The sequence below is a fragment of the Rhinolophus ferrumequinum genome, chromosome 10, assembly GCF_004115265.2.
Source record: "Rhinolophus ferrumequinum isolate MPI-CBG mRhiFer1 chromosome 10, mRhiFer1_v1.p, whole genome shotgun sequence".
NCBI lineage: Eukaryota > Metazoa > Chordata > Mammalia > Chiroptera > Rhinolophidae > Rhinolophus > Rhinolophus ferrumequinum.
In genome coordinates, this window is record NC_046293.1 from 4,631,311 (window position 1) to 5,118,013 (window position 486,703).

The 486,703-nt window shown below is 49.6% G+C and overlaps 7 protein-coding genes across 11 annotated transcripts; 3 read left to right on the forward strand and 4 right to left on the reverse strand.

Moving 5' to 3' along the window:
- Window positions 1-5,631: 5,631 nt before the first annotated feature.
- SAMM50 (SAMM50 sorting and assembly machinery component) lies at window positions 5,632-37,183 on the reverse strand. Of its 2 annotated transcripts, none has more exons than XM_033117438.1 (15): window positions 36,999-37,183; window positions 32,811-32,921; window positions 31,563-31,664; window positions 28,526-28,613; window positions 26,252-26,358; window positions 25,595-25,725; window positions 25,289-25,376; window positions 23,152-23,280; window positions 22,542-22,613; window positions 21,629-21,715; window positions 16,313-16,383; window positions 14,775-14,842; window positions 10,459-10,605; window positions 9,592-9,733; window positions 5,632-5,840 (listed from the first exon to the last, which is right to left on the reverse strand). In XM_033117438.1, exons 1-15 carry the CDS (start codon window positions 37,017-37,019, stop codon window positions 5,795-5,797), a joined length of 1,410 nt encoding a protein of 469 aa, XP_032973329.1. In that variant the 5' UTR covers window positions 37,020-37,183; the 3' UTR covers window positions 5,632-5,794. The 2 variants fall into 2 exon arrangements, with proteins under 2 accessions (XP_032973329.1, XP_032973328.1); XM_033117437.1 differs by having other exon boundaries at window positions 14,736-14,842.
- Window positions 37,184-42,960: 5,777 nt separating this feature from the next.
- PNPLA3 (patatin like phospholipase domain containing 3) lies at window positions 42,961-58,751 on the reverse strand. Its single transcript, XM_033118403.1, is given in 10 exon segments — window positions 42,961-45,422; window positions 45,424-45,457; window positions 46,745-46,849; window positions 47,803-47,935; window positions 48,872-49,081; window positions 51,717-51,777; window positions 52,892-53,101; window positions 54,331-54,396; window positions 55,500-55,732; window positions 58,445-58,751. Coding segments are annotated over 10 exon segments (1,443 nt in total). The 5' UTR covers window positions 58,632-58,751; the 3' UTR covers window positions 42,961-45,218.
- An 18,832-nt stretch (window positions 58,752-77,583) lies between these two features.
- PNPLA5 (patatin like phospholipase domain containing 5) lies at window positions 77,584-89,350 on the forward strand. Its single transcript, XM_033118272.1, has 9 exons — window positions 77,584-77,866; window positions 78,268-78,500; window positions 80,204-80,269; window positions 80,535-80,744; window positions 82,075-82,135; window positions 83,221-83,406; window positions 85,420-85,552; window positions 87,713-87,830; window positions 88,492-89,350. The coding sequence occupies exons 1-9, from the start codon at window positions 77,674-77,676 to the stop codon at window positions 88,606-88,608; spliced, it is 1,317 nt and encodes a 438-aa protein (XP_032974163.1). The 5' UTR covers window positions 77,584-77,673; the 3' UTR covers window positions 88,609-89,350.
- Window positions 89,351-95,484: 6,134 nt separating this feature from the next.
- On the forward strand, window positions 95,485-128,375 carry SULT4A1 (sulfotransferase family 4A member 1). 2 transcript variants are annotated; one of them, XM_033118463.1, is made up of 7 exons: window positions 95,485-95,714; window positions 112,270-112,400; window positions 113,694-113,774; window positions 114,407-114,533; window positions 118,567-118,661; window positions 123,877-124,015; window positions 126,921-128,375. In XM_033118463.1, exons 1-7 carry the CDS (start codon window positions 95,546-95,548, stop codon window positions 127,031-127,033), a joined length of 855 nt encoding a protein of 284 aa, XP_032974354.1. In that variant the 5' UTR covers window positions 95,485-95,545; the 3' UTR covers window positions 127,034-128,375. The 2 variants fall into 2 exon arrangements, with proteins under 2 accessions (XP_032974354.1, XP_032974355.1); XM_033118464.1 differs by lacking the exon at window positions 95,485-95,714 and adding an exon at window positions 99,004-99,103.
- A 13,805-nt stretch (window positions 128,376-142,180) lies between these two features.
- Window positions 142,181-365,940, forward strand: EFCAB6 (EF-hand calcium binding domain 6). Its single transcript, XM_033118658.1, has 33 exons — window positions 142,181-142,303; window positions 143,730-143,862; window positions 149,069-149,166; window positions 158,555-158,703; window positions 165,143-165,354; window positions 170,081-170,169; window positions 178,401-178,467; window positions 192,660-192,796; window positions 196,850-196,962; window positions 209,528-209,652; window positions 215,653-215,801; window positions 229,459-229,569; window positions 232,020-232,125; window positions 238,314-238,485; window positions 241,306-241,361; window positions 241,456-241,616; window positions 248,046-248,216; window positions 249,817-249,985; window positions 278,722-278,836; window positions 281,165-281,295; window positions 286,730-286,962; window positions 298,398-298,494; window positions 302,633-302,751; window positions 312,038-312,232; window positions 316,235-316,390; window positions 321,377-321,572; window positions 324,690-324,881; window positions 344,850-345,077; window positions 353,183-353,416; window positions 355,777-355,945; window positions 358,086-358,270; window positions 361,791-361,940; window positions 364,643-365,940. The coding sequence occupies exons 2-33, from the start codon at window positions 143,776-143,778 to the stop codon at window positions 364,763-364,765; spliced, it is 4,695 nt and encodes a 1,564-aa protein (XP_032974549.1). The 5' UTR covers window positions 142,181-142,303; window positions 143,730-143,775; the 3' UTR covers window positions 364,766-365,940.
- Window positions 257,620-258,051, reverse strand: LOC117029410 (28S ribosomal protein S18c, mitochondrial-like). Of its 3 annotated transcripts, none has more exons than XM_033118655.1 (2): window positions 257,900-258,051; window positions 257,620-257,815 (listed from the first exon to the last, which is right to left on the reverse strand). In XM_033118655.1, the coding sequence occupies exons 1-2, from the start codon at window positions 258,049-258,051 to the stop codon at window positions 257,620-257,622; spliced, it is 348 nt and encodes a 115-aa protein (XP_032974546.1). The 3 variants fall into 3 exon arrangements, with proteins under 3 accessions (XP_032974546.1, XP_032974548.1, XP_032974547.1); XM_033118657.1 differs by having other exon boundaries at window positions 257,700-257,757; XM_033118656.1 differs by having other exon boundaries at window positions 257,700-257,745; window positions 257,804-258,051.
- A 7,659-nt stretch (window positions 365,941-373,599) lies between the features above and the next one.
- MPPED1 (metallophosphoesterase domain containing 1) lies at window positions 373,600-445,002 on the reverse strand. The gene is made up of 7 exons (XM_033116176.1): window positions 444,859-445,002; window positions 433,210-433,514; window positions 425,692-425,873; window positions 396,300-396,525; window positions 378,647-378,762; window positions 376,328-376,441; window positions 373,600-374,617 (listed from the first exon to the last, which is right to left on the reverse strand). The coding sequence occupies exons 2-7, from the start codon at window positions 433,431-433,433 to the stop codon at window positions 374,499-374,501; spliced, it is 981 nt and encodes a 326-aa protein (XP_032972067.1). The 5' UTR covers window positions 433,434-433,514; window positions 444,859-445,002; the 3' UTR covers window positions 373,600-374,498.
- Window positions 445,003-486,703: the final 41,701 nt, after the last annotated feature.

Sequence of the window (486,703 nt, forward strand, 5' to 3'; positions counted from 1 at the left end):
GACACAAGATGCAGGGGCTTCTGGAGATAAACAAAGGGGCTGCACCTAGCACGCATGTGTTGAGCGAACAAGTCAATGAACAAAGGAAGTGAGATTTCAAGGCTGGCTGACTAACTCCTTAGCACAAGCTCCTTCTACTCTGAGATGGTTTCCTGGACCTGAGCCAGGAAGTGGGGGTGGGGCTGAGGCTGTGTGCAGATAGACAGGAAACAATGAGGCCCTTGCCCAGGGCTGAGGTTGTGGAGATGGAAACGAGGGGTGGGGTTCCAGGTAGTTCTCCCTGGCATGGCTGCTGCAACTGGTTCATAACAGCTGCTGAGTTCATTTGTCCGGATCATACGTAACCTTTACTAGCGCCAGTAACGTCTCAGGAAATTCCATCCATGGGCTTTTAACACTTCCTGTCCTTAAGGACAGCAAGTCAATTTTCGTCCTTCCATGTTCAATGTCAAGGCCGTCCCAGCCTCTGTTATGTTCTCATTTTTCTAGCAGTAGCTCTGCCCGCTTAGTATTTCAGGGAAATTACATTTAGATGAACAGTAATTTCTGGGTATGATAGTAAGATCGAAGCAACCGTATCTGACTCATCGTAGGGAGGTCACCTTCTACTTCACGGTGACAGATGGATCCAGTCTGGCTATTATCTCAACCACAAGGAGTCAGAATATTTTAATTGACCAGCACTAGCTCGTGATAAATGGAGGAAAGGCTTCCTCCATTAGACATTGATTGCTTGAGAGGGGTAGGAAAAAAAAAAGAAAAAACCTGGGGAGAAAGAGGCTGTAATTTTCACAGTTGGTCCAAATTCACAGAAGGTGCTTCCTTTTCAAAAATGATTACTATTTATTTTCCTAGCAAGATAATGTTACATCTCCTTTTGCATGAACGTTCTTTGTTCTTTAAAGTTTATCTAATGATTTGGCAAAGGAGTCCAGTAATTTACTTGTCAGGAAAATGCCATGAAGAAAGTCACAACTCAGGCGGGGAGACAAGGTATAAGGGATGCCCACGACCCGTCTGGTAAAAAGCATTGTTCATCCTCAAAAAACGAGTCGGCAGGTCTGACGCCAGCACAGCAGTGTTCAGAGCCCTCACAGTTCACTTCTCCGAGTTTTTAGGTGTGAATGTAAAACATGCCTGTTTCGCTCCAAATTGACCAACCTTCTCTTTACAGCATTCCCAGGTGATACTGACGCAGGAAAGAAAGACTCAGAGTTCTCCCCTGCTGACAACTTCCTCTGAATTGTATTTACAATTCAAGGCAGAGCCCAACGCAGGCCTGGGAGACTGTGCAACTTCCTCCCACGCCCAGCCCAGCCCGCCCACTCCGCCCCACGCCGGGATATGTCTAACAAAGAAAGGAACGGTTTCAATTCCCAGGTTGTCCCTCAGCAAAGAGAGAGTCAGTCCCTCTTCATTTGGGTCCATATAGAGCCTCTCCCGTCACTGGCACTCTCACAATTACTCTAGAGCAGCTCGCAGAATACTCTCTGGGGACGACTCTGCAGCCTAACACTGGCTTTGGATGATGATTAATCATCCAAAAGAGGTCCAGGGACGCCTGGGGGGGTCCTGAGACTTTCAGGGGGGTCTGAGGTCGAAATCATTTTTATAATAACACTAAGACGTAATTTAGTGATTTAGATCACTGGAGTGACATTTGCACTCATGATGCAAAGGTGACAGTGAGTAGAAGGGCCAGCACCTGCGGCCAGCAGAGAACCACACTAAACCAGCGGTCGCTGCGTTCTTCACCGCCGTGTGCCCACCGCAGAATGAAACGAGGACCCGTGCTCACTGAAGAAAATCCTCGGTGGGTGAAGCGGAAACGATCAATTTCATTCCCTCTGGGTCCTTTTAACATTCCGTGCGATGAGATGGGAAGCACAGGGAGAGTCCGGCAGCTGCACGCGGAGGGAGGCACATCTGTCTCAGGTGGAGCACGTACGGCTGAGTTCCGAGAGGAACCAGCACTTTCCATGGATACCATTTTTACCCGAAGGGAAGACTGACAAACGACAGATACGCACACGTGGGCATCGGGTGGCCATTTCCTTGAAAATGAACGAGTGAGCTTCAGGGAAAGCAACTGACAGCATTTGCTGCCAGTGATAAAGTGAGCTTTCAAGTGGAAACTGCTCCCACCACGAGCTTGGCAGGTTCCAGATACTGAAAGGTTTTCTGACGAGGTAGTGGTAACATGAATGAATGTGGTCCTATTTTGCGCCATCATGATGTGTGTCAGCATCTGGAAGATTTGCATAACTCAGTGAACCAGACATTTCCTAAATGACCCATGTGTGATGTTACAAAATCAGGCCTGGGCAAAAGGCCCAGTCACACTGCCTGACGGACCAGTGGACCTAACATAACTGAGTGTGAAAAAGTGACTGATAGGCAACTCACCTCTAAAACACGATCACTTGTTGAGTTTTCGTGGAGTATCACGGCGTATTCACAGTTATCTGAAAAGGCCAGTAAGATAACTCTCTTTTACAAATACGTATCTACGTGAGGATGTGTTTTCTTCTTACACTTCAAAGAACTCCCATTGCAACAAAGGGAGCGCAGGACTAGATGTGGGAATCTGTTTTGAAGATGGGTATTGAAGAGATTTATAAAACTGCAAAACGATGCCACTCTTTTCACTCAATTTTTTTAGAAATGCATTTTTCATACAATGTTCTTTATGTTAGCAAACAATGAGCTTTTAAAAATGAATAATGTTTAAATTATCAGTTTGAACATCCAATATGGTAGATCAAGCCACGTACACAAAAGCTCTTTGGAGGCCCTCTAGAATACTTGACAGGGCTAAGGGGTCCTGAGACCAAAAAGTTTGAGAACTGCTGTTCTACGTAATCACCTGATGAAATCAGTAAAAAGATTTTTAAAAAGGCAAAAAACATTTCATTTTCAGTTATTGTTCCTGGGGTCCAAATATGGATGTTGTAAACAAGCTTTGAAAAACTACCTGGGAAGTGGTTATGTTGTAGAGACCAACCACCCACTATGCTAGTATTTTGCGAACAGGTGACGGCTTGAAAGACAATTTCTGGGAGAGCCTCATAAGCGATGTATCTAGTTAGTGACAGAGCTGGTGTGAATCACAAATTAGTACCTGCTGTTCACTCATTGTATCTAATGCTCACCAACAGGCCAACCCGTCTCCGGTGTTAGAAGCCCATTGTTTGGGACAGAAGTGTGGCTGATGGGCCGGTGGCCTGTCTCCATCAGCGTGGCCTACTTGACTATCCTTTGTTCCAGTAACTGCAGCGTTTGGCAGAAGAGCCTGCTCCCTCACGGACCATCGGACTTGCAGACAGCAGCCGGTGCACGAGGGGCTTGTGGCACAGCTCGGTGAGCACGCCGCCAACAAAACCGCATTCAGTGGGTCATTCAGTGGGTGTAACCAAAACCACCACAAGGTCACGGTAATGGAGGACATGACGCGGTGTGGGTTTTTCTTCCATAAGCATCGCGAAAATTAGGTTCGCTCAAGTTAGTTTCCTTGTTACAAATGGAAGATGACTGAGCCCGCAGGTTTCTAGCAAGCGAGGGAATCAGCAGTGTTCTCCACGGGATCAAGGAGCTGGCTTCGTGGCCCATGTGGTGCAGCGTGTAGCACAGGAGGAATTCAGCTAATATCAAGCTCTGTTCCAGTCCTGAATGCTCAAGTATTTAGAGAAAAATGGAGTAATATTAAGAGGCAATGACTCACTGAGGCAGGGTGGTATTTTGCAGAGGAATTTCTTACGCTTTCCATGTCGCTATCACATCTGAGGCTCTAAACATAGCAGCTCTGAAAAGTCACTTCCCACAACTGAACTCGCCAGCTTTCTGGCCTTTCACGGGGAGCGCTCCGTGAAGTACTTCTGGCCTGATGCTCACATCTGCCCACTAATCCCCCTGAGAAGGAACACACGCTAATCTTTACCCGGTGCCTCCACGGCTCGCACTTCCCCTTGTGAAGGAGCAGCCTGTGGAGTGCAAAGGACACACGTCCCAGCCACGTGGACATAGCCGGAGCCGGTGCACTTCAGTGAAGGGGCCAAGCCAGCCACCAAGGTAACCTGGCCTTGCTTGATGAAACACGTACCTTTTAAAAACTGTTTTCTTCTTTGGAAGAACGGGTTCTCCACTGACACAGTAGATGAATTCTCAAAGGTCATGGTGTCTGAGACTCTTATTATATGGATTTTACTTTTCTTAATTTACAGAGTCTGAACTTGGCAGTGCTGCAGCATGGGTTCCTTATTTTGCCAAAGGCATAAATGTGAAACTGGAAACAATAAACCAATTCGGGGGAAGAGAGTATATTTTCCCATGTTCCCAACTATTAAGAAAGGTAAAACTGTGTTTCTTCCTACATACGTTCTGCCTGTGATTCATGCAGGCAGGGAGGGGGACACAGCCCTCAGGGGCCTGACAGTTTGGCCCTGGACAGCGTGGGTCCTTGGACCAAGCTGCTCCTGAAACCCCAAGGTCACTGGCAAAAACACAAACAGGTCACGGGAGGACTGACAGTGATGGGACTCAGCCCAGCTTGGAGAGAGAAAAAAATCCAACAGTAAAGGGTTTGCCAACGGACGTGATCTGCAACCCTGGACATCTTTACACGACACCGTGTAATTAAGACTTCAAAGGAAGTTTAACTTTTTTTAAAAAACTTTTTCCACATGTGACTAAGTATATGCCAAAAATATTACTTTTAACAGATATGAGATGTGTTGGGCAGAATAATGCCTGCTCTGCCCCCCACCCCCCGGCGCCCACAATGTCCACGTTCTAATTTCTGGAACCCGTGGATGTTATGTAACATGGGGAGGGGACTTCAGGTTGCAGACAGAATTGAGGTCGCTAATCAGAGGACCTTAAAACAAGGTGAGTGGCCTGGACTGTCCAGCGGGGTCCAGTGTCATCACAGGGGCTGACAGAGCACAGAGAAGCAGAGGGCGCCTGGGAGACGCCACTGAGCTGGCTTTGAAAATACAAGATGGGCATCGGCCAAGGAACGTGGACGCCTCTGGAAGCTGGAAAAGGCCAGGAAACAGGTTCTCCTCCAGGACCTCCAGGAGCCATCCCTGCTGACACTTTGGTTTCAGCCCAGGGAGACCCAGTGTGGACTTGTTACCCGCAGACAGCAAGACGATTGTTCTGTGTTGCTTTAAGCCACCAGGTTTGTGGCAATTTGCCAGAGCGTGGCGGGAACCTGGCACAGTGGTCGTTCTACTACTTTTACTCTCTAGAGAATACATTTCCCCTCTTTGTCTCTGAGTCCCTAAGGTTACACAACTCTTTCTTCCATGCCACTCACACACTGAAATGACTCAAACACACGGTTCATGACGGCGGCCCCGGCCGTGACCCAGCCTATCAGGCCAGAAAGCATGCCCTCTACCAGCGGCTGGGGTTTCTCGGGGCGCTGCCAGATACTGGTCCATGGGAATCGAACTGACACAAACAGGCTGGGGTACAGAGGAATCCGGAGCTTCTCTGACAGGACTTCCACCTGCGCAGGCACACGTGAAAGAACACATGGCGACTGAACCTCTCGTCTCCTGCACGTGGTCCTCAGGAGCCAGAGTCGGACGCTCTGGTCAAGGAAAGCAAATCGTACCACAATGCATCTGAGTATTTGTCTTTAAAATTTATTGACATGGGTCCCCACAGGACTGCGGTCAAAGAACCCCTTGAATCTGTTTCTGTGGAGAGTCATTGTGTGGCGCCGAGCGACTCGCGGCTGCAAGTCGCAGAGCGTCTCCCGGAGGCGCTGGCGGACGTTCTGTGTCAGCTACAGGAACCTTATCCCAGCTCCAAACTGCACGCCATCACATGTCCTAAGAAAAGGGCAGAACGTCAATACTGTGTGTGGCCTGCTCCGCTTGCCCACAGCGCGCACTTCCCGGAGCCTCTCACGCCCTCCCAGCAGAGATGGCCCTGTCTCTCGTTTCTGTCCCTGACTGTTCTCTCCCAGCATGCCCGCCTCACTGTCACCGCTCCCCAGAGACTGCAGCAGTAAGACAGGGGTGGCAGGAAGCTGTTCGATCTCAGACAAGGGTGCCACAAATCGCCTCCGGCATAAAATTTAGCAAACACGTCAAAGCTGTTTCCATTCTCGTAAAAGGTCTGCAATCCTAATTACAGAGTGCCTGCGTGGACCACGGGGGAATCCATGGATGATTTGCACACAAATAACCCCCTATCCAGCTAGTTGCTGAGTTTCAGAAAAGAGAAGATATTCTGGCAACATCACTCAAACTTCACCATATTCCAGTTTCAGTGCCGCACCCTGAGTGAAGGTGAGCACGACACTCAAGGGCACCAGGCGGACCCTGGACAGGGGACACCGTACACAGTAAGCACTGGCTGCCACCACCTCGGTCACAGAGCAGAACCGCGGTCCAGCCCAGGAGCCAGAAGGGCTCCCTTATGCTCTGGCCTTTAAATATCACACACAGCAGGCTTCTTCCTTCCAAGAGAAACCACATTTGAAATTAATCTCTGTAACATATTTTTCAAGTTTAGCCTGGAGAGAGAAAGGCAAAGCTGAAGGGTGAATGCAGCCATTCTCTGGAAAGTTTACCTGAGAGTGGCCGAGGTCGGGACTTCTGGGAGCACACTGACCTCTAGTGGCCTCCAACAATAATGCAGCCACAGTGACGGAAGCCCACGGGGGAAGCTGCACCCCACCTTTCCGTCTGAAGGGCAGGAGGCCCAGAGCCTGCTGGCGTGCCGCAAGTCACAAGACCAGGGAGTGACAGGGCAGGGGCTGGCAGCCCGCCTGTGTCCGCCACCACCAGCTAACGGAGGGCAGCCGTCAGTTCTGGGAGGGTGATCCTCGTGACGGTGAAACAGATGATAAAGCTACAGCTGACAACCCACATGCACCTCGTTTTCTTCACAGTAAAACATGAGTTACAATGTATTTCCTTGTATAGTTTGGACTAACATTAAACACAGTTAATATACAACAATTGCTTGCCATGGAAACAGCCTATGTATTTTCTGAGACAGGAAGTTAGTACAGAATTAGAGCTTGAACAAAAAGCTCTACCAAGGAGATCAGCAAGGATGAGAGGATTCCTATCTTTCCATAGCTAACAGTCAAGGTGCAGAAAAAGCCAGTGTGCGGAATCCCGCGCCCGGAATCTCAGAAGCGTGCGGGAGGTGGCAGTGCGGCCTGTTGTTGGCCTGTGTTGGGGACAGAGGACAAGCAGGGCCTGGCTCTGCCGCTGACCTGACTGTTAATACTGCCGAGTCTCGGTTTCCTCCGCCGTCAAAAGGGGTAACACCGTCTGCGCACAGGGCCGCTGTGAGGCTGACATAATAAAATCAGGTGCTCAGCCTGGCATCCCACATGGCAAACGTTCGAGAAACACCAATGACCACCTTTCCTCCCCGGAACTATAATCGCTCAGAAGCGACACTGAGTCACCATACCTTCCGCTCCCTCCCCCCGAGCGTCAGCCTCACTGCGATATGAGTTGGAAATGCAGCGTCCGAGGCCGAGCCCAGACCCAAGGAGTCGGGAACTGCCTGTCCCAGGATTCCAGGGAGTCAGAGGCACGTTAGTTTTGAAAGCATGGGGGCCTGAGGACAGGCTCAGGCGGCTTGGTCACGTGTCTGACTTCTCTGTGGCCCCTACAAAAACTCACCTCCCCCAACATTTATACCTGTGGTGGGAATATGGCGCTGCAGAAAGCAACTTGCTAAACTAGCCTCATTCACTAGATCATAAAGGTTTGGAGGATCCTTGCTAAAAACTTATGTAAGGCACAAACCTTGCTCTAGAAAGAGTGCCCGTTTTATCATACTTCACTGTCTCTGAATCAGGACACAACCCCCATCTGGGGCAGGTCTACACAGTCAGCCAAGCGCAGCTGTACAGGCACAATGCCTGGGGGGAGGGGAGATGTCTCCTAAAGGAACCCTGTCTGTTTCCTATGTGAAGAGCCGGCCTTGGCGAGTACACCAGGAGCAACACCAACGTGAGAAATAACCGTCCGCTGACAACCTGGCGGGCACTGCTCTGAGTGCTTCGTGTGTAACGATCCATGCAGTCCCCAAACCCGCAAAGGAGTCACTGTGACTAGCACCCATTCTCTGGACCTGAGAATGGAGATCCAGAGAGGTTACGTACCTCACCCCCGTCACACAGCCACCAGGTGGCCGAGCTGGGCTCCAAGCCCAGGCAGCTGGGCTGGGGCGCACGCGCACCCGCTGCGACCAGGCCCTTCCAGCTTTTGCGCTGTGTGCAGAACAGGCAAGGTGTCGTCAGCGCTGCTGTCTGGGAGGCGCTGGAGGAAGGGCTCTGATACCCTGGGAGCCAGCGCTGTGGCTGGAATAGGCTTTCGGTGAGAGGGAAGAAGGGCAGAGTCTACTAACCGACAGCCACAGAGGACCTGCGGGAAGGCACCGAACAGCACCTGAGCACTCGCGCTTTATCCAAAGCTTGCTAACGTGGCTACCTTTAAAAAGCGCCATCACCCACTACACTGAAGTAGAAGACAGTGGGACTGAAACTGGTACACTGGTTCCCTAAACCAAGACAAACTACAGGCTTGAAACCCGGGCTATGACTCAGCACCAGCGTTCGGTGGCAACGTAAGTGTAGACAGAACACCAAAGAGAAAACAAATACAATCTAGAGTACCGCATGTATAAGCACGAGAAAAGTAAGAGACAATGTGAACGCGACGTTTGGGGAAATGTCTGTGTCTCTGCCCCTGACCCCTAACCCCCACCACGTGAGGTAATGAGGCTTCGATGAGGTTATGAAGGTGTGGCCCCCATGGTGGGATTAGCGTCCTTGTAAGAAGAGACCCCAGAGAGCTTGCTTGTTCTCTCTGCCCTGTGAGGACACAGCGTGAAGGCAGCCACCTGCAAACCAGGAACCAAATCAGCCAGCGCCCTGACCTTGGACTTCCACCATCTAAGCCACCGAGTCTGTAGTGCTTTGTTACAGCAGCCTGAGCGGACTAATACATACTATAATGACAATACTTCTGGATTTCTTAAAATGTATACAATGTATACCAAATAAGAAATGGGATTAATTTTTTGGTAACCGTAAGAGGACTCATACTATATTCATCCATGTATTATTTAGCAAATCCTGTACAGTAAAATGATTGGTGGAAACAGGCCAGGGTGACAGGTTCCTGTGCTGCTGACAGAAGGCTCTGGAGAACAAGTCGTCTGCGGCCAGAACAGAGCTCTGCCCACTGCAGCACCTGAGCTCCTGGCCTGCGAAGTCCCCCACTGGCCACACCCCATTCTGTGTTCAGCCAGTGGGATCAAGAACGCCTTGTCAGGTCCTCCAGCCAGACCTCGAGGAGCTTCCACTATTTGGCAACAATAAGTGCAAACGAACTGTGAGGTGGGAGATGGGAACACCATTTTGTCCTCCAAACTAGACAGAGAAAAACTCAATGGAGGAAAATACATGTACTTTTATTCCTTCGCTAACTCTTCAATTTCTCCTAACATCTTGAATCTTACAGGCCCCGATGAAATGATTAGCATGTCCAAAACAAAACAAAATTACGAGAAAGCGCACTGGAACTGTGGAGCACTCCCAGCACCTACCTGTCACCTGACTGCACACCCATGGGGACGCAGTAGTTGAGTTCCAGCCGGGCGATGTTGCCAAGTCTCAGGACGATTCCAGCACCGTAAGACCAGCGGATGCACTCAGCCAGTTTACGAATATGAGCTTTGGGGCCCTCCCCTGAAAAGAGAAAAGAGGGTGTGACCCACAGAGTGTGGCCCGTCCTTTCAGAGCTGCCCTCAGGCAGGCCCTGGTCCTCTCACTTGCTGTGTGCCCTTTTGGCAAATTTTAAAGCCAAGCGTAGATATTCAAGAATGCATGAAGTGGGATTAGGACCAAAATCAAGAGAGGGCTCGGGACCACACTTGTCACTTTCCCAGAAGCCGCTGAGCCTTCCTGTTTCTCTGGGGCTGGCACATTCTGTTCATTTACCCAGAATGGCAGTTCCCCGTCCCCTGACCACCCAGGACGCCCCACTCCAAGCCTCGGTTTGAGGGCCTTGTCTTCTGTGAAGCATCCCAGACACCTCTTCACGTCTCCCTGGCTGGATACATCCGCCATGAGCCCCTCTGGCCCTGAGCTTGAGGAAGGCACCAAATCATACTCCGCTCTGTGGCGTTAACGAGTAGCGGAGAGCAGGTGCTCGAGAAATGTTTGCTGAGTAAATGAATAAATATTTCTTTGCAAGACAATTTGATGATTCTTCATGCATGCGTCGTCATTCATTCAACCAACAACTTTATTCTGGGCACTGTATCAGGTGTTATGGGAGTTTTTTTCAGTAAGGCGTAGTCCCTAAATTGAAAGACTATGTAATCTACAACCACAGACACCTGTTTGGGTTCTGAGCCTTGAAACATAAAGTCAGCTAGACCGTAACAGTTTCCAAACAGTCCAAGTTTTACCATAGTTGAGGTTGCAGAGGTTTCCTGCGTTGAGGAAGAAGTGTGTTCTGAAAAGGTCTCCGAAGCCGCCCTGGCCTGGCCGGAAAGGTAGTGGGGTGTACAGGTGCAGGCCGCCGGCCCAGTACGCCTCTCCGCCCAGGTAGTCTCCTAATCGAGGAAGGGGCACAGAACACACAGTCTCACAAACTTAGAGTCACGTGACTGCCACACAACTTACACGAGCAGGATGCACGCTGTGTACATGACACGGCGCTCAGGCCCTCAGCAGCTGCTCTCCTAACTCCTGATGCTGGTGGCTTCATTTCAAGTAACCTTTCTGTTTCCCCTGGTTCATTTTATACTTTGCCTTAACTTAAAAAAAAAAAAAATGCTAGTGTAGTTTAGAAAAGAATGGAATCAGAAATTTATCGTATCTGTAAAATGCCTGAAATAAAACAAAGTAAACTCATGGAAACCACTTTTTCCACAACTGCTGAAATCCAGATCCCTTCCACCTGGCCAAGGAAATGTGTTGTTTTGCAAAAATTTCAAGACCACAATACAGACAGAAAAAAGCACTATGCATCTTTGTCCTTTCTGGAAATGGCTTGGACACGTTATTAATCAAAATATACAGAGTGTCTACTACTCACAGTGCGAGCAAACAGCGTCCCAACTCAGCGTCTACAAAGGGCCTCGCTATTAAAGGTTCATGACCACGGGGCTTGACTGTCCACTGAGAGTATACATATGCGTGATTCCTGAAGAATGCTCCTGCCCATTCCATTTTAACTACAAACAGCGTGACATTGCAGTGACAAAAAACAAACCCATAAACCCCTAAAATGTTTATACTTCGTTGCAAAATACTATTTGTAAATTGTCTTAGTGCTTTAATACAAAATGACAGACCATGAAACAGAAAAACGGGCTGTCTCCAAGATTAACCTGGAGGAATGAACTGCTTATTTACTTAAAGATTCCAGAATCTCTTGAGTCCCTTTTAATAGTGAAGTTCTAGAAGGAACAAGAAATAAACAAATCACATGAGGTTGACTGTATTTGCTTTTTGTTTCTTGGCAACCGCCTGTCTCTTTTTATTTGACCATAAAAGTAATATACTCATTGTACGAAATCTGATATATAAAGGGAAGAGAAAAATAAAAAAATCTCTAATTTCTACCATTCCAAGATAACCAGCTAACATTTTAGTGTCTTTTATCCAGTAAATTCTAATGAATATAAAGAAGAAAATAAAATGTGAGTCATTTTATACATACAGCTTTCAGTCCTACCTTTTTTTTCAGTTTAATATATTGTAAGCATTTTCCTCTACTACTTTATACTCTGTGAAAATGTGACTTTGATGCCTGAATCAGCATATATACAGACTGTAATATAATTATCTATTCCTTGTCTACTGTCATATTGGTGTCCAATTTCTTCATAGTAAGCATTAACCTGAGATGTTTCCTTGTACACACACATATTCAAAACCCTGTCTTGAAGTATAACATACAGGTAGAAAAGTACACACATCCTAAGTGTACAGCTCAATCATTTCCACATAGACACACCATATACCGTGTTTTCCCGAAAATCAGACCCACCCCGAAAATAAGCCCCAGTTAAGATCGTCAGCCAGACAGACGCATTTAGTACGTTATGACGATATTCCAGATGACATGACTGTATTGAATAAATGTAGATGGCTCTACATGAAGAAATGAGGCATCCCCTGAACATACGCCCTAATGTGTCTTTTGGAGCAAAAATTAATATAAAACCTGGTCTTATTTTCGGGGAAACACGGTAATGAGCACCCAGGTGGACACACAGGCATGTGCAGCCCTTGGGGCCGCGGTCTCCTTTCTAATCACCACCCACCACCCTCACCACGGGCAGCCACGGCCCTGCCGTCCCACTGCACAGGTCAGGTCAGCCTGTCCCCCACTTTCCATACATGGAATCAACAGTACGCGTCCTCGGGGCCTGGCTCCTGTCTGGTACTTTGCTGCCATCACTCAGCCAAGGATTGTGACTTGTTCATCCTCATTGCTGTGTAATATTCCAGTGTGAAGACACCACTGTAGATTTGCCTGTTCTATTGCTGAGGGGCATTTGGGTTTCCAGTTTTCAGTTTGGGGCTATTATTAGAAGTCTTTGCACAGATATATATATATATATATATATATATATATATATATATATATGTATATGTATATGTATATGTATATATGTATGTGTATATGTAAATATACATATATATATATATATATTTTTAGACTCTTGACACATATTACCAAATTGCTTTCATGAAAAGTTACAGCAATTTACATTCTTGCCCATAGAATCCTACCAATGGCCCATCTGATAGTGAATTAAGTGGAATATCGTTATGTTTTAGTTTTCAGGCAAGTGAAAGACTCCTAAACTTTGATTTACTCACTACATAATACATGCTTACAATGAAAAAAGAATAAAACTATCCATAAATTGTAACTTTTCTAAAAAAAAAAAAAATGACATACTAATAAAGCATTTTAAAAACAAGTGAAAATAATCTCTATTTTATGCAAAAAATTATGCATGGGGCTATCATTATTTGTAATAATATAAAATGGAAGCAACAAAGATATTAAAAAACGGAAAAATCAGGGTAGACTATTTTAAAATGGAGTAATATACATCCATTTAAATGATGTTCTCGAAGTTGTTCATAACACGTGGAGACACCTCTGTTACAGTGTCAAGTGCTGGACAGGGTTCCAGGAAACGGGAGTTCTCACACTCCTGGAGGGCATGCCTGAGCTCAGCTTTCTGGAGAGCAATGCAAAGTCTTAAAAATATCCAAAATCCTTTGATCTAGTAAGTCCACATCTATAACGTTACATAATAAAGTAAAACTTACAGCCGCGCACAAAGATTGAGTTAGGCTACTGATTGATAATATTGTTTTATAATCCGAAGGGGAAAAACAAACAGTCTAAATGTCTAAAACTTGGGATTTGGTTTAAAAGACTAGAGTATGGCAGTTTTTAATGCAGCCATTAAAAACAGCAGTTTTTCTCTCTCCGCTTCATTGCTGGTGGGAATGCAAACTGGCACAGCCATTCTGGAAGGCGGTCTGCCGGTTTCTTACATACAATCCAGCAACTGTGCTCCGTGGTATTTACCCACGTAAACTGAAACCTATGTCCACACAAAAACCTACACACGAATATTTATATCAGCTTTACTCATAATTGCCCAAAACTAGGATGTCCTGAAACGAAGCTATCCTTCAATCGGTGAATGGACAAACAAACTGTGGTATACTGGAATATTACTTATCACAGTATGTGGAATATTATTTGGTAAAAAGATACGAGCAATCAAGCTATAAAAATTCTTAGAGGAAACTTAAACGCATGATACTTCGTCAAAGGAACCAGTCTGAAAAGGGCATACACTGTATGAGTCCAACTCTATGACATTCTGGAAAAGGCAAAACTATGGAAACAATAAAAAGGTCAGTGGCTGTAGGAATTGGGGCAGGGAGGGATGAGTAGACGAATGGTGATTTTTAGGGTCCTGAAACTTCCGTATGACACTGTAATGGCAGTTTCATGCCACTATGCATTTGTCACACCCACTGAACTACACAGCACGAAACCTGCACTGCGGGATTTAGTCAGTAATAACGTATCGATATTGGCTCATCAGCTGTGACCAGTGCACCACGCGAATGCAGGATGTTGACAACAGAGGGCGCTATCGGGCACCTGGGAATTGGACTCCACTCCATTTTTCTGGAAGCCTAAAACTGATTGGGGGAGGGGCGTGATCACTTTGTGAGGGGTGGAAATGTCTATTACATTGTTTTGCACTCCTGAAACTAATAAAAAAAAAAAAGTCCACTAATTTAAAAAATTGTAGTATGTCAGTGAGATGAAATAAGCAGCCATTAAAAATGGACTTTTTCCTATAAAAATCTTCTCCATATGTTGCTACTGAGGGGTGGAAGGAGAAACAGGGAACAAAACAGTATATGAACAAAACGAAACGTGAGTATAAAGATACGTATGTCGAAACAATAAAACATTCACACACGTCATCCCTGGGTAATGGGGGTCACTGGTCACTGGTGTGTTTTCTGCTTGGATATATTTTCTCATTTTTCTATAATCCCCTCAACAAATATTTTTCCGTGCCTGCGGTGTGGCAGGGGTTGTGTTAGGTGCTAATTCCACGGTGACATATGGACACCTATCATTGGGGCACGTAAACAAATACATGCTTCCAAAAGCGAGACGTGCCCCTAAGTTCCAGGCGGCGGTGCTGAGGGAGTGACAGACCTTCACTCTGCGGCCCGACGCTGTGCATGCTGAAGCCGCGCACACTGGTCGGTCCCCCGAGGTAGAACCTGGAACGGAACAAACGGCAGACGTCAGAGGAAAGCCATCAGGCGAAAGCCCAGGTGATACAACGAGACACAGAAAGCACACAGGGCAGGCTCCCGTCCGGTACCGGGTTTCGACGACACCTTCACACAGAGACACATTTCAGGAACGGGAAGGCACGGGGGCATGGTCAACCCATAAAAATCCAACCTCGTCCTTTTTAACGCTTAACATCGTCTTCTCTGTACGGGGTGTGTTTGAATTCAGTAATTTCCCTACTGGCTGTTTTAGAATTTTTGCTATTATTAGATTGGTGCAAAAGTAATTGCGGTTTTTGCAATTATTTCTAACCTTTTAAAATGCAATTACTTTTTTTTTAATTAGTTTCAGGTGTACAAAACAATGTAATAGACATTTATCATAAACTGCAATTACTTTTGCACCAGCCTAATATCAACAATGCTACAATGGACATTCTGTACCTAAATCTTTGTACACTTATGTATTTGTACATTAGATCTACCGAGGTGAAATTGTTAGGTCCCAGAGTTCAGAAATTAAGGAATTCTATACTCCCAAACAGCCAGTCCAAAAGGCTGAACTACTTTAAGCTAAAACAACGTTTTAACTAACACTAGGCTGAAGAAAGCGGTTCTTACCCTCAAGAACTAGTATTTCAAAGCAACAGGGACAAGCCCACACCCTGCAGGCCAGAATAGAAACTGCTACCGGCTTTCTGAAAAGCAGGCTCTGGCAATCTTGTTTAGGCGCCTGACCAAGGTTCACATGCTTTTGAGACGGCAATTCCACATTTAGGAATAAAAGAAAGGAACAAAAATTATTTACAAAGTCACAGTCTTCAAAGTCTTATTTACGTGCAAATAATGAAATGTTAAAATGCTGCTTATGAAAAATGTCTCAGGATTTGGGAGGTGGTTTACTCTATCATTTCTTCAAAACTTTTTTAGAAGCTAGGAGTACACAAACCTGTACACAAAATACAGTATATCAACAATACAGATGTGTAGGTTAATACAGATTGTAGGTTAATACAGATTGTAGGTTAATATAGATGTGTATAACATGAATATGAATATACACACACATACACACACACATCCACAAACAACAGAGTAAAAGGAAGTAGTCCCAGATACTGACTCCACTTATCACTAAGTAGGATTTTTTTTTTATTTCCTTAAGTGTTTCTTCATTTTTATGTTTTCGTAACATGTCTGAACTGTATTCTTTCATGTTGAAAAGAGAACACAATTTTTTTAATATAATAAAGTTAACCCCCCCAAAAAAGGGCAAAAAATGTTAAGTATGGGGTATGCTAGATATTTTGAAATTAGCTTAAGCACAAATATTAAAGTAAAATTTGAAATACTTGCCCTCTTCAATAAACGTCTCTAAAACATCTTACAAGAAACCAATCGAGAAGCGCCAAAGGCAAACACGTGCAAATGGCCCAGTCATTCATTAGGACTTACCTATCAGCAATACTTGACGGCTTATCACCAATGGGCACCAGCATTCCACCCCAGAGAGAGGCTGAAAAAACCTATTGAGACATAAACAAGGAACTGCTTTCAGTCGGCGTTTCTTTCATTGCAATGAGCATGAACAGAGAGAAAACGCACCCAGATCACACGCTGAGTCTGCCATGTGCAGAGCAGTGGGTGGGGGACAGGGCCACAGAACATCTGGCTGGGACAAGAAGAAGGACAGTGCAAAGGGTTTCGTGGATATTTGAAAATCTTGCAACTCCAAATTTCAAATAAAGACACACCAAACACAAGCCAGAAACGAGCCAAACCCCTGGCAGGGCACAGCTTCCATTCCGACACAGGGCAGCTCCCTCTTCTACGAGAAGCCAAGTCCAGTGGGACCAGCTGTGGCCTGATGGGGGAGGGGGCCTGGGCAAAGGATTCTGCATCTGCTCAGGCTCTTTGATTTGGCTTCAAACCAATGGAGGACTAAGGGCATACCACAGGGGTGTCCAAACTGCGGCCCGCGGGCCAACTGCAGCCCATGATCCATTGTTAATTGGCCCGCAGCAAATTCCAAAAACATATTTAGTTTACTTAAATAAACCAGGTGAGGCAATACGTACTTCACCTCGAGTGAGTGGCCCGGCTGTTTGTGTCTTTTACCGCATATGGCCCTTGGTGAAAACCGTTGAAAAAGTTTGGACACCCCTGGCATATGGCATTTCAGGTGTGAAAGGAGGCAGAGGTTACAATACTCCAACAATTAAAAAAATGCAGAGACACAGCTTCCAATCCAACCCTCAGGAACAGAGCCCCTCTCTAACAGGTCAGGCGCAGTGACCTAATCTTAGATCCGAGATGGATCTTTACGCCTAAGTAACACGTGGCCAAACCGTACCCCCCAGTGCTTAAACCACAGCGAGCTCTCTGGGCTCATCTCACCGTGTCTTCATCACAGTGCACACCCGTATCTCCTGAGATTGCTTCCACGTTTTTTGCTCATCTCGTGTCCTCTCTCTGACTTGCAAATTCCTATGTCCTTTGAAGCTGCTGAGATATCTCTTTTTTAGAAGCTTCAGTAGGAAGGCTTACAGATGAAAACTGGGGCAGCGAGTGGGCAGAGCGGACCAAACTGAACCTTCTATTCTGATAAATTCAGCTATTTGTTCAACAACATTTAGGAAACACCGACTTAGAGCCTGGGGGTGTGACAGATGCCACAGGATAAAGCGAGGGCCCAGAGTGCTCTGGGAGAGTGCTCCCCCACCCACCTCACACCGTTTTGGAGGGACCAAGGAAGGAACCACAGAGCAGGCCTGCCCTCCTCTGGCTTTGAGTGCCTCGGCGGGACTGCCAGGGCCCACAGGGCTCACATGTCACAGTAAGACGGCCTTGATGCCTCCCTCAGCAGGACGGAAGAGGAGGGAGTGACAGCTGCTTCCCCTGGCAAACCCGCCTGCCTAACCGTCACCATCCGCCTGAGGGCGGGCGGTAATTAGAACTTACTACCCACCCGGGACAGTCTCATTCTGCCTCAGCTCCCCGCTGACCTCAGTGCCACACGAGCCCAAGGCTCCCAGCCACCCCTCTAGCACCAACTCCCCAGTTCTTCGGCACCAGCAGGACCTACGCACCCACCCCCCTCCTGGTCCTCATTCCCTCCTCACCTGCTGGAATGACACAGCCCATCGCTAAAACTCACCTGCCTGTGTTCACCTCACCTGTCTCTCACCTGCCACACGCCAGCCCGGCTAACACCACCTGTCCACTCCCTCAGCTGTCCCTGCACGGCTGCGTGCGGCGGCAAACACGCCTCATACCACGGCTCCTTTCGACTCGGACTCTGACCTCTAACAGGCCCTTAGAGCTTCTCACCCGCTCACCCCGCTCTCGCCTCAACGGTGATTCCACACCTGGTCCTCCGTCCGCCCTCCGCGCCAAGGGCTGGCCTCCGCCCTCAGAGAACACAGGCGCACCCGGAGGCCCCCCGAGAGCTCCCACGGCACCCCTCCTGCACCCCCCCCCGTGGAGCACCCGCCATGCTCCCCTCCAGGCAGCCCCGCTCCCCTTCCGATCCCCACTTCCCCCGCTGGATCCTTCCTGCTAGCACACAGCCGGGCTGTAAGAGGCTCAATCCCCAGGGAAAACCAACCCTCGCCCCACGCTGCCCTCTTGCCCCGGTCCCCAGAGGAGCTCGCATCAGTTCTGTCCTCAGTCGTCCCCTCCCGCTCTCTCGGGTTTAAATAAGCTTTTTGTTTTAAATAGTCACCAGTTTCCCACGAATCCCTTTTCCTCCCCCAGGAGACAGCCTGGGACCCCACTGCACGGAGCCACTCTTCACACGCCCGAGACCGCCCTGTCTCCTCAGTGCTCTGCCCGCCCAGGTTTGCCGTGACCATCACGCGAGAATCCAAAGGCCGGTTCCCACGGTCGGGTGACGGGGCGCCGTCTGATCCAGTCCCTGTGCTCCCCGCCCTCCACCACCCGCCCGCCTCTGTGGCCCCCTCACCGACCGCGGCTCCCCAGTGTCCTCTGCTACTTATGCCCTTCCCGACTTCTCGATGTCAGCGTGTCCTGGGTCTCGGCCCTGGGACTTCTGTTCACGCTGGAGCACCACCTGCCCGGTGCTTACTGGGTTTCCCCAAAAATAAGACCGGGGTTTATACAGTGTTTCCCCGAAAATAAAACCGGGTCTTAACATTAATTTTTGCTCCAAAAGACGCATTAGGGCGTATTTTCAGGGGATGCCTTATTTTTTCATGTACAACAATCTGCATTTATTCAAATACAGTCATGTCGTCTCCTTCTGGAACATCGTCATAACGTACTAAATGCGTCCGTCTGGCTGACGATCTCACCTGGGGCTTATTTTCAGGGTGCGTCTGATTTTGGGGCAAACACGCGGATAACTCACCCTCCTGCAATGCAGCCTGACCTCTCCCCTCAGCTCGACTCTCCACCTCACCGCCAGCTCAACACCTGCATCGGGCCCTGGCGCCCCCTGCTTTCCAACCCTGTAAAGGGAACCTCGGTTCTCCGGACGCGGAGGCGCAAACACCTGCGTCACTCACACCTGCCGCTCACAGCCACCCTCACGCCTGCGGCATCAGCTCTGCCTACATGCTGCACCCCCCACACGCGTGATCACCGCCCACTGCTGGTCTACAGCTCCCAGCACTCCCGGCCAGGCCCCCGCTGCCCCTCCACCTGCTCTCCCACGGCCCCTAGAACGACCTTCTCAAACAGGTGCCACACCCCATCGGGCTCTGCTCAGGGCTTCCCAGGGCTGCCCCCCAAGGCCCTCTAACGGCTGGCCCAGCCTCTGCCCTCACTGCTCTCCCTCCTCCTCATTCTGCCGGATCACAGCAGCCCGGGTGGTCCTGGAACAGGCTGGCTCTCTCGCTTTGCTCTGGGCTGTGGCAGAGGCTGCCTCATCCGTCGCCTTCCCTGGTTATCTATCTCAAATAGACAGCACCTGCTTCGGGCCACTTCCTATCCCTTTCCTGTTTCATTGTTCTTCATTAACACTTCCACCTGCTACATGCTGTACCCATGTATCTGCTAAGCGTTTCCCTTCACCAGACAGCGAGAGAGCACGAATTGCCTTTTATTTACTGAAGTACGTTTAGTGTCCAGGTAGTGCCTAGTAGCTGGTGTACACGTGATGAGTGGCTGGGCGGGTGGACGATGGGCGACACCTGGAGACAAGCACAGAACTATAGGCACGTGGAGGAGCCCACCTGGGTCTGGGAGGTCAGAGAAGGTCTGCAGGAGACACACCTGCGCTAAGGTCTTAAAGCCAGGCAGCAGGAGGCCAAGTGAACCGCTGAGAAAAGGCGGAGGACGAAAGACAAGTGCCTGGAAGTAAGCGGGAGCCCAGCCCTTTTGGGAAGCAAGCAGCAGTTTGGCAGAGCTGAAGCCCAGGGCGAGAGGGCAGAGATGGGATCAAGGCCGCGAGCGCCGTGCCAGGAGCACACACCTGACGCAGGAGCATGTTGTAAGGTCTGCATTTCAGAGACTCTAATATGCCCGCAGCGTGGACACGGGGGAAGGGGAAGGGGAAGGGTGGGCAGGCTCACCAGAAAGTGACATCACTGCCACGGTGAGAAAGAGTAGCAGGGAGACGAGTGACGGTGCAGGGGAAGAAGAGACAGGGCCTGCTGCTGGGGGCTTTGAGGGTGAGGACTCAGAGCAGCCAGCAGGAAGGTCAAGGGCAGCTGGGAGAGCAGCCGTGCACGTCAGGCGGGTCACAGATTCCAGGAGGGCAGAGTTTGGACATGTTGAATTTGAAGTGTCCGTAAGGAACAGAGTCGGAAGTCCAGAAGCACCTGAATCTGGGGCCCCAGAGAGCCAGGCACGCTCTGGGGGACCCCAGCACAGAGATGGCAGCCACAGAGTGGGCGAGCTCCTGCAGGGAGCTCAGGAGGCCTCCATGAGAATCTGGGGAGACAGTCACAAGGCGGAAGTGCAGCAAGCTGTGAAAGGCCCCGAGGCGGGGGGCTGAGGCTGGAAGCACAGGGATCACTATGGGGCCTGAGGACAGTGTCATGGCCTTCGGGGGTGCGCGGGGACCGAAGGAGCTCACGCACAGAACTGGACGACAGGGGCCTTGGGAAGAGCAGTGGAGGGAAAAGCAGGAGCCACAAAGTGCAGCGTCTGGGAATGAGCGGGAGCGGTGACAAATGACCTCAGAATCAACTGTCTAGATATAGGTGCACGTGCTGTTTCATTAAAATGCAGCCCTCGCCTCCAAGTCTGAAGGAAGCTAAGGGCTCAGGCAGCCGCGGTGGGGCGGAGAGCTGTCCCCAGTACCTGGTCGCTGGGAAACTAGACATAAGCCAGGGTCTCCTCTGCCTCGGTTAGAATCCGGTCACTTACTCCTCACTCTTGAGTGAGTCAGCAGAAACTAAACCGAACTGGAAGAAAAATGTGGAAAAATTCTTGGAAGCGCCCAGAGCCCTGCAGACCCAGCCAACTAAGGTGAAAGCTCCAAATTTCTACAGACATGACCTGAGAAGAGAGAGAGGAGGCGGCTTTCCTCTGGCCTCAGTCACAGCTCCTTGAAAGACCCAGGGAAGGGGTGCTCGGATGGTCCCGTGTAAAATGACTGATAGATTCCTTTCAAATAAGAGAACAATAACCACCGCACCCCAGAGAGCCTTCAGTTCTGGCAAAGTTTGAAAGATCAAACACCTCAGTGTTGGGCGTTCATGTCCTGGGCTCCCACCTCAGTGTTTCCGATGCTTGGAGCTCAGGATGGAGATTGCAAAACGAGGGATAAAAATATAGGTGACGACCATCTGGCTAGATACTCACGGAATCGAACAGGAGTTGTTTATTCAACTGCAGCTCAAAATCTTCTTTTATGAAGCTCACGTCACCTCCAGTGTAGCCTGCCAGCTCCTGTGGGAAGAATCCACAGGTCAGAATGGAGCAGACTCACTACACAGGTTACTGAACGACACCACTGCAATCACCATTTAATTTGGCGGTTTTGTGTTTGTAGAAAGGGAACAGCCCACTTCAGTCTACTAGAAGCTGTGTCTTACTTGTTCTAGATGGTCCAAGGGGACTGAGAGCCACAGAATCATGAAACACAGTGGGTGACTACAGAGTGTGTGAGCCCTGAGAGAGAAAGCCACTGGCCACATGAACGTTGTATTGTAGAGCCTGCAATGGATGATATGGCTTGTCTGGCTTAATCAGTGCTCGGACAAAAAAAAAACACAAAAAAAACAAAAAAAGCCAATCTTTTACAATTTGGCACATTTCATATAAAAATCTGAGTTCTGGCGGCTCCTCTGAAACTGACGATCAGGCAACCTGTGCGCCAGGCCGCACGCAGCTGGCCGCCCTCTCGCCTGACCTCCCCGGCCGGGGCCTGCCCTGTGGTGTCCCTATTGGGAAGTCACTCTCACCAAATCACAACTTTCCTCCCGGCCATTTCAGTGACACAGCCAAGGCGGCCAGAGCCTTCTGCCTCCACAGAGCGCCAGGAGCACGTGAATGTGGGCCCAGGACGAGAGCCAGGCGTGCTCTGTGGAGGCAGAAGACTCAGCTACAGAGAGCAATTCTGGGCAGGACCCCCGAGGGTGGACTGACACCCTTGCAGGCCGTTCTGGAAAGATTTTTACAGTTAAAGGAAAACGCTCAGTACTGAAAGTGACTACTCTGCACGACTCCCTGCCCCCAGGGTCACTGCGCGCAGAGGTCGAGGGGAGGAAGGTACCTGGTTAACTTTCAGCAAAGCGCCTCTTCTGGGCAAGATGGAGGAGTTCCGGGAGTCGATGACCATGGCATGCTGCAAGAGACGTGCATCGGGGGTTCACTTGCGACAGGTCCACAGAGCGAGCGACGGCTAGCACTCACTGAGCAGCCTGGGCGCCGGGCCTGCGCCCAGCACTTCCCAACCGGACATCAGTTCACCTTTAGGGAAACCCTGTGAGGAAGGGAGTATCGTCCTTCCCGTGTGTCAGCGGAGGAACCGAGAGGCTGGAACCAAACAACCCTCACTCGTGAGGCGGGAGGTTACGACGGGCGCTGGGTTTGTTCCCTCAAGCAGCCCCACGCCCTGGCCAAAGTCAGCGCAGCCAGCTTTCCACTCAAATGGCACGGTCAGCTCTCAGGCACACCTTGTCCCGTGATCACTCATGTTAGAGAAAAATAACATGCGCTCATGTCCCTCATTGTCCAGATTCACCAAGTGACCAGGGGGCGCCGTTTAAGCCTGAGTCCTGCATCACTTTTCCACCCGTCCCACTGTCAGCCGGGACTGTTTCCCCACGTACAGCTCGGCCGCAGCACGACATCTAAACGCTCACTTGAGCAGAAGTCCTTACCGAAAGAGATGATTTCAGTGAGTGGCCACTTTCTTGGCGGACGGCAAAAGACGCTGTCCTGGCGAGGCAGCCCAGCTCCCGCCACACACCTTCCCACTTGAGCGTGTGGCTGGTCTTCCATATGGGGAACTGCAAGTACACACGGGGAATGCTAAACCTTCCAGTGCTGGGTGATGGGAAGTTGTCCCAAATCAGGCCTCGGCACGTGGCATCGTTAAATTATTAACTAATGACATCCCTAAACACTTTTTGAAAAATGATGGACAGGAGGGTGAAAGAGAAGAAGGGAAGGAAAGAACAGGAACAAGGGTGGGAGGGAGAAGGGGAGAAAGCTGTGATCAAAGGAAACTCTGCCCCAAATGGCAGGACTGTATCCGGGTGACGAGACAGGGTCACTTGTCTGAAAGCTGCAAGCGACTTGGTAACTGCCAGGTTTCCCTTCCATGCCTAGGACCGTCTGACACACACCCCACGGGGTCCTGCCAACCTCTTACCTGAAGCCAGGCCTGGTGACCTGGATGACCCACCTCAGCCCCCGCAAGGAGAACAAGGAGACAAAGTCTCACGTGAGTGACGAGCACCCTCCCTGCGGCCGCAGGCCTGAGCCCAGGGAACTCTGGGGCCCACGCGTGTGGGACCTGCCTCTTGGCTTGGCCCTCTTTCCCCAAAGCCGGGACAGCCCGAACTAGATCTCTGTCTCAGAGAAATGCCCACGTCGTCTCTGAACAGTCAACGATCTCATCTGGTGGCCTCGGGAAGGACAGTGACGGTGCCGCTCTCACGAGGACGCCAGGTCACTTGACACTCCCAGCGTGAGCCCCACGCTGCACACCCTCTGGAGCCCTCAGGCCTGCTCAGACCTGGACGCCCACCCGGATTCAGGGTGAGAACTTGGGGGCACCCACCTCAATGCGCTTACTTATCGAGCCCCCACAAGGCACTGAGCCAGGCGCTGGGGGAGCAGGTGACAGCGGGGAGCCTTGTTCACCTGCCACTTCTGCAGTCGGGCCGCCTGAGGTACAGCACTTTCCCAGACACCTGCAGAAGGTGCAGAGCTCACCTATGCCATTTCCACCTTCTTTACAAGGCAGCTCTTCAGGCGAGAAACACAGTGGCTCAGAGGACACTCATCTCCCACCCCTGGATTCACGGTCAGGAGGATGAGGCAGGGGCCAGATGGGAGAAAGATGGGGGAAACCGGCTGGAGGATGGGGCTGGGGCGAGCAGGGTCTGCCGCGGTGCCCCCTTCTGCATCCTCAGCAAGGGCAGGTGTCTGAGAGCTACTCCCTTCAGACCAGGAAAGGCGCCCCGTGGAGAGTGGAACGTGAAGGGCAGGTGCTCCTGTCCACGGCCTGAGGTCTGTCCACCTGGGCTACCTGACAGCGCTCAGTTTCCTGACCTTGGTCTGCAGGGATGAGCAGCAGGAGTGGCCAGTGTGTATCAAGCACCCACAGGTGCCACGTCGAGCCCGGGCAGTGACTACATGGCTTCAGCGCGGTTCTCAGACCAGAATGGACCAGGGGTGGGGGTGGCAGTGGGGTGGGGTGAAAAGCGTTTCCTGGCCCCATTCCCAGAGATGCTGCTTCAGCAGTGCAGGCCGGGCCCATGAATTTGTACTTCTGACCAAGGCTGCTGGTCTGAGGACCACAGCGGGGAAGTACTTTCATTAACTGAAGCCTAGACCAGGAGGAGAAGAATAGGGACCTACGTGAAGCCACACACCGCCGAATGACAGGAATTCCATTTGTGGCATTCAGCCAGATCCCGCTAGCAGTGAACGTGAGTGTAACCCAGTGACGAAAGCTGTCATTAACCTGAAGTGCCTCTGCTGCCTATCAGAAGCTGTCAATCTCAGCACACGAAGAAAGACAAACAGACGGGGTCACAGGAAGTCGGGAGCACAGGAGAAATCTGGCCAAGTCCGACAAGCAGCCACCGTGGCCACTGGCCACTCTGGCCCTGGCAGTGGGCACTCGGCCTGGAGGCCTGACAGAAGGGCAAAGAACTGACAGTGGCCCCGGCCACCGCGCCCACCACTCCAAGTGCCTTGCCCAGCCCCCTCTGTCTTTGGGAATCCATTACACAGGTGCTTTGTTTTCCCTCGAGTGCGCAAAGGGAAGAGGGAAATGCCACTTACACTGTACTCAGCTGACACGCCTCTGTCCGTCTCCCGAAGTGAGCTCCAAGGGAACTGTCCGGTAACTTTATATAAGTTTACGGAGAAACTAGGAGACAACGGGACAGAGCTGTAAAAGCTGAAACAGGAGCTATAACTTCCACACATTTAAATCAACAGATTTAAAAACAGTCCTGGGGTTCAGCTGATGAGGAAATCTAGAGCAGGTAACACCGCAGAAGTGTCTGCTGATTCTGTGCGGTTTCTTTTCCCAAACAAGCCACCTATCTTAACTAAACCAGGCCAATGATCTGTTTGGCTTCCTACTTTCTTTCGAAGTTTCCAGGCTGTGGTTTGAAGAAGGAGAGGCCATAGGAAGTTTCTTTTGTTCCATAGGAAAACTGAAATGTCACTTTTTCTGCACGACCTAGCAGATTAGGGAGTTTGATTCCAAGTACCTAGGAGGAGAAGAAAAATAGTGGGGGTTTAAATGGAAGGAATGGCAACTTGAAAGAAAAACCATGCTAGCTAAGGGGCCCGAATAAAAACAGGGCAAAACGTGGACTGCACATCTGGCAGGGATCGTGGCTTTTACTTCTTAGAACATGCCTTCGCTGAGGCACACGCCCTCCGCACACACCTGACTCATTCGAGAGATTGGCGAAACTTGGTCACCTGACTGTGAGGCTCAGGGAAATCAATTCTGTGCGTTGGGAATTTTGGGGGACATTGAACAAGAAACTAAATATAAGCATTGCCCAAATCAGTCCTAATTCACTACTGATGTTAATACTGTTTTCTAACAATCCAAAACAGTTTGATCGACCCCAGGACGGCGAATGAGAAGCCACGGCTTATCCTACAAAGGAAGATGAAGGTGTGTGCCAGGGTTTTGAGGCTCCCATCCCTTTCTGGGACACAGTCGCGTTTTAAAAGCTCACAGCTGGACGTGGCCCTGCGCGGCAGGCGAGGGCCAAGTCGTACCATGCTGCCCTCGTTGTTCCCGACCATGGTGTTGTAACTGCCCGTCAGTCGCCTCAGCTCAGTTACTTCAAAGGTAACATCCAGCCCGTTAGGAAGCGCGTCATCACCTGCGTGAGTGAAAAACATTCAAGGGTAAGCCAGCCAGGAGAGGGAGTCGGATGTCAGGTCCTACTGTTGAAAAAGACAAGCTGTCTGAAGGCTTAGTTTATTTCGAAATCGCACCCTCTATTTGAAAGTTCCAGAACTGCTACACAAAATCACAATACACCTCTGCACCAAAAAACCCGTGTCTGGCTTCTGCGGTAGAAGATATTAAGAAACAGTGACATTTTGCCACAGGGAGGTACGTCTGGCAGCACCAGTCACTTGGGCACACATTATTTACTGACGGCATTTGTTCTCCTGTGAGGGAGGGCCCTGAAAAGCCTCGGACACGAACATGTGGAATGTGTGTGACAAGAGGGATTCTAGTAGCCCCGAAAGAGAAGCAACACGTGCGATCCACGGGTAAGAGGGGATTATTTTTGTCCCCCCTCAAGCAAGGGGTGCGGTGCCTGCGGGATTAGTGTCTGAACTGCATGCAGCTGCCCCGTGACCTACCCAGGGCTCTGGGGGCGTCTCACAGGAAGGAAGGAGCTCATCCTGCCCCTGGATGGTAAAGAGCTGTCAAGCTTCCAGATACTGACTCCACTGGTCAGGGTGCAGTCTCAGCACCATTTTATTTATTTATTTATTTTATTTAAATTAATAGACCTTATTGTTTAGAGCGGCTTTAGATTTATAGAAAAACTGAGCACAAAGTACAGTCCCCAGGTACCCCTTCCTACCTCCTCACACACATTCCCCCCTTACTAACAACCTGCACTAGCGTGGTGTAACGTTTATTCCAACTGAGGAACCGACAGTGAGACGCTGCCATTAACTCAAGTGCGGTTTGCAGCAGGCTTCACTCTTGGTGCTGCACGTTCTAGGGTTTGACAAGTGGATACGGTCGGGTCCCCACCACTAGGGAATCGTACAGAATGGTCAGACTGCCCCAAACCATTTTCCAAAGGTCCCCAGTAATTCCAGGGTGGAGAAGGCTGCCCGAGGTGGACCAGCTTCCCACGCACACGCCACATTTACAACAGACAGGAGCGCTAAATGCCACCGACAAGACGTGCCGCCATGAAAAGTACTCCAGAGTGCTGGCAAGGCCACGTGTCACTCGTTTGACCTGGGGCAAGTTATTAAGCCTCTCCTAGCTTGTGTTCTTAGCAGAAAATGATTCTTTCTTAAACAATAATAGTGGGGCTTGACCAGGATTTTGTGACGATTCAGCAGGATCAGGACACAAGCCCTTATGCAGAGCGCAGCACCGGTACGACCATCACGACCACAAACGATGGAGTAGAAACAGCCAGCTGTCTCCGTCTCTTCTCCACATTTAGTCCAGCGGTCACCTGGGGCCTTGTTACATATCCACGGATTGCTGGCCCCACCCCAGTTTCTGCTTCGGGTGAACGTGCATTTCTACCAAGTTCCCAGGTGGGAGCCGTGCTGGTGGGCAGAGACCACACTTGGAGAACCACTGCTCTAATCCAAAGTGAATCTGTAAGTCTTAGCTGGGTGGAAATCAGACTTTATTTCCCAACCTCTCCTGCACTAGGTGTGGCCAGGTGAGTGAGTCCTGGCCAGTGGGATGGAGGGGAACGCTACGTGTGACACCTGGGACAGGTGCTTAAAGGGAGGGGTGTGCCCTTCACCCACTTTCCCTCCTTCCTGAAGCTGGAATGAGAAATGTGGGCGCTGGAATGGTATTCAGACACCACAGGAACCACGTGACGCTAGGGGTGATGAAATGACAAAACACCATGGGAAAATCACACCAGCCCAGGTGACCTCAAGGACAGAGCTACACCACCAGCCCCGGATGGTGTCCCACAGCAAACAAGCGAATAAACACAAACAAAACCTGAATTCTGATTCCTGGTGCCCTTCTCTTCCCAAAGCAAACAATGGGATGGAGTCTGCAAGAGCCTATTCGGACACCTGCTGAGCAACCCCGAATAATGCCCGCCTCTTCCAGGCTGCTTCTCAGACCCCTGGCCCCTTACCCAGCCCTGCTCAGCCTGACACACAAATCCCGTTACGCCCCTGGCACCGCTAACAACCAAGCCCTGTCTGCTTGAGAAACCTCCAGGGCTACCTACGCCTGGCCACACAAATGGCTTTTGTGACCCTGGCGGACGCATGGATTGGGACATCGCAGGGACACTACACCACATCGTGTACCTTGACATGTATCGATCAAAACATCCACTTGTCTAAATATTCCCAGCCGAAGCAGTTTTTCACGGGCTTCGTGAGATTTCCGCATTACCTAGGAGACAGAAAGAGAGGATGTGTTCCTCAGAGATACAGAAGCATGGACAGTTGCTGTGCGGCCAGGCTGGCAGTTTACCACCTGGCGCTCGCTGGTCAGTGAGAAGAGAGGGCCACGAAGACCGGGCATATGAAAGAAGGGACAAAGCACTTCAGGGAGAAAAAAAATCCTGTTCAGAAGTGCAGAACCAAGCCCAGGGCAGAAAGCAGACTGCACAGTATAACCCCTTTTGTATAAACAAACAAAAAGAATTAAAATGCACACAACCTGGTGGGTTTTACAGGACGGGAATGGCAACCATGACCTAGTTAATAACGGTTCTGTCTGGTCAAAGGAGCCATCCGTGTGTGCGCGCACGTGTGCCTTTTTAAGTTGTCTGAATTTTCTAACCACTGTTCTGCTTTATTTCCCTTTTCAATGTCAACGGCAGTTGTTGACAATGTCTCTGCTGCCAAGAGTCCTTCCTGCTGGAGGAAAAAGTGCAAGCAGAAGGTAGGGTCGGAAAGGTAGACTGGGAAAGGACGTTGTATAAAAAGCAAAGCTGAGACTTCATCCTGCAGGAAAAAGGGGAGTAGAGTTCTCAGCAAGGGAAACACAGGATGGAATACGTGTAGATGAACAAAGAGGAAGGAGACACCTGGAGACAGCGAGACACAGGGGAGAAGCAGACCTGGGAGCAGGGAAGGAGGCTGGTGGAGCACAGGTCCCGGAGCTGGAGGGGAGGACAGGCTCTAGGCACATTTCATAGGCGGGAGCCCAGGACGGTCACTGATTGGATAGAGGACATGAGAGGAGAGAGGGGGCTGTGAAAACTTTCAGGTCTGGGCTTAGCATTTCTTGGTGCCATTCGAGGAGTCAGAGATAGAGACGCTAGGACAGGCAGGGGGTGTGTGGGAAGAGACGATGAGCTGAGTTCAGTTTTCAGCCACGTAGAGTTGGAAATGTTTGTGGCAACTCCACGCGGAAGTGCTCGGTGGGCAGTTGCACATTCAGGGATAAAGCTCAACCAGAGGCTGGGAAGCCCTCAATACGGAAGCTGCAGCTGAAACCAGGAGTGTGGATGAGACCACCCAGGAGACTGGCCCTCGGGGAAAAGCAACACTTAACGGTGGTCACAGGAAAAAGCAGCTGACAATGAGGCCTAAAAGCAATGTGATGAGAGCTGGGAAGCATCCCGGGAGAGAGTGGGGTTCATGGGAACCAAGGGAGGGGGAAGGTCAAGAAAGAGGGAGGATGTGAAAAATCCCAAAGACCACAACGCAAGAAAATATATTCGACCTCAGTGACAGTTGTCATTTTTTTTAATATGCAAGGAGCTCTTATAAATTAACAAAAGCCCATCAATCCAATGGAGAACAGAGGACACTAACAGGAAATTCACAAAAGAGAAATATGAATGACCAAGAGATACAGAAAAGGTGCTTCATCTCATTCATAATTAAAAAGTGCAAGTTAAAACAGTGAGAGAGTATTTTTCACCTCACAGGTTGACAAGAATTTTTATTCATTTATTTTTTTAAGTGTGTGGGTTTTTTTGAGTGTTTGGGTTTCCTTTTGGCCAGTGTGATAACACTCAATGTTGAAAATCAGACCCTGTCACGTACTGCTGGTCGGGGTGTGGACAGGTGTGAGCTCTGGAAGGCAGTATGGCCGCGTATGCTCAGACTGTAGAGCACATACCCTTCCCAGAAATTCCACTCACAGGGATGGCTCCTGCAGACACACTGACACACATACACAGAAAGTTTTACTGCGGCACTGTTCATCAGAACAAAACACTCAGTTAACTTATATGTTCATCGATTGCAAACTTCCCAATTAGTGATGCGAAGCCCACACACGGAGATACCATGCCGCTGGTGCGTGGTGATGTGAAAAGATCATGAGAATTAATGATGTCCACTCTGAAACGTGTAGACACGTACACCACATGGCTGGAAGGATGCACATGGCTGGAAAACCCCCCAGCCATGGTGACCTCTGGAGGGCGGGCCTGGGCGTGGCATTGAGGGGATCACCTACATTTCGTTCCATACCCTCTACACCATTAGATTGCTTTGTACTGTTTTTCAAACTATTCTTATATAGAGAGAGTGCCAAAAAAATGTATATACACTTTAAGAAAGGAAAACTGTATTAAAATTGTAATACTCAATATATACCAAAACAAAAGATGGATACAAGTCACGTTTGACTTCTGCAATTACCAGAGGTGCTCAAAGTGGTTACCATCAGCGTCCAGACACTTCTGATTACGGAGAACTACTGCTTGAGCAACGTTGACCAAAGTGTCCGCTTGGATACATCTCTTTGGCACCCCCTGTATTACTTTAATCTTTAAAAAACAAAACACCTAGTTATTAAAGTGGGAATGGCCAAACACTGTCAAGCAACTGAGAGGAGCCACTGGGCGTGGCCACGAGGAAGGTGCTGGTGACCCTGCCCCAGCATGTAAATGTCGTCCAAGGTCAGAAGGAACCCCCAGAGGAGAAGAGGTAGATGCAAACCAAGAAAGTGACTGTGGGTAAATGGAGCAAGGGCTCGAGGGGACAGCTGGGGGGGGGTGACCACGGAGTGCCACCTACCAGGTCGGGAGAGCCATGGAGGGTGCGTGCCAAGCAGGGTCCCTGGGGAGGAGTCAGCACCCATCCCCGGCAGCCCCCACTCCAAGGCTGGGACGAGTGTGACGAGCACAGGGATGAACCAGCCCTGGAAAAGAGAACCGGCCCCTTCTCCGGGATAAGGGCGAATGCAAACATACACAAGTGTGTGGGAGGCACGTGGGGCACGGACGGGTTCAGCGTGGGAGGCCAAGGCTCCCTTCAGGGGAGGAGGCGAGGTCCTCAGCGGACAGGCTGGGGAGGGCACTCAGCAGCGTGAGGAAGCAGGAGAGTCACGCATCTTCAGGAGGGAACGGAAAGGCTGCCAAGCGGAGAGAATACTTGCCTCAATAAGGTTTTTAGCCTTAAAAACGTCTCCAATTTCATACATGATGATGTCATCTTTAGTCCTTCCGAGTCCATCAAAATGAACATGCTGGACAACCACCTGAATGTGACAAGAGGACAGCCTGTTACGTATGACACGGGACAAGAGATCAGGCATCCAGCCTAAAAACAAAGGTCTGAAATCAGTATCAAGGGTGTTTTTTCAAGTTTAATGATCCCCATTTCTCAATCCCAGACTTGATTTACTTTTCACACCCTTCCAAATAAATGGTGCCTTGAACCTACCCTTTGCTAGGCCTGTATTTCCTGTGAACAGGGTCTCCGTAGCGAGATGTCCGAGGACTGTGCCAGTGCTAACCCCTGCAGCTCCCGTGTGTCCTTCCCACGTGCTCCCCGATCACTGGCCCCTGGGGGACGCTGACTGTAACCCAGCTTCATAACGAGAGCTTGTGGGGATTCAACACAGCACGATAAGCGCGGACTCAGGGATTCTCCTCACTGGCAAGTGCACTCGTCAGGAGCAGAGCTGCTTCTCCAGCACCGCCGTTTTCATAAAAGCCGCTCAGCACAGTGAGCGCGCTGTCAATGTTTCATTTGTTCACAAAAAATGCACGGGTTACCTGTGAGCCAGGTATTGTTCTAAACACCAAAGGGTGTAACAGAACAAGACATAAATTCCTGCCTCAGGGAGCTTATGTTCTCAAGGCGGGAGAAACAGGCAATGTGTATAGTACAGTAGACAGCACCAAGTGACAGAAAAATAAAGCAGAGATCCTAGGGAGTGTTTGGGAAAGTTATAACTTATCTGCACTGAGAAGATCTTAATTTAAGAATTCATGAAAATGTGCTCACATTTCTTCCTTCAACTGCACTTAATTTCAAAAGCAACAAAGTTTAGGAAAAGTTTCATTCAAGACCCCAGATCATTTTTCTGGGAGCGAGGAAGGAGGAAAAAGAGTATAAATTGAAACATATTTGCTTTTCTTTGAAATACTTTGGAGTTTTTTTTTAGTAACATAAACACAAAATGTGTTTGGTTAAACTTCCCACATAAATAATCACCAAGGAAAAACTCCTTTTCTAAAACCAGAACCTATTTTTCTAAAAGTCAGCAGTTTGTAGCTGGCTACAAACTCTTCTGTGATGAAGGCACCGAGACAGGTGAATTCTTTTACATCCTCCCAGATGTTTACAGAAGTAGCTGTTTCTCCCAGTAACGGCGTCAATCCTTCAACCTCATACTCACATCTTTGTTTTCAAGAATTTCCTGTTTAGCTTCAGGTTCAACTTCAACAAATTCAGCTTCTTCTCCTAATGCTCCAAAATCAGGCCCACTGGCTGGAAGAGGCTCCAAACTCTGAAAGGGAGGGAGGCGCCACAGATAAATGAACTTAGAACATATTAAAAAGCCAAACCCTTTGAGTTCTGTCTTTCGACGGTGCCCCAGAAAACTCAGTACTGTGGTTCCCTCTGCTCAGTGGAGGCAGGGCGGGGGGGGGGGGGCACAAATGCACATGGAAGCTACCGTCACGTACATGTCTTATGCTGGTAGTGAGCTCTTTGGTGTCCTGTGTATTACTAATCAATCAAAACAAAGAGGAAAATTAATTAACCAAAAGGGTGAAGAACGAACCTATGATGACTGTGTCATGAACCGAGGATTGTGGCAAATCCAGTTCTGTAAAGCCCATTTGAAGACAAAAGCAATTTAAAAATAAGATGCCATGAAACCACTTATCAGGGAAAAGAAAAAACATCTGCTTTCTTGTTGTTATAGCAAGTACCTTAATTTTTTAAATCAAAATTGGGTGCATTCTAGGATAACTACACTGACAACCCAAATTACTAAAACATACTTTTCTGGACCCTGATAGATGTGTTTTGGTTCAGAAAGTCTTATTCACACACCAAGAGGAACTGTACATGCTTATAAAATGGGCCAGAAAGCGGTCCCTTTCATCAACCTAAACTGACACCTCAAAAGCATTAAAGCATCTTCTCAATAAGGACGAATAAGGATTCCATAGGCTGTGCCTGGTCGAGTACTCCCAGAGGACATAACAATGTAATAGTATGTATAACAATATACATACAATGTTATACATTATACATTGTATCTATGCTTGCTTACCCACAGGGATTCCCAGACACTCCTGGAAAGGATTCAGGTCTAGTGTAGCACCAGGTAACTATATAAACGTGCAAGTTTGGGGAAAACCGTGCTAACCAGTGTGTGGCTTCTTCCCTACTCCACCAATTCCCTACAAATAAGCACTTTCAAAGCGCACAGAAGTGCCTGATATCTGCAGTATGTAAAGCAATGGGGACTCTGGGCCATGATCACCTTTTCCCTAGAAATCTCAAAAGCCTCTTGTCAGTACCTCCGCCATCCTGTCCCTGGTTCTCTGGAGAGGTAATGACCTGACAGCATCATGTCCTCTTTCCCCTCCCTGCCGTTAAGACTCTGGAGGTCCCCCCAAGCGCCAAAGGTTAACATCCACTCGATTCCTTCACAGGGCACGCAAGGACACCCACTGTAAGGCCCACGTCTGCCACCCATTTCAGTCCCCACCACTGTGCGACTCTCACATCCACGTTCGTGCACACCCTGTTCTCTCTGCCAGGAATAACTTCCCCCCTAAATGGCTTAAAGAGCCACCTTAAATGTCACCTCCTCTGTGAGCCATCCCTGGTATCTTCAGGCAGAATCAGTCCCTCCTTCACAGGGACACCTCTTGATGTTAGAAGTTTATAACCTTTGCAAGTACTCCCTCTTTTCCTTATTTTTATCTGCCCAGGTACGTCAGAAGTACTCAAATATTGGTGGAATAGGTAAGTGAGTGATTTTTCTTTTGCTCTTTTACTAATAAAGAGTTACTGAGTGTCTACTGTATGCTGAGCACTGGGCTAAGGGCAGGGAACGCCGCAGTGACCAAGGCAAGCCACGTCGCCACGTCCCTGCCTCGTAGTGCTTGAAGTGGGATGTTTACATAAGTAACAAAGGGACGATAACGCCGGGCAAAGAATATAGCACTTATTTCATATCATTATCCTTTCAATTTTGTTGCGTAACATTTTAAAAACGGAATCACTACTATATTTCTCAAATATATTAACAAATTAAAATAGCAACATTTCCCTGCACCATTTCATGAATATGCTTTCTATATTTAAGTTTACACAGTGCACATAAGTATATTAAATTTGTGCAAATTACGTCTGCAGAGTATAGTATACACTGTGGTTAGGAATATATGCATATATCATTCTATTCCGTCTGAATGCTTAGCAAATATGCTTTGTCCAGGCACAAAGTTTACATTCCATTATGCTAAAAAAATTCCATTATGATGCCTAAAATTTCAAAGCATGAAACAAGATTCACTAAAGACCTGCCAGGCCCATCTGTATTCTTTAATCTGAAATTCAGGCTTTAAGTTTAAGAGAAGATGTCTTTATGCTTTTACAGGTACAGCGAAGCTTGACGTCCTAAATTAACTGTCTTACCAATACTCATTCATTCACCAAAGATTAAGAACCTACTCTGTGACAAGTGCTTATAAGATCCTCACCCTCGTAGAATTTACATGCCAGCATCTGGGAGATCGGGCATGGGATGAGTATTTGGTGAAATGCATGAAAACATCTGGATCCAGCCTCTCACCTTTAAGCAGATCAGTCTACTGGCCAGTCAACAAGTTCTATTGAACACCACGTGCCAAGCGCTATGCGAGGCAGTGAACCGAAGGGCCAGAACATGAAATAAATTTAGTGAGTCTGAACAGGATCCTTAAAGCGATAGAGACTAGAATCTAACAGAAAATATTTTTTAAAACAGCAGATGTTAATGGCAAATATTGTTTCACAAAATTTGTGTTTCACATACGCATGAGGGAACTAGACAGCAAACGTAAAACGTTTTCTTACTGTGAGTCTTGACCAAAAAGTTCACATAACACTGCCTAGCGGAACAGAAAGGTCAAATTAAATTAAGTTTTTTTTGGTCAGTACATTAATCAAAGGAGCAGCGATTTTAGCATCAAAGGAGCTCAATAAAAGCAGACTTTTTTTTTTTCTGTATCCCTAGCACCTACGATAGCACCCGGCGCATGGTACCCATTGGTAAATATCACTTGAATAAATGATTGAATGCTTACTTTGTTCAAGATGCTACAAGAGATGCAAGCCAAGTAAAATGCAGCTCCTACTGTAACATCTAGAAACTTAGAATCTAAAAGGATAAGACAAAAATGCAAACAGAGCTTAAACAGGGCACCAGAGGACCAATGTCCAGAAAGCTAGTGGCACATCCAAATGAGGGAAGAAAAGGAGGAGGTTTATTAAGGAAGTGACCTGAACTGAAGTCTAAAAGATGGGAACATTTTGATAGCTAATGATGGGGATGCAGGTGGGTGATGGAAGTGGGAGCGGTGAGCACCAGTACAGCCCAAAGAGTGTCAGAAGAGCAACGGTGTTTCCCGTGAATGAAAGCTCTGTGCAGGGGAGTTAAGTCCTATTCCGGATGCCAGGCTGAGAAGCCTGTGTTAAATTCGTTAGGCAGGTAATGGGAAAGTATTGGAAACTGAGCAGGGCAAGTGAACAGAATCCACCTTCTAGTAGGAAAGTGGTGTTGAGGGCTGGGACTCAGGAGATCTGAGTTTTGGAACATTCTGAGGCTCTAACAGGCTGACCTTGGACAAATATTCATTCTCTGGCCTCAGTTATGACCATAACGCAGAGCACTTTGGCAAGCAGTTCGTTGGCGCCAAGTCCCAACCAAGTAAGTACTTATTAAGCACAAGTGCACTGTGTCTTCTAATTCTCCCAACAGCCTGGTGAGTAGGTACCACTACCGCCTCCACTGTAAAAGCAGGAACTAAAGCATACGGAGGTTCCTAACGTCTTTGACGGTAAAAAGTAGAAAGGTGGACTCCTAGCTGGGTCTGGGTTGCAAGACTTCTAAGTGACTCCAGCAGCGGCTTGAGCGGGACAGACTGGAGAGGGTGGCCGGCGCGGAGAGAGGACGCCCGGAAAGGCTGAGGGTAGAGAAGTCAAGTCATGGAAAAGAAAACGTATTACTCTGCTCCAGGACAGCACGGAAAGGTCGCTAGTCCTTTCCGGGCCACTGCCTCGCGGAGTGACCTTGGGCGAGTCACGACCCTCCTCTGAGTAAGGGTTTCCTGCTCGGAGGTTTGCGGGACACGCGGACAGCAACTCTGCGGCCTGGCTTTGCGGCCTGGTTCGCCTGCACCAGGCTCGCGGGCCAGCGCCGGGGCGCTGCAGGCGGATCGACCCGCCCGGTTCCACGCCGGCCTCCGGGCCCCGCCTCCCTCGGAGCCCCCTCGCCAGGTGACCCCCGGGCGCAGCCGCCAGAGCGTCTCCCCGCGGCGCCCGCCCAGAGGTCACACAGCCCGCGGCTCGCGGGGCCTCTTACCCGGGCATGCACCGTCCCCATGGCTCCCTCTCCGACCGCCGCCTAGCAGAACTTCGCAGGCCCGACAAAGTCTCGGTCGGCGAGGGCAGAGGGCGGGTCCGCGGTGGCGGAGCTGCCGGTCAGTGCATCACCCACAAGCACCCGGACGCAGCGCACTGGGGGCGTCCATGATGCCCCGCCTCGGCCCCGCCCCCTTGCTCATTGTGCTTTCGCTCATTGGTCCTTTCGGAGCCTGTAACCCGGATGTTCACGCGGACGCCGGGAAACCCTGCGCAAGCGCAGAGCGTCCAATGACGCCTGCGAAGCTACTGGCACTTAGTGCTTGTGTCTGCGTGCGGCTCTGCTAACAGCAGGTGTCCGGAGTTGACCCTGGGAGAGACCAGACCGGTTGGTGGGTGCGCCACAACTTCACCCAGGTCGCTCCCTTAACCCTCCTGGCATCCCGGCCCGGTGGATGCTGTGCTTGTCCCCACGCTCCTGCGAAGCGCCGCGGCTCCCCACACCCGGCAGCCTCCCCCAGCGCCTGGAGCTGCCCAAATCCGATTGTCGCCCTGCCTCCTTCCTGCTGGCCGCACGGATCCTTGCAAGTCACTGAAACCCCTTAGGGCTCAGTCTCTTCATTGGCAAAGTGAAGGTGTTTGTCGTATCTACTCCATTGGGTTGGATTAATAGGGCTCATGCATGAGAGACGGAATGTAAAAACGCGTGACAATGCAGGGCGCTCAGTGAGCAGTGGATAAGTCGCCATTATTCATTCAGCTGCTACCAGTAAATATTAGTGAGGGGCATCCAGAGGTTCGGGTGCAGCCATTCACATTGGAGAACAAGACAGCCATGGGACTTCAGTTGGGTGGCGGAAACAGCTTCCACGTCCCCCGCCAAGACCCCAACATACACTGTAATAAATAATAGTTACACATTGTGATCAGTGCAATGAATGAGAGAAATGAGCCAGAGAGGAGAAGCCACCGGATTGTCAGTATCAGGTCAACTCATGTTTCCATTCCCTGCCGGTAACAGTATCATTTCGCTTTTCCTCTGAGCCGCTCCCAAGGACCCTGACACCTTTTCCACTTAAATAGCAGCACCCTAAAACAAATGAACAAAACAGACACAGACCACAGATACAGAGAACAATCCGATGTTGCCAAAGGGGAGGAGGGCGGGCAGATGGGTGAAAAAAATATTTTGGGGGTGGGGGAGGAAACAAAAGAAAGGCTGATGCCCTTTGGGATCCACCCTTTGGGATTCTGATTTAATTGATCTGGGATCCGTTTTTGGTGGTGGGAGGGGGCACGGGGAGTTTAAACAGTTCCCCAGGTGCTTCCGCTCTACAGTTAAGGGGGAGGGGGAAGCAGCACCCTAAGCCTCCAGGACCCCTGGGGTAAATATTCAAAGTCCACATACACCTTCTTGCCTGGAAAGAGGCAGAAGTTGGCACCTGCCAGTCTCCTTACAAGTTGACCTATCCATCTGCCCAGCTCCACGCTCAGCCCAGGGCCCAGTCTGTTTGGTTCACTCCCCAATCCCAGAGGCTAGCACAGAGCCTGGTGTGAAGCAGGGACTCCGGGAATATTTGCTGAATTATTGCTCTCCCAGCCTGGGCTGATGCTACCCGGCCACAAAGACAGACCTGAGAGCTGGGAGGGGACCTAGGAGGGAGGACAGGAGGTGTTGGTAATCGTCCCACTGCCTGCACACCAGGCCCTCCAAGATGCCACCAGGCCATCTGTCTTACTCAGTGCTGTATCCCTAGTGCTTAGTGTACAACTGATGCCATTATTGTTACATTGGCAGAAAATTGAAGGTGACGCATTCTTCCCTCACCCCCGCCCTGTGCTTTTGCTCATATTGTTCCTTCTGCCTAGGATGGAGAGCCCATCAGGCTCAGCACACACCTGGCCACACTGCCCAAGAGTTAGTCACATCCCCACCCCAGCCCCACCGTCACTAAGTGTCCCCACACCCCTGCAGTGTTTCTCCTGGTGTGTCCCGGAGATCACACCAGAGACCCTCTGGAGTGATCAGGAAAAATGCACATTCCTGGGCCTCAGTCCCGACCTGCTGAATCAGAATGTCTGGAAAGGAGAAACTGCAAATCGGAATTTTAAAGAAGCAAGCCAGGTAATTCTTTTTGCCCACTATGTTTAACTGGGAACATTCTTTGTTTCCATGTCTTTCTTCACCACTGACTCAAAAGTCTTTGCAAATGTGGGTCTGCTAACCTGCGTATGCAGTCCCTGGTCAGACATCTCGGAGAGGAAGACGAGGAGACATCAGCAGGAGTTACGGGGCAAGGACCCACGGTAGGCAGGGAAGCCTCCCAGGAAAGGAGAAAGGTGTGTGTGTGTGTGGGGGGGGGTGCGCCAGGCCTGGTGGAGAGGCTCTGGCCTGGGCACAGGTTCAAGAGGCAGAGGAGAGAGCATGTCCTGTGTTGGAATTAGCGGTGTGACCCCAGGCAGGTCACAACCTCCCTAACTGTCAAGTTTTCTCCACTGTCAAATAACGGGATGGGATTGCTAAGGACTGCCAGCTCTAGGAGAGATTTTAAAAATCGGTTTACATTCCTCACGAGGAAGTGAGAGGGCCTGGACTCTGGCAGGTTTTTAAGCCCCTTTTGGATCTCCACTTGCCAGGGGATCACAAACATCAGATTAGCCTCCAGTGAGTGGGTACGAGAGCGGCTTTATGGACAAACCGCTGAGGTTCAGTCACAATTCTGCCAACCACGTCTAAGCTGTGTGGCCCTCAGAGGCACATACCTCCTGGGTCAGTTTCCTCCTTTGTAAAGTGGGGGCCGTAACACTATCCACTTCACAGGATTACTGTAGGGGTTCAAGAGTTAATAGATGTAAAGCTGTGCCCAGCCCAGAGAGGGCACCCAACCAGTACTGGCGGCCCCTGTAGTTGTGTGCCAGGCACGGTGCTAAGTGCTTTTCATAAAATGGTCTTATTTAAGTGGCCTTTTACAGAGGATGAAACTGCGGCTCAGAGGCTCGGTGACTTACCCCACATACAGGTGAGATCCAAACACAGGAGAGTCCTACGTGGCCTCACGCCCTGAGCCATCTCTGGGTGACGCTCACAGGAGCCAGGGACTGGGGAGAGTGCAGGGCTAAAGTACATGATGGCTCAGAAGTCCCCCAGCCACGGCTTCCCCTGGCAATTTAAAAAGAAAGGGGAGGGGCATACACAACACGCCGCAGCCAGCAGGTGTCCTCGTGAAGAGAAGCTCAAAACACAGCCCCACCCGGTTGTTAACTAGCAGGAGCCCCGTGCCCTGAGCTCAGTGCCCTCAAGTCCAACTTCTGGGACCCAGGAAACCTGCCCCTGGCCACCAAAATGAGGCTTTCGGGGTCTTGCTGACCCCTGGCTCAGACTTAACAGGCTGTTCTGGGTGTGAAAACTTTGACATAGATTACCAAAGATAGTCTGGGAGACTGAGCACAGTTTAAGCACAAATCATACAAACTGGATGGACACTTAACTTGTAATTGATTCTGCCAGTTCCCTGATTCTCAGTTTCCCCATGTGTAGTAAAATGAGGACAACAGCAATTCCTAAGGCATAAAGATGTAGGAGGATTTAATGAGATAAAACACGAGGCCTGCACACCCTACACACTAAATAAACTAGATTTTCTTCCTGCATTTCCTCCCTCCTCATTCTCGAGTAAGCCTCTTTGCAAAGATATGAGGTGTGATCAAAACATACAGTGAATGTTTAAATTTTAAAAATTATTACCGTAAAAGACACATTGCCATTAATCCCCCTCAAAATACTCCCTCTCGCTTCGAACACACTTATCCCATCGTTCTGGCCACTTTCTGAAGCAGCTCTGGAAGTCCTCTTTCGTGAGTGTCTTTAGTTGCGCTGTCATGGCTGCCTCCATGTCCTGAATTGATTCAAAACATTTACCTTTCATGGTCATTTTGACTTTGGGGAAGAGCCAGAAGTTGCACGGTGCCAGATCCGGTGAATGAGGTGGATGAGGACACACGGTAATGCTTTTATTTGACAGAAATTGTCTTATACCAGAAGTGGTGTGTGACACGGAGCGTTGTCATGATGGAGGATGAAAGCATTTGCCCATCTCATGTTAATGTGTTGTTGGTGATCCATGATTGACGGCACACTTTAAAACACACCTTCTCTCAACCATAGCTCACACCCGACTGACTGCACCAAACAAGTGGAAACTTGTCACACACTGTTACTAACGTTTGACACGTCGCTTCCCGTATTGAAGATCCCTGCCTTTCCGTTGGATGGCACTCGGCAGCAGCATTCACCGTATGTTTTGATCACAACGGAAAGGCTCCGTGTCACACATCACTTCTGGTACGGCAATTTCTGTCAAATGAAAACATTACGGTGTGTCCTCATCCACCTTATTCCCTGGATCTGGCACCGTGTGACTTCTAGCTCTTCCCCAAAGTCAAAATGACCGTGAAAGGTAAACGTTTTGAATCAATTCAGGACATCAAGGCAGCCATGACAGAGCAACTAAAGACACTCACGAGAGGACTTTCAGAACTGCTTCAGAAAGTGGCAAGAACAGGATAAGCGTGTTTGATGCGGGGGTGGGGTGCATGGGGAGATGGGGGGTGGGGGCACGGGTATTTTGAAGGGGATAAATGGCTATGTGTCTTTTACAGTAATAAATTTTTGTTTAAACATTCACCGTTATTTTGTTTAACATTCAATTGTCATGAGGTTGACCTGCAGATTGCAACAGAAGTCATGAGTCAAATAATTCGAGAGTCTAATGTATCCGAGGCACTGGACCAGTGACAGAGGGCACATCGGGAACACAGAGTCACAGCTTTCACAGTCAAACACCGGCTCTGACAGTCACAATACATAGTAACATATTAAAGGCTCTGAGAAGTCCCGCAGTACCTATGCTTGTTCTGCTTCCTTTAACCCAGGAGTTCCTAGATTTATTGGTTTTTGTGTGTGTGGTTTTTTTTGTTGTTTCTGAGGCTTTCTGTGGCCTCAGTACTTCCAGTGCTTTTGCTCCTCTTTTGAGCAAAGGTAGAATTGTATTTCCCTGCCCCCATCCATGTGACTTGCTTTGGTCAACAAGTTGTGAGCTGAAGGGATAGGGGTCACTTCTGGATGAAAACCTTTAAGCACCAAATTCCTCCCCACCCCACCCCCACCTCACCATGGTAATAAGTGACCCTCTAGGGGGTGGGATGGCTTCAGGCTGGGTCAGTCAAGACTGGCGGGTATGTACTATGAGAAATAAACCCTGTAGGGGTTTTTGTTCAACGCAGTATAATCCAGCCTATCCTAACTGATCGAATCACCTAGTGACATCGACCGGTATTCCAGAAAACGTGGTTTAGGAAGTGCTGATCTGGTCCCATCAGAGGTAGACATGCAATTTAGTAACTACACTGGTTCCCTTAAGAAATCAAACCCCACGTCTCAGAGGCCATGAGGGAGGCTGGGTCTTCCCACAGAGGTCACCCATCTGGCTCATGTGACCTGGAAGTTACACAGGACAGCTGATCAGGCAGCTGAGCCCTGAACTGGCCAGGTTAGGTTGGGGTGCGTCCGAGGGATGGTCAGGGGGTAGGTGGGCACGTGGGCCCAACTCTCACCTGAGCCAGAGACTGGGGGGGTGGTCCTCACTCACTTGAGGATCCCCAGCCCCCAGGAGAAGCCGTGCATACTCAGCAGAGCAGGCCCGACCTAAGCCTTGGGGAAGAGCCCGGCACCCAGATGGACAAGGAGCCACTCAGGAGTCTGGGGTCCCACAGGAAGGAGAGGGATTCTAGAAGGCGGGTCTGGTCCACAAGCCCATGAAGCAGTTCACAGGGAGGCCTCCTGGCTTAACAGGGCTGTCTGGAGAAGCAAGGCTGAAACCTCACCTGGGGGAGTTTTAAAGAAGCTCAGCTGTGAGGGAAGAAAAGCAACACCGCGGCTCCTTAGAAAGAACACTGAGAGCAAGTATTTTAAAAATCACATTTATTATGAGTTATAGTCTGACGAAAGTAATATATGGTCACATAGAAATTTGGAAAACACGTATAAGCACAACCAATACGACATAATTACAAACAACGGCATGATGGTAACCACTGTGGGTATTCCGAGGTATGTCCTTTCAGTCCTTTTTCTAGGACACACACATATACGTATCTACACCCACACACTGTATTTTAACACGGGGGCCATGCTGTGCCCCAGGTTTCACTGTTTACCAGGTGGAGACTGCTGTACCCTGGCATTAACTAGACAACTCATGGGTTATTCCTGACAGTGGAATACTCTGAAGTCCAAATGCACCATCAACAGAGGAAGGATTCTATTTCATCAGGTAGGAGGGATGTGAGAGAAACCGCAGCACACCTGGAGAGGTGAGGGCCTGGGGGAGTGGGGAGGGTGGCATTTAAGGCACAAATGGAGGGAGACTTGGCCATTTCTAAAATAGTATTATAGTTCCTTGTCTTAGAGCACACTTTTAAAAATTTATAAAACATATGCTCATTGTAAGAAAGTTGAGTTATTTCAAAACCTATAAAGTTCCAAAGAAACTTATTAGCCATAATCACAAAACTCGCATATACAGAGGGTGCCAAAAAAAAATGTATACACATTTTAAGAAAGGGGAAAAAACTGTATTCCAATTGTCATGCTCAATATATACAGATAACAAAAGATGAATACAAGTCACGTGTATACATTTTCTTGGCACCCCCAGTCTCTCTGTCTCTATGGGAATACACTGGTTATTGTAAAACACTGTGAAAATGTAGTTATGTCTGTGGTTCTGACAGAAAAGCTGATTGGGAAACTTGAGAGTCAGGGGAAGGTGTCAGGGTGGGTCAGAAGGAGCCCAGGTGGGTGTCAGGCAGGCCTCCTCCACCACCAAGCGAGCTCAGCCAGGGACATGCCGTGTTCTGGGGGTCCAGGGAGCCGGGCAACACACCATTCACTTGGGGATCCAATGCTACCAGAACAGAAGCATCACTTGGTGGTCAAGTGCTACCAGAACAGAAGCGTCAGGTGCCCACCCACCCAGGAGACCTGCAGGGGGGTTCACAAGTGGCCCCTGCCTTCTAGGAGTTCACAGCTCAGAACAGCTCAGGCTCAGGTGGAGTTTGCCCGAGAACCACATTCCATTTTAAAGGGTTCATTTTTGCAAGACAGCGCTTTGCCTGAACTTGACTCCAGGACACTCATACAACGCAGGGGAGAGCTGCAGCTTTCTGTCCCAATATTTAGGATTCAGAGCTTATCACTGTTTTTCTTTTTTGTTATATTCCAATGTGTAAGAAAAACAGACGCGCACATTTCCCCTCGAGTTGCAGTACATTGTGACTGCCCACAAATCACACACCTGGGAGAAGGGAGGTCCCTGTCTCTTATTTGTCTCCATTGAGGCTGGGGGAGCACAGAGGATGGGGGCGGGGGGGGGGTGGTGAGAAAAAAGAAAAGCAGACCAGAGGCTTGGGGCAAATAAGTCAAGTTCAAGTTGAGGGTACCAGCGGAAGGGGGCCAAGCCGTCTGGCTCCTGCCTGGGGGGCCTGGGGGCTGTCTTGTGCTCTGGATATTTTTTTAAGACTTGTTCCCGTAACATCTCACTGATTCACATAATACATAATTCAACAGATAATAAGATCTCCTATGTTTTAGACAAAATTCTTTATCAAATATTTAGGCTGGGTTGAAAGGGTGTCGTAAAATGTCAGGAAGTTATTATCTTTTAATGTCCCCTGAGGGAAGTGCCCTTCCTGGAGAAAGATGGCATGCCCTCCCGCCATGCCAACTGCTTCCTGTACGGGGAGATGGAGCACCCTTCTGTCTTCCCTCCAACCCCCAAGACTGCACAAAGGGCAGCTGAACCCCCAGCCACAAGATCCCCCTGTCCAAACACCGGCCATTCTAGAAGGCTTTTTCGGGGACACTCGAGGGCTGCAGGACAGAAATGGTGATGGACCCTCCACACTGAGGGTCGTTTCCCACCCGGCCGTGCGTCAGTATTAGATCTCTTTAACCTCGGGACCACCATATATACCAAAAGCAGCTTCCTAGCTTTATCATAAAGACCAATTGATAGCCTTTGGTTTTAATAAACTGTAAATTCAGCACAGAGGCCAAGATCCATATGTAACAGACATGGGGGATTCCACAGCAGAGTGGAGATAGTTGCACACAGACGGGAAAGGCCTAGCAGCTCGCAAAGAACGTCCTAGACTTGCCTCCTCAAACTCTCCCCCGCTGAGAAAGTGGGGAGGGAGGGGTTGCTCCCACCCCCAGCAGGACTGCTGCCCAGGAAGCTGAGGCCGGACTGGAGGATGGATTACTAGGCAGTCTGCACTTTGCGTCCTGCTGGAGAGTCCACAGGGCCGGTGTCCAGGTCCTTGGGGAGCAGGAGGGCTGAGGTCCCGTGGTGCTCTGGTTTGTGTGGGGAGGGCTGCTGGCTACTTGCCAGCATTTGGGATCTGAAACAAAGAATGCTGACTCAGCAGCCGTCTTCAGTCTCAGAGAGGATGGACGGACGCTGTCTGCCAACGCTTAGTGCACTGCCGAACAGACTCTGGGCGCTGCAGGGTGGCCCAGCCCAAAGCCACACGTTCCTCCGCCCCTCAGTACTTGGCTGATGTCACCAACCTGGGCCTCGAAGCCTATGGCCCTCACAGCCACCTGGACACCTCCCACCGGACATCCACAGGCACGATGGAGCACATCAATTTCCTGCACACAGAGCAGCTCTCCCACCAGGGTGCCCTACCACAGACCTCTCACCCCTCCCAGGCCTCTTCTTTCTAACTAGCTGCCCCACTTCCTCAGAATGCCTGCAGGCACCAGGGCTTGTAACTGGTACCTCCTTCTGGCCCCAGAACCTGTGACATCTCTCAGTCCCACAGGTTCAGCGACCAGACCCTCTCACCCTTGCCTGGGCCAGCGTGGCACCCTCTCGATGGTGACCTTGCTGCCCGTCGGGCTCCAAGGTCTAGTGTCGTCCACAAGCCCACTGCGGTCATTCTCAGTGCAACCCAGATCCTGCCACTCCCTACTTAAACCCTTCCACATGTGCCACAGCAGTAACGACTAAGGGCTCATCTCTGGAAGGCACTCCATGTGTCCCATACTGTGCTAGTGGGTGCCCAAAGCCTCACAGAAACCCAACGAGGAGGTAGGCGAGGGTCAAGGCTGATGAGCAGGCGAGAAAGCCAAGACCTGTGATTTTCAGGGTAAGATCCAATCCTAGTAACCAGAAGAAGGCCCTTTTTACTACGAATCAAGTGTGCAGAATTCAGAAAGCAGCAGCGGTCACCGGGCCATGTCACGAAGCAGACTGCAAAATCTGAGGTCAGAAGGGAGTCTGCTTTAACAGGACCCCAGGCCACAGCCATGGGAAGCCCCGCCTGGCCCCGCCTCTCTCCCTGCCTCACCCCACCCCCCAGAGGCAGGCTTCCAGAGCTACTTCCTTTAGGCCCAGGAACGCTCTCACTTTCCTGGTCTGCACCTGTCCCCTCTACCCCCTCAGCTCTCTCCATCACAGCTGGGCCCAATCGGAGGCTTTCCTGCTGCCCCCGGTGCAGGTTAGCTATACTGGGACCTCTGATTTACTCAGCTGCCTCCCACAGGACAGGGCCCCCTGCATGAAAGGACAAGCTCCTTGCCACCTATCGGGCACTCAGTGGTGCTTCTAGGATAGTGGATGAGGCCTGAGCAAAGGAAAGGAAGGCCCATCCGACCCAAAGCCCCACAGGCAAATCACTTACCTGGAAGTGGGGAGCAGATGATTTATCACTCGGGAACAAATCTGAGAGGTCACCGAATGAAACCACTGGATGTCATCAGGGATATATGGAAGCCACAACACCAGTCTGCAGGGATGAAATCACACAGACACATACACACAGTGTCAGCATGAAGATAAGCCACAACAAAGAGAACAAAACAACAACTGAAGAAAAGGCAGCTAGCTATCTTACAACAATAGCCTTTGTCCCAATTAATGTCCAGGGTCACTTCTAATCCCAGTCTGATGAATTCCCAGAAGGCGGATTTGGGACTAGCCTGCCTAAAAGCCCTAACGGACAGTTAGGCCACTTTTAATTCAGGAAAGCTCAAGGGACTTACATGGAAATGAAAGGAAAATGCTTTAGTTTTTCCAGGAGTCTACTTGTCTGTGGCAAGATGCCCACCAGTCAGTATGCCCACGGTTTGTAATTGAGACCCCACCCCCTCCACTCAGCCCTACTGCGCTCGGCCACATGCCAGCCCAGCAGAGGAAGCCACTGAAGAGGCCCGACCGCTGCTCTCCACAGACTCCCAACTTCCCAGACATAAAAAGGACCCCACGTCTGGGTTTTGATAAATGCTGGAACCCAGAGCAAGGCTGGGTGGGGAAGGGACCTGGGCGGGTTCCCCAAGGGCAGGAGACCCGAGCTGCCTTTTGAAGAATGGGTTGGACTTTAAAAGATGGACTAAAGGACATGCTGGATTAACTCACTAAAAAGAAAGGAAACACCAAAGTAAATCTGAAGAAAGTGGAGGATGAACAAATGCCCAGGGATCCAGCACTCACACGTGTTTGCTGCACGTCCTTCCCTACCATGAATAAGATCCCCAAATAAAAGGGCAGACCTACAAGAAGTGACAGACCTACAGCAGCAATGAGAAAGGAGGTGGCTGGGAAGGGGTCCCCCCCCCCCCGAGGCGCCTGTCGGGGTGTTCCACGTAGACTGAGCTCCATCCCGCTGCACAAGGTGCCAAGCCCTGGGCTTAGGGCCTCCCCCTCTCAGCCCCAGGACACGCAGCCACGCGCAGTGCTCACCTCTGGACCACAGCAATCACAGACTCCACGGGCAGCGTACACGGCAGCATCATGTAGGACATCACCTTAACCGGTAAGGAGTTGCAAATCTTGTTCATGTATCCACCTTGGATTTTAAATATTTCCCTCATTGCTGAAAAACACAATTTGGAGGCGTTATCTCCCACCAGTGTAGAAAGCAAGCCACCTTACCCAGGTGGTGGTTGGAATTTCTATGAAGTACACAACTCTGGCAGCCGAAGAATCTGAAGCATTCACAAATGAGATCAAATGGGGGATACGCTCAGAACAGCCCTTGGACAGCCTACAGGTACCGGGCTCCCAAGTAACGACTCTCTTTTAAACTGACAACTCTTTCTGGAGGTGTGCACAAACTGCTCAGGGAGCTTCGAGAACTCCGTGAACCTCCAGCTGCCAGGATTCCGTCTCCTGCCTAGAACCTCTGGCCTTTATGTCCCCTCGGTAATGACCTCATGATGCCCCAAATCCCGGGAACTTGAGAAGCTGCCGGTTAATGCAACTGCTAGGGCGTCAGCGCCTCAGGGGCAAGGAATGCGTTCTGCTCATCTCTGAATTTCTCCGAACGTCCGATTGGAGGCTTTTGCACACTCATCTGTCCATCTGATATTTGACGGCACCGTTCAATGAAGGGTGAAAACTGTGGGTTTGGAGGGAGGGGCAAATCAGGAGAGGCTCTGTGAGAAAAAAGGCCTTGAGATGGGTAGACAGGCAGAGAACGGTGTTCCAAAAGAACGGGCGGCGCCTGGGGCCGCTGGTATCCAGGGCCTGGGTTAACTCAAACCCAGGCCCTGGGTTAACTCAAAATGAGCTCAGCGGGAGTTTCTTTTCCTCCGGCCATGTCCCCGTGGGAAGGGAGACTGAGCAAAGCACCTGGCTCAGGGGAAGCTGTGCCAAGAGGTGGGGGCCCCAAGGCCCAGTCACTCTGCCCATTTCCTCCCCGTGGTAGCTTCACCGTCCTCCCTCACGCATAGGACAGAAGCCCTTTCAGTTTCTCAATCAGTCACAGAAAATAACATCCTCTCCGGGTTCACCCCTGATGAGTCGGCACCTATAGTGAGCTGGGGCGACAGCGTCTCCAGGATGCTCTCGTCCCAGGGCAGGATGCTGAGATGGTTCAGCAGCTTGTTTTCTGGAGGCTTTGTGGGCCAGGCGGCCACCCCCAGGGAAGCCTCCAGGCTCGTGGTCTCACAGTGGGGCGCAAGGACGTCCTGCTGTGGTAGCGATAAATTCAGGCACGGATGGAGCCTGTTACAGATGCCTGTGAAGGGCACAGAAGAGAAACCATCAGGCGAATTTGGATGGCAGGGGTCATTACGCATCTACCCACCCACCCACCCCATGAGAGGGCGGCTAGCAGCCACCAGAGCTTCAGGCCCCGCCTCCACTCAGTACAGTTGGGGATGGACGCGGGCCGGCATTCATAATGGGGAGAAATGGGGCTTTGAAGCCAGGTAGATTTCAGTCAGCACCTGGCTCGACCACTCACAAGTGGTGTGGGTCCCACAGCCACATGTGGATTCGTGAGGTTGAAACAGGAGGATTATAGCTGGAATAATTTGTGATAGCTGGTATTACACCACTGGGGAAGCCTGCGTTCCAGGCCTCGACTAGGAACTTTACAGTCAGACCTTGCAGCAGCCACTCAACTGCTACCAGCCTCTCTACTTTTCAGCTGAGAAATCAGAAGCACAGAGAGGTTAAGTGATTCGTCCAAGGCCACACAGCCCATCTGTGGCAGAGCTAGATTTGAACCCAGGTCTGACATCAGTGACGGCACTCTTGCATCACACATGTGGTCCTGAACGTAGTACTAGGTAAGGGGGTCTGTGCAACCACTGCCCCCAGGTGCTGGGGCACAATGGCTGACACCAGGGAGTGCCTCCTGCTCTCCCGGAATTGGCACGCTGGTGGGGGCAGGGGTAACGCTGGTTTCAGAGACCCTGGCTCACCTCTTGCTTCCAACCTCATGGTCAAAGGACCAGGGGCTACTCCTGGATACCTGTGTCGTGTTCCCCAGGTTACACCTCCTGTTTATGCTTCTGTCTAGATCTTTCTGGGCCTCTATCAGGCACACTGCTCACCCTCTGAGATTTCACTTTCCCTTAGGTATGTTTCAGAGAATCTGTTCCCAGAGGACAACCCTGCCCCACCCCCACATGTCCTCTGCAGGACCCCAGGGAGGCCGGCCTGGCTGAGAACTGCACTTGGATATCTTAACCCAAACCCAGCCCTGCTGCTGCAAACGCTCAGCCACATACCGGTCTTTAGAATGACTAAGTACCGCCTAGACTCATTTAGTCCAAACTACTCTTGCTACAGATGTCGAAACAGAGGCTGTAGGAGGAGGTGGTGGGCCCAAGTCAGCAAGAAACCTGAATCCACCCCTGCAGGGTCCATCACCATCATTTAGTCCTAGACCACCTCCAAATTGCATCCCCAGTCCAGGCTGCTGTCCCGGACTTTGGACCCTGACATCAGCTGCCTCCTGCACAGCTGCCCCCAAAATGCCCCTGGGGCACCTACATGTCCTACACGGAGCTCCCTTGACTTCCTGCAAACCCTCTCCCTCTGGAGTGCCCTGAACCCGTGGGCAGAGCCCCCTCTCCCCTGACCCCAGCTCCCCAGGCCAACAGTCAGGGCTTCATCCTCGAGTCTTCCTCTTCACAAATCTCCGGTCAGTCCTGTTCCCTCGGGCCCCTTCCCCTACCCCGACCCTGGCCGAGTGTCCCGCTGCCTCACTGCAGCCAGAGGGGCTCTGACCTTCCTCTCTCCTGCTTCAGCAGCCCTCAGTGGCTCCCTACTGCTGCAGGAGGCAAACCCTCCCCAGGCCTGCAAGGCCCAGCCTTGTCCCCTCCGCTGTCCACCTCTCAGTATCCCCCACCCCCTGCCACACCAGTTCCACAACCCTTCTTTTTGTTGCCCAACAGACTACACCCCATTGCCTGCAGGCCTCACTCTCACGCCCCCCCAACCTCCCGTGCCTAGAACGCTCCTATTCATCCTCAAAGTGTCAGCGTGGATTCCCTCCTGGGTGACCCTATAGCATCTCACGTCTTCCTGCCACGGCATTTAGCACACTGGCAGACCTCCGTTTAATGATCTGCACTCCCGACCAGACCGTAAGCTCCGGGAGGGCAGGGCCCGCATCTGCCTCTTCACTGCGGTGTCCCTAGTCCATAGCCAACTGCTTGGGACCCAGAAGGTACACAATCAATATTTGCTGAGCAGATAATATGTGTATGTCCTTGTACCCACACTGTCTTCCTGGTCTTGGCCAAAGACTACTTCAGAGGATCAATACATGAACCAATTCTTCACAGTGAAGAAAACCAGCTCCAAACACATCGACTATTTGGCTCCACTCTAATGTCCCTAGAGCCCAACTCCCACAGCCCACAGGAGCCAGGAGGATTCAAAGGCAGCCACCTGTCCCAGAAAGGTCAGCAGGTCCAGTGGGCGTCCCCCACACCTGGCTGCAGACGATTATTCTCATGGCTCCACTTGGGGCCCATGCCCAGAAACCCTGTTCAATGCCCTCATGAAATTTAAGGTTCACAACAGTTCAAGCAGAAAACAGCAGAACTGTCTGCCTTCAGACAGGCGACACCACGGAAGGAGACAGAGCCCGGGAGCCGTGGCATCCTGGGTTCAAATCCCAGCTCTGCCCCTCAGTGAGTGTGGTCCCTGGCTCGCCTTTCTGAGCCTCCATTTCCCCATCTGTAAAGTGGGGCGAAGATTCCCTATCTCACGAGGCCAATGAGTGGGCTCAGCATGACAGGCAGTGAAAGCCGTGAGCAGCGAGTGACATCGCTCACACCAATCTCTCGGGTTTACCCAGGCTGCTAACAGAAAGCTTAGTAAAAGGGCACATCTGTGTCCCCGCCCATACATACCATTTTCTTCCAAGAACCTGACCGCGTCTCTGTACCCTTGAAAGCACAGCTCTGCAAGCACCTGTAAGCAAATCAAGTGAGTTAGCTGCAGCGGGGGGACATCACTAAGCACCACTTGCGGAAATATCTAAAGTCAGCCAAGACAAAGGGAAGGCTCTGGCAAACTCTGAGCCACTCCCACGTGCCAGGCGCAGCCAGTGAGGTGGGACACAGCAGTCCTCCCCTCCTGTGGACACCCCTCCATGGAGCCTTTGCTGGCACCCCCGCATGCCAGGGGGCCTGTCCCAGTTGTCACTGGACCACTAACAGCTGCCCCCTCTAGTCATCTGCGTACCAACCACGCACGCAGACCAGCTGTGGTGTACGGCCTTTCCTCCAGTGGGAACTCACGCTGGGGGTGCACACGGCACTGCACAGCCTCCTTTGTCCCCGGCACTGCTGGTGGACACAGCCTACAGGTGTTCTTACAGCGTTAGGGTGGTGAGACGTCCTACCACCACCACCAAGAAGGAGTAGACCACCAAGTGCAGTGTGGTTCGTGACCATGGTTGAAAAGAAGAATCATCTGGGTAACTACAAATTATCCTGCCTCCCCAGCTCTACCCAGACCACAGTGGTCCCCTGGAATTCATGGGGGACTGGTTCCAGGACTTCCCTTGGATACCAAAATTCACAGATGCTTTAGTCCCTGATATAAAATGATGTAGGGTTTGCATATAAGCTATGATTGCATATAGGCTATGACCAGGTATGTCTACACATCATTTCACCTGCGTGGATTCAGTGTAGGGCTCAGTAAGTGGCAAATTCAAGCTTTTTTTTTAATGGAAACTTCCGGGATTTATTATTATTATTATTATTATTTTTGATCTGCGGTTGACTGAATCTGCGGATGCTTGAATCCGTGGGTGCAAAACCCATGGACAGAGAGGGCCGACTGTACTTACACCACAGCCCCTGGAAGTGGGACCTGAGTTGCGGTGTTGGTCAAATGTCCCCAGGTGATTCTGGTGATCAGAGTGGGACAGCACTGATCTCCTGGGACAAGGGACTCTTCTCCGAGTTCCTATTCAATGAGGGTCTGTTTCTGTTTGTTTGCATAGAGAACTGGTGGCTCTCCAGGCAAACAGGGAAGCAACGAAGAGCTACACCCCAGAACACAGCCCCCCACTCACCTTGATGTCCGGAGGGAACAATACGTGGCTTAGCAGGTAGACGTTTTCTGAGCAGAGGCGTAGGTTGAGCTGGGTGAAATCCACGTGAAAAAAGTTCGTGGACTTGACCTTAGGGCAGATGTCAGACTCCCCATGGAAGGGGGACACAGTGATGGTCGTCTTGGTATCAGAGATGGGCAAACTGTTAGTCACCCCTCCATCGATGTATCGCTTTTAAGGGAGAAAACAGGACATCCTGTCAGAAGCTCCGGGCTGCTGCTGTATGTGTTTTTCTGTGTTTCATGGGCAGAGGCTTCTCAGAGCTGCAGGCTGATCCTGAGGGAGAACGGGGCTTGGGGATCACTCAGCAAATCCGTACTGAGCATTTCTGTGCCCGGCCAGGGTTGAGGTTGGCACTCAGGAATGCTACAAACTATTGTAGAGATTATGCACTGCACAGAAAGTGCCTGGCAAAGAGGCAGACAGAGGCTGGAGTCCGGCCCATGACCTGACCCCAGGTGGGAGACCACAGGTGTGCCCATGGAGTGTGCAATGGGGACAGTGGGATGCAAACCCTGCCCTAGAAGGCAGGGTTCAGGTCCAGATCCCCTTGCTGCTTGGGAAATCTTGGACAAGATATTTCACCTGTGAGCCCAGTCACTCTCCACACCTTGAAAACGAGAACCAGCGCCTCGAGAGGCTTTAGAGACTTAAATGAAACAGTGAACCTGGGGCCTAGATGGCCTCCAGAAAACGTCGTCTTATCCCCCAACCAGCGGCATTTGGGCTCAGTTACTCTGAGCCTCCATATCCGGCATCCATATCCTTCAACCACCTTCAGCTGGGCAGGAGGGTTTTGGTATAATTTAGACAGTTTGCACCTGTCAAGCCAAAGCCAGCAGCACTCCCCCTATTGGGACAAAACCTTAACTGTCTCCAGAGACTGCCCTAGAACGAGGCTGCCAACCGTCCAGCACAGCCCAGCGTGTAGTCCAGAGGCTGCAGAATAAACACCCCAGCTTCTGCTTGGCTGCCCGCAGCATAGCTGAGCATGAGCTACACATGTTCATGTATTTGTTCAATGGAACCAAACCGCAGCCCTGTTGGCAGCTTCTGCCACAAGCCACGGGCTAAAACGGACAGTCAGTCCAGAGGACTGAAACTCTCAATCCCTAAGAGTAAAGCTCTCCCATAAGCCAGTAAGCGATTCCTAAGCGTCTCCTACTTTGGCATCTATCCACTCATGTGAAGATTAAGTGAACCCGCTTTCCTTACAGACAGCCAGATGAGTGCTTCTGGCTGCGGTTGGTTCTGCTGCCCAGGCAGCCTAGGGCAGGGCAGGGTCAGGGGTGGGGGTGTGGAATCTCTGCCTGAAGGCTGAGAAGCACAAAGCTGTGTGTCTGGGGTCCTGTCGCCTTGCAGACAGGAACTATGCAAACACAGTTCAAAAGCAGACTTACCACACCTCTGAAGGAAGGAGGAATTAAGCCACAGAAGACAGGGATGAAGGAAGTACACACCAAGGCCTGTGAAGACAAAAGGGAATGAAATCAAAGGCTAAAAGAGTCCACCAGTTATTCCCCGGGGCTTTTATAAGACTTCTCCAAGGGAGAAAAGCAATAAGCCTGAAAATGCTCTTTGCACAGAGTAGGTGCTTTACTAAATGAGTTGAATGAACGATGAACCAACCTACACACTTGTATTTCGATCTGCACCTTAACGACACTGTCTGTGGACATCAACTTGCTGTCCCTGTTGCCCAAGAGAGTCACACTGGGCCATCACAAACGGGACCAAGAGTTGCTGACTCACCAATTGACAGGGAAGGGACTCGATCAGAGCTTCACAAATGCTGATAGAATCAGCTGGAAAGCGTGTTGCCCCACAGACTCTGTGCCCCAGCCCAGGATCCTGATGTGACAGGTTGGAGGTGGGGCCTGAGAGTGACGCTGATGCTGCTGGCCTGGGGACCACGCTTTGAGCAGCACCATGCTAGACAGCATCAAGCAAGACGCAACACTGATTCCCTGAGAGGACGGACTCGTGGGAACAGACAGGTGCTGGCTGTCTAGAAACAACATTAAAGGGAAGGGGATACTAGTGCTGAGATGCTGGTGGCTCTGTGCCAGGCTGCTCTCTCGTATAGACCTGTGTGAAGGTGAAATGCAGTCCATGTAAATGTCAGAAAAGGCATCAGCCAAATTAAGTGGTGTTTTAATATCATAAACGCTCTCTGTGCTAGGATCCGAGGACAGAGGCTAGTAAGACAGGCCCCCACTGCGTGGGGCTTCCCTCCGGGGGAACTCATTAAGGAACAGGCATTGTTGGGACAGGGTCCCTGGAGGAGGCAGGTAGGTGGTCAGGAGCCGCGTCTGGAAAGATGGGGAGGTGTGAATTTGAAACCGCAACTGTCCTGAAACACACAGGGTTTCTCTGTGCTATGGCCCAGATCCCCGGAGACACGCCGAATTTAGGTCACTGTGCCGCAGGAAGCACACAGCGTCACGGTCAACCCGGTTTTTGCATCTTAGGAAATGGCGCCGGTGGCCTGCGACAGCCCTCTCTGTTACGTCCCAAATGAAAGAAACAGCCTTTCTTATGTGACAACACCCACACACAAAGCGCTTACGTCCACGACTTCATCTTTCGACTCAAAATCCGACACGAGGACATTTTCCAAGTCAGACACTCTGGTGAGCGAGATGGACACTTTGCCAGAGATGAGCTGGTGAACGTTGGCCGGCAGGTATTTCTGGAGACCGTCTCGGATGTGCTTGCTCAGGTTGAAGGACGGGTGGAAGACACCAAGGTTCCGGTTCCTGGCTCTCCGGACAGCTTCAACGACGACCTGTATCACCTGGTCTGCAGGGGTGGGAGACAAACACACAAGGGGATGCGCCACCCTGGAGGTGGGACTGCTTCGGGACAAGACCAGAAACCAGACGGCAGGGGAGCTGCCAACTGACGCTTCTCTAGGCCTGCGTCCCCGCGAGGCAGCCATCTGTGGCCACGGAGCCCTTGAAATGGGGCTCATCCAAACCGAGATATATAAAAGACACACGGGATTTCAAAGGCTTGGTAGGGGAAAAAATGAATGTAAACTATCTCCGTGATGTTTCATATTGTTTAGACAGGAAGCTGATACTATTTGGGCTATACCGGGAAAATTAAATTAGTTTCACGTGTGTCTTTTACTTTTTCCCACGTGACTACCAGGAAATGTAAAACGACGGACGTGGCTTGCGCGGTATTTCTATGGGACAGCGTGGCTCTAGGCTTTGGCCTTGGGAATGAGTCTCCAGAGGCCTAGGCAAGGTCTCTTCACCTCCACAAAGAGCAGCCAGGGACTCAGCCTTAGCGCTTCAGCGCCCATGGGCCTGACCCTGCAGGAGGACTGACGTGTCTGAGAAGGGAGCAGGACGGGGTGCAGGCGGGGCCTGCAGCTGGAATCCTGCCTCTGCCTCTCACTTGCCGCGTGACTTTGATAGGTCACTTCACTGCCTCTAAGTCTCAGACTGTGCGTTTTGAACGTGGGACAGTATATCGCTACCTTTTGGAGACAGAGGATTAGATCCGCTACCACCTGGATGGTGTTGACCCAGAGGAAGTGCCTGATAAGTAACTAGACTTACCCTTTAACTCTACCGCCAGAATTACCAGACCGTCTAGTGGGCACAGGGGACATTCATGCTCTACCTGACCTCACGCACTGGCCTGGCCCCCTCTGGCTGACCGGCACTGCCCTGGCATGTACGACTACCTGTCCCAGCCAAGACCCAGCCAGTCATTAACTCCTGGAATGTTTAGGCCAGATATGCACGCGCCAGCCTATCCTGATCCACCTCTGCCTTCAACTCAGCTTCCCCTACTCGCATGGCCCCGCTGAATTCAGACAGAAGGGGCACATTTGCACACAGCTGGCAGGCCTGCCAGGCTCTCCTTCTAAGTCAGCTTTGGCTAATGCGCTCCCAGGATCTCTGCCCAAGTCGCAGCCCCTGGGAAATGCTCCTTGGCGGTCCTCCCCTGAAACAGGAGGTTAAAGCAAGAACACGGGGAGCAGCTCCTGCCAAAATCTTCAGACCCATTTTTAGGGACTTCGTGGCTCCTGAGCCTCCCTCTGCTGCAGGGCACAGCCCCAAGCTGTACCTGTCCCCTGACAGTGGGGAACCCCTCTATACTAGAGTAGGTGCACTTCAGAGCATTTGAACCTGGTCCCAATTAAACACTCGACCATGTGGGTGTCTGCAGGTCTCCTTGGGGAACAAGGGCTGGCTTTCAGCACTGCTAACACCCAGGCTGTGTGGACTGGCCATGTGGCCATTCGAATCCTCCCTGAGGTCACATTTCCTGCCCTTTCCTCCTCTCCCCCCGGACGGAGTAGGCAGTAAGGGTGGCCTGTCTCCTAATCCCCACCTCCCCGTCAGCCCAGGATCTGCTCACTGATCCTATCCAATGGCAGGGCTGTGCCCGCTAGCAGGGGATTCCTGGTCACCAGTAGCAGTCCTTCCTGCTGGCCACATCCAACACAGCAGTCCCCGGGTAGAGCACGGAGTAAATCATTAAGGAATCCCAGATAAACTGGAGCTCATAAAGTGCATTATCTTCCCATCTGGGGTCCTGTGGGTGCCCACAGCTCCATGTTGCCACTTGCTGCCGTCCCTGCCCCTGGCTCAGACCCCAGGACAAGGATGCTGTACCCTACCTAGTAGTTTAGGCCAGCTGGACACGTGCCCCACATCCTCCCCTCCCATGGGCACACACAGGGACAGACGTTAGTTGGGACAAGACTCAAACAGGCAGGTTCTCATTTCCAGGGGCACTGAGTAGGGTGTGGAGGGAGTGGGGATGGGGGTGTCCATGGAGCCAGTCCAGCCCCCAAGAAGGGTCTGAAACACTGGAAAAGGAAGAGAGGAGCTAACTTTCTCTCTCTCCCCCAGCCCACGCACATCACCCCTCTCGTTCCCCCAGCCCCTTGGACTCCAAACCGTCAAGTCTGCCCAGGAAGACTCCAAAGAGTTGCCCTCTGCCAGAGACGCACCCAACCCCAACACCCCCAGGGCTGGGCAGCACCAAAGGCGCCCGGGAGGGGACAGGGGAGGTGGTGATGACGTCTCCAGTCCCACAAGTCTCCAGAAGGCGCCCACCTTGGGGGGGGGGCGCACAGGTCAAAGCCCCCCCATTCCTAGTCGGACCCAGGGCAAATCTGCCCTTCACTTAGGCAGCTCAGCTCTCCCAGCGCCTCCCAGCGGATGGCGGGGACCGCGGGGACCAACTCCACCCTCCGCCTCCTGGGTCGCGCGCTCCCTTCTCCCTGTAGCTCCCGAACGACCAGGCTCTCAGTCCCGGGGCAGAGGGGCGTCCTTCAAGGCCGGAGGCCAGAGTGGGGTTAGGGTGGGGAGGTGCTTGGGGTTCCCACGCCCAGAGAGCCGCCCCCCAGGCACTGGACGCAGCGGGGGAGGCACCCGTCTACGGAGGTCCCGGGGCTGTACGCTGCGGTGTCCACGTCCCAGCTCGGCTCCACCGGGCTCCCTGCGACCCTTAGGGGAGGAGCCCCGGCGGCGGCCCTGGACATACCTGGCGGCATCCCCGCGAGGAAGGTGACGCAGTGCAGGGCCCCGGCCGAGGAACCGAAGAACATGCGCGCGTCGCGGAGGAGGTGTGGGGCGCGCTCGCTCAGGCAGCAGGTAGCCCCGATGTGGTAGAAGCCCAGGAAGCCGCAGCCCGTGAAGGACAGGCTCCAGCCGCGCTCGGGATCGTACATTGCGGCGGCGGCTGCGAGTGCGGAGGCAGGGTGCGGGGCGCTGGGTCCGAGGTCCCAGATGTACAGGGCGCCGCCGCTCCGCCCAGCGCCCGCGGGCGCTCTCGGCGGGGCCTCCGAGCAGCGACTCGGGCTTTCCCTGCGTGACGTCAGCCCCGCCGGCCCCGCCCAGCTCGGTCCATGCAAATGAGCTGGCGGGCGGGGCGATCCCGGGCGGGACGCCCACCCTCCTTTCCTCTCGGCGCGGAGCTGGGAGGGCTCACCGGTGGGGGTGGAGGAGGAGAAAGAGGGGAACCTGCGTCTGCGGGAGGGTGGGGAGAGTTTGGCTAACGCCAAGTGACACGGCTGTCTTGGAGAGCGACAGCTCCCTCTTCCGTGCTTTTTCAGCCCTTAAGTCAGGGAAAAAATAGCAGTTGCCCACTTCAGTCCTTTATGTCCTTTTGACACTTTATCATTTCCCTTTTTACACGGGGATAGCAAGCTTTAAGCAGGCACCAGCATATACATAGAACATAATGTGTTTGCTTTGATTTCCTGCAGTTTTGTGGATGATGTCTTCAATTGATGGCAAGTTCCATTTAATGATAGGGACACGAAGTATCCATTTCAAAGGGTCACTGTGAATAACAGGTGCTGCGCGTGGGGGCAGGGCAGTGCAGGAACTTGGGAGTTTGGGAGGCTCAGGCCTAGGTGATTCCTGATGCCTCTAGGACGTGCCTAGGATGCCCGTACCTATGCGTCCAGCGCTGCGCAGTATTTCCACAGCAGCCGTGGAGGGAGAACAGGCATCTGCCCCGAGTGACACAGCCAGCCATCCGGGTCTACTGGGCCATCCTCACCCTTATTTTGCGGACAGAAAAGCCTCCTGCAGCACGTGCAACACGTGAGCTTTGGAATCAGGCCTCCCCCTCTTTGTGCCTCCATGTCCTCATTTGTAAAATGACCCGTGGAGTTGCTGACAGGATTCAAAATGTCACCTGTGCAGCACCTGGACACGGGTGGTGCACGATCTCCCCGCGCACTGCACAGAGCTGTCCAAGCCTGCGGCGTCCCCCGCTTTTGCCGAGCCTGTGCCTGGAGAGGTGCAGGGCAGAGGCGGAGGCTGGGCTGCCTCAGGGACGGCATACCCCCAGCATGGGTCATTCTGTCTCCCGCCTAGGGACCGGAATCCCAGGGCCTGGGCGTTGCAGGCCCTAGTGCCCGCTGGGCTGACGGTGACATCGCATCACACGGAGTTCATAGACTGAGGTCCAGAGCGAGGAAGGGGTGGGTCCCTCTGTCTGTTCCTGACCACTTTGGCTGTACTGGGGTGGGGGTGGGGCAGCACTCACAGGCCTGCCCACCTGCCTGCCCTCCATGCCCACCTCACACTCAGGGCGAGGACAGAAACGAGGTTTCTGATCACAGAACCGAGGCTGCTGGCAGGGTTAGCTGGGGCCACAATCTCTAGCCTCCTTCTTGTCACGCAGATCCCCTTCATCCTGCGTCTGCCAACCCAAGCCTGCATTGCATGACTCTCCGTTGGACTAATGGCAGGAAGGTCAGGCTCGGGGCAGGAATTAGAGGCTGTGCTTGCAGGTCCCAGCCGAGTCATCACGCCACCAGCCACAGGCATTCTTATTCTCTTCTTGTCCACCAACACACCTTCATGGCCAGCTGTACGGGGAACAGATGCGTAACCCAGATGTGGGCAGGAAAGGAACAGGGCTGAGAGGTCACCTCTTCTTCAGCACTGCATGTTGACAGCAGGTGGACTCCCCCTCTTTCCCCAGACAAAGAGAAGAAAAGACTCGGCTCTCTCAGCCCCTTGCCCAGTGCTCCAGAGGGGCGGGCACAGAAGACTGTGGCAATGACCGTGAGCTTTGACATCCAATGGCCGTCACAAATGCAGGTCTCTCCACTTACTAGAGGGGTTAGAACTTGCAGGCATCATTTAACTTCTCAGAGCTGTTTCTGTTTCTGTACTTTGGGGGAGAAAACAACCGTGAGGGTCACCTTTTTTCACTCCCAACACTTCCGACAACAATGACACGGTGTCTTTTCCAACACCCCTTCTACCCCTCAGACATCAGCTCAGCCTTCTTCTTTTTGCTCTCCTTCCTGTGGTCTACTTGTTTATTTATTTCACGTTTGTGCTTTTTGTTGGTGACTGCTATTTAAAATGGATCCCAAGTGTAGAGCACTTGAGGGGCTTCCCAAGTGCAAGAAGTCCTCAGTGTTATTATAGATAAGCTTCATTCAGGCCCAAGTTCGAGTGCTGGTGGCCGTAAGTTCAATGTCAATGAATCACGTAGAACTGGGGGTACAGAGTCGCCCGTTCTGACTGTGCTGGCTTAGCATCGGCACACTGGGTCCAGAGGGGCGCACTCACCTCCTCCCTGCAGTGATAGGCAGCCTGACAGCTGGCATCCTTCACCCAGTTACCAAATCCCACACCTGTGGGAGGCCTTGGCTTCTCTGTCAACCTGTCAGACGTCTTGATTCTTTCACTGTCCTCGCTTCAGTGCCCCAGGCTGGCTTCTGAACTTTCCTTGGCCACACAACTTGCCCAACATTTCCTAACCCCGATGATGGCCTCAGGCAGAGCTCTAGGCACCCAGTGTCAGCCTCACTCCATCCCCTCAGCCCTTAGCCCAGCTTCCCAGCTCTGGCCTGTAATTCACGTGTGTGTGTGTGTGTGTGTGTGTGTGTGTGTGTGTGTGGTAAAATACACACAACATAAAATTTACCATTTTAGCCAGTTTTTCTTAATTAAAAAAAATGTTCAATTACAGTTGACATTCAATGTTATATTAATGTCAGTTGTACACAGGTGTAGAGTGGTTAGACGTTTATAGAATGAAGCGATCCCCCAGTAAGCCTAGTCCCCACCCGACACCATCCATAGTTATTACAATGTTATTGACTGTCTCCCCTATGCTGTACTTTACATCCCCGTGAATGTTTTGTAACTACCAACTGCACTCCTTAATCCCTTCACCGTTTCTACCCACCCTCCCAACGCCCCCTCCCATCTGGCAACCATCAGTGTGTTCTCTGTATCCGAGTTTGTTTCTGTTTTGTTTGTTCATTTATTTTGTTTTTTAGATTCCACATACAAATGAGATCATATGGTATTTGTCTTTCTCTGTCTGATTTATACCACTTAGCGTAAGACCTTCTACATCCATCCATGTTGTAACAAATAGTAAGATTTCATTCTTTTTTATGGACAAGTAATATTCCATTGTATAAATGTATACTTCTTTATTCAATCATCTATCGATGGACACTTACGTTGCCACCACATCTTGGCTATTATAAATAATGCTCAACAAACACAGAGATGCATATATCTTTTCAAATTAGTATTCTGGATTTCTTCCCAGAATACCCAGAAGTGGAATCTGGGAATACCCAGATAAATACCCAGAAGGGGAATCGCTGGGTCATAAGGTGGTTTTATTTTTAATTTTTTGAGGAACCTCCATAACGTTTCCCATAGTGGCTGCACCAATTTGTACTTCCACAAACAGAGCGTGAGGGTTCCCCTTTTCTCCACATACTCGCCCACACTTGTTGTTTGTTGATTTCTTGATGATGGCCATCCTGACAGGTGTGAGGAGGTATGTTTAATTTGCATTTCTCTGATGATTAGTGATGCTGAGCGTCTTTTCATGTCTATTGGCATTGTAGCCACTTTTAAATGCACAGTCAGTAGCATTAGTACATTCGCTATGTTGTGCAAACATCACCACCATCTATTCCAGAGCTTGTTTTATCCTGAAGAACAGAAGCTCTGTCCCATTAAAGGTTAACATCCCATTCCCCCGTTCAGTCCCCAGCCCCTGGCAACCACCATTCTACTTTCTGTCTCTATGAATCTCACTCCTCCAGGAGTGAAATTTCACTCCTCAACAAAGAAGTGAAATCACAACAATATTTGTCCTTTTGTGACTGGCTTGTTTCCCTTAGCATGATGTCCTCAAGTTTCATCCGTGTTATAGCAGGTGCCAGACTGTCCTTCCTTTTTAAGGCTGAATCCTAGTCCGTTGTATGTATTGACGGGGTTCAGGACACACTACCCCAAACAATGGCACCTTGACATAGTGACTATTTTAAGTTGAAGGATTTGAGAAACGGCAGGTGCAGGCAGGGCTTTCTGACCTCCCCTGAAGTAGGTCATAAGAGGTGCCCCTCTCTGTGCCCTGAGAACATTCTTTTCTCCAAAACTGCAGAGACACAGAGAGGAATCTGAATGAACAGATTTTGCTATGTTTCCCCAGTTCACTACACTTAATCTCATACCGTTTTCCTATCATGTCTTTCCATGACTTTCTACTCTTCATGAAACCTAGCATAAAAACACTCATCGAACCATTTCTTCGGGTCTTCGTTTCCTTAGGAAGGCTCTTGCGTCACATAAAACTTATATCCAATATATTTCTATGCTTTTCTCATAAATCTGCCTTTGCTACAGGGGTCCCAGTCAAGAACTTAAAAGAGTAAAGCGAGAAGATATTTCTCCTCGCCCTCAATGTATCCCATGTGTTCATCCATTCATGTGAGTCACTTCTGCGTCTCCAAATAAACACCCCTCCTGCTGCACCCAGGTCGCAGGACCTCATCCTTCGGCTCTGGTCCTCAGGGATGAGATGCTTCTCAGGTTTGTCCTGTTCCCAAAACAGGACCCAGGATGTCCTCTGTCATGCATGCATTCCCTCCAAGTGTCCTGGCTCCTGGGGAACAGAATTGCTCCCACTGGCAGAGCTGGGAGAGAGTGGACTTGGGTAACCTTGAGGGTCTTTTCATCAAGCCATGGAGAAGACAGACAGACACTGCTGGACACATGCCAGAGGCCACATTGTTAGTGACCAGCATCATCCCGCCTTCCAGAGACGGTGGACGATCTCCTGCCCAGGCAACACGCCTGCCAGTGAGCCCTGAATTTGGTGTTTGTTGAATGAATGAATGAATGAATGAATGCTAGAGTGATACCCTTTCCCCATGCCCGTCTAAACATGGGCGCTCCTCCAAATTTAACCACCTTCCCAGACCTACATATTTTCTTAGCTCACAGGCGCACATTTGGTCTAAAAACGCCTTTCACCTATTCTTCAGTAGCTTAGGTGCTGTCTTAGCTGACCCAGGGACCAGGACTTGAGTGCAACGTCACCCCAGGAAGCATTAGAAGGGGACTGGGGACGTGAGAAGGGAAGCGGTGTCTCAGCTGGCAGGTGACTACTATGGGTAAGTGGGGCTCAATGCAACTGGGGTTCTCAAGGAGAAACAGAGAGCACCGTGGGGACGGGGGAGGGAACTGGGGTGTCAGTTCTCCAACTCTCGTCTGCCATTGGGTGTCCCGGAAGCAGCCCTCCCAGCACTGTGGTCCACGAGGAGCAGGCTGGGCTGGAGTGGCAGGAGCTTGCAAATAGGAAACGGGGACATGGATGGGGCACCAACAGCGGGAGCCAGGCGTCTCTACACTCAAGGAGCTCGCAGCCTGGGGGAGGGGGACAGGAGTCAGACACTTATGAGGGGGTGGTCCTACGGGGTGGTGTGGTCGATGCTGTGTCTGGGGGAAGCGCAGCGGCTGCAGAGCCCAACAGGGTGGTGGGGGTAGTGGGGGGTGAGGGGGTGGGGGGGAAGTTGGAAGATGGGGTGGGGGTGGGGGTGGGGGGTGGGGGGTCATAACCCAGCTAGGCGTCTTGGAAGGCTTCCTGGATTCAAGCAGGAAGTTCACAAATATTGATTAACCATCTCCTTGGTTCCTGGTACTGCGCTGAGCAGGCGCTGTACATACAGCCGTGGAAACCAATGAAAACCGACCACAGGAGAACAGGCACAGGCGGCTTGTTCAGAGCTGGCTGTAGCAAGGCAGTTGCAATCATCATTGAGTTTGGCAGAGACTCAAAGGCAGATTAAGGAGGGGAAAGGGAAGGAGGCGTCAGGTGCCGACAGACCCTCTCCTGGACTAAACTTTAGTCAAGCTCCCTCAGCCCTTGTCCAACTAGACCTGGTCCTCGGGAGCAAGACTCTTCTAGGTCAGTTCAGCGGGCCCCACCCCCCTCGATATCTGCTACCATTGATATCTGATCAGATTGCCTCCCCCCGCCCCCACCCTCGACTAGAGTCTGATCACCCTGGTCTGCCCTCAGTAAGAGGCACGGGTATTTTTGCTGCCACCCAAGCCTCGCTGCAGACTCAGGGTTCTGAGCTGACTTTAGAGCCTGGCCTCAGGGGTTTCCCTGACGCTGTGGCCTGTGTCGCAAGGCCGCGCACTCGTGTCCTTACGTGCAGAGGGTCTGGGGTGCTCTCCAAACTCTTAAAGGGCGTGTGAGCCCTAGAAGTTGGAGACATACGACAGGAGCTCTGGCACACACAGGAGCAGAGAGAGCGAGGTGGGGAGGTGCTCAGAAGCTCCCCCAGCGCCTCATCCAGTCTTGCAGGGGCCTCTCCGGCGCCCCCTTCTGGCAGGATCCAGAGGCACCCCCTTAGCTCTCAGGCCCTTAGCCACACCCCATCAGCACATTCAGAGGCTGGGCCTGGGGTGGGGCTCTCAGGCACTGGGGTATCACTGCACCCCTTTTGGGAGCATGTGTTTCTTGGTACAGGTTGTTGAGAGAGCACACAGCCCACCACAGGGCCCGGGTGTCATCTGGAAAGTGGAGGGGCACAAATCTGTGGAAGAAGGATGAGACGGGTCTCAGAAGGAAAGACACCAACTCCACACACCCCCGCCGCCCCCCCACCCCCTGCCCTCTGGGCCAGCAAGCACCCCAACTCCGGGGACAAGGGTGGCACCCCTGGGGCAGGGTCCAGTCACCCCAGGGGTGGGAGTGGGGCTGATCAGGACCCAGAGCTCCTCACCAGAGTCCTCCGCCCTCACCCCGCCCTGGCCTAGATCTGGGGTGCGATCTGCAAGTCACACCCTTTCTGCCTCAGTCTCCCCTTCTGTAAAGGGGGAATAAGACCAGAGCTGTGCACAAAGGACCAAATAAGAAGGCGGCCGAGAAGTGATCTAACGCCCCAGCCCTGAGCTGCCTCCGGCGTATCAAGCTTGTTTGCCGCCCTCTTGGTTTCAAGGGCCAGTCTTAATTATAAGTAAGGCAAAGGCATTCTCAAAACAGTTGCTTCTTACAAGTGAAGGGCTTAAGTGAGGGAGACCTTGCACACGGAGCCCAGCTGGTAATTCCTAGAGTTTGAAGGATGTGGTTTAGAGCACATCATTGTAAACCTGTTGGGAGCATAATGTTCATTATCTATTATTACACTTAGCTCATAGCAAACGTGAATTTCTCCATCCAACACTTGTCCGGTTTCTGCAGCCACAGAGGCGCAAATGGCATGGGGGTCATCAGTACTGGCCCCAGGGCCAGAGCCAGGGCCACAGACAGGCTCTGTGACCTGGGGCAGGGCCTCCTCCCGGGGAGGGCTGCTGTGACAATTAAATGAAAGTCCCCGCGGAGCACAGGGACCAGTGCCTGCACGGACTAGATGCCCAAGAAACGGTAACTGCTAGTAGTGCAGTCTTTTTACTACTGCTGCTGTTATTACTGTTAACGCTTTTGTTTGCCAGGAAGTTTCCTGGGGATGCAGAAATGCATGATTCGTGGTCCCTGCCTCCTGGAGGCTGACAGGCTGGTGACCAAGACACATAAATGTAGAACCCAACATAGGAAGTGCTACAACAGAGACAAATACAGGGCACTGGTGATTTTAATGATAATATAGTAATAATGGCGAGTACTATTGAGAGCACGCTATATAATAAGCACTGTGCCAGGAATTGTACCGGTGGGGGTGGGGCAGACATTTCAGGAGCTCTGTGTGTGCTTGGTGAAGAGCACAGCAGCCATGTAGTTTGAGGAAAGCACCCCAAGGTGCTCCACCTTGAAATAAAAATTTAAAAAATGGAACACCTTAAGGTGTACTGAAAAGACCAGAATTTGTCTTTTCAAAAATGTGGGTCGGTACATAGATACACCTCATTTTACTTAAAAAAACCCACAAAACCCTTCTATCTATTTAAGATGACCCAGAGGCAGTTGTAATAAAGGAAGTGGGTTCCTCTTGAAGAAACTGTGACAAGAGCTGCAGAGGGAGGAGGAAGCAAAACCAACGTGAAGAATACACACCCCACTTTAAAAGTCAGAGGAGGACGCTTGCCGACTGCAAATTCGGAGAAACTGTGACTGCCAGTGGCACCAACTCAATGGCACCTCAGAAGGAGAAAGGCCTTCAGCAGCCACAGACCACCTTTCAGAAGGGGCACAGCGGAACAGGAGCAGCTGGCCCGCTGTCTGGAAGAAAAGGCAGTGCTGGAAACAGAAGTACCTAGACTGAGCCGGCAGGCGGGGCACAGCTGGGAAGGACGAGGTCCTCTGAGACATCAGGACACAAATAGCTGTCCCCACATAAAGTGCATCGGGTAACACGAGGCCCCTGGGGCAGAATTTCTGGCTGGACTCTGCCTCTAGAAACAGCCCTGAGATGAGGTGGGCCTCCCCTGTTACTCAGAGAGGCTGCAGGCCTGGCCACCTACTGTGTGCTAGGTGTGGGACCCAGGAGGCCGGGAGCAGGGGCTGTGACTCGCTGCAGGTCACTGGGAGAAGCTGAAGCTGACCTGGATCGGAGCCTGCCTTGGGGTGACCTCAGGCTCCAGCGGTCATCATGTGAGACTCACGATGAGTTTCTCTCTTAAAAGCACAGGTAAAAGCTGAGGTCTGTAGGAAGCTTATGGAGCCAGTGCAAAGGATTCCTGACCTCTGCCAAGAACTTGGAAGAACACAAACACCGATGATACAGATGGTCCTTGGGGAAGTTGTTCCCCAAATAATTCACTGGGGAAATGGGGGATAGAAAGGGGCCGACCAGCTGGGAGGCTATGGCAGCAGTAGACACTGGAGAAAGAAGGTGGCTGGATGGGGAAGAGGACAAGCAATCAAGATTGAGAAGGGAGAATTCTGGGACATGTGACCAGCTGGGTGGGACAGGGAAAAGGTGTCAAGGGTGCACTCAGGTGTCCGGCCTGGCACAGTGACCGGCCCTCATGGGCTTGGACATGAAAGGGACCTGACTCCTGCCCACAGCTGTCCCCTGAGGTCCTCTGCCCACTCACGGGGGCCACCAAGCTGTGCCCTGGCTTGACCAGCACACTGGCCAGTGTAAGGCTGGAACCCCCTACCTCTGAGAGCTCTGCTTTTCATGCCCAGGTCCCAAGGGCAGGCTATTGACAGAGCCCTTGGCCAGCTGGAGTCCCCCTCGTACCTCCGCCACCCACGGTGTGCACCCAGAGAGAGCTCGGGGACAGACATTCAGAGCGACCTTCTCTCTACTCTGTGGTGCCGGGTCTGGCTGCCCCTGGTCCTGGAGCAGCTGTCCTGCAGGGGCCTTGGAGTCAGGGTGCTGTCATTTTGCCCCTGAGAAGGACAGAGCCCAAGCTTCGCGGTGTGTGCTGTCATCTGAGTGCAGGTTCCATGAAGGAACCGGAGGGTCCCAGATCCCCGTGGAAGGAAGCGTGGGGGCAGGTGGAAAGGAAGTTCTGAAACCAGTGAGGCCAAGAGGACTGAAAGGTCTCCGACCCGCTTCTGCTCCCATCTCGGCGCTGTCCTTTCCTGGTGCTGGACCTGGGTCATTTACTCAGACGTCCTGAGTCTCAGATGGCTCACCGTTGAGAAGGGGACAAAATGCCTACTCCCTGGCAGGACTCTCGGGGGTTCAGTGCCCACATGGCGCCGAGTTCTAAGAAAGTTCTGGTCGTTGTCATGGCTGGCAGTCGAAGGTAGAGCAGGCTGCTGGGGGAACAGACGGCCGCATCCTCTCTCCCCAGGGACGCTGGGGAAGCCTGGGCAGGGCGGGGGGCTGTCGTTGGCTGGGCACCTGCCCGCCTGCACGTCCCTCCTCTAGTGAGTCCTCACAACCCCCTTGAGGAGTGGTGCCCCTCTCACTCCCATTTTACCGATGGAGAAATGGAGAGGTGGAGCCACTTACTCAAGGTCTCCTATCTGGTAAATGGCAGCGCTGGAGTTGGAAGCACATTTGTCAGTTAGCAAAGCCTATGCTTGCTGCCCTGCAACAGAGCCACTAAAGGCTGGCAGGGCCAGGGCTTCTGGGGTCAGGAGGGCACCAGCCCATCCAGAGCCTTGTGCAATGCCTTCAGATATGAGGGGACTTCTGAAAGGACACATGGCAGCGTGGGGCGCAGGAAGGAAGCCAGACTCCCTGGGCTCCACCCCTGGCTTTGCTGGTGGCCAGATGTGTGACCTTGATCAAGTTACTTCACCTCTCTGGGCCTCAGTGTGACATGCAGATAATCTGAGCACCTGACCTCCTACAGTTGGTACGAGGATTAGAAGAATTAATCATTTGAAAAGTGATCAGAACAGCTTGTTAATAAATGAAGAGATGAATAGGACCCAAAGGCTGGGTTTTAAGGCCAGGGGGCAGCGAACACGGAGAGACAGGCCCCTGTGCCAGGCGTGGCCTGTGCCCTGGACCTTCTTAGTTAGTCTCGCAATAACCTTACAGGGTGTGACATCATTTCCATTCGCAGATGAGAATATGAGGCAAAGGGAAGTCCAGGCTCTTGCCCAAGGCCCGACAGGTAACAGTGGCGCTGCTGGAATGCACAGCCTGGGGCTGGCGACCTCCTTGTGCTACCACAGAAAAGCGTCCCTATTTCTTTCCCCTGCATGCCCCCAAGCAGAGGCAGGGCTCCCCCTCATATTCCAAGAGAGCCACTCTTCTCTTGCGGCCAAGGACCATGACTGTGGGCCACTGAGGAGTGAAAGGGGTCCCTGGTCCCCTCCGTTGGTCCCTCTCCTTCCCAGCTCTCCCGCCCCAACCCACGCAGAGGCTGTGCCCAGCCCGCAGCTCCGGTTCCTTCTGCACCCACTACCCCGCCTCCGCGCCTCTTGCTCAGAGCCTTGTGTCCGCCTCCCCCATCACCTCACACCCACCTGACCAAAGCACAGCAATGGGGGGAGGGGTCACCGCCCCCCCCAGACTCTGAGGACCCAATAGATCTCACTCATTCTGTACAATAGCAGCTCTCACTTCAATGGGTGAAGAGCGGTTTCGACGAAGTATCTGATTTCTGTGAGATGCTGACACAGGGGAGCTGGGGGAAGGGCCTGTGACAACTCTCTACTATCTTTGCAACTTTTCTTGAAATCTGAAATTACTCCCAAATACAAAGTTCACGAAGACAAGGAAAACACGGAGTTCAGCGAAAAAGGTGGACAATGGGAGGAAATGCATTTTGTTGACAGGTGCGGGACAATCACGGGTTTGATCCCCAGAGGATTTTTGGAATCCTCCATCTTGTGAGGTTTCCTCTTTGGAGCTCTGCCGCCCCCCACAGCGCATGTCTAGTTACAAAGGAAGAGAGGAGAGGGACTTGTGGAGCCCTCGGAGCCCAGCTGGAAGCTGGGGGAGGATGGGTGCTTTGTCTTCTGACTGAGAGAAAACCTCCACCTGGGAGCCTCACCTGCCAGCCCCCCAACCTGCCAGGTAATTTCACCCCTCATCTGAGCCACCGACGGGCACAGCTGTGAGTAAACCTCCACTTCAATAGATTTTAAAAACATTTGAAAAAACAAACCCCAAAACAGAAATGAAATTCTGGATTGGCCCGGATGCCCCAGACAGAAAATTCGTATCATGTCAAGTACGATGAGCTGAGCAGTCATCACGCGAGAGGAAACCTGCTCTTGGCTTTCCTGTTCTGGAAGGAGAAGTCTGCAGACACGGTGAGAAACAGCCCTGAGCATGTGCCCAGATGTGGGGGTCTGAGAGCCGGCCCACCGCCTGGGAAAACTGGCCCCATCCTGTTAAGTGGACTCCGGACCCCAGCTCCAGCACCTCGCCTGTGTAGGGCTTGCCCAAGCGAGTGGCAACGTGCCAGGCTGCCCCAGCATCCCATCTTCTCTCTTAGCTCCAGGAGTGCCCTCCCCCCGGCGTCAGAGTCCCCAGAACAGCCTTCTCCGGCCCTGACCGTGGCCTCTCCATGCCCGCAACCCAGTGCAATCCAGTGAAGTGGCTGCACGCTGGCCTGGACGCGTGGTTCCCCTCTCCCTGGGGTGGGTTCTGGCCCACGCCCCACCCCCACATCTCCACACCTCCCTCTCCCTCTCCAGCCCTGCGTGGGTACAGTAGGGCCCTGGCAGACGGAGCAGAGACAGATGGAGGCGCACATTTGCCCGGCACTTCCTAGTCCCCAAAGCCCCTTCCGGCACATGTCCGCACCAGAGCCTTCTCACTGTTTAACAATAACATTGATTATTCCCATCTTACCTCAGAGGAAACAGAACAGCGAGGCGACCTGCCCAGATCACCCACTGCCTCCCTGTCCAGGCCTCGCTCCCAATGCCCACGGGCTCAGCTGTGGAGCTGGGAGGCGGTAGGACTCCTGGTTTCCTGCCCAGGCAGATGGCCACCCTGCCCTGAGGCGACAGGGCTCTGCTTGCTCTCGGCCTCTGCGTCTGTCGTAGGACTGGTCACACAGCTTACGTGCACCTGTCTGCCAGACTGGGTGAGAACGCTCCTCGAGGCTGGGACTGAAATCTCCCCGCCTGGCTGGAGCAGGCCCTCAGACCCGTCTACACGATGTACTGGGATTTAAGAGAATAAATGGCTGCAAGCACACACCAGGGGCTGCTAAGATCTCTACAAAAGTCACTCTTTTCAGTCCCCATATAACCCTATGAGGGACGTCCTGTCGTGTCCCCATCTACAGATGGAGGAAAACAAGGCATTTGATGTCCACCCACTGAGCCGGGGTCATGAGGTGAGGCCGGCGTGTGAGCCCAGCCTCCAGAAATGCTGCTCACATCACCGGCTGAGGAGACTTCCGTGGTGCTGAGCAAAGTAATGGACCCTCGCTCGGTTGCTCTACCCAAGAAAACGGAGCGGGGTGTGGGGGCTCCCAAGGAAGAAAAGGTGAGGTCCAGGAGGCAGAGGAGGGGCTTGGTGGGGACGAGGTAGAGCCTAGGGCAGGAAGGAGAGGCTTATATTTTAAGCTTTTTAAATTGAGTTTTGACATACACACAGTCAAGTGTATCGGTGGTGAATGAACAGCTGGGTGAGTTTTTTGCAAGTAAACTTACTCATGTAATCGGATCAAAGTAGGGTGCCTTTCCAGCACCCACAAAGCCCCCATCCTTTCTCCCAGTCACCTCCTCCTGGAATGCAGGGCGAGCGGGAGGGACCCAGGGATGGAGAGGGAGTGCCCTTGGGCCCTTGAACAAACTTGGGTCTCACATGTCATGCAATGGCGTTTTCTCCATCCCTCAGGGACTCTGTGGGTTCCCTCCTGTGTGTGTGAGTGTGTGTGTAGGGGCCCCTCCAGTGCCCTGCAGGATTGAACTTGAGTTTCTTTTGGATGGGCTTCTGTGCAGGACTGGCCTTGGTATGTCTATCTCTAGGAAATCTCAGACAGCCACCCCCAAATTTGCAAACCCCAATTCCTAAAGCACAACATACAAAGCAACTCAGCCGGGCCCCCGGGCTTCTGTCCTCCGTTCCCCACCCCTGCCCTAAGCCTGCCCCACTGGATTCTCACTCTTCCCTACCCCTCTCTGCCTCAGTGCCTCTGCTCATCCTCTTCCCTCTGCTCCCGTCTCCTCTTCCCTGCCTGGTGAATGCTCACTTAACCGCCAAGGCCCAGTTCAAATGTTACCTTTTCTCTGAAGCCTGTTGGTTATGTCTCCACTGAACACCTGGCCACAGATCCCCACCTTTCTTCTGAGCTCACACTGTCCGTCAGAGCGTGCCTCAGCCTGCCTCCAGCCCGTCACCCGTGGATGTGTGTCTCCCTCAGTGGATGGTGGGCTCCCAGGGGGCAGCCACCTGTCCACTCCTCCCAGAGCCACAGGGGCCGGGGAAGCAGTACACCCTGGGAGGTGTCAATTTCTTTTTCTTTCTGAGGTCTAGACCTGAGCTGTCCAACATAATCGCCACTAGCCATTTGTGCTAATTCTCCAGAGGAACTGAATTTATTTTATTTTCAGTAATTAAAATTTAAATTTAAAAACTGAAGCTGTGTAAAATACTTTCCCATTAAACACAACTTTATTGTTTTGGCCAGATTATATTTTACGTTAGCTGTTGAGAATTTGATATCTGAATTGAATCGAGAGCAGAGAAAGGGAAAAAGGTTTAGAAGACTTAGGGAAAATAAAAGAATACAATCTCTTATACTTTTCTATATTTATTACAAGTTGAAATGATAATATTTTGGGTATATTGAGTTAAATAAAATACATTATTGAAAATAATCTCACCTCTTTATACTTTTTTGGTTAGAAAATTAAAAGTAACATATAAGGCTTACATTATATTTCTATTGGACTATGCTGTTCTAGACTTTCAGGGGGAAACAAAGTTGCCTGAGAATGGAGGAGGCATGGTGCAAGAGCAGCCTTTATGAAAAGGATTTGGGCATGTAAGTGGCTGGAAATTGCCTGTGAGGTATCAGTATGATGTCGCTTACCAAAAGGCTAATGACAGAAGCATTAACAGAAGCAGAGGGTCCATAATGAAGGAGGTGAAAATCAGCTCTATGGCTATCCCGGGGCTGGGGTTTTCTGTACTGGGTTTTTGCATCTCAGAGTCAGTACCACCTGGACCAGGTTCAGAGGACCTACCTGGACAGGGGTTGAGACAGTGGTACAAAGATGCATTTGAAGTCTTGGATAATTGTCGCTGCAAGTCTGCCCCAGACAGAGGGAGCAAGTCTCTTCTCAGGCCTCAGAAGACTGAGCTGGAACAGGCAGCGGAAGATACCGGAAGGTAAATTCTAAAGTCAGACCGGTTTCATGGGAAAGAGAGCTCCCTGACAAGTAGAAAGTTCCCCGTCAACAGAGGAGTTCAAGAAAGGCTGGATGACCACTGGGGTGATGATAAGGGAACTTGAGAACAAACTGTCCTTCGAGGCTCCCAGGGTACCACGGGGTCTCAGGTAGAGCCTCTGCGAGGTCCGGCACAGCCACTCCTGTGGGGTGAGGGGTCCTAAGCTTCGTCTGATGTGGTCGGGTCCTCTCCTAGGGGTCAGAGTCAGCTGTAGCCTCTGATTGCCCCCAGCTGGGGCCCATCTGGAGCTAGTCCAAGGATATCGGCCAGCAAGCCAGGTGAGTCAGTGCAGGATGGCGTAACCACCTGTCTCTGAAGTGAAGATGCTATCGACCCACGTTTTCTCAAGGCTCTTGGCTCCTGAGCAGGGTAGAGGAACAGGCGGAGAGCCCAAGAAACGCAGAGTCCAACCCCAGGGAAGTGATTACAATGAGATTCCCCGGGTAAATAATAGGACACTTGCTGACCCATGGGACATGTCTGGAAGGAACTTATAATGGAAACTTTCACGCAGAGACAGACCCAAGTAGAGAGAGTGGTATCAGAGACTGTCACCCAGCAGCAGCCATGAGCCACGTGTGTATCCTTACAGGGCTGTCTCTGTGTGCAGGTTAGGGAGTGGGGTTCTGTTTATAGAGGCCACTGCATTCTGCTCATTAGGTCTTTTAAACAAAGGGTCCAGAGTGAACTTATGCCTCTCTCCAAGAAGTCCCTCCCTCTCTGCTCCTCAGGTCACTAGTGTTATAGTTCCTGTCGCTCTTTCGGGACACATTCTGTCCTTCTATTCTCATGTGTTTCCATTCCGCATAATCCTCCTTTTAAAAACATCACCCAGCGGTCGACTCTTATCCCAGTGTGGTATTTGGGCACTGTCGTGCGGGGCGGCCTGCGGGGTCTCAGCTCCCGCTCCCCACACAAGAACGCAGGACGTGGTGAGGCCAAAAAGGAGCACCCACGGAGCCATAGGTAGGGGAGTCACACCACTATATTCTCACTGGTGGCTGGGTTGGAGACACAGGAACCAGGAGACACACAATTCCCAACCCTCACTGTGCCGCTTGCAGACTCAGCCACCATCTTCTTGCTAGTTCCCCCTTTTCTGCTAGCCCAGCCACGGCAATTATATTAGTGCCCAATGGCTCACTGGTTACAGCTGACGGCCAACTAGCCACAGCTGATGGCCATTTGATCCCAGTCGATGGCCATTTACTACCTGAGCCAGCACCTTTCTATGTGAGGCCGAGAGCCTGGAAACTGCTTTTTGGGGCTCTGTCCCCACAGGCACTTCCTGTCCCTCAGGAGTGGCCCTTGTAGGTGCATACGATGGACCTGCCCTCTAGTTCAACAGCTGGAGAATATTTTCGATGGCGTGTCTGTGCCAGGCTGGGTCCTATTCAGATTTGTTGGTTTGTCTGATGGGATTGGTTCTCTCTGGCATCTCCTTCTCGTTTGCAGTGCTTCTTTTTAAAACATCTTTCCCTGTATACTCTGAGTTGTTCTTTGCTTTGCATGTGTGTGTTTCTTCTGATAATTTGGAAGGCCCTTTGTCTCCTGGCAGTGAGTAGGTAGGTGTTACCAAAACAGTGGTGGCAAGGGACAGGCTCCAACAGGGGAAGTGACCTGCCTTAAGGAAGCCCAGCCTGGGAGGGGTGAGTCAGGACCCAGCTCTGGTGTGCCTGCCCCAGGCTCCAGTCAGCTCCTCTGCTCCAAGGCCCGGAGTGGCAGCAGCAGGACACCGCCCCCCGGCCCCTTCCGAGGTGGGTTCAGCCTTTGTGGAGGGATCTGGAAGCACACAGGGGAGTTTGGTGTTCGGAGAGTTGGGTTGACACCTGCGTGAGTAGGTGAGCCAGGAGCCACCTTGCAGTGTGTGGGGGAGGGGCGGGGCTGGGAAGGCAGCGGAGGTGGTAGCAGGTGATGGGGTGAGAGGTGGTGGGGCGTGGGCCTGCCGGGCACCAGGGGAGGAGGGACGAGGTGTTTGAGGAGGCCACAGGTGAGGGCCTGGTGAGCAAGGGCAGGAGCCCGGGAGCCCTGTGATGCGTTCTAGCCTGGTCCTAGGAGGGGTTAGGGTGGTGGGGATTTTGCTATAGGTGAGATGGGGCAGGTGTGTCAGGAGCTGGGGTGGGCTGGGGGAGGCCTGCCTCCTCCAGGGAGGGAAGTGGGGAGGGGACTGGGCGCATCGTGTGAGGCCAGCATAAGGACCCAGCAGAGGCCTCACTTGGCGTGGCTCCTGCTCTGGAAGCATTCCTGCAGCTCATTCAGTGGGGGCTTGGTGAGCACTGGGCTGCATGAACCAGTCACCAGGCAGATGCAGAGACGGGGGTTTTCAGCCACTTGGGCTTTCCCAGGGGTCCGTGCTGCCCACCCACCAGCTCTGCCACCCCTGGCCCCTCTGCTATTCCCACCCCAGCTCCCCCAACTCTGCTGCCTTCTGCCCACCCTTTTCTTCTCTATCAGGGCAACCAGGAGGCCTGCAGAGTCCCAGCTCGGCCTTTTCCTGGCAGAGCTCTCTTGGGTTCCCGGTTTACGTCTCGGTGTCTTTAGCCGTCAAATGGGGTCGGAGACACTGTCCATCTTACAGAACAGTTGTGAAGATGAAATGACACAACCTAGCAAAAGTGCTTAGCCCAGTGCCAGGAAGGAGTAAATACTTGCCAAGGGCGTTGTCGACCTTCAGAGGCCCCCAGAAAGCCTCTCCTGAGACCCCAGGCCCCACCTCCGATGGAAAGAAGCCCCCAGGCACTCTGCACCCTGGAAGGAATCCCAGGGGTCTGTCCCCACTCAGGCTGGGGGTGCTACAGAAGGCGTCTGAGCATCAGTTCAAGTCCAGCCGGTCTAGGCTGGGGTCCAGCTCTGCTGCTGCTTCATAGCTGTGTCCCTCCCCCTTCTTTTGAGCTCCTCAGATGCACATCATGTTTTATTTGTCATTTTATCCATTGCCCTTTCCTCCCGCCTCTCTTTCCCTTCCCTTCCACTCCCCAGAGCCATACTCTAATATATATATGAGGTATGACCTTCCAACTCACCTTCCAGGCAGTGAAGCATTGTTTTAAAAAGACATGGTAAGGCTTTGGGAGTGTTTGCATAAATGGCGTCATGCAATAAACCTCATTCTTCTTTTGCCTGTCGCTTCTGAGGCCCCGTGACATTCTATGGAGGGCCCACGGGGGTCACTCACTCACCCTGGGGTGTGGGGGGAGTCCTGTACGACCCAGCGCAGGCAGCTCTGCCCCACTTCCGCGTCACCCTGTGGACTCATCAGAGAAGTTCTCCGGGGTATTTAATTGCACTTGCCCTGGCTTGATTTCCAGAACTGCTGCCCAGTTTACAGGATGGGGGCCAGTTTTTTTGGAGGCCTTTCCTGGTTTAGCTGGCGTCCCCATCTGAGCGTGGGCACAGTGGTCCCTACTCACACAGCTTTGGGAAGGTGACTGCAAAGAAAGCACTTTGCACAGTGTGCCAAGGACTTTGCGACACCCTTGGCACAGTGTGGGTGCCTGCTGTCCCCAGGGCTGGGCAGTTGATGGGGGTGGGGGGGTGTCTGTGTTTGGGGTGCAGAGGTCTGAGCAGAAAGTTCTCTGAAAGTCCTCATATTATGCTGAAACCCACAGCCCAGAGAGGATGAGGAGTTTGGGGAACGTCCACAGGTGGGAACAACAGTCTGGAACCCCGATCTCCCTCGGTCTCTGGTCCCTGAACCAGGACCGCTGCAGAATTGAGTCTGGTTTGACACCAAAGACCAGGTGTTGTGGGTCCAGCTCTGCCACTTCCCTGCTCTTCCCTGCTATCCCCTTTCCTCCTGCCCTCAGTTTCCTCATCTGTAAAGTGGGGACAGGAATAATGCTTCTATCAAGACTACCAGTGATCAGGAAGGGTTGGTCCCACTCTCCCCGGTCCTGTCACCCAGCAATCTGGGGCATGAACGGGAACCAGGGCAGGTGTGTGGGGGCGGCGTCAGGGCACCCACAGCATGTCTGTACTTCTGGGGCACACCTGGAGGGGAGGGAGGTCATAGCCCGGGGACCTCATTTGCTGGGGCGGCAGGTAACGCAGCCCCGGGGCGGGACGGTGGCCTCAGGGGCGGGGCCTGGGCTCCCGCCGGAGCTTCACATAAGGGCCGCACCTCCCGCTCCACATTTGACCGGTGAGGCGCGTCCGCCACTGATTCCCCTTGCCAGCCCCATTCTGACTCTGTAACCATCCGGGCCCCACCGCCATGGGCTGCTTCGAGGAGGAGGGCAGCTGGAACCTGTCCTTTTCGGGCGCCGCCTTCTTGGGCCTCTACCACGTGGGTGTAACCCACTGCCTGACTGAGCGCGCCCCGCGCCTCCTCCAGGGCGCCCGTCGGTTCTACGGCTCCTCGTCTGGGACACTCAACGCCCTCTGCATCCTCTTGGACGAATCGATTGGTGCGTCTGGGGACAGCCGGGTGAGGAGGGCTGGGGAACTCGCAAGCTGATTTCGAGCGGAGGGGGAGGGGTGGTCCAGGGCCTTGTGCCTGGCGCTGTGCCCAGGGCTCTTTCCACCCCGGAGGCTCCCCTTTATTCCTCAGGAGGACCCTGAGGCCTGGGGACTGTGGTCACCCCCATTTCGCAGAAGAGGGATCTGAGGCTCAGAGCTGGGAAAACTGTTCCCAAGGTCACCTGGGGGCAAAAAGTGGACAGAGGATTTGAACACAGTGCTGGGCACAGAAATTCTGAGCTGGAGTGAGAAGGACCCTCCACTCCCATGGCATCCAGGAGGGAGGTCAAGCTTTCCAGCGGGTGTGGCAGGACCGCCCGTGGCTTAGGACCCGTCCCCATGCCTGCAGAGTTCTCCTGCTCCCAGCTCCTGGACCTGGTCAAGCAGGTGGAACAGCTGAGCCTGGGCGTCTTGCACCCCGCCTTCGCACCCATCGAACACGTCAGGCAGCGGCTGCAGGACTTTCTGCCTGCCAACATCCACATCCTGGCCTCCCAGCGGCTGGGCGTCTCGCTGACCCGCTGGCCTGACGGCCACAACGTCATGATCACCGACTTCGCTTCCCGCGATGAGGTCATCCAGGTGAGCAGCTGGTGGGCCCCAGGGCCTGGTGGCAGGTGGCTGGGTTTCATCTCCCACCGGAGTGACTTCCAGGCACTTCCCAGGGGCAGACACATCTGCGGGGTGGTCTGGGTGTGGGGGTGTGGTGGTGAACTTGCAGCTCCTCAGTTTGGTTACAAATGAGAGGGTCAAAGTGCAGAGCGGGGTGGCAAGGTGAGTAAGGAGACTTCCACCCTGTGGCGGGGGGCTCAGGATCTTGCCTACGTCTTGGGGCTTCTGGTCTAATGTGTGTGAGGTACAGATCAATGAGTTAATAAGTCATCCAGTATTGAAATAAAACAGGAGGATAAGACAGAGAGCCACGTGGTCAGGGAAGGGGTGCAGGGACAGGAGGTGGGGGTGGCCAGGAGGGTCCCTGGACGAGCTCAGACAGGGAAGGAGCCCGTGCTTCCCCTGTTGCCGCTCTGTCCACTCTCTCCATCAGGGCCTCCCTGTCCACCCAGTCTGGGGTTCCGTCACGCAGGATCTTTTTCTCCTTGGTGTTCCCAGTGCCCAACACAGGGCCTGTCTCTGGGTCTGTGCTGACTGGAATTCTTAGTGTGTGCAGAGAGGGCCAATCCCTTGCTGCGGGCTGACGTCCACAGCCTCCCGAGGAAGCCAGCTGGGGACCCCAAAGTGTGTTCCAGCATCTTTGCCTATATGGCACATAGTACAGGGCCTGCCTGGCACAGAGTAGGTCCTCAGGAAACATGAGCTGCTGTCACTTCTGTTATTCATCGGGGGGAACGAGGTGCTTACTGCCTCTCCCTCTGGTCAGAGCCAGGAGAGGGGTGCATCTCCCAGAAAGGACTGGAGGGTCCTCCAAGGGTTCGGGGAGACAGGCTCTGTGCGCCAGGTGTTGGTAAGCTCTGGGTCAGTGGTTCTCACCAGGAGAGGGGTGCATCTCCCAGAAAGGACTGGAGGGTCCTCCAAGGGTTCGGGGAGACAGACTCTGTGCGCCAGGTGTTGGTAAGCTCTGGGTCAGTGGTTCTCAATTGGGTGATATTCCCCTTGGGGACATTTGGCAATGCTGGAGATATTTTTGGCTGTCACAACTGTGTGTGTATACTACTAGCATCTGGTGGGTACAGGTCAAGGATGATGCTAAACATCCTTCAATGCACAGCCCCCCACCCCCACAACAGAGAATTATCCAGCCCTAAATACCAATAGCATCCGGGTCTATGTTAAGGATCTTTTTTACTGCAGGACTTGTCAGAGCCTTTACTGGAAAAGCAGACAGTGTTTTCCAAGTAGATAGAGAAGTTAAGGTTTCTTGTTTGAGGTGCATCTGGTTGGATCAGTGTCCAAGGAACACACGCTGGGAGACATCCCTAGATTCTTGGTGGAGAATTTCTGCCAGACTCGTGAAAGAGAAGTGGTACTTGGCGCCTCCGTTTGCCTTTCGGGGGAAAACATCGCAGCAGCAATCCTGAGTCAGCAAAGGTCCCATCAGCAGGGAGACAAGGGCAGATGGATGTCGGGATGGGCCTGCATTCACATCCTTTCTTAACCTTGGGAAGTCGGCTGGGGCTCAAGCCTCCCAGGGCCTCAGGTCCCTCCCTTGGGCACAGGACGAATGACACCCACCTCGTGGGCTGCCCTGGGATGAGACCCTGTACTCAGAGCAGGTTCTGAGCACGAGGAGCGTGAACAAGTGTTTCCGACGACTCTTGTCTTTCCAGGCCGTGCTCTGCTCCCTGTACTTTCCTTTCTACTGCGGGATTATCCCTCCCGAATTCAGAGGGGAGGTAAGTGGCTGAGTCTCTGCCCTGAGCACCTGCTGTTGAGAGGTATGTGGGTAGGGGGAGGGCACCAGCGCTCCTTGAGCACCTACTGTGTGCCAGCACCCCCCAGCTCCTGGGGTGCTCAGAGCAATCTGGGCTAGAGCAGACCTAGTGACTCAGGGGCAGTCACAGGGCCACCAGCTGCAGCCCCTCTTTGGTGGGGGGCTCGGTGGCTGTGGGGGTGTGGGAGGAGGGCAGGGGTCCTGAGCACCGCCCACCTGAATTGCAGCGCTACTTCGACGGGGCTCTGAGCAACACCTTGCCGTTCGCGGACTGCCCCAACACCATCACCGTGTCGCCTTTCCACGGGACAATGGACATCTGCCCCCCGAGCATGTCGGCCAGCATGCACGAGCTGAACGCCTGCAATGCCAACTTCCAGATCTGTACCGACAACTTCTTCTTGGGGCTCATCTGCTTCACACCCCCCAACCCTGAGGTAGGTCTGGCCCCGGCACCCAGCCTGGAAGGTGTTAGAGGCTTGGCCGAAATCAAGGGCCCCGTGAGTCAGACTCTATGCCCTGGAACCTTCCTCATAGCCTGGGCGGTTAGGATACATGTCCCGAGTCTTACAGCCATGCCCTCGAACCCACAGCCTGAAGCCCACGTTGTGTCCTGACTATTCTTCCCCCTGCTCCTGAGCAAGTGTAGAGTTGGGACGAGGCCCCTGTAAACTGCACCGCACTGACACCAACTCTGCTGAGGGTGCGTGTGAGCCAGGCCTCTGCCGGCGCTCCTCTGGGTCAGGCTCTGTGAGAAGGTACTGTTGTCAGTCATCTCCATTTCTCCGGGGAGGACACTGTGGCACAGAGAGGTTAAGTGACCTGTTCAAAGCCACACAGCCCTGAAGCCACAAAGCCAGGTTTCCAATCCTGAGCTAGCCCAGACCCATGCTCCTAACCGTTGCCCTAGACTGTGGCCAGATTGGCCATGTGGAGGCAAGGCACAAGAAAAAGATGGACAACGACCCACACTTCCTGCTTCTTGCCCCTTGGTATTTCTGGGAAATCAGGAATTTGACAACCTGATTTATCATCATAACATGTTCCTCCACCCCCGGCACGCCTGGGCTCTCCCCTATTCCTTCATATCTCTTATGGTTCTATAATGTTTTATAATTTATGAAACGAGGTCACGCCATTTCTTCTGATCCTCCCTACAGCCCTGGTGTGGACAGAAAGTCTCAGCCCCATTTACAGACAAGGCAACCGAGGTTCTCAGAAAGGTGGTGTGGCCATCCCAGGTCACACAGCACAGGGAGGCAGAGCTCCTTTCTGGACCTACAGGTGCCTTTTCCCCACAAAGTTGAGGGGCCCTGAACAAGACAGGTGGGCGTGGGCCCTGGGGCTCCTCTGCCATCTCAGGCTGCTCCTGGAAAGGAACATCAAACAAGCAAAAGGACCCATCATCCACTGACCTATGGGGAACCAGGCAATGTCCCAGGTATCCTGGGCCGGAGGAGGGAACTGAGGCCCGTGGGGGGAGGGGCTGGTGCAAGAGCCCCAGACCGCGAGTCTTAGAGGAGGGAAGTGAAATGAGGCTGCGGGGAGGGAAGCAGCTGGAGCAGATTTGTTCCACCTGCAGTCCTGTGGCCCCCCTTCCCGGTGCTGGGGGCCCCCGGGGTCCTCCAGCCCTGCTGAGGGGTCTCTGGGGGGAGTGTAGGCTAGGCTGGGCTCACTTCCAGTTGACGGCAAGTCTCTGGCCTGCGTCCACAAGCTCGAGGGGAGGTCCATGCCTTCCTCATCCCAGCCTGACCTGTGTGTTGGCAGATTGTGGCTGACAGCTGCAGGCAAGGCTACTTGGACGCCCTGAGGTTCCTGGAGAGACGCGGTAGGTGGCAGCCCCCACAGTCGCCGGGGATCTCACCCCGTGTGCATGCCAGGTGGACCCTGTCTCTTGGCATTTGTGGTTTTTCTGGACCTTGACTCACTCATTCTCTCCCTCAGCATCTGTTCGGTGCTTGGCCTAAGCTGCAGGCTGGGGATCCAGAGAGGAAGCACACATGTGTCCCACTCTCGACCTGCCTGCAGCCTAGGGCAGGGGGACAGACTCAGAGAGAGACATTTCAGGGAGATGCAGGGTGCTCAGGGTTGTGGGAGCCCAGAGAACGCCCGACCCACGCTGGGGGCTGGAGAGAACAAAGAAGGCTTCCTGGAGACAGGGACAGAGAGCTGGGTTTTGACTAGTTAGGAAGATGATGGAAAGGTTGAAAAGGGCATTGTGGCAGAGGGAAGAAGAGCAAGAGCAAAGGAACAGAGGCCGGTACCTTGGGGGCACATACAGTATGGCCACAGGTGTGTGTGTGTGTGTGTATGTGTTCCTGGGGTGGTGGGTGGGCCAGTGAGGTCTGGGCTAGAGCTTGGATGTCATCCCACAGGGCACTGCTCTTCAAAGTGGTAGAGCTGAGAGGCGACCTCAGGTTGTGTGGCCCCAGAACCCATGTCCTTGACCCCCCCCCACCCCAAAACACACAGTAGCAGGAAGCATTTGCTGAGCACTTACCACATACCCAGACCTGGGTCTGAGCCTTATGTACTTATCTAAATTCTCACAACAACCATATAGAGCAGGTCTTGATTTTCCCCTTTCACAGAGAGGAAAACTGAGGTGTGGAGCCATTAGGTTACATAGCTTGCGTGTGGTAGAGCCAGGATTTGAACTCCAGACTGTCTTCAGGCTCTGGGCTCTGATTAACCACTAGAAAGTGCACAAGGAGCAGAGCAGGGCCGGGGCAATGCAGGGAGGCACCATCCAGGATGAGCCTTGGGGCCATCCTGTGATAAGCAGGTCCTCAGAGTTGGGTTTGGGTCTTGAGGGGTGTGGATGGGATGGACAGTGAGAGACCGGGGGATTCATTGTCACCGGGAGGCTCCAGATGTTCTCACCTGTAATATCCTTCCTGTCCCCTGACCCAGGACTCACCAAGGAGCCAGTGCTGTGGACGCTGGTGTCTAAGGAGCCCCCAGCCCCAGCTGATGGGACCCGGGACGCTGGTCATGACCAAGGCCAGGAGGCAGGCCTGTCGCTCAACTGGGCAGTACCCAATGTGCTGGTGAAGGACGTGCCCGACTTTGAGAAGGTCTCGCCAGAGCTGGAGGCTGGTACTTCCCCTTCTTACCTGTACTCGCTCACCCAGCAGGTGCCCTGCATGCAGGGGCTGGGGGCTGGGATCCTTCCCTGAAGGTGCTCATTGTCTGGTAGAGGACAGGACTCATTTTTTTTGAGCACCTACTAAGTGCCAGGCATGGTGCCAGGGGCTTTTACAGTGTCATTCACTCCTCACCACAACCGTGGACCCAAGTGATTTTCTTACCCCATTTCACGGATGAAAAAACTGAAGCTCAGAGAGGGGAAGGTCTCAAAGCCCACAGCTGGGAGATTCAAACCCAAGACCATGCCTGAGAAAGCCAGGTCATTGCCCACTGTCCAGGAAAGGGCAGGAGGTATGGAGGGGCAGGACAGGCACGTCTGGAGGGTCTGGACTCATTTCATCATTTCAACAATACTCTGAATATGGTACTGAATTGTCCCCGTTGTACAGATGAGGAAACCATAGCACACAGAGGTCGCTGAGTGACCTACCCAAGGTCCCACAGCTAGCAAATGGCAGGACTAGTTCTGCTCTGAGCCATTTAGCCTTCTGTTCTGCCCAGTACCCTAAATGTCGCAGTTGCAATAACAGGAAAATGCAGGGTCCCACACACACATGTCGTGGTGCTGGTGGGGGCTAAGTTAGAGCAGCGTCTAAGTGAGGCATGAAAGGAGGAGCTGTCCAGGCAAAGAGAGGGGGAGACAAGCATCCCGGCTGAGCACACGCATGTGCAGATGTCCTGGGGTGGGGTGGACGGGGGAAGAGCTGGAGGCCCCTGTGGCTTAACACAGTGGTTGAGGGGCAGGGTCATAGAATGAGCTTAGGGGGGCGGGGAGGGGTGGGCAGGCGGCCTGGAGGAGAGAGATGGGGCCCCTGGCGGGGGCTTCTGGGGGCCACCCCTCCTCTTCAGAGTTCACTGCTGCTCTGAACTCCAGGGATTACTGCAACTCACTGGGAGGGGACAGGCGGAAGCGGCCGGAGGCTGGGAGGAGAGATGATGGCGGTGAGGCCGGAGCAGGGACAGTGAGGTGGGTGAGGGAATGGGGGGCGCGGGGGGGAGGACGCCTCATTCAGCACTGGAGACCACATAGGGTGAGCAGAAATGGGCTGAGCCCTGAGGTGGGAGCTTGGGACTCGGGAACCCTGGCAGAATACCTGCAGCCACACGGGGGCACCAGAGAGCTGCCCCTGGGGCCGGCCCGCACTGCGGTGGTCACACCGGCTGGGAAGGGAATTGTCCTTCGGCCTGGCCCTTACAGGCATCCATTAATTGTCACCTACCTGCCCAGGGAGGTAGGTGCTGCCGTATCCCCACTTCCCTAGGCTTGGGGAAGGGAAGGGACTTGTCCCAGGACACACGGCAGGTAAACCGAGAGCCAGGTCTCCGAACTGTGCTGTCAGTGAACCCTCCCAGCGCCTGTCTCTAGGGGGGCCTGGCCAGACACTGCTTGGTGGTGTGTGCGTGGCTGCGCGGTGGTCTGGGGGCGGGGACTTGGGGCCCGGCTCAGCCCTGGCCAGGATGTCGATTCCTTCCAGTCAGTTCAGAGGATAGAGGGCTCGGAAAATGGTAGTTGTGGTTCCCGCTGCTGCCACTGCTGTGCTTGGTAATAATACCAATGTGTTGCTGTTATCGAGGGAGCATATGCCCCATCTTAGGGGTCACAGCAGACTTTCCAGAGGGATAGGAGAGGTGGAAAGAGCTTGGGGAGCCTGACAGGCCTTGGGTCCACCCTGTCCCTGTCACTTCCTGGCGATGGGCTTTGGACACGTCACTTCTCCACTCTGAACCTCAGCCTCCTCTTCTGTGAAAGGGCCACACCCTGCCCGTTTCAGGGACAGTAATGAGAGCATGAGCTGCGGGTTTAGCCACCTGCTGGCTCAGGCAGGGGCTTGATCGATGCTGTTTCTTCCTCTGCAGCTGCGGGTGGGTGAAATCTGTGGACTGTGTGAGGTAGAAAGGGGCTCATGCTGCCTCTACAGGCATTGAGGGGTGGTGGGTGGGATGCCATGGCTTCTCTTGTAGCACTGAAGAAAGCATGTATGAGGGACCCCAGACCCTGGGCCCGCTTCTGCCGGTCGAGGCCTGGCCGGGCATTGACATACCTGCTGCTGCCCTGCACGCTGCCCTTCGAGTACGTCTACTTCCGGAGCAAAAGGTGAGGACCGGCCAGGGGTCATGGGAGGGGTCTGGCTTGCCACCAGGGTTGTGGCAGAGATCAGTGCCCACGGCAGGAAGGGCGGCTGGTCTCCCCACGCTGCCTAGTGCTGGCGGCGATACCCAGAGCGGTCTTGGTGGTCTCTGCAAAACCGGATTGGTGGGGACGCAGTATGGCAGCTGTAATCAAGACGGGGCCTCCTGGTCAGTGCCCTGGCTCCTCCTCTGTGTCTAGGACCTCTGGCCCATTGCTCCACCGACAGAGCCTCAGAGACCATGTGCTGGTTTTGAAGGTAACTCTAGGGGCCGGTCTGGCTCAGAGTTGCCGTGTGGCCGGGGCCAGGTCTCTTGACTCCTCTGGACCTCAGCTTCTTTTCCTATAAAACAAGGCCGTTCCATGGCAGACGGGCTATGGTTAAGCCCTCCCTAACCGTCCTAACTCTGCTGACTAATGGAGCACTCCTCATTGTGGGTTCATTGGTTCCAATGGTTATCGAGGGCCTTCTAGGGACTAGGGAGGCAGCATTGAACGAGACCCAGCCCCGGCCTTCTGCAGCCTGACAACCCACACAGCATTGCACATTCACCTGTTGAATCACAGCTCTGCCGAGCGATACCTAGAGAGGTTTCCACTGGCTATGAACTGGGACGGCTCATACTGGGGGCTGTCTAGTCAGGGAAGGCCGCCTGGAGGAGGTAACTTATGAGCTGTAATCTGAAGGATGGGTAAGAGTCCACTAAGCAAAGAGGGAAGGGAAAAAAATTCCAGATGGATGGAACAGCATGTGCAAAGGTCCTGGGGCAGAAGGGAGTAAAGCTCATTTGAGGAGCAGAAAGAGAGGCCGGTGTGTCTGAAGCCAAAAGATGGAGTGCTATCCCAGATGGGGCTGGGCGGGCTGGCAGGGGAGCCATGTGAGGAGTGGGGTCTTTATCCTGACAGTGGCAGAAGGCAATGAAGGGTTTCACCAGGGGAGTGTCACGCGGAGATCCGTATTTTAAAAAATTCTCTGTGCCCCAGAAGAAGGTCTATGTAGCAGGTCACAGGCCTCTGTCCTGCTCCATGTTGAGTGAAGGACGGGATCAGCCCTGTTGTTGGAATTGCTGGTGACCGAAAGCTGGGAGGGAGCTTTCTGCTGGCACAGATTCTCTTCATCCTGAGCCATTGACTGAAACCACAAGTTGAAATCAAATAGGAGAAAGGCAAATTCTAGCCTTTTCAGTTACCAAATTATACATCTATCAATCCATGTATGAGCACTGATGGGGAGGCCTGCCTAGACCACAGGAAAATTCATACTTGGTGTGTTCTCTACATGCTCAACGTCTAGGTTGCAATAATAGAGGCAGAAGGTCCAGAACAAGGGAGGTGACAGTCCTGCTTATGTTTTGCTTGCCACACTACACTCTGGATTGTCTGCCCGGTGTGAGGACCTGGTTTAGAGGCCCCTCTGTGGGGCGAGGTCCTCCAGTGTCCAGTGAGTTTGAGAAGGTACCTGCCCTGGCACCTTCTCAGCCATAGTTGAATGACCCGGCCCTCTGCTAATGCTGTAGGGCCCATGTGGGGAGCACAGGGGGGTTTGAGCGACCGAGGGCTAGTGTGAGCTCTGTTTCAGGCAGGCTACTGGCTGCTGGGAGGAAAGTGGATGCAGGGGTGTGGAGTGAGGAGGGCCGGGCCTGGTCTGGGAAGGAGAGAGAAGAAGGGCTGGAGATGTAGGCAAGGTGACTGTTCTCATTTGGCAGGTGAGGAAAGTGAGGCCCACAGAGGTTCCCTGTCCTGCCCAAGTCACACAGCTGATAAGCAGGGGAGGTAGGCTGCACCCCAAGCCAGCCTGACCCCAAAACCCTGCCCTTTCTTCCCCCGGGCTCCCCACTTGTGCCCTGTGGAGTCGACCCTCAGGGCCTGGCCACCTCCACCAAGTTCAGAGTCCGTCATGGTTCATTCCCTCAATCCCTCCCTCCCCGGCAGCTGCTCTGTGGGTCTAGCCTGCTCTGTGGTGGAGACAACACTGTTGGGTGCTTCTTATCCCGTTCCCCTTCCTTTAGCCCCGGTGCCTCCGGTGCAGGGACCCCTAGCTCCGCTCTGGCGCTGTGGGACGGGTGGTCTCAGCTGGGCTGACGTGCAGGCTTAGCCTGGTGAAGCTGCTGCCATGCCGTCTTCCAGGTTGATGCTGTGGCTGCCTGATCTGCCGGCAGATTTGTGCTGGATGCAGGGGGTGCTGAGGAGCCTGGCCCTCGGGGTCTACTCCAGGACGAAGGACCAGCTCGTCGGGCTGGTCAAGGTGAGGTGGACAGGTGTGGCTGTGCTGAGTGGGGGAGGCACCCGCTGTTTCCCTGGACCCTGGGCAGGCAGTCCATATAATCCACGTCCCTCTGTCCGTCCACACATGCAGCCCCCGGTGCATGTGTTTGGTCACCGCTGTGGGCTAGACCCGTGCTGGACCTGGATGGAGGTGCTGACCAGTCACATTGGTTAGTCTGCAGGACCTGCAGGGGGCAGTCAGCACTCCGCCTGCACACAGAAAGCCTGAGCTCACAGGACAAGCCATCTCCCTGCTGGGCCACACCCCCACCAATCCCTCTGTCATCCTTCCAGATGTCCCCACAGGCCCTGCTTGCGGTCTGGGTTGAGGCTGCCTGTCTCTCCCCAACCTGCCCTCCCTGCTGGCTGGAGACCCCACAGTCCTCCCTCACCACTCAATAGCCATTTGTTTACCAAGGAAACCAGCACAGCAATCCCAGGGAGGGGCCATCCCTGGAACCTTCCTGTCACTCCCAATTCAGCCTGAATAAGGGCTCGGATCGTTCCTCATTGTAGGACTTGGGGGAAGCATGACCCGGGGCGCCCTGAGTGCCAGGCTGCCCCCGCATGGCTTCACCCTGCCGTTCGCCCAGCCCCAGGTTCTGACAACCTGCACTCACTGGATTCTGCTTCCTCTGCAGCCTGCGGGGCACGAGCCCCCTCTAGCCCAAGGCAGTTCCTCCTGTGCTGTTGGCCAAGAAACCCAGACCTGCCCGCCCATAAGTCCTGAAGGCCACCAAGCTGGACCAGCCCAGTGACTGACCTCTCCTGACCCATCTTTGTCCTCTGTGCCCACATCTGCCCTCTTGAGTGAGGCCCGGATGTGATTTGCCTTCGGGAGCTCAGTGCCCAGCCCTTGGCCCAGGGTGGGCACTGGAATTGTCCGAATGGAGGACTGACGGAACAGCCTCTCATTTTCCCTCCCGGACTCTTGTCTCAGACAGTGTGGGCAGGTGGCCCTCAGGAGCCAGAGGAGGCCCCACCGGCCCCTTTGGAGCCCCTGCTCCTTGGAGCCAGTTCCCTGAGGTCTGGGTACTTCTTTTTTGGGGAGAGGCCCAGCCTGTTGGTATTTTCTAGGTTGCTGTGTGCCCAGGTCACCCTGCCCCTGTCTCATCGGAGGGAGAAAGGAAGGCAGGAGCTGAAATTCCTGGTTCCGGAATTTCCAAATGGGGGATTTGGGAGCAGCATCTGCTGAGAAGGGGGGTTCCAGCAATCGTGTAGAGCTGTGTACAGAGTGCTTTACCGAAGATGGAGAATATGCTCATATCAGAGACTGGGGAGCAACTGGAAATGATGGGGTGATGTGCCTCCCTTCAGATCCTTTCTCTCACGATCTCTGTCCTGCACCAGCCCTCGGGAATGAGCCTCACGGTCTGCCTCACTCCAGCAACCTTGATCTCTGACTTCCTACTGGGTCCATCCAGTGGGAGCCCCTCTCAGGAGATGGGGGGTGTGTGGGGAGAGATGAAAGGAATTAAAGTCTTTGCAGAATTCCAGCTGCATGAGCTTCTGTTGGGGTGCCCCCAACTCCTTGACGCCACCACCACAGCCGCCCTTTATTCCACAGGAAGGTTGATGGTGTGGCAGAGCCTCCAACCCCTCCCTCGCCAGCCCCTCCCTCTCTCGGGCAGAAAAGATGCTGGGACACCAGACCTCTTCTGGCTTCTCTTGGGAGTCACTTGTCTTCCTGTCCTCAGAGCAGAACCCACACTGTGCCCCTGGCCAAGCCCTTAAGAGACACTGAGATGGCTCAGCTGACAAAGCAGACAGTTCAGGTACTGGTCCAGGTCAGAGTTTCTTGACGTCCTTGACTTATCACCTATATATCCTCCTAACGCAGAGCCCAGAGGAGGGGTCCTGGGCGCTGAATTCAGGCTGATCTGGGTTTCAGTCCTATCTCTGCAATTCAGCATTGATCCCCTCACCTCTCAGAGCCTCAGTTTCCCCCTGTGTAGAATGGAGGCAATCATACATACCTCATGGCCATTTGTTTACCTCATGGGGTATGTACCTCATGGGGTACCTCATGGGGTTTACCTCATGTTCACCTCATGGGGTATGTACTTGAGAAAATTAACGGCTCCTTGCAGACTACGTCATACAGCAGGGATTACTGCTCGAAGGGGTGGGGGTGGGGAGTGAAAATGCATTATCTACACTCCTGCTCTGTGTTTGATACCAGACTAGGATAGGACCACTGTCCCTCCTTTGAGCCTCACCCTGGCCCTGACTCGGTGATAGTCCAGACGAAACTCAGGGGAGCTGTGATTGGGGCCCGAACCTGTGTGACATCAGAGCCCTCTTTGCACTGTGCACCATGGCTTCCCATCAGGTGTGCTAAAGTCATGGGTCCATCACCCTCTTTCTCTCAGTGTCCCAGCCAAGGACCTCTTTGGGTCCTAGGGCCCTGGAACAGCTGTGACTCCCCAGCCTGGATTTCTGAACGTCGGTTGTCTGCTGAGCAGCCTGAGGCTGGAGGCAGATCCCTGCTCCAAGGAGGTCACATGCTTCTATTGCTATTTCTGTGGCAGTTTTAGGGACTCTAACCCTCCCAAGTGCACGTCACTTTGAAGTTGGCACAGCTCATCATCTCTGAATTCTCACAGCAACCCTGGGAAGCAGGCATGATTCTCCTCAATTTATGGGTGAGGAAACTGAGGCACAGAGAGGTTATGCTCACTGGTAAGTGGTAGAGCTGGAAATATCCCAGATGGTGCTGCAGGCAACAGGAAGACCCCTGGAGCGTCACAGCTTCACCGTGCACCTGTTGTACGATATGGGCCAAGTTCTTTCCTCGATCAATTTCTCATTTCCTTGTCTTTGAAATCAGGGGTTGAACTCGCTGGTTTCTAAAGGGCATCGGGCTTGGCTCTAAGCTCGTAACATGCACAATGATACCACATCGTCAGAGGAAGAAGAAGTGATTCCAGGAGGGGATTAGCCACAGAGGAACGGGTTTCTGGACTGGGTCTTTATGGAAGCCTGGAATTTGGTTTGGCAGAAAGTCATTCCAGGAGCGGGGACTGCAGGTGCAAAAGCAGGTTATGGGTGGCCCGTGGTAAGTTAAATAGGCAAGGAATCTCAGGCTCAGAGGGTTGAAGTGTCTCGTGCCAGGCCCCATAGCCAGTTGGTGGTGCAGATGGCATTCAAGCCCAGGTCAGGCTCTCGTTCCACCTTGTCTGCACACTAGAAAGCTGGGTAGAAATACGAATGCTCAGGATTCTCCTGCGGAGATTCAGATGTAATTGGTCTTGACTAAGACCTGTCTGGGCAGGAATGCGGTTGGAGCCTGTAGTGTCTGGGCACTGGTGTTCTCAGGGGCCACCCTGTGGGCGTGACCACCTGCCCAAGCCAGCAGGTTGTGCCTCAGACTTGCTTAATATTATCTGTGGCAAGCAGGCTGGTATGTGCTAATCTGTGGCTGGGGTCATGCAAGCCTAGTGGGGCAACCCGTATCCAGCACTAAATCCCGGCCACATGAGACACTCCCAGGCCCAGACCGCAGCCCATCGGAGCTTTGCATCCCACCCATAAATCGGATTGTATACACTTAACGACATGTGTGGTGATATTAATAATCATTACTTTTTAGTTGTGTCAATGCATTGGAAATATGTTTTGAAAAAGTTCTTCTAGAGATCAGAGTGAAATGTCCCTGAAGGAAATGACATAAGGCGTGAGATTTGCTTCAGAATAATCCGGGTGGGGAGAGGTGGATGAGAGATGACGAAACATGAATTAACAGTTACCACCGGGTGGTGAGTACATAGGCGTTCACGGTATTAGTCTCTCTAATTTTATGTATGTTTGACATTTCCGTAATAAACAAGTACTTAACCTTAAAATTTTGATAAGACATACAAACAGGAAAACATGCATCACGACAGAACATAAAACAAAGCAAAAACAGGGCCACCGGGAGTTGTGGCTACCTAGTCACAGATGGGAAGGATCCGGCGACCAGATGGGTAGGATCCGGTGACCTATGCACGTTCAGCACCGCGGACAGCGACCCGCCGCCGCTTCCTGCCGCCTAGCAGCCCCAGGGACCGCAGAGAGCGGAGAACTTCGGGATCCCCCTTGTTTAGGAAGAGTTTCTTCAGATCAGAAGGTTATCTAGCCTCTTACACACCTCCAGAGATGGAGTGTTCACTACCCACGGGGCAGACCAAGCCTTGGTGGACAGTTTTGGTTCACAAGAAGTTTCTATTTTCTGCTCTTTTAAGGATACCTTTGTGAAAAAATCAATCCGTCATATATGTGTGTCTATTTCTGGGCGCTCTCTCCATTTATGTTACATGTCAACAGGAATTAAGGTTGCTAATCAGCTGACCTTAAAAATGGGGAAATGACACTGGATTATTGGGTAGGCCCAATTTAACAACAGGGTCCTTAAAAGTGGAAGAAGGAGGTGGAAGAAGAGTCAGTGTCTGAGTGATGTGACACGAGAGAGACCAGACCCGCCATCGCTGGCTTGGAAGATGGAGGAAGGGGCCATAGCCAAGGAATGTGGGCAGCTCGAGGCTGGAAAAGGCACGGAAATGGATTCATCCCTAGAGCCTCCAGAAAGGATTGCAGCTTTGCTGACACTTGCTTTTAGACTTGTGATGCCTGCGTTAGACTTCTGACAATCAGAGCAGTGAGATAATAAGTTCATGTTTTAAGCCACTGAGTTTGTGGTAATTTGTCATAGCAGTAATAGAAAATGAATGCAACAATGAACATATGTCGTCACCTACATTCACCCATTCTGGCATTTGCCACATTTTCTTTCTCTCTCTATGATATATACACATTGCACTCACATTAGTGTTATAACTGCATTTTTTCTAGAGCGATTTGAAAGTTGCAGACACGATTCTCCACCCCCAAACACTTCAGCATGTACCTTCTAAGAAACAGAACATGCTTTTACATAACCATAGTACAGTTTAAAATTCATGAAATTTAAAATTAATATTATTAGCTAATATAGAATCCATATGCATATGAGGTTGGACAATTAAGTTCGCGAACTTGTTGCAACAATGTTGCTAAACTAACCTTTTTTTGATATCAGAGGGATTATTCACTATGAATTTGTACCAACTGGACAAACAGTTAACCAAGTTTACTCTTTGGAAGTGCAGAAAAGGCCACGTGAAAAACTTAGATGACCTGAACTTTTCGCCGATAATTCATGGCTCTTGCATCACGACAACGCACCAGCTCACACAGCACTGCTTGTGAGGAAGGCTTTAGCCAGTAAACAAATCACTGTATTGGAACACCCTCCCTACACACCTGGTCTGGCCCCCAATGACTTCTTTCTTTACCTGAAGATAAAGGAAATAGTGTAAGATTAAAATGTAGGGCCTTCTGTTCAAAAAACAGGGAAAAGTGCCATTAAGGCACTAAAAGATAAAGCTTTCCTCTTTCCTCTAGCACCACTCTCTCAACCTGTCACGGTGTTTTTTATTTGCTATTTAATGTCACTCTCTCCAGCACTGGTATACACTTAGGGCATCTGCAGACCCTCACAAGAGTCTGGGGGACCCACTCCATGACTCTGAGAGCAGCCCATCAGCTGCCTGTTTCCTCCTGTCAGCTGTGGGACCCACACATCATGCCCTGGCTGGGAGCGGGGAACTCGAGCCAGGCATTGCCCCTTCCCACCAGCCTGCTGGCCCAAGGTTATTGCGACCTCCACACCAGACAAATTGGTACCTGAATGGGTGGTGGGAGACAGGCTCGCCTTTGCTGATTGACCCACCCAATGCCCTGGGGTGCTGCCAGTCTAGGAAAAAGTTGACAAGGATAGGTACAATCATGCCCCACTCTGAGATGCCGTGGGTTGTGTGTGTCCAACCTGATCTTCTTCATGCCGGTGCCCAGGTCCCATGGTCACTGGGTGGGGCAGGAGAGAGGTTGGACAGGGCTGGGACCCTAGAGGACAGAGGAGTGGGCAGTCAGGAACTTGTCCTGAGCGAGTGGCAATGGGTGGAACCACTCGTGAGCTGAGACTCCAAGCTCTCAGCACATGCTCCATTACCCCATCAGACTCCATTTATAAAGCACATGTGGAAAGATAAAATTATTAAGAATTTCAAGATGGTGACCACGGAGCTTTAAACCCCAAGGGCATGGCCCTTCTGACCCTTTTGAGCACAGGTCCCTGTGTGACTCCCCTGGTAGCACGACCATGAAGCAGGCCCTGCATCTCTATCCCTATATCTATCTGTCTATCTATCACCTCTCTCTCTCCATATCAACATCTATATCTATCTATACATCTGTGTCTTTCTATACTATGTCCATACCATCATGTAACCATCACTGAGAGCAAGATGTTTCCAGGACTCTGGAGGGGCCGCTTGTGTGGATTCCCATCCAACCCTTTCCCTCGGACCCAAATTAAACACTTTTCTGACCTCTATCATCATAGTTTAGTTTTGCTTGTCCTTGAACTGTATATGAATGGAATCATATATCTTGCCTTTTGCAGTTGGTTTCTTTTGTTCATCATTTTGACTGAAATTCATCAAGGTTGTTGCATATACCAGTAATTCTTTTTTTTTTAAGTCGCTGTGTAATAAGTATTCCATTGTATGACTATATCACAATTTATCTACTCTACTGTTGATGGACATTTGCGTTGTTTCCAATTCTTATCTAATGTGTGCAAAGTGTTCCTAATTTGGCCTTCCAAGCCCCTGTGTCCTTTTGTCCTATCCCTATCTCTCTCCTCTCTCTCGCCATTTTTTTTTTTTTTACACTTTCTTATTTCTTGGCCTAACAAGATGTTTTAGGCTCATCTTGTGCTTTCTTTGCCCAGACCTGGAATCGACCTTTTCTTCATGAAACCCTGGTTCCTTTTGGTGGGGAAGTATTTAGAAATCAAGATCGGAGCCTCAGAGAATTAGACCAGGACTTCAAGTTCGCATTCTCCCTGCCTGGGCTGAACGTATATTTGTTGAGTGATTGGATGAGGGGTTGTTCTCAAATTGTAGTCTGCAGAAGAAGTACCTTATTAAATGCAGATTTAGGGATGCTATCCGGCGACAGTCTGTCTTTTGCAGATCTGGGGTTGGCCCTGGAATCTGAAGTTAACATTCCCCGCCCCCGATCGTCCCCAGGAGATTACGAAGCATGTTTTTCATAGCACGTCACTATCAGAAATTATCTGAGTAATTCACATATATAAGCTCTGAGAGGGCCAGGCTTGTATCTCAGGAACCTGCACCAGTACCTGGTACAGATAAGATGCTCCCTAAATATCTGTTGAATGAATGGATCTTTAGGGTCACTTCTAGCTGCAGCGTTTCCCGAGTCTGTGTTGAGCACTTGCTGAATGACGGCATCGGTGGGGTGATGAATGCACGCGTGGCGGAGGGGACGCGGGCTGCGGGCCGGGGTCTCCGGCGGTCCTCCCGAGGGGCGGGGAAGGGCGTCCGGGCGGGGAGCAGCCCGGAGGCTCCGCCACCACACGCGCCGAGGGCAGGCGGTGCGGCGGGCGGGGCCATGACGTCATACTGGCGGGGCGCAGGCTCCACGCCGTTGGGCGAGGCGGCGCCGTGACGTCACGCCTGCGGAGCGCCGCGCGGCGGCTGGGCGGCGGGCGTGGGCGCGTGCGGGGCGCGGGTGCGGCGCGGCGCCGGCGGGAGGCGGCGGGCGGCGGCGGGCGGCGCGGCTGCGGGGCGCGGCGGCGGCGGCGGCATGGCGGAGAGCGAGGCCGAGACCCCCAGCACCCCGGGCGAGTTCGAGAGCAAGTACTTCGAGTTTCACGGCGTGCGGCTGCCGCCCTTCTGCCGCGGAAAGATGGAGGAGATCGCCAACTTCCCGGTGCGGCCCAGCGACGTGTGGATCGTCACCTACCCCAAGTCGGGTGAGCCCCGCGCACAGCCCGCCCCGCCGGCACTGCAGCTCGCCCGCCTGGACGCTGTGCCCGCGCCGGGGGCTTCCAGTCCGGGCCGGGAGCACGGGGGCGCCCACCGCCCAGGCGGTGCCCGGAACCCGACAGGGCGGGGTGGGGGTGGTCGGCCCGCATTTGGGGAAACCAAGGCCGAGACCTGCCGAGGTGGGCCCCGGTGACCGTGGCTGGAGGCTGGACAGCGAGCGTCCGGTGGGGATGGAGCCTGTTTGGCCTGAGCTGCCGGGAGGACAGGCCCAGGGCTGCTACCCCTCCCTCACTCCCCTCCCAGTACCGGGCTGGCTGTGTGACCTTGGGCTGTCACTTAACCTCTCTGTTCCTGGACTCGGTTCAGCCTTTGATGAGTGCCAAGTCCTGCTGATCACCTGGGAAGAGGAATAAAACGGGCATGGAGACTGTGTATGTCTGTCCTTTCCTGCGTGGGCACTGGGTGGGGGATGGGGCCAGCCATGCCTGGAGATCGAGGCCGGTTCTCCCTTGCTTTAGGGTTCTTGCCTCCATCATCCAGGCATCAGGCAGGACGGTGGGCACGGACACTTCCCAGCAGTGACTGACGTCATGTTCACGACAGCCATGTCAGGTAGAGCTAGTCAGATACACTTACAATTCAGGCACTGAAGCCCAGAGAGGGGAAGCTGCTTGCCCAAGGTCACACCGCTGATAAGTGGCAGAGCTGGGATTTAAAGTCGGGCAGGTCTGTGTTCAGGACCTGATGTAAGGGATTATGGAGTAGTAGCTTCTTGTGAGGTCTGGAGGGCGAGGGGCAGATTTCCTATTCTTTGAGCATAGCTGCCAGTCTCCATTCTGGCCACTGTATTGGTGAGGGAGGGAGATGCCTGGATCCAGACTGTGTCGTGCGTCTGTAGTGTGTTGTAGAAGGTGGCTGGCCTAGAGGTCATGTCAGACCAGCAGGGCGGGGGTGGCTGGAAGAGCTGTAGCTTGGCCGTCGTAGCTGTGCAGGGTCTCAGACCCCTGAGGGCTAGGCACAGTCCCTCTGAGGAAATTTGGGGAAGGGTCTATCAGTGGAAGAGTGGGGAGCTGTATTGGTCGGTGGGGGGCACTTGGAGACGAGAAGTCTGGAGATACTGCTACTTGGGAAGAGGGGGAGGACGGAGGTGTGCACGGCTGCTTGCTGTGGCTGGGACTTTCCTTCCACTGCAGCCCACAGCCTGTCACCCCAGCACCATGGGCAGGGATTGAGAACTTTTCAGATTGCAGAGCCATAGGTGGTATTTGTGCTGTAAGAACTCCAGCTGGGTGTCGGGCTGCACTTTGAGCCACCACGTTATGTGGGATCCAGAAAGACTGAAAATAGACTCATGTCAGCTTAGGTTTGCCTCCAAATGAATTGTGAAAAACTTGCTTTTGGGAGTTTTCTAGGATTTTGGATTGCACATGAGGGATTTTAGGGCACAGAGATGGAGCGGGAGAAGTATCTGGAAGGACTGGAGAAGGCGCAGGCCTGGAGTTCAGTTGGAAATCTGTGTATTTGGGGCTTGTGGGGGTGGTTTAGAGGGGCCCTACATGGGGGCCGGGTGGGGCCTGGCAGCAGGGACCTTTCTGGACACCCGGATGGAGAATGTTAGTTTTTAACACATGGAGGTGTTAGTTTTAAGGACATTTTCTAGATAACCAAAACTCACATCTTGTTTGTAACTTGCATCTTTCAAAGCAGACAGCAGCTCACTCTAGACGGGGAAAGTAACCATGGCTCTTTCCCTTAGTGATGGAAAATCTAGTGGTGGCCTCAGGACCATGTGTGTGAGGTCCCTTCACACAGCCCTAAAAGGCTGCCTTTTGAAAACAAACAAACGAAAATTCCCACTGCCCTTATGGCCTTTCCAGGCTCTTACTGTTTCTCCATCTGCCCTCTGCTTGCATCTTTTACCTTTTACACCCGAGGGCCGGGCAACCTGAGGACTACCTGTTAGAACTGTGTGTAAGCCAGCAGCATATACCATTAGTAACAGACCATGCTCTTGCTTTGTAGCTAGCAAAGCCCTGTGTGTCTGTCATAAAAGCTTATTCTCCACAAAGTTCTATGAGGTAGGACAGAGTTGGTCTCCCATTTCCCAGGTGGGAAAACAGGATCTGGGAGGTTAAGTGATGCTCCCAAGCTCATTCATTCATCTTGGCTGCACCGTGACGACAGCCCGGGAGTACGGGCGAAGCAAAGTCGTGGGTTTTACGGAGGCCAGTGTGTTCTGTTCCTTTTCCGCTTTGTTTCTCAACCCTGTCCCAGTGCATCCTTCGCATCCATCCCATGAGACGGTGACAGGGTAAGGGGGAAGTTTTCTTAGGCAAGATGGCTGTACTGCCTTTAAAATAGTGCTTCTGAAGGCTTTCCCTCTCCCTACCCCACTGCCTGTGAAGTTCACACATGAAATGATCAAGGGGAATGAAGAATTGGTTCCCCCAGAAAATCTGTCCTAAAGATTTTCTCTCAACCAGAGTAAAAGGGACTTAGAAGTCATCTCCAGCGGCAGCTGGTATGGCAGGAAGAACTGGTCTGGGGTCAGGATCCGGCTTCTCATAAGTGGTTGCCCTTGGGTGAGTCCGAGCCTTGGTTTCCCGTGCTGTGAAATCCACAGCTTGATCTGCACAGTTGCCAAGGTGACTCCCAGCTCCTGGATGCTTGCAGGGGCTGTTACTTTGAACACAGGCTAGGTGCAGTTTGGAATGGGACCTAGAATGCTTTAGGAATGGTTAATTGGCTACTCATCGAGTCCTGTGTGCCAGCTGCTCTGCCATGTTAATCCACCAGGAACTCTTGTGACTCTTCAGAGGCTCAGAGAGGGCAGGAACTTGCTCAAGAGTCACACAGCTGCTGAGAAACTGCAGCCAGGCCCAGTCAGGTCTCGTGGTCCACAGCCAGCCTCTCCCCTACCTCTCAGGTGCCTTGTTGCTTTTGGAAAGTCACGAGGGCAGCCAGATTCAGGCCCCAAAGAAGAGGAGGGATCACGCCTTCTTTCTGTGTACTTTATAACACTAGAAGTCTAAGGCCAGTTAGGGATTTTAAGGTTTTAGTCACGGCTTTGAATCGTCTGCAGGTGGACTTCAGGTTGCTCACATTTCCTTTCCTTTTACTTCTTTTCCCTCCCTCCCCTCTTCCACCAGGAATGGGTCTGTAGAAGGCACCAGTGCTTAGGGATTAAGAGCTTGGCTTTGGAGATGCAAATCCTGGGTTTGAATGCAGCTTTGCTGCTTGCCACCTGGACAAATGACATAACCCCTGTGAGCGGAGGTTTCTGCAGGAGTAGGAGAGACCACCTCACTGCCTTGATGAACACCTGTGAGGATGAGTGAAGTGATGGGTGAGGGCTCTTCCCTGTGCCAGATGCACGGTAAGCGCAGGTGTCCTCTGGTTTGCATATTTTCAGGTGACAAGTTGCTGTAATTCCTTGGTCGTCTGTGGAATGGGTTCTCCCTCCCACCCCCGGCTGCCTTCAAGATTTTCTCTTTTGAGTTTTGGCACTCAATATGATATGTCTTAAGTATATATTTTTTCACGGTGGGGATACTTCTCTTGCTTGGGTTTTTCTGAACTTCTTGGGTTTGTGGTTTGATGCCTTCCATAATTTTGGAAAAACTCTCAGCCATTATCTCTTCCAATATATCTTCTGTTCTCTCTTCTTTTGAGATTCAAATCACATACACTTTAGATTGTTTGCCATTATTCTACTGCTCTTGGATGTTCTATATTTTATTCTTTTTCCTCTTTGTGTTTCAGCTTAGGTAATTTCTATTGATCAATCTTCAGATTAATGGATTCTTTCTTCCACTTTGTCAGATCCCTGAGGTCAGGTCTGTGAGCCCATCAAAATCATTCTATATTTCTGTTACTGTGTTTTTATTTTTTCTCTAGGATTTTCATTTTCACTTCTAGTTTTCATTTCTCTGCTGAAATATCTATCTATTCCCATCTGTTCAAGTGTGATGTCCACCTTTTCCATGAAATCCTTTAACATGTTAATCATGTTTATTTTAAATTCCGAGTCTAATTCTGGTGATTGTTTTGTCTTTTGACCGTGGGATAATATTTTTTCTTGCCTTTTTTAATGAGTAGTGCTTTTTGATTGAATGCTGGACATGGCGTGCTGACATTAGGGAAGGTGGTGAGTTGTATTTAGGCTTGGAAATGGGCCTGTCTTTTCTTGCCAGTTTTTTAGTGTCAGAGGAGAGTCATTCTGGCAGGAGTTGGGCTGCATTTGGGTTCTGTTATGGCTCTGGTCACTTGAGTGACCACTGGTTTTAATTCCTATAGCTTCACCTTGTGCTTATCATGGGAGCTGAGCTTCTAGAAGGTCTTTCCTCAGGGTTCCTGCCCCACCTTCAGCTTTGATTCGAACTTTAGAGAGGTTTCTTCCTGCACCCTGTCACTCCCCCAGGGGCAGACTGTTGTGACTTACTGCTCTGATTTACTGGCTTAGAGAGGCCGGGTTTCGACAAGAATGTTCTCTGTCATCTGGTCCAGCTGCCGCCTTGGCAGGTTCTGCACTGAGTCTAGGCGGGGCTCTCCCAGTAATTCTGCCGCTTCTGAGAGAAGCCAACTCTACCTTGATGGCGGGTCTTGTGCAGGAAAGAGTTTCTCGTCCTTCTTCCAGTGCTCGGGGGTCTCTGACAGAGCCCAGGGATGGCTTCCTGCTCCTCCCTCAAGGGCAGAGGTTTTTTTCTCTCTCACCCATTCTCCAGCTGTGTTGGGTGGTTAGCAGTGCCCTGGGGAGGGAGGGAGGGAGGTTTGCTGCCCCTCAACCCAATGGCTTACAGTGTCTCCCCAGGGAGGAGAAGGATCTCGGCAAGCCTTAATGCTTTTCTTGAGGATCAGTCTCCATCCTGCCCTTCTCTTGTCAGCACGAGTGTAGGTCTGCAGAGAAGAGTGTGTTTGGTGCCAGCTCTCTCCTTGTGTCTGGCTCTGTAAGCCCACAATCATTTTTACAATTTGAGAAAATTCTGCCTGAATTCTGCTTTCTCACTTGCATGGTGCCTGGCTTCTCTTCCTGCCAAGCCCTGTCCTGGCAGGGCCTGTCTTCCTGGGATTGGAACTCGCTGCCTTGCAGCTTCAGCTCCCCGGTGGGCTTGAGCCCGGAGCGTCTTGTAGTAGTTTATGGGCCTTTCCTTGTTGGTGTGGGAGCCGCGCTCTTCCCCGCTCTCGGCAACCTAGCGGAAGCGGCGCTGCTTCCCTGGAGTCATGACAGCCAGGTGCACCGGTGCGCGTGTCTGCATGGGGCGTGTCTGCAGTGGGCGTGTCTGCAGTGGGCGGGGCCGGCAGTCAGCAGGGAAGGTGGTCCCAGCCTGGGCTTCGGGAGCGCATTGGGGTGAGTGAAGGGCCCCCTGGGAGGTGGGGGCCTCACTACAGCATGCTTGACAGAATCAAATGAGGAGTCTTCTGGAAGCTCAACAGGTCATTTCTAGAGTGGCTGGAGGAGAGCCAGAGGCCCTGGCTTGGGCTTCATGTGGCTCACGGATGGCTGTCATGAGGCTCAGCTCAGTCTGGAATGAGCTGGCGTCTACTGGGACCCCACCCCCAGGCAGGGTGGTGGACTGGGTGATGGCAGAGACCATTCAAGTCTTGCTTTGTCCTTCTCAAGCGTCCGAGCAGGCCAGGAGGTGAGAGGGTGTCCCGTCTCTGTGTGTCCTGTCACCCTCACAGCTTTGCTGTGAAACAGGCCCTTTTCCAGGTTAGGAACTGAGGCCTGAGAAGAAACTGGCCCAGGTGCTGGGAGGAGAGCCTGGATGGGCCCGACTCCAGGCAGTGTCTCCCCGGCTTGTGTGTGTCTACATCGTGGGCTCTCAGGAGCCCAAGAGCTCAAGGCCCCAGAGAATTTCACCCTGAAAACAGGGCCAGAGGTGTGGTGACTATGTCAGGCTCCCCAAAATTGCTGGCAGAGCTAGGCTGGGAATCGGCCAGGAACTGCGGCAAGCCAGGCTGTGTGAGGATGAACAGCCTCACTGCCAGGCCGTGGGCCGGGCGCTCCACAGCTCGGGGTCTCATCTCGGCAGGAGCGGGAGCCCTGCTCAGCAACCCAGTCTGTTCCCCTTTGTGTTCTGCAGGGGCCCCGAGTCCATCCCCAGCTGTGGTGGGGTTTAGGGTTCCAGCTTCAGCCTGGAAGTGAGTACCTGGCTCATGGCCTCGGTTTTGCTGCCCACTTGCTTTGTGAGCCTTGGGGGTGTGTGTTGTGTGTGTGTGTGTTGTGATATGTGGTTTGTGTGTGTGTCACGTGTGTTTTGTCTGGTGTGTGTGTGGCACGTGTATATGTGTGTAATGTGTGTGTGTATGTGTGTGGTTTGTACGTGGGGCATGTGTGTGGGGCATGTGTGTATATGTACGTCTGGTGTGTGTGTTAAGCACTTCAGTTCTAGAGCCAAGGTTTTGGGTTCTGGGTTCATGGCCCGCTAGTGCCTGCAGTTCGTGAGCCTGCTTCTTCGCGTGTGAAACGTGATGACAATAGCCACCTGGCGCTTGTGAGAATCAAACGAGGAAATGGCTGCATGAGTTCCTGTGACAGTGCTTGGAACACTGAGCGCTGGACTTGGCTAGCATTGGGGTGACTGCTGGCGCCTCTGTGTGAGCCACGTCGGGCTTCTTGCGTTGGTTCCCCATCAGTTTTCGACTGTGTGCCTGAACTGCACGTGTGCTCTGAAGTCCATGTCCTCGAGCATCGTGGGGATTATTTTGAGAGATAATCAAGAGATAATCTTGATGTCTCAACAGCATATGTGAAACTGCCTAGGATAGAGGACAGGTGCTTAAAGAGAGGTCGATCACCTGAGGGGACTGTCCTGGAGGCCTTTTCAGCATCTGTTGGGAGAGCAAGTCCCACTCCTGGTGAGGGCCGTGCAGGAGCCCAGGCCCTGGCTCCTCTGGGCCAGCTGTGTTGGGGTGCAGCTTCAGCCATTCAGCTGTGACTGTTTCTGAGGGAGCCAGACAGGTCCTGGCTGGAACGCCTTGACGTCTTATGACTGGAATGCCTGTGGGGCACATTTGATTGAGTTGGGCAGATTGAACGTGTGCTCTTCTCTGCTTCCTCTTAAAACCTCACTGCATGCCAACCAAGGAGTAGAAAGCTCTGAACCCCTAAGAGAAGGAGAGGCAGTGACTGATTAGAGATGCCAGCCGAGTTTTGGAAGGTCAGACATGGTGGCTACGTGTTAACTGAGTTGGCTTAGCAGGCAGAGACCCTAAGTGCCAGCAGAGGGACCTGGCGGGTGCATTGACCAGTTCCAGCTGCAGAGCTCCAGCAGCTGGATGCACCTGGCAGCTCAGAGGGTAGCAGCTATGATGGGGGAAGATTGAAAACAGGAGGCTGCTGCAAAGACAGGTTTCTTTGGGGAAGTTGATCCAGAGAGGCTGCGGATTTGGGGATGTCAGGCACAGCTGTAAACTGGGATAATCGCCATATTGAAAATGGAGCTCATGTGAAAACTACACTCTTGAAAGGGAGGTTCCCAGCCCCTTCGCCTACCTGGCTTCTGGGATGCCTGTGGTTTCACGGGGCAGAGAATAGAGACATTTTTTCTGGGCAAATAAAAGAAAAGACCTATAAGCATTTGCACATGGGCACCTCCCATCTCAGCTTGAGAGGGAGGGTTGGGCTGCCCTCCCAGACACAAAGCCCTGCAGTCAGCAAGGCTTGCCCACCACTGACAACTACGTCCAGTGGCTCCTTCTTACTTAGGGATGGACTCAGGGTCACTAGATCTTAAAGTTGCCAACACGAAGGACAGAGACCTGCAAAAACAAAACAAAAAGCAGAAGGAGGAGCTTGGAATAATCAAAGACAATGTACAGAGCAGAAGAAAACCTGAAAAAAATACAAACAAAAAAACCCCCAAAACCAACCTGCGATAGTAACTCTCCATAATATCCTTGGAGAGTGAAGACAGATGTACTTCCACTGAAGAGAGCAGCTGCACCAGGAAGGAGCAAGGAAGATCATGAGAGAATTCTTGAGCATTAAGAATACGGTACTTGGAATTTTAAAAACTCAGTTATGAGGTTTGGATGGTCGAGTGGAGGAAATATCCCAGGAAGCAGAACAAAAATTTATTCGAAATGATATAAATTTGGAGCAAAAAGGTAAGCAAATTGGAAGATCTCAGAGTTCCAGAAAGACGGAACAGAGAGTATGGAAAAGAGAAAATTATTGAAACCAGGGTTTCCAGAGCCTGAGGACATGAGTTAAAGCACCCCTAAGTGTCTGGCACAATGACTGAATAAAGGACCACCCTGAAACACATGACGTTATTGTGAAGTTTCAAAATTGAGATAAAGAGAAGATCTCAAAGCTTACAGAGAAAACCGGGCCATGTTCAAAGGGCTGGGAACCAGGACCTCCGAGTCTTAGCACAATGTCAGCAGCAGCGCTTTTAGTTCTGAGGCAAAGGCTCCCCAGCCTGGAATTCTATACCCAGCCAAACTACCAGTCACGTGTGAGGTAGAAATGGATGCTTGTCATCAGGCAGGGTCTCAGACAGCTCTCACGCTCAAGAACCAGCTAGAGGGTGGGCCCTACCAGTACGTGAGAGGACACCAGTGAGGGGCACATGCATACAGGACATGACGCCTCCAGCCCGAGGGAGATCTCAGGAGGACAGTCGTGGAGAATGGAGGGGGCAGGGGCACGTCCCCAAGAAATACAGGGACTTGAGAGAGCGCCCATGTGATTGGTCATACCGAGAAGATTTGTTTCAGAGTCGGGGAAGGAATTTTTAATAGCTACATAGACAACTAACTAAGCAAACAAAGGCAGTTATATACTCTAGGAAAAGCAAAATCTTGTGCAAAAAAAGAAGTGTAATCGTAATGGTGTGCTTCGAGTGAGACACTCAAACCAACAGTTGTCCTGTGACTGCACTGGGAGGACGGAGGCTGTGCAGGGGACCTGGCCAGGTCCTCATCTTTCTTAGCTGAAAGTCAGCAGCTCATTGAACACGTACAGATCGTGGAATAACAACCTATGCACATTGAAAATTTGAGGTAAGAAGAATCAACAAGGTTTTGCTCTGGGAGTGTGGTTAGGGGTGGGGAGGTAACTGGTTTTTCTGTTATGCATCTTTTAGTGCCCTTTGACTTTTTAATTAGGTACATGTGTGACTTCAGGAAATAATAAAATGAAAATAAAAGAATTTTAACGGTTTCCCGCTCCAGGGTCCTGGTGTTTGGGGGCTCAGTTCCAACTGGTTCTGACCCAGGAGTGCTGGTTCCTCTGTCCCCAGTGTTTGGGTGGGAATTTTGATGGGTTCCCCCACCCGCAGTCTGGTGACAGGCCCGGCCCTAGATTCCTGAGGAGTTCCCTCCAGAACGCCTGTGGCTTCCAGCGGGTCTCGGCCCACAAGATCCAATGTCAGGATGCATTGTTTCCCCTGTGGGAGTGGTAAGCTGATTGCCACACAGGAGTGATTTCACCTGTGTCAGCAGAAGCACTTCTGTAAGTGATCGCATCCAGTTGACTTGAAAGCATGCGGCCTGTTAACTCCCCAGTGAGGCGGCCCTGCCCTGCCAGCCCTCCCCATTTCACTTTGAGAGCCTGGCTCTCCTCCGCCTGACCTTGGATTTGCTGGGAGGCAGGCTGGCACCCTGCTGCCATGTTCCCTCCCGCGCTGGCCGCCTCCTGCCCAGGGTTCAGACTGCAGGTGGATGGTTGGGGTGCTGCGGCCCCTCTCTACCCCACCTGGTTTTGTCCAGCTGGTCCAGGTTCCTGCAGGAGTGGAGGGGTGCCCGACATGACTGTAGCCCGTGTGCCCCCCCCCCCCCGCCATCTGCCCTGCAGGCTACGTGATGGGCCTCACCGGGGGCTTCTCCGCCTGTCACTACCCCCTGCCCCCCTGGCATGTTGGGGAGGCTGTGTGGGGAAGTGGGGGCTCGCAGACTTGGGTCCCCACTCCCCGTGCAGCTCGCCCCTTCCCGTGACTTTGGACCAGTGCCCTAAATGGAGCTTCTGCATCTGTACAGGAGGTGCTCACAACCCCTCCCTCTGCCGTGTGTGCGCTGCCCCAGGAGTCACCTGTTCCCCGGGGTGTGGCTTCCATGGGCCAGCTCGCTCTGTGTTTGGGTGAGGACTGCCTGGTTGGGCGGGAGGCTGGTGTGTCCTCAGGGGAGTGGTCCTAGGAGTTAGTACTGCCCACGGTGGTGTAAGGACCTCAGAGCAGTGCTCACTGGCATTGAGCCCCCTCTGGCTTTGAGCAGGTCACATCATGGCACTGAACCCAACAGCCCTGTGAAGAAGGGAGGGGCATTGCCTCCATTTTCTAGAAGGGGAGGCAGGGACTCCCAGGGCTGGCCCTCAGTACAGGCTTGTTGAGTGAGCAAAGGGGTGGGTGGGTGGCTTCCCCTAAGGTGACCAGACCTCCCGACCTGGAGTGAAGACAGTGACCTAATCGCAGACCTCACCAGACAGGAGCGTGGCGGCCTCTGTAGAAAGAAGAACACAGGCTCTGGTGTGACTCGGGCTTGCCTTCAGATCCTGGCCTTTCCTTGCCGCCTCTGTGGAATGGGGATGAAAGCCCTGCCTCACAGGAGATAGGGTGGGAGTCTCTGGTGGCTTGGTGCTACATTCCAGAGCAGACGACGGCCTTGGTGCTGAGGCTGGCGGGATGGGACAGATGTGCAGATGTGGACAGGAGTCGCCTGCAGGGTTCCTGGGGCCGCAGAACAGATATACCTGCCCTCCCCCCTTGGCCCCACCCACTGACCCCAGCTGCAGCGCCCGCCTGGCCTGGCACCCATCAGAATAGTCATCGGGAGCTTGGAGGGGAGTCCTGGAGCAGCTTGGCAGGAAAGACATGCTCTGCCTCCCACACCACCTCGGGACCAGGCTCAGCTGACCATGAGCTTACTGGTGACACTGGAGGGGTCCCTGCTGTGCAAAGTGGGTGCTGCCACCCCAGGTGCCAAGGCCAACGCCACAGAGCAGGCTGTGTCCACTCCTTTAGTTGTTAGTCTTTGAGGGAGGGGTATCACTGCGGCCCCACTGAGTGAGAGCAGAAGGGACTGCAATGTGGTCCCAGCTCAGGGAGGAGCCTGCTGAGGAGACACGCCCACTGAGTCCCCTCCATGCTTCAGGCTCTGCCTGGTGTGAACACGGGTGCCTCGGCCATGCCCTGTGCCTCAGGGTTTTATAGCCTGTGCAGGACACAGGCAGTTTCTGTGCTTCTCCTTTATGGGGTCCCAGCAAGTGGGGAGGGAGCTCTGAGCAGGGGCCCCCAGGGCAGGACAGTCTCAGATGCAGGATACGTGGTCAGACGGTTAAGTTTGTGAACTCATCCTAGAAAAAGTGCTCCATGCCTCATTGCTGAGTATCACTAAGGTCACCTTCGAAGTACTCCCCTTGGGAAGCTATGCAGTGACGCCAGCGCCTAGTCCACCCTTCAAAGCGATTTTGGAACTCTTTCTAGAATGGCCATCAGAGCTGTCGTATTACCCTTGATGTTCTCAATGTCATAAAAATGTCTTAGCCTTTCAATATTTCCTTTATCTTCAGGTAAAGAAAGAAGTCATTGGGGGCCAGATCAGGTGAGTAGGGAGGGTGTTCCAATACAGTTATTTGTTTACTGGCTATAAACTCCCTCACAGACAGTGCTGTGTGAGCTGGTGCATTGTCGTGAAGCAAGAGCCATGGATTGTTGATGAAAAGTTCAGGTCATTTTTGTCTAACTTTTTCACGCAGCCTTTTCAGCACTTCCAAAGAGTAAACTTCGTTAACTGTTTGTCCAGTTGGTACAAATCCATAATGAATAATCCCTCTGCTATCAAAAAAGGTTAGCAGCAGCGTTGCAACAAGTTCTCGCACTTAATTGTCAGGCCTGGAAAGTTGACTTGGGTCAGGAGAAGGTGCGGAGAGTTGCAGGCGAGACGCCAGGTGGTCACAGACACCAGCCTACAAGACCAACCCCTGTGCCTCGGAGAAGGGGAGACCTCAGAACACATCAGCGATCCTCCAGGCCCCGTGCATTTATTCGGCACCTCTGTTGGGACTGTGGTAGGAATGTGATGTGAGTGCGTGGGCAGAATAACAGCCCAGACCTGTGAGGGTTTCGCCTTACACAGGGAGGGACAATGAAGGCTGCTAATTATCTGTCCTTAAGACAGGGGGACACTGCGTCCTGTGGGTGCGCTCAGGCGACCACAGGGTTCCTAACATGGGACGGGGACGCAGGAGAGGGTGCGCTTGTGATGCCGGGTGACTGGCAGCTGCACACGGTGAGAACTGGGCTTCTCCCCGGGAGCCTCTGGAAGGGAAGGCAGCCCTGCCGAGACCTGGAGTTTAGCCCCAGGAGGCCTCCAGAACTGGAGGATAGTAACTTTGTGTTGTTTTGAGTCACTGAGTTTGTGGTAACTTGTGAGAGCAGCCGTCAACTTTAATCCATAACTCAGATGCGTTCCCTGCCCTTGGGAACTGCCCCCAGACAGCTCCCCAGCTGTGCACAGCCTGCTGAGTGCAGTAGAACAAAAGAAAGGGGCCCTGTGGGGCCAGGAAGGGCACCTGATGACACTGGGCATGTCCGAGAAGGTCCGGCAACACGGCTGGCCAGGTGGAAGGCTCACCTGTTGAAGGCTTGGGCTGCAGGGGTGTTGAGCTGGGGGGGGGTAGGTTTGAAGACCCAGCTGCAGCACAGAGTGCCAGAGCGGGTGAGGCGGTGAGACTGGAGGCTGAGCAGGGCTGCACCCCCAGGACAGGAGCCACTAGGGCATGGCAGGGGGCGGGGTTTCGTGGCCTTGGCAGCCCGGAAAGTGGAAGGGGCTGAGTGGGGCTCAAGCTGACATCCAGGGATGCCACCCGGGAGGGTGGGATTTAGGGTGGGGCAGAGGGCGAGACGGGCCGGGAGAGGACTGGATGCAGCTGATGCCCGGGGGAGACGCTTGCAGAGCCAGGGCTGTGTGACTGCAAAGCCTGTGTTTGGTCTGCGGTTACGGTGCTTAGACAGTGACCGGTCAGTGTCGTCACCCTTGTCTTCTCTAGTTGGTCTTTTTCTGTGGTCACTTTGTCATATCTTGCCTGCCGGCCTGTGGAGGCCTTGGGCTGCTCGCCACAGTTGCGCTATGTGCCCCCGTCCCCGCCCTCCCTGGTGTTGGGGAGATGTGCCGTGTGTCCTGTTGATTCCCCTGAAAGCTGGAGAAGGTAACTGAGAGTTGCTCAGCCAGGAAATGGACTTGAGGGGCTGGACTGAGGGTCAGGGGGGACAGGCCGCGGGGCCTGGCAGCTGGAGAGCTTCCTTTGGTCGCTCACAAGGCTGGCTGCTGGCACAGATGTTTAATGGAGGCGAGGATGGGGCTTGTGGAGTTGACGAGACGTTAACGTGCACAGAGCGTCAGTGTCATTGCCTGTGGGGGCTGTCGGGTGGGGGTGGGGAGCACTAAAATAGGTCCTGAGGCCTGTCAGGAGCTGTGCCCACAGTGTGTTTCTAAGGGCACATGCCCTCCAGTGCAGCTGCCCCGAGCTGCTGGGAGACCGCCCGGTTAGGCTTCAGGAGCCTCACTGTAAGTGGGCGGATGGTCCCCACCTCTCAGGTTGGTGGGAGGGTCCTATGGTTAGTGGATGGAAGGCTTTTCTGTTTGAATTGAAAAGCCGCCACACCACTGCCTTCCTTCAGGGCGTCTGCTCCAAAGCTGCCTCCTCTGGGGCGTAGTCCTTGATCATCGTGTCCCCTTCTGGTTACTCAGCACCCAGGGTTTGTTCCTCATTCAGAGTAAAGGAGTGTGCAGGCCTTTTGGGCTGTTGGCACAGTGGGGTCAGGGGACAAGGCGAGGGTGGGAGGTGGGGGCGTGTCAGGGGAGCCCCCCCACCCGAAGGACCTGAGGGGGAGGAAAGGGCTCCAGGCAGGGGACCAGCCATGCAGGCAGCACGCTCCCGACCAGTGGGGGTGAGGGGGGCAGGAGGAGCTGCGTGGACGGAGAGAAGCTGTGGGAGAGAGGCCAGGTGTAGGGGGCATGGGGTGGCTGGCAGGCCTGTGGGCTGCGGAGAAGACCTGGCCTTCCTCTGTGGAGATCCAAGGCCGTCGGGGGTCTGCAGTGGATGGGAATGCAATCCCGTGTCCATGTTAGAAGGTCATTTGGCTGGTGTGGTGACAACAGACCGAAAGGTGGGGTGAGCTGGGCAGAAGCAGAGCTGTGGGGGCTCTCCCAGTGTCACCGGGTGGAGGGGTGCTCGGTGCTTACTTGACGGTAGAACCAGCGGGGTTTGCTGAGTTGTGAGGTGTGAGGAAGGTGAGTCTACCATTTGGCTCGAGCAGCTGTCCAGGGTGGGGGGTCATTTGCTGAGGAGGCACGTGGGGCAGGGCAGGCTGTGGGCGCCGGCATTTCCCGAGAGACAGACGTGTTGAAGGGTGGGTGTGGAGCTGGCCTGGGGGGTGGGACTGCATGAGGCCCTCTAGGGAGTGGGTGCAAGTGGGAGAGGAGGGGTCTGAGGCCACGCTGGGTCCAGGGCAGTCAGCGTTTTCAGGGTGGGGAGATGAGGAAGCAGCAACAGAGACCGGTACCCCAGAAGTGAAGGGACCAGTGTGTGTTGACGATGAGGAACTGGCCAGCAATGTTTGTTCTGAAAGGTCAGATGGAGTGGAACCGGGGCCGCCCTGGGCTCACTGGTGACCTGGAGCTGAAAGCTGGAATGGAGGGGTTCACACACAGGCTGGAAGAAGTGCAGGGAGCTGCCCTTCTCCGGGGGCTGCCGGCTGACCGTGGTTGGGTGTCCTGCCGGGCCCTAGGCGCCTGCGAGGGCTCTGCCCTTGGCGGCCCACCGCACAGCCAGACTCAGGCCCTGCTCTTCCTTCCCGAAGCAAATGCTGAGATGTTAGAGCGCCCGCTGTGTGCTGGGCCTGGGGAGCTGGGGTGGGCGGGACAGACATGCTGCTGCCCCTGGGGTGCCAGTCCAGGTCACATGTGGTGATGGTCACGTGTGGTGATGGTCACGTGTGGTGGTCATGTGCCGACTGCAGGTTGGTCAGCCACCTGGAGCAGTGGGCGTGGTGCCGGGACAGAATGAGTAATGGTGGGGGGTGGCGGTTTGGGAGGGGGGTGTCAGGGAGGTCAGCTTCTTGGTGGAGATAACTTGAAGCTGCTGTGCACAGGCTGATGAGTGCCCAGCAGAGGGGAGACCGCAAGCGGGCCTCTGAGGAAGGGGAGCCCACACCCCAGGGGCCAGTGCAGAGAACCCGGAGGCCTTGCTAGGTGGTGGGACTCCGAGATCCTAACGTGTGAACAGTGGGAAACAGCAGGAGGAAGGGTCTGGACTGGGAGCCAGTGGGCCTGACATGTGCCCGGAGGGGCCATCCCCACATCCAAGCCAGGACCTGTCTGAGCAGTGTCACTGGGGCAGCCCGTGGGGTGACCTGTGAGCAGGGGAGTTGGTCAGCGGGCCTGTAGCCCTTTGGGGGGCTGTGGACCCACGAGCGAGTGAGAAGGTGACCTTGATACACATAGGTACTCTTGTTCCCTGGCGGGCCTCTCTGCCTTGGATGGTTAGGGGCGTCAGGCTAAGCTGTCCATCTCCTGTGCTTGACAGGGGCGGCCAGTCACGTGGCTGGACTTCCCTTCAGCCTTTCTTAGGAGAGAAGGTCATGCTGACCACACCACTGGGCAGACAGGTGGTTTTTCCTTTTAACTGAATTACAACTTAACATTTGCATACCTCCGTGTAACTACCACCAGACCAAGATAAAGAATAATCCTAGCACCTCAGAATTGCCTTTGTGTCCTGAGATAATGCCCCCCCAAACCACTGTTCCCGCCTCTGTCACCTAGCTTAGTCGTGCCCATTTTTGAGTCTAATATACACGGAAACATGAGCAAATCACACACTAGACGGCCTCTGGGGTCTGGCTCATTTTGCTCACCATCCTGCCTGTGGGACTCAGCCGTGCGGAGCACAGCTGCAGCTCAAGGCTTCCACTGCGTCTAGTCGCCCATTGTCTGAGTGTCACAACTCATTCTACGGTTGATGAATGTCTGGTATTTCCAAGGTTTGGCGATTGTGAACAACACGCCCAGGATTCTTCCAGCACACGTCGTGTCTATGGGTATTGTTTTGGGTAGATACCCAGGAGTAGGTTTCTTGGATTCCAGGGCACACCTATGTTCAGCGTCAGTAGACACTGGCTAGTTGGAGGTTTCATTGTAATTAAGTGGTGGCGAGTTATTACGCTGGACCCTTATGACTCCTGGGTAAATGAGGTTCTGGAAGGTTCAGGACTGAGAATCATCTGTTTATTAGTTTATGACAGTCTTTCAGCCCCTGGGGGGGGAGGCATCATGTGTCCTCACTTCTCATGACAACCCAATTTAGCACTGAGAAAATGGGAGCTCAGAAAGGCCGGCTCACCCACGGTCACCCCGGAGGGTGGGCTTCAGGCCAAGGTCTTGTGCCTAGACGGGTGTTCTTCCACTGGACTCGAGGTGCTCTTAGGACACCCCCGCCCCCATGGCCCTTCAGCCCGCTTCTTGGGCGAGGTGCTGACCTGGGAACGGGGCCACCCTCTATGCCTCCTCTGAGAGCCCCTCCCGGCCGTTTGCCTTCAGGCACGAGCTTGCTGCAGGAGGTGGTCTACCTGGTGAGCCAGGGCGCCGACCCTGACGAGATTGGATTGATGAACATTGACGAGCAGCTCCCGGTCCTGGAGTACCCGCAGCCCGGCCTGGACATCATCAAGGTACCCTGGGCGGGCGGCTCCCAGCCCTGGGACCACTCTGGGCATTTCTGCAGTTACACCCTGAGTGACAGTGCTCCTGAGGGGCCAGGGGGGCCCTGTGGGTGGAGGAAGCGCAGAGACCTCCCGGTACCCCCAGGTGGCCAGGAGAGAGAGGCAGAGCCCATGACGGTGACCCTGGAATTGGACCAGTGGGTGACGTGGGTGACTTCAAGGTAGAAAGGAGGCAGATGCCAGGAGTAGGGGTACAGGGCGAAGTGTGAGGGCGAGGGGCCTTGCTGCATGTCCCCTCTCACCCTTCCCCGTCGCTCAGTCCGTCTGTCGAGCCGGGCGGGATGCGTTTGCATCAGATATGTGGGGTCAAGAATGAAATAAACCTTATCCCAGGCCTGTCCATTCTACCCCTCAGATGTAGCTGGAATTTCTCCTCTACCCTGCTCTCTGCCACCTCTTTTGTTCAGGCCTCAGGTCCTCAGTGGACCGCCTGTCCCTTCTCCCACTCGAGGAGCATTCTGGGCCACTGCTCTCACAATAAAGTCTAAGGTCCGGCATGAGCCATTCTCGGCACCCAGCCTCGTGTCGGCTCAGCTGCTCATGGCGCGTGTGCGTGGCCGTGCGGCTTCAGCCGGGTTGATTCATCAGTAGAGCTGCACTGGCTGCTCACTGCGGGCGGGCACTGCTCTTGGCGCTGGAGTGGGGCGGTGACCCACACTCCATTTTCACTGCAGGCCCAGAGCTGCATTCTAGTGGGGGCGACCGACGGAGAGGAAAACAGGAGGTGTAGTAGTTACGTGGTGACTCGTGCTAGGCAGGCAGCAAAGCAGGACTGGACGGGGCAGGCCTCTTGGTGGGGACATCAGGCGAGGTCCTGAAAGAGTGGAAGAGCTGGCTCAGCTGAGGCAGGGGAGCCGTGGGCGCAGAATCCCGAACCCCGGCCACGTGGCCTGGCGCACGGTCCAGGAGTCGCAAGGCCTGCATGTGAGGTGGTTGCGATAATCCAGCAGCCTGCCTGCCTTGGTCTCGTGCTTCCTCCGCTGCCCTTCAATGCCCGTCCTGGTGCTCTGGGCAGACCCCGGTGACCACGATAGGCTGACGGAGGCTGGGGTGCCCGAGGGCGGGCTGTGTCTTGCTCGCATCTGGCCCCAGGGCCCAGCCTGGAGGGTGGCCATAGCTCAGGTGATGTTTGTCAAGCGGGGTGGTGGTCCTGAGCCTCCGACGCGGTCTCTGCCGGCCCGCGTTAGAAGGGTCCTGAGACCTGCGAGTCCTCTCTCCAGTGCCTCTCCCCTTGGCCTGCAGGAACTCACGTCGCCTCGCCTCATCAAAAGCCACCTCCCCTACCGCTTCCTGCCCTCGGATCTCCACAACGGCGAGTCCAAGGTAATGCCCTGCTGCCTCCACGTGGGTTCCTAACAAGTGCAAACACTGGTCTGTCACCCTCGTCCGTTCCCAGGTGCAGGAAGAGCCCTGATGCAGGCTGGCTTTGAGCCCGTGTCTCTAGCATTTTAGCCATGTTTCTAATCCGGGCTTTGCCTCCGTTGAACTTGGACTTGACCGGCCTAAGTCTAGCCTCTGACTGCCGAAGGCCGAGTAGTCACGGCTGAATTTCCCTATTTTCCCAACTGCATGAGGTTTATGAAGCACTTAATTCTTACCACCAGTATCAGGACCGGCATTTTCTTGTCTTTTGCCGATTTTGAGGTGGGACCGGAGGACAGAGGTATAATAATAAAACGCTCGAGGAATTGTCCTGGCAGATGCCGTCGTGGGGACAGGGTGCGTCTCCGCAGAGTGATAGTGAAAAAGCGCGTTTGGCCACGCGCACGCGGGCTGGCCTTGATGCCGGAAGCGAGGGTTCAGGGTCGGTGCAGGAGGGTCGGTGTAGGAGGGTTGGTGTAGGAGGGTCCGTGCGGGTCTGCGAGCCTGCTCACGGCTGCCTCTGCCTGCCGGGGCGGAAGCATCTGTGACTAAGCCCCGCCCTCCTGTCTGCCCCTCCCTCCCCTCCCCCACAGGTCATATACATGGCTCGGAACCCCAAGGACCTGGTGGTGTCCTATTACCAGTTCCACCGCTCCCTGCGGACCATGAGCTACAGAGGCACTTTCCAGGAGTTCTGCCGGAGGTTCATGAACGACAAGCGTAAGTGTGCCCGCCCGCGTGGACGTTACAACGGCGATGCGCACTGTTCACTGCACACCAGCGTGTGCTCGCGCTTTACCCACATCCCCCAATTCCTGCGGTTGCTGTGCCTGTGGGCCTGCCTTGCCCTCCTGCTTGCAGGAGAAGCCAGGGCCGAGGGACTACAGGAAGGCTTGTCCGGTGTCGTAGGTCGGGCACAGCAGGGCGGGCATCCTACACCAATGCCCTTTGCTCACCACATTTTCAGGGTTCTGAGAAGCTCCCCGTGACAAGCATACCTCTTCCTCCCTGGATTCTGAACAGTGAAAGCGGAGGCCCAGATATCTGTTGTTGGTGACGTGGCCCGCGTGGAGGCAGTGGCTTCGTGCGAGAGCCCCATGGGCCTTGAGCTGGACTTGAGGAACAGGCAGGCTTAGCCTCCAGCCCCAGGCCAGTGTGACCCAGGGCGGGTACACTTTGGGAAGGCAGTGTTCTGTTCAAGAGGCTCATCCCCAGGGGAGAAGGGTGAGCAGGGGCCCTTCCATGTCTCCCCTCCCCAGGGGAGGAGTGGCCGGCTCACACCTGTCCCGCTGGGCCCAGGAGGAAGCCACCCCCTTGGCAGTGGGCGCACCTCCTCACTACACTTCTGTTCCCCTCGCTGAGGTGGCTCCCCATGGCTTTTCTGGGCACCTTTCTGGGACCGCAAGAGGAAGTTTAGAGTTTGCATCCAGAAGAGTTTTGAAACAGGTCATATCCGTACTTTAATTAAATTTGCTGAGATTATTGCATACTCAAGTCTGAAAATACACTTCCTGTCTTATTTCCCAATTCAAGTGCTCAGCCTCAATCCACTGTCCAGCCCAGTCAGGGCTGTGCAGGGAGATTATACGATGACAGTGGGCTAAAGTGCATGACAGAAATCCAGGAACCAGGGCCACAGATCCAAATGGAACTCGGCAGCTGAAGTGGAGCTGCCTCCTCAGCCCAGCTGAAGACCAGATCAGGCCCCTGGGAGGAGGGCCCCCGGGGGGTGGGGGAGGAGGGGGGAGGAGGGCCCCAGGGAGGAGGGCGGGGGGGGGGGGGGGGGAGGGCCCCGGGGAGGAGGCCCCACCCAGGCCCTTGCGCCCTGAGGCCCCTGGAGCCTGCAAAGCGCCCTCTGTCCAGCCTCCCTCCCCGCAGCCTGCCCAGGTCCCTCAGGCCTCCCGGGCGTTTGGAGCCAGCCACTCACATTCGCAAAGCCACATTTTTAAGTCGGACCATATCCTGTCTTTACAAAGCACCCACCTTGTGAGGACGATGCTGCCACAAACAGCAGGTGTCCAAGTTCAAATGTCCACGTGGCGTAGGGCTTAAAGCTTTCTTCTTAGGTCAGAGCGGTTCCAATTATCCCAGTTCAGGCCTGCCCACATTTTGAAGGTTGCAGCACTGAAGTTCAAGGTCACTCACCCTGGCCGTGGTCCCACAAAGCCCCTCCACAAGTGTACTGAGCTTCCTCACCTTGTTCCCTTCAGTCTCTGTTCCCAGCCAGGCCACTTGTGTTCTCTGTCCAAGGTTCTGAATCTTTTGAAAAATAAGGTGCAGGGGGAGCAGTGACGTGATGCTTTTACTAAGAGAGCAAGGTGGGAGGACCTGCTGAGGGAACAGCATTTGGGTGATTTCGGTGTTGTGACTCACATACTCTGGGGAGCAGGGAGGGGGTGCCCAGGGCCATGGGCCCAGCTGGCAGGGGCCTTGTGGAGCTGACACTCTGTAGTCAGGATCACTCCCAGAGCGGGGCAAGAGAGCTCTTACTCTCCCAGTAATATGCTTGGATAAGCAGGTTGACGTCTCAGGAGCCGAGGGACTCAGGTGGGGAGGCAGGAGGTGCCCTGGCAGAGCCCCCTTCCCAGGATGGCACATCGGAGAGTGAAAAGCACCATCCCCACCAGCGAGGTCCACACCTTCCCTGCGCCTGCCAACCAGGGCTCAGCGAGGCGGGCACGTGCCGTCCCCATCCATGTCCCCATGTGCGGTGACTGCTGTCCTAACCGCTCGCTGTGCTGTCAGCCGTGTGCCCGTGTTAGTGACCACCTCCTCACATCCTCCTGCTCCCCACGGCGCCCGTCCTGTCCACGTCCACACAGCCCTAAGGCATGCAGGGAATACAGGGGCTGTGGGGTGGAGCGTGAGCCCCTGCGTGTTTCTGCCTGGTGCGCAGGAGTGAGCGGGGATGGGCCAGGCTGGCCGTGAGGAGGGTGCCCAGGCCTGAGCTCCAGGGCCCAGCAGCTAGAATCCCTGCAGTGAGGACACCAAGCGGCCAGGACTTACCCAGCAGTGGTGTCAGAAGAAGGCCTTTTGCTGAATCCCTGTTCTTTTTGTTCCATTCACTTCTGCCCGTTTGCCCCCTCCCCTTCCAGACCCCCGCTTCATCCCTCATGAGGTGTGGAGCCGGGGCCTGGTTGGCCTAAGAGGGCCACCCCTGACCAACGCCTCAGCTACCCAGGCCCCTGATTGACACTGAGCCTCTGGACCCCTGGCGGGCGGTGGGTCAGGCTGCTGCTGTGCTGCCACCTGCTGGCGAGATGGCAGACTGACGTTGGCGGACCAGGAGCAATAACGGTCCCCTGCCACTGCTGGGCTTCGTTGTGCCTCAGCGGTACAAAGAGGACCCGTCATTGCGCCTTGCCCTGGCCTGACCCCGCGTCCCTCCCAGCCTTCCTCAGGTGCCACCAGAGTGAAAGAAGCACAGGCGGCCCCTGCAGGCCCTCCCGGGTGAAGAGCTGCACACGTGTGCTCTCAGCACCCAGCAGCCCTGGGGGGCACAGGCTCTGTTGTCACCCCACTGCTGCAGGAGGAGGCTCAGAAAGGTTCAGCAGCCTGCCCAGGTCACACAGCCAGTGCAGGATGTGAGAGGCCGGGCCGCCTCAGTCCCGAGCCCTTCTCCTTCTCCAGGCTGCTCTCCTGCCATCCCTCACGTCTGATGTTGTCACCGGGAGTTTGAACCCCGTTGCCGGCCTTCCCATCTCCTGCACCTTTAGCGTCCCTTGCAGCCCTCTCCCTTGTGCCGCCTCCTCCTTCCTGTCCTTGTTTGTCTCACCCTTACGATCCTTCAGGGTTTGTCCGAGTGTGCAGAGGGCCCTCCTGCGTCCCATGGCAACTCCTTCATGTTGGTCACTCCATATCATGGTTTCTAGTGTCCTTGGCGGGTCCCGCTAGGCTGGGAACGCCCCGAGCCCGAGACCTGGTGTTTGGGATGGGTGTGTGGGTGAGGGTGCACGCGGTGTGGCCAGCACACCCGGTGGTCCTATTAGCCAGCGGGGCCCGGGCCCCATCACCACACAGGGTTCTTGGGCTGAGGCTGCCCTGTTTCACGGGGAAGCCCGGATGGAAGACTCCCGTAGGAACCCTTCTGCTGGGCGCATCTCAGTGTGACTAGGCCGTGAGAACCAGCAGCTTTATAAAGAAAGGAGAGAAGCAGCCTGGCGACACTGATCACCCGCCTGCCCGTGTGAGCCTCCCCCAGACCGGAGCCTGAGGAGTGTGGGGAACGCGGACAGCACAGGGCACGCTGCCTTCCCGGCTCTGCGACTTCCGGGTTCTGCCGGGGGTTGTGCTGTGGCCTTGGCCTGGCAGGGCCGTGCGGGGGTCTGCCTCAGAGCCTCTGTACCCCGTCCCATCCCCACCAGCACAACCCACTGGCCTGTGTCCCACTTCCTCTGGGCATCCTTCTCTTTCTGGTGACCACATCAAACACAGAAACTCATGGGTGCCGGGGACCATCCATGCCCTAGGTGAGCAGAGGCCTTCACCCCAACAGTCAGGTCTTCAGGCATCTGGAAAGTGGGGGAGGGGACGGGCTGATAGCGGTTGGCCGGACAGAACTGCACAGAGAGCCAGGGGACGTGGGACTTCGGAAGGGGCTCATCCGTGGGGTGCTCCCCGCCGATCTCAGAGCTGCTGCTTTTCTTCCTGATTCACAGCCCCTGGGCAGCAGGAGGGGAGACGGCGTGAGGCCGCCGCACAAAACACGCTTCCTCCCTGTGGCCGTGACTCACCTGTCCCCTTGTCTTCACAGTGGGCTACGGATCCTGGTTTGAACACGTGCAGGAGTTCTGGGAGCACCGCATGGACTCCAACGTGCTGTTCCTCAAGTATGAAGACATGCACCGGGTGAGTGCCGCAGAGGCAGCTGCCAAGGGCCTGGGCACAGGCCTCCGGGCTGAGCGGCCTGGAGGGCTGCAGGACCCTGTCCTGACTGTCCTGCCCTCAGTTGGACTGGCCTCACTGCCACCCAGCACCCTCTCCGTACACGGGTCACCAGCTCAGGACCAAGGGCTGAGCTGGCAGAGTCAGAATTTCTCATCTCTCAGCTGTTTGCCTTCGAGGGGCGCTTCCCAAACTGCTGACGAACGCAGTGGGTTTACCTGCTAATCGATTCCTGTAAAGAATGTTTCTGAGTGTCTGCATGGAGCGTGGAGAAGGAAACGGGTGTGAGATGGCTGTTGAATGACGGGCTGTGGCAGTGGAGCAGAGGAGCAGGACCTGGCCTGCGCCCTGGAGAGCTCACTGTCTGGGGGGGGGTGGTGACGTGTCACCTGTCAGGCACGTCGTCACCACCCTGTCATCAGCACTTGTAAAGCCTTGCTGTAAGCCTGCCGAGTCCTGTTTGTAGTTCTTTGCCTGTGTGTTAGCACACTTCATTCCAGACCAGGGGCACCCTGGCTGCTGGGTGTGTCTGCAGCATCTAGAAAGGAACGTGCTGATGTTGCTCCTTTGTCACAAGGATTGTAAAGCAGCCTTCCGCACCCCTCTCTCCGGCGGCTTCTTTCCCTTTGCTCCGCCCCGCTTGGCTGCCAGCCCATTAGAGTTGCTTCTACCCCAGACCTTCTCCAGCCAGGTTCGCACCCCCCATCTCCACCCCAAGCTGTTCTGTCCGGGGTGCCCGTGACTTCCATGTTGTTCCAACAGTGGTCCATGGGGCTCGGGTCGCATCTCTGTCTGCCTCCTCCTGGCATCACGAGACAGGCATCAGTCACTACTGTCCTGTGTCCCTGGCTGCTCCCTTCTCCTTGACTTCCCGCCAGCAGCTCTCATTTCCTTCCATCCGTGTGCCCTCCCCTGGTGACCGGGCCTCCCCGGTGACCCCAGGCCAGATGTACACCTTCAGGCTCGCTCTCCATCTGCCCCTTGGTGCCTACTTGGGTACCAGGTAGAGACTGCAGACTTACGGTGTGCAAAACAAGCGGCAGCTCTTCCCGAAGCCTCCACACATTCTCCCGTCTGAGTTCAGGGCAGCCAGCTCCATCCTCCGTTGCTTGGACACGAGTCTTGAATTAGCCTTGACTTCTCTCTCTCACATCCTATGTCTGTTTTCCAAATCCTGTGGCTCGACCTTTAAAATCTGCCTCTCATCTGACCATTTCTCCCAGTTCTGCCCCAGGTCCCTGGTCCAGGTCAGCTTCTTTTCTGGCCTGGATCATGGCAGCCAGTGCCAAGCGGCCTCGAAGCTTCTCGCAGGCTGTGCTCCTGCCTGAAATGTTCTTCCCCCAGATGCCCACGTGGTCACTCGCACTTCTTTCAGGTCTTTGTCCCTCTCGTGACACCTTCCCTGATCCCCACTTAAAATCGATGCCTCTCCCCCTCCCCAGCACACCCCTCTTCTTTACTTTTCCCCCACAGCATTTATCATCATCTGACGTATTTTACTATGCGTTTCTTTATTTTACTTACTGTATCCCAAACCAGAATAAACTCCTTCAGGGATAGGAATTTTGTCTGTCGTGTTCACGCACTTACGTAAATGCCAGACACGTAAGAAGCTCTCAGGATTTGTTGAACGAATGAATGTCCTTCGAGGTAGAAGCTCTCCCCTCCTTTTTAAGAAACCAGAGGCGCGGGGGCTGAGGAGCTTGCCGGGCTGTGCCTCTGTTGCGAGTAGAGCCGGGCTCGGACCCCAGGCATCGTCCCCACAGAGCCCGTGCCATCACTGCTGCCCGGTGGGGCAGCATCACCAGCTTGAGGGCGGGAGCACAGGTCAAGGGACACCCAGGGGAAAGATGTCTGGGGCAGAGCTGGGAGGCTTGGTCTGTGCGTGAGGGAGCTCGTGTTCAGTCGTGCCTGTGTCAGTGCAGTGAACAGACAAGGCTGCTAGTGACAGTGGCTGACAGCTGCATGAGCATTTTCTGCTGCACAGCAGCCAGCAGCCAGGTGGGAGCCCTGGTGGGGAGGAGGCCGGCTGGGAGCTGAACCGAGAGTGGGGTGGTGGTGAAGGCAGGTCGAGGTGGGGGCAGTAAGGCCAGCCCTCCACTTCACAGCCTACAGACCTAGGTGGATTCAAGACCTCCATTTTCGCCTGTATACATCTGTGTAACCACCACCCAGATCAAGATTTAAACATTCCAGCTCGTTCCGGCTGATACCCCGCTTCCCAGAGATAGCCGCCATTCTGACCTCTGTCACTACAGATCACTTCTGCTGGGTGGGAGCCGTCCATCGATGGAGTCACATGGCATGTACTTCATGTCTGGCTCCTTTTGCTCAGCGTAGTATTTGGGAGACTCACCTGAACTGGTTTGTTCTTTGTCGTTTCTGTGTAGTTCAGAGGCGGGACTATGGCGCAGGGTATTCCCCTCCCAGTGGGAAGTGCTGCTTTCCATTTCGGGGTAGTTTTGCATAAGTGCCTCAGTGACCATGTGCATTCTTAATTCATGGGGCATATGCGGGAGTAGATGCTCGGTCCGCTGTTTGTGATTCTGCCGGCCTGTGACATGGCAGTGCCCAGCCATGTGTGGGTGCGGGAGAAAGAAGCCCGTTGGCCATCCAGCTGTGCACACACCTGCAGGGGCCAGGCGGGGCTGGCAGGTTCTTCTTGGAGTTTCAGTTAACTCACCCAGGAGTAACTTAACTATTTTTAATGTTAAACCAGAAGGGGACAGAAGGCAAAGTTTACATGAACTTCGAAGCAAAAACGCACACTTTTAATTTTCAGCCTGGCGACTCTGGACTCTGCCCCATGCCCTTAGAATGGAGTGGTCATCCTTCTCTGCCTTAATGGTCTCTGTGTAAAGGTCAAGACCAGCTGCCGCGCCGGCCTGTCGCAGCCGGGACTCGAGGTTCTGCTCAAGCCCGTGTGATGACTCAATGGCCTCCCTCCCTCCCTACGGCAGTCGGTGTTTTAGCTTCTATAATAACTGGCAAGTGTAGATTCTTTTTTTCAGGAACCTCAGTAATGCTGTGGCATATCTTTAATAGAGATTAAGTGACTATCCATCACATTTTTAGGAATTCACGTTATTTACATTTTGATCCAAAAAACGAAGCCTGAGTGAATGTCATCGGTCCCCAGGAGAATGGACCAGGCCTGGTGTGTTCTCATCTCTTCTCATCTTAGTGTTTGAGATTCACACTTAGCACTTGAACTATCACCACCTCACACGTCCACGTGGGGGTTCCCACACCCCCGCCTTCCGTCTCACCCCCTCCCTGTGGCTGCCCCAGTCTAGCACCCTGTGAATCCTAGTAGCCCCTGCGAGCCGTTCTCACCGGCCACAGGTGCGGAGCTCCTGACTGACTGGATGGCAGGGAGGAGTCAGCGGTGGGGACGCCGCCTGCTGGCACAGTGTGGTTTCGTAACCCTGAGCAACCCTGTCGTGTGCAGCCAGTGCACGTGGACAGATGTGCCTTCCTCTCCGAGTGGGTGTTACACCAGTGGCCCAGGTAGGACTCTGTCAGCTGCTCCAGCAGTCTGTGGTGATGGGCCAACTGCGTCCTTCTCTTGTGTCCCTTCTGAGGGCCAGGTGTCTTAAATTCTGTCACTCTTTGTTACCTTTTAAATAGAAATACCAAGTGGCAGAGCAAGTGAGAGGTGCTCTTTTTATTCCTTTGTTCATCTGACATCTTTTGCATACCTGACCCCCCGGCCCCCAGCTAAGCCCTGTGCTCAGGGCCCATGGGAGCCCCTGGTGGGGAAGCAGCGGGAGGGCAGGACTAGAGGCAGTGTGATGACCAGGAGCTCAGAGCAGAGCTGGCACTTCAACCAGCTTACACAGAACTTTCCTTAAGGTTTGGAAAATGTTGTAGGAAAGACATTAAACAGGTTCCTTCACTGTAGGCCTTCTCAGAGTCAGTCCGTGGCATGCTCCTTTTCTTTTATAAACCTGCACGAGATGAAACAACCTCCAGCATTTTCCTAATGTGAGCCAGACACTGCAGCACTTGGGGACTGCCTGTGACAGTTCAGCATTCTGGGCAGAATGCTTGGCGACCCACGGATTGAGAATACGAGGTGCCTTGGTGTACACAGTAAGTCCTCACTGAACGATGTCTATAGGTTCTGCAATTTTAAGTGAAACGATGACGTACCGTATGACGAAACCAGTTTTAGCACAGGCTAATTGATATAAATAGGAGTTAGTTTCCCATGGAATCTCATCAATGTGATAATGAAACAAAATGGAATGAAAGGATGTTATTTGAGGACCTGCTATATTTCCCAGGGAGAGAGTGGTGGCAGTGGGGAGGGGCTGTGTGTGGCGAGCGGGCGGGCGTGACGAGCAGGTGGGCGTGGCGAGATGGAGGGCGTGGCTAGCGGGCGGGCGTGGCGAGATGGAGGGCGTGGCGAGCGGGTGGGCGTGGCGAGCGGGTGGGCTTGACGAGCAGGTGGGCGTGGCGAGATGGAGGGCGTGGCGAGCGGGTGGGCGCGACGAGCAGGTGGGCGTGGCCTGCTCGGGGACTGTAGGGTCACGTCAGTAGGCTCCTGCTGTTAGGAGTGGTGGAGTGACATGGCCCCAAGTCGACTTTACTCAGCCAGCGTATAGGTGAATCTTGCTTCAGACCCAGCCAGCTCCCCCTGCTGGGTAAGGGAGGCAGCCCTGGGGCGCTTCTGGGGTCCCCAGGGGCCTCCTTACTCTCCCAAGTGCCAGTCTCGATTCCAGTTGATGGATGGGAGAAAGGGGAAGAAGAGAGTGAGCTGCTCTTGCTCAGTTCGCATTTGACACAGTTCGAGGTGGATTTTTTAAAAAAATTTATTGGGGTGACAATAGTTAATAAAATTACATAGGTTTCAAGTGTACAATTCGGTAATCGACGTGGATTTTTACTTTTTGCTACTGTTTTAAAATGACCACAAGTATATTAAACTCATGTCTGCTTCCAGATTCCCCGGAGGACCTGGGTTTCAATTCCAGATGTGCCCGTTGAGAGCTGAGTGCCCTTGGGCCATTTCCTAACCTCTGGATTTTATTTGCAGACAAGGCCCCTCCCAGGCATGTGTCAGGACTCGGGGAGGCAGTGTACGCAAAGCACCTCATGGTGTCCAGCCCAGAGTCTGCGGTCACAAAGGTATCGCCTCTGACGGGTTCCCCTGCTCTCTGCTCTTGTCTTCTAGGACCTGGTGACGATGGTGGAGCAGCTGGCCAGATTCCTGGGGGTGTCCTGTGACAAGGCCCAGCTGGAGTCCCTGACTGAGCATTGCCACCAGCTGGTGGACCAGTGCTGCAATGCTGAGGCCCTGCCTGTGGGTCGGGGTACGCGCCCCTGCCCGTCCCTGCCCCCCTCCTCTGCCTCGGCCCAGGGCCCAGTTCCCTCCCTGCCGGTGTCCGTGGCCCCCCACATCCGTGTTCTGCTGCCCTGTGTCGCATTTCTCCAGAGCACTCTGCTCTGCGGGGGGCCAGAAGGTCTTCTGGAAGCTGGGCCTGTTCACTCTCCTACTGCTGTTTGTTGTAACCCAGCAAACGGTGTGTTAGTTTGCAGGAGTGACTCCCTGCCTGCCGGAATGTTTCAGGTTTTGTGGACAAGATGTTTTCAAGCAGGCGTCTTCCCAGATGGCCCCACAGAGCAGAACCCAGGGATGGGTTTGGGGCTGTGGAATTTTGAAGCTCACAGCTACAGATGGATTCCTCAGGCTTCAGCTGGCTTGTGGGAGTTAGATGACATGGGTGGGACAACCCCCACGTGAGGAAGTGCTATTTCCTGTATTCACCTGAGGGGTGCTGGCTGCTCAGGTCCCCCACCCCCCAGGGAGGAGGGTGTGAGCAGAAAGCACAGGCCTCCCTCAGGCTGGCCCTGGAGCTGCTGCTTGGGCATGAGCAGTGTGAGGTGGGAAAGGTACCCGCGGCGGGAATCCACTCCATTTCCAGTGGGGCTGCCCTCCTGGTCCTCAGAGGCTGCCTGGTTGTGGGGCGCTCAGGCGTTCAGCCCCCCGAGCCTCGAGGGGTGGCCATGACCATGTAAGCCACCCTCTTGGTAAGAGTGAGTTGCCTCTGACACGTGATGGTGTAGACCTGAAGCTGGTTCCCGGCTGTGGGAATCTGGAGCTTTCCCAGGAGACCAGAATGCAGGAGGGGGGCCCAGAGATGGGGAAGGGGTGTTCTGCAGTCCATCTCAGACACACAGGGAGCGACCTGGGTGGTGAGAGAAGGGCTGGGCCCCCATCACAGCTGCTCTGCGCCCTGGCGGAGTGCCTTCCGTCAGGCCTCTGACTTAGACAAGCTCTTCCTCCTCTGAAGGGGGCTGATGGCCGCTGTGTGGCTAACTGGGCTGTTCTGAAGGTCAAGTGCACAGTCCCTTCCCGTAAAAGCAGGGCCGTCAACTCTTCCAGGAAGAAAACTGAAACCAAAATACCTCGCAATTTATTTCCTGGCTGCATCCTCACAAATGTTTATGATTTAAAATTTATTTGGTCTTTTTTAGTTTTGCTTTTGCTGTGTTTTGTTATCCTTGGGTGTGACCTCCTCCCAAATACCCCTTTTGGTTCATTTGTGTGGTAAAGAAGTGTTGAGAGCATACTGCGTGCCATATGCTCCTTCTGAGGTGTTGCTTTGTCATTGTTTACCTTGGTTTTGCTTTATTTCAGTTCTTTGATTTTGTTTTCTTTTAGCACATTGCCTCTTTGCTCGGAAGACCTCCCTGCGTTGCTGAAAGTGCAGGGGCTGGAGTAGCCAGCTGCATTGCTTAAATTTGATTCATGTCACAGCATAAATTGCACTGTCTTGATTCCAAATCCTAAACCAGGTGGGTGACTCCTTTGATGAGCTCTCAGCTGCCTCAGTTGAGAAAAATAATCATGGAAAAATATATTTATAGTCTGGTTGGTCTAGAAGCTCCTAATTTTGTCCCTTAGGTATCATTAGCGGGGAGCAGGAACAATTTCTCTTGGTTTTTTTTTTCCCTCTCCAACACTGACATCATTTTTATTACTGAAGAGAAAATCCTTGTCATGTTGGCTCTATTAGCTCAGCATCTGCAGGGTTGCAGTTTCATACCCAAGGTCCTGCCAGGACAAGGACGAGTGTTAATAACAGCACTAATGAGGGTGTTTGCAGGAGACGGCTGAGCTCTGATCTCAGAGATGCTGCCGACAGAGAGAATGCAGAGCCAGCGTTTCGGTCCCCCAAGGCCGTTACTGAAAAGCATCATGACGGCACACCAGCGCTGGGGTGGGGGGGGCTGATAGTGGTCCAGGTGAGGGGTTCCCAGCTCCCAGAGCTGGCGGGTGGCGTCCCCACTTCTCACGTCTTCTGCAGGGGTGTTTGACCAGACCAGCTGAAGCTTTTGTAGTTAACAGGAAAGTGGGTGGGGTCAGGAGTTTTGGGGCCACGTTGAGCTCACTCTCCCTTTCCCTAAGCCCCCATAAATGAGCCGTAGCCCCGGGCCTGCACATCAGCCTGCAGGCTCTGGGCTCCTGAGCACATCTGCCCTGCCGGCTCTGGTTTCCTGACTGGCCTCCCTGAGCTGCAGCCACGGTGGAGCCGCTGAGGGCCGCCCCTGACTTTCTTGGTGTTGAGTCGAGTTGTTCTTGCTGCTGCACATGCTTGGCATTAAGTCACGAAAGCTAGTTGATACTGCGACTGCTTCATTCCTCCCGAGGTTGCACAGGCAGGCTTCGCTCCATCCTCCCCTGGTCAGGCAGCTTCCTGCTTGCCATATAATGTTCTGCCTTTTTGGGTGATTTTTTTTTTTTTTTTTTTTTTTTTTTTGCCTTTCAAATTCTCCAGAAGCACATGCTGCCTCGGTTGAGCTGTCGAGCCGTGAGTGAGTATGTGGCGTCATGGACGTCCCAACTCCACATGGTGCCTGGCAGTGGATCCATTCCACAGACACGGTCCGTCCTCCGGGTATTGAGAATCACCGCTCTGTGCCTGGGTGCTGGGGTCCAGCTTTGAACAGGGGCAAAGGTCCTCTTTGCAGCCTTGGCTCCGCACATGTGTGGTGCTGGGCTTCCCGAATGGGACAGGACAGCAGGACGACAGACTTAGGGAAGCGGGTTCAGCTCATCTGTAGTTCAGATGGCCTGTCCTGCCCCCGTAGGCCATGTTCAGAGGGTCCAGGAATGGATCTGCAAGGTTCCAGATCCATTTCCAAGGCTTCCTCTGGTTCGGTGGCGGGCCTGACAGCACCCCAATTCAGCAAGTCTTCTCGTTTGTGTTTCAGGGAGAGTCGGGCTGTGGAAGGACATCTTCACTGTCTCCATGAACGAGAAGTTTGATCTGGTGTACAAACAGAAGATGGGGAAGTGCGACCTCACGTTTGACTTTTATTTATAGGAACAGCCACAGCGAACCTGCATGCTCACAGTCCCCAGACATCGCTAGCTACAAGTCCCGTAGGCACTCATTTGTTACTCTCCGGACAAGCTCCAGAAGCGCTGTGACTGTGGCGGGAAGGGGAGAGCGGAGGGATTGGAGGAGGTGGGTGGCTTCTGTCCCTGCCGCTGTGCCGCCTTTGGAGCTTGAAGGCTCTACATGTCTGATTACAAACACAGATTGCAGTTCTGCTGGCCGGTACCCTACATACAAAGTCTGTAACATATGCAGCTAGAATGTCTGCCTTCTACAACCCCACATTATTTATTGTATTTTATAGAGCTTTTCACTGGAAATCTAAATAAATGTCAGTAAACCAAATAGAAGCGCATTTCCGAGGGGACTCAGGAGCGAGCCATACCCGAATGGTGGGAGGGTCTCAGGGCTGACGCTTTATGTTTGTAGTTTTCTTCTGTAAGGCACAGCCGTTCAGTGCTCACCTGGTTCTGAGAGGAAGGTGACGACCCAGATGAGTGGGGGGTAGCGGGAGACTGTCAGAAGGATGGAGTTCATTCTTTGTAACCTCCCTGAAATAAAGCAGAAGCTGTGCACTAGGGCATTTTCAGAAGGGATGGAACATTCCGTGAAGAAACCTGTTCATGTAGCAACTGGAGACTCTGCCTCGGAGACACTGAGCGCACTTGCAGTTTGAGTTCTCCGCCCACGGGCTGGCTTCTGTTCCCCGAGTGGAAGTCTACTCATGCCGCAAGCGCTCGCTAGCCAGTGTTCAGGTGGTTCTGTCTGTACCTGAGGCATGCAACCACGCGGGAACCATTCTGCAGGTTTCACGCCGTTTCACTCAGAAGGTTGGCCATCCCGCCTTTGTCTCTGTGCCCTGCACCTCAGTGTATCTGGGGGAGCAGAGGTGATGTGCTATTGCCCCCCCCACCTGCTTCATTCTCTGGCCCACGTTTGTCTGGAGAAGTGGACGGCCAGGTGAGCAGCTTGTACGTGTGTTGCCACTGTGGTGGGACTGGGGTTGTTCTCGGGTATTTATGTGGCTGGGAAGTGCCCAGAGTGGTGGTCAGACGGGTCACTGCTGTGTAAGGGGTCTGTTCTGTGCCGCGTCTTTGAAAAGGCGCAGACACACACTCGTGTTTTATTTGTGAAGGGGAGCAGCTGGGACAGGGCAGGTGGCATGTGGCGTGGCGTGGCGGGCTGGGCAGCCCCTGCCCTGTGTATCCATGAGGGGGCTGTCTTCTGTGAAATTTCTTTTCTATTTTTCTATTTTTAGTACTGAATGGTTGTTACTGAGCACGCGGGATGCTTCTGAGCTTGCTTGCCTCTTTAATAAAGACACGTCCCATGCCTTGTGTCGAGCGTGTGCTGACGGTGGGGGGTCCCACGTGGTCCCAGCACTCAGGGCAGCGTGACTGTGAGCCCTGCTGAGGCGCCAACGCTGGGGCTGACACACAGGGTCACAGGCCCGTGTTGGGCTGGGCTGTTTCACTCGGAGGCGAACATGCCACGGGTTGACTTCGCCTCACTGTTTGTCCATCACCTTTGATACCTTCCATAAGCTGGAATGAAAGTAAGTGAGGGGGGTGGAGAAGAGGAAAACAAGGGGGAGACTTCAGGGATACAGGTGTCTCGGGCCTCTGCCTCGGGGGGTCCCATTGTCAGGGTGGCAGAAATTACACTTCACTGTGAAGTCCAAAGTCCATCTTCCCCATTCCTTGTGGAAGGAGAGTCCAGGACATTGTTTTATATGAAAAAGCTTGGGCTGCCTGGAAAATCCTGATAGTTTTCCAACAGACTACAGGTCTGAGGTGAAATTCCAGAATGTACGTTGGTGTGTGGAATTACCCAGACCCCAACTAGTTTATGGAATATCCCAGAGGGCTTGCTCCCAAATCATGTACAAACCATCTAAAATCAGAAAGTCAAGGTGAAGCCCGTGAAGCAAGAGGCAAGGAAGGCAGTGTTGTGTGTCCGCGTGCTCATTTGTCAAATGCTGCCGAGACTTGGCCACATGTAATGGGCTTGAGCACCTACTACGTGTCAGGCACTGTTGCAGGCACATGGGGTACAGCAGCCAGGCAGAGAGGGCCTGCCCCGTGACACTCACACTGCTGTGCAGACAACATCACAAAACCTGAAGCGAGTTCGGCTCGAGCACGATGAGGGGCCCAGTAAATGACGGCGTTTTCCTGAAGGACCAGGAGACTAAAGGAAGTGAGGGGCCCAGGCTGGAGACACCTGGGGGAGAGGGCAGAATGGGGGGGCAGGGAGTGTGCTGGGCAGCCACGGAGGCTGGCACGGCAGAGACGCAGTGTGTGTGTGTGTGTGTGTGTGGGGAGGGGTGCTCAGGCGGCAGCTCACAGGGTCTTACAGGTCATGAGACTTTGTACTAACAAAAAGGAAAGCTCGGGAGGGTTTAGTCAGAGGAATCCTACCCAGTTTGCATTTGTAAGCGTTCGCCTGGCAGCTGCGTGAACAGATCGCCTGTTGAGGGGACCTTCACCCTGGTGTGTGATTCAGTGTCCACAACGCGGGGGCTGGGGACTCTGTGACAACATCTCCGAGGTTCCTTTTGACCTGTCTGGTTCTCTGCGTCCACAGGCAGCGTGTGTGGGGACTGTTATCTGTGGTTCCTAAGACAGAGTAATTCAAGGCCAGAGGAGCTGTGGGCCTACAAGGAAGGCGGGTTAGGAGAACGGAACAATGGAGTGTCGCGGTGGCAGGGTGCAGTGGGGTGTGAGTAGGGCCAGGAGGGCAGAGAGGTCTAGGCAGGTTTAATTTTATGCAACCACCACCACTGGCTTCCCGAACATCAGGATCCGTGCATGACGGGTCAACCGTTGCCTGACCTGCTGACTTCACAGACTGGTAAAATCCTGAAAAGGATTTGGGGGACCAGCATAAGGTCTTACTGCCAAACAGCTCCTCACCAGGCTACGACTGTATCCGGGCTCTCTTCCTGGCTCTGACACTGTGCTGTTTGGACCCCGTCATTTGTTTTCCTCCACGTACCCCGTTTCTTCATCTGAGAGGACCAGGATGGGCCTTGCCACCACCGAATGGGTGGCCCTCCCACCCAAGCAGGTAAGTCACTCAATTTCTCTGATCCAGTGCCATAATTTACACAGCGGAGATAATCTGCGTCCTTGCTCCATAGCATGGTCCTAACAACAGGAGGGAAGTGGAATTCAAAGCACAAATAAAACCCACACTTGGATGGTCTGTACCCAGCGCTGTCAGCGAGCGCCGCCTAGTGGCCACGTCAGAGTTGACAGCTTCATAGTTCCCAGTTCCATGATGTCGCCCACAGGACTGCAGATACAGATGGAGAGGTGCAGTCCCTGTCTTGGAAGGTCGCAAGTGTGGGACCTGTTTACCCACCTTTTTGAACGGGGTGACTGCTGTCTATAATGGGTCCTCAGCTGTCCATCCTGTTCTGTGGAGTTTGGCCCCAGCTCCTCCCTCTTCCTCAGAGCCGTCTTTTCAGGCTGCGATGGCACGTTGGCCAGATGGTCCAGCCTTACCCAGCTGAGGGGTACCCTCTGACATCCTGACAGCTAGACATCCAGTCTGACAAGCTTGCCGCCTCCCGGGCCAGCCATCCCGTTGCTGGCAGTCCTCTCTGGCCACTTCTGCAGGCCGCCTGCCCCAGCCCAGGGCTGCGCCTGTCTCTGGCCTCCCTCGCCTGTGCCGACCAGCCCTGCCTCCCCCTGATGACCATCCCAGCTCTGCTCCCCTGCTTTCCTTTCTCATCCCGCCTGCCTCACTGCTCTGTCGGCGTCTTCCTCTGCGGACACTGACACCCTGAGAGCATGGCCGTGCTGCATCAATCTTCTCCGAGGCTGGAATTTGGCATATCATCAGCACCTAATAATTGCGGAGTGAGTGGCATCTTTCATTGTGAGGGTGGATTTCATGTTTCCTGAAAACTGCCGCCCTGGACCTCCTACGCGCCGCTCCTGGTGCCTCCCGTGGAGGCTGTGTTTTCCCGAACAAGAAGCGGTTGCTCTCCTACCTCCTCACCCTGACCCAGAGCTTTGTGTCTCTGTCCCTATTTCCTCGGTCTCCTTCCTGTCCACAGCCCTGGTCAATTCTTCCCTCCTCTGGAACTCCTCCTGACATGTCACTGGCTTCCCCCGTCCAGGCGAAACTCTGGGATAGACTGTTTCCGGGAACTCTCCTTCCCCCACTCCTCCTCCATCCCAAAGGCCAGAAACACGGTGCCCAGGAGGACATCCTAGATCCTTCACTGGGCACGCCCCTCCTTCATCTCTTTACTTGGCGTTCACTGAGCATCCACTTGGCAGAGCCCTGTCCTGGCTCCAGGAGACAGACCACTTCGGTACCTCTCCCCTTCCAATTTAGCTTCCCACTGTTCTGTTCCCTGGGGACTCTGTTCTCATTTATTACCCAACGACATATGGACAGAGCGTGGTGGGGGATCCGAGCACTGGGTTCTAGAGTCCTGGTTTTGTCTTTGGTTGGCTATGTGACCCGGGCAAGCCACCTGCCCTCTCTCAGCCTCAAGTCTCTCTATCTGATGGATGTTTTGCTGTATTTGGTCTCTAAAGTCTTTTCTGCTGGTTCACGTTTCTGGTTGATGGCTCAGTGAGCGTCTCTGGGGTCTCCCATGGAACACTGCTTGGCCCAGCGTATGTGGCTCACCTGTGCAACAAATGGGACACAGGCATGGTGCAGGGAGCCAGCACCATGGAGGTTCAAAGCAAGGAGACTTCAAGGACAGCGGGAACGCTGCTTGATGTAAGAAACAGGGTGTGACCGGGGCTGTGGATGGGGTATGAGCCAGAGAAGGGCACGCAGGTGGGAACAGGATACACCACAGTGAGCTAGGTTCCAGCTCTGCTGCTCTTGGTGGGACCATAGGGGTGTGTGTGCCCCCTTTAATCTCTAATGAAGAGGTCTCAGATGAGGTGCCCAGAAATTCCACCCAGTTCAAGCGTTCTGTGACTCTTAAGTGGACAAACTGTCTATTGACTCAACCCAAGAGGAGCTGACGACTCAGGGAGATGGTGAATTTTGAGCCGGTGACAGACTTTGCCAGCAAGGGCAAAGAGAATCAGTCACAGAAGTGCCTGTCACAGAGCTTGGGCCCACACCCCTGTCTCCAAGGCGAGCTGTGCCTTTGCCAAATCTACACGTCAAATGACAACTTGATTCTCACACTTGGATCCCTGTAAGCGAGCTGGCACCGATGTCTGAGCTGCAGGCCCTAACCCTGTCCCCTCACCACTGATGGAAGGAGTCTGTGCACTATTAAAAGTGTTCTTTAAAAGCCAGGCAATGCTGATGTGCCTAAAATACAAAAATCAACCAGAAAATTCATTTTACCCTCTTTGAAGTTGTCATGTTTCCATACGTCTGTGGTGCGGGGCACTGGCTGGGGACAGAAGTCGTAAAATCCCGTGAGCAAGGCCGTCTCTGCAGGAGGAAGGCCTCCCATCAGAGTCAGCAAGACACTCTTGTCTTGTCTTCAGCACCCTCACAAAACCTAAGTGAATTGGTTAAAACCTCTTTCCTGGGGCAGCCAGATGGCTCAGTGGTGAGAGCGCGGTGCTCACGACACCAAAGTCACCAGTTCGAGTCCCACGTGGGCCAGTGAGCTGCACCCTCCACAACTAGAGTGAAAACAACAACTGGACTTAGAGCTGAGCTATGCCCTCCACAATTAGATTGGAAAAACGACTTGACATCCAGGAAAAACCCACTGTTCCCCAATATTCCCCAATAATAATAACAATAAAAATTTAAAAAACCTTTTTTCCCCGGTGGTCCTGTCTCTCAGGTCTCCCCTGTTACAATCCATAGCCCATGTGATTTCCGGAAAGTTTTCTTTTTACTCAAACACAGTAGCTCAGAGCTCATCTCACTGTTCAGCAAGCACTGGCTGGGCCTCTGTGTCCCACTCAGGCTGTCACTCGGCCTGCATTGCCATTCCCCCAGTTTAACCCCGGTGAGGCTGAGTTAGGCCTTGAACCCCTGGTCTATGCCAAGAACCCCCCACGTCTCCCTCCCACTCCCACCAGTGCCGGGGGCGGGGGCCGCAACTGTGCTCCTCGGAGCATACCTGGGACCCAGCGACATGCTTCTTGCACTTTCAGTGAAGCGTCAGTGGCTGGAACTTCCCCACTGAATTCAGCCCTACCTGGTCGTCTCAACAGCCTCAGACTCTGCACGCACGTGCCTTGTTCCCGCCACACAGGCCCTCTCTGGCCCAGCCTCGCTGTCACCCGCGGCGCCCCTGCGTGACTAACGTTCCCTTCCCCAACGTGGGCGGACTACTTTGCCCTCCCGGGAAGTCTTCCCTCCCATTTCTAAGCGCTGCCAACTCATGTCCACCACCTGCCCCAAGTTGTCCTTAAAACTCCACCGCCATGAGGCCGTCAGGAATTAATCTTAGCTCACTGATACTGCTGTCCTGCAGGTACCCAGGCTTCCACTTCCGTTTTTCACCCATGATAGAAGGGGGTTGCCAGTGATGGCTGACAGATTGATTTTCAGAGGTTGGTGGCGACCTCTGTCCTGGGCTCCTATCACACTTGGGGCTCTCTAGAGGAGGAGAAAGCTGGAACCTTCCTCAGCCCAGAGGATGAGTGACTGGTGTCCCCCATTTCAGACAAGATGTAACAACAAGTACCTTTTTCCTTAAATGGAGTGTGCCAGGAATGAGAGCCTTGAATTCTGAAACGGTAATAATTCCCTGGGGTAGTGTAGTTGCGCAAACATTTTGTAACTGTTTTCAAGTTTCCTTTCCCAAGTATACATTTTCAGCCCCAAGTAGACTGTAAGTAGAGACTGTCTCATTCATCACTCTGTCCCCACACTGTGCTTAGCACAGCACTCCATTTCTATCAGGTAATCAATAAATGCTTGTTATCTAACTAAAGGCAAATTAAATGCTAAACAGCTCTAATTACAAGCTGTTGCAAGATCCTGGCTCTTAGCAAAGAGAATTACTTGTGATTGTCGGGGGTTTGCTAGTTGCCCAGGTGTATGAAACATGAAATTGTTATTTTCTAACTGCTTCTCTATTCCACAGAGTGGGCCATTCTCCTAAGATTGCTGCAACATATTGTTCAGAGGGCAGGATTCATTAAAATTCTAAATACCAGTATTCTACAGTATGGAATCTGGTTCAGGAGCAAGATAAGTGGATTTTGATTCCTGTTTCCATGAAAGGAGACAACCGGTAACTATTAGAGGAAATTAAGAGCTTCATAGCATATTAGCTCACTAAAGGGTAATGAACACGTGCCAAGGTGCTAGCTAGCTACACTGAGCCCAAGTAGAGTCTCTCTCCATGTGCGATCCTAAAATAGGTATGGAAAGGGCCCCTGTTTACAAATGATAATCAATTATTTGTAGTGACAGTGTTAAAATGTGCAATTTAGTTTCTGGCTGATTGAACTAAAATGAGCAGCTGTGTCATCTGTCAAGGTAACGGAGAGAGAAAGCATCTATTTTAGTAAAGAAAAAAATAACCTCAGTAGCTTTGCCAAAAAGAGCTACTTACACCTCATTTATTTTACAATTTTTTCTCCTAAGGACAGCTTGGGAGAGTCTGATCTCCATTTTATGAGGCCACCAAAAGGACAGCACTCAGAGAAAAGTCTGCTAGCAGATTTCCAGGGATATTCTCAACTTCCATTTAGATACATGGGTGTTTGTTATGTGTTTGCCCTTCCTTCAGTCTTTTTCAGCAGGCAAGCTGGAAAACAGTACTGAATCGATTCCTGTTGTCTATTTCTTACATGAAGGTGTGGCTTCCATTTATAACATCACCGTTGATTACTGTGATCGAATGACAAGCTTGATCCCAGAGCCCAGTCTAGGTGTACAGACGGTGGTGACCATGTACCTGTAAGGACTCAAAGCCTGGAGGGCGGGACAGATCTCTCCATGGTCCAGGAGCTTCTTCCTGAATACGGGGGGATGAACTGTCTGTTGGATATCAGAAGGGTAAAAACATTTTCCCCAACTTCCCGTGGTTTGCTTCTCCAGGGCACCATCAGGGGTTCTGAGCAGCAGGTTCCTGCAGTGGGTGTGCGTGGTAGAGGCTGTTAGCAATTTCTTCCTGGTTTCAATGATGCCAAAGGCTACCTTGGATGAGGTCGTAGGTTTAGCCCTGTTGAAAGTAGATCCACTACGGGGCATCCCAGGGGAACCATCTTTGGAACGTATGGTCAAGAAGAGAACGGTCTCCTCCTACAAACTCCTCTTTGGGGCCACTGTCACATCACAGATCTCTGGTCTGTTTGAACAGAGGGCAAACCTCATCTAATAGACTTAACAGGCTGATCAGGACAATACACAAGGGAGGCAAATTTATGTTCTTGTAAAAAAACCTAAGTTAACTCTTCAAATGGAAGTGAGAAATTTCCAGGAGCACAGGAAACCCTTTGGAGTAAAGATGGTCTTAAGGAGAGGAGAAAAGACAAAACCTCATGACAGACTGATCTAATTAGTCATTTAAATATATGCAAAAATACTCGTGTTCAAGGAAATTGCATGGATTTTTAGTTTCCCAATTCTGGGCTTTGTTGACCCAATCATATGCCACTTAAGTGCTTCACTGTTGAGTTCAAGTCGGTTCAAAAGACATTTGTTAAGTCCCATGTTTGCTCACACAGCCAACTATTAGGGTTTTTCACCTGCAATTTTCCCTCGGGAAAAAAAGTGTTACTAAAAACAAAGAATCCTTGCAAAGACTCTCATGTAGCAGTGTGTTGTCTCAGTTACTTTATTCTGAACAACAAATTATCCCAACCACTTCTGGTTTTGAACAAGAGGACACCTGATGTAATTGGGGAGAGAAAACTTTAACGTGGATTTAGTAAATTTCTAGTGCCATATCATTACATTTTTTTTTTTGGTGTTGGATGCATTAAATGTTATTTAAAATAGGTTTTCCAAAGTATAATACAATGAGATAATCCTGGAGATTACAAATAGCCACAGAATGCATTTTTTAAAACTGTTGTCCTAATGTACTTGTGGTTCATAGGTACAGAAGAAGGAGAAGAGAAAATGGGCAAAGCAATATCTGGGGAGACACTGGCTGAGAATTTTCCAAAACTGATGAAACACATTAAGCCACAGATTCAAGATATGCCACAAAACCCAAGCAGGATAAAGACAAAGAAAACCACCTCTAGGCATATCTTAAAAATTTCCAGAGCAAAGAAAGACACATTACTTTCCAAAGGACAATTACACAGACTGCAGACTTGGCAACAGAAACGATGGAAGCTAGACTATAACTAAACGGCGTCTTTAAGATATTGAACAAAAATAACGGCAAACCTGGGTTCTATACTCAGGAAAAATGTCGTTTAAAATGAAGGTATAAACACATTTTCAGATAAATAAAAACAATTAATTCACTGCCAGCAGACCCACACTAAACACAATTTGTAGTGTCATCTCTCTCAGAAACTGAAAGAACAAAAAGCAACAACAAAAATTAGCAGATAAGTGGAAAATTCCGACAACACAATTAACAAACTTGACCTAATTAAAAAACCCAACAACTTCACTAAACAACTGCAAAATACACATTATTTTCAAGTGCACATTAGAACATTTACCAAAATTGACCATATGGTGAGCCATAAAGTAAGTCTTAAAAAATTTCAACAAAATGAAATCTTACTTGTATGCTCTGACCACAGTGGAATTAAGCTCAAATCAGTAACAAAAATATAGCTAGAAAATGCCCAAATGTTTGGATATCAATATAGTTCTATACCCCCGTGGGTCAAAAAAGACATCACCATGGAAATTCAAACAAGATTTTGAAGTGAATGCTAATAAAAATCTATCATATCAGCACTTGGAGGACGCAGCTATAACCATGCCTAGAGGGAGATTTATAGCGTTAAAGACATGTCTTAGAAGAGAAAAAAGTCTGAAAACCAATGAGCTAACTAGTCATACCATGCGGGTAGGAAAAGGATAACAAATTATATCCAAAAGAAAGAAAGAAGGAAATAAGAGCATGAAATCAATGACATGAAAATGAATAGTGAGATTTACTTGAAAAGGCTAATAAAATGGATAAACCACTAACAGGAAAGAAAGAAGAGACATCACTATGGATCCAACGAGGGTGACCAACTGTCCCAATTTTCCTGGAACTCACGTTCCAGGAAACCCCTTCCGTTCCCGGGCAAAAGGATGGTTGGTGGCCCTAGATCCAACAGACTCTGTACTAAGAAGACACGATAAACAATGTTATGCCAATAAGTTTCCTGATGAAAATGAAGTAGACGAATTCTTTGGAAGACACAACTTACCAAAATGGACACAAAAAGAAATAGAAGAATCTGAGTAGTCCTGTAACCGACATAGAACTTGAACCAATTATTAAAAACCTCCCATGAAAACAACTACAGGACCAAATACTTTCACCTATGACTTTTCCCAAGAAGAACCACCCCCGCCACACACAAATATTATACAAACTCTGAGAGAACTGAAAAAAGTGGAAGCACTTCCCAACTCATTTATGACGACAGTATAACTTTAAAAATCTGACAAAGACATTACAAAAAAGGAAAGTACTGGTCAATCTCTCCCATGAAAATGACCAAAGACCGGCAGTCTTATTATTATTTTTTTGTTTGCAAAGGGCCAGATAGTAAACATTTTAAGCTTTGTGGGTCATGCAGTCTCTGTTGCAACTACTCAGCGCTGCCATTGTAGTGTAAAAGCAGCTGTAAGAAGGACCTGAATGAGTGAGCGTGGCCATGAGTGTCCAGTAGAATTTTGGGTGTCCAATAAATAGACAAATATCCTAAACAAAATATTTGCTAATTTAATCCAGTGATACATAAAAATAAGTTATGCCAGGAATTCAAAGTAGTTTCAACATTAAAAATTCACCACATTCACAGAACAAAGGACAAAAGCCATAGAGTTATTTCAATAAATGTAGAAAAAAGTTTGAAAAAAATTTAACACTTGTTTAAAATAAAAATTATTAGTGAACTAGAAGGAAACTTTCTTAAACTCATGTGCCCACAAACAAAAACCCAAAGTGAACAGCATATTCCTTGGTGAAATATTGAAAGCCTGGAAATCAAAGTGGTCTGTGATGACAAGCATTATTTACCACTTATGCTTGGAGATCCTAGATTGTGCAATACTGCAAGAAAGACATCTGAAAAAGAAGGATTAGAAAGGAAGAAATAAAACCTATTATTTCCAGATCACAAGGTTGTGTAAGTTGAAAACACAAAACAAGCGTATTATTAATTAGAATTAATGAAGAAAGTCAGTATACAAACTCAATTGTATTCCTATATACTAGCAACACAGTTAGAAAAAGTTATTTTAAATTTAATACACTTCATTATATGATAGACTTTTGCACATTAAAAGACACTATCGAGAGTGAAAAGAAAGCCTGCAGAATGAGAGGAAATATTTGCAAATCATATAGCTGATAAGTTTGATATACAGAATATAGAAAGGGCACCCATAACGCAACAAAGACAAGCAACCTAATTTAAAAATGGGCAAAGGACTTTGAATAGACATTTCTCCAAAGAAGAAGACATATAAACGGCTAAGAGGCACGTGAAAAGATGCTGAAATCATTAGTCATCAGGGAAATACAAATCAAAGCCACAATCAGATGGCACTTCACCCTACTATGATGGCTGTAATAATAATAAAACCCCCCAGACCAGAAAATAAACGTTGGTGAGGATGTGGAGAAAGTGGAACCCTCATACATTGCTGTAGGGACAGAGCCAGAAGTGCAGTTTCCAGGCTCTCGGCCTCACGTGGAAAGGTGCTCACTCGGGTAGTAAATGGCCATCAACTGTGATTGGATGGCCATCAGCTGTGGCTAGTTGGCCGTCAGCTGTAACCATGAGCCATTGGCCACTAATATAACTGCTGAGGCTACGCTAGCAGCAAATGGGGGCTAGCAAGAAGATGGTGGCTGAGCTAGCAAGCGCGGATTGCAGTTAGCAAGTGAGGTGGGTTGGCAGAGAGAAGTGGACAGCAGGTTGTGGATAGTGTGGCTCCTGCTTCCTGTGTCTCCAACCCAGCTGCCAGCGAGACTATAGTGGTATGACTCCCCTACCTATGGCTCCGTGGGTGTTCCTTTTTGGCCTCCCCATATCCTGCGTTCTTATGTGGGCAGCGGGAGCTGAGACCCCGCATGACACCCTGCATGACAATTGCTGGTGGGGATGTAAAATGCTGCAGCCACCATTTAGAGATTCCTTAGAGTTAAACTTAGAATCACCACATGACCCAGCAATTCCACTCCTGTTTACCCAAAAGAATTGAAGAAAGGGATTCAAACGATACTTTGTGCTCCAGTAATAGCAGCCTTATGGATAGTGGCTACAAGGTGGAAACTACCCAAATGCCCATCAACAGACGAGTGGATAAACAACACGTATGTCCCATGAGTTTTATTTTCTTATTTCCTGATGCCTTGTCATCCTGGGGCCTCGCCAACACCAGAGTGACTGCCCCTCCCAGGGTTACCCAGTTCCTACAGACAGTAAAGGGCTTCCTGGAACTAGTCACACTAGCCAACGCTAAGCCTGCCTTGCCTTTCCCTCCGACACCGCCATCAAGGCTCTGCCCATGTTTTCCTCATCAGGCAGCGTAGTGCTGGGGAGGTTGGAGAGAATGGATGAATGAAATTGCAGTGTACCCTGGTGTTAGAAACAACAGGCCACGTGGGGGAGACACAATGATCATCCAGGGGTAACAGGTTTCCTCGTTGCAGTGGTGGCATTTATTGAAACGGGTCAGAGGGAGGCAGGTCGGTGGACTGAGGGCTAAGTGGATGGCGGAAGTTCAAGTGGTGTCTGATACACACCGGTGGAGGGTCAAGGCTGGAAATAAGTGTCAGAGCGCCATCTAGGTCAGAGTCAGAGGGACCCTAATGTCCAAAGGCCATACAGAGGAGGGAACTCACCAGTGGGGCCTGAGAATTGAATAGCTGGTGACGTAGGGTGAAACCCAGCACTGTCGTATTGCAGAAGCAGATAAGAGCAAGTTTCAGGTAGGAAGAATGATCAGCTGGGTTGACTGCTACCGAGAGGTCAAGTAAGGCAAAGTCAAGGACAGACTGAAATGTTGACGAGAGCTGACCAGGTACCAGGGAATAATGGAGCCACGCCTCTGGCAAAACTGATCAAGAGTGAATGGTAACTGAGAGGCAGCAGGTATAGACAACTCTACTGAGAAGTGAGTTAACAGGGGCAGAGAAATGGGGTGGAAACTAAAAAAGAAAAATTTTTTAACAATGTGAGATACTAGAGCATGTTTTTAGAGAGCTAGAGGGAGGGTGGGAGAGATAGAGAGACGGGAAGGGAATGAGATTGTTGGCTATTATGAGAGAGAAGCAATTACTCTAAGCCCTTTTGCTCTCAGGACCAAACTTTTTGCCTCAGGATCCATTTACACTCTTGGAAAGTATTGAGGGTCCCAGAGAGCTTTTGTTTTTGTGGGTTATAGCTATCAATATTTACCATATTAGAAAGTAAAACATAAGAATTTTAAACATTCATTTACGAATTCATTCAAAATAACAATAATAATCCCATTACACTTTAACATTTTTATGAAAAGTACTTTCCAAAATCAAAACGAGTGAAAAGAAAGGCAGTTTATATTTTTGAAACTCTCTTTAATGTGCTTAATAGAAGACAGCTGGATTCTCCTAGCTTCTTTTGCATTCAATCTGTTGCAATTATTACACATCATGTAGCTTCTGAAAGCCCTGCTGTACACTCCTTAGAAAATAAGAGTGAAAAGGCAAGTAACACCTTAGTATTAACTATGAAAATAGTTTTGATGATTATGGACTCTCTGAAAGGGTCTCGGGACCCTCAGGGGTTCCCAGGCCACACTTGGAGAACGGCGGACCTAAGCAATGCAGCCAAGAGAAGGCAAACGGGGATGGGATTTAGGACACCAGTGGAGGGACTGGCCCTGCAAAGTGACCCTTCCTCTTTTGGAACAAGGGCACCAGAAGAGACGGGTGCCAAAGTGTTTGTGAGACAACACACGGGCTCCAGGCCCCATGGACTTGTTTCTCAGTGAGATCTGAGGCCATTTGCTCAGGCCGATGAGGTAATGGGAGCGGGCGGTCTGAGGACAGACAGCATGTGCAGTAACGCTCTTGGTGAGGAGGAGAACTCGCCACCAGCCGTGTCCGCTCACATCGCCGAGCATCCCTGTCCGGAGCACTGAGCACGGCCCCCTGTCATTTATCCGCTGACGGAACCTCCGGGTCACGACCTCCTCCCACAAGTGAGTGGTAGGAACACGGACAGGCATCTAACCTGCCTGGGTCCTAATTCTGGTTCTGCCTTTGCCTAGTTGTGTGTCCTTGGACCAAACACCGTCTCTGGGACTAATCCTAGCGCCTACCTCCTAGGGGTGCTGTGACGATCCGAGCAGATTAAATGCCAACGCACTTCGACGGGTGCCCGGCAAAGGGCCGTGCCCCCTAAGAGCCAGCGACGGTCGCTGTTCTTACCAACACGACTCGCTGAGCTCCCACTCGGCCTCGAGTGTGGATAAGACCTGGCTCCGTGGGCGACGACCTACCGAACGCCCCCTGGGCGCAGGCCCTGTCGGGCGAGGACACAGCTCTGGGCGCAGCAAGCCGGTCCCACGTCCCGGAGGAGGCCAGCAGGGCACCACTCCACACGCTACTGGTGCGACACTCACAATGGCCCAAAGTCCTAACGTTTAGGAAGGGCGTAGCGCGTGGCTGGGGCTTTAGATACATTCCTCGCCTTCATCCAGGCACCCGCCCCGAGTGGGCAGGTCTGCTTCTCAAGAGAGGGCTGGCGTCCCCTAGACGGCGCGGCTCGAAGCGGCTCGGCGCGCCCAGTCCCACCTCCAGCTCGCGTGAAGGTCACACAACAGACACCCGCTTCTATGACACACTTCGTCAGGGCCGATTCCCGCGTCCCTGGGACAAAACTTCCGGCGGAAGTTCCCTCCACAGGGGCGGAGCTTCCCCGCAGGGGCGGAGCCACCGGGCTTGGCCACGCCCCTCCTCTTGCACAAGTCCTTGGTTGACTTGGCCAATAGAAGCTCGGCTTCTTACCCAGTAAGGACACACGTTCTCCAATCAGCGAGCATCGTCGTCGCTCGGGCAACAGCGTCCCAGAGGCGCCGAGTGAGCTGGGTCTCCGCCGCCCAGCGGCCTGGGTTTCCCGCGTGCAGGTGTGGCCTCGCGAGGCGGAGAATCCCCACGGGGCACGGGTAAGGCGGCGCGGCCTTGGCGCCCGGACCGCGGGCGCGATCTGAAGGGCGGAGGAGGGCCCGAGAGGGCGGGCAGCTCTGCAGGGGCCACAGCCCCGAGATGGCTGCTGCCACCCCCAGGACACAGCTGCCCTTCTCCATCCCTTGTATAGGGCTGGTGATTCGTTTTTTTTTCATTCAACACGTGTGTGTGGAGCGCCTGCCTGTGCCAAGCTGCCGTTGTAGGCCCTGGGGCCACTGCGGTGAAGTTGTACGGTTCTGTTCCCATGGAGCTGACGTGGTATTTGGGGAAGATAGACTATAAACAACGTGGAAGGTGGTGACATCTTCCTCCCTGGTTCTCTGAGGATCCCATGGGAAATACGTGGGAATGCTTTCAGTCGCTCTAATTTACAAAATGTTTCATGTCCCTTATTTCACTTGTCCCCTCAGTAATCTTTTAAATATTATTATTAACTCCACCTTGTACATGAGTGTGTGAACCCTACGGTGTGAAGGCGATTGTTCAAAATCACACGCCTCGGAAGTTGCAGAGCCCGAAGTCAAACTCAGCACGTCGGTCTCATGTCAAAGTCGCTGGTCTTTTTAGAACATTCTTCTTCTTCAGACCGCACGTAGTTCTCCCTGCCTCCCTCAGAAATGTTGTGAAATGTTCCGTTGCACAGAGCTTATTTAAGACTATTGGTAAATCGCCATTTCACTTTCAAGAAGAGTGGTTTAATCATGTTTCTTAAGGTACGTGTGTCCCTAAATGGGTGGCTGTACAGAAATGCTGTAAAAATATTTAGACTTTCACCTACTGTAGTTCCTTCATTTCTTCCTTTTATTCATTGTCTTCAATCCAACAAGCATTTACTTGGCTAAATTCTGGGGATTCAAAAATGAATCAGGCACAGGCCCTTTGGTGATCTGTGAACACACAGTGGTACCTCGGTTTTGCACAGGCCCTTTGGTGATCTGTGAACATACAGTGGTACCTCGGTTTTTGAACTTAATCCGTTCCGGAAGACCGTTCGAGTTCTGAAACGTTAAAAAAACCGAGGCACGGTTTCCCCATAGAAAGTAATGCAAAAGGAATTAATGTGTTCCAGACCTTTAAAATCAACCCCTATCTAGCATGAATTTTTCTATCTAATGATACCATAGATCCATAAAATTTACAGCATTCAGAAACCAAAATGTTTGTCAACAGAAACGTTTGAAAACCGAGGTACTACTGTACTTGCCTCCCACTCAACCTTACTGCAAACTTGATGAGGGCAAGGATTTTATTTTAGTTATCTGTACTTTCCCCTTCCCTCCATCTGCAGTGTGGTGCTTGGCTCACAGTAGGTGCTTGGCTCACAGTAGGTGCTCGTAAATATTTGTCAAGCAATGCTTACCTGAGACTTTAAATTTTATCAGCCTGTTTCCTGTTCTATTCCAGCCATCCACCTCTTGCCCCCGCTGTGACTCCCACAGCTGACTAACACATGGAGACAGAACCACCTCCACGAGGATGGTCCAGAGTCGGGTGCCTGCTCAGAGCAGGCAGTTGCTTTAATAAAGCTTCTTTACAGGTGTGTAACGATAATGAATATTTAAGGTTAGTAGAGGTGAGAGTCACTGAGGCTTTCTTGGATGACTCCTTCCGCTGTCAGGATGGAAAAATAAGCTGTATAGTACAGAGGAGAAACTGAGTGAGACAAGAAGCTGACAATCACTTTCTTCCTTTACGTACCACAGTGAATTTACCTTTGCAAAGTATATTTATCTAAAAATACCCTAAATCTATGCTTGCACAATTACATAGATTGGATTCTTATAATATTTAAATATTGATTTCAAGAAAATGTTATCCAAGATACCCACACCATTTAGAAGAGAAGATGTAAAGGGAAGGAATATATTTGAGAAAACTCTGAATAGAGACAACATACATGTGATACCCTTCCAGTACGAAAGAGCTTTGTTTTCCACTTTTTCCTCTTAGTTTTGATCTTTTACTGCTATTCTGTTTACTTTGTTTCAGGTCACATTGTTGTTTTTGCTCTCCATCTGTTTGTCTGCAGTTTCGCTATTTCTGCGACTACTAGTGCTGCAGCTACTCCTGGTTAATACTTAGTGAGCACTTACTATGTTCCAGGCACAGTTTAGGGCCTCACATACGATTTTTAAATTTAGTCCTCTGCTTACGAAAAAGTACAGACACTCTTCCCCTTTTATAGATGAGGCAACAGAGATGCAGAGACGTTGAGAGGCTGCAAGGCAGATAAGTGGTGGTGTGCCTTCCCCTCCAGGACTGCCTTTCAGTAGCACCTGTGTTCTTGACTAGATCTCCAGCACTCCCAAATATGTATGTGCTCTGGATGTCCCACTAAGCCTTTGAGATGACTACAAGCATGCGTACAATGTGCTCAAATAGAAACCTGTAAATCAGGATCATAATAAAGACGGATCGAATAGGAAAGGCATGTCAGGAGGAAGGAGAATACTCAGGTCTTTCATAATGGTTTTGTACAGTTGGGCTGCCAAGGTAGCTGTGAGCTCCGTGAACTCAAGGAAAACGAAAAATTAAAGAAAAAAAGAAATGGAAGGAAATTTAATTCATTTTGCCAGGGCAAAGAAGACATTCAAATTCCTCTGGAAAAAATACAACTCTTCTAGCACCTGCGTGTGAAAGGCATTTCTCCTGGGGTTCACCACAGAGCGCGGGAAGGGCCTGGTTCATACCCAGTGACAACGGTGTAGACGCAGTGTCTCGCTGTTGAGGAGGAGAATGTGGACTGTTGCATTGGTATGAAATTTTTGAAATGAACGATTTTGAGTAGTAATAGTTTTCATCACCTTCTGACTTTTGTTCTTCCCCTGGGAGTTTGTAAATGGTGTGACCCTGTCCCCTGGGTCGGTTCCATTCACTTGTTTACTTATTTACTTACCAGTTAGTCACTGTGTACCTGCCCAATGCCATGTCCTGTGTGGGCATTGAGGTCCCCGCCGTAGTGGTCACATCTCTGTCCTACTCACCCGGTGCCTCTGCCTTGTTACTTTCTCCTGCTGCGTTTTTTTTCTGGATTGATTTTGGTTTGCTCTCATTTGTTGTCTGGTAAAACCCTGAGACAACGCTTAGCACCTTACACTGTTACTGTCTACCTGCCCTCTGTCCTGGGCTCTGTCTGATTTATCTTTCTGTGCCTTCCCAGATCTTAAAATTAGTAACAGCTACCAAATAGTGAACAGCCTAGTGTGTGCCCAGCTGTCTAGACATATTATCTGGGATCTTTCCGTGGCCTCTAGGGTATGGCACTTAACCTTTGGGTAACTAGGCCCTTGAGAAGCTGATGAAAACAGTGTTTCCTCTCTCTAGACTAGGGGTGTCCAAACTTTTTTCAACGGTTTTCACCAAGGGCCATATGCGGTAAAACACACAAACAGCCGGGCCACTCACTCGAGGTGAAGTACGTATTGCCTCACCTGGTTTATTTAAGTAAACGAAATATGTTTTTGGAATTTGCTGCGGGCCAATTAACAATGGATTGCGGGCCGCAGTTGGCCCGCGGGCCGCAGTTTGGACACCCCTGCTCTAGACCAATCATCTCTCACACATTTTGCATTTAATCTCAGAGTTTAAAGGTCTACAGAAGTGCATGCACGGACCCCATCCTTATGCCAGGCTAAGAGCACTTGCTTTTAAGAGAAAGATTATTTCCCGTTTGCAAATGACCCAACGGGGTCAGGAGGAGTTTACTCAACTTGCAAGTTTGCACAGAAGGTAGTGGAACCAGTCTGACTCCATGTCTTTTTGACTCCAAACCCTCTATTTTTCTCACTGTAGATGCCCAGTAGGTGACCGAGAGAGTGTACTTGGAAGGCTAAAAAGGGAATTGGTTAGGGTACGTGTCCGAAAATATAACGGAACGTCCATTTGATATCAGAATAGACAAGGAGAAAATTTTTCTCAAGTATTCGGATTTAACTGCCAAAATCTTTTGTGTTGCTTGCAACTGTTTCCAATTTAGTCAAGTGACAATCTCCCTCCCCCTTCTCCCCCCCACACCCTGCCATGATACCAGTTCCAACGGTTTTTGCTTCTGATGCCATTTCTGTTTGGCTGTGCACATTTTTTACTCTTGTGTTGAATTGTGTTTTCTCTGGATGCCAAGGCAGATGGATGGCACTTTTGTTATGATTCTGATATAAATAGCGTCTGTTAACAAACTGGACATCGATACTTCTCTGGCGAATAAATATGCCAGTGAAATAGCCTTCTAATTGTGTTTCTGCCCATGGTTAAGAAGGGTATTTGATGGTCTGTGACCTGGTGCTTGCTTGTGGGTCGTCGGTTTGGATAATCCTTGCTAATTTCTACTTTACCAAGTTCTGAAGTCATCATGTTCATTCACATCGTGGAATTCTCTTTAGTTAGAGAATGTACACTGAGGATGATGAGAAGCTAGGAACGACCTTCAGAACTTGGCACGGTGTCTTGCTCATATTCAGAACACTGTTTAGCTTTCAAAACAAGGGAATATTTAGCCCCAGCTTCTTGTCGTCACAGGGTTAGGTATTGATAGCTGTGGTCCATCCAGAGCAGAGGTTAATGGGTGCTTACTGCACACCAGGCTGTGTGGTGGGTGCTGAGCATAGAAAGGTGAGTGCTGTTGACCTCTCCCCTGGAGGGGTTTCCTGACTAGCAGGGGCCACGATAAACAGCCAACAGAAAAGTCTGGAAGCAGAGAATCACGGTGAAACTAGAGGTAGAACTAAGGGGATGGTCTGGGAGGTATTAATACTTTGACTTTATACTTTTTGTTCCCCCGCTGCCCCACAGCAAAGTAATGGAATTACAGTACCTTTGACTATTTTGTCCTTCTCTTTATTAAACAATTGGCCAAACAAAGCTTTAAGGCCTTTGGAAAGGTGTGGTTTATTTAAGGAGGAGAGGAAGGCCTCATGAAGGAGGGGCTAGCCCCTCAATCTTGAAAGAGGAATTGAAGTGTGGAAAAGGGGGAAGGAGATTCTAGCAAAATCAAGAACCAAAATGCAAAGGTGAGGAACTACACTGTCCGTTGGGAGTACTGGGTGAAAATGCAGCCTGCAGGGAGCTATCTAATATCTGGAAGAGTTGCCTGGGGCCAGGTGATTAAAGATGTGAATGATCTTATGCCCTGGAGAAGTACTTCATGGCTTTATTTTAAATGTCAAAACTATTTAGAGTCACCAAACCATGCAGAATCAGTACATGTCCCCAGTTCACTCCCAGTGATAACATCTTACAGAATAACCGTAGGACAGTGATCAAAACCAGGGTCTTGCCGTTGTACAGTGCTAGTAACTAAACTACAGACTTTACCCGCTGTCACCACTTTTGACATGCACTCGTTTTTTTCTCTTGGTGCCTGCGTAGTTCTATGAAATGTTAACACGTGTAGATTTGCATTGCCTGTTTTTAAGCCAGGGAGTAGCAGAACTGTATCTGTGCTTTAGAAAGATTAATGCTGGCAACAGAGGATGGAGTAGAGAGAGAAGTTGGACCTGGAAGCGATTTAAGGGGCTGTTTCTTAATTCAGACACGTGAGGATGAACAGGGGCAGTGACACGAAGGATAGAGAGGAGAAGGAACAGTTTTAAGAGGCAGTCTCTCCAAGTGAAACTGACAGTACTTGCTGACTGTGTAGAAAGAGAGGTGGAGGCCAAAGGCAGGGGTTTCTACCCTAACTGACAAGGTTCAGGAGTGGTAGCAAATTCATTTCACGCAGTAAGCTTGAACACCTCTGAACTAGTCCCTGGCCTAGGGTCTGGGGAGGCAAGGGACAGCACTGATTGAGCACTCCCACACATGGATACATTGTTACAAACTGGGCTGAGGGCTGTGAGGGACAACAGAGGGCCTTTAAGTGTGTAACGGGGGCCCACCTCGAGCGGGGGTGTCGGGGAAGGCTCCCTGAGGACGAGACATGTGAACTGAGATCTGGGGCAGTGGTTCTCGGCCTCAGCCCCACCTGGGAACTTGTCAGCGAGGCACCTTCTCGGCCCCACCCCCACCCAGGATCCAGCTCTAGAGTCAGGACAGGGAGCGGGGGCCCAGCAGCTGGTGTCCAGCAAGCCCTGCAGCTGATTCTGATGGACACTCAAGTTTGAGAACCGCCGACCTTTGGGACAGGTTGGCATTCATTAGGCAGAGTGCGGAGGGGACGCGGGGTGTAGGCAGAGGGCTGCGGCGTGTGGGAAAGCTGCCCTGAGGATCACCAAGGACCACGTGGGGAGGCCTGGAGAAGCCGGGGAAGGAGGCGTGGGCCGGCCCGCAGGGCCTTGTGACGCACTGCAGGACGCTGGTCTTTATTCTAAGGGCAATAGGAAGCAACTGGAATTTGTAAAGCAAGGAAGTAACATGAAGAGATCAGCATTTATAAGTGATTATTCGGGCCGATGTGAAGAAAATAGAGGGGCCCGCAGTAGGGGTGTGTGTGTGTGCGTGTGTGGTGTGTGGTGCTGTGTACATATGTGATGTGTGTGCACATGTGTGTGGTGTGTGTGTGTGTGTGTGTGTGAGAGATGGGAAGAGGACTGGTGCTCATATGGTGTTGACATAAATTACCTGGGAAACCTAACATTTAGTGGGCATTTCACGCAGAGGACCCGCCTGAGGTTTTGGACACAGTTCCGTAGCTGGCAACACCACTTGCTTATCTTAGGCCCAAAGGCTCCGTTCCTGTGGCTTGATAAGCTAAATAAAGAAATCTGTCTGCCAATCTGTGCTAACCCCATTGCTCTCTTATTTTTCAGAATACGCAAATTCAGAAATCGTTTCTCTTGAAGGAAATGAAACAAAATAGCACCAAAACAGATGGCAACAGCACCAAATCAGGCGGTTCCAGGGCTAGGTGAGACGTTCCTCTTTCCCGAATGCCTGTGTCTGCCGCCGGGGCAGGAGGTGGCGTCGCGTTCACGGCGTCTGCTCGTGTGTCATGCCGGGTGGAAGGGTTCGAGAGGAAGGTGCTTTAAACGCCGATAGAGACTCCGTTACCACTTCTGTCTCGTGGTGTCAGTCCTTTCCGCCACCAGCACGTACTGAATGCTGAGTTTGGTGCCACAGTTGTCTAGGAACTTACATATTCATCACATGCGCAAGCCTCGGTTTCTTCATTCTAAAGCTGGACGTCCTTCACTGGGTACTCAGCACGTTGCAGCCAGCAGGCGGTCCTCGCCAGCCCCGGAGCCGGAGCCGGAGCCCAGAACCTGCGTCAGCCCGGGCAGGTGTTCTCGTGGCTGCGTTTCGCAGCTCCTGCTGTAGGGGGCGGCAGCAGCAAAGCTTTCCCTTCCCCACAGGGAACCTTCCAGGCTCTCCTTTCCCAGCTGCAGGGCTTGCCGGGCCTCGTGCTGCCCTCGGAACGGGATGTGTGGCCAGCTCCTTGTCTGCTTACAAGGGGTGAGGAGAGCCCAATGGCTCGCCGCTCGTCCCTCTCAAAAGGCCGCCAGTCAGACAGTACTTGAGATGGGAACAACTGTTTGACAGCCGACGTGTCGTCAGTTTTTCTGACACAACCTGTTTTCCCGTTGTCTGTTGCCATATCTGTCATCACATTGGGGGTGGTGGTGAATCTGAAAATGTTCATGAGGTGAGAGTGAAATTCTGAGACACTTTCTAAAATTAGACTTTTGTGGCCATGCTAGAGAAAGCCCGTTGCAGACAAAACAATATCAGCTTTTTCCCTAGGAGCCGAATTCTGGGGCAGCGAGGCGTTTGGGCTGATACAATGATCACAGAACCACAGGGCTCAGTTCAGTTAAACTCAGCATTCGTTATTTTTAGGGACCGCCATAATCTGATGTGGTCCCTGCGCTCCTGAGTCAGTCAGTGGTCTAACAGGGAGGACGGCCACAGGGCCATCTGAGAGGTCGTGGGTGTTAATTTTAAGACACCTTTCCTGACATGAGTCACTGGTTCTCAGCAGAGGGGACAAGAGGGAGAAATCCTGCATGATGCTGAAACTTCTGTCTTGGCTGGTTAGGATTCTCACTGATCCTAAACAAGATCCAGGAGTGGAAGGCGGTGTGTGCACGTGTGCGTGTGTGTGTGTGTGCGGGGGAGGGAAGTGCTGTTGCATGACGGCTGTGCACATCCTTCATTCATTTGCTAACTACTTTTGGAGCGCCAGTTACGTGCCGGGCACTCTTGGGCTGCGCGTACAGGAGTGTGAAAACACTTGCATTTCATGGGCCTACAATCAAGTTTCTAATTTCCCAACTAAAAGTATAGTAACTGGTTGTGGTAAATGCAGTGCAGGGGAGGGGCAGACTGTGATGAGAGCCTCTGCACGGAGGACGTGGGCAGGGTGATCAGGGAGCCCTCCCTAAGGAGGTGACATCACTCCTGGAGCTGAAGGGGGGAAGTTAGCCAGGTGAGGGGTGGGGGAAGCATCCAGGCAGAGGGAGCCATGGGAGCAAGGTGGGGAGAGTGACAGGTTGGGAAGGGAGAGGCGGGTAGGAGCCAGTCACGTGCTGCCTGGTCAGCATGTTATAGCTCGCGCGCTGTGCTTTGCTTCTTAACATTTAAAATCAAAAAAGTCAGTGTTCCCATCATCCCAACGTAGCTATTTTTGTGACATCTTCTAGACCCTCTCCACCTGTGCAAATAGGTTTTTATAGCATAACAGTCATGTTTACCCCAGTGTACCTTTTCTCCTAGCATTGCCCTAAACACGTTTTGTTTTGACGTAGTCTTTCTAGTTTATCATTTATAACAGTGAGATATGACTCCATTAAAGTATATAAACTTTGAGAGGTTTGTGTTATATTTTGAGTTTGATTTCGGAGTGTGTGTGTGTGTCTTGTGTGTGGATAGACTTGAAATTTATGCTGCAAGAGAAGGTTGATTAAAATGAGGTTTGGGAGGAAGTGACAGCCTGTGTGGGGATTTGAGGAGAGCCTGAGGCAGGGAGACCCTTGGTGGAGGAAAGCTGCGGTCAGACGCGTGAGGCTGCCGTGTTTATAAGCCGAGTGCCGCATAAAGGTCAGCTTATAAACATGGATTTTTCTACTAAATTGAATTCAGATGACTGGCTAAATTTTTTTTTATGATACCCTATCATTTGGAATATATTTGTAAATCAACTTGCATTTTTCTAATTTCTATGTTTGGAACGGTGGACTAGGATTGCAAGACAGTTCTGAGATATTAAGGGAATATGAGGCTGGGGTAGGGGAGCCAGGACTGGGCTTCCAGCATTAGTGGCATGAACCCAGAACCCCAATATTTGATTAGCTATTTACTCGTGTATAGATGACTTGCTTTTAATTTTCCATGTGTTCTTTTGAGTAGGTTGCAGAATTGTTAGACTGTTTTGCAAATGCAAGGTATCCATTCTTGAGGACTGACAGATTTTCTTATTACTCTATCAATATATGCGAACTTCATAGTTAACTATGTGTTTATATGAGAATGCACACAAATCACTCCTACATATACACTCCTGGCACAATTGGGCAAAAAGCCTAGGATTACCGTATTTTGCTGTGTATAATGCACCCCAAGTTTCTAGCTTAAACTTGCAGGGGAAAAAAATCTTTCGCTTTAACTTTTTAATTCAAATTTTTATTTGGTTACATTTAGGTACGTGTTTTTTGTATTATAAAAGAATTTTAGCATTTACTTTTTAACATATTATGATACAAGAAATTTTATGTAACAAATAATTACAAAACACAAGAACCAGATACCAGGTACAAGAAATTTTATGTACAGGTAACAACTTTACAATATTTACACCTCATAGAAGACCAAGAACTCTTCATCATTGCAAGTTCATCGTAAGTTCAACAAAATCGATTATCGTATTCCAGGTTATTTTGCATATGGATATCGTTATTGATTTCTAGAGTTACACTTTTAACTCATAAGCATAAATAAAAGAATTAAAAACGTTTATTTATGTATGGACTTAGTACTACCCGTGTATAAGGCGCGTCCTTATTTTTCCCTCACAGCTTTGGGCAAAAAAGTGTGCATTATACATGGCAAAATATGGTAAATTTAGGCGAGTTTGGGTCTTGGCTTCATGACTTTCCTCTCTGGGGTTTAATTTCGCCACCTCTGAAAATATGGATAGAGGTATCTACTGACTCAGAAGGTTGCCACAAGGTTGCGGACTAGCCAATGGCCAGGAAGGAGGTGCTCAGTGCCGGCCAGGTGAACCTATTATGGTAGCTTCACTTAAATGTAACGTTTGCAGGGAACCTGACACCTGAGCGTCCTTAAAAACCGTGGACTTGTACTTCTAAATCAACTTCAGGTGTTTCTACAGTAGTGATCTCTGCTTGTTAATACACGGCTGGCTGGGCCCCCACCTCCAGAGTTTCTGATTGGTTGGTCTGGGTGGGGCCTGAGGATTTGCATTTCTAAAAATGCTGAGGTTACTGGTTCCCGCACCACATTCTGAGAACCAGTGTTTTAAAACTACTTGTCTGCTTCAGCAGCCTTTTAGCACTCATTGTTAAAAATGGAAAATACACGCATTTAAAAAAATAATGGCGTTAATAACAATAAAGATCCACGTTATTTCTGCTTGAGGAATCTACAAATGGATTAGCTCTTTCCCTCTTGAGATGAACTGGCGATGACATCTGTTGGGAAAAGTCTTTCCTCTGACCCCCGGGATTGGGTGGTTCAATGCATGCTCGTCAGCTCTCGCAAGGCAGGTGTGGCGTAACCTCCACAGGCTGCACCGTGTGGTGGCGAGGTGGCGAGGCTGCTTGGACACCTCCTTCCTGTTCTTTGAAAACGTGCCGCCAGCTTCTTTAAATCCTGAGTTAGATGGAGAGCTGCTGGAGGGTCGGGTGGCTCATGCTTCTCTTGCTGTTCCTCCACCCTCGCCAATGTGTGGCCTGCAGTGTTTGCTGAAGAATAAACCGGTGAGAGAGTGTGGTTGCTTGGAAAAGGCTACACCAGGGGTGTTTGGGTCGAACACCCAAATGGGCCCCAGATGTGGCTCTTTGGGATCTTCGTATTGAAACTAAAGTCTCATTGGCTTTTATGATCCTGCGGTCGGTAGAAATTAGAACTGGAGAAGACCCAACAGGTCAGCCAGCTCCTCCCACTGGAAGAGCGTTGTTCTCTGCAGGGTCCTCAGTAGCACTGGGAGGAATTACTTTCCATGATTATTATTTTTTTTCCATGCTGTCTTCAACTAAGTGTTTCTTGAATTGAACCGCTTTGTATTCAAGTAATAAAATGCACAACAGGCAGTACGTTTCTGGGTGATTATCTCACTCCTCAGGTGGTGTAATAAGGCATGAGGCCAAAGCCCTGGCATGCCTGATTGCTATTAGGAAGTGAATTTATGGATAAAATAAAGAAAGCGGTTATTTGCAGCAGCAGTAACTGCAACAAGGAATGTGGCTGCAGCAGATCCTCCCCGCAGAGAGGGCTGAGGCAGGACACGCGTGTTCCTAACCATCCGTGTAGCCAGAGACTTCTCACCGCCCTCAAGGAGCCGGTTATTAATTTTGTAAAAAGCAACAGGGAAGCCTTGCCCATTGCCAACCGGGTGAACTGGGTACCTGGGAAGATCTCCCCTCCTGGACCCGACTCTGGGCTTAGGAGTTGTGTAATCCCGGGCAGACTGCTTGCCTGCTCTGCACATCATTTTCCTCACCTCCGAAATGGGAAGAGCAAAAAGCGATTAGGCATGGACATGGTTAAATGACAGGTGTTAATAAATCGTAAGCACGTTTTCTGGCTCATGTAAGTCCCCAATAAATGCCAGTTGAATTAGATTAACTTTTTTTCCTCCTGAAACTCCTTCATCAGCTTGAGTTTCTCGTCTCTTACCTTCCTCAAGCTTCTTGAAACTCCTTGGCAATTACTCTGTCTTGCCTACTCTCCCACTTGCCTTCTCTTCTAGACAACCATTTCATTCTTTATCCTCTTTCCTTAATCCTGAAACGCTTCCACCATCCTCACTTGCTGCTGGTAACCTGACTTCCTGTTTCAAATGGAATTGTTCTCTTAATTTTATTTTCAGATTATTCATTGCAGGTATATAGGAATACAATTGATTTTTATATATTGCTCTCGTATCCTGCAACCTTCCTTACTGAAGTTGTTTATTCGTGTGTGTGTGTGTGTGTGTGTGTGTGTGTGTATTCTTAGGATTTTCTGTATACAAAATCATGTTATTGGCAAATGGAGATAATTTTACTTGTTAGTCTCCAATCTGGATACCTTTGTGTTTCTTTTTCTTGCCTAATTGCTCTGGCTAGAACCTTTCGTATAACGTTGAATAAAACTGGTGAGAGCAGACATCCTCATCTTGTGTCTGATCTTAGGGGGAAACCTTTTGTTTTACCATTAAATGTGATGTTAGCTGTTGGTTTTTTATTGATGCCCTTTGTCAGGTCAAGGAAGTTCCCTTCGATTCTTAGTTTGTTGAGTGTTTTTATCATAAAAGGTTGTAGGATTTTGTTAAATGTTTTTTCTACATCTATTGAGATGATATATATTTTTTCTTGATTCTATTAATGTAACATTGACTGATTTTTGTATGTTCAATCACTCTTGCCTTCCTGGTATAAATCCCACTTCGTCATTCTGTCTAATTCTTATTCTATATTGCTGAATTCAGTTTGTTAGTATCTTGTTGAGGATTTTTCCTATATTCATAAGGAATATTGGTTTTTAGCTTTCTTTTCTTCTGATGTCTTTGTCTGGTTTGGTATAAGGGTAATGCTGACCTCATAGAATGTGTTGGGAAGTATTCTTTTTTCTTTTATTTTTTGAAAGAATTGTTTTTCATTATTCTTTTTTAAATGTTTGGTACAATTCACCAGTGAACCCATCTGGTCCTGTGCTTTTTTGCAGTAAGTTTTTTTAATTACAAATTAAATCTCTTTGCTTGTTATAGATCTATTCAGATTTTTTTTCTTCTTTAGTCAGTTTCAGTAGCTTGTGTCTTTCTAAGAATTTTTCCATTGCATGTAAGTTATCTAGTTTGTTGGCATACAATTAGTATTCCCTTATAATCCTTTTTGTTTTTGTAAAGTCAGTAGTAATGACCTCTCTTTCATTCCTGATTTAAATAATTTGAGTATTTCTCATTTTTTCTTGGTCAATCTAGCTAAAAATTTGTCAGTTTTTTTATTTTTTATTGGGGAACAGTGTGTACTTCCAGGACTTTTCCAAGTCAAGTTGTTCTTTCAATCTTAGTTGTGGAGGGCGCAGCTCAGCTCCAGGTCCAGTTACCGTTATTAATTGCAGGGGGCACAGCCCACCATCCCTTGTGGGAGTCGAGAAGTCGAACCGGCATCCTTGTGGTTGAGATCCCGGGCTGCAACCAACTGAGCCATCTGGCTAATCAGGAGCTGAGCGGCAGCTCATTGACTTCATTCTAGTTGCGGAGGGTGCAGCTCACTGGCCCATGTGGGAATCAAACCAGCAGCCCGGTTGCCCAGAGCTCGTGTTCTAACCAACCGAGCCACCCATCTGCCCCCAAATTTGTCAGTTTTGCCGATGTTTTCAAAGAACCAACTTTTTATTTTGTTGGTTTTCTATTATCAATTTCATTTATTTCTGCTTTAATCTTTATTAGTTCCTTCATTCTACTTGGGTTTAATGTACTCTTATTTTTATACTTTTATTTCTAAAGGAAGATGGTTAGGTTATTAATTTGAGATTTTCTTGTTTTTTAATATAGGTATTAACAGCTATAAATGTCCATCTAAGCAATGTGTATCTGCATCCCATAAGTTTTGGTGTGTTGTGGCTGTATTTTTATTTATCTGAAAGTATTTGCTAATTTATCTTGTGATTTTTTTTTTTTTAACCATTGGTTGTTGAGGAGTATGTTGTTTAATTTCCACGTATTTGTGAATTACCCAATTTTTTTCTGTTAATGGATTTCTAATTTCATTTTAGTGTAGTTGGAGAACATGTATTGATAATTGTAGTCCTTTTAAATTTATTGAGTTTTGTTTTATCTGTTAACTTATAATCTATCCTGGAGGATGTCCCTTGTGTACTTGAGAAGAATGTGTATTCTGCAATTGTTAGGTAGAGTGTTCTTCAGATGTCTATTAGGTCTAGTTGGTTTAGAGTATTGTTCAGGTCTTCTATTTACTTGTTGATCTTCTGTCGAGTTTGTCTATCCTTTATTAAAAGTGGGTCTTGAAGTCTCCAGCTATTATTGTTAAAGTATGTGTTTTCAATTTTGTCAGTTTTTGCTTCATGTGTATTGGGGGCTATATTGTTAGGTACATATATGTTTATCTTCATTCTTTCTCTAATGATCTTCCTTCCTTCATATAGATCTAAGGTTTTGACCTATATAATTTTTCCTTCTTTCTAAAGAATTTATTTTAACAAAATTTCTTGCAAGCAGGACTGCTGGTGACAAATGCCCTCAATTTTTGTTTGTCTGGTAAAGTATTTTATCCTTTTGAAGGATAATTTTGCTGGATACAGAATTCTAGGTTTTTTCTTCTTTTTTTCTTTTTGACACTTTAAATATTTAATTTCATTCTTTTCTTGCTTGCATGGTTTCTGAAGATAAGTATGTATGGGCCATACTTTTTTCTTTTCTGTCTTTCTTTTTTGTATATCATAAATCTTTTGTTGAAAATTAGACATTTTAATAATGTGGCAATTCTTGAAATCATATTCTCTTTCCATGTTTTGTTTGTTTAGTGACTTTTCTAAACTAACTTTGTAAAGTCTGTATTCTTTGTCATGTACGGCCAGTGAAGTCTCTGATTGGTTAGCTTACTGGTCGGCTCATGACAGGACAGAGATTTCCTTAGATGCCAGGAAACAGTAGTCTTTCGATCTTCGCTTAGGGGCTCCTTGTATGTGTGGGAGCTTTCCTTCAGCACTCCGCCAGGCAGTTTACAATTCTACCTGAGCTTTCACTTCCTGCTTGGGCCTTGACCAGAGCCTGTCCAAGGCAGCCAGAAGTGAGAACTTAGGGCTTCGCAGGTCTTTCCTGAGCAAGCACTTAGCCCTGGAGAGGCTCACAGCCCTACGTATGTGAGTGGCTGTCTAGATTCCCAGGAATATGTGAGAGCTTCTCAAAGCCCCTAGGGACAACTCATTGCCTAGATTTTTCCTTTAAGCTTTTTAGTTAGTCTATTATTTACCTGTTATCTGCCTGCTTAGGCACCTAAGATTTTAAACAACAATTGCCCTGACTTTTTCAATAAATGCCTTTTGACGAGATAGCCTGTTCTTCCTGGGCAAGCCCTGAATTAGTTCAAATAAAGACAGACTGGTGAGTGGGGTCTTTCAGGAAACCATCAGGTAAGTCAAATAATGAAAATTTTTTGGTAATGGACTTTTGAAGGAGTTCAGCCACCTTCTTTTCCTTCCAGCGGCTCTTAGGGTTTGCACTGTGATCACAGGCTGTTGGTTAAGGCTCCTGCAGATTTGGGGGTGGGAGGAGATGGGAACAGGGAAAGTTAAAGTGCCACAAAAGTTTATCTTTCATGAATAAATGCTCCCTAGATTGCTGCAAACTTTTGGTTAATTCCAGAGTTCTGAAACAGTTGACTGTGACATTTTTGCCAGTGTTCTCAATGCTGTTATGGAGGAGAGGATTTTCAGAGGTCCTCACTCTACCATCTTTTTTTCTACACTTTATTTATATATTTATTTTGACATTCAATAATATTTTATATGAATTTCAGGTGTACAGCATAGTGGTTGGACATTCATATAATTTCAGAAGTGACCCCACTGACTAGTCTAGTCCCCACCCGGCACTGTACACAGTTGTTACCATGTTATTGACTATCTTCCCTGTGCTTTACTTTACATCCCCATGCCTGTTTTGTAACTACCAATTGTACTTCTCAGTCCCTTCACCTTTCTCACCCTGCCCCCCCTTCCCTCCATCATCTCTAGAGCTGTCCCCAGCTCTGCCTCTGACTGTGTGTTGGATGTAGTGAGGCATTTCAAGAGAGCTCAGAGAAGCCAGACTCTACCCCTGCTGCCCACCAAAGAAATGAGTGCATGGGAGTCACGATCCAGGTGGCTTCTCTCATCCCAAAGCTTCTTTATTTTCCCACTTTTGAAGATCACTGGATCTGCTAAAAACAAGGCGCCTGCAATCACAATTTGGTGTTCACTTTAAGAATAGTCTTTGAAACACTGGAAAGAAGGTCACGACTAGCAGCATTTTAATAGTCCCCGGCTGTCCTTTCAGAAACGAAATAGATAGGAGGTTGGCCACGTTTGTAATGTGTGCTTGAAGATAATGTCATCTGTTTTCTTTTATATCACAGGGATTTAACGCACAAAAGAGCGATTAGACCAGATTGTCCTACTTCATCTCCTCATACACAGAAATTCACAAATTTAAGACCGCATTCTTCACCATGTAGAGTCTATTCAAGAAATGCTTTCGGAAACATGGTCAGACCTTCTTCTTCAAGTGAGTATTCATGGACAAGTAATACTAGCAGTAGATATCACTTATGTATGTTTAGTATGCAGCAGACTCTGTACAAAGGTGCCAGTGTCATTTAATCTTCACAATAAAACTATGACGTAGGTTCTATTTTTGTCCCTATTTTATTTGTGGGGAAACTGAGACAGAGGTTGATTAAGCCACTTGCCCAAAAGTTACATAGTTTTTAAGAGGCAGGGTCACAATTTGAACGCAGACGGCGTGATTCCAGACTCCATGGACTTAACTACTGTGTGATCTGGTATACTTCCTCACTCGGTTTTTCTTAATTAATAGACTTTATTATTTTTTTTTTGAGTACTTTTAGGTTTAGAGAAAAATTGAGCTAAAGTGCAAGAAAGTTCCCATACACCCCTTTACTTCTCACCCCTAGTTTCCCCTATATTATTAATACATCTTGATTAGTGAGGTGCATTTGTTATGATTGATGAGCCATTATTGATACATTACTGTTAATTGAAGTCTCCAGTTTATTTCAGAGTTCACCCTTTGTGTTGTACATTCTCTGGGTTTTGATAAACGAATAAATACACGTGTCCACCCTTACAACGTCGCACTAATAGTTTCGCTGCCCTGAAAACCCTCTGAGCTCTGCCTGTTCATCTCTCCCTCCCCCGAACCCCTGGCAACCACTGAGCTTTTTCCTGTCTCCAGAGTTTTGCCTTTTCCAGAACATCGTACAGTTGGAATCATACAGTATGCAGCCTGTTCAGATGGGCTTCTTTCACTTAGCAATATGTGCACGTAAGGCTCCTTCATGTCTTTTCATGGTGTGATAGTTGATTTCTTTTTATCTCTAAATGATGTTCTCTTGTATGTGTGCACCACAGTTTATTCATCTGTCCACTGCTGAAGGATCTCTTGGTTGCTCTCACATCTTGGAAATTATGAATGAAGCTGCTATATTTGCATATAGGTTTTTGTGTGGACCTAAGTTTTCAACTCCTTTGGATCACTCACTCAGTTTCAAAGCCATACAATTTGACATTATTTCATCTGTTCATTCACTTGCTCCTTTCTTCCTTCCTTCCTTCCTTCCTTCCTTCCTTCCTTCCTTCCTTCCTTCCTTCCTTCCTTCTCTCCCTCCCTCCCTCTCTCCTTCCTCTTTTCCTCTCTCCTTCCCTCCCTCCCTTCCTGCCTCCCTCCCTCTTTCCTTCCTTCTCAAACCTTTTATGAGCCCTAATATGTGACAAGAACTGTCGTAGGTACTGAAGATAAAGAGATGGGTCCTGTAGAAGGGCCTGCCCTGGGGGAGCTCCCCATCTAGAGAGGGAGATGAGGAATCCCAGTGGATAGAGACAAATGCCATAAGAAGCAGGGACAGAGCACTGTGAGCACACACCCCCATGAACCAGAAGGACTCAGAGAGGACATAACGAAAGGGGACGTTGGATTTTGCCTTGCGAATGGAGGACAGGCGTTCTAGTCAGAAGTCACACTCAGCACCCGTGCTTACTTACAACTGGTAAGACTTTAATCCCATGGTCATACCCACCCACTAGGGAGCCTGGGAAAGGCAGACATCATTGCAGACGGCCACATGTCTACCCACACCTCAGGGTTTCTGTTTCTAAGGGAAAGGGGGCAGGGTTAGCTAGTGATTTCCAACGCAAAACTTTATCATCAATAATAAATCTGTTCCAGTCCAATAGCCACGTCTGTGCCATTTTTGGGATATTTCTCACTTGAACTAACGTTCTGATAGTACAGAGAAGACGAGGGAAGCGGATTTGCTGGATTAGAGGACATTCCTGCTCTTAAGGCTCTTGGTGATTGCCCTTCGGGAAGCTTGTACCTGTACAGCCCCACAGATAAGATTTAAAGGTGCTTATTTCTAAGCATCCTAACACAGAATGTTATCCTTTACAGCTTGTCTATGTGAAATCCCAAAGCAATATTGTGATTTTAATTTGCATTTCTTTCATAGTAACATTAACTTTGATTCTCAAGTTTATCGGGTTTCTTTCTTTCGTAATCTGCCTTTTCATATCCTTTGCCCATTTATCTACTGTGAGTTGGTCTTTTTAGTGATTTGTACGAACTCTCTTTGTTTTAAAGATGTTAATCCTTTATCTGCCTTATGTGCCATCAGTGTCTTTTTTCATTTGCCATTTGCTTTTTACTTTTATTGATGGTATTTTTTAATGTGCCAAATAATTTTTTTCTTAAATTAAAAAGTTATATGTGTACATATGGTGTCTTCTAGCATCATTTTCTTCTCCAAAGGTGGTCACCATTAATTGTTTGGCCTCTCTTTCATGCATGCACATATATACACATAGAGATGTACTTGTATAACTCATACATTAAATCACATCCTGGGGTGAACGTGAACCTGTGAGCCACAGCCACAGACATTAGACACCCTATTTCCTTTGAAAATGATTTTTGCTTTTGTTTCAATTTGAATAATTTCTATTGCTCTGAATTTGTATTCACTAGTCCTTTCTTCTGCCCTGTATCTATAGTCTGCTACTAAGCAAATCAAATGAATTCTTCACTTCTGATGTTGTATTTTTAATGTCTAACTTGTTCATGTGCTTTTAAAAAATAGTTTCCATTTCTCTGTTGGAATCCCCCCTCTGTTCAGCATGTCACTGTTTCTTATAATCTCTTTAATATATTTATCGTTCTTAGTTCAAATACCTCATCATTTCTACCTCTGTTCTCACTGTGGGTCTGCTAATGACTGTTTTTGCTCTTGATTAGATCACCTTTTCTTATTTCACTTGTCTCGCAATTTTTAAAACCTTTAAGACCAGACATCTGTGTGAAACACGGTAGAGACAGAAGTAGCTAATACTCACCGCCGACAAGAGGAGTGCCCTGTCTCCTTCTAGGGAGCCGGGCTGACTCGGTTGAGTCTCTGAGTTGAGCTGTGTCTGGACTTGGTTGCAAATGCATTAGCACCAGGTGAGGACCGGTTTCAGATGCCTCCTTTTAGCTGATCATGACACCTGAGTCCTGGTGAGACTCCAGAGATCTGTGTTCCACAGCCCGGCTGCCAGCTTGGCCTCCCGGGGAGCCCTCGGCTTTACAGCCCACCTGCCGGTTTTAGAGGGGTTCCGGGGGAGTTCTCTGTCCTCCAGCCCGGCCCCCAGCTCGCTGCCCTGCTCTGCCCCCGCCCTCTAGTCTGTGGTGGCTGCTGCGGTGCCCTCTGTGAAGGCCCGTCTGGCGTCAGAGCCTTGGTTCTTCCCCTCTGTGCTCAGCCTTGGGGGGGGGGGTGCAGCCCCACCCTGCAGAAGACCCTGGGTGCCTCGGGCGTATCACAGCTCTGTGCGTCACCCCCAACTTTGGGGCGCGACTTCTGCGCATGTGTGAGGGCACTAGCAGGCGGGCGCAGACTTGCCGTGTGACCAGGGCTCCCGGCACGGGCCTGGGGGTCGGTGGTCTTCTCTGAGGAGTGGCTCGTCCTTTCCGGAATTTAATTTCTTTGCTTTCCCTGTTCTCTGATGGATTTTAAACCCATCTTTTGAAGCTTATCTCAGTTTTTTTTCTCATTGTTAGGGTGAGAGTGACAGTCTGTTGTGACTTTCTGTATCCTAGATGTATGTAGGAAATTTCGTCAAATTGCCCTCCCGAAAGATTATATCAATTTGTACTCCCACCAGCAGGTTATGCAAAATTTGGTTACTGCTTTCATGTTAAATCTCAGAAGTTGCAGAGGGCACGTGAAATAAAAGGTTTTCCTTCAAGGGTTTTCAAATAGTTTCAAATTAGTATTTTCTGATACTTTTAAATTAGAATTATTGATTGTGAAGATGGGGCTTCTTGGAAAGCAACTCAAATGTACAGGAAACGTCTGAGAAAAGATTTCAAGACAGAGACATAAACTCCTGAGGGGTCCCTCTGTGACCCACAGGGCTCAGGAAGAGGATTTCCAGGCCTGGTGGGGAGAGGGACCAGTAGTGTTTATAGCTGACATTGACTCATGCAGCCCCTCCGCGTGGACTGAAGCAGCCGCTTCGGAGACCTCAAGTGACAGTCAGAAATGGAGAGGGAAGCGCGGACGGAGCCCCGCACTTCTGAGATCCTTGAAAGTCTTCTGGGCAACTCGAGCCCCTTCTCCTGCCTCAGGCCCTCTGCCCAATCCTCTTCTCCACGTCTGCCCTCTCCCAGGGGAGCGTCTGACCAGAACACCTACACGTGGCCTCTCCCATGGGGCTTCTCGGCTTCCTCACAGCTGGTGTGAGCATCTTGAGAGGAGCAGGCAGAAGCTTGTCATGCCTTTTGTGACCTCGTCTTGGAAATCGTGTGGCATCAATTCTGCCCTAGTCACAGGCCCTCCCAGATTCAAGGGGAAGGCGCACACACCCCGCCTTTAGATGGGAGGAGTGTTTACATGGCGTTGCAAGAAAAGCACGTGTGGCAGCGACCTTCTGGTGGTCATTTTGGAAAATACCATCTGCCATGCCTTCCCATATCCTCTTTCTCAGTGGAGGCTGTCACCCCTACACCCAGCCACCCATGCCAGATACAAAACTTCCCTTTTCCCTTCCTTTTCCCCTCCCTACCCTGTGCACCAAATCAGAAGACTCTGTAGACTCTCACCTGTCCATTTGCACATCTCTGATTCTTCCCTACTTTTCACTCCATGACCATTGCAGGAGCGACACCTCCTTTATCACTTGCCTGCACGGGCTGTGATTACCCAACGTCTCATGCCACCGCTGTGCTTCCTGTGCTGTTCCTCCCCCACATAGCACCAGGGTGCAGTTTAAGAATGAACACTGGGCTGTGTCGTTCTCTGGATGCACAGCCCACAGTGGCAGCCCGTCCCCAGAGCACAAAGCCGGAGGACCGCCCGCCCGTGGTTTGGCGCCTGCCGGCCTTTGCAGGCTCCTCTCGTGGCGTGTGCCTGCTCTGCCTGTCCCCTTGTCCTCCCTCTGCCTGGGCTGGCTGTCCTCCACAGCAGCCGCACTGCCAGCCCCACTTGCTCTCGGGTGCACTACGGTGCAGTTGGCATGTCACCCCTTTCCTCTAAGAAGCTTTTCCTGAGACCTTCCATCCTGTCAGCGGCCACAGGCAGCCCTGGTTCCGGGCCTCCAGTGTACCTGGTTACCGACTGCTCCCCCTCTGGGCGGCTGGGGCCTCCTGAGTGGGAGGCTTCCCCGGCCCCCGGCAGAGGCCTTGCATGTGCTGGGCCCTCAGTGAGCGAGCAGGGAAGGGGAGCACCGCTGATGGCCAGGAAGGAAGTGGCCCCCAGGCCCTGCCCTGCTGCTGCTCGGGAGGGTAGGGCATGTGGCAGATGTGGCAGGTGGCCATGGCAGTGTGACTGTGGGGGCACCGATGTTTCCCCCACCTCAAACAGAAGGCAGTTCAGGGCAGCTTACAGACGTGAGGAAATCCCTCAGGACCCTCTGGGCGGCCCAGGGTGGCGCCCTGAGAGCCTGGCTTTGAGTCTGTCACCCCAAGGCCAAAGCCATCGCTGCCCTCAGCTCAGACTGGGAAGGTTCAACAGCGTGATGAGAAATTCTCTTCCTTCCCTTGCTCCTGCTCGTGAGTAAGTTTATAAAAGAGGAGGCGATGTTAGCGACATTTAACACACATCCAGAATTTGCAGTGTAAGACAGGGCTGCTAAATCAGCTATGGTCACCAAGCCTTCGCAATGTCGTAAATAAATACGAGAGATTTACCAGCGACCGCTCTTCTTAGCCTCCTCTTTCCCCAGGAGGCTATAAAATATCCGAATACAATAATCACGCCTTCCTGCTCGTGGTGCTGATTGGCACCGTCAGTTGATTTGTACTTGCTGTAGCTACTTAGCTCTGGCAGTTTTCATCTTAGGCAGAGGGGAGGGAGGCTGTATTATTATAGCTCCCCTTCGGTGACACGGGGACCCTGGGACCTAACGCACTGCAGCCGGGACACAATCCTTTTCCTCCCAGAAAGGGCAGTCCCCCTGAAAGCTCAGCGCACTCCAAACATTCTTCCTTTACCTTGTAGCATCTATCCTATTCTCATTTTTTCCTTGTCTTTGAAAGGGAAATGATCCTGATTTAAGAATTACGTGTTTTTCCCTCAAAAATTTGGTAAGAGATGCAAAGTGAATATGATATTTTAAAGACTGATTTGAAATGATATTGATTCTTAACAAAATTTTATTCCAATATCCTTATTTTTCACTCATAGTGACATATATCCTTTATAGGGAAGATTACTAACGTTATTATAGGGAAGTAATAACTTACGTTATTACTGCCATTTTGCATTGATCAAATTTCAGAAGGGAAAAAAAACGAGGGCAGATTTGCCATCGCAAGTTACCCGATGACTAGGTGTGTAAACCTGGCTGCAGTAGACCTACTGTTTTAGAAGTTTGCTTGGTCCTGGTACCCAGTGAAACGGTTTTCGTGTCCGAGCTTTAAGCACGTTTAATCCATAGCTGTTTCTCTTGTGCAGCCACAGCATTTGCAAATCCAATACTGTCCTTCTTCGACGTTCAACGGATTTTATTTCAAAGAATGACCGATAAAGGGGATGAATTGATAAAAGCCTTTGAGCTGCTCGATGTCAATCACAGCCTGACGGTGTCCAAGAGTGAACTGCAAAGAGTTGTCAGCGCTTTCCTGCTGCCTCTCACGAGCGAACAGTTCCGCGATGTGCTGGCCCAGGTACGGTCCGTATAGCGGCCTAGAGGAACCCGACCAGGGAGAGGAGGAAGTGGGGACCCGGGCATGTGGCCCCGACCTTTCCCTCGTCCCAAGTGAGCAGTTCAAGTTTCAGTGTTCACAGTCCCCTTAATTACATTCTGGCAGATTTGGGATGATCGATAAGTACTGGGGTCAGAGTTTGCACGACGCGCTGTTACAGTTCTTTTCTTTTACTTTTTTTAAAGAAGGCTTCCAATGTATGAAGTATTCGGTTAACTTACATTTTGGAACTTAGTGCAGATGCTCCTTGACTTATGATGAAGTAACGTCCAGATAAACCCATTGTTAACTGAAAACATCGTAAGTCGAAATGCATGTACTGCACCCGACCTACTGAACATCGTAGCTTAACCCCCCTCGCCTGCCTTAAACGTGCTCAAACACTTCGTTAGCCTGCGGCGGTGAAGAGACTGTAGAGTATCAATTGTTTCCCCTCGTGGTCGCACGGCTGAGGGGCTGTGGCCACTGCCCGGCATCAGGACAGGAGGGGATCACTAGCCCGGGAAAAAGAGCAAAATTCAAAGTACAGTCTACTGAATGCGTATTGCTTTTGCAGCATTGTAAAGCTGAAAAATCCTAAGTTGAACCATTGTAAGTCAGGGGCCGGCTGTATTTTGCATTTGTTCTTGCTTCAAATGGTTATTGAGCACCTACTGTGTGCTTGACCCAATGCAGAGCAATCAGATGCTGGCTGCCCATGAGAGGACCCCAGTTCTGCTTGAGATCTCTGGAAGTGTGTTGATAGGTGCTAAGACAGGCATAATTACTGGGTGGTGTGGGAATTAGAGGAGGGAGTGCTACCTAAAAATGAGGTGTGGTAGTCCAGGTAGGCTTCTGGGAGGAGGGGGTATTTTGCTCTAGGGGATACACCCCCTCCTTACGTACATGCATTTACATCTACACTTATTTCTGTATCAATTTTTCTACATATTGAAAACCGTAAGTTCACACCAATACTGCCAATTCTATTCCAACACCTCAGGGTTCATTCTAGTTTTCTCACTTTTCATATTTATAACTACCTTTTCACACAGTGAGAAACTTGGCTTCTATTATTCTTAGTATATTTACTTATTTGACTGGTCTCCCTGGCATGTGACTCATGTCCAGTCTTCAGCACCCGCACGCCCCACTCTGGACTACCACGGCTCCCCCAAAACTGCAGACATAATTTTTCTCTGCCCGTCTAATGACTTTAGGACTGAATTGTTAGGGAACAGACAGGAAGAAGGGAAGAGGGAAGAAAGATGAAGAGCTTCTTTTCTTCTTTTTTAAAAAATGTTTTCTCTTTATTCACTTCCAAAATTTCACAAATAGTACATATTGATATTTCACATGCCACTCTTTATTGTATCTACATTTTAAATGAAAGCTTTATTAAGATATAATTTACATATCATGAAATTCACCATTTAAAAATGTACAAGTTAGTGGTTCTTAATATATTCACAGAGCAGTGCAACCATCACCACTATCTAATTCTCGAACATTTTCATCAGCCCAGAAAGAAACAACGTGTTCTTTAGCAGTTACTCCTTCTCCTTCTCCTTCTGCTTCCTGACGCCATTCGCCATTGGTCTACATGCTGTCACAATAGGTTTGCTTATTCTGGACATTTCATATAAATGGAATAATACAATATATGGTACATTGTGTCTGGGCTTCCTTCAGTTAGCAAAATGCTTTCAAGGTCCATCCATGTTGTAGCGTGAATCAATAATTTGTTTTTTATAGCTGAATAAAATTCCATTGCCACCTTTTGTTTACCATCAGTTTATGGACTTTTGAGTTGTTAACATTTTTTCGCTTTTGTGATCAGTGCTTTTATGAAAATTCCTGTACAAGTTTTTGTGTGGACATATGTTTTCCGTTCTCTTGGGTACATACCTAGGAGTGGAATTGCTGTGTCATATGGTAATGTTCTTTGCTTTTAAAGAACATTTGTCCTTATAAACAGTGTATCAGTTTTCTAAGCTCGATTTAACTGATACTTTATACCACATGGAGAGTTAAAATATTATTTCTTACCAATGTCTCCCTATATTCATGATCTAATGTTAATTTAAAATTTTGACAATCTTCCCAAGTTTATCAGTTATGCAGGAAGAGGAAAAGTACAGTAAATGTTAAATGTGTATCCGTTTTTAAAAACTACATCTGTTTTTAAAAGAAGTCATCGAGAACTGAGAATTTCAAAGATTTTTAAAAAACAGGTTCTGGTCATCTACCTTAAGTGACAGGCACGTTTTTCTAGGACCCTGTGATCCGTGTGTAAAAAAAGGAGGCTGGAGTGCAGTGCAGTGAACAGAAGGCCAAGTTCATTGCGAATGAAGGGCAGGGCCAGATTCTCTTTCTATTCCCTTGAGTTCTCACCATGTGTGACTTTTTCTAGATCTTTTAATGACTAATCCATGTGGTGATACAAACTTTCTTTTCCAATAGGTAATGTAAGCCTGACTAGAAATGCATGAAACTGGCAAAATAGTTCATGAGACTTGCCCCCTTAAAATTAGAAAAGAATTTTCCCGTTGTAGTGAATTTGCTTTAGCTTTAATTTTATTTCAAGAACCAGGTCAGGCATGTTTGAATGTGAGAGTATTTTGATAATTGCTCAGGGCCTGTACCTTAGTTTTCATTAATTTTTTTAAAAATGTGGCCTCCGTCTCTGAATATTAATGTACAAATTTTTAAAGAAGTTGAATTGGTAAATAGATTCCAGGGAAGGACAACAAAGTTCTGTCTGGTCCCAGTGGTTGTGGCAGGTGAGGAAAGAGAAGCCTTTGAAGATTCTTACCAACATGATGGTTGTTGATTTAAAAATTACCCTCCCTAGCCCCAGTCTAAGGATTTGCTTCCGGCGATTCATCTATGGACGGTTTTGATTCTTAAACGATTTTGCCACAATCACAAATATTGAATGTTTTTAGCAGAGCTTCTCCTTTTGGACTAGCTCCTTTGGCGTCTAAGGGGCTTAACTTTGGGAGACTGGTCATTGCAAACATGTATCTGCCATATACAATTTGCTTTAGACCATAAATAACAATATGAATGTGACAAAAACTTCAATAGCTTGATGGATTTTTTTTTTTTTTTTTTTTACATGCAGGGTGGTTAGTGTGGTGACATGAACTTGGGCTCTGGAGTCACAGAGATGTCTGGCACTTAATGACCGTACTGTGCAGGGAGGTTACACCTCTGCCCTGTGGACTGTGGACAATGTCAACACCCTCAGCAGGTGGTTTTCAGGCTGCTTAACTCAATGTGAAAACCAAGAGTGGTGCCTGTGCCCATTTCTGGACCAGGAGCTCTGCCAGTGTTCGTTTCCTGCTTCCTTTCGCTGTGCTCTTCTCACTGCCCAAACCATGAGGGCATCTGCACATTTAATCTGTCCTTGCCCTGCTTCTTTAGATTAGGGAAACTCTGCAGTGTCTACCCAAAATTATGTCTACTGAAAAATGCCCTATCAGAAGTAGAAGTCATGGGTGTCCTTTCCAGGAAAAGGACTCAATCTTCCTCTGGCCAGTGTCGCAAAGGATTCAATCTTCCTCTGGCCGGTCCCATTTCCTACTTATATTAATACATGTTTTCAATAGTAAAGACATTTGTGCTTTGGGAAGACCGAGATAACCACGCTGGGATTTTAAGGGCTTAGTAAATATCAAACTTGACGGTATGGACTTGGGAGACATTCGGCCAAATGGGAAACTGTCCTTTGTGTATTTGCATAAAGCTTAATAAAATATACTTATATTGATTATATATTTATCTTAATTTTAGTTCATACTCCTTTTTGGGGGAAATACTTATCTTCACTTTTTAAAAAATTTAGTATAGAGACTCTACTAAATTAATATAGAGACTTAATTTAATATAGAGACTTTATTTAGAAATAATTTCAAGCCTCCTGAAATTTTATAAGAATAAGATTAGTACAAATAGTTACCTGTATGGCATAAATAATACCCGTATGCTCTTTACCCAGATTTGTCAGTTGTGAACATTTAACCTCATTTCCTTCTCCTGTGATCTTTTGTTGTGTATACATGTGTGTATGCAAACAATACTATACACGATATATACAAACAATGTATACATAATATTTTTTTCTGAACCATTTGAGGGGATGTTGCTTATATTATAGTTCTTTACTTCTAAATACTTATATGTATTTCCTAAGACTAAAAACTATTATATAATCACAGTACAGTTATCAACTTCCTTAAATTAAATGTTGAAAAAATAATTTTATTTAATCTAGAGACTGTATTGACTCACTTGACCCAATAATGTCCTTTATAGAATTTTAAATTTAAAAGTGATTTTTTTCTACCTTAAAAGTATATGAGTGTACAGAAAGTTTACATGACACTCAGAGGATAAAATGATCCGGACCTCAGCCTCTTGGGAGCTCTCTCTCTATAGTAGATATAATTCTACTAATTTTACTTTATGTTTTAGATTGCTCTAGATTTTAGATAATTTTGTAGACAACTTGTGGATTCCTAACTGAGCATAGATGGTACTGATGCTGTTTGTACTTGGTTTGCCGAGGATGCTCCTGGATTAAGTTGTGTTACTAGAAAGCCCAGCCTACTGCTCGAATCCTGCCTTACGGCGCGAAACCTGTGCCGTCCACTGTGTGGTTCTGAATCTCTAACAGGCTATCCTTCTTCTTGTTCGAGTGCAGATCCCCCTCACCAGTTCTGGTGCCGTCCCGTACCTTGAATTCCTGTCCAGATTTGGTGGAATTGACCTAAATATAAATGTTATAAGGAGGTAAGTTTTTTTTTCCCCCTTATATGAAAATGTGAAATATAGGGCACAAGGCCTTTGGAGCTAATCATGCCAACAGCTGGAAATGGAAGATGTGTTCGTAGAGCTTGTCCCTATAGATCTCCCCCAAACTCCGAGTCAATTCATTGTTGTTCTCAGTCTAGTTGTGGAGGACGCAGCTCACTGTCCCATGTTGGTATGATGGGCATTGCACTCTACCCGGCTGCACTCTACCCGTTGGTCGCCGGCTGGCAGCCCACGGCAGCTGAGCTCCAGGGAGAGCCATTGTTCACAAATCTAGCTGTAGAGGGCGCAGCTCCCTGGTCCATGTGGGACTTGAACCGGGGACCTCAGTGTTAGAAGCACAGCGCTCCCACCACCTGAGCCACCGGCCACTCCTCATCCCTATAGAATTTAATAAAGTTAATCCTCAGTCAAAAGTTTATTCAGTGAAGTGTCTAACTTCTATACAGGATGTAGTTCAGAATAAGAGAAATAATACTGTATTAAAAATGGAAACAGCAAATTAAAATCAGACTAACATTTTAGATGCAATGTATTTCAGATTTGGACGTAATGAATTTTAATTTTGAAGTAAAAATACTAAGATGCTGAAATAAAATTGGTTCAGTTTTACACATTTTAAATGTCTTTCATAGGAAAGTGATGATTTTTGGTAGCTAGAAACTAAATATTTAAAAAAAGATCTTTGTATGAGCTCTTTTGTATTTCATAACTTTAGCATAACCATAGGGCTCATTTGCTTTATCTGTGAAATGAGAGTGTTAAAGTATCACCTTTAATTCTCTATCAGCTATAAAGTTTTTTCATTCTAGTGTGTAATTTAGGAAATATTGTTTTAGTAAAAAATTATTCATTCAGATTATCAACTCTAAATGAATAAGGCTCATTTTCTCAGGAATTGTGTAAACAATTATAATAATTAAATTTGGTCCTGAAATATTGGCAAATTTTAGTATTAAAGCTTTCATGATTAAATCCATCATGGATGCAGCTTAGGTGTAAGAATTAGTGAGGCAGAAGAAGGGGGAACCGGGGAGCTGCTATTCAAAGGATAGAGTTTCAGTTTTGTAAGATGAGAAAATTCTAGAGTTCTGTTGCACAACGATGTGAATATACTTAACATTGCTGAACTGTACGTTAAAAATGGTCAAGATGGTAAAATTTATGTTATGTATTTTTTTTTTACCACAGTTAAAAATAAACTAGTGTAGCAGTTCCAACAAGACTGACAAAATATTGTACCCTCCATGGTCTGGGACTTCGTTATGCTCTATTTAGTTCATGCTTAGTAAGTGGTGGACTAAGATAATCTCCAGGCTCATTCAAAAGAATGACTTGTTTTATAGACTGCATATTCATGTTCTTGACCTAAAATCACCCCCATTTGGGGGATAAGGTTTTTTGGTGGACAGTAAACTAATTTGAATATTCTTTGTTGAAAAAACTAAACAACTGGAAAAACTGAAAGCAGGAGAGTTCTTTCTCTCTCTTTTTTTTTTAATTGTGAAACATCAGTCTAATAATTTGAGATGAAAAGGATCAAAAATTACTTCCTTAAACATAAAAGGCTACATATTTATACTAAATTTGAAAGATTTCTAAATTTGAAGCTAAATTCTCTTTATTATTGAACATGAAGCATTATAGTGAATGGAGACTTCTCTTTGTAGTAATATAGTAGGATATATCCATGAACCGCACTCCCACTGGAGACAACTAAAATGCCGGCTAAAAGACAAAATATTTTAATACATTACTGAGCTGGTAAGAAAGTAAGTAATCCCCAGAGACCACACATGAAGTGAAAATTGGAGTACAGAGAAGTGAGCATTCTGAAAAGCTAACTATTGCCTTGAGGGCATTGACCAAATCCTAGGGAATGTGTATCAGTTTTGTTGGTTATTTGGAGTGAAGGGGACAAGAGACAAAGCCTAGAGGGTCTGCCCAAGGTGGAGGAACCTAACAGAAGCCCAGTACATCTAAAGTTGGGACATCTATGCCTTCAGTAAGGATAAGTTACAAGTATAAACCTGCTGCACAGAGGACACAAGGAAACCTACCTGTTTTGACATTAGCATTGGGTGAATAGAGGAAAAATATTGTATGTAATTACAAGTTGATTTACATACAAGTCTATGCCTGAAATAATGCTACCTGTGTGGTTCAAAAAGTCCGGGCTAGGAATTTACTTAAAGCTGGTCCTGGACTGGGTATGTCCTTCTGTGAGGAATAAATCTTCAACCTAGCCCTTACAGAATTTCCACAGATAAAGTACCAAGTAACATCTGACCACAAAAAATATCTTGAAAACACATGAAGAAACAATGAAGACTGCAAACCAGTAGAAACAATATCTAGTAGAATATTAGATCTGTCAGTTGCAGCATCTAAAAGTAGTATTTTAATGTGTTTAAAGAAATGAAAGAATGGATTCAATATATGAATACAAAACAAGAGGAAATAATAATAAAGATTGGAAGAAGTAAAAAATGAAACTCTGGGACTAAAAGATATAATTGTAGGTATAAAATTCATTGGATGTGAGAAAATAGTGGGTTAAACACAACTGAAAAGAGCATTAGTGGAGTGGAAAATAGGTCTGAAGAAATTATCCAGAATGCAGCACAGAACGACAGATACAAAATACGGAGGACAGAAATGAGAGACGTAGAAGATGGGAAGAAAAGGCCAAATATACTTCTTATAGAATTTCCAGATATATAAGAGAAAGAGTAAGGCAGAGACAATATTTGAAAAGACAACGGCTGAGAATCTCAAGCCAGATAATAAAAAGAAACACCTATCGTATGAAATGCCTAGACATATCACAGTGAAACTGCAGAACATCAAAATCAAAGGGAAAATGTTAAAGACAGTGAGAAGAAAAACTGAATTGACTTCAGAGGAGTGACACTTAGCTGACTCTGCTATGTCAACAGTGACAATGAAAGGTGTAAGACAGTGGAATAATCTCTTCCGTGTGCTGAAATAAAATATTTGCCACATTAGAATTCTATATTATATTTGTAAGAATAAAAGCTTTTTCTGTGGGAATCCCTGGAATCGTCTCTTCTTCTAGCTGTAGTATATGCTCATCCACTAATAAAAGAATATTTGGAAAAGGGAGAAATATCTGGCACCTTTGCATGTGGTTACCTTTCAACTAGATCTTGTATACTTTCTTCATACTGACTTGTATAAAAATAACAGGCAGTCTTTGCAGTCACTGAATTATCAGGTCATTAGAGTTGGTCTGAATCGTAGGACATTGACAGAGTTGCAGCTCAAATTCCCTGAATTTGTGGTGGTCGGACTTATTATTCTGGTTACAGCACTTCCCTTCTAGAAACATGGTTTGAGAGGTCACATGTTCTGTCAGCCAAACCTTGGTGCCCTTGACAACAATATGTGAACATAATACAGAAATGATGTGTCACCTGTTCTGCCCTGGCCATCTTAGACTTCCCAGAACTGTCTAAAAATCACTATACAGGGAAGTTCCTGAGTGTCCTATGGTGGTTGATTAGGTTGGAAGCAAGATGAAGATTCAAAAGGACCTTTTGCTTCCAAAGACATTTAAGACCTGGAATGATATCAAAAAGTCTCTATGCCTCTGAGTGTGTGAAAGCTGATAAGGACAAAATATGGAACAATTATTGTATCCAAAACAGAGGACCTGACATCATCTATAATAATGGTAGTGTCATCATCCCTTCAGAAACATCCAAGGAATCTTTCTACTTAAAATGAGTAAATTGCTTCTGATGGACGTGTAGGACATTTCTGCGTGTGGACTGAGTGTCTTCTGCATATTAGATAATCCATACGGCACTTGGCACAAAGCTGCCTCCCTGAAGAGTAACTACAGTTGTCCATGGATTGTTTTGTCCATATACAAAACAATCAAAACATCTTAGTAGAAGTTCTTAAACGTTTTCCGAGCACCACACAAGGTGATTCCCGACAATGTTCTGAAGAACTTACTAAAGAACCTGATAATTATGTTGAAGTGAAATTCATTCATGAAGACCATGTATTGGCTGGCCTTCAGGGCTTTAATTAACAGAACAGATGTAAAACTGATTGTAGCAGGTAGACTGTGGTAAAGAAGAAAAGGAAGAAAGAAGGCTTTCCTCCAAGGGAAGCAGGATGTGGAAGGGAAAAGGATCCTTTGCTACAAAGAAACGTGCAGCTAAAGAAACTCCAGAAAAGGACCCTGTACAGCAGGAAAAACGCCTTCTGCGTAGCATCCTGAGTCTGGGTGCCTCTAAAGGTCAATTCAGCTTGGACAGCTTATTTGAATTTCTGAAGACTAAAGACAGGATAAAATCAGTGAGCAACATTTAAAAAAAAATAAAGATTGAGGGTGAAATAAAGACATTTTCAGACAAAAACTGAGAGAGTTCATCTCCTGCAGATCGTGACTAAAGGAAATTCTAAAAGATATGCAAAAGGCCGAAGGCAGGTGGTCCTAGGTGGATCTGCAGGCCCTCCGTGATCCAGCCATCCTCCCCAACAGGTGCTCTTCATTCACTGTGTTCCAAATCCCCTGGCTTTCTTGTTCCTGTCTTAGGGTCTCCGACAGGTTGTTCCCTCTGTCTGCAGTGTGTGCCCCTATAGATCACTTTTCCTACACCATTTAGGTTAATACTCATATGGGGTTTTCTCAGTCTAGAATGTGAGCTCCGTGAGGGCAGGGACCTTTATCGGTTCTATTTATTGATGTACCTCAAGCCCCTAGGACAGCATTTGGCACATAGTAGGTACTTAATACATACAGCGGGTGCCAAAAAAATGTATACACATTTTAAGAAAGGAAAACTTTAAAACTGTATTAAAATTATAACATACCGATAACAAAAGATGAATACAAGTCACGTTTGACTTCTGCAATTACAAAGAGGTGCTCAAAGTGGTTACCATCAGCGGCCAGACACTTCTGATGACGGCGAACTAGTGCTTGGGCAACGTTGACCAAAGTGTCCACTTGGATACATTTTTTTGGCACCCCCAGTATTTATTGAATAAATGGATGGAAAAAAATAGCAATGAAAACCAGTAAATGACACCTATAGTCAGAAACCTGAGTGAATTTCACAGACATAATATTGAGTGAAGGAGCAAGAAACAAAAGAATGTTTATATTCATGTGACATTAAAAAAAGACAAGTTGAACTGGAATTTTTAGGGATACACACCTAGGTGGCAAAATTATGACCAAATAAAAGGGACTGATACCATAAGTGCTAGCGTAGCGGTTACTGCCGGGGCGAGGGAATATTACGATTGGAGAAGAACAAACCAAATGGGGGGCTTTTTGTGTTTGGCTTTAGTTCATGATTTGGGTAATTGTTACAAACAGGCATTTGTCTTAATTATAATTAAACCATGTACCATGTTTCCCTGAAAATAAGACCTAGCTGGAAAATCAGCTCTAATGCATCTTTTGGAACAAAAATTAATATAAGACCCGGTCTTATTTTACTATAATATAAGACTGGGTATAACATAACATAACGTAACGTAACGTAACGTAACGTAACGTAACGTAACGTAACGTAACGTAACGTAACGTAACGTAACATAACATAACATAACATAACACACTGGGTCTTATATTAATCTTTGCTCCAAAAGACGCATTAGAGTTGATTGTCTGGCTAGGTCTTATTTTCGGGGAAACACAGTATATATGTTGTATGTACTTTTCTGCAAGTGGGTTATATTTTATAATGACAATTTAGACCTTGATTAATTTAATAAACAGCTGAAGAAAAAAGTGAACTGTAAGATCGGTGAGAAAAAATTAGCCATGATGCAGCACAGAGACAGAAGATGTACTTGGAATTCTATAAAGCGAGGAATGAGATGGGATGGGGCTGATATCCAAAGGAACAAGGCCGAGGACTTTCCAGAGCTGATGAAAGGTGCTGTCTTACAGGTTCAAGAGGCCAGATCTCAAGCAGGACTAAAAACGGGTTGGGGCAGAACCCCAAAGACAAAGTGATCTGAAAAGTAGCCAAAGGGTAATATTTAGGCAAAAGTAACTTCTGAACAGTGACAGTGGAAGCCAGGAGAGAAGAGTGGATTAATAACTATGATGTGTTGGAAGAAAATCACTGCCGTCCTAGAATTGTGTGTCTAACAAAAATATCTCGCACTATTTCCAACATTAAAATAAAGACATTCTCAAACAAAAGTGGGTTTGGCCCCCAACAGACCCCGTAAAGCAATTCTAAGGTTACAGTTCCGGTAGAAGGAAATGATCCCAGATGGAAGGTTTGAGATAATGCAAGAAGGAATGAAGAGCGAAGATGGCAGCGGATACATGGTTAAATCTAAATATCAACCGACTATGGGAAACACTAACGACTGTAGGAAAGGATGATGACTTTGGGGATTTAAACATAGAGGTAAAACACGCGATCGTGGTAATATTAAAATAGAGAGGACGGACTGGAATTAAATGTTCTAGAATTGTTAGTTTGTCCAGTAGGAAGATAAAAGTTTTAATTAACTTAGACTTTGAAAAGGATACAGGTTATAATTTCCAGAGCAATTATTAACACGATTAAAAATGGAGGGACAACTCCCAAACTTGTACAGGCAAACAAGCAGAATGATAACGGGATCAACTCAAAAGAAGACAAGAAGGAGCAGAGTGCGTAGGACAAATAGAAATTGTAAATGGATCAGTAATTATAATCAATGTTCCACTTAAAAACAAAGAATGACTGGATAACAAATAGTAAAATTTACTAAGAGAAAAACTGAAATCTGTGTTTATAGAATGGGTGAAAGTGAAACGACTTAAAAAGACATACCATTCCAATAAATACTACAGAAAGACGGGCTAAGTTCTGCTCAGATCCTGAGATGGAGTGTGGGGTGCAGAGTGAAGATTAGGGGAGACGCTGTGAAGGGAAGAGGGCTGGAGTGGGGCTGGACAGAGAGAGCCGTCGAGCTGCCATGTGACGCAGGCTGAGGAAGCATTGACCACTGGGGAGGAGCGTGAGGTGGGGGCAGAGTGCCAGCCGGGGCTCCAGACGCACAGGGACTGCTCCGTTTCTCCACGTGATGGCGGGGATGCAGACCTTTGTCTGATTTTTATCCTTTAAATTGTAAACATTTGTTACAAGTAGGGCTTTCTATCTACTTAATACATAATTAAAACAACATTAAAATATTACATTTAGCATAGACTCATAAGACTGGATTCCTGGCAAGGTTCCATCTTTAACCTGGGCATGGCACTTTCACCCCTCTGAGCCTTGGTTTCCTTTTGTGTAAAATGAAGTTAATTTCTGCCCGAAACGTTTCCATGGCTTCCCTTTACTCTAGCGTGAAGTCCAGATACTTTATCGCGGCCTGCCTTCGTTTTCTTCCTGGCACCTGTGATTATTCACTTCCATTATGTGTTTGCTTATTTCCTGTGTGGCTGTCACTTGCATCAAGCCTTTTCCAGACTGGGAACAGCATCCTGGGCACCACCGCCGCCCCAGGCCTGGGTGTAGGAGGCGCAGGCTAAGTACGGTGGTGCCGCCGCCGCCACCGAGCAGAATGCGTCTGTCGTTTCTTACCCCACCGCAGCCCGACCAGTTGGTTCCAAAGAGGGGCTCTGAAGTGGTTTGTAGATATACAGACAACGCAAAGTCAAAAATAGTTAATAAGGAAAAGCGGATGGAGCCGAGGCATGGTGTAGACACACATCCACCATGGAGTCCTTCACGAGTGGCTGAGAGGGCACCTCAGCGTGGACTGGAAGCCTGCAGATGTCAGAACCAAGAGCAGCAGCAGAGGGTGGGGCGGGCTCCGAAGCCAGACCACCTGGGTCTGACGCCCATGCCTCCGCTTCCCCACGGGGGACCAGCTGGGATGGTGATGGCCCCTCAGCCGCAGAGTTGTTGTGAGGATTGAATGAGGGGGCTTGGCCATGGTAAGTGCTCACTGAGTGTCCGCCCTCCTTACTCACGGCTCACGCTCGCCCAGGAGGAGTAAATGCTGTATTTCATTTTACGGATGAGGAAACTGAGGCAGGGAGCAGCTAAGTAATTGGTCCAAGAGCACGCTTCTGGCAGATGCTAGTACACGAGAAATACCTTGCATTTAAAAATATATAATTTAGAAATCCTTGTAATTTTGATTGTTGGCATGTCCTATGTAAACCTTTATTTGGATAGACATTTTAACAAAAAGTTTTTGTTTTGAAGGGGCAGTGAAAATAAAATGAATTGCTGTCGGACATTGAAAGAACTTGAAATCCAAGTAGGAGAAAAGGTAATAGAGATCTTTTCAAAAAATTCCTCCCCGCCCCACCCTTCGTCAAAAATAATCGTTAGCAGGGGTGGATGATGTCAGACGAGCCACATCCTGTCACCTGTGTTCTCCTGTCAGAGTCGTCTGACTAAATAGTTCTTGTAACAAGCGGACGTGAAAGCCTGTATTCAGACCACTTTGACCGCCTGGATGGCAGCTCTTTGATGAATACACCAGCAGAGACCTGGAATGTTAAATACTTTTGTATCAACTTCAGACCATTATTAGTAGGGCTGCCCTTTCTGTGTTTGTCTGAGACTGAAGCAAGGTCTTCTTCAGAAAGAGAAAACTACTGCTTTTCAACTGTAAATGCCGATAAGACCGGCATGGTAAAAATAATCAGTAAACTCAATGTGCTAGATACTGCGTCTGGAGTCATTTGGCGGCAGTAGCTGCTCTGCGCATTTAGAGAAGGAGCACGTCGCTTTGTTCCTGTTGGCTGCTCAGGGCTGGATGTCACAGTGCAGTCAGGAGGGAGGACGTGTTGATGACATGGAGACGTTGGAATCAGACCCCTTTTTAAAATGCATTCGAACCTGTCAGTTACACGAGCAGTTTGAGAATCAGGGTTTAATTTATTTGATTCAATGTGTTGATTTAAAATGTGACAAATTTTCTTTCCTTTTTGAACTCTTCTGAGATTTTCATGCATTCGAAAATCAAAAATAGCCAGAAATCCACAAAATGTCTGTCTGAATTTTCCCGGCTGATGCCACGAACACCAGACCATTCTTCTTTGTGTGATAATGTTTTAGCATTATGTGCTCCTAAAAATCTAGTTTCACTATAGTTTATGTTAGTGGGAACCTGGTATAATTATTTGCGTCTATTGTGGTCCGTTGGTTATTCTGTAAGAAATATGTAATATGATTGATATTGTTGATGGTATGTGTCTTTACTTTGTCTCTTCACAAAGTATTAATCATGAAATTCTGTTTATGACAATCATCGTATCAACATGTACTGCTATGCATTAGTGTGGACATAGTTAGGACTGGAAATTACTGAAAAGAAGGCTTTGATGAGGAATGCTGAATGGAAACTCCACCCTAACCATCCTTTCATCTAGGCCAGGGCTGTCCAAACTGCGGCCCACGATCCATTGTTAATTGGCCCGCAGCAAATTCCAAAAATATATTTAGTTTACTTAAATAAACCAGGTGAGGCAATACATACTTCACCTCGAGTGAGTGGCCCAGCTGTTTGTGTATTTTACCGCATATAGGCCTTGGTGAAAACCGTTGAAAAAAGTTTGGACACCCCTGCTCTAAGCCCTTTGTATCCCAGCCCCCTCCCTTTTATCCTGTCAGTAGGAGAAGCCCTCCCACTGATTAAGAGTGAGTTTCAACCAGTGCAGCTTTCATGAGAATCCTGGTGAGAACAGAAAGGTGCCAGTAAAAGGCTGAGAAGCATGGGATTGAGGTAGCCCTACGTCCCAGGGCAGCTCCGGGATCTGTCACGCATTCTGGCCAGCGTGAACTGTGGCCCACATTCTACCTCTGACCCCAACCCTGGGCGGGCAGGTGGAGTGGGCCAACACTGACCTTGGGACCCAGTTCAACCTGGGGTGCTGCCTGGGGTTCCCCCGTTTACCAGTGAACAGGGGGGCAAGTCTTTGTCATTGGGTTTCTTCATCTGTTAGTGGGGATAATAATACCCACCTCGACAGGCTGGTGTGTGGCTTCAAAATACCCATTATGAAGCACTGGCAGGCCTGGACAGTGCCAGCTATCATGATTGTGCTTCTTCCGGCAGCTTCCTTTGAAGCGCAGCTACGGACGTGTGAACCTCCTCCCTTCCCACCCACATGCCCTCCTGTGCGTGCTGTGTGCCACAGCGCATTCCCACGTGTCTCTGGTCCTGCAGGTGGTGCATACGTGGAGGTGGAGACAGAGAAGTGTGCCGAGCAGTTACTCACGGAAGGCGCCCTTTCGGACATGGGTTGTCATTGCTGGGTGGTCGCTACTGTTTGGGAACGAATGAATGTTCAGTGTTTTGTTTTAAATGGAAGCCCTCATGGCTCACTGGAGCCAAGAATGCAGGCAAATGCCTCTGAATTTGGGGAGCCAGACTTTTCTAAATGTATGTGTGTTCTAGCACTGATAAACGAACAAATAATTAGCAGTGGGCACACCAAACTGACCCAAGCCTGGTGCTTGTTTTTCCTAATTGTTTCCTTCTGCCGCGAGCTGGGTCTGACGGCTGGTTCCTCAGCCTCCCCCGTCTCCACGTGCACTTGGACCCGCCAGCGTATGTTCATGCTTACGCTCATTACCCCATCAGACCCTCCGGCTCACAGCCTCCTCTCTACGTCCGTCAGGGGACGACTGGATGATCTCCAGCTCCCGTCTCTCTGTCTCTCCGTGGTCATGCTCCTGGCTTCACGGGAAGGGGCTGCCGTCTGAGCCCACGGCCCTGTGTCGGGGGAAGAGGAAGCTCTGTGTGCCCAGGTGGGCCCGGTTCTGCTTTCACTGGCACTCAGCTTCTGCTCAGCGGGCACTCGGGGCCTACACAGGCCTCCTGCCCTCACGCTCCTGACGCCTGCTTTTCACTTGGTCACATTTGTGCTTTCCTTTGGCTCCTGTTCTGTCCTTGGACTGGACATCCCCTTGACCAGTTGTTGAGTCCTTTGGCCTTCGAGGTCTTTGCTCTCATAGTCTCCTTGGAGACAGAGGGATTTGGTAGGAATCAGGCACCCTGGCCTGAAATCCAGCCTCTGTATCTTCCGACAGGGAGCCTTGGGCAGGTCTGTCTCTCACTGTGCGGAGTTTCCTTCTCTGTAAAGTGGACACAACAAAACCGACTTGTCAGGATAGTTATAAGAAGAATGAGAACAATGTAAGTGAAGCCCTCGGCATATACTAGGTGCTCAGTAAATGCTAGTCCTTTCCCACCAGTGAGGCTGTTCTCACTAGTCAGACACTCTCGAAACCCATCCCATTCTAGGCTTTACCTGCCACCAGGTGCCACCCCCTCAGCACCGAGGTGTTTGGTTGTTCTACCCTGTGAGAAACAAAATCCAACGGGACTGGCAAGACAGTATGAAACTTCTCATCTCCTCCAAGAAGAAGTCAGGAGGGCGTGCAGGCCCAGGGCCAGCTGAGTCACGTCTCCTCTGGTCACCCAGAGGCTTGACCTGCAGCTACTGCGATGTCAGGTGTTTTCCAGTGTTTCACTTCTCCGAACATGACTATAACACGGGGAAACTTCTCCCCGTGACTCACAGCCCAAATTATGTTCCACGCCCAACCCAATCACTGCAATGGCATTGGTTACTGTCTTGTGGCAGCTGGGCCCCCTCCCTGAAGCACATGGCCACCAGAGGGTGGATATCTGAACAAAAGGGAAACTGGACGGTTTTGTGAGAAAGGAGAAAAGAGGGTCGAGGTGAATGGATTTGGGGAAGACAACCGAGAGCATCTGTGTCAGCCCCACTGAAAGGTCCCCTGGGCTGGCTGGGCCTTCCTCCAGCTCTAGTAATAATAATAGCACTGGCTGAGCACTTATGAGGAGCGGTTCTGGGTACTTTCCTGGACTGCATCATGTCATTCCCAGGAGAACCGCACCAGGCACATTGATGGACGGAAACTAGAAGAGGCTCTGCAGTGTGACGAAGGGCTCACGGCTGCAATGGCTGCCTTGGCAGCTTGGCGCCAGAGTCCGGGCCCTCCTCCCCGGGGCCCTGCCTCTCGGAGGGCCTCTTTCGGGAAGGCAGTGCTGCTCCCTTTGCTGTCAGCGTATGTGACTGTGATACCTGGAGTGGGCCCAGTGCGTGACAGAGAGAGAAGTCTGTTTCCCATCACCCTGCGAGGGGGCCGGGCCGGGTTCCAACCGGACTCATCCTTTTGTCCAGGTAGCGTCTACTTCACGTGGGCATTGGGGAGTTTCTTGTTCTTTTCTCTCTCTGGCATCCTGCTCTCATACTTCTTCCCAGTTCCTCAGTGGCTTACGCTTCCTGCCTGCCCCGGGGGCCCCGGCTCCATCCTGGAGCGGTGGCCATGTCCAGGCCCAAGACGTAGGTCTCTGGTCTTCAGGTGAGGAATCTGCCAGGACAGAAAGGACCAAAGGCTGAGTGTGCTGCCAGCTAACTACATTTTGGTCCTTTTACTCTGTTTTATCTTTTGTCAACTCCCCACAGGAGGGTAAGATGGAAGTGAAAAGAGAGGCTGACAAAGGAAGACAATCTCATCTTGCCACTTGAGGTGGGGTGGACGCTGTAAGCATGTCCAGGGAATTCCGAGAAATGGCAAGCTGTTCTGACCCACCCGAGAACACAGTGTGTGCTTAGAAATGACATGACTTGCCCCCCTCCACACACACAAACATACAAAAACGCTCTTCTTCAGTGAAGACTAGAATTCAAGAATGCATAATTCAGTTAAAGACATAAACAAACAAACACATCCCAAGCCCCAGGCTGTTTGCTGTCGTATCCAGTCACCACCCTGCTCAGGGATGCTTTTTTGAGCCTGGGCGCCATGATGTCAGAACATCTGGTCTACCCCGTCAGCCGTGACTAGTGTGTCTGTCGGACAGCCACTGAGCTGACACAAGTTTTTATGGGATTACCCTGGTGCCTTGGAGTTCTGTGGATGCAGCCTTAGTCATTTCGGAAGCAATTAGTAAATAATTAGAGGTACGAAGCTGCTTGCTTTGTCTGTAATAGCCTCATGAAGAAGAGACAAAAGTGATGGGTAGATTCATTTTCTTACGTAGGTGAATTTTCCTTAAAAAATTTAAAAAACGAGGGCTTGAGGAATAAAGAAACAGTTGCTGGAATCACAACCATGTCATAAACATACCTTAACATTGTAACACCACATTAGCATGAAGGAATGTACTGGAATGCAGTCTGTTTGCCTAATAAAAAGACGGTGTCAAACTCAAAATGAGGCCATTTACTAAAACACACAAGCTTTTGGTTAATTTGCGATATTCTCCTAATCCCTCTTGTATCTGCTCTACCTTGGTGTGCTCCGTATTAATTGCCTGTTATAGCAGGTATTTGAACACACCTCCTCTTTCATCTGAAGAAAATATTAGCATATCGCAGAGCTGTTGGGACAGATTGCGTCTGAGGCACTTTTTCCTCCCCGCAGAAAAGCCCATCAATCATAACTGGATATAGTGATTAATAATGTCACAGCTCTTACCCGTGTGTCTGCGTGCAACTAAATGCAGAACAGCGCTTACATTTTGAGCTAGAGAATTTCACATAACACAATAATCAGTTGGCATTTTATTTTAAAAAAAAATCATATTGAAAACATTTCTACCCCAGGACCTATTTTTGGTTGCTCTATTATTAATTTGTACAGGCTTGTCGGGAAACGAAAGCAAAGATTCTGTTATACCAGAATTTGTAATTATTTCAGACTAAATTTATCTTTTCTTTTAAATAACATCTTCCTGTATGTGGCAAATCAATAGTACAAACAAGATTGTAGGAGTGTTTGAAAAGCCCGGTGCCGGGGGAGCAGGCTGGAGCCTGAGTGACCCTGAGCGCGAGTCTCCTTGGCTGTGAAAGGGGGAACCGGTATCGCAAGGCTGTTGCAATATTGTTGAGATTCTAAGTGAGAATAATTCTGAAGTTACCATAGTGCCAGAAGTTACTCAAAAACTGAGGAGTTTGCATTTCGAGGCGATGAGACATGAATTGTCACGTGGAAAGTTAAATGACAGTATGTGGTCAGTTTGAGTTTCAAGCTGCAGAGGGGGAAGGAGGAAAGGGTTACCGGCTGATGGTGCCGCGTTTATATTTCCACCTGGATCTCTGGACTCACCACTGTCCACAGAGCAAATCATAACTTCTGACTGTCCTCCTTGCCAGCCGCCCCCCAACCCCCAGAAGCTTTCTTCCCTTGGCCTCCCCCCTCCTTTAGTAAATTGGTGTATCGTTCACTGAGTCATGGAAGCAGACACCTAGGACTAGCCTTGATACTGCTTTCCCATATCCAGTCCCTCAGCGAGTCCTTTCTGCTGTACTGTGAACCCCGTCACCTCTCCATCCCCACTGCCACCATTGTCCCTGCCCTGTGCTTTGTCAACACCCCCTGGACTGCTTTTCCTGTTCCTCCTGGCCCCTGACACTGCCCCACGATTAGCTGTTGAAAACGTAAGTCAGGTCTCGTCAGACTCTTCTAGGTAAGGGGCCCGTGACCTTTGGTTGCCTGGCTGACGGCGCTCACCGGGAGAGATCTCTCCAGGGAGAGGTTTTTATTTATTTATTTATTTATTTATATTTTTATTATTTATTTATTTATTTATTTATTATTTTTTTAAATTTATTGGGGTGACAATTGTTAGTAAAATTACATAGATTTCAGGTGTGCAATTCTGTATCACATCATCTATAAATTACATTGTGTGTTCACCACCCAGAGCAGGGAGATGTTTTTAATTACGCTATCGAAAATTGTGTGTTTTTGTGAACACTTAGAATACGGAGATTTTGGGTTGTTTACTTGTTTACTGCCAAGGCGAGTTTCCTGGAGAGGGCGCCTTCTCTGTCTTGCTCACAGTTGTAACTTCAGTGCCTTGAACAGATCCTGGCACAGGATAGGAACTCAGTAAATACCTACTGGGTGACGAAATTAAGTTCTGTTAGGGAAGTTCCCAGGAAATGGAATAGCGGGGGAAAACTTCATGAGGAAGGCGAGACTGGAGCCTGAGTTGGACCACAGGTGGCATTTGAATGCGTGTGGCGTGAGGTTGGAGAGGGGAGCTTTCGGGACTGCAGTGTCCTGTAAGAAGGGGACGTGGCGCTGTGGCCGGGGCAGGGAGGAGACCAGCCCTGTGACTGTTCTGTGGAGAGTTCTGTTTCTCAAGGCAGGATGGGACAGGCCGAGTTTGAAAAGAAGGCTGGAGAAAAAGATGGACGTATTTGAAGGGCGGGTATGAACCCTAAAGCATGGGGCGAGGCGTGCAGGTGGAGGCGCTGGTGGTCCAGTGAAGGTTTCTGAAAAGGGGCTTGTGGCGGGAGGGAGGAGTGGTGAGGAGATTGACGTTGGCAGGGTCATGGACGCAGGTGCGAGGGCAGCGGGGGCAGAGGTAGCCCTGCTCAGACCTGGGAAACAAGCAGTGGCCCTCACGTCAGTCTGGCTGGCTGGCTGAGCATTTCCGGTGTGTGGGGACACATGGGGTTCCTGGAGGGGCCTGGCCCGCCCCTCCCAGCATGCAGCTCTGTCCTGGGAGCCAGCGGGGGTCCTGGTGACAAGGGCCCCAATATTCTTGGCCTGCGGTGCCTGGGGTGGAGCCCATCCTACGGGTGTGGGCTGGGCTAGAAAGAAAGGAGAGACAGGAAGTATTGCTTCTAGATTTGGTACCCGTTTAAAACCCAGGCATTTAGATTCAGGGCTCATTTCCACCGCTGTGTCAGAAGTTCAATGGGTAGCTAGAATTTCTTATTAGAAATCCTTAAGCTATATGTTGCAAGCAAACATTTTAAACATGAAAATCCAATGTGAGGGAAGGTTGACATGGCCTTTGGTGCATATAACAGCAAGTTTTCCGTTTCACCTTGGCTTCAAGGAAACCCCAAACCAGATTTTTGGGCTGTTGCTCCATGATAGCAACCATAATTTTTTCGTTGCTTTAGCTCTTTCATAGTCAGCTCCCTTTTCTCTGTTTTCATGAGTCTCATGTAGAAGTCTTTTTATGTAAGCTTGTTCAAGGTTTGGTAGAGGCACGGTTCGCGTACGTGCAGTGAGTAAGTAAATGCATCGTCCTTCGCCCGTGGGGGCGAACGCCAGAGCCGGAAGCGAAAGAGTCACCCTGGAGGTACCGAGGCACAGCCTTTGGTAAAGGTGACCAGCGCCGGGCCACGCCTCCCACACGTCCCCAAATGGAAAGTTTGTGTTTATGAGGTTCTGAATGTAGTCTAATTTTTTCCTATCTGGTTTGGCTCATCTCTACCAGCTGGTAAATAGGAAATGTTCACGGTGGGAAGCCAATACTCTGCAGAGTGTAAACAGATGGAATCGATATAAAGTGACAAGTTAGACTGCGCTATTGAGAATACGGAGCCAAAACTAAGAACATAACAGTCAAGCTACTTATTTCGTTCCAGTTCATTTAGTCCTGAATAGCGCTTCATATCTGCACAGCTGTGTTGTTCTCTTTTCTTCCCCCTTTCTTTCTTCTGGGTTGATAATGACAATTTCAAAGAAAAACTTTAATTAAAGATTTTATACGAAATAGCCAAAAGTAGAATAATAAGGAAAATGAGCATTGATGTGTTTATTGTCAGAGAACTCCTTTTTCATGGTTTCATTTTAAAAAAAATTTCCTCCTTCACTTTGAAATGGATTTAGTTGCGGTGACAGAAAGGTGCCAGACTGACAGCAGTGGGTGCGGAGCCCCTTCCTTCCACTGTGCTGCAGAGCCAAGACGGGGGGCTGCCAGGGCCCCGCCCCTTGAGGTGCAGTCCACAGGCGGCGGGTGGGATGCGTTGCCGACCCCCTTCTGCCAGAAACCGGGTGAGAAAAGGGGGCTCCAGGCGAGAAATGGAACAGAAAACAGCTAATCGGGAGCTACTCAGAATACAGTTGCAGGAGGTTTCAGTTACTGTGCAGCCTGCATGATTCTGGCGCGAAGAAACTTCCCCTCTCTCCGGGCAGGGCCAGGCCCCCAGAGGCAGCGTTTCTGCCTGAGTGGGGGTCTGGGCCTCAGAGGACACAGGCCTTTTCTCACCTCCTTTAAAGTCTGGGTGGTCATGTTTATTTGGGTTCACAGCTTTCCTTCCTGGAGCTCCAAGTGCTATAAAAAGAATTTTAAACAAAGAACTATAGAGTAATAATAACATCCATTGTGAGCAGTTTAGTGAAGCATCTGAACTCTGTGGGGCACAAATATGAAGTACTGTGAGTTTTCGCTTTGCACTGTTCTCAAGCAGGCACAACCAACCCTGCCCTCTTTGTCCCTTGAGGATATCTTAAGCCGATCTGGTGGCTGTCAGGTCACATTTAGTATAAACAAGGCCATGCAGGCTGGTCCTCAAGCTCAGATCCAGCTCAGCAGGCCTCTCCTCCCTCCGTCCAGCTCGAGGGACCTGCAGTGAGGGCACGGCCTGCTCACACTTCCTTCTCTCCCTCTTTCTGCTTCCTTTCTCCCAGTTTACAGGGCCTGTGATGAGGGCTGACGAAAGGGAACTTGTCTTCTGTGGGCTGCTTGGACAGGCTGCTCTCTGACAGGGTACGTGGGGGTTATTAGGACAGTGCTCTGGGGCCTCCGAACGCTATGGTTTCCCGAGGAGGAGCCTCAGCTCTGGCTTAAGCCCTCTGGGCCTCCTCAGCTCTACTCCTGGTGGTCCACCTCACATCCTCAGGCTTCTCGGCTCCCCTCCCCTGATGAGCAGCCCCTGGGAGCAGGGCAGCTCGAGCTTCTACCTTTCCTGGTCTCCACTTAACCCATGGAAAATCCACACGTCCTATCCATGCCAACAAAAGGCATGCAGATGCTCTAACCTGCCCCTCCCCCCTGCTCTGTTGTCTCTGTCCAATTCTCAGTTCTGGTCCCCAGGAAGGTGCAGGGCAGATCACTGAGTCCTCTGGGGAATGAAATGCCTATGTGCCCTTCTTCAGGGACCTCTGCTGTCTACATACGGATTTCCTTGGCTTACAAAAGCTTCTTCCCCATGAATGCTACAGACACCCCACCCACCCGTCATCCATCCTTCCATCCATCATTTATCCATCTGTCCGTCCATCCATCCATCATCCATCCATCCATCACCCCTCATTCCATCCATCATCCATCTATTCACTCTCTCAACAAATATTCCTTGATCCAGGCCCCGTTCTTGGCCCTGGACTCCTGCCCACTCGAGACCTTCTGCCTTCTCGAGGCTTCTGTTAACGTGGGCTGGGCAGTAGGGCAGTGAAGGGGGTGGAGGAGTTGGCTGGGTGGGGAGGCGTGTGGTTCAGCCTCGTACTGTTCCCCCCATGAGTGTGTGTTGTTCTGGGTCTTTGGCTTTCAGTCAGCAGCTCTGCTGACCACATACTGAGTGTGTCCCCCGCACACGTGAGCTTTTCACCTCAGGCACACGCCAACAGCACCTCATTCATTCCCCTCTCACAGATGAAGAGACTGGTTCAGAGCAGTCAGGTGGCTCTTCCAAGGTGACCTGAATAATAGCATGGAGCCGGGATTCAAAGGCTCCTCTCGGAGCCTGTGGCTGGTCGTGCACTATTCTGCCCCAGATAGTGGGTCGCAGCCCCTGGCTGGGTCCCGGCTGCCTGAGTCTGGGCAGGGCGTGGGGTGGATGGCTGGGCAGAGAAGACTCTGGGCGGCTTCTGAAGAGGCCCATTTCCTGGGCCCCGAGTCTTTAAATTCATACCTAACTGTTCTTTTGGTTTTCTTTTTAAATCCTCAGTGCTGCTCCTCGTGTTCATGTACATACAGCCCTCTGACACTTGTCACCCACTCAGATCTGAGTGGGAGAGCATGGGAGAGAATGGAACAGGGGACGTGAACTTGTTCTGTAAAGATCATAAATATGTTTATCTTTGCGGACTGGACGTTCGGTCCAGTTACTCGACTCTGCCCTCGAAGGGGCAGTAGCCATAGGCAACATGTAAATAAACAGGTGTGGGTGGGCGCCAGTCAAATTTACTTGGGAACCTGAAATTTCAAATTTACGTAACTCGCACATGTCACAAAATATCCTTCTTTTGATTTTTTCGACCATTTAAAAGTGTGGAAACCACTAGTTAGCTTGCAGACTTACCACACAGGCAGCGGGCAAGAGTTTGCTGCACCTGGAATGCAGGAAAGGGAGTCAGGCCTCCACAGGGAATGGAGCCAGGCCTGGAGAGCACCCTTCCTCGGGCTGATCTCTGGGCAGCCCCAGGGCAAGAGGAAGCAAGAGGCAGTGGCCCTCCTTTTGTTCACTGTGCACCAGTTTTCCCCTCCCTCCGTGGGTCTGGCCCTCCCCGAGCACTGGAAGCAGTGGGGACCTGAAGGGTGGGGAGGGTCACCTGGAGAGCAGAGGCCAGGAGTGGGGAGGGTGCACAGGAGGGCGTTAGGTCCCAAGTGTAGGCAGGAATACACCAGGATGTCAAGATGGAAGTCAGGGAGCCAGTGACAGATGGGAAGGGAATCAGGAGAGCCACAAGAGAAGGCACCAGATCCCGCCCCAGAGGGGACACTGGCAGGGCCAGGCAGGGCGCACAGGCAGCAGGCAGCATGGTAACCCACTCTGCAAATATTGGCGAGCACCCACTCTGTCCAGGTGCTGGACAGAGTCCCAAAGATACAGCAGCAAACAAAACCAAGTCCCCCCCTCATGGAGTGTGCATTTTAGTGGAGGAAGAAAGACAATAACCAGAAGGAAATATGAACCGCCCACGTGCAGGTGAATGTGAGGAAGGAAAATGAAGCAGGTGGTCAGAAGGGCATGAGAGTGACTTCAGTGCAGGCCGTGGAGGCCGGCGACGGAGTTGGGAAGGCCGGAAGAGAGCTGCCCCGCAGAGGAGACATGGCTGCATCGCCTTGGGGGATGAGCGCTTGGTGTGTGTGAGAAAGAACAGGGAGCAGAGGGAGGAGGGTGAGTGGGAGGGGTGAGGTCCAGAGGGCTTGGTGGGGGGTCAGACCCTGTGGGGCTTGGCAGGCTGGGCGAGGACTTGCCAGGCTGCACAGAGACCCTGCTGTGCTTGTGAACTGAACTAGTTCAGGATGGCTGGAGCCAGGTGATCATGAAAGTGGGAGCTGGCGTGGGGGTGGGAGGTAAGCAGGAGACAGTTGGCTCTTAGTGCAAACTCATCCCAGTTACACCAAAATGGCAAATGTCTAGCTGGCCTAGAAAGGAGCTAGATGCTGCCCACACCATCCTAGTTTTCCTCTCCTGCCCTCTTCTCCCTTTCTAAGGCAGCAGGGACAGGGGTGAGGCAGGGAATGGCCTCGGCCCGGGGACCCCAGCCGTGCACGTCCTCTGTACCTGTCTCTTCTCTCCTGTCCTGCACGGGACAAGTCGTGCACACCGCGGCCCTCACGTTGCTTTTGATAAGCCTCGCCATCTGCAGCTCAGTTCCCATCTTGCCAAACTTCAGTCTGACAAATGATAAGAAACTTGGAGACATACCTCTGGTGGGTGTGAGTTCTGTGCCAGACTCCTGCCTCCCGGCGTTCCACGCGGAGGTCCATATGGGTTGCTTTGGGGTTTAAAAAAGCACATCGTCTCATGTTCTCCGTTTCACCAGCGCGGGTGAACTAGGACTTGACAGCAGACCAGTGCTGAGGTTTGGATTTGGCCGTGGGCGCATGGGCTGTCCCTGCTGGGGCTCGGTTCTTCTGGACGGAGCGATGGAGCTGAGGGTGGGCACACCGCCCGCTGATGCCGCCCCCACTTTTCCTCGTTTGGTACCCCAGTTTCGGATACTAGGATCGTTTCAGCCAACACACTGGTTGTTAGAAATGGGAGATGCACATATAACCTAGCACGGGGCTGTGCACGTAACCAACATTCAATTAATATTTGTTCAGTTATGTTACCGTCATGACACTCAGCGGGGCCCTGAGGAGGGGTGCGCAGACACCCGACAAGCCTTCCTCAGCGGGAAGGAGAAGGATTCAGTCATTCAGTCGAACACACACTTACTGAGTATGGACACGGCCCGCAGCTGTCCACGCCCAGGGCCTGACGTCATGAACCGAGACAGCCCTGCTCTCCGGGAGTCGCCACTCCCGGGGGGACAGACAGGGAAGACGGGCATTACAGTAGTTGGTGAGAAGTACTTACGCGTGTGGTCAGCGAAGGCCTGCGTGGTAAGATGCCGGTGGGGGAGGAGCCAGTGGCTCTCTGGGGAAGAATGTTCCAGGCAGAAGGAAACACAGGTGCGAATGCCCGGGCGCAGAAGAGCCTGGCACTCATGAGGGACAGTGGTCCAGTTCGGTGGGAAAGCAAGAGCCAGGGGCCGGTGGGGGGATCTGAGGTGGGAGAGCAGCTAGGAGCCGGTCTGAGGGGCCTGAGGGGGGTCACGGCAAGAACTGGCCTTGGCCTGCAGGGGAGGGGGCCTCTGGAGGGCTTCGAGCAGGGCGGGGGTGCTGCTCAGCGCTGGTTCGTCAGCACCCCACCGCCTCTCCCAACTCAGATGCTGCCTCCTGCAGGAAGCCCCCAGACGGCTCTGGCCTGAAGTACTTGCTCTCCTCTGTGAAGGCCTCCAGCCCCTCGTTTGTCTCTGTTATTTGTCTCTTGTCCCCACGGCCCAGCTTTGGTGACTATTTACTTACATGTCTTACCTCCTCTGCCAGGTGGTGTGGGTAAGGGGTGGATCTGGTTGGAATCCCAGCTTCATCGGCGTCCAGCTGGGTGACGTCAGGTGACTCCTGTAGCCTCCCTGCACCTCATTTCATCTAAAACTGGGGACACAGGCCCACTGCCTTCATATGGGTTGGCAGGAGTCAGTCACATGGCTTTGTGCTTGGCACGTGGGGAGCCCCACTGGATGTTTCTTTCCTCTCAATCTAAGTAGCTTCAGGGCAAGTGCTCAGCTCAGTGCCCCCTGCGTCTCCACAGGGCCTGTCCAAATGCCTTTCACGTCTGTGTGACCAGTCCATGTGCATTTGCTGAATTTGGGAATGATTTCTCTAGAACTTTCCTGTAACACCTTTGAAAAATTCAGAGGGGTTGAAATATACAGTCTTATGTTTTCATTCCGCTCCTAGTAAAAAATAGTGTGCATGTGGCTGTGAAAAATAAAAATTGTACAAGTCCAGGTGTGCCAGAGCTAAGTTTTGAAGCATCAATTATTAGGTTGGTGCAAAAATAATTGTGGTTTAAAAGGTTAAAAATAATTGCAAAAACCGCAATTACTTCTGCACCAACCTAATAACAAAAAAGATTTTTCATATGGCTTAAAAGGGAATGAATTGTGCTTGAGACTTACTGTCTCACATCAGGTAGAGTTTTTTTTTTTATTTTTTTTTTTAAACTTACTAAGACCATTTACAGAGAAAATTGCCTTGAAAACATTCAGTAAGTGCAAAGTGTTCTTTTTTTTCCATAGACATGTCATTTTGTAATACCTACGACTGTGAGTCTTTGAAAACATTGTATTTTAAAAGGGGCATTTAAAAACTTTCACTTTTTTTTCCATTACCGCTTTGGTTTTCAACACTGGATCTTTTGACTTTTCCTAAATCACTTTTATACACAGATTTTCAAAAACATTAGAACTGTTATCAAAGCTCTCGAGCTCATTGATGTTAGCAAGACTGGTCTGGTCCAACCACGTGAGCTGAGGAGGGTTCTGGAGACCTTCTGTGTGAAGATGAAAGACGACGAATACAAAACGTAAGTAAATGAAGGTACGCGGAGAGATTGCTCGGTAGAACCTCAAACCAATTTCCAAATGGGACCCTCCAGCTTCATTGGCTCCATTCATTGTCCTCCCTCCCGCCTTCTCTGCCGGCACTGTTTTGAAGAGGCACTCACTCGCTTGGCATTTCTCCCATGTTCGTGCGGCTCTCCATGGATTCTCAAAAATGAGAGCTAATGGTTCTAATTCCTTAAGTACCCTAGGGCGTGAGCGTCATCTGGCTGGCAGATTTAACACATCTCGAATATTTAAGTAATCCATCACCAATCGTCTGTCTTCCCCTGGTTGGCACCACAGCGTCCATCCCATGTGTTTCCAGCTCCCAGTTGACTCTGACTCAACGCCTGGGGTGAGGAGAGGAATGAAACATCTCAGGATTTGTTCATTCCTTGATGTGCCCCCTCTTGGCTCTCCATCCTGATATGCCAACCGCACGTAATTTTCCTTTGAGGACTGGTGCTGCTGAGGTTGGGGGCGCGGGGGCGTTGCAGCAGGGGCCGGTGACTAATGAGCACTTGGCGGCTCCTTGGCGTTTGAAGGCCACTGCCACCTGCCCGTGACTCGAGGGCAGTGTGTGGGAGTCAGCACGGGCAATCTTTGGAGCCTCCAGAGAACTCCAGAACATTTGGCTTCTGTGGCTACTTGAGTTTTGAGTGGAAGCCGCTGGAAGGCGGCCCCATGTTTAACTTTGTTTATATAGTACTCACCTGAGAGGTGCTCTCCCTGCTCCTACCTTTTCCCACTTTTCGGAATATCCTCCAGGCCGCCAACAAAAGTACCAGGCCTTAGGATTTCACCTGAGCCTGGGAGTTTCTCATGATACTGCGGTTATCCATCGCTGTTCAGTGCGTCGCTGTGGTTTCCCACATACTGTGACAAAGAGTGTTGGTTCTGTTAGGAGTAGAAGAATTTTCTCTTACAGCAAGGAAGTCAAGATGGTGTGTGACTGTGTCCTGGGCACTGCAGGGTCCGAACAGCAAGGAGACTTTTAAAAACTGGGTATTTCCTAGTCTTTTGAATAATTTCTTCTTTTTTCCTTTTTATAACCCACCTCAGAATATAAAAACCATAATGGATGTTTTAATTTTTACATCTTTCCGGCTGGGAAAGTGTCCAGAATAAGATCCAAACAAAACAAATTAAATAATTTTGTGCACGCAATTATAGAACAGAAGCAACACTCTTTTAAAACAGGCAATCAAAAAACAAAACAGTGTTTTATTTGACAATAAACCTTGCATTTGGCACTGCAGTCTCCAACCTAGTAAATCTATAAAAAATGTTACTGTCTGTTTCCCCATCTCGTAAGTATTGAATAATAAAGAACTCCACAAATTTCTATTTGAGATTTTTTTTTAAGCCTCAAAAACAGTACTGTTTTCTTGATAAGGCTTGGAGACTTAATAGAATTGCTTTCCTTTAGAATGGAAACGCAAAAGATGAAAGTAGCCCATTTCTTCAATTGCTTTCATGCTTTTCTTATTGAAGCTCAAGAATATACTCTTTCCTTCAGAAGCTGCTTCAGTATTAATTTTGCCTTTTTAGTTTTTGAGCAAGAAACACAATGCATTTTTTGAATCCTTTTTTTTAAAATCTTATGGCTTTCTGTTTAATATCAGGCCTTGGGGCTCGGCGTGGTAGGAATGGCCTGGACTTTGAGTCAGGCCTGGTGTCAGGCCTGTGCTCTGCCCTCCCTAGTTCCAGGGGCCTTTGGAGGTGCTGGGCCTCTCTGAGACTCAGTTTTCTCCTAAGGAAATGGAGGCTGAAGAGCCGGTGTGAAGGTCTGGTGTGAAGATTCCACGTAGTGTACAAAGTATGCCCACTATGTGCTAGCCACATAGTAGGTGCTTGGTTCACAGTGATGATATCAAACTCTAAAGATCCTATTAGCGCCCTTCACTCTTTGATAAGTAGCTCTTTTTAGGCTGCAGAATACCATCCAGCCTGTGGAAATAAGATTTTATACTTAATCAGACTATTCTGAGACCCATTGGGTTTTTTTTTTTAAACTTTTATTTATTTAAGTGTGTGTTTCCAGGACCCATCAGCTCCATGTCAAGTAGTTGTTTCAGTCTAGTTGTGGAGGGCGCAGCTCACAGTGGCCCATGTGGGGATCGAACCGGCAACCTTGTTGTTAAGAGCACCGCGCTCTAACCAACTGAGCTAACCGGTCGCCCCTGTTTTTTTTTTTTTTTTTTTTTCCTTTCCCATCTTATACCACCCAAGCCTCCATTGCCTTGCAGGCCAAAGTACTTGAACCCAGGTAAAATAATTTATGAACAGCCTGAAAATCTCGCTCGCTCACTCACTCCCTGGAGGTCAGCCTGCTGCCTGAGCCGATGGGTGAAGACCAGGCACAGACATTACCAGGTGGCAATGCCGGAGAGGCTTGTGGGGCTGTTGGCGTCATTTCCTTTGCCCCTAGAGTCGGCCTTCCTGTCTGATGACTTGCCTCTCGGGCTCTGCAGATGTGTGAGCTCTCTGGCCAGAGATGGGTCCCTGGGAAAATAGCCTTGGTTGTTGTATCTTAGGATTGCTTCTGTCTCCCAGGCCTTTATTCTTGTAAAAACGCCTATTGAGATACTGCATGCTTGGGCAGTAATGATGCTTCATTCTTGAAATTTATCTGTGAGGAAATGTTACCACGGGATTCGGTCTGTGCTCAGGGAATATGCAGCAGGTGTGATGAATGTGGGTGGGCGGGGCATCGGGAAAGGCCAGGAGTCTCTTCTGAGCAAATACATACCAGCTTGAAGGAATGTTGGATATTCCCAGAAAACGAGGAATCTGGTGACGAGATTATTTTATCAGCACCTTGGCATTTTCCTGGAGCAGCAGAGTAGCCATCACTTTCTACAGGGCGGCTACTCAAAAGGAAAACATAAGGTGGTACCTTCTGGGTCCTTGAGCTTACAGCCTTCTTTTCACAAGGCAGACACTATGGATGAGAGATGGAGTTATTCTGGGACTCTCAGTGTTAACATCTGGCAGCTATCATGTCTCAGGATAATTTTTCTTATTAGAACAATAGGCAAGATTCATCAGGGTGGAAGAAAAGGTATGCGTTGAAATGAATACATGACATTACTCTTTGTTAAATTTGGAAAACAGAAAAATAACAAATACTTTAAGTGATAATTACTAAATTTTTAGAAAGCAGCGTGAGATTAGGTAATTATAAAAACCAACACATATGGAGATAATGTAACCAAACATTTAAAAACTGTCATTTAAAAAAAAATAAATGTAATAATGCAGAAATTATCTGGGAAATCATTTATCAAATGGCACATTTGAATAATGGGGGAAAAAATTCCAAACATCCTATTTATCTTAACTTAAAAAAAAGAGTATCTCAGTATATTTCTGGGAGAAATATTGGTTGTGTGTAACGGTTTTCTTTTTGCATATCGACATCGTACAATGTGCCAAAAAAGCCCCCCTTCTCGCCACAATTAACTGCTTTGAAACAGCATGTCACCTTGGGCCTCGGTTTCTCTGCTAAAATGATATGCTTGGTCAGGAAGATGGGCTATGTTCTCCCCTCCACCTGGCTCTAGATGTCTCTGGTTATAGAAATTTTATGTTAACGTGTCATGGCCCAGATCCACCTGCCCCCCAACCCCCAATAATTAAAGGAAAGTGGGACGTACTTTTGCTCCGAGTGCAGAGGTGGCTCCCGTGCAGCACAGGCCCTGGCCACCCCCTCCTCCTCCCATAGAAGGGGAGGATCTTCCTGGTGCTGCACGAAGGGCCTTCCTTACTGGGTCCTGAAATGTTCCCGTCCCATTTGAATCTATATGCATCCACCGGTGGACAGAGAAAAGCGGTCACCTTTGAAGTATCTGCATTTTTTTTTAATAAAGTGTAATATTCCCTAGGGTTTACTTTTAATTCCAGCTCTAGCTAGAAACACACATTAAAATTAACATCCACCCCAGTGTGAAGGAAACCTTAGTAACAAACTTTCTTCATTTCAGAGTCTCTGCACCACAATTTCTGATCACTAAAGAATATTTCTCTTTTAGGTTTGCCCAACACTACAGCATTGATAAAGAGACTGGCGTGGATTATAACGTGTTTTTGCAGAACCTCCGTGTAAATAATGACTTGAACCTTCGGCATTCTGTGGGAAAGCGAGGTACGTCCTTTTATTAAAGTATCCTTTGGCGTGGGAATTCCTCTTCTGTGAACGTGTCCCATGGAAACACTGTCAAATATGGAAAATGCATTATCCCCAAAGATAGTCATGGCATCATGATTTATGAGAACAACATAAATGTCAAACAAAGGGAAAGGGTTTGTCTCATCCACATGGTACAGTGGGCGGCCACGAGCCGTGATGACCATGAAGGTCACGATAACGTGGAAAAGGTGTGTGGAATAGCAGCAAGCGATTGGAAAGAAATTCCAGAATACAGATGTAAGTGACATGTCTCTGGGTGTTGTTTGTTTCTTTCTGCTGCTATCAAAATATCTTGATAATGAGCATGTTGTTCCTTTAAAGGTGGGCAAATCTTACTCTGAAAGGGCAAATAGTCTCTACAGTCACATTGGACATGCACAGGCAGCTTAGAGCCTTGAGAAGTAAGCGCTGTCCTTGCTTTGTCCCCGCCGCGTCAGCACAGTGCCAGGTTGTCCACCTGCTGGGTGGTTCTGGAGACGGCGGCTCCGTGAGGCTGAGCGTGAGCAATGCAGTCGCGAGTCTCCCTTTCAGCCCTTTGCTCACTTGAGGCAAGTGGTTTTTTGCTTCAGGGTTTATCGCCTGTGACTGGCTCATTCAAATGGGTTGTCACTGTCTCATTTCAACTTAATTCAGCACAGCCTGTATTCACGGAGCACCTTCCATGATGCTCAGCTCTGCCTCACTAGCAAGCTTACGAATGACCAATTCTCCGATATCAGCTCGGTGTCATTAACCAAGAGAGCTAACAGCAGATTCCAGGACTCTCCTTTGTAAAGCCTCTCAAGTTTGGGGAATTACTACACAAGGTAACCTTCCAGGGTCCTGTACTACGAGACCCTGCATTGGTTACAAAGCAAGTAATATACTCTATCTTTAAGAAGTGTGTGTGTGTGTGTGTGTGTGTTAATATATACATATAATATAGGACATGTATATTGTGTATATATATAATGACACGCATATTAAATAGGACAGGTAAGATAAAATAAGGCACATAAAAAGGAATAACAGAAAGCATCTATTGTGCTCTGTGTACATACTTTATAAACCTTGATTTTAATTTTGATTTCTCTCAATAGCTTTGTAAGGCAGGTGTTATCCCCTTTTTCAGATGGGGAAACTTGGACTCATGGGTTATGAATACATTTCCCAATGTCACACAGCTAGTTTGTGGTGGCATCAAGATTTGAATTGTTCAGCTCCGAAACAAACTGTTTAAGTGCCTTTGAGAGAAGAGCAAATGCCATGGGATGGTCACAGGAGGCAGAGGGATGGCTGCTTAAGAGCCAGGAGGCACTTTCGCAGGACCAGGATCCACAGATTGCCTGTGACAAGCACCGAGGGAATGAGCCCTCGGGGTGGGGGACGTGTTTGTCTGAAGCATGGGCTGTGCGGTTAGCCCGAGTGGGGCCTAAGGTGGCATCTAGACTGATTAGGGAGGGTTCTCCTCACAAGTAAGTTTATACACCAATGTGATAATCATAAGAGTTGCCTCCACATATGGAACACTTGGTGCGTGCCAGGCACTGGGCTACGCAGGTTCCGTACTGTCCCTTCCCATCTTCACTGCAGCTGTGTGAGGTGGGCACAGATGCAGAGGAGTAAAGAGATGAAGTGAATCATCAAACTGGTCCTAACCCCTGTCAGCATTAATCCTGGCATCTTTCCGTACAGATCTGTGCAAAGGAGAGACAGACAGAAATATATTTGTAAAAATAGGTTCACATAGATGCTAATTTTATATAAGGTTTTACTTGAGTAGATCAGATAAATAGAAATGGAAATGAAACTGAGGAAAATTCGACTATCTTTTTTTGGCTGCATGTAATATCACAGGTCACACTTTCCCCCTTCAGAACATCGTAGGCTTTGATCCATTGTTTCCTGGGACTAAGTCTGGCTGTGGAGAAGTCTGAGACCTGCCTGATTTTCTCCCTGGTTGTAACTGGTTGCTTTAAGAATTATTCATCCCTGATTTTTTCTGGTCAAGACGGTGGAGGAAGTAAACGCTGTGCTCACCTCCTCTCACAACCACATCACAATTACAGCTAAACTACAGAACAACCATCACTGAGAATCGCCTGAAGTCTAGCTGAACAGAAGTCCTACAACTAAAGGCATACAGAAGAAGCCACTTGGCTGTGGAGGTCCCCCATTGAGGACTGAGGGGTCCCAGGCCCACACCAGGCTCCCCAGCCCAGGGCTCCAGTGCCAGGAAGAGAAGTCCCTATAGCTTCTGGCTGTGAAAACCCGTGGAAATTGTGGCTAAGTGAGACAGGGCTGCTGCAGTCCTGCAGTCCCAGGTGCTCCTCTTAAAGGGCCCACACATGGACTTCCTTGCTGATGGACTCACTTGCTCTGAGCTCCAGCACTGGGGCAGCAGCTTGAAAGGTGCCAGGGACATACGGGGAGGAACTAAATTGTCTGGCTTCAGAGCGAGGGCTGGAGGGGCAGCTTTCTCCCAGACAAAGGAGCTGGCAGAAGCTATTGTTCCTTTGTTGAGCCGTCCCCTTTTCTGGCATGCAGATTTTCAGGCAGGCACCATAGCTGAGTCATCATCCTGGCTAACACCGGTCATTCACCCAGGCCCTGGGTGATTTCCGGACTCCACCCCAAATTTTAGGCCCACCCAAGCCACTTCCTGTGGCTTTTCCGTACAAACAGCCTGTCTTTGCTCATGCCGCAGACTTTCCTAAAATCTCTCAAAGGTTCACAAAACACAAAGAAACAATGTCAGGCTTCTGTATGTCCCATACCTTTTTCTGAGCAGCCCTAAGCCCGGCATTAGCCACAGCCAGCCTCAGTTGGCTGGGCTTCTTGAGGCACCTCCAAGCCCAGCACAGGTGGTGGCCATCAGTGGATTGCTTTGTGGCTCATGCCAGGTGTCCCTGAGCAGGGCACATGCAGTAGCTGACCTTGGCCTGTGGCAGGGCCCCTCCTGGGAGGCCCTGAGAACTGGCACACCCAGAGGCCAGCTCTGGACTGAGCTGGAGCATCACCAGGTTGCCTCCAAGGACGGCATACCTAAAGGGAAGACTGGCAGGCACCAGAGCCCTGCTACAGCAAATCCTGCTCTGTAGGATCAGCCCCTGCACCACAGCTCCTCCACTGTAGCCATGGCCAGTCCTCACAACCAATCAACTTGAGGGTGAATTTCTTCCATTGACATGCAGACAGCGGACAAGGGTCAACTATAGCAGGAGGACACACACAACCCACACAAGGGACACACCTGGAACATCTAGCTCTGGTGACCAGAGAGACTTTGCTGCTGGGCCCCACAGGACATAACTACATAAGGACCACTCTACTAAGACTGAGAGGCATAGCAGCCCTACCTAATACATAGAAACAAACACAGGGAGGCAACCAAAATGGGGAGACAAAGAAACATGTCCCAAATAAAAGTACCGAGCAAAATTCCAGAAAAAGAACTAAACAAAATGGAGACAAACAATCTACCAGACGCAGAGTTCAAAACACTGGTTACAAGGATGCTCAGTGATCTCAGGGAGAACTTCAACAAAGAGGTAGGAAACAGAAAAATAGAGATAGAAAACATAAAAAAAGAACCAGTCAGAAATGAAGAATACAGTAACTGAAATGAAGAATACATTATAGGGAATCAACAGTAGATTAGATGAAGCAGAGGATTGAATCCGTGATTTAGAAGATGAGATAGCAGAAAACACCCAATCAGAACAGCAAAAAGAAAAAAATGCAAAAAAATGAGGATAGTTTAAGGGACTTCTGGGTCAACATCACACATACCAACATTCTCATCATGGGGTTACCAGAAGGAGAAGAGAGAGAATAAGGAATTGAAAACCTATTTGAAGAAATAATGATGGAAAACTTCCCTAATCTGGTGAAGGAAATAGACTTACAAGCCCAGGAAGTGCACAGAGTCCCAAATAAGATGAACCCAAAGAGACCCACACCAAGACACATCATAATTAAAATGCCAAAGGTTGAAGATGAAGAATCTTAAAAGCAGCAAGAAAAAAGCAGTTAGTTACTTATAAGGTAGCCCCCCTAAAACTGTCAGCTGATTTTTCAACAGAAACTTTGCAGGCCAGAGGGGATTGGCAGGAAATATTCAAAATAATGAAAAGCAAGGACCTACAACCAAGATTACTCTACCCAGCAAAGCTATCATTTAGAATTGAAGGACAGATAATGAGCTTCTCAGACAAAAAAAAAGCTAAAGGAGTTCATCACCACCAAACCAATATTACAAGACATCTCAGAAGGACTTCTTTAAGATGAAAAAGAAAAAAAAATGAATAATAAAATAGCAATAACTACCTGTCTATCAACAATTACTTCAAATGTGAATGGATGAAATGCTCCAATCAAAAGACAGGAGGGGGATTACCAGAAGGAGGCTGGTATGGGGGTAGCCCATATGGGGGCTACCTTATAAGTAACTAACTGCTTTTTTCTTGCTGCTTTTAAGATTCTTCGTCTTCAACCTTTGGCATTTTAATTATGATGTGTCTTGGTGTGGGTCTCTTTGGGTTCATCTTATTTGGGACTCTGTGCACTTCCTGGGCTTGTAAGTCTATTTCCTTCACCAGATTAGGGAAGTTTTCCATCATTATTTCTTCAAATAGGTTTTCAATTCCTTATTCTCTCTCTTCTCCTTCTGGTAACCCCATCTTTTGGTAACCCCAACTGAGCCGGTTAGCTCAGTTGGTTAGAGCATGGTGCTATAACACCAAGGTTGCCGGTTCAATCCCCACATAGACCACTGTGAATTGTGCTGTCCTTAAAAAAAAACAAAAACAAAACAAACATAGGAGGGCTGAATGGATAGGAAAACAAGACCCTTATATGTACTGCCTACAAGAGACTGACTTCAGATCAAAAGATACACACAGACAGAAAGTAAAGGGATGGAAAAATTAATTTCATGAAAATGGAAATGAAAAAAGAAATCCTGGGGTAGCAGTACTTATACTAGACAAAATAGACTTTAAAACAAAGGCTATAAAAGGAGACAAAGACGGACCCTGTAATCCCACTTCTGGGTATTTATCCGAAGAAACCCAAAGTGCTACTTCAAGGGGAACTTGTGCATCCATATGTTCATTACAGAATTGTTCAGAATGGCCAAGATGTGGAGGCAGCCTGGGTGTCTGTCAATGGAAGAATAGATAGAGAGGAGGAGGTACATATATACAATGGAATATTGCTCGGCCATGAAAGGGAATGGTTCTTGTCACTTGTGGCAGCATGGATGGATCTGGAGGGAATCGAGCTGAGTGGAGTAAGTCAGACAGAGAAAGGTAGATACAATGTGATTTCGGTTATATGTGGAATCTAAAGAACAAAATAAACAAAACAGAAACAAACTTATAGATACAGAGAACATTTTGATAGCTGCCAGATGGGAGGGGGATTGGGGAATGGGTGAAAAAGAGGAAGGGATTAAGAAGAACAAATTGGTTGTTACCAAGTAGTCATGGGGATATAGGGTATAGCATAAGGCATATGGTCAGTAGTGTAATAACTATATATGGTGTTAGGTACTAGATTTATCAATGTGATAGATGGGATGGTGTTGGGGGCAGGGTGACCAAGGTGAAGAGATTAAGAAGTGCAAATTGGTGGTTACAAAATAGTCATGGGGATGTAAAGTAAAATATAGGGAATATAGTCAATAATATGGTAATAACTGGGTATAGTGCCAGGTGGGTACTAAACTAGTTAGGGTGATCACTTCTTAAATTATATAAATGTCTAACCACTATGCTGTACACCTGAAATTAATATAAAATAATATTGAGTGTCAACTGTAATTGATAAATTTCAAAAAGAGGGAAAAAGTGAAGGGGAATGAGAAGTTCAAACTTTCAGGTATAAAACAATTATGGGGATATAATATACAGTATAAGGAATACAGTCAATAATATTGTGATAACATAACACAGTGTCAGATGGTTCCTGGACTTTTCATGGTAATCACTTCTTTAGGCATATTAATGTTGAATAACTATGGTGCACACCGGAAACTAATATAATATTGTATGTGAGGTGTATTTTAATAAAAATCTTAAAGAAAAGAATTATTTATCCCTGAATTTAAGTAGTATGGCTAGGATATGTCTTGGTATTGAGCTTTCTGTATCAATTTTCCAAAACACAATCTATTATCAATCTGAAAATTCAATTCTTTATGTCAAGGATTTCTTGTGGTAATAGTATGCATCTTTGAATATCTTCTGTTCTATTTTTCAGATTTTTAACTTCAGTGACACAAATTATCCTTCTGTTGGACTGCTTTTGTCTTCTTGTCATTTAAATTCTCTCAAACCATTTCATTGTCTTTTCCCTCTGTATTCACAATGATCATCTTAGGTCTTTTATCTATATTTGTAATTTGATTTTCATGGAGGTCTATTGTAGTCCTTGCTGCGTCTACTTTATTACTTTTATAATGGTGTTTTCTTTGGTTTACTATATTACTTTTCATCTTGTTTTGCTGTTTTGTCATCTCCTTTTACTGAATTCATGTTCTTAGTAAGATGCTCTGTGAAGTAATTTTGTACCCTGAGTTACATTTTCTTCCAAAATGGGAACTTTGTCTTTTTGCTTTATGTACCTCTCTTTTCTTCCCTGTCCACCTACTCCCTCCCCTGACGTTTTTCCTGTAGAGTTTGCATAATTTCAAGACATTTGGATAAATGGATCCCTTTTATTCCATTATACATCTTTAATATTCAGAATCTACCTTCAAATACTATTATACTCATTCACCTGAAGTGTATGGACTTTACAACCTTGTTTTCCCAATTCTTCTCTCCTGTCCTGTGTTATGTTGCCATCATACATTGTGTTTTTACCTGCATGTAAACACAGACTACATTGCTACCACTTCTGTTGTTCTGCTGAGATTTCCTGGGACTGCATTGATTAGGAGTTTATTTTCCTTTACATTCTCCAATACTGATATAACATTTTTTTATCTGCTAATTCCAACATTTAGGTGACCTTAGAGTTTGGTCTTTATTGAATATCTTTTTTCTTGAATATGGATCACTGTTTCCTGTTGTTTTTTTTCCCTATTTCTAGTAGTTTTGGAATTTATCCTAGGTATAGTATATTTTTCATTGTAGAGACTGTGGATTCTGTTATATTCCTCTGAAGAATTTAAGTTTTTATTTTAGTAGTTTACATGGCTGGACTTAAACTGTAATCTTGTCTTCCCTGAGGGAATTAACACCTGAAATATTTGCTGTTTTAGCCTTAGTTGAGTTTCTTGTTGTCTGCTGTACACATCTGTAGTTCAGAAGTTAGCCAGAGATTTTGGCAGGGTGTATTCACAGACTTTGGAGATCCTCTGCTGTGCCTTTCTTTCTGGGCTTTCCTTCCTTATTTTCGAGATGTTATGGTAGTCCTAAACTCTGTTTTCTGATTCCTAACACCAATAAGACCCTGGGTTTATATTCAAATTCTAGCCATTTAGCATGGTTCTAGCAGTGACTTGTCCTCAGGCAAAAGGACAAGTAACAGGAAACTCAATGAATGTTATTCCATTTTTCTAAGTGTTGACTCCAGTTTATGTCAGTGGCTCTCCGGTGCCTTTAGACAGTTTGTTTATATTTTGGCCAGAGTTTATAATTGTTATCTGCTAGAGGGTTGGTTCAGTATGAGCCAATCTACCATAATTAGAAGCAAAGCTTTCTGGCTGCCCATTTTGTTTTTTTTTTTTTTTTGCTTCAGTTTGTGCTGGTAATTTTTTGTGTGTGTGCTAATTTTTACTATCTTTTTCTTTTGCATATCTTGTTAAGTATTGTAAGAAGGTAAGTTCTATAATACAATTTTAATTCACCATGGAAATCTCATTTTTTCCATTTTATCAATAATTAACAGCAGGCTTTTTTTAATTGGCGATACATATATTAATGATACATGTCACAATGAAAGGCATCTTTGATTTGATTAAATATGAGATATATATCTAGTTATTCTTCTGTATGTTCCTGTTCCTGCAGCATTAGCTCAAGTTCTCATTGCTGCCCCCTAGCTGGTGTCATTTTGTCCGTACCACGGCCCTATTCCCATCTGTCTTCTACACCCAGTCATAGAGATCATTTTAAAATGCCTATTTCCCTATTGAATACTTATTCCTATTGGATAAGTATAATACTTATACTTGTTCTATAACTTTCCTAATGAAATTAAAAATCCTTCAGTTAGAAGGCAAAATCTTTTTGTGGGTGTTCTAAATTAAAGGCATAGTAGTTTGGGGCAGTGGGCCACATCATATTGAAACTCTACACCATGGCTGTCAAAACAAAGGCCTGTTTATTAGTGCGTAGTGGGAAAGGATGAATCCCTAAAAGCAGCTAGCTGTTCATCGTAGCCACTGCCATCCTGTCAGTTCAAAATCCTCAGCCCTAGTGGGTGAATCTTATGGTAGCAGCATATCCTTTCTGGGTTGATTATAATGGAAATTATATTTCTTTAATTTTATTTATTTATTGTATCGAGATATAATTGAATTAAAACATTGTGTTAATTTTTGGTATACAACATAACGATTTGATATATGAGGTAGGACAATTAAGTTCACGAATTCATCCTAGAAAAAGTGCTACATACCTCACTGCTAAACATCACTACGGTCACCTTTGAGGTACTCCCCTTGGGAAGCTATGCACTGATGCCAGCGCCTAGTCCACCCTTCAAAGCAATTTTGGAACTCTTTTTCTGGAATGGCCATCAGAGCTGTCGTCATATTACCCTTGATGTCCTGAATGTCATCAAAATATCTTCCTTTCAATATTTCCTTTATCTTTGGGTAAAGAAAGAAGTCATTGGGGGCCAGATCAGGTGAGTAGGGAGGATGTTCCAATACAGTTATTTGTTTACTGGCTAAAAACTCCCTCAAACAGTGCCGTGTGAGCTGGTGCACTGTCGTGATGCAAGAGCCATGAATTGTTGGCGAAAAGTTCAGGTTGTTATCGTCTAACTTTTCCATGCAGCCTTTTTAGCACGTCCAAATAGTAAACTTGGTTAACTGTCCAGTTGGTACAAATTCATAATGACTAATCCCTCTGATAACAAAAAAGTTTAGCAACATCATATGCTTATATTGCCGAATAATTACCACATTTAGTTAACATCCATCACCACACATCGTTACAAATGGAAACTATTTCATTTGGACCACTGGTTGGCTAACTTGAATTCCCACTTTACTAACTTGCTTGGGAAAAACTACGGAACCCAGACAGTTGCCCAGGGTATCAACCAAACAAAGAAAACTGTGGCATTATGTGGAGCAGTTCAAAGGTCATTTCTAGGTTTTAATTTGTTGTCTACCTTCTGTGGAAGCCATCAAGAAGTAGGTCTTCCTGTCTCACTGACCCAGCTTCCGTAAGATCCCCCCTTTACAAGTGAAAACCTTTCTCACATATGCTCACTAGCTTCTGTCTTTCTTATTTGCCTCTCCAGTCATTTTGGTTATTTGAAGCCTGATCTCTAGTAGATTCCTTGGGAAGTGCTCCTGGAAACGGTATTCTCTGATTTCTTACATCTTCACAACAGTTCGTGGCCTTCCCAGTTAAGAAATCAGTTTGTCTGGGTATCAAATCTTGGGCTCAGATTTTCTTTCCTCGTGTATTTTAATACACTGTGTGTCCACTGAGGCCCAGGCGGCACATTCACCATCTCATCCTCATAACGAGGGGACCATCTGAGGCACAGGCACTGTTTTCTGTCTCTTTTTGCACGAGGGAAAAAGCACAAGGTTGCGTGGTTAGTGGTTGAAGGTGGCAGAGCCAATAATCACGTCCAGGCAGTCTGTTTCCAGAGTCGGCACTCCTCCCATTTGGATTGTTCCAACGTTTCTGAATTTTCACGGACTTAGGAAATTCCCCCGCGAAACGCTTCGATGGCACTCCAGCCTCGACACACGTGGGCAGGTAAATTCTATACCGCTTCTCATTTTTCTAGATTGAAATTTTTACTTACTAGTGTTTTAATAGTATTTGTTTCTGTGTGATGGTCTTAGACGTTTTGGAAGCTATTATTAAGAGAGCTTTCATTTTAAAGTACATGTCACTTATTTACATTTGTTCCAAAAGTTTGCTTTTACAAGTAGCACGTGATTCCACTTACCTCTTTACAGACATTTTTATTTCTCATATGAACTCCTGCTTTTCTATTATCTATGAATGATCAGGATAAAATTTGTTAATATATGTTCATTTTGGGGAGGAAATGTGTTATACAAGGACTAACTACCAAGAGCTATCTATAGGTTTGCTGCTGTTTTTATCTCTGTTAAGAGGGAGTCTCTAGTTCAGATATTTGCTGCTGTCCAGTCCCTACGAATTTTCTACATAGAGAACGATATTTTCTATTCATTTGAAAACATATTTCTGTTTTTGCTAAGTTTGTGTTCTTAATAAGCCACCATCATCTTGCCGTCATCAAAAGCACCATCCATCTGGGCACGTGAAGCAGTGACGCTGGGGGACGATTTCCTTCCGCTGCGCTTACGTCATACCTCAGTGCCCCCTGAAGCGTTGGGTTTCTTCTCCACCCGGTTTCACATCAGCAGAGACTCCTTCAGAGGAAATTTAGGGGATACCGGAAGGTGGCAGGAATTATCAAGCTGCACCGAAGAATGGAAGGTGGTGTACCTCTGAGGGTAGGGAAGCCCCTGGATGTGGCGTCATTTAGTGTGTGGCCGACCCTGTTGTGGCAGCTGGAGCTGCACGAGTTCCTGGAAGATGCGCTCCGGAGGGCAGGCCTCCCACCTCAGCCAGCCCTCCGTCCTGCAGGGCCTGGCGTGCTGTTTCCCCAGCACCAGTGGGCTTCAGGACATGTGCTGTGTGCGTCCCTGTGAACTGCCATTGGCGCACCAGTGCCCAGGCGAGGGCGCACAGGACGCGCTGACAAAGCCGGGGCTGGAGACCCTTCCCGTGTGTGCCCCACCGAGTCAGATCCGGTTCTCCCGCGCGGCTTCCTCGTCCGCGATGGGACTGTGTGCCGAGACCCACTGGCGCCCCAGCACTGCAGACCGAGTTCTGAAGGACTGGCTTTCATTTCACTGTGTAGCCAGAGGGTCCACTGGGGGAGGGTTTTCCTTTTCCTTTGCTTCTCCTTTTTTTTTTTTTTTTTTGAGATAGGAAATGGAATTCCAGATGACTGGCAGTTTGTTAGCTGCAGCTGAGTGGTTATGTGTGCTTAATTTGAGTGAAGCTTATTTGTAGACATTTTAGGAAATAAATCTGGGAAACCATTTGTGATTCTGTGCAGTCATCTTTGAGAAAGAAAATGGCTATATTTTAGATTTATTCTCTTTTATTGTAAAAGTAATACATGCTTTTTGAAAAAAAAAGCCAGAAAAGACGTACACACAAAATAACAATTCCCTGTAATCCTACCACTATATTCTTTTTTGGTGGATTATTCTCAGACTTTGTTTCGGATGGATGGACGGATGGATGGACAAATATACAAAATAAGTGTTAAAATGAAAATTAAATTATGCCAGGTGTCCTATATTTCAATCATGAAATAATATATATCAAAGGAAATTTCCATGTCCATTAATTTAGACAAGTACTTTTGTTTTGAATATCTGTGTGGTATTTTATAAGCTTGATGAACCACAATTTATAAAAGCAGTCCTCTATTAATGAGCATTTAAATTGTATCAATTTTTTCCTCTCATAAACAATGTAGAAAGCATCCTTACTCAAATGCATTTGTTGAGTGGTCCCATTATTCCTTTAGTATAAATTCTAGAAGGGGACTTAAGTGTATTCAAGTACCAGGTTTTCTATACACAAGCTAGAACTAACTGCTTGCTTTCTTTATCACTCCCTTTAATCCCTGCCTATTTGACAAGTGGAAAAAAATGTTAATTGTACTTTTTAAATTACCAGTGAGTTTGAGCAGTTTTTCATGTTTATTGGATTTTGAAAATGCTTTTTGTGTGAGTTACCTGTTTATAATCTTGGTCTGTTGTTCTGTTGGGTATTTATATTTATCTTATTGATTCATAAGAGCTACTCATATATTATGGATATAACCTGTATTTCCCATGTATATTATAATAGTTTTTCCCACTCATTTTTCTTTCATTGTTATTTGTGTGCGTTTTTTAACCAAACAAAAATAAATATATTATTAGACCTAGTCACTGTTTCAATGATTTCTGACGCCAATGTGTTCCTTAGAAAGGACTTTTCATACAAACATTATGTATTATATGTATTATGTAATTGTCATCTTAATTTCCTTCCTACTTCTATGGTTTTATTATTCTACTTAATGTACAATTTAAGGTTTATCCTCGAATAAGATAGCAGGTAGATTAATTTTAGTTTTTTTCTAAAATGTTCATCCAGTTATTTTAATACCATTTATTACATAGTGCGTCATGTTTTGGTTTATTAAAGTCTCCATTTTTACCAGACAGGCTATGATGTAAAGGAAACATATTTAAATGTACCTTTGAAAATATTAATAAACTAAATCTCTTTTGTTTTAATAGAGGTCTCATGGGAGAATCAACAAGTCAAAAATTCCAAAAGGGAGTTCCTTCCCAATTTTGATTCATCTGGTGATGTCTGGAAAGACTACTCCTTAGATGACATTGCAAGGACCTTTTGCCAAGAGGTAAGAATGTTTTCCTAATGCCAGGGTTATGGAAAGTGTGGACCGAGAAAACTGACAGCTGTGGAAAACCATTTGGTCTAGACATTTCTAAAATTAGTTTTGAACCTACCTCCACCTCTCCAACCCCTGAGAGTTCCTCCATCTCCTCATAGCAATAATACATGGGTAATAGTAATGGTGATAAGAGATGGATTCTTAAGTACCTCCTTTGTGCTACTCATTCAATCTTACAAGAAATATTTAAGACTTGTATAAAGACATGATACAACTTTATTGAGTAAAATAAAGGAAAACTTGAATAAATAGACGTCTTTTCTAGTTCTTGAGTTGGAAGATTCAATATTAATGCTTGCTCTCCCTACATTCGGATGGAGAGATACATACATTTTCTTTTGAAAGTTATAATAGAGGGCTTATCCTACCACATATAGAATACTTTATAAAGGTATAAGAATTAAGACAATGTAGCCTTGGTACAGCAATGGACATTCAAATTGATTTGCAACAGTGGTTGGACAACGGACCAATCTTGATGTGTGAATTTAGCAATGGATGTGAGGCATCCCGTAAGATGTGGTAGGATGGGGAGTGGAACATTCAGTAATTATTATCGGGTAATGCACTGGCCAGCCATTTGGGGGAAGAAAGCTTTGTAACCTTCCGCTCTTCCCACCAAAATAAATTCTATGGGCATCAACTATGTAAATTTAAAAATAAATAATGTGGCTGAAAATTTTTTAATCTTGAAACTTAGACTTCTAAGCATGAAGGAAAGCCCTAACACCATAAAGGGAAAGACTGATAAAATAGATTACATTAAAATGAGAAAGCTTTTGTACAATGAAACTTTGTATAAGCAAGTGATAAACTTGGCAAAATACGCGTGTGTGCCACATAAACACCAGATGAATAATAACAGCTCCTAATGTACATAGCACTTTTACAAATTATTAATACAAAATTTTCAGTAGAAAATTGTCAATGAGGAAGAAAATTAACAAAAGCCGATGTTGATGAGGATTTCGGAGAAGTGAGCGGTTTAATATACTCTTGGTCAGTTGGTAAAACTTGTTCTCTCTTGGTGTCGGTGAGTTCATTATCGTCATAAAAACATGCCCATCACATGACCATAGGATGGCCACGGGCTTGAAAATTAATCTGGGGAACGTAATTTGGTGGTTACCAGAAGGTAAAGGGGTTGGGGGGTGGGGGATGAGGGTGAGGGGGATCAAATGTATGGTGATGGAAGGGGAGCTGACTCTGGGTGGTGAACACACAATGTGATTTATGGATGATGTGATACAGAATTGCACACCTGAAATCTATGTAATTTTACTAACAATTGTCACCCCAATAAATTAAAAATAAATTAAAAAAAAAAAAACATGCCCATCACAAAACATGACCATCACAAGAAAATGTAAGCAATTCTGAAAAGTATCAAGAAGAAAGGAATAGATTATTCAAAATCCACCATCCAGAAATAGTCTGAGGCAACATTTGGTGAACATACTTCCAGGCCTGTCTTTATTCGTATATATAGAAGGATGGCCGCCTCAGTGGGTGGATGGGTGGAGACATACATAGATGGAATCTGATAAGAAGAGAATCATGAGCATGCGCTGTCTCTCTTTCTCTCTCTCTCTCTTTCTCTCTCTCTCTCTCTCTCTCTCTCTCTCTTTTTTTTTTTTTTTTTTTTTTTTTTTTACAAATAAGGCATATTTAATTTAAATTTCTTTGAATTTACCAGAAGTAAAGAAACGAGCATCATCACCTTCATACTTACCATTTCATGGGGCTGCCTACGTCGTACGTGCCGGGCAGTGTTGCAAACGCCTCACAGGTGTTCTCCTGTTCAGTCTTCGCAGCCACTCCATGCGTTAGGCACTGTGTCATCCTGGTTACAGGGGAGGAAGCTGGGCACAGAGAGATTTCATGGCTTGCCCAAGGTTACCCTTCCAGTAAGGCGTGGAGCCAAGTTCAGACCCCAAAGTCATTGCTCACAATGCTGCCCTCACATGAAGCTAAAGATGTTTATGAACTTGGGATAAACATTTCATTACCACAAGACACATTAGGTCCCCAAAGGGACTGTGAGACAAGAAAGGAGATTCAGAAAGCCATTAGGAGTTGGATAAATGAAGGTGTTTTTGAAGGATGCCCCAGTTACAGACAGTGGGGGCTGGCTCTCCGCTGTGAAACCCAGTGACTGGCACGTCCCGGCTTCCTTCCCACCCCTTACTCCCACCTCCCAAGTTTTGCTGTTTATATTTGGTTCTTAGTCAGAGCTGATAATATTTACATTCTGTCCTGTTACCATAATTCCCCCAGTTGTTTTGCCTTTGTTTTATTTTTACATGGATTTAATGCACATCACTGTATTTCAGTGTTTACCATAGTTTATTCCCTTTCAGAGTTCTTTATTTTGATTTGTTCTTTGGTTGGCTGATTTCATTGTCAAGTAATTTCCTTAAGAAAGGGTCATGAGTGCCTTTTCCCTTTGTTTTCTCATATTTGAGATCATCTCCCTTTTGCTTTTTTACTAGAACAGCTTGGCTGGGTGTAATTCTTCCATCATTGTTTCTTTTTCTCAAAATGTTGTATTTACCCATTGTCTTCTGGCATCGGGTGTTCTTGAGAAGAAGGCTGAGGTCACCTTGTAGGTGATTTTTTTTCTCCCTGACCTACATGCTTAAAGTATTTCTTCTTTATCCTGGAAATTAAAAAGCAAACTAAGCTGTTTTGGCATGGAGTATTTTGTCCATGTTTCCTGGAGCTCAGTGTATTCTTTTGATGTACAGATTCAGTTCTTTCATTTCAGGAAAATCTCCCCTGTGTCTTATCATGGAAATCTTCAGCCTGCCTCCATCATACTCTCCTTCCTTCCGTCTTCCTTCCGTCTTTTCTTTCTGCACTGGTATTCCCAGTTATCCTTACATTGGATCATCTTTGTCTGGCCTTGATAACTCTCTTCTCTCCGATTGCTTTCATCATTTTCTCTTTTTCCTCCGCCTTCTTTGAGATTCTTAAAAGCCATTCCTTTATTATGAATTTTAATTTCATCCTTGTCTCTTATTCTTGCTGTTCCTAATTTGTTTATTAGCTCCTACAATTATGTTATTTTTATTTTCTATTTTCTTAGCTTGGAAATACCCTGTTTCCCCGAAAATAACACCTAGCTGTACAATCAGCTCTAATGCGTCTTTTGGAACAAAAATTAACATAAGACCCGGCTTATATTATGTTAGATAAGACTAAGTCTTATATTATAGTAAAATAAGACCGGTCTTATATTAATTTTTGCTCCAAAAGATGCATTAGAGCTGATTGTCCGGTTAGGTCTTACTTTCGGGAAACACGGTATCCCTCTCATCTCTTTTATTGTTTTATCATCTTGTCTTCAAGATTTTCCTTTAATGAATTCATGTTTTTATTTAGTTCCTTTTTATGATATGAAACCTTTGCAGGTGATGTGTTTATGTTTTTTTGTATAATGTTTCCTTACAGACTGGGTTCTTTGTCTTTTGCTTGATGTTTGCTTCTCTTTCTTTCTTTTCTGTAGTCTGTTTGCACAGTTGCCAACACATTGATTTTCATCCCACTTGTGCTTAGGATGAGAATCACCCCTATTAGGGATTTGGCTGCATGATCGTTACCACTGCTGTACTGTTTTCCATTATCTAAATACACACAAATTATATGCTTTCCTACGGATGGACGTTTGAATTGCTTCGTGTTTTGTGTTAATCCAAATGGTGCCACTTTGAGTGGTTGAATGTAGACATACCTTCTGGTGCGTATGTGCAAAGGTTCTCTAGAAATTGCACCTAGGAGTGGATTGACTTGCTAGGTTGTAGTGAACCCACTCCTCAGTTTTAATTGATGGTGTCAAACTGTTTTTCAAAATATCTGTTTGCACTCCCACCAGAAGCACTCGAGCATCCCTATCGTTCTGCGTCCTCACCAACACTTGGTATTTATTGTTAGAATTTAAAATTGTTCCCAGCCCGAAGCAGATGAAATGGCATCTCAGCTATGATTTTCATTTTCATTTCCCTTTCAACTGATGCGTCGAATAGATTTTTACATTTTGCAGCCTTTCTTGAGAACATTTTTGATAAAAAAAATAAATATTCATTTTTGACAAATATTTAGTGAGTGCCCACAACATGCCGAATTGTTCTTCATTCTAGGTAATTATCAGTGAACAAAACAGACAGTCTCCACTCTCGTGGAGACTGCATGACTGTGCATCAGGGAGAGAGAGGTGAAACAAACACATTCATAGATACAACTTTCCTTGAGTGTCTGACTGAAAAGGACAGGGTGCCATGAGGGAGAGTAACGAGGGGAACCTCATTTAGACTGGGGACCAGAGGAACGTTTATAAAAATTAAATGTGTAAGCAGGGAAAATAAGTGTATCTCTCACTTGTCCATCGATACTATGATGGCGTGCCATGTGTCATTTAAAAGTGTGATGTAAATATACACTAGTTCTTATGGGGAAAAAAATTCATAACATTGTTAAATGAAAAGAGCATTTGTCAAATCTGAAAGTGTAGTACGATCTCATTTTTGTAAAATTATAATACCTGTTTATATAATTATGATGGGAGTGTGGGGAACACGATATCAAAAACTGGATGGTAAGAGTCCCAGGTATCACTATGTCCTTTTTTATACTTTGCTGAATTGCTTGCATTTTTATCTTTTGTTTCATTATAAACAGTAACAATGAAAAGTCCGAAAAGGTTGTACATGTCACAAAGATAATTGTTTCTGTTTCACTTCCTGCTCTTTTTCTGTAAGCTCTTGATGTCAGAAAAGCTCTCCTCTGCAACAAACCTTATTGGACACCAAATGTCATTAAGATGTTAAAAGTGGATTTCATTAATCCAGTAAACACACCAAGGCCCCACTCCAATACTGGCGCTGGTTTCTCTCCACGAGAGTCTTCCCCGGCACCCCTCCTCCCTGCAAGAGGGCAAATTTAGCTACATTTTGGGTTAATTTTACACAACTTTCTAAGAAGCTCAGGCTGTGTGGTTCTTTAAATATTTTCAAAGATTTTCCCTGTAGAATTCCAATATTCCTGTACACTCTGAGGAAATTTTAATGAACCTGCTTCTTAGTCCTTTTGTGGAAAGAGACTCTTGTACAAGTATTTCCACATTCCAGCAGTTTTTTTTGTTTGTTTGTTTCTTTGTTTTTAAGCTGCCTTTTATAGCAGGTTGTGGCTATTTTGTTTATCTTCTTATCCCAGTTAGCAGGAAAAACTGAATTCAGACAGGGTGGGAAAATGGAGATGGTTGGAAATATTGGAGGATATTGTTATTACCCAATAATAAACAGCAGGAAAACCTTTGGAAATAAAACCAATCTTCATAGTGTTTTTACGAGTCATATAAAAATCAGTGGTTAACCTACTTTACTGCATTTTCGAAGTCCCGTAAGCAAAGCTCATCCACCCCGATTCTCTGCAAGAATGCCCCATTAAGAAAAAGCAGAATGATGAAAGAAACGTCCAATGCATACTGTTTATGCAATCCTTATATCAATAATTTCTCTTATCATAAAAGCTACTTCTATTTTTAATAAAATGTTGCCAGCTTTTTTGTTTGATTGACCTGACTTAATCAAGAGAACAGTAGGGTGGGCTCACAGTAGGGGGATGGCTTGAAAGTATATTAAGGAAGATGTATCAAGCTGGCAGCTCCACTGAGTATTTTTAGCTCTGAAATTTGAGGTGGAGCTATTATGTGTGCTGTTTTTCCCGGCCCAACACGTCTACCTTGTCAGTTGAGTAGCTGTGACTGGGGATATTGTTTTGTAGTTAGCTCATCAATTAAACATTTGAAGTTCAGTACATGCCATCGTAACCTTTTTGATCAGTTTTTGGAGAGGAAAATGTGAAGAGGTTTCGGTAAAAATAAGTGCTTGAATAGCTCCGTGAAGTTGATTTCTGTGAAGGCAACACTCTAATTTTAATTTGTTGCAGCTTTCGAAGTCCTATGAAAGGGTTGAAAAAGCCCTGAGTGCAGGGGACCCCTCCAAATGTGGGTGCATATCTTTGAATTACCTCAAGATTGTCCTCGATACCTTTGTATACCGATTACCGAGAAGAATTTTTATCCAGTTAATGAAAAGGTAAGAGTCCCATTGTTTCCTTGACATCCCCCCCCCAAACGTCAACCATGAGGATAAGGAACAGCTTCATTTATTTTTTATTACAGTATTGGAGGTTTTTACTATTGAAAATGTCAAATGCATGCGAAAGTAAAGAGAATAAGAGGATGAATCCACTGATGTACCCACTACCCAGCTCCGACACTCAGCTCCCAAGTCAAGCGTTTCATTTACATCCCTGCCCATTTTTCCTCAACCCCAGATATTTTTGAAACAAATACCAGGCAGCATGTTTCATTGAAAATATCTCACTATGTGTCTCTAAAAGACAAGAACTCTTTTTCAAAAACATGGTGAATAAACCGTTTTCACACATAGTAGAGTTTTCAATAGCAATAAATATCCAGTCAGGGTTCAAATTTAACCGATTGCCTCAGATTTTCTTTTACAATTCATTTGAGTCAGGATCCACATGAGGTCTGTACATTTCCATTGATTGATGAGCCACACAATTCTTTTTTAATCTCTCGGGTCCCGCTCCATTTCTTAATTCCTTCCCCTGTGAAGCATTTGTAGAAGAACTCTGGGTGGTTTGTCACGTGGGGTTTCTTAACCATGTCAATCTGACCGATTGCAACGCACAGTCACATGGAACGTGTTCTCCTGTCTCCCTCTCCCAACGCCCTGCCCCTCAGTTGATAGATATACAGGCCCGTGTGCAATCTGGGGGCAAGAATATTGCGTAGGTGGTGGCGAGCATGTGTGACTGGTTGTGTCTCTGTGTGGCGTGAGCGGCCATGTCGATCACACCAGTATCTACTCATTGACTAGAGGTTGTAGAGAGACGAGATCCCATGTCCGTCGTTTCTTCTTTCATTGGTTGAAATACTTCTGTAATGAAACGTCCCCTCTCCAGCTACCTGGCAACAAGGAGACACCATTAGCAGAAGAAAGGCAGGATATCTTTGGTTCTCTCCCTTCATCTGCCACTTTTCAAAATAATCAATTGGTTTCCTAACATCCTCCAAAAATGAGCAAAGAGTGATTTTTCTTAAAAAATACTCTTACGAACTCATGAATAGAAACATGTGATGTGTTTCCATTCATTACAGTTGTTCTTCTCATTGATATTCTACTTGTTCCATCCTGGCCAGGGGGAGCCTTTTCGTGTCGGCCCCCGAGTCTGTTGACGTGACCCTAATAGTCTCTGATAGCCCTCTTGCTTTCTGGTACGATGCAGGGCTCCAGGCTCTTCTGGTACTTCTCTTCCCTACCCCCCACCCCTGAGCTGGGATAAACCATTTCTCCAAGGATCCCTGTTTGTTTCCTTTTAGTTGGAAATGGTATATAGAGACCAAAGTCTAGGTAAGGAATACTGTCTTTAATTTACCTGGTTTTCTGTGCAGGTAACTCAGAGAACCTCCTCTCGGGGTGTAGGGTTGAGGCTCATGAAAAGATTGTCCTATGAAACTCTGGATAATTGGTGGATTCCTCGGGGTTATTTAGAAAGGGGAGGCATGAAAGAAGGAGGAGGAAAAATAGTATTAAGTTAGATCTGTTGGGTCTGTTTCGCACTGTACCCCCCTTTCCTTCTCAGCACTCTGTATATTCAGAGAGTCAATGTGTACAACTGTGACATCTAGAGTGAAAGGCCCAATTTGGCCCTAGGAGTGAATATTTCTGCGGCTCAGAAAACAGCTCTACTGTCCTGCCTACACGTAGCGAAATGTTTTAGGAATTACTTTCTTGGATAACTAGAAATTACATAGCCATTTCTTTTTATTTCATTTTCAAAATTATACAAACAATAGTTTAATAGCAATAAGGAAAATCAAAACCAAAAAGTCACCTCATCGACCTCACATAGCAAATTTACTGTTTTCATTTTTTCCACATTCTCTTCCCCTTCTATGTATCCCCATACCTAGCTTTTACGTTTGTGATTCAAGTGCATCTATGGTTTTATGCTGTGCTTTTTAAATAGGAATGCATATTACAGACATACTTCATACTGGCTTCAGAGTCTTCCGAGTTATAAGTGTAATGGATGCATATTGAGTGCTTTTCTCTGCCAGACATTGTGGGAGTGTCCAAGAAGGCAGAAATCAATGGCGAATCATCCCAAGCCTGAGTGGCTTACCAGAGTGGTGGTGACTGTGAAGATTATGACAGGTGCTTAGAGTGCGCGTCTGAGGAGACCAGGGTGGCCAGCATTGTGACCTTGTGCTCACTGGTCTAGCCAGGGACCGTTCACCCAGAATTCCTGGTGGAACAGGGAACGAGAGACAACAGCAGCAAGGTGAAATCCAAGTGCTAAGACTGTGAATTCTCCATTTGGCTGTCCCTGGCACACATTCCTGCAAGTCCAGATCTGTCACCCGTTCCCTCTATCTTTATATACTTACCTTTCTGATCCCTCTGACTTTTATGGTCTGTCTTATCTGATATTAAAATACCCATAGCAGTTTCCTTTTGATTAGTATTTGTCAGGTATATCTTTCCCCAACCTTTTCTTTTCACTCTTTGGTTGTCATGTTTTAGGCGTGTTTCTTATAAAACAGCATATTTCTGTATTTTAAAAATTCCAAAATGAACATCTTTGCCTTTTTAACGGTGACGTTTTCATCTGTTTCCATTTATTGGGACGCATGTTTGGAATTTGTCCCCACCACTTTATTTCGTACTCCCCGTGCTTTACTCAGCTCTTCTGTTATTTCTTCCTCCATCATGTTTGGTTCTGTCTGGGTTTTCCTATCGCTCTTTTTCCCCTCCACTGTCTAAAGACTTAAATATTTTATTTCTGTTCTTATAGAGGTTACCCTTAAATTTTTAACGTGTACTCTAAACTTATAAAGCCTAAAGTTAATCCGTATTTCTCTTGTGCTGAATAAAACAAGCACCTTCAACTTACGCGTTACCGTCGCCTGATGTTTCGGGTCCTGCCTTGTTTGGACAGTCGCTGAATTAGTCGTTATTTTAAAAATATGGCCCTTGCTTGTTTAGGTTTTCCCATGTGGACCAGGTTGTTTGCTCATCACTGCTACCTAAGTCTCGCTCTTTGTTCTGAATCCAACTTCCCGGTACATCCTTTAGTAGTCCTTTGAGTGAGATCCTGTGAGTGCTTGCTTTTAAAAATGTTATTTGCCCATTCCTCTTTAATGAAGATTTAGCAGGGAGTAGAATTTGTGTTTTTTCGTGGTTTTTCTTAGCACCTTGAAGATATTGTTCGTGCTCTTCTGGCCTCTGTTCTTGCTGTTGAGAGCCTGCCATTTAATTACCGATACTTTATAAAAGGTGATGGGGTTTTCTTTTTTCCCTTTTTCTGGTTGCCTTTAAGATTCCTCTTTATTTCTGTTACTTTACAGTTTCCGTACAATGTGTCTCAGTATAGATGTCTGTTTATTTAACCTTCCTAGACTCATACTGTCTCACTCTGGCGATTAGTGTCTTTCGTAAGTTTTAGAACATTCTGAGCTATTATTATTCTTTGAGTGTTGCCTCCACCCCATTCGCACTGGTCTTTTCTTCTGGAACTCCTATTAGATATATGTTGGACCTTCTCATTCCATCTTCCACGTCTCTTACACTCTCTTATATTTCCCACGTCTTTATCTCTCTGGGCTGTATTCTGATGATTTTCCTATAATCTGTTTTGGTTCACTAAACTTCTTCAACTGTGCCAAATCTACTCCCAGTGTTGTACAATCCCAGGTCTCCTAACCCCAAAAGGACGTTAAAACCCAGCCCCTAAGGCTTACATTAAACCCCAGGGCTGCTGTGAGCACACACTGCTCTGTGCAGGTCTGATGCCCCCTGGGTTGGTTCAGTAATAACTCACATTCTTACTCCTCTACGGTTGGTTCCCTCCTTGCTTCTAGTCTCTGTGCATTTCCCTTTCCTGGTTTCAACTTCACCTATATGATTAAAATAATTTTAATATATTTATTAATTAAAATATATAAATACAAATATATATAAAATATATATTCCAGTAGTTGTGAATACATTTGATATATTTCTCTGTGATTAGACCGGGAGTGGGTGGAGATCCAATGTGTTGCCAGAAATCTTACCTTGATGTATTCGTGCTGGCTGGGCAGTTAGAAAAGTCTCCAAAGAGTAAACAGAACCAGGTAGAACCTTAGAGAGGTACATAGGAGCTTCCTACACAGACAGTTGGAGAAAGCAAACAGCATTTTCCAAGGCGCTGGTTTGACTGGGTCCTGATCAATTGTTGGGCTTTTTAAGTTTACATACCAGAATGTACTTAACCATGTCACTGTCCTTTGAGTCTTCAGGTTCTTTTTAGCTTTGCCTATGTTTGTTTGTTCATTCGTTTGTTCAGTCCATCTGTCACCAAGTAGTTATTGAGCACTTACTGTATACCAGGCCTGTGCCAGACTGCAGGGTCTCACTGGAGAATAATCCCTACCCTCAAAGGGCTTTCCCTGCTGCTGGGGGAGGCTGACGACCAAGAAACGTATCAGTGATGAGCTACAACATGCAGTGTGAGGAGTGCTGTGAAGAGACTCTGTAATGGAGAATAACAGGGAGGAACTCAGACTTTTCTAAAATGGTCCAGGAAGGCCTCCCTGAAAAAGGGAGGTTTAAACAAAGACCTGAGAAGTCAGGGGGAGCAGCCATGGGAAAAACCTCCCTGGCGGGGCCACGGCCTCCAGGGCTGCCCCACATGGTATGTTCTGGGGCCTGCCAGAGGCCAGTGTACTTGGAGCCCAGAGGGCCAGAGGGCCAGAGGGGCGAGAGATGAGGAAGAGAGGCCAGGGTCCTGGGCAGGGACTCGGGTGACAGTCAGTGCAGGGGGCTGTGGGCAGACTTTGAGGTGGGAGCTGGCGTGTTGGTGCTTGAGACCCAATGTGGTGGCTCTGCGAGGCCCTGGGCAGACGCTTTCTTTCCTCAGAATGCATTTCTAAAAGGTGAACTCAAGGCCAGAGTGGGAAGGCCTCAGCGAACTTTCTTAAGGATTGCCAGATTGTTCTCTCCGAAGGTAGTCATGGTTTACAGGCCATCAACGCTGTGTGACTGTGCTAGTTTCATATTCTTTCCCACATGAATAGTAGCTTTGCTTGAGAATATTGAGACATTCAGAGGTGTAAAATGGTGCCTCGTTATTGTTTCAATTGATATTTCTTAGCGGGATGCTGCGATTGGACACGTCCGTGAGCCTCTTCACTGCTTGTTCCCCCCGATGTGAATTCTCCTTCGTCCCAGGGGATTAACGGTCCCTCTGATGGTTTTTTAAGTCAGTTTCACCACCTTTTTATTGAATAATTTTTTATAATTCGATATTTATTAACAGATAACCCTTTTCCGTCACAGGCGTTACATCTGTTTTTCTCAGCTTGCGATTTCCCTCTCAGTTATATGGCCCCTCTTTTGAAGTTTACATTTGAATATAATAATACACGAATCTTCTTTTTTTTGGAATGTCTTCTGTGGCTTAAAAATTTATAAATTCATCATTCTTACCCAGGCTTGAAAAAAACCTCTTTTCTACTCTGCTTGTTTTCCTTATTCTTTGAAAACAAAATAAAGTACTTTATAATCCATCCTGACATAAGGTGGGTACCCAGGTTAAAATATTTTTTCTGAATAGGTAGTCTATGTTACTACCACACTTATTAAATAATCCTTTCTTTCCGCATTGTCTTTAGTGCCTACTTTGTCATATTTTAAATTCTTTTCCATAATTAGGTTTAATGTGTGTTTCCATCCTGTTCCATCAGTCTTGTGCGTGGACATTTCTGTACAACATTCTGTGTACAGTGGTCCATCCAATCGTCCTCTTACTTTCTCTTATAACTTTAGAGAGAACATTGGGTTTCCTGCCGCTGTCACAGTTAGTTTTTCACCTATTTCTTCAATTTAGATGGTAATTGTTAAGGATTTACCACTAATTATGTCATCTCCTAAGAGAGAATCTGCTGGATTCTACCACAGAAGCATTGGCTTAAGAAAAATGAATTAGACATGGGACTAGTGTCGGCGCTGGGTGGCCCTGGGGGTGGCCCTGGCTGTGGGCTAGTGCTGGAGTTCCTCTGTCCTTTGCCCTCCTCTCAGCCTCCCCCCACCCGGGAAGTGGAGAGCTGGGTACCTGGTATTGCTAGAAGCGAGCGCCCTGAACCCCCCTCGACCTTCGCACTCACAGCGTCACAAGAAACCGTAATTCATTGTCTAAATTTAGGTTTAGTATTTTTGCTAACTTGCCAGGATGATTCCAAGATTATATTGACAGATTCTGTGACTTCTGTATTTAAAAAAATGATTTAAGTGTTCACTGAGTAACCTGTACACGCATGTTCACAGTAGCTCTATTCATAGTCGCTCCAAACTGGAACCAACCCAAATGTTCTTCAGCGTGTGATTGGAAAACAAACTGGCAAACCCATAATGGAACGTTTCTCGGCAATAAAAAGGAACAAACTATTGATACATAGAACATGGGTGAATCTCAGAGGCATTCTGCTGAGTGAAAGAATCCAGCCTCACAGGTTGCTCCTGTAGGATTCTATTTTTGTGGCATTCTAGAAAAGACAGAACAGCAGGAATGGAGGCAAGATCAGTGGTTTCCAGGATTAGGGGCGGGGAGGGCGTGACTCCAGAGGGGCCTGTGAGGGAGGATGTGAGGTGGAGGAGCTCTGCTGTGCCCCGAATGTGGGGGTCCCAGGAACCTGTGCAGGCACACCTCAGAGATTCTGCGGCTTCGGTTCCACACCACTGCAATGAAGTGAGTCGTAATCTTTTTGCTTTCAATTTATAAAAGCGCAACATCTGTGAAGCACAACAAAGTGAAGCGCAATAAAACAAGGTGTCCCTGTACATGAGTTTAAAACTCATGAAACTGTTCACCAAAATAACAGGTCCATTTTACTGCATTTTAATTTAAGAAATAAAATTTAAGAACACATGCTTTTTCAAGGTAAAATTGCAGGAAAGAAGAAAGAAGGAAGTAGAATCTGAACTCCCGTGTCTACCAAAATGATGTGAGAAGTGATTCTTACTGTCCAATTTAAGAATGGATAGTACAGAAAAAAATACAGGCATTGTTTTAAGTTTGTCATTCTTTTAAATACTCAAGATCTAGGGCCTAAATTAAAAACACTAACAGCTTGGTAAAGAGGCATAAAAATCATGATCCAAATAATTTTTTAGAGGCTTTAAAAGCTGTTTCCCACATATACTTTTTAATGTAATCGTAGACTTTAATTGAACAGCTAACGTGACCTTTATAACTAACATGCTGGGCTTCTCAGTGTCGCCTCGCCTTTTATACAAAATAGGTCTATTAAAAATAACACCAGTGTTTAAACATGAACAAGAATGAGGTTTCAGGAAGAGCTGAGCGGATGGAATACAGGCTCTTATGACTTGCTACGTCTTGTGTGTTCACCAGAGACTGTACTTCATCCATCACCATGGGAGCAGACCTTCGCTCAGAAACACCTCCTGCTGAGAATTTTCCCATTCATGCTGGTAACAGGAGAAACCTGGCAGAGCTGTGCAAACAGAACACATAAGCCGTTTAGCCCAGAAATATATACCCTGGGATGTATTTTCAGTTATTGTCCAAACCTTTTTAGCCACGTGTCGAGGATCTCTTCTATTTATGTGCCATTCTGGAAAAGGCAAAAAAATAGGAATGGAGGAGAGGTCAGTAATTGCCAGGACTGGGGGCTGAGGGGGTTGACTCCAGAGGGGCAGCCTGAGGGAGGGTGTGGCGTGAGGAAGCTGTTCTGTGTGCTGCTGTGGTCTTCTTCATCTGGGCATACCCTGGCCGCGGTCCAGGTGGCAAGAAGATGGCATGTGAGTTTATCGACGCATCTTTTACCCAGGTGAGGGCAGGAGTCAGTGAAATCAGTAGATGGGGAAGCCACTGTCTCTCGTAGGCCTGAAGGGGTGAAAACTGGAGCAGTTGCTGGCTAAGCACTACAGCTGAAGGAGAGGGTCTCCCTAGAGCAGACGGTCCTCACGAGAAGAACAAGGCCACGGCCACTCTGCAGCCCAGCACCAAGGGAGCTGGGGAATAACTAGCCCACCTCTCTCCCCTCTCCCCTGCCAGTCCCCTGCTGGCACCTCCCACTGGCCAACCCAATGGAAAGCCAGGGGTGTGAGGGGGTCAGTGGGAGCACCCAGCAGGGTGCCATGCAGAGCGGCCGAGGGATCTAGATGGACAAATTAAGAGCATCCGGTGTCGCCACCCATTCTGAATCTCATGATCTTTGAGGCTGAAAAACCCTTGTCCTGTGGGGATGAAAACCTTGTGTCCCCAACACAAGGAGCTACTCAAAGGCCTGTCTCCCACGTGAAATCGAACATGTCAGAAAAATCAGCTTGTTATGTAAGGCGGCAGGGGGAGGAGGAAAACAAACAACATACAGAAGAGCTGCTAAAATTTGCAGCATTGTAACTGGTCTTGTGACCTAACTTGATAATCACAGTATCCTTTTTCCAGCATCCCTTCTGGGTCCCCCTTACTTTCTCCGCCAATATCTTTGCTGGAAAGCATTGCTCAGCTCGTAGGGTACCAACCTCCACTTTCATATGATCTCAGCTCTTGGTGGTCATCTCTTGAGGGGCTACCACAGCTGGCTTAAGGCTTATCGTGCGTCCTGGAGAATAGCGCTTTACCCTCACAGGACATTTTCTCTCAGCCGGCTCTGTCTGTAGTTGAGCCCTCCAGCCATTCCCGCAAGTCTGTTTTGGTGATGGGGTATGTGATGTGGTAAGACATGTGGATTCTGTGGGTCTGAGGCCATTGCTACACCTTCACCACAATCAAATGAGTCCATTGGTTAAAAACGTGGTGCTGCATGGGACGTCATGGTGACGGACAAAGCATTGTGGAGCTCTACAAATGACGGCAATGACAGAAGCGTCTAAGGCAGAGAAGGCCCACTGATTTCCATCTGGACTGTGTATGCTGTCAAGACAAATCACTGCCCCACCATGATGAAAGGTGTCATCTCTGTCAGGTAATTGGGAAGCCCACCTGGAGAAAGAAGCCATATGAGGAGGCCTCAGCGTTGGCTTCTGCTGTTGGCAGACTGCGTACTACGTGGGCAGTAGCCAGCTCAACTTTAGTGATGAGAAGTCCATGTTTTCAAACCGAAGCCCAGCCTCCTTTCCCATCTCCATGGCCATTTTTGTATGGAAGCCCATGAACAAGCACCAGGCTGCCTGGGGAACATGACTGACTGGCCTCCTTGGGACCAGGTCAGCTTTCACCCTGCTTCTCCACCGTGGTACCCACCAGTGGGCACTTATATGGGATGTAAATTCCTCCTTTGCCAACTGTGGTGAGACAGCAATTTACATCGGAGCCTGCGAGGCCTTCTGCAACTATTGTTTCATGCTCTATCCTCCACTTAAAACTGGAAACCTGTGGGTTACCCCAAAACGGATCAGAATAGCAGGACAAAATAGTTTCCAAAATCCAGGAACACCCTTTAAGCACGTTCTTTCTTTGTGACGGGTGGTACAAGGTGTAACAACTTGTCTTTTATTTTAGAGGGACTATTCCAGCATGCCTCAGATCTCTGGATCCATAGAAACTTTACCAGGATGGCACACCCCTAAAATTCCATAGGGTTTATCTCCTCCCCTCTGACACATCTATCTTTCTGAGGCCTCAGGGATATTTGTTACTTTGTTACTTCCTTCTTACTGGGTTCAGTTAATGTAATATCAGTGTAATGGGCTAGTGTGGTGATTATAGCCCAAAATGCACAGCTACTTTGTAAATATCTGTGGAGCCCTCTGGGCAAACTTGATCAGAGTTCCTTCACATTGTATTACGGAGGAAGCAAGTGAGTTGACATAGCCATGAGATGAGACCGTGAAGGTGTACTGATCACCCTGCCGTGTAAAGGGAGACTTTGCTGATCGGAATAGGAAAACCAGCATTCGCTATGGCTGTAGCTGCCTGTCGGATGCCAGGTGTTGATTTGCATGTGTGAATGGCATCATCACTTGATTAACTTTGCAATAATCCCCACTCATTTTCAAATACCCCCGTAGTTTTTTCATTGGCAAACAGGTGGTTTAAATGGGAATCTGGTAGAAGTCAACCCCTTCCCATGCCCTCGTGTTTCTATTCTTTGATGATGGTACCGGTCTCTGCATTCACAGCCGAGAAGTGGTATCACTTCTTGTTGACTCTCCTGGGAAGAGGTGTGTGTTCTCTTGGCCCTTCCTACCATCATAGCCCTTATTCCTTGGGTCAGAGAACTGAAGTGAGGATTCGGCCGTAACCACAAGTATGTGTTCCCATTATACATTCTGAGACTGGAGAAGTCACCCCAGGAGGAGTCTGTAACCCCACGTGACCCACTGTGAAATCGACTTGGCTGCATCTGTCATCTCCATAAGCCTCCGCTCTGACCAATAGACCGTGCTGGCACTTTGATTCTCCACGGGTTATCATTAGGTCCAAGCCACTCCCATAACCCTGAGTGGTCTGGGTATTCCCGTAGCGCATGTCACCTTGGCCAATGGGCAAAGGACCTTCTGGGCAAAGTTTAAAGGAAGGTGCTCAGTGTGTGCATACGGCTCTCTTGGGTTCTTCAAGGGTATCCAGGCTTCTCAATTAAGGGCTCTAGGCCTGTGAGTTGGTTTAGGTCTGTGACCTGGGAAAGAGGCCATGAATTCCCACTTCAATAACTCAAGGCAGGCTTTTGCCCATCAGACCTAGAATTGCACACACACACACACACACACAAGTGTGCATGTGTCAGGCAGCACCTTGCTCTTCCTTCAGGACCCTGTGGTCAGTTAGCTTGTGCCAGAAATCTTGTGGGTCACAGCACCCTGTGGCGTATGATGATAATTATATTGCCATGTATGCCTGACAAAATCAGTTCATCAGTCAATCTCTCTCTTTCTCTTGACCACGTACATGGTGCTAACAGCAGAAGTAGAAGTAATAACCATCTGTCAAGCATTCGTTGCTATAATCATAATTATAATCAAAGTGCTCTACAATTGTTAACTGCTAACAATATTAGTGCTTAGTGATGAGTGGTGAAAGGGAATAAGACACCGTTCTGTGAGACTGGCTAGTAGGGAAACCACCCTGGTTCTGGAAGTCTGGGAAGGCTTCCTTGACAAACTAATGATGGAGTAGAGACTTGAAAGACGGCTAGAATTAACCACGTAAAGTATGGGAAGCAGGTGCTGCTGGGCAATGTGGCAGTTGGCGAAGGAAGCGACAGTGTGAGGGAACAATTATAGGATGAGAAAGAGCATAACCCTTTCAAAAAACTCGAGGACCATTATGCCTAGAGCGCAGACAGCAAGGGGCAGCATGATACGGGATGAGATGTGAGGAGGGCCACACTGTGCTGGCTGCAAGTTACAGAAGGATGTTAGTTTTTATCCTAAGCCATGGGGAGTCATGAAAGATTTTAAGCAAGAAAGTGATCTGGTCACATTTGCATTTCAAAAAGAGCAGGCTGGTTAAAGTGTGAAATATATTGGAGGAAGGCAAGGGGAGGTACCAGGAGACCAATTAGGAGATTATTGCAATAAATCAAGTGAAAGAAGATGGTAGCTTGGCACCGTAAGTGGATGTGTGAATGAATGGATAGCTGGGTGAATGAGTGCATATGTAACATAATCTTAAAGAAACTTAATTTTATTTCCCCACTGTTCCTTAAAATTGCTCAATTGAATTAGTTCTTTTGCCCCCGATGAAAACATGAGCAGACCTTTTTCCGGTTGGTCTTGGATTACAATAATCACAATAGCCAGTCCCACAGAGTAGTCAAAGCTATAGACTTGATTTAAATGTGAGTTGTGTTCCCTCACCAGTTAAGGCCCGGCTGCAGGCGGGAATAAAGGGGGGCACAGATGACTTCTCCCTTTCCCCACTTTGCAGTTTGCTTCCTTATTTTGCAAACTCCGTTTCTGATCCCTCCAGGGATGGGAGTGCAAGGGGAAGGAGAGAAAGAAAGGGGAGCATGAAAGTTCCTATTTGACTGGTCCTGCCACGAGCTGGGAACTGCATCTCTGGGCCTAACGTGTGTCTGAAGGTGTCTCCTTTTGTGAGAGCCTTTGTTGGTTTTTGGATTTAACATTTGGACTGCACATCCGTCATCGTTCTTTGATGAGGGCAAATGCATCTCCATCTCAGCTGCTTGCTTGTGCCCTCCTCAGTTCCTGGGAATCTGGAAATAGAGAAGGAAAACCTTCTCCGTGAAGGTCTGTTCATTCTTCCAGGAACTCTTCTTGGCCAGGAACTGAGATGACCCTGTGTGTGTCTGTGTGTGCACATATACACGCTGGCTCTCTCTCACATCGTCCAAATCTGACCCACACGAAGCCAGTTCTGTCTCAGCCACTAAACAGGGTAGTTTGTCTCACGCGCACTTTGGCAACTCATATGTGTTGCTTAAGGATCTCGGCCCAAATACCTTCGCCACCGTGTTATGGAAGCATGGATGGTGCTTAGTGTGTAAGTAACACAGAACATCAGGGAAGGGGATGTGATTGAACACTTGCTGGTGATCCAGTACTGCAATAGGGGGTTTTTTTTTTTTCAACCTATTAGCTCTAATCCTTATAGCAACCCTCCCAGTGAATACTATTATTCCCGTTTTACAGATGAGAAAAATAGAGACTCAGAACAGTAAGCTATTTGTCTGAGATCACATGGGTAAGGAGTAAAGGAGCAGGGACTGCCACTCTGGTCTTTCCGAATCCCAGAGGATACTCACATCAGTTTGCTCCCACTGGCAGCTTGCAATTCTGAAATTATTGGCCCCTGCGTCATGGGACCACATGACTTTGGCAATCTGTTTGTGACTAATTTTCCAATTACTTCTTCTTGCTAAGATTTAAAATCTGTACCATTTTTCAATTTCTGTCCTAACAACTACCACAAGCCCAATGGCTTCAAATGACACAAATGTATTCTTTTAAAGTTCTATAGGTCAGAAGGCCAGCGTGGGTCTCACGGGGCTAAAATCAAGGTGTCAGCAGGGCTGGCTCCTTCTGGAGGCTCCAGGGCAGAATCCGTTTCCCACCTTTTCCATCTCCTGCAGGCTGCCTGCATTCCTTGGCCTGTGGGCCCTTCCTACATTTTCAAAGTAACCAACATCACATGCTTTGGCCCTTCACCTGCCTTCACATCTTTCTTGGGCTGTAGCTGGGAGAAATTCTCCGAGTTTAAGAACTTATGTGATTAGATTGGGCCCTCCTGGACAACCTAAAACGCTCTCCCATCTCAAGGTCCATACCCTTCATCACACCCGCACGTCCTTTTCACCACGAGGTCACGTACGCACAGGTCCCAGGGATTAGGATGTGGACACCTTGGGTGCCTTTATTCTGCATACACAGTTAACTGAGCTCTTCAAATAATGAATTTGAAAGAATTATTTCATGGACGTTAGATTTTTAATCAAATCCCTTTGTTTCTTCCTTCAATGCATGCTCCTACTGATGGAATATAGAGGCATGCAGATGTCTAATGTGTTTGATTTTTCCTTGCTTTTTAAAACTCAACTTGTAGTACTGTTTTACTGAATTATTTTGTTTACCTTCGATTCGAAACTTTATATAAATTCATTGCTGCCATTTTCAATTCAATATTGGAGATATAATCCATGCAGTGTTATAGAAGTAATGTTTAAATAATTTTGTATTTTTTAAAAAAATCCAGATTTGGACTTAAAACCACCAGTAAAGTCAATTGGAAGCAATTTCTAGCATCACTGTATGAACCTCCATGGTTGGAAGTTAACAATACAATTCCCATGACCAAAAAAACCAGGTAAGTAAAAAAAAAAAGAGCTAAATCTTAGTTACACGTGCCATAACATGTAAAAGGTTAGAGAATATCTGAGTTACTTTTTCTTTTATTGGGTGACAAATTAGTCTGCATTGAATAATTATAAACTTTTATATAGTGATTTACGGTTTACAAATTATTTCCCAGATGTTTTTCTTATTTAGAATTGCCTTACTCTAACAGGTAGGAATAAGTATTATTCCAATTTCTAGAGGAAACAGTATGACAGGAAGAGGTCTTAACAAGGTCATATGCTACCTAGTGAGTGGTGGAGGCAGGACCCGGCTCAAATCTTCTAGTGACGTCCCGCCAGCGTCACTGCGCGTTAAGTGGCTATTTGTGAAACCGTATGCACTTGTATTTGTTAAGTGTCGTATGGAAAGGAGCGCTCCGTGTCAGCTGACTGCCCATCCACCCTCTCATGGTGCAGACCGCGTGGGTCACAGGGAATTATCACCGTGAGTGCCATCATTTCTGTTTTTGTTCTAATGTGTCTGTTATAACTTCAGATTTACATTATCAGATGAACTATGGCGGGGTCCCCAAAATGTGAAAAAGCACTCACATGACAATTTAGACTTTAGACTTTGCTCTAAGAAGTATTTTGTTTGTGCTGATATGCATCCTGTATTGATTGAAACATATAAATCTTAAAGAAAACAAAACAAAACCAGGCTTTATAATCCCGACATGTTCGTAGAAAGCACCGTGCCCTGTTGTAAAGTGAAATATACTGCAGAGTTAATTCCCACTTCATGGGTCCGCTCCCTGTCTTGGAAGTTGTGAATATTTGGTGGACCGCCTGGTTACCAGCTTTCCTTCCGGGATGCAGCCCCCGCCCGGGCTCCGGCTCTGGTCCTGGGAGGCACGTCTGGGAGTTCATGTCTTGGGCGAAGCTACTTCTGCTTCTTAGTAATTTTCTTGTCTGATAGCACCTTGTTCAGGACTGTAAGAATGAAAATGTGAATTTCATTCACTTTTAAATAGTCGTTGGCAACTGGGAGCAAGCTTGGCCACCCAGGAGACATTTAGCAAAGTCAGGAGGCATTTGTGATTGTCGCAGCTCGGGTGGGATGCTACCAGTGCGTAGTGGGTGGAGGTTGGGGATGCTGCCAAACATCCCGCAGTGCACCAGACAGCACCCCACCCCAAACACACACAACAAAGGACTGTCCCGCCCAGCATCAGTGGGCCTGAGGAGGATAACAACTATTGCAGAAAGCACCACTCGTGCCGGTGCTCGTGGGCTCTCGGAAAACCTGGGTCCAATGAGTCACATGAGGAGCTCAGACTCAGGAATTCCCCTACTTCATGTTTCTTAAAAGAGGTGGTAGGGATGTGTGTGTGTGTGTGTGTGTGTGTGTGTGTCTGTGTTTGTATGTTTTTGCACAACTGGAGGAAGCTAAGATAGCTGTCTATGTGCGGGAGCAAAATCTCCCAAACAAATCTGAGAATCGTTCAGCAGGAGAACTGATTCACTCTCATTCTTTATTTAGTAGGAAATGCTGAACTATCTCCAGTGGTACCTCGGTTTTCGAATGTCTCCGTTGACAAACATTTCGGTTTACGAGCACGGTTAATTTTATGGATCTATGGTATCATTAGATAGTAAAATTCATGCTAAATTTGCAGTTTTAGGGGTTGATTTTAAAGGCCTGGTATGGATTAATCCGTTTTGTATTACTTTCTATGGGGAAACCGTGCCTCGGTTTTCGAACGTTTCAGAACTTGAATGGTCTTCCGGAACGGACTATGTTCGAAAAGCGAGGTACCACTGTAATTGACAGTGAAAGGGGGAGTATTTTATGGAGATTCTGCAGCCTCCTTTCTGGTCAGAGTCCATAATGAAGGTGGCCTTGACCTCCGGCACGGGGGATCGTAGGCCTTCCAGAGCACATGCAGGAGATGGACCCTAGTGAGCTCGGGATGAAAGCAAGAGGCCAGAGAGGGAGGGGGTCTGACAATATCGGTGGCCATGGCCATTGTCACCAGAGAGGGGAAGCTTGTGAAGGTCAGTGTCCCCACTGTGTTAAAACTGGGGGTGAGTGTGCTTCAGTATGCTGCCCATACAGGGCGGTGATGGTCTCAGCAGGGGGCGTGCTGTCTTCCCTGCTCTTTTTTGAGACCCAGGCAGACATTGGCAAGAAAGCTGGCCACCGCCAGCCGGCCTGGGCAAAGGAGAGTGCTGGCACAGCAGAGCTAACTGACACCTGGGGGCCTGCCTCCACGCCGCCTCCCTTAGTTGGTAGCACGCTGTCCGAGAGACGGAGGGCGTCTGCACACACACATTCCGCGTTCAGGGAAAAGAGCCATCTGCAAAGAAAGTGTTAGTATACTTTTTGGGAGGGTGATTTTTTTTTTCTTTTGCATTAAGAAAGAACAAAGTTCAAGAACGTAATTCTATTCCTGTTTTTCTCTTAATCTTTTTGTAGCACCAACTCTAGAAATCAATCTCGCAAGGAAAATATTATCACAAAGTTATTTGGACATGAAGATCACTACACATCATTGAAGAAAGCACTGCTGATCATTAACACGGTAAGATTTTCTGGGGAAAAACTCATTGTTTCTAAGAATGCTAGGATGCTCAAAGCAAGACCAATAAAAACTACATATTCGTTCATTTATCCATCTAACAAACATTTTTTTTGAGCTCCTATTACATGCTAGGAATTATTCTGAGTGCTTAGGGATACCAGTCCTGACCCGAAGAGTTGGGCCCAGTTGGGAGGACAGATGACATAGAATCTATTCCAATATAGTCAGACACGTGCCAGGGGATGAGACCAGTGTGTGGCAAGATCGTTAAGAGTGGAGTGACCAGTCCTAATGAACTGTTTAATTAACGAGTAACCCAGACCTGCTGAACCTTCCACCCTCAACCCGGAGTTTATGGGTTTATACCCAACGTGTAGCCCATAACAGGAATTTTCTTAGTTCCTGAATAGCCTATGTACTTGTTTAATTGTACTGTAAAGGGAGGCTAATTCATGAATTTGCAATTTGTTTTTAAACCTTAGCTCCTGTCCCACTTTAATGTTTATTTTAGAAAAGCGGTGTGTGGGTATTTTTGACACACAGCAACATTTCCCGGTTGGCCATGCACTAAGCACGTGCAACAACTGGTTCGCTAATAAATCGGCAGGAGTGCGGTGAGTTATGTCCCTCAGACTCTGATATGGCCGTGGGCAAAGAGGAGTTACTTGGCCTCAGCTTCAGGCTTCGCAAGCCCGCTGACTAAGGGGCAGCGTGCACAGTAGGGCAGGCTCAGGGGGAGCCCCCAGGGCCTGGCGGTTTACTCTCGGGCCTGGCGACCCCAGCCCTTCACCTGTCAATCTACTGCGCCATTGCTTGGGGTTTCCGAGCGCAGTATGGATTCAGAGACTTGGGATTCTGTTGTCCTGGGAGAACTTTGAGCTCTCATACCTGTTTGTAATTAATCGTTAGGCCAGCCTGACGTGGCTTTTCTGAATGAGCAGTAACAGTGAGCGCTGACCGTGGACCTGGCGCTGTCCTGACTGATTTCCTTGTTTTCACTCACTTCAACCCCTCAGCTCCTCGGTGGGGTGGATGCTGTTACTGGCTTCCCTCGATCCTTTCATTTCATCCTGATCTGCTGGGGAGAGAGGGAGCGTGGAGGGAAGTAACCAGCCTGCAGCTCCTGGTGATGGTGGAGCCAGGATTCCCACAGCTGCCCCAGAGCAGGCGGTCAGCCCTGGGCAGAGCTGCCTCTTACTGATAGACAAGGGCTTTGTGTGTTTACCCACCTCAGCTTCTATTAGTGAAGTACCTAATAGAGGACTGAAGGAGTCATTTAATTAGAAATAGGGAAATCTACCTCTCTGTGAATGGAGGACTGGAATCCTGCCAACCTCTCCCAATATCAGATGTGCCGTTGGACTAGAGATCAGCCAAGGCGTGGCACAGGGGAGGAATGGCGTGCCGGCCCCACGCTGGGCCCTGCCCTGGGCCTGAGGCTGAATACACAGATGAATAGTACATGGTCCCAGCGATAATGAGCTCACCGTCTGGAGGGTCACAGAACAGCAGTGACCATCAAATGCCTTAGGGTGCAGACTGTGTGGTTTCTCAGTGGGACTCCCCCTTTCACCATTTGCTTTGGTCTTGGCCACGTTTTTGGGATCTCGAAGGAGAAGGAGAGCAGAGGGAGAAATAGGCAGGGGCGGGCATCTTGCCTGGCTGCTGAGGACAGCCATGGGAAACAGGTCCCGCTCCTGCTATGGAGAGGGACACGGCATATTAGAGGACTGCTTTCGATCTGCTCCAAGCCCCACACCCACGTAGCTGTAGGTGCTGCCTCCACATGCAGCCGCCAGTCACCCCGAGTGGACCCAGGCACCCCGACTGGACCCAGGCACTCCGAGTGGACCCAGGCACCCCGAGTGGACCCAGGCACCCCGAGTGGGCCAAGTCACCCTGAGTGGACCCAAGCATCCCGAGTGGACCCAAGCATCCCGAGTGGACACAGTCACTGGAGTGGACCCAGGCACCCCGAGTGGACCCAGTCACCCCGAGTCGACCCAGGCACCCCAGTCACTTACATTTAAATGAGGTGTGGCCCTCTTTCTGTCACCCAGAAACAGTTTGTACCCTGCCTGTTCACCAGCTCTTATTCTCAGTGTTACTTGCAGCTCACATGATTTTATAAATGGAAAGTCCAAGAGAATCGTCCAAAAAAATATTGAAATTAATAATAGAGTTTAGAAGGTCATTGGATACAAGGTCAATATGCAAAGGTCAACAGTATTTCTATTAACTGCAATAAGCAATTAGAAAAACAAGAATTTTAAAATATCATTTCTAACAATATTTTAAAAAATCAAATACCTAGAAACATACCTAATGAAAAATCTGCAAATTCTCTACATTGAAGACTATAAAGATTGCTTGTAGAAATAACCCGAATCCTTCACAAACTTTCAGAATATATAGGAGGAACACTTCCCAATTCATTCTCTGAAGCCAGTATTACCCTGATAACAAAACCAGACAAAGAGATCACAAGAAAAGAAAACCATAGACCACTATTCTTCTTGAATATAGTTGCAAAAATTCTCAACAAAATATTAGTGAACTGAATCCAGAAACATAAAGAGGATTCAATCCTATGACCATGTGGGATTTATTCCAGAATTGCAAGGTTGGTTTAACTTCTCACGAAATCTAATTAATGTAATACACAATATTAATAAAATTCAGGACAAAACTGCATGATCATCTTGAAAGATGCAGAAAAAATATTTGAAAAATCCAGCCCTCATCCATAACAACCTTCAACAAAGTAGGACTAGAAGGGAAATTCCTTAACCAGATAAAGAGCATTTACGATAAACCCATAGCTGACAGCATGGTTAATGGTAAAAGACTGAATATTTTTCCTCTTAGATCAGAAAAAGCACAAGAATGTCAGCTCTTGCTACTTCTATTCAATATTGTACTCAAGTTCTAGATAAGCAGTCAGGAAAGAAAAGAAATAAAAGGCATCCAGACTGGAAAGGAAGAAGTAAAACTGTCTTTGTTTACAGACAACATGATCTTGTAATTGAAAATTGTAAGGAATGTGCGCTCGCAGACACACACACACACACACACACGCGGCTAGAACTAATAAATGAGTTCAAGTTTGTGAGGTATAAGATCAATATACAAAAATCAGTTATATTTCTATAAACTAGGAATGAACAATCTGCAAATGAACTTCAGAAAGCAATTCCATTCCCAATAGCATTTAAAAAAAAAACAAAACACCTAGGCATAAACTCAACAAAAGAAGTGCCAGACTTGTACACTGAAAATTACCAAAAAAGTTGTAAATAAATGAAGAGACAGTCCGTATATGTGGATTGGAAAACTATATTATTAAGATTGCAGTTCTCTCCAAATTGATCTATAAATTCAATGCAAACTGCATCAAAATCCTAGCTGGCTTTTTTTGCAACAATTGAAAAACTAATCTGAAAATTCATGTGGAAATGCAAAGGTCACAGAATAGCCAAAACACTCTTGGAAAAGAAGAATGAAGTTAGAGTGCTTAAATTCCAGATCTGGAATCTTCGGCTAAAGCTACAGTGATCAAGACAGTTTGGTACTGGCATATTGATAAATGGGACAGACTGAGTACAGAAATAAATCCTTAACACGATGGTCAACTAATTTTTGACAAATTCAGTGGGGGAAAGGATCATCTTTTCAACAAATGGTGCCGAGACAATTAGATATCCACATGCAAAAAGATGAATTACCGTACACCATACACAAAAATTAACTAATAATGGCCCCTAGAACTAAATATAAGAGCTAAAATGATAAAACTCTTAGAAGACAGATGCGTAAATCTTTGTGATCTTTCGTTAGGCAAAGATTTCTTAGATATGACACTAAAAGCATGATCCATAAAAGAAAAAAATCAATAAATTTGACATCAAAATTAAAAACTTCTGTGCTTCAGAAGAAACCATTAAGAAAGTGAAAAAACAGGCCACAGGCTAGGGGACAATATATGTAAATTACATATCTGGTCAAGGATCTGGATATAGACTAGATAAGAACTCTTAGAACTCAATAAGAAGACAATCCAATTTAAAAAGTAGGCAAAAGATTTTAATAGATAATTTACCAAAGAAGATATACAAATGGCCAATGAGCGCATGAAAAAATGCTCAACATCATTAGACATTAGGGAAATGCAAATCAAAACGCAATGAGATACCAGTTCACACTTGATTATACAGGCTATAATCAACCCTCCTGGACGATAGTAAGTGTTGGTGAGGATGTGGCGATGGACCTCTGCCACGGTGCTGCTGGAAACGTAAAATGGTGCCGCCATGTGGAAAACAACACGGTAGTTTAAACAGAAATTTACCATATGACCCAGTGGTTACTAGGGATCTGCCCAAGAGAAACAAAAACATAATATCCACACAAAGACGTGTGTGTGCAAACGTTCACAACAATTACTCATAATTTCCAAATTGGAAACAATCCAAATGTTCAGCTTGTGTCAAGATACAGTGGGGCACAGCCTATAAAAAAAAAAATGAAATCTTGTCATCTGCAACAACATGGATGGACGTAGAGGGTATTGTGCTGAGTGATGTGAGTCAGACAGAGAAAGACAAATGCCAGATGATTTCATTTATACGTGGAACCCAAAAAACAAAATAAAACAGAAACAGACTCATACATACAGAGAACATTTTGATGGCTGCCAGATGGGAGGGGGGTTTGGAGGGTGGGTGAAAAAGGTGAAGCATTTAAGAAGTACAAGTTGGTAGTTACAAAATAGTCATGTAAAGTACAGTATAGGGAATATAGTCAATAATGTTGTAATAACTATGTATGGTGTCCAGTGGGTAAGATTTATTGTGGTGATCACTTCGTAAGTTATATACTCATAAATTTCTAATCACTATGTGGTACTCCTGAAACTAATATAATACTAATCTGTCAACTGTAATTGAAACCTAAAAAAAAATATTTTAAAAAGGTGTGCATATCCATACAGTGGACTTAGTAACAGACATAAAAAGGAACAAAATACTGATCCGTGCTACATCATAGATGAACCTCAAAAGCATTATACTAAGTGATAGAAGCCAGGTGGAAGATATATACAGATGCATATGTGATATTTTGTTTATATGAAATATCCAGGAAAAAAGCAAATACAGAGACAGGAAATAGGTTAGGTGCCTTAGGCTGGGCATGGAAATGGGAAGTGACTGTGAATGGACACAAGGTTTCGTTTGGTGAAAATGTTCTGGAATTCGATAGTGGTGATGGTTGCACAATGCTGTACATTTATTGAAAAATCACAAAAAATTAGTTGTCAACGACTCCTATTTAGACACAAATTGATTATCACTCTCAAACCAAAAAGTAAGCATGCACATATCCTCTAAATTACGTAATTTTCCCCAAGAGAACCTTATATCCTTTCCAGATTTTGGACCCCAAAGGAATAGTTGATATTTATACCCTATTTTATCACTTAATAAACCCCTTTGTCACATTAATATTCATAATCTCTCTCGACGAGGTAGGGGTTCTTTATTTCCCCTGTTTTTCTAGTGAACAGTATCTCTCAATTTTGATATTTAATTTACTTATTGGTAATTTTTTATTCTGGGGGAAAAAGTTTGCGTCTCAGTATTTTGCTCATGATATGTTTTCTTTATGCGGCCTGGCTGAAATTTTTCTCACTAAGTCGTTTTCCATTTATGTAATCGATGAGGTTGATGGTAGTGAAAATAAGCATAATTAGTATTCTTAGTAAATTGGCAAGTTGTAATTGAATTGCCAGGAAGTTTTGTGTCCCGTGTGACTGAGCCCATAGCTCTCAGGTGGGCTTGGAGCAGCAGGAACTATTCAAGCCGGCTGTGACAGCCCGTAGTTAGCCTGTCCCCGAGAAGGGGTCAGCCCCTGCTTGAAAACTCAGCCTCTTTCCTTCCTTGGGGCCATCTCCTGCCGTGTTGCTGTGGTGAGCATTGTGGGAACTGTACGAGCAAAGTTCTAGCCCTCCCCACCCCCACTGCTGTTGGCACGTGTGTTATCTAATGATTGTCAATTAAGTCACTCTTGTTTCCTGTCAGAATTCTAGTTAGCTAACGCTCACTCTTTATTAAATGATGCTAAATATATGTAACGCTTTTTTTCCCCCTTTTTTCTTTTTAAAAATTCCCTCTATATACTCTCATGCTCAGAAACTGGATAGTCAGATAACAGGAGAAGAATTGCGACATGTTATAAATTGCATGGTCGTAAAAATAAGTGATTCGGAATTTAAAGAACTAATGCAGACGCTTGACCCCGGGGGCACTGGACTGGTCAATGTCACAACGTTTATTGAACTGCTCAAAGAGGACCCTAAAGTAAGTGCTATAACAAGTTCACGTTTGATTTTCTATTTATGGCAGGAAACTGAAGTATTCTTAGTAAAATAAGAGATGATGGTGAGATATGGTTTAAATAAAGGACTTCACGCTTTCCAGTTGCGTTAATTTTCATTTTTAAGTAAGAGTGATGTGTTGAAGCGTTGTTTGGTCTTAACTTTTAGTGTCGAAATCATACAGAAGGATGATATTTGACATTCCTGTGAACCCATCCCTGAGATAGCAATTTTTTGTGCAGGATGTACCTTCTTTTCCGGGTACTTCAGCTGCACCCCTCTTACCACCATGTCTCAGGGAGACGTGTTTGTGAATTGCGCCTCTGGTCTCACCAATATTTTTAGAATTTGTATGTGAGTTCAGCTTTTTAAAAAAATAACTGCTCGTTGCCTCTAGTGACTAACACTTGCCTTTAGTGTTTGTTCCTTTGACTGAAAATTTGACAGTTTTATTATTAGAAATGTTTCCGTAATTTTAATAGCTATTAACATTTAAAAATTTTATGAACTTTTAAAAAATCAGGTTGGCTTCAGATAATGCAGGCACTAGGCATTAACAGTGTCTTGTTGAAATGTTTTTTAAGACTTCTTTTGGCAACTACAAAGTAGCTTTCTATTTTACTGTTATGATTTCCTGAGTGCCCATCTGTGCAAGGTAATAACCACATCTTAAACCCACGTCATTTGGTCCTTCTTGAACTTCAATTCAAAAGTCCCAGAGCTCTTTCACACAGAGAAATGAATAATTACTTTTTCTGAACTCCACTGTGGGGCAGACCCTGTGTTAGCTCTTGAGAATCATTACCTCTAACCATCACAGAAACCCTCCACATGGCCATCTGTAGGGAAAACAGAGTTGGTCAGGCTCCCTCCCCAGCCATCTGCTGACCCTGACCTGGAGGGCACATGAGATAAAATGTTGCACAAGCCTCATCCATCCTGAAGATGTTGTTGTAGCTACTACTTAGGTAAGCACCTTGGCTGTGCGCCACTTTTGTCTCTGAGTGGTAACAAGGGGTCTGGCCATTTTATGAGGCTTGATATGTGGGTTATGTGAGCCGTGCCCAAAGCGTGTGAGGGCTGCTGAGAAGTGGGACGGTGGGGTCCGTGCCCAAGGGCTGCCGCTGCGGGCTGCTGAGACATGTCGCTGCTGCTGGCTGCGGGTTGTAACCCAAGAATGTCTCGCTGTGCCCAGCAATGAGACAGAAACCCTGGCTGTGCCCAGGAAGCCTGTGAATAAAGCACGTCTGCTCTGCCTTCAGCTCCACGCCTCTTCTTCCAGCTTCCAGAGTCGCAGACACCTTACCTCCGGGACCACATCCCACTCGGACATCATGTTTTTTCTCTGAAGCCAAAACTGTAGCAAGTAAGCAATCTGCTCTCCCTCCACGTGGCAGGTGGAGTGATCTTTGCTTCGTAAAACCAGCTCCTGTCGGCCCTTGAGGCTCCCTCATCCCTCCGTGGCACCCGCTGCAGCTCGAGCCAGCATTTCCTCCCTTCCCCTCTTGCCTCCCGGGACCATTCTCCAGGTCCCAGTGCATTAGCGTCTTCCCAGGGACCCTCACTGACACCTCTGAAAGAAGCCCATCTTGCAGTCACAACCTCACACACCTGTCGCAGTGACGGTGTCATGTGTTTGTCATGTGGTCGTGCCTCCATGAAGACAGAGGCCTTTCTGTTTTCTCTGCCCATTGTACCGCAGGGGACAGCCCAGCGCCAGGCTCAGTAACAAAATGATTCGGTGAGTGAATGCACCAATATGAATGAGTAAATGAGAAAAATTAGAAAACGCAGAGATGGCAATAGAAGAAAATAAAAAGCATGACTAATTCTGACATCGAGGAATTGTTACTCACTCTTATGCTTTGTTGTATATTCTTCCAAGCCTATGTACCCACACACACATACTTCTTTTTCTGCAGCTTTATTGAGATGTAATTAATATACCCAAAGTGTACATATTTCCTATGTGTGATTTGATGAGTTGGATACATACTTTCATATATAATATCTATTTTAAAATGAGATCATATAATTAATGCCTTTTTAGTCTATGTTGTCATTTACTAATGTGTTAAAACTTAATGTGAACAAAAACTCTGTATAATTTTTAAAGATACAGAGTTACTATTTCCTGGTGTTATAATCTAGGTGTTTATTTTTTTTCCTTTTATACATTTTGCTGCAATGAATATCATAGTACCTGCTTTTTTCGTATCGCTATGATTATTTCTTTAGCATAAACTTCTAGAGATGGAATTATTGGGTCAAACGATATATATTTTATTTTAAAATTTATTTTAATTGTGTTAAAGAAGCACATATGGATAAAATACAGAATGCAAAGGATGCAAAAGGGCAAGAGTGAAAAGTGAGTGTTCCGTCCATCTCTGTTCCCTAGCCCCCCCCCCCCCCAGAGGAAGTCACTGTTGCTCTAGAGTCTGTAGAGTATCAAATTGTAGAGTATCTGTAGAGTATCAAATTGTCAACACTGGCAATTTGCTTCCTTTTTCACTTTTGCCATTTTGCTAGGCAAAAAAAAAATTTTTTTTAAATGCCATCTTGTTATAATTTCTAGGTGATGGATTTTGTTCATGTTTAATGTACTTTCTTTTTTTTTTAATAAGTGCAAGTTCAATGTTATTATCTTCATTTCCAGGTGCGGGTTAGAGGGCAAACTCACTCACTCACTCAAGGTCTCAGAGCCACTGGTGAATTAGGAGCAAAGCTGATAGTCCATGTTTGTCGCCTTCAGAGCTCCTATGAGTAATTTGTGTTGACATACTTTCTCTTTCCCAATTAGACAGGAAAACTGGCCTCCTGTACAGACATTGAGGTGCCTCCCCTCCCGACTTGGGATTCAGTAAGTAAGACTTCCCTCTATGGTCCCAGGGGGCTACCACCCCAGGTTACAAATGTGCCGCTTGGTAAATATGTTGGGGTTTTTTTTTTGTTAGGTGGAAGAAATTGTTCGTGACACCATTACTAAGAATCTTGTCGTTTTCTGTAATATGCTACAGTCCTATGACCTCAAAGACACAGGGCTCATTGGTCAAAATAATTTCAAGAAAATCATGCGCATATTCTGCCCACTTTTGACGACGGAGCATTTATCAAAGTGAGTTTTTCTGGTGACAAATTAATTCATGTTATGTTTTTCATCAAGTCTATTTTTATAATTCCAACCCTTGTTCTGCACGTTTGCTATATTCATAGGTGATATTGATAATAGCTACCACTTACTGAGCCCCTCCTAACATTGGATGCTTGTCAAGAGTTTGGCGTGGCCTGCGTGAGCTCACCTTCACCACAGCATGTAAGGGAGCTGTTATTCCTTGTCATGGATGAGGAAGCAGGCCTGGAGACATGAGTCACATAGCCAGTGAGTGGGCAGCCCGGGTTCTGTCCTGTGTCTCCATGACACCTGTGCTCTTAATCAATAAATCAATATACTATTTGACCTCCCAGAGTGTCTGGCTGTGATCAGCCACCCTCTCAACGGTGGCGTGAGTTGTATTTTGGTTCCACACTTGCCGTGGATGAGCCAAAGCTGGCAGGGAACAGGGATGTTGAGAGAAAGGAGAGGACAGTGTGTGAAGGCCCCTGTGCCCGTCCTGCCATGTGTCTCTCACCCTCCACGTCGCGGGGCATGCGCCCTGGAGCACAGAGCCTGGTGGCTTCCTTCTCTACAGATGACCTTGACAATCTACAGCTTGAAACCCCTCACCCTTCAGGGGATGCTGCTGCCCAAGTCACCCCAACCGCCCTGCTGTCCCCGCAGGCTGCCTGACCCTAGAGGTTATTTGTGTTTCCCAGCATGTGGGCAAGTGACCTGGGAGATTGGGTGGCAATCCAGCTGCATCACAGGGGACAAATTCACTCCAATTTGTCTCTCAATACTGGTTGGAATGTTAAAACTCGTGTTGCTTTTGTTTACATTACACTGATTTAAGGTGGCCCGAAACACAACCCATCCCCTGGGCATTGTTGGCCATTTGTGTCTCCTTCCTGTGAATACTCACGTTTCATAACCAGTTTTTCCTGTGGTTGGCTGGCTTTTGCAGGGGGAAGGGGGCTTATAAGAAGAGGAGGTGAGGCAGAGGCTCTCCTAAGCAGGAGAGGCTGGGCGGGGGCGTCTGCGGTTATCCGATTTTCTCCAACGCTTGCAGAAACATCAGTTTGCTAGTGTGTGGCATAAACACGGGGAAGGGGACAAGAGGCGACAGCAAGTTAAGAGAGAGTCTCTGGAGGGCGCTCCGGGAGGGGTCAAGGCCTGGGCTGGGGCCACGGGGAGTGGGGCGGGAAGAGGCGAGAGGGCCGGTGACATCCCCATCTGCAGGGGCTCCCGGCCACGTTGGCCTCCACAGTGTGTGGTCGAAGGACGGGGCCCCAGGACTGACGGGCAGCTCACTTCTCCTTCCCTTGGTCTTCCCCTCAGTATTAGGGAGGCCTACTGCGTACCTCTGAGCTGTGTTAGCTCTACACACATCCCTTAGTCTCCAGGGCCGTGTATTATGGGGGGAAAGAGAGGCAGAGAGCTGGCCTGGCCTAGAAGCCGTGCAGCCAGCACAGTGCTGGGACGAGGGGAGCAGGAGCACTTCCTTCCAGTGGGGTGGACGGGGCCAGGCACAGAACTCCAGAACCTTGTGATGCTTCAATCTGGAGAATAAGGGAAGGGCGTTTCTGGACAGGGCATAGCAGGGAAGAGCCCAGAGGGCTAGGGGCACGTGGCATGTTTGGGGAGCCTTGGGCAGGGAGTTTTCTAGGGGAGGATCCGTAGGGGGACGAGCCGAGGGACAGGATGGAGCAGGCAAGAATAACTGTACCATGTTGGGGGGCGGGAGTCATCGGGCAGATGGGTCTGGGCCAGCATCTGAAGGTCCCAATGCCCGCACCCTGTCCACTGGCCGGGCCGGGCACCACTGTGTCAAAGTGCCCACTGGCTCTGAGGCGCAGCTGTGTTTGAGAAGCAACCGGAGCCTGTGAGGTGGCCTCACATGGTGATGGGGACAAGTTCCAATTTGCACTTTACAAAGATCACTCTGGCTCCAGTGAGGAGAACGGACTGTAATAGGGTGAGAGGAGAAGCCCAGGTGCTTGAAACGACGACGTTGTGGCAGAGGGGTGGATGCTTGTGACAATAGAAGGACAAGATTTGTTGACTCTGGACTTGGAGAGCGATGGGAGAAGAAGGAAAGGAGGCTCAGCCAGGGCTGCTGGAGCCGTCGGGTGAGATGCAGCACCATTGGCCAGTTAGGAAACAGAAGGAATAAGCAAATGGTGGGGAGGACACTGGAAGGAGACTCTAGGAGGACGTGGGGCTGAGAGAGGAGTCTGAGCTGAGCTGCGACTCCGGGGTCCTCATTATAGCCACAGTTTGTTCATTTGTTCCATTTATCTGGGGGCAGATGGTAGACCGTCTGAGATGAGAGGGCCGTCTGTGGGTAGGACCTGGCAGAACAGCACGAGCTAACCAGTGACCTGGCTGGTGCAGCCGGCAGGGGAGGCTGAGAAGCTCAGGGCCACACGACAGGACAGCGGTGCTGGAGCCTAAGGGAGGGGAAGGTCTCCGGGAACAGGAGAGGTCCACAAGGTCAGAGGTCACAGAGGATGCAAGTGGGGTGAGCAGGACCAGATGGGGCTGGGAGGGCCAAGGTGGACCCAGCAGGTGCCAGCGATGTTTGCAAGGGGCGTGGGAACACAGTGCTGAGCAAGGTTTGCGTGTGTGGTAGACATGTTCGCACATGCTTGTAGGTGGGAGGTTAGAAGTTAATGGAAAGGCAGAGACTGAAGCCATGAATCTGGAGAGAGAAAGCGGATGGGGAGCCAGGTTGGGAAGAGGGGCAGGGAAGGGCTGACAAAGGGTGTCACCCTCTAAGTTCTGTTCCTGTTTTCTCAATCCGCTGAGAGGGAGGCTGGGGGTGGGACAGGAGCTGCAAATTGTGGAAGGTTTGGAGCAGCTTCCGAGGGGCTGGAGAGGCCAGCCTCGTGGGATCTCTGCTTCCTTGTCCATAAAAAGGAAGGTGGTGCCCAAGCTGCAGTCATTCCCGTTCTTCTCCCTTAGTACGTTTTAGCCTTGTGATACCAACTCCTCTTTTCTTACGTATATTTATTTGTAAAAAGAAAAAGCCTTTTTCTCACCACCACACGTTTAAAACAGCATCACTGGCATAAGGAAGTCATCCTAAGACCGGATGTCATGAAAACAATAGGAGTGAATCCTAGCGAGATGTTTCAGTCGGCCAAAGGCTCTGAGCATGCAACCTGCCATCTCTTGGTTAAAATGTAGTTTACTAAGTAGAAAAAAAATGAAATATGTGAGATATCACTTGAAATAAAAGGAATGCAAATTTGCGGACATATGTTGAAAGATAGTACTTTGTGCCAGCCAGGGAGTGGAGAGCTAGGCCCTGTCTCGTGTGCCGGTGGGAGCGTAAACGATAAAGCCTCTTTGGATTTCAGTTTGGTGTAACAAGAACCCCTCTCCCTCAAATGGAGCTACACTTTGTCTCTGTAGTTCTTCTGGGGTGCATATCACGGACACAGTTGGAGACTCAGGATACCCTTGGAGTACAGCTGGCCGAACTCGCCAGGGCGTGACTGGAGTGGGGTGAGAAGGGACCGAGGGGGAGTCCAGGTTTCTGGCTCCAGCACATGGGGACTGTGCTCAGGATCGCCATTTGAGACTGGGCGGACTCGGGGAGGAACAGTGTCAGGAGTGAAAACCGGGAAGTTCCGTTTTGGCCGCATTAACTTGGAGAGGAGCTGGGTGACAGGCCACCACCCAGAGTGGCTGCTCTCTATCCACCTCGCCTACCCCTGCCCCGCAGTTGCTCTCTACCAGTCACCCAGCTCCATTTTTTATGGCTCTTCCTATTTAGTTATGTTTATGATTTGTGCCACCCACCAAGGATGGAAAGGTGGGGACTTTGTCTCTTCACGCCTGAAGCTGCAGTACCTAGGGGTAGAATAGTTCCCAACTCATTGTCAGGGCGAGCGAGGGAATGAGGGCATGAATACATGAGTGAATGAATGAATGAATGAAAGAAATGTAGTGTATTGGTCATGCAGGCAGTCGGGTATTTGAGACGGAAACCTCTCTAATCCATGAAGTAGCCGACTTTTCTGTCTAAACTACAACTCTGGTCACATTAAAACCCGGCTTAAAACCCTGGCTGTCCTGCTGCCGTTAGGAAAACATTAGCCGCTTTCAGCGGAGCGTGGCTTCCCTGGCCCCTGGTGACCCTCGAACCTCTCCAGAGCTGGGGCTCCTCAGCCAGACTGCCTGTGTTTATTCGCTCCCAGCTCGGCCCTGAACCAGCTGAGAACCCGGGCAACACCTTCTTGCACCTCTGTGAGCCTCTCTTTCCTCATTCAAATATTATTTACGAAAGTTGTGGTAAGGATCAAATGAGCAGATGGACATAAAGCTTTTCACCAAGCACCCAGGCCTCGCTATGTTCTCAATTCACGTTTGCTGCGTCTGCTCCTGCTGTTCTCAGCACCTAGACTGAGCTGCTTCCTGTTCCTTGAAAACCCCCAGCTGTCCTGCCTCTGGGCTCTTAGATGATCTTTTCCCTGGTTCTGAAAGACCTGTTTCCTGGCCACTTGGCTCCATGTGGTTGGAGCTCTCAGTTGTAGCTATAATTCTTAGCATGGCGCTTAGTACACAGAAGCATACATGGTCACCAAAGCAGTTGTAATAACCGTGCGTACTTATTGGGCCATGCGTGGCTTCAGAGCTGGTGCTGTGACCCCTGAGCACGTGTGTAAATCTTCATCGTTCTCTCGTGGCACTGTTATTACAGCTGTAGTTTATTGAGCACGCAGACACACGGCGGGCCAGCCCCAGGGCCGAGGGCTTTCTGTGGATCCTCTGACGTGAGGTTTCCAGTAATACTCTGAGGCGTAGCTACTTTTATTATGTGCCTTTTGTACTGGGGCACAGAAAGGTAAGTAACGTGCCCCAGATCAGTGGTTCTCAACCCCTTTCTATTCTTAAAAATTATGGAGGACCTCAAGAGTATTTGCTGTATGGAGTCTATTTGTCGTTATTTACTGCCTTAGAGATTGTTGTGTTTTGCTGTTGCCTTGGGGAAAACGTTGGGGTTTCAAAATAATGCTTTGTTGGGAGATAATGAGGTGACGGAAATTATAACAGGTATAACCAACGACCATGAGTCATGAGCTAGTAAAGTCGTGTCAAGAACCTGAGTTCATCTCTGGAAAGCCACTCTAGCCCCTCCTTTATGCCCTAAGCTTGTCTACAGCCTGAGGAAATATTAGAGAGCACAGCCTGGATGAGTACACGTTCCGTCAGCGGTTAGAGCCAACTGCGCTCACACGACAATAACCTCTGAAATGTGCACCGAAGACGCATGAAGAGTCTGACTCCAGTCAGAAGAGACAAATGATGTCGTGGTCTTCTCACGGAAACAGCTGTGGACTGGCTGGTACCCTGGACGGGGCCAACGACCACAGCCCATGCACACCTGCCTTTAGTCCCACAGCCATCAAGACATAGCTGCTGTTCAGCCCCGGGATGCTGGCTCCACAGCTGCGCCTGTCACTCCAAAGCTCTCTGCCTGGGCCTGCTAGCACATGTTTCTTTTGGGCCTCTGGCTTTACCAAGTTTGCAAAAGGGAACATGTACAACTTTTATGATTAGGAAAATATTAACACAAAAAACGGTGAAGAAGAAATAGATCCTGCCACATAAGTGGTTTCCTACATTTTCTAAAACATTTGCGTATGCCGAAATTCCAGTATACTCTTCAGTACTTCCAAGATTCCATACCACAATTTCTGATTAAAATGGTTTCTTTTTTTGCATGTGTTAAAGCTTGATTGCAGTATTCTTTACAAATGATAAACTGCACATAGTTCGATGATACTGTTTGAGGAAATCCATCATTTGTATACATCCATGAGACCTTCACAAGCTGTCAGTCACAATGTCAGCATTTTCATCACCCCCAAAGCTTCCTTGTGCCCTTTTGCAATTCACCCCACCCCCTAGACATCGGCTATCATGACAGATTACTTAGCATTTTCTAGGATTTCACATAAATGAAAGCACACACAATGTTGTTGGTTTTTTTTTTTGTTTGTTTGTTTTTTTGGTCAGGTTTATTTTGAGATTCATTCATGTTTGTCACATGTATTCACCATCGGTTCGTTTTCACTGCTGAGTAGTAGTCCATTGAACGGTCTTCCCACACCTTGTGGATCCATTCATTGGTTCATGGACATTTAGCTCGTTTCCAGTTTGGGGCTATTGCAAATATTGCTGTCTATCGTGTACAAGTTTCTGTGTTGCCATACATTTTATTCCTCTTGGGTAAACGCCTAGGGGTGGGACAGGTGACTCCTATGGTAAGTGTATGTTCAATTGCCAGACTGTCTTCCCGAATGGCTGCCTCACTTTACACCCCACCTGCGTGGGTGAGAATCGTACTGACCCACATGCTCGCTGGCACTCATAGGGTCCGTCTTGTTAAATTTCAGCCATTCTAATGGGTCTGTTCTGATTATTTTTAAAATTCAGACTTTGCAGTAAGTTTCAGGATGGCGCTTCAGGAGGAATCCTCTACAAGAACCTTTTGGCAGGCTTAGGAGTCCACGGGCCGCCCACCGGCTTCCCAGTTATTGCTCCGAAGGATGAGCCGTTAAGTGAACATTTCCGGAAAGAGGAGCAGCAGCCGGCTCGTGCCGAGAGGTAAAATAAAACCAACTGGAAGCACATAGGAAAACCATAGCGCCTGTTGTGCAAAGGCAGTAAATATTTGTTGCCTAAATGGGTGTATTAATATTTTATTATTTAAAGAAGAACGATGGCAAACTATCAGCATAGCGATTAGAGTCAGGGAATTTTAAATCAAGCAGACACCGTAGGAATTCCTGAACTGACCTGTTAATTCTAGAAGTGAAAACGCTGAGGTCTGAGAGGTTTGGGGACTTGCCTCAGGTAATCCACAAATGTAATGGCCATCGTGCGTCCAGGAGCCAGGACTGTCCACTCCAGAGAACCTGTCTGCCACTCAGCTGTTACATATCTGCATTGACACCCATTTTTTCCCCAGAAACTTAAGCTACCTTACCACCGTTTAATACTTATTGCAAAATACACCCCTTCAACCTGTTAACATTCTCTAACATGAATGATAGAATTATTAAAACGATTGCCAAATTGAATTGTAACAATAAAACATACTTAGGAAATCTATTAAAAATTGGACTGGTGAATATTCTAGCCCTTCTTCACTTTGAAAAATACAAGTTTAATCTAATGAGAAGATATTAGTGTAACTTGCTTTTTCATAGCTTATAATAAATCCATAAGGAAAGGTAAAACATGGACATATTCAGCAGACTATCATATCCATTTTAAAAAAGTTCTTCAGTATAGAGCAATGGGAATCGTTTAATGCTATGCTAAAGAAATTTGAATATCTGGGCATTTCACTAGTAGCTGCTTTATAAATGGGTAGAAAGATGATATTTTAAGAGAAAGGTTAAATATTCAGTGATGAGATAAGTCTGCCTCCTAAAACCAGTGAAAGAAGTAATAGCAATTGAACATTTCATAAAATGTGGTCATTCCTGGAGAGCCCTTAAAAGCTGACAGCAGGAAAGGGTAGTTAATTCTCCATGGCGCTCTCATGGCTGCCCTCCACCCCCACCCCAAACAGGGCCCAAGAGACTTCTGCAGAGCTGAAGAAATAATTATTCTCCAATAACATATACACTCTCACACTCACACACAGCACATCACATAGAATCTGTATTCTATAAATCAAATTGATTTTGTAAACCAGCTTGGAAGAGCTGTGGCCTTCCCTTCCTTCCTGTGGATGTTTGATGACAGTTGTGATCTGGTTCCCCCCACGTAGCCAATTGAATGTAAACCTTTATAATGGGCTCTGACTGTTAATTTTCCCAGATCACCAAAGTATCCTTTTTTAGCCCTGCCTGCCCGGTCACATGCCACATTCAGCCAGCTCAGCACACAGCTGAGCATCTTAGCACAGGGTTGACAGTGTTCTGCAGCCCCCACTCCAGCCTGCCACCACATGTGCCCCCACAGAAAGAGCGTTACCTGACACGGTGCTGCTGGCCTCCAGTTCCGACCCTGGCTCCAGCACCGGCACACCCTGGGCCTGTGAGAAATGCCCAGGTCACTCCACCTACCTGAGCACCGGTTTGCTCGTGTGTGATAAGGGGATGGTCAACCTCCTTGTTCTCATGGGTTGAATTGAAAATGGGTGAGGTCCCCAGGAAGCTCTGTTCTGGTTCTAAACACCTGCTTGTGGTTTTAGAACCGTGTCCACTGAGGATGAAAGCACCGTTACCAAGAATTTGACCAAGGAGGAAGTTATGGAAAAACTCAGAAACTGTATCCAGCAGCAGGACCCCATGCTCAAAAAGCAATTTCTTGACCTCAGCGGGGAGCTTAATGGCAAAATTAAAGCGCATGACTTCAGGAAGGTAGGAGGATGGGTCTCTGTGTCTGCGTTTCTTTCTTTCCTCAGGAAGTTTGGTGGTTTGATTGTGTTACACTATCGTGCTGTAAAGGAGAGGCGTTAGGTTTTCAGTAAGGGTTTATTCCAGGACAAAGCAGATCTATTTCTAGGTATCTTCTAACAATTTGAAAGGATTCTTTGGGCCAAATATGTCTTTGGCAACTTTCTTCAGAGAATGCTTTTGATATGGATATGGCTGGTTTTTGATAGCTCAACTTTCTAAACGGAGCGTTCACTGATATGTTGTTTGCCAGTCCACGGAGTATCTGGCTTCGTGTGTCGTGCCTCGTGGGGCAGAATAGGGGCGGCAATGAAGCTGCTGAGATCGCCTCCCTGCCAGCAAGGCGATCCCTCGATGCCGTGATAACAGGGCTGTGGTTTGTTCCTCCAGAAAATGAAAAACAATCTGGCAGTAAAAATGGGAAGCTCAGAGTTCTGATTTGCATGTGCTGATGGGAACTGGCGAGGCGCTGCCAGAAAGGACTCAGTTGGAAGGGTTCTGCAGAGACTTCTCAGAAATTAATTTAAATGATTGCTTAAAATTCCTGTTATGATCTTTCGCGCTAATCATCTCCAGCTATTGTTGAGGAGAGCATTTTAGCTAATATGCAGCAGTGTCCGTGTGAACAAATTTAGAAGGCACTGAAATATATTTCCAAGAAGAGAATAATTATCTTCGTAGCTCCCATTTATCCAGAGGCTGCCCCCATGCCAGGTGCTGTAATAGTCTCTTTACATATCTTATTTCCAACCTTCCTGAGCATCATAGAGGATGGACGGAGGAGGAAGTGGGGCTCGAGGCACAGAGGTGGGGTTCGATGGCTGTTGAGGCAGTCCAGACCTCCTCCCTCCGCAGACAGTAGAAGACGGGGAGGACCTGCCGTGGTGTGAGCGTGCGGGGGCACGGTGGGGAGCATCGATCCAAGCAATTCTTAGGAATAAGGGTCAATGGATAAGGAGGAGGGAAGAGTTAAGGGTGGTCCCTGCATTTCTGGTTTGGGGGACCAGGTGGCTGGTCATTAGTCACTGATAATTCTGGCGAGAGCAATTTCAGTGCGGTGAATGATGGCAGATGAGGGCACATCATCTAACTCTCCCAGGGCTCCTTGTCGTAGATTGTGGATCTCTAGGTCCCAGATTCTCTTGCCGCCCAGTTCACCTGGCACCAGTCGCCACAAGCGTAGTGGCTTCAAGCGATCTTGATGCTCATTGGTCTTGATTTATAGTCTGTCCATAGGTTCATAGGACATCAAGAATCAACTCGTCTGCCTCTGATTTTTCAGAGGCAAAGCGGCCACCGTGGGCAGGAGGTAGTGGCAAAGCTGGGACCACTGCTTTGCCCACTGACTCCGAGGGCAGCTTCTTACCCCTTCTCCCCTGAGAACAACTTCCGGTCCCTGAGCTCAGCTGCAGGTTCTTCCATCTTATGGCCTTATCTGCCACCGACAAGGCAGTGTCCCCTCGCTCACGCCTCTAGTTCACACCCCAGAGGACTCTCCTGAGCCTCCCACGTCAGGTGCCCACCTGCCTAGTCGACTTCTTTGTGTGGGCATCTCAGAGGTGCCCCGATGCTCACCAAAGCCTCTCTCTGCTCAGTCGGGGACGACCTCTTCTTCCAGTTGCTCAGGGCTAAAATCTTGGAGTCTTTCTTGACTCTCCTCTTTCTCTCAACCCACATCCAGTCGTCAGCACAGCCTGTTGGCTCCCTCCCCCATTGTCTTCTACCGTCACCTCTTGCCGGATTCTTCCAGCAGCTTCCTCACTGCTCTCTCTGCCCCACCAGGGGGTATCCTCAACTCAGAAGCCAGAGAGACCCTCACAGCCTCAGTCAGCGCGGACCACTCCCGCTCAGAATCCTCTGATGGCCCCCACGTCACTCAGATAAAACCTGGAGTCCTAGAGAGGCCTGGAGGGCCCCGCGTGACCCAACCACTCAGCACCGCTCTGCCTTCGGCCTGACCACCTTCCCCCAGCTCAGCGCCCTCCAGCCACGCCTGCCTCCTGCTCCCGCCTTTGCCCCGCTGTCCCCTCCGCCCGGAATGCTGTTCCTCTGCGACCTGTACGGCACCCCCTCACCTCCTCCAAGCCTCTGTCCAGCTGCACTTCCGCCGTGAGGCGGGCGACCCTGACATTGGCAGGCAGTGCCTCCTGCCTCACCCCAGTCTCCTTCACTCTGCTTTTCACGGCGTCATCTCTATGGCACGCACATCTGCCGCACCTACGCACCTTGTTTCCTTGTTTTCTTTGTTCTGCTTGTTTGCCTGTCTTCTCCCATGAAAACTCCACGGCAGACTTTTTTTGTCCCTTTTGGACAGTGATGCGTCCCAGGTGCTTGGCACATGGCAGGGTCCAACAGCATTTGCGGGATGAATGGATGAACTTGAAGAGCGACTAGAACCCCACCCCTGGGGCCCTGAGTGGGTGCACCTGAGGATGGGGGCAGACACTTTGAAACTCCTTGGCATTCCTAGACGCAAAGCTGGTTCCCACATCTGTCCGTGGCAATGCCCCAGACTCTCCCAGTCCCCTCTCCTGTCCCAGCTTCCCCCTCCTCCCCCCGTTTCTCTGCATTCCAGCTGACCTCGAGGGCACCTACTAGGTTGGTACAAAAGTAGTTGCGGTTTTTGCTATTGTTTTTAACATTATAAACCGCAATTACTTTTGCACCAACCTAATTATTGTGTTGTTCTGCTGCTTCCTTCGCAGCGGAACCCACGTGCCTCTCCCTCCCCCCATGTCCTGGCTTCCTGGAGATGTACCCATGGTGAGGGTAAGGGGGATGGAAACCATGAAGGGACAGGGCCCATATGCAGGGAGAAAAGTCTGTTGTTTTAACACGGAAACTAATGACCAATTTGCTGTGAATCCAATTAAGCACATTGTCCAGTGGTTTCGCTCCTGGTGACCTTTGGGAAACGTCCCGCTGTGACCAACTGTTGAGCTTGAAGAGGGACAGCCGTGGGGTGATTCTGAATAGTCTGCCAGGGACCTAGGATTGAACTTCCTAAGCTGATAACTTCAAAGCATTATGCAAATGTAAATTTTCACCATTAATTGAAGAGATTGTTTATAGGTCAGGGTGATTCTATGACTGATGAAGCCAGAGCTAGAAAAACATGGGCTCATTCTGTAGAATGAAGTAATTTAGGTTCAGCACAATGCGGGGTGGCCCGATGTTAAAGGCTTGGGAATATTGAACTTCCATGGCAAGGGAACCTTTGGAATCGACTCCTCTAGAGAGCTTTAAGTATCAACGAGTCATAACAATTCTGTATGGTAATACTGCAGTAATAATAACTGCGTGGCAATACTGCAGTAATAGTAACTGCAGTGGTGCCGACAACCATCCCTGACAGTGGCGACAGTAGCACCACAGGTACTGTTTGGTCAGGACTGTGGAAGTGCTTTACATCTGCTAGTTCTAACCCTCACAGAAACCCCGAGAGGTGTAGATGATGGTGTGCCCGTCACAGATGAGGAGACCAAAGCTCAGGAGGTAAGATAGTGAGTCAGTGTGCTTTAGCTGGTAAGCCATTCAGATGCTTGGATTTGAATCCATGCTGGTCTGTTAGCAGCCTCAGAAACCTGTTGGGTGTAATATGGGCTGGCTGGGTGGAATATGAGCTGAGTGGGTGGAATATGAGCTGGGTGGGTGGAATATGAGCTGGGTGGGTGGAATATGAGCTGGGCGGGTGGAATATGAGCTGAGTGGGTGGAATATGAGCTGGGTGGGTGGAATATGAGCTGGGTGGGTGGAATATGAGCTGGGTGGGTGGAATATGAGCTGAGTGGGTGGAATATGAGCTGGGTGGGTGGAATATGAGCTGGGCGGGTGGAATATGAGCTGAGTGGGTGGAATATGAGCTGAGTGGGTGGAATATGAGCTGGGTGGGTGGAATATGAGCTGAGTGGGTGGAATATGAGCTGGGCGGGTGGAATATGAGCTGGGCGGGTGGAATATGAGCTGAGTGGGTGGAATATGAGCTGAGTGGGTGGAATATGAGCTGGGTGGGTGGAATATGAGCTGAGTGGGTGGAATATGAGCTGGGTGGTGGAATATGGGCTGGCTGGGTGGAATATGGGCTGGCGGGTGGAATATGGGTGGGTATAATCTATGGCAGTGTCAAGGTTGCATCTGCCTCAGAGTTTTGGGACAGGGACCTCAATTTTAATAACAGTGCCCTACTGTCTTCCTATCATTTTGGCTGTGGGTGTGCAATGTTCTTGATTTTCTCATCCCCCAAATCCGTGTCACACCAATTATGCAGTGAAGTGGTTGCAGAGTTTCTCCCCGGGGATGGGGAGGGAAGCTCCGACTCCCTGTACCTGCTCGCCAATTAGGTGTGCATACAGTTGTTCATCATTGAAACGGAGGCAGCGCCGAGCTGTTGGCTTGCGTACCTTGTGTTCTAAATTAGAAGCACTAATTATTTATCCTCACCAGCTATCTATCGCCTTGCCTGTGGCGAGGGCAGAGGGGGTTGGCCACCCAGGTTCTTTGAGGGAGCGCCGGGGGCGTCTGGAGTCAGGCGGTGACTCTGAGTCGCCAAATCCGTTGAGCCCTACATTGTCACCGCTGAGACACTATTACAGATTTTCACCACCGTGGTCAGGAAGATTTCATCGGCTCTGCAAATTCTGTTTGTTAACAATCTGTCTTCCCCCCTTTTTTCTCTCTCCAATGTAGGAGATGTTAAAGTTTCTGATTAATGGGAGACAACCAGTGACACCACACTGATGTGGCAGTCCTGACAGAGACAGAGCTATGCAGGTTTTAACGAACTCGGTGTGCATTTTACGGTTAGTGTGTAAATTCTGTTGGGGGCAGGGAAAGGTAGTATTTCTGGAATTGTGCTGGATCTGGTCGTATATTACATCATTTCTCACAACAATCCTGTAAAACATGTTCTTTCTCCCAGGAAATCTCCCTCTCCCAGTGCTCTGGCCATTGTACCACATACCCTGTGACTTTTGCATGTTGTCATTTTATTTAAAAAAATGAGTCAAGAACTGGTTAGTGTTGCAGGAGACCTGTGTTTGAACTTGCGGGTGATCTAGAATCTTTAAATTCCTTCTCTAAATACTTTTTCTTCCCTTCTCCGTCCTTCACATGCTGAATTAGCAGCAAACCCCAAAACAGTGTCTTAAATAAGAGAGGCAGGTGTTTTTCTCTCTCATGACACGGAGTCCAGAGTTGTCTATACAGGGCCAATGCAGCCGCTCCACCGTGTCTTCTGAGACCCAGGCTGCTTCTGGTTTCCGACTCTTTCAGTCTCGTCCTCATGCATGCAAGGTGGCTGCTGGAGCACCAGCCACTACACACATTTCAGGCATAAAGAAGGGGGAAAGGGAAGGGCAAAAGACTTGAGCTAGGCAAGTCTTTCTTTTTTTTAAAGGGCTTTCTTAGAAGCTTCTCCCAGCAGCTTCCTTATATTGACCAGGTCTGTGTTACCTGGATATGGATCTATGTACATATATGTAATTCTTGGCTGCATACATTACTACATCCAGAAAAAGCAAGGTGCTCTTCCCACGGGAGAAGGAGACAATATATTGATGCAGGCAAGTTGAACAGTCTCTGTCAGCCTTTTTCTCAGTAAACATTTTGAGGAAGGCTGTTGCACACTTGGTTAGGACTCAGCCACATGGGGACATGGATCAAACAGAGGTTTCATTGCTTGGTGGCAGGGACCCATGGGGAACACAAAATGACAAAGCACCCAAGGACACATAAGCCAAGATTCACTGGAGTGATTAGACGAACTGAGCTGTTCCCTCCCTCCGGAATTTGAGGGCGCGTTACAATCCCAGTCCCCTGTAATTGGCTGTTCCTGAAGGGAACTCTTATTCTTCACCCTCAGTAAACACGCTGAGCATTGTACAGCTCACTGCTGTTCTCAGTCCTGTCTCCGGAGGCCCAGCCAAGGCCTCCGGAGACAGGCGCCAGGCTGCAGAGCTCCTCAGCAAACTTACCGATCCGCCCCCTCCCTGAATCCGGGAGGCGCGAGACTGGGACAGCCCACCCCAGCGGCCCAGATTCCCTGTGCCTTGCGGCTCAGCTGCTCCACACAACGCCTGCCCTTGCTTCGGAGTAGGTGAGATTTCCTTCTTCCTTCCAGCAGAGCACCTCCTCTCGGGTGCTGGTCAGGCTCACAGTTCTGGGGGCCGGCCCTGTTCCCACCCTCCACCATCACTTCCTAATTGCATATGTCTTCCCCAAAGAGGGGGCAGGGACCCCATGGAGACCGAGCCCCGAGAATGCCGCCGAGAGTCTCCTAGCCCTCAGGTGCAGATAAGCAAACCAAATGACTGTGGTGCCTGGGCATATTACGTGTTTTTTTTTTGAAGTCAAAATTTAAATATTTTCATTCATTTGGTTTTAAATCTTTTATTGGGAGCACACAACTCTGGTAAATAAAACAGGTGTTTTAAAAACTCTTCTTTACATGTTATGTGAGGGGAAAAACACAAAACTAAGGGAACGATAAGAGGGACAAACAAACTGTCATAGGAAGAGACCCATATATGCACCCAATGTCAGAGACCCAGAGAGCGAGCGGGAAATCGCTAGGGGCCATCTCCCCACATTTACCCTTTTGGGGCGTTCAGCACCCCTTTGCATTTTGACTGCTGGGGGCAGAGAGGAGCTTGGAGGCCTGCGTGGCTTCGCACACGGAGCACTGGTTCTCCAGCCTTGTTCAGGGGACTTATGGCTCGGGTAAGAAAACCCTGAGGGAGAACGGATGAGGTGCCCTGCTGCTGAGAACGCCTGGTGGGGACAGGATGTGCCAGTGACCCACGGGGAGCTAAATCCGCAGACTTAGTGCTTTAGCTTCACGTTACAGCTTCCCAGTCTTGCAGACGTTTTCAGGGGAGGACCAGCTGTACGTCCGAGTTCCCTCACATCTTCAGTGTGATTGGTCCAAGCCCCACATAACCATAAAAAGTATGCATTTATTAATATTTCTCTGTCTTCTGGCAACAACCCTCTGCCAGACGCCAAAGCTGGACTCTCTCGTGGCCGCTGCTCAGAGCAGGAGCAGTTGCAGACCCTTGGTGTCAGCTGACACGCCCCTAGGACTTCTGTGTTGGCCTTTGTGTTGTCCTGGCCTTTCTGGTGGTGGTGGTGGGGGTTCTGTCTCCTGAGTGACACAGTCTGGGGACTTGCATTCTGCTTTTCAAAAGTTTTCAACTTCAATTTTAGCCCCAAGAAGTTGCAGCAGTCAGCAGAAGTCTGGAAGAGGAAACCAGCCTACCCCTCGTGTCTCCAATGTGGCCACACAACTAGCCAACACTCTGCTGGAGTGGCCCTCGGCCTGGCCCCACCCTATTTCCCAGCCTCAGGTCTACTGCCACAGTCCTCAGCCGTTCCCAGGGAAAACGCATTTGCGTAGGCTCAGCTAGCCTCTGACGCGTTCTTCTCACCTTGGAATTTCAATCCCTTTAAACGACAGTATGGCTTCCTCGGCTCTCTGATCTGATCACTTTTTCTTATTTTGTAATCGATTGGGCTTTTCTACTTTTTTCAATGAGAATTTTTTTTCCCCCGTTTTTTTTTTTACTGTAAAAATAAGTTTATTGATGATAACGTTAGATAATTTACTCCCGATATTTGATGTTACGAACTTCAGGGTCTTTGAGATACACAGGATCCTTGTATGTAACTGGCATAAAACCCATTATTTGAGCTCTTTCAATCCCTTTTGTGATTTCTTTTTGTTTCTTCTCACAAAGACCTGTTAGGAGCCTTCCATAAATGCATCCAGTAAATAGAGAAATAAACTGGGACAGAAGCTGCACATTCTTATAATCTACACATTTTCCACGTAAGATACACTTTTTGAGAGGTTCCTTATAAGGATTTCCCATTGGAGTGGGCAGGTCCTCATTGCTGGTTACCTGTTTATATTGTGAACAACTTCTCCACAGCACTGCATGATTTCCGGGATTTGGGATGCAGACAGTAGCCGTTATGAAGTGGGTCAACTTTTTCCTCTCTAGACCACTGCCAACAGCAACCACAGCGACCATGGTTCCTCACTCCTCTTCCTTCAATGAGAATGTTTGCTTTCTATGAATTATTCCATCCTATTCCAGAAGCAGTTGAAATTTGTCAGTTTTATTACCGTGTTTACCCCACAATAAGACCTAGCCAGACCATCAGCTCTAATGCGTCTTTTGGAGCAAAAATTAATATAAGACCCGGTCTTATGTTATGTTATGTAAGACCCAGTCTTATATTATAGTAAAATAAGACTGGGTCTTATATTAATTTTTGCTCCAAAAGATGCTGATTGTCTGGCTAGGTCTTCTTTTCAGGGAGATAACGGTAGTAACAACTTTATTTGTACTGTTATTTTGTTCTTGTATATCTGTCTTATAGTTCTTTATTTTTGTTGTTACCTTGATTCTTTTCTCCCTTCTACTTGATTGAGATTCAATTTCCTTTTTTCTAATTTCTTGAGATAGAATGTTAGATCATTGCTTTTTAGCTTTTATTTCTCTAATGTATGAATTAATGGCTATACATTGCCCTCTAGGTACAGGCTTAGCCATATCATACAAGTTCAGTATGTCATATTTTCATTATCATTTGATTGAAAATATTTCATAATATCCCTTTTGATTTTTTTCCCCTAATGGTTTATTTTAAAGGGGTGTTACTTAATTTCCAAACAGTTGGGATTTTTCGAGTTTACCTTTTATTATTGATTTTAAAGTTGGTTCCATTGTAATGAGAGAATACATTCTAAAGTCTAAATGACTTCAACCAATCCTTTGAGATATTGGGGACTGGATTATAACCCAGCATATAGATAGTTTTGGCAAATGTTCCATAAATACTTGGAAAGAGTGTGTGCTCCATCATGGACCTTCAGTTTTCTAAGTATGTCATTTAGGTTGATTATATTAACTGTGTTTTTCAGAACTCCTATATCCTTCTCAAATTTTTGCCTGCTCATTCTATTAGCTATTGAGAGAAGTGTATTGAAGTATATCGTGGATTTGTCTAGTGAGATCCTTTTTTATGCTGTTGATTGTTGCTTTATTCACTTTGAAGCTAAATTATTGGGTATGCATAGATTCAGAATTGCTGAAACTTCCTAAGAATTGTCTCCTTTATCATTATGACATGACTCTTGATACAGAGTAATGCTACATGCCTTCAAGCCTATTTTTGTCTGATAAAATATAGTTACTTCAGCTTTCTTTTGATTCGTGTTAGCATAGTATATTCTTTTCTATCCTTTTACTTCAAACTTTCTGGGTGCTCATATTTAAAGTAAGTCTGTTTTAAGGGCAGCATATAGCTGATACTTTAAAAGATGTAGTGTGACAGTCTTCTACTTGGAGTATTCAGTCCATTTTGTATTTAATTACTGATAGGGTTGTTTTATATCTATCATCTTACTGTTTTTTCTCTTTGATCCAGCTGTCTCATGTTTCTGTCTCTGCCTTTTCTTACCTTCTTTTAGATTATTCAGCTATTTCTATTATTCTGTTTTCCCATCTATTAGCTTACTGGTGAGTACATTCTTCTGTCATTCTTACTGTGGCTACAGTAGTGATTGCAACATGTACCCTTATCTTACTGCATGTAGTTAAATGTAAACTATCTTTACCACTCCCCTAACATTGCTAGATATAAAAAAATACTCTAATTTCATTTACCCCTTCCTATTTTTTGTGCTATTGCTGCCATGCATTTAAATTTTACATATATATTAAATCCCACAAGATACTATTATTATTTTTATAGCAAAAAAGCTGTCATATGTATGTACATATTACCCTTGCTTTGCTCTTTCCCTCTTACATTTTTATGTTTGCACCTGGGCTCATTTTCATTTTGCCTAAAGACCTCCCTTTTGTCCTTCTTAGAATGCAAGTGTACCAGCAACCATCTCTCTGCCTTTTCATAGTTTACTCAGATTTCCTTAGTTTTTACCTCACGTCCTTTTCCTGTCCACGATCCCATTCAGGATCCCACGTTACATGTAGTTGTTATGTCTTCTGAGGCTCCTCTGGGCTGTGACAGTTTCTCAGACGTTCCTTGTTTTTGATGATCTTGACCGTTTTGAGGATTACTGGTCAGATATTTTATAGAATATCCCTCTGCTGGGATTTGTCTGATATTTTTCTCTTGATTAGACTGGGAGTAATGTTTTGGGGAGGAAGAGCATGGAGGTAAAGTGCCCTTCTCATCACATCACATCACATCAGCGCACGTGCTGTCAGCATGACTGATCACGTTGATGTTGACCTTGCTTAGCTGGCTGAGGTGTGTCAGGCTTCTCTCCACTCTAAACTTCTTGTCTCTCTCTCTTTCCACACTGCTGTCCTTGCTCAGCCCACACTTAAGGAGGGGAAATTATTATGTTCCACCTCCTTAATGGCAGAATATCTACATAAATTATTTGAAATTCTTCTGCATGGGAGATTTGTCTCTTCTCTCCATTTATTAATTTATTCAATCATTTATTTATATGAGTACAGACTTATGCCTCATTATCCTTTAAATGTCTGTGTAATCCTTAATAATATTTCCTTTTTCACTCCTGATATTGGTAATTGTTTTTATCGTTTCTCTTTGTTTCTTGAATGTCTGGCTAGAGGTTTATCACTTTTATTGATCTTTTTATAAAACAAGCTGTGTTTCATTGGTTTCCTCTATTGTTTGTCTACATTCTATTTCGTTGATTTCTACTCTTATCTTTATTATTTCTTTTCTTCTACTTGCTTCAACTTTTGGAGGGTTTAATTTGCCTGACACACAAGGGGATTTTTCTTGGAATGTTCACCTTGAGAACCTGGTGAAGTTCCTGGTGATAAAATCCAAGTGTGCCCCTCCCCCTAAGACCCGAGCCCCCAGTTTCTCATTCTTCAGCTCATCCTCACTCAGCCTCTAGCAATTTGTCAAAGAACCACTTAAATGTTCCCCCCAGTTTGTGGCAACATTGGCTTCTGCGCCAGGCAAGCTGATCTTGGCTGTGATTCTCTGTATTCATACCTGTCTCTCCAGATTTTAGATTTCTCTGATGAGTCTAAGAAAAGTCATTGATTTTCAGTTTGTACAGCTTTTTTCTTGTAAGGATGGAAGTGATGACTTCCAAGCTCTTTACAGATTGAACCTGAAAGCAGAATTCACTCTTACGTTTTAAAGATATTTTAGCTGGAAATAGAATTTTAGGTTGGCAATTATTTGCTCCTAGCGTTTAAAAGATATCATTCCATTGTCTTCTGGTTTCTGTCAGTTCTGTTGATAAATAAACCGCCGGTCTTATTGTTGCTCATTTGAATGTAATGTATCTTGTTTTCTTCAGCAGCTTCTAAGATTTTTGTCTTTGTATTTCAGCAACTTAACTATATGTGCCTTTCTTTGTATACATCCTGCTGGGGCTTGCAGTTCATCTTGAAACTGTAGGTTGATGTGTTTAATCAAAAATCTTGTGAAAAATTCTCAACCATTATCTCTTTTCCTTTTCTTATGCTCCATTCTCCCTGTCCTCGTATGTTAGACTGGCTCACAATATCCCGCATGTCTCTTTCACTCTCCTATGTACTTTACATCCTTTTTCTCTCAGTGCTTCAGTCCCAGTATATTCCATTGACCTGTCTTCCAGTTTGTTAATCGTATGTTCTGCTTTTCCCAACCTGTGGTTAATTTTATTCATATAACTTTTAATTTTAGTATTTTTTTCATTGTGAGATGTCTATTTGCTTATTTTTAATATATTCCATACCTGTGTCTTTTCTGCTATTGTCTCAGCATATTCCTGTATTTTCTTAAATGTATTTATAACTATTTAAAAATCTTTTTTTCTGCTAACTCCAGTATCTGGATCGCCTGTAGATCTTTTTCTATTGTCTCTTTTTCCCCTTGACTTTGGGTCACATGGTCCTCTCTCTTGGCATGCCAGATAGATTTTTATTGATTGTCAGATATTATGTTAAGAAAATTGAGAAGCTCTAGGTAATGGGTCATGCTTTCCTTTGCTAGGCAGACAGAAAGGGGACTGATGATCTTAATCCAGTTAGGGACTGAGTTGATTTGAGGTTGGATTGTAATTTCTCAAGGCTCCATTTGCCTTAAAATGAAAACAGGAGAAAACAAAAAAGTCTCCTGTTCCTGGGGTGTAGCCTCCAAAGTTTTAAACCCAGAACCTATGTTATTCTCTGGGCCACTGCCCCTGAAAAATCCTGAACTCTAACCTTTGTTTCCTCAGGACCACAAGGTGACAAAAGAAATGCCTTCTTCTTTTCAGAGGCTTTCTGCCATGATTTTTAGTCTTCTGACCCACATGGCTTCTGAATTCAACAAATATCTTGAGGGGAAAACTGGCAACATTGGGTTCAGTTCTCCTCTTTTCCCTTCTCACTAGGAATCTGGCCATTCCAGTCTCTAATTTTGGTCACTGTAGTCCCATGAGCTTGTCACAAGCTCTGCTTGTCTCTCTCTGTGCTCATAGTGACTGTCTGCCTGGGCCACCAGCCCCCATCCTAACTAAGCCTCTTGCGCTGCTCCCAGAATGGGTGGAGGGCTCACTTCTCCTCAGATTCCCCCTGCTCTCAGATTTTTGTACCTTTGAGTCCTGGTTGCCTCAGCAGCTCTCTAATATGCCATACAGATGTTTTTGTATTTTATCTGGCTTTTCTGTTTGTTCTCAGCAGAAGCATAGATCTGCAAGCTGAACACCAACCCTTCCCTTTTTGATGGATATTCACTTCTTTTTTTCTTCTTTTTCTATCTCTAAACAATCTTTATGTGTCTTTACATACTGATGCCTTTCTTTTTATTTCTATGGAGAGGATTCCCAGCAATAGGATTGCTTGCTCTAAGGTAATATAGTTTTAATTTTAACACATGTTGACTGTTTGTTTTAAAAAAACAACAACACTGCAGTATACCATATTTTTAGTAGCTGTGAATGAAAGTACCTTTTTCTCTAACCCCGTTAGCAATAGGCATTATCGCTCTTTAATTTTTGCTGGGCTGATACATTTAAAGTGATTGCTCATGTTAACTTTAATTTCCATTTATTTCCCAGACTACTAGTGAATTTATTCTTTGGGAGAGGGCCATTAGGATTTGTTCTTCTGTGAGTTGCCTATTTACATCTTTTGCCCTCCTGTCAATTTATGAGATATTTGTTTACTATAGATAGACATTGTCATGTTTCCTGTTTTCATAAGAAGCCCAGGACTCCCAGTTTATCCCTCATCCTCTGGATTTTTACCCCGGGACTTTCTCCTTCTTTAGGCTCTGTATCTCTTGTAATCTGACGCCAGCCTTACTCTCCCAGTTCCTGCTCTTTTCTGACACGTTTCCAGTTGCACCAGCTCAAGCCTGGCTCTCTCCTGAATGCACTGCTTCTCTGTCATCTGTCTCCCTCACTGATATGGACACTTGACAAGGGCAGCTATCTTTGTCCTTTTCATTCTCTGCTCTGTCTCCAGCATCTAAAACAGTGCTCAGCACAAAGTAAGTGTTCAGTACATATTTGTTAATGAACCCAATCGATATTCAACAGCGTTGCAGTGTTGTGGCTTACCACGTTGACTCTGGAGCCAGACTGCCAGGTTCAAGTCCCAGCTCTGCACTTAATAACTATGTGACCTTGGGCCTCAGCTTCCTAAAATGGAGACTGGAGAAGTAGCTATGTCATAGCGTTGTTATCAGGATTAAATGAGCTAATATATATGTATTGGTTTCCTAGGAATTGGTAACAAATTATCATAAACTGGCTGGCTAAAAACAACAGACATTTATTCTGTCCTAGTTCTGGAGGCTGGAAGTCCACAATCCAGCGTCAGCAGAGTCTGCTCCCTCTGGGGGTTGCAGAGGACCCTTCCTTGCCTGTACCAGATTCGGGGGGGAGGGGAGGGGGGCGAGGCTGGCAATTCTCGCATTCCTTTGCTTTGTAGCTGCATCACTGCAGCCTCTGTCCTCTTTCTTCTGTGTCTCTGTGTCTCCACTTGCAGTTCTCCTCTCTGTGTATCTGTGTCCACTTTTCCCTCTTCTTATAAGGACACCCTAATCCTGTATGACACCTGCCAAGGCCTTATTTCCATTAAAGGTCACAGTCGCAGAAAACAGGGGGTAAGACTTCAACATATCTTTTCGGGGGACACATTTCATCCCCATACAATATGCAAACTCTGTGCATGGGGCCTGGCACGTGACATCAGGGACTTAGCCGTTGTTTTCACTCTTGTCCTTGTGCCTTTCCCAGCGCCTAACGTACAGTTGTTCAGAAATACCTGTTGAATTAATTAGTCATTTATCAGCTCCTTGTTTTCTGCACTACCCGTGTATTTTCAAATGTCTCATTTGTCTTTTTTTTTTTTTTTTTAGCGTATCTTTTGGCCATTAGAATATTTTAAGTTTATGTACAATCAAATTTGTCTATCTTCCTACCTTTGTTCCTTTTTTCTTTTTCAAAAAAGTAAATTTCTGGGCTTGTAGTCTTGGTTAATAAAGTGTCATTCCTCTACCCCCACTCTTCTTCCCATGTTTTACTGATAACCTCCTAGACTTTCTTGCAAGAATTTTTATTGTTTTGTTTTTAAAACAGAAATGCTTAATCCATGTGGAATTAATTTTTGCACATGGTATAAAATCGGGCTGTTCTATATTTTCCCACTGAATGGAACTGTTACCTTTCTCCTTTGTGAAATTCTCGTTATACTGAATTTCTACATCTGAAAATTCCCCTTTTGTTATATTGATATACATCTATTTCTATATCAATGCAGTATGTGTTTAAAAACAAGTCTTTAACTATTCTCAGGCCAGGTTTGTATTTTCCCATGTAAACTTCATCCAATTACCCCCTCAAATGCATTATTAGGATCAGAATTGGACTTGCATGACATTTATGTATTAAAATCCTACATGCTTTTGAAGTGAAGAAGAGAGAGCATAAAGGAGTACACAGAAGGAGAGGACAGAGAGCCTGGCTCTCCTGAAGAGAAGGTTGCAGTTCAGTGTCAGTTTTTCCTGCCGCATTTGACTTTGTGCTCAGCTTTGGGCATCGGATGTTGTTTCCACTTGCCCTTTGAACAATAGGTCCAACTTCCAGGACTAGAGGACGGCCTCTTCTGAAGGAGGAATGGCTTGTCTGCTTTCATCTTCAGTCTTCACAATTTGTTATTGAAGTCCTGGATTCATTTGCCTGTGGAACACTCTATGATTTTACACGTGTGCAAAAATGAGCTAGGTTCTGGATATTTGCGTCTAAAATAAGACACATCTGGTTGATTTACTAGTTATACCTGGATTCCCCTAGACATTGAAAAGTTGTCAGATCACCTTACCTTGTATTCTCAGACTGAGACGGTCTCATTTCACCATTTTTGAAGGTTGCATGTAGGTTCAGCATTTTGTCATTCTGAGCCATCTAAACACAATTGTAGTCTTGTTGGTTTCTACAGGGATAATATATTTTTAAGAAAACGCGGGCCGGCCCGGTGGCTCAGACGGTTAGAGCTCCATGCTCCTAACTCCAAAGGCTGCTGGTTCGATTCCACATGGGCCAGTGGGCTCTCAACCACAAGGTTGCCAGTTCAATTCCTCAAGTCCCCCAAGGGATGGTGGGTTCCACCCCCTGTAACTAAGATTGAACATGGCACCTTGAGCTGAGTCCCCGATGGCTCAGTTGGTTGGAGCGCATCCTCTCAACCACAAGGTTGCTGGTTCGACTCCCACAAGGGATGGTGGACTGTGCCCCCTGCAACTAGCAACGGCAACTGGACTTGGAGCTGAGCTGTGCCCTCCACAACTAAGACTGAAAGGACAACAACTTGAAGCTGAATGGCACCCTCCACAACTAAGATTGAAGGGACAACAACTTGACTTGGAAAAAAGGCCTGGAGGTACACACTGTTCCCCAATAAAGTCCTGTTCCCCTTCCCCAATAAAATCTTAAAAAAAAAAAAAAAAAAAGGAAAGAAAACGGAACCGAATCATCACTGTCACCATCATGCCTGCAGCAAAAGAGAAAAGCAAAAACCCCTGTTTTACAACTTGGTGATAGCCATTGACAAACCCTTCAGAGAGTCAAGAGTTGGTTGCTAAGGCTGGCAGAAGGATGGTTTTAGGAAATGTGACGCAGTACCATTACCGACAGATAGGACAGGTTTAGACCGGCTAGATCAGGTGTATCTAGCCTGTGGACTGGTGCTTTTCAGCTTCTGGGGAGTGGTTGGGTGGTGATCATGGTCTGTTTCCTGTGGTCACAGCATGGCCACCAAATGTACAGAATCCCATAGACTCAAAGAGCTGGAAAGGGCCTTAGAGTTCATGCGCATATCCTCACCCTTATCCCTTCTCCGTTGTTCACCATCTCAGGGGAGAGCGCACGCTTCCCTGACGTGATGACCTTGGCTTTTGTCGTGTGGCTTTCTTTGTCATGGCGTGTGGGGGATATGGACCGAGCAGCTACTGTTCCTTCAGTTTGGTTCCCCAGAACGTATGTGTGTGGAACACACCTAAACCCAACCTGCAGCCCGGAGCCCAGTCAACCTGCAGGCTGACTCAGAAGCACCGCGCCAAGCGCATCTGACATCAGCCAAATTGCACATGACCTACAGACCCGTGACTGTGAGGGTCAATGCTTGTCAGCCACCACATCTTGGATGGTTTGTCCTGCAACAGCTCACAGAGTCCTTGTTCCTGCTGTAGGCCAGTTCCAAACATGAACACCCAGCCCGGTCTCAGCTGTGTCGTCTGCGTGCTGCCCAGGCTGGGTCATTTGAATGGGAGTGACACACTTCCCAGTGTGCATGCTGAGTGGAAGTAACCACCATTGCCCAGGAGGTCAGAGCCAGAAGCCTCAGGTCTAAGTCAGACTCAGTCACCGGTGCTGGGGTTTGTTGTCCTGACTGCCAAGCCTCCCTGGGCAGTGACCCCCAGTGCAGTGACATGAGTGGCTCCACACTGCTCACGGGGTACCCTGGGCAGGCACTTGCATCGCGGGGCTTCAGGCTCCTCATCGTAAGTGGTGAGAGACACTCTCGGGCTCTCTCAATATTATAAGTCATGCGACGGTGTTGTCTCGTGGCGTCGGGCGGACACGTGTTCACACCTTTGCCCCACCGCTTACAGCTGTGCTGTGTCTTTCTAGCACACGGATGGCTTCCTTAGCCTTCCTAAAGTTCGATCTCCTCTCTTGTAAGGTGGGATTGGTCTTCCTTCTGTTGAGGAGTTGTTGATAACGTGTTAAATAAGATAATGTGTTAAAGTCACTCAGTACAGCAACTGGCACCTCGTAGGTCCTCAGTCACACTGTCCCTCTCCATGACGCTTGTGAAGCTTCCATTCCTACCTGGAGTCAGGAAGGAGTGTGTACAACTCAGAGGCCAGCTCTGGCCCTTGTTGTTAGGCTGTTAACGCTTGGACTCTGTACTTGACATGCTCACCAGCTTTACCTCCTGTATCTGAGCTGCTGTCTCTGGACACCCCCCACCATCACATTCCCCAGGGGCCTGTATCTGAGATGCTCCTCTCCCTTTGAAATTCCATTTCATTCTTCCCGGTATTCCTGTCAGTCAGGGAACAAAGCGGAAATCCTGTTACTTTATCTGCATCACAGACCAAATACATTGCTACCTATGTGGCGACAGCGTCATGCGTATCCCTCACGTAGGTTTGCATCAGTTTTGAAGGCTGTCTTTCTGGGGCCACATGGACACTCAGACATGTGGGTCTGAATACAGGGCTACTGCTACCGCTGCGACGTCAGTTCCAGAACATTGCAAAAACGTGAGGCACACAAATTTTCTGGTTTCCCAATGCATATGCAAGTTATATTTATTCTATATTGTAGTATATTAAGTGTGCAATAGCGTTATGCCTAAAAACTGATGTACCTTAACTTAAAAAATACTTTATTGCTAAAAAAAATGCTATCATCTGAGCCTTCTGCGAGTCATATATAATCTTTTTGCTGGTGAAGTGTCTTACCACAGTGTTAATGGCTGCTGACTGGTCAGGGTGGTGGTTGCCGAAGGTTGGGGTGGCTGTGGCAATTTTTAAAAATAAGACAGCAATTAAGTTACCGCGTCAATCGACTCTTCTTTCATGAAAGGTTTCTCAGTAACACGAGACGCTGTTTGATAGCATTTTACCCACGGTAGAGCTTCTTTCAAAGTTGGGGTCCATCTTTTCAAACCGTGCAGCTGCTTTTCAACTAAGTTTATGTGATATTCTAAACCGTTTGTTGTCATTTCAACAATCTTTAGAGCCTCTTCGCCAGGAGTGGATTCCATCTCCAGAAACCGTTTTCTGTGCTCATCCCCAAGAAGCGGCTCCTCATCCGTACAAGTTTGATCATGAGCTTGCAGCAATTCAGTCACATTTTCAGCCTCCACGTCTACTTCTCTTGCTGTTCCCACCACCTCTGCAGTGCCTTCCTCTCAAAGTCATCCACCAGGGTTGGAATCAACTTCCAAACTCCTGTTAATGTTGATATCTTGGCCTCTTTCCATGACTCATGAATGTTCTCAATGGCATCTAGAAGGGTGAATTCTTTCCAACGGTTTGTAACTTACTTTGCTCAGCTATAGCCTTACAAAATGTATTTCTTAAATAATACGGCGTGAAAAGTTGAAACGATTCCTTGGTCCTGGGCTGCAGAATGGATGCTCTGTTAGCAGGCATGAAAACTACATTAATCTCATGTCCATCTCCATCAGCACTCTTGGGTGGCCAGGTGTGTTGTCAATGAACAGTGATATTTTGAAAGGAATCTTTTTTCTAAGCAGTAGGTCTCAACAGTGGGCTTAAAATATTCAGTAAGCCATGTTGTACACTGATGTGCTGTCATCCAGGCTTTGTGGTTTCATTTATAGAGCACAGGCAGAGTAGACTTAGCATAACTCCTAAGGGCCCTGGGATTTTCTGAATGGTAAGTGAGCACTGGCTTCAACTAAAACTCCCCCACTAAAAGTCCCCCGCTGCATGAGCCCCTAACTAGAGAGCCAGCCTATCCTGTGAAGCTTTGAAGCCGGGCATTGACTTCTCTCTAACTATGAAAGCCCTGGATGACATCTTCTTCCAATATAGGTATGTTTTGTCTACGTTGAAAATCCATGTTTAGTGTAGCCACCTTCACTAATTATCTTACTAGATCTTCTGGATAACCACGGCAGCTTTTACCTCAGCACTGGCTCCTTCACCCGCACTTTTATGCTGTGGAGATGGCTTCTCTCCTTAATCCTCATGAACCAACCTCTGCCAGCTTCAGACTTTTCTTCTGCAGCTTCCTCACCTCTCTCAGCCTTCACAGAACTGAATAGAGTTAGGGCCTTGCTCTGGATTGGGCTTTAGCTTAAGGGGATGTTGTGGCTGGTTTGATCTTCTATCCAGGACCCCTAAAACTTTCTCCACATCAGCAATAAGTTATGTTTTGCTTTGTTATCATTTGTGTGTTCACTAAAGTAGCACTTTTAATTTTCTTCCAAAAAATTTTCTTTGCATTAACAACTTGGCTACCTGTTTGGTGCAAGAGGCCTAGCTTTCAGCCTATCTCAGCTTTCGACATGTTTTCCTCACTGAGCTTAATCATTTCTAGCTTTTGATTTAAAGTGAGAGATGTATGACTTCCTTTCACTTGAACACTTAGAGGCCATTGTAGGGTTATTAACTGGCCTGATTTCAATACTGTTGTATCTCAGGGAATAAGGAGGCCTGAGGAGCGGTAAAGAGGTGGGGGGCAGCCCGTCAGTGGAGCAGTCAGAACACACACACTTATTGTTTAAGTTTACCGTCTTATATGGTCACGGTTCATGGTGCCCCAAAACAATTATAATAGTAACAGCAAAGATCGCTGATCACAGATCGCCATAACAAATGTAATCATAATGAAAAAGTTTGAAATATTGCGAGAATTACCAACGTGTGGCATAGAGACTTGAAGTGAGCAAATGCTGTTGGAGAAACAGTACCTATAGACTTGCTCGAGACAGGGCTGCCAGAAACCCTCAATTTGTAAATCATGGAACACCTGCGAGTTGCAATAAAGTGAAGCAGAACAAAAAGAGGTATGCCTGTATCAAGGAAGCGTCTGCTGATGGAGTTTGAACTTTCTATTCAAGTCCAAATCAGATTTATTTTGAATGTTCCGTGTTCTTGTCCAGCCATGTTACTCTTATCTCTAGTACCTGAGTCATATGTGGTTAGATAGTCTTGGTGATTAGAATTCTCAGATCATCCCTGCGTTCTGATGTCTGTGGTGACTAATAGGAGACAGGAGCTGGAATAGCAGGGATCATTGGGATAGAGGAATAGAAGGTAGGGAGGGGGAGTATGTCTGAAATTCTAGAGAAGGCTTGTTTGGTTTTGGTGTTTTGTTTTTGTGTTTTGTTTTGTTTTGTTTTGTTTTTTGCCTGTTTCATTTTTTTTTCTGTGAATGATTGTATAAGGAAATGAAAGTAATATATTAAAAATAAACCCCAGAGTTCTCTTCAGTTTTATCACAAATAACTTAGGCCAAAGACTCTCCAGGAAGGAATGGCTAAAAACGCAGTCTCCAGAGTCTGTGCCCTTGAGCTCCACCTTCTCCTCAGGTCGTGTCCCCCAAGTCCCTGGCTTAAGTATAAACATGAATCTTTTCCTTGGTTCTCCCTAACGGAGGCAGACTGATATTGTCAAAGGAAAAATTTACTTAATGTAGTAGTAAGGGGAGGAAAACAGAGGTATCATGGTTGATACAACAGAGAAACAGTGAAATATCGGAGTCTGAAGTGTCTGTAGTGCAGCTCCAAAGAGCTAGTCAACTTCCCAGTCCCGAGGCTGCCTCCCTCTCCTCCCATTTCCTTTTGTCTGACTCACAGGGAGATGTCCTCTTGCCCCACCTCGCAGTATTCTTGGTATTCTAACTTCTTCCTCCCCACTCTGCCTTCTCGGGTCAGACTCGAGATTCATCCAGACATGTGAGCATCCAACAGTCCCTTACAATGACATGTCCTCCTTTTCTTGCCATTTAACATTTACTGAGCATCTACTATCTGTTCGTAGGATGTAGAGGTAAAAAAGACTTGCTGGTAATTTCTCTATCCACCAGAAATTTGTGGGGTGGCTGCCTGGAGTGAGACCCTGTATGAGGGACTGTTTATGGTAGAAGCAAGCAGAAGAGGCTATGAAAGGTCAAGAGAGTTTTGTCACCCGGTCTGGGGAGGACTGAGAAAGCTCTCCTGAGCTGGTGATACCTGTGTTTTAAGGATGTGTTTGCTATAGCATCCAAGTAAGCCTTACTGGGAATTCCATTTCCAGTGTAGGTGAATAAGCTCCTACTAGACAAACCTTCCCAGAGATATCAGGTCTAAACACTGGACAGTGTTAAATTAGTAAGTAAATAAATAAACAAATAACCAAGTATCTTAAGGCCCTGGAAAGGGAAACTAAGCAACCGGATTCTGGAGGGGAGTCAACTCTTGGAAGATGGGAATAACATGGGGGTGAGATCCCCATTTCTTAGAGCTTTTTACCTGAGTGAATGCTTACATAGGGCAGATTAAAAAAAAAAAAAAACTGATAGAAAGCCAACAGTGTTTCTGTCCTAAAGAACCAGAGAGCAGAGAGAAGCCTGGATACCTAATGCCACTGGAAGGTAAAACGAGATTTTTTTAAAGGAGAGAGCCAGAGAGTGGGTGCTCCAAATTCTTTGTATAAATTCTTTCCAGATCTCTGGCTGACCGTTAACCATACAGGAACAGGGCAGATTGCAAGTAACCTAGTTAAGGATAAAAGAACTGAACTGAGATTTTAAACTGCTGCCCAAAAGATAGTCTTTTTCAGTTTGAGTGCAAACAAATCTGCCTGCTCAAACAAATGAACAAACCAAAAAAATCAACATCCTTTGGAGAAATATAATAAAATCCAGAGTCTCCACACCATAACATTCACAATGTCTAGGATACAATAAAAAATTACTAAATGTACGGAGAAAAAGGAAAACATGACGTTTCTCCAGAGGAAAAACTCTTGAGATGATCCAGATGTTAAAACTAACACTTTAAGTCTTTTTTTTTTTTAATAGGTTTATTAGGGGTAAAGTTGATGCATTCATTTTTTTTTAACCTCAATTACTTTTTATTTATTTATTTATTTATTTATTTATTTTTTATTTTATTGGGGAAGGGGAACAGGACTTTATTGGGGAACAGTGTGTACTTCCAGGCCTGTTTTCCAAGTCAAGTTGTTGTCCTTTCAATCTTAGTTGTGGAGGGTGCCATTCAGCTTCAAGTTGTTGTCCTTTCAGTCTTAGTTGTGGAGGGCGCAGCTCAGCTCCAGGTCCAGCTGCCATTGCTAGTTGCAGGGGCACAGCCCACCATCCCTTGCGGGAATTGAACCGGCAACCTTGTAGTTGAGAGGATGCACTCCAACCAACTGAGCCATCCAGGAGCTCAGCGGCAGCTCAGCTCAGGGTGCTGTATTCAATCTTAGTTGCAGGAGGCACAGCCCACCATCCCTTGAGGGAGTCGAGGAATCGAACTGGCAACCTTGTGGTTGAGAGCCCATTGGCCCATGTGGGAATCGAACCGGCAGCCTTCAGAGTTAGGAGCATGGAGCTCCAACCGCCTGAGCCACCGGGCCGGCCCAACACTTTAAGTCTTTAAAGTAACTATTATAATTGTGCTCAGTGATGTAAAGGAAAATATGAAGAATGAAAATTTGGGAAATTTCGGCAGAGAATAGAATGTATGAAAAGAATCAAGGGGAAATCCTAGAACTGAAAAATAAAATATCTGAAATAAAAAAATTCACCAGACGGGTTTAACCACAGAATATAGATAACAAAAGGGAGAGTCAGTGAGCTTGAAGGTAAATCAATAGAAGTTATACACGTGAAGAAGAGAAAGAAAAAGGACAAAAAAAGAACAGTGCCTCAGGGACACGTGAACAACATCAGAAGGTCTAGCACAGGTATAATTGGAGTCACAGAAGGAAGGGAAGACTAAGAAAGAAGACGTATGTCAGGAAATCATGACCGAAATTTCTCAATATGGGGGGAAAGGGCTAAATGTATAGATTCGAGAGCTCAGAAAGCCCAAGTGAGATAAATACAAAGAAAGTCATAGACACACTGCTGAAAACCAAAATCAGACAGAGACTCTAGCATGTGAAAAATGACACATAAACGGGAACAAGGTTTTAAATCACCATTTACTGCTTATTGGAACAATGGAGGCCAGAGACAGTAGGACGATAACTTTAACAAGCTGCAAAGAAAACAAAAACAAAGTCTCTCAACCCAGAGTTTACATCCGTCAAAAGTCTCCTTTAAGAATGAAGGTGAAATAAAGATGTTTTCAGACAAAAAACAGAAAGATAATTTATCGCAAGCCGATCTTCACTGTAAGAAATGTTAAAGGAAGTTCTTCAGGCTGAAGAAATTTGATGCTAGGTGGAGACTCAGGTGTTCACGAAAGAATAAAGAACATTGGAAATGCTAAATATTCGATTCAATATAAAGGCTATATTTTCTTTAAAAAATACGTAAGAGAGTTTAAGGCAAATATTATAACATTGTCTTGTGGGTTTATAATATACCAGGTAGATGTAAGACAAATGACCACTGCAGCCTGAAGGACGGGGGCCCAGTAAAGTCCTATGTGATTGCAAGGTTTCTGCATTTTCTCTGAGGGGGTTAAGTATTAACTAAATAGACTGAAAAGTTAAGTGTATATATTACAATTCTTAGAGCAACCACCCAAAGCATGATGCCGAGGTCTAGCAAACCCGTCTTCCTCATACGGAGACTGGGGGTGGTGCTCTCACCCCCTCGGGAGACTCTGCCATAGCTGGGCTTAGGAAGACTGAGTCACTCACTCCACTTCCAGCCGATGGGCACCTGCATGGGAGCACCTGTCTTCACCGAGAGCCCCCAAGGATTAGCAGGTTTACACTCAAACTGAGGTCCCAGGGATGCAGTAACTATTTGGTGTATCAGAATATACCAGGCCACAATTTGTCACTCTTTTTTTTTTTTTTTTAAATTGGGGAATATTGGGGAACAGTGTGTTTCTCCAGGGCCCATCAGCTCTAAGTCGTTGTCCTTCAATCTAGTTGTGGAGGGCGCAGCTCACTGGCCCGTGTGGGAATCGAACCAGCAACCCTGTTGTTCAGAGCTCGCACTTTAACCAACTGAACCATCTCGCTGCCCAGTTTGTCTCTCTTTGAGGAACTTTCTTTAATCTGTTTTATAAATGTTGCAGTTTAGCCTTACGTTATATTGCAAATTGCCTCCAAGGGCTGTGATAAATCTGGTTGACTTGCTGGTGTGTTCGTCGTAAACATGAGAGCAGAGCAAGGGGAAGCATTAGAAAGAGGCATTAATGTTGGTAGAATGCTTAGCGCCTCTTCTGGCGATTGCACTCCCTGGGTTTTGCATCCTTTGCAAAGACGCTCCGCGCCAATGGGACTGCACGCCTGCAACCATCGGACAGGCTGCTGGAGGCATGCTGTGCCTCCCTGGTGCTTCACAACCCTCTAGGCAGTGAAACATTTGCCTACAGACATTTTCTTACTCTCCAGTACATATGTTTTTATGAAAGAACTAAGCAGGAGGAATTTGCGATGAATAATTCATGTGTAATTGTTTTCAAAATAAAAAGTTGTTTTTCAAAGGAAGCAACCACTCTATCCGTTTCAGAGTCCCACTGCTGCTACCACGGGGCCACAGCTTTCTGTCTGAACACTTGCCCATCCTGGGCTGGGTGGGACAGGCTCCTCTGCAGAGCTGGGACAGGACACGTGTGCAGATGGCACAGAACTGCCAGAATGCTCAGTCACGCACTGCCTGCCCAAGTCACCTGCAGGCCCTCGGCATGGTCTGGGAATCCAGCGCTGCTCCCCTAGCGGCCCCCAGGCCACACAGCAACACCTGCACTCCCTCCCCTCTTCCTTGGCTCCCAATCCTGCACCAGCACATCCTATCCCGCAGCTTGTTTACTTCAGCTCACAGACACAAGCCCGACCAAGGCCTGGGCCTGGCCAGTGGGGCCCGTGCAGGTACGAAGAGCCAAGGCCACATTCAGTTTATTACTGACGTAGCAGCCACAGGTGCCAGCTCCCTGGGTCCTAGCCCCACACACCAAAAAGGACGAAACCAGAGCAGAAGGAGCTGATAACTGCACTGCAGGTGTGGCTGCCCTGTTGCAGCTACGTGGGCTTATATTCTGCAGCTCTAGTCAGAGGAGGCCGGGGCGGAAGGCTCCTTACCTCCTCAGAACCCGGGAGGGGAAAAGAAGCTGTCCATGATAGCCTTCTGGGGAGATGGCCTCATAGCAGCTTCTAGAGGCTCCCATCTTTGGTGTTCTAGGAGTTTCTCAGGTGTTCTGCCAAGATGCAAATTAACCTTTGCCTGTGTGGCCAATCTGGATACATGCCAGGGCTCCAGGGCTTCATAATGGAGACCTACCCCACTTCAGCCCCAGTGACCTCATTCCAATAGTGGAGTTCATCATAGTGGTTAATAAAAAGAACTGGGTTTGAACCCAGGTCTGTTATTTCCTAATAATCTGACTGGGACAACTCACCTAAACTCTCTTAAGATGCTGTTTCAACATCTTTAAACCGGAAGTAGTAAGAGTGGCTTATGATAAGGATTAAATGAGACTTATGGAATGCCTGTGAAGAACTCAGCACAATGCCTGGCACAGAGCAGGCGGTAAGCATTGCTACGTGATGGTGATGATGAAGATGATGTTGATGATGGTGGTGGTGGTGATGATGGTGTTGGTGGTGATAATTGTGGTGATGGTGGTCGTGGTGATGGTGTTGATGGTGGTGATGATGGTGATGATGGTGATGATGGTGATGGTGGTGATGGTGATGGTGGTGATGGTGGTGATGGTGGTGGTGGTGATGATGGTGATGAAGATGATGGTGGTGATGATGGTGATGAAGATGATGGTGGTGATGATGGTGATGATGGTGATGGTGGTGGTGATGGTGGTCGTGGTGATGGTGTTGATGGTGGTGATGATGGTGGTGATGATGGTGATGGTGGTGATAGTGGTGATGATGGTGATGATGATGAAGATGGTGGTGGTGATGATGGTGATGATGGTGATGGTGGTGATGATGGTGAAGATGGTGAAGATGATGGTGGTGATGATGGTGATGGTGGTGATAGTGGTGATGATGATGAAGATGATGGTGGTGATGATGGTGATAGTGGTGATGATGGTGATAGTGGTGATGATGGTGATGATGATGAAGATGATGGTGGTGATGATGGTGATGGTGGTGGTGATGGTGGTCGTGGTGATGGTGTTGATGGTGGTGATGATGGTGAAGATGATGGTGGTGATGGTGGTGATGGTGGTGATAGTGGTGATGATGGTGATGATGATGAAGATGATGGTGGTGATGATGGTGATGATGGTGATGATGGTGATGGTGGTGATGATGGTGGTCGTGGTGATGGTGTTGATGGTGGTGATGGTGTTGATGATGATGGTGGTGATGATGGTGATGGTGGTGATGATGGTGATGATGGTGATGGTGGTGGTGATGGTGGTCGTGGTGATGGTGTTGATGGTGGTGATGATGGTGGTGATGATGGTGATGGTGGTGATAGTGGTGATGATGGTGATGATGATGAAGATGGTGGTGGTGATGATGGTGATGATGGTGATGGTGGTGATGATGGTGAAGATGGTGAAGATGATGGTGGTGATGATGGTGATGGTGGTGATAGTGGTGATGATGATGAAGATGATGGTGGTGATGATGGTGATAGTGGTGATGATGGTGATAGTGGTGATGATGGTGATGATGATGAAGATGATGGTGGTGATGATGGTGATGGTGGTGGTGATGGTGGTCGTGGTGATGGTGTTGATGGTGGTGATGATGGTGAAGATGATGGTGGTGATGGTGGTGATGGTGGTGATGATGGTGATGATGATGAAGATGATGGTGGTGATGATGGTGATGATGGTGATGATGGTGATGGTGGTGATGATGGTGGTCGTGGTGATGGTGTTGATGGTGGTGATGGTGTTGATGATGATGGTGGTGATGATGGTGATGGTGGTGATGATGGTGATGATGATGAAGATGATGGTGATGGTGGTGATGGTGGTGATGATGGTGATGAAGATGATGGTGGTGATGATGGTGGTGATGGTGGTCGTGGTGATGGTGTTGATGGTGGTGATGATGGTGAAGATGATGGTGGTGATGATGGTGATGAAGATGATGGTGGTGATGATGGTGATGATGGTGATGGTGGTGGTGATGGTGGTCGTGGTGATGGTGTTGATGGTGGTGATGATGGTGAAGATGATGATGGTGATGGTGGTGATGATGGTGATGGTGGTGGTGATGGTGGTGATGGTGGTGATGGTGGTGGTGATATATACTATCTTACCCCATCCTCCTGTTTATCATCCTTGACGTCTTTGGCCCTTAGACACATAGAAACATTTTTGTTTAAATATTTTTTATTGGGGAATATTGGGGGACAGTGTGTTTCTCCAGGGCCCATCAGCTCCTTCAGTCTAGTTGTGGAGGGCGCAGCTAGGTCCAGTTGCTGTTTTCAATCTTTAGTTGACAGGAAGTGCAGCCCACCATCCCATGCGGGAATTGAACCGGCAACCTTGTTGTTGAGAGCTCGCGCTCTAACCAACTGAGCCATCCGGCCGCCCCTTCAGAAGCTCAGCAGCAGCTCATTGTCTTCAGTCTAGTTGTAGAGAGTCCAGCTCACTGGCCCATGTGGGAATCGAACCAGCAACCCTGTTGTTCAGAGCTCGCGCTTTAACTGAGCCATCTGGCTGCCCCCCCACAATTTGAACTGTGATTTTCTGACCTTTTTCTAAAAGAAAAATCATGTTTCCTCATTTAAATTGTGAATACTTGGAGAGCAGCAGGGATGGTGTCTTCTGTCCCCCAGCAGCCCTTCAGGGGGTGGGGGGGCTCACCTCCAGGCAGGTAGTTCTGTCCTGGTTGTTGACTGGCCATTGGCAGTCAGCTGATCTAGGACGGTGTCATCTGGATGGTTCTGCTTCACTGATTGCAACGCAAGGAAGCGTGTTTTCTCAGTTGCTCCCCGCGTCCACCACATACACAAAATGCAAACGGTTTGTAAACAGCAGGTTATGTGTCGTGGAGTGAACGGATCACGGATAACTTTCAACGAGCAGATTTGGCTAACCAGAGAAACCAGAAGGGCTATGGACTCCCCTTCCCCCACAGAGAAAACATACGAGTTTAGTTTGCAATTTGAACTGTGGACCATAATGAAACTATTCAAAATTTTAGTTTTCCCTCCTCAAACTGCCTTGCTTTATTTTGTTCATGTTTCCTAGGATATGTGTGAGTATACGTGTAACTTATGAGACTCGAAAGCCACTGCTGTCACAGCACATGTGAATTTGGGTCCCTTGTGTGGTCCGGCCTCTGACAAGGTCTGCAGTGCTGACTTCAGCCCCAAATGCCATGCCGACCAGCCCCAGGCTGGGCGCCCACTTGATCCTTTGTTCACTCACTCGCTCAACAAACAAGCCTTGTGCTGGGCCAGGGACCCAGGGCACCTGGGCCCCGCCCAAGGCCGTCTGTGGGCGGGGCAGACAAGTAACAATCAGGCTGGAGCAAGGGGCCATGGCGGTGCCAGTGGGGGCTGAGGGGTTCAGCTGGGCAGGAACACCAGGCCAACCTAACCGCCCTTCCCTCACTCCTCTTCCTGTCAGGTACTGGAGGATAATGGAATGCCCATGGATGACGACCAGTATGCTCAGCTGACTGCAAACATAGGATATAAGAAGGAAGGGATGAGTTACCAGGATTTTGCAACAGGACTTGCAGGTAGCTACCCGCCACGTGCACACCCTGCCGGGGCCGTCTCCCTGTGTTGGCATCACAAGCCTTTCTGAGCTCTGCCACCAGGCCATGGGGGGTGTAGGAGCGCACAGAGAGATGGACAGAGTTGGTTCTCAGACAGGAGCAGATTTTTTTTGTCCAGTTTTATCTGACTGCTGTTTGGCCGTTCCTTTTCATTAAGTTAAGCTGAACTGTGAGTGCAGAGTTTTACCTGACAGGACCTTCTACAGACTTAGAGCGCAGGTGGCTTGTCACATTTACTCCAAAGCCTGTGTGCCTTAAATCACACCTCATGTCCTCTATGATTTTCCCCCTAAAAATAGATGCTGGTTACCTGTAATTAATGACACCCATGCACGGGCAAGACAAGTGTCTTCCTCCCTTCTCGCAGATAAGGACACAGAGATCCCAAAGGATTCAGTGACTTGCCCACGATCACCCAGCCACTGTCCCTCCCCTCTCCCCGCCCCCGATGGTTGTTGGGAAGTTTGTCTTGTACAATGCAATCAGGGCGCGAAGCTGGGTCCTCCTGTTTGTCACCTGTTCCTTCTCCTGCTCTCCTGGCCACACACCTGGCAGACAGAGGAAGGGCACGCAGCCCCCTGCCTCTCTGCTGTGTCCCCTCTCCTCTCCTCTCCCTCAGCTCCACTCTCACTGGTGCTGCTTTCTCATATGTGAGGGAGTTTGAGTGGGCAAATAAGCCCCCCCTAGAAAAGCTGCAGAACTCATACAAATGTATCACTGGAATCTTCTGTTTGGCCGCAAATGCACTGCAGGCTGGACAGGGAGGAACCCGGAAGGCTTGTCTGTGTTTTGCATCCTCCCTGAGCTTGGTCTGGGGGAAGTACTTGATCTGCACTGGAGAGACCAGCTGCTGGAACTCCTCACCAGGCAAATGCAGGGGCGCCCTGCAGCACCCCCAGACTTGCACCTCCCTAAAGGGAGAGGGCTCCAAAACAAGGGCAAGGCAAGAAGCCGTAGAAGTTGGGAAGTTTGACATGTTCTTTGGGTATATGTTTTGACATTTTTGAAGGAAAATGAAAAGAAGGAAAAGGAATCCACACTTACTTCAGCGAGTGCTTCCAGGGTGCCAGGTGCATTCAGGTTTCAGGTGACGAAGTTGGGGCCCAGGGTGAGTAGGTTGCTCCCCTGAGATCCCAGTGCAGTGACTCCATCGCAGATGGGCACTTGACACAGCAGCTGTTGACTGCTCTCGGCTTCCTCCCGCCCAGCCTGTTCCATTCCCCCTTTCCTCCTCCTTCTCACCCTCCATCAGTCCTGTATCCCCACATGGTCAGATGTCGCAGCGGGAGAGGATGGAGGCTCCCGGGCAGCTCCAGGCCAGGGGGCCAGGGTGGGCCTGCAGGGGGCAGGCGAGCAGCTCGGGAGGTGTTATCTGCCAGGCGTAGGAACCCGAGGGGCCGCTGCAGGCCCAGGTGGAGCCGGGCAGAAGCCAGGTTCAAGACTGAATCCCAGGATGCTCACGAGCTCAGGTGCTCTGCCCACCGTCCATCTTGCAGACCGTCCGTGGGGATGGCGTGGTGGCAACTTGTGCAGAGAACCTTGTCTAAAACCAAGTCCCAGGTTTTTAGCCTGGCGTTCGACAAGGCCACACTCAAATTATCCCAACCTGATGGAAATGGATTGGTTTTTAAATAGAAGTGACACTTCCTTGCTGAGTTTTAGGGGACAGAGAAGGCATAACGCAGTAATTAACCAGCTGGGCTCTGGAATCGGATGGGCCTGGGTTCAGCTGTTTGACCCCGTGAGCTCTGCGCCCTTGGGGAAGTCGGGGAACCCCCTGAGCCTCCATCGCCTCCCGTGTAAAGTGGGCATGATAATAGATTTCCTTGTGAGTAAACACGGCGTCAGAAGAGAGTCTGCCTTGGGTTGTTGAAAGGACCGACCACAGGGTCTGGCAGCTGCGTAGTCAGGAAATGTCTGTTGAATTAATGAATGCTGATTGAATCACACATTCCTGGGTGTAGGACATGATTCTAGGAATTCTCATTCTCAGCCGCTGGAATGGAGGGATGAACGAGGGATGGCCCAGCCCTGGAGAAAGGAAGGGAAGTGACGCAAGAGTGCGTGTGAGGGCACAGCCGTCAGCTGTGCTGGGCAAGAGCGTGGCCGACGGACGGCCTGCAGAGCAAGCTGTGCTTGTGTGACAGGGCAGGGAACCGTGTGCAGTTCGCAGGGTTGCTTTGTGTGTAGGGTCCCAGCAGGACCTGGGACAGGAAGAGTTCCAGTGCTGTGCAGAGGTAGGCGTGCACGCCACTGATGGCAGTCTTCTGACGTATGTGATTGTTTCAGGTGCTAAAAGGAGCGAGCCGGGAGTGACTCCACGTCAGACTCCAGTTCTTTCAAAAAGTACCTTGGGCTGTTTGATGACTGCTGAAGAATGCCTGAAACTCTTCCCCCAGAGACTGAAGAAATTCTTCCGGGTAAATGGTGACCTGTCTACTGCTTGGCTTATCTGCCCCTGCCCCCACCCCCGCACAGCTTGGGCGTGACCCCTAGAACCCCATTTTGTCCTGCTCATCACCGGGCACAGGGCGCTTCCCTCCACACACTCGGCTGACCCCTTCTCCCCTTCCTGGGGAGGGGACCTAACTCAGTGATTCCCCAGCCCTCCCTGAAATCCCTCCCTGCTGACACTTTGCCAGGTCTGCCTCTCGAAGACCTTGGAGAAGTGAGGAGACTCTCCTCACAAGTGAGGGAGGGGCGGGAAGGGCTGGAAAACCGATTACAGTGACTTTAGGATCCGTTCATTCATTCCATCCACTCCAGTCATTCACTCACCCATCAAAAAAGTGTTGCACACTTACTGTATGCTGAAATCTGCTAAATGCTGAGGATGAAAGATACGAGCCCCGCTCAGGAGCTCAGTCCAGTGCCTCCGAGATACAGATGGTAAACAGACAGCTCAGACACACCGTGATTGGCTGTCGTAGAGGGAACTGTAGCGTGCTGTGGGGGCACAGGGAAAAGACCCTGTTGAGGAGGGCTTCCTGGAGGAGGTGACCACTGAACCGACTCTTAAACCCTCAGCAAGTACTGGGCAGCAAAAGAAGGGAACAAACAGTGGAAGAGGGAGCTTGCACAGGTAGGTGGAAGGCAGGTCAGGGGCTTTAGGGAAAAGCTCATGGCTCAGTACAACTGAGGCATGGGCTGCAGGTGGCAGTTTGTAACAGATAAGACAGGAGAAATAGCAGCCATTCAAGCAGAGGCAGGGGCAGAATGGCATCTGGTTTTGTGGTGAGAAGTAAAAAGGTGATTATAGTGGAAAGGAAGATCACTTCACTAAGGCACCTGCGTTAGCTACAAAAGAGGGTGGGGGCCCCAGCTGTGTGGAAGCAAACACATCAGAAGGCCAGGAGGGGTGAGTCCAACACAGGAGGGGTGGGAGCGCCCTGGGGTGCAGCCAGTGCTCGAGGGGCAGAGGCAGCCCGAGTTTCCTGTCCTCTGGACCCTCTTCCCCTCACTGATTACCAATGGGAAGTTCATTTTGGTTTCCAAGCTCCCAAATTAAAACAAATAGATTTGTGATGACTGTCTAGCTTGGATTTGCAGAATCGGTCTGACTTTGACCATTTTCTGTCCAGCTGTCCGACCATGAATCCCAATGCTTGGTTTGAAAAAGTGTGGTTACAGACATGCAGAAGGGTTGGCCCTCATTATTTAATCCGATCCAGTGTCCAGCCAAGAAGAGCACAGAGCAGGCCGGGTTGTCTGGCGGTTGATAGCCTGGTTCTCCGAAGGAGGAAAGCCAGGCTAGAGGGAGAGAGGGCAGAGGTGGAAGCAGAAAGGCACCGGAGCAAAGGGTCCCTCTGTGCTGGTTAGCAGGGGACCGGAGTGGCTCCGAGGGGTCCCAGGCCTCCGCCCTCCTGCTGCCACTGAAGCCAGACTCCTCTTTCCGGCCTCTCCCAGGGAGGGTTAAGGGGGGAAGTAGAGCTCCATGCTGGCACCATTGTTCTCCTACCTGTATTATCAGTGTAGCCTGGTTGCAGTATTTCCTAAGACGATCTTTATTTTAAATAGTTAAATCATTGATTCCACAAATGTTCACCGACACCCATTCAGTCCTGCAAGGAACTTAGGATCTAGTGGGGGAGACAAAGTGAACCCCTAGTTGCAGGGTCTGTGTGATCCATCCGAGGATGCAGGTCCCCTGAGTCCCCTGGGGGTTTGCTCATTGTCCCCGCAGGTTGTGGAAACGGGACCAAGCATGAGTGGGAAGGTACGGTCACTTTACTGACTGTATTGCGCTCTTATTCATGACAAATACATAAACATGTCTCCTCATCAATAATGAAAGAAAGGAAAAAGTTGAATTCGTTTAAAATACTGTTATTGCTGCCGCCGCCGCTGTTTGCCTGGTAGCCTTGTAACCAGGAGTCCGCCTCGGCTCAGTTAGGTTCACAGACAGCAGCAGAGCCCGCTGAGTTAGTCACGCACGCGAAGCCCAGGCCAAGGACCGTAAACAGTTAAAGGAAACAATTCATTGTGACCAAATAAGCGGCATCTTTCCTCCCTGACTATGGGGGGGGAAGCGGGACCCGCTTGGTGACCTGGGGACATGACCTGGGGGTGGGTTCTCTGTGGCCCCTGTGGGTTCACCCTCACCCCATGACTCACCCTCTGGACAGTGTTTCTGAAATTCGCATGTATCCATGGATTCATGTACATTTTTCAAAACAGAATCAAGAAACCCTCGTTCAGATCGGATCATTCTATACATACGTGTCTGCAGCTGCACTTTTTCCTTCATCATCTGTCTTGGACATGTGACCTCGCACCGCGGTCAGGTGCCCCCGTGCTCCTCACACGGGCCCTGATCCTACCCACCTGGCCCGCGGGCCCCAGCGCTGCCCTGGCCGTGGCCTTCCGCTCTGGCTGTGTCCTGACCCTCTCCCCCTCGTGTCACTCCACACTCTTTCTCACTTCCTGTGTTTGAACATTCTGTCCCTCTGCCTGGATTGTCACTCCTGCCCCTTTGAGCAGCTCCTACCCACGTGCAGCTTTCTGAAGTCCTAGGCCCTTCCTCTGGGGTCCGCTGCTGTGTGTTCCCCTTCCAGTGCTCAGTGGGTGTGGTAGTGTAATTCAACGAGACCCAAGGACCCAGTCTCCCCTGAATCATTCACCGCCATGACCCACGTGCCCACCGTGGTGCCTGTCACATGGGAAGTGATGGATATGTAGTCGCTGAGTGAACAAAAGACTTCACAGTACACGTCAGGCAGTGAACTAACTGAAAGGTTATAAGGTAGTTGTGAGGATGAAAATAAATGAGGCCATATATGTAAACTCATTTGTTTTCATCCCCACAACTACCCTATGCAATCGGTGCTGGCATTCCCATTTCATGGATGGAGAAACTGAGGGTGAGAGATGGGGGCTACCCAAAGCCACACCTTTGGTAAGTGTCATAGCCAGAATTGAAAGAACATCCGTTTGATTCCAAAGTCTGGGTATTACCTAATACCATGAAAAGTCTTCCTTCTGGGAAGTTGAAGACTGAAATTTGGGGAACAATTACAGTTTTAAATTTGTGCAGATTATGAACATGGGGTCTCGTGGCATCTAGACTGTCCCTGGGGTCCAGGGATTGAGGCTGGCACCAGAGCACTCTTCTCGCAGTTTTCAGTCTTTTACTTCCTTGTCACACCGAATCGCTGTCATTTGCTCATGTGCCTTTATCCCTGCTGGGAGAACCTGGTGTCAGGGGCCATGTTGCAGTTATCAGCATGTCCCCATAGATAGCAGAGTGCTTGGCATGTACTAGATGTCCGGGGAATCTTTGCTGCCTCCTTCATCCCCAGCAACTTCATCGCACAGCTCTGTGTGAAGCTCTTGGAGCTGGAGCTGTGGCGGGAAAGTGAGAGCCCAGGTCCCCGTTTACCTCGTAGAGAGGGAGCAGACGGCGGACACACAAATCTCCAGTATGTCAGGTGGGAACATGCGCTGTGAAGAAAGATAAGGCAGGGTGAGATGCCCAGGACCAATCAGGTGGTGCCGTTGTACAGAGGGGTCAGGAAATGCCTCCCTGGAGAGGTGCAGAGGTGGCAGGGAATTCCCGGAGGCGCCCTGAGGCAGGCTTGGCATCAAACAAACAGCGAGGGGGCAAGGAGGAACGAGATGAGGGCACAGGGCTGGAGGTGCCTGCGGCCACGGTCGGGGTGGGGTCAGACCCGGAGAGCGATGGAGAACCGCTGGGTTGAGAGGAAGAGCGGCATGTGCTGACGTGAGCTGCGAAGGAGTCCCTGGCTGCTGTGAGAAGAGGACGGGGCAGGGTGGGAGTGCGCAGCCGCTGTGAGCATCAGGCAGGCATCAGGGCCTTGAGTGCGGGTGGAGGTCCTGGCCGCTGGGGGGCGCTCTGGAGGCAGAACCAAGGGGCGTGTTGACAACAGATTGGTTGTGGGCGTGAGAGAAAGCAAGGAACAGGATGGCTCCAAGGTTCCTGGTCTGAGCGCCGGACAGAAAGGCAGAGCTGCTGCTTCTTGAGGTGGGAAAGACTGGGAGAAGCAAGCTGGGGCAGGGCCTGGGGCTAGGAGTTTGACTTGGGCCTTGTTTGGGCTGATAGGCGAGAGGAGATGTGCCAGAGCCATTGGAGATGTGAGACGGGAGGTGCAGGAAGAGGGAGCTGGCTGAATAGAGAGACCAGCAGCATAAGGTGGGCCTGCAGCCCCGAGAGCAGTGCCATCAGCTGGTTACGCGTCTGCCAGCTGGACGGGGGTCACTGGGAGGCAGAGGCAGCATTTCGATTTGCTCCCGACAGTGATTGCACATATTAGGCGCTGAATAATTTTTGGTGAATGAATAAATGAGTGACTACAGAGAAGGTAGGTCTTCCCAGAAAATCCCAAAACCTTCTCATTAGACACGTGAGTCACAGCAGGTCCTGCTTCATATTACAAATAACCTCTTTTGGGAGACCCTGGGACTTGATCAGGTACCCATGGAGATGAGAGGTGTTGGGAGCACATCAGCAACTTTTCAAGCTGAGACACGGGAAGTACCTATGGGGGAAGCACAGGCGTAGGCCCAGACAGAGCACGTTCAAATCCGACTGCCAGGCACGTGGTACGTGACCTCAGGCAACAGCAATAGTAACAAACAACCTTTCAGAGAGCTTACAAAACCTACGAAACACTGTAAGTGCTTTGCACGCATTAGTCTATTCAATCCTCACAGCCACCCGTGGAACTAGAGGTTATTCTAACCCCCATTTTACAGATGAGAAAATGGAAGAATGGCGAGGTTATGTCCTCACATCTTGTCCAAGGTCACGCACTGCTAGTTAGTGGCAGAGCTGGAATTTGAAACTCAGCAACCCGCCTCCAGAGTGTGCCCTCCGTCTTGCAGCACGACCTCTCAACCTACTGGCCTCTGTTTCCTCATCTGCAAAACGGAAATCCCTGTGCCCTCGTGCAGCACGGCCTGTGGAGCAAATGCGCCTGTGCACAGTCCTCGGCCCGGCAGGCACACGGATCCCAGACAGGGCCTGAGCTTCCACAAGGTCATCAGACGCAGCACCGGCCGCTGGGCCCCTCGGGGTGAAATCCAGTGTGGCGCTCGTTACCCTGCAGACAGTCGCAGACATTACACAAGTTAGATGAAAATTTCCAAAGCCAGATTTTTATCTGTTCCAGCACTCTTTGTTTTTCTTCTGGTGCTGGTACCAGAAGCATGGAAGGGACAGAAAGGTCTTGTTTGTCCCCGTCCTGAGCTCTCCGTGAGAGGACGGCCCTGGAGGGCGTGGTGTGGAAGGTCTTCCCCATCCTCACTTAGGAGATGAGTTGGTCCCGCGGGGTTGCCGGTGCGCGGTCGGTCGGCAGCCCCGGGAGGAGAGCTCTGACGTGTGCGTTCTGTTTCCAGGACCCCTACGCCGCCTTCTTTAAGATTGACACGGACCTGAATGGCATCGTCAGCATGCAGGACCTCCGCAGATTGCTGCAGCACTTACTGTTCAGCCTCAAAGACGAAGAGTTTGAGCGTTTCCTGGGCCTGCTCGGCTTGAGACTTAACGTCACCCTAAACTTTCGGGAATTTCGGAATTTGTTTGAGGAGCGACAACTCATAAGAGACGATGCACCTCAAAGACTCATTAGGTAAGAAGGTGGCGCGTTCAGTGTCTGGCACATCGGCCGGCGTGGCCCCACCCAGCCCGGCCTTCCCAGTGCCCACCAGGGCCAAAGGCTGCAACGGCCTCCGGGGGCAATTATTTTGTGTCCTTAGTTCAAGAAAATCACACAAGGCGTATGCACTAATGTAGAAAGACTAGAAAACAGATTAGAAGACAACCTGATCTAACCACCTGTTTTTGTATTTTCAGTCTGTATATCAGTCCAGTCTTTTCTCTACGTGCATAAATATATGCCTACACTTACTTGTCTTTCTTTTAATAAATCTGGGGTTAGCCGTGCCAGGTGCTTTGGGAGATGCAAGAACCCCTTCCAGCCCTTTCCCTGGCACTGCTCCCCCCCCCCGCCCCCCCGACGCCCATCCACCCCAGGCCAGCCTCACTGGCGGTGAGGAGGAGAATCTGCGTCCCGCTGAGCTGTAACCCCCTTGGCCCACTGGGCTTTCTCTCAGGAAGAGCGTACACTCCTTGAAGCAGTAACGGAGCCTCCCATCCAGCCCGGTACCTGACCCAGGCGGCTCCCTGGTAAGATCTGCTCGATGCCGACATATCCGAACGCAGTAGCCATTCCGCCCCTCCTTCACCGGTCATTATAATACTAACCTTTGTGAATGTTACTGTCCCCTATGATGACACAGAGACGTATTTTCTGCTACAGAGACACAGCACAGTAGTGACATTCACTGGGTTATTTTGCCCTTGAGGCTCCCGCACCCCCAGGGACGCCAGACAAGCACCCCTTCTATCAGGCAGGGGCAGCCCCGTGGAGGGGAGCCCCTCAGCCCCCATCACAGGGCCAGACTATGTGACACTTCACTAGGCTGCAGAAAGCCCTCTGGTCTTACACTAATTTTTTTCCCCCTGAATTTGTTGGGTTTATTATTATTTTTCTATACTTAAAATCAAGCAAGAAAGAATCTGTAGTCTGTTCCTGCGGGAGCTGATTGTGTAACACGTGAGCCGGACACCTGCTTCCAAATGCTTAGGTTCTGAGGAGTTTTCACTTGAGACTTGATTGCTTGGCATTAAAACAAAACACAAAATACGCTTCAGAAAGAATTTTCTGGCGAGTGTGTGCAGAATGAACATGGAAAATTTCAACCATAAAACACAATCTTCTCATTCAAATGAGTCAACTTTCTTCCTTGTATTTATTCGTGCATTTATCAAATATTTACTGAGAGCCAACCGTGTGCTAGAATTTGCCCCGGTTCTAGGTGCTGCAGAGATGAGGAAGACAGACTCCCTTTGAGAAGCTCTCATTGGATGTTGGACAGGTACAAACATAAAGAGCTACACTGACATTCAAGGGTGTCTGAAGGTCCGCGGGCAGGGGAGAGGCTAAGCCTGCCCGAGGAGCCTAGGAAAAGTGGGACATTTGAGTTGTGTCTTGAGGTATGAGTAGGAGTTCGTCAGGTGCAGGCTACCAGAACGGTAGTTCAAGGCCAGGGAACAGCATTTGCAGTGTCACAGAGGTGGGAGTGTCAAGCACATTCAGGAGATGGGGAGAGGGTACGTGTGCAAAAGTGGCATGTGTGGTGAGGCGTGGTGGGAGAGGGGCCTGGAGAGGAGTAGGGCCGCTGCAAAGGGGCTGGAGAGTCAGGCTGAGGTGTCCATGTATGAGTTATGGTAGGCAGGAGAGGATTTTATGTCACGCAGTGACAGTGTGTTGTGGGAAGATCCTTCGGCAGCCCCAGAGTAGAGGATGGTCATAAAGGAGGAGAGGCTGGAGCCCAGGGAGACCTGGCTCGGGCTTCAGTAGTTTGGTGGAGAAAGAGCTCTGAGATGCCAACCAAGGCAGTGCTTTAGAAAGCCACACCCTTCCGTGGCCAGATCCCATGCCTGTGCTTTGTGGAGACACGCCCTTTAGTCCCCCAGCAGCCCTGCACAGGAGGGCATTACAATCTGACCTTCCAGATGAAGGAACTGGGGCCTAGAGAAAAGTTAACGACTTGTCCGGAAGTGCCCAGGTGATGGATGGCGGGGCAGAGATTTGAACCCAGGGTGCCTGATGGGAGGGGCCGCTTTCTCTGCCTAGAGACCTTGCCCTCCTTCACGCCCCCAAGCCTCACTCTTCGCCACCAGCCAAACCTGACGCCATCCTTTACTGGAAGCCATCCTGCACTCCTGGTGGGACCCCTCTGCCTTCTGGGACTTGGCTTTTCACGGGCATCATCTAAACGCAATACTTTTGAAAACTTGAAGGGTTCATAACTTGGTCAAAGTGAGGAAGACCATCTTGTTTGCGTCATAACAGCAAAACATTTTCATTTTAGATGTATAAGTACTAATTAGAATAGGATTCAATGACCCTGTCTCATTTCTACATTATTTATTCCCGTTCAGTCACCTTATTTAAAACACACCAGCCTTGTCCGTTTATCTGACAACCTAAGTCAAGTACATTTTGGTGCATGTACGTCATAAAAGATGAAAGAATACTGCCATGCGTTTTTTAAGCAAAATTAGATAGTCCAGTTTCTTGTAACGAAATATTGTATGCTCAACTCCTTCCTGTTGAATGAAAATACCAAATTTCCCTTTTGTTCTTAGAACTACGTTACTCATTCATAAAGAGCTTTGGCTTATATGGTCAGTTTCACCATCGCCAGTGGAATCAGGAGTGCTTTTCTCTCTCTGCATTCATTTCCAGGTCACCTAATAACTGAAACATCTTCCTATCCCGATTTTCTTCTCTTTGCCCTTTGGGCAGGAAGCAGGAATTCTGAATTTTCAACTGTGTTCAATGAAACCGAACACAGGACTACAAAGATGGTGTCACTGTGTCTCTTATACTTTCTTGAAACATTCTGTTACACTTTGGGCAGTCAGTGAACTGAAGGCTGATATGGTAGTGGTGACTCATTTCAGTATTAAATTATTCTGCTAAGCAGTTCCATTATTTTTTTATTATTATTATTATTTTAGTCTCTTTTTTGGCATAGTTGAAAACAATGAATGAATGATGATTGAATATTTCTTAGGATAAGGCAATAGATTTAGTAAAATTAAAATCACGATCACTAAGACCACATATTGTATCACAGATATAGAAGAGTGTTCAATGGAACCATATGGTAATTGCAAGATAGAATGAGTTTTATTTCATAAAGAAAATAGCTCTGTCTTCTCCGCCGGGAGCAGCTCTCCTGCCACAGCCCCTCACCCCCTGAGAATGTGCGCCTGCGCCAAGCTTGTCTCCACCTCCTCCTGAAAGGTCAGGAGAGCCTCAGCAGCTTGGCAGCCCCACATACCCTGACCTCATTTATTTCTAGCTGCAGCTTCCAAACCAGCGCCATTTCAAGGGACATCAACACAGCAGCCAAGTTCACTGGGGCTGGGGCTGCCACAGTAGGGGTGGCTGGCTTTGGGGCTGGAACTGGGATTGTGTTTGGGAGTCTGATCGTTGGTTATGCCAGGAGCCCTTCTCTGAAGCAACAACTCTTCCCCTGCGCCATTCTGGGCTTTGCCCTCTCAGAGGCCATGGGTTCTGTTGCCTGATGGTGACCTTTCTCACCTCTTCACCACGTGAAGGAGCCGTCCCCACCTCCCGTACTTCTTTCTCCCTTGTCTTGTCTGCCCTGTATTTTCCTTTCCCTATACCTCCCCAGGCAGCCTAGGGAAAGTGGTTGGCTTAGCATTTGACAGAGGGAAGACAAATAAATACTGTATTACCGTATTTTGCCGTGTATAATGCGCATGCACATTTTTGGCCCAAACTTACAGGGAAAAAAATCTGTCATTTTAATTTTTTAATTCAAATTTTTATTTGTTTACATTTAGGGACTTGTTTTTGTATTATAAAGGAATTTTAGCATTTATTTTTTAACATATTATGGTACAAGAAATTTTATGTAACAAATAATGACAAAACACAAGAACAGATACAAGGTACAAGAAATTTTATGTTTGGGTAACACATTTACGATATTTACACATCATAGAAAACCAAGAACTCTTCATCGTTGCAAGTTCATGGTAAGTTCAACAAAACTAATTATCATATTCTAGGGTATTATTTTGCATACGGATGTTGTTATTGATTTCTAGATACACTTTTAACTCATAAGCATAAACAAAAGAATTAAAAACATTTATATAGATACGGAATTAGTACTACCCATGTATAATGCACATCCTTATTTTTTCATTCACAAATTTAGATAAAAAAGTGCACATTGTGCATGGCAAAATACGGTAATAAGAAAAAAAAAAGGAAAAATTGTTTTGTTCTTTGGAGGACCTCTAAGTAAAAATAAAAGTCATGAATGGCAATCCTGTTCTATTTCTGGATGACACAGAATTGTTATTTCTTCCTTAAATATTTCATACAATTCACCAATGAAATTGTCAGGTCCTGGAGTTTCCTTTGTTGGAAGGATTTTAACTATAAATCCAATTAATTTAATAGGCTTTATATGATCATTCGGGGTTTCTAGTCCTTCTTTTTAAAAAAAAAAAAAAAGATTTCATTGGGGAAGGGGAACAGGACTTTATTGGGGAACAGTGTGTACTTCCAGGCCTTTTTTCCAAGTCAAGTTGTCCTTTCAATCTTAGTTGTGGAGGGTGCCGTTCAGCTTCAAGTTGCTGTCCTTTCAGTCTTAGTTGTGGAGGGCGCAGCTCAGCTCCAGGTCCAGTTGCCGTTGCTAGTTGCAGGTGCGCAGCCCACCATCCCTTGCGGGAGTCGAACCGGCAACCTTGATGGTTGAGAGGACGCATTCCAACAAACAGCCATCCGGGAGCTCAGCGGCAGCTCAGCTCAAGGTGCTGTGTTCAATTTTAGTTTCAGGGGGCGCTGCCCACCATCCCTTGTGGGACTCGAGGAATCAAACTGGCAACCTTGTGGTTGAGAGCCCACTGGCCCATGTGGGAATCGAACCGGCAGCCTTCGGAGTTAGGAGCATGGAGCTCTAACCACCTGAGCCACCGGGCCGGCCCCTCTAGTCCTTCTTGAATGGGTTTTTGTAGTTTGTGTCTTTGAAGATATTGGTCCATTTCATCTAAGTCGTTAACTTCATGGGAATAAATTTGTTCATAGTATTCCTTATTATTCTTTAAATATAAATCAGTGGGGTCGTTAGTGATAGCCCTTCTTTCATTTGTGATATTGGTAGTTAATGTCTTCTCTCCTTTTTCCTTGATTTATTTAGATAAAGGTTTATCAATTTATTGATATTTTCAAAGAACCAACTTTTTGTTTCATTGATTTTTCTCTATTATTTTTATGGTTCAATTTCATTGATTTCTTCTCTTTATTATTTCCTTCTTTCTTTGGGTATAGTTTACTCTTCTTTTTTAATTTTCTAAGTTGGAAACTCAAAATTTTCATTTAAGTTCTTTCTGTTCTAATATAAGCCCTTAATGCTATCACTTTCCTTGTAGGCAGTGATTTAGTTGCATTCCACAAATTTGGATATGTTGTAGTTTTTATTTTCATTTAATTCACAATATTTTCTAATTTCCCTTGAGACTTCCTCTTGGATCCATGGATTATTTAGAAGTGTGTTTTTTAATTTCAAAATATTTTCAGAGTTTCCAAATATCTTTCTGTTATTGATTTCTAGTTTTAAAAGTTTGTTATGGTCAGAGAACATACTTAGTGTGAGTTTAATTGTTTTAAGTTTGTTAAGGTCTGTTTTATGATCCTAGAAATGGCCTATCTTGGTGAATATTCCATGTTTGCTGGAAAAGAGTGTGTATCTGGCTGTTCTTCGGTGGAGGAGTGTTCTATAACATAAGTGTCGGTGAAATCAAGTTGGTTGGTATTCAGGTCGTCTATATTCTTTTTTATTTTCTGTCTACTTGTTCTATCAATTACTAAGAGCAGAGTGTTGAAGTCTCCCTCAGTAATTTTGCACTCGTCTATTTCTCCTTCCAGTTCTATCAGTTTATGTTTCATGTATTTTGAAACTCTTGAGAAAAAATAGTATGTTAATAGTTACAAAGATATTTACCATTTCTGCTTCTGTTCCTTTATTTCTGAAGTTCCAAGTTTCTCTCTGCTAATTTACCTTCCCTTGAAGAACTTCCATTAGCATTTATCTTTCAGTACAAGTCTACTGGAGACGCATTGTCTTAGTTTTCCTTCATTGAGAATATCGTTCCTTCTCCTTCATTCCTAACAGATACTTTTGCTGGATATAGAATTCTGGGTTGACAACTCTTGTTTCAGCACTTTAACAATGTGCTGTCTTCTGGCTTCCATGGTTTGTGGTGAGAAGTCTTTAGTCATTCAAATGATCTCCCTACACCCCGCCCTCCAAGTAGTGTGCCATTTTTTTTGCAAGTGGCTTTCAAGATCTTTCCTTTATCTTTGGTTTTCAGTAGTTTTCGTATGATGTGTCTGAGCATTATTTTCTCTGAGTTTATCTTTGGGGGGGGAGCCTACTGAACTTGTTGATTCTGTAACTTTATGTTTTTCATCAAATTTGGGGAGATTACAGCTATTATTTCCTCAACTTTTAACTTTTTTTCTGTACCAATCTCTTTCTCCTCTCCTTTTGGTATCCAATGACATGAATGTTAGATCTTTTGATTTTGTGTCACAGGTATCATATAGTCCCTAAGGCTATATTCTTTTCTCTTTTCTTCTCCATTGATCAGATTGGATTATTTCTGTTCTACTATTTTCACATTCACTGACTCACTCCTCTGTCATCTCCGTTCTGTCATTGAGCCAATCCAGTGAAAATTTTATTTCAGTTGTATTTTTTAATTCCAAAGTTTCCATTTGGTTTCTTTCTTTCTTTTCTATTTTTTTTTTAAGCTTTTGTTTCTTTGCTCAAAACTTCTGTCTTTCCATTTATTTCAAGGACGTTCACCCTTAACTTCATGGTTATAATAGCTGGTTTAAAATATATTTTTAACATCTGGGTCATCTTGGAGTTGTCTATCATCTTTTACCTTGAAAATTGTTGGAATTTTCCTGGTTCTTTGTATATTGAGTCATTTTAGATTGTATCTTGGGCATTTTTAATATTATGTTGTGACATTCTGGCCCTGTTAAAATCCTCAGTAGAGTGTTGATTCTTTTTTTTTTTTTTTTTTAAGCCAGCAATCAATACAGTTAGTTTCAGACTGCTAGTCCTGACCTGCCTTCTGTGGTTTCAACATCAGTTTAGTTTTCAAAGCCGTTGTAGCTCTATCTAGCCAGCCCATGTGTGCAGCACCCAGGCCCCAGTTTTAACTACACAGTAGTCAAATTCTCAAAGCTTTTGCTGTACTGCTTCGGGTTAGTTTCACATGTGCACATCAGAGGTGAACCCAGAACTTCCTGCACAGGTTTGGGCGTCTCTTTTTCCAGCTCTCTCCTTCTATGATTTCTCCCCATGCTTTCCAGCTTCTGGCTGGAAAACCTTAGGTTTTAGTTTATCCATGCTGCTGTGTGTTTCCCATGAAGTGTGGTCCACTTCCAGGGCCACAGGGTGAGAGAAAATAGAAAGGAAAAATAATAAGTGGATTCCCCCAACGCTCCTTGAATCACAGGGACTGCTTTTCCCATTTCCTCTGGTTGGAGAGAAGAATTTCAGTTGTAGGTTCCTGCTTGACCACTGCTATTGCTGGCACCATTACAAAAGTACAAGTTTTGTAACCAGACTTGCCTGGGATCAGGACAGAGAGTAAAAGGAGACAAAAGGGGGCATTCCCCCACTTTCCTTGCACTACAGGGGCCCTCCTTCCTAGTTCTTTGGTCTGAAAAATAGGCTTTCTTTGGAGCTTTTTCTGTCCCCATCCGCTGCACAGTTCCAGAATTAGGACTCCCCGTAAGCCTAAGCTGGGGATACAGGAGGGAAAAAGCCCGTGAAACTCAGCCTGTATCAGTCCTTCTTCAGGTTTTGACGTCCCTGTCAATCAGTCGCCTGGTATTTCCTTTTCAGTGTCCTCAGAGCGTTAGCTTTTGTGTTCCGTCTAGAGTTTTCAGTTGGAATCAGTGGGAGAGAACGAGTGAGTGTGTCTCCTTCTTACTTGGGACCGAAAGCATCTCAGGACTCCTGCCCTGCCTAGACTGCTGCTCCCCGAGGTCACACAGTTGTCTCCTCATCACGCGCACAGAGCCACTCCCTGGCCTTCTTAGCTAAAGTGTCAAAGTGTCCCCTCCTGCCCATCATTCTCGGTCACACACAGTGTCTGAAGTGACCAGATTCACTCATTGTCCCATTGTTTGCTGTAAGCTTCCTGCCACCACAGTGCGAGCTCCTTGGGGACATGGGCTCCGGCCACACTGCTCATCCCAGGGTCTGCAGGACCCAGAGCCTCTCATCATACAAGCGTGTATGTATTTGTGACTCACAGGCTGGCTCATAGGAAGCCTCCATCTGACTGATTGTCAGGATCGAAAGAGCCAGGCAACTGGACAGGAAATAAGGAACTTCTGGCAAAGGCCACAGGGAAACCTCCTGATCTCTCTAGAAGAGACAAGTATATGACATGGGGTAAAGGAGAAACGGACGGGAAAATCAGTAGGAGTCCCTGATTTGAGCGTGGGTCACTGAGAAAATAATCAAGCCTTATGGCCTAGAAGAGAGAAATTGGGCTGCTGGGGGCTGTTTGGATATGTGCTTAGATGGTGAGGTCAGTTTGTGGTGTTGGCTTTGGAGAGAAAGAGAACATGCCACCCAGGTTCTCCTTGAGAGCACTTTTGGGGATGTCCAGGTGAGCCCTGTGGGTGCAGGTGGGATGTGGGAGGAGCCTGAAGATGGAGGCAGGGAACGTGCACCCTTAGGCCCAACAGTCCTTTTAGACAACACTTGTGAAAATGCAGCATAATCCTGCCAGGCTTCCAAAGCCTTGAGTGTAAAGCGGCGATAGAGGGTTAGACTGGCTGGCCTTTGGATCCCTTCCCAGCCGGGAAATTCCATGATTCTGTGAAGTCCGGTAGGCAGTTGGGCAGATGGAATGGAAAAGCAGGTGAGGTTATAGTACTAGTGTGGTCTGGACGTGGGGTGGTAGGGGGGCCGTAAGGAGGAGTGGCCTCTCAGAAGAGTAAATACACTTTGGGTGGCAGGAGAAAGAAGGTCAAGGGCGGGGGGAGCCAGCAGGGCAAGAGCATCCCCAGGGCTGAGGACACACGGTGACAAGACCCTGGTGGACATGTCCAGCTCATGGTGTTATTTAAAGAGGCAACTAGAGAGGAGAGAGGTGGTTCACAGTGTCACGTGCAACTGAAAAGTAAGCGAAGACCCTTGGATTTGACCATATATTATAGAAGAAACTGGTGAATATACAGGCCAGGGGGGGCCTCCCTAATGGGAGCGGTGCCAGCCAGCTTACCTGTGTACCCCACAAGTGGGCATCTGCCAGGAGAGAGAACGAAGCTAGGCGAGTGCTCATTTGGTCCATTTCAGCAGTGACATGGGAACAGGGAGAAGATCCTACCTCATCTCAGCTGGTCCTCAGCAACCTGCCAGCTGAGCAAACGGGAGAGCTTTCGTGTGCCAAACCATGGGAGTCAGCGTTTATGTAATTCACCAAAGAAACACTGCTTTGACTGAGAAAGACGCTTTCTATGTGATACACGGGTCAACAGCACAGTGTGGGTTTCTGGGGTAACACTGGTCGCCATGAACCTGGTGACCAGTAGGTGCTGGGCACTGTCCGTCACCCAGGAATGTGAGGGGGGCTCCAGGATAGCTGTCAGACAGCAGCGGGATTTCTTAGGCTGTTTTTAAGGGAGAAGCCACAGGAATTGCAATTATTACTGCTTAATTTTGTTGATTCCAGTTGCTGTGGTGGCTTGCTGTGTGCTTTTAAAATGTGTGACTGTAGTGGAATGTTCCAGGAGAGCCCCTCTTGTAGGCAGGAGCCGCAGGCTTCACTTCCCCGGACCTCACACAGTGCCTGGTCCTTGTCATGTTGACTTACAATAGACATGCTAAGGGGACCCTCAGCACAGTGCAAACAAGAGGTGGCCCTGACCTCTTCGAAACGGAGGCTCTAATGGAGCCATTCTATGAAGAGTGAAGTTAAACGGGGTGCCGAAGCTGGAGTCCCCGATAAAAAAGGGAATGGCAGTGGGAGAGCCTGGCTGCGGGCGTAGGGAGACCTGACTTGGAATGCCAGGATGCTGGGACCTGCCTGTACAGTTTTGGCAACTATTTAACCTCTCTTCACCACAGCTTCCTCTTCTGCGAGGTGGCGTGGTAACCTCAGCACCGCGTGGCGAGTTCCTGGCCCCTGCTGCTCACGGCAGGCGTTCATGGTGGCCGTCATCTCCCTGGAAACACACTCAGTGCTCCGGCCCGTGTGTCACACGCACTGGGCTGTAGTCACAGCAGCACCTCTTTGAGGACAACACAAACCTTTGGCCTCCGTGTTGTGGAGCACACAGATCCCCTACATTTTCTCAACTGGCAGCATGCTGGTTGACCTTTTAAAAAGGGCAACGTGGGACTTGTTTGCTGTCTCCACCCTGGTTTTCCCGGGTCCCCTGAGGAGAAATTCACACGAGGGTCTATATGGGGCCTTGGCCAGGAGTCCCTCTCGTTCACCCTTAGGCAAGATGCACTGATCGTCCAGCGAGCCTGTGAATATGTGGCTTCTGAGCATGCACACAAATGTGGTCCCATTTCAGGGTGACGTGTATAGTCTGTTGGTTTTGCTGGAAGACTCTCGAGTGCTCTAGTCTCCAAGGGAAAATGTTGCAGGTGCACAGCTGGGTATGGGGAAGCTCAGGCTCCTGAAAATGGAGTCACAGATGCCCCCTGGGAGCAAGGCAGCTACAGAAAAGCAGGTCTCAAAGGTTTTACAGGTTTTCACACTCCCCTAATGTGTTTTAGTGAACAGAGGAATCCAGGGCACCCCAAATTCCTTCAGCCACAGTCCTCACTGCACCTCGCATGGTGGTGAGCACAGGTTCTTATTTTAAATGTCTTCAGTGCCCGTCGTCCTGTGAGTAAATAAACAGAATTTTGATCACTTTCCTCCTTCAAACCTAACCTTTCAACAGTAGCCGAGACTGAGAAATCTGTCAGCCGAGTGCCCCCATCGCTCCTGACCTGTTTCGTTTAGTGCGCTTGTCACTGCAACTTGTAAATGCAGAAGTAAAACTTTCTTAGTTGTTTTCTTCCTAAGACACTTAACGTAATATTGTGTTTTTCCCCCTCTGAGAAGAAATAAATGAGCCCTGTTTGTTTTGTGACCTGCAGAAAAAGTTGAACAGCATTTAATCTGAAAATAAACAGGACTTAGAAAATTTAAAAAGACTTCCCCACCATGTAGCCGGGGTGATAAGACTGTGTTTTAAGAATTAAGTTCAACCAGAGGTGAAATAACAGACTTGAACGGTATCTTTGAAACAATAGGCGTAGGGGACCCCCTGGGGAGATTGAGGCGTCTATTATATTTAAACAGTTGTTTGTTTATTTATTTATTTATTTATTTTTTATTTATTTTTTTTTCTTTAAGATCAAAACAAAAGATCACGGATTCAGAACTAGCCTGCGAACAGGCTCATCAGTATCTTGTTACCAAAGCGAAAACCAGATGGTCAGACTTGTCTAAGGTAAGAAAGTGATTCTTTCCCTCAAAGGGAAGGAAATCTATTTCAAGAATCCCAGGTACCTGGGACAGTCAAGCTGTTTATGTTTAGATCCAGTCGCTGAGATGGGAAAACAACCTTGTATACCCAAGTTGGCGACTCCTTTTATTCTTAAAATACTTTTTCAAAATAAACGCTCACATTCAAGGTCAAATGATGTTATGAAAAACTGTCATTGTACGAGGAGTTCCACGGGCAGAAGTTCCCGGCTTTACCTCAGGTTTGATGTGAATTGAAAACTTAAAAGGGTAAGATGACGTCATACTTATTTTTAGCCAGTTACATACATGCATTTCCAAGGGGTATTTCTTCCTGTCTTGCCAAGACAGCAGAAAGCACATTCTGGAGGCAGGTGCCCTCCGTGCGCAGGCGTGTGACTTCTGATTCTGGTGTCACGATGGGAAACAGTGGCTGGCTGTCTCCTGAACCTGAGATGTGGGAGCTCCGCCTCATGCTGCAACACAGTAATCCCCGTTAGGAAGTATTTTTACAATGTGTCATGGAAGTATTTTCACGTTATCGTGCAGAAGCTCTCCACTGGGTTTCACGGGGTCGTTTTCTTTCTGGCTTTGCTGTGTCTCAGCCTGGGCCCAATGTGAGGTTCTGTCTTAAGTCCTGCTGGCTCCTGGGCTGCCTCTCCCCAGTTCTTTGTTCTCCACAGTCGACTGTGCTGGTCCCGGCCGACAAATAAGGCCGGGCTTCCAGAGCAGTCCTCTAGGCCGAGGAGTGCAGGGCAGGCTGCAGGCTGCCAAACGTGACCAAGGCAGTGCACGCCCGTGGGAGAGGACGGGAAATGCTATTTGCCATCATCTGCCCCGCCCTTCCTCCCAGCTTCTCTGGCCTTTAAGCTCACTCAGCTCTGACCTAGTAAAGAAAGAGCGGCCTTCTTCCCCGCCTGCCTCCCCGCTCAGCTGGCCTGCCCCCCGGCCCCGGCCTCACAGGAGCAGTTCCCTCCCTGCGGTCTGGCCCCACAGACCCACCGCTCTCCATGGTGCTGCTCTCTGTGGACCCAGGGACCCCCAAGGGCCTCTTCCAGGGCTGTTTCCAGCTTCATCCAGCCCCACTTGGATGTACTGATCACATATGGACGGCACATGCGTTTGTACCATGGTCACTCTGCTCCCGCCTCACGGAGCTCCCAGGCCAGGGGAGGTGACAGTCACCGAGCAAAGGCAGATGATTAATAAAGCAGATGGACACTGTGGGGAAGGCGAACAGTCGAGGCTCTTAGAGAGCGACCGGAGGGCTGCGTGTGGGGGTCTCGTTTCTGCCTAAAGTCCACCTTCTTGAAACGCTTCCTCCCCTGGCTGCGTGACGCCTGCCGGGCCTCCTCCCTCCCTGCCCTCGCCCGGCCCCTCGGGTCGGGTTGACCTCCTCTCCCTGCACGTGGACCGTCACTCCGTGGAGGGCGTCCTCCGTACTTGCCTCCACACACCTTATTCCCACGGCCTCTCATGACCGTCTTTACCCTTGGTGTTCTGTGGACCCCCAAACTCTGTGTAGAGGAGGCATGGGGGTCCCAAGCGCTGAGCTATTAAACCAGCAGCCTCAGGTCTGTCCAATGGAAACCTCCCTCTTTTCTAGAACTGAGCCTGTGGGCGTGTGGAGCAGGGAGGGAAGAAGCCACTGTGCAGAAGCCAGCCCGTGCACCACACTTGTCCCCTCACGGACCCCACAGGGTCACATGACCCTGCACGTTTTATTATCATCATCCCGGAGACCTCTGTCACTCCCTTAGTGTATTTTGAGTAAAGTACTGAAGAAATTAGTTCTGAATTCTAAACCTGCAGAGACTACGACGTCAGTAAGATCAGCAGTATCCACGGTGCGCCACCTGGTCATGAGACAGCTGCTCGTAACGTGAAATTTACCACCTTAACCATTTGTGTTTCAGCCGTTCGTGGTGGCAGATACATTCACATTGTTGTGTTCTGTGCTGCCAGCTCTGAAAGGCACTTCCAAATCCCCCAGACCTAATTTTTTCAAGCTCAATTTAAGTTTTTAAAGTTGTGAGTCTATAGTAGAATATAAGAATAATATCTACCTACGTATTTTAATGCATATGTATTGTTTAAGTGGTCCCCACGTGTCCCAAAGGACACCCCACTGTGTTAACCACCCTCCAGATGGAGGAATAGAATGTTGCCGATACTCAGACCAGGAGTCGGCACACTGTTTCTGGCAAGGACCGGACAGGAGGTGTTTTTGGCCTTGTGGGCCAGAGGGCTTCTGTCACAGCCGGTCACCTGTACCGTTGTAGCACCTGATGCTCTCCGACTTCTCAACTGTTTCCTGTCTGGTGTACGTGCAACAGTGTCTCACTGCAGCTCTAATTAGCATTTGTCGGTTGCTAATGAGATTGGGCATCATTTCGTTTGTTTGTTCATCCATCAGGTCTCCTTTCCTGTGAAGTGCCTGCTGGAGGCGTTTCACAGGTTTCACACGGGGCTGTCTGTGTTTTCCTCATTGGTCAGTAGGAACTCTTGCTATGGGTTGGCTACTCGTCTTTGGTAAGTAAGTGACAGGTGCTGCGAGTATCTTTGCCCAGCTGGTGTTCTGTCTGCACCCTTTTTATATGAAATCTTTTGAAATAGAAGTTCTTTTTTTTTTTTTAATGTGATCAAATTTATTAACATCTCTGGTAGGTCTCATTTAGGAAATTGTACCCTGAAGTCAGAAGATATCTTACATTCTCTTTGAGGAGCTATAATTATGGCGTCACCTTCCCCATTCGGGTCTCGATGTTTCGTGTGTCGTGAGGCAGGCTCCCATTCCAGGTGGAGCTCCAGCTGTCCTAGGACCATCCGCCCTGTTCTGTTGGTCAGTTTGTCTGTCATGGCACCGATATTGCATCTTTATAGTCACCGTAACTTTGTAATACATCTTACTTAGCTTACTTACTTGTCCTCCATGAGTTTCTGAAACAGTTTGTCAAGCTCCACAAAGGAAAAAAGAGATGTGTTGGGATGTTTGCAAGGAAATGACATCTTGACTATTTGGAATCTTCCAGTTCATGAACACAGTGCATTTCCATTCACCGAGACCTTTTGTAGTGTCTTCCAGCAGAGTTTCGGACTTTTCTGTGCAGAAGTCTTGCAGTCATTTGTAAGATTTATTCCTAGGAATTTCTATTTTTGATGCCATTGTAAATGTTGTTTTTAAAAATTCATTTTCTGTGTCTGATGCATAAACAGGTGGATGATTTTGCCTATTGATAGGGAATCCACATTTTCTGCTCAATTCTCTTATCATAATACTTAATGTGTGGCTTCTTGGTCTTCCCAGATAGACAATCAAGCCATCTCTGAACAACCACTGTGGTGCTTTTTCCTGTCCTATTGTTACACCTTTCATTCCTTTTCCTGGCTTCACTGCATTGCCCTCCAGTACAGCGATGACGAGCGGGCGAGATAGTCCTGTCTCGTTCTTGAGCTTCGCGGAGGGTCTCACTCTTTCACCACTAAGTAGATTGCGCGCCGAGGATTTGGCCGATGTGCCCGTTGCACCTCCTCCTCGGTGTGTAATGAGGGTCGAGCGAGCCGTTACCTGGACAGACGAGACAGTGCTGAGTGCTGTGTGTTACCTGACCTTCCAGGCTTTGTCCTCTGGAGTGCCTGACAGACCCCCCAGACGCCCTCTGCACCCCTCAGGGACATTAAAACGGCACCACATCGTCCTGTCGCATCCCTCAGCTGGCGTCTCATGTCCCTCATTTCCCCTGTCACAGCCGGAGGGATGACTCTGCATCACTGAGACGACCTCGAGCAGTGTGCGCTGCAGTCTTATTTCCCAGGCTCTGGCAGGCCTTTGTTTCTAACAGTTTTTGAGGCAAAACTGTCGGTTACACACCTGAGACCAGGTCACACACCTGAGACCACCCATTGCCCAGAAACAAGCCCCATCCACAGAGAATACATGTGTTTGCTCTCTCTCACCTTTAGAGGGATGGTAAGCGTATCTGGAACTTAGATATGAAAGTAATTAAGCAGGTAAACGGTGAGGACGCTGTCTTAGATTATTCCAGATATTAACAGTCGAAAATCCTCGGTACCTCCATAAACACGTCTTATACGTCACTAAACGCCATCTCCTAATTTTGTAGAACTTTATAGAAACGGATAATGAGGGCAACGGCATTCTCCGACGGCGGGATATAAAGAACGTGCTATATGGTTTCGCGATTCCCCTCACACCACGAGAATTTGAAAAGCTTTGGACCAGGTGAGTGGTATCTGAAGATTGGCTCTTTTCCTTTCTGACAATCTTGGGTTTCTTGCTGCAAATTCAGCACCAACCTTTCATCACTCCTAGGGGGTAAAGTGGGGGCTGAGAATGGTGTTTTCTTGGCTGTATCTGTCCTGTGCCCTGGGTCCTTGTTCCTGTTCACCCTGGAGAGCAGCCTTGGGTAACAGGCTGGTCTTCAGAGACGCGGAGAACCCAGGGCAGCACTGACCACCAAGGTTAGACCGGAGGGGGTTCATTGCCAAGGAACCGGGAGTCCAAGCCTGGACTTTCACCGCTTTAGAGAATTGAGTCACTCCCCAAAGGCTTAACCCTAATATCGCTCAGCAGAAAAAAAAGAGGCTCTCCCCATTGCCTAGAGATGAAAATCAATGTTGGCCAGCCGTCTTACACATAAGTAATTTGTTGGAAGAAAATAACCAAACTTTTGACAACTTGGAGTGGTTTCCCGAGGGTCTCGTAAACTGCAAATAATATTGTCTGTTGGTTACATTTTGCAAACTGTGTTTTAGACATGTCTGTTTTTCAGTCCGGCCCCAGTTGCAGCATTCCCCCGTAGCTGTGTGAGGCGGGAGGTTACTAGCAGTGCGGTCTGCTTCTGAGTTCCAGACCCCTCTTTGAGTTCCCTCCTTCTCCATTACATGTTAGTTGCCCCTTGCATCCCCCAGGAATGTTGTGCTAATAGTGTGCGTCCTCTCTGGGGCAAGCTCGTGAAGCAGTTCCTGTCCTTTTGTAGCTTTTCATCGTTTCCAAGTGGAGAGCTGAATGAAATGTTGGCCGAGTTTCGAATTAGGTGGGTTGTTTTGTATCTAATTTAGAAAAGCAACTTGAAGCTCTTACAAAATCCTTATATTTTTTAGATCACTTCCAGCATGGCCAGTTTCGTCTCCTCATCCGTTTTCTTTTCCAATAGATTAAATAAATCGGTGCGCCTGAGTAGCCAAAAGATTGGGGTACAGCGAGCAAATGTACGGGCCTCCCACTATGTGGACCTTTTGGATGATGCAAAGATGACTGGGTGACCCTGATGCTCGGGGTACTGCCGGGGGCAGGAAGCATTCACCCCAATACTGGGGTGCAGCATCAACCGTGATGAATGTAGAGGGGGGAGCAGGTCGGGCAGGACGGGAGACAAGCGCAGGAGGGCCGGGCCATCGGGGAGTGGGAAGCAGTCATGGCAGGAATGATGTGGAAATAGTTCCAAGGCGTCAGGATGCGGAAGGAGGACTCCTGACCCATGGGACAGTCAGGGAGGCTCCCAGGGGACACGGGCGACTACAGCCCATCACCTCCCCGAAATCCTTGTTCGGGGCCTTCCTAAGCAGGCATCTGGGAACAGGGATCTCTGAGAGGCACAGTAATAGGAAGACAGCAGGAAGCACTTCCGGGAAGGGCCTGGGTGGGGTGGGTGCTGGGAGACTGCCGTCTCCATCAGGGCGGGACCCGTGGGAACGAGCGGCGGAGGAGCCAAGTGTCCCCGTGAGGGCTCCCGCGTGGAGAATAAATGCGCTCAGCCTTCTTCCTGCAGGCGGATGGAGCGAATTTCCGTTTTCATGGGAGGCAGACACTCATGGTTGCTTTTGGCCAAAGTTTCTTCATGTCTTTATTACATTATTAAGTGTCCAAATGTCTAACCTGTGTTGAAACTGTTTGAAGTGAGGGTTTTTACCCACTTTTGTTTAGTTGACTGCACACCATGGAAGGGGAGTGGTTAAGAGTGAGGGGTCTGCAGCCAGATGTGTGGCCCTGGCTCCAGCCTCCACCCCTTAGCTGTGTGGCCTCTATCAAGTTACTTAACTTCTCTGTGTCTCATTCTGCTCATCTGCAAAATGGGGCTAATTACCTCTATCACCTAAGAATGCTGGGAGGTTGGGTTAATTAATGGGTATAAAATGCTGGCTCCTGATAAATTTAACAAACCTCCTCATTTCTTCATTCAGCAAATACCTATGAAACACCTGTTTGTGTGGTTCTTTGCTGGGCCGGGCATGATGGACATGAGTAAATAATAAAGAACTCATCCCCTTATGATGTGCACGTGGTCTTAGAAGAGAAATACTTGTAAGTCAGGCGCCGTGGTCCCCCGGGGGCTTGACGAAGGCTTCAGAGACTTCAGGTGACTTTGAAGCGGAGTGAGTGTGAGCGTGTGCGAGGCAGGGCAGGCTCCTGCAGTCACTGAGCAACGTCACGGCCTCTGGTCAAGATCCCTCCGGGACCAGGAGTGCCACCACCCCCTGACCTGTGTACACCAGCAGAGACGGGGAAAGAACACAGAGGTCAGCTTTGTCGGGACCAGGCCTGGGACCGTGGTCGTCACTTTGCCCCCGTTCTGCTGGTCAGAATGCCTTCACGTGGCTGTGCCCACCTCCGGGAAAGGCTGGGAGAAGCAGTCTAGGTGTGTGTCCTGGGGGAAAAGAAAGGGAGATGGGAGAATGCATAATGGCATCTGCCACATGTGGAATTACCTCCAAGGGGAAAGGCAAGAGAGCATTTGAGAGAGGAAACTCCAGGAGTACAGCAGTACCTTGGTTTTCGAACGTCTCCGTTGACAAACATTTCAGTTTACAAACGCCGTGAGCCCGGAAGTAACTGCTTCGGTTTTTGAACACGCCTCAGAAGTGGAACATGTCACACGGCTTCCTGAGTGCAGGATCCTGAGGCCGAGCTGTCGGCTGTTTTCCAACATTTCAGAACTCGAACAGTCTTCTGGAAGGATTACGTTAGAAAACCGAGGTACCGCTGTATATCCACCAGTGTCCAAGCGGGAATGCAGAAACCACTCTAGTATTTGCGGCCAAGTGGGGTACATGTGACTGATTACAGAGGATTGTGGGACGGGACGGGGTCTGAGGAGGGAATGTGGTATTATTACTCAGAGACCAGGAGGCCGAGCGGGAAGAGCAGAGCGGGGGTCAGTCACCCTGAGGTCAGGAAGCTGCCCCCTCCCCAGGACAGGAGGACAAGTGGGAAATGGTGTTTCTGGGAGAACAGGGGGTTTCGTCCACCCCTGATGATGTCTCGGAATCTGCTAGAACTTCAGCTGGAGCCACAGCCCCCATAGGAGTGCCCTGCAAACAGCCCTGCCTTCTGACTGGGCAGACCCAGAGGCAGCCGGAGGATAGCTCAGGAGACTTGCCCAAGGATGGGGGCCACCAGATGGCTGTCCCCTTCTGGAGCAGGGCACCCGGGGGCAGGGACACAGGCAGCCTGGGACTCACAGGACAGGAGGTCGCCCATCAGCTGAACCGCGTCCTGAGGGGCAGAACAAGGTAGGAACCTGATCCCACTGGCCAGGTGTTCGGTAGGGAAAGACCTAGGCAGGCCCATGTTCTAGAAAGTTCACTCTAGCCCCAGGGAGAAGGATGACTTGCAGCAGACATGGCAGGAGGTGTGGAGGTGAATTAGGGGCTGTCTCGGTGATCCAAGCGAGAGGAGGGGGTGTGTTTTCCTAAGTGCTAGGACTAGAAAGGAAATGACGGGTGTGTGAGAGATTTAGGAAGCAAAATTAGCTTTTAGCAGCCTGGAAGGAGAGGCAGTGTGAGGAGGACATTGGGTGCTCTCAGATTCACCTGAGGACTCATGCACAGAATTCAGGAAGCTCCCCAGGAAGCCATGCTCTGATCAGGACCTGCACCCTGTCCCATGGCGCCCGGGGCTGAGCTGTGTGGCCTGGGGCCAGTGACTCACCTTCTCTGGGTTTCAGTCGTCTATTAAACGGGATGGTTCTGGGGACCAAATGTGTGCAGACTACCTGGCATACAGAGGCATAAGAATTAGAGCAAAAAGACCATATAGATTTGAAATTATTTTCTGCTTGTAACATTAATAATGCACGTTCATTTTAGAAGACAGAAAATCCAAAAAAGCATAGAGGAAACGACATCACCAATAAAGCAGCCGTAGCCCAGTCGGCAGAGATGATGAACTGTGGTGACTTGGTGGTGTGTTTTGCATCCTCTTCCTATGCGTTTCAGCGATGCCACTTGAGTCGCCCCCATGACCCTCCTGGCCTGTTCCTCTCAGTGTTTGCTGATAGTGACAGTGGCACTGGACACGCAGGCAGGGCCTGTCCCCGAGGGGTTGTCACCAGGAGCCCCCTCCAGTAGCCCGTACGAGAGGGCCACTCTCCCATGGGACCGTGCCAGGTGGAGTGAATAGGGACCACGGCGAAGGTGGGAGCTGCTGGGGCCAGCGAGACACTCTGCCAGCTCAAGGGGTCCAGGCGGGTCCAAGTCCATTACCAGAATAGGAAACCCCCAAAATCGGGTAGGTGCAAGCAGAGAGGAAAATAACATTCTGCTCTTTTGAAAACATGGAATTAGAAAATCAGGCAGAATATAGACAAGTAAAAATTTTCAGCGTCCATTATCCACTCACCATTTATTAAGCACCTGTGAAGTGCACTGTTTCAGGGCTTCGGTTTAGTCTGGAGGGTCTCGTTTGCTGTGGAAGTAAATCAGTGGATTAACCCCCAAATCTCGGTGGCTTAAGCACATCGATGTTTTATTTCTTATTCACCCAAAGTCTGCTGCATGTCTAGTGGCTCTTCCGGACAATTTTCTTCCAAGTGGAGTGACGATTGGGGATCTCAGCAGGGGGCCCCCAGTGAAGGGGGGTGTCCAGAGCAGCAGGGTCACACATGGGCTTTGGCGGGCTTCAGTCCGGAAGTGACGCACTTCTGCCTGAGACCCATCGTCCAGGGCTGGTCAGTGGCCCGGCGGCCTGCACAGGGCAGGACAGCGTGGGGAGCGTGCGGATGCTGAGTGAGTGGCCAGTGTCACAGGCTGGCTGGCTCCCCAAGGATGGAAGGAACCGATGTTCAAGGCTGAAGGAGGCCCCTATGAAAGGAAACCTGCTAACGGAAGCCAGACTAGAGTCCTGAAGACTCAGCTTTCAGGAGCAATACGTTTACTTTGGTTCTGGAGAGACTGCTAGGAATAAATTACAGGCCGGAAGTGCATTCATTTATTCCTTCCTTCATTCATTCATTGGAGCAATCATTAAGCAGGGTTTTGGGGGGAATATCTCTAAGTTGCAGCCCCTGTGCTGGATTCTCTGGTTCCAGAGATGAAGGCAGCTCCCCCGCTCTCAGGTTGTTCACAGCTCAGCAGGGAAGACAAACACACAAACATGGTGACAGCAGCAACTTGCCAGTGTGGCCATGGCTGTGGGAGCCAGGTGGGCGCTCAGGGAGGGAGCCCAGCAGATATGAAACCTGAGTTGACTTAATAAGCAGCCATTAGCCAGACGTGGGGGAAGGGCATGCCTGGGAGCACAGAGGCCCAGGGATGGCAGAGGAAGGCTGCAGGTCATGTCAGAAGAGCTACGACCTGGAGCCTGTCGGGCACGGGACCCCAGGAGCAAGGTGTCCCACAGGCTCGCCGCCCACAGCCCCTTAGGGCCCCAGCGCTCTGCATACCTTCAGGAGCCTCGTTCTGTCAGCTGGAGTTCAACTATTTTGGATCTAAAACAAACTTTGCTGAATAACTATGAAGGCAGTGGATCATAAAAATGCACAGAAGCCTCAAGTCAGAAAGCAGCAGTCTCAGAAACATCAGTTTTGATTATTAGTTGTGAAAATCAGCTAATCAAGTGGACCTGCTAGAAAGTTGTGGAGATAATGCCTGATTTATGTACACTCCTTGATATGGTAGGTAAGGTGTCTATTGGTATAAAGAGAAAAGGCTATGAAAAGTCCCCGTGTCATGTGCATCCACTCATGTGGAGAAGACTTAGGACCTGGCATAAACACGAAGCTAGGTCTCTGTCGGCTCAACCATGGCAGTGCTTAGAAAGACCTCCTCGGGGCCACCTGGAGGAACACCTGAGCCTCGAGACGGAAAGGGATTTGAAAGGGTCGAATGAACAGGGTCTGGCTTAGAAGAGAGACCGAGTGGGAAGTGATAAAAGACTTCATGGGAAGGAAAAGTCTGACCACTGGTGGTCAGCTCCCAGCTCAGCACAGAGAGCGCGTTAGCGACTGAAGTTGCCTGGAACTGCAGCCTTTGAAGGAGTGGGTGTCCCGTCTGGCGTGGCTTTATCCAAGGCTAGACCACTGTCTCCTGCGGAGCTTAGGGAAGGGATGGTGGCCCTGGCTGGGGACTGGAGCAGATGGTGTCTAACCGTCTGTGATGACACCAGGGCTTGCTGTGTGTGCCTGCTGGGCATGGCCACCTCTGGCGCTTGGGCACTTTGCAGCTGTTTGAGGCATCAGACCACCCACACAGAGAGAACTCAAGGCCCAAGCTGCACGAGGTGCCACATCTACCTCCGCTGCTGGGCCTGGGCCATCGGTGGGGTTACCCCAGACCCTCTGCGTCTGGGCAGGAGTGTCAGAAGGTGCTTCCGTCCCTGCTGTAAGAATCAAGCTGTAATCAATGCTGTAAGAATTAAACCGAGCCCGAGGACTAAGACTTCCTCAGCAACGCAAGCGACGTGAACATAGTCACGTCATGTGGCCAGCGGCATCGCTGTATACGCAATAAATGGGCAGAGTAATCTGATTATATCAAATGATTGGCCATCGCCATGTGCAAATGCAAATTTTGATGGGTCCTCTGTTTATGTGCACATTTCTTCTGGCACCTCTGTTGCCGAACCATTTTAAAATTCAACCTGTGGAAGCAAGTTGATTGTTTGTTAATGTGACACAAAGGATGACAGGATGCAGGGTGAGGTTATGTAAGCTGAATTAACTCTGTTATTATTCATATTCATAACAATATTTTCGTCGCAGTTGTCCAATCGTCTTCTGCTCCTTGGCAATGAGAATAGAATGTTTATGATCTGTATTAATGAAGTGTCTCTTCATTCGGTTCAAGTGTCTTGATTTCGAGTTTGTCGTTGGTATCTCCTGAGCATAACACACTAGGATGGCAGTCCCTCCTTAGGGACACGTGTCCTTCACATTCACGAGCTCGGCAGACACGCACTGGTTGCGAAGCTTTGCAGGGCGTGTCGCTGGGCATGTGAGTTTGTCCGGAACAATAAATAAGGCATGGCTTCTCCTTGAGAACCCTGCCCTCTCTCAGGGAGAGCAGACATGGACAGGAGCTGGAGGCAGGAGCAGGGGTGCCTGAACGCTGAGGCGGCAAACAGCAGCAGTGAACCCCAGCATGCACTCCCTGTGTGCTGAGCCCGGGGGCAGCCCCTCCGTGCACTTCCCCTCAGTGCCCCCCCCCACGCCCAAAGAGTCCAGAGGAAGGTGGGCGTACTGTACTTTTGACTGAGGAGGAGGGAGGTTCCGAAAGGCTACCCAGGGGTCGTTTGCCAGGGGAGGGGTCTGTGCACCATTCTCTCAGGAACCCTCCTGTAGGGATGGGGAGCCCTGGGCATTGTTCGGGGGTGTCTTGGCCAGAATTGCATGACTACCTCAGCCTGGTGGCCCAAGGCTGGGCACGGGCCTCGTGCAGTTCAGAGAGAGATGCACGACCCTGGGTCACCCTAGAAGATGGCAAAATGGCAGCCTTTCCCTTCCTTGGTACGTTGACGCAAAGCAGACTCCCCTTTCTGCAGCCATCACCTTACCACCAGCAGCGGGGAAAGCCATTTGGTGGAGGCGCTGGTCCCTTGTGCTGGAACATCACGACTCTGCTGTAGCCACAGGACAAGCCTGGGGTTCAGAGACCCCACAGGCCTCCTTTTGTGGGTGTGTCACCTTGTTCCATTTTAGAAACAAAATTCATTATTTTAGTCCTTTTGGGGGTGCACGTACTAAGGTCGTGCCAATAACAGGTGCCTGGAAAGGTCTTTGAGGGTTTCCTAAATAACACTTACAGCTGTGCAGGGTGCTGAGCCGAGATGTGGGGTCTCGCGCTGTGGTCAGTGGTCACCGATGAGGAAACCGAGCCCCGGAGTGGGGCAGGGCCTGGCCAGAGCCTGGAGTTCTCCTGTACTGCCTGTCAGGGTCGGGGCATCTGCTTCCCTCCTAAGGTGGAGTCCATGATGAAGCAGGTCCTGGTGCTGATAGCAGGGCAGGAGTCACAGGGCAGAGGGAAGCGGAAGCCTGTGGGTGGGGAGAGGCAGAGGCCTCAGGCTCTGTAGGCCCCTTGGGGGAAAGGCCGCTGGGCCTTGGGGAAGGATGGATGGGTCCAACTCCTTGTTTGCAAGTGGCACCTCCCAGTGCTGGAGAAGTCATCATGAAATTGTAAGACTTAGCACAAGGGCATGAGACCTTTGTCCAAACTTCTTATTCCTTTGTTCGTCCTCTACTCGCCACCCCACCCCTTGAGGACAGGAAAGTCAGTCGGGTAAATAAATAGGTTTTCTTCATTGTTACCCAAATAAAACAAACACAAAGGGGACCGTGGGTTCTGCAGACCCTGGCTGCTCCATAAAGGAAGCCGCCCTCCTTGCGCTCAGACAACCGTCCACACCACGCCTGCCGACGCCTATGCCCGCACCACCCTTTAAATATAGTCATGGTCCTTGGAACTCTGAGTTCATCTGGGAAAAATCACATCTACAGACGCCATTTTTATCGATTAAATGAAGACCAAGATCTTTCCGTAAAAATAAGTGCTTTTTTTTTTTAAGAAAATTGGCAATTTGCTTAAAAATTTTTTTATTGAAGTATAATTCTGTTCTACTTGAATAATGTAGGGAGATAAGAAATGCTCCATTATGCCTTTTTAAATATTGAATTATAATTCAGAAAAAATCTCAGTAGTAGAAAATGACATAAACGGTCCATAGCCTAATTCTTACCTTGTTTTCCTTACTAGCCTGTCTCGTATGTAACTGGCATCTCTTCAAAGAGAAATTTGAATCAAGTGGCATTCATTTATTTGAGTTTTAAGATTGTACATGCTCTTTGAAGGATTTTCTTCCTTTACATAGTTTTCTTCCTTTAATAGTTCCTTTACATGTAGGTGATCAATACAAAACTATTGAATGAATGAAAGGGTTGATCTAAATTTTCTATGGTCACAACTGTGTTTGTATCAGAATGTCAGGTGAGCGAATTTGGTTGCCAGCTCATGGGGTGGGCTGAGACCCCCTTACACAAGGTGAGCTTTCTGTGGATTTGGGCAGTGGGTTTCAAACTTCAACGTGCCAGGAACCGCCTGCGGACCTTGTTAAATGCAGGCTCACATCAGGTCTGGGCTGAGGCCCGAGGCTCTGCACCTGTGACGCCAGGGGAGCCGCTGGTCTGCAGAGTACGCTGCGTGGTAAGGAGCTAGGGGAGCCCTCCCAGATCTCGTCACAACCCTGAGTACCAACACAGCTTGGCAGCTCCTGATGAGAGTTTTGTTTGTCTTTAAAGGTATGACACCGAGGGAAGAGGGCACATAACTTACCAAGACTTTTTACAGAAGCTGGGCATTCACTATTCAGGGGACATTCACCGGCCCTATGCGGAGGATTATTCCAACTTCATGGGTCACTTCACAAAGCCACAGCAGGTGCAAGAGGAGATCAGAGAGCTGCAGCAGAGCACAGAGAAGGCTGTGTCAGCCAGGTGAGCGGGCCCGCCTCTGGGGCCAGGAGCTGGCGGCGTGTTCCACAGTCACCCCGTAACACATGTTGTTTGCAAGCGGCACCTCCCAGTGCTGGAGAAGTCATCCTGAAATTGTAAGACTCGTTCACTGCTGGAGATTCCAGAAATCAGTGCTAAGTCACGGAACTCGACAGGAGTTCAAGAGCTATAAGCCTACCCCACCTGACCCGGTCACACAGACCCTTGTGTCATTCATATTTTGTAGGTTGCCCTTGAGAATTGTCCCTTTAAGGTGTTCAGTGCATATTGCCGGCCCATCGCTGGCCCAACTAGAATTGAGTTTCATAAAGACGTGCCTGTCTGTACCCAGTGCCTGACACCTGATGGGCATTGTGAATATTTGTTGGATGGATGGATGGATAGATGGATGGATGATAGATGGATGGGTGGATGGATGGATGAACAGATATTCTTTAAGTCAGTGCTTCTATTTTGGGGACTTTACCCCAAAGACATAATGCAGAAGAGCCATCACAGCAGTGGGAAGGCCTGACTTGCTGTGAGTCCTCAACAAAAGGACCCCCTGCCAGTCCTGTGACTTCACTGGCTTGGAAAGTATGGCCCCAAAGAACATGAAACAGTATATGCCCTCCTACAAGTATCATCATGAGACTGTGGGACATGTTGTGACAAAAGGCTAATTGGAAATGACATTTCAAACTGTCTCTATACCGTGGTTGGAGCTATGTCGGGAGTACGTGCCTGTCCATAAGGACCGAGAGACGCTGTGCAAAGGGTAACATGTTGTATTGGGAGGGTGGGACGGTGCATGATTATTTTCAAAGTTTAAAGCTAGCTACCAATGTCCTATCTTAGAAACTGATAACCTAGGAGACAATTTTGCCACATTTTTCACGTGACCATAAAGCAAAGGACAGGTTTTCTTGGTCAGTTTCAGTCCCTGGTGGGTACCCGTCAGCTCTGCCCAGCCCGGGGACTCTGCTTCCAGCTCCACAGCGCTGCTCCTCATGGCTCTTAACTGTGTGTCTGTCTGTCTTTCGTCTGTCACTTCAGCTCTCTGTCCCCACCACCTCAAATGAGTGAATGACTTGCTAAAGAATCCCCCCCAAAGGAAGTAAGAACCCCAAGGACAGAGGGATGAAATGTAATGGCTGAAATGCCCCTGAATTATGTCTAAGTTACTGAGTTATAAGGAGAATTGACTTTGTGAATTTTAAACTAAAAATATGCATAAGATTGGTATAAATCAAATACGCCATAAAACTAATGCGAGAAATGGAATTTATCTTTATCAGACTGGGCTGGCCTCATTACCCACTCGTGTCTTCCCTTCCCTTCTCTCCTGCCACGCGTGAGTAATGAGACTGAGAGGAAGCCCCCACCCTTGGCACCATACGGCACGTTGTTTCTCTTCTGTGTTTCTACTTATTGTGTGAGTGTGGATCCGTAGCTGAGACAACAACGTGCCACCAGACGACGCAGTTCTGATCACCAAGCTCAGTGAACTGACTCCCACGCTCGCCGTCCTCTTTGCCACAATCTTACTCTCTCACTAAACGTAATCCTGGTTTCGTACAAATGCGTGACTGACTTCTGTTTTCTCGAAGACGTCAGATTATAGAATGGCCAAGAAACTCTGCCCTTCGGAATGGCCCGCTTTTACACTTCGGTGTCAGTGGGTCTTCCAGATCATCTGTAAGATTCAGTGTTGCCAGGACTTTTTACCTCCTCATTGCTACTGAAACTCTGATAAGATTGACAGATGGGAGTCATGTTCGATGAAAGGGACCCAAAATGGTATATTTTTGCTTCTTAAACCTAAGGGAATTGATTTTGTTTTGGCGTGCCCTAACTATATTTTAAAAATTAAGAAAGTCTTTCTTTTGAACTTATTCTCCACACCTTGCTCTTTTTGCCCGAGCCTGATTTGAAGATTCAGAATCAGTGCAGCCAAAGGGAACGAGCCATGTAAGCACGGCCTGTTCTGAAATGCAAACTGAGAGGTGGAGGAGTGAAACCAGCAGTTCCGGCTGTGCCAACAGGCCAGGCTGTGTGGGAGGGGCTCTGTGGCCATCCCACTGGCCGTGAGTGACAGTGGCCTCTTCAGGCTTCTGTCTCATTGTCCAAACCAGGACCTGGACAGGGGCCCAGAGCAGCAGCAGCGTCGGCTCACACCGGTGCTGTCTGGCGGTGTGGCGTGGTCTGTGCTCTCAGCCCTCATTTCCTCTGCAAGGAAAACCAGTCCCAGAAATGCTGAATGCCTCAATGTTCTAATAACCTGGATCGCCAAAAACGTTTTGACTTTTTATACCTTCATTTGCTTTCGTTTTGAAGGACTACGTGCAATATAATAGTTGCGATGACGAATACTCATTTTGTGACATGGGACTGAATTGAGCACACACCTGTAAGGGAAGCCAGACCGTCACTGCTGTTGGTATCCATTCAGGGAGGGTCAGTGCCACTGGTATCAGATGTCAGGCAGCTCCCCCACTGGAGGGAGGGGGCGAGGAGCAGGGGACCCTGGAGCTTCAACGTCATTGTGTCCCCGTCCCTCCCCGAATATTCCCACGCAACATCTCCTCTTCTGGACTTCGGACTTTTCTGTTCCTGTGGATGATTTTTTTCCAGGCGTGCTCAAGAAACTGCCGTCTCCACAAATACACGTCTGAGGTGGCAGACAATCACCAGCAGGTCCCATGTTTACAGTTTCTAGCATATTCTTTTCCCTGAGTAGAAACCCCCCAGTCTGAGCCTGTCAGACAAGCACGTTGGTCACTCAGTGTGATGGCAAGAGCTTTTTCAGAGACTGAGATCACGCGAGGTTATGGAATTTATAATCAGCCCACCACAGGTCAAGTGCAAGATTGCCCATTCTTAAAGATGTCCACACTCCCTTAGTGTCTTAACAGAAACTATTTTGTCAAGGAAGAATTTTCCTGAAAAATGGAATCATAGAAACTTGAACACATTCTACAAGAAAATCACCCTCAAGCGGGAGCTAAGGGGACCCTGTGTCCTTACGAGGGCTGAGCCTGGGGCCCTGACTCCACCCCGGGCCGCCTGGGGCCCTGACTCCACCCCGGGCCGGGCGCTGTCTTGTTCCTCATCTCTGCAGTGGGGGTGATCGCCACCCAGCACCCCTGCAGGGTTGGTGAGAAGAATGGATGGGAGAGGGCACGGGAGGAAGCTCTTGATTTGTCAGTGCCGTGCACAGATGGTGGCTGTGTCTTAGCAAAGTACCCGATAAAACATGAGGTTCCCTGGCCCCCTCCCGCCGCCCCCCTGCAGTGCTGACAGGACTGAGCCCCTCTGCCCTCCTCATGCACACCTGCATTCCTGCAGGCCTTAGCACTGGCTGTCCCGGGACCCCCCGCTGACTCCTTCACCTCCCAGTCTTGCCCACCTGTCACCTTCCTAGTGACACCTATCTGCTCCTCCCTGCTGGAAGGGCAGCCTCCTTCCACGGTGGGCCAGCCCCATCCCGTTCACCAGCTCGCGGCTAACCCACTAACCCCCATGCTGGGCACGGGTGCCTTCTGTTTAGGGTTGGCCCTGTCCTGTGGGAATGTAACTTCTAGTGGGGCCGGTTCGACCCCCTAGATGTATCCTGACACCACGAGTAGCTGCAGGCCCGTAACAGATGCTTTGTGAGTCTTCTTGGAGAGAATCAGGTGTATTTCCCACGTATCTGTAATATCACTGCAGTTTTTCTTTTTTGGTCCCATTCTGAAAGTACCAATTCTAGTAAAAAGACAAGGCTGTAATTTCTCTAATGTAGTTTTGTTAATGATAATAATAAAATGATAATGATACAGACTTATAATTTCTTCCCCCAGAATACATTTGTATGTCAATGTTACACCAAGACTACAAAACATCTTCAACATCAGTTCTTAGATGAGCCATCAAATCACCACATTAGAATGATCGTGAAATGCTTGCTTTAAAGAAATTGTTTTCCTGATTTAAGTGTGTGGTCTGAAAGGTATTCTCTTTCAGGGATAAGCTTAAGGACCACTATCAAGACATCAGCGAAGCGCTCACCAAACTGGATAAATCCCAAAATGGCTCCATCTCCATATGCGATATGCAGAAAGTGCTGCAGGACTGCGGCTGTCCTCTGAAGGACCAGGAGCTGACCGAGCTTCTAGACAGGTCAGCTTTCAGGAGTTGACTGTTCCTCACAGAGCTCAGTGTGAGGTGGTGCATTGCTTTCATTTCTCCTCCTCTGTCCACTCAAAGAGCCTTTCGATGTCCAGAGAACCTCCCTCCCCCTGTTCCTTTGCCCGGGCTGCATTATAGCAACGGGTTTGAGCTAACCCAAAGCAAAAAGAGAAAGCAACTTGACAACTGCGTGGCTTTTCCTGGTGTGTCTCAGCAGCATAACTTTAGTTTTCCTTTTACCCAAGTTATTCATACACTTTGGCAGGACTCAGACAGCTCGACAAGGTTTATTAAAAACAGCCCCTTTGCCCTGCCTCTCTCCTCATTTCCCATCCCCCAAGTCAACAACTTCCAATACTTGTAACGGATGTCTTTGGGTGTTTAACTCCATATTCCTAAGTGACACGTTACAGAACTGCTTCTTGAAGTTTTTACTGTTAGGCTGTGTCTGTTGACTTCCTACCAGGAAGATGCAGATTTAACTTTTTTTCACCCCTCACATACCACCACCCACCTGACACCCTCAAGCCTCTACCACCCCATGGAAACACACACAAACATCTCTATAGGCTCCCCACATTGCTGCATCTCAATTTTGGGTAAATCAATATTCAGGGTTTATATTATTGTGACGAGGCGATCACTTTCCCTTTCCTATATAGTATTTTGTTTGCCCTGTAGTTAATATTTATCTTATTTTTCTGTTTGCTTAGTTTCCACATAATTGTTATCACGAATTAAACCCCTAACTCAACCCCATTGGTAAATCTCCTTCTTTTAGTGGTTGCTTTAGAATTTGCCATATACACTAACAATTAGCCTAAGTCCAGTTTCAGATAATAGTGTCACTTTATGGGTGGTGCAGGGGTCTTAGAATGGAGCAGTCCATAGCCTTCTGCTGTCCCTGGTAGCACTGCTGTCACTCGCTGCACTTACCCACGTGCTGTAGTCACCCAAGGTACTGCTGGTGTTACGTTGAACAGTTATCTATTAGATCAACTAAGAGTTAGAAAAATACAAGATGTTATTTTTGCTTCATTTATCCCTTCTCCGATGCTCTTCCTTTCTTTATGGCGATCCAAGTTTCTGATCTATATGACTTTCCTTCTCTCTGAAGGATGTCTTTTAGCATTTCTTGCAGGGCAGGGCAGCTGACGATGAATTCCCTCAGTTTTTGTGTGTCTGAGATGGTCTTTATTTCTCCTTCACTTCTGAAGGATAATTTTACTGGATATAGAATTCTTGGTTGGTGATTTTCTTACATTCAACACTTTAAATATTTTAGTCCACTCTTTTCTTGCTTGCATGATTTCTGATGAGAAATACTGTGTAATTCTTACGTTTGTACCTCTGTAGATAAGGTCCCTCCCCCTTCTGGCTTCTTTCAAGATTTTTTTGTCTTCAGCTTTCTACAGTTTGAATATGGTATGCATAGATGTTGACTCTTTGGTACTTATCCTGCTTGGTGTTCTCTGAGCTACCTAGACCTGTGCTTTGTGGCTACCATTAATTTTGGAAAATTCTTGGCTGTTATTACTTCCATTTTTTTTCCCTCCTTTCTCTTTTTTTCTCCTCTGGTATTTCAATTATGCAGCTATTACACTTTTTGAAAATGTCCCACAGTTTTTGGGTATTCTGTTTTGTTTGGTTGTTTCTTTGTTTTCCATTCATTTTTCTCTTTGCATTTCAATTTGGGAAGTTTTTATTGACATACTTCAAGCTTAGTGGTTTTTCTCCTTTACTATGTCCAGCCTACTGGTGAATCCATCAGAGGCATTCTTTACTGTCATTACACTGCTTTTTATTTCCAGCAATTCCTTTTGATACTTTCTTAAGAGTTTGATACTTTCTTAAGAGTTTGATACTTTCTTAAGAGCATCTCTCTAGTTACATTATCCATTTGTCCTTGCATGCTGTCTACATTTCCTGTTAGAGTTTTTTACATAGTTCATTTAAATTTCCTGTCTGGTAATTCCAAAATATGTGTCATCTCTGAGTCTGGTTCTCATGCCTTTAGTTTGGATGGGAGTTGGGCTGTGTCTAATGTTACTGTAGCTGTTGATTTCCTCCAGCATCCTTGTTTTTGTCCCTTCTGGTTCCTTTGGGTTTCCCTAGGAACTCCTCTTTAAATAAAATCTATGTTTTTCAGCTCTTTCCATTGTAACCTTTTGTTATTATTAAGAAACTTCATATTTATATTGTGATTTTATTGGATAGGGTGTTTCCTGAAGTTTTTAATTTCCTTTTTGTTTTTCTTGAACTATTTTCCTTCATTTTACCTTGTCAAATAAAGACAAATCCAGACTTAGTAAAGAGAGACTTTATTTGAAAAGACTTTATTGCAGTAGGGCGGGGAGGGCTGTTGTTCTAGGGGAAGGGGAATTGTTGCAATAGGGAGAGCACTCTGACCAGGAAATCTGTAAACATCTCAAAGTGTAGGCAGAATTTAAAAAGCGAGAAAGAACTGAGTATGGGGGATGAGATGTGTGAGTAAATAGTGTGATTAGAGAGTCGTGGTCAGAGTCTCAGGAAGGGCCGTTGAGGTGGGGCTGCTCCACATTCCAACACTGGCTCAGGGTGAGGGTGGGTCAGACTCGGGGGGTCTGTGGGAAGGAGACAAGCTTAATTAAAGTTGGGTCAAGTTAGCAGGCATTTTGTCCAGATTGGTCAGTAAATACAAACCCTTCAGCTAATCATTTATGAGAATGGGAATTTGGAGATCCGCCTTGTCATAGGCAAACCTGGGGACACCCATGAGTCTTTTCCAAGTCATGTGCAGAAAGGGTGGTTTTTTGCTGCAAGCCATTTCCAAGGACGTAAAGGGAGGGTGATTTCTTTAACTGCCATTGGTTTCTAGGAACACAGGGCTCAGGTAAAGTATAATTTGTCAGCCTTCCACTTTCCCCAGCATTCCTTCCCACTTTCGATTCTCTTGGGTTTTTTCCCTGACGCCCTCCAACCTAGAGCCTGGCCCCATCCTCCTGTTCCCGTCTGCTGCCCTCACTGTTCTCCGGGGTGGCAGCCCCGTCTCCAAACTTTCATGTCTTTTTATCTTTTAATTTACGTTCTTAGTTTGCTGGAGTACTTCCTGAAGTAATTTCCTTAGAAAGGGTGGATGGAAAGTAAATTTTCTGAGTTTTCGTTTATCTGAAAATATTTTTATTCTCCTTCACACAGATTGCTAGCTTGTGTGTGCATAGAATCCTAGGGAGAAAATCATTTTCCCTTGAAATTTTGAAAACATTGTTCTATTGTATTCAACACGTCCAATGTGTGTGTGTGTGTGTGTGTGTGTGTGTGTGTAAAAGGAGGACCATTTCATCTTCAAATGCCTGTGTGTTCTCTTCTTCCTTGCACAGGCCTCCTCTCACTAAATCTATTTCCAGCTGAACAAGAATTCATATGCATTCAACGAATAAATCATGGAAAAGTAGCACCAGATAAATAATTAACTAAATGATTATAAGAGCGTCTTTTAAAACATAGTTAGGCTTGATACTTTTATAAACAACAACAAAAGGACTATGGAATTTTTTTAGCCCACCTTTCAATGGGGGTGATCAACTTTTTTACGAATTGAAACCTTAATAAGGATCCATCGCTCAGTTGCTTGTTTCTTCTCAAAGACCTCTTGATGATAAACATCTCTGTTATTTGTAATTATATGTAGATTATTCTTTTCTAGATCCAAAATAGACTTTTCTAAATAATGCTGAGGAGATTAGCATATGCATTTGATTTTATTACTAAATTTTAATACCAAGTTGGCAGTTTATCCTGCTGATGAAATAGAGCTGATTATCTTTTCCTCCATGTCTCCATCACATGAGCCAATGCCGTGAGGCCCCGGGAAGGCTGGTCTGCAGCTGTGGGTTGGAAAAGCACAGCTCTTGGCTTGTTTTCTTTAGAAACATATCTGAGTCACTAGAAACTTCTCTCTCCAGCTTTCCAACGTTCCAAACTGTTCTTATTTGACACTCCACTTCATCCTGCTGAAAGAAAGTGTAGATGTAAAAGTGCCAGAAATGCCCAGAGAACTTAAGTTACAGAACGTGAATGCAGTTAAACTGTATTTTGAATTATTTTACATCTTTAATAAATGCGCTCCCTGTTCTCACGACACTTGGGTTTTTCTCTCACAGTATATTCTTTTAGAACTTCTGTTGTTGGCGTCAAGGGTAGGAAGGGGCCTCTGTTTCTCCATGGATGTCCTTGTTGACATACACATAAAAATTCAGGTGGAATTTTTATTTGAGAAAACACTAAGCTATATAGGTTTTGTAAAAATACCTTTTGAGTGCTTTCAGCTTGACAACTCAGTTTCAACCATCCTTGAAAAAGACTCATCATATGTTTTACTGAGTACCTCTGTTTTCCTTCTCACTGTCTCTGGCCTATTTCTCTTCTCTTCGTATTCCCCTGGCACTTCTCGGTGCAGACCCTCGTTAGCTGAGGTCGCCATGACCACAACCCCTGGCTCCACCATCCCCAGTCTTGCGTTTACCCCACCCCCACTGTCTTGCCTCCAGAGCGTCTCTGACCCCACCATCATGTTTATCTCCCCGTGATACTACGCTGCCAGGGTCACGTCCCTGCTGAAGTGCCGTCGTTTACCCGTCATGGACCAGATCCCTTAGCCAGGCTCCTCTGCCCATCTCCTACTCTCCGAAGCTGTGAGCCCTGTTGGCCAGACTTCAAGTGTCAGAGCTTCCGGGCAGGACAGTCTGTGGCCTCCCCGGCTGGCCACAGTGTCCCTGCAGTCTCACCTCTCATAGCCCTTCCCTTCCCCTCGTAATGCAGCTTCTGAGTGTGCCCCCCACTGTCACAGGTCGTTGGTAGGCACGCACCCACAGGCCAGAGAACAGTGTCTTAACTCACATTCTCCACACTGTGCTGTGCTCAGCAGTGTTTGTTGAATGAATAAGTGATGTGATTTTTTTTTTAATTAATATATTCTCTTCTTTCTTTTGCAACAAGCTGGGGGGTCAGCTGGCAGAATAATTCCATCAATTCCCTTGAATTCTTGAGAGCAGTGGAGAACAGCAAGCCATCAAGACCTCAGCCAAAAGAAAAAGAAGAGGACGTGCCAATCAATTTTGCCACACTAAATCCAGAGGAGCTTCTGAGGAACATCCAGAAAGTGGTTGCCTCTTCCAGTCCGGCTTTGTCAGAGGTACGGCAGATGACAAAGTGCTTTCGTCATGGAAACTCCGCTCTGGGACTCGCGTCAGCCCATGAGAAATGACCTCAGCCCGCGCCCTCCTCCAGGACCCCCTCCGCCTCTCTCTACTGTCCTTCAGGTGTCAGGCCTCAGATGTGTTGGTCAAGATTACATTGTTCATTTGAGCAAATGTTTACCCATTTTTGCTCGCTAAAAAGCTACCCTCACTGTACCCCACCCAGCATGTGTTCTCGGAGGCAGAAGTGCTGCGTGTTTGGCAGATGCTGGGTCTGGGGTGAGCACAGGGGGTTCCAGGCAGAGGGCAGCAGTCAGAGGCCTCCAGGGGAGCATGGACTCAGTACATCCAACGAGCGCTGGGCCAGGGAGATAAGTGACATCAGGTGGACATGACGAGATTGGCCAGGACCAGGCTAGGGCAGAGACTCACCGTGAAGGCTGGCAGGAGCCAGGCGAGGGTGTGAGAAGAGCGACCCCTGAGCACGCTGACGTTTAGGCTGACATCTGTGTAATACCGTAGAGCGTGCTGAGTGAGACCTGCTGTATGTGGAGGGGGTGCTATATGTGCTGAGCCAGAGTCCTCGGAAAATAACGCTGAGGCCCCACTGCCGGCGAGGTCATGGTCCCCCAGATGGGTCCACATGTGAGTTTCCCGGCAGCCGCAGTGAGGAGAGGAGATGCTGTCTGCAGAAGGCAGGTCTTGCCGTCTAACGAGATGGGCATGAGAAGCTGGCAGGCCCTGCCCGACAGCCCGTCAGAGCAGGGCTGCCTCTCTGTCTGCATGTGCAGACTCACACACCCGCTCAGAACCCTAGGACATATTTGCTCAATCCCCAGCATGAGTGAAGACCCCTCAGTAGGCAGGTAAGACTCTGGAGTCCAAGTGGAAGGGATTCGTGGGGAGAGAAGGAGAAAGGCAGGGGCAGCCCAACCAACTTGAGAATGTTCTGGAAGGCCAGCTCACTTGGCGTGTATCTTGGAGAGCAGACGTTTGTTTTTTTTTCCTGCATCTGGGAATTCTCTGTGAGGATTTAACATTTATATGTCTTTATTTTGATGATTATCTAAAGAGAAATTAGTATGAAAATGATGTGGGTCATCTAGAAAAGCTATCTGTACACCTTTCAACACCGGAGCTCATGCTCAAGACTGCCCTGGCTGAGTGGTCTGCAAACTCGGACGTGCACAGGGACCAGGAATAAGATAAATAACAAAGGGAGCCAGGTGGGGCCCAGCCAGAGGTACGGCCCTGGAGACAGGGCAGCTTCTCCTCAGCCCTGGCCGACTATTGCTGAGCTGAAAGTGGGCCCAGTGTGGGCCCTAAATCCTTTGGGTTTTTTATGAGAAGCTCTGAAGCCTCCTGATTTCTAAATGTCAGCACATATTTCAGATTTTTCAGAAGCCCTGTGCAGGCCAGATAAAGCCATTTGCAGGACGGCTTTGCCCCCTTCCATCTTAAAGTGGCACCACTGAACGCCTATCCGGGTGTTTCTCAGACTGGGGTCCGCGGAACATTTGGGAGGAACCATGGCTCTCTTTTCTGAGACGCACTCCTTAGGTGATGAGGTTTTAAGCGAGAAAGTGAGTTTCTCCGGCCAAAAGTGGCGGGTGGGCTGAGGGAGAGAGGGCATTAGAGGCCGTGAGCAGAGGAAGGCGTGGTGATGTTGAAGGACAGCCATCAGAGAATACCGATGCGTGTGTGCTTGTCTGCGTATCACTGGAGACGCGCCTAGGATGCATCTTGTTTCGGACATGGCAGCCAAGATCCTATGTGCAGAATTTTATAGATTTCCAGCCTTTTCACATTTGATCCTTCCACCCACCCTGCAGCTTGGCAGGCTGAGCTGACACGGGGAAGCCACACAGACCCAGGGAGTGCAGGTGCCAAGGCTGCCGCTTAGGTCCGCTGAGCGTCTCACGGTGCTCATTTCACAGTACCGCCACGCCTTCTAACACCCTGGGAACCCAAAGTGCTCAGAAGGAGAATGTTTTTATGATCATTCTCCTTCTCCTCTATTGAGATCCGTTAGGTGTCAGGTACCTGGACAGGTGCGTTTTCAGGTTGCCATAGTGAAACTTGGAAACATGAGTTAGGCAGTCCCTCTTTTTTATATCGAAGAAGCTAAGCTCAGAGAGGTTAAGGGCTTATGGTGGGCAACACAGCCACAGTTCAGAGTCTGCTTCCTGACCGTACGTAGGGCCAGAGGTTTTTCTACTCTACACAGCTACCTCGTATTGCCACAAGCTAAATGCAAATTTGAAGCTATGGAGTATTTTAAGGTTAATTTGATTACACATATAACGTCACCCATGGGCTGATGGGGTGTGCCTAATTAGCTCTGAGTGAGAATTAACTACAAGGGAATTTGGTTTTGGGTCTGCAAGAACATTAAATTCTTACTTAAAAAAGATCTTAACCTAGCGCTTGATACAGATTTCCTAGTGCAATAAAAATGAATGATTTTCTTTCGACAGATGGAAAAAAAATGTGCTTTCCTTTTATAGCACAGTTTTGCACTTTTTCAGTTTGACTACTGCACTGGTGGGTTGGCACTGTCTGCCCAGCCCCTTCGGCACAGGCACGGGGCCGTGGGGGTCTTCCTGTAAGGGGAGGGCTCGCGAGCTCTGGCCGAGGATGGAGAAAGGACAGCAGCCTCAGTGGACAAGCCTCAGGGTAGGGTGTAATTGGGGGGGATCCATTGACCCCTCCTCCTGGCCATTTCCAACGTCAGACTCCTAGCTGGACACCCCCGCCCCACCCCTGAGTCAGATTGTACCTGAATCTCCTGTTACAGATGATTTATGCTCAAAGGAGCTAGAATTTAGTGATCGAAAGACCTTGGACAGTTACTGGGGGCCTGGGGGCCTCTTCACTTGTCTTCAAATTCGTATCCAAATAGGAACGGGTAAAGTAAGTTTCCCTCCAACACATATGTTCTTATGCTATCCACACATCTTACCTGTCATAATCGTGGTGTATTTGTTAAGTAATTTAGAATTTACACGGGACTTGCATGCTCTTGATTTCATTTGCATTCAGCAGAAGCAGTACTTAAGAAAAATACTTTTGAAATATTCACTTGACAGTAGCATCTGCCTTTTTTTTTTTAGGCATTTTCTGCATTCGATAAAGAGGACACTGGGTTTGTAAAGGCTTCGGATTTTGGACAAGTTCTTAAGGATTTCTGTTACAAACTAACAGACAATCAGTATCACTGTTTTTTGAGAAAACTGAGAATTCATCTAACCCCCTATATAAATTGGAAATATTTTCTCCAGAACTTCAACTGTTTCCTTGAAAAGGTAAGGCTGTCTGCAGCACATAAGCATCTCTTTTTGAAATGGGACTAAAATTAGTTTTTGCAAAATGGATAATTGATTAAAACCACATTAGATAAATTAGCACTTCATGTAATCAGCTCATTCTAAATGAAAAGTGGGCATCAATTCTACACAGAGTATTAGAAAGTAAATATGTATGTTTTACTTCGCTTGAAATTTATTTTCAAAGAATTTTGCGAGTTTGCTTTTGTCTGGTTGGTTTAGAGTGCTCAGGAATCTTTTAGATCCCTGAAGATGATCTGATATCCAAAGAAGAGAGTCCCACTATGTGTCAGGCCCTGAGCCAGCAGCAGTGGAGGAACTGGGATCCAGTCAAGAGGCATTTGTTGAGGACCCACTATGGGCCGGGCCCTGGGCCATGTAGCGGTCAAGACTGAGGTAGAGGTAAATATGGACATAGCAGGCTTAAACAGAGACATGTGCAGCAGGACCCAGAGGAAGTCAGGGAGGGCTTCCTGGAGGAGGGAGAATGGCTGACGACAGGGCTTGCGTTCCTTCCCGTGGCTGCTTCTCCGGCTGTACAAGCTGTATATTCTTAGCTTGCTTCTTGATCTCCTAATGTAAATGGGCCAAGATCATTAGCAACAGTTACAATCTAGTTTCAACCAGCACGGGTTTCTTTGATCACCATTCTGTGCCGAGTGAGAATGGACACCCAAGTGGCTTGGTCCCTGCCTTCACAGAAGGGCAGATGAAAACATCCATGTGAAGGATGCAACAGCCACATCACAACAGGCTTTACTAGAATATATGTAACTGTCCCCCTGTAGCTGGATGCTTCGGTCGTTTCCAACTGCCATTTTTATACGGAACGAACACCGAAGTTCGTACATCCTTCTTCACTTATCTGGGACAAATTCTTGGACATGCGATTCCTGGAGCAAACAACATGGAGATTTTTAAGGTTTGAGGTTCATTGTGATAATAACAACTGCAAACATTCTATAGCACTTTCTGAGAGTCAGGCACTCTTCTTAGTCCTTTATACCAACTCGTGTGACCCTTTTAATTATCGCTACAAATACACGCTAGTAATATCCTTGTATAGATGAGGGCAGTGGGGCATGGTGACATTAAGTAACTTGTCCACAGCCGCCCGATGGAGAGTAGCAGGTTTATGAACCCAGGAAGTCTCTCCCCTGACCCCAGGCCCCTAAACACTGTGCCATGTCCCCTGGGGACTGTGGGCTTCTCATCTTTGTCATTTAGATGGAGATGCCTAAACAATGTGTACTATTGTGTTGCATGTTTTAAAATTTTATATGTACAGAGGGTGCCAAAAACATGTATACACATTTTAAGAAAGGAAAAAACTGTATTAAAATTACACTGATGGTCACCACTTTGAGCACCTCTTGTAATTGCCGAAGTCAAACATGACTTGTGTTCATCTTTTGTTATCGGTATATATTGAGTATTACAATTTTAATACAGTTTCCCTTTTTAAAAATATGTATACATTTTTGGCACCCTCTGTATGTGGTAGTATATTGAACTTTGTCTTCTGTGCTTATTTTTCTTGCTTAGTGTCATGGGGTTAAGATTTATCCATGTTCTTACATTGGCTTTAGTTCATTCACTTAAGCTGCGGTAAAAAGCTTCTATTACATGAATATCTTCTATTGAATGGACATAGCTCTCTTCAGACAGTTACCATCATCCTGTAAATGTACGTTCTTTGCGATCTCCTCTGTTATGGCGAAGCACCGGTCATTCTCTGTGGCTGGCTCCTTGTGCACACACGGGGCTGCTCTGAATAGAACTGCTGGGCGGGAGGACGGGCGTGCACCCCTCTTCCCAGATGCTGCCACCGTGGGTGCCCCAGGCAGTGTGCGCGCCCAGCAGCCTTGGGTGACACTTCCTGATGCTCCACACCCCTGCTGACACTTGGTATGTATTACCAGGCCTTTGCATTTCTGGCAGTCCGAAGGTTCGTAAGGCCGAACACTTTCGAATGTTATCAGCCATTCAGGCTTCCTTGTCTGTGAATTACCTGCCAGGGTTGCAGTCCTTTGTCCATATGTGAGTTGCAAATACCTTTTCCTGGTCTGTGACTTGCCTTTTCCCTCTGTTTATGGTGACACTCACTGTTTTTAATGTGAATTATACGTTATTCTGATTTTAAAAGAAGTACATATTCACTAAGGATGTTTTGCAAAATACAGGAAAGTGTACAAAAGAAAACAGTAACCTAAACCCCATGATAATGGAGTGATGACAGCAAAAACCTCTCCACTAATGTTTAGTGACGCCGAGCTCTGCGCCCGTCCCATGCATTTTCTTGCCTAGTTGTTGTCCCCGCCGAGCAAGGGGATGGTGTCCTCTTCACAGATGAAACAGACAGGCTCCGGAAGTCAGGTACCCACCTGGCCGCCTCAGCCAGGACTGGACACCAGGCAGGGCCGGCCTCGGAGCTGAAGTTCTTCCCATGTGCCACACTGCCTTAGGGATGGCTCTACTTTTAATGCATTTTCCCCAGCTTCTTACTGTGGTAAAATATACATAACAGAAACGTTACCATCTTAACCCTTTCTAAGTGCACAGTTCAGTGGTAGTAAGTGCATTCACTGTCCCCATCCATCTCCAGAGCTCTTTTCATCTTGTAAAACTGAAACTCGACCCATTGCACACTGACTCCCCCACTTTTCTCCCTCAGCCCCTGGCAACCCCCTTTCTACTTTGTCTCTGTAAACGTGACTACTCCAGGGACCTCTTATCAGTGAAATCAAGCAGTATTTGGCCTTTTGTGACTGGCTCATTTCACTGATCATGATGTCTTCAAGGTTCATCCCTGTTGTAGCAGGTGCCAAAGTTCCTTCCTTTTTAAGTCTAACAATAGTGCATTGTATGTATAGACCATATTTTGCTTATCTACTCATCCACTGGTGGGCAGACCCTTGGGTTGCTTCCACGTTTTAGCTATTGTGAATAATACTGCCGGCATGTGGGTGGGCAAACGTCATGCTTTTTTTTTACATAGTAGAGGTAACACTGTATATACTGGGGTGCCAAAAAATGGATACAAGTGGATACTTTGGTCAATGTTGCTCAAGCAGCAGTTTGCCGTAATCGGAAGTGTCTGGACACTGATGGTCACCACTTTGAGCACCTCTTGTCATTGCAGAAGTCAAACGTGATTTGTGTTCATCTTTTGTTATCGGTATATATTCAGTATTACAATTTTAATAGTTTTTTCTTTCTTAAAATGTGTATACATATTTTTGGGCACCCTCGGTAGAATCCTGCGTCTTTCTTTTTCTCCCTTCACACTAAATCGCACCATGTCACGTAAAGGTCTTCCAAACATCATTTAAAATGTCTATATGACGTTCCTTCGAGTCCCTTATTTTTAAGCATTTAGGTTTTCTTCCAGCTTTTGCCATTGCAATTTACTCTGCTGTGAGCACTTTGTATATAAATCTATATCCACATTTTGGATTATTTCCTAAAGAAAAAAGTCCAAGAAGTAAAATAACTGGGGTCTAAGGATAGAAATACTTTTATTGAGCTTGAAAGCAGCCCCATGTTTTTAAAGTATTTTTTCTACTGGGTTCATCATACGAAATTGCCATTTTTAGAGTCATAAATGATTGAATATTGACAATTTCATATGGTGTAAGGTAATATTCGTAGAAGTCATTTATGTCCATTACACACAACTTAGAAGATACCAATAATTTTAAAGAGAATTAAAGTCACACCTAAGGCCAGCCAGTGTTCACATTTTTGTACATTTACTACCAATCCTTGTTACTATACACACATCCTTTGGGGCGGGGTCAAGGGCAGACCTATAGGCTGTTGAATTTGGGGGTTGTGGGGAGATTTCCCTACCCTTAAAAGATTCTTTTTTTTTTAACAAATATTTCTTATTTGTTTAAAAGTGATCTATGCCCATGTAGAAATACAATTGAATCGTTGCACAAGCTGTAGAAGCTGAGATCACTTGATCAACTGCTCACCGCACCCCTCACGCCCCCCCACCCCCCCACCCTGCAGCCCTGCTCCCCCCCAGCCCTGCAGCCCTGCTCCCCCCAGCCCTGCAGCCCTGCTCCCCACACTGCCCTGCAGTCCTGCTCCCCCCTGCCCTGCAGCCCTGCTCCCCCCAGCCCTGCAGCCCTGCTCCCCCCAGCCCTGCAACCCTGCTCCCCGCCCTGCCCTGCAGCCCTGCTCCCCCCAGTCCTGCAGCCCTGCTCCCCCCAGCCCTGCTCCCCCCAGCCCTGCACCCCTGCTCCCCCCAGCCCTGCAGCCCTGCTCCCCCCAGCCCTGCAGCCCTGCTCCCCGCCGCCCTGCAACCCTGCTCCCCGCCCTGCCCTGCCGCCCTGCTCCCCCCCTGCCCTGCAGCCCTGCTCCCCCCAGCCCTGCAGCCCTGTTCCCCCCAGCCCTGCAGCCCTACTCCCCCCTGCCCTGCAGCCCTGCTCCCCGCCCTGCCCTGCAGCCCTGCTCCCCCCAGTCCTTCAGCCCTGCTCCCCGCCCTGCCCTGCAGCCCTGCTCCCCCCACCAGCCCTGCAGCCCTGCTCCTCCCCAGCCCTGCAGCCCTGCTCCTCCCCAGCCCTGCAGCCCTGCTCCCCCCTGCCCTGCAACCCTGCTCCCCGCCCTGCCCTGCAGCCCTGCTCCCCCCAGTCCTGCAGCCCTGCTCCCCCCAGCCCTGCTCCCCCCAGCCCTGCACCCCTGCTCCCCCCTGCCCTGCAGCCCTGCTCCCCCAGCCCTGCAGCCCTGCTCCCCCCAGCCCTGCAGCCCTGCTCCCCCCCAGCCCTGCAACCCTGCTCCCCGCCCTGCCCTGCCGCCCTGCTCCCCCCCTGCCCTGCAGCCCTGCTCCCCCCAGCCCTGCAGCCCTGTTCCCCCCAGCCCTGCAGCCCTACTCCCCCCTGCCCTGCAGCCCTGCTCCCCGCCCTGCCCTGCAGCCCTGCTCCTCCCCAGTCCTTCAGCCCTGCTCCCCGCCCTGCCCTGCAGCCCTGCTCCCCCCACCGGCCCTGCAGCCCTGCTCCTCCCCAGCCCTGCAGCCCTGCTCCTCCCCAGCCCTGCAGCCCTGCTCCCCCCTGCCCTGCAGCCCTGCAGCCCTGCTCCCCCCAGCCCTGCAGCCCTGCTCCCCCCACCAGCCCTGCAGCCCTGCTCCCCCCACCAGCCCTGCAGCCCTGCTCCCCCCCTGCCCTGCAGCCCTGCTCCCCACAGCACCCCAGCACTCACCGAGATCTGTTGCTCTCCAGCTGGGAGCCTCCTGATACTCAGCGTTCACCTCCCTTCCGCCTCTTAAATAATCGCTCTTAGGCACTGTGGGCTGAGTGGCTGAGAGGACAGGCAGACTTGGCGTCCTCATTCCAGCTTCCCGGCCTCTCTCCCAGGACCCCCGGCACGGCCTCTGCCAGTGTCACTTACTTAGCCGCCTTGTCACTAACTCAGATGTCGGTGCCATTTTCCATGTTGTTGATGTTTCTCTAACACGTGGATTTCGTTGGATGAGGACCATCCATCCTGTTGTGTGGGTTCATTCACTCTTTCCATCAACCAGCGTCTCCTGCGGGGCCACTGTGCACCAGGCACTGAACCAAACCGAAGGGTCCCTGCCTTCCAGGGGCTTGTCTTCCAGCGAGGGAGATGGAGGAGGAATGAGAACATATATGTCAGATTCCAACATGTGCTACAGAGAAAAATAAAGCGGAGCAGAAGGACTCCCTGTCTAAGCAGGTAGCATTTGAGCCGGGACCCGGGACCCAGCGGAGGGGAGAGCGTGAACCCAGTGACACCTGGGGGTTCTGTCAGGGGACACAGCTGCAGACTTGGGCAGGAGGATGCCCCACTGGCTGGAGGAGTAGAGTCAGTGGTGTGGCTGCTGCAGGGCCAGTCAGGGAAGGGAGGGGCGGGCGGCCGTGTCACCTGTGGTCTTGGCAATGACTTTGGGGTGGCTTGGACTGTGTCACATGGAGAGGCAAGGAATGGTTTCGGGCTGAGGAGTGTGACCTGAGTTACATTTTCGAAACGTCATGGTGGCTGCTGGATGGAGAAGAGACTGTGGGGGCCGAGGGCCCAAGCGGGGAGGCTGGCCACACACCAGGGGCGGGTGCTGCCGGCGTGGCACAGGTCCAGCTACATTTGGAAAGCGGGCAGACCGGCCTTGCTGATGCCCAATCTGTGCTGAGAGAGGACAGGCAGGCATGGCCCCAGGCTTCTTGGCTTTGAAGGAGGAGCAGAGTGAGGAGAAGTCTGCTGGGACAGGGGCGGCTCGCGGGGTGTAGCCCCTCCTGTCGCCGCACTTCAGGCATCGTCCAGTTTTCTGCGTTCTGATGATCGCAGTGCATCTTCATTGGGCACATAAACATCTGTGCCCAGACCCTCCTGACGCCTTTTACATGTCTGACCACAGCAGCTCTGTGCCAGAGCTCATGAGGCAGGGCTCAAGCCTCCGCGTGGCCGCCACCGTCCCCGATAGCGGGTCACCATGAGTGTCTCCGCCAACTCGGAAATGACCAGACCTCAGCGAACATTTCAAAAGCTTCGAACGCGGCCAGCTTGCTTCCCCATGCCCTTCGCAGCGCCAGTGGGAGCACTTTGCCGAACACTGTTGCCAGGAGGTTTTTGGGTGAACTGCGGTGTGAGTGAGGTGAGAAGTGTGCTCAGGTAGAAAGAGAGGAGGTGCAGGGCTGGGTGGGACTGGGGCTGAGGACCAGGAACGCAGCAGTGACACCGCTGGGACCCACTGCAAGGCTCCCCCTGCTTCGTCTGGTCCGTGTGCAGCTGGTGGTGGAATTATCTGGTATCAGCCCCCGGCCTTGGCCTGGGGTGTGGTAAGACCTTGCTGAGAAGCCAGAACTTGGAGCCAAGGTGCATCTATTGGGAGGCCAGGGTGAGCAAGGGGCTTCCGGGCTGAAAGGACGGCAGGAAGGTGAGGCGTGTGAGGCCTCGGTGTGGAGCGACCACCAGCAGTTCAGGGTGTGTGGGGGTTTCTGTTGTCCTGCTGACCTGCCGAGGGTTGGGGTGCTGGCAGGGCCAGAGCAGGGGCCCTGCATCCCTAGCTTCAGACTTCAAGGGCCTCTCCCTGAGCCAAAGGAGAATCACTGAGCCTCGTGAGCAGGGCCTGGGTGAGCTTCCTCCAGGGGGCTGCAGTAAGGATGCTGTGTCATCCTGACGCTTTCTGAAGTGTAACCCTGGGCTGCTGGTCTTCACAGAAGGCACACAAGTAACAAATCATAGGAAGAGCACATGCATCACCCCCAAGCTCATTACACATGACACCAGCCATCCTTCCCCTCTGGGGACGCCCGGTGGCAAGTAATTAAAAGGAGATCATCACCGTGTGATTAAGGCGACCAGTGCCTCTCCCATCGAAGATAGTTCCCGCGGATCGTCCCTAGCCACGCGGAATCCGGTCTCAGAAAAGGAGCAGCTGGAATTGTACGCAGCGCACACGTTTCGTAAGGCCTCGGGTAGACGGCAGGTACCCCGAGAGTAAAGCTGCACCTGCTCATGACCCACTCTAGAGCGGCCACACCGCTAACTGTGTCCTCCCAACTTTAGTCCACATGTGATGCCTGAGCTCTTTTCAGAATAGATGCTTATTGTTTTCCGACCCTGCTCTCTTGTCTCCTCCTCATTCCTCGGCTTCATTGAGCAGCACTGAAGACCAGCAGTGTTTCTCAAAGTGCCGGCCAGGGCTCAGTCTGCAGGCACCAGGTTATTCTCTAGATGCTGCTCTTGGGTTTGAGAACCAGGCCGGTCGGCCCAGAGGCCTGAGAGCTAATGAAGACAAACGTGACTTCAGTCTCTTCAGATGGGAGCAAGGAATTTGCCTCAGTGGCTTGGTTAAAAAGTAAAATAAAGGGGGGGTGGAGAAAAAGGGGGGCACGTCCTAGATGACAGCACCAGCACCTTTTTCATAAGACTCCCACAAACTGGGTGAAAATAGTATCTGAATTTCTGTCCTCAGCACATACCTCTTTTTCACTTCTGAGAAAAGCATTTTATATTCAAATGCTATGTGCAAAATATAGAGTATCACCTTGTTTTTAGAAAATCATTCCTGTTTAACATTTGTTCGAAATCTTAAAGAGCAATTTCACTCTCTTCCACGGATATAAAAATAACACTCAGAGCAGAAATAGAATTTTTAAAAGACATAGTAGAAACCCATATAAAATCTTTCTACTTTATTACCATGGAAATAATGGAACCTTTTTTTAACAAAACATCCTTGTTCGATGCAAAGGGATTGTTTTGTCACATCCTAGCCAGCGGAGAGCCAATGAAAGTTTTCCTTCTTTGGTGTTTATAATATATAGTCTTTAAAGTCATCCGTGAGATGTTAAATAACTTGAAGATGGGTTTTTTTCCTAAGAGACAATTTAAGATTGTAGTTTTCAGCCGAAGAGGAGACCGTAAAGCACGTCAAAATGTTTGTAATCTTTTATGAGCATCACATTTATATGAGCTGCCAATGGTGTTACATCGATTTATCGTTCTTTTCATTGTAAATATAATGATGTCCATGTATTTTTAATGACTATGATAAAGCATGGGGAAGTCTCCTTTTCAGGAAAGGGCTCTAAGATTATTGGAAATAAATTAAGTAAATTATTAAGATATAGCCTTACTGTTATTTACTCTTGCTCCTGATGGCAAGAAGGCTAGGTCCCCTTGATATAATTTCAGTGATTTTTAAAAATGTTTCCCCTAAATTTCACTCACTTTCCACTTGCCAACGAAACATTTGTTGCCTGTTGTCCTGGAGACCACTGAGGTTGTGGCAGGTTGTGAAGGACTTGGCCACTTGGGGTGGCCTTGGTGACAGGCCAGGGTGAGGGGACGTTGGGCCCTCCGTGCCTAAGCTGAGGCAAAGGAGTAGACTCAGCCACAGCCTGAATGTCGGCAGCAGCCCACCTGACAGGCCTGCAGGCATCACATGGCAGCCCCGGGGGGCCAGTCAGACTTCACACGTCTACCTCTCCTCTCCGGGCCTGTGAGTTTGGTGAGCTGGCTGCCCTGCAGGAAAGCAAAATTTGAATGAGTAAAGTTTTTCAAACCAAAACGTTCCATGGCCTTGGAGGGCAGGGACTGGGTCCCGTCCACCTTTATGTCCCAGCCATGGCGGGCCCTCCGCCAGTCCCTAGGACGCTGCTTTGGGAGCCCTGTACAGTTCCTCTGAAAGTCCACCTGAATTTGTCACCCTCTCCAGCATCCTCCAAATACTTTCCTAAGCACTCCCTCTGGACCCGGGGTTGGCATTACTTGTTGATTCCTCCCCTCCGTGGGACACACGTCTGTATGTTCCTAATCCACAGGCTGTGGCACAGCCAGGCCAGGCTGGCCCCATTCATCTGGTCCCCCCAGAGCCATGACAGTCTCATGGACAGTCTAATTGAATTGGAATTTTTGGATCAGTTAAGCACTGGAGTTGAGCTGTACCATTGATTGTACAAGGTCATGACCATATCAGGAAGCCAAGAGTCAACCCAAGAAGTCATTGTCCCAGATAAGTCTGGCAGAGAAAATCCAAAATACAGCCGGCGCCAGTATCTCGATTGTACCATGTACCTATGAGTCTGACCTGCAGGTGAGCGCTTCGCGTTCTGGCTTTAGGTGCCCCATTTGACTGGGAGAACCTTAACTGTCACCATGCAGCCAGTGCGATGTGTGCCAGGCCCGGGGCCAGCCTGGGGTCCAGGCCGTGGCAGGACAGACAGGGAAGCACACACGGTTCCCCTTGGGGTGATAGCTGCTCCCGCAGAAATGGCTATGACCACTCCTGAACAAACCAGGAAGTGTTGTCTCTTGGCGTTTACCGGGGCCTGGATCTGAATGGTCCACGCTGAGACATTAGAGGAAGGAGCAAGTCACCTACCTAGTGATTGCGCCTGGCCAGTTACTGTCATCTTCTTGTCACCGCAGTCAGACCCCAGCATCTAGAGGATGGTGGCTACGCTTTGCATAAATTAACGGGTAATCTTACTAACAGCCCTGTAGGGTGTGGGTGCTGAGATTATCCATACTTTGCGGGTGAGGAAACTGAGGTGCAGGTTGGCTAGAGCATCCGTTTCCGGTCACCCAGGAAGTGCGAGAGCTGGGATTTGAATCCCGACCGGCGCCAGGCCCGTGCTCTCAGCTTCCTTCCTGTAGGATTGTGGCTTGCCTGGTCTCAAACACAGCACACCCCACATGTAGGCATTCATTATTCTGTCCTGCTTCCGCGAGTGTGTGTCTGCTGTTAAATGTGTAGTCGTGATGTGATTATAGGGTGGAATTTATTTGGGTGGAAGAATGTATTTTAATAGTTTCATAAATGGCTTCAGCCACGAGTTTATTGAGTCATTAAAAGGTCGGAGGGTGGCTTAAATGTTTCCCCTTTATTTCCGTGCATTTTATGGCAGTGTTATGCCACCGAAGGATTTGGGAATTGGGTGTTTGCGAGGGTGCCCAGCTAGATCCTGTGTGACTGTCGAGCTGTGTGGTGGAAGTGAGCTCGGAGAAGCAGAGAAGGAGGACCTAAGTCAGGCAAAGATGGGCACATACGGCTCCCTGGTGACCTAGCACCGAGTCTGGATATGGGGACATGGGCTTCGTGAGCGTAAGGATCAGCGTGTGCCCAGGCCCAGGTTGTGGGAAGCCCCACGCTTTGGGCATGGCTGGAGCCTGGGCTGAGGCGAGGGGGAGAGGGAGCGGATTTGGGGGCGGGGTGCTGGATGGCGAAGGGCTCTGGGAGGCACGCTGAGGGTTGGGGCTGGGGTGGGGGTGTCCTCCCTGCTTGCCTGGTTGGACATCTCAGTGTCAGCTTCTCCCGGGCAGGGGTTGGTCTCTGCTGTCCACTGTTCTATGCCCAGTGCCTGGGGCAGTGCCTAGCACATAGTAGGCCCACAGTCAATATTTGCGAGTTACCTACCGCATTCCTAGTTTTAGCAGGCTCTTGTGTTCTTGTGTATGTGGTAGGTGGCTGGAATCCGATAGGATGGGAAGAGCATAGGTTTGAAGTCAGACCACCTTGAGCTCCATTATCAGCTTGCAGGGGAATAGCCTGGGGGCCACGGGTGAGACCTGACCTCTGCATCCAAGTCCCACTTACTTTATCTAACAAATAGGGAGAACCACAGCTACCTTGAAAGGTGATGGGAGGATTAGAGAAATTTCTGTAACGCTCCACCCAGCAGCTGGCTGAAAGAGGTACAGGGTAGGCTGGCTGCCAGCACCGGGTCTCAGTGTCGCCAGCACCGGGCCTCAGCATCGCCAGCACCGGGTCTCAGTGTCGCCAGCACCGGGCCTCAGTGTCGCCAGGACCGGGCCTCAGTGTCGCCAGCACCGGGTCTCAATAAGCCCCTGTTTCAGTTGACTGGAAGCTTGACTTGATTCTAGCCTTTCCAAAGGAAGTTCTGGAATCTTCAGATTCGCTTCATTCATTGGCACAGAGAGAATACTTGCCTGCTAAGCGATCCCAGGTCTGGGCAGTGGTCATGCCTCCAGGAACTCTGGAATTGTGCCTGGAATTCTGCTGTAACTCCCTCACTTCTGCAAACAGCATACTAGACTATTGATGCTAATTCATCTGTCACTGAGATCTTGAGATCTCCTAACAGACGAATGTCTACCGTTGGTGTGTGTTCGGGGCTCTCGGAGTCTTGATCTGGTGCAAAAGTCGGTGTCTTGATCTGGGGTCGGAGTCGGTCCCGGTACGTGTGTACAGAAAGCTTCCATTTCATTTTCATCTGGATTCTTAACGTTTTATCTTTTTTTTTTTTTTGACAGGCAGTTTTGCTGCTGTTGTTATTTTTAGCATTCATTTATCCACTGTAAATACAAATGATACAGTACAATTAATTTCTTTGCTAATCAAAATATTTGATCAAATGGAGCAATTTTTCAATTCTTAGAAGTAATTACACTGTTCTTTCAAAGGAAATGCAGGAATTCTTTACTGAGTATTTTTAATTAGGAGTTTTTGCTACCTGCTGTGTTCTTATTCTGTATGAAGTTTCAGGATTTTTTTTTTTCCCTCCTATAAAGGAATCATGGGAACTACATAATTATTTCCCTAAATATTCAGAACAAAACTTAGTAGAAGAATCATGCAATCTGATTAGCTAATTATAACCTTCATAATAGTTAAAAGAATACACTGATATATTTCCCGTCTGTCAGCCGGAATGGACCTTGCTAAACCAGCCACAGTGTCTAACCTGTTGCTCCCAGGCAAGTGACAACCGCAGGACGAAGGTCCCAAAGTCCCCTTGCAAAGTGCTCGTCATCAAGGAAAGCTGATGGCCAAAAAAGCCATCCACGCTGACCAGCCTGCCTCTTTTCTCTGTACTCTGAGCTCATCCCCCTTCATTTCGTGCTACGTAACTAGAAATTCAGAACTGTCTCAGTCAGCTATTGCTATGTAACAAACAGTCACAAAAGCTGCAAACAATAAGCCTTTCTTCCACTTTCGCATCTGTCAGGTGGCTGAGCTAGGCTGGCTCAGCTCTGGATGGCCTGACGGGAACGTCTCTGCCCCATGTGTCTCTCCCCTCCCCCAGAACCAGTGCTGCGTGCGACCAAGGCGCCATTACCTCATGGCAGAGGGCTGGCCCAGCCATGAGAGCGCTTCTTAATTCCTGGTCACATGTGCTAGCTGACCTTCCCTCAGCCACAGCAAGTCCTGTGGCTGATGGGGAAATATTCTCCCCCTCCTCAGCAGGGGAGCCCCACAGTCACATGGCAAAGGGTGTGGCTGCAGGGACAGTGGAAGAAATGGAGCCTTGAAGGCGACACACAGGAAACAACTACTCGTGTGTGTGTCTCCACTTCTAACCCTGTCTGATTCTTTGGCAATTCAAACCACGCCTCCCTATTATGTTCTCTGGTCTCCCTTATGTGGAGAAGTTGTTTAGGATACGATTGAGTGGAAGGTTGATTTTACAAGTCAGCCAAGACTGTGACTGGACGTAACCTGCTGACAGGGCACTAGGAGTCTCTGTCCTGGAACCAGTCCCTTAATACAGCTGTTGAAACAAGAGTACAGTGAAACTCCGCTGGACCAGTCCGGCCCTCAGCCGAGTTCTGCTCTGCGTGGTCAGGCAGAATTTGAGTGACTGGTGCCACTCCCTCCGGCTGAGCCCCAGCGCCGGGCTCTGCGCCTTCTTCACAGGCTGGTGGGAGGTGCTGAATGATGGCAGGTCTGGCCTGAGCTGATGGGGGCACAACATGGGCTGGGGACCCAGCACTGTGACTGCAGGGCTCTCCCCAGTTGTCAGCCGGCGGCAGCCGTGTGCACTGGGAGAAGCCCTAGTTAGACTCAAAGACAGTGTCAGAGGCACCAGGCTGCAGGAGGGAGAGGAGCCTTGGAACCGGGACAGAAAGTGTGGGCTCGAAATGAATTCTGCACAGGCCCCCACCCGTCTGCCTCCCTCTGACCCCCACCCATTGGGGCAGCCACTGATGATTTACACAATGGCAGGATTTGGAGTCACAAGTGCCCACAGTAAAGCTGTGACTTGCTTTTTGGTAAATGAGATATGTGGATACATTTAAAACTGAGAAACACTCCATAAAAGTGAGGTGTGATTAGTCGGCTCTTTGATGGTTGTATACTTCATATATTGCGACATTATTCCTTTTATATACTTTCCCAACATGATGGTGGTGTAGTCACAAATGGGACCAGGGATTTTCTTGTTGGCAGAGGTGGTCCGTGTTCCTCTGCGACGTCTAGAGGGACGATTGTTGGTAAAACAATGTTCTATGAATACCCTTGAATACAGAAGAGAAGATTCCTTCTCTTAAAACATGTAAATAATTCTCTAATTGGCTCTGACCTGTAGTGCGTAAGATTCCTTTCCTTTTTTCTTTTTCTTTTTTTTTTTAAGTAAGCAGAACAGCCTTGTGTGCACACAGCTGTCAGACGAGAGGATGCAGCCCCAGGGGTGTGGGTGAAGGGGCCTCACCCCTGCCCCATGGTCTTCTCGTCATGTTGGGGGAGAGGGGTAACACCTCTCCTGAGGGCACTTTTTCTGTAAAGTGTCATTAGTATTGGAAAGTGACATTTGCATCTGAAGACAGTGGTGTCTTTTCTGATTAGGAGAAACATTTCTTCTAGTTATAGAAAAAGCACTATTTTTCCCCATTCGGATATAATGATCACGTGAGACGTGCCGGGGACACAAAAGCGCCAGACCAAGAGCCATCTGTTCTTCCCTGGCGTCTCCAGTCACTCGGAGTGAGGCTGGCGGTGGCTGAGTGGCTTCCCTAAAAAGCAGGATGGGACCCAGAATGTGGGCGCCTGGCAGACTCTGAGCCTGAATGCCCCTGATGGAAGCGCCGCCGGGCCCTCTGGGCTGCGTGGGGTGGGAAGCAGTTGGGCCGCGTCCTCCCTGTGGGTCTGGGGACCTCAGGTCAGTGGCTCCTCCCTCGTGTACCTAGGTGATGGCAGTAGATGGGGCTGGGGTTATCGGTGGTCTTTGCTTTGTCTTTGTGCCTTTTTTGGAGCTTCTAAAAAGTGAACACGCCATAATTTTGCAAGCAGCAAAGGAATATCTCCAACTGGAGGCAAAACCACCTTCCTGAGAAGTTCCAGTCCCGCCACCCATGGTGCTGCCTCTGTTTCTCCTTGGGAAACACCTGCCTCAGTCTCCCGTCTCCCGCCCTCCAGGCCAGGGGAGGGCGGGGAGGCCGGTGGCCTGGCCTCTGGCTGCCGTCAGGGTGTGAAGAGAAGCACTGAGTTTGCAGGCAGATGCCCTGCGTTGGTTTCCTAATTCCCTGCATTTCTCAGACTCCGACCTGCAAGTCCATGGGCTGCTGAGTAAGGAGAGTCGCCTCTGGCCCTGGGTGCTGCGTCACTTTGCACATGCACGTCCTTTGCCTCCCAGGTCAGTCGGTTCCTCCTCCGGGAGGCCAGTTGTGCCCACAGCCCAGGTCCCCGCTCCTCAGAGCACATGGCCCGTTGTAATCTCCGCTCACCTGTCAGGCTGGCCCTCGTCTCCCCCTTCCCTCGTGAGACTCCACCCACCTGGGCAGAGACTTTGTTTAAGGATGACTTCTTCCGTCTGCCTTCCCAATATCTAGAAAAGTACCTGGCACATAGCAGGTGTCCCAGGGGTGTTTGTGAATGACACAGCACAGTAATCGGGGCGTGTATTGAGTGGTCATTCTCTGTGAGTGCAGTGTGTGTGTGTGTGTGTGTGTGTGTGTGTGTGTGTGTGTGTGTGTGTGTGTGTGTGTGTGTGTGTCACATACCCACCACACGTGCTCCCCACCCCCTCGGGGCTCTGGGATTCGGTGTGACCCAGGCGTTCCTCTGATCCCTACACAGGTGGAAAGCGGGGCTAGAGTCACATCCAGGACTGTCCAAGTCACATCTGTCAGGGTTCTGAGCCTCCCCTCAGCACCCCTCGCAGCCAGACTCTCCCTACCCCGAACCTCAGGACCTCTGACCCTCAGGGGAGCAAGGCTCCAGCTCAGGAGCCCCAGTTTTCTGCCTGCCTCTGCCCACGCTTACCCCTCCATCCAGAGAACGAGTGTTAAGACTTGTGTGCATGGATACACGTGTGTGTATACTTCAAAAAGATCATCCTCAGAGGAAAAGGGTGGAGGGTGGAAGCAGAGAGACTGCTGCAGTAATCCGTATGAGACATGCTGGTGGCCTGGACCGGGAGGTGACGATGGAGTGGTCACCTCCTGGATCCATACTGAAAGCATAGCCGTTGGAATTTGTGGGTAGTGTGCACATGAGTAATAGAAGGCTATGGCACAGACGACCCCAGGCCTAAGCTACTGGAAGGAGTGTCCTTGCTGAGATGGAGACCTTGGGAGGACTGTGTTTTGAAGTTGATGAGTCAGGAGAGAAGGAAGCACCTTCCTTTATGACGCCTAGGTGTCTGTCTTGCTTAGGAGGGACACCCTTACCCGAGGTTGTCTTTGAGTCAGCCATACTGGTCTCTTCTACCTCTGCAAAGCTGTAACCTGTAGGCCTTGGGATGTAATGGCCCAGCCACAGGACAGACCTGTTTAACTAACAGTTGGGTAGGGTCCTCTAATTTACTGGTGTATTTCCAGACTTACGGTAGCTAGACCATTCTGATTGTATCACGTTTATGGCATTTTAATATCTGGTGGGTCAAAAACTTCATTACTAGCCTTTTCCAAAAATTTCGTGGCAATTCTCACATACTTATTTTTCAAATATGCATTGAGATTTTTATCAGCATTTCATTAAATTGATACTTTGAGAAAGATTTTGTCTTTTGAAAAGGAGTTGTCATATCCAGGAATGTAGCACGTCTCTCCATTTATTCCAGTTTTGCTTTAATAACCTTCAATAGAATATGTAGATTTCTTTATCTGTACTTTTCCTATGAAATGCATCCCAAGGTACTCAATAGCTTTGTATTTAATGTGAATGTGGATATTTTCACAATACAATATCTAACTAGTTACCATTACTATTTAAAAAAAGGTATTGCTTTGTTTTTTTTTGTTGTTGTTGTTTTGTATTTTTGGCTTGAATACAGCCACTTTCTAATTGTATTGATATTTTTCTAGTTGTAGACTCATATCCACAAATAATGATAAATCTTGTTTTTCAACATTTATACTGTTTATTTCATCTTCTTGTCTTATTTCAAAAGCTGGAGCCTCTAAAAACATACAGCACGTCTATCTTGTTTCTGACTTTAATGGAAATGAGCTAATGTTTTACCCACTTAATATGTTTGGAGATTATGTCTAACACTCTCATTTAGGAAGAGAGTGTTACATCAGGTTGTTTACCTCTGTACCGTTTATCGATTCTAGTCTCTTCTATGCCATTTTGTCAGGAATCGGTATTGAATTTTGGTAAATGCTTTTGTTGCCGTCTGTTAACATGTGACCTTGGCTCCTGTATGGAATTGTGGGATTTGCTAATTCTTGAAGATTCTTCCCCTTCGAATTAACCTTCGTCGATCTTGGTGTGTCATTTTTTCAATATGGTGCTAAATATTCCTAATGGCTTTTCTTAAGTTTGTTCATGCCTTTGCATTAATATCTATAAATTAGATTGGCTTATATTTTAATTTTCAGGTGTTTTCTTTATCATACTTTTATATTAGGCATTAGGATAACCTACAACGAATTGGAGCACTACTATATATCCCCTTCTGTGTTCTATAACACCATATCTTGCCGTGTATAATGTGCTCTTTTTTGTCCAAATGTCTGAGGGAAAAATAAGGGCGCGTCTTATACATCGGTAGTACCAATTCCATATCTATATAAATGTTTTTAATTCTTTTATTTATGCTTATAAGTTAAAAGTGTATCTAGAAATCAATAACGATCTCTGCATGCAAAATAATACCCTGGAATCTGATCATCGGTTTTGTTGAACTTACCACGAACTTGCACCGATGAAGAGTTCTTGGCCTCCTATGAGGTGCAAATATCGCAAATTTGTTACCGGTCCATAAAATTTCTTGTACCTGGTATCTGTTCTTGTGTTTTGTAATTTGTTACATAAAATTTCTTGTACCATAATATGTTGAAAAATAAATGCTAAAATTCCTTTATAGTTCAAAAAAACAAGTAACTAAATATAAACAAATAAAAATTTGAATTAAAAAATTAAAATGAAAGATTTTTTTTCCATGAAAGTTTGGGCCAAAAACCTGGGTGTGCATTATACACAGGAGTACATTATACACAGCAAAGTATAGTAATTTGAGTAATATAAAAATTATCTATTATTTAAAAGTTAGCTATAGCTTGCTCTTAAAATTATCTAGGCTTGACACCTTTTTAATGATCAATCTCTTAACAGCTTTTTCCATTTCTTTTATGTTACCTGTCCATTCAGGCCTTTCTAGGACTTAAGTTAAATTTAGTAATCTGTGTTTTACTAGAAAACTATTCAATTTCCTCTAAGTTTATGGCATACTCACCGAAGTTTGCATGTACCACTTGGAATCCTCCCATTTCTGTTGCTAGAACAATAGTGTTTCCAGTTTGTTTTGTGTTTTAACACTTTCAAAGAACACTCACATGCGTCTCATCATGCGTCTTATTCCTCCTGGAGAGCTGAGGACACTGAGGGGACGTGTGAAGTGGTGTCTGTGGGGCCACACAGCCAGCTAGAGGCAGAGTCTAGACTCAAACCCAGGACTCTCACTTCCCCGGCTGGACTCATCCACCTGTGTTCTTTCCAGTTTTGTTCACTTGGGGGCCGGCCCTCCTCAGACCTCAAGGGTGTGACAAGTGGAAGGACAGACTCTGAGCAGGACTTTACAACCGGAAGTGGGTCCTCTGTAATCCGAAGCCGACATCCCTTCGAACGTTTATGAAAATGCCTGCGAACGTAGTAGCTATGGGAGGTGCATTCCAACTGTTGGAAAATGCATAAGATGCACCAGTAATATCATTTTTAGTTTCTAGAATGAAAAAGCAAGCATTCATTTACTTTGCAAATGGCCCCAAGTGGACATACTTCAAAGCTCCTGTTAGCCTCTGGGTGGCTGAGGATGTGTTGGGCTGTGGTTTGAGTGTGTGTGTGTGTGTGTTCACATTTTTGCAGATATTCTCATCCTGTTTGACACACTTTCATAAAGCAATATTATGCTCTGTCCTGAAGGATGGTAGCATGTGATACATGTGTTGCTGTGGAATTGCTGGAGATGCATCATGATCAAGTGTTAATACTAGTTGGGGGGATTCGATGTGGTAACCCGGTGAAGTCTTAGCACGGTGCTGGCACAGTGCAAGCAAGCGCCGTTAGAGCTGACAGTCACCAGGGGTTTTGATGGGAGGAAACCCAGCATATCTCGGAACACACCCAGGAACAGGGTCAGCTTTCATGCACTGTCCCCACTGGGTTCTCAGGGTCCAGTCTCTCTTGCCCTCCCACAACCCCAGCCTTCCCTCACTTCAGGAGCTGACCTGTTGATGCAGCAATCATGGGTCTAGTTTGGAGGCTTGTTTTCTAATTGCAGCAAGTAGCTGGATGTCCGAGCTGCCCCGCTGGCCTCCCTCTCCTTGCAGGAGGCTCAGGACTCAGCTGCCCCCCACTGGCTTCATCCCGTGAGCCCCAGTCTCCGCAACCTGACTTCACGTAGCCCATTCTCCCCAGTGCCCCCAGGACAGACACAGAGATCCTGTCACTTTCAGCATCCACTGATGATGGCTGAGTGACTTCCCCCTCCCGTCTGTCCACTGCTGTGGTCACCAGGATGCTGAGCGTGGGCTGATGTCCCCCTCAGACCCCTCCTGGCTCACCTGGCCTCAGCCCTCCTGCCCGCATATACACCTAAACCTCCCCAAAAGATCCCTGTTGCCCCTCTTTCCTCACCCTCCCTCTTCTCCTCCCCGCAAAGCTGTCCCTGAGCCCAGCCGAGGCCGTCCCTCCTCCTGGCTCCCCAGAACCATGGACAGCATCACGGAGGCCCTCCCAACACCGAGGCGTGTCCTGCCCCAGGAGAAGCCCAGCACTCGCGGGATTAAGACCCCGTGGGTCTCAGAAAGTGTCAGACTTAAGGGATCACTTGGCCGGGAGTGGTGCCGCAGCACAATGCGGGAAGCCTTTCAGAGCCCCTGTGAGTCACTGATGTCCCGAAATGAAAGCAGACCCCATGCATGTCCCTGTTCATTCCCTACCACGCAGCGTGGGTGCTCACGGTGTGTTAAACGAACCGGAGGGCAGGCTCAATGAGCAAATGAAGGAGAGTGAAGAGGGCCCGGCTCGGGGGCACCTCCCAGGGCCCAGCTCAGCCCGTTGCCCTGCCTGGTAGGCCTCGCTCGTCGTTGCTCCCTCTTTGTGGCCGGCACAGGCACATCGGAACCTGTGGCCACATCCTGTTCCGACCTGCATCTGGGCCAGGTTTGTCTCCCATCTCATCTTCCTTGCTAAGCGGGGCCTCGGGGGACCTACCAGGGGTGCTGGGCCCAGAGCCAAGAGGTGATCCATTATGTATTAAGTGGAACCATTTTCCACCCTCTTTTTCCCAGACTGCTGCTGAGTGGGCTGAGAAAATGCCCAAAAAGCTGCCCCCCCGGTCTCCCAAGGAGACGGCAGCCCAAGAGATGCTGGCCCAGCTGCACAAGGCAGTGACTTCCCACCACCAGGCCATCACCCAGGAGCTGGAGCACTTCGACACCATGAAAACCAGCACAGTCTCCAGGGATGAGTTCAGGGCCATCTGTACTCGCCATGTCCAGATTCTGACAGACGAGCAAGTAAGAACGCATTTGGTTTGGCATCCGAATCCATGTGGTAGGAGCAGGAGGCCGGCCATGCCCCAGCGTGTAAAGAGTTTAAGACTGTTCTTTAGTTAAAAATACTTGAAGGTTTTGGGGGGAAGGGGTTTGTCGTTTTGTTTTGTTTCGTTTTAAAACTTACTGGAGACTCACGCAGCCTTCCGTTTACGTAGCAGGTGTGAATTGCACCATTTCAATGAGGGTGCAAATAATATCACTTTTATTTTAAAATCAAGTTAAACTTGGCTCCAGCTGCCACTATCCTTCTCCCTCCTTCCCTGGAGCCTCCCTGGGCTTCTGTGATCCAAGGTGCCGGCCAGCCCCTCCCCACACCTGGGCACAGACAGGAGCCTTACCTGGCTCTGCCCCTCCCGCCATCCCACCTCCAGGCTCCCTGGTGCTGCGCTGGTGTTTTCAGATGCCCTGGGGCCACTGCCCCAACCATGCTAGTGACGCCCCACCCCCAGTGGGCCCCTCCACTGTCCATGGGCTGGACACAAGTCGTCCTTTCTGAGGTCCTCCTGCCCATCACAGAACCCCCAGAAGACGTTCTCTGCAGCTTTCTCCCCAGTGACTGAGCTGGGCTCTTTTTAGCTCAAAGCTCTGGCTACCTGCTGCCCTGGGCCTCTTTGACCCTTCATGGTCTTCCAAGGCCAAGAGCACCTCCCAGCGGGATGGTGTCCCGGCCCGAGGGCCTGCCTTGTTTAGTGACCTCAGCTGATAAACCGCACTAAACAGCACAGGGAGGTGTGGGGGGTGCCCAGGTTTCTTGTTCCTCACTGTGCCCCAAACACCAAAACAGAACCTGGCACAGCTGGGGCTCAGCACGTTCAGGTGAATGGAGTGTGTCCAGGGGGTACCCAGTGTGGGTACTGTCCACACCCCCACCCCCACCCTCCAAGAGCCCAACTACTGAAAAGCCCGGTAACAGCACCAGACATCCAATCCCGGAAGCGGACTTTCTTGCACCCTGGAAAATGTGCTGTTCCAGGCCCTCTCCAGTTCTCAAACGCTTCCCTGCCCGATTCCCAGGGGATAACTCAGGTGAAACATGAAACCCGAAATACTTCGAAAAGCAACTCCGCCCCGTCCTTCCTCCTGGTTCTGCCCAGGCTTCCTGCGGCTCCCAGGCGGGAATGTCGCTCTTTCCCTCCAGTGCCGGGCCACTCCAACCTCAAGTCTCACTTTCTCCGAGTCTCAGGGGAAGGATGAAAGTATTCACGGGGAGGGGATGATCCTGCCGCCCGACCATCCCTACTCAGGCCTCTGAACTCCCTCCACAAAAGCATGACGTCGTTAAAGACACTAAGGAAAGGCCCGGCAGACCTACCTTTCCTAAAGCGTCACCTTTTTCAGGCAGTAGGATCATTTTTGCCAAGTACAAAAATTATGCCTCCGAATGATTCCGCCCCGTAGGGCATCAAAGTGGGCTCTCTCTTTGCAAATAGCGCTGTTACTATAAATAGATAGAAGCCTTTGAAATTAATACAGTTTCATTTATTAGTCTATGGGGCCACCTAATAAAGGTTTTACTAATAAAGGTTTTACTAATAAAGGTTTTTCATTTTATCTAAATGAGTACAAATTCACTCTAATTATAGATATAAATTAATGGCATGCTGGCATAGCTGGCTGGCATTTAGAACAATTTGATCTTAATTGTCCACTAAGAAAGCTCCGCCATCCCCAGCATACCAAGCTCCCCCCCACACACAACAAAATCAAACACTTATTTTTAACTGCTGCTTTCTAAAAATACGCGGACACTTCTCAGATACCGTCTGCAGCACCGAGAGCAGCAGAGTCTGGCATAAGTACCGTGGTTTAAGTTGGGTGGTGATTAGCGAAAATTGTGCTATATTTGGGAGGGATGCTTCTGAACACAGGCTGGAAAACGAAAGCCAAAGCCCCAGAGGTCCTTCTGCTTCTCCTCGCGTGAGTTCCTTAGCCAGCGACCTTCCTGGGTGAGTGGCACCGTGTCTGCTGCGGTAAGGCACAGAATTGGCTCCCTTCACATGCCTTGACCCGCCCATGTCATTATTCAAGAGTTCACCAGAGATGCTGGGACAGCCCCACCCATGTTAAATAGCTTTCAGGTACAGTCATTTCCTGATTGTTTATCCACAGTATAAAAACTTGTCTCCTCCTAAAAAGCAATCCAACAGTCATGCATCTGAGGGCAGCTTTCTTGACTTCCAGCGCCCCGTAAGTCAGTAAAGTGCCCCATCTTTTGAAACCTTTTGACACAATTAACCTTTCAGAAAAGGAGAGGGGCTCCCCGAGCAGGTGGAGGGGGAAGCTAACGGGTCTTCGGGGTCTGCACAAAGCGTGTTATGAAAGGTTGTTGGAACTGGGTCCGCTGCATATTGAATAAGAAGGTGGAGACCCATGGGTGAGTGTCTCCCAGCGAGGAGGTTTAGCTCCACCCATAGTGACTGCGGGAGGACTTTGAATATGCACCTATATTAGGGAGAGGAACCATTCAACATTCCTGGACACTTCAGATGTGGCATTTCTAAAACAGACACCTCTAGGAAGTGAGAAAAATGCTGGCAGAGAACAAAACAACCTTTCAGGCAGGAAGACTTGGGTGTCAACCCTGCTTCTGCGCTGGTCTAGCTGTGTGACCTGGGACAAGTTACTCAACCTCTCTGAGCTCCGGTGCCCTCCACTCTGAAATGTGGATCCCCAGCACTCCCCAGGCTTCTCTAGGTACCCTTTCCTCTGCAGTTCAGCCTTCTCCATGTTTGCTTGCTGCCAACTCTGCCTGCCTCTGCCCATGCTGACTGCTCTTTCCGGACTCACTTCTAGCCCAGGGAAGCCTTTTCTGGCCACACCTTTACCTGCAGGAGCTGGCCACACCCACCTCTGCCCTCCCCCCTCCACCTTGAGCTCTCTGTCATCTAGCTAAGCCCTTGGGACACTCTGGTGTGTTCACTGGCACAGAGTTGTCTGTCTTGGCTGCATAGTGAGTGCCTGAAGGCAGCGTGCCTTTTTCATTCTATTGGGGGCCCTCTGCGCACAGGGTGGTGATGTTAGATCTCAGGGAACCAAGGTGAGCCTGCTCCCTGCCTCCTTCCAAGTTGCATCCAGAGAGGGTAGAGAGTTTCAACGCCAGGTGTACGTCATTTGTGTAATTACGACCCCCTGCTATGAAGGGGTGTGCAGCGCAGTGCCCTGGGCCAAGGGGTCAGGACGGTGTCCCTGAGCACACGATGCTGGTTCCAAGAGGAGACAGGAGAGAGAGAAAGCAATGCAGGCAGAGGGAACATCCCGGCAGGAGCAGCAGGCCAGGTGCGTTAGATAGAGCTGCTGCCAGCCTGCCAGTGGGCACAACAGACGCACCCTGCCCTCGTGGGGTCTGCGGGACCCCTTTAGGGACAGCAAACACAGTAAGTAAGGTGTGTGTATGTAGGATGGTGGTAAATGCTATAGAGGCAAAACCTGGCAGGAAAGAGGGTGGTGATAGGGAACTGGAGTGGGAGCCCCGTGAGCCGAGCCGGTCAGGACAGGCTCCCTGAGAAAGTGACAGGCAAGTGAAGACCTGGGTCAGGTGGGTGGCTGGGGGCAGAGCAGGGTGGATCGTGGGTGTGTTTGAGAGTTGGGGCCACAGAATTTGCTACTGGTTGTGTGTGTTGGGGAGAAGGGGGGAGTATAGGATGAGGATCCGGGAGGATAGAGGCGCTGTGGACAGAGGGGGGTGCTGGGGGGGTGGGGGGGAGGGGAGGGTAAGGAAGGGGAGGTCAGGAGTTGGGTGTTCACTGATCTGTTTGCCCACTGTCACAGCTTTTATCCCACTCCTCCCGTGGTTCCCCGAAAATAAGACCTAGCCAGATCATCAGCTCTAACGTGTCTTTTGGAGCAAAAATTATAGTAAAATAAGACCAGGTCTTATAATATAACATAATGTAATATAATATAATATATAATATAGTATGAGATATATGATATGATATGACATGATATGACATGATATGATATGATGATATGATATGATACCAGGTCTTATATTCATTTTTGCTCCAAAAGACGCATTAGAGCTGATGGTCCGGCCAGGTCTTATTTTCGGGGAAACACAGTACTCGTGGTTCACTTTTCTTTTTGCTGAAGTCCATGCTTCCTTGCTCTTCCAGAAAAGAGTAAACTGGAGAGCTGGTCTGTTTTGTCTTCATTCTTACAATATAGTTTGGCTGGGGTCCAATGCTAGGTCCAAATTTTCTTCCCCGACACTCTGAAGAGATTTCTCCATTGTCTTCTGGCGTCTCTTGGCGCTGACAAGGCATCTGCTACCTTTCACACGCTTTCTGTAGGCGCCCTGGTCTTGGCAGGGCACCACCCCACTGTCTGTATCACAGGCTGGCTCTGTAGGTCACACTCCCACTGACCACTAATGCCGTGGGTTTCTTCACCATTTCAGTTCGACCTGATTTCCCTGCTGTTTTGAACAAGACAATACATTTTTAAAAAACAGTTTCCATCTCTGGGCTGAAATCCCTCATCTGTTCACTCATGTCGCATACCTTTTCTACGAGACCCATTAACATATGAGCCATAGTCGCTGTGAAGTCCTTTAAGGAATTTATTTCCACGTTGGGGTCTTCTCTGAGTCCCTCTTGTTGATTGCTCTGTCTCTTGGAAATGGCTGTTTTGTTTGTATGTCTCAACTTTTTTATTTTTTAATGGAATGCCAGACATGTGGAGAACAGTGGAGACCATGCTATAAAGAATATTTCTGCCTGAACATGGGCCTCTTCTTCTGTCTGGCTGTGAGTGTGGGCTGTGGTGGAGTCAGTCGGGTTGGTAACTGAGCTGAATTTGGGTTTTGTAGTTGCTCTCCTTACCCTGAGCGTGCGCAGGCATCCGATCCATCAGCGGGAAATCTGTGCACTTGGTGTGGGTCTGCGGTTGCCAGCAGGTTTCTCAGCATTCCTACTCCACCCTCACTTTCAAAGTCCCTGCATATCTGTCACACAGGCCGCTGTCATGCCGCGGGTGCCAGGCTCCTGCCAGGGTGGGGGCATGTCTTGGTGTTCCTGGTCCAGCCTCAGCTTTAGGCAGGGCCTGTGCCTCTGGGCTTCGGGTGACGCCTCAGTGTCCCCGCCCTCCATCCTGTCTGCCTTGTTCTGGGTGGGTCTTGAGCAGGAGGGTTTCCTGCTCCTCCTCGAGGGCACACGGCTTTTGCTTGTGCCCTTCCCCTGGGGCTGTTAATCTGTGCTGGGTCCTGGGGGTGGGGAAAGGGGGCTTCCTACCCCGTCCAGAGGCGGAAGGGTTTGCTTTTCTCCCTCCGCCAGGGGCCCTGGCCTTGAGTGGTTTGCTGTGCCTCTCCCAGTAGCTTAAGGCTTTTGCTTCCTTGAGAGGAGGGTCTGGAGAAGTAGTGTGTGGCATCTACCCCCGCCAGTCACCGTGGGTGCCTGCGGCCGGAGCCCGTGGGGGAGTTTGTGAGTGTGGGCATTCCTTGTGTCTGGGCCTCCCGGTTACTCCAGCCTGGTACACTGACCCACACTGAGCCTGCAGGGATCTGTAAACATTTTAGCTGATTTCTTCACGCCCTCCCACCCTCTCCAGAGCTCTGCCAGGGGTGGGAGTGGGCACATCTGGCTGTCCTTGGAGACTTGGGGCTCTGCAACCTCAGCTCTCTGATGGGCTCGAGAAAAGTTCTGATTTTGTAGAGATATTTGGCTTTTTCTCCTTGTTAGGACGGGAGTGGTATTCTCTTGCAACTTGCCACGTCATAAGCAAAAGCGAACCCAAGGCTGTGTATTTTTAAATGTTCAGAAGACAGCTACTTCTCTGCACTTGAAGGGGATGTTTCAGCTTGTGATTCTGCCACGGTGATGTGGAAACGCCCTTCCTTTTGACTCATTCACAAAACACCAGAATTTTGCCTGGGTTTCATGTCCAGCTCACCAGCCTGCAGTCTTTTGGAAACCCCTTTTGTGGTGCCCATTTCCATTCTTGTTGATGCCTCTCCTGTCCCCACAGCCCCCCAGTTGCCATCCTGCGTCAGTATTTGGGGTGGAGCCTGTCAATATTCCTGAGCCACGTGTGGGCTCCCCTTTCCACACACACACGGTTCCATGTCATCCTTGTGACGTGTATTCTGCCCTTCTTGGTTTGGCTCCATTAGTGAAAAGTGGATGAAGGTAGCGTTTCTGTGGTCCTACCTTGACTTCATTTGCATCACAAGATGTGACCAGGCAGGTGGTCGGGTCCCTGCCTCGCCTGTCTGAAAAGAGGCCCTTTTGTTGCCCTGAGTTTTGTAAGCATCCTCACTTCTGTCCTTCAGTTTTTCACTGCATCCTAAGCAGTCACGCCCGTCCTGTGTATTTATCCTTAATTCATGACCTCCTCCCTACGTGTCCCCCAGATCTCACTACAATGGATTTCAGGAGAGCCCCTGGGGCAGCCAACCTCGCTCATACAGACCGCAGCTTTCTCTTCTTCCTTAATATGTTTAGCACCGTCTCACCTTCTTCGTTGTAAAGGGTCTTTCCTTTGGTCCGTCGTCCGATGGGTCTTTGGGGAGTCTCCAGCAGTTGAACAAACATGTATCGAGCACCACCTATGTGCCATGCCAGCCCCTTTGCAAGGTGTGCAGCATTTAAAGATGAATCTCAGAGCTTCCAGGCCGGGTCGGAAGATGTCACCTGCAGAGGTGGCTTCAGTATGAGGTGGGAAGGTAGAGAAGAGCACCTGTCATCTTCCCAGTGGTACTGGAACTTTCCCGGAAGAGACAAGTGGCAACACTGCCTCCTGTTTGGGGGGGTTAACTGCCCTTGGGGACTGTGAGGTCTGTGGGTGGTGGGGTCACTTTCTCAAGGCCGCTCACTTCCACTCCACTAAGCAGTTTTCCCTCGTTGACCAGAATTAAAACAACATCAATCTATACACCTGATAAATGACATCGAACTATACACACCCTACACCTACGTCAATTTCCTGGTTTAAGGTTGTTACATAAGGTGTGACCTTTGGGGGAAACTGGGTGGAGGGGACAAGGGACCCGTCTATACCATCCTTGCAACTTCCTGCAAATCTATAATTATACAAAGTTAAGAAAAGAAATCAAGAATGTTGTCCCGAACGAAACCTTTTCCCCCTCTCAGGGCCTGGAGCTTTCTCCCTCCCTTCCTCACCCACCGCTAAAGACTTCATTTCCAGAGTTTCAAATTGAGCCAGATATGGTCCCTTTCCATTTGCTTCCGGGAAGCCCCGGTGGAGCCCGGAAGTGACTTCATTCCTGCCAAGCCAGGTGTGTGGGGAAGGATGGGAACGGTCCCTGGCTTTGCTGTGCCAAGGCTGCCGCTCCCCAAGCAGGTGCTGGAGGCTGGGGCTCCACTGGGCCGTCGGGGCTATAAAAGACCCAATTGGAAGTAAGCTGCCTTTCTCCCTGGCTCCCCGAGAGCCCTGAAGCCATCACAAGCAGCTCATTGAGGGAGCATTGGTCATGTTGCTGCATCCATGCAGCGCGTGGTCCTGACGCCCCGGGACAGCAGACGGCACCGATACGAAGCCATAAACTTCTCTCCGGTTTTCCAAATGCCTGCCTTTTCATCTTGTGGGAAGGCGTTGTTTGCCCTGGGGGTGCAATAAATCGTGGATGCAAACACAGGGGCTGAGGGGTGCGTCACCTGGTGAGCTGTTTGCAGAACTCAGGTGTGCCGGGAAGATGAGAAATGAGTCTGGCTGCTGCCCCGGGACCCAGATAGGCCAGGGGTTTGATGTGCATTTTCTCCTAAAATGTTCGTCTCTGCTGCCCCTCAGTCACTGTGACTGATCACAAGATTTAATGGCCTTAAGCTGCTCACTAAGGGCCCAATTCAATTAAAAAATGTCCTGCGGAAGCCATGAATAATCCTCTTGTCTTCTCTTTTTCGGGCTTCCAGAGGCTTCCACCGAGCGGAGGCCGAACGGGTGTTTTTCTTGTTTAATTTTTCTGGTTGGCGTGGGCCTTGGCCCCCCGCCCACGTGAGCGCTCCCTTCACCAGCCTGCTCCCCCCTTCCCACCATTGGGGGGGGGGGGCGGGGAATTCCGCTTGGGTTTGGCACTAACCCTAGGGAAATGCCTTCTGCTTCTTCGCCAGTTCGACAGGCTCTGGAAAGAGATGCCAGTGGATGCCGAGGGGAGGCTGAAGTACCTGGACTTCCTGAGCAGGTTCAGTTCGGAGAAAGTGGCAACGCCGCTGGCCACGGGCGATTGGGCCAAGGCCCACAGAGGGCGCAGTGTCCCCGAAGTCACAGAAGAAACCGGGGCTGCAGTGCCGTCGCCCACTCGAGACCTGACAGCAGGGACAAAAGCCCCGCGGAGTCACCCCTGTGTGAGTTCTCCATCCCTCAGTGTCACGCGTCACCTTTCACCTGGCCCACACACCCGGTGTGTGGGGGCCCTTGTGTTCCCACAGGGTGCGGTGACTGAGAAGGTGGCACAGGGTGAGCGTGGGCGGGGGTCAGAGGAGAGGCGTCCCCTGTGGGTCCTTCGCCTTCGCCTGCCTGGAGGGGGTGGTCAGTGTGAGGAAAAGGGGTGGGGGGTGGAAGGGAAGAACGAGGAGGGTGCCGGCAGGAGAACATTGATGTCCCCTGCGCTCCTGGCATCATCAGCAGGAAAGCAAACGCCCCACGTAGGCGTGGGCAGAGCGCCCTGCTGCGTGTCACAGGTAGTCTTGTTACACCCACCCTGCAGGGGAAGATGCAGAGGCTCTAAGAGGTGTCCTCACGTGCTCGGGGCCCCTCAGTCAGACACGGAGAGGCCCGATTTCAAGCCAAGATCCGTGTGACTGCACAGCGCTCGCCCTGGGCTGAGCCACCGGCCTGGGGTGGGGGAGGGGCAGCCTGGCAGAGGTCCTTGCCTCACCTACAAGGAGGACGCAGTGTCTCCAGGGGAGGCTGGTTGAGAGGATCCCAACCATTGCATAGTGTGCCTCCTGCGTGGTGAGCACTCAGGCTCCGTGTTATTGTTCATTCAGCCAACACGTATTTATTGTGCACCTACAATAGGCTGGGTCCTGTCTGTGATGTACTGAGACCTTTGTAGAGCTAAGTGTGAACACAGGACCCTGCCCTTGTTGGGGGTGGGGGATGACAGGCAGGAAACGCAAGCGTAATGAGTAAAGGATTAGCAAGTTAAAGATGGTGAGTAGAGCAGAATGAGGGGGGCAGGAGAGGTCCACGTCCCACTCCAACTGTAAAATGTCGCCTTACGTGGCCCGGGGAGTCAAGATTGCAAATGGAATTAAAGTTACTAATCAGCTGACCTAAAACAGGATAATCCCCGTGCATCTGGGGGGCCCAAGGCAATCACGGGGGGCCATAGATGGGAAACACGGAGACAGCAGGGTTGTGTCATGTCAGAGAGATGCAGTGTGAGAAAGACTTGATCCGGCATTGCTGGCTTTGCAGGTGGAGGAAGGGGCCACAGCCAAGGAATGTGGGAGCCTCTAGAAGCTGGAAGAGGGCAAGAAACGGGTTCTCCCCTGGAGTCTCAGGGAGGAAACAGTCCTTCCCACACCTTGACTTTATTCAGCTCAGTAGGACCCATTGCAGGCTTCTGACCTCCAGGACTGCAAGAGAATAAATGGGTGTCGTTTGAAGCCACCAGTTTGTAGACCTGTTACAGCAGCCACAGGAAACTCAGGCCTGGGGGGCCATGATAAGGACCTTGGCTTTCACTCCGAGGGTGATGGAGCCTTGCAAGGTTTTAAGCAGAGAAGTGACACTGTCTTTGGGACTCTGGAAAGAGTGCTGGGGATGTCATGTGTTGAAAAGAGGCCGTGGGTGGAGCGGGTGCCAGCGAGGCTGGCGAACGCAGGGAGCTGGTGAGGAGGCTGTGGCGGTCAGCCAGGTGGGAGGCACAGGTGGCACAGGTGGCTCAGGGCGGGCAGGGGTGGACCTGGTGACGGGCGCCCAGACACAGGGTGCATCTTCCGGGCAGAGCCACCAAGACTTCCCTACAGATTAGACGTGGGGCTGGATGGAGGGAGGAGAGTCCAGGAAGCCGGCTGTGTTTTGGGCCTGAGCAGCGGGGAAGAAGGGCGTTACCAGCAACTGAGATGGTGGAGGCACAGGTGCTGCAGGGCTTGGCAGTGAGGCCAGGAATTCAGTTGAGTTCAGCACCGTATTGATCACCACGTGTTGAGGAGGCGTTCAAAGGGATATCTGGGCTAGGTTCAATTCATTCCCCGTTTTTAAATGGAAAATACAGTAAAACAAAACAAGAACAGCCTCGTACTTGGTCTACAGCATTTCAAAGTATCAGATGTTCTGGGCTGAGTATAGTAATGGACGTCCATGCAAATGACACGTGAATTCCGTTCTCTGATAAGACTCTTCTTCTGGTGAAAAGTATGTCATTGTCACCACACACACACACACACACACACACACACTCACACCCCAGGAATATATTTAGTTAGCATCTCTCTATATTTGAATCTTGGCTATATATTTATTTCCAAGACTATTTTAGTTATTATGATGTGGCACCATTATAGCCCATCGATGGAAGTAAAAATTAAAGAGCAAAATTGTAATACCATCTATGTTTTGCTTTTCATTTTATGTCTGAGCTAATACTGCCTGTGAAATTGTGCATCTCAAAACCTCAGACACATCTGTAAGTTTTTACTATTACTCCCAGTTTAAATCTCCGATTACAAGACAGTTTCCTCTTCTGTCCTGCTAGACCCTCGCCAGTTCAACCACAGTGCCGGGTACCCCACTCCTGCAGAACTGCGAACCCCTAGAGAGCAAGCTCCGGAAGAAACTTCAGGGCTGTTGGCGACAGTTCCTGAAGGAATGCAAAGAGATGGACATACACAAGCAGGCGGAGATCACCTCGTCCGAATTTCTGGGTTCGTTCTGGTTCTGTTCCCACGGTAATACCGTGTGCATCCTGTCATCTCCACCCTGGGGTGGAGACCAGGGAGTGACACAATGGGGAGCCGGCAGGGAGCATGGCAGGCTGGTACCTCGATAAACACCAGCAGGGGGACAGGACCCTAACACACCTTGACCTGCGCTGAGCAGTTCCCACCCACATGATTGAGTCAGCACGCCGCGACTTTCAATGTTAGAAAGCACAGACTTGCTTGTGATCTCTGGACAGAATGTAAATGTTAACAGACTGACAGCTGAGGGAGGTGGGGCCAGTGGAGAGCAGGGAGGGCTGGGAACACGCAGGCTCCGCCCACCACACAGCTCACTCAACATCCACTCTCCCTGTTGACTCATTTTCCACCATGTAGCACTTTGGTCAACTTTTTAAATTAAATCAGTTTGATTTATACTTCCAGTAATTGTTGCATATCGTTTATGCAACAATTTAATTACAGGAAGTAAATCTGACCAGGTCACGCCTCTGCTTATAGCCCCCTTGGCTCCCCCTCTTCTTGACTAATACGTAGACCTGGAAAATGGTTTTCTTGAGAACCTCCATTATTAATATAAGTTACTTTTACGATAACCATGGCTCAAAAATGCAAAACTGAAAGCAAGTAGAAACTACGTAAGTGGGGTTCCTACCAAAAAAACACATAAATTAAGTATAAAAATATGAAATCAGTAATAATCAAATGTCGTTACGTTTGTTTAATGGAACATGTTTTGCTGAAGCCAAATCACCAATGTTGGTTTTAACGTGTATTGGAATTCCACTTGTTGTTTAGTTAATGCTTTTGATTTTGAGCAGGATGAACCTTAACTTGTCATTATCATTATTGCTGTTTTGTTTCTTTTTAACCATGAACTCATGTAAGCCACCAATCCATTATTCTGGTAGGCTTGTCTGATTTTAGCGGCACCTCCGAAATTCAATACTGTGAAACAAAATTTAACTTTCAAAAGTCATTCCGTATTCTCTGTGCATTCCTGAGGTCAAGTCGGAGCAGCAAGACACTTTGACGGACAGTTCCCTTAGGTCCCACAGCACCCGCCCCCGCAGGGGCAGAGGAACCCTTGTACACGCCACATCCGTCAGTCAGCCTGCGCTTGGTTTGACGGCACCATTCATGTGTACAGTCCACTCGCATCGGTTTTCCGCATTGGCCCCAATGAGTAACGTAATATTCCCCGGCTCAACATTTTGTTGCTTCCATCATGTCCACTGGAAGTCTATTTATTCAACCTTAACCTAAAATCTCATCCTACCTAAGTCTCTTTTGATCATGAGTTGTCACTCCAAAAGCAGCTCGGGCTTTCTAATGGGTCAAGGACGTGAGCACGCCTGCTAGTGCAGACTGGGGCGATTGCTGACCCTGCCGTGTGCCAGCTTCAGGGCAGCTGGGCGGACCCAGCAACATGGCACCCACGTGGTCCCAGTCAGGAAGCCAAACTCCAGCCCTGACATTGCTTGGCAGCTACTTCTTAAGGGTGGTCCATGTATGTCAGAATAGGTTTTATACATTTTAGATCGTCACTGGCACAAAAATTCAAAATGTGTAAGTTTGTGCACCCTAACGGACTCTCAAGAGTACAGCTCCAAAGCCCACTTGAAAACTGCTTGGTCAGAAGGCCAATCTGAATTCCTGCCCCACAGTCTGGCCCCTGCCCGCCCACCCCCAGCATGTGGAGCTCCCCTTCTCCCCTGTCCCCACCTCTGCCCTGACTCAGAGCCGGTGCTCTGGCAGCTCCTGTCCCCTGGGGCTACCCCTCCCTGACTGCTCCCACTCCCCCCGCCCCACCTGCTCTGTGGTGGCAGCTCCTGCAGCACCCAGCTGTGGTGCTGTGACCACAGAGCTAGTGTTCCTGCAAAACTGGGACAGCAGGCAAACATCCGGATGGTGGGGCCCAGCCGGCTGCGGGGTCCCCCTCCCTCCTCACTGCACTGTCTGTCGTGTGCCTGTCTGTTTCCATATCTGTCCAGCCACCGACCATGAGCCCATGGAATGAGGGCCCAAAGCAGACAAAGCATCTCAGCAAGTGAAGGGTGGGTGGATAGATGGACAGACGATGGACAAATGAATGAATTGCTGCCAATGGAATCTTTGTTTCTAGCTCTTGTGGAAAAATTCAAGCTGGACATAAACGAAGAGGAGCGTCAGCAGCTCATCATGAAGTACGACTCCAAGGACAACGGGAAGTTTGCCTATCGCAACTTCATTCAGAGCTGCGTGCTCCTGTTAAAAGCAAAAGAGACCTCGCTGATGCAAAGAATGAAAATCCAGAACGCATATAAAATGGTAGGAAAATCCCTCCTAGAACATGTGTGGGTCTGGGCTTAAAAGGATCTCTTAGATTTTTCTCAGTTGATCGCAAATCTGGATCACCTCAATTCCTACAAAAGGTGGACACAGTGGCTGCAGAGACTCCAGGAGGGGCCACTGGCCAGTGAGGACTCACCTGTCAAATGTCTCCGGCCTCTCCCCCACCCCCCATGGGCCCCCGCTCAGATTTTCTCTATGCACATATGCTATACGTGCATATCTCACTTGTATGATATATGCATGTACTCATGTGATATACATGCATGTAACACTTGTATGATATATATATGTACACATGATATAAGCATGTCACACTTCTGCGATACATGCACATGTATACTATATGTGTGTATCATATTTGTATATGTTATACATATAAAATATGTGTGTATCACACTTGCATGATATGCATATATACACACACAAATTACGTGTATACACACTAGTATGATATATGTATGTGCACGTATATGACGTGTGTATGTAACTTGTCAAGCAATCCTTTGCTGCCCTGTGTCCTCCATTACATACAGGTCTGTCCAGTGCCAGGCAGTTTTCAGGTGAGCATATGACGACGGGGGTCTGCCCAAAGAGCCCAGAGCCGGCCACGCAGTATGTCAGGGAGCTCGTGTCTGGGAGGCGAAAGCTGTGGGTACAGGTGAAGTCACCATCAGGCTTTGGGAACATTGCAAACAGCTCAAAATTTACCTTCTTGGAAATGACTCAGAGATTTCTTTCTGGAGCCCCATAAGGGTCTGGAGACCCCAGACTGGGACCCAGTAGCCTGGGTCCCATATCCTTAAACTCGTTCAGGTGGCAGACAGCTGATTATCATGGCTCTTCCCAGAGCCCCTGGAGACGCCTGTATGGCAAACAGGCTCATACGACGCACGTGGAGCAGTAATAGGTCAGTTAACTGAAAGGGCACAGCTGGGGGAGGATCATAGCAAAGTGACACGTAATGTGTATTCATCCATCAGCCGTCTGACATGGGCCAGACCCTGTGTTCTGGGTGTGTGTGGGGGAGGTTGGAGACTCCTTATCTTTGTTGCATAAACTACACCCACCATTTTCTCTGTTTCTTTGAAGAGGAAGGAAAACCTAGAGATGCTTAAGTAGCAACAGGAGGGCACTGTTCTGCATTTTTACCTTTTTTCTCAACCATTTGTGATTTAAAAAAATTTTTTTTTAACTTTATTGGAGAATATTGGGGGACAGTGTGCTCCTCCAGGGCCCATCAGCTCCAAGTCGTTGTCCTTCGATCTAGTTGTGGAGGGCGCAGCTCAATGGCCCATGTGGGGATTGAAACGGCAGCCCTGTTGTTCAGAGCTCGCGCTTTAACCAACTGAGCCATCCAGCTGCTGCCCCTCATTTGTGATTTTTTTGATTCTCACCCTCACCCAGTTCAACTGCAGTGTTTTCACTGACTCTCCTTTCTCGAGTCTTTTTAAAACATGAAGCAAAAAAAGCTTTGTCATGCCCGTACTCCATCATCTGTAACCCTGCATTAAGTTACATTGAATTAAATAACAAGTACCACTGGCACTGTGGATTTGGGGAACAAACACAGCTGATGGCAGCCACCTGAAGACTCAGGGGCGGGGACCAGAGGTGTGGGGAGACCTGGCCAGCCCCCCCAGCCAGTCCCCACCAGCAGCAGAGTGACGGTGGGTTAACCCAGCCAACAGCGTATTCCATACAGGAAGCTTCTACACAGTGAAACTGGTCCAGTTTCTAGTAAGCAACAGCTAGCATCAAAAGCACAGACCAAGTTACGGCAGAAAAACTTAAAATTAAGACAGTTCTTTGTGTTCAGCTTTCTGTGAGCAGAGAAAAGGTCCTCATGACATCTCCATGGGACCCAGGAACATAGTTGGAGAACCATGGAGACGGCCTCTAAGGCCCCTGCCAGCTCTGGCCTTCCTCCGCCTCTCTGGGCCTCAGTTTCCCCTCCTGTAAACGATGTGAGAGCTGTTGGTGTCTAAGAGCCTTCAAGAGGAGGCTGGTTAGGAGGAGCGCCCCAGTACTTCCCTTGGAGGTCTCCCCTCCACAGAGGGCATCCTGATTCCAGATCCACCCTCTGTCCTCATGGAGGCACAGAATGTCTGGCCCGTGCCGCCTGGGGAGGGCCTCACTGAGACTGTGTTTCTGGGAAATTGATAGGTGCTCTGGGACAGCCCTGTGGGGAGCCCCGGCCTCTTGGCAGAGGTCCCAGCACACGTCCCATGGGCTCCTGCCTCATCCCCAGCTCTTTTCACCCAAACCCCACTATAGCCTCACACTGTGGTTCAGATTCCTGCCTCGGTGTGATTGACAGGCGGTGATGTCTCCTCCCCCAGGAGCCTGTCGTAGGACAGAGCCCCTGCCCCTGCTTCGTTCTTGTCCTTGCAGCCCCAGCCGCTCTGTACAACTGTGGAGCTCAGGCCAGCCATCCCCAGAAGAGAAGCTCAAAGGGCCCTATCTTCGTCCAGTTCTTTGGTGCCTCCTCTGCAGCCCTCAGAGACACCTTCCGGGGAAGTGGTGGGGCAGGGACAGAGGCCGTCTGGGAGGGGTGGCTGCACCGCACTGGGAGGGGAAAACCCTTTCTCAAGCCAGGCGGGTGTGGGAAGAGCAAGTGGGCACAGAATCCTTTCTCTTCTGTGCACGCAGACCGGCTGATTGGCTAAATGGCAGCTAATGAAGCTGTAGGGTTATCTGGTGAATTTCCATCGTAAGTTCTAAATGATGTACAACTGAAAGCAATTTAACTTTGTGCTAATTTGTTTTATGTAGTGCCATGTTAAAATTAAACTTTCCCAAAACGTGTTACACATTACTGCCTACAGTTCACCTCTGTGATATTCAGACATGCGCTGGGGCTAAATTATACTAAAATACCTTGTTTTCAATCTTTTAGCACCTAAATGAAATAATCACAGTGCATTGTACTGTCTAATTGCTAGATATAATTACAACCTTGCAATTAAAAAAAAAAAAAAAAACCCTGCTCGTTATGATAACCTACTAGAAATCTCTTTTTTCCTCAAGTTGTTTTGAAGTTGGCCGGCCGGGTATCTGCGTGGCCGTCCCTGGAGGGACCTGGGAGGACTTCCTGGAGGTGGCAGCTGTTGGAGGCAAACAGCGCCTGGATCCATCCTGATCCTGCCATTTTGCCTCCCTGAGCCTCCATTCCTCAACCCAGAAATGGGGATGAAGAGACCCTCCTTCCTCCCAGGGTGGGGGAGTAAGTGAGGGAGGTGGAAACAGTCGGTGTTTTGCAACGGTCCACACACGGGCTTCTGATGAGCAGTAGGGAGGACAAGCGTGTCATCAGTATTATGAGTTCTGCTCCATTCTAGATGGGGAGCCCACCAGTGGGGCGCGGGCAGTGAGAGGGGGTGAGGTGGGAATCAGGCCCAGGAGGGGAGCTCGCAGCCCATCCTCCACTCCCCGTAGGGCCAGCCGTCCCATTCGAAAACTCCTATCTCAGCAACTCTTGGTTTTTCCTTTTTTCCAGGAAGAAGCTGGTGCCGAGACTTCTTCCTTTTACTCTGCATTACTGCGCATTCAGCCCCAAATTGTGCACTGCTGGAGGCCGATGCGGCGTGCTTTCAAAGCCTACGATAAGAGTGAAACGGGGCTGATAGGTGTGACGGACTTCAGGAAGGTGAGCCAGCTCTCATGCATCTGTCACCTCTGCACAGGGATCCAGTGCCAAAAAGCCAGCGGCCAAACAACCTCAAAAGAGGGCCCCTGCCCCCTGCCGAAGGCCCAGGTGCGCTGCTGTCCCAGACCTCACTTCCTTGGGACCCCCAAGCTATCAAGGGCTAAGATCACTTGCCCCTCCCCTGCAGACCCCAGGTTCTCCTCCTGAAGATTTCTAGGACCCTGTGGGGACACTTGCGATGCCGACACCTGTGCCCAGCTGCCATCTCGGCTTCATCTGGGGGGGATCCAGGACCTGCGTCTGCCTCCCAGGACTCACAGAACAGAAATATTGAGGGGCCAAAGCGAGGTCCCAGCCGTGGCCACTCAGGCCCGCAGACCCAGCCTTGCTTCACGGGGCCCCCAGGACCCACAGCTGCCCCCCAAGTGGCAGGGCCAGCTCCGCTCCCACAGTACAGGGTGGCTAAGCCCCTCTGGTTTCCAGAGTCACAACTTGGGTGGCTTTAATGCACCCACAAGAAGGTACAGCATTGTCAGCGGGAACGTGGTGACCTGGCCGCCCCGCCGCCGCCCCTGGGGGGTACAGGGTCTTTTCTTTACCTCGAAGCTTTACCTTGCAGGACCTTTGGTGTGTTTCTCCAGAGGAAAGAAATGGCCACCTTGAGGGGTAACTTAAAACTCCCGCTTGTAGAATAACATACAATACCTTGACTTCTACCCCGCTCTCCATCCCCACACAGCCAGTGAGGCTGAGAAAATAATTGAGGTCCGGACACTAGATTAAAAGTCACATGTTATGGCCAGATATCAGAGACACATAAAGGGGGAGGGGGCTGGTAGATGAGGGTAAAAGGGATCCAATATATGGTGATGGAAGGAGAACTGACTCTGGTGATGAACACACAATGTGATAGATAGACGATGTATTACAGAATTGTACACCTGAAACCTATGTAACCTAACTAACAATTGTTACCTCAATAAACTTTATTAAAAAAAAAGATTTTCAAAATCAGGTTCAATGGTATGCCCACTTTACTTCATGAACAGGAAAAATAATCAAAGTAAACTCAAAGTAAAAAATCAAAGTAAACTCAAAATAATCAAAATAAACTCAATTTATTTAACATAAATTAAAAGTCCAATAAAGCAAAAGGCACCAAAGTGATATTTCTAGTAGATTATTACAGTAAAGATCCCAAATGAATCACAAAAAAAAAGATATCAGAGAGAGAAGGGGTTATGACCTCAACATGCACTAACAAAAAATGTATTCCTTGGGTCTGTCTCTGCTTCAGCTAAACACTTTTTTTAAAAAAGGAAAACAAATCTTTTCTTTACTAATCAGGAAGATTAAGAGCAGCTGCATGCTACGGGCCCTTTGCTGAGGCTGAGGGTGAGGGGCTGGGCCCCGAGCTGGAGCATACAGAGGGTGGGGGGAGGCGGGCTGGGCCCAGGCCTGGCCCCCGGGCAGTGAGCGCCTGCAGCCCTCTGCCCTCCGCGGCCCACAGTGGTTTCCAATTCACTTTGTCTTTACTTTGGAGTCAAGTAGAATTCTCAGCCAGCCATTCTCCAGGCAAAGAAGAGGAGGAAGTTGGGTGAAGTCTCTGTTAGGAATTTGGGATGAGTAACAACGAGGAGGGAACAGAGCCCGAGTCGGAGACCAGATGGGTGTTGGGAGCCCTTCTTGTTTACCAGATATGTAATCCTTATGTTTAGGCACCAGGGTACCCGTCTATTAGGATTTGTTTCAGCTGCACACAACAGCCTGGAAATTAACAGCACCTTAGACATGGTGGGAGTTTATTTCTCTCTCACGTCAAAGAAGCCCAGATCTGCCGTAGTGGCGGGGCCGTAAATGGGGACGTCACTGTTTTTGCTCTACCATCCTCAACACCTGGCTTGCTTCCTCAAAGTTGCCTCATGGTCCAAGATGGCCGCGGGAGCCCTGCCATCATTTCCATATTCCAGGCAGCAGAGGAAAAAGAAAGGAGAAAAAGGGCATGTCCCTTTCTTTACAAGAGGCTTCCCGGAAGCCCCACATAACATTCTCACTTAGGTTTACCTGGCCACAACATACCATACTTAGCTCCAAGAGAGGCTGGGAACGGTTGCCCTTTAGCTGGACGCACAGCAGCCTAGAAGAAAATCAGCGTTCTAATAACTGAGGAGGAAAGGGTGGTCGAGATCAGATGGGCAACTCCCAGGCTCCACCGCAGGCGCTTGTCATTACTGCCACTGCCTGATAACACCTGCTCCCTGCACCTGCTGGCCACGCCCTCCTCCCTGATGCCAAACCCTGAGTCCCCACCTCGGTGAAGGCCCTGTGGCCAGGGCTCCCCTCCAGCCCTCTCCTCTCTGTCCATCCCCCATGGGAACAAGACGGCCTTATCGCCTTCAGCGAAGTGATGGTTATTAACCTCCTGGGGGCCTCTTCCAGTTTCACACCCACAGTGTGGGTGTGTGAAGGGGCTGCCCTCCAGGGTGATGAAGACAGAGAGAGGGGTGGGAAGGAAAATGTGTGTGGGGGGAGAAGCAATGGGGGAGAGAGAAGGGGAGAGAGGGCTGCTGGGGGCGGCACTGGAGGTGAGGTGGCCCGGCTCCGGCGGAGGCTGGGAGAGAGGTGGGTGCGTCCCCAGCCCTTCCTGGCAGCCGGCCTCCTTGAATGGCGCCAAGACAAGCTGGTCTTCTCCTGTTTCGCAGGTCCTGAGACAGTACAGCATCAACCTGTCAGAGGAGGAGTTCTTCCATATTCTGGAGTATTATGACAAGAGGCTGTCTTCGAAAATCTCCTACAACGACTTCCTCCGGGCCTTCCTCCAGTAAAGCGCCCCTGGGTGTGCGCAGCGCGGACAGAGGGGCACCACGGGGCCTGTCCCCCAAACAGACAAAATCATATGACTGGGGAGGTCTCATGAACTGTCCAGAGAGGCTCCAGAAACAAAACCCACACCCACGCCAGGGGTGCGTCTTTCCCGGGGTGAGCCCGGGCTGGGTGCAGCCCCGCGGCTGGGTCAGGCATCACAGACCGGACGGCCTCTCCAGGCAGCTGGAAGTTACCCCTGAGCCTCAGGACCCCTCCCTCATTAGTCTGAGCAAATAAAAACGTTTTTCTTTACAGAAATGATTCTTGAGACTTTAAGAGAACCACCAATGCTCAAATACTTTAAAACTCAGAATTTCTGGAGGCTGTATTCAGGAGAGCCTGCTGGGTGCCTCGGGGACACCCAAGGCCCCCTCCTCCAGTCTGGGCCCCAGGTGCTTCCTCCTGCTGGATCAGCTCCGTGCCCCTGCTGGGCTTGTCCACACAGCCGCCTCTGCCCCTGGGTCATGGACAGCAGCCTGGCATCACGGGGCAGCAGCCCACGTCCACATCAGGCCCCGCTGGTGCTTCGGGGATCAGCCTTCCTGGGGTCCAGCTGAGCTGGCCGCTGATCAGAAGGCCATCAGTGACCATCTCAGGAGAGACCCTTCGTTGGGCATGACGGGGTCAGATAAGCTAAGAGCAGTTTTCATCTGCTGCGGTTCTTTCCACCTATTGAGAAGCAGAGGGAAGTCAGATGGAGTGTGCTGCCTTCTGGAAAACTCTGGAAGGAATGGGGAGAGGCAGGCGGGAGGGCTGTTCCTGGGCTGTCAGGGAGAGGTGGCGCGAGGAGCCCACACTGTCCTCCGACCCCGGGCAGTCCCCGGCCCTTCCACACCGAGAGAGGAAACACCTCTGCTGCCATCTCAGCCCCGGCCACCACTGCCACACTCCTCCCCCCCCATCCCACCCCTTCTGCACCCCTGCGCAGGCCACTGGGCCCCAGCCTGAAGGCCCATGAGCAGGGGAAAGTGTTCTGCCGGGTCACCTTTGTCTCTGTGTGTCCTGTATTCCCGCCTCAGTTCAGACTGGACCCCAGACGGAGATGGTGGGTTCACAGGAGGCTGTGACCCGCTTCAAACCAAGGGGAGGCCACCTCCAGGGGACGCTCGCTGCACAGACAGGCCCGTACTGGGCAGTGACAGCCGTGCCGGGCTGACCCGTCAGGTGGATTCTGTTCCTGCAGCTGGGGGCGGAGGTGGGGGGTCTTCCCTCAGCTCCATCACATTGGATTTTTCTCTGTAATCCATCTAAACTGGGATGTCTGCACTCATTGCACTTGTGGAGATTTGCTTTCAGCCAGATCGTACAGGCCCAAGGACCTCACCGAGGGGGAGCCGAATAAACACGGGAGCCCCACGTACTCGGCGTGTACTTTGCTTCTTTTCTGAGGGAGGTGGCAACTGGCAGCACCAGTGCCCCAACCACCAGGAGGGCAGGCTCATGGGGCCAGGGCAGTGGCCGTGGCTGCTTCTCCCCTTCTCCAGGCTTTCGATGAGTTCTTAGGAAGCAGGAGCAGAGCTGACTCTCCTGTGGGTGCCAGGCCCTGCTGGCCACGCTAGCCCACTTTGTCCCACCAGCCACACCACCTGGCAAGGTGGAGTGTCCACCCCCATTATAGAGGTGGAGACACTGAGGCCCATGCAGAGGGAGGGGAGGAGGCCCCATGGGACTGTGTGGCAGCCGCGGGTGCCTGGGACAGGGGGTGAGGAAGAGGCTTCTTGCTTTCTGCCCTTCAGCCAGACTCCCCCAACTTGGCAAGGGGGGCATCGGGATGAGGCTGGGGGGGGCTCTGGCAGGGCCAGGTAGCAGGGATACCCTCAACCCCAGCAGCTCTTCTTTCTGAGGGATGAAATCCCTTGGCCCCTATGTAATTTACCTCTCTGGACTGAGCCTCTGTTTCTGTGTCTACAAAATGAAGATAATAACCTGTCCTGCCCTCCTACTGGGCCCGTCAGTTCCTGGGTCCAGCCAGTGAGCTCACCCTGTGCCTGGCCCAGGAGCCAGACACAGACCTGCTCCCTGACAGTAGGTCACAGGCAGTCAAATGAGAGGAGGGTCAGGGCTCAGGGTGGGGGTGGGGGTGGGAGCCCTTAGTCTATGGGAGCCCAGAGAGCCTCGGCCTTAAGCTCAAAGCCTGGAACCTGGCCTCAGAACAGGATTTCAGCCAAAGGCGGAGGAGGGGTGGGCTCCAGTGCTCTCAGAGTCAAAGCCAGGAGGCTGAGAAGTCTAGGCCATTGCCTGAAGGCCTAACCATGCTCCCCGATTGGGCAGCTATCCCCTCCTTCTCCTTTTCCCTGGGTCCTGTAGCCCAATCAGGTGTTCAAACTGAAAAACTCACTAATAAAGATTGCCTTTGACAGATGCCTTCATAGATTCAACATGGTCCAGGAAAGAATGAGTGAGTTTGAAGATAACATGTATGCAAATTGAAATGCAAAGGGTAAAAAGTGAAAAAAAATTTCTATAATTGGCAAAAACGTCCTTCAAACACAAGGATAATTTTATAGAATCAGAAAGCTTGAAATAGGTGAATTGAGATTATCTAGTGTTAAGAACAGAAAGGAAAAAAAGAAAAATGAGCAGAGCCTGAGAGATCTGTGCGGTACCACCAAGCATACTAACACACACGCAAGTGGAATCCCAGAAGGAAAGGAGACAGAAAGGGGCAGAAAGAGTATTTGGAGAACCAATAGCCAAAAGCTTCCCAAGTTTGAAGAAAAATATGAATCTACATATCCAAGAAGTTCAAGGGGCTCCCAGGAGGATAAACTCTCAGAGATCCGGGACGTGGCCTATAATATCAAATGTACGACATCTCAATAGATGCAGAAAAGGCATGTGACAAAACTCAGCATTCATTCACAAGAAAAACTTGCAGCAAGCTGGGAACAGAAAGGAACTTCCTTACCTGAAGAACAAACATTTACACAAAACTACAGCTGACATTATAGTGAAGGGCGAGAGTGTGACTGCTTCCCGCTAAGATCAGGAACAAGGCAAGGATGTCCTCTCTCCTCCCTTTTATTCAGCATCGTGCTGAAAGTCCTAGCCAGTACAATCAGGCAAGTAAACTGAAAAGGAACAGTAAAAATGGGAAGGAAGAAATAAAATTGTTCCTTTTTACAGATGCCATGGTTGTCTACATAAGAAAGTCCAAAGAACCCACCAAAAAAGCTAACTGAGTATTACAAGGTCAACATACGAATGCTAATCGTATGCCTGTGTACCCACAGGGAACAACTGTAGTGTGAAGTTTAAAAAATATACTATTTTAATATTCCCCCAATGAAGTACTTAGGTATAAATCTAACAAAGTGGGTGCAGGCTCCGTAGGATAAAAAATGCAAGCATGGGTGAAAGAAAGATCTAAATAAGTGGAGAGGGAAATGGTTTTCACGAATTGTTGAGACTCAATGTTTCTAAAATATCACTTCTTTCCAGTTTGGTCTGTAGATTCTATGCAGTCACAACCAAAATCTCAGCAAGATTTATATATGTCAAGTTAATTTAAAAATGTACACGGACAGGTAAAGGAACTAGAATAGTCAAAGCAACTCTGAAAAAGGAGAACAAAATTGAAGGACTCACAGTACTCAATTTCAAGATTTACCCATACAGTTATAATGACCAGTAGAGTATGAGATTGGGGGGACAGACATATAGATCAACAGAACAAAACAGAGAGCCCAGTAACACACCCGCACAAATACAATCAACTGATTTTTAACAAATGTGCAAGGGCGTTACAATAGAGAAATTGGCAAGATTTCATATGCAAAAACATGAAACTTGACACATACCTTACACCTTATACAAAAATGCATTATAGAGCTAAATGTAAGACAAAACTATACTACTTCTACATGGAAACATCAGAGAAAAGTCTGCATGCCCTAGGGTTTGGCAGTGAGTTTTTCAATACTACACCAAAAGCACAATCCATAAAGGGAAAAAAAATTGATAAATTGGACTTTATCAAAATAAAAAATTTTGCTCTGAGAAACTGTTAAGAAAATGAAAAGACAACACGTAGACTGGAAGAAAAGATTTGCCAATCACAAGTGCTCAATTAAGGATTTGTATCCAGAGCATAAAGAATTCTTAACACTCAAAAACAAGAAAACAACCAACCTAGTTTTTAAGGAAGAGGACAAAAGGTCTGCACAGACACCTCACAAAAGAATATATGTGAATGGCAAATATGCATATCAAAAGCTGTTCACATCATGAGTCATTAGGGAAATGGAAATTAAAACCACGGTGAGATACAGCACACACCTACTCAAATGGCTAAAATTTTTTTAATTGACAACACCAAATTCCGATGTGGACCACAGGAAAACTCAACTGCAGGTGGGATTGCAAAGACATCCAGCCATTTGGGAAGATAGTGTGATTAAAAAGGGGCCAAACAAGGGAATTTTTCTGGTGATGGAACAATTCTTCTCATAATACATAACCCAGACTAATCATGAGAAAATATCAGACACATCCAACTTGAAGGACATTCTACAAAATACTCAACCGGTGTTCTTCAAAACTGCCAAGGTCATAAAACTAAAGACTGAGAGACTGTCACAGACTGCAGGAGACAAAGAAGACGTGATGACTAAATGCCAGGTGGAATCGTGGACTGGATTCTGGAACAAAGAAAGGATATTAATCAAAAACTGTTGAAACCCAAAAAAAGAATATAGTTTAACAAACAGTGTCACACCAGTGGTAGTAACTTTGTCGTTTTGACGACTGTACTGTGTTTCTATAAGATATTAACATTAGGGGAAACGCGGTAGAAGGTGCAGAGGAACTCAGTACTCTCTTTACAACTCTTCTATATATCTAAAATTATTTCCAAATAAAAAGGTTTTTTAAATGGGGAAATCATTTCCTGTTGTTCGGGGCCCAGCCAGGCTCCTTCTCCCAGGAAGTTTTCCCTCCTCTCCCTGTACACTGGGTTTGGTCTTCCTCAAGGCCCCCAAGCCTGACCCTGTCTGCCACTCCGTGGGCCCCAAGCATGCGAGGCCAGAGGGCTCAGCTTCCTTTCTGGGCTCAGACGAGCCTTCCAGAGGACACCGTGAGCTTCCAGACAGCAGGGCCCGATTGCCACACTTGGAGGCCCTGCGTTGAATGAGGGCCAGACCGAGCGGCGCTTGGAGGGTCTAGCTCTTCCGTGAAAAGACTCCCAGCTGGTCAGGCAGGTGTGGGCCCCTGTGGGGACAGAGTCCTCGACAGCAGTTTCCAGACTCTCCGCCTCACATGGAAAGGTGCTGCTGGCTCTGGTAGTAGATGGCCATCAGCTGTGACTAGTTAGCCATTGGCCACTCATGTAACTGCCGTGGCTACACTAACAAGCGCGGCCAGCATAGAAAGAGCCCAGCAGCTACCGGAGAGCTAGACCCCCGTGGAGGGGTTGTTGGTTGGTTGGCAGAGAAGCGGATGGTGGACTGTGGTTCCTGCTTCCTGTGTCTCCAACCCAACCGCCAGCAAGAGTATGGCAGTATGACTCCCCTACCTATGGCTCCGTGGGTGTTCCTTTTTGGCCTCACCATATCCTGTGTTCTGGTGCGGGTGGCAGGACCAGAGACCCCGCAGGGCACCTTGCATGACAGCCCCACTGGGAGCTGTGGGTGTCCTGAAGGGAGAGCACCGGGTGAAGCCCTTGTCCACAGACAGGTCACCTCCACTCATTTGTTCAAGAGGCTAAGGCAGGGGTCTCCTGGGAGAAAAAGGCCTGGGAATTTGGGCCCCGTGGAGGTTCAAGCATCAGCTCCTTGTAAGCTGAATTGCACAAAAGAGCAGCTGGGGCGAGTCTCCCTGAGAGTGAACTTACTGTTGCGGCAGAGGGAGAGGGAAGGGAGACAGCTCGCTGGGTTGTCCGCTGGTTTACTGCAGGCAGTAGGAAGGTTTTCTGGGCCCCCATCCTGTCTCTTCCTCCCATATCATGGGGACGCCTGGGGAAAGATGGCTGTAGTGTGAGAGAGCGCAGAGTGCTGAACCACCAGGCGCCCCAGCACCCCCTTCACTACTGGTGTGAACTCCAGACACGTCAGAGCTCATCTACACTGGAGGCAGCTGGAGTGCAGGCTTTGCAGCAGCTGCGTCTCAGCAGAGCAGCTGCACCAGGTACAATGCCGCAGCGCCTGCAATGCGGCAGCACCACCAGAGGTGGCAGCACCTCCAGAGGTGACGGCAAGGTGGTGGCAGCTACAGAGGGTTCCCCTGGCCAGGAGCAGCCACAGGACTGCCTCAAGTCCAGGCACCACCGCGGCCCACAGGTGGGGAGCCAAGGCCCGGACAGGTTACTGTAGGCACGTGGGACATCCTGGTTCAGGCAGGGGAACTGTTTGGGGTGGGGGCAGGTGACAGGTGGGGCAGCCTGAGGACAGGAGAGGCTCATGAAGAGGCTGACCCCATCGTGGCATGCCCCAGGCTCTGCTCCTGCCCTCTGCACAACCCTCGGGGAGGTCTCCCCCAGCCCCATGGCGTTGGTTATGACCCTAAATGCAGGTCTCCAAAGAAGCCCCCCCCAACTGGACACCTCCCCTGCACATCCCAAGGGCACCTCCAGCTCTCGAGTCCCAAACAGAACACAACATCCCTCCTCAAACCTGTTCTTGCCACTCCTGTGCTCTGCCTCCATGACCGGCAGCCAACGTCCATTGTCACCCTTGGCTGTCCCTGACCCTCACCCCCATGTCCGCCCTCCATCAATCCTACTTCCTAAACCAGTCACTCCCACCATTGTCACCGCTCTAGTCCAAGCCAGGCCCATGGGAGGTGTTCAGTGAATGTTTTTGGAGTGGATGGATGGTAGATGGATGGTGGATGGGTAGGTAGATGGATGGATAGAGGGATGGATGGATGGTGGATGGATGGATGGATGGATGGTGGATGGATGGATGGATGGATGGTGGATGGATGGATGGATGGTGGATGGATGGATGGATGGATGGATGGTGGATGGATGGATGGATGGATGGATGGTGGATGGATGGATGGATGGATGGGTGAGTAGATGGGTGAATTAATGGATCAATGGATGGATGAAAAATGGCAGAGCTTTTGCAGTTTAGGAAGCTTTGAACCTTATACCTGCCAGTGCTTTTCTTGGGCAACACCTGGACCCCAAGTTTGAGGAGAGTTAGGTTGAACATACTGCTCCAGGAAGAGCCCCGAGCTAAGGCCATCTGGAGGCACTTGGTTCAGGGGAATCAGGCAGTCAAGGTATTTGAACACGATGGACAGGGCACAGAACAGCCCAGGCCAGCCACCTCTGAGGTCCCCACCGCCAGTTGCTGACACATGGAAGGTCTTCGGCCCCAGAGCTCTGTCCAGGACTCAGGACTCCACCGGGAGGACACGGCTGCTCCCCAACGTGCCCTACACGACACCCAGAGACATACCCAGGAAGAAGCTCCACGCAGACCTCTTTCTTTTTACAAAGACTTTATTGTCTGACATGCTTGACAAAAAAAATTACAGCCACAATCAAGTTATGCCAAAATGATTGAGGAGCACGCCATCATCTTTCATACCTCAAGGACTTTTAATGAATTTTTTCTTAAAGTAACAGCTGCCTTCATAACTTTTCTTTTCCACATAAAAATACACCATATTCTGAAGATACCTTAGGAAAAAAAATTTTTTTTAAGTTTCTAGATCTTGGTCCCCATATAAATTCAGTAGAGGTGACAGAAAGGGCCTTGTGTTTTCTCCACCCCACGTGTGCACACACGTCATGCGTCTGGGGCATCTCCAGAGACCTTGTAAACATCCCCGGCAACCAGGAACCACATGGGCCAAAGGAGATTCCTGAAGCCCTGTGCCCCACAGAGCAACGCTAGCCCCAGCCATTGCGGTGCTGCTGCCAGGCTCCCTGGATGGTGCCCCTCATCCCACAGGGAGCCCTGCTCGAGTAGGGAAGAATCACAGTCTTCGGGACGCTGGGAGAACAGGATCCCTCAGGTCTCCAGGGACTCTCTATGGGAAATGAACCAGGCAGGTTCTGAACAGGACCCTTAAATAAAAGAGCCTTGGACCATGCAGTGTCTTATAGGGGGCAGAGCTTTGGGTGGTGGTTAAAGCAGGGGCTGTGAAGCCAGAGGCCAAGGTTCAAATCCTGCCTCTGCCCCTTTTGAGCTGTGCACCCTTGGGCAAGTTACCTCGCTTCTCTGGTCTTAATCTCTTCACCTCCAATGGGGCCAACAGTACCCAGACCTTGCAGGACTGGCTGAGAATGAAACGAGACTGCATCTGCCAAGGACCCACTAAATGCTGGTTCCCAGGGCTGGGACGAAGGTGAGGCAAGTCGGGCCCTCCTCTCAGGAGCACCATCTAAGGGAGGCACCCCAAAACTCAGTAATGATGGTAAACGATATTATTTCAATGTAATGTTTTTAAAAATCAAAACTGATATAGAAAATCCATGATGAACAAAGTACCAAACTTTTAAATAAAGACAGAATCTGGCCACACACGTAACCAGTCTGCCTCACTTGCTTCACCCTAATCAGGACCCCCTGGTTCCCTGTCCCTCAGAGATTCAGCCCAACCCCCCGCCCCCACCAAGTCCTGATTTAAAAAAGAAAACAAAGTCCCCCAATGTGAAGCTGCCAGAGCCCAGGGCCCACTGTCACGGTGCCACCTCCCGTTAACGGGCCGCTGATGCTGAGGCCTTCCTCGGCTGTGGGCACGCCGGGTAGCATCCGAATGGCATGAGAGAAATCGCACAGAGGGATAGAAACCCCATTCAACGACAGTGATGAGAAACACGGATCCACGTCATTAAATTAAGAGGTGTGTGTGTGTGTGTGTGTCTGTGTGTGTGTGTGTGTGTGTGTGTGTTGCACATCCGCATGGACGTGGCCTTGACCTTTGGACCCTCCAGGCTGTTGAGTTCTGCAAAGCAGTGCATCCCCCACGGGACCAGGGTCATGCATGACTCGGGAACCTCCAGCCAGTCCCGGGCACTCAAATGGCTCATTCTGTAGAACCAACCCCCCAAATCATCCCGACTCCGAGTGAGTGCCTGGGACGCTCAGGCCATCATTCAGGTCAGCAAAGGTGCTCACAGGAAGAAAACAAGGGACAACACGAAGCAGCATCGTGCTGGCCTGGCCAGGTGCAGTCGGAATTCCTGAGATGTCCCCGAACGCTGCCTCGGACGGCCGCAGCCGCGAAGCAGGCCTGCCCCCTCTCCAGCCCGGGGGAGAGGAAGGGCTCGTGCTCAACTGTAAAACCTCCCACCCACCCCAACCCTGGGGCTGGCAGCCACACAGACCCTCGGTTAGAGGGAGATTTTGTGCAAGAACTTCCAAACATCTGTCCCAGAGCAGTGGCTTTCCAAACCCACGAGGGTGTTCAACTGAGAAGGACGAAGAGTCAGTCATTTCCTAAGCAGGGTGGGGCCTCGAGCTCGTTGGGTCCTTTAACGAGGTACACATGGAATGTACACGCAGAAAATACTCATGAGCACAAAACCCCTGACAGGGACCCACAGGGTCCCGGTGCCAGGTGACAGAAGGCTGAAAAGCCAGGGGTGATTTTCTTCATTCCAAGACCTCAACTCATCTGCTGGGCTGGTCCCCACAGCCACACATTGTCTGCATGGAAGGGAAGGTAGTCGGGGGTCCGTGCTCTCGGCCAGGCATAGGTAGCTGCTGTGGGAGGGCAGGGCTGGGACAGCAGGGACAGTCAGGAGTTCCGGGGAGTGGGAAGGTCAATGACTATGGGCGGATTCACGGGCTGGTAGTTCACGGTGCACACAGATGCATTCACATAGGTGGTGGTCCCGTCCGCCATGACACCATACCCTGGAAAGGAAGCGCACACCTTAGGGCTGAAGGTAGGGCCGGGACCCAGAGCAGTGAGCGTGGTCTGCGGGGGGCGGTAGTCAGAGGCCACTCGGCCACGCTGGATTGAGTACGTCTGGGGCGAGCCACTGAAACTCTCAACTCAGGCTCTTCATCTGTAAATAGAGAGGGCAATGACAGGTGCTCCTCCCAAGCCTGCTGTGAGGAGCAAATGACATACTAGTCCACATAAAACGTTCAGGCCAGTGCCTGGAAAGCACACAGCGAGATGTCGTCGTTGACACAATCGCCGTCACCGCCACCATCACCAGCATTGTCATGTACCTTCTTCTCAGCCTCTGCCCCATCACACCCTCCTCCCACCACATGTACTTGTTAGAATCCTCCCCATCCTTCAGCGCAGATCACCTCCAAACCCCCAGGGACACTTCCCTGCCCTGTGCAGGTGACTAGCTCTTTGGAGCCGCCATGTTGCCTCTACAATCACGCAGGGGTGCGGTTTGGATCATGTGCAACCTGGATCTGATGGCACTGCATGCCCATAGTAGGTCTTCAGTAAATGGCAGGGGCGTATGAGTTGTCCATCTGTCCCGTGACCTCTCAGATTCTGCCTTTGATTGTCCATCTGCTGCCCAGAAGTCCGTGAGCTCCGTGGGCCAGGTGAGGTCTGACCACTCCTGACAATCCCGGCAGAGGCCCGCCCGGAAAGCTCTGAGGCTTGTTTGCATCTGGGCTGGAAATAGATCTGATGTGGACGAGGCATATGTGAGCCCAGGGGCCCTGGCCCAAAGCAGTGGGAGGTTGAGGAAGGGGGGGGAAACCCATCGGTTCCCATGCCCCATGGGAGCCCGTGTGCTTCCTGGCAGGTGGGACGAGACAGGGAGGCCTTTGCCACATGGGATAAAGATGCCAAAGGAGCAAAAGGAAGGGTCTGTCTAACTGAAATTAGGCTCTGGTGAGGAAGGCTGAGATCTACTGTGGAAAGCCCCACATACAGTCACAGGTCGGGACGTGGGGTGTGCGCAGTCAGGACTGGAGCTGACGCCACCTGTCCCCATCACAGCCACCCTGCCTACTGTCCCTCGAGGCAAAGTGGACACCTCCCTACTGCTTACCCCAATGATGTGGACACAGCAAGACGTCCCAGCCCCCCAGGACAGAAGCCAGAATGCCGAGTCTGTATGTGTGTGTGGTCCAGGTGGGGGAGAGGTGCCACTAGAGCCTCTCAGGCAGGCAGGCAGCCCTCGCATTTATTAAGCACCTACTGTACAAGAATGTATGCGGGGCCACGGGGTGCGAGCCACAAGACGGGGCCACCAGCCTGAGCAACGGGCAATGTGCCTACCTAATCTCACGCATACTCCATGCCACGTGCAAATGTCCCCCCCTCCAAAAAGCCCCTGCCTATCTCCTGAAGACCTCCCAGCTAGAGGTGCGGCAGTGTTGCAGGGCTCCAAGGAAGTAAGACTGACCCCTAAGTCTTACCTGATTTTGCATTCATCTTCCTATAATTGTACATTTCAGCAATAGCTAATAGCCAATGGATGGACGAGGCGTTTACAAAGCATACATTAGAAGCAGGCTTATCCCCCTGGCTGAGAGATCAGGGAGGAGTGACTGGGTGAAGGGAGGTGAGAGGGCCCCTCGGAAGGGCCAGTGAGGGAGGAGCCTCCGGCATGCATGGCCCCCTCCCTCACCCCACCCACTGACCTTCGTGGATGTGGCCAAAGACGTGCAGCCGCGGCTGGACGCGTCTCTGCACCGTGTTGAGCAGCTCCACACAGCCCACCCGCTGCATCTTCTTGGGGACCCAGTCCAGGAAGCCTGTGCAGAGGCGACAACAGGAGGGCAATGACCCCAGCCCCCAGCCCCACAGACCCCAGGCAGCAGCTTTTGCAGCGTCAGAGGCACAGGGGTCCAAGACTCACAGGCCTGGGCGTAACATCCCCTAACCTCCAGTGTGCTCTCCCCAACCCTGCCCTGGCTCAGCCGTTAGGGAGGGAAGGCTGGCTCTGCTGTGTGCCACCTGGGGCCGTGTAGCCTTACCCTCCTTCCCTCAGGCCACATAGGCAGCCGTGTTTACAAGAACCCAGAATGGGCCAGGCACGTGGGGTGGGGGGTGCTCCAGAACTGTGAGCCCCCAGACAACATGCTCGGAGTGGCCTCAAGGATGGCCTCCACCCATTGCAGAGATAAGCAAACCAAGGCCTGACAGGGACAGGTGAGGCCCAAGGACACCCCAGTGGCCGGCAGCAGAGCAGAACCCAGGAGCAAGACTTCCATGTCGGAAACTTTCTAAACAAAACAAACACAAAATCATGACAGTGAACTTCATCCAGGGCAGTGCTGCTCGCATGGCCGTGCCTGGGTCTGCTCACACGGCCAGGTGCCCACTGACAGCTGCTTGCTATGCTCAGGTGGCTACACAAATGAAGAATGACTGATCGGTCACCCCAGGCGGGCAGCTAGGTTCCTCTCGGGCCCTCTCTGTTTGGGTGGGTGCCAATGGGTTTCTGCAGTTGCTAGAAGGGGAAGGGGGTCCCTCGACTTGAAGAATTAGGCAGGCTGCAAACACACGCTGACCTCGACATGAGAGAAAGACAGACAGGGCGAGGTCTGATAAGGAAAGCCCTGTGTGCAGTTACAGGCTGGGTGTGGGGCATGGGCAGTCGGGACGGGAGCTGCCATCACCTGTCACCAGAGACAGAGAGAGAGAGACCAAGGCAAAGAGAAGGACGAGGAGGAAAGAGAAGAAAGGCAGAAGTGGGCAGGGAGTAGGCTTGGGACAGACACCTGGGTTCACGTCCCAGGATCTGCTACCTACTGGCTGTGTGACCTTGGACAAGTCACTTAACTTCTCTGTGCTTCCGTTTCAGAAGCTAGGCTGGGCACACAGACAGGAGCTGTGTTTGTGTGTGAAGTAGGTGTGTGGGGCGGGGATCCATCCAGAGAGCAAGACCCCCAAACACAGTTTGCAGGGATGGACTGAGGGATAGAAAGGAGGAAGGGAGGGAGGGAAGAAAAAACCTGCCCCACCCAGAGCCTCACTAGGAGCAACCGGTGACACTCAATGTTGAAGGGAAGTCACCTCAGTGTTCAGTGGGCTACAGGTGGGGGTAACAGAGCTGGTTACAATCTGCTAAGTGTCACCCCTAAACGCTGTCAGGGCCCTGGGACTCGGGGCTCCTGCATTTAAATAAATGGTGCCCCAGGGCACTCGTTGGGCACCTGGCACACAGTAGGTGTTCAGAGCAGCTTCTTCCTGCACAGATGTTTGAGCGAATGACTCTCCAGCTGTGCTGGGCTGTTCTGGGCCCCTCTACCCAGTGGCACACAAAACAAGCTCTGTATGATCCCCAACCTGGCCCCAAGCACTGAGGGAGTGATGGCGGGTTCAGCAGAGGCGGTGGTAGAAGGAAGAGGCTGGTCTGGCAGGACTGCTGGGAATTTGAACTTCATTCTAAGGACTGAGGGAGCCACAAAGGGTTACAGCTGGATGACATGGCATAAGTGATAATTCAGAGAGCTCCCTCCCGATGATAGAAGGACAGTGGACTGGGAGGGCCAAGACTCGGGGCTGGGGGACCAGTGAGGAGGCCACAGAGGTCATCAGAGAAACAGAAGACATCGGCCTAGACCAAGGTGGGGACAGCAGTGGTGGAGAGAAGAGGAAGAAGCTGGGACACAGTTTGGAGGTAGAATGGAAGGGACAAGTTGAAGGACAGGAAGTGGGGTGTGAGAAAAGGGGGCAGAAGCAAGCCCAGCCCTGCCTTATGAGCTCCCCAAGCTCCAGTTTGTCATGTGTATAAAATGGGCAGCTGATTCTGGCCTCCCCATGTGGCTGTGAGGAATCCGCAAGGTGGCAAGTCAAGGTCCCAGCTCGGGAACTAAGGAGCCCATGGGGCAACTTATCCCTGATGCTCCAGCAAGCTGGATTCAGAACAGGGCCCGTCCGGAGCTCCCCTCGCACCCGCCCCCACTGCGTCCTCCCTCAGAGAGGGCAGGCAGGGCTGGGACGCTGACCCTTACCCAGCGGGGGTCCGTGGGTTATCAGGACGTCTACGCCTTCGGGAATGAGGTTCCATTTCTCGAGCAGCGCTTGGCCTCGCGGGAGGTTAAAGCCCCAGCCATAGAACCAGGGCTGCCTGTGGGAGAAGAGCAGGCAGTTCAGAGAGGGCTGGTGAGAGGATGGGGCAAGCACAGGAAGGGGAAGCAAGCAGAACACCAAACAGCCATCAGACCGGCTGGATGCCTAGAAAGTCTGGTCAAGGGAGTGGTGGGGTCCACCTGGACGTGGCCGGCACACTGGGCTGTGTGGTATTCTCTTCTCCTTTTCCTGTTGCTTCACTGCGGTCTGTTTCCCTGTGACGAACAAGTATTACTTATGTAATAAAAAATTTTTAAAAGTTTAAAAAATCAGCTTTTGCCAATGATCTTTCTTGCTCCAAGCCTTGCTGAGGAAATCTGGAGAACATTGTGACCCGCCCACACCGTGGGAGAATGCTCCTGCGTCCTCCGTGCCACAGCTGAGTGGGTTCCAGGGAAAGGATGCTCATTCCTGCTTCCACCTAACGCCCCCAGCCAGGGTTCCAGGCAGGGCCGAGCCCGTCCTCAGCTCCAAGGGGAGGACAGGATGGACCCAAGCCAATTAACGGAATCCCCCCTGTTGCCCAACGGGACCTAGAGCGATAGATGTGAGTCATTCCCCTCCGTTAACTCAATGGTGAACATGTGGCCTAGATCATTCCAATTGGAGGGCGTCCCAGACATTTCATTCACTGATGAGAGAAGAGGACGCGGTCATTCCTGTGCATAAACCAGTGGGCTGCTTGCCCTGGGAGCTGTCAGCAGTGTTTCAGCTGTCCCAAAGAGAGATGGCTGGAGCACATGTCCCATGGGAGCCAGCTGGATCAAACTGCACCGGACCCACACCGCACCGCTGAATTTCTCGGTTCTACGGGCCAATAAAAAGCCATCTGAATTGGGTTTTCATTTGCAACAAAAGTATCCTAAGAATCATCCCTTAGGCTTAGGTCATTATAAGATTCCAAACTGCCACCTCCAGAGGAAGGCTCATTAGTGATGGGTGAGGGGAAGGTGGGAGCAGTGTGATACCTCAAAACTCCACCCAAGTGCACACAGCCCTTTAGCATCCTCACCATCCCCACCATCCCCATCCCCATCACCACCATCACCACCATCACCATCATCACCACCATCACCATCCCCATCACCATCACCATCATCATCACCATCACCATCATCCCCACCATCATCCCCACCATCATCCCCATCACCATCCCCATCATCCCCACCATCATCCCCATCACCAACACCACCATCATCCCCATCCCCATCACCATCATCATCACCATCACCATCACCACCACCATCACCATCATCCCCACCATCCCCACCATCACCACCATCCCCATCATCCCCACCATCACCACCATCACCACCATCCCCACCATCATCCCCATCACCAACACCACCATCATCCCCATCCCCATCACCATCATCATCACCATCACCATCACCACCACCATCACCATCATCCCCACCATCCCCACCATCACCACCATCCCCACCATCCCCACCATCACCACCATCCCCATCATCCCCACCATCACCACCATCCCCATCATCCCCACCATCACCACCATCACCATCATCACCACCATCCCCACCATCATCCCCATCACCAACACCACCATCATCCCCATCCCCATCACCATCATCATCACCATCACCATCACCACCACCATCACCATCATCCCCACCATCCCCACCATCACCACCATCCCCACCATCCCCACCATCACCACCATCCCCATCATCCCCACCATCACCACCATCACCATCATCACCACCATCCCCACCATCATCCCCATCCCCATCACCATCATCCCCATCACCAACACCACCATCGTCACCATCATTATTATGGACCCCTCTTGAACCCATCCATGGAGCCTGGATGAAAAAACTTTGGCCTAAGGCAAAGTTTTTTCAAACTGCATCTTGATGGGTCACAGCAGCATTTTAAAAAGTAAGAGAAAAGGAAAGGCTAGAAAACAGAGTACATCGTAAGGGCGACTTCAGTTAACTATATTTACATAGACACCCAAATCCACGTGTACTGAGTCACAATGTCAAATGCTTTTCCTGCCGTGGTCCCTGGTCAGAAACAGCTGACAGTCCTGCTCAAGAGGCGCCCAGGCTGCTCCCGCTGTGCTACCCTGAGAACAGGGCTCTGACATTTCCGAAGCCCGTGGTCCTTGGGCACATTCAAGCCTCCTCTAGCCGAGCCAGGAGGTCACTGCAGGGCCTGGAGCTGCTCATAAAGCCAAGCCCAGAGGTCCGCCCTCCAGCCTCCAGCCCCGAGAGCCTGCAGGAAAGAAGCAATGCATTTCTGGTACTGCCCTCCAAACATAGGATCCGTTTTTCAAAATCTAATCAAATATTTACAAGACAGGACAAGGCTTCATCAGCATGGAGAGAAGAGATCTGTTAGTCCCGTGAGCCACAGCAAGGAGTGGCTTTTTGAAAGAGACACTCAGAAATATATCAGAGGCCCAGGATCCACCCCCAGTCAAGCCCTGGCCTCTTCCACCTTCCCCTTACCCAGCACTAATGAACCTTCCTCTGTGGGTGACAGTTCCCCCGCAGATGCACCTGCCTGGTTCTTGGAAATACACACCTCAAATCCCGAAAAGCTGGAATCAATCCTTTCCCCAGAGATGCCACGAGAGGTTGCCCCACTTCCCAATATCACACAGCAGGTCATAGGCAGAGCGAGGTGGAGAAGCAGGATTCAGGACCGCGGCTATTGGACCTCCTGCCCCCCCACTCCCCCTTCACCCCCATCGACTTTGAGGTTGTCAGAGCTACGAGCCTTGTCCACAACATGTGGGGTGGGGGGAGTGGGGCAGCTCTGGGAATGTCAGGTCTGGGCAAGGTGGCTGCCTGGTTCCCTCCAACAGGTGGAAAGGGCACTGACGTTGACGTCAGCAGTCCTGGTTCTGCCCCCGAGCTGGTCACTTCACCTCTCCCAGCCTGGGTCCAATGGGATAATGACGCCGATGCCCCCAGACCTTTCCCCGTGAGGGCAGGGAGGGTCCTTCTTGCTGGATGCTGTACCCCACTGCCTGACACAAGGGAAGAAGGGGAGAAGGGAGGAGGTTTAGGAGGACTAAATTGTAGTACCACTGTGAAAACACCTTCCTGATACCCAGGAGCTCTGTCACCGGGAAAAGATGTTCCGGCTTTCATTAGACTTGCGGGGAGCAGGAAGGGTCAAATCATGCACGGGAATGTCCAGAGGAGACGCTTCCCAGGATGGCTGCTGGCTGGGGAGCACCCCCTTAAGCTAGGGGCCTTTTCAAGGGCAGCCACAAGCAAGCGGCCAGCTGGAGGGTGGGGACCAGGGCAGCAGGAGGAACAGACTCTTCAGGGTGACCTCATGAGGCCAGGAAAGGACACTGCTGTAGGAAGGGGACCCAAAGGGGTGGCACCCATCCTTCCTCCAGGCAACATGGGCCGTAGGCTCTCCCAGCATTCTGCACTGATCATTCGACCCTCTTCCAGCAAGGTCCTTTGGGGCCAGAGGTGAAGTGCAGGGCTGACTGGGGTTGGAGGCAGGGCTCACAGGGCTGTCATCCAAGCAGCAGGACTCAGCCAGCCCCCCTTGGGGCAGCTGTGGTCTGAGACCCCCAAATGCCCGCCCGAGATGCAGTGTGGGGGCTGCAGCAACCACGGTCCCAGTCTCCAACGCAACCTGGCGCGCGGACCCAGCCTCACCACTGAGGGTCCAGAGCCTGATGTCAATGCCACGACCCGGCCACATCAGACCCCAGGGGGACCCTATGAATCAGAATTCCGGCTGAGCGATGGAGGCAGCTTTATGTCCTGAATTTCTGTCTTTCTGTTCTAAAGTAACCATTGGAATAATTTTCTTACAGAATGATAGTTGCCATGACAACCAGAGCAAATTTTCCTTTTCTGAAACAGATGTCTCATTTAGTTGAAAATTAGAATGTGAACAAACCCATGGGAAAAATTAATTCAAACTTTAACAGAGCGCTGAATACAATGTAATCTCTCAGAGGTTAACCCCTTAACAGCTTTTTTGTGCGCTCATGGTAACCTTGGAATCCAGTCTAATTAAGCCCGCTTAGCCAATATAAATGACCTCCGCGTGGCCAATCATTAACCGGTTTCCCCCTGAAGCGTGAATTCCGGGTTCCCTAACGGCAGACGGGAGGGGGCGGTACTTGTCTATAGAAAACGGCTGAGGCAGAGCGCAGCCAGCTCTGGTTTTGTCTCCCCAGGTGGGGAGCACAGCCCCTGGCAGGGGCGTGTACCAAGCGTCTTTCAATTAGCCTGGGATACAGCCACCGCATTTCCTAGGGACACTGGGGTGTGGAGACAGAGCAAGCCCAGGATGCCCCTGGGCCCAGGACCAATGCCCGGAGAGGTGTGTGGGGGGCTCTCTTGACAGGACACCAAGGGACACTTGCACAGGCATAGTCCAAAGGCTCTTCACAAGACACCAACCCTCACACTCCCCCCACCCTGCCCCCGGGGAGGCAGTTGCCATCACGGCCCCATTTTACATATGCAGAAACTGAGGTACAGAGAGGTACAGAGACTCACTTGCCCCGGGCTACCTGGTGACCAAGCAACATAGCCAGGGCTCAGACCCAGACAACACATCCCAGAGCCTGTGCTCTCGGCTTCCATCCCACAACCATGAAAATAAGCGCAGGGGTACTGACTCATCCTCCTCAGGAAACTCCACTGTACCAGCTACTGTCACATCTTGGCTCAGTTAATCCTCAGGACAGAGATGTAGGGAGGCTCCCATTTAAGAGACGAGGAAATGGTGACACAGAGAAGTCAAGCAGTGCGTCTGAGAACACACAGGAAGCAACAGGGGAGCTGCACCAGAGTTCCTGGCTCCTGTATCCTGTGCCAATGGGCGGCTGACACAAAGAGGACCCTGCTGGGGTTGCCAAGCCACAGGCTCCCCTTCTTCAGTGGCAACTGCCTGCCTCTGAGTGTCCCCTGCCAGGTCTCCTCTGAGCCTGGCTGGGCAGGGAGGAAGCAGCCTGGGACTCTGACTCCTCCCTGCCTCTCCTTTGTTGCCCATGTGACGTCTTTGCTCCGAAGCCTTCCATGGCTCCCTGTTGCCATGCCCCAGCCCACCTTTTGGTCCATCCAGCTCAGATTTCCTGCTGAGTCCACACTCCTCCCCCATCTGATATGACAATGCACCTTCTGTTTCCTGAATACAGCCAGCCTTTCCCCACCTCCAGGGTTTTGCTTGCGGTGTTCCAGACGCCTGAAATGCACTTCCTAGCCTCCCCTCAGAGTCCATGACTGGTATTTGTTAAGGCCTGGTTCAAGGGTCACCTCTTCCAGGAAGCCTCCCCTGATCACTTCCATCTCCCAAGCACAGGTGACCCTCCCCATTCTGGGTGCCCTGATGCTCACTCCTTCAGGGCAGACCCAGGTCAAATCCCTCCTGCCCAACAGACAGAGCCTAGGCGGGCTTCAGGGAGGGTTTGTTCAAGGTGTGAGTGAATGGATAGATGGATGATGGATGGATGGATGGATGGATGGATGGATGGATGGATGGATGGACGGATGATAGAATGAACTGAGAAGTGCTCTACTTGGCAGGCAGGCAGGTGGGAACTAAGCTTTAACCCTCGCCTCTCTGTACCCTTCCCAGAGTCCCTGGCGGTCACGAAGCCCAAAGACCTACAGCGAGAACAAGACTAATATGAGAACTCTTGCCATCTGCCAAGCAGCCATTCTCACCCTCTCATCACCTGTCCAGGTGGAATCACGTGCCCGTTCCATAGGTGAGGCCTCAGAGGCGAAGGCAGACCCCGGATGCTCACACCCTCTGATGCGTCCCACCTCATCTCCTCTGGAGAACCTTCCCTGCGTCCCCAGGGTGGGAGCAAGGGGGACGCTGAGTGTGGGGAGCTCTGCTGCCTGCCTGGCAGCTGCCCTCAGCCCCGTGAAAGTCCTTTGGGGGAAGAAGGGAATGGCCTGTTACAGTGGACTTGCTGTGGGCCAGGTGTTCTCTCACTTCTGGGCGACAGCTGCAGTGTGAGTGGGGTGGGACCAGTCCTCCAACAGCCTCCCTGAGCTCTCGGGCCAGGTCCGATCCCCGTCCCCATCCCGGCCAAACACTCATCCTGATGGCTAACCTGTTTGTTCTTCCAGCCCTGGCACCTCCGCTCCCACAAAGGCCAGGGTTCCTGAATCACTTCCAGGGAACCAGCCACAGCCTCTGCCAATATTGAGAGCCTCCCAGGTGAGGATGACCCCTGTCACTGACCCTCAGTGCCTCCTGGGACACTCCCGCGTCCCAGGGAGGCTATGCTCCCATTTTGTAGCAGGAGAAACTGAGTCTCCCAGGAGCATTCAGGCTGACTCCTCACCCTAAAGGTGGTCTCCTGACTCCTGGGGACATCCCACAGTTGGAGCCTCCACCCCACTTGCCCAACTCAGATGGAGAAAGGTTTGCATTGCCCCTTCTCTCTGCATTTCTCAGACTGGGGGGTTGAGAGGGAGGTTGGGGGAGCTGCCTCCACAGCAGAGGTGCCAGCTCCACCCACCCGTGGGGGCTCATGGCTGCCAGAGAGGGGGCAGGGCCACACAGAGCCGGCAACACGTCCCCCAGGACTGTCAATCACACACCTTGCCAGGGCACACAGCACTTAAGGCAAGTCAGCAGCAAGATAAGTGGAACCGAAGAATGGGCCCCTTTGTCATTCCTAATTAATTTCCCCCCACCTTTCCGACTGCAGAATCATTCATCTTTTGTTTCGCTGGGACTGCGGAGGAGAAGGCAGAAGATCCGTCTCAAACATTAATCTCATGTAGGATAATGTGCATATGTGTGCAGAGGGGCCCTCTGTAAAGAAAACAACAACAATGTGAAATCAAGGAAGATAAGGACAGGAAAGGGGCAAAAGAGAAATCATTTGTGTGCACGTGCACGTGTGCGTATGTATGTGAGAGAGAGAGAGAGGCTGTGTGAGAGGAGGGTGTGTGTGTGCAGGAGAGGGTGTGTGAGAAAGTGTATGCAAGTGTATGTGACAGAAAAAATATGTGTGTGAGTACGTGAGTACATGTGGTGTCTGTGTGGTACGTGTGTGGTGTGGGAGTGTGTTGTGTATGTACATGTGCATATGTATGTGTGCACTTGTGTACAAGTGAGTGTGTGTATGTGTGTGCATGCACGTGTGTGTTGTGTGTGCACGTGTGTACGTGTGTGTAGTATGTATGTGCATGCACATGTGTGTTGTGGTGTGTGCACGTTTGTATGTGCCTGTGTGTACACATGTGAGTGTGTAGCTGATGTGTGCATGCATGTGTGTGTATGTGCGTGTGTGGTTGTGTGGTGTGTGTAGCTGTGTGTTGCGTGTGTTGAAGCAGCAGAGGAGGGGGTTAGAAACTGAGGAGGTTCTTCCCTCCATCAGAATTCACCGCCTGCCTGTCACATGAGGCTGAAAAGTGTGAGGTTCCAGTGGAAGGGACGTGGGCAGCAGCGGGACATTGGCAGTGGACACTGTGGGGTCCCTCGGGGTCCCTCCTAACCTGTCTCATGCCAGCTAGACCGGCCGGTTTTCCCAGGGGGCGTTTACGGTCGGTCCTACCAGCTGGCTTCAGTCCTACCAGTGGTTCCCCTTGAACAGTCAGCCTTCCTGCCTTGATCTGACTTCCCGACAGGGCACCTGTGGTGCCAGACCAATGGCTCTGTGTGGCCCACTCATCTCTCCCTTGCACGGTCCTGGGAGGCAAGAAGCTGAATTCTGTTTTCCAGATGCAAGACCTGGGGTCACGGAAACCACGTCACTAACAGGGCCCGGAATCGAGGGCCCCGAAGGCCATCCCCGCTTGGGTTCCTCAGCCCAGCAGGGGCTGCCAGAGGGACGGTGCCAGGGGCAAGCCGGGAAGAAGCAGCAATAATGATGCCCACTGGACTGGTACAGGCTGGCTGCTCCCAGACCTGACCGAGTCCACCCACCAGGCTAGAACCCAGTGCTGTCTCTGCCCAGGGCAGGGATCTTGGGCCAGTCGCTTGACCCACCCAAGCCTCAGTTTCCCCCTCTGTAAATGGGAATTAAAAGAACCCTGCTTGCCCCATTGTGAGGCAGATTAAATGGGAATATTCCGTGGCAGCTCACGGGAAGTTTGCTGACTGCAGAGTCTCCGTACTGAACGGAAGGGAGAGACTGCCTCTCCCGCCTGAACACGTGCGAAGGCCACAGCCTCCTGCTAAACCTCCAAGAAACGGGACAGAAAAATGTAATAAACACAGCTCTCAAGGCACAGGGACTGCCAGCCTCGGGACCCAAGGAATGTGCGTCTTAATAGCCATGAGGCAACAAGAGAAGAGGCTTTGGTGGTTAAAGGGAGAAGTTGGGCCCACCCTGGTAGAGCTGGGCCCCCAGCAGGCTTCAGGGAAAGAGTGGTCCAGGAAAGGCTCCTGCTGACCACAGCCACCTCCGCCAGAGAGAGGAGGACACCGGGGACCTCTGACAAGTGTGTCCTCCAGCTGGTGGGCCCACGTGGCCAAGGAAGCCCTATGCCAAGAAACAAATAAAAAGGGATCCCTGGCTTGTGTACCCATAGACCAAAGCATACACAATTCTCTCTGTGTGGCACCCCCAAACGAACTACAGCCCCAAACTGGGCTGCACCCCCAAACTGGGTTGCCCAGGACACCTCCAGATAGACCCTTGCTGAACATGAGCATGCAATCCAAAATTACAACACCCCAAATACATCAGAGAATTATTGGAGAGAAATGAAACAATAAATATTTTCTGAAAGATTAGAAAGATTTTCTTAATATAAAGAGCAAAGAATTCTGGGTCAGGTGCTTAGAGCTGAGTCTCAGACTCGCCCTTTCCTCACGTTGAGGAAGGACCGAGGGCCCAGAGCACAGCTCGAGGGGTGTCAGTCCAAACCGGGCTCACCAGGTGGGCTTCCTGGAAAGGGTGGCAGCCTTGAAGCCACGGTAGCACATGGGCTAGGGGCAGGGGTTCATGGCAGGGCCCTCCTCACCGCTGTCACCACCAGCATCTGGCCTTAGCTGGGGACAGCCGAGCAGGGGGGCTGTCTCAGGTCTCAGGACTGGCCAGGATCCCGTCCCACCTGGCACTGAGTTCCCAGGACTTCAAACACATTCTGGTGAGAGGCATTTGTGAGGCAAGGAAAAAGCTAGGGGGTCATCACATCACGCTCTATTCCCTTTTCTCTAAAGGATATATTTTATCAAGTTAGAAAAGAAGCATTTTAGTACCTCTCTGTGCACGGTTCCAGGCAGGCCTCCCTCCTCCCATCCAGGCCCAGCTCAGCTCTCAGTTACTGTGGGACCTTAAGCAAGTCCCTTCATTCTATGGGTCTCAGTCTCCTCATCTGTACAATGGAGACAAGACCTGACTGTTGCGAAGATTTGAGCAGCTCAAATGCGGAGCCTCCAGGAAGAGGCGAAAACAGTTATTGGGACTACTGTCTGTGGCACAGACAAGCAGACCCTAAGCTCCTGCAAGGGAAGGTTTACAGTTCCAGGCTGCTGGCGTCCTGCCCCCACCCCACCCAATCAGCCACTGTGTGCATGTGGGGAAGAGAGGACATCAAAGGCTCATGCTAGAGCCCCCCCCCACCCCCCAGCCTGGCCCAGGGGCCACACAGCCCCACCCCACACCCCCATTGGCCTTGGTCTCCCTAAGCCCCCACTCTGGGCAGCGGGGGCAGTATGCTGTAGAGATTTGGGGGTGAGTGGGACCTCCATGTACTGAATGCCTACTGTGTGCCAAGCAATTTACACACATGAGCCCCTCGAATCCTAAGAACAACCCTAATGACAAGGGGACTATTCCTACTGTCATTTCACAGAAAGCCAAGATTCTGACCCCAGGTCACACAGATTGTGTCAAAGTCTGGCCTTGCACAGTCCTGGCTGTTTGCAAAGGGCTGGTCCCTGAGGCTCCTGGCTCCCTGAGAGAGAGGCAGGGCAGCCGACACCCCCGCCTGGCCCCACGGCCTGGCCCTGCCAGGAGGCAGCCAAGCTGAGAAGCAGGATCCGCGCCCAGACACCCAGCAACGGCCCGGCCCGGCAGCCACTTCTCAAAGTTTAATGTCTCAGCAGGTTTAGATTCCTCCTTTCAAAATACCAGAAGTAATTAGACCAGATGGACTAGCTGCGTGCCAATTTTGCTCTCTCCCTCACTCTTTTTTTTTTTTAAATCAAGGCCGTTTTCAGCTAAATGAGAACAAAAAATGCATCCAAAACCCATAAATGAATACGGTATGTATACAGAATTTTTTTTTAACACTTAGGATTTTGTAACAGCTGAGTTCTTCCTCTTCCTCTGCGGTTGGTTCCCGCCCCCTTCCTCTAAGCTGCTCTCGGTGAAGGCTCCATGCTGAGTCTGCACCTGAGGGGACCAGAAATGGCTTCTCTGAGCCCTGGAAAGTCACGGTGCCCTGGGAGGGTGGTAGCATAAACACGTGGGCCCAGTGAGACTTTTGTCCCTTCCTTGCTGGACTGGACAGGTGGAGCGGTAATGGAGCTTCTTCTGGGGAAGGGAGGGGGTGGGAGGGGTCCAGGGACCCAGGGGTGTCTGCCTCCAGCCTGAGGGTGACAGGCAGAGGGGATAAGAGAGACCAGCACTGAGGAGAGGAAGAAGCCAGCGGGCAGGAGGCTGGGGGCAGGCCTGGGTGCAGGTCACAGACAGACTCAGGAAGACCAGGCCTGATTTCAACCGAGTCCCCACCGCCTGACTTGGGTGTCTCCATGGGTTCATCCATCCATCCATCCACTCACATACTATGCATTGGAGTGAGGTCCACAGAGGAGAGATTCGGGTCCCTACTCTTGTGGAGACTCAAACGTTCTAGTAGGAAAAAGAGACCGGGAAGAATTCAATTGTCAGAGCAATTAAGACAGTGCAGCCCTGGAGCTGAGTGGACTGCAGGAGCCGGAGACAGGCAGACACAGACGCGGTGTGTAAGGTCTGTGAGCGCTGGGCAGAGCAGGCAGGAAGAGCAGACTTTCTGTACCTACTGTCGGGCAAAGTGCGTGTTGACCTGCAAACCCCAGACGGCACCCGCACCTCACACCATCCACACCATCACGCTGGGGGTCCGACACCCAAACATGAAACGCGCAGTCCTGGAAGATGATATGGAAACATCTTCTTGATTTCAGGGAAGGGAAGATTTCTTAAATAGGACCCCAAAAGCACTTGCCACAAAGAAACACACATATACATTTGACTACAGCAAAAGTAAGAACTACTGCCATCTGAAGGCACCACTAAGAGAGGGAAAGGCAGGTCACAGGGGAGGAAGAGCGACTTGTTACATCACGCCTGACAAAGGGCTTGTATTCAGAATACATAAAGAATCTCTATGAACCAATAAGGAAAAGACAGACAGCCCGGTTCCTTTTTTCCAATGGGCAAAAGACGGAAGAAGAAATCCGAGTGGCCAACACAAGATGTCCTCAGCAACCATCGAGGGACTACAGCTGCAAGCCCCCGAGACCCCAGCACAGCCCACCAGTGGGTCACAACTTAAAAGCCCGGCAGCACTAAGTGTTGACAAGCGTGTAAGGACGCTGTGGGCAGGGGGACGCTGGCATAACCAGGCCAGCAGCTCCACCAAAGAGCTGCATGGTGGTCTATACCCTGGCACTCCACTCCTAGGTATGTGCGTGCGTGTGTGCAGTTGACATACACTCAGGAGTATATATCTATGTGCACTCCTCTTAGTAGTGCAAGAACCTTCCTAGCAATATTATTTAAATAGCACCAATGGGTGGTTGGATCTGGGTAGAATGGACAAATGAATCGTAGCATATTCATACAATGAAATCCTACATAGCAGTGAGCAAAGAACCGATTACAACTGCCCACGATGACATGGAAAATTCTTAAAAATATAAAGCATAAGAAGCAGTATATGATACAACACACACTGAATGAGTCTGGTTGTATAAAGATAGAAACCAAACTATCCCTGGATTAGGGTGGTCAGATGACACCGAGCAGGCCCCATGAAACTTGAACTTCAGATAAACAACAAATAATTCTTTTAGTATAAGTATGTTCCTAATATCGCATGAGACAGCTGCATATTAAAAGTTATTCTCTCTCTGCCTCACCCACTCCTTCAGGACGGGTTGGTAATGGTGCCAGGTCCCGGGGGGCAGGGGGGCCACTGCAAGGACTGAATGAGAACAGGCCGGCCAGCTGAGGACCTGGCCTGGGCAAAGGCTTTGTAAGCATGGGGTGTCACTAGTGACGGCCCCACCACCACCTATATTCTGAGCTCCCAGCTGGCAGAGACGGGTCTGATTTCTGGGTCTCCAGAGCCTTGCAGGGTGCGGGGCACACGACAGCCCCTGTGGGCCTCAGAGCATGTGGCCTAACAAGAAGGCGAAGCCATTCACATCTGACCCGGTCTCCCCAGCAGAGCAACTCCTGGTGGCAACACTTAGAAAAAAGGCCAGTTGTGGCAATCCTGAGTTTGCGTGTGGTTTCCCCTTCCTAACTAGCTTGTTTTGGTGAATTCTCAGTATGAAGGCCAGCCTGGTCACCCTGCTGCCCTCCCAGGTCTGGCACCAAAAGGACCTCCCCCAGGGGCATGCCCCTGCATCCCTCTGCTTACAGCCACAGGCAGAGAAACTGTGGCCTCTAAGGGGGGAGGGGCTGGAAGGACACCGAGCCCAACCACAGTGGATCTCTACTTGCATGCCCCTTTTAATGGGCAGCTCACCACTCAGAAGGTCAGATCACCTCTCCCCGGGGCTCCTGCCTAGGGGATGTCCTTTCCCTCCGATGAGAACCTGCTTCTTGTCCCTGCTCTGCCTTCTAGGGCCACAAACATCAGGTCTGCCCCTTGACCCGGTCAGTCTTGCCCACATGCCCCAGGGGCCACTGAGATTAGGTCACTCCTGGCTAGTGCTTTGTTTAACCCCTGATCCCCACCTGCTGGTACAATTATGTGAACGTCTCCTGTATTCTACATGTTAGTCAATATGTTAACAGCAGAGGAAAAACAAAGGAAAACCTGAAACATCTGAATTTAATAATAATCACAACCAGCCTTGCTATCCATACCCTCCTGACGAGCTGTCATATGCCCAGGTGACGGGGGGCTGAGCACACCCAGCCTGGACCTTGACAGACAGTTGGGGGAGTGGGGGGTACACAACCCCCACGCACCAGGCAGAACTGGCAGCTGGGCCAGGAAGTTCTTTGCCCATGAATACCTTTTTAGGGACCGGCTAATGCCATTTCCACTTGTGGGGCTACACCTGAGGTCACCACAGAGGACCCCAGCTGCATAGGGCCACCTTGCACAGATGGGAGACCGAGGCACAGAGACACATGCAGGGGCAGAGCAGTGGGGATGTCCATCGTGTGTCTGCACCTGAGCACCTGACTGAGAGCCAACCCTGCACGTACAAGCACTGTGTCCCTTCCAGGCCTCAGTTGTCATGTGCTGGGTCTCCACGGGTTGATGACACAGAGCTACAGGCAGAGGGACCTGTGATTCATTGAGAGCTGGGAGCCCACGGTGACGGCCACCACCATGGCAACTGTCATGCAGGGTGGCCTGCGGGGTCTCTGGTCCCGCTCCCCACATAAGAACACAGGACAGGGTGAGGCCAAAAAGGAACACCCACGGAGCCATAGGTAGGGTAGTCACACCACTATAGTCTCACGGGAGGCTGGATTCACACGACGTGCGACCTGCTGTCCGCTTTTCTGCCAACCGACCGACCCCATTTGCTAGCTGCAATCCGCCTCTCTGCAATCCGCAATCCACACTCCGCTCTTGCTAGCTCAGCCACCATCTTCTTGCTGGCCCCCCATTTTCTGCTAGCCTAGCCACGGCAGTTATACTAGTGCCCAATGGCTCACTGGTTACAGCTGACGGCCAACTAGCCACAGCTAATGGCCATCCAGTCACAGTTGATGGCCATTTACTACCTGAGCCAGCACCTTTCCACGGGAGGCCGAGAGCCTGGAAACTGCACTCCTGGCTCTGTCCCCACAGCAACAGCCAGCACAGCCTGGCTTCCGCTCTCCCACTGAGACCCACCCAGGCCCTAAAGCCACCCTTGACCCCCAGAATGCTCACGCCCCTTCAAGCCTCCTGGCCTTCGCTTGGGCTGTTCCTCCACCTGTCACACCCTTCCCGGCTCCCTGTGTCTCCTCAGCCTCTAGCTCTCCCACGAGCCTTCCCTGACCCCAGGTCCCACAGCTTTTCCTCCACAGCTCTTACTGAATCAAGGAATTGGTGATTGGCACCATCTCCCATGAGGAGGCAAATCCCGCTTGGCACCTGATGCATGGCAGGTGTCCACCAAAGGACACTGAATGGCCTGCCTCCACCCTGGAACAGACCAAGAGTCTAGAGAACCACTCACGGTGTGGCTCTGGGCAAGCCACATCCCCACCTGGGCCTCTACTTGACATTCTGTAAAATGAGGTAACTGTAGGCCTTGCCCTGCCTGGGGGGCTGTTAAGATATCCGCTGGAATAGAGCTGCCCCCCTCCGGCCTCCACCCCAAGAGCTCCCCACTAATAACCACAACCAACGTCCACGGCCTCACTCTGGGCCTGGCCTTCATATGCTGGGCCCATGCAGACCTCACAACCCCCTTAAAGAGGTAGGTAATATCACTTCCCCACTCCACAGAAGGACCAGAGAGGCTAAGGCACTTGCCCAAGATCACACAGCTAAGAAGTGGTGGCACCCCATCCCTCACTGCCCAACTGCCCAGTGTCTGCCGTTGATGTGACTTCCGGGGCCTGGTGGCAGCGCCCCACCTTCCCAGACATGCAGGTCCCAGAGGGGAGAGCAGCAGGAACTCAGGATTAATTTCATGATGTTACAGAAGCAGATGCAAGCAACTAGCTCTCAAGGTGGCAAACGTAGTACAGCTCGCCCAGCAAATGAGCCCAGGTCTTGCCTCCCACCACCTGCTCCCAGCCCCAGACGGGGCCTACGGGAAATCAGGGTCGGGTTGCTGCATGGAATGCCAGTTCATGGCCTGCATCGTGCACTGCAGACGAGGTGCCTTTAGCCCTTGGCATTTAGGGCTATAAAGGACATGAGGCCCAAGAAGAGTCTGGCATAACAGGTGCTCAGAGATGTGGCTCCTCTCTTGCCTCATCCACTATGGAAACCCCATGCCTCCTCCGGCCCCACTTCTAATACCCCCTCTAATAGCGAGCCCTCCTGGATCTCGCCAAGCCCTTCTCAGGTCCCTTCTCTGTCCAGCAGCCTCTTCCCCTCCTGCAGCCTGGTGCTGAGCCTGACCTGGCCTGGGCTGTGGGTATGCACCCAGCTGGGATGACAGATAAGGGAGCTGAGGAGAAAGCGCTCCTCGAACTCAGGTCCTGGGGACCTGGAACTAAAGGGCTCAGAACTGCCCCATGCTGGAAGCCACAAAAGGCAAAAGCAGGGACCACTGGTGGCTCAAGCACAGAGCAGCTGGATGACAGCAAGGCCGACAGCCAGCCTCACTCAGGCCTCAGCAGCACCATCCCTTGGCCTCCAGCTGGCAGAGGGGACCCGAAGGCTGGCCTGACACCCCAGCCCTTCATTCACACGTGAGCCTGGAGAGCTGGCTATCAAAGGGGTTCTTTGGGGCACAGCTGTGGGGGTGCACAGAGCTGCTCTGGGGAGGAAGTGGCTGGGACATTGAGTGACTCCTGTCAGCTCCCATCCCCCACTATCCTCCGTCCCACATCCAGGGTTCTGGCCAAGGCCATGTTAAAAGGATGGAGTCTGCAGCAAAGAATAAGAATGATGCCTCTGCTCGTGGAGAGCTTGGCACAGGCTCCGGGCTCAGCTGAACCCTCCTGACACCTTTGCAAACACCCTTTGCAGGAGGGGTACTGTCACTCCCATTTTGCAGGGGGAGAAAACTGAAGCACAGAGAAGTTAAGTGACTTGCCCAAGGTCACACAGCCCATACGAGATGAGGCCAAGATTTGAACTCAGGCGGTTTGGTTCTAAAACCATGTTGTTAACCTCTATAGAATATAACTTTTAAAAAAACAAAAGAGTTGTGTATGTGTGTGAGGTATATGTGGGTGTGTAGGAGAGACAGGGTGTTGAGAACCACTGAGCAAAGAGATCCAGTCCGGACTCCCTGGCCTGGTACCTGAGAGCCTGCACATCTGACCCCCCGGACCCTCTTCCCCATCTCATCCACTGCCCCACCTGACCTTACACTCCAGTCCTTCCCTCATGCTTGGCTCACCTCCAGGCCTTTGCTCGCGCCAGCCCCCCTCCTAGAATGCCCTGATTTTTTTGCCTAACCAGACTCCTCCTCCAGGTCTGGGTTCTAATGGTCTGCCAGGCAGACTCAGCCGCCTCCTCTCCTCTCCTGGCCTTGGCACTGAGCTCATCACATCCTTGAATGCCCCACTGGTCCTCACCTGGGACCTCACAGGCTACAAGGAGGGTTCATGGAGACCCTATATATGGGGAGGACAGGGAGGTGACATTAGGCACCTCCTGGTGCTCAGGGAGTGTGGGACAGCCCAGCGTCTCCCCTTTGCTCCGTGAGGAGGCCTTGGCAGGATGGGACCGGGTCCTAAACCTGCCCACAGCCTCTGCCTCCAGATGGTCAGCATGTGCCATCAACCAGGGCAGCCCAGGGGTTTGCCAGACACACTACTGCTGGTAGCAGCTCTTCCTGAAGTCCCTGCACCCATACAGGCCCCATGTCCCCCTAAATCTCCCCTCAACCTCCCAGCGTGTGCTGCTCTGGGTGATGGCGCAGCCTCAGGCCCTGTCACATACCCTCCATGCTTATGAATGCCATGCTCTTCCTTCATGGCTCAGGTTATGCCACCTCCTCCAGGGAGCCTTCTGGGATCAAGTCATACTTTCAACCACACATGGTCTCTCCCTCCTGTGTATGGCACCCTCCTCACCCTGCCAGCACTTGGTACCCTGTGGCTATTGCCAGCTGGACGTCTAAGGATCAGTCTGTCCACTTGTAGAATGGGGACAATAAATCAGTCCTCACAGGCCTGAATAAGGATTAGAGACAATGCTTATTGAGACTTCAGCCCAGGGCCTGGCTTACTGCAATTGCTCAGGAATGATTTGCTGCGACCACCATCATCACCATCATCTTAATCATTATCATCAGCATCATCAGCATCATAGCCATCACCATCATCACCATCGTCACCATTGTCACCATTGTCACCATCATCACCACCGTCATCATCATCATCACCATCACCACCACCATCACCATCATCACCACCATCACCGTCATCATCACCATCACCATCACCATCATCACCACCATCACCATAATCACCACCACCACCACTATCACCATCGCCATCACCGGGGCTCCCGTGGACACGCTGACCATCACACAGAACAGTCGTGACCCATCCCCACCTTGATCCCCACACAGCCAGGTGAACTCACCATGAAGCCTAATCACTCCGTGTCCCCAACAGAGAATAAAGACTCTGTACTTGTGATTTAAGTGACTGTCCCGCTCCCAGCCCCACTTCCTTCTGCACACTCAGCCTCAGCTCCTCCACCCCCCCCCCCCAGCACGGCCACGCGCTCACCGTGACTCCGGGGCACTCACCACGGGGAGCCGTAGATCCGGAAGCCCCGAACGGTGACCTCCGAGTCCTGCAGGTAAATGCAGTTGGTCAGCAGCGACTGCACGTTCTCGTAGTTCTCGGGCTTCAGCTTTGACACGGACGGGAAGTAGTAAAAGTCCTGCTTGATGAGGTCGGCCATGAACTCCTGGTCGAAGGTCAGCTCGTGGTTGCCGGCGATCACGATCTTGTACTCATACGGCAGGCTGCCTGCAGGGCAAACACAGTGCACCGCTGTTGGCCTTCTGGAAGCCACAGCATGGCTGAGGGAAGGGTAGGTGAGAGCCTGGCATCCCTGGCGCAGCTGCCCCTGCTGCCTGCCCCCCAACCTGTGCCCTTGCATCAGAGGCGGCAGCAGCCCAACCACTGCCCCTGCAGCCTTCCTGCCCGGTCTCTGGTGGGTGACAGGCCACCAGCCCCCAGACCACAGGAGGGGCTCCTCCAGTCTCTGAGCTGCAGTGCTCCTGGCCTTGTCCGCAGGACTTCCCTGCTTCCGTGTCTTCTGTCTGGGCCAGTTTTCCACTGGAAGGAGACCCTGCCCTGGACCCCCGGCCTCCCCAGCTCACTGACCCAGGCCCCTTTCTACCTGGGGTCTGACTCATTAGCCTCCACATCCCAACAGGAATTGCAAGTTCTTTGCAAAGCCCAGGTCAAACCTTTGGAGATCCTACGCTCTAAGCTCAGGGAAAACTAAGGTGCCATCCCCTCGGCCATGGACTTCTAAGTCAAAACAAAGTCCAAGTGCGATCAAAACAGAACCATCTGTGCAGACCATGCATTGAACTAGTGACAGTGTCACTCTGGCTTTGCTCTCTGTAATCCCAGGCCGTCCTTCCACACAGGAATTCTTCCCCGTTCTTTCTCTGGGGACCCACCTTGCAGATGCCCTAAGCAGGTATGTGCACCACCTCCCACGTGATCTGGCTGTGGGCTGGGTTCCAGGGTGGCCACACAAGGCTACCAAACCCGGTCAGCCTCAGTAAACCACCACCCACCCCTGCCCTCCACTGTACCCCTGGGAGCCACCCTGGCACATCCCAGACTCCCCACCTCCCACCAGCCTCAGCTGCTGGGCTCCCAGGCCTAGAGAAAGAGTTGTGATGGTACCTGTTTCAGATAAAAAGTAAAATACTGAAGGTGAATCTGGAAGCCCAAACCTTTCTCCTGGCCCCTCCCAGTGGGTGTGTCCTGGGTCAAGCAAGGGGCGTGTGAAGGTGCCATCCCAGCGCAGGGGCCTTGGGGATACGGGCATCCAGGCAGAAGAACCGTGACATTCCACAGCCATTTCACAGAGAAGCACTCATGGCCAATGAACGGGACCTCTGAATGACTTGAACTCTGTGTTTTGAAGGAGCCAACACAAGGGACACTAATCCTGACTGTGCTCTGTTTCAGCAAGAAGGTCACTTCTCTTGTCCTGAATTATGACTAGTTAGAAGGATCCCAGGGGGTTCCTGGAGTGTACACATATGAGCCCTACTATGTGCCAGCAATCATCATCTCCATCTTGCAGACATGGAAACCAAGGCTCAGGAAGCTGGGGTGTGGAACGAAAGGGGACCTTCCCAGGGGACCAATCCTGGGCACGCAGAGGGAAGAGCGAGAGGCTGCCTGAATAATGGAGACCCACACCTCAGTACATCTTCTCCGTTCCTGAGTGACCATGACCTTTACAAGGAACACACAGGGCCAAGTGCCCCAGGTTAGGAGCCAGCTGACCTGGGTTCAAATCCTACCACCATCCCCTCTCATCTGAGCAAGTCACTTAATCTGTCTGAGCCTCAGTTTCCCCTCTGATCAAGGTGGGTGTGCCTGGTGACTGCCCCTCCCCGGGGCCTAAGAACTTTCTCTGGCCCCCAGGCTCCGCTGAACCCCTTCCTCAGGATGAAAGGCTAGAAACCGCAGAGCCTTCCCACCTTGACCGTGACCTGAAACTAGCCCCTCCACTGCGTGAGTACTGCGTCAGGAGCTCTATTCCAGAAATAGAGCCTAACTGGTCTGCCTACCTGGGAATGGACGCCCACGACATTGGATCAGGTGCGACAGACGTGCAATCAGACTCGGCTCCCGATACACATTCTAGAAAGAAGCATGTTTTCCCAACCCTGTGTAAGCTCCAGGATGGGGCACTGTGTTTTATGGCCGTGCCATACAATGAAGTTCCATGTACTGTCACTGCACATCTAATTATATTCTAATTGCAACGCAAAGGAAGAGTCCACCAGAAACCAGCTAGAACCTGCCTCTCCACTCGTCCCTCACCCCCACAGGTGGGACCTGCACATCTGTCCTGCCCGGGACAGCTGTGGCAAATGGCGGTGGCAAATGGCTGTTGGATGGCCACCTGACTGCCAGCCCCGCCACACAGGAGAGGGGGAGCCCAGCAGCGAGAGAGACTTTTTCTACACAACAAGCAGAAAACTATAATCGGCTCGTCACTGCCCCACCAGCCACCCCACAGTTCTTTACAGGTTTGAGAAAACAGTGTCTTCTCTTCTTTAATGTTTATCAACTCTGGGAGGCACGGGACAATGACAGGCATGGGCTCTAGGCGCTAACAGCCCCGGTCCCAGACCCAGCTCTTCCACGAACCAGCTGTTTGACCACCTCCCTGTGCCTCGGTTTCCTCACCTGTACAATGGGAAGATGGACACCTACCTTGCAAGACTGTTCTGAGATTACAGAAGATAAAGAACGGAAACGCACAGAGACTTGTGATGTTGAAGAAAAATGTCAGCTTCCTTGGACCAGAGTTTGCAAACTAGAAGCCTGCAGGCCAGACCTGCCCACACACATACTATTTTGTTTGGCAAAACTTTTTGGTTTTTTAAAATCTGAATTTATTGCCAACGTAAAAAATTTGAGAGATTCCCAATAAAATGTCATTCTTTCTGTGTTCTAAAAAAAATCAATCCACTTTACAATCTCATGATCTCGGCCCAGTCAAGTGCTGGTATCGGAGTCTCCCTTAGACGGATGCCACATCACTTTGTCGCTGTCCCCACCTGTCCCGACGACTCACATCCAGCCCACGTCACTCATTTTAAGGCACTGCCCTGCAGGTGCGCAATCCCTGGAGACATGAAGGGAACACATCTGGTCCCTGCCCCTCAGTGCTTCCAAGCAAGTGGTGGGGACTGACTCCCCAAGCCCATCTGCCTCCCCACCTAACCAACCTCCTATTTTCATCACACCCCACCCCATGGGGCCTGGCCCAGAGGTATTGAGCAGGCGGCTTGGCCCCCTAGCAGGACAGCTCCAGCAGCACAGGAGTAGAGGTGTTTGCTTCACCCATCTCTGCCCCCAGCAGGTCTGGCAAATGAGGCACGACAGGGTGACACGGTGCAGAGGACAGAGAGAAGAGTGCCATTTCCTGGACCCCATCGTCGGGATGGCCGCCCTCAGGAAAAGGCTGGGCCCTCCAAATCTCACGGAACCTTCCGAGGTAGGCTCTGTTATCTTCACCTTGTAACTGGGGAACTAGGCTCTGAGGTCAGGAACCTGCCCCGGTCCCACAGCCAGTGATCAGAACATTGGTCCAGGTGACCCCACACCTCTGGGTCATACCTTGGAGCTCAGACTCCAAGGCCACCAGACCAGAGCCAGCTGGGACCCCTTACCCAGCCCCTCACCACTGCCGACTGCTTCCAGGCTCTGACTCTCCACGTTTGCACTTCACAGCACGCGTCCATCCCACTCCTAGCGCCTCCAGGGCTGGGGAGCCAGAGCCGTGCTAATGTATTTATGTCATGTCTCGGACTGGGGGTGTCCTTAAGCAAATTAGCAAATTACTCCAACTGTACAGTTCCATTTCTTTCTGCAGGTCCCATCCACCAGGGGTCAGGGAGCGAGCAGGAAGCTGTCAGCTCTCCCGTTCCTCCCCCCTCAGATCAGAGGAGGGTAACTGAGGAGCTCCCCTCCCAGGGCAGGGGGCGTGGTGGGACAAGGCTCCTGTCCACAAAGCTAGACAGGGGCAGCAGCCACAACAAAGGAGCATGGTGCCCTCAAATATTGTCTGGTCTCTCCCAGAAAGGTAGGTGCCACATGGCTTAGAGGCAGGGGGCTTGTCTGTGGATGCAGAAATCATCTAGCACCAGGTCCTTCCGAGCTGGATGTCCAGCCACAGACATGTCTGTCCGGATGTCCACTTGGACTGGGCAACCGCCAGCTGTGTATACAACCTTCACAGACACCTAAGTATTACTACCCCGTTTTACATCTGGGAAAACTGAGGCTCAGAGAGGTTGCCTAAGGTTACACAAAACAAGCCACAGAGGGCAATGGGCATTTGATAAACTTTGTGGCTTGGCCTCATCAAACTCATCCTGAAGTGGCACTCCAAACCATCATGCTCCACTGCATGTCAGTGGGTAGCTGGATGGGTGATGAATGATGGCTGGATGCAGTAAGCATGGACAGGTGGATGGATGGATGGAGGATGGATGGATGGATAGATAGATGGATGAGTGCATGGGTGGGTGGATGGGTGGATGGATGGATGGATGGATGGATGGATGGATGGAGAAAGATGGATGCATTTATAAATCAATCGATCCATCCTGAGATAGCTCTGACTGTCTCCTTTATATCAACTGACCTCTGTCTCCCTGGACCCCTCCATCACCTCCAAACTTTTCCTCCAATGGTCCTGACTGGGCATGTTTTTCAGACCCACCTCCCTGTCCCATAACCCTGACTGTCCAGCTCTGAATCTCCTCCAATTGGATCTGCTCTCTTGAAGGGGTGCAGGAGCTAGAACTAAGGCTCTGGTGTGGCTTGACTGTTACAACATGGGGTGGAGAAGTCTCCTCCTCTGTTCTAGGGCTGCTACCTCTGTTGTTACAGCCTAAGCCTGTATTAGCCTTCAGGTGCTCACACCTTCCTGCAGCTCTTACCAGCCTGACTGGACAAAATGCCCAACAACTAGTTTTTTCACTTAGCTTCATCTTCCCCTCCTGTATCCGGGCAGTGAATGAGGGAAGTGTTTTGGAGACCTCAATGACAGACTGACTTGCAGGGGTTTTGTGGTAAAATATTAGATGAATACAAGTTCTTCCACCCAACACCTGCACACAGAGGAAATTAATGTCCCCTTGGCCCCTTCTTGCTGCTATCCTTCCTGGCAGCAGAGAAGAGGGCTGACATACAGGGCAGCTTCCCCTGCGTCCAGATGGGAGAGCCTGCCCTGACAAGGTGCTGGAAGTGCCAGAATCCCAGGAGAGGGGGTATTCTCTAGGCAGGTGCGAAAAGAGAATAGGTAGTGCCAACCCATCCATGGGAAAGACATCCTGTCTGAAGGGCCCCCCCCAGGAGGGGCACAGTGGGCAGCGTCTCGGGTGTCTGGGCAGCTGTGCTGGCTTGGTGGGACTCAGAGAGGGGACAGACGGATCCAAATGTCTTTTCTGACCCTCCTCCCCTAATCAGCACAACAGAAGCGCAGAGTCCAGTCAGCCTATCCCAAAATCCCATCAAGCCAGAAACTTGCTTTCTTCCCTGAAGCTGGATCCTGTTTAAAATGCTCCCCCTCTCCCCACACACACACATCAAGACTCGGTCATGAGGTCAGTACCAAAAGTGACACACAAAGGTTACAGTCCACACTACTCACTGGGCAGAGGAGGAAACGAGCTCAGAGAGGGGAAGGGACTTGTCTGAGGTCACACAGCAAGACAGTGACAAGCATGGACTTGAATCCTGGCCTCCTGCCCCGAGAGTGCTACACAATGGCCATATCAGCCTCCGGAAAGACATGTCCCATGGGGAGGGGCATGGAAAGAGCTGAGGACACCAGGGAAGAGCGGTGGGCCTGGCTCGGTGATGCTCGCTGATCTCTCAACCTTGGACCTCTGAGAAGCACCAAGTCCTCATGGAAACCAGCCCTGCCTCCCCCTGCTTTTCAGAACTGGTGGGTACTGCCATGCATTTGTATTCTGAGTGTTGATGCCCCGGGCATCTTCGCAAAATGCTTCCTTTCTTGTCAGACCAATTCTTTGAGATCCTGGCATTTGCTAGCCATGGATTTCTTGACGTTAACAAGACCATGAAGCATTACTCAGCAGGGCACTCGAGGATGACCATATGGTTTTAACTTTTCACCGGCCACGTCTATCCAAAGAGACACGCATCCCGTCTAGATCCCTTATGGCAGCAATCGTACACAGAGTTCAGGGCACAGAGAGGGAAGCAAATGGAAATCTCTGCTATTTGTGCTTCCAAGATTACTCTCCCTCCAAAAGGTTACGATTCTTTACCGCTAACACTTACCCATCCCATTTAACAGAAAGTGCTGCCTCCAAATTGCGTAATCTATTAAATTCAACAAGAAATGCGCAAGCGTCTCGGTAATCTATGCCACTCGGGGCGGCACACTGAGCCCGGCGGAGTTACAGCGTTCTCTAAGTGCCTGACAATCAGGCAAATGCCCACTTACGGCTTCCTCCGCCCATTCCCTTCTCACAGAACACAGCAGAGGGGGATGGAATAAAGACGCGGCGTAACGATCTCTGACTGCATTTTTAGTACGTCTTTGACAGTTCTGTGTTTAAACACTTGCCAGTGTCTGGAAGATTCCTATTAGCAGACTTCCGGGTGTGGCGTGTGGTCTGGGATGACACTGGAATGGAGAGAGCTCCATGAATCAGCTTCGATCCCCTTGACGCAGATCCGGTGCACGAATGCCGGTGATGCATTCAGCCCAGCACACATAGGGACACGGCCAGAGATGCCAGCAGGAAGGGAATTCTATCTGTAGCCTGAACAGGCAGGAGACATCTGAAGACCGTGCCGGCAGGGCTGTGCCCGCAGGACCTGTTTTTTGCTGCTCTGTGGTGAGCGCGTCCCTATGCCAGGCACAGTGATCAGCGATTTACATCCAATGCTTCTAGAGACCCCTGGGAAGCAAGAGCTATTCACCCCACATCTCGGCCGAGAGGCCTGTGCACAGCGGTTAGGGGTGTGCGCCACACCTGGAGCCTGAAGCCTGAATCCCATCTCTGCCTCCTACCTGCTGTCTGGCCTGGAGTGAAACCCTCACTGCTCTGAGCCTCAGTGTTCGCCTCTGTAAAGCAAGAAGGTCAGGGTTATTCGCAGGGTCTGGCAACGATCACACGATCACACGGGGCAGACGGAGGAAGCCCCTGTGCTGTACTTACACCGCAGACAGGAAGTGACTGGCGTGAGGAGGGGTTTGTACTCACAGATCCCCAGAAATAGAAGTCACGCGGGGCTACGTGAGGGAGCCACAGGAAGGTGGATGGTCAGGAGGCAGAAGGGGGGAAGGGAAACCGTGGGCAAGAGCCTTTGTTGGGGTTTCCAAAGGAGGGTGGCAGATGAGCAGGCTTAAGAAAGGCTAGTCTGAATAATGTTTGTAGGCTGGGGAAAGGGGGTTCAGGAGCTGTCCCTACTTGTCTGCTACCTAGCCCTGGGGTATTAGGGCAGGGGAATGGTGGCCGGTGTGTGAGGGCCCCACACAGGAGGTGGCTGTGGGTGGATTGGGTCTGCATTGGTTGGTTTGCATATGAAAGGGCCCTCAAAGGTGAGTCCTGTACTATCTCCAGAATTGGCTAACCCTAGGAAGGGAGGTCCCTTCAGAGCCAGCAAGGCCCTGAGATGTCAAAGCATCAGAAAACAGAAAATGAAAGTCATGATAATACAATTGGATAGTAGCCATTATCATGGGTTGTCAGGAGGAATAAATGCTGTGTTCTACTCCAGTCCAGAAATGTTGGCTGGGAAGACGGAGGACAAAAGAGAAGTAGGAAGGTTGGGTCACCTGCCTGGGGTCACATAGCAGCTGCTGGAGGCCAAGTCACCTGCCCAGAGCTGGGTGTCAAGACCACCGCTTGGGACAGACGCGTCCTGGTGCAGGAGACGCTCCACCGAGCTGCAGGCCGACCCTGCCACCACCTCGCCCACCCCACGCTGTCCTGCAAAGGAGGGTTCTGGATTCACAGCTCAGCATTGGTGCCCATATTTAAAAGGCAAACACAATTTTTCTTCTGTTCCATCCTAATAGCCAAAATGTTTAACTTTCAAACATTTGTTTTTCCTGAAAAATGTTTTAAAAACAGGAACATTCCGTCCGTCCTAATCATCTTTAAATGCTTGTTCCCACTGCTACTGTAGCGTGCACGTGACTTTAGGCGAAGAGGGACAGCCGAAAGGTTTCTGTGTTTTTCCTTCCAAAAGTAAAGCCGCCTACAGACAGAAAAATTTCATGGGAACCTCCCCAGAAGTCACAATCTGGCAGAACACACAAGCCCAAAGATGGTTATGAAAGGTCCCTGGTGGCCCTCCCAAAAGGGCCAAGCTAGTACGGTGACCGTAAATGGAACATACATTCAGAACGCAAGGCGAGGGCACCGCCTCCAGGCCACGCCCTTTTGGTGCTCTGACCTCATCTCTCGTCACCCCCAACTGACTGTGCACCCCCTCTCCAGGCTGCTTAAGGCCTCCAGACATTTGCTAACGCTGTTCCATCCACCTGGGACCCCCTTCCTGCCCTTTTGTCTGAATCAACTCCAATTCAACTCACTCTTTGTCAGTCGTCCCAGTGCCACTACCTCCGAGGTACCTTCCGTCAGCAGCCTGTCTGCACCGGACACAGCAGGGGGAAGGCTGCTCCCCAACACTGGGGGTTGCCTGAGCGCCCAGAATAATGAATGAAAAAGACCTACACCTGAGGTACATTATCCAGGTCATATGCAAAGGATGAGGTATCCAAACATAGTGGAATTTTCAATAGCGACATCGGAAACTAAAAAAAAAAAAAAAAAAAAAAAAAGCCTTTCAATTTCTGAGGGAAAATGATTTGCAACCCAGAATTCTACACCTAGCCAAACTATCAATTAAGATAGAGAACAGAATGAAGACTTTTTCTGACATGCAACTTTGCCAAACATTTATCCCCAGTGCATTCTGTCTCAAAAAACTACTGGAGGGTGTGCTCCACCAAAATGAGGGAATACACCAGGAGAAAGGAAGCCATGGGGTCCCGGAACCAGGGGACCCCTGACAGAAGAGAGGCAAAGGGAGAAGACAATGAAGGGAGGCCCCAGGATGACAACTGCATGCAGACGCGAAGGTCAACCAGTCCAGACCGGGGCAGGGGTTGGAGGCTCAGGAAGTATGAGAAAAATGAGCCAACAAGTGGCCTAACACAGCTCACCACACTGCTGAGGGGTACAAAGTAAAACAAGCATACAAAACAATTAACGACAAAACAGTTAAATACTTAGGAAAAACAATGAGCTGCACAATAAATATTTAACCAAAAACTATGATAGAACTATAGTAAAAGGATAGGAGAAAGAACATGTGTATACAGGTGGAGAGGCTAGATCTTTCAATCTGCATTTTTCACTGTAAGAAATTAATCAGTAATATCTAAAATTGAAAAACCAAAGAATAGCAATATCAGGTTGTTACTTAGAGACACCGTGGTAATGAAAGCAGCAGCTGCCAGGGTTGCACTGGAAACGGGCCTCAGGCCTCAGGCAAGGAATGCTGGTTTCATCCTAAGCCTTGTAGCACTTTGTAACTTAATGCACACATGTATTACCACAATGCAAATACTTTTGATTAAATACAAAGAAGGTATCAAGAGGCCAGGGACTCCTCACCCACTTCCTACACCTGTCCAGGGACAGACTGGCCTCTCACTTGCTCTGCCTGCTGCTGAAAATCTAGAACTCGATCAACTTGGGTCCAGTTAAGACCAATGGAAAGACAGAGCAGGCAGAAAACCTAAACTGGTTGACTCCTCTGAGATTCTGAGGGCCTAAGTGCTGGGATGACTCTGGCAACCAGGTTCAAAGGCAGGTGACCTGGCCAAGCAGCTCCTCACCTGGCACATCAAGGAGTCATTACTGACACCCCAGGTGTTAGCTGTTGAGCATCTGAGACAGGCTCTCTCATGCCCTATTTCTACTCTTCACAACAGTCCCACAAAATGGGCACTATTGTGGCAGATGAAGAAATTGGGGTTCAGTGAGTTTAAATACCTACATAGTTGGTCAGCAGAGATGTGGGAATCTGACCCCAGATCCATCTATAGCTGAAGCTCATGATTTCTCCCTGTGTGTCACAACCACCAATACATATTACATATGCCAGAGCATTTGCATTAAACATTCCTAAGAGAAAGAAAGAAAGAAAGATAGGTAGAAAGAAAGAAAAAAGAAAGAAAAAAAAGAGAAAAAGAATATTGCCATATACTTAGGTCCTTACAATGCCTCCCCTATTATGAGGATCTCTCAATGACTTTATGTTAAACAACATAATATTTTGGAGAAGCTCTTGTGGCTGCTGTAAACAAGCCTTTAAAGACCACTTTTAAAAGCAATACAGATGTGAGAACAAATTATATGAATTCAGCAAAAGTGCAGGATGCAAAAACAATGCACGTAACAATTCATTGCATTTCTATTCACAAACAATAAACAACCCAAAAAGGATACTAAGAAAACAATCCCATGTGCAACTGAATCAAAAAGACTAAAATACTTAGGAATAAACTTAACCAAGAAGGTGAAAGATTCGTACATTGAAAACTACAAATCATTTGCTGAAAGAGATTAAGGAAGACACCAATAATGGAAAGACATCCCATGTTCATGGATTGGATGACTCCATATTGTTAAGACTACAATACTACCCAAAGCAATCTACAAATTCAATGCAATCCCTACCAAAATCCCAACCACGTTTCTTTCAGAAATAGAAAATCCATCCGAAAATTCATATGGAATCTCAAGGGACCCCAAATAGCCAAAATAATCTTGAAAAAGAAAAACAGAGTTGAAGATCTCACACTTCCTAATTTCAAAACTGACTACAAAGCTACAGTAATTAAAACACCATGGTGCTGGCATAAAGACAGACATATAGATGAATGGAATAGAATAGAAAGCCCAGAAATAAACTTTCACATATGTGGTCAAATGATTTTCGACAAAAGTGCCAAGACCATCCGATGGGGAAAGGATAGTCTTTCAACAGATGGTGCTGGAAAAACTGGATATCAACATGAAAAGAATCAAGTTGGACCTTTATCTTATACCATAAAGAAAAGTTAACTTAAAATGGAATAAAGACCTAAAGTAACTTGAGCTGAAACTCTTAAAAGGAAACATAGGGAACAAGCGTCATGCCATTGACTATGGCAGTGATTTCTTGGATATGACACCAAAAGCACAGGCAACAAAAGAAAAAATATATCAAAATTTAAAACTTCTGTACACCATCAACAGAGTGAAAAGACAACCCACAGAATAGGAAAAATACTTGCAAATCATATTTCTGAGAAGGGGTTGATATCCAGAATACATAAAGAACTCGCAACTCAACAACAACAAAAAATAATACAAAAATGGGCAAAGGACTTGAATAGACATTTCTCCAAAAAAGATATACAAATGGTCAATAACACATGAAAAGATTTTCGACATCACTAATCATTAGGAAAAAGCAAATCAAAACACAATGAGATACCACTTCAGATCCATTAAGATGGCTACTATCAAAAAAAAAAACACAAAAAAACAACAACAAAAAAAAAACCAACCAGTGTTGGTGAAGGTGAAGGAAGATGTGGGGAAATGGAAACCCTGTGCACTGTTGGTGGGAATCTAAAATAGAACAGCCCTGGGGGGAAACAGCATAATTTAATTTTTTTAATTTCTCAAAAAATTAAAAATAGAACTAGAATAGGATCCAATAATTCTACTTCTGGTTATATATCCCAAAGAATTGAGAGCAGGGACTCAGACATCTCACGTTCATAGAAGCATTATTTGAAATAGCCAAAACGTGGAAGCAACTCAAGGGTCTGTCGGCAGATGAATGCAAAAACACAATGTGATATATCATACAATGCCATACAGTTCAGCCTTTAAAAAGAAGGAATTTCTGACACATGATACAACATGGATGAAACTGGAAGACATTTGCTCAGCAAAAGAAGCGTCACAAAAGGAAAATCGTGTACGGTTCCACTTATATGAGATCCCTAGAGCAGTCAAATTCATAGAGAGAGAATGGCGGTCTCCGGGGGCTGGGGGGTCATGAAAGTGGGGCGTTAGTGTCTAAGAGGTACAGAGTTTCAGTTTGGGAAGATGAAAAAGTTCTGGAGATGGTGGTGGGGATGTTGTGCAACCGCACAACAGTGTGCATGTACTTAATGCCCCTGAACTGTGCACTCGAAAAAGGTTAAAATGATAAGTGTTATGTATATTTAACCACAATTTAAATTTAAAAAGAATAGCAGAAGAAGAGAGCTGAGGACCCTAAATTTTAGACAGCTAGAATTGGAACTGTGGATTCGTGGGACTCTTAGAGTCCTAGAAATGCCGTTTTTAGAATCTTAAAACCCTGAAGGCCAGTCATTCTAATATGGGAAGCAAACAAGCCTAGAATTTTAGAAGCCACCAAAGTGTGGAGATAGGAAGGGACTAAGTGACCGTTTGAGTCTTGGCCCCTTCTCCCCTGCTTTCATTAAAAAGTCCTAAGTGAGACTTCCTTCAGGCCAGGCAGGCTGTACCTGCTTCTACCTCACCAGAAAACACCCAGCCTGGATTTCACCTGGGGTCTGATGGCCCTGATGGCTACAGGGCCAGGTGTTTGGCCCTCCTGTCACTGAACATTTTTTCCAAAAGGTTCCACGGGTGCCTTCTGGTGACAGACAAACCATTTAAAGGGGGGAAATTGGCTCAAAGCAATGTTCTTTGCAGCAGCAACTGAAATAAGTATTTCAAACAATGAAGACTAAAGGTTCCTATTTTTAAGGTATTTCTTAATAAAATGAAGTGTTTTTGAGCTAAACAAACATTTTGTATATCAAAATACACTAATGTAGGGTCAGCCTGGTGGCTCAGGTGGTTGGAGCTCCGTGCTTCTAACGCCGAAGGCTGCCGGTTCGATTCCCACATGGGCCAGTGGGCTCTCAACCAAAAGGTTGCTGGTTCAACTCCTCGAGTCCCGCAAGGGATGGTGGGCAGTGCCCCCTGCAACTAAGATTGAACATGGTATTTTGAGCTGAGCTGCCGCTGAGCTCCCGGATGGCTCAGTTGGTTGGAGAGCGTCCTCTCAAACACAAGGTTGCCGGTTCGACTCCCACAAGGGATCGGTGGGCTGTGCCCCCTGCAACTAGAAACGGCAAATGGACCTGGAGCTGAGCTGCACCCTCCACAACTAAGACTGAAAGAACAACAACTTGACTTGGAAAAAGTCCTGGAAGTACACACTGTTCCCCAATAAAGTTCTGTTCCCCTTTCCCAATAAAATATATTAAAAAAAAAAAAAAATGAAGATACACTGCTGGGCCCTGTGCTGGGAGCTGGAAACAGAGAGGTCACGACATAGCCCCTTCTCTGGCGTCTAGTGTGGGAAAGACACACACAAGAACTTTGAGATGTGATCAAACAATATGGTGAATGTTTAAATTAAAAAAAAATTATTACAGTAAAAGACACATTAGCTCTGCAGTAAAAAACACAAACTGCCTCAAAATATTCCCCCTCGCTTCAAACACACTTATCCCATTCTTGGCACTTTCTGAAGCAGTTCTGAAAGTCCTCTTTTGTGAGGGTCTTCAGTTGTGCTGTCGTGGCTGCCTCGATGTCCTGAATCATTTTGACTTTGGGAAAGAGCCAGAAATCATACGGTGCCAGATCCAGTGAATAAGGTGGATGAGGACGCGCCGTAATGTTTTTATTTGACAGAAATTGCCATATACCAGAAGTGATGTGTGACACGGAGCCTTTCCATTGTTATCACAAAATACGGTGAATGCTGCTGCTGAGTGCCATCCAATGGAAAGGCAGGGATCTTCAATACAAGAAGCGGCGTGTCGAACCTTAGTAACAGTGTGTGACAAGTTTCAACTTGTTCGGTGCAGTCGGTCGGGTGTGAGCTACGGTTGAGAGAAGGTGTGTTTTAAAGTGTGCCGTCAATCATCCTCCATCATGACAATGCTCCATGTCACACATCACTTCTGGTATATGGCAGTTTCTGTCAAATGAAAACATTATGGTGTGTCCTCATCCACCTTATTCACTGCATCTGGCACCGTGCGACTTCTGGCTCTTCCCCAAAATCAACATGATCCAGGACATCAAGGCAGCCATGACAGTGCAACTAAAGACACTCATGAAAGAAGACTTCCAGAACTGCTTCAGAAAGTGGCAAGAATGATGGGATAAGTGTGTTCGAAGCGAGGAGTATTTTGAGGGGAATTAATGGCAATGTGTCTTTTACTGTAATAATTTTTTTAAATTTAAACATTCACCATATGTTTTGATCACACCTTGTAAGTGGGGGTGGTTCCAACTTACACGGGACCTTAAACAACAATGAGTTTTCCTTTCTCTGACCATGATAAGAAAGGGCCACCATAGAAATAGGTGACATGGATGAATAGCGGCTCCCCAGGCAGACAAGACAGGGAAGGGCATCCTAGGAAGAGGATGAGGGCTCCACACAAGCAAAGACACGGAGATGAGAAAAGCCAACATATTTGGCAGAGGAGGGGGCAAGTGGAGGCAGGTCTGGAGGGACAGTTGGAAGCACACACCTGGACTGCCATGCAAAGATCTGGACTTCACCCAGGACACAGGCGGGAACCAGCGAGAGCGTTAAGAGGGGGAGGGGCAGAGTTGGATCAATGAACAAAAAACTTTTTTCGAACACCGACATGACAAATGTTAGTCTGGAAAGTGACTATTTTGAGAGTTTGGGACGCTACCAAAGCAAGCCCCACTTTGTCAGCTCAATGCTTCCCCTTCACTGTCATGGCTGTCAAACCAGCCCCGAATTAGCTCCAAACTGCCACCTTCCGCAGCTCTTAGAACTTCATTTGCATCGTGCATACTCAAAAAGGTGTGAAATTCTTCTTCTCCTTAAGAGAAATCAAAGAAACAAATCTTTACTTTAAAAAAATCTGCCTTTCTTTAAAACAAATTTCAAAGAACTAGATCCTAACTTTTAAATATCTGATTAAAAAAAGAAGGTGGCATCCTTGGAGAATAGTAATAATAATAATTAAAGTATCATCAACAGAGCGCGTACTTTGCGCTGGGCACTTAGACGCATTCATAAAACAACCACAACAAAAACAATAGCCTCACTTACTATGTGCTTATCCCATGCCAGGTCCTTCACTGAGCCCTCCCAATCCCAGCTCTCTGTTACAGATGAGGAAACTGAGGCTCAGAGAGTGGATAAAACATGCTCAAGGCCAGGTGACTGGGAAGAATGGAGCCAGGATCCGGACCCACGTGCTTCAACAGGATCCCAACTGTAGTGCCTTATTCAGTCCTCAGAACAGCCCTACAAAGAGGGGAGTGTCACCCCCACTCTGCAGATGCATACGCAGAGGCACGAGACGGTTATGATTTTCTCAAGGCTGTCCAGCAGGCATGTGGCCGGGCAGGGCTGGAGAGGGGTCTGCCTGCTCCAAAGGCTGCAGCCTTTCCACTGGCCCCTCTCTCCCTTGAAGAGGTTATAAATAGTAAATACACACGGAAGGCCTGCTGGAGCTCTCCAGGGTGCTGAAGACGCAAAGGTGTGCAAGACAGACAAGATCCTGCCTTAGAGAAGTGGACCTTTGTGGCCTACTGGCAATAAAGGAATACACGAATAAGTACCAGGTCAGGTGGGGGTAACAGGTGTGGAAAAAATAAAGCCAGGTGAGGGGGATAGAGAGCATCGGGGTGGGGGAGCTGACCGATGCAGGGCAGTCAAAGAAGACTTCTCTGGGAAAGTATCTGAAAGCCAAGACCTGGGTGACCTCTGGGAAACCACATCCTTGCACGGGGTCTCAGTCTCCTCATCTGTAAAGTGGGGACAACATTATTCAGGACCCGGGGCTGCCTGTTGCGAGGAAGAAGTGAGTAAACCACATGAAGGCACCTTTAAACTGTAAAGAGCTGTCCAGAGGAAGTCATTATGGTGAAGCCTCTGTGGGACTTGCACACAAGGCTTTGTAGCACAATGTGGTTTTCCCACATGAAATGTAGGATGTTGGGAGTTCTCATGTCCCATCAGCAACCTGAACATGACTTTGTCTAGTTGGCCGTGCTGCTGTAAAGCATGGCTCCTGAAGATCAAAACCATCTTGGAAAGCAGGAATTTGCTGATAAGGAAGGGCTTGGGTTCCCTGGATACACAAGGGAAGTTCCCACATAAAATGATCACCTTGGGTGTTAAAAATAATAATAAAGTTTTAAAAGGTCATAGACCTTGCGCTAGAATGCTGATTCCACCTGTGTTGTGCTGAATGACTTGGGCAAGCTCTTCCCCTCTCTGAGCTCAGTTTCTTCATCTTGCAGAGACAGTAATAGCAAAGGGGTGTCTAGCTGTGTTGTCCCATCGATAGTCCCCTGTGGCTATTTAATTTCAAATTAATTACAATGAAATAAAAGACAAAAGTCAGTGTCTCGGTCACATGAGCCACATTTCAAGTGCTCAATACCCACAAGACGCAAGTGGCTACCACACTGAACATCGCAGGTCTAAAGCCTTCCTGCTTGTCACCTAGGAGTCACCCCCACCCCCAGACCTACCAAATTGGGATCTGCACTGTAACAAGACACCCCCCCCAAAAGGGATTCTCATGCACCTGAAGTCTGAGAAGGGCTGGCTATGAGGTGAAGGGAGAGACCAGGTGGGGAGACACAAGAAGGGGCTCTGTAATCACGACAAGTACTGGCAGCTTCTGTGCCCTCTCTAAGTGGTCACCACAATCTCCAAACCAAACGACACGGAGCTGCCGCAAAGTCTATGCTGAATCCAGGTGCAGGAGGCAAGCGGAAAAGGAGGTGGGGATAGGGACGTCGTGGAATCTTCCAGACATTTCAGAAGTTTGTGGGCACACGAGGACAGAATATTTCAATTCTGTGCTGGCCAGGATTTTCTGGCTTGCTGACTATTCCCGTTTTGGAATGAAGTCCAGCATGAAAATGACATTTTAAAAAACTCACAGGCTTATTTCATATCCAAACACATCTCTCCATGTTTGTAGAAAAAAAGAAAGAAAAGAAGCATACAAGAAAGAAAATCTTGCTTCCCCAGTTCTTGAATGACCAGCTGGCTAATTCTCTACCAACCAATGATTTCTTCCGATGGTTCCCTTGCCCAGCAGGACAGTTAACAAGTGAATATGAACTTCCACATAAAGAGGAAGAAAAGGCTCATGGTAGGAAACCCAGCAAAGCCTCAGAGCACTTGTTCTTTTTAACACATCAGCTCTCATCCGTACACCCACCAGCCTGGGAAGAAGGCATCACTTCCATTGTAGGGATGAGAAACCTGAGACCCAGGTCAGGTGAGTCACCTGCCTTCCATCTCACACCTGGGAGGTAGGTGAGGGTCTGACTTGGCCACAGGCTACCACTTCACCCTGTTTCCATCGTGTCATGGCATTTCCTTGTTTATATGTCTCTGGAGTAGGAGTCTTGCTTGTTTTGCTGCCGACTGCATGCTCAGCATCTAGCACAGAGTCTGGAACAAGGTAAGCACTCAGTAAATGTTTGTTGAATGAATGAATGATTGCAAACCAATCAAGTTGGCAAGTAAAAGCTCCAGCCTCGGATCCTTAGTTAACCTGCCCCTTCAAGCTGGACGGCCTGCACCCACCACACACTTGTCCAAACACAGACCAAATGCCAAGATCCCCCTCAAGTGTCACCTCCTACATGAAGCCACCTGACCTCTCCTACTTGGTCACCATCCCCCATCCGGCCTCTGCTTCTCCCACTCACCTCCTCAGGCCCTCCCTGGTCCTCCAGCCATATACCTCTCTGCTGGTCCTCAAATGTGCCACCAACACTCCCGACGCAGCTGCTGCCTCTGCCCAGGACGGCCTCCCCAGACATGTGCATGCCAGCTCCCTCCATGGGTCTCTGCTCAAACGTCACCTTGACAGAGGATCCCACCCTGTCCCCTTATCCTGACCCCCCCACACTTTATAGCTCTGTTTTCCATGGCCTGTCTTCTGTTTGCTCCCTGCTGCATCCCCAGTGCCCAGACTTATGCGCAGCACATAAAAAGTGCTCAGCAAACATCCGTTGAGTAAATAATCAAGTGTAAACTAGGAAACAAATAATAATGATGATGGTGACTAGTCCATGGCAAGTTAGAAGTGGGACACCTGACAGCAAAGATATGTAAGATGACGGCAAGAGGGGACAGGGCAGGTGCATGCCGGGGACCTTTGGGGAAGAATGGAGATGTTGGTTAATCGACTGAGTTAAGTCGGATATGCTTATTAAAAAGTTGTGAGTAACCCCTACACAAAGCAAAACGGAATGTACAATTTCCAAACCAGCAGAGGGGGAAAAAAAGAAACTTCAATCAATCCAAAAGAAGGTAGAGAGGGAGAGATAGAAAGCACAAAAAGAATGACAGAAATGGATGGGTTTTATATACTGGGAAATACTAAACAAATTTTCATTGTTATTGTTCAAATACAAAAATCTTTACCAAGGTCGTTCTACACAGAAATGACCAGGACACACATCTGGGCCTCAGGGTCCTCACAGCAGAATGAAATGGACATCAAACAGGCTACAGGGGATGGACCAATCAGAGGGGCTGGCACATTTCCTCCTGCCAATAATCAGAGCCATTCACCAACGCATCTCCCTTTTCACGTTGGCCCCCAGGAAACTCAGGCTCCAGTTTCCAACTCAAGCAGCCCAGTGAACCCTGAGTGTTGATATTCTAGGCCCTCCCTCTGAGCTGCTCTAATTTCTTATTTTTTTCATTCTTGGCTTTTAATTTATCATCAATACTCTACCATGTTACTATTCTTATTGTTTTTATAAACCGTCTCAAATCCTTTGGCACAAAATGGGATATAAACAAGGAACCAAAAGAGCCAAATGAATCAGAAAATACACACACACACACACAAAAAAAAAAATACACAAAATAAAACCAAGAAAGAACTTTCAGGGAGCCCAGTCCTTTCAGAGAAATGCATCTCTATCTTATTTAAATACCAAAACAAACAAACAAACAAATAATTAAATAAATGAATTTTTTTTAATTTAAGGCAGGGATTTTTAGGATGATAGTCTTTAAAAAATCCACTGCAAAACATGTTGCACAAACACACACACACACACACACACAAACACACCAGTGGGTCTCGTTTCATTTCCAAAGCCATTCTGTTGTAAATAGATAATTAGCACTTAAGCACACCTTTCAAGAGGTTTATACATTAACATGAAAATACTATAATTATGGCTGCCCAAAATCGCTGGACTACAACTTAGCATTCTAGAATTTTCATCTTTATTAGAAGTTAATTGTCTCCCTTTTAAAGTCCCTAATACCTACTTTGGCTTTATCAGGATTTTTTTATGAAGAACACAGAAAATTAATTTTTCAGTGAATACCGTTCGTCCCTTTTTTATCTGAGCATCGAGCCCACTCTCTAGGCGACCAGTTGTTGATCGGTCACGTTTGCCACTGCGACTACGCACGACCAACACCCTTAGACAGAGCGGCCTCTGAGCAGAGTGACAGGGGGTGACGTGAGGCTTGGAGCCCAAACACACTTTTATTTTCAATATTCAGTCTCGAGTCTTTGCGAGAATAATGACGTGTCTGAATCAGGCCATGGTACCCACTTAATGAGCAAAGGAACCAGAATCCACTCTGGGTTCACTGTATACATTCAGTGATGGTCACGGTAAGCTCTTAAAAAAAGAAAAAAAAACGTTGTTTGGATATTTTGATTAAGTGACCACATCACAAAATTGGTTTTCTTTTTTCATTCGTTCAACACACACTTGTTGAGCACCCACCTAATGCCCGGCCCGCTGGGCTCTGTGGACACCCCTCACCCCCCGTATCTCCCATCAGCAAACCCTGTTGACTCCACCTCCAAAGCCCCACGCTGCTCTCGGGCCCCCTGGCCACCTCTGGGGCCAGTCCCAGCTCCCCTTGCCTCTGGGCGATACCTGCACCGGCCTCTCCCGGTGGCAGGCATCCTCCCAGGCCTGCTGCAGCCGTGCTCCCCCCAGCAGCCAAAGGGGTCCCTCAAATCACAGAGGCCCTCCCTCCATGGCCCTCCCCTGCCTCGCCCTCCCCACCCCCAGGATAACATCCACGTCCTCACCCTGCCGCTCAGCAGACCTGGCCTCACTCCCTGGCCTCTGAGGGCCTCCGGCAGCACGCCAGGCAATTCAGGGCTCAGTCCCTCTCCACTCAGGACCCTCTCGGAGGGGCCTTCCCAGGCCGCCTTCCATCAAGAAACCCCCACCTCACCTCGCCCTCTTTGTGAATCTGATTCATTAGTCCAATCACCTAAAATGATCTTGTCTGTTTATTTTGCTTAATGCTTCTCATCTGTCTCTGCATTCGTCTTCAGGAACCTCGGACAGGGGCCACATCTGTGGGTCATCACCGAGTCTCTCAAACCAAGCCAGTGACCACAGTAGCCCCCTTAAGACGTGTGTTGACTGGGATGAATGTAGACCCCTCCCTTGTCTCCCACAATCACAGCCAGAGGGAGAGAGGAACCCCCACACCGGGTCCTGAAGCCAGAAGGAGTTCACAGGGGTGGACTGCTAGGTGGGGGCTTATTATCACATGGCACAAACATCATTTTATGGGTGCAGACACTCCGTGGGGACAAGTGAGGTCACCTGGCTGGTGAGGGGCAGAGCCAGGAGTGGGCCCCAGGCACCCCTGACTCAGAGCTCTGTCTGTCCCCTGCTGTGCAGTCATGACCCCAGGTCAGCACAAGGCCTGTCAGACAGGACCCGCTGGCCAAGCTGAGGGGTTCACACCCCTGGTTATTGTGGCCTTTCCCAGGAAATCTCCATCCCACCTTCACCACCCACCCTCCCGCATGGGGCAGGAGAGAGGAATGGCTGTGCCTCAGGATACCCTAAAGTGTCCCACCCCAGGCCTGGGGTGTACCCCAGAGCAGCCCCACATGAGTGGACTACGTAAGGAGAGGGCCTGGCCAGCCGGGGGTGAGGCCACCCAGGGCCTGATACACAAAATACGGGATGCCCACCACAGAACACTCCAGGCTTTGTGACAAGTACTGAGTGTAAAGAGATGAAAATGAGTGAGGTGTGGCCCGAGCCCAAGCACACCCAGATAAGACATAGTCTGTGGGAGGAGGGGACCACCCGTGTCCCATTGGGTGGGGAGGTAAAAAAAAAAAAGCTGAAGGAATAAGACAAAAGCAGGGACTTGCCCAACCTGCCATGGGGAGGGGCAGAGCTATGGGGAGCAGAGAGTGGGGGTAACAGCCTCCCTCATCCAGGTTGGCCTCCCCTGAGAGGAAAGGGAGAAGGGATTGAAAGGAACCTCCGAACTTGGGACACGGCTGCCTGAGGGGAGAGAAGTGGCTGACGGGGTGAGATGAACCTCCAGCTACATGGGAAAAAATCATTTCCCACAAATCATTTCTGCACCTGGGGGTGGCCTCCTGCTCCTGCATGGCCCGCCCTGCTCCTTCCCGAAGCCCCTCACCTGCAGCCCATCCCATCGGCTCCTGGTGCAAACGGCAAAGAGGCAGAAGGACTGTCAGTCCATTTCCTCAGCCAACCCCTGCGCCCGACCCCCCTCCGTTCCCCAGTGCCTGCAACACTGGCAAATGAGGCAAGAAGCAAAGAAACCGCCTGGAGTGAGTTCTCCATTTCCCTTCCTCCCTCACAGATTTTAATTAAGGGTTTACTTGCAAAAGACCCAGCTCTATTTAACTAAATCCTTGGACCCCTTTTATATTGTCTTATATATCGTTCTATGCTAGGGCACCAGTAAAAAGTTAATTATAACTTCTAAATACTCCATTACCGGGCCCTCATCTTCCTCCCCTGCCTGGTTCTGCTGAGGGTACGCCACTTAATTAACTGGTTCAGCGCGTGCTCTAACATACCTCTCCATGCTTATTCGACAAGCACCTGCCAAGCACCCCTCCGAGCCAGGCCCACCTGGGCTCTGAGGACCTGTGCTGACCAGGGCACTGTCTCCACCCACAAAGGACTCACAGGATCCCGCAAGAGGAAGGGGAGAGTGGCAGGCTGGCCCACCGGGTGCCCAAGGCAGCTTGGCAGGTGATATAAGTGAGTGGGCAGGCTAGATAACAACAGGGTTGGAATAACAAGAGATGGTAGCTGACATCAACCTCAAAGGGAAGGGAGAAGAGACCCGGAGCTGTGGTTGGGAGGGTCTCAAACACCACACTCAAGGGCTGCACCCTCCTATGTACGTAGCCTCTAGCTAGGGATGGGTCTGAGGTTTGAGAGTTCAGTTTGGGACAGAACAAGTCTGAAATCCTGGTGGACAGCCAGGAGGAAGTGTCTTCTGAGAAGACTGAATATACACCAGCTGGATCTCAAAGAAAGGTCTGGGCTGAGGACAGCGAGGGAGGCATCCTACAGGTCTGGATAGGAGCAAGAGCTGGGGCTCTGAGTGATGATCATCCGGAAAGAAGGTGGTCGAGGTTGGCCCTGGGAGAACCCACCGTCAGTGAGCAGAAGGAAATAGGAACAAAAGGAGATGGAGAAGGGGAATGCAGAGAAGGAGGTGGTATGGAAGCCAGGAAAGGAGAAGCCAAGTTGGAGAGGGCAGCATCCTGTCAAGTGGAGAGGCGAGGAAAGAAGGGCCGAGAACAAACCTGCCTATGGCCTCCGGGTGGTCATTCCCAAGGCCAGGGCAGGGGTCAGGCTTCGGGAGCTGAGGGGATGGGAGCGAGAGCTGAGGCTGCAGGCTTCTCCTGGTGGGGTGCAGGGGAGGGGACAGCCTGGCACCTGCCAGTCACAGAGAGCTTTCTGGTATCTTGCAAATCTCAGCTCAGGAACTGACGGTTCTTGAGGGCATGGCTGTCACTCAAAGCCAGTGGCAGAATTCTCTTGCCTTGGGGAAGATGTGGGTGGTGTGGAGGCCTTGGGGTCACCTGCTGCTTCTGCAGCCAGCATCCTGGAAGTGGGTGCGGCTGGCACTCAGCCTCTCATCCTTCCCGCAGCATTCCTGGCTTCCGGGGGACGCCCACATGCCCACCTGGCATACCTGGCCCTTTTGGTCCGCTCCAGGTCACCTGCTGGCCGCAGCTCCTAGCCTCATCCTGGAGACCCCCACTCAGCCTCTGCCCCTGCGTCTTCTCAGACCCTCCTCAAGCCCGGTGTTACAGCAGCCATGTCGCACACTGGTCCGCTCACAGCTATCAGTCGTGCCCCACCCTGCTGGGGACATAGTGACCAGCTCACAGTATATCAGATGCCACTCCGGTCCATCCCGGGTCCACAGCCTCTGTCCAGGGCCGACCCTGGCCGAGCATTGGCTGGCGTTGGGGATGAGGCTTTGACTCTGCCTTCTAGGGGCTGACAGTGGGGGTGGGGCACAAGGACACAAATAATTCCCTGCCACTACGAGGTGAGGGCCACCACCAAGACCTGAACAGGGAGCTCTGGGTGCCCCATGGGAGGAGGGACACAGCAGGTTGGAAAGGCTTCATGGGAGGTGACAATGGAGGGCGGGAAGTCCTCTGTCCTCTGCCCGATGGAGAAGGTGGAGAAGAAAGAGCGGTCCCAGCTCGTGGACAAGCATGAGCCAAGGCCCAGAGTGGGAAACGGGTTCTAGGAATGGCAAGTGGAGCCGGCCCGTGTGGCTGCAACACAATGGCTCTGCTGACATTGAGGCTGGTTGATCGGTTTGTTTTGTGGGAGGCTCAGATCAGGGAGAGGCAGGTTGTTCCACAATAACAACCCCCACTTCCTGAGGGCTTCTCCTTGTGCCCGGACTGTGCTAAGCACTCTGCGAGAACCTTACTCTTCAATCCTCTACAACCCTATGGGGCAGGTAAACGATTCTCCCTATTTTACAGATGAGGCACAGAGCGGTTGAGTGACTAAGCTAAGGTCACACAGCAAATAAGAAGGGGTGAAGACAGGTCTACTTGACTTCCAGGCAGGAGCTCTTCAGCCTCATGCTGTCCCACCTCCCCGCGCAGGCACGACTTACTGATCCACGCAGTCTGTGGGCTCCATGCTGCCTGTCCATCATCACATCATTAGCTATGGAGGAAGAGGAGCTTCCAGCACATGCTTTTCCATTTCAGCAGGTTTTGCTTTTCCTTTCACTCTTTATAGCTGGGAAGCCTGTCCTTAGCATTTTTTAGCTGCTTACTAGGACATTGACAAATCAAGCTGGCATTTCTATTGCATGAATATATTTGGGATATTAATGTCCAACAAAGGGATCTGCTCAGAGGGACCCTGTCACCCCCAACCCAGCCCCCTCCAAGGAACACAGACCCAGACAGACGCCTGCAGATGGGTAAAACATGGACACCGCTCCCAGCCACGCTGAGAGCAACGCACAGATAGCAAATTAGAGTCAGCGTGAATTCAGCCACACAGATCCCGAGTTAGGTGCCTAATCTTACCTTATAAACAGGGCCTTTTTTCATTTTGTAAGTCTCTTCTTGTCTGTCTGGAGGTAGCCCCTGGAATCGGATTTTAAGTGCTTTCTGAGATCAATGAATGGGGAGGAAGTAGCTTTTGAATTTCAAAGCTGAAACTTTCTCCCTGGGGAGGACTTCTCCTCCCCCAGGAGAGCTGGGCCAGTGGGCTTGGGAAAGGGGTTCATGGAGAACTTCTGATGGGCTGGGTGACATCAGGACCGAAGCCTGTATTGCCCCCATCCCCTTCCTGGGACACTCTGCACCAGACACCAGAGAGGCCAATATTTCATTAAAAACAATGAGACTTTAGTGTGGCATTTAGCTGATGCTACCAAAATAATACATGCTCTCGTAAAAAAAAATCATTTGGGGAGAAAAAGAGAGAGAATCGTGAAGAAAATAAAACGGTTCCACCACCAGACATGAATTCTGGAACACGGCAGAGCCGTTCCCTCACAGAACTTCATCACACCTAGAATCAACCCCGAACCCCTGGCCCTGGCCCGCGGGGCTCCTGTGCAAACTGGCACCACCTCCCCAAACCCTCCTCACTTGTCACTTCCCTTGCTCTCTGTTCCCACCTCTGGCCTTTGCAGGCGCCTCGCCCACAGCCTGGAACGTTCCTTCGACATCTGCCTCATTCTCACCCTCCATGCCTCTCCCAAGGCCACCTCCTCAAGAAGGCCTTTCATGTCCACCCAGCTAAATGGTCAGTCACCATCACGTCCCCCGGGCACTGCTCCACAGACAGCTCTCTTACTGCTTATGTATCTAGAAGGCCACTGTCTGCCCATCACAGAAATGTGAGTGGGGCCTGTCCCTCACTCCCCACTGTCACCCCAGTGCCTGGGACATGCTTGGCACGTAGTGAGTTCTCAGCGAGGTAGACTGAATGGACGAGTGACTATTTCCTCCCAGTCTTTTCTGTGTGTGTGTGTCTGTCTGTACCACTGACATAGCTAAGATCATACGTCAACGTTTCTCAGAAACTCCACGCACGCACTTTTACGTACAACTTCTTCTGTCATTCTCTCTGCCTACACAACCCCAAGGCCCGAGTCAAATGTCCCCGACTCTGTGGGACCAACCCATGGCCCCTGCCCTCTACACTGATCTGCCAAGCGCCAGTCCCCGCGGGAATAGTTACATCTACACATTACAGTTTACCAACTTCCTCATCATCCCAGCGGAGCCTCAGAACAACTTCGGAGGTGGGCAGGGCAAGGGGAGCCTGCCAACCTTATTTAAAACAAGGCCCCTGAAGTCAGAGAGGCCATGTGGCTGCCACAATCCCTTAGGGCAGGAAGCGGACCCAGGGTATCCAGCCCTTAATGACACAGTCCCCACTTTTAGTTTGAATCAGAGAATATTCACCCTAAGAACCAGAGAGGCAGATGGCGGAGAAGCCAAGAGCTCGGCTCCGGAGTCCAACTGCCTGGGTTTGAATCCCAGCTCTGCTACTTATAAGCTGTTTGACCCTGGGCAAGTCATTTCCCTTCTCTGGGCCTCAGTTTTCTGCTCTGTAAAATGGGGGTGACAGTAGTCCTGCCTCATTCTGTTGTCAGGAGGATTAAATGATTTAATAATACACACAAAGGGCACAGAACAGCGTACAAAAACAAGAGAACACATAAAGGTATGATCAAAAACTATGGTGAATGTTTAAATTTTTAAAAAATTTATTACAATAAAAGACACATTGCCATTAGTCCCCCTCAAAATACTCTCCCTTGCTTCTAACACACTTATCCCATCGTTCTTGCCACTTTCTGAAGCAGTTCTGGAAGTCCTCTTTCGTGAGTGTCTTTAGTTGCGTTGTCGTGGCTGCCTCGATGTCCTGAATCATTTTGACTTTGGGGAAGAGCCAGAAGTTGCACGGTGCCAGATCTGGTAAATAAGGTGGGTGAGTACACACAGTAATGTTTTTATTTGACAGAAATTGCTATATCCCAGAAGCGATGTGTGACAGGGAGCATTGTCATGATGGAGGATAAAGTAGACACTCATAAAAGAGGACTTACAGAACTGCTTCAAAAAGTGGCAAGAACGATGAGATAAGTGTGTTCAAAGCGAGGAGGAGTATTTTGAGGGGGCTTCATGACAGTGTGTCTTTTGATGTAATAAATTTTTTTTATTTAAACATTCACTGTATCTTTTGATCACATCTTGTATTAACACTCAATAAACACGAGCTCTCTATAAAAACAGACCTGTCCAGATACACGTCCATGTACCTAATGAACGCACAGCCCACCTCTCAGCCACGAATACCACATCCCTGGGGACAGAACGGCTGGTCCTGAGGTGAGTCTCACTTTGTGTAGTGGACAAGTCCCCCAAAAGCCACTCGCAGATGGACTTCTCTAAGTCGGCTCCTGCTGAAGCTCTCACTCACACACAAATTCCCTGTGGCTCAGACCAGGACAGAGAATGCTCCTGAGTCTTCAGTCTGAGGCCCCCCACCCACCCCACTTGAGCGACAAGCACCGACATCTGCAACCCTTCAAGGCAGCAAAGGGGAGGAGCCCGGTGGAAAGGAACCTTGTATAAAAGGAAGACGACCCCTTTGTAAGTTCATACTTCCCACCCTCCATAAATCAGGCAAATAAATCAATCCAACTCATTGCAAATTATGAAGAAGGCCCCTAAATTCCTACGAACATACTGTATTTTGCAGTGTATAATGCCCACTTTTTTGCCCAAATTTGAGAGGGAAAAATAAGGATGCACATTATACATGAGTAATATCTATATAAGTGCTTTTAATTCTTTTATTTATGCTTATGAGGTAAAAGTGTAACTCTAGAAATCAATAACGATATCTGCATGCAAAATGATACCCTGGAATACGATTATTGGTTTTGTCAAACTTACGACGAACTTGCAACGATGAAGAGTTCTTGGCCTCCTATGATGTGTAAAAATCGTAAATTTGTTACCGGTACATGGAACTTCTTGTACCTTGTATCTGTTCTTGTGTTTTGTCACTATTTGTTACATAAAATTTCTTGGACCATAATATGTTAAAAAATAAATGTTAAAATTCCTTTATAAAAACAAGTACCTAAATGTAAACAAGTAAAAATTTGAATTAAAAAATTAAAACGAAAGATTTTTTTTTTCCCCCTGAAAGTTTGGGCCAAATATGTGGGTGCGTATAATACACGGGAGCGCATTATACACGGCAAAATACAGTAGTTCTGATTTCTACTAAGAGGCAGGTAGAGAGCTTCCTCAAATGCCATCTCACCCTGCTGGCCCTCCCAAGCCCTGGGTCAGACCCCACCCTTCTTTCCAGGCCTGTCACCCTCTTCTCCTCCAAACCCTTTATCCAGCTACAATACATCAGGCCTCCTCTCAAGTATCCACTGGTAACTCTGGCCTCAGCTGTCCCCTCGGCCTGGTGGCTCCCTTTCCTGCACAAACTCCTAGCCCCTCGGTTGAGGCCTGGCCCAAAGTCAGCTTCTCCCAGAGGCCTTCCCCACCAGGAGAAAGCCGTGGTCAGAACCTGCACCGAGACCCCACAGCACTTGGCACCCACCCCCATTGCACACGCAAGTGTTCATTCATTCATTCATTCATTCTTTCATTCCACACTGAGGGGAGCACGTGGAGGGCTGGGGGGGTACATCAGAAACAATCCTCACCCTTGCAAACCTCAGTGCAGGGGGTCCAATGAGGATCCGAACAGCACCCACCCCAAACAGCTGCTCCCAAAATTCAACCAGGGAGTGGCGGTGAGGAGCGTGCCACACTGTGCCTGGCACACTGAGCCTGGATGACAGCAACTCCTGTTATTGGCCTTGCACACAGGCTCTTGGCTCAGTCAAGTGAGGCCTCCCCTCTTTTGAGACCCACAGCAGGGGAAATAAGAAGCCAGGCTCAAAAAGGGCCCCTCCCAGACCCAGAGGTAGCTGGGGGCAGGCCTGTCCCGCAAGAGCCCTTCCCCACCCCAGCCTTCACAAGGTTCATCCCAAACCGGATTAGAATTTCCCATTTGAAAAATCAATATTGAAAGCTCGGAGTCTGCCACGTGGAAGGGAAGGCCTTGCTTGTAAATATTTGCCTCCACTGGCAAAGCCAGGGCTTTCGCTTGCTGCAGCTCCCAGCCAACAGCACAGCGGGACACCCCTGGGGAGGCGGACTGTCTGGCGGCCAAGCGGGGCTGCGCAGGGGGGTGGGCTAGCCCCCACCCACACCTCCGAGACAGCGGCCAGTGCGCCAGGCCACACAGGGGCCGTCCATCTGTCCCCCCAGGCTGTGGCAGAGACGACTCGCTGGGAGGTTTCTCTGATTCCAAGCAAGTAGCTTTTCCCAGGGGGCACCCCAGGTTTATGTCTTTCTTATTTTGGAGGAAATCAAAAAGCCAAAGACAAAACCCTGGGGGTGTGCTTGCAAATCATGGCCCACCACCATGGGACAGTGCTCGCTTACTGTGCCAGCAGCTGCCCACAGGAGGAGCCCACAGCTGGTCCCTTGGGCCCCTCACTGGGGAAGCCGTCTCGATGGTGTAGGGTGGCTGAGCCCAGTACATACCAGCTGAATACCTACCCCGGCATCACCATTCCCAGAGAGTCATTCGTGCATTCACCGTTCAGCCACTCATTCATTCATTCATTCACTCGTGTCATCCGTTATTTATTGAGCACTGACTGGGGGCTGAACACACAAGTGGACAAAAACAAACCTGGGCAAAATCCCTTTGGGAAGCGGTCTCCCAGGCCCCAAACCCCCACAAGCAATTGGAAAGTCACAGCTGAGACAAGTGCTGGGGAAGGAGACTGCCGAGGTTTGAGGGGAGAATGAAAGGGGTGTGACCTGGTCCGGAAGTCAGGGAAGGCTTTCGAGGGGGGTGGACAGGCAGACAAAGGCTGGGGGGAGGGAGAGGGCAGAGCAGGAAGAAAGGGCAGCTGGGCACGGGGGCGGCCCAAGGGCTGCCCAGCACCTACCAAGCCACTCGTTGAACTTCTTCACCTCGCTCGGGAGCCCCAGCTCTGTGAAGTCCCCAGCATGGATCAGCACGTCACCATAGGGCATCTGGATGGGGTCCGTCCTCGAGTGTGTGTCAGACACACACACAAAGCGGGTGTAGCCGGGTGGCTTGGGGGCGTCATGAGGCACCGGGTCCACCCTGCAGTGGGGAGAAGACACTGCAGTACAGGCCATGGAACCGACAAGTCACCGTCCCAGCAGCTCAGCAGCTCAGATCACACCGACCCAGCCTCGGACCGAGCGCCCCGCCTTCCCGAGGGCCCACCTGGGTCCGAATCCTGATTCTCCCACTCACTAGCTGGGCAAAACTCTTCTCCCCCTGAGCCTCAGTCTCCCGTCGGTAACATGGGAACCTCAGAGGGGTGCTGTGAGAGTAAAAGGAGGGAGCAGGGGGGAGGGACCCGCAGGCACAGTGCCCAGGACTGCTGTTTGACTAAAGTCCTCCATTATGACCCCCACCCCGGGGCCTTTTTAGATGCTTTCTTTCCCTACTCACCTGCTTCCTGTGAAATTTCAACACCACAGATAGGCTATCTATCTGCTCTTGGACTGTGTGCATATCTGTGCTTTGTAAAAAGATGAGCATGATTTTTTTCACCCCCCAAAAACAGTTTTTACCCCCTTTGGGGAGCTATCGGCCCCATTGAGAATGCAAGGACTGAAGTCCAGTCGAAAGAACTGAGTTCCCACTGCCGTGCAAGCAGCATCCAAGGACAGCCATGGATGAAAGGCACGAAAGAGAAGCGGCAATTTTTCAAAACTGTGAGGTGGTCTAGTCATATTGAAAACAACAGCTTTCCAGGGGTGTGTAAGAAAATGGTCCTGGACTCAAAAGGCCAGTGTTCAAATCCCAGCTCTGCCAGTTGTCACTAATGTGTGACCTTAAGCAAAACCTTTGGCCTTGGTTTGCTTATCTGTAAAATAGAGTGTCCCCACTAAGCAAAAGAACCCAGCAAATTCCAATGTGCTGACAGATGTAAGCTCCTGTTCCCAGGGGACCCATCGCAGCCCTCTGAATTCCCAGTGAGGACATTGAGCAAGTGGCCGGGTGTCCCAGGGAATAAATGCAGACTTAGCCCCCCGCCCCCGGCTCAGCCCTCTCCCCACCACCCTCTGCCTCTTAGTTGAATGATTTTGCCAGGCTCAGAACTCTTAAAAACAATGCCATGACATTTCAACAAGCAGCTCTCTCCAAATGAGTACACTGCTCGAGGAGTTGTGTTTAAATCTAATTATGCGGCAAACCAAAAGCGGTACCATATCAGTTACATAAATACTTTTAAAGACATCTTTCTAATTATCCTTTTTTTTCAGACAATATACTCCGAAGAAATTTAATTAACACCTTACGAGAGACATGGGTCCAGCATGCTAATGTTCAGGGAGCATTTGCACACTCAGTCCGCTGCAGTCAGAGGCCCCAAGCCAGCCTCTCCCCAGTCACGGTGCCGCGACAGGAGGGGGCACGCCAGGTCCTTTTCTGGGGCTGCTGAGCCCAGTTTGAAAACCAGCAGGTTGGAGCTGGGCCCAACCGGGGAGGAGAGGAAAATTCCCTGAGTTCAGTGATGACCCACAGGAGGGAGCTGGAAACTCCTCCTCTTCCCTCTTTATTCATTCATTCTTTGATTCATTCATTCATTCACTGGTTCATTCAACACAGCACATTCTGACCACCTACTGTGTGCCAGCCCTGAGCTCAATGCTGGGGCCATAGGAATGAATCAGGCCTGATCCCAAGTCAGGAGACGCCAGAATGATAGTGGGTACAGACTTGGCCAGGCCGTGACAATAAAGCCACCAGCTTTGATGGGCAGCACCGGTGCTGGGGCCCAGAGAAGGGCCTGACCCAGCCTGGGGCTCCCTGGAAGCTTCCAGAAAGAGGTGGAGCTTGAGCTGGTCTGGAACCTAAAATTTCCCTCCTGTTCTCCCCACCACTCGTCAGTTCTCTGGGTCTCTCCCTCTCTCCCCCGCCCCCATATGACAGGCCTGGGAACCCACCTGTACACCCTGCCCGCCCCCAACACAGCTGACTACACCAAGGGCAGCCAATCACTATTGGCCTGTCACAGGAACATGAGGGAGCCAATCAAATTCATTCATTCATTCATTCAATCATTCACCCGCCCAGACACAGAGGTGAGCATACCACAAGGTGACAGAAACTAAGTCAAAGAGACAAAGAGAGACCAAGAAGGGAGAGGCAGGGAGTGAGATGCCACGCGCAGGGCGGCCGCGGGTCCCCACACTCTCTGCCCCTGAGGAGAAGCCCTGGCCTCCCATGTGCCGTCAGCCAGCCAGGAGCACCGCGAGCTACGCAGGCTGGGCCTGCTGCTGGAGCCCAGGCTCCTTAACTCTGCTCTTATTCCCTCCACCCCGAGGCTTCCGAGCTCAGTGAGGATGCAAACCTAATCATCCCCAGAGAAAAAATAAAGACTCTCATTTCCCAGCACTGCCCTCGGGCTACGTGGATTGTAACAAATGCTCAACCTTGAAACTGTAACGACAGGAATGGTTTCCATGAGGAGAGCTCATTAAGTGCTCAGCACGCTCCACGATTGGCTCTCTTCACCCGCACGGTGAATGACGGGCAGGGGCCTAGGGGTGTGCCCATTATACAGATGAGGGAACTAAGGCTCAGGAGAGACTGCCTTGCCCAGGATCTCAGCTACGGAAGCTGGTAGAGCTGAGACTGGAAGTCGGGTTTTGGTTTCAGACTCACACCAAGCTGGAGTACTGCCATTTTATTCAGTCAACTTGTGGACAAATGCTTACGGAGGGCTTCTAAAATACCAGGCACCTGCTAGGGGCAAGGGATACAGCTGTGGCCAGGACACCCACGGAAGCCACCTCGTGGAGCTCCCCCAGAAACCCAGCCTGGACTTGGGAGTGAGAAAAAGAACAAAAAGAGTCCAAGTATGGAGAAAGGGGAGAAAGAGTATACAAGGTGCTAGGGCAGGGGACGCCACCCTTCAAGTGAGGTTCCAACCGCATGTGCAGCCATGTGACTGGGCATCAGCCGTGGCATTTTAGAATGAGACAGACCTCTAGTCCCCTCCTCTCATCCTACAAGTGGGGAAACTGAGGCCCAGAGGAGGGGCAGCGACTGGCTGGCTCAGTGTCGCCCAACTGCTTGGTGACCTTTTCCACGAAGCACTGGCTCCAACGTGACCCTCAGCACAGTGCCCTCCTGCGTCCCGGTGCCTACCCTTCCTTCCCACCTCTGGGAAGGTTCTGGTTCTCCAAGTTCAGGGGTTGTGCCTGCCACCTCCGCCAGGAGGCCCTCCTTGATCTTGCTGTTCTTCCTGGGCCATGCTCCCTGCCTCATCCTGCCTTCCTTTTCTTTCTTCTTCCTGTCCGCTGTGCTAGGCTTGAGGGACCAGCCCATGCTGGTGGACGGGAGAGACACTTAGGAAATTGTCCCACAAATGAATGTATAATCACACGCTGTAGCATGACCCATGGAAAGGGAGTCTGTGAGTGCCTAGAGCTGAGGTGGGGGGCGGTGGAAGGGGACGAAACCTGGTCTGAGGAAGCCTCCACCAAGGAAGTGACACCTGGGTGAGAACTGAAGAATGAATCAGCGTTAGCAGGGCAAAGAGTTGGGGAGGCAGAGGGAACAGCATGTGCAAAGGCCTGAGGCAAGAGGAACTGCACCTTCAGGAGAGGGATGCAGGATGAAAGCTGAAAACAAGTGGAGCCCGAGTTTAGTCCTCTCCTCCTGCCTTGCCCCTTCACCCCCTTCCTGGGCTCAAGGCTGACACTCAGTGTCTCCTGGAGACCTGTCAGCACATAGGCGGGATAGGGACCACAGGGCCCCTTCTGAAGCCTCAGCCTCATTAAGAAAGGGGATCAGTACACCACCCTGACATGGCGGGGAGGGCTGGGAACAGGTACAAAGGGCTACTCCAGGCCTGACACACAGCAGAGCTCCCTGGGCTACTACATTCTTCAAGGACCCCCACAGCCCGACGTGCTCGGGGGTCTTTATCCAGGATGAGTCATCTCCTCCAACAGGCCCCTTCGAAAGGCCAGACAGAAGAGGTGCTCTACCTGGCACCAGCCCCCCCGACCCCCCCAAGGAGGACTCCTAGCACAACCCTGTCCCGCGAGCACTACTCTCGCCTTCTCACTGACCGCCAGGCCACGTCCACCTGCCCACCCAGGACGGAAGGGCTGGTGCCAGCAGGGGCTCTCCCAGGCCACTGCAGGGTTTCTCGGCCCCCAGCGTGAGGGTCTTCATTCTCAGGTCCTGAAACCCAGAGATTCATCACTCAAGCAAAGGCAGCCTCATTACCGCCAGGGTCTCTGGGGGCAAATGCATAAATCACACAGCTCAATTGGAGGCTACTTTGGGACTGTCACTGTTATTATTAAATATAAATTGTGGATTTATTAAATAAGGCCCCCTCACTCCCTCGCCCCGGAGACAAAGCCCAGGACAGTGATAAATCATGTTGCCCGGCAGTGGCATGTATCCTCCTGTCTGCTGTCTTTTCCTCGGTGAAGACGTGCCATGGAAACCCGCATGGCCACCTCCACAGCCTGCACACTTCCCTGTACTCCAGGCCTGGGGTCTGAAAGCGGGAAGTGGAAGACAGCAGCCCCCCAAGTTCCTGCATGGCGCTGGCTTTACCCAGCTTTATGCAAAGTTGTGTTTCAAAGCCGGGCTGGCCCGAGTAGGCAGTGAGGGAGCACCGGATGAGGAGTCCAGTGCCTGCTCTTCCCGGGCCTTGCCCAAACCTCCGGCCGTCTCTGAGCCTCCCTGCCAATGGAAGCCTGGAACGCTGGCCAGTGTCGGGAGGTGGTAACACAGAGCAGGCCAGGAGGGATGGGAGTGGGGCAGCTGCTGTGAGCCTGCTCTGACCACTCCAGCTGAGTGACCACAGAAAGCCAGCAAACGTTTTCTCCATCACACTTGACACTACCAGTAGCATGTGCCATTACACGCTTTTATGACGTGTGTGCTGTCTGCCAACCCATTGAGGGGCTCAGCTCAGTGCGGGCAGGGGTTTGTAAATAAGTGGCAGAGCCAGGATTCAAACCCAGGCAGGCCAGCTCAGAGCACCTTTCTACCCAGCGTGCTCTGCAGCTGCTCACAAACATCCTGGATGGACAGACGGATGGATGGACGGACGGACAGACGAATGGATGACCGACCTGCAGTTGCTCATGGTTTAAGTGGGGGAAATCACCCTCTTTCATTTGCTCACTCACTGCCCTTGCTCGGGACACGGCCTGTCCTGCTCCTGCTCGGGGCATCCGCCACCCAGCGGGGCATTTCTGTAGTTCTCAGACGCACCCCTTTCCTGACCGTCTCCCGACTTGCTATCCCCCACTCATCCTCGTCTGGGTCTCAACCTAGAAGTCACCTTCTCCAAAGGGTCCTCCCTCAGCCCTGTGGCTCCTCTCCTGTGACTTCTGGTTACCCTAAGTCTGGGGGCTCCCTGGGTGTCTGCCGCGCCCGGGCAGAGGCATTGTGAATGACAGCTTTGTGTGGTACTACATGGCATCATGCCACTGTGTGCTGTGCCCAGGAACCCTCTATGTGGACATGCACACGGGCACAGACACACACATAGCCCACCACTCTGCCTCAGGGCCCGGGGCTCTCACCCAGTCCCGCGGGGGCAGGAGTCCAGCCTGGCATCTGAGGACCACAGGCACGGGCACTGCCAGCCCTGGAGGACTAACCCCATCGACAAAAGAGGAAGTCTGGCCCCGGGAAGGCCTCCCTCCCTGCAGCAGCCCTTCCAGGCCTCCAGGTCCCAGAGACTAAAGAATAAGCGTGCCTGAGACCCAGGGCCTTGAATACTGCCCAATCCACCAATCTGGCCCCAAATTGGAAATGAGCGGCAGTTTGCCAAGTAGAAATCTACCAGAGAATTAAGTAGGCAACTACTGACAACACCAGCCAGCCCCACAGCCCCCACGGAAACGAGCGTTTTCCGGGGTGAGTGCCATAGGGAAGAGGGTGTCCCAGTGCTGGAACCCACCCCCAGGCCTGGTGCCCGCCTCTTCCAGAGCCCTTTCTCCCACGAATAGTGTCTCTGTGCCCACCCTTTACAAAAGAGGACGGGTCCTGAGGGAGCCACACAGTAACGAGAGGCAGCAAGCTGCCGGCCCCACCTCTGGGCTGGCACTTAGAAACCCCTATGGCTGCTTCTCTAAGTGGCCCATACACCAGACTATCTCCCCAAAGGGACAGCCGCTAGGACCCCACCTACCGCTGCTCCCTGGAGGTGGTGCTTTAGCCTGTGCCCTCCCGGGGGCCTCTGACCCAGCCTGGTGGTCACGAGGGCCTGCTCTGGGCCGCTCGGCCTTGGAGCGACCCCTATCACAGTTCTGGGGGCTGTCATGGGGCGCTGTCGGTCTCCCCCTCCTCAGGGCCTCAGCAGTGACCCAGACCCAGCACAGGGACACCCCAAAGGAGCCGAAACAGGATTCCACGACAGAGCAGACAGATGTCTGAACCCTCCGGTGGAGGCATGTTCATCCACAGATGCCACAGCAAAAGGATGCTGAGTGTGGAGAGGAGCAGGCTGTGTCCTGGGCCGGCTCAGGTGCTGACCAGCTGTGTGCACTCGCATGGGTCACCCACCTGTCTGGGCCTGTTTCCCTGCAGTGTGGGGATGAAGGAGGAAGAGGGTCTTCTAGAAATGCAGGGAGCCACTAGGCCAGGGCCAGGAACTTAGCCCCTTCACCCTGGGCTGCCTGCACCTCTCCAGACCTCGGAGAAAATCCAGGTTGGAGAAAGGGTCCACACAGGGTCCCAAGCCTGTGCTCTTGCTATGGCCTCACCTCTGGGGCTCCCTTAATATTATTTTCCACCAGCCTCAAGGGGCAGGAGGCAGAGCTCCCCATTCCTTTTGGAAAGTATCTCCGCTTTTTCAATGGAAGCATGGGGTGGGGGGGGGCTGGACAGAAGGGAGGGGAGGGCGGAAGGCAAGACAGCCAGCCCAAGACCAGGGTCCCCACCTGCTATGGGGTCTGTGGCAAGTCCCTTCCCCTCTCTGGGGCTCAATCTCCCCATCTGTACAATGAGGAGCATGAATTAGATCCGGGGTCTCCAACCCAAATACCAAGAGGGGGCAGCTGGAACTCAGCTCCCCAGAGGTCGTCATGAGGACGTGCGGGCCTGGGGTTGCCAGACCTTTTGGGTTTCTCCAGCAAAGCCAGAAGTCTGGATTTTTATGTGCAATCACCTCATTTTTAAATATTTGTAAAACATTCTCCAGGCCAAATGAAATAGGACTCCGGGCCAGAATCGGCCCACAGGCCATCACTCTGCAACTTCTCACACGTCCCTTCCAACTCGGAGCCTTGGTGATCCCGGGTTTCCAGAATCGTTTCAGTCAACAAGCACGAACCAGTTGGGCCCAGAAGCCAGGAGGCACCCTAATCCATGAGCCCACCTGGCGTCTGTCACCACCCACCCCTCTGTGTCCCCGCGGTCCCACAGCGAGCCGCCTACTTACATCTGCACATGCGGTGGCTGGAAGCGGCCCTGGTTGATGTTGTAGAAGGTGAAGGCCTGGGTGGGGTTGGAGCTGTACTCGTCCACCTCGATGAGAAGCCGGCTGTGCTGGTGCCTCCGTGCGGCCATCACATGGGACTGGGAGAACGCCATGCCCAGGCCGCAGGGCAGGAGGGCCAGGGCCTCTGCTTTCAGGATGCCGGGATCCCACCTAGCGCGCCACATGGACCTCCGCGGGCCACCCGGGCATCTCCTGCCACCACTGCCACCACGGCCGCCCGGCCCCGCGCCAGACCTGGGAACAGACTGAGGAGATGGAGCAGAAGCGGGCGACAGTTATCTGTTTGGGATTTGCTTTATTTAATGTCAGATGAAGATTTACAAAGAGGGAGAGGGAGGGGGGAGAAAAAAAAAACACAGTCATACAGCTCAAAAACTCATTACAAATCTTTCCAACTCAGCAGTTTGATGAATATACTTTGGTAAAAAAAAAAAAAAAAAAAAAGGAAAAGGAGGGAGGGGACAAAAAAAGAAACCCACAACGCTATGGACAGATACATGCCTGGGCCAACATGTTTAAATACTTAAGACTTTTTTTTTTTTTTTTGGCCTTTGACAAAATCCTCCAGAGCCCATGGAGTGACCATGAGATGGGGCAGGACAATGGCTGACATTCTGCACACAGGTAAGGTGAGTATCACTTTTCGGAACTGGGGAATAGGAAGGATTCGCCTCCAACTCCCTCCCCTCCCCTCAGACCCCCAAACACACCCACTCCCACACGGCCCCACACCCACACACCCCTGCAAGCCTGAGCAGGTGGAGACGGTAGAGGCACAAATTCCTTCCTCAACATCAATTTTGCCTAAAGATATTCATTAGCAACTCCCACCCAGAGAAGGGATTTTCCCAGACAGACTGCCATCCACCAGCTCAGCTCAGAGGGTGGCCGGGGTGGGGAAGGAAGGGGGGGGGGCAGGCAGGAATCTACCTTGAAAAAAACCTGCCCTAATGCCTTATAAGGATCTCAGGAATTCTGTCAAACCTTGAATCCACTTAGAATCACAGCTTATGATGCTATCTTTTCTTTTCTTTTCTTTTTCTAATTTCTTTCATTGCACAGTGGGGTTTGTGTTTGTAGATAGTGGACTGAAATGGCCCTATAACTGATTCCAACTGGGCGATGTGAAATCCTGGCAACACAGCCCACCCTGCCCGACCCACTCACACACTGGACACGCCGGCCAACGCCTCCTTCCTAAGACCATCTATTTCTGTCACTCTGTCCCATAATTATTTCTTTAAACTGCATAAATAAGAAAGGCCTTGAAGATTTTTGTTTTGTTTTGTTTTGTTCCCATTTTGGGTCATTAAGACCCTCCAATGATTCCATTTGCACTGCACTTAACCAAGGAGAAAATAACATAATTTAAACCATCCTGGACGGTCGTACCCCAGTCACGTCAAATGAAGAAAAATTCCCTTTGCTTTGTGCATGGAAGAAGAATCGACACAGTCAGAAAACAAATTAGATCAAGAAAACGACAAAAATTAGAGACTGGAGAACATTTTAATTACGCGCAAAGGAGAAATGGATTATTAATTTTTTTTAAAATCTCGACAATCATGCCCATACAAGGTGCAATAAATAGCAATCTCCTTCTCCTCACCCTCCCACCCACCCCCAAAACTCATCCTGATTCACAACACAGTTCCCTCTTCTCCACTTGGGAAGACAACAGCAAAACAAATCTGCTTTGCCCCCCAGGACGCACTTGTTTCTAAGAGTATGGGCTCCCCCAGCGGACACTGTGACAGGCCTCTGAGGTGGAGGAATCAGGTGTCCTGTCTGTAACCTCGGGAGAGACCTGGGCAGCAGACACCGAGGTCCAGGGCTCCAACAGCCCAAATCTGGACAAGGGTTTGAGCTCCAGCATTGCACTGACTTGCTGTGTGACCTTAGGCCAACTTCCTACCCTCTCTGAGCCTCACCTTCCCCTTCTGGAAAATGGGTTTAAAAATCAGAATGCCACCTCCCAGGCAGCTGTGAGGGTTAAATGAACAGAAATTCTGAGCACACGGCGTGGCAAGTACCAAGTGCCCAGCGAGTATTCACTGTTACTGTTAAAATCACTATTCAGTTCGGTTAGATCCTGGGGATCGAAGGCCTGTTGTGATCAGGTGCCGCCCAGGGACGGGGGCATCTGTGGCTCCAGGAGCCCCGGAGAGTCCAAACTCCCTCAAATGTGAGCCGACCACATCACGTCCCTACTCGAAATCCTCTGAAGAGGACCCATAGCTCGTGGACCCTGAGCAAGTGGCTTAGCCAGCCAGATGCTGTTTCCTCGTCCACAACATGGAGAGAAGACTAGTACCTCCTGTACCTCATGCAGTCGTGAAGACTAAATGAGGAGGCGCTTGTAAACTGCTTATCACAGAGCCCGGCACACAGTAAGTGCCCAATAAATGTTAGCTATTATTGTTGTTATATTATCATCAGCACCCAGGGCCTCTCCCAGATACTTCATAAATACTGAATTAGTGAACGGATAGAAGGAGGGAAAGAGGGATGGGGCGTGGAGAGAGGGATGGAGGAATGAGGGGAGGGATGGACAGAGTACGTGTCTTGCCAGCCTCTTTCCCTGGTGCCAGGACAGGCGGGCAGAGGGTGGGTGGCAAGAAGGCTCTGCTGCAGACTGAAAAGTCATCACCCCTCTCCCCCTTTGCCACCCCATAAGCCTGCAAGGAGGCTGGCCAGGCTGGGCACAGACAGCCCTTGGAAGGGGTAGGGGGTCCCAGGAGCCACCACCCACCCCTGCTCCGGGAAGCAGGCGCCTACATGCCGGGAGTCGGCCTGCAGGGGGGAGAAGCGCTGGGCACCAGGGGACTCAGCCAGAGAGGCAGGCGGCGGCGAGCACCCGGGAGGCGCTCGACAGTGAAATGCTGCGTTTTACATAAAGGGGGTTCGCAATGGGCCCTGCTCAGAGAAATCCGGGAAACTGGGAAGCAGAGCCTTCTTTTAATACCCATTTAATATTTATGGAGCTGTAGCAGCATCATCAGCCACCGTGCGGAGAACGCAGCAGATCCACGGAGGGGGAGCAGCGATTCCCCAACAAACAGCTTTTAGCCGGGAAGCATTTACACCTGGTCCACAAAATAACAAAGCATGCGGACAATGGGAGGGGCCCTGGGGCCCGCTGGGGAGGGCACCGGGGCTTCCATTGCCATCACCGCTCTAGCCAAGTGACCTTGAGCAAGTCATAGATCCTGGCTGGGCCACGGGTGCCTCCTCTGCGCCAGGGGGTGGGAAGGAAATGGAACTAGAAGAGGCAGGTGGAATGAACTAATCAATGCATTCACTTATTCAACACATATTCACCACGGCATGTAGGGCCGTCACTGTTCCAGGGGCCAGAAAGAACAATGAAAAACCAAACAGATCGCTGCCCTCAAGGAACTGGGATGAGGCTGGGGGACGGCAATAAAGAAAACCTAAGTAAATAGAAAAGACACTTTCCGTAAGAATATGCACCTGGAAGAAGGTAGAACAGGGTGATGGAGTGGTGAGTAACGGGGGAGAGGAGGATTGTTACTCTAAGTTGGGTGATCAAGAAAGGCTTGTCTAAAGAAGTGACGTCACCTCAAAAGCAAAGACTGAGAGGGAGCCAGCCACGCCCAGACCTCGGGGAAGAGGACCAAGGCGGAAGGGATAACAAGTGCAAAGGCCCCAAGGCAGACAAAACATCAATAAACGGTCTCTCTTTTATTGTTATTGTTCGTGGCCACTGGTGCGCTTCTGCAGTGGAGAAGAGCCTGGACTTTGAGGTCAAGGGAAGCGGGGTTCAAATTCAGTCTCGTGCTGCTTAGCTGTGCGACACTGGGCAAGTCACTTAACCTCTCTGTGCTCCCACGTCCTCACTGGGTAACAAGAGGATGAAGTGAACCTTGTGCCTGCCCCTCCATAAAGATCCCAGTCAGCCCAGATGGAGAGGGCTGAGAAATTCTTGAATTTCCGGGTTGAAAAATGCTTGCTGAAAAATTCCCTCCACTTTTTAGGGCTCACTTTTCAAGTCTTATCCTTTCACTAGGTGGTTTCTCTTCCTGTTTTCCCCTCAAAGGCATTTTTGCTGGTCCTCGGGTGCCAGGAGTCCCATCAGACCAGGCTCAGGAAGAAGAACCACAGCACGGAGGTCGGGAGCTATTAGGCGCCAACTGTCTGGACAGCGCACATCTAGGGAGAGGCCAGCTCCAGGCCCCGCTGCTCTCAGTAGCCCCAAAAACCTCGTCTGGCCTCCTGCTGCTGCATCGCCAAGGCCAGCACCACCCCAGCTTCCAGAACAAGTGTCCTAAAACACACTTCTGATCAACCATTCCCTGCCACACACTGAATCTCCTCAGGGGCATCCTGCTGCCCTCAGGTAAAGCCCCAGCTCCTTAAATCAGCTCAGGAGGCCCAGCCCCCAGCCTCCCTCTCAGCACTCAGACCAAGCTCACCACTAGGGGTTTCCGAGGAGTCCTGCCTCTGAGCCTTCACACACGCTGTTCCCTCCACCTAGCCGGTCTTGCACCACCTGTACCTGTGAGCACACACATCTCTTTCCCAGCTCAGGGACCTCAGGGACACCTCCCCCACCCCCCGGGCTGGGTCAGGCACTTCTGCCCACACCTCCCCAGGGCTTCTCTCACCAAAGTTCCCAGCACAGTCTCGTCCTATGTCTGAGCTGAGTGAGAAACCAATGGATAGAACAACACGTGAACGAATGAATGAGCGAGAGCGAGAAACTGCCCAGGCCCTCGAGTCTCACAGCCCAGATTCAAAAGCAACTTTCACGTCCTCGATCCCGGTTTTGTTGTTTTTTTTTTAACAGTAAATACGCAGATACTAAAATCTCCCTGCCAGAGCCATTGAGAGGATCACAGGACATGGTACCTACAAAAGCAGATGGCCGAGGGCCCAGCACACAGTAGGTACTCACTAAATGGCTATTCCGCTGTCATTAGAAAGTTCGGATGAAACCCAGGAGCTCTGTCGGGAACTTCCAAGAATTGAGCAGAGATTTTTCAGAGCAGCAAAGACCCCCTCCTCCCTGCGGGAAGTCCGGGCTCCCAGCCCTCTCCCTCCCACCCCATTCCTGGGTGAGTCACCGTTGTTTTACTCCCGAGGGTGCTGTGGTTGGATACATCCAGGACCATCAGCCCTTGACTACTTTTCCTAGGCAAGCTCTTCGCCACCCCTCACCTGGGCACCGCAGGGGACCGGTCAGCCCTGAAACATCCACTCCGAGGCAAGCCCTGTTCTAGGACCTAAATGACTCGGATGTGAAACGGACCCTCCAAGGGCTCGGGGCCCAGGGGAGCAGCCAGATCAATCAACAGAGCAGCTCGGAACCTGTTATCTGGAGGTGGAGGGGGTCTCCGGGCCCTCAAGAAGGCCCCCACCAAACTAGGAGGCCAGCCAGCAGGTGCCACAGGCTCAGAAAGGAGGGCCTGAGAAGTCACACAGAGCATCTTAACAGCAGGTGGGTTTTTGCAAAGGAGACCGTGGGTCATTCCAGCAGCCCACATCGGTCCAACCGATACGTGAACAAAATCAAGGGGCACGTGTGTGGCCAGAGGCTGCTGATCAGCAGATCAAAGTAGACTTCCTCTGCCAGGAGGCTCGCGGCATCCACTGCCACCCCACACGGGCTCCTCAGAGCCGGGTGGGCCCAGGCAGTTCACACCTGCTGTCCCCCGTCAGTCATTATTCCCAGCATCCTCTCTAGCTCTCAAAAGTGTCCCCATTACGATACTTGGAAATGTCACAAAGGGGAAAAGTCACCAGAATCAAAGCCACCTTGAGGCTGTGAAGGCAAGCCCCCTCAGAAGGCATCCATGTTTTTCTTTCTGTCATTGGCACATCTGCAGCCATGACTGTGTTGTCTGAAACTCAGATGGCAATGAATGGCAACACGGGGACGATTGGTCTATTACCCAGGAGCAGTCCTGCAGAAACGCCTGCCCCACCATTCGTCCCCGCTGCAGTGTCCTGAGGGAGCCAAACACTCGAAAGCTTCCTCCAGAATTACAACCCATCTTTGCTTCTACTCCTCTCTTCCCTTAACCGAGTAGGGGCAGCCACCAACTGGCCAGCCCAGCCTGCAGGGGACTGTCTCCAGCGAGTAGAGAGAAAACCGGCTCCGCAGAAAGCACTGCTCACTGAGGCTTTTGTTGATAACTTAGTTGCAAAGTGGCCGAATGTCACAAGGAAACCACCCTAACACCTCCTAGGTAGTCCTCCCAAGGAAAACGCAGGAGAAATAATATTTAACAGAAAAGTACCAAGGTGTGGGGGGGTTGGCAACAATTCTTTCACAAGCTATGCTTCCACACGAGCTCAAAAATCACGTCTAAATTGTATTTTTTTTTCCTTGTTTTGCTCATGCCTGAAAATATGCAGTTGATCAGTCAATAGTTGGAAATGTCATAAAGGATAAAAAATAAGCAGAGGAACTCAAAGGAAAGGAAAAAGAACAAATAGCCCAGTGGGGAGAAAAATCAGAGCCAATCCCGCTATGTCCCCAAAATGTTTGACCTCTTTTATCAACCGTGGGTGTCCAAGGAAGGAAAATCCTGGCCCGCGGATGGGATTACCAGCCAAGCCGAAGGAGTTGATGAGCTAAGTCGATGAAGAAATCAACAAATATTGAGAAAATTAGCCCATATTCCTTGAAAAAGGATCAACCATGAGTGGCTTTAAAGCATTTACCACTTAAAAACCTTTTAGCTGGGCCCCTTTTGAATTATGACTACATGAGTTTAAATTACACTTTCTAATTCCTGTCCCCCACCCGCCGAAGCAGCGGCTGCTGCTTCATTTTCCAATTATGTACTTTTATTTCAGAATGATGAAGAGTGCTACTCACTGGATCATGTCCTGTCTGCCACAAATAGCTGCTCACTTATTCCTTTAATTTGAGATAGGAAAGCAGTCAGTTCACCGGGCGGGTCTTCAAATTCTGAATATGCTCCATTCTCACAGCGCCGAGCGAGGCCCAAGACGCAAAGAAACCCGGAAAGCCCGGGCTGAGAAATATGTTTGCAAACCAGTGCTCTGCTCCATAAATTATTATAATTCTTGGTGCTTTCTCTATCCATCTAGCAGATCAGCAATCCCATAAATAATAGTGAAGAGACTGATTTTTCTTCAGCAAAATGCTAAGTCCCAGTTTTTGACAGAAAGCAGTTGGAGATCCACATATCTGTGGAGTCGAAATCGGAAGCTGCTCAGATCCGTTTCAAACACACACACAGACATGCCCACGTACAAAAGGAAATAATAGGCAAATGTGTACAAATCAGCATTCCACATACATGTCAGGGCACACTCGACATTTATGGGGCTTTGGGACATACATGGCTGGGGCGGGGGAGGCAAGAGGCTCTTGGTGGCTCAGCGTTCAAATACAATTTGCAAAGAAAGTGAATGTGGATTTACAGTTCTCATGGAAATCTATTAAACAGATGTCACCGAAGCATAATCAAATCGGCACTATGGTAATTCTACACTTAAGTCTGAGACTGGGGTTTTGCCATTTTTATGATCAGTTTAAGTGTATTATTTTTGTGATTGTGCGGGAATTTGCAATTAAAGATCAAACCTCCCAAGTATGATCAATTAACTAATGTGTCTGAATGACAAACTCACAAAAGCAAAACTCCATTCTCCACACCCCCCACACACACCCACCCGCTTTGTGTGAGGAGCCTAGGGTGGGGGAGGGAGTGTGTGCCTGTTCCACGAACACTGCAACACACTTCGTTGTGAAGGGGAAGGCAGGATGCAGGCAAGGCTGACACTTCTCAGGGAGCCGGTACGATAAATATATTTTGCAGCTTTGCAGGCTGCAGTACTGTGGGAAAATGCTAAAGAGTGAAATGAAGGAGAAATGACGGGTGTGTTGAAAATTGAAAGCAGGCATCATTTTCTCCTTAAAGTGATGAAATTAGCACGGGTGATGCCAAAAGTCTTTTCATAAGCATCAACGCTGAGCCTCAATCCTTCTTGGAAGGGAGGGTGGAAACGTGAAGACGTGCAGTAGAAGCGTACTCCCAGGTGTGGAGCTGGTGGTGAAGAGAGGCTCCTACTCAATCCTTGGTTCTGAACTCCACGTATCACCATCGACCCGTGGGGAGACTTTTTTTTATTGAAGCTGCTTCTATTTCTGATGTATGACCAGGTTCTCACATCAAGCTGGCCAAGTTCCCATCCAAGAAAACCCCCAAAGAGTCATTCACAGAAAGGCATGGAGAGACCAGAGAACTCTCAAGTCACTCTCTGAGTTCAAAATTAAAACATATCATCTCAACTTAAGATTTTTTTTCATGAGATTGGGCTGCCCTCGTCGGCCAGAGTTATTCTGAATGGAAATAAAGCATAACTAAGTCTTGTCTCATTAGGGGGAAAAAGTCAATATAAGGTAAAACCTTTGTTTTGGCAGCAGAATGGCCAGGTCTCCAGGGACAGCCCCAGTGAATCAAATTAACCAAGGAACTATTTATACCTTCCCTTTAACACCACCCCCAAAAAGGGGGCCTGTCTTCTTTTCTTTCCCTTGGGGTTGCTTCTGCTTTTTCCTTTTTTTTTTTTTTTTTTTCCACTTGTTCGGGCCCAAGTCAAACCATTCCAGTGGCAGTCTGGAGAAGATGCCAGCGGGTGGTCTCTTTGCATGGGGACATCCACGCCCCAGGAACCACAGCTACAGGGAACCGAGCTCAGAGTGCCCCACCATAGTCTAAACATAGGGGTTGGTACTGCGTGAAACACTCCCCTCACCCGTCTTCTTCCTGCCCTCCACCGGTGTTTGGCAAATCTGATCCTAGAGGGCGAGGGGTTTGGCCAGAAGGAAGACCCCACAAACAGCCTGCCCCGTCATCTGAGATGACATGTGATCACAGAGCGAGCCCAAGAACCCATTCCCGGGCTCCTGCACCTGGGGGAGCCCCTTTCCCCGGGGGCCCTCACTCCAGAGGTGCAGGCAAAGGTACCAATTGCTGAGCAGAGAGATCTCAGAGAGAAGAAGAATGGGAAGGAGGGATGCTTGAAAAGACCCTTTTTCTGTTCCTAGCGAGGGCGGGGTGATGGGAGAGACATGGCACATTGTCACATTAAAGATTTTGACAGACAATTCAGGGACAACGCAGAAATTCCACCCTGAGCTACAGCTCGCCGCAACTTGAAAGGCATTAACTAACCTCCACTAATTGCATGTTTTTCTGTGCATAATATTTACTTGTTAAAAGTCTTTGCCTGGTCGATTAATTTCCTCTGTCCCCGCTATGCAGGATCAGTTCACAGGCCCAAAACTGGAAAAATGAAGTCATTTTGATAGATTAAAAGACGACTGTACTTTGGGGTTTTCTTTTTTCTGCTAGCCTGGAACCCGCACCCAGGATGCTGATTTTCCTCCTTGAGGGCTCCCCTTCAGTGAAATCCTGCTACCATTCTTAATTCCTCAGACAAGTGCAGAGAGATGTGTCCTGTGTGAGGTGAACCCAGGGGCGGCCATCGCTGCCTGCAAGGGGATGTAGCAAGTTCAAGGGAAAACAAATGAACTTAAATTACTTTCATCGGATGAAGAGTTAACAGTCTTGTGGATGGACTGGGAAATTTGTTTTAAAGCAGGCTTTTCCTGAATGGTTATTCTGTATGTCGTCTCTGCATTCCTGACATTTGGGCTCTAGTAGAAAGACCCCCAAACCCCTGTCTTTTACCTAAATTTACATCTGCTCTATCTGCCCACAATCATAGCCCACAGGGCATTGGTTAGGGTGGAGGGGGAGGGCAAGTGATTCTAAGGGCTCCCACAGCAGTTACATCCGAGATATACACCCACATGTGGGGGACACTCTGAGCCTGCCCACGTGGACATGACAGGATCTAGTTCAATCCAGGTCTTCCGAAATTCCTGGGGCCTAGAAATAAATAGGAAGGCAGCCCCACGCTGAAGCACCGGCGAATACATGGTCACACCTCTGTGACTGCATTATCGCCTTTTGACTAGCCATCAGCCAATTAACGTACCTCCATCGAGTGAGCACTCAAATAGATGTAACCATTTCACAGAAGCCCGTCTTGAGAAAAAAGATTTTACAAGTGTTGTGTGGCTGCCACTCGGAAAGCCAATTTGCAGGGAGCCAGGCGTCGTGAAGCAGTTTATTATGCACGGCTGTCACACGGTGGTCCCCCCATATACCGTGCCTGGCTCCAGAATGCCTCTGATGGCCACCAGCTGGCTCTAAAGCCCTGGACCGTTCTCCACCCTCGCCAAACCCACCACCCCTCCCCAAATGGTCTCCCAGTTCGTTGGCTCCCATGGACCAAGACCTGCCTTCCAACTTGGATGTGGCAGTCAGCCAGTGGCCTCCCTGACGTCCCCCAAAGCATTTCAGCCCATGTGACAAATTATTCATGAAGTTGGTTTAATTTTTTAATTTTTTTTTTTTTTTGCAAAGACTAGTCAGGGTCTTGACGAGGGAAGTGTTTGCCTGAGCCCCCAGCATGGCTAATCCCTGCTGACAAGTCTCCCAGCACCATTCAAGTCCTGCAGAGCCAGCCAGCTCAACCACTCACTAGCCAGCGCACTTTTGTTCCTGGTTTAATTTCATAATTGTTTGCCACTTAATAAGCTCTCCTCTGGGCCATTCAACAGGGGCCTTGGAAATGGGGAAGGGGAGGCAACCAAGCTCCTGGAAGGGAACTGTGAGAGGGTCTGACCCAGCACTGGGGGACAGACATCCCAGAGAGGTCAGCAGGAGAGACCTGGGGTCCAGTCCCAGTATGGGACCTCCCGCCCCCACCTCAGGCCACCCAGCAGAGTGGAGAGGGGCTGGGAGAGGGGGGAGGAAGGTGAGTCTAGGACCCCCAAGCCATGGTCTGCCACAGATGCCTGCACACCTCGGCTCTCTGTCTCCACCACGGCAGAGGGAGACTGTGCATGAATTCACTCTCGTATAACATGTCCCAGAATAAACACACAAGAGACAGAACTGCTCCTTAGCACCGGCATTCCATGAAATATTGCCTGTGAGGGCTGGGACCTGTCTGCTTAGCCACTGGATCCCTGGGCCGGGCACATAGCAGACAGCGATAAATACATGTGCAATGAGTGGATAGATGGATGGCCGATGGAGTTTGCAGCAACGCCTGGCAAAAGTGACCACCACACCGTATCAGTCCCCCCTCCCTTGTCCCCAAGTACCAGCAGGGGCCTCGCTACGCACAGTAGGCTCTCAACGACCACGGGCTGCTATTGTTACAACCATCACCATCACTCGCACCCCACCAGTCCGCTTCTTCCACCAGCTACTCCGCCGGCAGTCAGCAGTGACTGGAGAGATGGGGAAAAGTTTCGCTGACCCCTCGGCCCCCGTCAGAGTCCAGCGCCCCGGCTGAGGCCCCTCCCGGCGGCATCCGCTCGGCCGGCAGGGCAGTGGGGGTGCCCATCCCGGGCACCCGCACCCACCAAAGGCAGCCAAAGTAACTTTGCGGGCGTCCCTGCGAAGCGCCGCGGGCGTCACCCCGCTCCTGTAGAGGGTCCCGGCCGCGCCCCCGCCCGCCCCGCGCCCGCCGCGCCCCGGCCCGCGCCCAGCTCGCCCCCGGCCCTACCTGGCCCCGGGCTCCTCTTCGGCGGCCGCGGCGGCCGTGAGCAGCAGCGCGCACGGAGGGAGGCAGGGGCCCGGCTCCCGGGAGGGAGGCGCGCAGGGGCGGGGGCTCCTCCGGCGGCGGCCGCCTCGCCGCGCGTCCGAGGCAGCAAGTGGGAGCCAGACTCCTCCTTCGGGGGGCGGGGGGCTCCCTGCCGCCCCCTCCTTTGCCCGCCAGCCCGCCCGCCCGCCGCGCGGCTCCGAGCCTCCCGGACTCCCCCGCCTGCCTTCCTCCCCCTCCTCCCTCCCCGCCTCCCCTCTCTCGGGCGCCGGGAGGGGCGCGCTCTCGCCCTCGGTCCCGGGCCCGGCGCGGCCGCCCGCCGGGGTCCCCCGCCAGGCAGGCCAGGCCTCGGCCCTCGGCCCCCGCCCGGGCCCGGTGCCCGCATCTCGCCGCCAAGGGGAAGGGAGCGCGGGAGCGGCCGGGCTTGAGGAAGGAGGAGCAGGGCCCGCGCTGCGGAAAAGGGCCGGCGGCCGCCCGCCGCTCCCGGCCCCTCTCCCGCCCGCCCCCAGCCCGGGGCCCGGCCGCGCGTGGGGTGGGCGCGGTGGGCGGGGCGGGGGCGCGCTCACCTCCGGATCCGCGGCTGCCGCGGTGGGCACCGCGTGCTGGGGCTTGCGCGGCTCCTTCCGGGGCGCCGAAGCCCCCCGCCCGCGGCCCGGACCCCCTTCCAGGCCCGCGAAGGCACCCTGCTCGGGACCCCTCCCGCCGGGAGTCTAAGAACATCCCCTCCGCCCCCTTTCGGGGAGACTTGGACCCCCGCTCCTAGGACGTATAGGCCAGGACCCCTCCTGTGACCCCATCTGTCCCCCACACCCCAACCCCTGAGGTCCCAAGTGTCCACTTCCCATTACAGTGGGTGGCCGGCTGGGGCCTAACCCAGAGTGGGGCAGTGAGTAGGTCAGGACCAGGGAACCGGATCCCTGGTTTGAAGAAGGCCTTGCCTTATTAGGGTGAGGGGAGAGCAACACCCCAGCTGGGGTGGGCTGACCCTGGGGAGTTTCAGAGGCCCCATGGCTTCTAACCCCTGCCACTGATTTAGACAGGTGTCCACAGGGTCTTACAGTGAGGGCACAGGGCACAGGTCAGGCCCAGGCCACCCAGCTGAGAGGTGCGTAGGGGGTGGTTTTCAGGACCTCCTCCTCCCAACCACTCACATGGCGCTGTGCCTCCTACTCCTGCCTTCATCACAGGTCAGACACATTCCTGGAGGACACCCTGTGTGGGTCCTCAGGCCTGGCCCGCCTGGGCGAAAGCCTGGTCTGGTAGGAGGCAGACAGGGACACAGAAAAATCCCCCTCACAGGTGCAGAACAGGCAGTGGGGACAGCTACCTGGGGTGGCTTCCTGCAGGTGGACCCACCCCAGCTGAATAAGTGTATGCCAAGGAGAGAAGGTATGGAAAAGGCATTCCAGGTAGAGGGAACAGTGCATGCAAGGGCCTTGGCATGTTGGGATGGCAGCTCCAATGGAGCTGGAAAGAGAGGAAATGTGGGGAGCAGGGACAAACGTGGGGTCCGGGAGGGAGGGAGCCAGGAGCCTGATCAGGAAGAGCCCTGGGTGCCTGCCTAAGGGGGTAGACCTTTTCAGTGGGGAGTCCGTCACAGGAGGATTCTGAACGGGGGCACGACTTGGTCAGGTTTATCTTTTTACAGTTTGCTCTGGTGGCCCTGACAGAGGGCCGGGGTGGGGTCGCTGATGGGGGAGATGACGGAGGCGTGGGCTGAGGCCCTGAGGCCAAGAAGTGGGCAGGGGCTGGCAGAGGGGGCCTCAGGAGGGCACCCCCTCCTCTTTCTTGCCTTTGGACCTTACTTATCTCACCCTATGCTGGGGTGATTCTGGGGCACAGAGAAGAGGCCTGGCTGGAAATATAACCTCAGCCAGCTCGTGGGCAGGGCAGGTGAAACCCCTGAGTGGTGGGCACAGCATTGGCAGGTCCCTATGTGTCTCCTCAGGAATAGAGAGCTGCCACACGGTCTCCTCGCCCCCCACCCCCGTCCTGTCCCCCCCACCAGGCCAGTCCTGGGAAGCAGGTTCCCCAGTGCCCTCACCCCGCCAGACAGGTCCCCACTCACTCTGCCACACAAGACCTTTCCAGATGCCCAGCTGGCGTTGGCCTGCCCTCTGAGGGTCAGAGCCCCAAGGCAGCCAATTCCCAGGCCAGGTAGAAAGGAGTGTGGGAGCAGTCACCTGGGAATTTAGGAGAGAACCCCGCAGTAAACACACAGGCCTATTGCCGAGGAGTTTTGGTCAGTGGCCCAAATCCACCGTCAGCTCCACTGCTCGGGCGGCTGCAACATCCATTTGGCACCTCTGTCAACCTGGAAACCGCGTATGCCTGGCCTGAGCTGAGCGGCCAGGGGTGCAGGGGGCACCCAGATGCAGCCCGTGCCATCCAGCCATGGCCAGTGAAAGGCCAAAGGGGAGACATACCCATAGACCAGCCTGGATGAAGTGTGGAGCGGGAACGGGAGAGCTGCCCGCCCCGGGCATGGAGCAAAGCCTCTGGGAGAGAGCAGAGGGCTGGGCCGGGAAGAGAGGGCAGAACGTGGGCAGAAGAGAGGAGCCTGGGGGGCATTCCCGACGGTAGGAACACAGATGCCCAGGAAGAGAAATGCAGGGAGGACAGAGATCCCTGAGGGATTGGAGCATAAGGCAGGTCACACAGGTCCTTGAGTGCTGCACTCAGCAGGCCACAGGAGCCTGAGGACATTTGAGCAAAACGCTCTGTAGTGTCCCAGTGCCTAGGACAAGGCCAGCATCTACCGAGTGAGTGAGTAAATGAGTGAATGAGCCAATGAAGGATGAGATCTAGTGACCTAAACCGCCCTGAGCACACAGGACCTCGGACCAGGAGGGTCCTCAAACTCAGTGGGGAGCACCATTCTCCCCCTGGGGCTGCAGCCTTCCCCAGCACAGTGTTGCCTGCCTGGAAGGCAGGGCTTGGGCTCAATAGTCCAACAGATTCCCCCTGCTGCCTGCCAAGGATAAGGTCACAGCTTGGCTGTGGCCTCAGGAGCCCCCAGAGGACATGGGGTTTGGTGTAGTGGAGAACTTGTGGTCCCTGGGGCGAGAGCAAAGTTCTTGTGACACTTGTCCTTCAAGATCAGTTTTCTCTCCACCTCCCATCCCACCAGCCCTCCCCTCAGCTCCCAGAACACCATCTCTTACTTTCCAGGGGCACACGTTTATTGAGCACCTACCATATGCCTGGCACTCAGCACTTCCTTCAGAACAAAGCACGAGCTCCCCACCAGAGGAGACTGCCCTTACCTGCACCACCGAATCCCAGGCACTGAGCCTGAGCTTGACCCACACCTGACCTGGTCCCGGCTGCTTCCTGGAGGTCGGGCTCCCTCAGGCTCCAGCACTCCATCCCACAGGGCCTGGAGCCCAGTCGGAGCCCAGCGAATGGGCTCTGAAAGAAAGGGAATGAGGAGTGCGGGGTGGGCAGGGTAGACCCACTCCTAAAAGAGCAACCAATCTGGCAAACACAGCAGACATTCTGCTTTTGGAAAAATTTCATAACACAGTGGTACTTGTTCATGGAGACTAATAGAAGCAGCACATGATCCCACACTGCTAAGCCAGCCAGGGGAGAGCTCGCTAGCTGGGAAGCATTTCCCAGGTGCCTACTATGTGTCGGAAGCTGGTGAGAGGGGGAGGAGAAGGCAGGCTGTCTGCCCTGGGACAGGCAGGAGGTCAGCAGGTGCTCGGGACACCAGGAAGAAGAGGGCAGTTGGGGGCCGGGAAAAGGGCATCGAGGACACTCGGAAGGGGGGGATGTGTGTGCTCCCGAGGAGTAAGACTTCACTCTGAGGATAAGTGGGAGAGGGATAGCCCAGCAGAGGGACCAGACTATGCAAAGGCTCAGAGTCTCAGAAGAGCGCAGTAAGATATCCCCTGGCCAAGAAATTCACCTCCCAGGAAGGTGTCCCAAGGCAGTGACTGCTGGCTGTTTCTAATAGCCCCACGTCAGAAACAAGTTCAGTGCCCAGCCAGAGGGGATCGGTTTACAAAATTCTGGTGTGTCCAGGGAATTTCTGGTTGCCAAATCATATTGCTGAAATGTGACATGGGGGGAACTGACGGCCATATTCATCACACATTGGACAATCGACGAAGAAGTTTACTCAAGAGTGCATCTGCTTCTGTGCTTTGAAAAATGAGAAATAGGAAGAAGGAGACAAAAGACGGTAGGACATATGGAGAGCAAAATGTCAACCCTGGGGGTAAGATTACGGGTGAGTTTTTAATTTATTTGTGGAAACTTTTGTCACCCCCAAATTTTCTATGATCCTCAGAATATCATGAAGGATGGGGAGGTGTGAGCCGAGTGCAGGGTACAAGCAGGGCAGGGACAGGAGGCATGGGCAAAGGCCCCGGGGGTGGAGGACCTATCGGGCCCCACTGAGAATGTTAGAATATCTGATCTCCTCGGGTCCTCCACGGTGCCTGGCTCATAGCCACCTTGCAGGCTATGGCTGTTATTAGCAGATATTCACTGGGCTCCGATAATGTGCCAGGTGCTGTGTCAGGTCCCAGGAATCATCCTGGCACGGAAGCCAGAGGATTTCAGGGAAAGCGGACGTCCGCATGGGCTGGGGGTCTGGGGAGAGATTCTCTGGAGGAGGTGACCTGGGCTGGGGCTGGAAAGACAGAGCCGGGCTTTGCATCCCCCCTGCCTCCAAGGTCTCTACATGCCACCACAGGTCTGTCTGGATTCTGACACAGCCCAGAGGCAGGTCAGTTTCAATCCAGCTGTCTGACGTGGGCCTCATCTTGAGCCTTTCTCTAGGCCCAGATTCCAGGGTAAAAAAGCCACACCCTATCAAGGGACCCCAGGTCACACCTACCTCTGGTCCGGCTCTGGTACAGCTGGCAATGACTGCCCCAACTCCTGAACCATGCCTTGACCACTGGTTCAAATCCTACGTCTGCCACTTACAGCTTGTGACTCTGAACCTCAGTCTCTTCTTTTTTATTGTAAAGCCAATACAGTACTCTCTACCTCGAGGGCAGTGCACATAGAGTGCCTGGTACACAGTTGGCACTCAGCACGTAGTGGCTATTAACACTGTCACAGTTCTAGACAGCAAGTCTTGGCATCTGGATTGTAACCTGCTTCTGCCACTAACTTGCTTGGGACCTTGGGACATTTTCATGTTCCTCTGAGCCTCAGTTTTCTCACCTTGAAGAGAAAAATGATGTGACAGCTCTCTCCTGGGCTTGCTCAAAGATGAAATGACAAGATGTGGAAAGGCTCCAGGAGCTCACTCCTCCTGCCCCTCGTAGCTGAGGTTCTGGCCAGGTTGTGTTTAAATGAGCCCCCCACCTTGTTCTAGGCCATTCCCCACTTAAGACCCTCTGGCCAGCCAGAAAGCCAGGCGCAGAGAAGGACCTTGTATAAAAGGAGCTTCAGGACACAGCTGATCACCCACAGGGGTCTCCGCCAGGCAGATTGGCCTGGAGGGAGAGGCATTCGTCACTGGACAACTGGCCCAATGTAGGCCTCAGCAGTGGTGTCCTCTGCCCCAGACAATGCTGCTCCAGGGTTGGAGTCCCCACAGGAGCTGGACAGAGGCCAAGCCACCCCCTGCAGGCTGTGGGAGACAAAAGGATGCTGCAGCCCAGCTCTCCTGGTGGAGGGGTCAGCTTCTGGTGCCACGACCGGTCACCACTAACGGGGTGGCCGAGGCTTCCAGCATCCACGGCCCAGCCCCACACAAGCTGCCTGTGAACCCTTATGGTTTTCAGAGAACTTTTTAGGATTTTGTGTAGCTGGATTATTTCTCACAACAGCCTGGGTGGGACCTCAGCGAGGGGCACCCTTCCCTGTGACGGGAGACCAGAAGACCCATTTGACAGTGAAGAAACTGAGGCTCCAGGTTTCAGGACCTGTCCCGCTATTCAGTGGTAAATATGCAAAGTTGGGACTGCAGGGCCCACCTTCACACTACAGGACATCTGTTCTCTCCTCCACCCCCTGCTCTCTTCACCAGGTGCCAGGCCAGCTCCTTCCAACCCCACTAAATGCCCCGACACATCTAGGCAGCATCCCAGCACTGCCAGGGGCTGCGCAGCTCAGCTGAGCTGTCCAGGGTCCTGGCCACGCCCCACCCTGCCCTGCAGCCTTCTCCGATCCTTCCACCTCTTCCAACCTCCTGGCTATCAACGGTGAAGGTGGGTGGCCCCAGGGCCCTGTCCCTGCACTGCCTGCATTCCCTGAGGACGCTTTGATACCACACTTCAACTCTCAGAGCCTTGGTGTCCCTTTCTGAAAAATGGGTACAACGAGGGGCAGGCCATGGCATACCATGGGGGAAGCGCTTGAGCTGTTCTTGTGCCGCCCTTCTAGCCCAAGCAGCTGCAGAGAGCTAGAGGCCAGGGATGGAACGGTGCCAGAACTGGGTGTCATCCCAGCCCTGAGAGGGTAAAACGTCTGCCTCGTTGGGCTGTGCCAGTCACATGGAATAAGGACTGTGACCTGCCTGCCTAGTGCTGACCATGACTCTCAGCAAATACAAATCAGTGATGGTCCCCAGGAGACCCAGCCAGCCCCTCCTTGACCGCTGATGTCTCCATACTAGTCACTGCTGGACCCCACCTCCATTCCTACTGCCCAGCAGGCATTCAGCGGACACTGCAGCAGATGTACCCGACAGAGGAACCCCAGGAAGCACCCCCACTTTTGTTGATGCCTGAAATCCTCCCACTGGGGAGTCCTTATCCTTAGTGAAAGGCAAAATCCCAGCAGGCATTACAGTGGGGGGCCTGTGCCAGCCTCCACACGCACAGGCCCCCTCCTTTGGAAAAGAAACCCCTCCCACATTCCTGCAAAGGCCCTCATGCCGCTACTTGCATGTCTCCCCTGCCCATCGTGCCCCCCTTCCCCAGCGGCCTGTTCTATCTTTGGAGTCTTACCTGTCAGAAGGTTCTTCCTCCTGCTGAGCTTATAGCTTCTTCCCCACCTTGCTCCCCACCCCACCTCCAGGGTTGCACAACACCCTTGGCTGCCTTCAGGATGGCTCTGAGGAGCCCTGGGGCCGTCAGCAGAATTCCAGGAGCCTACTTTCCCCCAGATTCACGGCCCATCCTGCAGCTGTCCCTCAGCTAACCTGGCCACACACCCTCTGCCCATCGTGGTCCTCTTCTCCAGATGAACCCCAGGTTCTTTCCCCCCTCCAGGTGTGGCACCCAGACCAGTGCTGAGAGCAAATGCAGCTCTGAGGCAGGCAGGGGTGAGATGAGGGAAGAAGCCAAGTGTGGGGCTGCGGCTGTGGCAGTCATTCACACCCTAGTCTGAATGTTTCTAGCCCTTTTCTGACCGCAGATTTGAGTCAGAATCATCCACGTTAGGTAGGAAGAGATCTCAGTGCCCTTCTATTCCAACCTCACCCTATTCCCCGACTATAGAAACAGCTGAGGCCCAGCTTGAGAAAGAAACTTAGGAGAGGGAATACTCTGTCCAGAATGTAGAGGGAAGGAGAAATGGGTCCTGGAGAGGAGAATGAAAGGGGAGAGGAAAGGGACTAAAAACAGGCTTTTATGATTTCTCCATCCAGGATTGTGATGCCAGAAGCCCAGGGGCTGCTTATAAACCTTACTGCTCGATTCATCAGGATTATCCCCCATTTTACAGATGAGAAAAGTGAGGTCAGAGACGTTGAGTGACTTGGCCAAAGGTGCATTGCAACTGGCCACAGATCTTCATGACCCCAACCTCCCCATGCTTCCATCCCCGACAGGACTCTGCAGGCACGAGGGGGAGAGAAGGCTGTGCACGCACGTGCCGTCCCCAGGCCACTGCCCCAGTGCACATCACTCCCTCAGCCTCCCTCCTGACTCCCACTGCCATGCTCCCCTGCACCGCCCAGCCGCTGCAGCCCACTCCCAGAGGTGACAAAAGCCCCTGTGTTGGAGCACGTCCATTATGCCTGTAACCCTCATAACCACCAGCAAAGATGGCATTATTAGTTCCAATGTACGGGTGATAAGATGGGGCTGAGGGAATGGACTTGCCCAAGGTCACACCTTGAGTCCCTCATAGGGCTGGAGTGACTCCCAGTTCTGGCACCATTCCATCCCTGGCTTCTCGCTCTGTGCTGCTGCCTGGGCCAGAGCGGAGGCACAAAAACAGCGCAAGCGCTTCATCGGATGGTGTGCCCAGAGCAGACACCACTAATCAATTGCAGTGTTCTTTCCTGCACCCAGGATGCAGCCTCAGAGTCCCTGCACAGGGCTCCAGGCAGCCCCTGCCAAGGGCTGGCCCAAGAAACATTGTCTACTTGCCCTCCCAAAGGACCCTCTGGACTCGCTGAGCTCCTACCTGCCCATGGGGCACCAGCAGGCGTCTCTGCCCTGCCATGTGTAACAGAGGCAGTCACTTCCCTGCAGGGTTAGGTCTGGAGCTGATCCAGGACACACCATGGGTCCAGAGCTGCCCACCCTCCACACTGCCCCCTGTCCACAGAGACCTTCTCACAGCTGTCCGAGGCCTCAACCTCCCCACCTTGAAGATAACCACTCTTTGTACCCTACTGAGCCCTGGAACGCGCACCCCCCCAACCCCCAACCTAAACGCAAAGCTACAGCCCTTCCTGAAGCTCCCTCTCAGAGGCGGCCCCTCCAGCCTCTGCCTCCCTCAGAGACCCCTCTAGCCAGTACCCCTCTTCTCCACATCCTCAGGCACCCCCAATGGACCAGCTCCTCTCTACCTGCATTTTTACCTCCTCAAGTTTCCTGACCTAAGAAATAAGACCTCTGTCTCTCCCACATCCCCTTCCAGCTACTGCCCATCTCTTCCCCCTCTTCACCAAGTTTCCTGAAAAAGGCCTCTGCACATGTGATCTCCACCTCCCTGCCTCTCCGGCCCTGTCCTCAGGCCAGGGCATGGCCACCAACAGCCACCTGATGCCCACAATGGTCCCGCTCGTCCCCAGCCGTGTGAGCCTCTCCCTGGTAATCAGGACTGAGTCCAGCCTCCTGCCACGGCCCTGCCATCTTCAAGTGCTGGTCCTGGGGACACCTCTGGTCTCATCCCATGCCCCACCCTGTTCTCCAGCCACACCTACCAGTTTCCTTCTCACTGCTTCTGGGACTGCATGCTGGCTCAGTCCTCCGCCCCCACAGTGAATAACCACAAAAGCGACCACTTATTATTTAAAACTACTCTGTGCCAGACATTGAGCTAAGATGGATTAGCCAATCCCAGCCTCCATCAACCCTATGTATTCATCGACTTCAAAAATACTTACTGAGCACCTACTATGTGCCACACCCATTTGTAAGCACCAGGGTACAGCAGTGAGTTGTGATGTAGATATTATTGTTCCAATTGTACAGGTGTAGAAACTGAGACTCAGAGAGGCTAAGTGACCCACCTGGATTCACACAGCCATGAAGTGGGCTCAGCGTCCTACACCCACTCATCCCCTCACAGCGTGGCCTCCCTGTGGGCCACCCACTCCAAATCAGCCCCAGAACCCTGCCCACCAGTGCCCCCCCACCAGTGCCCCCCCGCCCCCAATTTGTTCTCCTCGGGAGTCCCCTCCCATGATCTCTACCGCGTGTCACCGGCCTGGCTGCTGCCTCCCCAGGAGCCACTGCCAAGCCGTCAGCTCCTTTCATCGCCTGGAGGCAGCCAGAGGGAGCATCAGCAGCTTCTTTGGCAAACGCCCACCTCTGATCACTCCAGTGTACTGTCGGGCACAGACACCTGGCCAGCAGGGCAAGCGCCCAGCCCCCAGCCCATAGCTGGAAAGTGAGGGCAGGGTCAGCACTGGGCGAATCCTGCCCTTCTCATTACACATCAGGAAACTGAGGCTGGGGGCTGCCTCCTGTAAATCGTCTAAATTAATCAAATCAACCCATCAGGGTGACAATCAGATGTCTGTGGAAGGTAGTTTAATTCCCTCTGCTGGATGGCTCTCCATTCAACTGCCCTCCAGCCACTCAGAGCGCAGCGAGGGTGGGCACTTTTACAGAGAGAGGTCCTGCCATTCACCCAGGTCAAAGGTCCCTCTCAGTGCTCATAGCACCCACTCCAGATGCCTGGCTGACAGTAGCCCAGAGGGGACTTGATGACTAAAGACGCTTAGGAGTGGCAGGGGGCCTGGTGGGGTTCCACTCGGTCCACTAAGCAGTCCTGCTTCTCTCCACACGTGGGCACTTGCCTGGCCCTTCAGGACAGCTGTGTGTGGCTCCTAGAGGCTGGACTTCTGTCCCCATCCTGACTCTGAGCCCCCAGAGGCAGCTGAGGGCTAGGCAGGAGGATACCTGACTCCACAGGGGCCTCAGGAAACCGTCCCTCACCTTTGGCAGTGAGGTGAGGATAGAAGAGCCGAGCCTGGTTCCAGGATCACCTCTGTCGGCTCCCTCCTGGTTTTCGGAGCTTTTGCTTCCTCCTCTGCCAAACTGATTCTGATTCTTCCCAGTCAGGCTAGTGACAAGTGAAAGGGCGTGGCAGACACTGGCCCCTTCCCTTCCCTGTCCTCCTGCTGTCCCCCTTTCAGAGTGAGAAAGCTGTGACCCTGGGGGGTGCCCTGGAGAGAAGCAAAGGCAGCTGGCCCACCCTGTCTGAGGTTTCCATCTGCCACTTTGGGGCGCCATGGAGAAAGGCAGGTGGTGTCAGAACCAGCAGGCCGCAGGATACCTGCTCCAAGCAGGAGTCAACAGGGACCCACTGGCCTGGCAGTGAGGGAGAAGAGCATTCTGGAACAGGAACCACGTCTGAGGAGTGTAAGGAAAAAGGCTATTCTCTGGGAGGGCAGTGAGTGGAAGGAAAAGTCGAGAAACAAGCACGTGGAAAGGAGAAATTCACAGGGCTCAAAGGATCCGGGACCTGCCACCATCAGTACCCACCTGGCTAGTCCACTCCTGGGCGTAGGTCTCCCTGTTCTGGATTCAGACTCGTAGGAGAGAATCCCATTGGGCCGCTTGGGTCAGGTGTCCAATCTGGACCAATCAGCCATGGTGGGAATGGGGTCACATAAGACAGTGAGTCTGGCCAATCCCAGAGAGGGGAGAATCAGTGGGTGGGGCCACTGGCAGGTGGCTTTTTATTTTGCAGGTAGGAAGTTGACAGACCCTCAGGACAAAATGTCCCTCGGTAGTGTGTCTCAGCACCCTTGGACAAACCCAAAGGCCCTGTGGTGGAAGGGAGCCAGATGTGTAGCAAGAGGAAGGAGGAGAGGTGGGGTGGGCAAGGCCTAATGGCAAGGACCCTGAGTGAAGGTGGGCAGACACTTCAGGGCATGGAGCAGGACGGGCACGACGAGGTCCCTGTTTTGAGCAGTGGTGCTGGTCATGGAGGCCAGGAGGTGACCCAGGAGGAAGGAGAGAGTGGCTACAGGACAGGGATGGAGGGTTAACAGCATGACCCAAGCCACTAAGGTCAAGTGGAGGTAGAGGAGGCTGCTTGTCAGGACTCCAGGACGCACGGTGGTGCTTTCTGGGTGAGACGGACGATGGAGGGAGGGAAGGCAGCTAGAGAGGACAAAGAGCTCAGTTTGAAACATCTTGAGCAGGAGGTCCTGTGAAGTGACTTGGGACAGAAGGTAAGAAGGTGGTGGCCAGACGCAGAGTTCAAAACACCGGTTTTGAGGATGCTCAATGATCTAGTGAGAACTTCAACAAAGAGATAGGAATCATAAAAGTGGAGATGGAAAGTACAGAAAAGAACCAGTCAGAAATGAAGAGTACAATAACTGAAATGAAGAACACAGTAGAGGGAATCAACAGTAGATTGGATGAAACAGAGGATCAAATCAGCGATTTGGAAGACAAGGTAGCAGAAAACTCCCAATCAGAACAGCAAAAAGAATCCAAAAAATTGAGGATAGTTGAAGAGACCTCTGGGACAACATCAAGTGTAACAACATTCAAGTCATAGGGGTACCAGAAGGACAAGAAAAAAAGTAAGGGATTGAGAACCCATCTGAAGAAATAATGATGGAAAACTTCCCTAACCTGGCAAAGCAAATAGACATACAAGCCCAGGAAGCACTGAGAGTCCCAAACAAGATGAACCCAAAGAGGCCCACACCAAGACACATCATAATTAAAATGCCAAAGGTTAAAAAGACAAAGAGAGATTGTTAACAGCAGCAAGAGAAAAGCAGTTAGCTACCTTTAAGGAAGCTTGCATAAGACTGTCAGCTGATTTCTCACCAGAAACTTTGCAGGCCAGAAGGGATTGGCATGAAATATTTGAAGTGATGAAAAGCAATGATATGCAACCAAGATTACTCTACCCAGCAAAGCTATCATTTAGAATTGAGGACAGATAAGGAGCCTCCCAGACAAGGAAAAGCTGAAGGAGTTCCTCATCACCCCCAAACGAGTATTACAAGAAATGTTAAAGGGACTTCTTTAAGAAGAAGGGGAAAGAGAAGATGAAGAAGGAGAAGAAGAATAAAAAACATGAATAATAAAATGGCAATAACTACATATTTATCAACAATTATTTTAAATGTAAATGGATTAAATGCTCCAATCAAAATACATAGGGTGGCTGAGTGGATAAGAAAACAAGACCCTTACATATTCTGCCTATAAGAGACTCACTTCAGATCAAAAGACTGACACAGACTGAAAGTAAGGGATGGAAAAAGATATTTCATGCAAATGGAAACAACAACAACAACAAAGCTGGGGTAGCAATACTTATACCAGACAAAACAGACTTTAAAACAAAGCCCATAACACGAGACAAAGAAGGATCCAGTAATCCCACTTCTGGGTATTTATCCAAAGAAACCAAAACACACTTCAAAAGGACGTGCATGTCCTTATGTTCATTACACCATTATTTACAATAGCCAAGATGTGGAGGCAGCCTGGGTGTCCATCAATGGATGAATGGATCATACAAGTATGTACAATAGAATTATTACTCAGCTATAAAATAGAATGAAATCTTGCCATCTGCAACAACACGGATGGACCTGGAGGGTATTGTGCTGAGTGGAGTAAGTCAGACAGAGGAAGACAAATGCCACAGGATGTCACTTACATGTGGAATCTAAAGAATAAAATCGATAAGCAAACAAAACAGAAACAAACTCATAGATACAGAGAACATTTTCATGGTTGCCAGATGAGAGGGGAGTTGGGGGGATGGCTGAAAAGGGGGACAGGATTAAAAAGTACAAATTGGTAGTTAAAAAATAGTGTTGGGATGTAAAGAACAGCATAAGCAATGTGGTCAATAATATTGTAATAACTACATATGGTGTCAGATGGGTACCAGACTTATTGGGGTGAACACTTCATAAGTTATATAAATGTCTAATCACCATATGGTACACCTGAAACTAATATCATTTTGTAGGTCAACTGTAATTGAAAGATAAAAAATCATTGAAGATGAAGAAGGAGGAGGAGAAGAAAGAGGAGGAGGAAGCGGTGGAGGAGAAAGGTGGTGACCACAGAGAAAAGGGCCTGAGCTGCCACTGGGCACTTGGGCGTGAGTGCCAAGCACAGATGTGGGCTGTGAGGTCAGGAGAGAGGTCAAGATCACCTGGAGATGCCTAGACAGAAAGGAGGCCAGGAATGAGTCCTAACGAACCAGCATTCAAGAAAGGAGTGCAGGAAGAGGCGCTCGCAGAGAAAATGGGGGAGCTGGGAAAGTGGGAGGAGACCAGGAAAGATAAGACCCTTTCCAGAGGGGCGATCAGGAGTGCCCAGCCAGAGAACTTGGACTTAACAACCAGCAGGTCATAGGAGACCCTAAGGAGAGGTTCCCAAGGGGGCTGGGGTGATGGAAATGAGAGGGGAGACACCCCTCCTAATGGGCCATCTCTTTGTACCCCTGAATCTCCACACTTGGGAGCAATTATGTCGAGAACAATAATGCCAGTGTCCATCGGGGCAGAGGTTTATTTGGCTAGAGCCAGTATCTGAAACAGGAAAGAGCTGCATTGTGTTCCCAGAGCCCCCTAGCAAAGCTGAGGTTATCCCCATTTTACAGATGGGAAAACAAGTGGAAGCAGAGGCACACAGCACATCAGAGGCAGAGCTGGGACCCTGGTGTCCATGCTCCAAGAGATGCTACAAGTGAAGTTCATGGCCATGGGTGGGGTTGTGGGGGGGGATGAGGCTCTGGTTCGACTTCGTCTCCCCAGGCCTCAGCGCCTCCATCCAGGAGCCTGAGCTGAGCCTCTGCTTGATCACGATACCCTTTCTATGCTCACCTGGTGAAGCCAGGAAGAACCCCACCTTGCAGGTAGGGACCCCAGCTCTCATGGAGCCAGCCCCTGTGAGTCCTAGGGTGCCCACTCCAGTCAGTCACCTGCATCTGGACTCCAGGGAACAGCTGCCACACACACAAGTCACTTCAGAAAGGTGGTGTGAGGGCAGATGGGCTTCAGACAGGGGACAATTCCAGGGGCATTGTGGCTTCCTGGAGCCAGCACAGGCTTTGGAGCTTGGTGGGGCCAGGTTCAAATCCAGGCACCGTCACTTGCTGCCTGAATGACCTTGGGCAAGTCTGGAGCCCATGTCAGAGCCTTAGTCTCCTCATCTGTAAAATGGGGTTGATATATCTACCTCCCTGGACCACTGTAACTATTAAGTGGGTTGCCCTTCGAACAGTTGCCTGGCACAAGAGGGAGGAACCCTGTTTATGTTGCGGATTGACTTTAGAACCAGTAAAAGAGATAAAGATGGATCCAGAGCAGGATCTTCTCTCACACAGTTGGCGGGAGAGAGCAGGCGGGAACTCCCACGCTCGGATGCCACAGTAAGCCCGGCAGTGCTGTGGGACCTCCAGGCTCCCAGATTTCCTATAAATATGACCCAGTGTGTCCCACCTCCTTGCTGTGCCGTCGCTTGGTGTGCCTGCATCGTACCCTTCCATCTGCACCCTCTGGGCTGACATGTCTTAACATGGAGCTGGTCATGTCGTCCCAGCTGAGCTCTGTCTGACAGCGGTCACTGGGAGCTGTCAGAGACAGCCCCTACCACACAGACGGCCCCTTTGAAGCTCGTGTCCAAAACAACCAGCCATCCACGGGCCCAGCAGGCCTGAGGAAGCTCGCTGGACCCCCCACCACTCTCACCTGGCACGGGTGGCGGGCGGACAGGACTGGGCAGCCACGTGCAGGAAGCCGGGTGTTTACATCACAAACAGAAGCTGAGGGGAGATTGTGCCTGGGATCCAGTCTCAGGGAGGTGCAGACGCCCAGGTGCCAGGCAGCGTGTTTGCCCAGGTCCCCAGGGATTCTCACTGTCTCCTGCAGCCCAGAGCCTGATTAGCTCCATTGATCGTCCCGGGAGAAGCACGTGCTGTCTGTGGGTGGCGGGATGCTCTTTATTTCCCCATCGTTGGGGGACCAGCCTGTGCGTGCTGTCCCTCGGTGAGCTGGCGTCCTCCCGGCTGAGGGCCTGGCCCTGGTGAGCAGGGAAGCAGAGAGGCAGGCTCCCAGCCCCAGCCCCAGCCCTGCTTCATCAGCCCCCTGTCCTGCCTGCAGCTTCACTCCTCTCATCCACTGTCCACATTCTGCCCCAGCAAACTACATGCCATCCCATTAACAAGCTGCCCTGTGCTCAAGCTGGTGGGTAGAGGAGCTGGGCTCCTGCCCGGGGACAGAAAACAGAAGCTGTGAGAAGATGCCAGGAGCCGTCAGCCCAGGCGCCAGACTCCCAGCCCCACCTCTCACCAACCGGGTGACCTCGGGCAAGTCACTACACTGCTCTGAGCCTGTTCCTACATCTGTAAAGTGGGATAATGCTCATCGTAACCTCCACCGCGGGCCAGCATGAGGACGAAATAAATCAGGGCCGGTGAAATGGTCAGAAGTCACCTGGCACAATGTGCGAGTTCAGTGACGTCACTGTCGGTGCCACCGCTGTCACCATCGGTGCCAGGCACTGCGGATCCAGAGAAGAGGGCGATGGTGCTTTGTACCCACTGCCTCCCTCCTCACAGAAGCTGTCGTGCAGGGGACCCTGCTCGCTGCGCCATGTGTCATGCAGGGAGGCCTGCGGGGTCTCTGCTCCCGCTCCCCACATAAGAACGCAGGACATGGTGAGGCCAAAAAGGAACACCCACGGAGCCACAGTAGGGGAGTCACCACTATATTCTCGCTGGCGGCGGGGTTGGAGACACAGGAAACAGGAGCCACACTATTCGCAACCCTCACTGAGCCGCTTGCAGGCTCAGCCACCATCTTCTTGCTAGCCCCCCATTTGCTGCTAGCCTAGCCACGGCAGTTATATTAGTGCCCAATGGCTCACTGGTTACAGCTGACGGCCAACTAGCCACAGCTGCTGGCCATTTGATCACAGTCGATGGCCATTTACTGCCTGAGCCAGCACCTTTCCACGTGAGGCCGAGAACCTGGAAACTGCACTCCTGGCTCTGTCCGCACAGAAGCCCTGCTAGGTGACCATTGTCAGAGCCATAGAATAGAAAACACGAAAGCCCGCAGGCCAGCCACGCATGTGGAACCTGCATTTGACCCACCTGGCCTGGTGAAACACCCAGGCAGGAGGCAGAGAGACGTGCAGAGTCCTTTGTCAGAGAGGTGGCTCCCCGGGGACTCCGCAGGAGCCAATCCCTGTGTCCATGTGCCGTAGGAGGCCCGCAGCCCTGAGGCCACATCTCAGGAGAGGCCAGGGCAGCCATCCCTCCCACGGGTCCACGTGGACTGGCCCAACTGGCCCCACCCCCTTGGAGAAGCCACTGGGCTTCCCAAGGCTCCAGCCCCAGTGGACCCATGCCTTCCAGCACCTTCCTTCCAGGCTGGTGAAGTGCAGTCTGCACCCAGCTCACCTCTGTCATCCACACACAGCAGGTGAGTGGAAAGCAGCCATAAGGAATTCCTGTCCTCTCAAGGGGCTCCTGCCCAGAATTCTCTTTAGGCCCAACTTGTGCCCCCTCAAATATCTTGAGCCCCAGGACCTGGCAAGATGATATATCCTAGAACAATCAGAAAGGAGGAGGAGACGCTGGGAGAAGAAACGCAGGCACCTGCAGCCGAGCAGCCGGGACCCAGCCTCGTTTCCGGTTTGGGCAGTGAGAGCCGCAGCACCTGGGGAAGGCCCAGGGTCCTGATGGAGCCTACCTGAGCCCAGGTGGCCTCATGTGTAAAACGAGGCCCCCGTTACAGGACTGTGGGCCCAAGACTGGGACTGGGAGGCAGCAGGTACGTGGTAGGTGCTCAGCAGAAATGAGCTGGGCTGGTTGTCATCACTCCCCTGAGCCCTCCTGTGAAAAACGGTTTGTGGGTGCTCTAGTCATGCGGCAGTGAACATAAAGCTACAAAGAAGGGTGGGCATGGGGGACAAAGGCCTGGCAAAGAGGGAAGGGCCCTGGGGAGGGGTCAGACAGACTTAGGTTCAAGTGCCGACTCCAGCGTGTAAGAGCTGGGTGACCTGGATCAGGTCATTTAACCTTTCTGAGCCTCTTTGCAAGAATGAAATGGGAAAAGGTGCATGAAGAGGTCTAAGAATGCCTGCACACAGTAGGAGCTTAATTAATGTCAGTCTCATTAACACTTCACTCCTTGAGCCTGTGAACAGTTAGTCGAAGATGCTCGTTCAGCCGCTTGTGCGCCCTCGTTTGTCCTGTGTATTGATCTGTTTGTCGTCTGTCTCACCTACAGTGTCTCACCCAGCAGTGTTTGCTCCAGCAGAGCCAGGCCTCCTCTGCTCAGTCACTGCTGTGTCCCTGGTATTATGCACCTGGCACATAGTTGGCGCACAGACTATATTATCAGCTTGAATGAACAAAGGAAGGGACGAAAGAACGGACAATGCACGTCAGAACCTACCTGGCCTGACCGTCCCAGGCCCGGCCTGGCCCCCTGCCCCTCCCCCGCCCCGGCAGCTCTAATTGGCAGAGACCCCCTTGAGGGCGCCCCATTGTGGAACCTGTAATTGCCGTCTCCTGCCTGCTTCCCCCACCCCAGTCTCCCTCTTCAGCAGAAAGACAGCCCCGGCCCTATTGTGCAGCTCCTGTGAACACAGGGATGACCTCACCGGGGCCTCCTCAGATGGGGCCCGGGAAGGGAGAGGGGGTGGGAACGCGGGTGGGGGTGGCCAGGCACAGGTTGGGAAAAGCCTGGAGGCTGTGGCCCGGGACAAAGGGCCAAAGGGGAGTGAAGCCCTGGGAGAAGGAGAGGGAAAGAGAGGGAGAGAGACTTTCCATGAGAAAGACAAGGGCTCTTTTCATAAAGGGAATAATTGGGGGGTTGGGTGGGTTAATCCATAAGAAAGGGTCCCAGGAAGAGTGGGATAGGGGCCCTGGGCCGAGGGGGACTTTGTGGACACAGACGGAGGACGGACGGACCTGGGCCTGGGACCAGTGACTTCCTCGAGTGTAAAATGGACAGATAATTCCAGGCCCTTCCAGGTGGGATTATGTGTCTATATTAGATAGCGGATGTCAGGCGCCAAGCACATAGTAAGTGCTCAATAAATAATCACTTCTGCCCCCTCTTCCCCAGACTGTCCTCGTCCCTCACCCTGCCATCTCCCAGACTCAGCTGCCCACCCCAGTGCTGACCCCCGGAGCCCAGAGCTTGGCAGGGCCCCCTCCCCCAGCGTCCCCTGAGCTCAGGACCAGGTAGGCCTAGGAGGACCTACGTCCTCATGGGTGAGCCCAGGACAGGTCTGCCTTGGGCCTCTGGTCATTGCCCCAACCCTGAGCACCCACACCCCCACCCCAGCACCCTGCCTGAGGGTCTCCGAGGAGGGGAGCATCTCTCTTTGCCGTCAGGTCCCCCTCTCTAGGAAGAGGGACAGTGCCTGGGTCAGCACGCTGTGGGATGGAGGGCGGCTTGTGCAGCTCTCCAATTGCCCGCGTGCTGGGGAGGGAGGCAGGGCAGAGTGTGGAGTGTGAGGGCGACAGGGTCGCTGGCCAGCCTTCCCACCCCTTGGTTATGAATAACAGACATTCTCATCAGAGTTTATCAGCATTGTATCATTGTCGAGAAAAGTTATTTTCTGGATTGAAGTTCTTACGTTGATTTCATTTCTTGTCCGGGTTTCTATTGAGTGTGGTTTACCTGTTTCTAGTTTATTATTTTCATTTTCATTTTACTGAACTCATCTGCTTTGGGATCAATATTTTCCCAAATGACATTTCCACTGAAGACATCACTTCCCAAAAAGTTTGTCCGCAGTGTCGCATGTTGGCCATCGTAGCTTTTGTCACTGTGGGTTTCCTCAGGTGGCAGGTTTTCCTCTGCCAAGGACCAATGTGGCAAGTTCTGAATTTGGTTGAAAGGTTTTGTTCTTCCACCAGCCCCTAAGTCAGTCCGTTTTCCTGTGTATTGGGTTCAATTTGGGATTGATTATTCTCCCAGAGAGACAGCTCGTGCTCGGGGTTTGTGTTAACTCCTTGCAGCAACGAGCCTGACAGCTGCGAAGGCAAAGGTGAGGGCACATGGCAGGTGGAAACACCTGTGCCTGAAGGCGGCTCGGGTCTTGACAGCAGGACCAGGATTGGATAAATGTCCATGACAACCAACGACCCAATGCTGGGGACTACTGACAACCCAGACTGTGGGGATGAGGGTTTGGTCACCTGCCGGCATGGAACTGCCACCAGGTGAGGTGCGAGCCTCACCTCAGGCCCCTGGTTGCTTCAGTGGGCGGCTACAGGGACCCCCAGTGGTGCCCTTGAATGCGGGCAGGACCTGCAACTTGATTCTAACCCACGGACTGTGGTAAAGGTGACCCTTCTATGATGAGGTTCCCCAAGAGGGTGACTTCTGTCTTGCTGGCACACGCCCTCCCTTGCTGCTGGCTTTGATGAAGCCACCGCTATGAACTGCCATCTTGGAGAGGCCCGCATGGCTCGGAGCTGAGGGCAGCCTCCAGCCGACAGCCAATAATATGATCCCGCCAACAACCACGTGCGCTTAGAAGTCAGGTGAGGCTGCAGATGCTGAACTGACACCTTGACTGTAGCTTTGCAGGAGCCCCTGAAGCTGGGGGGACCCAGCTGAGTCACACCCAGGCTCCTGACCCACAGAAACCACGAAATAGTAAATGTGTGTCGGTTTCAGCCACGAAGTATCGTGGTCATTTATTATGCAGCAAAAGACAACCAATACACCAGGCAAACAACATGATAGGAGAAGTAGTATCCTATGGTAGTAAGATACATTGACATTATTGAGTACCTACTGTGTGCCAGGCACCACCTGAGATGCGTCACACGTGTTGTCTTATTTATTCCTCACACTCACAGTAGCCATCTTACGGTTACTGTTTACAGACGAGAAAACAGATTCAGAAAGGTTAACAGGACAGAGCAAGACACAAATCCCAGAGCCGGGCTGTGTGCCAACTGGCTGGAGAAAGGGGAGGCAGCCTGGAGGCAACCATCGAACTCTCTTTTCCTCCTTGGGTACAGACACCCTGTAGTGCAGGGGATCCTGCCGACTACGCCATGTGTCGTGCAGGGTGTCAGGCGGAGTCTCTGGTCACACTCCCCACATAAAAATGAAGGACATGGTGAGGCCAAAAAGGAACACCCACGGAGCCATAGGTGGGGGAGTCATACCACTATACTCTCACTGGCGGCTGGGTTGGAGACACAGGAACCAGGAGCCACACAATTCTCAACCCTCACTGTGCCACTTGCAGACTCAGCCACCATCTCCTTGCTAGGCCCCCATTTTTCTTGCTAGCCTAGCCACAGCAGTTATATTCATGGCTAATAGCTCACTGGTTACAGCTGAGGGCCAACTAGCCACAGCTGATGGCCATTTGATCCCAGTCGATGGCCATTTACTACCTGAGCCAGCACCTTTCTATGTGAGGCCGAGAGCCTGGAAACTGCTTTTTGGCGCTCTGTCCCCACACACCCTTTATCTTGTCACACACAAAAGTGATCATATGGACACAGATGCACCTGCCATATCGTTCTGCAGGCGTGTTTCCCAGAAACGTAACATCAATTTTACCTGCACTGTTAATAAGCATTTAATTCCTGCAATTGTCTTGTGGTCCATTTGCAGGGGAAACTGAACCTACCTGATCATTTCTCACTTCACCTGCCGTACGGGAAATAGATTCAATTAGAAAAATCTATTGCTAATTTGAAAGCTCTGATTCTGTAATTTCCTACAGGGAAGACATGTAAATTACGTGTTATTTAACACCCTTTCATGGCAGGTGAGTTCCGCAGGGGGCAATTATCATCCACTCTCCACTCTTCCTAGATTCCTGACAAGGGAGGTAGAGGGAGGAGGCAGGAAGAGGCGGAGGGAGAACAGGGAAATGTTTTGAAAGCCGGTCTCCCCGTGGCTTTAGGGAGCACTAACTTGGAAGGGCCTGGGCACGGCTGGCTGGTTCGGTGCCCACCTGCCTCCCCACCACGGGGCAGCTGACTGTCACACAGGCCAGAGCCCCCAAGTCTCCTGCCCTTTCCCTGACCATCCAGAAGCTGGAAAATCACTGAGAGGAGGGGAGGGAGCGAGAGAGTCAGGACACCTAGCTCTGCACTCCAGCCTCTGTCACCAGTTGTGTGGCTTGCAGCTGTCACTTTACCTCTCTGGCCCTGGTCCCCAGCCGTACATTAGGGAAAAACAGTAATACTCCCCAAAGCAAGCAGCTGGGAGCCTCACACCTAATATTGAGTAAAATAAAAATGGGTGCTTTGCAAAACGCTGTCCCCGTGAAGGGTGCTGCCAGTGGGCGTCAGACCCTGAAGCACCTACCTGTTTGCCGGAAAACAAGACCTAGCCGGACCATCAGCTCTAATGCGTCTTTTGGAGCAAAAATTAATATAAGACCCGGTATTATATTATATTATATTATATTATATTATATTATATATAAGACCCGGTCTTATAGTAAAATAAGATCGGGTCTTACATTAATTTTTGCTCCAAAAGACGCACTAGAGCTGATGGTCTGGCCAGGTCTTATTTTCGGGGAAACACGGTACTCGGGGTCTGGTTTCCACCCTCTCCCGCACCCCCACAAACCACAAACTGCCAAGAAAGTCTTTCTCTAGTGAGACCCAAATCTTTCTGGCTAAGGGGCTTTTCAAGATACGACTGTTTTCTTCCCACACAGTGTGGCAAACAGGCTCTGTGCATCCCCATACACACACACATGCACACACACACACACACCACCACAATCTGGGTAGTTGTCTCTGGAAGAACGTTCAAGAACCCAGGACCACAGGGGGCCTCTAGGGTGGGGAGCTGGGGGGCAGGGAAGGACAGAGAGACCTCGTTTTTACTTTATGCCCCTCTGTACTACTTGGGTCTCCTTCCTTCCTTCCTTCCTTCCTGCCTTCCTTCCCTTTTATATCTACCCACTACCTACTCAAAATGTGACTTTATACATATATGCATCTATTCGTGTCTAACAAATGACACGTGTGACCCAGGGCTCCTCCCTCCTTCCTCTGACCTGGAGCCCTCTTTCTGACCTCCCTGCCTCATTCCGTCATTCAGGTCACAACATTGCAGAACCTTCCCCAGACAGACTGGGCACTGAGGACGGGTCCCTTCTACCTGGAAGTGCCTCTGAGCTGGGCCTTGAAGGAGAAGCAAAAATCCACTACTTCCCGCGCCCCCCCGCCCCAGGGAGCTGTGAGCGGACACCTCCCCTCCAAAAAAAAACCCGAATACACGCGCCTGGGGCGCCGGGGCAACCCCCCCCGCCAGCAGCAGGGCGTCCCCTGGCCTACGGGCGGGGGCGGGCGCCACCTGCTGGGCACAGGTGAAAGTGCGTCTGCTGCCTACGCCACCTTGGTCTTTCCAACCGAGTCTGTGCTCAGGGCTGCAGCCAAGGACCAGCGGGGCACAGCGTCCTCTTTCCTCCCCACAAGTTTCTCAGAACAGCTGCTTCACGTGCCTTTCAGCCACCTGACGTTTTTATATGTCAGAGGGGTGTCAGATACTCTATAAATCTCCATAAACTCCCCAAGCGTGTACCGACGGCCAGCTCCTGGGCACTGAAAGCACGATCCCTGAGGGCTGCGGGGGCAGGAGGCCGGGATTAAACAACTTGTTACCTGCAAACCATTTCATTACAAGCAGAATCATGCTTAACGGGGAAGGACAGAGTGCCGCATCGCTTCAATTGCCCTCCCTGCCTGTTTGGCAAAGTAGGAAGGATGCGATTGCTATTTTTACAGGTGAGGCTCAGACAGGTGGAGTGGCTCCCACAATGCCCAACAGCAGGAGGAAACGGAACTCAGCTAGGAACCCAGGTCTGCCGGGCCCCAGGAGGTGGGCGGCTGCAGGGGCCCCAGCTGACCCACTGCCGGGCTGCAAAACAGCCCCTGAGTCCCTCCCAACAAGGCCGCAGGGAGCAGCCATTTCTCCCAAGGCTTTTTTCAGTGGGTTTCCACCATTGCTAAGAATCAGACCAGGCCCCCTGCAAGAGCTGCGCTCTTCTCCCAACTAAAGGGATGAGCAGACAGGACACTGAGTCTTCAAACGCTGTCCCCACCCACCCCCACTCCCTTTTCATGGAATAAGCCCACCGTCCCTCAGGAGAAAAGAGGATCCTGTTAGTGGTGGAAGTGCCTGGGCCACTTGAAGTTTACTCTCTCCTCCCCAGCCTCAGTTTCCCTCCTGCCTAATGAGAGGTCAGACTGAACAAAGACCTAGGAGGTGTTATAATCCTCTTTTCCTGCCTCCCTTCGTCAGTGCGTGCAGAGACGCACAGACCCTCAGTGGTGCTCGGCGTCCTCAGTTTCCTCAAGGTGACCTGTCTTTGGAAGACCAAAGCCCAAATGGTTTGGAGACTGTGAAGGCAAACAGGACACTCTGGCCACAGGACAGCCCAGCATCCCTTTGGGACAGTGATGCAAACCGGTGGCCCTGGGAGGGCTGGGTGAGCCAGACCTGAGGCCGGTGCCTCCCTTCTGAGTTTTGGCCCTTCACTATACCTGCAGCCGCTCCTTGAGCTGGTCTCCGTAGGCCCCTTGTGGGTAAGTCGTGCGCTTCTCTACAAACACGGTGGAAATGGGCGCAGGTCCATGTATATATGCATATATGTATAAAAACCCAGCTTCCGACCTCCAGGGCCGCTGTTTCTCGCTGTTTTCATGGCCAGAGTCCTTTGGTGTGCAGGTTACCTACTTCGTCCATTGGTGTCCTGTCTCATCGTGAGTCCGATGAGGCTGATGGCAGCACCTGCCTCCTAGACCATGGAGGATCAGATGAGATGATCCCCAGCAGGAGGACAGAGCGCCGAGGCATTCTTCATGAGTCGGCCCTGATGGTGAGTGCTGCCCAGGCCAGCCTGTGTCGGCCTCCCCAAATGTGGAATGAAGAACGTTGATTGTGCATACATCAATTACCTTGCACAATCCTTGGCCCTTTTACATCCATTGTCTCACCTAAGCCTCACAAAACTCCTGCAACACAAAAATCCCCATTTTTCAGTTGGGGAAACTGAGTCCCAGAGAAGGCGAGTGACGTTCCCAGCGTCACACGGTGCTGGGGCAGCACTGAATTCAAACTGGGAAGCTCTGGAATCAAACCCTGGTCTCCCAGGGAAGGTCAACGTTAACTCATCAGGGGAGCATCCTGGAACCCGACCCCGGTCCTGGTGGAAAATCAGAGCCCCCGAGTCACATCACAGCCAGCACCTCCCCACTGCAACCACAAGGGGGCAGCAGAGCCCCAGCCATGGCCGGGCCTCGCTGAGTGGTAGCTCTGTCACTTCCTCTCTCCCTGGGTCCCGCGGGCCAGCAGGAAGGGAGCCCCAGGCATTATGGCAAGACCTGGCACCGAGGGAGAAGTATACAGTCTTGTTTATTCTACATAGAGTTTTTCAAAAATTATAATTGATTGCCAGCATTTAAAAATCAGGAGATTTCTTAGGACCGTTTGTGACAACATGGATGGATCTTGAGAGTATAATGCTAAGCGAAATCAGTCAGACAGAAAAAGCAGAGAACCATATGATTTCACTGATATGTGGTATATAAACCAAAAACAACGAAAGAACAAGACAAACAAATGAGAAACAAAAACTCATAGACACAGATAATAGTTCAGTGGTTACCAGAGGGTAAGGGGGGTGGGGGGTGGGAGATGAGGGTAAGGGGGATCAAATATATGGTGATGGAAGGAGAACTGCCTCTGGGTGGTGAACACACAATGGGATTTATAGATGATGTGATACAGAATTGTACACCTGAAATCTATGTGATTTTACTAACAATTGTCACCCCAATAAACTTTAAAAAATAAATAAATAAATAAATATTAAAATAAAAAATCAGATTTCTTACCCAAATTCAGATTTCTAGGCTTTCTTGAAAAACCAGAAAATCTGAGTGTCCACTGGTTGCTGCTGGACTGCAGTTTTATCCCCTTCTGCACTATTGTCCCCTCCCCCACACACTTATTTATGTGACCCTTGGGTTTCAGGAGGCATTTGCATTTGAGACCACTGGGGACTCCCCAGCAATGATGTCCTGTAAGGACGCTCTCCCAACCTCAGCACTGTTGACATTTAGCATCAGATAATTCTAGGCTGTCTGGGGACTGACCTGCACATTGCAAGGGGTCAGCAGCATCCCCAAGTTATGACAACCAAAATGTCTCCAGGTATTGACAAATGTCCCCTGGGGCCATTGATGCAAGGCTTTCAAAGTGGTAGAAGGCCTGGGTTGTCCCCCTCCCTACACACACACACACACACACACACACACACACACACAAACACACCCTGATTGTCCTGGGGGCAGCCTCCCCGACCCAGAACCTTCTCCAGCCTGTCCCCCACCCTATCAACACTGCAGGTGCCTCCCCTGGCTCCAGCTCACTGCAGGCCCCATGGCCTGCCCCAAACCCCTCATGTACCCTGAGCTCCAGGCCAGGCTGGGTCCTGTCCCCCGAGAAGGGGCACTAGAAGTCTGACGCAGCAGCTGGCCTCCTGTGGCCCTAGCCTTTCTCTTGGGTCCTAGCACCCAAGGCAACTCTGCAGAGGTGAGGGGCTAGATCCTGTAGCAACTGCAACTAACGAGCCTCAAATCCTACGCCCTGGTGCCTAAGGCTGGCCTTCGGGAGTCCAGCCAGGTCTTCCAGGCCACCAGACACCACGCACCCTAGTGAAAGGGAGGGAAAGGGCCAAGAGTCCTGGAAGGTCACTTCGCTGGCACAGGACTGAGGAAACTTGAGATCAGTGGCCTGACAATCATGGCCAAGGTCCAGCCAGGACGTCTGAGACCTGGCCCCAATCATGGCTCGAGTCAGCAGATGGATGGATGAATGGATGCTCAGACCACATGCTGCCCCACAGCCCAGGACTAGGAGGGGAGGCCCATTCAGCCTCAAAGCAGTGAGACACTGGCTACAGATGAGAACACCGAGGCTCAGAGAAGCCAAGTGATGAAGCAGAAGACACACAGCAAAGAAAATGTTGGTGTCTGAGCCAGAACTCAAATGGGCTCCTAGTCCAGTGACACTTGCCTGGCCCTTCATCATGAGCCCATTTTCTATTGGGTTGTTTACTTTTTTTATTGGTTCTCAGGAATTCTCAAAATATTCTGGATCATAACCCTTTGTTCTTACATATGTTGCAAGCATCTTCTTCTCCATGGCTTGTCTTTTCCATCTATTTATGGCCTTTTGATTTTCTAAACATCTTAATTTTAATGTAGTCCAATTTCTCAACTTTTCCTTCATCTTTCTACTCAAGGTCAAAAAGATACTCTCGCAAGGGATGGTGGGCTCCGCCCCCTGCAACTAAGATTGAACACGGCCCCTTGAGCTGAGCTGCCACTGAGCTCCCAGAGCGTGGGCTGTCAACCACAAGGTTGCCAGTTCAATTCCTCGACTCCCGCAAGGGATGGTGGGCTGTGCCCCCTGCAACTAGAAACAGCAACTGGACCTGGAGCTGAGCTGCGCCCTACACAACTAAGACTGAAAGGACAACAACTTGAAGCTGAACGACACCCTCCACAACTAGGATTGAAAGGACAACAACCTGACTTGGAAAAAAGTCCTGGAAGTACACACTGTTCCCCAATAAAGTCCTGTTCCCCTTCCCCAGTATAAATAAATAAATAGTAAAAAAAAAAAAGATACTCTCATCTAATGACATGATCATGTTTTGTATGTTAATGTGATGAATTATGTTAATTAATTCCTAATAATAAGCCAAACTTGTCTCCCCAAGATAAGCACGACTTAATCTCGATGTACTCTATTTTTCAATTATTATTGCTGAATTCACTGCCCTGATATTTTAAAAGAATTTTTGGATCTATGTTCATGAGTGTTATTAACTTGAAAATGTTTTCTAGTGTGCTGTGCTGATTGTCAAGCTTTTGCTAAACCGATAAAGGAAGCTGAAGATTTTTCTGGGTGAATTGAATGTTCCATCATTATATACTGACCATCTTATCTCTAATATTGCTCTTCTCCCTTAAAGACTATTTTTATCTTTTATGAATATTGCCACAGCAGCTTTCTTTCAGTTAGTATTTGTCTAGTATGTTTTTTTCCTATACTTGGACTTGCAACAGTTTTGGGTCCTTACGGTTGACGTATGTCTCTTATAAACAGAACGTAATCTGGATATTTTTAAAATCCAGCCCAACAATTTTCTTTTAACCGAAGAGTTTAGTCCTTTTACATGTCTTACTGACGGTTTATATGTCTAGATTAATTTCTATAGTCTTATAATATATGTTCTATTCACTCTAATGTTTCCAGATTCCAGCCCTTTTTCTTGCCTTGCTTTCAATCATTTGAGATTTTTATCTGCTTTTTCTTACCCTAATTTTTCTAATTGTTTAGAAATTAGACATTCTACGACTAGTTTTTCGTGCTTACCCTAGCTATTTTAAAACACTTAGCACTTCACTAAAAAAAGTCTAAACTTCATCAATAGATTTGCCCTCCTCCCAAGTAATTGAAGGAATTTGAAAACTTTAATTTTGGCCATCCCCTCCAAAATTATATGGTGCTGTCCAGTATTTTAGTGCTACCCTGGGTTTTTCCTACCATAAATTAGACATTATTATTGTGGAGTCATACAGTCCAGGTTTTTGTACTTTCCCTCCAAATGTTTGCCAATATCTTGGCCAATTTTTTTCTTATGGGTCTGGCCTTTCCTCTGGAATAATTTTAATTCTGCCTGAAGTATATTACATTTAGAATTTTCATTAGTAAGGATCTTTTGGTGGTAAAATATCCCAGTTTTGACTTGTCTGCATATGTCTTTATTTCACCCTCATTCTTGAAGGGTAGTATCAAGCTCTAAGTTGGCAGTTTGTTTTTTTTCTCGACACATTGAAGCTGTAATTCCACAGTTTTGCAGCTTCCATTGACGATAATGAGAGGTCAGCAGTAAGTCTATTGATCCTTTGGAGATCATCTGTTTTTTCCTCTGGTGCTTTTCACGTCTTCTCTTTGTCTTTGACGTTCCACAATATTTGACGTGTCTGTGTATGAATTTCTTTTATTCATTGAGCTTGAGATTCACTGCACTTCCTGGATCTGAGGTTTGATATCTACAAAATTATCAGCCATTGCCTCTTCCTATAGTACCTGTTGCCTGTTCTCTTGTCTCCTTCTAGAACTCTGAATAGATGTACGTTGGGCCCTCTCTATTTTGCTGGATAATCCCCTTGGCTCGACAAGTTTACAAATCTTCTCTTTGGCTGTATGTAACCTGCTGTTCAATCTGTCCATTGAGTTTCAAATTTGAAGTATTATATTTCTCATTTCTGTAGGTTTTATTGGGTTCTTTTTCCAAACCTGGCTGTTCTTTACAATCTCTTAGTCCCTGCCCATATTTTCAAACTTCTCTTTTATTTCTTTAAGAACACACACAAAAAGTTCTTTGAAATTTGTTCGTAGTCTGCAGGTGATCATTTCAAATCTAAAGTCATTAAGTATCTGTTTCTACTGCCTCTTGTTTCTGCTGGTTCTTTTTCTCCTTGTGAAGTTGATTATTTTTAACTGTGAGTTGTTCATTTTCTTTGGAACCTTATTTGTGGAGATTCTGTAAGGCTGACATATAGTTGAATTCCTCCAAGCTTGCTTCTGCCAGCTGACTGCGAGTACGACAAAGCAGGGGCCACTTTCAGTGATATCCTCCACTTGAGTGTGTTGGAACCACACAAGTAGCATGAATTCAGACAGAATCACGTGAGGGCCAGCTTGTGATGACAGTTTCTCAAGGGAGATCATTTTTCTAGCAACTCGACCCAGTGTCAGAGTCAGAACAGGCAGGTTTGCTTTCTGTTCTCTTCTGTGGAGTGAGGTTGACTTTTCATTCTTTCCTACACCCTGGACGTAGCCATTTCGAACTCTAGCTTTGAAGGGGTATCCAGGTGCCCAGCGTTTATCTCCTGTTCCTTGTATCTCACGCAGCTAAGAAAGCAGAAGGTCAAAGGCTTCCTCTCACCTTCACTTCATTTTGGAGATCCATCATTTCCCTGCTTTCATGCCCATGCAGTGATGTGTAAAAAAAAATGTCTTTTATCTAGCACGTTAATGGTGTGTGATCTGGTAGAGTGCGTCTCTGAGAACGTCCCAGAACTTGCATGGGTCTTTAACCTGTTCTCTTTTAACCCACACTACAGCATGCTGTATTTATCCACGGGTTTGTTGTTGTTCCACTCAAGACTGTGGGGTCCTGAAGGACCAGGAGGAAGGGAAGTCCAGTGACCTCAGCCCTGATGTGGACGGAGAACAAGGCCACCTGAGAAATGAGTGCGGAATGTTGAATAAATGAATGAACAGATGAATCCTTATTACAGCATCTAACCTGCTTCACCTACACAGTCTGTGAATTTCAAGGACCATCAGTGCCCCAGGCCTGCCGTAGGGCCTCTCCCAGCTGGGGAGGAGAGATGGCATTTGTGTAGGATATTTGCGTGTCACTCACTATTAATCATAGCTTCTCCTTGGAACTGAGGACCACATTTCAACCAGGATATGGTCACAGAAAGCTTCAAAACTGACCAGTAAAAAAACAAGTTTTAATGCCACAAAGTGAAATACTTCTTGCCAGTTGGAATCGTACCAAGCAAAGTTGGGGCCTGTGGATTTTAGCAGCCCTCACCAGAAGGCCCGACGGACGGGCGTCAAGAGCCTGGCAGAGAATACGCTGGACTGTCTCATGCAGCGTGGATGTCTCAACCCTCATCTTTCTTAAAATGGAACTAATCCTGGTACCAAAATATACACGGGTCTTTCAAACCTTGCTTCTTCTCCCACCTACCTTCACACTTCTGACTCAAGGGGGAAAAATACCCCCCAGGCAATTCATCTTCTTCAAGGGCTGCCGCAGGCAAGCTTACGTATTTTTTTCACAGCTGAGTTATTTCTGATCCTGGTCCTGGCAGAAAGAAATATAGAGCAACAGTGGCTGGGAGACATTGGGAAGCTGTGCCAAGCCAAACACTGTCTAAACGTCTACATCAGACCCGCCAACCCTGTGAAAGTGTATTTTAACTTTACAAAAAACACCTTAAAACATTCGTGGCGTAACACCAGTGCAGATGAGGGTCAGAAGGGAAACTCTCACCGGTGATAATGCCCATTGGCTGCTCAGTGTTCGAACATGTGGCCTCAGGGTTCGTGAAGAATCACAAAACATTAGCGAGAGGCAGGCCCCAGAAACCCCTGGTGACCGTAAAGCTCAGAGGTAAAAAGCAAGCTTGTGAGTTGGCCAGAACTGGATCTGACGCCTTCCCCACCTCTTCTCAGCTGTGTGACCCTGGGAAAGTCACTTATCTCAAGTCTCCATCTTTTCTGAACGTAAAACAGGTGATGCTAATAAACCTGCCTCATAAGGTTGTCATGACAATAAAATAAAATTATATATGTAACTGTATATAATCACAGTGTTTAGCATGTTCCTAGCACATGCTAAATGCTCATGGTATGACAGATGCTGCATGTTTATTGTTGTATCCACACGTATGAGATGATGGTGATGGAGGAGAAGAAATTAAACTTAACAGAGAAAGAGATACGGTTAAAGTCAATTTAAAAAGCAGTAGCAGGATTAGAGCCCAGCTCTCTTCACTTCTAATCCTGTGTTCTTTCGCCATTGCCTCTTTCAAATACTATAGTCATTCTTTTACTATTACTGTTAACTGAATCTCTGAAGTGGCTTAGTGCTTACTCAGTACTCCCTTGCTTCTGTTTTATATCATCTTTCTGAGGTAATTTACGTGTGCCCATTTCACAGATGAGGAAACTGAGGTACAGAGAAACAAAATGGCCTGTCTGATTCCAGCAAATCAAAAGCAGAACCAGGATTTAGACTCAGATCTCCTGGCTTAAGATCTGCCTTCTTTATAAGAAGGTCAACCCTGCTTTTCTCTTCCAAAACATCAAGCTAATATGTACTGAGGGCAGGTCCTGTACTCACTCAGGGAACTCCGAAATGAATGGGACCCACTCCTTATCTTGGGGAAGCCCACAGTCTAATGGGACAGACAGACATTTAAAGAAATAAAAAGGAGCTTCCAGCGGTGGTCACAGATTCAACATCTGCTTCTACTGTTCTTCCCCTCCCCAAACTCTATGAAAAGGACACTAAAGGGACTTCTTCGAAAGCCAGAAACTCAGAAAAAATGGAAAGGATGCAAGAGTAGACAGCGGCAACCAAACTTAGGGAGCTGAAGAGCAGAGGGACTGATTCTGCAGGTGAGAATCCTAAGCGGATGCTGAGGAAAGTTAAGACCCAAATCCCCAAAAGTCTTGGGGGATGGGCTGTACCAGGAAGTGAATATGGCTTGGCTAAAATGAGAGGGACTGATTGATCATCTGTTCAAGGAATAGTTCAAAACCTAGAATCTTCTTCCCAATTCTAGGCAACCAAGCGGTAAATCTCCACAACCCTCCCTGGCAGAAGCCCGGGGGCTTACACTCTGGAAAGGGTGAGACAGAGGACCTCTGGACACGTGTATACAGGACAGTGAGAATCCCAGGCTATTCCCCACCCGGGTACTAGGACACTGGCGACCGGGCCTTCACCCTCCAGGTAGGAGGTTTGAAGAGCTTTCTCCAGGGAATTTAACCGGCCCAAGATCTCTAGTTACAGATATTAACATTTCCCAAACTAAACGGCCCAGCCGCATGGCTCAGAGACTCTCACATCACCAGGCCCTACCCCCACTTTCAGGAAGACCCATCAGCTCTTAGTCCCCCCAAGCAAGCGCAGGCAACCAAAGATGATTAGACATGGGAAGCAAGCAGGGCACAGGAAAGGTGGAGACCAAACAAACAACAATCAGAAAAAAAGCAACTTGGAAGAAATAGAAACTATCTGGGTGAGAGGGAGCGGGAAAGAAAACTTAAAAAAAAAAAAAAAAAAAAAGGCTACCAGTGACATTCTTAGAGAAAAAAGAGAAGATAGTGTACCCATGAAACAAGAGCAGGACACTACAAAAACATGAACGTTCGGAGAATTTTTAAAAAGCTTTGGAAATTTTAAAAATTGCAGATATTTAAGCACCCAGGAGAAGAGTTGGATTATAAAGTTGAAGAAATATTCTAGAAAGTACAGCAAAAGCCCAGAGGTAGAAAATAGGGGGTATGGTGGTTATGTGTCAACTTGACTGGATCACGGGTGCCCAGACATTTGGCTAAACCTTATTTTGGAGTGTGTCTGGGAGGGTGTTTCCAGATGAGATTAACATTTAAACCAGTAGGTTGAGTGAAGCAGATGACCCGCCTCAGTATGGGTGGGCCTCATCCAATCAGTTGAAGGTCTGAGTAGAACAAAAAGGCAGAGGAAGGAAGAATTTGCTCTCTCTGCCTTACAGCTTAAGCTGAGACATCAGTCTTCTCCTGCCCCCAAAGTGGAACTTATACCGTCAGCGTTCGGGAACTACATCACCGGCTTTCGTGGGTCTCTGGCTTGCAGATGGCAGAGCATAGGACTTAGCCTCCGTACTTGTATGAGGATAGATAGACAGACAGGGAACCAACAGAACAGATAGCTAGATAGAAGATGGATAGATGATTGATTGATTCATCGATTGATTGATTGATAAAGAAAAAGAAGATATGGACATAGATGTAGATTCTATTCGTTCTCTTTCCCGGGAGAACCCTAACTAACACAGGAGGGGGAAAAATGGAGCAGTCCAAGAGGTAAGACATCCCATTAGTAGAAGTTCCAGAAAAACAGACCAGAGAAAATAAAAGGAAAAGACTCATCAATAATTTGGGGAAGTTTTCAAAACAAATCGACTTAAATTTATAGATTGCAAGGAACCACCACGTGCCCCTCTGGGAAATGCATAATAAAAGAGATCCAGACCACAGGGCACGTGATCATGAAACTGGAGACACTGAGACAAACAGACGATCCCGCAAGCTTTCAAGGAGAGGGAAGAGGTCACACATGAGGTGCAGAGGTAGCTTTGGCCTTCTTGACAACACTGGCAGCTAGCAGGCACAGGAGTAATGCCTGGGAAATGCTGAAGGAAAAGTATTTCCCAGCTCCATTTCTTTACCCAGCCAAGCTGTCAATCAAATGGGAGGACAGAAGGGAGGTATTTTTAGACATGCCAAGTCTTGAAACATTTACAGTCGATCCTCATTATCCACAGATAACTTATTTGCGAATTCATCTCCTCGATAAAATCTGTTGGTAACCTCAAAATCAATACTAGCACAGCTTTTGTGGTCATTTGCCATCGTGCACAGAGTGGAAAAATGTGGAGCCACCTCGGCGACACTCTGCCTTCTTATTTCAGCTCTCACACTGCAAACAAGTGTCCTTTTCGCAGTCTCTTTAGCGCCGCATTTTTCTCATTTCTGTGCTTTTTGTGGGTGACCTTGCTGTTTAAAATGGATGGTCCCAAGCATCGTGTTGAAGGGCTGTCTAGTGTTTGTAAGTACAAGAGGGTGGTGACATCCCTGACGGAGAGACAGAGCACGCGCCTGTTAGATAGGCTTCGTTCAGGCATGAGTTACAGTTCTGGTGGCTGTGAGTGCATGTTAATGAAGCAATAATATACATTAAATAAGGCGTCTTTAAGCAGAAAGTACATAGAAAACAAGGTGAGGTACTGATCGGTCGATGAAAGTAAGTTGAGCTCAGAGAAACTCAACCCTGTATTTCCCCTGGGAGCAGTGGCTCCGTATTGGCTGATTCAGGATTTGTGGTGACTTGACAGAATGTAACCACCACAACTCATGAGAATCAATTGTATTAGCCTCACACTCGTGTTCGGGAGATTACTAGAGAAGACACTTCACCAGACCTGAGGGGTAAATCAAGAAAGAGGCAAAGATGGGATACAGGAAACAGGAGAGGCAAGGAGAACGACCAGGTTGCTGGGAGAGGGAGGTCCCAGGACAGCAGCCCAGCCCAGGCCTTGGGGTCGGGGAGGGGGAGCCAGGTCACCAGGTGCCGGCTCCTCAAGGACAGAAGAAGTCCTGGTGCATCAGAAAGTCCTGTGAGGAAGGTTCAGAACTAAATTAGCATAATTGCACAGAAAACTAAGCGAAGGAGAAACAAGGCAATTATCAACTGGAGTGGGGGTAGCATGAGGCAGGGGAGGCTGTCATAGAAAAGGCCTTGTCTCCATCTTAACACTTGTGGAGCACTTTCTGAGGCCCCATTTGAAGTATTTTCATGTGACTTCACTCACTGAAAGCTACCGCCCGGCAAGGCAGGGTGGATGGCTGTCATCAGGGGGTTGAGTAACTTGTCCGGGATGACACAGCTAGGAGATGGTACGAGGAGGGCTGGCATCCCCACGGGGGGGTCCAGATTCCATGCCCTCCATTTACCAAAAACGGACATGACCATCGTTCTAAGACTTTACGGAGAGGCCTGAGGACGTGGGAAGGTGTGTGTGGAGCAGGTGAGGCAGGAAACAGCGAAATCCTTGCCTTCCAGGAAGAGAAGTCAACCCAAGGCTGACAACTACAAAAGCAAAGATTCAGTCTTAGAGGCACAGAGATGAAATCCAAAACAACTAACCAAAGGAGGTGAAATAGTTGCCTGTGGCGAGGGCATATGGGAGAGGGTGGGGAGGCCGGCGGCAGGCAACTGCGGCTTTTCTTAACACACCTTGTAGAATGATTTGCCATACATTTGATCAAAATAAAAGCGAAAAATTAAGAAAAAGAATAAACAATGTTCCCCCCCCACACACACTTCCTAGATAGAGCCCGGGCGGGGCCGGGGCAGGGAGTCGGCCCTTTATTTCTTGATTCCCTGTGAGCCTTTGACCTGGCAGATGCCCCTTCAGCCTTCCAGCATCACCAGGGCCATTTCCCCGTGTGACTTACGGCCCCGGATTGGTTGAAGACCCCGAGGGAATCTACCGAGACCCCATCTGCATCAAACTTCCACTTACTCAGAGGCTGCTGGTATTGACCTATTGATGTCACTTGCAAATGAGGGGTCCTCCCGGGAATGCTGGGCCCAGCCCCTCATCTCAGAACCACGCTCCCTAAGAGCAGGGCTGCAAGGGCTGCCACCACCCAGGCTAATGACACGGCAGGGCTGATGCGTCAGGCCCTCAAGAGACACTCCCAGCACCTGAGGTCACAGAGTAAAGTAGAACCCAACCGGGAGGCGCCACCTCAGACATGTGGGACCCTGTCTCATCTCGCGCCCCACCCCCCGCCCAGATGGGACTCCCTGCCCCTTCTCTTGATGCCCCCTCACTGACTCACAGTTGTGGTGACAGCTTTAACTGAAGATTCCTAGGTGATGGTTCCCTGATTATTTGAGACTGAGTACTGGACACATGCTACACACACACACACACACACACACACACACACACACACACACCTCTTCCTCTTCGTGTTAATCTCAACAACTGAAGTTGCTGCTGACCAGACAATTCAATCCCATTCCGAAAGGGAACGTTAGATCCTAAAGACTCTTCTTCCCTCATGGCTATGACAAGCCTGCGTCAGCTAGGCTGTCCCCTCTCAACCCAAGGGGACACCCAGTGAGTGGAATGGATGCTTCTTGCCCGTTTCACAAGGTTCTTGTGAGAGCCGAATGAATCATGCAGCCTGGGTATTTTGGGAACAAGAAGGGTGAGAAATCCGAAGCATATTTTGAGAAACACAAGCAATCAGCCCTCTGGGATGTTAAAACAGGTGATTAAGCCCCGGATTAAACACGGACAGGACAGAACGGAGAACAGGAAGCATTCTCACGTGAAAGACTTTAATACACGGTAAAGTTGTCTTCTGTAGACAAAGAACAATGGAAGGAGTAGCACAGAGAAAATCAATTTAGATGCATTCTTCACATCTTCCACATATACTGAAAATAGAAATGGTTTATGAAGCAAATCGAATGTTAAGAAGACTGGCCAAAAATACAAATGAATGTTGACCAGATCTCTGAGGAATGAGAAATTTCCAAGCTTTAAAATCACTGAGGAGATTTTTATTTTCCCCTAAGGAAAAGGAGCATGGATTTGAATATATAAAAACAACAACAAAAATCTTCTGTGCCTCCGAAAAAATTAGCAGCCGGGGGAAAATAGACTGACAACTAAGTGAATGGTGAAGGGTTACTATCAATAATCTATGAAAAAAACTGTATTCGTTTGTAAGAAAAGCTTTACACCGAAAGTTTTTATTTTCTATTATTTTTTGCAACTTCATGAAATGATACCAAATTTCATCTGGAAAAAATAAACATGTGAGGCTAGCCAGGGAAATTCTAAAGAAAAATAAAAGTAAGGACGGAGGACTGGCTTTACCATACATTAAAATATATTATCGAAATACAATAATGTTTAAAGTTTAGTACTGGAAAAGAACTTGATGTTCAACCTAGTCCAAAGTACAGAAAGCTATGGAGACATACATGGGACTTCAACCAGGAAAAAAATAAAAAAGGAGGCATTTCATATCTGAGGGAAGAGAAGTGTTAGTCAAAACATGGCATTGAGATAATGGGTAGTCGGCCATCCGGAAAAAATAAACTTGAATCCCTACCTCACCCCTTATAGCAAAATAAATTCCAGATGGGTCCAAGATTTAAAGAACAACAAAGAAAATTTTTGAATCATAAGAATTGTTAAAGAAAACATAGGTGAAGTTCTTTATAATCCTGGAAAGGAAAAGATCTTTCTCAGCAGGAGACCCAGAAGCCATAATAAAATTCATTTGAGGAAATACATGAGTGAGAAGTCCAAAGATTATTTTTAAAAAGACGAGGACTAAACCTTCTCTGGTATTAAAATACGTGATTGATGAAGAGCAGAGAAACAGTCTTTCATACATAAAATAACTCAAACCATGACAACAGGGTCTTCTCCAGCTAATGAACAGTGAATAAAAAAAACTGGGAGACTATGTTAGAAAAAATATGTTTAAACCCATTTTCACATGTACTGAAGAAGAAATTATTTACAAAGTAAATCAAATCCTAGAAAGACAGGCCAAAAAATGTAAGTGAATGAATATTGACTAACTCTTTGGAAGGGCGAGGACCTTCCAGGCTTTCAAATGATTGAGGAAATCAAAAAGGGGAAGAAAAACTGATTCAATTATTTAAAAAAATATCTTCTGTATCAAAGTTTCAAAGTTAAAATTTGAAAATTTTAATTTCTAGGTAAAAAATATAAACAAAATCATAACAAAAGCTAAACAGAGACAGACGTTGCATAGGATTGATTGCTTTAATTTAGAAAATGCTCGTACAAGTGAGAAAAAGACACCTTATCTGAGCGCTTTCCCTCCTCCTGTGCTTTGTTCACCGGCAAATCTCCCACCCATCTCTAACGCCACCTTTGCACAACTGTCTGTGCCCTTGTACATAATCTACGGTGTGTCTGTCATCTGGTGTAAGAATCAAAGGGTGTAGGGTCAACAGGGAAAACTGACAAGCCTTCATCAAAGCTTTGTGGCTTGGTGAATCTCAGAGAAAAATGGGCAAAAGCTATATATGAAAAGGAAATTACCAGACAAAGAATTTAAAATGAACAACAACTGTGGAAAAAGTTCAACCTTACTCATAAAGAAATACAACTAAAAACGATAAGTTGTTCTTTAGTTACCTATGAAATTGGCCAAGATTTTAAAGTTTGAAAACCCCCAAGTTTATGGAGAGATAGCAATCTCAAACGCTATTAGGGGAATAGAAATCGGTCTATTCCGCTCCTTTTAATGGCTGTACAATAAATACTCCATGGGTGGATGTAGCAAAATTGATTTCACCAGTCTCCATTCATAGACATTTAGAGTTGCTGGTTCTTTTATTCCCCTAGTATTAGGTATAAAACACACTATGTGAAGAACATTTATGTACATACATCTTTGTACACATGTGTGAATATATTTGTACGAACAATTCTTGGCAATGGAATTGCTTGGTGAATGGACTTTGGCATTAAAAGTTTTGATGGATATTGCCAAGCTGTCTTTCCACAAGGGTACAGCAATTTATACTCTGACCAACTGTGTGTGAGAACACCTGTGTCCCTGTACCTTCTCCAGCACCAAGAATTATAACATTAATATAGTTTTGTTGAGTATGTTAAAACATAAAATTAAAATAAAAGAAAGACAAGGACAGGAATGGACAGGAATTACAAAATGTGGTACAAATGTAAGAAATTTTTCTTAGTTCTGCCTTTGCCATTTACCTGCCATGAGATCCTTGGCATATCCCCTCTCCATGCTCGGCCTCAGTTTCCTCATCTATAAAATAAGAGGAACAAATGACAAAGAGTGAGTGGGTCTTACATGTGAGTGCCCGGGGATGGCAGGGGCAGATAAGAGGCAATGCCTGCCCACAATTTCCTCCCACACACCAGAGACAGTCACATCAGCGACTCCAGTACAACCCAGCCCACGCAGACAAGGCTGTGTCTCATCCCCCAGCTGTGGCTGAGGCAGGTCAGCAAGCCAGTTTCTACTCTGTAGGGAGAAGTGCTTGTTTGTCTGCCCAGGAGGCAGGGTGCGCCCCAGGGCTGCCGCTCCTGCTCCCGGTGTCTTCAGTATAGGCCATCTGGTCACAGCCCTTGTTCAAAGGCCATCGGTGGCTCCCCATTGCCTGCAGGAGCCATGCTAAAACCCTTGATTGATTCTGGCCTTGAGGCTCTAGGTTCCAGCCCCAACTCCTCTATGGAATGGTCAGACACACAGTCTCCACTTTGCACAAACTGAACCTTGAACATACACCTTATCTGAGCGCTTTCCCTCCTCCTGTGCTTTGTTCACCGGCAAATCTCCCACCCATCTCTAACGACTCCTTAGCACAATTGTCTGTGTCCTCGTACATAATCTACAGTGTGTCATCTGGTGTAAGAATCAAAGGGCGTAGGGTCAACAGGGAAAGCTGACAAGCCTTCATCAAAGCTTTCTGGCTTGGTGAATCTTAGAGAAAAAATAAAAGCATGCATATTCAAAATAGGGCATAGTAAAATTACAGTCAAGTTTGGAGATATACAAATATATATATATATATATCGGGGTGGGGAAGTCTGGAAGGAAATACAGTACATCAAAATGCTCTTATCTTCAAGAACCTTTATAATGATGTCATGGATGATGATGACAACTTAATTTACAACTTACATGTATGACTTTCATAATCAGAAAAACAACTGCTGGTTTTAGCACATTAGAGTTAAATCACAAGAGATGGAAAAGTATTTTCACGCAGTTAAAGGCAGGCTCTGGACACAAGTGGCTGAGGTCAGGTTCCCTACCCTCCCCCCACACATTCCCGTTGCTCTCCTGCCCTCTCTCCCACCACTACAGCCTCCCTGGAAACTGGGCTCAACAGCTGCCTGGATGCCCATGGTCCGAGGAACCAGCTAGACCCCCACATCCCAAGAGGCCCCTCCCTTGGCCTGTCAAAGCTTCCACCCCTCCCCCGGAAATCAGATCAGCCCTGACCTTGCTGTATGGTCCTGTGTGAATTTGGCCAAGTGACTCCTTCCTCTGTGCCTCAGTTTCCCCATCTGTAAAATGGCCTTCACAGTAGTACTCACCTCCTTTGTAAACAAGTGTGAGACTGAAAGGAGTGAAGAAGAGGGCTGAACCCGAGGTCTGGCACATAGTAGGTGCTCAATAAACAGATGCTATGGTCATAGCAATTATTATTACTATTTGTTGGACGATGTTCAAAGGCAGTCCCCTCAAATAAGTACTTATTTAGGAGTCCTCTGGACGGAGGCCCAGAAAACCAGAATGTTAAAAGGATAAATAGAGTCTCCAAGAGCTGGGCAGTCTGGGACTGCGGGGGAGGGGACTCGGCGCAGAGAAGGGTTTAAGCCTGGAACAATGGGCGCCGTCTGAACTAACCAGGGCCGCTTCTTTGAGTCGTGAGAAGAGCTATTTTCTTGTTTAAAGCCTTAAAGAGCTATTAAGTTGGGCAAATCACTGGTAAAACAGCTGGAAACCTAAGTAGCAATTTAAACAGCCCATTGCCCTTCCCTCGCGGGGTGGAATGCGAACCGCCGGCCGGCGCGTCTCGGGCCCTACATTGTCTGGACTAAGAGGATTGCGCGGGACCTCTCCGCAGGCTCTGAATGCAGCCCGAGCTTTATTTAGCAAATCCACCATTTCTCCCCACCCCCTCCTCCTCTTCTTTTTTTTTTTTTAAGTGAGCCGACGGAACTCTAATTTTCCCCCCCTTTTCTCTCCGAGCCCCCTTGAATCGGCCCATTCTTTCATTCTGTGGAACTAATGAAGGCCTTACAGAGTCCCTGCTCAGGAATGGGCCCGTAAATAAAACGTGTTTCATTGATCAACTTCAAAAAGGCTTCAGCGGGATGGGGATGGGGGTGGGAGTGGGGGTGCGGGGAGGGGGGAGGGTCTCCGGGCCGCGGGGTGGGGGTACTGCAGGGGAGAGGGGCGCACGCGGAGGCTGCGTGCCCGGGCTCCGAGTGACAGCGCCGCGCTGGAGGAGGGGGGCCACGCACAAAGTCTGTTTCTGTCCCTGCCATCGTTTGTTTGTTTTGTGGCTAGCGATTCTGCAGGCGCCGGGGCCAGCCAGCCTGAAGCCCCACCATTCACCCGCAGTGGATGGAAAGGAGGGCGGGGCCGCTTTAAATGTTTTATTTTATTTTTTCTTAATCTCCCCACAAATAAAAATTTGAGCTAACCAAACAGAGCTCTGGCCTTAGAGCAATGCCTCCAGGGAAACGTGGCCTTCAGCTCCAAGTTTCCACTGACATCCATTCCAGCAACTTCCCCAGGCCCTGAGAGTCCCCAGAGGCGTCAGAGGCATAAGGGAACCAGACAGGGTCACAGCGCGATGGCCCACCGGTGGGAGCCTGCAGGGTGAGAGAGGAGGTACTGTAGCCCAAAGACAGTTGAACCTTGCCTTCAACAATATTTAGTGAGCACCTACTATGTGCCAGGTGCCTCAACTGCTTACCTTTATTTGCATAGATTTTTTTAAATTACAAAAACAGTGAATGCCGGTTGCAAGGACAGTTCCATGGCACACTACCGGTACATAGGAAAAAAGTCAAAGTTCCCACTGGGGACCACCAATCACTCGCCCTGGAGGAAACCACTGTTGACATTAAGATGTGTCACCTTTTGAGACTTTCTTTATACAAATACACACACAAGCGCAAAGCCTGGCCTGCAGGCATCGCTTAGTAAGTCTCTTTCTAAATGAAGTGAATCCTCCTGCACGTCTGTTGGGCACCAGTACAACTGAACAGTTCTTTTTTTTTCTCTGACAACTTTGGGGGGGTCCAGCACAGCCTCGGGCAGGGCTTACTTAACCTTTCTTGGACTCCGTTTCTCTGTCTGCAAAACGGAGGATGTGAGACTCCTGATCTCAACCTTTGACCATGAGGCTCAAACAAGACGATGGGTGTGAAGAAGTCTGTAAACGGGAAGGTCCTGCACAAATGCCCATTGCCACTGTCACTGTGACCTGACCTGTGA

Bases quoted from the DNA above. Each gene is read 5' to 3' on its own strand.
- PNPLA5 (XM_033118272.1), top strand. From the start codon at position 77,674: ATGGGCTGCTTCGAGGAGGAGGGCAGCTGGAACCTGTCCTTTTCGGGC. The intron at 77,867-78,267 runs GTGCGTCTGGGG...CCATGCCTGCAG, and splicing joins CCTCTTGGACGAATCGATTG to AGTTCTCCTGCTCCCAGCTC. The intron at 78,501-80,203 runs GTGAGCAGCTGG...TTGTCTTTCCAG, and splicing joins CCCGCGATGAGGTCATCCAG to GCCGTGCTCTGCTCCCTGTA.
- MPPED1 (XM_033116176.1), bottom strand. From the start codon at position 433,433: ATGTGGCGCGCTAGGTGGGATCCCGGCATCCTGAAAGCAGAGGCCCTG. The intron at 425,874-433,209 runs GTAAGTAGGCGG...TCCCCACTGCAG, and splicing joins CAGCCACCGCATGTGCAGAT to GGTGGACCCGGTGCCTCATG. The intron at 396,526-425,691 runs GTAGGTGCTGGG...TTTGCCCTGCAG, and splicing joins GAAGTTCAACGAGTGGCTTG to GCAGCCTGCCGTATGAGTAC.
- SULT4A1 (XM_033118463.1), top strand. From the start codon at position 95,546: ATGGCGGAGAGCGAGGCCGAGACCCCCAGCACCCCGGGCGAGTTCGAG. The intron at 113,775-114,406 runs GTAATGCCCTGC...CCTCCCCCACAG, and splicing joins TCCACAACGGCGAGTCCAAG to GTCATATACATGGCTCGGAA. The intron at 118,662-123,876 runs GTGAGTGCCGCA...CTTGTCTTCTAG, and splicing joins AGTATGAAGACATGCACCGG to GACCTGGTGACGATGGTGGA.
- EFCAB6 (XM_033118658.1), top strand. From the start codon at position 143,776: ATGGAGACAGAACCACCTCCACGAGGATGGTCCAGAGTCGGGTGCCTG. The intron at 286,963-298,397 runs GTAAGAAGGTGG...TTTTTCTTTAAG, and splicing joins GCACCTCAAAGACTCATTAG to ATCAAAACAAAAGATCACGG. The intron at 358,271-361,790 runs GTAGGAAAATCC...CCTTTTTTCCAG, and splicing joins TCCAGAACGCATATAAAATG to GAAGAAGCTGGTGCCGAGAC.
- SAMM50 (XM_033117437.1), bottom strand. From the start codon at position 37,019: ATGGGGACGGTGCATGCCCGG. The intron at 31,665-32,810 runs GTGAGTATGAGG...TGTCACATTCAG, and splicing joins AAATTCTTGAAAACAAAGAT to GTGGTTGTCCAGCATGTTCA. The intron at 23,281-25,288 runs GTAAGTGGCATT...GTGTACTTGCAG, and splicing joins GCGTGTCAGCTGAGTACAGT to TTCCCCATATGGAAGACCAG.
- LOC117029410 (XM_033118655.1), bottom strand. From the start codon at position 258,051: ATGGTCGCTGTGGTTGCTGTTGGCAGTGGTCTAGAGAGGAAAAAGTTG. The intron at 257,816-257,899 runs GCCCACTCCAAT...TAAGAATGTGCA, and splicing joins GTAACCAGCAATGAGGACCT to GCTTCTGTCCCAGTTTATTT.